The sequence below is a fragment of the Excalfactoria chinensis genome, chromosome 9, assembly GCF_039878825.1.
Source record: "Excalfactoria chinensis isolate bCotChi1 chromosome 9, bCotChi1.hap2, whole genome shotgun sequence".
NCBI classification, from domain to species: domain Eukaryota; kingdom Metazoa; phylum Chordata; class Aves; order Galliformes; family Phasianidae; genus Excalfactoria; species Excalfactoria chinensis.
The window spans coordinates 2,737,289-3,273,603 of NC_092833.1; the positions used below are offsets into that span (position 1 = coordinate 2,737,289).

Sequence of the window (536,315 nt, forward strand, 5' to 3'; positions counted from 1 at the left end):
ACTTTCTACAGAGGAGCTGCAGATTCGTAAAACATTTATTAGCTTAACATTCATATCAGGCAAGGATACTGTCTGTGTTTTACAGGTAAGAAGTGACTGCAGGTTCATGCAACTGTTTAGGCAGATAACCCCAAAGTTATCTGCTGAACTTTTAAAGTCTTGGGTTGGTGTGACTTCAACAAGTTAAAATAAAATATAACATTTGTGAGAAAGCAAAAACGTAGATTTGAATCTCAGGCCAGCACTGGGCAGTGGGTTTGGGGCACTTTGTACTGTGGAACTACTACAGCTGTGTAGTGAGAAATGACTGAGAGACACTAAAATGTGTGCCTTTTTCCCCACGCTTTCCTCTGAAGTATTTATTTAGTTAACAATGTAAATATTTTTTGATTAGCCAGAATTTATTAGAGAACTTGTGATTTTTAATTTCATTCACAAAATATGTGAGGATGGACTTCATAGCGAGAAGGAATCCAAGTATAATGTATCTATTTCAAACCATAGCTGTGTGACAAAGGAAGAGCTGACACAGTTGTTGACTAACGGATACAGAGGTGAAGTATGAAACACAATAAATATGAATCTGGTCATGTAATTCCTTTCAGAAGTAGGAGCAGTCAAAAATATCTTGATCTATATTGTTCAGTGCTCATCCCTAAGCTGTGAAGTGTACAGCACTTAGAGTTTATCTCCCTTTTCAATATGAATTCTGACATGTTAAAGCAATTGATGTCTAAATTAGTAGGAAATGCTATCAAACATTTGCAGGATAAAATTTGTAGCCACTTAGTACAAATGTATGTCTTAGCATTACGTACACCAGCTACCAGAATGAATTGTCTAAGCAAATGTAATTTGGTTTGTGAGACTGAATGAAAACCAACCGAAAAATCACAATGCTGTGAATACCTCTTTGTAGAGTCTGCAAAGGAATACGTATTTGACTTTGTTAAAACTATACAGAAAGTAAAATCCTCATTAGCACTGAAATTGTGCTAGCAGTGCAACTTGTACAGAAGGCAGTGTGAGTTATAATTTCCTCCACAGATACAGTTACAGAGTTAGCATGGAAAGTACTGTGTCATTTGATTTTTACGCATCTGGATTAGAATTCTCTCTAGCAATATTTTAAATGAAACATTTTCACCACTTATAGAAAATCCATACCATTATTAGAAAAGCCCATAACTTTAAAGAAAATATGAAGCGAGGAGAAGCTAGATTTTCACGCACTGGCAAACTGAACAATGCTAAGTTGCTTCAGAGAGGAAACTGAATTAATGAGAAATCCAGCTCTGAAAAGTGCATTTGCTTTGTCAGGAGGTGATTCCTGCAGATTGCATTTAGCCTCCAGTTCAACATAAATTGTGAAAGTACACAACTAATCTTCCTCTTGCAAGTTATGTTGTTTGCTCCTGTGGGCCTTTCCCATTGTGGATGTGGACTCCAGAATGAAGTCCCATGAGCTGTTCCCTGATGCATTTCTAGTGTGTGCTTATGGAAGTATGTAACACTGAAAGTTGGGTAAAACAATTGTTACCCAAATGAGCAGGATGAACGTAATGATCCCATTTTTGTTTGTTATGGATTTGCATTTCACACAGATTTGGCACATTTCAGTGTAAGTGGCATAACTGCTTGTACTGGATCTTCCAAACAAACAGTTTGGAAAAGTACGATAGAATGAGAGGACAACTTCAGTCTGCAAATAGCAAAAGCTCCAAAGACAACACCAATTTCGTACTGTATTTTTGTTATAGAGACTTTCACCATTTATCTACACAAAGTGTAGATAGTTGCAAAAGGGTTTTCTTTCACAACAGTTATGAATGTGCTGCACTGGGTATTGTGTGTTTCTACAGGCAAAAAGCTTATTGTGCTTCTAGCAAATAAAAGTCGATGGCTATTCTGTGAATAACTTTATAAACATTTGACAATGGAAAGTGCCTGTTCCCATACCAAAGAGTTGTCAGAAGTGGCACAGTCCTGACTTCACGGATGTGGGAGGCATTTGTCTCTTTCCTTTTGACCTCATTAATGTCATCTTCCTGCCTGAATCTGACAGGCTGTAATATGATTATTTTGTCATTGCTTGCTTTGTTCATTCAGGTCCTCTCTGACATTTGCAAATACAAATATCCAAAGCAGTTTAACGGGTGTCATTACTTGGGGTTAATTGTTCCCATAATGTGTCCAGACATTTCTGCCTAGAAATATTCCCCTTTGTGCTCTTCTATTGCATTTTGGTTTTAGGAAAACTGCATGAAAACAACAAGTGCAACAAGCTGGGATCAGCTTCTGAATTAAGGAAAACACACAGAGCAGAATTTGTGGTGATGTTCCAGATGTTTTTCTGACCGTAGATCCAACTGAAATTCTTGTGCTTTAGTCCTAAAGCTTTTGCAAGGTCTTACAAAGACCATCTGTCTGCAATCTGCTCTGACAGAAATGCTGACAAGGACCTTGTCTGTAGAACTGCTATGAAGGTGAGGCAAGTCTGACTATGCTTCAAGTATTGCAGCATTTTTAATTCCATTTCTTCACAACAATGCTTTTTATTCCAGAACCATGGAGATGTGATACTGAGACAAGGTTAGTTGGCACGGTGGGGTGGGTTGGACTAGGTGATCTTAGAGGTTTTTTCCAGCCTTAATGATTACATGAAAATGGTGGGAAAACAGTGAGAAAAGAATACATGAAGTGATGCAGTGGAATTGCAAATTATTGACTGATGCTCAGCTGCACTCCAGCAGTGACCACTCCTTGGCAACTCCTCTGCTTTTGTTTTTCAGCATGATGCCACACAGTGTAGGACATCCTCTTGTCTGTTCTGGGTCAGCTGCGTGAGTTGTATGCCCTCTGGGCTCCTGGTGCTCTCCCAGCTCCTTGCTAGTAGGGCAGCAGGAGAACCTGAAGTGTCCTTAACTTAGTGCAAATGCTGCTCAGTAACAACTAAAATGTGTGTTATCCATGTTTTCGTCTTAAATATGGAACAAAGCACCATACCAGCTACTAGGGAGAAAATTAACTCTATCTCATCCAAAAGCAGAATGTGCACATACAGGTTTAAGATTGATCATGGCTTCTGAGACCACTGTGTTTTTATTTTGGTAGTCTGTAATTTTTCTCAATTTGTCTCACACATCACTGTGTACCTGCCTGTATCTCCCTCAGAGGCGAACACTAAAACTAAGTTCAGATATGGAAAAGAGAAAGAAGCAGTGAACAAAACAATCTCACAAGTAATCAGCCAGCTTAAAGCAAGCAGCCCAAATTGGAAATACAAGAAACGTACCAGCTATAGTCCAAAAAATGAACAAAAAAAATGTACAGAGCTAAGTGTCACACTGCATATTGTCAGTTCCACAGTACAGCTGAGGAATTTCATTTCCTGTATTGCCACTGGCTCAGACCAATGGAATATGTCAGCAAGTTCAGTCTTTCTGCATCTCCCTGTGTCAGGATGAAGCTGGTCCACACTGAGTTATCTTCACACAAAAGCTTTTTTGTTTGCTTGGACGTTGATTAGATTTCAGTGGCACTGCCTGTATGGAGCTGTCTGTACAGCATCTGCTGTTATAGGAGAATGATGAATATTAAGAGTAACTATAACCTCTATAATTTGATACATCCATCCCACGTCTAATGCTGATAGACAAAAAAATAAAAATAAAAATGCAGCATTTAGATTGTGAAAGTTTAATTGAATTTTATTCAAGTATGCAAGTCTGCAGAAGTGAAATGCTCCTAAATTGGAGCCTAGATGCTGCTTACTGCCTGCATAGGCATTGCAGCACTCCTGATACACAGCACACCTGCTCTGAACCCTTCCCTTGCTATCCCATCTTATCCCTACTTTGTGCAGATCAGGTACACAGAACACTAAGCCAGCACAACTGCTGCCTACACCCTTGTTGTATGGAAACTCCAGTTTTAATTTGCACTTTTGTATGTGCCACCTGTGCCATGCTAGGAAGAGTTTTTTCCTCTAAACAGCTGGTGGGAGAGAAAAGAGTTTCACTTAATGCGAGATTGGGTATTTGTTTGCTGCTTTTGACTGTTATGTCAAAATGCTTTGAATGAAATGGGTCCCAAGAAATAGGTTATTTCCACAGGCTTTCTGGTTAGCTGGGATAGCTAAATGCTGATAGGAGAGTGCTACAGGCAGAATTGTGAGCTGGGTAAGGTCTAGCAAATGGAATAAAACTTCTTTTGCTGTGATGGAAGATTGGTGTTTCAGACTCGGAACTGCTTTTAGGTTATGTTAGGAAATTATCTTTGCATCCCATATTTCATGCACATTATGAAGTCCTACAGTGTTCTCTCTCTTTAAAATGATTTTTTTTCATGGTGGTCTTTCAATTGCTACTGTGGTTTTCTTTACTTACAGCATTAAAACTTCATTTTATGTGATATTCATTATTGATCGCTTTTACATAATGATGAGGTATGAAACATTTCCAGAGAGGTTGGGATGCTGAGCTCTAACAGTTATGTAATAAACCTAGGACTGGGTGGGATGGAGGATGGCTTTGAAGCTTAAATTGTACATCTCAAGGAGGCTGAAGTCATCTGTTGGGCTTCTCCTGCCCACTAGATCTTGATTTGACTATGAAATTCTCATTTCTTAAGGCAGGGAAATGGATCCTTGTTGCTAGTCTGACAGAAGCCAAAATACCTTCAGAATGCAATGGAAATTTCCTGCCTTTGAGAACTGGGGCAGAAAAATTCCGAAGTTTGACACAGGAAAGGTACTCAAGTTAGAAATGGAAATGAAGGTCCTTAGCCATGAAATAGACTCTGGAGCTATAACAAAACCAGAAATAGATGTCTTTATTTTTATATCACTAAGTAACTCATGCCTCATGTTCCTCTTGGTAATTGTTGATGATTTCTGTAACTCTTGGTTCCTTTGAGAGAAAAAATACTGGATGGGTCTGATGGATGCCATCCTCCAGATTGCACATAGTGTTTTAGCAATATCAGCTAAGCAATCATAGCCCATAAGTAGATGGTTTGTGTCAATTGGAGATTAGTGATTTTATGGCACCTATCTTTGCTGGACAGCACTTTTTTAAATTGACAAATAATTTTATTACAGTCTTGAGTTTTGGTTTTGTTTTTTAATATGAAAGTGAAGTCTGGTAATATGATAAGTTAGCAGGACAGAGCACTGGTATTCATACAGCTGCAATGAAGAACAGTGAGTAAGAGACTGAATCACCATTCTGATTCCTGTTCTCATCTCTGTTCCCTGAGTGTGGGATGCAGCAGGGTGAGTCCTGTCCCGTGTCTCCATGGCTCTGAGAATCTTAAGTGGACTCTTACAGCATGCTGTAGTGTGTAATTCAGTTTATTATGCTGGCCTGGCAGTTTCCCCTTCTTGCATACCTGTGTACAGCACTTCAGCTCTGTTTTGCCACACTGACCTTTAACTTTACATCAAGTTCTTTCCTATATAAATCTCTTTAAAAAAAAAAAGAGGAGCACAGTTAGACATTCATGACAATAAAGAAGTCTAGAAGGAAGCCTGCAAACACTGTCTTTTGATCAATGAATAATGCATCTATCAGAATAGCCAAGAATTTATTGCGTTACTGATTCCTTAAATTCATCTAATTTTTGTACAGTAGAATTCAAGAATCAGGGAATTGGATTTCACCTGAGGGAAAGAATGAAAGAATTTTGGAAATGCTGCTTGAAATTTAGGTCAAGAAAAAAGTGATGTTGAAACTACCTGAAAGTTCCCCGTATTCACCAGGAGAGGGAGCCTGGCAAGGAGAGCCGAAGTTAACCCGTCCCATTGTACGGGTAGCTGTAGCATTAGGAATTCTAATTTCCATCTGTCTCAGCAGCTTTATGGCATGATACAGACAGAAAAATGTTTATTTTTGGAGTTCCATGTGAATTCAGGTTTTTAAATTGATCAGCAGTGATCGTTTTTTCCCTGATGATGGCATCTTGTGTTGACCTGAGACAACAGTTAAAACAAAAAAAGGCAATTTTTCCTAAGACGTTGGGGGGTTAACTTCTTCCTGCCTTGATCTGTCCAATCAATTAATCAACTTTTAATTTAGGAGTGTTCTCAGATATCAAATTTTGCTGTGCGCGCTGGCCGGGCTGATTCTAGAGCAACTTATTTTAACTGATATGGAAAATGCAGGATATGTTGGTGTAAGGGAAACTGTTGATCACAGCCTGAAACTCTGATTAACCATCTGAGGCAAGTGATGAGTCAGCTGTGAGAGCACAGGTGAAGGTAATTCAGCTGTGCTCCTGGAAGGGGTGGAGCTTGACCCTACCTCTCCTAGATCCCATTTTTGGGCTGACCACCACTAAGGTACCATCTCTTTCTGGAGTTCTTGTGATGAGCCTTGACATTGGTGAGTACCCATCTGACTGAAGGCCTCAGAGTTGGTGAGTCCTTTTCCTTAGATCCCCTCTGGATATCTATTTCCAACTATATTTGTATTCCAACTGTACACTATACTTGTATTATTTCAACTGTACAGTTGGTAATGCCATAACAAACTTTTTGATGTTTCCATATATATAAATTAATGTTGGAATATTTTAGGGCATGGCAGCATGATGGGTCTTATGCTTACAATGTACTCTCTCAAATTGCTGATAACTTCTATATATATCAAACATATAAAGGTGTAAATATATATTTATAAAGTATATAAAGGTGTGAACGTGACCAGAACCTGCTCACAAATCATTAAGCCTGTGAAAGTCTTTCTTTAAAGTTGCTTTCCTTTGAGCCTGTAAGATATATAGTCTTTGTGTTCAGATGTAGCCACAGGGAAAGATTTTTCTTATAATACCAACAGCCTGAATAGATTATAGTTATAGATTAAGCTGCTTTATTTAGGCACAGAAAAACAGGGAGAAGTGGTGGAAATTTTATGGTAAAAATAAAAATGCTGTTAAATCTTTTGAATGATGCAGCATATTTAACTTTTTGCTGGAAATCATTTGTTCGCAATGTTTAGTTTGAAAATGAACTAGCATCCTTCTACTTGATATGTCTGTGTTGTGCTGGATAGCCATACTTTGTATCGACTCTGTTAACGAATACGGTGCAGAAGAGTGGCACATGAATATCTGTACAAGGCTGTTTAAGTTTTAAGGTATATTTTTTGTGAGAGAACAATGCAATAACTACAAACTAGGTGGATCTAATTTTATTTTTTAGATTTTTGGGCAACTACTATTATAAAGAATTTAATTTCTTTGGAGGCAGAACAAAAATGGGGAATCTGAGAATGAGAAGGTGTGAAGGTCACCATGTACAGTGCCATTATGCTGATAATGGCATCAAGAGGGTAATGCTCTGCTTCCCTTCACTTCTGCTGGTTGTGTGGATTACTTTGTCATTCCTAAGGAAGAATACCCTAGGAAAAAGTGATTTCCACCTGATTAATAAAATGGTCTTATTCACTGAGCCCCAACTGTCATGTGAGAATGGTGAAAGGAAAGAAATAGGGGCAACATGCCCAGGGGTGGAAATGGACAGACCTTTTGGCAGCTGGCTGGCAACATGGAACTTATGTCTTCAAGCTATAGGATTTGGGGTTCTTTGGTTCTCAGTTCAAATGAAGTAGAAACAAATGATTGGAGGAGAGAGATGGAAAAACTACAGGGACACTGTGTTTTTGGAAGAAATCATCTACAGAACAGTAAGTGAAAAGATTTCTAGAAGATGATGTGTGAATGGAAGTAGTGAGTGTAGTGTATATATTTACATTGGTGACTGATACATTTCCAATCACTTAATGCAGCTTGTAGTTGCCCAGTTTCTGCTTCTGGTGTTCAGAATATTTGGTCCTTAGGCCTAACCCAAAGGGTCCTTATATGAGCATTGATAAAACTGAGGTTGAGAAATGTGAATAGTTCTGATGTTCTTTCATGTATGTACATGTCCTTCTAAAAGTGGTGAAAGGGATAATCTCTTGAGCTTTTAAAAATAATAGTGGAAACCCAAAAAACCCAATCTATTTCTCAAAAATATCAATATAAAGAATGCCTACCATGTGTGCGCTGGTAAGTGTTAGCTTTAGGAGTGGGTGACTGTATTCTCCTTGAAGCTAGCCAAGGAGGCCTCTTTGCTATGAAGGTATGCTTTAAAAAAAAAAGCATATGCCAAGAAAATGTTAGAGGCTAGCAAAAGAAACGTATCTATAATCAATCCAGTCTAAAGAAGGCTAACAACTACTTCATAATCTTCAGAGCATGAGTATTTTGCAGGGTCAACAGAAGGGAGTAAGGAAAAACTGAAAAATAAATGGGCTGGCCTTATTAGGGTGTGTCTGTGACCCTTTCTGCCTGCCAGAATATAGGTGAATTAAGTGTGTCATCATTAGAATTAAATCATTGGGTTCACTTTGAGTTTTCTAATATTTTCTCAAAGGTTTTAGGGTTTGAACACTGCCATTACTAACACAGTCTTTGAACTGGTCATTGGTTCAATCTGAATGGGCTGATGTTAAGAAGTAACTCTAGTTTTCAAAAACCTCTCTCCCCCTCAGTTACCCAGCTGCATGCTTAATATTTCAAACTGACAATGATAAGGATTGAAATATCTTGAACTCTGCCATCATTATATAATTCAAAATGTGACTTAAATGGTGCTACTGTATTTCTTGCTGAGTTAGGTTCTTTTGAAAGAGTTAGGATAGTGTTCTTTTGAATGCCAAATCAATACCAATAACCTGTTGAGCTCTTGAGCTCATGCAGGCTTAATCCATTTTATTCTTAGTGACTTGTTCATAACAAACTGTAGTTCATAAAGAAACGGTGGCTTGAGCTTGTAGATTTTTTCCCAGATAGAGATCACTCATTATGTGTTTTACAGCGGTTAGATATCCCCGTGTAGTTTGGGATGTCACAGTGCCTACAGAAAGCCATTGCATTTTATGTTTTGCGGAGAAAAGGATGGCATTTGTTTCTTTCTAGTGACTTTAACGCAGCACTTACTACAGTAAAGTTATATATGAGTGATGTTATGAATATTTTTATGGTCTTTCTACAGTTTCTAGAATGTCAACAGGCAAGTATTTGTGTTGGTGAATAGAAGTTGTGGGATAATTTTTGTGAAAGTGTGGAAGGTTATTCACCATAGAATTACTCTATTTATACTGCTGTAGCACTATTTGCAGCATACAGTAAAGCTTAGAACCCTGCTTTGTACTGAGAGTGGTTTTTGTTCTTTTGGCACCTCAGTTAGAAATGTTATTCAAGTCTGGTTAGCCAGTTCATTTTGTAAAGAATAAAGATAGTGGGAAGGTGACTGCAGATTCTGATGCTAGACAGCCCAGTGTATGCAGCATTGAATTCATGTTGATCATAGCATGCTGCACAGGCCCTGCTTGTGGTGAGGTTCAGCAGCCTCATTTTTCTTCACATCACTGTGCAGTTCTTCCAAGGGAGTAAAGCTATCAGCCTTTTACCTGTGCTATATGGTACTTTCTGGTACGCCAAAGTTCACTGAAAGCATTTTGCTCTTACATCTCCCCACAGGAACAAGCCCTTACAAGCAGTATGTGCAGATGGTCCTGTTAAAGGAAGAACATACAAATGTCACAGTTGTTATAGCAGTCCCTTATGCGCAGGTCTCTGCAATAAAGGACTGTGGTTAAGCACTGCCTACATCATTCTGCTTGGAATTACCATCTCCTTACTGTAATGGGTCATGGTGGCCCACTGCTGATCTTGATATTAAAGTAGAGGATAACCAATCTAATACTTACATCCACGAAAGGCAAATTATCAGAGCAACATATAAGACCAGAATTTTGACCACAATGGCATGCAAAGACCGGGCTTCAAAAGAAAAAGTAATTGAGAATTCAGAGATAAATAGACATGGGATAACATGCAGTGTGCCTTTCTCAAGTACAGACTGCATCATAGTTATTTATAATCTTATCAGAAAAGATTATTAACTTAATCTGACTAAATTTAAATGGAGTATCTGAAATCGTTCCCCAAGAGAAAGTAAGAGGAGAAAATAAGGATTGATTCAAAAAACTGAGGTTGATAAAGAGTTATAGTAGCATCTGCAGTGAATTACAGTGAACGGAAAGTTATCAGACTGGAGGGAGGTTACTAGTGCTGTTTTTGAAGGTTTGGTCTGGAGTGCAATCCTATTATCTCTAAATTAGGCCCCCAGTACAGGAACAATGTGGAGCTGTTAGAGACCAGAGGAGAGGTAGAAAGATAAGAGGACTGGAGCACCTCTTCTATGAAGGAAAGTTGAGGGAGTTGATAGGGACAGAGTTTTTACATGGTCTGATAGCGATAGGAGAAGGAGGAAATGGCTTTAAACTGAGAGAGAGGAGATTTAGGTTAATTAGGAAGAAGTTTTTTACTTGAATGGTGAAGTGCTGGAACAAGTTGCACAGAGGTTGTGGATGTCCCATCTCTGGAGGTATTCAGGGCCAGGGTAGATGGGATCCTGGGCAGCCTAGTTTAGTGACTGGCAATTATACCCACTGCAGAAGGGTTGGAACTGGAAGATCTTTAAGATCACCTGCAATCTAAGCCATTATCATTCTGATATTTAATTAGTAAACTTCTTACAAAAGTGAGATGGGTACAATTATAAAATCTGTGGCTGACATGAAGTCTGAAAATATTACCAATTTTGGGCAAGGACTGGATCATAATTTAGAAAAGATGAGATGGATTTAGGAGAAAAATTCTTCCTGAATTATGACCCAGTCGACTGCCAGTTCTGGAAGAACTTTCTCATTTTGTCATCTACCAATTTTGTATGACCTCGTAGACTTGGCTGATGGAAGTAGAATAGAGTTTAATTGTACAAAGTCAAACACTTATAGCAAAAGTTATTGTAATTAGTCTCTGTAAATGATAAGGTGAAATGTTATCATTTGAAGATAGTTATTTAATTGGTTGTAGTATGTTGGAGACAGAGGGTGTAAGTATCTATTTTTGATGTGTATAATCCTAAAGGTCTGCAGCTGGTAAATTGAACTTCTTACCGCAGGTGATTGCTTCAATGTAGAAATAATCAAGGGAAACTGACAAAAATCTTGTTCTGTGATACAGGATGGTTCAAAAAATGAAATTTCTTACTACCTCATCGGGTTGTTAGTTCAAAGAGTACTTTGTTCTGTATATTCTTATCCTGACAGTTGGACTGAAAGCTTCACAAGGGAATCTCAGATTGTGTGTGTGGTTTTCTGTTTGTTTGGGTTTTTGGTGTTGTTATCCCAAGGAGGAGGCTCTTTTGAAAAGCTCAGATAAGCTGCAACTCATGCTATTACTCAAACTCATAATGATAGTCAGTATAATCAGACTGGATATTTATTAGGGTGGTCATACAGTGGAACAGGCTTTCTAGTGGGGTGGCTGATGCACAATCCCTGTCAGTGTTCAAGAGACATTGTATTATTTATATATATATATAAAATACAATGTTATAATACAACTATTGAAATACCCGTTATTTATATATATATTATATATAATTATATATTTATATATATATAGAACGGGTATTTCAATAGTTGTATTATAACATTTTATTATATAATCATATATATAATATATAAATAATATATAATATATAATATATATAATATATGTATTTTATATGTATATATATAAATAATATAATGGGTATTTCAATAGTTCCTTCAATAACATGCTATAAGTTTTAGTTAGCCTTGAAGTGGCTTCTAGCTAACTGTTTTAATTTCCTTTCCATGGTATACACTCTGTTATATCTTATTTGTGTGTAAAAAAAATTCAGGCTTTTTCAAAGAGGGAAATTCACATCAACAGCAGCTTTTCATAACTGTTGACTTCAATGACTGTATTTATGTTTTCACTAATTAGAGAAAGAAGTAGCAACTTAAGATTAGATGTTGTTTTGAGAGAATACTAAAAATAACTCCACTTTTTGGCAGTGAAATTTCATTTCTAAAATTTTGTGGTATCTGTGGGAGTTTGTTTTTCTTAAACAAGTACCAGCATGAAGATTTCCTTACTTTATCAGGAAAACTTCTGTATTGCAAGAATGAATGTTAGCATGTACATCATGCCTTCCCTTCTGGAGACATAATAAGACATTGTATTTGAGTGAAGGGAAATAAAACAATGTGTAATAAAATTGCAGTACATCTGTCAGTAAATGACCTACTAAAAAAAGCAACACGCATATACTACTGAGTTATTTTATCACTATAGTGTATGTACCTATGAAAGCTTTGTCTGTATAATCCCTATGAAGTTCTCATTGCATTCTAAGTTACAGAGAAACATTAAAAATAAATGAGCAAGAGCCCTGACAAAACTAAAAAGTCAGATACAGAGGAATTATATCACTCCAGAGTGGAACTTGAGAGTATATAAATGGAGGTGTTCCTAGAAGTCACTATTTGATCAAGAGTCTATGGTTTTCCATGGAACCAGGCTCAGTCTTGCCTCCAGAAGTACTGCCTTGCTGAATTTCAGTTCCCTCCTTCAAATAATGGCATTGCTTGAGATCTGACAAACGAATTCTTAAAAGCAAATAAATTCTGAAGAAATAGCAAGGCCATGTTTTATTTGACCTTGAAATTTATACCTCTGTAAGCTTTAAGAAAATTTTAGGTATGAAAAACTTTGTGCTTAACCTTTAGAGCACATTGGAAAATGAAGTATGATAATGAGAGGGACAAAGTAATCTCTGAGAAAGTTATCTCAAACATCTGTAATGATGCAGTTCAGGCCATTACCACTGTTAGCAGTGCCCAATACTCAGCTTCTATAAATGTTAACTGTTTATATAAAGCTCTTATAAAGTTCTGAATTAGATCTTTACCTGAATGTACATATTAAGGAGCAGGGATTGAACAGTGTATTGCATTTCTGCATCTTAAATCGTTGTCTACTGCATGTGCATAAATAATATGAACAAACTGAACATTTCTCAAAGCTTTTGGAGATGTTTAGTCAGAGTTAGTTTGGTAAATCAAACAAGCTACTGCACTGACCAGGACAGAACTATTTCAGTGAGTAGGCGAACAGAGAGAGAAATACTGTGAATTGATACCTTCCAGGAATTATAATGGAATACCGGTGATTTTGAACAATTGAGCTGTACAGCAGCCAAGGAGTTCCTGGGACTTTGAGGAGCTGAAATGCAGCTCTTGCACAACAGGACAATATAAATGTAATTAGTTTGTATAACTACTTAAGCATGTGTGTCTGAGAACTGGAGTTAGACTAGGCAATGGATTGTTACTGTTGTAGCCTCCTCTCAGCAGGGAATAAGACAGCACACTGGGGGTCTAATAGCCTACAAGCAGCTTTGTACTTTTGGAAATAGCCATTTATAATTGGATGCTTTCACACGTAGGATTGCTTTCCTATAACCTGAAATGTCTTGGTGATATTTGTGTTCGTTGAATGACGCAGTTGCCAGTTTTTGATGGAGTAACAGCAGTGAAGCAGTATCTGCCCTGCAGATTGCAGGGCACTTGTAGTGGAGCTTCTATGGCAAAGTGTTTTGTTCCAATTCAGTGATATTGGTGTCAGTTTTGAGAGCAAAGGTGCTGGTATTTAAAAAGAAAATTAACTCTTTGCTAGAAGCAGAAAAAAAAATCTGAGCTTTTTGCAAAGGTTTACCTCATCACTAAGATGCACAAGTGTTTTGCCTGTAACAATTTAACATTTTTATTAACAATTGATGGGAAAGTCCATTCCACAAAAATCTGCCATATTAGTTATCCATTAAATCTGTGGGTTTTGGAAATGTATGGACTTGTAAAGTACAAGCTTATACTGTTATTGTGTACTAAAAGGCATTGGCATTGCAACCGAGGTTTCATTTCCTTATTTAAGAAAACTATCAAATTAGGAGTCAATTCCTTAGCAAACTAGGGGCATGCATCTTTAACTCAGTTTAGTTTATTAGTTTGCATCCCATGGTAAATGGCAGATTAAGTCTAGAAACTGAAGGTTATTACAAATTTGTAAGGAATATCACAGGTCACAGGCAGCACCCACCTACTCTGCTTTAATTTCAGCACAGAAGAGCTGTAGTGAGTTATACAAAAAGGTTTTTTTTGTGGCTTGTGTCTGAATTTCTGGATGTCCCTGACTATCCAGGCATTCATTATGATGATTACTTCTATAATAGGAACACCTCTCTGTTTTGAACTGTGCTTATACAAACCTTGATTGCATTGACCAATGAATAGCAGAGGAGTGAACAATTATTGGTCAGTACCACTCAGGCCTTCAATGACTTGCTAACCAATATTATTTGAATAATTACAAGAAACTGCACTATCCACTCCCTCTGTGTGTTACATTGCTTTCCTGCTACTGACATAGAATATTTTCTGGCAATTTTTTTTTATTTTTTTTTTTTTAAATTATAGTTTCAGATATACTAAGGGCTCTTGTTCTTTTAAGGCGCTATGAGGGTCTTTGTAGTTTCTACAATCCTGGGCAGACATAAGAGTTTCAGCTCAAAATCTAAAAGGTAAAACACTAGGGATAGACTCCTATCCTGTCACTATGTTCCCTAATAAAGGAGTAATAATTTTAAACTAAAAAAGGTTCGTTTTTATTAGTTATAAGGATTAAATTCTTCATTATGAGGTAGTGAGGCATTAGAGCAGGTTGCTCAGAAGCTGTGGATGTCCCATGCCTGTTAAAGGCCAGGCTGGATGAAGCTTTAGTGAAGCTGGTTTGGTGTGAGGTGGAACTGAATGGGCTTTGAAGTTGCTTCCAATCCAAGGCATTCTATGACTGGATGAAACCCACCTGTTCTTTAAAAACCAAATATTTGCAAATGTCTCTCCCTTAAGAACGGAATGCCTTTAATAGATCTTTTAGCCAGCAAGAGCTTAAAAGCTTGCAGCATCTTATGGAAAACATCTTGCAGCACTAATAATATAATAAGGACAAATTGGGCAATGATCACACATAAAACAGAATAGAGAGTACCCTGGGAATTTGATCTCTAACAGATTGTTAAAGGTGAGGTTGTTTACTGATTTCCAAAGAAATCCTGTTTTGGAAGTGACAGCTGGAGCCTCTGCAGGGGATTCTGCTGGCTGCATATTCAAATGCTGGCTTTGTGGTATGTGGAGAGGATTAGGTAGAACAAGGATAATCCCTAAACAGGTAAGAATGTCTTTAAATGAAATGCAAAGGTGAGCAGAGTTAGAGTTTGAACAGCAGCGGATTCAGTTCTTCAACTGTATTAGCTTTTCCCTTTAAAATGCAATCCCACATATATTTATGTTTTTTGGAATATTGTTCTCTGTATTGTTACAGAGATGTTTGCCTGTGTTTTCTCTCTTATCACAATTTTACAAAGCTGCACCCACAGGTATGCTCTGTACATTGCAGTTAGGGTGGGCCTGCTGTAGTTTTTCCAACAACATTTCACGTCTACTTCAAAAGTGTAACTAAATTGGCTGAAGGGAAATAGAAAGGAAAAAAAAACAACACTTAACTGGAAGCATTTTTTCCTGACAGATTAAATTTCCTTGGCGTTATATTCTAGGTGAGGAGAGCCTACAGTGGAAAATTCATAAAGTCTTAAGGGACAACCTGCTTCATTTCTAAAGTTACTCTATTTGAAATGATTAAACAACTACTGAAGTGCTATTGGCTGCAACATTATACCTCCCAGATTACACTCGTAGACTATTTCTTCTCATCTCATTTAATCATTAGTATGAAGTTCACTTTTTTTTAAATACATATATTTGCTGTGATGGAAATGTGTTTCTGCTGCTATAGTATACCACAAATATTTGTCCATATTGATTATATGTGTTGATCCTTCTCCTTGGTGTCTGTAGATATCTCTGTGGAGAACAGCTGACTCCAAAGGGATGTCAAATTATTTGATGAAGGGTGAAAAATAATTTGTCCACCTCATGGCCTTTGCAAAAGCCTGCTTTAGAAATGCAGCCTTTTACATGGAAGTAGAAAGGGAACATATGTCCTCAGGCAGTGAAAGGGAGAGAAATCATGGAGGACAGGGAATGGATAGATGAGCAAATACTGAGTCCTGATGTCAGGAACATGGAACATTTGGCAAGACATGTCAACAGCATATAGGCAGTAAAGACTTTGCCTTACTTCCCATCTAGGCAAGGATTCTTACCACCTTGCCTTGACTAGGTGAATACTGAACAGGAGATTTAGGATATCATGTACTAATGAGCTTTTTTTTTTTTTTTTAAATTAATGAACTCATTCTTGTTTTACCAATTGCTGCTCTTCTAAAATAGACCTAAATCATAGCTGTTGGCAAATTCACCACAATCAATACTCTGTTGGTCTTCCTGCCAGCAAGATTTAAGTATGCTTTGCTGTAGGATCTAACTCATGTATTTTATGCTTAAGTCTTACTCTATGCATGAGCCTTTTGCCTGGCCTGCATCCAGGTTGCTTAAATGCATTTCACATAGTGTCCTGGACACAAATATGTCCTGGAACACTGTAAGGGAGGAGACTAATGCCTGTCCCTTCCTTTCTCAAGGATGCACCCAGTATACTTAATTACACTGTGATGCACTATACATACGCTATGATCATTCTGTGTGCCAGATAAAATTAATGGTGACATCACAGGCATTAATGGCAAACGTGGCTGTGGCAGTTTTTCCTTGTAGAGTCAAAGCTTTCTTGCATCAAGGTTTGATATGATGTGAAGGTTATTCAGATTTGATCTTAGACTACAGTTTGTACACTGCATTTAAGCAGCAGCAGCTTAAAAGCATAGGTGTCTGGGCATGAGCTGTGCAGCAATTTGTGCTTTGTCTTGCTTTGTGGCCCACAAATTAACAATCAGTACAAACATATTAAATGAGTCTGAGGAATTCAATGGAACACTTTTGTTAACTGAGCCTGTCCTTGAAAATGAGGAAAAGTTTATGTCAATAATAGACAGTCTCAATCATATCCTGCCTTTCCTGAGCAACTTGGAATGTGTGTACATCTTCAAAGATCCATGAGGATCTGGCCCATCAGGTATGTGATTTGGATGGCAAGGCACGCCAATCTTTTAGCCCTTCCAGCTGTACTTATTGCTTTTAAAAAGTTGAAGTTCAGACTTTCTGCTTCCAGGATGAGAAAATTAAGAGTGAATTGATTATTCCATAGCACTAGCTAGTGTACAGTTCACTTCAATTTTGGCTAGGTCATCTAATTTGCCTCAGGCAATGTTTTGTCAAAGGAAACTCCTCTATGCTTATTACAGAAAGCTTACTTGGCTTTGAAAAGAGAAAAATTATCAGGGAAGAAAAGATAGAATGTGTGAGAAGAAAAGAAAGCTAATTAAGAAAGCTTTTTCTTTAGTTGAATCAGAATTTTGGAGAAACTGACTGCAGTGCTACTCTAGATTGTATTTATAAATACCTGAAGGAAACTGTCTTTAGTTGACAGGAAATTTGAAGTGCTTTTGGAGGCTTTGTTGGTCTTAGGCATTTATATATAGGAAAGGAAGAGAACCAAAGAAACCAAAGGCTGACGTGGCCAGTTAAAAATGAATTGATGGAGAACTGATGGGTGAGAGTCCTAGTGTTTAATGCAAAATATTCTTACGGAATATAGGATAAAGAAAATTATGTTGGCTTTCATTAGGGATCTATAAGTAGTCAGAGATTTGTTAGGACTGTGTTTCAGACTATTGCATATTTCTAGTGACCAGTTTTGTCACTAAGAGTCATGAGTATCGTGCACTCCTCATAATGAATTATTTTATTTAGTGGCCCAAGACTTAAGTGCCTCTTCTATGTCACTTGAATTTGAGAATGCTGGCCTAAAAGTTTTTGAACTATCATAACTATCCAGTACAAAGGTAATGTTCATCTTCACACACTCCTTCCACTTTGGTTTTATTATTCTCTAAAAGAGAGTTCTGAAACATAAGCAAGCAGTGCCATCTCAAACTCCTGTAATGGCTGTGAAAATGGTTCTTTCAACTATTATAAGCTGTCTGGCGCTATTTGTCTGTAAAGATTTATATGAACTTTTGAGCAAAATTGATCTTTGGTTTAACTGTGGTGACATCAATCAGAAATGAATTTGGCCAGTGCCTAAAGAAAAAGGGAGAGAAATACTCAAACATGACAGTTATAGAGTCTTAAATTTGTTTGCAAGCTTTCTGTTGTTTTTGTGTACAAATCATTATATAACAGCTGAGATTGCTACAGATTTTATGTAATGGAATCACATCTGTTTTACTGGGTCACTCATCAAAGGTGAAGCATAGTTCTGCATAAAATACAGAGGGAATATCTTGTTAAGAGGAATAGCTTTAAAGGTGGGGCCTTTAAATGAGTCAAGAATCCCGTATTACAGTCTCACAGTGCATATGTTCAGAATTATGCCTTACAGGCATAAAGATAGTTCAGCTGTTAGAGTAATGCATTATATCCTGCATAGCCAATAGTCCATACAAATACATATAATAATAATACAGTAATTCTTCGTTAGTATACTTTCCCAGCTTCTTGTATCATGATGTTTAGTAATCTTTTGTTAGTTCTGTAATTGTTAAATCTTTCTCAAACCATACTGACATCTACAAGATGCCATGTAGTGGAGTTCTATAATTCAACCACATACTGGCTGAGAAATCACCTCCTTTTGTTTATTTTAATACTTCTCCATTTGATATTCCATAGTCCTTGTACTGTCTCAGAGGTTGAAAATTGCTCGCTTTTCTCCCTTCTCATGCTTTTCTGGATGTTATAGGTGATCTCATTCATGAGGATTAACTATAGGGTGTGGAGTTTCTGTCTGGAAATTGTGTTCAGTACAATAGGTTGTAAATTTAACTGTTAGCTGCCTTATATCCCACCTTCCAGTCTGGACACTCCCTTAATTTTACCATGACTTAGAGCACCTATTATCAGGTATTTTTGCTTTCTTTAAAAGAGAAGTGAATTACCTGTGCTGGCTTTGTACCGTCCCTGTGCATGTGAAGAATTACAGTACAGCACACAAATTTTATCACAGGACAGGATGTAGACTGGGGCCATGACAGATACCTCACTGGAAACCCTTATTCCACAATGAACAGGTCCCTGAATTCTGATCATTGTCATTATTAAATGAAAGCTGGTTGATACTGAAAGAATAAGATTAAATATACAAATCAAGCCCCAGTGAACTTGAGCTGAAGTCAGGGGTGAGGTTTTCAACCTAAAGAAAGACAATTTGCGAGCTTTTTGGAGGAAGAATTTATTTCCTACTGGAATATTTGGGGCTTCTGGCAGTTGAGACCAAAGATCTAGACCTGCCAGAAAATGGCCTAATCCAGGATGGTTACTTTCAGCTGCCAGGCTGGTGTCAGTACTTGAAGCAGCCTGGCTAAATGCCATGTTTGAGGGTATCCATTCTCCTGTGTCATCTGGCATTGTGTTGCTTTTTTGCCATTTGAAAGCAACAAAACAAAATTGCATTTTTAGCAACTGGCAATGTAGCAAAAACAATTCCCTGCTCACTAAGTGCAAGTGAAGATTTCCTTCAGACAAACAGGCTACCTGCAACGTGTGGACACTGGAGAAATGTCCTGTTTCCCTGTCATGGTTCTCCCATTATAGTGTCTCTTAGAGTGAAAGGTGGCTTTGTGTGCTGTCTTGCTATCGGAAATTGGAAACAGTTGATAATTACTTTGTAATGCCTGTTAGCAAACAGCGGGTAAATCATCATTTGTTTCCAATAAAGCAGCTTCAGTTTTAACTGCTTTTTTTTTTAGCAAGTGTACACTGATGTTTCTAGATTTTAATTGGTAAAATATTTAAGCCATTTTTCATTGCTGTGTCTGCAGTATTGCAGTATTGGAAAAGTAACACTATTTTCCAATACTGAAAAGTAACACTACAGAGTGTTGTTACCACTTTGTAAAAGGGTGGATGAGATTGATCACTGTACAGAAAGAAATGAGACACAACACAAAAGTGACTTCATTGTCTAAGAGTCTCATGCAGCATCCCCGTAATTCTGGTTTCAGGTTGTATATCTTGCTATATCACCCCGCACTGCAAGGTGAAAAACTTCAATAGAACAGGCCTACGGCAGAGCCAACCTTACACCCCAAGTCCCTGATGAAATTTATTTTTCACCTTGGTTTAATCTCAATGCAAAACAGAAGTGCAGCTGAGCAGAGACCCCTCCTGCTGCTCCAGCAGAGTTCTTGTTTATTTTCTGGTTCCTTGCACAAATTTCCCTGTGTTTTCTGCCAGCTCTCCATGCAGGCTTTGATCAGTCTGGGCTTCCTTGAATGTTTAGTTTTAATGATCCACTTTTAGTGAATTTGTTACATTGAAGAAGTGTGACATGTCATGGCACTCTGTAAAAGGTTAATGTCTGTCATTATGGGCACTAGCTAACATACATCAGCTGGACCCCAAGAAAAATTGTTTAAGAAAAGCAAATTGTATAGCTTTCTTCTTTTATATTTAAAAATTATATTTTATTTTTTCATGACACATTTAACAAGTGTCATGAGATGTCAGTGGGTGCCCTTTTTTCCCTCATGGACGAATTCAATTCCACCCCTTTTTTAATGTGCAATTCCATGTCAGATGCTGTTCTATCAGACTGCCCCTCTGCTGCCATCTGTCTCATGGTGATAAAATAATGGTAAGTTGTCAGGGAGGTTCAACCTATGCTGCTGTATCACTATCATCTGCATCTGATACTGTGTGTCAACATCCTAAAATAGGAGGTATTACTTTTGGAACAGCCCTCATACAAGGCAGTAACAATTCTATTTTTTTTTTTTTCCTTCCCATGTATGTGCTGCCTGTTTTGTCTTTGATCAGAAGCTCCTCTTGGTCTTTGCGTATCTGTACAGTATCTCACAGAACAAGAGCCGTCCTCTATTAGATGTGGAAACTACCAGAATATCAATAGCAATGTGAAGTTTTCTCACAGGAAACAGAAGCTCATATTAAGAGAAAGGCAATCAGATTGTATGGCTGATAAAACACTGGAAAAGGAATTCAGATATAGTAAGGCATCTACTAGCACACTTCATAGCAAGATTATGTAAAATTACAGTTCCAACATATGATGAACAGATGTCCTTACATGCACACCCACACAGGCTGCACTGATTCAGGCAGAGTTGGAGAGCAGCTGTTTCAGACCAAGTGTCCTGGTTTCCTGTTCCCCTTCAGTAGCTGAGCTGAGGAACTGGGTAATAATGTAGCCTATTCTGTTTTAGTTCTTATTGGTTATGTTCAGATTGTCAGCTGTATGAAAGTTTCTGTCCTCCAAACTTTACGGTCTTACTGTGTGATCATTTGGCTTGGACAAAGGCAGTGTTGGCTGAGGAAACTGAATGAAGAATAGATCCCCAGGCTTCTGCATGCCATCTCACTGTTCTGTTCACTGCACCAAATGGTTGGTAGATGGAGGATGTCACAGAAAAATAGTTGATGTTCCCCAGACGGGCATTTCTGACACAATTTTATCCTTCGTTATTTAGTGACAAAGGACAAGCTAGATACCTCTGTGAGAGGTGAGTGGAACTTTCTTCTTGTTACTGCTGCAAGCTGCCACTGGTATTTGGCTTCTTCATCCTTGTCATTGTTCAGCAGCTGGCAAAATGGACTGGCTGACTTCTGATCTGACCTGCTAAGCTTTATGTTTTATGAATGTCCTGTGTTATGTTTATGAATGTCCTGTGTTTTCCATGACTTCAGAGTTCTCCATTCACTTTAATTAGTTGAACTTGACTTCACAAACTCAGAGACTTTTAATGTCATTTGGCAAGCTGTGTGAAAGTGTCACAGCGAAAGTGTGTGTGAAGTGCACAATGTAATTCATGTTGAAAACACAGGTGGGTCTTACCAAAAGCTGTTCTGGTTTTGAATAGTGAGGGGGGAAAATGAGAAAGAATATGCCTACTTCTCTGCCATATGTTCCCAAACAAACTCAGGGTATGATTTCTCAGGTACTTAGCTTAGTCCTAGTGCAACTTTCATTGGGTTACATCAGAATGGAAGTAGCCTGGGTATCAAAAATCTCTTCCTGGCTAGTAAGCTTTTTGGTGTCTTGTCCAAAATATACACAGCAACGTCTCTGTTATTCCTATTTGTTCCAGCAAGGTCAATACACTACACAGTGTATGGATGAACAATTGAAAGAAAATTGTTCCCATAACACAACAAACTGCAATCTTCAGTCACCATGTGTGGGAATATTCTCAGTAAAGGTCACATGCTGATGGTTGGACTGGATGATCTTCTAGGTCTTTTCCAACCTTGATGATTCTGTGATGCTCACTACGTATGTGTTCTTAGTTGTCTCAGTGCTTTTAGTAAATCCATGCAGTTTCGTAATGGCAGGAGGCCATTCATTGATGAGCAGTCAGTCATATATAGAGACCAATGGATGATAACCTACTAAGTTGCAGTAACTTGTTGATTTTGAATCATTTGCTATACCCTCATTGACATCCTTAATGAGTAATGTGTAGGGACAGTCATGTTTGGTATTGCACTGCAGGGGCTCTGTGTTCCAGTATTCATTCACCCTTATAACCAGTGCAATGTTACATATATGGACAGTGTGTTATTCAGGTGGCAACTGGTGCCCTGAGTATAACTTCAGGTCTATCAGACATTGCATTGTATTTTTAATTGCCTGTGGGATTTTTTCAATCCATTCCCTTTCCAATGTTAATTTACTAACAGGTTTTCCCTTTCCAGTGTTAATTTACTAACAAGTAACAGCTATTAAGGAAAAGCACCATTCCTGAGCCTTGTGACTTCTGCCTCTGCTGCTTTGTTCTAATTCAGCACTGCAGTAACTGAGCAAAGAAAGTGTAGGTACAAAGTTCTTGAGGCTTTATGGAAGCACACTGAAAATATAAAAAGTCATCATCGATAGACCAGAATAATTACTGTCACATAGAATTTAAAATATTTAAGATTTACTTAATGAATATTTAAATATATTAAAGCCTTTCATATTGAAGTGGTTTTCTTTACAAGGAGCTGTTCCAGGGCTGGCATCTGAATTTCAGGTCAAGATGTGACTCCAGTCTATTAATTTGCATTCTGGATAAGTTCATCTGTTTACAATCCCTGGTGATTTTGACACCTCCCATGCATTTTGCTAACCTGTAAACTACTTGGTTTTGTTTGCTCAACTCAGTTGCCAGCTTGTTCATATCTTAATGGTGCAAAATAGGCATAATGAAATGCAGTGGCTGACTGCATGCTGAGTTCCCAGCGGTCAGAGTGCTCTATGCAAGGGGAAGTCCCCAGCTGAGGCAAATACTCTCCCAGCCTTGTGAGAAGGTTGTGGCTGTACAGCTTTCCACAGGAGGAGCCTGCAGCCACCCAGAAGGAAGGGTCACAGTGAGTAGATGGGATGGCTTACAGGACATGGGCAGGAGGTGTAGAAAATGCTGGTAGCACATCTGGTCAGCACAGCTGAAGGTTTCATCTGCATTTCTACTCTGTACAAAGCCATCTTGTTTTTTCCCATTATCTTGTGTGGTCTGTGTGTATGGGAGTGAGCCTAAATGCAGATAGAGCACTCTTTCTGCCTTCTCTGACCTAAACATCAACAAACACTCTAGTTTTCTGTGCATGCATTATCTCCCCATAGGTACCCATGATGTTTTCTCATGATTTATATCAGGCATCATTTCTGCATGTTTATCCAATCCTCTGCATTACACAACAGTTTTTCAATTACTCTTACCTGAAAATCTTTGTGCTGAAGATTGTTTGTGTTATTGTGTATGCTAAAATTTGTTAAAACAAGCTGGGGCTGAAAGTGCAGCAGGAAGTTTAGCTGCCTTTAATGACTGTGTGAGTAAATAAATATTGCTGATTCTTACTGAAGATGCAATAAACAGAGAGGATATTTTAAATTATAATTATTATTCTTGGTTTTATCCAATAGGAGTTGGTAATAAGTTGAAGAGTCTTGGAACCTTTGGGTTAAGTTGCTTGTTGTTTTATTTGCTTGTGTGGCAATTTTTGAAGAGAGGGAATTCACACACGGAGCCAACTAGTGAGGGCTATGAGCTGTTGGATCCTGCACTGTCACGATCTCTCTTGCCTGGAGCTGTTGTGAGCAAATGAGGGAATCTGACTTCCTCACTACTCTTCTCTGTAAATGTTTCCGTGGTAACAGACGTCAGTCTGCTGAAAATGGAGTAAATGACAGTCTGGAATCAATTATGCTTTTAAAACACTTAGTTTCTGCAGTCTGATAACTGTTCCTTGTTGCAATAGCAGCAGGTAACAGAGCAGTTACGTTCCCAGTTGTCAAGCTCATGTTCAGCTACTAAATAACAGCTAAAAAAATCTCATTTTGCAAAGAGCACCACCAGACTTGGGGCATGAGAAATGGGAAGTCGTTTGCAAACATTTGTTAAGGAAAAAAAGACCATATACCTCTGTGAAAGTCTACGGGGGGAGGATATTTAAAAAGAAAAAAGGTATTTTAAGAGGATTTCTGTGATGCAAATCTTGTTGGAGGCCATTAATGATGGGAGTTCCTTAGTGGTCAATACTGGGTCCTGTTTTAATACCCTTCATTAAGGATCTGGATATTGGGGCAGAGTGAACCCTCAGGATGGTGCCAGCTGACACCAAGCTGGGGGCAGTGACTGATTGACCAGAGGACCATACAGCCATCCAGAGTGTACTTGACAGGCTGTGAGGTGGCTGACACAGACTCATAGAACTGTAGAGGTAGGAAAGAACCTCTGGAGATCACATAGTCCAACCCACTTGCTAAAACAGATTTCCTAAAGTGATAACTGCATCATATAGAGTCTCATGAAGTTCATTAAGAAGTGCAGAGTTCTGCATCTGGGGAGAAACAACCTCAGGCACCAGTGTATGCTGGTGGCACTCAGCTGGAAAGCAGCTCTGCAGGAAAGAGCCTAGGGACCTGGTGGACACAAAGTGCAACATGAGCTAGCTCTGTGTCCTTGCCACTAAGAAGGCTGGTGGCCTTCTGGGCTGCATTAGGAAAAATGTTACCTGCATGTTATGGGAGGTGACTCTTTCCCTGTGCTCAGTGTTGGTGAGTCTGCACACTAAGTGCTGGGTCCAATTCTGACTCCCCAATGTAATAGACAATTGAACATACAATAAAGACTCCAAAACAGGGCCACCAAGATGATGATGATGGCAGTTTTGGAGCATCCTTTGTATGAGGCAAAGCTGAGAGCGCTGGGATGTCTGTAAAGGCCTGAAGAGAGTGTGCAGAGTCACTATATGGTCAATTGTACAATTTCAAATCCACTTATCCTCGAGGTTTCAAAGATAAGCTCCTAAATTCTTTTTTTCTGGATTGCTGATATATCCTGAGGAGTCTGCAGGGAGAGGGAGGAAGAAAAATACAACAAATAAACAACAAACAAAATCATCAATAGGAGACATGGATAAAGGAATCTGTCAAATTGTCTACCTCTAATTTTCATTAAAAAGGAGATAAATTCTGGGTATAATTTCAGTTTCTATTTTTAACTTACATTTTTGCAAAAAGGGAATGCAAGTGTGCATTTGCTTTGCATGTGGACTGGAACCTCTATTACTACTTTGTTGCTTCCAACATAACCTCTGTTCATGTTTCTGTTTACCTTTCAGAACCTGCTCTGCATAAAACAGCCAGCACGTTGGATTCAGTCTCTAAACAAAGAGACCTTAAGCTGATGAGAAGTAGCAGCGGAGGTGTTTCATGGTAAGTAGACACAAAACTGCAATTCCATGCTGATGTGTTAAGGTCACATAATAACTTAGTAGTTACATACCTTAATTGCAGATAAATAGCTGTTGAATTTTAGATATTGAAATTTTTAAACATAAACATCTTTTTTTTACTGCTTCTAAATTTTGCTGTTTGATTCAGGATCTTGTATGTTATGGCAAACTTCTGCATGTTAGATTCCATGATCATTAGGTACAGTGTCTATCTGCCAGGCACTTCACTCTCTTTCAAATCCTTCTCTAAAACCCACATCTGTCAGAAAGCTTTAGAAGTAAACTAATTAAAATGTTTCACTGAAATAATTCTGTGCTCAAAACTGCTCATGATTTAATAGAGGCAGGATATTCTTGTATCAGTATGATACTTCAGCATTTTAAGTACAACTGTCTGTTGTCACAGCTCCGCTGAGCTCCTGAATAGAGTTCAGAATTACAGTTCACGAATCTTATGTGCCTTTCAGGAAAGCTGGGGCACTTGTAGATAAGAAGTGATTTCTAGTATGAACTAGTAGAAAGTTTGTTGAGTATTTTGGATGTGAATGTCTCTTTATTAATATTAGTCAATTGACGTACTTTCTGTTACATTTAGCTTCATCATTTTTGTATTTATTTGATGTATAGAAGATCAATGCTTCTATTTTTTTTCTTCTCTCAGTCTCTCAGGCAGCTCTCAATCTTCTATTGTAAATTTTAATCATTTTTTGTTCTCCATTGCCTTTCCCGTTTCTTTGATCTTTGATCTGTTTTTCCATTTAGAAAGTTTTCATTCCCCTAGATACTGTGCAATGTTATCAGTTTTCTCAGGAGATATGCAGAATCATTTTTACAGGTCCCAGAACAATTCAGCAGTGTGCATCTGACAGCTCAGTGCAAATGCCAAACCTCAGATTTGTGTTTCATAGGATTCCTTCAATTTTGTATGCCTAATAGCTCCTGTTCACAGTGCAACATCTGCGCATATAGGAAAATTAAAATGCGGAAGAGAAATGAAAAATTGCCATTCTGAAAACACCTCTTGCCAAGAGTCAAACCTTAGCTCAGTGGAATAGCTCCTCAGTTTCCCTTAAATCCATTGATTTGAATGTGTAGAAGCGAACAAAGGCATTTGTGGAAATGTTTGGGCTTCTTTTGTTGTTTTGTATTGATTTTGTTTGTTTCTAAAAAGTTACATCTTAGTATATTAAGTCTTGGCAGGCAAATCTGCACTTGAAGAAGCCTGCAGCTATTTGGACATGTCTGAAATTCAGCAAACCGTGAATCCCAGATTATCCGCCCAACTTGATATTGGTAATGTGTGTTTATTGGAACAGTGTCTGGCAGAATGTTAGAGCAGAGACTTAGTGACTGTCTTCATAAGTAGGATGTCCTGCAGACCTGCTTCTTCCTAGGAAACTGCAAGGCATTGCTTTCTTTTTTTTTTAACCTGGTGCAGAAAGGAGGAATTAATTCAAAATGAAACACTTCAGTAGAACTGGAAGGTATTCCCTTCCTTGCTCAAACAGTTGTTTTTTAAGTGAAGGGAGTTATCATAGATGTTGTGGAAATCTGAGATAATAAATATATTGTTAATTAACTCCTTTAAGGAAAGGATCTAGCAAGTGCCTTGAAAACCTTCACCTGGTTGTACGTTGAGAGGAAGATACAAACAGTGAGTTCTCCTCTATTCTCCCTCCCTCCCCCTTCCTTTTCCACAGCTGCTTTGGTGGAATTAAGGAACATTCAAAACATAGGATTTTGGAAGATGCATATGAGTTTGCTCATGGGTTTTGATAAGGTGACATTTAGATCATATAACTGAGCTTGTTGGTATTCACACTGTAAACTTTGTCTTGGTATGAGGCAAAAATACTTGAGAGCTTCTTTTGCACGTGCCCCCTGTCTCTATCTCAAGAGCTGCTGGCTTGCTTCTCAGTACATTCTGAAATGAGACCTTTTGGTAATTTGTTATGTATTTTGAATGGTTAAAGTGTATAAAATCTGACTCCAATTTATTTAATCCTAAGGACAGCTTACTTCACATGTAAGTACACATCTGTATAAAGATAAGAGTAAGATTTAGAAAAGTCTATAGAGTTTAGTTGCTTTTCTTTTGCTTAAGGGTCCTCTGAGTTTGGTTTTGTTGTTGATGAAATTGCATCAGCATATTGATAGCACTGATTATCTTGTAGCACTCAAAAGGACAGTACAAAGGGCAGCCACTTTCCCATCATTCAGTTGAGGCATGTGGTGTGAGAAATACCATATTACAAGGTAGCTTTTCTTTTTCTCTTCAGTGTGATACACCTAAATGTATTTGTTCTCGTTTTTTTAATCAGATAATATTAGTGTACCAAGTTTTCCTTTGGCCAATAAAACCTGTGTAAGAGACAGAATAAAACAAGAAAAAGCATGTTGGGCAGTCTTTCCTAACTAGACAAGTTTGATGTTAGTTACGTCTTACACAAGAGTTTCAGCATAGCTACAAAGCTCTCGAGGTATTGAAATACTTTGTGGTTTTGTCTTTTTAAAAATGGATTTGTGACAGGGTACAATATTTCTGTAGTTGCAATGCCATAAGACAATGTTGTACTTAAGGAGCCGTAAGATTAGCCTGTTATTTTTATTCTGAATGGTAAGCTATGTACTGTTCTTTCTTCTTGCACTGCGTTACTTATTCTTTTCACTTTAATGATCTGAGACTTGTTGGAAGTCATAAGGAAGTTCTTTAGCTGAAATTAAAATCTTTTAAAGTAGTTTTCATTACAATAACAGTAATGGCTTCTAGAACAAACACTGTGTAAATGATGAAAGAAACTGATTTGTATCTCTGAATACTTGAAGTGAGGGCTGATAGCCAAGAGCTGACAAAGAGTGATTTAAAAATGAAAATGAAGCCATAATATATTCAAAGTAGTGAAGTGGATATAACTTGGGGGGAGACACGAAGATTGACTTCCAAAGTTTTTTGCTTTTCTAAGTGTTCATAGAATGGGAGCCAATTATCACCCAATTGCTCCAAGCTGGATTTTAAGCATAATATAAAAAATAGCAATTAAAAAATCCTGTGTACTCCTATAGGACTAGCATCAGAAGATGGCTTCTGCAATTGCCTCCAAGCTCTGACTGGCCTCATCCCCAGTCCTAATTCCATTAGGAAGGAGGAGGGGAGGAACAGGTTTATGTAACACAGCAAACCAAGTCAAAAAAGCTATGGAGACACAGAGATTCAGTTTCCAAAACTGTGAGCTGTGTTTAATGTCAAAGCTTACAAGAGGTGGTGCATTATCTGCATGCAAGGTATTACAAAGTCTGGAACTGTCTTAATGGTATCAAAGAAAAACCACCTGCAAGGTTAGGCCCTGCAGGGGAAAGGAAGGTGAAGGATGAAAAATCACACTTGCTCATCTTGTGGAGAAATATAAGGTTACTGCAAAATACAGATTTATTTTATTTTATTTTTATTTTTTTTATTTTTTTTATTTTTTTTTTATTTTTAAGAAATAAATCTATCCCCTTGAGGCATACCAGCTTTGATCGATCTTGTTCATATTGCTAAGGGATTTCCACTGGAAGCCATATCAGTTTTCTACCACATTGGCTGGGAGGTTATTCCGGAGCCACTGTTTCTAAGAGTTGCTGTTGCAGCTGTATATTGTTAAGTGAACAGTTTTGGAACCAGGAGGTTCTCACCAGCGGGCAGCAGGCGCTGCTCAGCCCTGACCCCCACATTATTGGAAGGTTTCCAAGGGTCCTTTTGGGACAGCCCAGCAATGCAGATAAAAAAAAAGTACGGAAAATGGATGTGGTCATAAGTTGTCTGCTGTTGGCATTTACCAAGTAATTAATGACAGAATGCTGATGCATGTGCTTATGTGCTTTTTCCTGTTTCTTTGATTTTGAAGTTTCCCTGCAGAGAGGGAAACTGAAGTCCCAGGTAAGACTGCATTTAGAGTGGACCTGAATGAGCTCCCTGCTCTTAGTGTAACAGTGAGGGTGTCTCAGGTGCTGTGTCAAAAAAAAAAGAAGTTTCATTCTCCATCTGGGCTTTGGAGCCAATTTGGGCCATGTTTGTACTTTTCACTGACAGTACAGAAATGTGGGAAGCTGCCTAGGGGCTAAATAGCTTTATGGTGGCAAATTGCTTAGAATAAAATGTAACGAAGTAGACAGCTGGGATTTTGTACTGGGGATGGAACTCAAGGGTAAAGAAACTACCATGTTTGTGCTTATAGAGGGCAGAATCTTTTTGTTTGACCCAGTACTACATCCAGACTTCTGTTTCCCCCACACTCTCAGCTGTTAATATACAACACAGGAGTTTATTTGCATTGCCTGCTATTAGAATGAGCCTTGCTGAAATGATCACAGTTGTTAGGTCCAAGTTGTTATACAGTTTTCCTGACAATTGATTACTCTACCACGATCTGCATTTGGTTAATATTTGAATGGTTTCGGAGTACATCTAACTTTGACTTGCAAATACAAAAGGGAACTTCAATAGAAACTTGAATATCAAACTTAACTTATTAATGTTAGTATTAATGTTCAGCTGATTATTTTATATTATTCTGGAAGAGTAATATATCCATGAAACCATATGTATACACTGATCAAAATAAAATCTCCAGTGCTCAAAAAGTACCAAAAATATATTGTATATTGTTCTCTGGAGACAAGACTTGTTTTTGATGGACAGAATTACATAACTCAAGCATGGGGAGCTTTAGTTCGTGATCTGAAAGAGTAGCTTGCAGAAATAGACCAAACATTACAAAAAAATTAGGTACATAGAATCAAGTGCTTATTAGTTGCTTTGGAGAAAACTGTGCCATCAGTCTTTATCATCTTAGTAAGAAAGATCTGTAGTAAATGGGCATTATTCTGACCCATATACAATGAGTAAAGGAAAGTGAGTTAGCATAATATAGCTAGCCAGCAAAATGCATACTGGAAAAATCTTATTGGAGTGAAACAGATATTGGTCTCGGATTGGGGTAACACAGACAGTGTGGCAATGTCTAGCACAAGATGAATTTCTAGAGTGCAAAATCAGTTGTGCTAGTCCTGAGCCATTCCACCACTACAGTATGTATGTTTATTAATTACCATATTATACACAGTAGGCACTGTGGTACTACATTCATAGGAATAGTGTTCATAATCTAATCCAAGCAATACCATATATTCTTTATAAATACTGAGAAACTTGTTGCATATATACTGAGCTTTAGTACAGAAGATGTGGTGTAAAAATCACACTCCAAAGTGATGTTTTTGTTTACTGGTGCACTTAATGCTTGTAGGACTGAAGTTCCACTCACTGGTTAATCTGGAAAGAGGAAATCCTACTCTTAATGCACTATTATCACAATTCATATCATTCAACTTCTTTCCCCAGACGCTCTCTTTTCCCAAGATATAGCAGACAATGTGTATGAAGAATTCTGCATGATGTGTGCTAAATGCTTTTCTGCTCCATGCCCTACTGTACACCAATAATTTGATAATCTGCATGCATGTTCATACATAGCTGTGGTAAAGTGCATACTTGTGGAAATAGCAGAGAAGTATTAGATCTGTTTTACTGGGGGTCAGTGGGTTGGGCTGTTTTTTACCCAGCCTTCTAAATCAGGTAAACTTTGGAAAATTGACTTTTTTTTTTTTTTTTTCTTGCTGGTCCAGAATACCCAATTAACATTTCAGTGACTGAAGTAAGGCTTATAATAATCCATCTCCTGGAGCTGCCTTAATTGCTCATAGAAAAATACGTTTGTGCCATAAAAAATGTATTTTGGGTCTGGAAGAAGATGAGCTTGGCTGTTCAGAATGCTGAACAGATGGTGGTGTAGAGTCCTGGACTGCAAATTCAGCTGTGCTTTCGGGTGCCTGCAAATTAGGCCACCCCTTTGGAATGCTGCAGGGCCAACGAGCATCCATCCAGGACCCTTTTAATAATAACTGGTGTTATGTACTATTTTGAACTGCAAAAACAGTTATTTTCATTTTAATGTAATAATAGTGCTGCAAACTGCTGCATCTACTTCCTAGCTGTGAATATATGTAATCAGATGCTACCTTGCAGCTGTGCTTCTGTGTGAAGTTACTGTAAGTATCTCAAAGTACTTTCAGTCCTTGGAAAAGTAGTGTTGAATAATGCTGAAATGTCTTAATGTTCCATGTAGCTAAACTGGAAGCAGACTCCTGTATTTCATTAACTATATACAAATGTATTCTGCTCATTATTCTGCTCATGTATGGTTTATACTAAATAAATGAGTTACTTTTTGGACTTCCTATATTCACTGTAGGTGTTCAGTACTTGGAGATACTAAAATCTATGAGTGTACAATAAAAAAGGGAAAACCATAACTAAACTGATGACACGTAGTAAAGCTCAGATATTATTTTCCCAGCAGTGATTGATTCAAATTGCATCTTACACAACAGCTGGGCAAGGGCAGAGAGGAACAAAAACAACATTCTAGATATTAATAGTTAGGTTATATCATGCAACCCATAGACAAAGATAGAACAGATCTGAGTCAGAAATCTTCCACTAGAACATTACTCCCTATGTTCCATTATGATAACTAAAAGCACTTCAGATCTATTGCTTTGACAGATAAGAGCCACAGTATTTGCAAGTGAAGAGGGCTGCTTCTTAGCTTTAAGTCAGTACCAACCTCTTTACCCACAAAATCTGAGATATAGGCCAAAATCACTAATATAGTTTTGACAGCAATGCCATATTGAATACAAGGATTTTAGTCTCACCTAGCCCGTAATAAGCACATAAGCAAAATTCCCTAATAGAAACTTCATATTTTGCTACCCTTAGCTAAGGAGTGGTTTTATGGTGTATATCCATATAGTATATATAACAGTAATTTTAAATCTAGCAGGTCTGATGGCAGTTCAGCTTGTGAAGGTATTCAGAGTATTAAGTCTGGAACTAGTGTGCTCTAATAGACATACAATAAGATTTAGTCCAGCATAGACTAAAAGAAAACTCTCAGCTCTGGTCATAGCTGTGTATTAGAACAACAAAACAGTTGGTCTGGTTCTACTCTGGGTTTAGTCTGAACCAAAATCTAATGAATTAGGAGGGAGTGTTTCAGTTCACTTCCCTTGACTTTGTGGACCATATTGCCAAAATCACAACTACAGTGAAATCAGTAGCTTTGTATTTGTGTCTGAGTTATTCTGTAAGACTATGATTCTTGTAGTCCCCAGTGGTCTTCATATGAATTCTAGCAGAAGCTTTGCAAATGCACATCAATATAGAAGATCAAGTTTATAAAGGCAGAGATACACAGAGGAAGGATGTGATTTGCAATGTTTTCTGCAGTAATTCAGATCTGAGAGCTCTGCTCAGATACCCTTATTCTCAGTTCATAGAGGTATTTGTTAATCATATTCATGACTTTTTTTATTGCATGGATGGCATATTCCTTACACTTTTGAGAACTTACATCTTTATGAGGAAAAGAGCTGTTTCAAAAATGGGTTAGTTTACTCATTAAAACAGAAAGAAAAGCTAAAAAGGATCTAGGATTAACTGGAAAATCAAATAGAAAAGATCATCCAAAGATACAAATGTGCTTCCTGTCAATCTGTATGCATACAGATTGCAGTTATGAGATAAAACATCATATACTGATACAAATTCTTCATCCTGTGTTTTTATTTGAAGTTCATGCACAGTTTTTTTGACTGACCACAACCTGATGGTCAGGGTTGCATATGCCTAGCATCTAGATTACACTGCAGTCTAGATGTGTAATTAGATTTAGAGGTATACTCAGTTAGTTGAGAATACAGCTAAAAAGAACTGTCATTAGATGTGCAGAATCTGCATATGTACTGAGGTTTTATCTTTGAGTTTTGACAGCTGATAAAACTCACAGCTGACCTCTTAAAGAAGCTTATGTCTCAGTGTGATATTAGCAAAAGATAAAAATGCTACCAAGTGTAACATCATGCTGTTCATCTGAAATTCACACAGGAGACCTCAGATTGCATATAAATTATAGATTGAGTCAGGTCTATGATTATGTTCAATATAAATCCATTTCTGAGTTATATTGTAATGAAGATGAAGAATGTTAAGCAATAAAAATCTTGAGAATGCAGTATAGGCGGAAAGATCTTTGGCAGTGTGCTATGTGATTTGTGCATTATTTGTACAGTGTGTAATAGATGGAACTGAGTGATTAGTGCTCTATGCTTCCATGCTTAAAGTTCCTTTATGATGAACTGATTCTTCAGAATCACTTTCATTTCTTTCATTCTCCTTGGTGCAGTACACCAAGAATCACTCTCATTTCAGATGAAGTCCTTTTAGCAGAACGTTTTAACCCTATTTAGCGTAAATACAGTGGGAAAGTCAGCCTTTCACAGCACCTTATGAGCAGATGTAGTGCATCTCACTCTAAGAGGTTGTAGTGCACTTGGTATTTTCTAAAACATGTCAAATGTAACATAAGAAGTTGTTATTAGAAAGGAACACAAACGGTTTCATGCCTTGATTCCCTTGAATGTTACCACCTAAACAGTTGGGTGTGTCACTTGACAAGATGCATGATTTAAATACATCAATCCATTAACAATATTAGGTCATTTTCTATATTAAACAACAAAACCATAAGCATCCCCATCTGCATTAAGAAAAAAATCTTCATAACATTCATAGCACTTCATAACACTCAACACCTTCTGGATAGCAGGGGTATAAATACTGTGCACCACTGCCTGGTGCTAAATAACTGATTGTGAGCACTCCCTTCTGGGACCATGTGACTATATTAAAAAAGACAAACATGTCAGTACTTAGAATTGTAAAAGCAGTTTTACTATAGGCTAAGGAAAAGTGCAAGATGATTCTAAGGGCTCAACAAGAGACTCCGAATTTAAATGGCTTTATGATTTTTATGAGTCTTGACACAGTATTTGAGTGCTTGATGCTGGCAGTCCTTCATATTCTGCCATAATTAGTCTACCATTTGCTCATGTTGTACTTTTCAGCTACTCATTACATTACTGGCCATAGCTTATTTGCATTCTGTGCTTCATGTTCTGTTTCAGTATCATTTCCTCCTGCAAGAATTCCTTCTTTTGTGTTCTTCACTGGCCTTCTGCACCGAGGAGGAACTAGGCCAGTAGGTGATATCTGTATTAAGCAGAAAGTGGATCACTCACTTTTCACAAAGATAGGGATGATGCTTTTCCTAGATTTTTATCTTCACCTACTGCTCCTGCATTTTTAAAAGCTTCAAGCACATCCCAGCTCCCTAGGAGGCACTTGCATGTTATTTCTTTCAAGCAGGCCTCAATTGCATTTTCATGCTCCAGCTGGGAGAGCACAATGAGACTTTATCCAGTAGTCTGTCAATGCAGATCATTTAATTAGGCCAGATGGGATCACTCTAGCAAACATGAGAAGTTCCTTTTCCCCTTGGAACTGCTAATGCTTTCTTCCTGGTGCTCGGTGTAGATGGTTGGGGAGAAAATGACATAATGCATCCTTCTCACTGTGGTGCATACACTGAAGTTGTTACTAAGGCTCTAAGTATTCAGTGTTAACTTTATGCCCACTTATGCTTCAGTGTTTTCTTATATTCAAATATGGAATAGGATCGGTGCCATTCAGCTCTACTTGTAGAACTCATTGATTTCTTAGGCAAGGGCATGAGTTAGAGTTGAGTGCATCCTGATAGTTTATAGTAGACATGACAAAGATTTGTGTATCCTTAACAAGTAGTACAGATCAAGCTTTAAGATGATATTTAGAAGACAGCCAAAAAACCTGAATATTAGCTAAAAGTGTTCACACAACTGTCTAACAAAATGATCTCTGACATGGAAGTGCGTATGAAGCAAAGGGGTGTCACTGATGTTCTCCACGTGGGAAAAAATGGCACCTGTTGGCATTCATTGACACTTGCTGATTGTTTCTGGAGGCCAAACAATGGATGTGAGCACAGTGTCATAGAGGGTAGTGCATTTCATCAGTGATGACAGCAACATGAAAGACAAGCCACGTTCTGATTAGCCATGCACAGCTATCGCCGTAAAGAGTGTCAGTCTTAGTCAGCTCATCCATGTGAATTGACAGATTACAACCAGGCAACAGTGTACAGAAGTGAATATCAACTTCAGTATGTTCAAAACAACGGTGACAACATTGGAACATCATAGAGTTTACACCAAGTGCGTCCCACTAATGCTCATATAGGAACAGAAAGAATTCTATATGCAAGTGTAGTGGAAATGCTAAGCCATGGCTTGAAGCAGTGATTGAGCACCTGGTGGAAGGCAGGGCCAGGCCAACCCAGGAGAGCTCAGGTGCGTGCAATGCTCCTGAGTGACTGGAAGGGGTAGAGCCAGGATCCAGCTCTTCCCAGACCTCATTTAAGGGTTAGCAGTGGAGGCAAGAGCATCTTGCTGGAGATCCCTGCTTACCTAAGGCCTTCCAAGGGTAAGCAGATTTTTTTCTTTGTTTCTATATCCATAGCAGCTGATTATGGGCTCATTCTCACTTGCTGCAGTCTAGGGCTTTGCCACCCTGCTATTATTGCTATGCTTTCTGTCCCACTATAGTGTTACAGCAGGTTTGTCAGTACCTATTGATCCAATAAAGGGCTGAAGGTGATAGTTTACTGGATCATATCGTGACTGATGACAAGATGTGGCATCACTACAAGCTGGAGTCAAAATAATAATGTATGTAATGGCAACCAGTGTAATGCACAAACCAGCCCATGTAATTCCTGAGCTGTGCCTTACAACTGTGTCATTCTTACTCTTACTTTTCCCTACTTCCTACTCTTTTTCTGATGTAGTGACAGTTAACAAGAGGTAAAACTTATTTTTCTATGAAGGAAGGTAAACAGCAGCATGGGTCAGTGATCAGTACACCCTGTTGCTCAAGGGAGAAGACTCAATTTCTCTACATTATCACTTGCAGTGTAACCAGGGGTGAATGTAATTTAAGGGCTACAAAAACAGAGTTTTCAGTAAGTTGCTTACCAAAGCCCTGAGGAGCATACTCATGTTCCACTGCAGTACCTGGCAAGCTGGGTGCCTAAAATGGTGGTGAGGGGGAAAGCAGCCAAGAAACCCTGTAAGCAGTGCTGGTAGGAAGGCTGTCTGCTCCGGTGAGATGACTGCTTCCTCTGCATCAGAATTTAGGTTCTGGAGGCCACAGAGCTCCAATAATGAATTCAAAGTTTTTTAGAAGGCTGAGGTCTACCCATAATAAGACAGTAAAGTAACCAAGCAGTTATTGCCTACATACTGTTACTAAAACCTGAAGCTGAATATAAGATGCAAGTAAGGTATCAGCCTTTGTGACTTGGGAGGTATGGACAATCCAACCACACCTTGTGGGGATGGTAATTAAGAGGACAGATGGGTAAGCCTAGAACATTTTAATGGTATTAGATGCCTGAGTTCAGGCCACCGAAGCCTACACGCAGTGACTAATTGCACTACAGGTGTTATAGGACTCCCTTACTCTGTATTAGTGCTTTGAGTACGTAAGTAAATTAGACTGAGAAACTCAGCGTTAATAGACAAAGTGGGGTTTTCAATTTCAAACGTAAGAGCAGCAATTAAGAAAAGTAATCTGTGCTTGATTGCAATGAACTCTTAATTCATTTCTAACCTTTTTCACAAAGCAAAAATAAGGTAGATCATCGTGATACTGTGTGTTTTAATTTTAGAACTCCTTTGGGAAAAATTTTAAGTACTCTAAAAGTCAACACGGTGTGCAACAAATTAAGTCAAGCAGCATTATTTTTAAGGAGTTATTTTTTGGAAAAAGTGCAATAAACAAAAGCACGTGTGACCTGCTGAGAGTCAGTAAATGTTTTGGTTGTGTAACGAGATCTTAAAGCACAGATGCAACAACTTTTTTTTTTTCTTGCATTTCTTGCTCTTTTTGTGAGTTTAAAAATGTCTGCTGTCTTAGTAAACTAGCTGTATAGTTTTTGCTTGTTCATTGGGTTTGTTGTTCTGGCCTAAGGCATCAAGCCAAACTTTCAGTTTGCTTAAAGATAGATTTAACTCAGTAAGTTCCTTGTGCCTTGCATGAACACTCAGCACAAGCTCCCAAGACCAGTACTTGAGATTGTGTGACCAGTAAGATAGAAAGGATGCCCTAAGAAAAGCTGATAGACTAATACTGAGATTATTGGTAAATTTTATGAAGAAACAGCAAACCTGCTATATTTTTCATTTTAATAAGCTGTTACTGTGTGTGTATTTGCTTTCTCTGCTTACAAAAAAAAGAAGGGGGGAAGGGGAATGTATGGTTCCTCATAATATAATTAACAACTACTTAATGTATCTTTGTTGCTATTAGTAATTTTTCAGTTGGATTTTGAGATAATTGGTATCTAATTAAGAAGTTGAAGATGTGATGGGTCAGAAGTCGTATAGTACGACTCCAGTGCTTTGGTGTGAGAGAGTTGACTGAAAAAGGTTGCGGTTATATTGATAAGGGGAGAAGGAATGGGTTCTGCAGATAGTATTTTTCTTTTTTTCTTTTTCCCTTTTGACTTACAAGGCACTTTCAGCACCTCTGCCACAAAGTAAGGCTTGTTTGCTTTTCAATTTGGACTGAGAGCATCTTCATTAATACTTAAATGCTCTGATTTGCTGAAACTTTTTCATGGACTTAATGTTTCTTGTAGATTTGTAGTAAAACTGAAAGCAGCTGGGGAGGTGTGCACAGGACTACTGGACATCACAGTGCATTATTACTGTAGTAACACTCACAAGAAATAAGCATAGCATCCGGTCTCAGTGGGAGGCTTCTGTCTGCTTGGCTTTCCAGTCACAACTTCCTATTCCATGTGCTATGGAGACTAGAATTCCCGTGAGGGTGCTGGGCTCAGTCTGGAAGGGAAATATTTATAGTGTCCAAACAGCTTTCTGCTCAGCTGTAAAGCAGGCGACTACAGCACAGGGATTCATCAGAGAAGATTTAACTGAAGAATAAACCACCGGTGTATCTAACTAATGTGGATATGAGTTAATGTTGAAATGTGCAGACAAATAAACAGGTGTAAGAAAAAAAAAATCATTTTTCATTTTAAATGATAGGAAAAGATAGCTTGAAGAGTGGGGAAAAAAACAGAAGGGAGAGACTCTGCCTTTCCAGAACACAAAATCACTTCGACCAAGCTTTTACAGATAAATGTTTCTGTAATATGTTCTTCAGAGTTCTTCAGTGCTGAAGTTTGCTACAGTTTTCTATCCTCACTGCATGGAATATTTCTTAGTGTAAAGCATGAATCTCTTGCTGAATGCTAAGCCCGTTATTCTTTCTTTCGCCCTCAGAGGGCAGAAGAACAGTTTATTTACAATAAACAGTATCTGGGTTCTTTCTTTCCCATTTGCATCTTCTACACAGATTTGAAGAGTGCCCTTCCAAAAGTATGTTGTCTTAATTCCTTCAGTCTTTCTCCTACGTGTTTCAATAGGCCGATTATGTGACATCTCACTGAGCCTTTGGTGCTTCTTACTCTTCTTCTGTGGATGTTTTATAGTGAATTTTAATCTTTCTCTAATTTTAGTGCTAAGATGATGTATTTCAACCAAATATCAAACTAGATGGAGGGATAAAATCTCCATAAGAGCTATCGGTGTTACTAAGTTATTTGTCTGCCTGAAACTTCTTTGCTTCATAAATCATTGTGAGGTATGAGAAGAGTGAGATGTATTTATTTCTCCAGAAACATATTGTGCCTCTTTTCATCTGTTAAGTTTCTAATAGTCTTGAGACATTAAAATCAGCAGTTGCCTGTTTCCAAAGTGCTATGTGCAGAGCTAACTCTCATCAGTGTGGTTAAAGTGGTGTGTGCTAGGAGGGAATTCCTGCTTTGCCTCGATGCTATGCCTGGAATTTGACTATTCTTGTTCCAAAATAGAAATGCCAAATGAAGTTGGATTCCAAAATGCCCCAACTCCCCAGAGCAAAGCAGTATATACAAGAACAAAAATAGGTTCAGCATCTTACGAACATCCCTACGATGCATGTTTTAAATACTAGGAACTCTTTTTGGGGGGTAGGAGTAGAGAGAGTTGTAGTTATGTACACACAAATGCCTGAACTTTAAATAGCAGAAGAGATCAAAGATGGAAAAGTATGGTTTTCCATAGCCTTTGACTAGACCTTAAAAATACATCAAGAGTATGATTTTAAAAAACAACAACAAAAAAACCCCGCAGTTGTCTTCATTCCTTTTTCCATTCAGGAATTTTAAGATGGTTAACTGAGGTTAGATTGCTGGTAATACAATTATGCTCTTTAATTATGTACTTTCACTTCTAGATGACCTTGAAATTTATTGATGTGTCATTACCAGTCTTTGCCTCTTCTATCTCTTATGTTTTTGCAGCACCATGAAATTGATCCAACTCTAGGCAGACCCACATGGCATCTCATCCGTGACCACAAATCAATTAAGTGGTCTTGCCAGGGTTGCAGAATTTTACAGATGGAAATCCAGCAGTTGTCATTTATAGCAGGCTATGGAGAAAGCTTTGTAAAATGTGATAGGGTAGGAAACGCTGCTCTTCTGGGAGTCAGGTCAGCCTGTGTGAGAAACAGAAAGACAAAACAATCATCACTGAGAAATAAGGATAACTGAGGAAAGAAATCTGGGTGTGTGGTGTGTATGTTTAGATGAGTGAGCATCTTCACCTGCAAACTACTAACTTCCTTTTTCTGCACCTTGTATGATGTAAATTTGAGTTCAGAATACAGTTTCTTATGTGGTGGGTTTGAAATTTTATCTTGAATCTCAGTAGTCTTTTCTGATAAAATTTTCTCAAAACTCAGAAGGAAAGCATCTGTTTCAAATAACTGATATTTCTAAAAGCTAAATTATCCATGTAACCCTTAACTATTTTATTTATCTAGTACTGAAATGGAACTGATAGCCTATGTGCTACTGAAAATGCATTCTCTGATATAAAACAAGTATGCAAAGATTTCCCAGAACCAAGCAAAGGATAGAACAAAATGCATCAAAATAGAGCTACCAAAGCATCTTGCCTCAAGAAAATGATGAAAAGATAATAAAGGGATTCAATGTAAAGTCACTTTAATGGTACCAGCTGTATTCATAAAAATTGTACAAAGGAGGGGAATGTTAACTGACCTGAATATGAAAGGAACTGACTAAGTGGATGATCAATTACACGTCTTAGTAGTGGGGGTAGTACAGGTCTGAGTCTTACTGACTCAGTTTGCTTGTTTTAATTAATATAAACATCAAACTTCCCATAATACACAATCTGGGCCACCTCCTTCTACCTTTCTATGTTGTGGCAGTTAGTACTGTTCTGCTTTCTTAGGTACTGCTGATGTGTATGTCAAGTTTTGAAACATGGTCTGCCTTTCTTGTCCAGCAAGATGTCATTTAAGAGGGAATTAACAAAGGGTGGGAATTAATATAGGTCTAGGACAGTTGCCAGTAGAGGGGAAATAGAAACTTCTCAAGTGACAAACACTAAAAATGGGTGAAAGACCCTTTCCAAGTAGGGTTGGATGGGAATGTTCTTATGTAGAAGAATCAAGTAACAGAAATGTGTGTACTTGAATAGCCTCATAATCGGAGAACAGTGCTGGGAATACTCTCCTGGAAGATTTTAGCTATTAAAAGGAAAAGAGTGACTGGGAGGGGTAACCACATCTGAGCTGCTGGTTTCCTGCAGGAGATTTTCATTTATTATAACTGGGCTGTCCTCAGCCTTTCTGCATGGTATTGAGTTGCATCTGTACTGCACGATTCAGGGCTGTCGTGTCACCTCTGGGGCTTTTTCCTTGAAGGGAGAGGGGCTATTGAGGTAGCAGGAGAAGAAATACATCATGGTAACCAAATGGGCTGCTCAGAGCCCTGGGCCCAGCTCACTCAGGGGCAGCTGGTGGGGAGCTCCCTGTGTGTGGCGTGTCAGGCCTGCCAGATGAACTTATGACTATTGTGCATAGAGAAAGTCGTGAGTTCTTCCCACTGCTTTTGTTTTGTTATTTTGTTTTTAAATCTAGTGTTTTTTTCCTATGCTCTGGTTACTGGGTTTAACCCAGTTCCTGATAAAATGAAGTTTCAGATTATGTTCTGACATGTGGAAATGAGCCTAAGCTCCTGTAATACTTCTGACAGTGCAAAATAATGAAAGAAAGAACGCACTGCCAAGCAGTGAGTTGAGCAGATCTGGCAACATGTAGGTCTGGGATTGGCCTTTTTGTGTGATGTTGATAGAAACATGGATGACTTTTGGCTACTTCAATATAGTCTTTCTGTTGCAGCTTCCATGAATTTTCATGATTGCCCCTTGCTGTTTGAAAGCAAATTTGGAAGCCTGCCTTATATCTGATAAAACAATACCAAATTTCTTATTAAAAATAAAGATTCGTTTTTCAATACATTTAATGTGAAGAGTTGGTCTTTCAAAGCCCCAGAAGCTTTATTTATAAAGAAATCTTTTGCTCTTTCAAAGAACCCAGCCTCAGGTCTCACTGCAGAACACGTCAGAAGATTCCTAGTGGGACTCTGAAAGGACCATTTGCTCCCAGCTGATGTGTGAAAGGTGACAATATGCAGCTGCAGTGTATAGTAGTCACAGTTTGTATGGGTGCAGTTACAAAGACAGTGATATTCTTCAGCTTAGTTGCAGAAATATATCTATGCCCAGAGCACCTCACTGGAGGACTTTTCCTTATAAAATACAGGAGAAAGCCTCGCCATTTTAAACCTGAAGATTTGGCACCTTCGGTCTCGGTGCTGCTCTGTGCTGGCTTTTAACTTCCTTGTTTTATTAAACTATTAAACTGGGAATTTTTATTACTCCCGATTTAGCACTTCTAATAAAAAGTTACAGTTAAAAGCCTCTGTGGGTACTGAAACTTGCAGCTGTGATTGCTCTTGATGGAAATAAAGACAAACTCAGCTTTTAAAGCCCGCCTCTGTCAGGCGGTGGCTTCAAATCAGAGGGAGCGGTGTGGGGTAGCAGCTGGGAAGAAATTGCAGCAGCAGCAGCAGGGGGAGAATGAGGAGAAGATGTCAGTGGAAGAGAAAAACTAATGATGTGTTTGTGGCACCACTATTGTTATAATGTGAAAATATCTCAAATAATGAAAAGGCGCTTCACTGCTTTAATGTATATTTAAGCATAACGCTGGTTTTCAGTCGTAGTGGCTTGAACCTCACAGGAGACTTTGAGTAACTTTGCTGTTAGTGTGGAGATATCCAGCGTACCAACAGTAAGGAGCACTGCATCTCAGACAACTCAGAGCAGCAGGGTGAGGTAGCATGCTGGTAGCAATCCAGGAATCTGGGTATTTGAGACTGTTCTGAGCTGTAAAGGGCACCTACGCCTCTTGTGTTGGGTATTCAGCACCACAGTAAAAGAAATTTCACTACATGCAATCTTTTATGTCCAGCACCCTAACCCAAGTAACTCTTTGGCACAGGAAAAAGAATCACAGTTCTTTATCACAGTTCTTTATATTCTTCACTGCTGGAAATATTCTTTTTCAATTAAAAGAACACTGAGATTCAAACTGTGATATGATGATCTAAAGCCTTCTGTCCTAAGCCTGACTCTTAAGAGTTCCTTTTCCTCTTTGCAAGTGTAACGTGCCAGGGGAGGATATTACTATATTTTCAGTTACTAAATTTGAAATCAATTGCCTGACTGAGCTGCAGGAGTCCTCTGGACAAAGGGAGCTGCTGGCATGTCTGATGGCTGAAGCACAGCCTTGGGAATGTGCAGGAGCATCACTCTGCTCCTTGCTGCAGGGCCTTCAGCTGGGGACCTCCTGCCTTCCTCTTCCATCAGGGTGCTGTGCAAGGGCAGTTTTCATGCTTTTCAATATTTGCTTCTCTCTATCTCCATCCACCTTGGATAAGATGTATTAGCTGGAGTTCAGAAGAAAGAGATGCATCAGCTAAAATGCAGTAACTGTGTTATGCTGCTGTTCTACTCCCTTGGGCTGACCCACACACAAACTGAGCTCTATGACTGCAGGGTGCTTCTCACAGGTGAGGAAAATACAGTTGAAAATATGAAAAACAGTTTAGAAGTGATCAAATATTTGATTAAAAATTTGCTGTGACTCAGTGAGAAGAAAATAATTCTGATGTAGGGTAAAAGGAAGATGACTTTATGATTGCGCTGATCAACCCTATTGACTGTTTATATTACTCCAGGGCTAGAATTGGGGTGAGAAAACCAATTCTTATGAATATTTAATATATATTTAAATGTTTAATCAACACAGTGAATTAAGGAGACTTGTAATGAACAGATGAAGTATTACATTCAAGGAGCGAAGGCAAGCATTTAAATTAAGAAAACAGCATGATAAGATTGCAGAAGCTGAGTCCAAGAATCCTTGATCTAGAGATTTAATGGATGGAAGGAAAGACAAGCAGGAATACATAAAAAGATGCTATTAGTGCCCTAGGGTTATATGAAGAAAATAGACTTTTCAGTGTGAGGAAATATTTACTTTTCAACGAAATTTTTCAGGAGGAACCCTATAGCCAAGTGCAGAAAGAATAGGAGATAAGGAAAACAGAAGTAGGAAGATACAGTACTTCAGAGGCTCTTTGCCAGGATTTTTTCACGTTCCTGTACTGCATTGCTTTCTGCCTTTTGTAAAGGGAGATCAAAGCAATAGAAGAAGCACAATCTAACAAAAAGGCATCTGGGCCTTGGGATAAAGGCATAAGTGTCTGAAAAAGGATGACAAGTGTATAGTTATTTGGCCTGTCAGATCTGACATAGAACTGGAGAACTGTGAATACAACCTGCAATGATCTACCTCTTACACTATGAATAGTGGAGATCTGAAGCAACAGGAGGCCACACAAAGGTATATTGTTAAACTCATAAGGTAATGGAAGTGTTTTTGTTGTGCTGCTGAAAGAAAGTGCCACAAATGTTCAGTATGTGTATTATTTTGAGAATGAATATTTTCAGGATTTTAATTGAAATATAACTGCAATACAAACAGAATGATTAATGGAATTTAATTTTTGTGTTACAAGGCAAATTTTGGTTATTTACAGGGCTTCTGTATCAAAACATTTCTAAGCTTGTGTAGTTGGTAGCAAGGTCTCTGAAAGGTCATTGAGGAAAAGCTAGGACTCTTATTTCAAGTAGTGCTACCATTCTGAAGATGTTTCTAGTGCCCCTATTATTCTTTCTTGTACATAAATAGACAGTGCAGGTACTCTCCTAAGGGCTGGTTGGAGCACACATCTGGTCTCTGCATAAGATAAATATTTCTTTTAGAACTTCACAGAAATTCCCAGCAGTGAGAATAATAAGCAGATGTGTATTCTGATACCCAGCAGGGAATTAATGCTTTCCAATAAAATCACTGCACCTTTTACACAGGATCATACAAAGTTTACTTGTGATTTCCCTTATGATCCATAAATGTGCTTGTAAAAGCCAGGGTCTCTTGGTCTCATAGCCACCTTTCAGCACTGAGCTCAGTGCCAGCTCTGCACTTCTCAGCCATCATTTTCATGGGATCATTTTTCTTTGTGAGAGAAGATAAACTGAAAAACATCATCCTCCATTCTGCTTAATGTGTGTCTGTATGTAGCATATTATCCACTCCCTTGTTCGCTTCTCTGAAGTACTTCATGTTCTTCCTTCCTTTCCTCCTCTCTTCTTTCCTTGACTGGTATTTTTTCATCTGTGCTTGAAATGCTCTTTTCAGCTCTTCTGTGGAAGAGACTAGGCTGAATGACTAGAAATAACTGAGGTAGAGAGAAGTCCTCATCCCCTGCAGTGGGGTGCATTTCATGTTGCTTCCTTGTCGACTGTGGAAGTTTCACATTTCTTTATGTATAGTCACTGCATCGCTGTTGAGCAGTATCCTGTTGGTTAGCTTCATAATAACACTATTTCTACTCACTTTTTTTTTTTTTAACTAACTTAGAAAACTGTTTGCTGTTTGCACGGCCTTGTATTTTTAATCTAAGTATCTAAATCTTATTTTCTGATCTTTTCCCCAATCACCTGCTGGTGTTACTCTCCTTTCTGTGTTTACTTTCTACAAATATTCTAGTATATTCAGGAATATTCTAGGTGGAATTTTTGCTGAAATCTTAGAATATTTTCAGAAAAACATCACAGTTCATAACCACCAAATCTTGGAAGCAAGTTGGGTTCTGTATTTGTCCAAGTGAATTTCAGGTACCTCATCCTAGTTCATTTTGAATTAAAAGCAAGTAAAAGTCTGTTCCAGAGCTAGAAGCAAATGGCATGTGATTGTGTCTGATAAAGAAGTTACACTGAAATATTTGCACACAAATGTCTCTGAGTGCAATTTATGTGTGGGCACGTGAACCAAGACGGCATCAACTAATGACTTGGCTTTCAGATAATACCTTGGGGATTCTTACTGAAGTATTTAACTTTTTCAGGCAGGAGATTGTGCCAAATAACTTTTTAAACAGACAGCACAGATATGTTCAAGGTAAGCAGTAAAAATACTTAGTCAAGGAAAAACATCTAGGTGAATTCTAATAATGGAAATAGTAAAGTTGCTTCAGGAGCAATAGGTCTTATCACAGTGTAGTTGAACGTGCTGTGCCGGAGTCTCCCCATACAATTACTTAGGCTCTTCACTTGCCATAACTAAGAAGACTGAAAATGACCATCTGTCTCCACATGCTGTTGTGCCCCACAGCAATGGCAGAGACTGTGATCATGTTTATATGTATAGATGTATAATGGAGGCTTGGCATACTCACCATTTGTGGTTTTTCAGACTCCAATTGCTATTAGTGTCTCCTGGATCATCTTGGTGGAAGATAAGGGGTGCTGAAGAACTCAGTAATACCCCCATTCAGCTCTTTTCTTTTGAATACTCTATTAAGTAGAAACCTTTGAAGGGCATGTTCTTTCTCGCCATCTTCTTTTCTCCATTTTTTTAATATTTTTTTTTTTTAAGGAAGGGGAAGGAATTTTTTATAACACAGTGCTAACAGTGGGTTATTGTAAAAGCATTAAACAGTACAGATGGATTAAGCATCTGAGTTCTTGTACTGGAGTAGAAAAATACCTGGCAAATTAATTAAAAATTCCATTTAAAACAAAAGGAAAATCTTTTCTTGTCTCAGGTAGTTCTCCTAATATTACGTGTGCAATGACCTCTCCATTACTGACAGTAATTCATTTTATGTAACTCCACTGATTTGATGACCAATTAGTAACTCAAAAAGAAATGACTTACCTATATTGTTTTTTTCTGTTGTTGCACACATACTATGCTTTACCATCTCTGCTCCAGCATTATCACTGAATAACACCTGGCAGGCTGGCAGCAGTTTTTTCTTTTTTAGCTTCTGTGTTTTTCCATTTGTCTTGTTTCTATGCAGTTTGCTTTGTTCTTAAGGGATCCAAAAAGAGATGAGCTATTGCTAAGAAGCTTTTCTCAAAACATTTGTGTTGTTCTGGTCTGAAAGACAGTGAGCTAAAACATTAAAGATCTGCCTCGTGGTCCCTGCATGGTACTCTTCTTTCTCACGCACGCTGATGGGATCTTGCACATGAAGAAAACTCCATGATGAGAACTTCTCTATCTGGAGATGTTCTGCAGAGAAAAGATACTACTGAGAGTGGCTGTAAATCCTTTGTGCTCTGACTGCCCCTCATTTCCCACCAGTGTTCCTGTCACTTGTGGATGCTTCCAGGGATCCTGCCTGGCATCTCCTGCTACTGCTCCAGGTGTGGGCCCAGGGAGGTGTACTCCAGCTGCACTCAGCCTGGCCTCAGGCCTGCCCCTAGGAGACAGTGCACAATTCCTGCAATTTTAAATCTCAAACAAAAGATATTATAAAGCCTCATGTGGAGTCATTTAAAGCCTGGCTGAAGCTCTTCTGTCTCACTGTCCAGGGAGCTACTTCTGTCTGTTGTTGTTTCTGCTGGAGAAGCTTTCTGTTACTCAGCTGACTTGCTCGTGTTTTGTGAAGGTGTCTTTGTAAAAAGATTTCATGAACAAGTTTCTAAAGAGGATTTTTGTGGGAAGTGTAATCAAAGAATTTGGTCACTAAGTGATGTTAAGATGTTACTATCTAATGCTTTTAAAACCTTTGCTTGTTTCCTGTTTCTCCAGTGTAAAATAGTTTTGTTTTTGCTTGGAATCTTTTTATCGGCTTCCTTTCCCTTCTCCTCATCTTTTCCCCATTTTTCTCTATGACAGTGTAGACTAAAACTTTTCTTTAGATTAAGTCGCAGAACTCTAAAAATTGAAGTCTGATGATTAGAAGATGTAATTAAAAGCAGAATAACACTAATCCTGACTTCTTTGAGTATCTTGACCTGGTTTCATGTCCTATTCTTGCCATTAGAACATGATTGCTGCAGAACCATTGCAGTTGGTAACTAAATCGATAATTAAAGGTTTTGGTCAGATAACCAAGTTACTTGGTCTTTACGTGACAGACAGGTGGCTGTAGCTTGGAGGACAGGGCAAGATGGTCAACATCGATTGTTGATTCTTAGCAATAAGCTTCTTAGCAATAGCTTATTGATGGATTAATTAGGTGTTTTCCTGTAGAACATGTACACTGAGGAAAGTGTTTCAATTATGGTGACAGCTGCAACATGAAATGTGTTTTTTCTCGTGTCATATTTTATGGAACAGGAAAAATAAGCCAAACAATATTTTTGTTAATATGATGGACTGTTCTCCTGGTTCTTTTCTAACTAATCTTGATGAAGGTTTGCTGCCAGGCTTACCAATGGAGATAATCAGGTACTTTCATAGGTTGTCATTGACAAAGTTCCTACATTGCAAATGGTAGTATTTCTCAGATAGTATTTTTACCTATGTTTTCTTAAAACCTGTTCTCTTGCAAAGCTATGTGATTTCCTACATTGGAGTATTGTTCAATACAGCTTTTATGTCTCATTAAATGAGTGTGGAATAGATATTGCATGAAATGGAGAGACAAAGATGTTCATGCTTCACCATCACTGATAAACTCTCAAAGGCATGTTTCAGTTCTCAGAATGCAAGATGATATGTGGTCTTTAAGATCAGAAATGGCATGAATATGGTAAGAAAACAGAGGTAGGCATATATAGGAAGACATCAGTTGTGGGGTTATTTGTTTGACTTTTCTACTCTTTTAAAGTCTTCATCATTTCTTACTGACTTATTGGGCAATACTCTTTGAGAAAGTACCCTTCACAAATTACTGATGGATCAATAGCTTTTTAACATAGTTGTCTGTATCTAACTTTATCTTAAAGCTGTTATTAAATGTTGGAACCCAAAAGAGTTCTCTGGGTTTATATGCATTCCTGAATCGTCTCTTACAGAAACAGACTACATGGCTGAGTGGGCCAGTCCTGATGTGATGGAGCCATTCTTCTGTTTTACTGCTGCTCTGTTAATGTACCAAGGAGTGCAATTTGAAATGGGGAGAACAGATCATTTATAGAGATGAATGCTGATCTCTTGCTGAAGTCCTGCATTGGTGTGCGGGGCATGCAGCTTTTGGAGAAAAACATTTGCTGAGGTTGTATGGTCAGAATGCTTGGCCAGACTGCAAGGGAGCTTCTGTTGGATTCAGCCTTAGTTTGGAGCCTTTTATTTATATTTTTTCTTTAATCAGTACAGTTAATAACTGAAAAATCCTCTAACAAGGTGTTCTTAAAGCAAAATTTAGACTTTGACTGCCATTATTTTAGCTTTCATTCAGTTCCACCAGAACTGCTACTTCAATCTTTGGCTTTGATGTAATAGACCCCCTTCATAACCTGCATAAAACTGATTTAAAATAACCATAGAAACACACAGTCTATTTTCTTAATCTTACAGATTGATTTTTGTATTTGTTTCTCTCTGATCTTTGTAAAAATTCAGTAGAGGAACCTGAAATGCTACATTTAAGGAAGACTGAATCTGAAATAGAAAAACAAATAAAAGCAGGTTGCTATTCACGGTAGATAGGATTTCATGCATTACAGCTCAGCCAAGGCCCATTTGAGGAGAAGCTTCTGTGGTTTGCCAACGGCTGCCTCCAGCAGCTCAGGCTGCTTCTGGCGCCTGCTGTAAATATTCTCCTGCTTTACAACTGGCAACTGTTAAACTTGGCACAAGCCCATGTAAAATGTTTAGATAAAAAAACAAATACTCATTTTTCTCTCCCTTCAGAGGTAATCATGTTAATAAGTACCAAGAAGAACAAACAATCAAATCAGTAGTGAGGATACATCAGTAAATACTGTTATCTCGCTCATTTTGTTCATAAAGCTACTTAATCCAGGTGTCTGCAAGCAGACAAGCTTAACTCTTTAACAGCAAATCTAATAAACTGCAGTGGTTCTGTTTTTTGTAGCATATCTGTTTCCTGAAGTAAATAGTTGTCCTTGGCACTTAAAGCAGATGATATGGGTTCACTACTGAGTGTGTAGAAATAGTGGTTCTACTGAGTGTGTAGAAATGTAGTTCTACATAGAACTACATTCGTACCTAATGCAATAGCTGTAATATTTTATGAGTAGGTTAATTTTCTTATGAAGAGCTTATGAAGTAGTGTCTCAAACCTAGTACTGACCTTTTTAATTCTATCTGCAGAGCTTCCTTCATTTGAAAATGGTGGCAAATGTTTTTATATCTATTCAAAATACATACTTCCATTGTATTTTATGGCTAAGCCTTCTGATTCTCCCATGTTCTCTTTCCAAATGTTACACAGCAATTGAACTTGTAATATACTTCACATGCTATAAAAGCAATTACGTTTATGATTTCTCTTTTTATATTACTGTGCTTAAACAAGTTAATGCGGGAAGGTATAGTGCCTTTGCTTTATGAACTAGGATGAAATCTTATCGTAACCACTATTTTGTCCTAATTGTCTTAATTCTGAAGCACTTTCAGCCTTCTGAATTGCATTGGTGCTGCAAGGATAGTTTGCCCGTTCTGTCCATTATCTTCCTCAAAGTATTTCTTTTTTGATATACTCTTGAAATGTTCAGTGGCTAAAAGATAGAGACTTCTCAGTTTTGTATAGCACAAGAATTCCATGAATAGCCATGAATTCTGGCTAGCTGAGTGTGAGATCTTGGTTCTGGCTGCCTCTGGAATTGACTGGAGGGTGATGTGGTTCCAGGAGATCCAAGCGGTGAGCTGGGCTCTCCCCCTGTGTACTGCTCTCAGCTTTGCCATAAAGCTGCTGTATGAGTATAAAGACAGAAATGTTCACCAGCCAAGTTCCTCTGTTCAGGCCTGTTCCTATCTGTGTCTTAAGACCTTGTGATACTGACACCTAAAGTTGTTACTCCTTGAAGCAATAGTTCCTTCTGATGCTGCAAATAACCATTATCTCTTTGGCTTGAGAAAAGCTCAGAGGTGCCTTTGTTTCACACATCCCTGTAGTTTGACAAGGATGGAAGGAGAAGTTTGAGTGGCTGTAGCACTGTTCCACAAGTAGATACCTTAGTTCTCAGGCAAGAGATTAGAGTTTTTTGGTGCTGTCCAAAGATGCACATAGTTGAGAAGAGGCAGACTCCCAGCAGATATCAGTGATCTCTGCCTTAACAGAGCTGCCAGTTTACTGCAGGACTTGCTGCAGGATGCTGGCAGAGAGGATATCAGCAAAGACATTAGTCACATGTTGCACAGCAGTTTGTTTGGCATGTGGCCATTTGCTACAAATTGCTCTCAAAAGCTTTACATCTTGTAACACTGAGCTATTTAATACATTAAACTTGATGTAATGTCTTAATAGGATTCCTTACATAGACAGTGCATAATAGTCTAGCCAGCAATGTGCGTGTCTGTGGATATGTACGTGTCTATGAAATCGGGAGCCATGGGTCAAATGAAGAGTAAATTGTGTTCCGGTGTTAAAATTTTAAGGTTTTTTTTGTGCAAGTCTTTTGTTAATTAAAAAAAATAAAATCCCATTCCACATCCTCTGTAACAGAACTAGTCTCCTTACCTATAATTTGTCTGTGCTCTTGACTTCAAAAAGAGAAATAATTCCAGACTGAACCTCTCATTAGCTGTGGATACTGTGAACTTGGAAAAAGATCAGGAGAAAAACAAGCACCATTTCCTGTCCTTTTCCTTCTGAGGAGGCTCAGGTTCTGCTGTCAATCTGCACAGCAGCTAATAAATCTTGCTTTGGGGACAACTTGTTCTTATCTTTGATCGTATTAGTGGGTTTCAGAGAACTGTGTATTCTTCCACTATAGTATATCCTCCGTTTTGCCTGTGTTTACAAGATGCAATCTTCCAATTTCTCTTTCTCATCAGGTGTCAGCAGGAGTTCCCATCCAGCTCTGTCAGAACAGATGCCTTGGGAAGATCTAATCCAGACCCTTACTCTTTTCTGAGTTTGTTGCAGATTACAATACAGTATGAGTCAGATTTCCTTGGGGAAAAGAGCAATATAATCTTTGTGTGTCTTTATTTATTTATTTAAATTGGTATATTAAGAGCTCCCTGCTGCATGGAGTGGGTGCACAGTCCTCCCACTCAGGTAATAGCTGTGTCCAGCCTTACAAGTGAAAGATGCAAAGCTCTTCTTACTGTGCTTTCCAGACTTGCTGTAGGGGTTCCTTGGCAGTCCCTGTTTCCAGTATTTTCTGTTAGAAACTTACTTTCTTTCCATTTATTTATTATTTTTACCATTCAATATGCATATATTTTTGTGATCCTGCCTGCACCTTTATGCAGCACTGTGATGCAGAAACTTTCAGTCAGAAAAGACTACTTAGAAGCTCTGCAGAGTCCAATGCTTCAGTCAATCATAAGATGTTCATGAGGTTTTTTGGGTGGAGAGCCAGGTCTCATGGATTTTTAAGAATATTTGAAAATATTGTAGGATTGATTTTATTTTTTTATAGTTAAGGAGATCCCAGACCTTGTGGAAAATTTGACGGGAAAAGAAAAAGTTTATATTTTTCTGCTCCGGTGAAGCAATGAAGAATTTTCTGTTTAGTTTTTGACAAAACATATTTTAGCTCTCAAAACAGTGAAACTAAATTTTTCTGAGGAGCTACAACTGCAATTTTTGGAGCATAAGGTTTCCAGAAAAGGAACCTGACATCAACAAAAAACAATGTGAATTGAGACAGTGCATGTTATAGAATCATAGAATCATCAAGGTTGGAAAAGACCTTGGTTAGTCCCAGTAAGTCTAGGCCTCCTAATTCTCTTGCAATGTTGGAAACTTTGCATAAGGAATTTCTGGAGGATACGTATCTATTTTGCTTCCATAAACAGGTAACAACTCTTCAGGTGTCCCTCTTTTTTATGCCCTCTGTCTCCCAGCTGGATTCTCGCACTCACTTATTTGGGATTTTTCAAGATGTTTGAGTGCTTTACCCTGTGTAGGCTGCGGCAATGCTCTCAGCTGCCAAACTGCTGATTTACTTTATTTCATAGTTTAATGTGCTGTAGTTTTGTGCCATGAAACACAAACGGTTGCAGGATATTTAATTAAAAACATGAACACACAAACTCAGAAGAAAGCGCAAAGTAGAATTTAGAGATAACCAAAAATAGCCAAGGCTGTACGGATTTCGTGGGTATGCACAGTATGCTGATACCATCTTTTTTTGGCAACAATTATCTGCTCTCTATTTTCTAGTCTTCTAATTCTTGTTTTGCATTTAGCATCTCAAAGCCATTCAGGAGAAACATGCTGTAAGCATCAGTGCTACACAAATTGGTAAACTGGGTGTAAACATTTTATAAGCAACATGTTCAGTATTTTTAATGGAAACATTATTCCACAGCTGCTGGCTTACTGGGTCACAAGTTTATAGTGTCTGCTTAGCAATGAAATTGGACTATTACTGACTGTGCCATCATCAGTTAGGCTACTGTGGATTTTTCATTTCTGGTAGTAGCTGTGCATGCTGTATCATCATTGCTCTTTTCTGGTATAGAATATATTAGATGCAATATTGATTTGATCAGGAATTTGTTTACTTGTGGAATGTCAGCTATGGACATCATGATGTTGTAATTTAAGCATTGTATTCAAGGCAGAGACTGTTACAGGCTGTACACCTCGAGGACTTCTTGTTTCCTGCATTCACAGGAAATGATGGAAAATGTTTTTAATAGTATTTTAGAAGGACATTCAGGGAGATTGATTTACCTACTGTTGCCTTGAACAAAAGCCATAATAAAAGAAACTTTCAGAAGGTCTGGGGGTATTCTGCGGTAACTTTCTCTGCTGTTTTGAGGGAGGAGATAGTACAACCCGTTTCAGCATGTCCAGTAGAAGTGAGAAGTACTTTTCCCGTGTGAAGCATCTGTTTACAGCAAGCATTCAAGGTGTAGAACAGATAATCACAGTGCACAATAAGAGAAATGTTGGAAGATTTATTAGTATTCACCCGTGTCTTCATAAAGTCAGGACAGCTGTTAAGTGATACATTGCTGCTTTTTGCTTCTCTAGAAGCCACTTCTCCAGGCTGTTAGTTCCATGTCAGCAGCACTCTTTGTTTTACAGTCTGTTGTTGTCTGCATCTCTCAGAGTTGTCCTCTTGTCTTGCTTTGGGGAATGTTCTATAAATCATACTTTGGCAACAGACATTGGAGGATTGTTTTCTTTAGAGGTAATAGTACTTGGCATTAATAGGGCACATCAGCAAATCACACTGAACTTAAAGAATAAACTGAGCTTCGTAACATCCCTATGGAATATGTATTATCACTTCTGATTTTTTTAAATGTGAAATGTGACATTTTAAAGTATCTTATGGGATATTATGTTTAGCCTTCATATTCTGTTCTTAAACTGAGTGGAATCCTTGCATTCTTCTCATAGTGAGATTCTCATATGCTGCTTGGTGTCCGTGGCACTCTCTCCTGGGAGTGACTAGAAATGTGAGATGGCCTTGCCTGGCTGCAGTTGCCTTTAGAGGATCTTTTCTGAACAAGGCAGATTGCCTTCTCCTCTCTGCTTCTCCCTGACCAGCTGCCAGAAATACATGCATTACTTCCAATCTTATTTTCCCTATACAAGTGGAGGTGAATTGTTGAAACCAAGCTGCCCACCAGAGGATCAAGCCAGTAGAAGCCTTCACATATGGGTAAACCTGAATGTATTAGAACCAAAGCTCATGTGAGACACACAACCTGTGTGACTCTAGGGAGCAATGGTAGATGTAAGATCTTGATCTTCAAAGGCTCAGCTTTGCATTTCTAGACACCAGGGAAACAAGAAACATCAGCTGTAGGGTTTGGATATTTTCATACTACTGTTTCACTGCAAGTGAATAAGTAATGCAATTCATTGAGCAGGTAAGCATAATTATGACTCATACTGTCTTGTGTCAGTCCAAGAAGCTGAAGAAATGAATGTGGGGAAAGATTCAGAGAACTAATTCTGAGATAAGTTAGAGGAGGTCTTTTCTAGGAGCATTGCCTGTTAGCATCGGGAATTATATTTCTTTCCATAAAAGATAGATTATTAATTTTGATAATGTGAATAGAGAAAACTGGCTGATCAGTGCAGTATTTGACCATAGCAGTAGCTGTTGGGTCATGTCTAGGAGAGACTGTCACAACTGCAGATTTAGAGATGTGTATCTGCCGGAGATGTGTTACTGGAAAATGTCAAAGAATCAATAACCAAAACTGCCAGAAACAGAAAAAACAGGATGAGAGACTGCCATATATTTTAGTTAAGGGACCTGTAAACATGTGTTAGCATTAAACTGCTGGCTTAAAAGGTAGTTGGTTAGAATCTTGATGAAATTACGTTGTGCCAGAGCCCTAGCTGGCATGAAATGGCACAGTTTGTTTGACTTCACTAGAGCTTAAATAATGTGCAGCACTTTAGGACTTGAATTCTTACTAAGCTATTACTTTCAGAAACTACTCTTGAGATCTACCTGGTTGAGAACAGTGGTGTTGTTTATCTGTACCATCTATAATAGGCTCAAGGTTGAAAAATATCATTTCAGTTTTAAACAGTGGCGCTAATACTATTAAAGTAAAATTTCTTATTTCTAGTTGCAATATTCCTTTTTTTTTTTTTTTTTTTTTTTAGCGTTTCTAAAGAACAATATAAAATATTGTAAGTACCACAGAGAAGCAATTACCTCTGAACCCTGTTCTTTTTGTTCAGCTTCCTTTGGACATTATGTCCGAACTATTTAAACACAAAGTGTTTGTAAAAAGTGTGCAGAGCTACTAAGGTGGAAACATGCTTTTAATACTGAAGGGAAAAGGTGTCCCCATGATTTGATAGTTATTCAAAAGAAATGGGAAGACTTCTAACACAGAGAACAGTTTAGTCTGTTGAAAAAGATTGAAGGGCTAATTTTTGTTTCACTACTACAAAGAGTTCATGATAATGAGGCTGACATTTGCCAGTTGTTCTTCTCTATTTTTACTCAAAAGGAATCCTAACTAGCCTTAATTAGAGATAAGGTCATTTCTTCTTCACTCTTCTTTTGGTCTACTGCTTCATGCTGGATTTTAGGGGAGTTATAACAGTTGCTACTCATTCCTTCCAAAAGTGGTTGTCTCACTTGTCCTGCCTACCCGACACAACTTATTAAAGGGTCAAGGGCTGGTGTGGATGGTTACATTTCATTCCAGGCAGTGTGTATGCTTTTGTGAGTATTGGAGCAGGAGGGTGAGAAAAATAAGTGAATTATGCTTATGTGGGGTGAAACTTATACAGCGTGGTGATAATGCTCTGTAGGTACATAATGGTGCCCCATCTTGTGGGTACTCATTCTATTGGTTTTAGTGAGAGGTCTTAGCAGATGAGCCTGCACGTTTTCCTGAATTTTGGCCCACAGGTTTTCTGATTCCATTCTCTGGAGTTTAGCTGATGTTCCTGGCAGTTCACCCCCACTCTCCTGTTAGAGAGTAAATTTAATCAGATGAATGCAGTTTTTATTTGCTGGACGATGCTTCAGAGCAGATATGAAGAACCAAGGACATTTTAGTGATACTTAGTCACAATTTTTCTCGTTTCACTGCTTTCCCAAGTGTAATTAATGTGTACTAACATCCAGCAACAGAAAATTGGTAATTGGTTTTGTGAATAAATCATGATCAGAGATGCTTAATTATGAATGTGCATGTGTGTGTGAAAGAACAGGACATCTAAAGGAAACAGGATATGCACAAGGGTTATGAAATAAAAAGACATTCTCTGGTGCTAGAAGCCATAAACTGTTGGCTGTTCCAGTGATTTGTCATCTCTGCATTAACCGCTTACTCAAAGTATTAGTGCTAAAAGCAGGTAATTATAGTGTCATCCCCTAACAAAGAAGCAGCTACGCTGGATAAATAACTGGCCCTATAAAACTGTCTTAAATTTGTGTTTGCATAGCAGAGAGTGTTCAGTAAGCTTCTGTTAGCTCTGGAAATGGTTGTGCAATACAACTTTCTCTTTTTTTTGTTGATGTTGTAATTTTAGAGGAAGAAACAAAGGTTACCCTTCTTTGTCACGTGTGTGTGATTTATTAAGGTGCAGAGGCCAAAGCCAAAATTCCCTTCTCAAAGATAAGCCTATGGGTGCTACAGTGCTTGCTGTAGCCAAAACTTTTTTCTTCAGAAGTGAAATATGGACATGGATTTTGATGACCAGTGTGATACTGTCTGCACTTTATTCCTTATTCTTCTCCTTAGCAGCAACGAAGGACTGACTACTGCATGACACAAAAGTAGGAAGTGTGCCAGTGAGAACAGCCTGTATATGTTCATATAGCATGGCCAGAATCGCATCTAGCCAAGGCTGTCAGTAAGGCCAAAGAACAAACTAGATGATAAACTGATTCATTTGTTTCTACAATCCAACTAGAATTACCTGGAGCTGTCAAGGCCCCTGCAGCCATTCTACCTCCTCACATTGTGGCCCTCCAAGCTCCGCAGTACCTGTCACAAGTATGGTACGATTGCAGCAAATAAAATGCTATGGAAAGAGATGCTGTAGGCATAACTCCTGGAAATGTTCTTTCATAGCTCAGTAATGATAGCATCTTCTTTGTGCTGCAGGAAGAATCTGAATTACTTAATACAACTGGGTTAGTGAGATGTGACTCTTCCCAAAACTTGTCCATCTCTCCATGTTAACAAGGAGTAAGGCAGCTGTGCTTCTTCCTCCTTTTTTTCTAGCTTTCCATGCCAAAGGCACACATAGAATCGCTCTCTCCTCCAGCTGGCTGCAGGACAGGGGAGCCCCGCACAGAAGCAGGGGAAGCGCAGTGCACATCAGGCCTTGCCTGAGGGAGATGAGATGGCTGCAGCCTGCTGTGCTGGGGGCACTGCCAGCTGCTTGTGAGGCACTGTGTGAAGCACTGGCTGTCTTCTTCTGGGTTCTGGTTGTCCTTTAGTATTGCCTGGTCACTGTCCCAGGTACGCTTATAGAGGAATCTACCAGTGCTGAGGTATAAGGGAAAGAGAGAAGTTTCATACAATGAGTATTGGCAGCAAAAAAATAACAACAACAACACCAAAAAGAATATAGCTGCTTTGTGATTCTAATTAGTGCTTTGGACTGAGTGTATTTTGAACATGATGCATACCTTGCAGAAGAAGAAATTATTAAGACAACAACAGTCATCAGTTGAAGTTATAAAAGTGCACTTATGTTTTAAAAAACTACATAGAAATAAAGTGTAATGAAACTCTTTTCTAGAGGAAAATTTAGCATTTCCTTTCTTGTTGTGCTGTTGTAGGTAAGACAAATATGAAACGTTATTGGTTCAACAGAATTAGTTATTGCTGAAAGCTTCTATCCTGAGCATACTTACCCTGAGCAAAACAAGAGTGATGCACTTACTTTCAGTGTGGCTAAGAGAAATGGTTGAAATGTAATTGCTCTTGGCCTTGATTAATGTTGCAAATATCAATCAAATGGCTTATCTGCCAAAAAGGAAAGGCTGGAGACTGTTCTTTGAAGATGGAGCATAAGTTTACTAGTAGGACTCTCAGAAGCTGATTGCAAGTAAGTTGGTAGGTAGGGACAGTAGGATAGTAGGACACTGGTGTTTGATTGAAAAGCTTTTACTGATGAGAGGGAGGAAAAAAAGTTTTTTCTTTAAATATTTTTTTTTCTTATATATATATATATATATATTTATATATACACACATATCCCTGTGGACTTGTCTGTGGGTACGTTAGTTGACAGAGCTAATTCAGGGTGTAGGTTACCCAAGAAAGGCTTGTGGCTGCACAACCGTGAAACTAATGGTGTCTTACTCCAGGCTCCAAGGCAATGAAACACTCAGGCTGCTTCAGCCCATCCCGAAGTGCTGTGCACCAGGCAGCTGCTGCCCCAGCTGTGGACAGCAGGACACCATGTCCCCACAGCACCACCTGCAGAGAGAGCAAGAGGAGCCTGTGGGCTGCTGCTGGCACCTCTGCAGTGTGTGGTGGCTGTGCTACAGCACCTGTCTGCTACAATGCTTGCCTGTCTCCACTTCTTTATGACAAAGCACTACATAAGACTAACCTAAAAAGTTGTCCCTTAAAGCATTCATTTTATTTCCCTTTGGCTTAATTTGAACAATTCCTTTCATATTCTGTGCCCATAGTTTAATTTCTGCTATCTTCCTTTGCTGTCTATCCTATTGCTCCCTGCCACTGTTCTCCTGCCTTCTCTGCTATCTCCTGCTAGTGTTACTGTGTACCTGGTTTTATGCTGTGCTGATTCCATTTCCTTTTCTTGCGCTTGTTGGCCTTTACTGCATTAAGCACAACACTGATGGTTTCTTTGTTGACATATGTGGGCTGAGATATGGCAATACATTATTTCACTGAACACTCTCCTCAGAGGATTATCCCTCCTGGGTGAAATGATTGTTTCCTCTGTTTTAGAATAACCACCCTAGGAAGGAAATATTTCACGCTTCATTATTACCATTAATCTTCCAAGGTGCCCCTCTGAATGAAAATCCATTGTTTTGTTTAACAGAGAAAGACACCAATACATGTTATCTGGTCTAATTATACTTTTAACAGATGTATCTGTCAGGTCGCCTAATGTTTGTTAACATAACATCACTGAATATTAGACTACGATGTAAAATACATTTTCAACATGTTATGCAGACCTGCACTTTTTCTATTTTACTGTAGTTATCTGCTGTGGCACACAGGGAAGTATATTTACCTTTCTGGGTAGCAGGAGACTCACCTTCGATGCTATTTCAAAAACAGCTGAGGTGATGGAATGTGAATGAATAGTGGGAAAGGCGCGTTCAGTTCTGTGCGCTTCTAAGTCAGTTGCAAAAAACCTTTTTTTTTTAAGGAGCCGTACTACTTGTAGTTCTGCTTTCTACTTGCAGTTGTGGGTAACAGTCATCTGCACTCAGAGATGCCTTCCCATCTGATAATAGCCAGAGACTGAATTCTTTGTGTCCTTCATGCATCGTGCCCCCTCCTGACTCATTGCCTTTGGAAAGCAGCCCTGGAAGTTATGTTCTGCAGCAAGAGAAATATTAATTTGCAGATGTTGCTTGCTCATTTCTTTAGGTACTTAAGTAGTTCTGTAAGAGCTTTGCATGAATTAATATGTAGGATGTGCCAAACTCATTATATTTTGACTGTGATTTATAACTTCATCCTTTGCCTTTTTCAACCAAGAAAGTTCAGATGCAGGGGAATGCTGTAAAGTGAAGGAACTAGGGAGGCAATGAGCCAATGTGTTTCATTAGCTGTGTGCACTGTCTGGTGAGGATTGCACAGTCTTGTCAGTCCTACTGTATCTTCTAGGGTTTTTTTGTTATTTATTGCCCATAAAGCAAACTGAAGTACTCCTTTGCCACTGGCTTAGCTGGAGCTAAGCGCTTTGCTTCTTACATCTTTGCGGTACGTTTTTAGATTTTAAGTGCTTATTCTGGAGCTGTCACTTACTGAGTTTCTACAGTGCTTAGCAACTTTCAAGCCAGTTTAATGATTAGTAAATAACAATCATAACATTCCTTTCTGTTCTGTTCTTTTACTGCTCCTTTTGCTCCCAGAAAAGCTCCCACATGTATTCATGATGCTCCTACAGTTTCCAAGTCAAACACTAATAAGCTTTACATGCTGGAATTAGTTTTGCCTATCCTTAAATTATTTTCATACGTATTACTGTATGGCATTTAATTACATGGTGTATCACTACATCTTGCTGTTCTGTACTTTGCTACTCTGCCAGCATCCCATTAGCAATCTCTGCTGTAAGGTTTCTCTTTCTGCACTGCAACCACCCTTCAGCCTCTGCTCCCATCTGGTTCCCCAGCACCACCCTTGGGATTTTCATCCTTTTTCTTCTCACCAATGGAAGGGGCAGACTGGGGAGCACAGCCATGATGGAGCCCCGCTCTCATGTTTCGTGTTTCTGTGCCAACCATAATACTTGTCATACAGGAAAGGCAGACAAAATCTTTGTCAGCCCCTGAAAAGCTGTGCTAGAGCTTGCTCAAAGTGCAAGCAGTTCAATCTTTGGAGGAGACTTGCATGCTTCAAAAACAGGGATAAAATGCTCACTTGGGAAGGAAAATTTTACAAAGGCCGTCTCAAACAGATTTGAGTAGATCTCATTGGAGATGGCTAAAAGTATGTATCTGACCCTTTTCAAGTGCTCCAAAACAGAGCTATTCTATGGCTTTAGTACAGCTATGAGAACATTTTAAAGTGCAGAGAGCCACATATTTAGTCTAAATAACATTAAGAAGAATAATTTTTAAAAAGCCAAACAGGTTTTGTTGGAAGCTTTCGTGAATTAGAGTGCCAATAAAGCTTTAACCCAGGGAAGTTCACTGATGATTTTGGAGTGAGAAGCAAATTAAAATGGAGTTGTATAATTGAAATTGTCCAACATGTTAAATTATAGGAATTTCTACTACTGTAGAATAATGCTGCAAATAATAGTTTCTAATCATTACAGGAGTGACCGCCTTCATGGAGATTTAATTAGGGTCAATGTAGTTAGGGTGGAGAACACAGATTAAAAAGGGATATTCAGAAAAGTGAATCTTGGAGTCTGTAGGATGTTGTTAAGTACTCTGAAATCTTGCATTGTGAGTTAACAATAGCCCAACAGTTGGCAGATGGAAGATTTTATCTGCTGTGTGTGTCAAGGTGTGCTCTGTTTTCCCTTTTGTATGCAACTCCCCACCCTAGTTATGGGATTGAATGGGTTTCTACCAGGATGTGGCATAGGGGATCATAATGAGTTTAAATAGGAAGTTGTTGGAGAAAAGGAAGTTTTACAATGTTATCTCAGGAAGATGTATTTTATAAATCTAATTACTAAATCTAGAAGTACTGTTGAAAAAGGTTGTGGCACCCCTACAGTGCTGCCTAATTGGCTCCAGTGATGGCTTCAGCTAATCCAGCGTCTGCTAGGTAGGGATAACATCTTGGGCTCACTCTGAGCGTTGAAACTGCATTTTTGAGAGATTCCCTTTTACTTCTGCTGTGAGTTTTTGTAAAGATCAGCTTATGCTGTGGCCTAGACTGTAAGTTCATGTAAGTAAGAATGACGGTTTCTCTTCCAGTGCTTAGTTATTCTTTTTCCTATCATGAATTTAGTTTATGCCTGTCTTTGTGAAATTTCTCAAGGTGGATATAATGTTTGGCTCTGCCTAAAAAATGGGGAATAGTACAGTCTGTCCTAATGAAACAAAGAAGCCATAAAGTTGTAGTACCAGAGAGTTATTAGCTCTTCATAGCATCCAATGTATAGCTGGTGCCCACAGTTTAAGTAGGCAGATAATGTGCTTTGTTTTGCAACCTTTGAATCTAATGGAAGCTCAGAGATGCTCCTGAATTGACCATATTAACTAAAGTGCTATTCTGTTGTTTGGAAAGGCTGAGAGAGTAGGAAACTAAATTCTCAACTTTGTCACCCATGGAAAAATACTGTGATCTTTCTGTGCCAATTGCAGAAAACATTGCCTAAGGATGTAATACAGAGAGCAAAGAAGAAAGTCCCAGCTCTATTGCAAAGACTGATATTATAGTCATTATTCTCACTGCAGAACATTACTGTTGTATTTTGTACCAGTGTTTTAAATGTTCTTTTTCCCACTTAAGTAAAAAATAAGGTTTGGGAATACAGGGACTTTGAATCTCCCATTAAAGCCTGGATTTATTCTGAAATTCATTTATTTTAATTTGTTCAGGAGTAGAATGATTGCCTTCCCACTGCCAAACATTTGTTCATCTTTGAGGAGTCCCAAGAGGGAATTCCCCATATTGTTTGGAGTGAAAAGTCACCAGACTGTCATACAACCCAAGACCTTTTTTTCCATACGAGATCTGGACTCTAGACAAGAGCAAATCTTTCCAGTGGAGAATGAAATTGAAGGAAAATACTCAGGAACCAGGTATCCACTGGTTCATTTCTGAGAGTGCCTTAGGGCTGAAGAGGTGAAGAGGTCTTTAAAGCTCTCCTTCCACCCTCAGCCGCCTGCTCTCCTTTATAACCCCAGTCTCAGTACCTTGGTGTATCACAGCTATGTAATGATGAGCTCCCCGGTCACTCATGATTCTGATCATGTGTCGTGCTTCACCAAAGGAGTTTCCTCTGTACACATCTGAGAGGAAACCCCTTACTGCTTCACCCAGTTATTTGATACCAACAATCAGGTGCTTTGGTGCTGATGTATGTATGGCAAAGGGAGGACGGTCGGACTAGATGATCTTGTAGGTCCTTTCCAACCTTGTGATTCTGTGATTCTGTGACACATTGTGAACAGTTTCTGACCTTTTCTTGAAGAAAGTAAAAACACAAAATTACCAATTAAAAAATTGGTTTTGGAGCCATAAAACAAAGTTCACGAGGGCTCAAGGGGAACAGATTCATTATTGTTGAATCTTCAAAGTCTTCCTCACCTAATTTTCTGGGCAGCGTCACCTGTACGCTGTGTATTTGACACAAATGCAAAGAAATTGGAACTGCAATTATTCATTTGTCTCCAGATAATTTCTAGCTAGATTAGTTCAAAAATGGGAAGTGGAAAAGAAAGCACTTGAATAATCACACACAGCTTGGTTTAGGATATTTCTTTGCAATCATCCTAGATTTGTAACACCTATATTTTATTTCAAAGAAAATTGACTTCCAGATTATCGTATTAACCAAAATTAAAGCATAGCGAATAGGAATGATTGAGTTATTGATATACATTTGTGACACCCCTGCAGCATAGAAGTGTGATGCTGCCACATGAATACAATAATGTGAAACTGATATCTGTATGTAGTTTTTTGTCATAGCTCTGAATAAAGAAACTCTTTAATTATTAGCACTGCACGTCACTTAGAATAGCAGATTTAGAGAGCTCAGAATAGCAGAAACTTTAAACTTTAATCCTTATCATATCATATCCTTATATTACTTTTTACACCTCTAAGCACTTAAATTGTGACAGAACAACATAGAGTGCTCCATGTTTGTCTATATCTTACCTCTTTTTTTTCCAGTTATATTTTGTCCCATTCTTTTAACTTCCTGCTTTCTGTGCTCATGGGGCCACTACTTACCTCTCTGGATGCTCAGGAGAGTTATTTATCAGAAAAGGGCTGTAGTTTTGAATTCTCAGTGGTCTGTGGAGATTACCAACTGCAGCTCTTTGCCTTGAAAATGTTTGCTGACAGGTTAAAGAACAATTTTATTTTATTATTTTTTATTTTCAGTGGCATTGTCTAAAGATTTGATTTATCTGTATTGCTATAGCAGTAGGAGCTCTTCTGGGTTTTAATTGAAACAGGTAGTGAGGTTGAGAGCAGGAAATCAGGCACAGCTCAAGCTCTGTGGGAAAGCAAAGCAGCAGGCTGGGAGCTGCTCTGTGCCTTTCTGCAAGGACTGTGGCCCAGCTGGGGGTGGGAAGCATTGCCCAGTGCAGAGCTCTGCACTCCCTGTGCACTGCTGTGTGGCACATCCAGGCTATGATGCCTGCTCTTCTCTGAGATCCAGAGTGTGTGTCAGCAGCAACTGCCCAGGGAAGGGGAAGCCATGGCTGCCTCCAGCATCAGTGCTTGTTTTTTTGTTGCTTCTGTGGCTGTGCGCAAAAGGAGTTATTTTGCCTGTGCTGCTGAAAAGTTTGTAACTGCTATTGTTCGAAAAACAGGTGAAACTTGCCTACCACAAAAAGGCAACAGTGATGAACCAAAAGATCATGAAAATCACCAAAGAAAGACTCTCCTGATACTCATAGTCTAGCCTTGGCCATCCACCTACCAGCTGTGTATGTTCTTGAGTGCGCTTTGTAGGGCAGTTTTAAACTGGCAGTCTTGGTCCATGGTGGCACTCCTTCACGCCATTTGGACTTGGCTGAAGACTCTAATTCCTCACCTTTATGAACAGTTACTTACCAAGCTGTCCTGTTCACTGATCATGCAGGTGATGATTTGCTATGAGGACCAAAGAGTTTGAATTCTTCTGGGTAATGCTGAAAGCAAAGAGTGGCTAATAAAGTGACCATGGGGAGGATATTTCTATTTAATTACTTAAAAAAAAAAAAAAGAATTTGCAGAAACAGGCTCATCTGGAGGTTGGGAATTTCCATCTTCTCCCTGCTGTGAAGTTTCTCCCAATGTCTTCATTTAGATGTTGGTTCTTTGAGGTATGCAACTCTCGAAAGTCATGAAGAATCATTACAATCTTTTAGCTGACCTAACTCCTAAATCTTCTACTTCTACACATAGAATCTAGTAGATTATTTTGTGTGTATTTCTTATGCAGCTGGCCTCACATTAAGGATGTTGGCTGTTCAAGATTTTCTCAGCTTTCTTTGTAATCAATTCCAATAACTAATTAATTATTAAAAAAACAAAACAAAACACACACACAACTTATTTCCAGTGTCAGCCCTTGGCAGTTTTCCTGTTTTCGTCTGCAAAATTAAATGGCCTTATAATTTCCTTAGGTTGATACTACCAAAGTGATTCCAGATTTAATTAATGTGTTTTGACAAAATTAATAGACTGAATTCTTACTTGCTCTGTGCAAAACACATTTCTTGGTTCTCTAGACATTCTTGCAGTCTCTTCATAATCCCTTTGCAGTATTTCCATGCCTTTTCATCCCATGGGCATGAGTACTTAAATGCCAGTGTGCTAGAGACAACGTTGCTAGATATTCCACAGGTGGGATCTCCCCCTAACTCCTCTTACTTGACATTCACCTCTTAAATTCCTGCTCATTTTGCTAAGCGCACCACTTCTGTGAGACTGTTTTCTTTCACCAGAGGGATGGTTACTGATGGCAGGTGGGGCAGCCCGAGGTGTGCTCAGCCAGCTGCCCTCTACTGGTGCAGGCTGTGCTGCTGGTGGCTCTCTGCCTTCTGAGAACAGTGTTGGTTACTTAGTGGTTTTGCTGTGTGGTGATGGTCAGGACACTCAAATCTTTTATCTTTGAAAAATCTGTGAAAAGGTACCAGTGCCGTTCTGAAGAGACAGTAATTGTGAAGCTTAATTAAAAGTTTGACAAGGTGTTTCTAAATCTTACAGTAGAAAATTCTATAGTATAATTAACAGACAATTTGTTTCGGATTCTTCTGCATCTGTGGAGAACTATGGAAGTAGGCTGGAAAGGTGAGAATGACACAAGGATTTTCTTGAAAAAATTCTCCATTCTTGAATGCATGGCTTATTTTACTTTGAGCAATTAGCTACAAACGTTCCTCATTAGTACTTATTAGTAGGCCTTGCTGATGCGTGTGTCTCTATTCTGTATTTGCCTTTTACCTTGACTGTGATCTCTGATTTCTGTTAGATTTTTGTGAAGACAACTTGTTTCTTCCCCTTCCCTTCCTTCAAAGTCATTTTTGTTCATTTGATCTCTCATCTCTTCTGACTGCTCTGTGACTCAGCATGTAGGCATGATTTTTGTTTTAGTATAAAGATTGTTGGAATGAGAAGAAGTAATCAATCTGAATATGACTTTCTCTTTTTAAAATGCAGCACAATAATCCCCCTTTTTAGCAGCCCACATACTGACATAGTACACTTTTCCCTCTTGGTACAATGGGTGACATACACATACATTTCATATATTATTTTTATAAATCTTCCTTCTGTCTGAATTATAAATTTCAGTTCTTGAAATAATTAAGTTGTTACATGTGCAGCTACCTTTGCAAAACATTCATGTTTGGTGAGTTGCATTACCTCTAAGGGAAGATGCCATTTACTGCGCACACAGTTGAACGAGGAACAAAATCATTACAAACAACAGGGAAACAGAGCAAAGCTATTTGTTAGCCGTAGTAAGGGTAGTAGTCATCTAGCAACTGAGTAAAGCCTTCTTTAAACTTGGGAATAGATGAAATATGGGGGGAAAAAAACAACCAAACACCTTTTAAAATGGTATATACTAGAAAATAACATTACATAATACCATCTTTTGTTATAGAAAGCAAATAGCCAAGATCTCTCTTGATGTGAACAAAGGAAGCAGAGACACTCTAATGCCGTAATTATATCTGAAATACCTATGCACTTTCCTCAGTGCCAATGGCTCTGCATCTCTGGACTCATCATGGCTATTGTCCCTGTGGCCTATTGGTAACAGTAAGCTATTCCTCAAATAGACTTTGGTTTTCTTTTTCACACACATAGCTTGATTCAAACTAGATTAAGATGGATTTCTTGGCTTAGCTGGATGTTCTGGATTTTGTTCTGAGCTTTTCTATGTCTGGCTTAAAGTGAAAGCTGAGGAAATCTGTGGTAATTGATACTGTGGATTCCATGGGTCTGAAAAGAGCCCCGTCCTTTTAATTACTCATACCACTGCAATAAATAATTTCTATGAATTAAAGGTTTTTGCTATAATAGGACTTTTTAATGAGAATAGTAATCAATAATCCAGGATAAAATCTAGTTTATATTTAGTAATTGGAGGGCAAACCCAGAATAATAAATTTAGGGGGAATTACTCCTTTTTTCTGTCCTGCTGTTCCTGTTACGAAGTACCGTGTGAATTTAAAATCTAAAATATTGATACAGTTCTCTTAAGAAAACAACCAGGTTTTTATTTCTTTTTTTTTTTTTTCTCAGAAGTCTCAAGTAATCAATACTTAATTATGCAAACCAGAACTATTAACATTAAAGCTGTAATATCATTTGCATTGTTTCTTTTGTGATAGCTCAGCGAGTTTGTCCCACTTTGTCTTCAGAGTACATCTGAGAGGAAGTATTGTGTACTCTGCTCTATGAAATCAGCATTGCTTCTCAGCAGTAACTCTCCATAACTCTGAGATCAGCAAAGACTTTTTTCAGTAGTTCTCTTACTGCTTGTTTAGAGCACTCAGTACCTGGTGATGGCTGTACAACATCTCTGCATCTTTGGGTAGTTTTCCACAAGGACCTACTAACAATAGCCGAGGTGTTTGTAGACAGTTTAGAAACAAAAGTAGCAATATTGAGAAACACAACAAAAAGAAATGGATTTGAGGACTCTGTCAGCATTCAACATTATGAGTTCTCAGCTATTTTCTAAACTTAATGAACTACTACTCTCTTTGTGGTCAAATTGTATAGCTCTTTCACATGTAAAGCTGTCTTTGATATGGAAAGATGAATAACAGTTGCAAAATTCCTTTACCTCAATCTCATTGGCTTCAGTCTCATTTTTATTTTTATTTTTTCCATTCTCTTCTGATTTGTCATTCTTGAAAGCTGACTCATTATCTTGTGCTACTTCATCAGATACCTTTGTAAGGTTTATGTTAATCTGCAAAAACTGTAAATTGCTATCACAGGATGCTGTATTTACAAGACAGTAATTACCTCACATTCAAGACTAATCACCAATCCAGATTTATTTTTTATATAGCTTCTTCATTGAATAATATGAAGATACCAGATGAGAGAAATGTGCACCCCCCAGGGTGTGTGGGGGGAGAAAGATGTGTTTAATCTTCTTCGGAAATAATTCAGTCATAAACATATTCCTTGAAAACTGAACATCCGAATGAGAAGAACTGCAGTGGGGAGGAAGGGTTCTGCCCTGCTTCTTGTTTCATGAGGAGCCTGAATGAGAAGGGAAGATATCAGGGAACTGATGGTTGCAGCTATCACTGGCGAGTGCTGCAGGATATGTTGGTTCTGAGAAGTTCCCAGGGAAGTGATAACATAGCCAGAATCAGTCTGTCCCCGAGACTTACAGTTTTTGATGCAGACTGCAACACTATATAGGCTCACAAAGGTCTCAGTTCTGCTAATTAAGAGTTTTATTGCACATCTGAGATACGGCGGACTGGCACATCATCCTTAACTCATTTCCGTTTATGTAGGAATGTTGCTCTTTCAGATTAATGATGCAGAAGTAGTAATTATGCTTTTATATATTTTTTGTGACATATCAGTTTACTGTCAAAGACTAATTGGTATGACGAGTTTCAAACAGAAACAATATAGTGACCTGCACATAATTTGTTAAAGAGGTTGAAACAAAGGCCATGACATGGCTTGGGTTACTGCAACCTCCGCTACTGATTTATGTATTTATGTATCTATACATTTATTTATTTATTTCACAAGGAATGTATTTTGTTCTTAATTTAGCTTTTTTTTTGTTTTGTTTTGTTTTTGTTTTTCCCTCTGAAGAGATTAATTTATTCTACAAAAGCACTCAAAGCATATAAAATCCCTTTACATTTATTTAGAATGTGCTAACCTGTTGGTGTTCACTAAGGCAAGCTGGATGAGCATTAGAAAAAGATCTGCCTTCATTCATTTGGATTGAAAAATTAATTCAGGTTGACTTTGTTTAACTCCTGTAAACATTTGGAAATTAAGTTTTTATCACTCAAAGGTTTGTAGAAAGCGAACTTCATATGTACACGTTTAAACCGTTAGGTACTAGGAAGATAATTTAAGTTATATAGAATGCAAAAATGCTTTTCACTATAAGATGATTAAATCCATATGCCAGAGCAAATATACAAAACCAATTAAATGAACCAGATCAATATTTGACAGCACCTTGTACAGCTAGGGTCAAAAACATGCACTACTTAATGTGCATGTAAGGAAAGAAATGTAATTGCAAACTTACGATCCATGAATTAGCTCTTCCTGTATGATACCCTTAGTAAAAATAGCTTGGGCAAGGAAAATGGAGGAGAGGGGCCATGGACAGTAGTAAGAATGAATTTTAGAATGGTAAAAATGCCCAGACTTCCTTATTTTCCACTTCTAGAATTTTAAAGTACTTAATTTAAAGCAGAACGTACAACATTTTTCAAGCTGGTTTTCATTTCAAGAGACATAGGTGACACTGATTACATACCAGTAAATTACACTTGTGCTTTGCATGAGCTAACAAGAAGTGCTGTAGAAGTCTAACAGATAAGCTGAGAAGTGATTGCCCCACTTGTTTACATAGTTCATGAATTTAATTCCAGTCTTTGGTTTTACCCCAATCTAATCCTGTAAACTGAATGACCATTAAGTACTGGAGTACACAAAGCATGATCATGGCCCACATCCTCTGTTTTGAAGTCATTTGATTGTCCAGTTCTTGTACTCTTCAATTGCTCTGCAGTGCCAAGAAGGCAGAGCAAGGTGGAACAATTAGTTTTGCTTGAAAAATGCACTGGAGCCAAACTGAATTGATGATGTATGTGCACAAATGGAAAGCGTATATCGAATGTTCTGGATGATGAACCAGTGTATTTGCTTGTACCAATGGGATGTGAGCTCATTTCCCTAAACCAAATGATAAGCTTGTGAGAGGTATTTTGTCTGAGAACTTGGGAGCCAGTGAGTCCAGATTAAAACGTGTGCTCAGTTTCTGTCTTCACACGTCACCCTCACCCTGTATTACCTCCCAGGTGCTGTAGTATCTCAGTACCAGGATGGAAAGCAGCCTGCTATGTTGGTCAGGCCACAGTTGGTTCAGCTCTGACAGGACTTCAATGTCTCCTGCATGCTGGAGTCCTTACCTATGCTGTTTTCTTAGAGCTCAGAAGAGGTGATTCTATAGAGTCCTACATATACTGTCCAATGGTATCCTACCGATGCTTGGGAGGCTGCAGTGGGAAGGGCCATGGTGATGGGAAGGAGGTGGTGGCCCCCTTGGAAGAGGAGCTCTGAGTCTTGCTTTCTCTTTCACAGTGGAACTGCATTCATCTTGAATTCAGAGCACAGCTACCTGGAGCATTGCTGGTATTGCAAACCTCTGGTCAAAGGAAGGAAAAATAATGATGGACTTATTTAAAAATATTTTAGGGAAATCAATAATTCCTATTGATTAACATGCAATGTAAAGTTATTCAAGGCACAGAGTATTCTTTATTGATCCAAGGACATCTGAAATAATTTCACACTGCTTAATTGTTTTCATAATTCAATCACATCTTTTGCTTTATCTATGAACTGGTAACTACCAAACTCTGTAAGCTGCTGGAGAACAATTATTTTTGTATAACGATAATTTTTCATATTACAAAAATTAAGCTGCAGCCCTTTTAAGCTGTGAAGTACTAAAACATAGAAGTTGCTTTGTTACTGCCAGTGATAGATGCAATACAAATGCTAATCATGCTGGGCTACTGCTAAGCGATACTTGCTTGCTGTTTATTGGTGATGAGAAATTTCACTGGGAAATTCGCAGTCTCTGCAGCAAGACTCTAATGAGATAGTTAGAAAATGCAGTTGTCTGAGAAAAAGCTCTGCTGCATTCCCTTTTTATTTTGTTGGTCCATTTATTGTACTATTTGAGTCACTTAATGGGCTAATAACCTCTTTTTGAATTCATTGCCTACCACAAGCTTTGCCTGAAATCTGCAACCCTCAAAATAAGAAATTCTCAATTACTTGGAATACCAACATTCTTCCTGAAAGAGTAGAAAAATGTTATTTTCCAAACCAGGGCATTCTCATTACTGATATTCTCTGGAAATAAATAAATAAATAAATAAAAATTAAAAAAATAATAATTATATATATATATATATATATATATATGCTTAATCCAAAACTCTATGTTGTGTTGTCACGAAGTGAGTGGATGAGAAAGGATGATCAGTCATGTAAGCTCATTCAAGCGGCAGCTTATGAGCCTTTATTTGCAGTGATGAGAGTAATAGAAAATTGGACTATTATGATACGTTGTGTTTCAGTGAACTGTTTCTCCAAGTTACTGGCATCTGTTGGCAATGACCACTTCATATCACATTAGCATCAGTCAATGAAGCAGGGTAGCACTGGGGTACTCTTTAAGTTTTGTTCACAAAAATACACCCAAGAGAATCCTTTCTGTCTCCTTTGAGATATTTTGCCCCAAACTACATCACGTATAGGAATAGGTTCCTTGCTCAAGTAATGTTTATAATAAACCTTCTCATTTTAGGAGATAGGGAACAATTAAGATATTTGTCATTTTCAGTTAAGGGATTAGGCCTTCTGAAAATTTGAAGCCACTGTGGAGATCCAAGGCATAAGTAAGTGAACTGTGGTTCCGGCTACAATTCCAGTTATCAAACAACAGTGTGAAATAGTGCATATTTGAGGGTCTCTTCTCTCTGACAAAATCAGTTGTGTATTTGTCCTTGGAAGTCTTATAGTTTCCTGTAAGTAAGAAAAATACTTTTTCATCCAAATCTCTGCTGAAGGGATAGCACTGCATCTGGAATTATTCTAGGATTTGAACTCTTGGGTGGTTTTACTCCATTTAGTTCAGAAAGCCAGATGGATGTGGTCACATATTTAAGAATTCATCTCGCCTCTTGGAATGATAGATCTGCTATCTCTCCCTGTAGATGTGATTCCCCTCTGAAGTCACTCTGGTTCTCTCAAACTCATTTTTTGTGAGGGTTTGACTGCAATTTATTTATTTATTTATTTATTTATTTCAGGTGATTTTTGTTGAAGTTGAATTTCACAGGTTCATGTAGATAGCCATGTGGATGTATTTCTGTGTTGAATCTCTCTGATGTAATTTCACCGTTGTTTATCATCTTAGGAAATCATTGCATTTCAACAATAGCTAGTTTCCAATGCATTTTTCTGTTCATCTTTGTGGTATTATCCCTGTTTAGAAGCACAAAAATCATTACAGTTTCCTTTCTGCATGCAAGAAGAACATGGTAACACAGTCAATGCACAGGAAACTAGTGCTTTTAGAACAGAAGCCATGAATGATGAAACCGCACAATGTGAGGAACTGCTAAAAGAGTATCCGAGTGCTTTAATATCTGGTGATGCAGATATGTTATCTGCTTTGGTTTTTAATGCAATCTAGATTATTATTTTTTTATATTAAATCCTACATGGAGGGGAAAAAGAAACACTTCACAGGCTCTCTGACTCACTACACCCAGGTTCTTCTGAATTTCCAGTATGCCTTGAGCTCTGCGTGTCTTTGGATGGCACTCTTCACCTATGTTCCTAATGAAATGATTACCTTCTGTAAACATCGAGTCTTGTTAAGTGATCAGCGTGAATACAAGAGCCCTCTGAAGCTCAAATCAAACAGAATAAAATCTAAAATGGTTACTACCAGGAGGTTTTCATTAGAGGAGTGCAAACAAATGACAAAGTATAAGATTATGTGATTATAATAATCAGGAAAATTTAGACATGGAGAAAAAGGGAAATTATAAAAAAAAAAAAAAAAAGAATCAGAAAATAAAGGACAACCATAGAAAGTAGCTGGTTCAAATTTATCTTGAGGAGGAAAGTTTATAGTAACTGGAAAATCCACATCATTTTTGACATTGTCTGCTATGATAAGCTGGTAGTTGAATAATAGGCAAGACATCAACTACAACAGTGTTAATTTCTGTATTAGAATATTCTTTTCCTGCAAAGGTTGTGATTTACTTCATTTCATTTTGAAGGCTGTGAATTTGTAAAGGGTATCTGTGACTGCTCTCTGATGAATGAGTAGAGGCTATTTAAGTGTTAGTTTGGAATGTCCCATGTTGGCTATAACCTCACAGTTTGTATACCAGTCAAAATGAACTTAAAATCTTACACTTTGCTCTAAGAACTTTGGGAAATATTAGGAAAATATACAAAAATTAGAAAAAGGTAGGAAAAAAAACATTGATTAATATGGAGACTATTGAGGGTGAACAAGAAAAATGAACTATTCATTTAAATGTTCTGGAACGTGGGGAAAGGTGTGGGAAATGAAAAGCTACTGAAGAAGGCAAAAGGAATGAAAAGCAGATCCTATGTGTGTTTTGTTATATGTAGGATCTTATGGGGGCAGCACTTCTAAAAGTTTTCCAAATTGCATTTTTAGTTGGGTTTGAAAGGTTACGTTGGATATTTATTGTTCTTCCCCCTATATGCATTAAAGTAGCTATATTCATATCCCTGCAGGGATTTGTGTCTTGCTTAAAGCCTGTACAGAGATGACAGAAGAACACCATGAATTAACATAGGCTATAAAGCTTACAAAGGGTACCAATTTCCATCTCTAACTTATCATGCTGTTTACAGAATGTATGTCCTATAAAATGGAATGTAGCAGAAAATCCATTGTTTTCAAGGAGAATACATGAGAAACAATAAATGCTTTGAAGTTTAAACCTGTGTATTCAGGTGATGACATTTGCTTCCAAAACTGAGACTGCTGCAGTTTTGGTGGCATGTTGAAGGCCTCACCTCCTCTGAGTATTTGCTGTTACTTAAAGTGCCGCCATTCCAGTTCAGCAAGCACAAAGTCCATCCCATGAGGAGCTGACACACAGTTCCAGCAGGCCACAGCTTTGCCTCTCTGCCAATAGCAAAAATGGTTGCAAAGAAAGGTCTTCAAACAGCTGCTTGTAAAGCAGCACCAATTTTGTGATCTAATAATCTGAAAAGAGTGTTACACATTTGTGCTAGGTGCCCTACATTAAATTTTCATTCTCAGTCTGATGAAAGTCACTGCATGGGTGTGATCTATCACCTCTCTCATGGGTAAGACTACGCTGTGTCACAGGCTGTTTTAGGTCCTGTGGCCCACTCTGATAGCTTTGGTCATCCAGTGTTGTACTAGCAGCCAAATAAAAACTGATCTATTGCTTCTGGAGCTCAATTGCAAATGCAGGAGAATAAGAAAAAATGGACAGAAGATTATAATATTTGCAAATAATACTGCAAGGTTGTTAGAATATGTTGTCAAGGTGTGCCATGTAATTCAATCAAAGAATGCAAAGCCAGGAGCATGACCGTAACAGGGCACTACCTCAGAATGGAATCACATCTACCAAATCACCCTCTTCTTTTTCTGCCAGACACAAGTCATTTATGCGGGTGCCCATCAAAAGGCTATTTTTGTGATTAGGTGAGATTAAATTAACATATAATGTGGCTTTATTTAGCAATCTCACATTATAAAAACCAAGAGAGGTTCATAAAATGTTTAAAACAAATATTGCTTTTGAAATAGCAACAAAAGTCATGTGTGCTCCATGGAGCCAAAGCAAGATCAAGGCCTATTGAAATTTAAGAGCACGATGAAAGCAAAGAGTTTAAAAACAGAGAGTTGATGTTAAAGCTTCAGCTATCAGAGATGAGGAACTGTTTGCTTACTATCTGTCACAATGGTTATAATATGTAGGCTTCCATATACTTTCAGAATTTCAATCTGCTTCTTTAAATAGGAATTACAACATCATACACAAGTAATAAGGGACGATGCAGTAGGGTGGTGGCAGAGTTTATTTCCAACATTGCAGCTACCTACTTTATGTAACTTCTTAATGTTATTTTAGCAAACATGGGTCTTTGTCCACCTTCCATGTTGTTTTTTCACTGCAGAAGTGCCTTTTGTTTAAAAAGCTTCCCAAGGATCACAGAAGAGGTTTATTTATTATTCAGATGGCTCATTTATTAAGAATAAATAATTTAAATATATTTTCTTCTGCTTAACACATTAGCAGTTGCAGCATAAATGGAAAGTAATGTTTGTATTTAAACTGATGTCTGGGGCTGTTTGTTCTATTCAGCTGGATGGGCACCCTGCTTATTTATTAAAAGCTAATGACCGAAGTCTCTAGAGAAATGCCTGCAAACTTCTAGAGAGGCAGTGAAAGCTGTGGTAGCAGTGGCAAAGCGCTGCAGCATATTGTGCCATTCTTCTAACACTCAAGGCAGGTTTAACGCCATGAAACAAAAGAACAACTAAGCAGGAAGGCCCTGGGCCTAATTCAAACTTGCCGTAAAGAAAAAATGCTATCAGTGTCACAGTTAATGAATTTGGTGCACATGAAAACCATTACTTTATATGACTAGCAGAAATAAATCCTACTTCCATTCTATTAGAAAAGAGGATGCTTATTATTTCCCTACCCTGTGATTACAAACCAGACTTTAACGTATCATAATGCTATATTTTAGATCTATTTTCTTCTTTAAACCAGCATGCACACTCCACTCCAGTCCTCTCCTCTCCCTGTGCTTTTCCAACAGGAAAACATATTGCCATTTTCCTTAGTAATAAATAAGCTTCTCCTAAGTGCAATCAAATCTAGATTCCTGTGGCTATATACTCATTTTAAACTATAGATTAGGTTTAATATTGTATAAATCATGGCTTTGAGCACCCTATAAGTGTTTCCCCATTCCAGTGTTATGCAAACGTAGAGCAATATTCTAAAATAGAGCAATAAAAAACCTAAGACTGTTTCAATAAGGAACACTGCAGTGGGGCTTGTTATAGGATCTGAACTGTGTAGATTAATGCACTGGAATCTCAGGTATGATTGTCAACTTTCCAACTTTTCTTATGTTGAAATATAGTGGTTTTTTTTTCCCCAAGATTTCCATTATTTTTGATGATTATATTTTTGTTAGTTTTTAGTTAAGTGTAATTCCTTTAACAAGATAGTACAGCCATTTTGTACTGGAACATTGAATATTCCTGCCAAACTGTCACTTCTTTATTCCTTAGAATAACTGATATTCACTGTGGTATTATTAAGTCGTTTGGAAAACATGATTATCACAATGGTTAAAAACCCCACCTCAACATCCCAGTGGGGAGTTAGGATTGACCCCGCCCTGGGAGTTACTCAGGTTTCTTCAGCAACCTGACTCTCGGGGTTAAATCCTCTTCTCCACTTTTCTTGAATTTACTCTGGGGAAATTATGATAAAAATAATCTTTATGGCTCCAGACTGAAATGGATCTTTCTGATTGACTGCCTCAGATGCCAAATGCGTGTCAATAATTCTCAGTGCATGCGTGACTGTGACCTTTTCCCCTTTGCTTTATAATTTCTATTTTACAAGAGCAATAAAACATGTTGGAATGAAGTGACTTTTTGCACTTCTCAGTGTGGGTTCTTGCTTTTCTCAGTGGTTCCAGACACAGGAATGAATGTGTCTCAGGTCAGAGGTAACCTTTTGGTAATGTCCTGTTTGAGATTAGATGGTGTGTTTTCCTCCTGTAATGATTCTGTCAGAAACTTATATAAGCAAGGATTGAAAGATCTGCTCCTTGCAGTGCACAGTTATTCAACAGAGTAGAACTGACTAAAGGATTTCCAACCTCTTTGCTTTCTTATGCCCTCAAGTAGGCTGTAGAAGTTAATGGGCACACGTGGTTGCAGAGTGGCAGCATAAAATGTAGGTATTAATGGCAACTGTTGACTTTAAATTTTTGTATAGCTCCATATAATCATAATTTGTAAGTATTTATATCCAAATGCCTCATCACTGGTATACAACACCACAAGAAGACCGTAGAGCACTCAGGCCATCATTGCAATTAAGAAGTACAGTGAAGTACAAAGAAGAGCAGTGTTGATTGAGGTACCAGGGCTGAAGTTGGTTTTTGACTCTGACACCAATATCATGTCATCTATAGGTGAAGTGTCCTCATCTTCTGTACCTTAGCTCCCTACCTGTGGAGTGGGGGAACACCTGTCCCATCTCACTCCTCTGATTGGGCTTGCCTATTTAGTTTATAAGGTGGCTGAGATCATATTGTACAGCATCTGCCTTGCAAAGCTACTGTCGAGATTTCTAGAATCATTTATAATAACTATTAATATATTAATACTTAAAAGTATTCATTAGGTGCTCAGCACTGTGTATCTTTATGGAATCAGCTGCAGTGAACGCAGCCAGTTTCACAGGGCAGGCAGTGGTGTGCTCCCAGCTGGATACAGGGACAATGCCTTGTGCCAAGTCCTGGGAGGGGTTTGGAGCTGTTAGCAGGAAACCCTTGTTAGCCAGGTGGAGCAAACATTGTTTTTACAGTTAGTGCTTTGGGGATGGAGGGACTGTCCCTTAATAGTCTTATAATGGCCAGATTCCTCATGAAAAGAACCATCCTCTGAAAAAAGATGAGAAACGGAGCGCTGACAAAAAGTGTTCCCTGAGCAGTTGTCTGGTATGCCAAATTATCTTATTGCTTCTTTTTCCTGCTTTTCCTTTGTCCTGTTCTGTTCCGCCTTGCAACAGTGACTACAAGACAGCAGCTTCCGTAGCTCTAATTAGATGAGCGAGCAGAAAGGGTGTTCAAAGTTTATCCCAACTAATGTAACTTGGAAAGTATTTGTCTGGGTGAAGTGGAGCAGAAAACGTGTGTTCCTTCTTCAGCTGATAAATACTGCCTGTTCAACTGGGGAAGGGGCTTCGGGCCTCACGGCCATACCTCCTCCCACTTCTGTTGAGTTGTTGGGTGTGAGAAGGGAATCATACTTCATACTATGCAGGAGGTTTTGAGCCATACACAGAGAAAAAGCTAATGGGAAGGACTATAGGAAAGACCCATAGCCATCCAATCTTGTGCAGTACCTGTGATGCCACCTAGACAGCTGTGGCACGGACAGACGTTGGATGCACCTGCACTCTGTGGCACCCGCTGTTCATTAAGGCTCCCACTGCTGGCAATGCAACCTGGGCCTGCTGCCATCGGTGAGACGCACGAGCAGGCAGCCCCGCGATGAGCAGCCGTGCCTCAGCTGTGCCTGCTGCCGCGCTCGCTTCCCATAGCGGTGATGCACAACGCACGGGCTGGGGCACCAACAAAGCAACAGCTGAGCAGGGAGCGGCCTTCGCGGGGACCCAGCGCCCCTGCAGCGCTTCCTCGTGCCTCGCGTACCGCCCTCACGGCCGGGGCAACCCGCGTATCTTTCCCGTTCCTCCCATCCTCACCCCTACCAGCCCCCGCCCCGCCGCCCCCGGGGGAGCGCGCGCAGGTGCGCGAGCCCCCTCAAGCACGCGCGCGACCCCGCCCCGCCGTCTTCAGGGCCGAGCGCGGCGGCGGCGCCGTCCCTCGTCGGCCGAGCTCGGCGCCCCCCGCCCCGCTCATGAATATTGATGCCTCCCCTCCCCGTGACGTCGCCGCGGTCCCGGGGCGGGAGCCGGAGCCGCCCCGGTGCTGGCCGCGAGGGCGAATGAGGGAGCGGCGGCAGGCTCCTGCCCGCCTCCCTGCCCGCCGCCTCGCGCCGCATCCAGCCGGAGCCGCGCAGGGCGCCGCGTCGCGCGTGGAGGGCCGGCGCCGCGGCGGGGATGCGGCGGCGCTGCGGGGGGTCGGCGGCGCTGCTGCTGCTGCTGATGCTGCTGGAGCCGCCGTTCGGGCCGCCGGGCTGTCTGCTCGCCGCCAAAGGTAGGTACCGGGCCGGGCGGGGCGGGCGGCGTTGGGGATGCGGCGGGGACGGCCTGGCTCCGGCTCCCCGCCCGCAACTTTTTCGGACGGAGGTGCGGGGCGATGCGGGGAGCGGGGCGGAGTGCGGCGACTCGCACCTGGGCTGCGCTCCGCCGTGGAGCTCCCGGGTCCGCCGCCGCCCCGCGCTGCTCCGCGGCACAACTTGGTCTCGAGCGCTCCGCCCGGCACGCTGCGCGCCTCGCGAACTCCTCGGCTTTGTTTCTGCTGTCCGTGGGCGGTCACCTTTTTCCTCCTCGCGTGTGAGCGGAAAACTTCAGTTACCGCTGTCTGTTGTTGGGTTGGTTGGTTGGTTTACCGCGAATGATCGCGCGTTGTTGAACTTCGGGAGGACAGCGAGTCTTTGTTGCCTTAACTTTTCTCCAAGTTACGAGTAGCAGACAGTAACCGAAAGAAGCGGGTCGGTACTTGCGGCGTTACAGCCGCGTGTGTCCCGGGGGAGCGGGGCGCTCCGGGGAAACCGCAGCGTCGCTGGCGACGAACAAATAACGTGGGGCGGCTCCGAGCGGGGACACCGCGCTCCCCTTTATTTCCCTCGGTATCTTAAAATGAAGCTCTCTCTTACGTGGATCTTTTCTTTAGCCAAGCGTTCCCGGCTCTCTGAGGTGCCCCCCGAAGCTGCAGGTAGCTCCGCGCGGCAGCCGCAGCCGGGCCGGCTGTGTCGGGCTGTGCTTTGTGTTTCACCGCTGGAGGGCTGCAAAGAGCAGTTTCCGATAGCGGTAACTTAAAAATATTGAGTGCTTAAAAATCGTCATTTTAAAGGTGTTTATATCGGCGTGTGACTATTTCTGGCTTTTCCTTATTATTTTATATCTATTTTATTTATATTTCATTTCTAAGGTCAGGTATTGCCCGAGGCTGCTTTACAGGATCAATGAATGAGTTAACAGGTCTTGGCACCATATGCTGTTGATGCCTGATGCACTTGTCTCTGTGGACTCTTTCCCTCCTCCCTCAATTAGCGGCGTATAGGAAAAGGGCGTTATTTAAATATAACGTGGCGCCGTTTTCTCCCTGCTTTGAGTTATCTTTTTCTATAGGAAGAAAATCATAATTCCAGGGGCGTTCTGGGTGGCATTACGAGCGGCTGAGAAACTTAATGCTGTAGGCACAAAGTTGACTCTTGGCGGGGAGGTGCGGAGGGACGCAGTGAGTGCTTTGGAGATTTCAGCACCGCGGTGCCGGACAGCGCCGCACATCCCTGGCCGCGGGCTCGCTCTGCTGCTCCTCCTCTTAAGAACAAACCCGAAGCCAACAACTGTCCCTGCTGTCCCCTGCCCCTCCTCTGCTATTTCTGGAGCTGGGAAGAAAGATCATTGGAACAGCACCAGTTCTCATCGTTCACCACTCTGGCTTAGTGAAAAATAACTATTTATTTCACAAAAATAAATCCCACCTACATTATTATTTTTTTTTCTTTTTCTCCCCTTATGAAACTGAGGAAAAACAAGACTCTCTAAAATACATTATATGAAAAAATAAATGTAAGAGGTAATGCCTGAATGGTTAATAAGTGGTCATTTAGAGATATCACCTGTATATTAAACACTCATACAGTTTGTTGTCAGCTTTCTAGCAGCTTGTTGACTATAGGATTTGCACCCTAAGTTCAGTAAAATTGCTGCTTTAAACAGGAAAAGAAATATTTTAAATATTTTCTGACCTTTTTCTTCAGTAACACAAAGAGTTATGCTTTCTGGACTACTGCAATTGCATTAATGCTGTTTGGAAATCATGTGGGCAGACTCTTATGTGATCTGCAGTTGTGTAAGTCAGAACATTTTGAAAGGCCAGTCCTACCTGTTTTTTGCAGCACGTTCAGAATTTGTATGTACTCCTTTCAGACGGGCAGGAATACCTGCTGCATTTCCCTTCCTCTTTCTGTCTCTCCACAAATCTGTGCATAAAACTGATCTGTAAAATTACCCATCTTTTTCTAGTATTTACCTATCAAACAACTCAGCAAAGTTCTGAAAAGGTTGCCATATCCAAATTTCTTGTGAGACCCAATTAGTCAGCCTTTCAAGTTTGACTTTATTTGAACACTATAATTAACATAAACATGACTTTAATCTTAACTTTTAAGTGTGGCTGTAAGTATCTCAGTGGTCTGAATAACTAAGAATATTTGATACCAATTAAATTAATTACATGAGCAAAACTTGAAGCCTTAGTCATTCAGGACATTTCCAAATCAATGGAACATTCAGTCCCACTTGGCAAGTCTATTATGTGAATACAGCTGATATGACTATTAGCAATAGAAGAGCAACTAACCTAGGGAGACAGACAGCATATTCTGCTTTAAAGAAAGCGTGAAGCCTGTAGAGGAAGAAATTAAAGAGGAAATCTTCGAAAGAGTGCTAGATGGATTCTAGTATCTGAATTTTTTCAGCTTAATGCTATGATTACTTATAAATCCTTTTCCCCCAGTAAATAATATTAAAATACTTTACCATATCCATTCAAAGGAAAGAGACAGAAAAATAAGACATTTTTGTCCTCACTGAAAATACTTAGATAGTAATGTTTGGCATGCTGTAGGTCAAAAGATGGGGGGTGGAGAAACAGAGCTTTCTGTAGCTTACCAAGAATCCATAGCAAAGACATACTGATGGCTTCATGTTTCCATTCTCATATCAATACATTGAGATGGGAATACTTTATTAATATTTTTTGAAGTGTTTTGACGGAAAAGGAAATTCTTGAAAGAAGACTTGTGTCTCCTAGGATAAAAGATTCATCTGATTTTGAAGCTTAGGTGTCAAGATAATGAAATGATTCAAAAGTCTCACAAGAAAAAAACACAGTATTTGATAACTGTTTAAATATTGAAGTATTTCATCATAGATGACTGACAGCTATATTTAAATTGTCGTTACCAAGCTGATGAATATTTGCCAGCCATAATCATATTATTACCAACCTTAATTGCATTATTTGGAATGCTTTCAAAGATAGGAAACAAGTAGCTTTGGAGTTTTTGAAGCATGTTTCAATTGTAAGCAAAGCATGTGTATATTAAAAAACATCTTATGAAGCATGTCCTTTATCACTAACCATTAAGTGGCTTCACAGTCCCAGATTTATAATTTTCTTTCTTGAAGTGACAGCCCTCAGACTTCAGAGGCAGCATTGTGTACCTGGACAAACCCTGTAATGGCCAAATTACACATCTGGAAGTGGCCTCAGTTTTCTTTTCCTCTTTTAAAGATTATGAAAGCTGATTAGAGGTTATCAGAGGCATTGTTGCCTTGTTTTGACTGTTTAAGGTTTAAGTGGGAAAATGTATTCATGTTCAGTACTCCTCTGCATCTATTATACATTAAAAAAGCAGAGTGCAAATTTATATAGCTATAGCTTTTTCAATTTTGTTATAGATATACTATATATATATATATATATACACAGACACACACACACATATATATAGTATATAATAGATATATGTAGATATTTGTTATATATATTTCTTGGGGGGAAAGAAAAAAGATTCATGAAGGTGTTAATATATGATAAAAATATAATTCTAGAATTTCTCCTTTTCGTGTATCAGATTTTCTGTGTCACGTTGATGGGATGTTTTGGGAAAGCATCTTCATAGGTCTCAGTCTAGCTTCAAACCTCATTACGTTTCCTGACTTCATGTGTATTTCTTTGTCTTTCTCTTGGTCCTCATGTTGACTTAGCTCCCTAAAAGTGATTTATTTGTTTCTTTAGTTTCCTAGGGGGTTGCATCAGAAGGCTCTGCATACCTTGCCTGGCTTCTGTACAGTGTCTGAGTGTTGTAGCTAACACTTCATTTAGTAGAGAGAAAGTAAGGGGTAGACTTCTGGAAGGGTTCAGGGTAGACTTATGGAAAAATGGGTAGGATATCATAGAGCCTTTAACTGGGGAGGAGTAAGAACTGTTAGGAACAATATTAGCAAATAAAGTTGATCAAACCTCTTGGTGGAGAGGAAGATGGAAGCTAAAGCCTCCTAGGATTTTCTATACCTTGTCATGCTTCAAACAAATTACCCAGAAAACCATGCAATAAGTTTTGATAGTGGAGATGGAGGCAATAAGGCCACTTAATAAAACATTTTACCATGTGAGGTATTGCTTCTCCAGGCACCTTGTACCATTCCTTGATCTCTCTGCAGATGCTATCTGCAGACTAACAGCCTTCCTTGAGTGGCAGCTGCTGCAGCCGTCCCTCGTGCAGATATTTACATTCTCATTTCATTTATATATTTTTCTAGATAAGCCACTTCTGATTTCAACAGGGTTAGTTTTTGACAGCTGTGTGAAGCTGTGTCTCTCTTGCTGCTCTCTAGAGTAGTCTACTGAATCACGGCTTAGCAGTAAGTGCTTGAATCAATCACATAGGCTGTCCATATTTTTGATGCCAGATAAGCAAGCAACTCGGCTAATCCCCAAACCCTTATTTATGGGAGAAGCTTCAGGATGTGGTGGATGTTAAAGTTTCAGATACATTCAGCAAATTATTGTACAGCTTCAGGAAAGAAAAAAAAAGTTGTGTGTAAAAGAAAGGCACAACTGCTTGCTGAAAGCAATCTCATGCAACCTACTGTTGGGAAGGTGTCCAGGAGCAGCACTGTATGTGTTTTTTCTCTTTCATATGTGCTTGCTGTTGCTGGGTCTGTTAGACTTCATAATCAGAGAACAGGGAAATCTTGTAGAGTTTGAAAAGTGTGAGTCAAAGTAGTATGGGTAAAAAGAGAAGACTTTTTGAAAAGAACTGGAGGTGGGAAAAGGAAGCCTAACGTCAAGCTTGAGAAAGCCATTTGTTATATCAAAAAAAGGTATTCTCTGACTAAAGTTTGTGGTTTGATCTCCTTGGACTTTTATCTATAGGTTTGAGCATGTTGTGAATATTTTAAAAATAGGAAAGCTGTCACGATTCAGAAAGGGTGCTTTTAAAACTAAAATAGAATGAATTTTGCAAGAGACGCTTGCGTTGTGATTTGAAGAGCTGTTGTTAAATTTGTCACTGCATGTAGAGGCAGGGTTACTTGTCTGTCACTTCACAGCGCAGTATATAAAGCTCCTTCTACAGCAACATACATCTCCCTGTACTCGGTATTACTGCAGAATAGCAAAACAGGATCTGTGGCGTATGATTTACATGGTATTCAGAAAATAGGTGCGTATAAAGCATGTGTCTGCTCTGTGTTTATTCTAAATAGAGCTTATGTTGTATACATATGTGTTCCCACACACTCAATTGTTGGTGTATAAGAAATTACACAAATCTGAAAGAAGAGTTCATAATTCATTTTGCACTCCACATCTCTTGTAAGTGTGCTACACAAGATTGGAACATGCCGATATCCTGAATAGGATGCTCAAATGCAGTTATTTCATTAGTAAACCCCACTGTTGAGGGCAAGAAGCACGGAGACCAAGGGTTGCTGTTGTTTACATCTTGGTGAACTGTTTACGTAGTCTTGCTTTTTCTGAATGACCATGAACCTGCAGAGAATGAGAACTTATGCTTTGTTGTTAAGCATGCAGCTATACCCAGTGCGAGGGGCGGTGCACATTCCCTGTGGGACTTTGAGCTGATGACTACAGGATGCCTATAGTGCTTAAATGGTTTGTTTTCTTCTAATTCGTTTACTGAATAGACTAAATTAGTGAGGGGAATTTAAGTATTTTGAAGATTTAATTATAGATTTCTAGAGTGTGGAGTTCACTCTAAACAGCTATTTTGTTGCTGTATGTATTTCAGTAAAAAGAAGAGCTGCTTGCAGCTGTTGAATAAGGCAGTAAGTTATCAAGAGTAAGTTGTTAGAATATTAGGCACTATAAAATGTCATCAAACATACAACATAAATGCTCTCCTCAGGCAGTATAACAGCTGTAATTCTTGTTCATTGACTCTTTTTTTGTTTTAAAAACATACAGTGTTTAAAAATATTTTGAACCTATATGGGATTTGTCCCCGTCCCAGCTCTTGAAATTCTTCTTAAGGTGGGAGATGTGTAATTCCTAAAAGCTTTTAAGAAGTCACTGTGGTGTGTATATCAATCCTTATGTTCTATTTGATGGAGAAATAGCCCTGCTTTTGGCATTTTGCTGTAAGTAAAGTCTGTATGTACGTGTGTGTGTGTATATGTATATATATACATACACGGATTTCAGCTTAACAACAGTGGAACAGGAATGGCTCAGGACTTCTTACACTGTGTACTACTGAGAGTCTTCAAGATCATTCAGCTGGAGCGCAGCTAGGCCAATGTATTATTTAAGCACTACAGGACTATGGAAAAGGATTTTGTCAATTATTTTAAAGCATTTTTGGAATAGAATAGAGAGAGAGATCTATCGAGTTACAATTCATTTTAGTGTGACTTCTCTCTGTATTGTTTATGAAGATGGCCATACATGAAATAGCATTTTCATAGCAGAGTATTCAGATGTTTTGTCTTTGTATGTGAAATTTTGACTGTGGTTGAATCAATGCAAGATTTGCAGTGCATCAGGTTCTTCTTTTGTGTGTTGTAGTGTAAATGTATACAATTCTTTTAAAGTTATTATTGTTCTTTCACTAATAGCTGCCTTTATCCTAAGGAGGGAATTCTGGATTTAATCTTTCACCTATTCCCATTCATTGATCAATAGAACAATTCTTGTGTGATTTATTTTTAGTTTGTAATTGAAGTGCTGTTCAACCAGTTTAAAACAATGAAGTGTTGACCAGCATGGCAAGTAAGATCTACTTATGGTAGTTCATCAGTATGTATACTGACATTTAAAATACTTGCAATAAAGGCATCTAATTTTTTTTTACATTTCCTCCTTCTTTCCATTCTGTCCCCAAGTTTCTTTTCTGTTCCTAGTTAAATACTATGACAAGCAGCGCTGCAGTATCACAAGATCTCAGTTGTTCTTCTTTGTCAAATGTATTGTTGTTGCTGTTTCTAATCAGACTAATCACTCAACGTTGTGTACTTCAAATGTAGGGGGTGCTTGTCTGCTTTTCTAATAACAGTTAGCAAGAATGAATTTTGTGTACTCTGTTGGTACTTTTCTATGTGTATCTTATGAAAACTAAGGTGAAGTGGGGCACCTTTATTTCATTTGAAGAAAACTGCCTTTAAATATAAATACTGGAACTATTGCGTTTTAACACTTGCTCCTCTGTTGCTTGTTTGCTGACAGACTGGAGTAAGTAAACTAAGTGAGAGAGATTACACTATGAAATTTGAGGTTGTTCTCCTGCTTCTTGCTTTCTGACTGTAGTATATTCCTGGCTTACTGAAATAGGCATGTGCTCTTATATACCATGTCTGTGTATATGTTTATATATGTAATAATGATCAAAACCATCTGTTTCAGCTGAAGAGAATTTAATAATTCATTACATTTTTTTGACTTTTAAGATGCTCTGTTGTTCATTTATTTATTTTTCACTTAACGCCTTGACTTCTGAAGCAAAGACTGCGAAATGTTAGCTTTTATTCCTTAAAAGATGACTAGTTCTATGTTAAAGCTGAAGGAGGAGTGAAAAGGTGATACATGTGTATCACAAAAGCTAACAAATTCCAGTGTAGTAATGAGCATTTCCTTTTTACCTTTTTTAATTGTTTGCGTTTGTTTTTAACCTGTTTGTATGAGATATGCTAAAAGCCTGACTGTAGCTGGAAAGCATCACTCTGCCTGGTCTTATACTGGGTTGTAAACATGCAGTACTTACTTGGGCTGAATTTTGTGGTTAAAAGTCGAACTTCCAAAATACAATTTGGTAGAACAAAACCAAAGGTCTCATGGTTTTCTTTGTGATGGATACTGGTCATTTCTGGTGTTACTCACAAAGGCTGGCAGCAGGGGTAAACACAGGAAAATGCATTAGTAATAATATACGAGGCAATTCTGATGTAACTGCTTGGCAGTCATATTGGATGAGCTTTTCTCCTGCTTTTCATTTTTGAGGGCTGCTTTAAATATTCCTCATTCGAGTTGAACAGATGGCATTTGCCATTGTTGTCAGTCTTTGGAAGAAAAAGTGCGGTTTTAAGATCTTGGTTAACAGAACTTTAAATTCATGTTGAGAAATAAAACCTAGAGACATTTAAACCAGTGTGATTTATGTGAAGCTGTTTCAAAAAGTCTGCATTATGACAGTGGTCCATAATTCATACACTGTTGGTTTGGTGGCATGTGTGGGAAAGTGCACCGGATACTGTGGTTGGCTGCCATCTTTTCTCCCTCTTCTAAAACAGTGTACAGAGATATACAGTAAAAAGAAACTACAATTCTTTTGAGGTCTTGGTGAAGCTAAATGCAAAATGAGAGAAATACCTTCTGAGACCAATTTGAAGGACAATAGTTAAAGGTCTTTTTCCTTCCTTGGCACCCATTTACATCTAGCCTTAGTAGTAGAGTCTGTGAACTACTTGCATTGGCTGCAAAAAATAATCAGGAAAAACAAGCCTATTTTTAGCGAGCTTATGTTGCCATTCAGCTGTCCATCTCTAAATTTGTAGTGACTGACAGTTCAGAAGTACTGGAGCTACTTCTGGAGATTATAAATAAAATACATTAAATAAAATGTTGGTAAACGAGTATTTTTGATGCAAACAGCACAATTTCATGACTGTCAATATGAATTTCTAGTAGTAAAACTTTTTTTTTTTTTTTTTTTTTTTTTTTTCCAAAATGAATCCTTTCTTTTAGAACTGGACCTTGGGTTAGAATGTAATTACATATGTATTTCAAGATGCTACATCTCAGTCTTAATAAGTAAATAATGGTCACTTAAAACTAATTTTTAAGCCGTAATCTTTCTTTATTCTCTGTATAGTCTCGAGCATTTAAAAAGTCTGTTAAGTTCCAACACTTGGAGCCTCTTAAATCCATGGGTAAGAGTTCCAATGTTTTCATTACCTGGAGAAGTATAACTTTAGAATGAAGGGATCAAATTTCTGGCAGCTAAGTCAGAAAGGCAGTGTTAAGCCAGCTGAGGCTGTGATGCTGCATTAAGGATATGAATGGATACAGGTGTAAATTTTCTTAAATTTATCAGAATCTTCTAAAAATATGCTGTGTCATTTCTGTCTTCTGGCAAATGCTCAGTGCAGAATTATGCCCATCAGAGAGATCTGGGATGTTTTAGATGTATGCGTATAGGAGGTAAGCACTGCAATTCTAATGTCTTCTTATGAAGCTTGCTTTGAAAGATATAAAACCTTGCTTTATTCTGAACAGTAGGATGTAAAATGGTGGCAGCATGTTTTATTAGGCAATAGAAACAGAACGTGGGGAGCTGCTGCTGTTGGTTGCACTTTGCAGGTTGTGGATTCTGTGTTTAACAGTCCATTGCATCTCCTGGCTGGTTTTGTTTTCTTGTCAGGTAGTACCATTCCAGCTGCAGTAAGACACAGGCAATGAAATGTGCTTTGTATGATCGATTTATTTCATGTTACAAATACCTTTTGGTTTTCTTCGCCCTGAAAGAGTGCTTTCCCTCAAATGTAGGTATGCTGCAGTAGCAGTCTCGTTGTACATTTCCTTTCTGGAAGGAAGCACCTCTTGGCTTGTGAAATGCCCCCTGGCTGTAGGACCAAGCAGAAAAATGTGGTGTTTGCATGCCTGCAGTCTGTGTTTGTGCCTGCAGAGCACTTCAGCAGCTTGTGGGGAAGATAGAGCATGTACAGTATGCACACAAATATTTAGTGATGGAAAGCTGGGGTGACAAAGATAAACATCACCAAAAATATCAGGGACAGAAGATGAAATTATGCAGTATGAAGTGAGCTGATCGTGCAGCTGAGAACTGCCTTTATTTCAGAAGTACTGTTTTTTTGGAATGGTCTTCAAAAAGCAGAATATTTGCTTCCTTCCAGCATCAGAATTAAATTCTAGACAACGAAAACTTGGCTCTCCTGTTTCCTGGTGTCAGAGGGCATATATTTCTCAAGATGTGGTAGAATTTGCCGGGCAGTATATCTTAAAATACAATAATATATTCTTAAACTTTCCATTCAAACATGCAATTAGAGCTGGACTCCTGCTTAGTTTGTCTTAGCCTACTTAAGAAATACTTGAACCTGGACAAAGAAAATGCTTTTAGTACAGAATAAGTCTGTGTATGGAAAAAACTCCTTCACAGTAGCTATTCCAGATGCATTTGGTTTTGTAGGAAGTTTGATTAGAATGATAAATATCGCATGGCTAGAAAAGGTTGGCCCTGAGGTTAGCAGCCACTGGTGGTTTGGGTTGTGAGGCTTCTGAGTCTTGTGTGGCTCTGATGGCTTTGGCTTTCCAGAACTGCAGACTGTAACAGAGAGGTGCTGGGACCAGGAGCTCAGTCTTCGGAGGTTTCAGAGTGCTGGGATGTGCTGCAGTTCTGGAAGCTTTCAGATGTTTTGCCTTGACTGTGTTTTAAGGAGTGGTGCCGAGGCCACAAATCTTAAATGTAAGACAAGACTAAGAAGGTGAGTTATGGAAAGTTACAGACTTGTGCTTCTTTTTTATGGTAAGCCAATAAGCGGTATATTTTTGCAAGATTTTGCAAATCATTGCTTTTATTGACAACTTGGGAGTAGCTCAGGGATAAACTGGAATATAGGAGGAAAATTAATGCTTTAATGTCTTTGCTTACATGTTCTATTCTAAAATGCCTTCTACAAACTGCTGACTGATACAGTATTGGAAAGGATTTTTGTCATTTTTGAGAGTATCTTTGCAAAATGTTTGTTGGATATCTTTTTACAGATCTTGTCTGACCTAGTTCTCTTAGGTTGACTCTATATTAGAGATTTAACTAGTATTCCATTACGTCGATTTGAAATGTAATTATCCTAGAACACACTTCTGACCTTTTAACTTTTCTGCTGCAATGAGTTTAATTCCTACATTGAAGAGGAAACTGAAGGCCAAATATTACACAGGGGAATTGAATCATCTGAGCCCCAGAGAAAACTGTCTATAACCTGTGTGAAGGGAGCTGTTTGCTATCTGTCTCTATGTGTAAAATGTATCGTTAACTTTCTCATCTGTTGTATGCGTAGGGAGAGAAATTAGATGATGGGAAGGGAAGGCAAGCAAGTAAATGCATACTAGGAATGTGTAGTGGAGCAGCACCAGTAGGTTGCCACCTGTGAATTATTTTGTATAGTTGCTGTGTGGCACTGATATCTGTACAAAAAGTCCCTTACATAGAACACAAGGCTCCCAGAGCATGCAGGACATCATTTGCTGTGCAGGAAATGGTAAGGGTGGTTTCAGCCCTTCAGGTGGAAGGTACTACATGTGCTTTTCAAGGTACGTATCTCAGAGCAGCAGCTGGACCTACCTTAAGAGGACAGTGAGTTATGAAGTTGATTGAGTAAACACAACGTGCTGTGCAGGAAAAGTAGACAAAGTAGTGCTATTCTTCTTGAGACAGAGATTGTTGGAGAGTTGGAAAGTGTACGAGAAGGGATTACATAATGCTTGTTCCAGTCAGTGATATTTCCTACCATTCTGGAAAAGACCATTGACACAGACAATATACCTAGACCTTACGCTGTTGTCTTGTACTCAAGATACCTGCTGCCAATTCAGGTTATCCATTTAATTGCCAGATGTTTTCAGTCTGTGAGAGAATCCTTCTCTCTCTCTTTCTCTTTCTCTCTCTCTCTCTCTCTCTCTCTCTTTCTCTCCTTTTTCTATTCTTATTTTTTTTTACAGAGCTGAGTGAAAATAAGCATGAGTTGCTACTTGTAACATCATGGTGATCTTCTGATTGCATCTCAAGAAAAGTAATTAATATTGTGCAGCCGCTGGCAGGGACATTACAATTAAGAATTAGATTTATGCAAAGAACTTTCTGTTACTGTGTTATTAAGCCTGAAAAGGCAGCTCGCAGCTTGTGCAACATGGCGAGCTTATGATGCTTGCTGTTTATCTGATGGACAAGGCTGTTTCTCAGCATGATGTTCCCTTCTGAAGAGATGACGGATTGAGAGTAAGATCATAACCAATATATCAGAATGCAGCTGGCACCAAGACAAAACTCACTCCATGCGTTTTATGCATTTTTGAGTTAACTCAAAAGACCTCTGATACAAAATATTGTGCCAGCAACTGAGGGAAGTTACCGAGTCCAAGGCTTAGGTTTATTTAAGGTGTAGATATTGCTGATCAGAATTAAAATGTGTTTGCTAAGTCTTCTAAAAAGGATTTTCATACTGTTAGCACTTTAAAATACATTGAAGGGGCGATTCATGAAAATTTTTGCCACTTTAAGTTGACTGGAGGCAAAATGCACAATGCTTTGGGCAAGCAAGTAAAAAATTACTTTGAAAACACTACATATCATAGGTACATCCCTTGTATTATTTGTATTTGTATAAATACTCATATTCTGAGGATAAGAAATTATTGTATATGGACTTAAACTATGACGATCCATTTTCATTTTGAGGTAGGTCTGCCAGATTCAGAGAGCAATGCACTGATCAGCTTTTGAAAACTATTTTTGTAAAAGAGAATGATGGATTTGGTGGCTTGTTAATATTTAATTTGAAATTCTTGCAGGCAAGATGTAAATATTTTGAAGTGTAGACATTCCAGATATGTCTTATGCATTTCTTAATGAGTTGATAAAAAGACCTTCCTTCTTAATTTGTTACACAGTATTTCTAGTTTGTTCTTTAATCAGATGGCTCTTGGGATTAATGTGCTGCAGACACTAATCCCTTTAATTATGGTGCTGGCTGAGTTTCTCTGTGATTTATTTTTTTTCTCATTGAAATCTGTGGGATATCTTGTGAATGAAGTTGAAAGCAATGGAATCAAAACTGCCTTCAGTTATAAAGAACTTCTGCAGATTGAGAATAGGCTCCACAGCAATACAAAACATTTTGCCCTGTTTTTTCAAGGGGTGGTGAATACCCATCTTAATAAGCTGACTTGGAATCAGAAGTTGCCTCACAATATGGTGCTGGAAAGGAAGAAGGCTCAAGCTGAAAGGCCAAGAGATCACGCAGATGAGACCATAGTGTGCCTGGTCTGTGCTATTTCCTTGCTGTTGCTGCTTCTGGGAAGATCCACGGACAGGATTTTGCTTTAAATTTACTTCATTTTGCTGCTTCTTCTTTGTGAGAGATGTGATGCAATTTGCATTTTAAATTCTACATATTTGTAAGAGATGAGCCATATTCTCTGAGTGTCTGCTTACCACCTGTACTGTGATGCCAGGCTATTTCTTTGGGTGTTCTTGTTTTTTGTGGCCTGTGGAGCATGCAGGAGAATCAAGGACCACCTGCTTTCTTATATGGTGCCAGAGTACGTCCTTATCTGACTCATTTAATTCTTGCAGACAGGCAAAATAGTGCCTAGATTCTGTATTAAACCAATACACAATAGGTTCATTCTCAGCTCTGCTGTTAAAGTGAATGTGAAAAAGTGCCTTTCTTTATAGAATAGTTTGAGGCAAAATAGTTTATTTTCTGCTAAAATTTATAAAGAGAACAGCTTCCACAGCCCAGGTGCTTATCCCTGAAGGTTTAGTTAGTTTGTAGGCAATCTGACTAGAAGGTTCTGTGCTCTTTTCCATTTTTTTCTTCTGCTGTCTTCCAGGCAGCCTTGATTAATACACTTTGGAGACTTTCCCTTTCAAGTGACATAAATCGAATAGAGCTTCTAAACATGGATGTGGACACAGTAACAACACTACTGGTACTGTGGGTTTTCCATTGCCAGACTCCAGTTATTTGCACCCTAACCCTTAGGAGATTGTACTATTACAGAGAGACCAGAGTTTTTCCAGTGTTTTGGATGTTGTCTGTTTTTATTTTGGTGACTCATCTTTGTATCTTTGTTTTAGGTAACTTTTAAGCAATACTTTTGCATTATGTATTTTTTTTGAAGCTGGTAGAGGTAAACTGACGTTGATCGTGGAAAGAAGAGAGCATGTGTAGCGACTTGCATCCTACTTCTGGACTCGTGAGCGTGCCAGCTGTGCTCACAGCACTCAGGTGGCTCATGGTACCACTTGCAGCCTTCCTGCGATGTGTTCAGAGCCAGCTCTTCGGAGTCTGACAGAGCTTCCTCTGTGCCTGGATTGAAAGGTGTGTTTGCTGCCTTTGTAAAAGGATTTGAGCAGCATCCTGGCTGGTTTGCCAGATGGATCCAGAGGATGAAAGGTGCTCCTGGAGTTTATGCTTTTGCAGCTTCTGTGTTGCAGGACTGGGAATGCTGTAGTTCTGTGTTTAACCAAGAAAAAGGCTTCTGTCAGCTTTCTTATATACTGCCATAGCAACTGATGAATAACCAAGCAAGTAGTGTGCATGTGGTTTATGAACGTAACAGTATGGAAGAGCAATAATTAGGGAAATAAGCAGAGCAGATCTATGTCTGAGTGACTTCACAGCCCCTGACAGTGGCATGTTTGGCGCAGTGGCTTTTTCTCCAGACTTGTATGTCTTTGTGCTTTGCAGTTTGTTTCAGAAGGAGATAATAATACTTCATTACTACAAGCATCATCCATGAAATGCATTCTTTTGTTAGTTTTGCTCCAGTGTAACCCTTAAAACTTCTTCCTTATCCAAACTGCAATATGAAGTGCACGTTTCAAAAATAACTTAAGAATACAGTACAAATTGCCGTCAGTCATTTGTGAGTTACTCTTGCAGTACACATCTAGCTAATGCTTTCATTTTTGAGTATTTAATCCTTGTAGTCATCAGAACATGCTAGCCTGCATGTTGCATAGCAGTCCCAGTTGGTGATGGGAGCATCCAGTTGCTCCTGTGGTACAAGTGTGCATTTTGCCATGTGGTAGTTATCCAGTGGTTGGAAACTGGTGTTCAGAGCTTTGAGAATGTTTTTATTCTTTTTTGCTAGTTTTCCTGTTGTTCCAGTTTCTCAGCAAAAGAAGTAAAGAAGCCTAAGGTAACAGGAATAGCAGAAAAGCTTGCAGATTGTCTTTTAGTTATCAGACAGAATGCTTGGTTCTTGCTCTCTACTTTCCATTTGTGTAGGTTTTCTGCATTTAGCATTTCCAGATAGGAGTAACATCCGTATTTTACTCTAATGGACATGAGTTTTTAGAGGATAATTGTTTTAAGGATGAATAAACCGAACCTTGAAAACAACCCAGTACTGTAATACAGATACTGTTTACATTGTTGACACAATGGAAGGAAAGGATGCCATTCAGAAGGACCTCAAAAGACTTGAAAGGTGGGCTTGTGTGAATCTAATGAGGTTCAACACAGCAAAGTGCAAGGTTTTGCACTTGAGCTGGAGGAATCACGGTATATATACAGTCTGGGAGGAACAATCCTTGAGAGTAGCTCTGCAGAGAAGGACTGGGGTTCCTGATGGATGAAAACCTTAACATGAGCCACCAGTGTGCCCTTGCAGCTCAGAAAGCAAATGGTATTCTGGAATCCATCAGAAGAGGGGTGACCAGCAGGGACAGGGAGGTGCTTGTCCCCTTCTGCCCTGCCCTCATGAGGCCCCATCTGCAGTACTGAGTCCAGGTCTGGGACCTCCAGTACAAGAAAAACAGGGAGCTGTTGTAGAGGGTCCAGAGGAGGGCCACAAAGATGATCAGAGGGCTGGAGCACCTCCCCATGTGAAGACAGGCTGGAGGGAGCTGGGCTTGTTCTAGGAGAAGAAGAGGCTGATGGGTGACCAGTACCTAAAGGGAGCCTACAAACAGGAGGGATGTCAACTCTGTACAGGGGTAGATAATGGCAGGAGAAGGGGAAATGAAGGAGGGAAGATTTAGGTTGGATGTCAGGGGGAAGTTCTTTACTGCGAGAGTGGTGAAATGCGGGAACAGCTGCCCAGAGGGGCTGTGGATGCCCCATCCCTGGAACTGTTCAAGGCCAGGTTGGATGGGGCCCTGGGCAGCCTGGTCTGGTATTAAATGTAGAGGTTGGTGGCCCTTCCTGCTTTGGGGGCACTGGAGCATGATGATGATCTTTGAGGTCCCTTCCAATCCAGGCCATTCTATATGTTTGCATTTGATATGTCTATACATCACAGCTGGACTTGTGGCCTTGATTCAGTATGGAAAACAGCTTTCTTTCACTTCTTGGACTGGGGAAAGCTAAGAATGTGTGTTTTCTAAGATTCAGAATGAATTAATGTTTTATAAAAATAGAAGCTTTACAAAAGATTGCATAAAGGTTGTAACTATTATTGATTTTTCTCTCTAATGGAATAAAGTTCATCTCTCCTCTTAGCTGGTCTCCTGAGATTGTATAGGTCACACAGTAACATAATAAAATCAAACGCAGGCACATTATTTGTTAAACTACACACCATGAATAGGAAATGAGAGAGACCAAAGTCATTTTAGGCTTCATTTTATTTTACTGCTGACTTTGTTCTTAAAAATAAATAAATAAATATTGCTGACTTTGTTATTAAAATATATATTATTTTTCAAATATCATGATTGGCAGAAACCGCTGCTCAGATTGAAGTAATGTACAGCTTTATTTTATTTTAAGAGTAGCTGACAGATAAAACATTACATATCATTTAATTGATTGCATCGGTATACAAAAATATGGGCCAAGATAATATTGCCATCCTTTGTGTCTTTCTTTGTGTCCTTTTGTCAAATCAAGTATGGTAGATAACATTGCAGGCGAATAAAAGAGGGATGGAAGATGACATGCAAGCTACTTTATAATTAGCTAAAAATATTTTTTTCTTCATATAATACAAGGGAGAGTAATATAGTTATGTGTTGGAAAGGAAGAGCTTCCTCTGTGTTTGAAAAGAGACTTCAGAACACAATTAAGACAAAGCTTTATTTTAATTTTCATAAGAATTAAAAAACAAACAAACATATTTTTAATAACTTAGAAGTGCTTCTTCTACCTTAGCTTGTTCTTCGTTTCAAAATATATTTATACATTTGATTTTGAAAATAAATCTTTTGTAAAAAGTGATATATTTTCCTGTGCTGCAGGGAGTTCTGTACTCCTGCATGTTTTCTTTGTCTTCTGGATTAAGACTATGATCAGACTAGTTTTTGCATCAATTAACATCATTGATGGCCCTCTTGATAGATTCTTCTTTGCTACTTAACATGTAGCGTTTTTGGTAGCATGAAATTCCATAACAAATGAGTCCATAAATCTGTTTCGTTTATATGGGAACTCTATTCTGCACAGTTTAATATCAAGGTAATACCTCTAGCTCCATGTAGAATCCATTCTTAAATCAGAAAGAATAGAGCTGAACAAAAAAACCCAGCAACTTGCTTCTGAAGTAGTTTGTGGCACTACAAATGCAGTTAAGATTTGTGGATGTTTAAGTGGGATGATACCACATTTACAGGGTCTGTCCTTTGTTTGACTTTATAAGCGTCTATAAGTGATCTGATGGGTTCTGGTATTTCCTGCATATCTCTATCAAGTCAGCACAGTCACAGTTCAAATCGCTTTTCAAATTAAGTTCTAAATTATAAAAGCTTTCAAAAGTAAACAAAAGCAAATAAAGCATATAAAGAGCTGTTGTTCCTGAAGCCTGTAGCTTCCCCACTCACTTTAGGACCTGAAAGGCATGCCAGTTTTGATTAAATTGGTTATGGTGTGTGTTGTATCACAGTGGGCAAGGAAGTGTGCAAATGACTAATTGACTCAACGGTAACAAGTATGGAATAGCAAATTCACTCGAGAAAAGACTTACAGGCTTCAGTAGCAGACCAGAATTGATTCATTCTCAAGCAGCACCACCAGATAAAAAGGCAGTAGTGATATTCATTGGCAATTGAATGTTTAATCAACAGAGCGTCCCTTCTGGGGGCTTCTGTATAAATTCAGTGAAAAGTCTGTTGTCCTTAAATATAAAGAGACTCCCAGAGATCTGAATCAAAGAGTTTATTTAATCTTTGGGAGAAAAAGACTTTTTTTTATTTAGAAAAATCAATATATTTTTCTTAATGATTCCAATACACCATTTTTATTTTTGCTGTTACGGGCATTTGTAGCTGCACAACAAGGAACAGGGATATTTTATAGTAGTCTAATTCAGAGTAGATGAATAAACAGTTCTTAGCTATTGAAGAATATGGGTTGATGCTTATTTTCTTCACAATTGTAGCTGTTTGTTGGTAAGATGCCTGATAAATTTATTTTAAATTACAAATTTTCTGTGCCAGTGCCAGTATTCCTATATTAAAGCAAAATGCTATAAAAACATACTTTCATCTAGAGTTGAGGTGCTTTCAAATAGATTTTATGGGATGGCTTTCCTAAAAGCAGGCTCTTTTGAGAGCCTTTTCTTACCGCTGTCCTTTTATGACAGCAGCAGGTGGTTACCAGCCCTGGGGACAGTTGAGTAGCTCCATGACCTATTTGGGATCAGTCTCCTTCCATGCCTTGGGCTCTGCCAGCCGTACCTTAGATTATTTCAGCAGCATTGTTGGTTCCATAACTCATTTTCTAGAATATCTTATTTTCTTCTTATTCATTAGCTGTATGAAGTATTCTTGCCATGATCCATACCTAGTAAAGGGTCTGAATTTTCTTCTTTCACATGTCTCTTAAAATACTGCACAAATGTTTTTTGAATTATCATGAGAAAGTCTAAATTGTCAGTCTGGATTGTTCTTGGGGTTCTGTAAGGATCGAACACAGTTGTGTCTTCATCTGTTGAAGATCTTTAAATGGTGGGGGGGAAAGGCAAAATTCCATTGATTTCTGCCTGGGCTGTTCTTTCTTTCCATCTCATTGCCTGAGAATTTGTAATATGTGACACCTGGAATTGGATGCAGATACTGATGTTAATGCAGCAGCTTTTGAGGCACAATTAGGATGATGAGTGGGATAATTCTGCAGTTAGATTTTTCTTCCACACACTGTGCTATGAAGTTACAGCTTAGCATGTAGCCCCCAAGCCTTGAAAAAAATTGCTATTGGTTGAATGCAGTGTGACGTGTTCAATCCATGTTGAAATCTGAACGATGTTTTTAATAAAAGTAAATATTTATGGTAATCAAAATCCCTGTGCAATTGTTAAGCCACTGTTCCTACGTGAATCCATGTATATTAGGTGTTCTTTTGCTTAGAAAACTAAAGACACTGAACTGCTTCATGCAACATAACAGTGTGGAATAAGGGTGTAAGGAGGGATGCTTGCAATTGGGTTTTGAGGAACAGAAATGTTGGCAGTGAGAACAATACACTACATGAGGTAGTAACATCATTGTGTCTAGATCATGTACGATCTCCTAGCACCATACTATGTACTCTTTCACTTAAAAAAATGAAAGCTAGTGTTCGTACTGTTGATCTTGGTAAATCTGATGATATAATTTAATCTCTCAGCTGTTGTTTGCCTCATATCAATGTGAAAAAGATTAATCTTCATTTGCATTCTGCCCTTCAGTTATCTGGAGGTTCTCTGCTATCTAAATATAACGGGATTACTTGTAGTCCTCATTGAGGCTGAATTGGCAGATACTGAAAGCAGAGTTTAATTTCAGTGAAGTTGTGTGTTGTGGATCGGAACAGAGAGCTTCTATTGGAAACAAACTCCCGAACTTCCTGCGTGATTCTACTTCTGCTATAAAACTGGGAGCACAATCCCGGTGTCCTCGGTGCATTAGATGCACTAGGGTGTAAATACAAGGTGTGCAGGGTGGAAAGGTGCTGCAGGTAATAGAGAAAGGAAATCAGTAGTTTCTTGGGGTTGCTTTGTGGCAATGGAAATGTGATTTCAAAAAAGAAAGAAAAAGACAAGTTTGCTGTCTATGCAGTGTGTACTTAGCATTTATTAAGTGCGGATAACTGGCAACTGAATGTGAATGGTTCAGTAGAACAGAGAGTGTGTGCTGGAATAGGTGATGTTTGAGCTATTCCAAAGCAGGTGTATGACGTGAGGCTCCTGTGTTTTTAATGCACATTTCTAGGAACAGAGACTGACCTCGAGGTCTGGCTTTCCATACTGTCATCACTGCAGTCTGCTGCTTTTTGTTGGTTCCTCTCTTCCTCCTTCCATAGACGTGAAGTCTGATTCTCCTGGGCAATGCTCTAAGGTGTGACAAACCTGAGGAAGGAAACAAAACAGAGAACTCACCTGAAGTGCCCTATGTTGTAATTTGTATTGTGGCACTGGTTGATGTGGTGTTTGTCTTGTAGCATTTCTGTCTGAAACACGTTCTCTACGAACCTTTGGCCTCCGTGGGAGTTTCTCTGCATCTCTATTCCTCTGAAGCGCTCTTAGAGCTCAGGCCTTCTGGGTATGCTGATCTTAGCTTAAGAAACTATAAACTGCCTTTTTTTCCCTCTCTTTTTAATTTTTCTAATTATTTTTTTGTGGGATTATTTACACACAAAGTGGCTGGGTGTGTTGGCTGGGCCACATGCAGCACCTGGCACAGCTGGGGCTACATTCTTGTACAAGACATTTTTCTGGCAGTTGCATAGTTACTCCCATTGCTCCTTTTCTGCAACTATGTATCAGCACTTTCATAGGTCAAAATTTATTTGGTATTAGGAGACTTTCTAGAAACTTGAGTGACTGCAGCCGTATATGACATTGTTTATTGATTTAAGAAGTTTATCAGGGTTTAGATTCCAGTTTGGGTATCACAGCATTTCTCCCGTCTCATCCTTCTCACTCATGAGCTGGCACGAATGATTCCCATTCCCAGTTAGTTATTTATGAGAGTGAATGTTTGTCTTCTTCTCAGAACTTTCTTTTAGAAAAGTCAAATGGCAACCATGAAAGACTTAAAATTTAATTACTACCAAATAAAATGTTCATAAAATTAAGTACTATTTCTAATTGTGTGAAATAATGGAGGCCATCAGTGGTCAGCTGCAATAATAAGAAAAAAAAGTACAGAAAAGCAATTAACTTTAATGACTAAGTGATTTCTTTCAATTTTGATCGAAGTATTCATTTCTGTGTTATCTATGCCTTGAGTAGAACAGTAGTTCTTCTGGGTGATTAGTAAGGAGTACATAATGTATCTGAATAACCCCTTGCTTTGAGTTCCTTTGAACTCTTGGGTAATGTTTTGTTCTGAATTTACTTTCCTGTGACATGATCAAAAGAAATAGAAGAACATTAGAGCAAAGGAATTAATTACTCTGCAGTAATTGTAATATTTCTAAACAAAGCAAAAAATGTTTTGGAAAATGCCAAGGTATGTTTTTGTAGTCAAAATTACTTTTCTTTTTCTAATTAGTTCAACATTTTAGAAGTTCTTGCACATGAAATTTATGTTTATGTTGTGTTATGTACTGGGCTGGAGGGGAAATGGAAATAGTTTGGTCTACTTTTATTACACTTGTGTCCACTTTGAAATAACACTTAAAACAAGGCTGGTATTAAATTACAGTTTATAGTGTATTTACAGATGTGTGCACTAGCAGTTGAACTCAGGTGATGGAAATCAGAATGCAGTCTTCTGGAGTGGCTGCTATCCACTTTGTGACCATCTTATGTTTCATAAAATGCAGTGTTCTTGCAGCTAATACAGTCTCTGAAACTGAAATGATGGAAGAAGAATGGGGAAGAAGTACTCCATCCTGTCCTGTTATGGCAGTGGTGGCTGAGGACTCTAAACCCTGCTGATTTTCAGTGAGAGATAGGCTTTAAAGCCATCAGGCATCACCTGGTTCATGACTGAAAACAATATAACATGGATTATCAGTAGAAAATGATGTTAAAGAACAAAAATACGAAAAACTCTGGAACTGAGGAGCATTACTTCTGTGTAGGGGTTATTCATGTAAATCTTCATGTTCCCCATCTAGATGGACTGCATACTATGCACCATGGTGTATCATTTCTTGTTTTCCTACTCAGTGTTGTACATGTGTTGCACATTTTTTGGCCTGATGTAGGGTCTACAGATCTGGGGTGTGATAGAGCTGTCACACTGGTCTGGGGAGAGGATGTGTTAGTTTGGGAGTTACACTGGGTGTCCCATATCTTACTGAGGCCTCTTCCCTATGAAGAGACCAAATGATGTGTTTGCTTTGAAGTGGTTTCTATTGCTTGCACAAGGGCACAAATAACTCTTTTTTTTCTTTTTCTTTTTTTTTTTTTTTCATTGTATAATGGATGCACTAAGAGCCTTTGTTTTATTAGCACACATGGTGCAACAGTTTATGCAGCATTGATAGACAAAGCAGTGAAGATGAATTTTCTGCTTCAAACAGAAATCATTAGCACTTTCTTGTGGGTCTTGTGTATATGTGGTCACACACAGCAGTGTATACGGAAAGTATCACATAGGCATTTCAAGAGAAGGAGTCTTTTCCTTATTGAAGCATTATTCTCAACTAATCTAATGTATTATGAGTATGTTGAAATAGACCAGAAAGCTTTTTAACCAATTCATCAGTGGAAGTGACTAATCTGATAAGAGCTTGAAATAAGCTCTCGCAGTGAAAATAGCTATAATGGAAAAGTGTAACGGTATTCTTCAGCTACCAAAGTTAATGTAAAATCTATTACTTTCCTCCACTAAATTTAATGTATTTTGCTATAAATTATTCCACAGGATCAAATGAGTAGTCTTGTCAGCGATTAACTTTTTTCTTCTCCATGATAAAACAGTGTCCTGGAAAGAGGTCGATAGTGTTAATTTAAATTCAGCTTCTCAGAGGGTAGAGCTGAATATTTAAAATCAGGTTGATGACTGTGGAGTGATCTCTGTACCTCTCTAGAGCTTGGTGGTGGAATTCTGAATGGGTTGGAGGTCTCATGGCTTTTCAATGCCTTCAGCATAAGTGTCCAACAAAGAAAAAAACACATTTTCTTTTGTATATATGTTTCACTGTTCATTCTTAGATCTTTTTAGCTAAGGTGTTTATCACAGCTGACCCAATTGTGGAGGGCAATACAATTAAGTTATCTAGATTTCAGTAACTCTAGGTTCATTTTAGTTATTGTTGTGTAATCTGATTCAGAAGATTAGTCAAGTTTGAGTCTGAAGTGCAGGTATGGCAGTGCAGTAGTGAATATACCAATATGTCTGATGCCTAACTGGTCTCTGGTCCTCTCTCTGGGTATGCTGGAATAATTACTACATGTCTGCATGCTTTGCTGATGCTGGATGGTTATCTGGTTAGCCCACAAAATGCACTATCTGTGGAGTGAGCAGGTCTGTCCATGTGGAAAATTCAGCACCGCATGTATTATTTCTGTTAGGTGACTGGCTTTCCCTGCAGATCGTGGCTCTGTAAGCTTATTGCCTTTTCTACTGAGGGATTTTTGTTGGGTTTTTTTCAGCCTAAAGTGCATGTTGTATGCAGTCCTAGGCAGCATAGTTTGAAGCAAGAGCCTATTTTACAACTACAGCTTTCTGGAAGTTGTCTCTGAGCTATTTCTCCTCTCTAATCAATATTTATACGGGGAGGAAGGCTCATCTAGAGAAGATGGAACAAATTTTCTTCTTGACAGCTAAAGTAAGAACTGGATCCTGCCTTAAGTTTAGATTTGAAACAGTGAGCTCAACAAATCTTGAACTTGCCCAGAATGTTAATGCTGCACTAACAGCTGGGTAGGTTTTTGGTGACTATTCAAATTGATTTTATTCTAGAGGGACTTGTTTATTTCTAGTAATGAACAAATGGAATTTCTGTAGGCAAAAGGCCACTTTCTTGTGTTTTCTCAGGTGAGAGTACATACTTAAAATGTTGAGAAGTATTTTCTTTGAAAAAGAATAGTTTGCTTTTATTTCAATGCATGTTGGCCATTGTTATGTAGCATAAGAAGGTAACGTAATATAGTACATTTCCTTTTACTGCTGGAGGGGATATGTGGGAAGGGAAGTGAATGACAGAGTTGCTAACTGCCACCTTTTGCAATTTGTGCTTCCTATGATATATGTCAGTTGAGAAATGAACTGTTTTCCATTTTTTTTTCATGAGAGGAAATGAAGTTTTTTAACCTTTATTTACTTGTACATTTATTTGTAGATGAGCAGCAAGGGTGACATAAGACGATGCCTTTTCTGCTCAACTTTTAGAATCACCTGAAGAAATCCATAACTGAAGCTTGGGTAGCTGAGTTGAATGAATCTGACTTCAGATATGAGAGACTAACATGTTTTCTGCAAAGAAGGCACAAAAAGAACCCATCCCAACACTGGAGTGCCTGTTTGAGGTGGCTCTGGCATCACAAAAGCTTGAGGGCTGATGTCCCTGTTCTGACCAACAGGGTACTGTGCAGTCTGTACGCACAAGCTACAGCTCCTATTGCTTTCTATGTTCTGTTGGTAGTTTTAAATGCTTAGTGTTAATAGTAGCATTATTTCAGAGTAGATGCAGTTTATCTCTGTGACAACTGTCTGGTGTCTTATATGTTTCCTTGTTGATTTTGTGGCCTTTAATAAAGGCCATGTATTTTATGTATTTTAGAGGAGAGGAAGTTAACTTTGTAGGTGATGGCTAGATTAGTCCTTGTAGTTGCTATGTCACCATTAAAAATCCATGCTAGGACAAAATTTTTAGTTCTACTAGTCATTACTGTATTATTGACAGTTATGCTATAACTTCAGTTTTATGCAATCAATCCCATTGTTTTTACTGTCCAATGAAGTAGAAAAACTCCAGCAGCTTCTTGACTCCCAGGGAGCAAGTGTAGATATTTAGTATCTACATGTTACCATAATAAGGCATATAACATTGATCTCAGCCTTTTATTTTAAAAAGTGTTTCTTATAATAATCATTAAGGTGGAAGTAGTATTAGCAGGACTAACCAACTCCAGCTAGTTCTCACTAAGGTGGTAATTTATTGAAGAGCTTGCAGGAAAATTTTGTACTGTGTGTTCCTGGCTTTCATGACTGGTTGCGTAGCCAAGCAAGGAAAGCCATTCTCAGTCTGTCATTTACTGAATATGCTCTGAAGAAGCTTTATTACCATTAGAATTGTTATTGCTAAGCTGTTGGAGTTAAATTTTAATGCTTAGTGTAGTCCCTAAGAACTAAGTTGAAATTTTTTTGGGTTGGATATTGTTCCTCTGGCGTAAATTAGTGGAAGAACTTAGGTCAGTACACACAGTGAACTGGTTGAAAACCAATAGAATCCAAAGCATTTATGGCGGGTGCTAATTGAGCTCTTGAATGTGGCTGATTTAGACATATAACAAATAAGTTGGCAGCAATGCACTGTCATTTTATATTATGCTGTGTTTGGAAGAGATTGCTTCTGCAAACTCTCGTCAGTCCTTAACCTCTGTTAACATCACTAACAAGGGAACAACCAAACAAATTATAATATGATGACCTGTTCCACTGAGCAGCACAGTAAATTTACGTCACACAGCTACTCGTGAGCCATCAGCAGATAATGACCTTCTGCCAGGTTTGAACACAGAACATCAATGTGTGAAGACGTCAAAGTGTGAAGTCTTCCATTCTGTTACGTGTCCTAAGGCTCTTAAAAGTATTTCTTTAGTACTTTGCTGGAAACCAAGAAGTTCAAAGCATTTACCCAGATTTTTAATTAATTGTTTTTAAAATCTTTTCCAACGTCCAAGGAAATAGGTTTGTGGTAAATGCTGCACTGCTGTTGGGGAAACATTAATTTCTGTATCTTGTAAGGACTGGATATTTGAATCACTGGATAAGGGATCAAGCATGGAATTTATTATTTTTTTCCCCCCCATTATTTGTATTGGTTGTTTTAAGTAATTTTAGATTATGTGTTCTCCTCAGGTTGTGTGTATGGATTTGGTGAGTTAATAGAGAGAGCAGAGTCGTGAAAGTGTATTTGAGTATAAGATGCTATGCCAGAGTGCATTAAGAGACTGATTCTAAATTTCTGTAGTCGATGTAATTGAGTACTCACTAAGTACAGTGTGTACCATTGAGGGGGTTTGGAACTTGCACAGTATATAGATATTCAAAGATATATGTGTATATATAATCTAAATATGAAATGATGACAGAAACCTTTTTTGAGTTCTCCAGTGTTTGATTTCAATAACTGACCTTTGAGATGCCCAGAGCACTCTTGAAGCAACAGTGACGTAGAACTTTGAAAAATGCATAGTCTTCTGCACCATCAGCAATTAGAACACGGCCTTCTTTACAGAAACATTCAGCATTCTGCATTTCATCTCCATAACTATTATGAAACTAAGTCATCATGTTACCCTGTGTTAGATAGTTGTGTGGTTAGATGGTAGGATATTGTTGTTCCAGCTTAAAAGCATACATGGTTATTGTACTGATCCATTAGACAGAATGTGATGCCATCTTTAAAACTTAGAGCAGGCAAGGCCCAAGTGGAAGTGTAATGGGAGCCTTAATGCAGTTTTGGTACATCAGAAAGTCAGACCTGTTGTGGTAGACAATGGAATGCATAGAGATCTTGCTCAGATGAGGAAGAAGCAACCTTCTCTTAACTTACTATCCTAATCTGGAAATGTCTGTGTCTTTATTTCAGTTTTGTTGACTCAAGCATGGTGTGGGGTGGAAGATTAAGTCAGGCATGAGGTAAATTGAATTATTTCCCTCTGTGGATTGAGTAAAGATTCTGAAGCCTTTGCTCTGCCTTCATACAGCAGATTTAAAACTAGTAATGAAACTTACTTTGGTCCAACCAGAGCCATCGGTGTATTTCTGTGTGTCAGGAGCATGTGGATAGGGCACAGGGGAGATGAAGAAAGAGGACAAGAAAGCAGTTGGTGAATAAAATTTCTGTATGTATACTTGAGTTGAATATTTGGGGTTTATATTCAGTGGAACTGTGACAGCAAATAATTTATCTGGGATTGGTCTATAAAAGCCAGCCTGCGGCTTATAGCTTTGGGAATTCCAGATGCAAGATCTGCATTTCAGAGTGGGTAAAAATGCTGTTTTAAATCGGGCAGTGTTCAAAGACTCTCATTTACTTTTAAAATGAAAAGAGATTTTCTTCAATTTAACAGTTTTTTGAACCAAATCAATCTAACCTGTTTTCATGAAATGATTTTTCCTTTGAGTTTTCTTTGTGTTCTGCAGCAATACACAGCCTTTAACTTCAAGGTCTTATTACTTTTTCCATAATGAAAGATTCAATGGAGGTGAAAAATAAATGTTCACGGTAAGATTTTTTTTAAATTATATATTATATGGTGGAAAAAAAATTGTCTTCTCATAATGTTATCTCTGACTAAGGAGTTTAGCTAAGATCAAGTGTCCACTAATTAGGAATTCTTTTGAAATCTGTCATAAAATTGTATTACGTATAATTATTAGCTATTCCTGTGAGTATGCTGTGGAAAGAGTATAACAGCTCCATTACAGTTCTCCATTACAGATGCATGTGTTCATAGACACTGAAACCCTGTTCATGAAAATGGCTCCCTGCATTCTTTATCAAAAATCATCTTACTGATCTTAAAATAATGAAGAAATCCTAAAGCTTGCATCTGCATAGGGATGTCACCCTTCTTTGGGAAAGTTATCAACAAGGAGGGGCAGTGTGCAGCTGGTGCATGAGAATATAATGGAGTACTGCTATGTTGGTGAAAACCAGGGGGCTTGTCATCTTCCATAGCCTGTGCTGCAAATGGAGTTTTGCCCTGCCTGCTTTGTGGTCTCAGGGATTAGAGGGCAAGTACTGGAAGGAATTCTCTGACTACTCAGTAGTGCTGCATACAAACAGGCCCAACTGAGACTTGCCAGGACCAACTCACAGTGTTTTATGTTGATCAGTTACAACTCCAGTGTATGGAGCATATCTCTCCAACCTGAGTAGTTAATAAATAATGCGTCCTTTAGGAAAAAGTGACAACTAACAAGCAAAGGAAATGAGATTTTTTGGAAGGTAGACTGGCTTTGAGAAGAACTTCTCCCATCCCATTAAGCTGTTAGTGGAAAGAGCCTGTGTAAGGGAAACTGCTGATCACAGCCTGAACCTCTGATTAACCATCTGAGGCAAGCAACGAGTCAGCTGTGGGAGCACAGGTGAAGGTAATTCAGTTTTGCTCCTAGAAGGATTGGAGCTTGACTCCACCTCTCCTAGATCCCATTTAAGGTCTGACCTCCACTAAGGTAACATCTCTTTCTGGAGATTGTTCCTGTGTGTGGTTTTTGTGGCAAACTTTGACATTAGTGAGCATCCATCTCAACTGGAAGCCTCAGCATTGGTGAGTCTTTTCTTAGATACCCTCTGGCTATTTACTCTGTAATTACAACTATATGCTTGTATTATTCCAACTATATGGCCTGGAAAATGGCAAATGGTTTGCATTTGAATTTACTGAGTTTTGCTTACGTTTGTATGCTTCTACATGCAATAACAGAATCTATGATATGAATTGAATCTAAGAGTGTATTTCTAAGTATGCTTCCAGTAGCAGAGTTCCAACTCTTACACTGTTCCAGTGTTCAAAGCAGGGTGTTGTAATTAAGTTATGTGAACTCCTGGGAGGGGCATCCCATTTAAATGACACTGCTGGTTAAGGGACTGGGTGCTTCCCCATCAATGAGTATGGGAACCTGGCAGCTTTAGCAGTGTGTGTACTGCCACCTCCAACTGAGACAGTGAATTAGTGCCCTTAAGTCTGATTGCCCTCTCAAAGCAGGAACAAAATGTAATCCCTTATCAAGAAAAGAAAATTCATTTGTGGTGCATCCCACAGCTACTGAATGGTCAAAGTCTGTGAAATCTAGAAAATTGTGAGGTTACATCTTTGAGTGAAACCTGTTCTATGCACAGATATGCCATCATTTGAAGCATTTTCACCTTTCTTAGTTCCTTCTGTGTGTATATGAGTGTGTTCTGGAAAGGTGGTCTTAACCTTTATTGCTCTGTCTTTCTTCTGCTTCTTAGGGAACACTAGACATTAATGAAATGTCAATGACTATTGCAGTTCAATTTTCTTATCTAATTAGAATTAAGTGGCTAGAGGGCTTTGGGAGACTAAGTAAAAGGAACAGAGATGGTTCACTTTGAAAAAGTGTTGCATTTGCCAGATCAGTTTTAATAACTATTGAAAAAATCCTGATTTTTTTTTTATTTTTTTTTTTTTAATTTTTTTTAAAGTTCATCTTTCAGTTTTTCACACCAGTAAGAGATCAGATCTGGCTGCATTTTATATAGTTTCTGTTCATTTATAGTCAGGTTATGCCATTGTTGAGCTAGGTGTGCAGATGAAGCATTTTTATTATGTTGTCTTGTTTAACATTTCAATATTTAAAATCTTCCTTTAGATTTCAATCTACTCAGTTACCATTGGATGACTAAAAATTATGAAAAAAGATTTACAACCAAACCGAGCGTTTACTTTTCCAGTCAAGATGGAGACGTCTGACTGGGGTGCAAAGCTGATGAAGCTTTAACGGGCAGGCGTTTCACTGTGAAAGTTTGATTGCACAATTAGCTGAGCTTTATTATTTTACCAACTTCTGTAATTCATTTATGTGGCTGCAGTCAGATTTGTTTTAATTTCTTGCAAGAAGAGTTGGCAAGGGAAGCACTGCATGGATTGCTTCATCCTGCCACAGAAGGCCACACAAGGACTCCTTTCAGGAGCCCTTCTCAGCATGGACTCTAGCTGTGCTGTGGAGATCAAAGGTAGTTGAAAAGAATTACTTTCTTAAAACAAATCTTAGAGGCCTAGGATACCAAGCAGAGCTCAGCATATTTAATTGTCCAGACAGACTGATTATATTTACTTGGTTATGCAATAGGCTGGAAGTACCTTTTCACTGGGAAGTCTTAGTGTGGCTGTTCTTTTTTGTGCGTCCATCTTTGCCAGTTCTGTTTCTACTCTTACACAGTTGGATGGTTTGTCCCACATTTTATCTTGGTGTCTGTGTATGCTTGACATGTAATAGTTTAATGGAGGTGTGATTACAGGTGCCTGTAATAATTTGGCTTCCTTTGTAGTTACTTGTTTTTTTAGGGAACCTGTTGAACATTTAGTCTTTAGTCTTTCATTCTTAAGAAAATAATTCTGTGTATGTACACTTCAAATGATACTGTCTTATCTGTAAGAATGTCCCCAGTTCAGTTTTTCAAGAGGTGTAACTGTAGTCGGTCACATTTTGTGTAGATCCTTAAAATTCTAAACAGCTTTCTGGGGTACCTTGTGGGATGGGGTGTTTGGCAAACAGGTGTCTTTGATTGCCTTTGTGCACCTGAGAGGTTCACTGGCTTTTGTGAAACAGCTTGAGGAGAAATAGGTGCCAAGTAGATGATTCAGTTCCCTGTAGCAGGAGTTTCCCCCTTATGTGATTGTTGTCACTCTCATTTGCTTTATGTCTGGTTTGGATCTAGCCGACTGCTTGTGCTCTTACAGCTTCTTTATGCAAATGAGGGAGCTACTCTGCCTGGTCTGTGGATTGTAATAAGGGATTTGTATCTTCAGGTATGGTAAGCAAGGGTAAGCAATATAGTGAGAGTTACGCTGTGCAAACTGGAGTGAGATGTCCCTGAAAATGCACTCCATTGCTCACACATGGTTCTGAATCAGAAAGTGGCTGAGAACCAAGTAATTGACCTAAATGCTGTCTGCTTCAGGTGCATCTGCCTGCTGTTATTCTGAATTCAAGTCCTCTGGGACACTTGCAGAACTGCCTTCTGGTCCTCAGGCCCAGCTGTTTCACTCATCAGTTGTCCTCTGTTGAGCAGCACTACTTACAGGTGTAATGGCTATCTGCATGTGTGTGTAGGCACACTGCAGTTACTTTAATACATGGTGCTTGGAAACTCCAACAGAGCGAAAATGACAATCTTTTATTTCTTTAACTAAACTCTGAAAAAGCTAAATTCATTACTATTGTAACTTATGCTCAACTGAGATAATAACACTTGTATTCTTTTATCCATTATCTCCAGAACTGGAAAGCTTTCAACATTTGGGATTTCCTTAGGTGACCAACAGTAGCAGAAATTGAATTGTGTTCATTGAATAAGCTTTATAGTCAACATCCTTAGAGAGCTTAGTCACTGAGCTAGCTTCAGCTATTAGACTGTTTTTGATTTGTCTCTGCAAATTTATCAGCCTCTTTTCCATGTCTGCACTACTTTGCCATGAATGTCCCTGAATATATACATGAAAAGGAACACTTCATATGGAATGCGAAATGTGAGCTTGGATTTCTAGAGAAAACATATGGGTCGGGATGTTTTTTTAGTGTTGTTTTTTTTTTTTTTTAAATATGTTCTCTTATCTGCCAAATTAAATTTATTAATAGTAAGACCAAAAACTAGGATTAATTGGAAAGATCTTAACTTTAGTACTTATCATGGAACCCAGAAGAAATGTGTTTTAATGAATAGTCTTCCAGTGTATAGTCAGGGATGCATTGTGCTTAACTCACTCTGTAATGCTCTTGAAAACAAGTTTATCCAAGTCATAAGCCAGACATGAGGGAAATATAATGCAGATGAGGGGGAAAAATAACTGCAAGTACCTTGCTGTTCTTGTTTCAGCTTCTTCTTCTGAGCAGACTACAGACTGGACAAGACAACTCCACTTCTCTCCCATCTCAAGTGAGAGGCATGGGAGCAGCTCGTAGGCAGGGCAAGATGCTCTTTTTTGCAGCAGTATCTGGCACAGTGTACCTACATCTGTGCTGCATCCAGGGGTCCATGTGCTGTTGTTACTGCCATGGGCGTTACTGCAGCTTGTGCAGATAGGTCTGTGATATCTATATATAAACTTGTAAGGGTATGGCTCTGACAGCTCTGAACTTAGCATGGATAACTGCCTCAGCATGTATTTGAGTTTTTTAATAGATTTTTTTTTTTTTAATTCAGCTAAGATGACCCCTGTTTTTGAGCTATATTATCATAGAATCATTAAGGTTTGAAAAGGCATCTAAGATCATCTAGTTCCTCCCCGGGCAGCCTGTGCCAGTGTCTTACTGCTCTTTCGGGGAGGAAATTGTAATCTCCAATATCTGAACTTCCCCTGATGCAACTTGAGGCCATTTCCTCTTGTCCTATTGCTGTTACCTGGGAGAAAAAGCCAACCCCCACCTTGCCACATCCTCCTTCCAGGAAGCTGTAGAGAGCGATAAGGTCTCCTGAGCTGCTTCTCCAGACTAAATAATCTCAGTTCTCTTTGCTGCTTCTCATAAGACCTGTTTATTTAGTATATTGAAGCTGACTTAGGTGTTCCCAGTGGTAGGACTGTCTGACACGTGCAGTGCTGTTGTGAATCTCCCCTGGCCTCCTGCTGCCATTGTCCCTTGGAGCCTTTGTCCTGTTTACCAGCGCTGTGCAGACATCATGGATGCTATAGGGCATCATGCAGCACTGCCAAATTGGTCTGTCAAGCCTCAGGTTTGAAAGTAAGGTTGAGAATTTTCACTGGGGCTGGAAGCAGTGTAGTGATACTAATTGTGCATGTGCTGGTTATACTGTGCAGTGCAGTTTAAATGCCCCCTCCTTCATTTTAATTATTGTTTGCTTGCAGTGTAAAGGCATGCCTATATTTATACCCTTTCTTTAATGTCTATTTAAATATTAATATACAGCCTATGAAGGATTCATATGAAAGAACACCTTCTGAGGTGCCACTTAGTAGTTAGGTTTTGAAAATTGCTGAAATGAAAAAATGATTAAAAAATTCAAGTAATTGGTTTCTGTAGAATGTAACTGTGCAGCACTTTACAAATACTTTTAAAGATTAGTGTTTTGTTTACAGCTTTTAATTGAAATTTTCTTACCTCGAAGAAAGGGAGTGCTGCTCATTTTGTTTTATTCAGCTTTGAGAAAAGACAGAGATGAAAAACAATACTGGATGATCTTCTAGGTCTTATCAATTTTGATAGTTCTGTGATGATTGGAAGCCCATCCTTTCTATGATTTAAATTAGACATCCCATAACCAGTGAGTTGCACAGATATTCCCTCATACTTTGGAGGTAAAATCTCTAAGGATAGAGCACTACTCATGTCTTCTCAGTCTGAAAAAGTGGAACACGTGTCCTTTATAGAGCTCATTTTCACGTTTACTGGTATGGTGAAATCTCTTCTGTCTCCTTCTCATTCAGCATGGCATTGACAGTGAGTTGTGATAGAGCATGAGGACAGAAATCTTGGATCTTTTCCCTGTAGCTCATATAGTCAAAAAGGTGAATGTGATGTATTTGGTTTTCTGTATTTCTTCCCAGAAATCCCAGGACCTCTGAATGACTTCTAAGGTTGTTGTGTTCTTTGGCAGGCCACACACTGTTAGCTGCTGATGTCTTCAAGTTATGTGACAATCTTCAGTGTCATCTTTCTTTCCTGGGCTGTGGTCTGCATTTCTTCTAACCATTTCATATCCAGTTCCCTTAAAGGCATCGTTCATGTTCTTAGTGATCAGATCTGCATTGGAAAAAATGACATTCTTCTGTTTCCTGTAATTTGCAACACATCTCATATGAGAGTAAAACACCCGCTTCTGTTGGAAGAAATAAAAGGTTTCGGGCTAGACTTCAAGAATATCTTTAGTGTATAACTGCCTTCCTGACTGTGTCAGACATGTGTAATCTAGCATGCTCCTTTTGTTCTGAAACAGTGCTTTCTTTTTCTGTATTATTTAAGACTTGTTTCTGTAATGAGATAAAGATCTTGCACATAACTGCTCTTACACTTTGTGTGCATCTGTCGTCAGTGCAGCTAATCTACCCATAAAATACATCTGTGTATGCTTATTGTTATTTGTTGGGGCTTTTTTCTTTTACTTACCAGAATTGTACTGGCTACTTCAGTCAGTTGCAGCTGGATTAAATATATTTCCTATTCTAATTCTAAATTGAGTTAGTTATTTGAATTATAAAGTTCAAACCTAACACCTCAAGCACCACACATTGTGACATTGCCGTGGGTGTTCAGAACAGTCATTTTTCAGCTGTGTAACTAAAGTAACATCTTTTCATTCATTTGCTGTCCAAAGTAAGAAAGTAAGCTTCGCTATGTGAAGCTGTGTGTGTATGTGTCCCTGCCTCCTAAAGAGATAATAGTAATGTCTTTTCTCTTGCATGGGGGTGATGTTATCCAAGACACCTGTGACTGCTTCTGTATTATTCAAAGTCTGCCATGAAAATACTCCAGATTAGCTAGTGATAATAACATAGGTGAGGCATCCTTTAGTTAGTTAAACTGGATGGATACCGTTGTGTACTTTGTTCTTCACAGAGTAAACCTATTCTGTGATATCAATTATTTTAATTGATATTTCAGCCATTTCAATTATGGATGAAGCCTTTGCCAATATTTTCTTTGTGGCTTAATAAGGACAGTGATTTCATAGCAGGAGGAGTCACCTCACAGCTGGTTTTATAACACCTATGAATAAAACTTCAAAAAATCCCTCCAGGGCAACATGCTTGAAGTGTTTTTTCAGGACCTGTCCTGGAGAGAAGCCTGGTACCTGTTGATCTGTTACAGATGCATCTCCTTCTGACAACTAAATTCATGTAGTGTGGCGGGCATGGGATGGAGTTTGACTTTCAGTGTGAGGAGAGAAATAAGCATTTTACTAATTACTCTTTGTCTTCTCCCTGATCAAGTCGATAATTTTCAGAATTAGAACATTGCTGTTTATAATTTTTCCTACTCAAAGCAGTAGCTGCTAACTCAGTAGGAAAGAAGGCAATACTAGAATCTACTGAGAGACTCCACTCTGCTTCTTTGAGCTTCAGAACTGTTGCATAGCTGAATGTGATTAAATCACAGCAGTATTAGGTCTCTACAGTGCTTGTTTCCTTTCTTACATGGCTGCTTTATACAAGTTATGGGCTGTGATTTCATCCGCCAGAAAACGCTAGTTTCCATTTGTCCATTTTATGTCCTATCTCATAATGTGCTTCAGGTATTTTAACTGATCCATTTGGAAAATTATGAGATATTTAACTACTGTCTTCTGTTTAAGTAGTGGAATTTTCTCCTCTGAGTAATTTTATTATTGTAACTTGCCTTTGTACAGTCATCTCAAGGTAGGTCCTGTTCATTTTTCATACATAGCTTTTCTTTTTATATTGGAAAATTATTCTGAGTAAACAATCCCTTAGTGCAGTCTACGTGCAACCACAGCTCTTGGTTTTTTTAGTGTTAGCTTTATTAACTTGAAAGTAATTAAGGCTCATATCATCTTTTATCCGTTATTTGTTTTTGTTTGTTGTTTGTTTTTTTCCAGAGGTGTTATTTTTCCAGCTGCAAAACAGGCTGTCAAGAAAGACTGCTGTGTTTTTAGTGTCATTTTGTTAGGCAGAGTGAGAACAGAGGAGTCTGTCAGTGGTCTATGCTATGCACTGCCTAAATAAATCAATGCATCCTGAGGGTTATTTCAGTGAAACCTGAGAAATTGTGATTCCAAATTGGAGTTCTGACCCATTTATCTGGTCTAGAAGAAGCTGTTAAAGAACTCTTTGTTTATGAGCTTGCTGGAGAAGTACTTCTGTTATTATTATTTTTTCTTTGTAAGAAAAATGTATGTGCTTCTCTTTCTTTTGAAATCTTATGTGGGGAAAGGAGATGATGCAGAAGGGGTAGGCATCCTGTATGTTTTTTCTTATGCACAAGGAAAAAATGAAAGAATGCTGGAAAGAACATGCATCACTTCCTGGACCAATGCTAAGTTGCAATGAAGACTATACTTTATTGTTTTACGCTAATTTCTGAAGTGTAAATGCATTAACTATTTCATTAGGCATATTATCCTCTCCATTTCCAAATTTATAAACTAAGGGCTCTGATTTACTGCACAAGGACCTTTACCTACATGGCTCTGTTAGAGAACCTAAACGTCATCATCAGTATTGATACCAAATAGAGGTTAGTGCTACTTCTATTAGAATGACTAGTCTTTTGCTTTATTATTTTTCTCTGTAATTTCATTTCTGGTATGTTACCGAATTTTTTTTTTTAAAAAAAAGTGCATTTTCTTTTTTTTTTTTTTTTATTCACCTTTATCTAAATGCACAGGTTGGAGAACCAACTAAACAAAAGCCAGCATGTTGCCTTTCAGTAAGCTCATCGTAAACGCTTCCTAAAGTGACTTGGCCCTAAGGATCACGACTACTTTTCAACAGTAATAGGAATATTGAACATACGCCTGTTAAAGGCTAATCTGTTATCTTTCTGTCATCTTGATTGGGTTTAACAAACCCTGCAGGCAACTTCAGTCTGTCCCAAATTCTTTCTTCCTGTCTTAGCGGTGATTTGTGATAGAATATAGTAAGAATAATATTCCTGGAATTATCTGTCTGTGCAGTCTACCTGTGAGTGAGAACTTGTGTGTATGTATGACAAGGTTTGTGCTGGAAGTATGGCTTTAGGGTTCCTGTTGTTTCATCAACTCTGCTGAATTCCTTTTTTCTTTTAATGGACTTTATTTAGCAGTTTGATTATTTTCTGTGCATTTCTCTAAGGCTTGATTAGAATCATAGAGTCATAGAATGGTTCTGTTATGTCTTCTATTTTCATATTTCCCTGTACCACGGACTACAGAAGAGCATCACGATTCTGTTTCTTCAGTTGCTTGCGTTTGAACCTGCCTGTATAGCACAAAAATGATGTACTCACATTTTTTCTCTTCAGTTTGCTTTTGCACCTGTGCTTCTGTGTTCTGTTGCTATACTCTGAAGCTTGCAGCAAATACCTGTTTTGGGAGCCTTTTAAATTTTTTTCACATTAATTTTAGAGGAAGAAAGAATGTAATTTGCTCTTGAAGTGTTTGAATGCATGTAGTATATGTGAAGAAGCTAAGATGAATTTTTGTGAATAGGCCCTGGAATGTCTGAATGCTTCAATTCCATTGGGAACATTTGGCATGAAAAGTGGTGGATTTTGTAGCTTCCCACTCGGATATTAAACTTCTTCATGCAGTCAAAGGAGCTCATTCTATTAACAAAGATGTGGTATAAATTTCTCTCTTTAAAATTCAGTTTCAGCTTGCAGCTGCTCCACTTTTGAAGAGATGTGCTTCAAGATGTTCCTTGCTCCTTTATTCAAGGATTTGGAGACTAGATATCCAAAATGCACAGAAAAATCAGGGCATTTCATTTAAAGAAAGGAGTTTATGTACCTTTTCACTAAAAAAACATTTTCATTGCTTTTTTTATTTTTTGCCCTCTGATGTAGCAGGTGAGGAAAGGTGAAACTTCTGAGCTTCTACAGTCAGAATAGATAATAGAGTTCATATAGAATGTCAAATTATACATTTCATGGGGGTGAGGATGAGGGGAAAAGGCCTGCCTTGAGAAAAGCCTCTTGGGAAGAATGAGGGCTTGTATAGACTCCGGATTTTTGAAATATCTCCTGTAGCTCAACCACTTTGCTTTTGAGGGAACTGTTATATTCCTGTGTCAGTCAAGAGACTCCTGACCCCTCTTCTCCTACAATTCCTCACAGCTGAGGATCGTCTTAACTCGAGAGGAAAGCTGAGTTTTGAAAGTACAGAAGTAGCACATCTGCTGGTTGCTCTCATAGAGCAGATTTCTTAAGTGATTCCATTCAATGAGCCATTTTCTTCAAAAAGCTGAGACAGACTAAGAAGTCTGCACATAGCTGCGCGTTTATGTTCCTATACCTTTATCAGTATGTTTCTATGCTCTATATCAGATGTATGTACATACTTAATTTTATATACAACTATATTCACTTAGCATAGGAATAATCTTCATATGATTATTAAGAAAATATATATCAAGAAACCAAAGATCATCCATCAATCTGTTCTTCATTGGGTAGGCTGAACCATCAAACCCAGTGCTTACTTATATATACTCTGTATGCCTTCCTTAAAAGTAATGGCAACTGGAACTAAGATATTCATAATGCAAGGAATGGCTGAAACATTACTAAGATGTATTTGCTGTTTGCCAGTGTGTGTCAGATGCTGTGTGTGTACTTATGGTGATGGGCAAAATCTTCAATCTGAGCGATTTTGATAGTGAGTTTGAGGATCTAGAGTGTTTCACCAGTATAACATGAACACAGCACAAGAAGTATGTTTCTGCTCTTCAGTTTGGTATTAGTATTGTACAGATAATGAATGACATAAAGGCACATGGGCTCCTATTTTCCCAGTAAAGAGTGGTACTAAATTTCTATTGATTTCTGGGAAATTTTAGTGACAGAATGTTTTCTGAGTGCTGTTTTTTGTAGACGTAGCATTTTTTGACTCTGCTATTTTTCTATGAATAGGCAGATGCTTTTTTAGCACTCTAACAACAGGCACCAAAGAGCCTTCCATATGCAGCCTTTGTGGTTAAGCATTTCCTTCTTAACTAATAGAAGTTAACAAGATCAAGTAAATAAGCAGATATTGAGCTGTTCTGCACAGCTATAAAAAACATTCACTAATATATTCAAATATAACTTCACAAAGTATTAGCAGAAATTATATTTTATTTGATAAAAGGATTTGTTAGCCCAATCTAGGATTAAGAAACAGTAATGCTCTTTAAAGATTAGGGGTTCTTTCTTCATAACTCAGTCTTAAGCGAGTCAGGAGTTTAATGCTTAGTTGAAAAGATATCTGGCATGTAAAATCTTGAGTATGTGTTCCATATGAAATATGTATTTATTTTAAATCCTTGAAGATATGAGAATTTGTTCTTTAAAAAAATCTGTTGGATGAGGAATTCATTTTTCTCTTAGTTTTGTTCACAACATGATGCTATTCTGGTAAATATTACTGTCTTAGTGAATGCTTTATTTTCTTTAGCCTAACTAGGGCTGTCAAGGGGAAGCTCAGAAGGCCGTACTGGAGGGGATTCTGTTTTGCATGCATCAAGTACAACATGTGTAACGTTTCTCAAACACCACCTTCAGTGGGGATTTCAGTTCAGAAATTGAGATCTCTCCTGGGGAATGTGTTTGAAGGCAGATTCCATCTGTGATATGGACAGAGCAGGGAAGAGTGGGATGGAGCTGGCTCATGTGACTGTCAGGGATTGCTTGTGAAATGTGCTGGAGTGCTATCAGCAGGGAGGGAAGTGCTTTTCCCTTTCAAACTTTTCAAGCCTTTGTGTTAATTCCTAGTCTGAATGTGTAAGCTGCTTGTTGCTGTAAGGATTCCTTTAGTTCTTCATTCAGATGCAGTGCAGTTGCTGCCCTTCTATGATGTGGAAGAAACCAAGTGTGGGTGCGGGTGGTTAATGGAGCGATAATCTCATTCCCTGATTGTTTTTGTGGGTTATCATTTGGAACTGCTGTGAATTGAACAAGGTTATCGTCTACTTCCAGGCTTTGTGTGAGCAAGGGGATAGCAGTGCTGATAGAACATGGAAGTAGATTTACTCCCCTTAGTTCTGACTCAGGCAGTCATCAGGTCCTTCAGAGTGCTTAAAAACCAAAGCACCACTATCTGTAGAAGAGGAGCACAGAACCTCATTCAAGGATGCCAGCTTTTTAGAGGAAGAAGAGTAAGGTGTTTGGGAGTAAGAAGAGTTTGTGCTCCTAGGACTGAGGAGGTAATTAGGTGCACAGCTGGAAAGGCTGGAGGAGAAGCAGTACTGGGAAGGTAACACAGAAGAGAGGAAATTGGAAGGAAGAAGTATTAACGAGACAGGCATGTAGCACGTAGAGAAGGAGGACTGAAGAATGAGCTATCTAATTCCTTTTTAAAAGGAGGCAGTAAAATTCCTTAAAGCCTTTCAGACACAATTAATGTTCTATGTAAAGAGTATTTATCAAATAGATGTGTTAGACATATAGGCATATGACCAATCATTTGGAAGATGCCAAGATCAATAGGAGCAGCAGACTAACTTCAATATAATATCCATGTTTGAAGACTCAATATATACTATTGATGCAAAGCAGAGTGTGTATAACTATAAGAATTTTTTTGCTATTTTTTTGCAGCTGATCAGTTATGGAAAAGCAGGGATATTATGTAATGATTTGAAATGCCTTCATATTGATACAGATTGGTTTTCATGAAGACAGTTTAAAATGTGCTATGAGCTGCAGAATAGATGATACTGTAATGTTCCTTAATTTCTTGTTTAATAGGTAGAAAATAATGATGTAAGCTAGTTTTACCATGAGTGGCTATAATAGCGCAGAAGATATTAAGAGAGTTAAAATACAAAGCAACTCTCTGGAAACAGCTTTAAATCGTTTCATGAGCAGAAGAATGAGACAAAGGTAGGAAAGTTTAGCAGATTTTAAAGCCTCGAATCACTTCATAAATTTCAGGATAGAAAATCCATGTTATTCAGTTGGACTGTTTGGTTTCTCTGAAAATATCTTTCTGTAACATTCCCATTTGGGTTGCAAACTTCTGATTTGGAAATAGGCTTTTTATATTTTGGACTTGGTAGAAGCAGTTTGCAGCTCAGTAAACCAGATGTAGAAACACGTTTCTATCAGGGCTTCAGTGGGACATAGGGAAAAAAATGGATTAGCAACCCAGTAACTTTGGATTATCACAAAATATCATCTTCAACTGTAGCCAAGGAAGACCTTGTAAAGCGTTAATGATGATGATCTCTATACTGGATGAAAAGCACACAACTGTGGCCTCAATATTGTTCTGTTCTACTCCGCAAACCAATAGTGACTGTAGGAATGTGGCATTTATAGCATCCCAGGATGAAGATGTTATTTGTGCCCTTTTATAGTGATTAAATCACATTCTCCTGTTAATACGGTACACTGAAGACCTCAAACTGAAAATAACCTTTCCTCATGGCTCAAATTCCTGAGTATTGTTCAACTTAGCTCTCCTGTCGCTACTTTATCAGTCCCTCTAAGCTAATACTTTGAAGTCACTAGTTAGTTTTCAAGCTGTGTATTGAAAAAAGAAAAATCTTTAGAAACACTGAGCAGGAATTGTGATGTCTGTTTGTTTCTGCTTGTAATATTGAGCCAAATTCATTTGAAGAGAAGTTCTGAATCTTGATCAGAGTCAATCTAGTCTGTCCACTGCTTAATATTATGGTTTGCAGGAGTGTACATAAATCTTCTGGAGTATTTTGCTGAGTGACAGATAAAACCACTCTCTGTCTTGTGCTGTGAAGCACTGCACATGTCACTGCACATGTCCTGAAAGAGTGAAACATCTCTGTTTCTTTGCTTCTGTTATGTAGTGCACCTGACGCCAGTTACATTAATTGAATATGTACCTTAATTAACTCATGATCCTCCTGTTTATTCACAGGAAAAAGTAATTAATCATCATGAATTTGGATCTCTCAATTTAGACAGATGTCTGGTAAGACCTTGGTGTCAGCATTAGGCAGGCAGTCTGAGAAGCAGAGCCTTGCTAACAGCATGGGCACTGATGGCAGTGAGCTCTGTCCTCTTGAGACACTCTTCCCTGTCGCGTCCTGACATGGGTGCAGTGTTTTGCCAGTGGGTGGGATCAGCACAAAGCTCACAGACACCAGGTTAAAGAAGTGTGCTTATCTTTAAGTTTAAAGCAATGAGGTAGTGACTGAAATAATACAAGAACAGTACAGGCAATGCACCAAACCATTTTACATGAGGATAGTTGATAGTGAGTAAAAGAGATGCATCACCAAATGCCCTCATACTCTACCATCATTCAGATCTGCATTTCTGGAGGGCCCTGGCAGCATTGAGCATTTGAAGAGCCTCTCTCAGCAGTTGGGAGGTCCTTTGCAGCATGCCCACTTGTAAGCAAGGTCTCTGACTTTGCTTTCAGAGTGTCCAGCTTTTATATTGTTGAATAAACAAGTTTATATGACAATTAGGAAGAAATATCTGGTTTCATTCTCCCTTTGAATTCCACCTTGAGCCTGGCCAGGACTCGAGGAGCCAAGGAAGTTTGTGTACTTGTAGGCGTGACACTATGCTTTCAAACAAGGAAAGGTTAATACATTCTCACAATGCATTATCTAAGCTACATCTCTTGCTATTAAGGTGTTTTGTCCAAGATATGTATTTTGTTAATGATCATATGTATTTTGCTGATGGTTGGATACTGGTGATATTGGCTGTGAGATTCATCTACAGGTCAACTTTGGTTCAAGGCCACCTGTTCAGGCCTTTGTACTTCAAGCAGCTGCAGGTGGAACTGGGGGCAGAGCTGGACAGGCCAAGTGAATGTTACAAAGAAGTTCTCGAGGTCCTTCACTGGCAAGAGCTTTCCTAAAGAACTTGATTTTCAGTGATAAAATTGGAGATCATCTTATGTCAAGATGGACTTAATAGTTTGTGTTCTTTTGTGTTTTTCATATTTTATTTAACATGCAAATTAGATAGATGAATGACCACGAACTTCATACGAGTGCTGCTCTGAAAGCAGTGCCTCCTGCTTTATCATTTTGGCCTGCTATGTCAGAAGTGGATGTTGTGGGGATGATGCTCTGTTCAAGTGTCTGTGCTTCAGTGACCGCACATGTGAAACATGTAGTAGAAACTAGTAGAACATGTAGTAGAAACTTGTAGTAGAAAGCCAGTAGAAACCAGTGGTGAAAGAACAGCTTGTGATCTCTTGGGGTTTTTTTGAGTGAATGGTTGCAAGGTCTTGTAATTTCAGCCATGCCGGGCCAAAAAGTCATAAAAACTGGTTTTCCTGCTAGGAATTTACCTTTCTCAAATAAATAGCAGTGTTAGTACTGAGTGATTTTTGTTTGCATTAAAAGATGCATTTGATTCCTTGATTCTGTGAAGAGAATTGTCTTTGTTAGGACCTCAAAATGAAGAAGTAGTGCATGTTTGTGCCTGCATGCTGATTGACACCTTTTAGACCTTATAATAGAAATCATTGTTTCTATTACAAAGACTTACACAGTTTCAGAAGAGGCCCGGAGGAGCACATTAACTGCAGATATTTCATAAGTTGGGCAATAAGTAAATGTTTATAAGGTTTAAACATTTTTTTTCCCCCGTTAATTAGTGTTCCTCATAAAATCCTGCAGAGTCTTCAGCTACATCCATGTTTGCACTAGCAGTGAGACTGCAGATTGTCATAATAAGCACCTGCAGTTGTTCAAAGGAAGGTTTTTTTTCCTTAAATTTAATGCAAGCTTGATTGTTAATTTCCTACTATATCTTAAATATTCCTTTGAAGCCACGTGTTCGACTCCAGTTGCAGTAAATGCTGATGTTCCCTGGAATTTTAATATGAAAATACTTCTTCATTAAAAGTGCAGAATAACTTCTTGAAGTTATGGCTTTCCTTTGCTTTAGGACAGGAGTGAGGGAGAATGTCAAGTGACTGGGTACTTACAAATAATACTTTGAAATATCCAGATTTAAATTCAGAAGTGCTTGTTCAAAAATACGTAGCCATTAATCTCAGAACAGAAATGTCACTTTTGTTTTTCATATTTTCAGCTGGGAAAGTGGCTAAAAGAAAAAAAATGGATTTGTTGGTTTCAAACCAGCCAAGAAGCATAAAAACAGATCTGTGATCTTCATACAAACTTTTCTGTGGTGATACAGCAGCAATCATTCTTTTGTGTTACATTAATGTCCTAGAAATTGTGGAACAGAATATTGCATCTTAAATAGTTACCTGCATTTTTCTTGCATGCTCTCTTTACCCCATAATGACTGGTATTTTTGCGTGTGTTATAGACATAGATCATTGAAGTATTTAAGCTGTGTTAATAAATATTTCTGAAGTAATTTAGAAAAGGGAGCAATGGTTTTCTGATCTAGTTCTTGTATTAACTTTTTGTGTGTTTTAAATCTCTTGGGAAATCTTCTACAGACTAGAATGTTTCTGCTGACTTTGGCTTTAAGGATCAGAATCCAATCAAATTGTATTTGCAAATAACTGGAAAAGCAAGTAATGAGCTAAGTGCCCAAGCAGGTCTATTTCTGATGTCTAGAAACATCAGTACTAGGTATATGTCTCCTTTTCAAATGCAGTTTTATATTGGTGGATATTATATTCTGTGGTTCACTTGTAGCCTTGCTGCTTAATATATGCTTTCCTAAACAACAATTATCAAAGTGAATAGCAGTTTTTGCTTCAAATGAGCATATACTAGAGCTGTCTACATCCTGTTATTGAGCTCACGACAAGAATACAGCCACAGCCTCATGCCCTTGTGGAAAAGTTTCATAGATCCTCTGTGACATTGAGAAAGTTATTGTTGACTGTTTAGAGATTATTGAGTATGAAATAAAAATGGTAAAGGATGATTTATATGCACCATATATTCATTCATTGCTATACCTCATCTCTTTATAAAGGATAATTACTTGGTCTGGTTGCCTGCTGCATCAGACGTGCTCAACATAAATGGAAAGAAGCATGAGGTAATGGTCTCCCCAGCTTGTCCCAAGCTGCCCCCCAGTGCACGAGCAGCATGTGATCTGGCTGTGATGTCACCTTGCTGTGAATGGAGGTGTACCTGCTGCCCACTTCTGTGAGTGCATGAGCAGCTCCTGTGGGTTTGAATTCTGTCTGCATTACAGCTAGGAAGGGAGGAACAGTTTCTCCTACACAGAATTTTTCAAATGGATTTCTTGGAACTGTTATGGAGAAACTGGCTGTTTTGGCAGTGCCCACATCTGGAGCTACCATCTTATTACAAAGTTGGGTCCTTAGAAATGCTCTATGGAAATGATGGCTTAGAATTCCCATGGTCTTCTCCTTTCTCATCAACTTGTCCAGACCTGAAGTGCTTACTGGATTTCTGCACAGAATTCAGTTTCAAAAATTGCTTAGTTATTTGGACTAAATAATCTACTGGATTTAATCGTAGTGTAGGAAAGTAAAGAGACTTGAGGAAAATGTAAAATAAGATGTGGTGTTTACAAGACCGTGGAATGACTAAGATCACAGCAGGCCACATCTCTTAGGAAATAAAATAATACAATTATTTTTCAGTTTGGGAATTGTTAGGCTTAAGGGTATTGTGTAAGAACTGATGAAGCCATTGCAACTTGCAAAATGTGTAGAAGGGCTATTGGTTTTAACCAAGTGCTTTTCTGCCTTCGCTATTGCCTTCTAGCAAATTTGTGTACTTCGTTTATATTTAGGGTAAGATAATATCCTAATAGCAACAGGAATCCTGTGGGAGAATTTTATTACCAGCATTTGCCTTGGGCAATATCTTACTCTACCTGATGATGAAATAGGTCGTCTTCTGTTCTCTGAGGTAATTTGGAAACATCTGCTTCACATTAGCTCCTCAAAGTACGGGCGTTTAAAAAGGAGCACATTAAGGAAGCCTTTCACAGCTCTTGGTAGAGCAACTGCCTCTTATTTAGTCCTGGGCTAAGTGCTCTTCAGTATGAATGATCACTCTGGCAGCAAGGACAATTAGAGCAGCATCCTGTAATAAAACAGCACCCCGTCCTATTTGCAGAGTATTAATGGTCTGCTTTCCCAGCATGTTATGATAAAGATAATGCAAAATGAGCAGCTACTAAGAGTCCCTTGACTTTCATAGTGTTTTATTATTGTTTTATATTATTGTTTTATTGTCTTGGTCTTTTTTTTTTTTTTTTCCCCCAGTTTCACCTTAAGTGAAAGCATTAGAGACCAGCGGTGGTGAGAAAAAGCAACAAGTCAAGGTGTATGCTGAGCTTTTTGGTTCTTGGCTCCTCAGAGTTTATAGTATTTTTGTTATGATACCCGTGAATTTTGTTTGTTTGTTTCTTCAAAAACACAGCTGGATTTCTGTTCAGTGATGTTCATGGTCAGATCCAAACTCATCTTCAGAAGATAACAGCTATTTTTAGCAGCACTCCTGTCTGGGCATATTCCATTACCATAGTTGCATTAGTATTCAGGCCCTCTTTCTCTCTTCTTTCTGTCCCATTGTTCTTGCCTCTGGGCAGAACCAAATTTGTAAGTGCCCTTTTACCCTGCTGTTTCAGGCCTGGATTTTTCACTGCAAGATGTTCTCAGGGTTATGATATGACTATGCTCCACACAGCTGCCCCAGCTGCTTGTTGCTCCTTGTGGGCACAGCCTGTGCAGCACTGCCCTGTTTCTGCTGTGCAGGTGGCTGCTGGTGCTGGGTAAGAAAATGTTACGCTTCTTTGTGGAGGAGTATCAGAGGATCAGGCTTATTCCTTTTTGTCTCTATGCTGATAACCTTTCTGGATAGAGGAAGTTAATTGTTCACGTACATGACAGTTTAGGAGGGCAGTTATAGCTCTAAACAGACACTAGTTTGTTTATAAAGCTCGAAATTTGTATTCTAATGCCTTAACAGACAACTTCTTTAGTTTTTCTCCCTCAAAAAAAAATAAATATATATATATATACACATATATTTAAAAAAAAAAAAAATCCTTTACCTTTCCTATTTGGCGTATTGTTAGGTTGGTCCTGCTTATTGCTACTTTGGGAATAGTGGCTGCACTGATGTGGAGGAGACAACTAAGTGGTACAGGAGATAAGTTAGCATAGACACTTAGTTTTTTTTATTCTGTTTTGTTTAAAACTACTCATAACAAGAGAAGGATTGCCAGATGTGTGCACGGTTCCCAGATCATTTGTGTATTTCTTGTTATGACCTGCATATTTTGTAGCTAGGTAGCAGGATCACAGTGCCACGACTACTAATCCTTATTAAACGTGTCTATATGTGTGGTTTGCTCAAATGGAGAAAGAGCAATTGGTCTTGAAGCAATACAAAACGCACTCCTTGTGAGAGGCAGAAAGGATTTCAGCTTCACCAGAAAATATGCTGATTTTTGGAACTCATCTTGAAATGCAGAATACTCAGCACTATTTTATTCCATTTCTTTGAACTTTCCGAAATGGGTTTGATTCCAGTTTTACATGTAAGCAACAGATAAACAGCTCAAACTATAAAATGAAGATTATTAGCTTTAGTGTTTTGCTCTAGAGCTCAAGCATCGATACTTAACTTATGACTGAGAAATGAATAAAGTATGGTTTACAGCTTTGAATTGGTAAATCTTTAATGCAACCATGGGCTGGCTCAGCAATGCTTCAACCCTTCAACTTGATCTCTTGTGGTATGTTAAAATGCTGTTAAGTCATGAACCGTTTATCATGTAACGTTTCAAGATTAACTGGAGAAGAAGCAGTAAATTTGAGAGACTGAGGCAAAAGAGGTTTTTGTCTCTCATTGATTTGTAGCCTACAGGCAAGCCCTTTGAATTTAGGAAAGTGAGTTCCATAGAAAATGGGGAATTTAGTTTAAACAAGAAAAAGAAATGGTTTAAAATAAAAGGAATAATATTTGGGATAACAGTCTTTAAAATAAAAGTACTTTTTTCTACATTTCATGGCACGTGAACTTTAAAGGAAGTTGTTCCCTGTGCATGGATAGTTGCCCCTTTGAAGAGGGAAAACACAAATTCATGACATTGGAAATTTCAGTAAAGCATTTATTGGAGACCATGGTTTCAGTGCTGTCAGCTGCTGCTGGAGCGTTTACAATCATGGCATCGTTTCGAGTAGGAAGGGACCCTTAATGATTGCCCTGCCCAGCTCCCCAGCAATGACCATGGGTGGCTGCAGCTTGATCAGGTTGCACAGACTGCTGTCCAGCCTGACCTGGAACATCTCCAGGGATGGAACTTCCACCACTTCTCTGGGCAGCCTGCTCCAATGCTTCACTACACTTATTGTAGAAGAAACAAAACAGGCAAACAAAAACAACAGGGAAAACACTTTTTTTCCTTATATTCATTATAAATCTCTAAAATTATCCATGCTGGTGCCCAACATTCCCAGTACTTGATTGAAGGGTATGAGAGATGAGAATCCTGAAGACCTTTATACAGATCTCATCACTTGGGTTATGTTGGGAGAGGTGATCTTTTCATCCTAGTGGAACTACTGTATGAAGAAAATTAACTGAGGAAGCTCTTCTATTGCAGCTGAGTTTGAGGAGATAGGGATCATCAGGTCAACAGCAATGCTATTTGAATCGAGGAAATGAAATTTATATGACTGCAGATGTAACCATGTATATTAACTGGTATATAGCTTCACTATATCTTCAGAGATTATCTGTCTTTTTGCTACCGGTTAATGAAGAACTGAAGAGTTATCAAGTTCATTGTTGATCTGCTTGAAATATCATGGAATCAAGGTGTAGAATTCATATGTTTGTAGGAAAGATTGTAGCTACAGTATACTTTTTGCATGGTTTCTTCAGCGATGAAGAGGAAAAAACCTTTATTAACTATGAGGGAATAAGCAACTTTTTCTTATTTGGAACGTGAAAGTCTAGTTTGGGAAAGGTGAATAATCTATATTAATTACCCCAGTTTTACTATGCCATCAAGAAAAGTAAGGCAGTTTTTGTGTGTGTTTGTATTTATCTATCCTTCATTAATAGGGATATCATAACGACTGGATGCACATTAGCTTGTAAAAGGAAAGAATGCATGAACAGCAGCTTGCACAGTAAGAGGAACCCAAGGGACTGCAGGTAGCAGTGTATGTGACTGTCTGTCATCTTTAACAGATGATGTGTTTCTGAATTGCTTTGGTGAACTTGCCTCATTAGGATGTCCACTTATTTAGATGCGTGTGTGGATGTCTTTCCTAACATTCCCATATAGTGAGGATCGTATTGATCCTAACATAACAGATTGAAAATGCAAAGTGAAATTTTATTCCTTTTTGTTGGTTCCAAGGCTGTGGTCTTGCATGCAAAGTGTGTTTATACATTAATGCAGTATAAAGTTGGTCAATAAAGTTGATTAAAATGATGTAATTTTCTCATACAATGATTTTACAGTTAAAAAGGAAGAGAGATTACAATGACTTCCTGTAATCAGGTGAAACACAGGACATACAAAGTGACACACAGCTAATGTGTGATACAGAACTTCCCCAAAGAGAACAGTTTTTCTGAGTCTTCAATATTAATTCAGAGATTTTAAGGCTTAATTAATATACAAATGTTAGTGGAAAAATAAATTAACAAATAATTAGTATCAAAATGTTCACTTAGGGAGTTACTGAAAAGCTCTGCAGCTTTTTGATATGGTAGAATCATATCTGTTAAGTGAAGCGACTTAGTCAAAATAACCATCTGGGAGCAAAATCCTTGGTATTTATTTACATCTTAATACAAATGTACATTTCACAGTCACACTAACCGCTGTCTCAAAATTTAGCTTCATTGGAATGTGCTGCTGAGCTTTTCCTGTTATTGAAAATGATTCTCTTGTGGATGTTGCCCGGAGATAGATGAGTAGAATAACCATTATTTTATGTATTTCAAGGTGCCACTTAACAAGGTGGAGTAGAAATACAAGAGCACTCTTTTGCTGCTGAAGGTCCAGCTCCCAATGAGCCTGATTAACGCATCCAACTGTGTTTACCTAAGCAGAGAGACTTGCTGCCGTACTATTTCCCAGGTGATAAGCCCTGCAGCATTGCTTACCTCATTGTAGGTTTTCCTGAAAGCAGCGGATGGCTTGCAGGTTTTATTTCTGTAATACTGTCATTGGAATGCTTTGGTCAGGGCTCAAGTGCTGGAGGAGTTGAGGAGCTGCTTTCAGCTTCAGTCATCCAGTAGAGGGGAACATGGATTCTGCAGTACTTAAACATCGTGGTTAAAACCATTTTAGCATAATTAAACAAACAGTGACTCCACGGAAGCTCAGTTTCCCATTTACACCAACAGGAACTAGAGATTTCTAAAAGCATTTGAATAAGTCCAGGATAAGATACTGAAGTGCTAGGTCAGGAGAGTGGTCTCTTCACCACCAAGGCCACAGCAGATGTGAATGCCCTGTGCTCCCATCTGCTATGGTCTCATTTACTGAAGCCTGTTTTCATAATATAGAGTGCTATATTGTGCTGAAAACAGCAGTTCTCACCAGAATAAGATCTATATAAACATGTAGAACTGTGGAACATACTTTGACAACTATTCACTATCTTGCTGCTTAGTTACTTAGTTATGATGGCATATATATATTCATAGACTCACAGAGGAAGCAGAACTAGTGGGAATCTTCAGTTCTCATCATTGGACAATTCAGTATCTATGTAAACAAATACATAGTTTTTGTTTAGAATATAAGTATCAATCTATTTGCTTATGTACAATAAAATGAATGGCTTATTCAGACAGGTAAACTGTTTTTCCATCAGTATTCAGCTGATGCGTGAAATAAATTGGATTTCTAACCAGGATGCTTTATTGATGGATTCTGCTTGATGAGTTCAAGTTGCACATCTTCAGTATTTCTGACATGAGAATATATTGCTGAAAAATATTGGTTTTATGAAGTATTGTAAATAAGTGTTTTCACTAGTCACAATCTGGAACACAGATTTATAGGGAAGAATTTTGTTGGAGTGCTGAATGCACTATACTCAGTATCTTTTCTAGGCATAAATGATGTGTTGCTGACTAAAAATACTGCCAGACCGAAAAGTGCAATACTGGATTGTTAGGCCATTTGAGTGTTGGCCGGCATAACATGCTGAGTTTTATCCATTCCTGATCAAAAAGGAAAAGTGGTCTTAACTGTAGCATTTTTTAAAAAAGAATAATAGGAATATAGTATTGTCAGAGGAATTAAGTGCTAATATCTTTTAAAAGGGTAGGTTTGTGTTTAAAGATTGGTTTGCAAGTCAGAATAATTATGCTGGTTTTAAACCAGCTCATAGTCATAATTCTAATGTGGTTAACAATGAGTCAATGTCTAATAATTCTTCTACCAGAACCCCTTACAGTCAGTGTTAACTTCCTCTGTTCAGCACTGCTTAGACTGTAATCCTTGGTCAGCATTCACACTTATGGGTGAGAGTACCGAGTATGTGCAGTGATTCAGATGTATTCTTTGTATGTTCTCTGTCCCCAGTTACTTTAGAGATCTCTACATTTCTTTATTTAAACCATGCTCCAGTGCTTTGACCTGGGTGGGTTCTTACTTCCTCAGTGCTGTTTTTCTTGTGATAGAAAAGGAAAAATACCTATGGGCTGGCAAGAAGTTCAGTGATGCATGGAATATCTCTAAAGTTTTTTTTCACAGAGGTGTTTCTTTATGCCTGAGTTTTACCCTAAGGTCTGTTCAATAGGTTGTGATTTTTAAAAGTTGAAGTGTTTGTAATTGGGGTTAAGTTCATAAAAAGTATGGTGTGTGTGAGGGGATAAGCCTGAACAAAAATAACTTTGTAGAACTCTGTGCATTTAGCTATTTACTTACAACTTTAATGCAGCTCATATATATGTGGCTTTTGTACCTCATTTAAAAGCAGGCACATCTCTTGGATTGATTTTGAATGATGGATAGATCATTAGAATGCTGTGGGGTCATGTATTGAATGATTGCTAGCATTTCTCTGTTAGCATGTTGTAATACTTTAAATTCAAACAGTCATGAGAAAATAATAGCTGTTGCCCTTTTAATGCGAAAGGTCACAGTGAGCTGCTTACTTGGTTGTAGGGCCTGCCTGAATAGAAGCAAATTATATTGGTCATTAAGAAACCCTTGCTGAGAGACATCAGCAGCTATTAGCACAAATAGGTTTGGGGATGTCATGCTGCTGCTGAGCCCAGTGGTTTGTCAGCCATGATCCTGGTGACATCTTCAAAACACTTGTTGAAGTGCTGCTCCCTGTGCTGCAAGGAGCTGGTGCGTGAGGGAGTTCCAAAATGGGGAAATTATCAAGAAGAGGGGAGGGTGTTCAGACTTGAGTATGAAGTTGAGCTTGTGATTTGAGTTACTCAGGAATGCAAAGATGAATGCTTTGAGAACACGGTGAAATACATAAAATTCAGTTTTTGGAAATGCTGCTATAAAACAGTTTTTAGGAAGTAAATGTGCAAACTCTGCAAAATAGATAATGACTCTTTCATGCTGCCTTTTTTAATGCCCTGCTGATTCATACGGTTGAAGTGCCAGGCCTACATTCCATATCCATCCAGTATGTTGAAACAGGACCATTATGCTGCTGTATAATTGAAATAATCAGCTTGAGAGCTGTGACAGGTGATGGTGAGCAAAACTGGTGCCAAGGCTTAAAAAATAATACAAGAAGTTACCAGACAATGAACAAGTGAGTTTTGAAGTCTGAAATGTGTTGCTAGGAATAAGTTGGAAGGTTTAAATTTGGAGATGTAGTTGCGTAAGTCAGTGCACAGTGGTCAAGGACTTGTGTGACTTGGTAGGCATACCAAGCTTGTCTTAGGATTTGGCAGATCAGAATAAGATGATAATTCTATAATTCTAAGCCTCTCTTTGCTACAAAGAATGTGATGAAAAGACAGCTCTGTCATGCACAATCCCTGGATCATGGGCATCAGGAAATAGATGTGGTAACTGCAGGAAAGACTCAAGGTGTGCTGAGCCCTGTATGACTGTACTTGTGCAGTGTATCTGTTTGTAAATCTGAGGCACAGCTGTTTGTGCAGCACTTTCACAGGGCCTAATACGTACCCAGTAACTACATGCCATACTTCTTTGACATAAGTGGAGCTCACTTTTCTAATTTCTATAGTGCATTTTACAGTGTTAGGAGAAGCAGCAAAGCTGTCGTGACTAATGTTACAAAAAAGAAAAGAAAGCAAAAAGCTTGAGGAAAAAAGTTGTATGAAAAAAATCCCATGAATTGTCCTACAAGTTGTTGGCCATGGATATTTATTTAGCACTGTGAGTACACTTAAATATTTGAGGTTTTAAAAAAATCTGTTTGAAACAGAATGTACTGTCAGAAAATAAAAGCATTGAAAATAAAATGGTTAATAGGGTGTGTTGTGTGCTTGATGTAGGGCTTTGTTCAGAGGTTGTTCCTGTGAAAAACCATTTTTTTCACATAGGGTCATACAAGCCTTCTTCTTAACATGAGCTCCCTGCGGTGAGACACACATTTTCAAGAAATACTTTTTCCCTTCTGGTGCTCATTATACACCGTGCCCCAGAGCATTGCTGGACTGTAACCCCGTCACGTTGGACACCACCACTGGAATTGTTAACTATAGCCTGGTGCTTGTCCAGGGATGGGATTACAGAGCTCCAGGGACAGCCATTGCTCAGGTCTGAGTAAAACCCATTATTGTTTCTGATAATTATATGCACCTTTATACTCTAAACTGGAATTTGTCTGTGTAACCTGTGACCGAATTGCTCTGGCAAGTAGTCACTGGGAGAAGTGTTGGTAATACAATGCGTAACTATGTGTTGTGGCTACAATATAGGGTGGTTCTCACTTGCTGTTTTCAGCTCATAAATTTCTAAACTATCTTGATTTAATATTTTCAAGCTAAAACTCCACTTTTTTTTTGAGTGTCTTAAATTGAGCAAAAGCATTAATAAGCTTTTAATATTATACTCGACCTTGCAGCCTAGATTTCAGAAGTCAGTAGTTACATATTACCTTGTTTTCAGTTATTCATTATGTCAGGTGTTTTGATTTCTATGAAAGTTCATATAAGAACCTTTTCTGGAAGTAAAATACTATTGTATATTTCCTTCTGTGTTATTAGAAGGTAGAAAAAATATTTTAATAGTGCTTGTGCCTTTTTAGAGGGTTCCGTTTATGGACAGTTCAGTGTAGACTATGTGAAATGTTACAAGACAATACCAATAGCAAGATTTCTTACTGCATCACTAAATGAGCAGCTTATAGAAGAAACAGGTATACAGGAAGAATGAAGAACATATCGTAGGATACTTCACTTATGTGTAGATTTAACCTTCTGGAGCAGATGGAATATTTGTGAGAGAAAGCTCCACAAGAGTCAACTATCCTAAATGCAAATCTGCTGATGAAACTTGAGTTTCAGTTGTGTAGATTTTGTACTTCATCTGCTCTGCTTTATTGTGGGTTTCTTGTAGTGTGTCAGGTCATGTCAAACGCTGTAATTTCACTTTCCTGACATCCTACTATCACGTTTCTTATTGTCCATCCATATAGAAAATTCATCTTGTAAAATGTGTAGAGCTCCAGGTACTTCAGAACTGTTTTTTTTCTAGCAAATCCACTATTTTTCAGAAATATTTTTGCCCAACTGAAGTCAGAACAGCACATGTGGAGATTAGGAATTAAAAATGTGTATGTTTTGTGTTGTTATTAGTGTTGTGATGATGCTTAGTGCTTAAAAGCATACACTGATGCCCCTGACTTAGGGGGTGAGAGGGGTTGTTGATGTATTTCACATAGGAATTGCTGGCATAGCTTGGTACCAAACTGTCTTAGAAGCAGGGAAGAATTTGGATATTTTATCTAGCACACTTGAAACGTATTCATTTTTTCCCAGTCAAAATAAAATCTGTTGCATCTGTAACAAAATTCTGTCACTGAAATATCACCGATGATCCAAAGATCTTCCTTTATTTGATGCCATGCATGATATTTTTCCTTTTATACTCTTTGCCAGATTGGAATTTTATATTCTGTCCACTACCCACAACATAAATCTTAATGATCAAACCCTTGAGGCCACTCTACCCTATAGTGTGTTGAGTCTTTTCTTGTTCTTACCATCTTTTCTCAATGCTGCTTAGAATGCAGTGTGCGAACAACATCAAAGGAAGTTCTTTGTTTAAAAGCACCATTCTATATTTTATTTGCCTGCTGTAATTTATGTTACATCATAAAAATAGGTGATGCTAGGTGTTCAGTCAGAAAGTTCACATAAGCCTGTTGGACTGTATAGGTGCAGAGGAAAGCACATCTTAGCAAACGTGAGCTAAGGAGAACTGGTTGCTTGTTACATTGGTGGGTTCTGAAGCTTTACAGTAGTGAGAAATGTAATTGGAATACCTTTCCACAAGTTACTTTGGATTTGATCAGATACGAAGATTCTTTTTCTTCTCTCCAGTATTTTCTCAGCCTCTTAAATTGGTTATAAAAAATGTGAAAGTACTTAGCTCCATGATTTCATTCTTATTTTTGGCAGTGTGTCCATCTATCTGCTGATTTGTTTGCCCTTTTGGCTGAATGCTCTGTTGGTTTGGCCTTCTCCACGGCTGCTGGTCTCACTGTTGAGTCTATGTTAGGTAAAACTGATGAACTAACTAGATGGTTGTATTTTGTATCTCCTTGACATCTCCAAGCCAGAACAAACTGTTTTCAACTGTTTCATCACTCAGAATGAGGACAGAAAAAGTGACTGTTGGGGAACTGTTAGATCATTGCCTGAACTGATGATTGAGCATTTGGTGAAGGGAGTGGCCCAGGAAGCACACAGGTGCAAATAATTTGTGCTTCCCACCTGAGCAGAGCAGGTGGACCCTCGGTCACTCCTTACCTCCCCCTCCTGGGCTTACTTAAGGACTAGCCTAGGAAGGGAGATTATTTCCTGGGTGAAGGCTGCTTCTTTAGAAGGAGTGTTCCACAGCCAGAGACCTGCATCACCAGCTGGGTGAGTCAGTTGTTTTTTTTCCTGTGTGTGATTATTAGTATTCCCAGCAATTCTTTGCCTGCCATGATAAAGAACTTGTCAGAAGCAATTTCATTGCCTCCTAAGACAAACAGTAAATAAAATGATCTGAAGGGGCACTCTTATCTATTCAACCACACAATCTGGTTTTCAGCTGGTTGATTCCATCTTGGTGTGTCATAAGAAGGAGAAGGGGAAGTTTATATGTTGTTACATATGTTGTTCTTAGCACTGTCTCAAATGATTATTGACAGTGTTAAAGAACATGAAAACCTAACTCAGTTTTCTAGGTCAAAGTGATAACGAGTTAAGCTGTCAAAAGAAGAAATAACAGATGAAAGAATTTCGAAGTACATGAACTTATGATCAAGAGTTGACATCTATTCCTTAATCTCAAAACTAGTTTAACCAAATCTCCAAGGTAGAATTAGGTGTTTCAGTAGGAGTTCTGAGAAACTCAGAGATGGTCAAATAATTTATTCTGAGAAAGGAAGAAAATCTCTTAACATCCATAACAGTTGGCTAAAGTAATATACAAGAAGATGGTGATGACTATTCAGTCGATTTTAATTTATATCTTTAATTCTTTATCTTTGCTAATATTCTACATTTGCAGAAGGATGACACTGAACAGATGTCTGGTTGGTTGTGCGTGCGGTGTTTTTATAATGGCTGACCAGAAGTGTAGCCTGGCTGTTCTTTTGCACAAAAAGAAACATCTACTACTTAAACGTTCTTTTTGGCTAAATTAATCTGTGATGCCATCCACTTTTACATAGACAAAACTATTTTCTGCTGTTCTCTTGCTGCTTGGTCAATCTCTGGAACATGCTGTCTATTATGTCTTCCTTGACTATCTTCAGTCTTTACTGTATAAAATATTTCTGCTGTCACTTCAGTCATGTGTAGCCTAAACGAAATGTGTAGCTAATAAATAAAATCCTCTCTAGAAGAGTTTTCCCTGTAGGCCTCTTTTACTTTTTTTTTTTTCCTTCAATCTATCAGCTTGTTTTTGTAGATCAGACACTGCTGTTTTCAGAGTTTTTTTTTTTCTCTGCCTTGGCACTTCTTCTTGTCCCCCGCATATAAAACAGTTTTGATCCAGCTCTGACTTTAAGATCTTTTTTTTCCTTTCTGCTTATTAGAAATCTAAAATTCCTCTTACTGCTAATCATTTTTATTTTGTCCTTTTGTGTGACTGGCATATTTTGATTTCACAAAGCTTATACCAAGAGGTAATCCATTCACTGTGATACCCATGCTAATCTGACCATAGTGGTTCTATTCACATAAGACATTGCTTTGGGTCACATATCCTTCTAGCAGTCATGTGTATCGCAGCACACTACTTAAACAAGCTTTGCCAACTGATTGCTTGTGTTTTTGAACACTGTGGTTTTAAATCATGCAAAAAACATTGAAAACTTGTTACGTAAATCCACATAATTTGTTACTTTGAGGAAGATTAGTAATAAAAAGTGTCTTCTAGTGAGGGTGACTTTTTAAATTACAGTTACGAGTGTTTCATATTTTCAGGAGGTTAAAATCTTTTATTTATCTTTACATAAAACACAGCCTGAATGATTTGGCATCTCCAGCTTGCTCTGAGAAATTCTTTGACTGATTTACCTCACTTGACATAAACTGCTTTTTCTGTTAGTTTCAATGAGTCCAGAAGCTCTTCTAAAAATGGGAGTTAAATTCCTGTAAGGGCTGTGCCAATATTGCACAAAGCTAGATGTAAAGAAGAGATGCTTTTACTTTGTCTGCATAGTTACTAAACTGTTCTATTAAAATCAATTAAGTGTTAAAATCATGGAGGAATGGTACTACTTACAGGAAAGAAATTTTCTATGTGGTGCTACTCACTTTCAGATCTACTGTGATCTGATGGTGTATCATTTATGTTTGAAGTTGAGATGGAGCTGGAGGAAGATGAAAATCTGTTGTGCCTCTGTACTTAGAACAAAAGTAATATAACATGGTAGTGCGGTGAAGCTAGATATCTGTAAAACACATCTGCCCTGCAGCAGCCAGACAAATATGAAAATTTCCTTGTATGTGTCTGTTTGTCAAGCAGCACTTCAGATTCTTCTGCTTGCTTTTTTATTTAAGTCAACAAAAAATCTAGTTGCCTGTAGGCTATACAAACGCTGAAAGCCCTGGAGGTCTGAGTGTTATTACTTTAAACTTCACATCCCTGGTACTACTAATGTAGGTGTTGTGCTTGTGGAAGTCTTCTGTTCTAACACAATGCAGCACTGACCTGAACCAAGTGCCGATGCTTTTTAAAATTTTATTTGCTTGTTATAAGACAAAGCGTGAGCATGGTGTCATAATATGTAGCTCCTTTCTGTGTGTGTGTGTGTGTGTGTGTAAATAAAATGCAGAACCCGAATGTGGTATATTTTAAATATTCTTCCCCTATGAAATGTGTACTCTTATTCTCAGAATTTCTTTTTGTTGGTGCCTACATCTGTAACTAGTTCAACAGGAGTAATTTCAGCTACATAATCTTCATGTAGAGCCAAGCAGTCAAATTTTGTAGAGGTGACAAATGACTGGTGCATTTCTGGACAAAGAGTAATTTTCACAAAGGCATGGAGTTATATTTCCTTCTAGAGAAACCTGCAGAGACATTGTTAAAACAATTCCAGCATATTTGATCATAGTATGTCATGTACTTAACCAAATGAAAATGAGAACAGACTATATGGTTCAAAGAATAGCATAACTTGCTTGATTCTAAACTGTTGTGCAGAGGGACTCAGATTTCCTTATGTTGTTATTCCATGTTATCCATGAAAGGATCTCTGAAAGAAAGAGGCATCTTCAGACTAGGAATCTTTGTAAAATTTTGTACGGGAAAACAGCAGGAAAGCAAGATAAATGGAAGGGAGGGGAGATGTTAAACACCATTCACCATCACATTAATCTGAGGCAAGTACATGCTCCAGTCAGTCAGGAAATAGATGAAGAAATGTTATGGTCTCTGTTATGCATGCCTTGTCTTATCAAACTATCTTTATGTGACTATTTCCAGGCATCTCTTCAGTTTTGTTTAACATTGTCCTACTCTTGCAGTTTGAACGCTAAAATAAATTTATTTTTTTTTAAATCCAAACCATTGTTAATCAGTCCCTACTGTTCTATAATAAACTGTTTGTGGTGTTACTGTTTTGTTCGATGTTGTACTTCAAGTAAGAATGTAACAGAACATTGTCAAACTCTTCTTGAATTCATACAATTAACTCTTAAATACAGTGATGTGAGAGATTAGATTTAGTATTTCTTCCATGTTTTTACCAAGTTTAATTAAAATTGTCTACCAAAAGTATATTTGGTTTTACTTGAACTTTCTCAAAGGTTGTCTTTATGATTGTGACTACCTGTAAAGCAAAGCTTAACGGCATAATTACCTTAAAACAAAGCTATCAGGCAAGATTTTGTCTTAAAGGTTGTTTCTCTTGTAGATAACAAGTATGACAAAAAGATCTGAGTCTGAATCCTCAGCAGCCCTCTCAACCTTTGTTTTTTTTACAGTAAAGGTTGCTGCTGATTCTTATTCTCCAAGGTAGGCTTTGGTGGATAGCAGCAGGAGAGAATATGAGCTGAATGAGGTCCCTTCCAACCCAGGTCATTCTGTGATTCTGTGAAGAGTATTTGAGTTAGCCCCTGCTGTGGCTGAAGTTTTGTGGTGGAGTGTATGTCCTGAATGAAGGACATATCTTTTCCTGTAATGCAAAGGAAAAGTCATTTTTATTCCTCAAATTCAGATGCATTGCTTTATATAAGCTGTTAGAAATAAAGGAATGTTGCGATACCAGTGACATGTAGTAATGTAAATGCATAGTGTAACTTTACCATAAGCATGAATAGTTAATTTTTTCAGTTCTGAAAACCAGCTTTAGAATGAATGCTTCTGTTATTTAGCCTTTCTCTCAAAAATAATTACAACTAATTTGGCTATGATAAAACACCAGTAATTTGTGGAAGTACTAGCAACAGGTTTGCTATAACAAAAACCATTTTGTAAAAGCTAATTTTCCAGCGTCAGTGTTACTGGATGTGAATTTCAGGCTTTTCTTTGCGAGTTTTAATCTCAAAACAATTACAGTTCCAAAGGGTTAGTATACTTTTAACTTCTAAATGAACGTGGAACATTGTGGGAATGTGGGCTTCTTGTCTGTGTCTGTTATTTTACTGCCATTGTTGTATTAGTTGGAACAAAATACAGTATTTATAAGAAACTTGTTGCAGCAATTAAACAAATATTGCTGATATTTAGTGGCTAAAAATAAGCAGTAAGTAAAATATTGAAGTGATGGATGTCTGTTAGATAAAGCATGGATCAGCAGCTCCTTTGCAGCTGAAATATGCATTTCAAAAAACTTCATTTTCCTTTCAGCATGAAAAGATTGGTATCAAAATAACTTGCCACTTCTCATTTTTTGCTTATTATTTGGAAGATGAAATGAAAGTGAGAAATCTTGACAGATATCTCTAGAATCTGCAGAGAATGATTGTCCAAAACCAAAATACGTCTGCTTGGTTTTAGCTTTCAGACATCTGCTTTTATAAATCAGTCTTTGATGTTAGCATGCTAGTCATGCAGTGCTCACATAATACAAGAATAGAGTGAGAGGAGTAAGTGGACGATCAATTTAAGATGTAAGTTGTAACTTTAAAAATAAACTCCATTCATCTTCTGTATTACAAATAAGGGAAGTCTTAATATGTACAGCGTCATCATGTAGTTGCTGTAATGTGAAATTAACATAGAGTACTTTTTAAGATTTCTTTTTTACTTCTTGTCTCAGTTGGTTAAGAACGATTTTACAAGCTAAGTTAACCCAGTGCATAGTATGTTGTGTTTGTGAAGCTGGGACTAAACTGTTCACAGTGCTTGGTGGATTGACTAATCCTTCAAAGATGGTGATTCTTATTGAAAACCATAGGTCAAATTTTATTGATCATCTATCAAAGCAGATAGGAAGGCATGTGGCTAATTATGCTGGGTTTTGGCTCAGACACCCTGGATACTGAGTTTAATGGAGAATTCTTCATGGTATTTATCCCCTTTATCATCAGAGTAACTCACGCGCTTCAGAGATATTAGCCTTCCAACTCTTACTAGGCAATTAGTTGTATTGTGTTCACTAAAGCATGTAAGATACTCAATACTCAATAACTTCTGTCAGTTAGATGGAATGTAGGTGATATATAGCTGTCATTAAATAACTTCAGTGCTTAAATATACTTAACAAAAAACAAATACATAAAATACTTAAAGTAATATATAGATAACAGGTAAGGAGAATATCTTCATGGTTTTATTGCCTAGTTACTTTCCTTAAAAAAGACAAAAGTAGTACAGCCTTAAACAGCCTATAACTGTGTATTTCAGTGTTAGCTTTATTTCTGTTTCTCTTATTTTAAACATATTATGGGATCACACAAACTATCATTTAACTTTGTTTAGTTTATTCTCAAGTAAGATTTTGTTACAAAATAGAAGACAAGTGCTAGTATTTGATTCATATGTGACTGTGTTCAGTGCAGTTGTAGAGATGCGCTTCATCTTGGAGATGGAAGGATCCCAAACAAGTGTTGTGTAGGATGCCAGCAGACTTTCTCATGTGCTGTGTCTGGGAAAATAAATTGTACTGGTGATCTGATTTGCGCTCAGATCAGGGAATTCTCACAGCATTCTCATAAGAGCTACTTTGTCCTTTGTGATTTTGGTATTTTTTTCGGTGACCACCAGCTATGTCATGTCATTCAGCTCAGGTGGTCCCTGGCAAAAGCACAGTGAGTAGCCTGAGAAGCTTTCCTTCCTATGTATCAGGAGAAACAGGAAGGCTCAGAATGCTCTTAGTTCTGTGGTAGGTGGTGGAGATGAATGGAGTGAGCAGATCTGCAGCTCACGTGTGAGCAGAAGAGAGTAGGATGGTATAACAACCCCAAGAACAGAAGTTTACTTTTTGATATGACTTGAAACTGAAGTATATTCATGTTCTTAATTATTTAGTTTGTTTTCATCATTTATTTCTATTAGAATCTCAATTTGCATGATTCCTGTGTTTTCTAAAGCATCGTTTCCAAACAGTTTCATAGGTGCCAGTTAAGATGAGGCTTTGTAGCCTGAAGTCCATCATGATCTGTTAGATGTGGTTTTATCACCTCTATTTGCTTAATGCAGTTAACTCCGTCCTTCCATACTAAGAGTGCCTGGGCATGGGTTGCAGAATTTTGATAGCAAAAGCTCTGGTGGTGACAGTTGAAGGTATCAAAACAGATGATAAAATGCCGAAGGATGTTTTGATAAGATGGTTTTGTTTGTGGAGTTTGTTTGTTTGCTTAAGTTAGTGTAAGAACAAGCTGGGGGAAAAAAATATTATGTGGCATTTGACCACCAGTGTTTCTTTGTGAGAGTATAGGGGAGCATGCAGGCAGGTGGGTTGTGGCATGGGCCTAAGAAGCAGAGCCCAAGCTGGCAGCCTCCCCAGGGCTCTGACAGAAGATGGTTTGGGCTGCTCCAACTTAGCTTTTCCAAGAGGACAGAAAATGTGTGTAGCCTCACATACAAAAAGGAGGTTTAGATTTTTGTTACCTTCATGTTTGGGGTTATCCAATATTTTAACACATATTATAGCTGATACTGAGCTCTAATTGGTCCTTGTTTTTCTGTAATGAATATATGTACATGCTGGCACTTCTTCAATGCTGAATCTTGGCAGACTTGCCTTCGGCAGCCTGCTCTTCAGTGTCTTTATCAAGAAAATGAACTTCTGCACTTGTGACTAATGTTCAAGGTGGAGAAAGTTCCAGTAATATTTAGAGAAGTAGTTAAATTACTGGCTAAGATGTAGTTTTTTTAAATTATTTTTTTTTCTGAATAATTGCCAAGCAGTCATCTTCATTGAACTTAATTTATTTTGTGGAGTGCAGCTTGCAGCCTTTTTCACTATGGGAAGATATATGTGCTTTATTGCTTTCGTGTATTTTGTTCCACAAAATGGTTCTTATGCTTGAAAATATGCCAGGTCTACTCAAATGCAAAAAGAAACGTAGAATGATGAGTATATATCTATACAGTATATATCTGTACTGTAAGTAAACCTAATATTCAAGAGAAGCAAAAAATATATATTTTTTAATTTTTTCTTTTTTTTAAGAATAAGTACACAATCACAGACTTGATTTCATACTTACATTAAGACCAGAATTGTTTGCAGAGTCTCCTCTTCCCTGCAGCTTCTCCTTACCTGTCACAAGGATATGCGCTGTTGTTTTATGGCTTTGTCGTTCAGCAGTGATGTTGAATATCTTTGTTTTCGCAGCTGGAATCAGAAGCGATGTGTTGTGTGTCTTATTAACATTTATTCAGGTAGCATGTTTCACATCTTCACCCTTCATCCAACTATTTCAGCCCAAAAGCAATTAATATAATTCATAATATCAATACACACCTGCAAAAAGAGGACGAAAAGTAATTAAATGTTTTGTCAGAAATGCTGTTCAAATAACATTCTCTTTTCCTATTTGTTTTGTGTCAGAACCTATTTCAGTGTAGATCTATTCAAATAACAAACAAATTAGTTGTGAAGTATTCTGGAATCCTGTTCTGGTTTCAGTGGAGCCTTAATCAAAAAATGTTTTAAGGATTTGTAACAAAATTCATATTTGGATTGTGAGTGAAAAGCAGGTATTGATATTCCCTCTTTAAGGAAGCTGTAATCTTGCACAGAAACAATTACCAAGTAATAATACAAAAATTAAGAATGATTATTTTTTAATACCCCAAAGTTGAGGATCAAAACTTAATAACTTAAAAATAACAAAGTGTGCAAGAGAATACTCGTTTATGGCTGTCAGTGTGGCTGTTGTGATTTTAAAGCCCCGGGAGTCATTGTTAGAGGTGAGTTCCTTTTTCAGGAGCGGAGAAGAAAAATGTACTTGCGATTTCTGTACCTGCACATTTCTTTGGTTGAAGTCTCAGTGTATCTTATCAATGCCTTTGAAAAATGTACAGGTCTGGCTTAGCACCTTGCCTTTGCCCTAAGCTTTTCATTATTTCTTTTCTCACTGTGTCAGTGCTTTGTTCTCTTTATGGATCTCAAAGATCCAAATCCGCTGTAGTTCCTTTACTTGGTCTTCTTTCCAAATTTCTTTCTGGATGTATTTATCTTGTCTTTTCTTTCGCACATCCAGTTACTGCTGGTTTTGTGCCCTCTATTGTTGCTCCTTTCTTTACTCTGTTGGACCTAAGAGACAGTCTTGGAACTTCTGTGTGACAAGTTGCAGCTTTACTGTGCTATGTACATTTTCTACAGTCACCCAGGAACCTGCTTGAAGGAGATTTTTGACTTGGCTTTACTACTGTTATACTTTAAACTGTTTTCAATATGATTACATTTTCCATGGTCAAATTTATTAGGAAATGTCATAACTTGTATAAATTCGATGTAAAAATCTTCACTTCAAACCATAGACTGCTGGAATTCTGCCCCAAACTATTCACAAAACTCATATAGTAGCGATGTGGGGGGAGCAAAAACAGAAGAACACAAATATGTTGGTAATTAGAGTAGTAATGGATTTGCCAGATACAAAGCACATGTTAGGTAGTCATCCCTGTGGTTCTTGTTTAATTCTGCTGTCATTGTAGTTTGTAATGATTTTCTTCAAAGACTGTGATGTTGTTACTGGTTAAGGAGTTACTATGTAGGCTCAGCAGTGGTGATGTAGGAAGTGCTGAAATGGCCGTATTCAGTGTTTTTGTGTATTCATATTCAGCTATTTAGAGCTGACAAGCTTTGCCTTCTTAGTTGCTTATAACTTTTCTGTGTCGCCCATAATTTTTGTGCCAAGTGCATTCTGTATTAATGCTCAAGTCTGGGATTTTATTATGGTAGTAAAAGAATCATCTTCTAAAATCACTGTAATCCCTCAAATCTTCTGTTCACATTGTTTAAGAACTAGTTTAGTAGACCTCTGTTTTCTGTAACAGTTTCCTTTTCTGTGTATTAAAGCTACTTGTTTGTGGAGGCCATAGTGTATTCCTTTTAGTGGGGAAGTTATTGCTGCTGTTATCTTCCTTTTCCTGTGTCAATTATCAGATCTAACAACACCTTGAAAACTTCAACACCACATATAAATGATGTAAGAGGATAAGAGAAGCAGAATGCATTTTCCCCCTCTCCTCTTCCCCCCCCCCCCCCCTTGATTTTAAGACTTAAATTCAGAAAAGAAGAATAAATTATAGATGGAGTTGATACATGTCTTGCCTACCCTTGTCAGATAACTATTTGTTACCTGCATTTTTGTCAATGGATTTGCCGTTTATGGAAAATACCACAATATGATCCTAACCAAGTAATGTAAACCTTCTTTTTGAGAGTAATGGGATGTATGCTTAGGGAGTAGATGAATGAAAATGCGGTGCTTTCACTTACTGGAAAGGGCCATATATCTCCGGTTTCAGTTGAAGATGTCAGTAAATGATACTGCTGCCTTGCACATCTGATTTCATAGGAAAGAGATCCCCACATTCAAGTTGCACATTTTACTTACGTATTATCTGCATTTTCACAAATGTTAATGACTTCCATTATTCATATTTACGTTTTCTTTTTTAATTGGATCTTTGGAGGAAAATCCATTTGGTACATCTCTGGTGTTACAGTTCTTGCTTTCAAAACTTGCTAACAAGCAGAGTCTTGATCAGAGAGCATGCTGAAAAAGGTACCCAGCCTTTTCCAACATCAGCTATACTGGGATAATTAAGGGCCTAATTATCATTGCAGTTACAGACTAATTATGAAATGCAAAGTATACCTCATGTATAATTGCTGAGATCAAACTGTATTTTTAAATCATTAGTCCCTTTATACTGGAATGCCTTCTAAACTAACCTTTGTTTCAGCACTGCAACTTTTATTTTGGGGCTGCATTGTGTATTTGGAGTCATCTTAGGCACAGCCTGTGAATATTAGTCTAACCTGAACATCAGCCTAGTGGGGTAATGAGTTTGTGTGGGCTTACACCTTAAACTTGTCCTATAGGGAAACACTGAGAGAAATGCATAGACCTTTTCACTGAAATAATGTATTGAGGATCCTCTAAAATGAGCTAGGCAGATAGTAACAGCTCCATGCTTTGATTTGTTGTTAGGCGATGGCAGAGCCAAGAGTTTTAAATTTATTATTTGCTTTTTGTGGGTGTAATTTCTGCTGCAGTGGTGGATTAGGACAGAGAGTAAATCAGGAGTCAAAATAATAGCTTCCATATCCCTGCAGATGTTTTAAGATTATCCTGCACCCATATTAATGTTCCATGTGTTCTCCTCATTAAGGTGTGTTTTGACTCTTCCCCTTGCTTGTCATTTCTTTTTTTTTTCTTTCTTTTTTTTACTCCCCTCACAGTGAATCTGTCCTCTGGCTTCAGCAGTGTGAGAGTGATAAAGCCTCAGAGGAACCATGCTGGCTTCCAGGGCTAGGTGTCTTTAGAAGTGCTCTGTAGGATGCCTTGCTCAGCTGTTTCTCTTATGTCTCTAGGCTGATTCTGAGGCAGAAGAAGAAACAGCTTTCAGGTTGTGAGGGCATCTTTGTCTGGTGGCAGCAGGGGCCATCAGCTCCTCGTGGGAGAGTGGGGGCTGACGGGCAGCAGGTGGGGTGTAGCAGTGGCCTCAGTGAGGGGCAGAACCAGGTGGAGGCTGAGTCCCAGCTGCTGAATGCATCCTGGTGACTAGGCAAGTCCAAAGTATGTGCATAGGTCAGGGTACAGGTCAGCAGAGCACAGCTGTGGTATGGCTCCAGTGGGGATAAGCAGGACTGTGTGGGCCATCAAATATCTCTCCCTAGTGAAGGAAGAGAGCCCCTGTCTGGTGCAGAGTTATCTGGGGAGCCCTCACTGAGGATTTTTCTTGCACTTGTGGTACTTATTACTCCTGCAAGGGGAGCTTGCTTGGGACCCTGGCTTTCAATCCATCACAGATTGTATTATAACCTTTTCTTGATAGATTTCTGTCTGTCAGTAATGCCTTATGAGTTCACATACCCTTTTGAAAGGAACCTGTATGTCAGATGGCTCATTTTTCTTTGAAGTGAAGACAGAAAATGCTTGTCTGAAATGCCTCCAGCTTAAGGAACATCCTCCTGCTCTAATCTCCAGTGGTGTTCTGCCAGTTTCTTTGGAGAGCCTTTAGAATCTGCCTTTCCCTGGCTGAGGTATATGAAAGTGGCGCTGCTGGATGTAGATGTTCATCAGGTGTTTGGGGTAACGGGTGAAGGAAAACAACACGTGTAGTTACAAAAATGCTAAATTGTACCTTTCAAAATATTTGTTAGCCAATCCATGTTCACTGTGTGTGTTCTGACTACAGTCTGTTGCTTCAGATTGCTGTCAGGTTTTTAAATGCTCTGATGTAGACCCTTACCAGGGAAGTTCATTTCATCCTCTTGACTACATGTAACGTCATCTGGAATTGGTTCATCTTGAATCACAAGGTATCACACATTTATGTTTCTTTGTGCATGGGAGGTTCAAACGTATCTATACAACCAGGCAGTCATTTATGTGCTTTGTCACTAAGTTGTGTGGGCCACTTTGGGAGCTCATCACACCACTGTATTTGAGACTACAGAGGAGAAGGAGGAGAATTCTTTTGGCTTGCATTGATGAGGTTCTTCCAGAACACTGGAGTGTGAGGCTTGAGACGATGAGGGATATATGTTTGGTAGTGCAGGTATACTGTAATGGCTGTAAAGCTGAAAAGGTGGGGGAAAAGGCATATAGACAAATCAACCTAGTACAGGTTGTAGGTAATAATAATAAGGCTCCTCTTTTAGAGAGTTCTATTTAGTAATCTCTGCTGTATCTTAGGATACAAAAAGTGAGAGTGTTAGGCACTAGGAATCTTGCTGGGAAGGCAAAATTAGTGAATTTAAATTAAACTTTGCTGCACTGCACTTTCTAAAGCAAATATTTCATTATTTCTTTAAGACGGGTAGTTTAAAAAATGTACTATGAATGTCCCAGTGGTAATAAAAGTGTTTGAAGTACTTAGTAGATTCAGAATTACATTCTTAATGTTTTTGTTCTTTAGTTCTTTACCTCAGACTGATGTTTTGTCCTTGGGATCGTACTTCAGTTCTATAAGTAGGGATATGCTAAGTAATAATTTTTGTAATCTTTGCTATATCTTTTGAAATTCGTGAGTAATGATCCTCTCAATAATGCATATTCATAGGATATTCTAAGATAGTAGAGTTCTCCATCGGTATGAAGAGGAGTTTCTTAGATATAAATGCAAATTTACTGTTACGACTTCAAATTAAAAGTTTTGTCTTAGTAGGAGAGTTAATGCAAATTAGTGGTGATTGGAGACGTCACCCCTCCAGTAGTATAATCCTACCATCTATTCACAGAATTTACTAATGGACTCTAAAGATAAAATAAATTTCATTAAACACAAAGTAAATATGAATTACTTTTGTTGATGTAAAGTTCAAAGCTGCCTGGATTGAAGAGTTCTGGCTTCTTGATTTACTAGAAAACAGCATCTGTTTCAGGAGCGGATTGCTGCTTCTTTTGGTGTAGGAAAAGAGTGAGGTAGCAAGTTCAGTTATTAATTTCAATTTCTATTTTTCCTGAAGGCTGCTGGGAAAAAGGTCTTCACTTGTACCAGGGGCTAAGGGAAAAGGCAATCAGTATGAAGCTGATGTATCTGTGGGATGCTGAGGAGGAAAATCCATCTTCCTGTTTGTCTTTAAGAAAATAAAGCACTTGGTGGAAGAACAGAAGAACAGACTGTCTTCTGAGTTTTCCTTCTGTTTTCTTTTCTTTCTTTCTTTCTTTTTTTTTTTTTTTTTTTTTTTTTAAATCTTTCTGGAAAGTGATGCTGTACCAGTGGCAGGAATAGCCCCATTAGATTTCCATTAGATTTGAAATGTCCATTTTCTCCTTTTATGCTTTTTGTTAGTACTGTGTTAATGGTATCATTTTTGTTTAGCAGGCAGCTGGTTTGAAGTTGTTCATCCTTCGAAACTCACAGTTTTTAAGAACCTAGTGAGATGTCTTTTGGTTTGTGAGCGTGTAACCCAGTCAGGCTTCATCCAAACATGCCTACCTGCAGGTGTAACAAAGCCTTGATGAGGTTGCTTTCATTGCAATCCAGAGACCATTTTTCTGTGGATCTTTTTGTCTTGTGCAGGGCAGAGAAGCTCATAATACAGCTAAATGAGACAGATACTGCAAAGACACCTTGTAATTGTTGACTATCAGTGATCGCTTTCTTTGGAAATATCTCTAATCTATAAGCAGCAAAGTCTCCTCACATCTGTGAACGTTGTTTAAAACAGTCGTGTCAGGGATGAAGCTTACTTTGTTGATTTTTATTAGAAAAACATGCAAGTGTCTCAGTAACACTGGACTGCTGGGTTAAGTAACCAAAGTCAAATAGGAGGAGGCTGTTACGTATAACTTTAAAGAGATCTGTATCATTATCCATTAAAAAATAGTTAAATTCAAATGAAAGTTTAGAATATCCGAATGTGTCCATTCAAGTGGCTATTTTTGCTGCTTTTAGTTTGGGTATTTTATAGTTTCCAACCACTGTATTTCACAGCTGAAATGAATTTTAATAAGTAGCAATCAATGTTCTTTGATTTTCCTACTAAGATGAGAAGTAGAGGTAAGGAAAAAGAAATGGACCCAGTAAATTTTATTCCCATGTTTCTCATCATGAGGAGCAACTGACAGAGTTGATAAGTATTATTTATTTTTTTTTTTCCTTGAGTCTTGGCTTTTACCAAGTGAATAAGACTGCTGTAGTGATGGAACAAAGACAAACCAATGATGGACTGTTCTCTGAATTATAGGAGTTTTGAGACAGGCCTGCGCCTAAGTTAACTATCTATTTCCAATGCTGAGTGATTTCAGCATACATTTAAACAAGCAAGAGGAAAATCTGTGTTATCAACCACTCTTTTGTACTTGAAGCACAGTGTTACTTTTCTTTTTTTGTTGTTTGTTTTTGGAGGTGTTTTTCCTGCATCTTCATGGGCTGCCCAAATCAAATGTTTGCCAGAAATACTTTGTGATATTTCCTTAGCAAAAGCAGCAACAGTCTTTGGGATTTGGAAGTCACGAATGAAGAGACTACCATTGTCTGCTGTTGTTGAAGGAAGTGGAATATTGTAAACTTGATGCATGAACTCACATAGTAGAAAACTTGGCTATGAGTAGTCTGATTTCTATTGAGTGTTGATGTATTTCATTTCAAACAGCTTTAGTCAAAAGAGACTCATATTTGGCCACTGTTGTGTCATATTTGAGGACATGTATACAACAAATTTAAAGCAGATATTGATTCACCTTTCTCCTGAACCATGCTGCAAACTTCTTGACATAGAATAGGCTGTTTTGACAACATATGGCTTGGAAAAATATTGCTAAACAGGTGTAGCAGGAATTCTTCTGAAAATAAGTGCAAATAATTCAGACAAATATGGCATCACTATTTCTGGCATGTCTGAGCATATAACATATAGAAATGAAGTCTGGTGGAAGACTGACTTTGAAGAGCCTAATATTTTTTAGCAGCTGAGCTCTAAATGTATAAAATTCTGGTACAGCTGCATAATGAAGGTGATTTCCTTATGTTTCAAGGTTTTATGAAACGAAGACATTAGCTGAGTTGTTTTTTTTATATATTTTAGTAATGTATTATAATACCGATTGACAGTTGCATATTTGAAGGAGGATTTAAGTGAAGGGTTTTTTTACCCCACTATTACCTAAACTTTTAAAAATAACTTTTATTAGAAAAAGACAATAACCTGTCTAATGTAAAACTCAATTAGCATCTGTCTGACAACATTCATCCTAGTTTTGGTGGTGATGAGGTGGAAGGAAATGGACTATTGGCTTTTAAAAACCAAAGTAAAGCACGTGAAGAATTCAAATAATTTCTTCTTTCATGCATTTGAATAGAAATATGATTTTATTATGTATTGCTTGTAGGTACTCTTTGCTCAGTTTTCCTGAGAAATCTTTATGAAACTTGCTTGAATTTACTGCAGAGTAATGAATGTGTAATGAACGAGCTTCCTTCCTTTCTATGTAATTAAACATTGCATCGCAGTGGAGTTGTGGTGTGGATCCTGGCATTTTATGCTTGAGGGAGGAAAAGAAAATAGATTTTGAGTGTTTATGGTTTAACATAGAACTGCAGCTGTGATCAACCCATATGGTAAACTGATGCATATAAATTGTTTTCTGTAAGCTGATCTAGTCTGAAGATCTTGAAAAGCAATAAGTGACAACGTTCAGCTCAGAATTAAAAATGTGAAGTATTCTGGTTGGTTTGCCATCTGTTCTTTAAAAATGCACATTCAAATTGGCATCAGATTTTAGTATTTGTTGACAAACTAATAAACGTAAAATTAGATCCAACCTTTCCTAGTCCAACCAGACCTGACACAATTATCAAATCTTTCACTTCAGAATCAGTGAGGGGATCTATAAATTGAAATGTGATTGCAGCATAAACTGAAATCATCCATGTGATTCAGATTGAGGCAATAAAGGGAAAGTATACAAACTAGATTTTTATTTGGAAGGGACCTACAGAGATCCTAGTGTTCAGTGGTCTGGCCACTTCACAGCTAACCTTACTGCTTTAGCACATAATTAATGGCATTGTGTCATGAACACTGAGAGGCACAGGGCACCAACCACCTCATCAGCTAAAGAAGGTCCAGGATGCTGTGGAAATAAAGGTTTGTTAGATGTTATAGGCCTGTCTTAAGCACAGGAAGAATTAAAGTGTAATTCAGTGGAGTTGCTCTGATTTTCTTACTGTTGTTTTGCAGTGAAGATTGCTCTTTGTGGGAATGGCCATGAATTGCTTTAATTAGGAAACACAGAGAGCTGAGGGGTTGCGGTGCAGGGGGAAAAGGAGAGAAGATGTGCAAACCTAATTTGTTAGGTGTCTGTTTTTGCTTTTTTTTTTAATTATATCTCAGCTTGGGACTCTTGAAGGGGTTGATGGGTGATTAGATATAGAAGTGAAAAAAGGAAGGGAAGTAATTATCAATTAATTCCTTACAGAATGAATTAAGAATTGATTAAACTCCCTAAAAATGTAGGAATAGTGCAAAATACTTGATCATCAACATATTGTAATTGCAGTACTGCAGTTTGCTGAAGCATTTGCTAGAAAGAGCAATTACAGTAAAACATAATCAGCACTTCATCTCATAATTGTTCAGACTGCTCAAAGCTGTTGTAAATTCTGCATTGCCATGTGTGCACATTTGGCATGCTGCACATAGTGTTAATTTAGCGATAAGATAATGCTTCAAATCATGATTGGAAGTAGCAGCAAAAGTAGCACTGCGTACTATGGACTCATTATTTTCTCATGGTTACATCTTGTGGTTGGAAGTGTAGACTGTGTTACTTCCTCCTGCACCAAGTGCATGTCCTGCATTAAAACAGCTGATGAGCTTTTTTTTTCCCCAAGCTTGCCTGGCATCCCTAGACATGTTTTGAGAATTGTGAAGACTAAGTGTGTGGTGAAAGTGTTGAGCACTTTAGAATTCTGCTCTGATACTTTGATCCCCTTTATGTAAATTACATTAGTTCTTCCTGCATTTATCTGATGACTGGTTAATTAAGATTAAAGGCAGTAGTTGGAATCCACAGTTCCAAGTCTTACTTGAGCCCTCATTGGAAGAACAGCTATGATTATGCTTGTACAATCTTTAGTGCCTGTGTGAGATCTCTACACAAGTAGTACAGCATCCCACAGTGTCTAAGGAAAGGTTTCAGTGAGAGTATGTATCTCACAGAGGCAGAGGAATTTCACTGTCTTAAATTTTGTTCTGACAAACTTACTTGCCTCTCTTGTTTCTTGCTTTGTTTTATGTACAAAGAGTGGTTTGCTGGATTTTAGAGGAATTAGCAGGCTTCAGGAACTGCACTGTCTGAGAATTCACTTGTAACCGAAATATGGTAGTCAGCACAAACTTCAGCTTTGTTGGTCTTCCACCCTTTTCCATATAGGCTAGATTTTTGATTTTTTTTTTTATATATATATTTTTTAAGCAACAGTAACAAATAATACTGTAGTCTGCAAAACTAAGTTTATTGCCATGAGCAGTTTGAGAGGATCTGTAGCTGTCTGTGTAGCAGTAAGAGGTCTGTGAAGCAATGAACATCTACCTATATGCCTTTCAGCTGCGCTCTTTCCACCCTTGTAGTTTATATATCTGTAGTCAGTGGTAAGCTCTGTGCGTGGAGTATGTCAAAATGCAGCAGCAGTCTTTAGCAGTACCCAGGCAGATATGTTGGCCTTCATGCTTAGTGATTGTTCTAAACACTCAAAATATCTACCCAGTGGTAGTTCCAAGGAAGGTGCTTGACTGATGTGTCTTGGCATGTGAAATGGAATGTCTCCTAAAGTGCATAATCCCGGACAATTACTCATACTGTTGACTTTAGTCTTATGGGCTCCATAGTTATCCAGCAATGTGGAGAAGGAATTCCTTATATAGCATAATACATATTTTGTTATTCTAAATAGTAGACTGCTGTAAAATGTAATATAACTTGGTTTTCATATGCTGTAGGAACTGTTGTGCTCTGTGAGCTTTTGGAAACAGATAATTAAAAGAAGCTAAGGAAATATGATCGTCTTGATGCTTCCAAGGATGATTCTAGAGGGGACAGTTCTTTGTACATTCTGTAATTTAATTATTCATGTATGACATGAGTCAGATGAAAATCTTATAGCGACTTAAAACAACAACAAAAACAAACAAAATAGCAAACCATTTGCAATTTGGAAGAGTAAATAAAGGTAGGTAGCTAAGCATATTAAGACAATTTTTGACACAGTGAGAAATGTGGGGAGGTCATAGCTAACTGAAAATTCTTGGAACAGAGATGTACCATAAGGGGGAAGAGGGATGAGGAACACTTGAGGAATGAGATAAAGTATTCAAAATCACTATTTCATTTTTTCAAGAGATCAGAACTCCTCCACAGCAAAAACAATGTCATTTCTTAGTGAGAGTGATCTTAATTTACCTTACACTTGTTGCAAGTTTAAAAGTCGTGTAGTCTGTTTACCAGCATTGTATTGCAAAGACTAAGCTAATCAAGTTTTTGTTGAGAAATGTAACTGTGGAATAAACATTTGCCCTTTCAAGAAGTATAAAAAACAATTTTATTTTTCTCCAACCAAAAATAATAGATCTACTTTTCAGTTTCAAATGTTGTGCCTGCATCTAGATGTAAAATCCTTTTGAATGTGCTCTGTTATCTGGAGTACGTGACAGTAATGCCCTCTTCAAAGCAGGACGCGCATGAGAGTAGATGAGCACTGAACAGCACAAGCAGTAGTTATCTGTTATTTTAGTCCTAGAGGTGAATAGTGAGGGACACTGGAAAATTAAAGGTGACCTTGCATCAGTGATAGACTTGCAGAAATGATATGCACTGCTAACTTAATGAGAGCGTAATGCTTGGTGTTCTGTGATGGCTTATCAATGGTAAAACTGCACTAGGACAGATGTTAAACCAAGGACTGAGAAAAATCGTAGGTGGGACAGTGAGGACCTCCTAACAGTTGTCTTTCATTTAGACATAATTCTGACTTGATACAATGAAGATCATCTTGCAGTCATCTGGGCTTGAACTGAGGCCATTAAGCAAGTGACTTTCAAAAAATAGAATGTGCTGTGGCAAGCGTCACTGTAAACATATGGCGGAAAGTATTTTTCTTGTTACTCTGGGTAGGCTCAGTAAATGGGGAAAAAACATGCGTCAGTCTCTCTTAAAACTTTCATCACAGCAAGTTTGTGTGCTTGAAATTAAACACCTAAGTAAGCCACATTTGAGAACTCCCAAAGCTCCTTTTAAAGCAATTAATGCAAATGTAGAAAAAGTACCAGGGTAGAATCTATTTGATTGCTACTGCCAATAACTTTGGTTTTGTTCCTAAAGCTAAGGCTGATAACTGTGTTGACCAGTAAGTGCTGTCTGTTGATTCTGTCACCTGAATTAAGATCATCTGAGGTGTGTCTTGTTTTCCCCTGGTACTTTATTAATATTGTGTTCAGGAGGTTTAGTTAATATAGTGTGATCTTTTTCTGTGTTGAGTAGATGAGGAATGGTGCATGGATTGATGTTTGTCTCATTACCTCTAATTGCACTGAGTTGTTCCTAGTGATTTGGGTATTTTAGTAGCCTTATTCACAGCCTTTAATTTCTTTTCCCTGAAGAAGAACAAGACACAAGTTGCTTTCTTAAAGTAGGAATGTGATGTCTTTTATCTCTGAAGAGCTAGTGTTGTTATAGTTGTACTTCCTACACAGACAACATTTCCCATTAAGAGTGAAAGATTTAGCAAGTGTGCATTAAAAAGAGTTTTCTTCTGATGATAGATGAGCAGTTCCAGGCACACTTACACTCAGAAGTCTTTAATGAAGTATATACTTGAAGATTGTTTTCTGATAAACGTATAAACTCCAGGAATGTCTCTTGTGACTTGTTTCACCAGAAACTTGCTTTTCCAATCATGAATCTAGTTGAACTCAAACCTCTTTTTATCCTATAAAATGGTCTTAGAGGGGTTTTGATCAGAGTCTGAAACTTCCCAAATGGCAGCTTATTTTGAGAAATAAATAGCAGAATCAAAAATACTGCTTTTTCCTTTTGTGTTGTTTTATGGAACATCCTTGAAAATGCAGGAGGAGATACTGGCTAACAAGGACGTAGTGTTGTTTTTTAGTATCAGTCCCACTTATTTGTTTTCACAAAAGTTTCTTTAGTGTGTTCAAGATTCCTACTTGTTAGGACTTTGATCTGATGGAGAACTGATGTCTAGGCTTTTTAAAACTATTTTTCCCCCCTTGTTTAAGCAATTAGATTATGTTTGAAATTTTACCTGTTGAAGCCAAAGTGATCCACCTTTCTCCTTGCATTACTTCCTTATCTGAGTTAGGGACCCAACTACTGACTGTGCTAAGAGGAATTATTTATTAAATAACTTCCTGTATTGAAAGTTAAAGAACCTGATTGCCAGCTGTTAGTCTAGATGCTCTAAACGACTGAACTCGTAGATTTAAGCTACAGTGTATGAGGGCTGTTCTGGAAGTAATTTCTCCCAATTTTATTATGTTGGCCCGCAATGTCAGAGGCAGATGTTGGTGGTATGGCAGTAGAGATCAAACCTTCCAGCAATATTCTGTTATATTTTGTTGCTGTGTGACAGATGGCAGCAAAATGACAAAATGATGTCTGACATAGACGTGTGTATGAAGCAGAGGTGTGGAATTTAGTTCTTCCGTGTTGGAGAAATGGCATCTATTGACATTCACTGATGCTTGTTGAATGTTTATGAGGACCAAGCAATGCATACAAACACAGTGAGGTGGAAGGTGGTGTGTTCCAGCAGCAGCAATACAAAAGACAAGTGACGTTCTGAATGGTCACGCAGGTTTTGAGGAGAGGTGGCATGCAGGCTGTTGTTCATTGTTAAAGAAAATGCATAGCTGATGGTGGTCAATATACCGAAAAACATGTTTTGTATCTGAGAGTTTGCTCTGTCAAACTGTGTTGGTGTGTTCTTTGTATCTGTTTAAGTTTCCATGGAAATAAATAGGAGGCATTATTTTCAGAGCAACCTCTGTATTTAGCTAATATCACACAGAAGTAACTGTTACAGAGATCTGAGCTGTTCCTTGCACAGGCATTTCTTGTAGCAGTGGTGTTGGCTGTAATGACGATGGTTTGGCCTTTTAAAAAAACAAACCAACCCAACAAAATAATCAGTCAGTTAAAACCTTTTCTTTTATAGAATTACCATCATATTTCATGTGTTATGTTGTGAGTGTGTTTTTATTGGTTTAACATTCTTCCATTTCCACTGCCCCAAACTTAGCCTATGTTCTGAGTGACACACAGGACATTAAGTGCCAAGTTAAAAGAATTACTATAATTTCAAGATAGGAACTGGGGGGAAAAAAAAAAGTTCTTTGCAAGTGTGTGCTATAAAACATTGTGTATATACATGTACATCTACAGATATTTATGTATATAAAGTAAGCATATATTTAAAATAATTTCCTTGCTTGATTCAGGAAAAAAACATTTCTATAAAATTAAGCTGAATTCTGGAATGTTTTCAGCAGAAGAAAATATTAAGTATTACATTGAGGCTGGGAGAAAAAAGACATTCAGCAGAGGGAAATAAGATGTGAACAAATTGTTTCAGACTTCAGAGCTGAACAGAAAAGGGTGACTGTATGGTTGCTCCACTGTCTGTTTAGACCTCCTACCCTCAATGTCCTGACAGTTTCTCAAAGTCCGAAGTTAACCTTTTAAAACCTGCTATTTCTTCCTTTCTATGTAGTAACAAACTGTGATTGCTACCAACTTCACACATTTTTTGACCCTTTTTTGTCAAGTCTTTTCCCCATCATTAAATTTTAACATTTCAAATTTTGAAATGTTTGGTTACTAACACAGCACTGCTTGTAATGAGAAAAATGAAAGCTGATTTCTCAACAGCTGTCACAGTTCAATATCTTGGCATCAAAAGCTAATAAGGAGAGCAAAGCTGTAAAGTGACATCAATGGCTAAAGAAATAGTTTGCTGGGAAATACATAGGTGTTGTGTGTTCACAGTTTCAAAGGCAATCACAGCTGGACTAATAATTTGTTTTACCCTTTTATTGTAAATATTTCAACATAATCCTCACAGTCACATTAAAAAGGTGGTATTTTCTCTGACTTTTTGGTACCTACTCCTGTTTCTCTTCTTGCTGCAACACTGACTTGGCATTATTGACTGCTTCATGTTTTGGGATGGTTAAGTATTCAGAAATGCTGAGTTTTGGTATTTGTGTTTTGAGCTGCTCATTGTGGATATGCTCTCAGCTCACAGAAATGTCATTTCCAGAGTGCTAGTTCAACAAAAAGTGCGACTGAGTGTAACATGAAACAACTTTGATGATGATAGATTGCTTTTCTTCTTTCTGTGGATATTGAGGGTGCTTGTCTGTCTAGGCCACCTCTTCTCTTCCCTCTGTTTTTAATACTGTGGCTTATTGGGCAGAAGGTTGGAATCATGATGGACTGATGTGAATAAAAGCACTCAGGGTGTTTGTTGATATATATATATATATATATATTTATTTATTTTTTAAGTAATACTTTAATTTCTGAATGAGTTTTCAAAGAAGTTGTATTTCTGATAAACTGTTTGTCTTGTGCACGTCATTGTCAAAGGTAATTTGTCCTAATAGGGTACATTTTCAGGCACTTAAAAATACGTACAGAAAGTAAAAAGCCTTTAGCTGGTGGCTGGTGTCATGAAGTATTTCTCCTTTTGAAGGCGATCTTCAAAACTGACTGACTCCAAGCTGCTTTGGAGAAATAAATGGAGATATATTAAAAACAACAACCTGTAATTGCTACTTCAAAATGCAGTTTCAGAGGGACAAAGACAGTGTTCTGAGGGCAAGATACAGGGTTAAACACCTGCTAATACTTTGTGGTTTCAGTTGTTCATCTATATGGGCAGATGGGTGGTGCTCATTCTTTGCTGTGGGCTCCCATTTTTCCCTGCATTTCTCCTCTCTAGTCATTTGCCAGATTTGTGGGCATTCAACTGTGTTAGTGGTAGGAACTGCATAGTGACTGGTGACTGCTGTTTTCTGTGGTCACATGCAAGTTGTCTTAGCTTAAATTGGCTTGCATTTCAGAAGTGCAAGGCACACGCAGTGTGGGTGGGTCAAGTTTGGAAGAGGGGATGGACCATGTTGAGGGTTAGAAGAAACAATCTTTCTTCAAACATAATTTTCTGTGAATGCTCATGTATCTTTCTGTCTTGAGTCCAGCCTTTTCCTTTGGTACAAAAGAGCCTTTTCATTCCTTTTGTTACAAAAGAAATACTGTTGATCGGATGCTTATGTATGCTTAAGCCACCAGGCCAGGTGTTGGTAAAGGGTAATTGGTTGAGATGTTCATGTCTTTTATCAGTGCTTCCTGCAAAATGCAAAGTACACTTGGACCTTCTCTTTTAGGCTGATGTTTCATGCTTCACAAGGCATAACTTTTCTGCGTATGGTAAATGGTGTAATCTCTTATATGATCAAAAAAGAATTATGCTTACTGCAAAGTAGGTTAATACCATGCAGCAATATTTTCTTATTTTAGATGAGATCGTGAGTACAACATATTTGTCATCACAGTAGAATGGAATCCAGATTTGTTTGTGTGGATCTATAGCTAGCACGTAGTCTCTGTGTACTGTAGTTCACAGCACAGTTTGCTCACTGCACTAACTCCTGTGTGAAGCTTTATTTATCAACAGCTTTAACAGAGTGCTCTGTTGTGCATAGCATTTCAATACAGTGTTCTTGTTTGTATGTAGGAGGTGAATATCCTTTTTTTTTCCTAATATTATTTATTCTCATGTAAAAACTGTGTTCCAAAACATAAATCAGAGCTTTATGGCTTCTTGTGGTGAGCTCCACAGCAGAGCTTTTAGACCACGCTGTTCTGCAGCACATTCCTCACTAGTCAGAGTGCTGCACTAAGCTGCAGCATTTCCCATGTCCATGAAGGTACATATTCACAAACTGTGACCAGACACAGGTCCCTGCAGTGTCCTTCCCACCCGAGCCCTGTGCCTCCCCATTCAGGCTGCAGAGTGCTCTTGACAATGAGCTGTCCTTCTGGCCTTGGTTCCAAGTGCAGCCAAGGCAGAGACCAGTGGTCAGCGTGCTGACTTTCCTCTTGTTGCTAACACAGGTTTTCAATTGAAATAGCAAAGGAACACCATCTTGTAAAGGACATGTTTGGGACAGCGAGAATATTGTGTCATTGTTAGCACTCTGACTTTGGATGGCACCTTTTGGGCAGAATAAAATATTAATTCATCACCGAGACAAATCATAAAACCTTATCCAGCCTCTGCTTAGCACTCTGTAGGAAGATTTTTCTTTCTCCTGTCAGGTTGCTTCAGCATGTAATGAGCCAGCTTACTGTGCAGTCTTTTCACTGACAATTAATCCCCACTTCAAATGAAGGTCTGTGCTCAAGTAAGTGACAAACAGCAGTCTGATCCACTCAGGAAAGAATTGAGGCTTGAACAACAATAACAAAAAAGATGCTGAATAGAAGCATTTTGAAAGTGAGACGGACAGGAGATTATATTCCTGTCAAAACTACAGCAAAAAGTAAATCCAGAAAAGCATCTGTCAACACTTTTTTCTTTCTTTTTTTTTTTTTTTTTTTCCCCTTAGGTAGAAGTAGTGTGGAGATGTAAAAAGACTGAATGGCACGTCATTACCGTGTGGTGAGACCTTTATAGTTAGTCCTGATAGTTAGGCAGCAACTCAGCAACAACTCAGCTTTCCACAAAAATACTTCATTTTTTAAACATTACAGCAATTCTGCTACTGGGTGCAGGCAGTGTGGGAGCAGGGATTCATCTCTCTTGCTTTCTTTGACACTAACAGCATATCTCACGTGCCATCTGAACAGAGCTCGAGGCTTACTTATCTCCTAATGTTGGAAAAGTAGGGATAGGCAACTAGATTCCCCTCAAAATTGGTGTTGTTTTTTTTTTTAACATTAAGGCCAAGCTGTGCTCCAATCCTTTTATGAAACATCTAACCTCTACAGATTTATTCCTACTGTATTTTAATAATGTAGTATATTTGCTCTATGTCTGTATATTTGTTTTCTATTCCTGAAATAGAACTCTTCACAGATGAGTTTTCAAAAGTTGAATGTTCATATTCTCAAGTAATTTTATTCATTTCATTCTGGATGGAATTGCCAACTACTGATAGTGAAAAAAGATGATTCTGAATGGAAAAAGTATTTGAAAGCTGAAGCTAGAGCATTGTTTTAATCGCCCTCCTGATCCCAATATAATGCATATGCTACCATACCACTTGTGTGCTGTAGAGATGGCAGCGCTCCTTTGAAATTTCCAATTATTCAAGACCTTTCAATTATGGCTCCTATTGATCAGCACATCTGGGAATAGTCCAGGCACAGCTGATGATGTGGGACTCTCTGGAAGGTCCCCCATGTGCTAATTCAAAGCTTGTGGGTAATTCAGGAATAGTAGTGTAAACTTTATAGGCCAAGGATGTTTGCAGTGGAATTAATGTGCTCCCTAGTTCAAGGCCAAGGCTTTGCAAGCCAAGTGCCAGATTTGTTCTCTGTTAGCAAGTTCGCTTTAACTTGTCACTAGAAACCTATAAAATTACCATGGTAATTGTTATCAAATTTAAAATACAAAACCAGCATTTGTTATCGTAGAAAAAGGCTGAACAGAGGAGCCTTTCAGTTCTCCAGCATTTCCTAAGTTTAAAAAATAAATATAGGTTAAGCAATGTAATGAGTACTTTTTTTGGTCTCAGTGCCATAATTGACTGAAATGCAATGAATTATTCCTTGTGAGGTTCCATTATAGATTTTGCCCAGCACTCAAGTTGCTGCCTTTAGTACCTATTGGGTTATTTTTCATAAACACTAAGTTGCATGAGAATGAGTTTTAAGTAGGAGATGGAATGTCAGCAACATTGTTATTTATCAGAATATTTTACCATGTGATGAGCTGGTTGAAACCAGTAAGGTGTTGGTGAGAATGTTGTTCAGTCTTTCTCATTGCATAAGAAAAAAATCTGTCAATTTTTGTCAATAATTCTGTCTGCGTACCTGAAATCCAGCCAGCTCCAATTCTCACACCCAGTTTTTCATTTTTCTCTTAAAATCCTGCTTTACTAGAAGTCAAACAGTGAAAGCCTGTTCTGAAAGTACGTCACTGGGGATCCCTTCTGACTTGGCCCTGGCCATGGCTGCCTGCACAGTTTGCAGAACTCTTTCTTGAGATAGCAGCTGAGGAAGGTGCCTCTTCTCTTGGTTTTCTGGTCCTTAGTTCTCAGGCAAATAATAATGCTTAAAGCTGGGTTATGTTGTCCTAGGAAATATTTTAGTTCTCTCGCCATATCAGTGGCTAGTCAGTTATAATGCAAGTCTGCTATCAAGTGCTTCACTTCACAAGCAATCACAGTTTAAATGCAATACTAAGATACTAGTTTACACATTCTGATATTTATAGGGGAGTCAAGTCTTGATGGGTAGGAATGTAGGCAATTGCCTGTTATTTGCATAGCACGTTGAGTCAGAAAGTTTCAGTTTAAATTCAAAGTGATAACAAGAATTAAGCTGAGGTAAATTAGGTTACATCTTCATCTGTGCCTACTGATGTTTGTCCAAGTCAGTTAATTTGTTGTATACATGGAAGGGTTGGTGATATGCTGCAGACAAATTTTTTTTTTTTAAACAAAATAAAACACACCCTAACCTTGCTTTAGCTTGTTTATGCTCTATCTTCCTTTTCTGTTCTTTGTGGCTAGTTTATGAATTGGTTATCTATTTATAGTCAAGTAAGAAAGGGTAAGAAAGAAGCTTTAAGGAAAGTAGGTGGTCTGAGATGGTTCGTTTTTGGTTAAGGGATATATAATTGTCCTCTGCTGGCTTGTCCTCAATTTATTTAAGTGTCCCCTGCCATTAGAGGAGACGGCTTCTTAAACTACAGAAAAAATTGTACAGTTTGCATCAGAGTTACTGAGGGCAATGTCCAAAAATTTTTTTGAACACCTGCAGGCCTGGGACATCACCTGCGTCACCTCAGGAAGCCTGTTCCAGTATTTGACTGCTATCACGTGAGAGAAGTTTTTCTGGGTATCTAGGAGTCTGGGTATGGAATACTGCATGGTAACCTGAGCATATCAAATAAACTGATTAAGAAAAGAGAACTTTTTGTGGAACACTTCTATATTTAAATAGCTTTTCAGTCTCTGCAATCACTAAAAATATAAGATTCAACCAGAAGGTGGTTCAAAATATGGTTTGCTGATGTAATACATAACTACAAAAATAGATATATGTTCCTTTACCAAGCGCTTCTTAGCTCTCTAATTCTTTGTCCTTCCTGATGAAGTATCCTGAAATGTATGCTAAATATTAGCTTGTACAAGACCTTTACAAGGTCACCCTGACAGGTGGAGTTTAATTTCATGCATGACCAGCCAATTAGTTCAGCAGAGTTGGGCATTCAGCATCCCGAGAAATCTATACCCTTCTCTCCTCCCTCAAAGAATTTACAGTATTTATTGGAGATAATATAATTTCCAAAATTAGAATCGCTTTATCAGAGCCTTCATGAAATGTGAGTTTCTGTTTGTAAGTTGAGCTTTTCTTACCATCAAACACTTGCTTGACTGCTCTAGAGAGAAAAATGCCGATGAGCAGAAAAGTATAAAGGACCTCTCTCTCAATAACACTTGTTGATCTTTGCAAAAGTGTGGTCAGTTCCCTGCCAGTCAGCCTGGCTTAGCCAGCAAAGATCTGTGCAAAGACTTAATTGTTAATACTTTCTATGTTTCTGATTTCTTTAGTTTTGAAGAAATGTGCTAAAAGTTGCACTCCTGTGGAAAGTAATTTCTAGGGCTGCTTTTTATTTTATTTTATTTTGCATCTAAGTGCATGTATTTCTCATTTAATGTGTAATAAATTGGCTTTTAGCAATGTGAGCATAATTCTGGCCCGCAACATCCGCACCTGACTTAGTAGTGCACTGAGCTGCCTTCAGGAGTTTTAATGAAGTAAAAAAGGATTTGGGGGGTTAAGGAAAAATAACTAATCTTGGTACAACTCTACAGGAAAATATTTTATTTGCAAAAGCTTCTTCTGGAAGCCTCACATGTTTCCCTTGCTTGCAGTGGTGCAGACCTGAGCCAAGGACCTCAGGTTCCTCCTTATTTTAAGTTTCTAAACCCTAAAATTGAAATGTTTAAAAATATTTAAGATTGTGCAGATTTGTTCAATTTGGAAAAGCTGAGCTTGGGTTCTATACAATCCATAACTTTTCGTGTTCCTTATTTACATGTTAAAAGCAAACAAAAAGAAACCCTCAATATTTCAGGTGTCTGCAATTGTTCCAGTGTGTTAATTGCAAAAACAATGGTTTTTCAGTGTGAGAAGAATAATGGTATTCGGCAGCAATGGTTAATTCCTTTTCTCTATTTTACTTCATTCTTCAAATTTCTCCCAAGTTCTAATATGACAGGGTATATTAGGGAAGACAAAAGAAGATGGTAATTCTACAGCTGACAAGAAACTGTTGCATAATGTTGCAGTCCAAATGCTCATTTCGTACAAAATATTGGAGAGTCTTTTGTTTCAGAAAGTTTGTTTCTTCCTCACTGTACAGGGGATTGGTTTCTAAGTAACTGGCTATTTAGCATAAAGCTATCAATGGTAAATACTAAGATACTGCATTTGGAGTCGTATCTTGCTGTTGACTAACAAGCAGCAGTGCTATTGTGTGCATTTGATGTGAGATTTTTCTTGAATTATGTTTTGAAGTGAAGCCTTCTGGTCTGTGTGGGGTAGTTAGTATACGAGTACTGAACCATTCCGTGTGCATGAACTTGAATGTGCTTTTAAACACAGACATTTTCCCAAACATACTTGCCTTGTGAGGCATAAATATGCTTTATGCAATCATGTAAATCTGTGCAACAAGCAACTAGTTTGAATGTCAAGATTGTAAATGCATAATGCTGATTTGTAATTAGCATAGGGTGTAATTAGTGTAAAGACTCTTGGCCTGTAAGATATTAAAGCAAAACATTTGTGTGTTTTTATGATTAGCCGTTTTGTAAATCATCTTCAGTGTTAGAAAACATTCCAGGTCCCTCTGAGAGGTCTTTGCTCCCTTGGAGTTTCCAACACATCTTAGCAGCAGTGGCGGGGGGAAGACAAGTAATTCACACTGCTGACGTCTTATTCGTGTCCTTTAGAACTTGTGAACATGTTAATGATCACGTATGCAGGACTGTTTGTCCTAGATCCTAGGCTGAAAGTTCTGTGCAGCTCTTGCCATTTACTGTTATGTGATTCAGAGGTGATGACTTCTCAGCACTTCTCCTTTCAGAGCTGCTAAACTGATTTTAATCAGCAAAGTTTTTTGCTAAAAGACATGGGGAGCTTGTCTGAGAGGGAAGGGGATAATCAGGGAGTCTACAGACCTTGAAACCTCCCTAGAGAGGGTAGAAAGGGATGATGGTAACAAGTTTGTGTCACCTGGGGTGGTGGGGCTCCTCTCTTCGGCTGATGTGCAGGTGATCTAGCAAGTCTCCTGGCTTCAACAGATCAGATTCGTATGGTCCTTTCGAAAGAAACATAAGCAGAGCCAGTTTACACTAGAGAATAAAAGTTGTATGGTTTAGCAGCAGTGAAAGTCTCAAATTAGTTCTGAATGTGGCTGTTTTTATATCTAATACTTGCTCAGAGGGGCTTGAATGAAGTCAAAAATAGTGAATGCTGAGCATGGCTTTAATGAAAGTGAAGCCTGCCCCTTGTGCAATTTTTATGTGTTTGAGCAGTGACTGTGCTTATAATGAAGCCTCACCTGCTCGTGACTTTGTTCTCAAACAGTTAATCTTAGGAAGAACACAATCCTCCTGTGCATTTGTTAGAGCTGATTTTCATTATCATAGCTTTAGGCTGAATGGTTTTCCTTTGTTCTCTCTTGAAGTCTGCTACCACTTTGAGCACGTGTCATGACTCTGTATGAAGGATGGCAGCTTATGCTTACCTAGACACAGAATACTGAAGCTTCATCTTATTCCTTAGAGGACATTCCTTGCTCTCCTCTAAGATGAGAATCTACTGAGTCACTCCACAGGCCTTTCCTGTCTGACACACAGTCCAGGTCAGGCGTGCTTTGGGAAAAACTTGCAGAGAAACAGTTCATGGCAGTAGACTGATCACTTCCTCTACTTCCTGCTGTATGTTTCCAGGCTTCCACCACCTTGAGAATTGTGTTCCTTTATGAAACATCAGTAAAAAATGAACACAACCTAAGGAGCACTAGAACAGACAATATTACTGAGTAGTAACTCATTAGTGATTTATTCATTGTAAATATCACCTTTGATAGAAGATGGCATAGAAAAAGCATTCTGGTACTAAATATATCTGTTGCTCAAGCATCTGTGTTCTTGGATAGGTACAACTTTAGAGATGAATTATACCAACTTCTTTTCACACACTGCATTTATTACAGGCGATCTGACTGTATACTGAAAAAACGATGTTTGAAAGTTTCATAGGCATTAATCAGTTATTTGATGGAAATTAACTTGCCTGTTTTTTAACCAATAGTATTTTTCGGTTTAACTCATCGTAAATGTGACTTATCTACTTAGTATGTGAAAATAGCTTATATTTTAGGGCTGTCTATCTTCAAGTATTCATTCTTAATGAAGACTTAATAATATATAATCAAAGTCTGTTTGCTTGGTGCTTTATAAAGATGAATTCAGCTGTTTACCTTGGCACTTAGAGACTAAACAGACTGCTAAACAGAGTGAAAATTGATATTGAACAAAATCGACTTTTTTATGGTTGATATTTCTTTTAACTTATCCTAGCTGTAAAATCTTTATCAAAGAAAACAAGTCTGTGGTATCTTCCTGACAACCTCTTAATCTCCTTGAGATTCTGGGAGAGCTACAATACACCAGTCTGTCAGTAAAACAGCTTTCATCTTGATGTCCTGGAGGTATGTTACATCTTATTCCTTAAAGGAAACAAAGCTTTCTCAAGTCTCTCTTACTTAGCTCAAGCATCCGCTGCAGCCTTCTTCTCTGCCTTTGTCTCTAATGTTATTTCAAATTGCTGACAACAGGAAAAGACAGATGCCTACAATATGTACTTTGTTGACCTCTAAACCTTGAAGATGTATCATCCCAAAAGGTGATGTTCAAAACCAGGACTGGGTTAGGTCACATATGCCAGTTTTGTTAGAAATATAGCCTGTATAAGCTGAGGCAGCTTATGAGTCTGGAAGGCTGTTTGGTTATTTGAGAAGTTGGAAATATCTTTCATAAGAAACACAGGATTTGGGGTAAATCTGAATGTTCATTTTCATATAAAAGCAGGCTTCCCTTTTCAGAAAGTGTATCTGGTAATGTTTTGTATTAAATTATTTCTACATCACAAACCTTGTCCTCCTTTGCAGGTAAAAGCAAAGAGAGTGCTGGCTTGGCTGTAATGAACACGCTTCATGCTGTCAGTACTGAAAGAGGCATGTTCATAATACATGCTATGTGAGATTGTATGTAAATAATTGATGGAATGTTACTTTGAGTTACTGCATGAGTAGATAATAACTGATTATCTTTTTTAATGGACAAAGTGACTATGAAAATGAGCAGTATTTCCCTGACAGCTGTAAAATTCAAAGTGGTATTTTTGTGTAGGGGATAAGAAACGATTCTTACACTTCCTTTCTTTGTTGTATCTACATTTAAGTTCTGGTGAAGGAGGGCTTGTGAAGAGGTGGTGTTCTGTGCCTACTACTGGGAGGGAGGTGCGTGGAGGGGAGAATGTTATAGTTTATGTAACAGTAGCAGGAAGCTTACCTGTTTAGCATTGCCATTTTCTCTAAATTTGTGGATTTTTGGTAAAACAAGTACACTGCCACTAAGAATGTGTGTTCCAGATGTTGCTTTCTCAATCTTGGTGGCTCTTAACTACTGAGAAAACAGATTTTTATTATTTTGGAATAGTTTTTATTAGAATTTTTGTAGTACAAACATTTTATTACCAGTGAATTTATAACACTTGCTTTTCTTCTATGATGAATGTTACAATCGCGGACAATTTTGTAGCTTACGCTTCAGTAATTCAGTTCAATAAATCCAATTATATAACTGCAGAAATACAAGATCATACTAGGGAAACTAAAATCACAGATTTGAAGGCATATTCCAATTTGACATTAATTTAAATGCTGTGTCTGGTTATATGCTCAGCATCCCGGTTGTATAGCAGCATACCAGAGTGTTTAAATTGAGAATCTAAATTTGGAATTGACTTTCTGATTCTGTAAAGGATTAATTGCATTATTAGCTTTATAAATCAAAGTTGATGGGCCTATTCACTTATACTAGAAATATATACGCTTTGACAAATTATGTACTGGAGACTTCGAAAGTAAGAATAAGTCAGTTTGGTAACAAAGCTTATTTTCAGTTTTTGAAGCAGAATTTGCTTCCTTAGTTTTACAAGTTTTAAGTGTGATGTACACAATAACAAAATTTCACAGTTGTTTGAACATCTATTATGCAATATAACATAATACATTTGCTACACATTCGCTGTTTGTAGGGTTCTTTGTCCGTCAGTGGAAACAAAAGCAGATTTCATAGCTCTTTTTAGCTCTGCTGCAGAATATCCCAGTCTGGAGCTCTCCATAATTGTGACATTGACAGGGGCTGCAAATATGCAGACACAACTCAGTAGTCACTAGTAGCTGCTGATGTGATGCCTTCAGCAATATGACATATGAAGTGACTGGAGTTTGGATCTTCAGTTCTGGTCATCTGGTGTTTGTTATGGGCTAGGTGCATTAGTGCATGGTGGCACTACTGGCTACCATGGATGCATTTATGCCCAGTGACTTGATGTTCACATACGTACGTGGCTTGGCTTAATAATCAGTTACTGTAGTACTGAGAATGCTCATAGCTTTAATTTGCTGACTTCCATCGGTTTAATTTACAACTGTATGCTTTTGTTGATCTTCTGAACGCTACTTCATCACACATTTTTATTAATTAATATTAAATCACTTATAACTTGTATCTATTTCCTGGCTTATGGAACGCTTGCTGAACACAGCAGCAAGTTGCAACCAAAGAATTGAGTTTAGGAAATTGAAAGCAGTCTCCTTGGTAAGATGACTGCTTTTCATGCTCTTGTTTTGTTTTTAAATAGGTGTGCAAGAACAGCCACATGTGAGTGCCCATGCTTGCTATTCAGTTTTTCTACAGCAAAGTTAAACATTATCAATGAGGAAACTCTGCCTGCCTATCAGTCGCAAACACAGTTCTTCATAGTGGATGTAATAGGTCATGACTTACCTTGACAGCTTTTCCTGTGATCACTTACTCTGAAGATGTGATAGTTATTTATAATTACTCTAATTGCTGGAATAGTTGAGGATGAGATTCCTCTTTTGGTAAAAGCCCTCAGCTCTAAGTGTGGATGCTTAGCATCTCCTATGGTAAATTATCAAGAAATTGCATGAGGGTAAAGAAAAGGCTTGGGGGGGGGGAGGAGGTCAATATAAATTGGCAACTGTTTCTTTCTATTTCTATATGCTAGAGAAAAGCATGAATTTCCAGTAATTCTGTAAACATTTAGGGTAAATCCTTTAAAGAAGAAGTATCAGTGTTAAGCTGTAAAGTACAGGAAGTTTAAATTTCCTTCATTTTCAGGATTAAAGAGTTACAAAATGTAATTATTGCTGTGAAAAAGCAAATACACACACAAGATGTGAATATATTCTTGATGCAACTTCATCTTGATAAACTTGTCACTGTTTGTTTCTATATCCTTAGTCTTAAAGTTTCTGCTAGTTTTGTTGTCTTTTAAGGTCTCTTGAACCTCCAGACATGCATGTATTTGCATTGAAGTTGTTCAATATGATTTCATGTAGTGTCTGGTGAGGTACTAAATGACATCATGTCTATTAGTAGCGTGGAGGAGGGGGTATGTATCACAGTATAAAATGTTTCAAAGAGTGAGAACCAGAAGCTATTCTGTGTTGCAGAAGTAGCAATCAAAATTGACTTGTTACCTGGAAAATTGATCGTATCAATTAAATGTATGGAAAGTTTTGAAGGGAAATATTTTGATTTATTGGATAAGAACAACTTGGAGAATAAAAATGGTACATTTTAGATAATACAGAAGAAAAGTTGGGTGTTTCTAAGAGTTGAAACTCATTCTATGAGTTCAGTTTGGAGCTGAGAGTTTAGGTAGTTCTGATTCCATGCAGTGAATGCTCTCCTAAATTCTGGATTCACAGCAAGAACATGTAAAAAATAAAAAGAAAAATCAGTTGTGCGTATATATATGTATATATATGTGTGTGAGTATATACATATATATATATACACACACACACACACACTATTTCTCTCTCTCCATCAATGAATGTGAGACTGAAGAGGTATCCTTAAGATGAATACCAAGGGGGGAAAAAGTCATTAGTAGATACTGCTAGACAGAATGCTGCTGTAGTGTTTATTAGTGATCTCAGTTTCTCAGCTGTCTCCTGAAGAATTCCAACTGGAACTGGGAAAGCACTGGGAAGTGCTGTGAGAAGTGGATCTCTAATGTTAAGTTCACAGGATGTAGTGGAGATCTAGAGCCCTAATGTCACATGTTATGCTAGGTGGTACTCAGTAGCTGTAAATTTCAGGTTAATTAAATTTTGCGCCTCACATTTCAAAAAGCACAATTTGCTGATATTGGGAAAGTTGGTGTAATGCCTGCTTTTAAATGTACAAGCAGTGTTGTTCATTTGACCTTGGTTTTAATTAAACTGAGTTTCTTCTGACATACAAACCTCCCAGGGCATCACACAATGTAAGGACGCTGCATATGCTTGCATTGTATTGCAAGTCAATGCAGATTTCGAAGTCGATCAGATATTTTTATCCTAAGGCAACATTGATCTGCTTTGTATGAATGTTAGCTGGAATTGCCTAGTGTGCTGAAGTCATAATATATACGTAAAAGCTAGTTAATGATGGAGCTTGCAAAGGCATGTGTTTTGTTTACTATATTTTCTGCAGACTACCAGCTGCTGTAAGACCATTTCAGAAACGTACAATTAAACATAAAATAGAAAGGAAAATGACAATTGCTTTTATACAAAGGAATCTGTTATTGAGGTGGATAAACTTTCCGGTGCTGATAAATATCCATATTCCCTTCTTACTTCCTTCAAACAGAATCACAGAATTGTAGGGGTTGGAAGGGATCTCTAGAGATTGAGTCCAACCCCCCTGCCAAAGCAGGTTCCCTACACCAGATCACACAGGTAGGTGTCCAGGCGGGTCTTGAATATCTCCAGAGAAGGAGACTCCACCACCTCCCTGGGCAGCCTGTTCCAGTGCTCCGTCACCCTCACCATAAAGAAGTTCTTGCGCACATTCGTGGAGTTATGTTCTTGAGATCTCTTAAGATGTCAGAATGCATCCTCTTGTCATTACTCATTAGCAGTGATCAACCTGTACTAGTAACTGTTTATAAGATACTTTTTTTTTCTTTCATCTTCTTAAGTTCAAACCCATAGGAAAGGCCCTCCCATAGTAACTTCCAGTTTTCCTCCTCGCAACTCTTAATAACATTCTCTATATTAAGGAAGTAATCATTACAAATGTTGCATTTCTGTACTTTTGATCTAAGCTGTCTATGCAAATCATGGAACTTAACATTGTTACTGCACATGCTAAATCATCTGACTCATGAGTAATCAGAAGTTTGGAAGCGTGAATTTGGACTCCTATTACATTCCATGCCAATGTCTGAAATACAAAACAATTTGAAGTTTAATAAAACCTGCCTGTAGGTCATCTTTCCTAGCTGAGCATGGAGCTGAAAGTCCTTGGCCTGTAGTGCTGTGTTCTCTGTGTGTTCAGAGTATGTTAGAGGATACAAGGAGGGAGGATACATGGAAGAGCGCAAAGGGCAGCTTCATTGCAGACACACCAGCTGTTGGCATTTTGTTTTGTGTGGGCTCCTCCAAGATAGCCATATATTGTAGGTTGTCTGAAGTGTGCATTCATTGGTGTAAACTTAACAAATATGAAGACAAGAAAAGGGATGCTTCATTCCATATAGCATTTTACGTCCTGCTCCTGTCAGGGTGTATACATCGCTTTAACTACATAAGAAATCCAACTTGAATCACATCCTTTTTAAAAGCAGGCAAAAAAGAAAACATCAGAACCTCACAGGTGCTTAAAACTCTGCATCATGTGTAATTTGTCTAAAAGAATTGTGTGTGATGACTGGAGAAGTCACGTTCTGTTTGTTTGAACAATAATAAATTCTACTGCAGTGCACTTTGTATGGCTGGGTAAATAGACTGAGGAGCAATCACTAGATAATGACTTTGTTTTTTTCTTTTTTTTCCTCTTAATTCTGTATTTTAAAAAGCACATCAGAAACTTAACTGTGTTATAACCAAAAGAGAATTACTGCAATCCATAGATCCATTTAATAAAATTATTCTCTATACTTTACTAAGAATTCTGCATGGGAGTAAACTTAGTCTACATAAAGGTTTCAGTTTCCATTTTCAGCCCTTTAGTACAGCATAAACTGAGTTTGATACACAATGATTTCATTAGAATAGTACCATATGGATGCATACACAAATTGTGACAGCTCTTTAGGAGGAGAATCTGTTTCTTTTTCTGCAGTGTTTACTACTGTTTATTTGCGCTGGCTGTTTAGGTTGGAGGCATTTGGGAACCGGATCTGTAGGTGCGAGATGTGCACAACTTTGTCTTCCCACTAGTGGGGGAACTCTGTGCCTGTGTAAAGATGTCTTTGTCAGGTAGCAAGATGTCTCATGCAAAGGATGTCTGAAAAACACAAAAATTTGTTATTATTTAATAGTTCTGCATGAACCAGAAATGACTTTAGCTTTATCTGATGAAGATGGCGCACAGTTAGCATTCTGTGAGTTGAAAGGTAGAATGTTGGTGCCTCTTGTTTTTGTTCTGGTTTATTCTTGAGATGTTATTAATATTGGTGGTAGGAAGTCGCACAAGTACGAAGATCAATATTTTGTGCCGTTTTTTAATTTTAAAATTTAAAAAAGCATAATTAGAGGAATGTCACATACTAACACAATATCTCTAATGGAAGGGCTAGTCACTGGAAACATCAGAACAGAGTGTGTGAATTAGTTACACCTTCTAGTTCTGCTTAAGTTGAAGGGAAAGTAAAGTTATACCATCTTTTAAGCAGTTTCTTTGACTGCAGTGCAGGTTTTTACTAACCTAAGGAGAGCTGGAATATAAGGAAGCTTATAAACAAGGGATCAGGTTTTCAGAGGGATAAATGAACTTCCTGTTCAAAGTGAAATTTCACTGGAACGTTTGATTGTGAGGGCTTTGTCTCTCAGTACTTTGTAACTTCATTCATTTCTGCTAAATGGAAGCAGAATTCTATTTTCTCTTGAAAATTCTACTTCTTCTGAAGATCCCATCTGAGACATACTCAGTGTTGTTATTACTTAATCATCAATAGGACAGTGGTCATTTTGAAAAGTGTTTTTCTTTTATCCACATTTTGCAGTAACTGTCACCTTTTATGCTGCCTTAAAGCAGTACAAGGTATGGTAATTGCAGTAGATGTCTCAGTACCTACCATGAAACAGTAGCTGAACCCAAAGTCTCCCGCAGGACCTCCTGCCATCACCGCAATGATCTTTAAATTGCCAGTCACAAACATACAGGTTAGAATGATTCTCCTACGCTACTTTGTAGAGATAAGTGCAGGAAACAGCAGGAAACAGATCTCAGTTGAAGGACTATTTCATGTAATTATGTCTTCCTGCACGATTTATTTTTTCCTTTTTTGGGGAGGAAAGTGGTGAATTTCCATTTTAGCTTCAGAATTTGGCTTAGCTTTGTTTTTATCCCACCTGAGTCTGAACTTTGCCATCTTAAGCTAGCCCACTGAAACTTCAGTGCTTTGAAATCAGAATTGCTTCTTTTTAGTGAAACATTGCTGCCCTGTGAAGCTATGGCTGCAGAAGGTGAGAGTGACATTGCCTCTCTGAAGTGGGTAGGGTTCAGTGAGGAAACACTTTGGAGAAACAAGAAAAAGCTCTTGAAATAGTGCAGTGCTCAAAGAGATGCAGCACCAGGAGGAGCTGATGAGAGGTCTGATGTGCTGGTGGGGGATTTCCTGGCAGTTGCGTATGGAGTCACAGAGGCTTTGCAGGGATGGTTTCTGAGCAGACTGTCACTACCAAGTAAAATCTTGGAGGAGGAAGAACCTAACAGCGACTAAACCTTCCTCAAGTGGTTGCACCAGCTCTGCAAAGGCCAGTGTCCTTTATGTGATGAAGGGTGGGATACATTTCAGCCACCTGGCTGTCTTGTTGAAAGACACACCTACAGTCTTATCTGGGTAGGAATTTCCCTCTTTCTTCTGTTTTCCTTGTCTTTTGCTTTTTATCTTCTTCCCTACATTGATCTTCTGCAAAGGTAGAGGGGATTAAGGAAGAGGTAGTAAGAGGTAGTTAGTGCTTTCTGTTTACATGTGCCCTGTCTTCTCTCATGTTGTGTGGTATTTTTTTCTCTTTCATTTCTTACCATTATTAACTGTTTTGGGATTAAACTTGGAGGGGAGAAAATTGGTATTGAGAGGTGGTGATGCTTTTTTAGAGAAGGAAGATATTAGCCTTCATCTTTTAGTACCAGTTTGGTGAGGACACACAATAGGATCAGACTGATCTTCCCCATGGCAGAAGAGCTGGGAGTAATACTGAAGAAATGGGAGGGCTGCCAAGTACAAATCCACTATTCTGCATGTCTTTCTGCTTGCAAAGAATTTCCCCTGATTTTAATATGTATATATATATGTATATAAATAAAATGCATACGTATACATATCACAAATTGTCTCATGGCATAGAATTCTATACTTGTATTCACTTAATTGTGTGTCTGAGTTTAATATCAGAGTGTACCCTTTAAACTGGTAATGCATGATGGAAATTCTGCAAAGTTACCATCTGGATACTTGTCTGATGCGTGCCTTCTTGCTGATCTTTTGATTAATATGATGTTCCTGCACTGATTAGTGGAGCGACAGCTCATGCATCTTGTGTTCTGTGTAAGTGCAGCTGCCCAGAGCCCCCCCTGCGAACGGCAGGACACGAGCTGTGCAATTTATTGCCAAAGGTAACCTGTGCTGAGTCTGGAGAAAACTGTAATGAGGTAACCCAGCAAGTGCCAAGTTATGTGTTGCAGCAGTGGTAAAGACTGTAGTCAGTTATTACCCATTCAGAACTCATTAAAAATGGAAGAATTTTTCTATTTTGGTACTTAATGTGTTTTCCTGGAAACTCAGGTTTTGAAAAGTTTGGACTTGGTAATTAGAACCATTTGATGTTGTTGGACACTGCTTTTATTAGGATATTTGTTTACTGGCTTTTTGATGCTGAATAACCTGTGTCTGCTAAGTGCAGAATAGGACACCTGCTTTGTTTTAGAACAGTGTTAAGCTGCAGCGTAATAACATTTGACATGGATAGTTTTAAGAGATAGAAATTTCTAACAACTCATACCTTTATGCTATAGAATCATAAAAGTACTGCAACTGTACTATGGATATTCTAGGAGCATGATGAAGTATAACAGTCTGTTAGTATTGTTCTGTGTTACTCTGGTTGAACTTTATGCATTCAGACAAAACTGGAAGAAATGAGTTATTGTGAACACTGTGTAATGGTTATATTAGTAAGGCAGTCTGTTAAGAAGAGATATGCAGTGAGATAAAGAACACTTGTTCAAAATAGGGAACTCAAATGGTATAATTTCTTCCAGCAGTACAGTTGTTAGATTTGTTCTGATACAGAAAGGCAGGATGTGCTCCTTCAGTCACAGATATGGCGCATCAATTTACTTTTCCAGACAAAATCAGGCTCATAATACTAAATCTGAAATAGAGACTTTTGTTTTTTTTTTGGCTGGCTTATCTTTTAAGATAATAATTTCTTACCTGATTAAGTATTTAATTTCTAGTTAAACAAAGGGTTATTTCTTCTTATTCAGGTTCCTGTTTTGCAGGAGAAACTGTTTACAAAAGCACTGGTGGTGGGGATGCGTTTGCTGCTCTGTGGGCTGTCATTTTGTGTTGCTGATGCAGAATACTGGACTGATTTGTGTATTCTTCAGTGATCTTGTGTGTCCCAACCTGAAACAGAATGCTCTTTAGAAAGATTATTTAATATGGCAAATAATGGATGCCTTTATTTCCTTTTTAGTTATTAATCATTTATGTATCTTTAAAAGTGACAGGATTGCCCTTGAGTTTTGGTCATAGGTCATTATGATTTGCAATCCAGTATAGATCGGTTTGTGGCTAGACACAGAACAGAAAAGAGAGCCTGGGGTATTAATAAATCATTCCATTCACTGTGGCTGTATGCAGTAGTTTGTAGCACCATAGCACTGAAAGGCTAGTCATATGAGTTTCTGTGAGCAGAAAGTTTTAAAGAAACTATAGCCCTTGTGTTTTGGTCTTATAGGTGATGAAGAGTAGATGTCTGATGGCTCTTTTTAGAGGTCTGAAGCAAGGCACTTTCACATTCAAATTATTTTTGAAAAAGCTTGCTTTGTAAACTATATTTCTCCTATCTTTTTTATTTTTCCTTGCATCATTCCAGAATTATTATTATTTTTTTAATATTTAACACAGTTGCTGCTGCAGTGTACCCTGCTGAGAAAAGCTGCTTCTCTCCTCAGTGGACTTCAGTCTCTAATAATGTTCCTCTGTAAAAGACTGCTCTCCCAGTCAGTCAACTTCTTCGATTACTGAACCCTTTGGAATACCAGGTAGTTCAGTACTTCAATTTAGGCCTGACTGGGTAAATGAGAAGGAATTAGAACTGGTTGGATGATAAATATCAAGGATAGAATGAAAACAGTTGCATTGCATAGTCCTCCCTCTTTGCCTAAATTTCAGAGTAAATTCAGGAGTTCAGGTGGGTATTGCTGTCACTGATGCAGCCAAGCTGGGAATGTGGTGCAGGACGGCAAGAGATGGATGAAGATCTGCTTCATCCATTCCTTTTGATTACGACTTTTGATATTTACCAAGTGTTTCCTGCTTTCCTGTAGCTGCCAGACATACTGACTCAGGCATGTGAACTTTTAGCTATGCAGTTTTTCAAAACTCAAGCTTGTTTCTTTGCAGTGCAGTTTGCTGAATTATATTGATACAGTTACTGAGGCATCTCTTCCTCAGGATTAGGCAGGTACACCTTTGATAGTTATTGAAAAGGCTTCACTTTTTGCCAGCTAAAGCTCTTTCTTGAAGTGTTCAGAGTAGGTATGAGTGGCACTGAAGCAGATACTCAGCGTTTCAGGCTGGTGGTTGGTGTTATTCCATGGATCTTTGAAGTAGCGTGAAAATGTCTTCTGTGATATTTTTGCATTCTCTCCGAAATGCTATTCCTGATCTTATTATTCTGTAAAGTGCATGGGAAATATGATTAGTTTTAGTTCAAATACAAAGAAATAGGTCATGAGCAGACTGTGAAATGCGGATGAAATCCTTTAAATGAAAATGTTTTATTGAAGGAAATCATCTAAATGCCTCTAAGACTGAGAGAATGAATATGAAAGAGATGTTTATTGGAAAAAAATGTATTGATAGCAGCTTAGTATTGTGCTAGAGAAAATGATTTGAAGAGGCTTTATATCGACCTTTAGCAATGCAGTATTACCTTATTTACACAGCAAGACTGACATCAAATGTAAACCCATATTGTGGAGTCTTTGAAATTACATCTGCTTTAAAATCAGATAAATATTATTATATTGTTTAGTATTCAGTCATTTCTGTTGCAATTAACATTATCATTGTCCATAGAAAAACTAAGGAGAAAATGAACAGTATAAACAAAATTATCTGTTTACTACAGTTCAGAGTATAACGTACAACCGTCATATCTGAATAATGTCAGAGGTAAACAGTTTATCCTCCTTGTGATTGACCCCTTTAGAGTATGTTCCCTTAGTTCAGTATGCTGTGAGGAGAGCTAATGTTCACTACGTGTTAAGTGGCTTAGTCTAGCAGGTGAGGACATTGCCTCTGTTTGATAAATGAGAATCAAAATACATTTACATGAGGGATTGAAATGGTGCTTTTCAACATATGATAAAGGAAATAGCTATATATCACTGTGTACAGCTAGTCCTGAATGATAGATTTGGTCTCCTGCTGGGTTAGGCTGCAGACTTTTTCACAGTGTGCATACATAGAGCCTTGGCTTATCTATAATTTTATGTACTCTTAAAAGGACATACGAAGTAGGAAAGGAAAATTCAAAGTAAGGTTGGATCACAAAGTCGTGGTATCTCTGAGGCAGCATCTCAAGCCTTGCCATACCAATATGCTGCTCACCCAGAATTATTTGTCTTTAAGTGTCACCTTGGACACAGCGTTCTGTTCTGAGAATCAGGAAGGTATGAACTTAATGCCCAGCCCAGTCCTTGTGCCCTCACTCAAACAGTTGTAGCAGAAGAAATTTGCCTTGAGAGAGTCCAGTCCTAATTCATTTGGAATTCTAGATTCTGTATCTAATTGTACTTCCATAATTGGGTAAATAGGTTTGGAAGATTAAGCAGGCTACTATTTGCTTTTTTATTTGCAGAATTGCAAACAAATAATTCTCAAAATCAACTGCACAAAAATTTTGCCATAAAGAATGAAAACTGTTATTTATTGTGACTTTGCATTTTTGAGGGTTTTTTTTGTTTGTTTGTTTTTGTTTTTTGTTTTTTGTTTTTTTGTTATTTTAGTTTGGAGACATTTAATAACAATAGGTTTCTTATTACATGGGCTTTAGAACACAGTAAAAGAGGTGCTTAAAAACAAAAAGCTGTGAGAGTGGAATGATTAAGGCTATCTTTATTTGAAAGTACAGCCAAACTTGTTGCTATGTGTGCTAACCTTAGAATTAAAACCTGTTCTTGATTGCAACATGTCTGAGTCTGAACTGGCACATCTGTGTGGGCATCCCAATGCTTTGTTCTGTAGCTGAGAGCTGCATCTCTCTCTGTGTGCAAATCGCTCCCTTGCGATCAACAATAAAAGCACAGCACGTATTACCTGTTGATTTCCCTGAAACAAAAATAAGAATTTGAAGAGTAGTCTGCAGAATTTGTTTGCAGTCTGTCCCTGTCTCAGCATTTGAATCCATCCAGTAAGTTTGGTAGCAGCCTGGAGTTTTCAGTTTTTCAATTTGTCTTTTCATATTGAGGTCTTGAAGGGGGTACTCTGATACAAAAATATTAGGACAGAAATGATGGCGAGTGCACCTGTGTCTATCATAACTTTTCTACAGGACCTTTTTCCAGATTGATTTATCTGTTCAGAGGGCATGAAGACAGACTCGGAGTGGTTAAATACCACAGCGTTTCTAACATATTGCTTACAAATGCTTGTGGTATTTCATGTCTTATCCAGAATCCCTAATACTGTAGTCAGCACACATTGTACCTAGATTTGTGGTCTCTAAACGGTTAAGGGATTTTCATTATGAATGTTATTACTACCGTTCATTTCTAAATTCAGCACTATTGAAGGAACAAGCAATTACCTACCCCCTGTATTCCCTGTTGAGCTCTCATAAGTCTATCTTGTAAAGTGATTCACCTTACTCCGTGTTCTGAATCTTTTATGCCTCTCACCATCATCTCGCCATCACTGGTGATTTCTTTCTATATGTATATGTATGCAACACACGCGTATATGGACAGAATATAGAGTGACATTTTAAATTGACTTGTATAATTTTTTCTCCCTTGTGTGAAGGAGTTTACTATGCATAAAACTGAGGTACTACAAGCTGGCATTAGGCCTAGTACTGGCAAATGCTATGCAAGCTTTTCTGCATAGTTCAAGCAGTGTCCTGTGATCTCATCTTCCTAACTTCTCGCTCTACTTGTTCTTGTGCCAGCTTCTCTCATTTATAAGTAAGCGATTTCCACGATGCATTAAAAGATGCTTTTAGTTCTTAGTCGAGGCATAGCAATGCAAAGCTGTGTAGAAGTACAGCACCAGGTTGTTCAGTTCTTGGAAATCAGCAGAGCAATTGCCCAAGCTTTTAATGCTAAAGCATTCCTGGCATTGACTTGACTGTTGTCTAATACCTGTCTGTGTACAAGTGTATGTGTTAGAAGTATATTTAAAGAGCCAACAAAAACAGAATTATTGGAAGCAGTTTTCCCCGTTAATACAGTTGCTTTTGAATTGGTTTGAGAGTATTTTTCCACTGAGATAGCTCATACATTTTCTTTAATTGCATGTGCTCCGGGGTACAACTTCCTTATGTCCTTAGAGTTTCTGTACTTTACAGATGCCAAACTTACTTCTGCACCATCCCACTGTTATGGAGAAGTGTGATATCCACACTTTGGATGTGTTTTTTCCAATGTGCAGATGCAATGGGGGCCATTAGAACACAAGTCTGAAATGCACAATGAAAAAAGTGTTGCAGAGAATGGCCTCAAAATGTGCATCTTCAGCTGGCCCTTTTCTGAAGAAGAATGGGCCTTTGAGCAGTGGGAGAGCACAAGAGACATTATGCAGAGTTTGTTGACTTCTGCAAAGAAAATAAATGGAAACAGGCCACATCCAGCTACTCACTAGTCAATAGGAAGAAGCTTTCTGCTGCTGTGTGTGCTCTAAGCTGGACTCCTTTTCTTATACCTTGCAGGCTCTTCTGCGTTGTGTGGGGAAGAGATCAGAGCTTCAGAGGCTTGTTCAAATTATAAACTTCCTGGAGGTGCTACTTGCTGATGTGCTTCCATATTTTGCAGATTACTGTGACATAGAGGACAATGTGTGTTTATTTTCAGTTTATAGATATATGCAGTTCGGTCAGGTAACACAGTAACTCACAAATCTTGTTGTTAGGTGAGCTCTGAACAACGTGGTTTTGAACAGTTTTTGTTACGTATTTCTGTCTTTTCAGAAAGTGCAGCTTTTTATTTCATTCAGATGAACTGTCATTACGTTAGTGCAATGCGTTTCTGATCTATAGGCCATCCTGACACAGACAACGTGACTATCACCTTATCAGAAAATTTGTATTGTCCTTCCCTACATCCGTATTTGATAAATGTCCCCACTGATATTGATGAAAGTCTCTGGAGAAAAGAGAAAAAATGGAGGGGAAAAAAAAAAGCTGTATGCTGGATGCTGGCAGATTGCATTGTGCCTCAAAGAGGAGAGTGCTGCAGGAGGTGTGAGTACAAAGTGCCCTGTTATGAAAAGGCGGAGGTTCTCTGCAGCTGAGTGCACCATCTGTATTATTCACCTTACTGGAAATTGAACTTCTCTGTCTGACTGGATGTGCTTTAAATGGCAGTATTTTAATAGCTTCGGGTATTATAAATATAGGATTGAGCTGCTGTGCTGCCAAGTGTGTGATAGTTTCTGTTCTGACAATTATACTAATTATGGACAGCAATAGTTTGAAACTGGCTTCTCTCACACAAGGCTCAGATCAGCTCTTTTTTTTCCCCTCTCACTTTTTGTTATTGCTAACCAGCAAAAGCTTTAATCATCCCTTCCTATCCTCATCTGCCCCGCAAGAGAACTGTTGTGAAGATGGCTCTATTCTTCCAAACTGGTTGCTCATTCAAAAGGGTGTAAAAGTGGACAGATGGCCAAACCTTGTAAGATAAAAAGAAAAAAATTGATGGGAAGGGAAATGCTCCCTCTGCCAAATACCTCTGCAGCTTGTTCAGTGGTAGTGGGCAGGGTTTTATTCCCATCTCTTGATAGAATCTGCCAGATTTTCATTTTTTTTGGGTCACATTCTCTGCCCAGTGCAAGATTTGGAGCATTATCTTCTTTATCTCTTTCATCTCTTGGATTGCTTAGCAAGGCATTTTGATGAAAACGGGCCCTAGGTGTTCTTGGAGTTCAGGCTACAGCCATACAAATGAAAAATGACATATGGGGCCGTTTGAGTGAAATCCATCTGCTCTGACAAGATTCCTAACGGCGCTCTTTGCAGACCTGTTGGGAGCACTCAAGCAGTGTGGAATTTCAGCAGGTTTATACTGGCATTCTTTTCCTTTTAATTCATTTAAGATTTGTTACATTTTCTGAAAGCTGATACCCTCAGCTGAAGCTCCTGCAGCTCGCTGAAGATGAGACAGCCCTGCAGTTTTGTTCCTTACACTGCCCAGAAACATTTACTGAGGTGACTTTTTTCCAGTTTTCCTGGGGAAGTGTTTCAAAATGTATGAAAATGAAATCCAAAATGTTTCATTTATAGAAATTTAACAGATTTGAAGAAATTTTCTTTCCTGAGTGGCTGAGATTGGTTTGTGCTTCAGTGTAGATGGGATTTTAGTAAAAGGATCACTAAGTTTTCTTTTTCTGCTTTGGAGAAGAAGAGAGGGAGGGGGGAAAAGGTATTTCTGTCAGGGTGCGTTTGGTTATGTTGTGAGAACCTGCCTATAGCTCCACACAGGATACAGGTGAGGATAAACTACTGTTGTGTTGTAGTAGGTTCTAGATGCCCAGCTGATGTATTTTCCTCACTCACAGTACAATGCTAACGATCTGAGGTCACAGAGGAAATTGTTCTGAGTCTGATTAGCACAGAATCTTGGGGATTTTTGCCCCTGCAGCATTTAAGTTATAGGATTTGTTTGATATCTCCTAGCAGCGATGTGATGGTGATTTTCAGAGCTGTTCTGCTTTCATCATGTGCTGTGTAGCTGTCAGCAGGGGGTGGAGGGGTCTTTTGCTACCGATGCTCCCAGCTGTTAGAGGCAGCTGGGCAGTATTTTCAGACATGAGCTGAGTGTGGGGATGTACAGTTTGGGTTTTTTTGGGGGGGTTTGTTTTGTTTTTTTAAACTTTGCGGCTTTTTGTCAAAGTGCTCTGCTGTAACAGAGCCTGACCTCTGGCAGTGAAGGTCTGGAGTTGATGACTCAGCTGGCTCCCCTCAGTGTTGTGATATGTCCTATTCTTCGGCAGAGGCCTGAAACCAGTAATAAACTGGAACGTTAGCTCATGAATCAGATGTGCCATGTAGATGCTGCTTTTTCTGTCTCGCATTCTTCTTTTTATCTATGAAGAGGGGAGAAATCTTTGAAACTTGGTCATTTACATATTGATATATCACTTCTTATCTAGATTCAGGTGTCATTATTTTGATCTCAGATGGTTGATACTTTCAAGCAGGGACAGTTCATATCTCTCATAACAATGAGTGCAGTCATTGAGTCAGATGAACTCCCTTGTTTCATGGTGCTCCTAGTCGTTAATAGCTTATATCCCTGGATGACGCTAGTGAAAAAGAATGACTGGGCTGAGAACTGGTGAAAGATAATAGCAAGTCTCTCTGGAAATGAAAATAATAATTTCTCTGGGATTCATGCGTGGCCTGCATCATGAATCTACCTGCTTCTACATTACTGAAGGAGAACAGTACAATTCTCATAAAGGAAATGCTCCTTAAAGTACTTAGCAATGAAATTAACATAAAGTAAGCTGGCTAAAGAGCTATAATTTTGCCTGCAGTTACTCATTACTTTGTGGTAAATCTTCATTTGACACCATAAGAAATATTTTTCATTTTAGTATATTCATTTAGGAAAATCAAAGAGTTATTTAATATGCAGTATTCATATATTGAAACATTGTCTGCATTCCTCTTTGCTCCTCCAACACTTAGTGAAGTGTGTTTCAGCATAATCAGTCTCCCAGTGGATTCTAGTATGAAAACAAATCTCACATTAATTTAAGAAACTTAAGTTTACAAGGCAGTGCAAGGAAATTAAATTACCTGTCTGCATACACAGACCCTTTTCTCAAGAAACATTTTTAATATCAGTTTCAATTTCGATGCAACTCTTTCATTGTCAGTTTTTAACTGCTGTGGTTGAACTATTAATCATGAGTGCAGGTAGGTTAACTTTGACTTTGTCAGCAGTAGGACTCTCTGCCTTCAGATCTTTAGCAAATAGCATGCTTTCAGTGGCTGCTCTGGGTTGCAGGCTTAAGGAAAGGTGAGTATGGTGTTAATCTGGAGCCTGGCCGTCATAACTTACTTCTACTTGAGTGCAGGGGTTGCAGTGGGGGAGTGATGGAGTTCACTTATATTTTGAGTTGTGAGCTGCAAAACCATGCTACCCACATATCAGGAGGCCAGCTAGTCTTCATGTTTGGCATAGTATGAAGCTCCTCAATCATGAGGAGAGTAAATCTTTATCCCCTCTGATTAAATGCTTGTCTGAATGACAGTTCCTTATGGATCTTCCGTTAGGATGACGTATGGCATCTGTTATTTTAAAGTACTGCTCTTAGATGCAGGTAATCCCCAGTGCACTGTATGTTTGAGGCTCTGGTTTGTGTAGATTAGGCATTTAGGTCACAGTGATATGACCACAATAACGTATTTGTATGTACTGTAAAAATGCTTGAGCAATCAAAAGGACCACTCTCAGCATGAGAAAGTGTCATGGTTCGTATTTTTCAGAATGCTATTCACTAGAATAAAGCAGTAGGGATTTGGTGGGTAGTTCTTCCATGACTGGTTATCTAGAGCTTTCATTAAATGTATTCCTTGTACATGCAGCTATCTGCAAGACTATCTCTGTGAGGAACTAAGGTGATTGTGTGAGTCAGGCATTCTGTGTCTAGTTGTATCTCTGGCTCTGCTGAATGAACAGACAACTGGCATTAAGACAATTATAAAATTGTAACTGATCATGTTTTGAAATATCTCAAACTAATTCATGGAATATATGTTGGAAATGTTATAGTAATAAGTAATTCTATCCTGAACCTTATGTTAAGGAGATATAGATCATACGTATATGTACATGTTTGTATTCTTTGTTCTTGATGAAGAAAGGGCTCATGAGCTTGCTGAAATAGAGATGAGTGAATCTGAAGCTTTCTCTGCTGGTGTTTGTATGTAGCCATGATTAAGGCTGATGTCTGGGGTTCACCTTGGAGTTAAAGACTTTGAGGCATAAAGTCTTGGCAGTGCAATGTGGTAATCATTCTTTTCAGACTGAATGTAAATGGGACTTGAGGACACAAGATGCACTCAAATATAATTCAATCATGAGTTTTATTATGGGTAAAGCTTAAGGAACACTCTTGTCTTAGGCAGGTGCCCCTGCATTTCATCATGTTGATGTCCTCATTGTACTGTGGGGTTGTTAAAACACTTGATGCTGAACTGTTTGTTTTTGTTTTTTTTTTTTAACTGGCCAACTCTAGAATTAGATAAACTTTTCTTGAATTATCTGGCCTGTGTTTTACAAATCCAGCAGAAAAGCGTGTGCTTTACGCATGGTTCTGGAGTGCTGTAGGTAATGCTTTCTCACCCCAGCACTTCCTTTTTTGTTTTTTCTTTCTTTTTTTCCCCCCTCAAGTAAGGCTATTACAGTGTGATCTTGCAAAGAGTACCACAGTCCAGGGAAAGTTCTCTGTTGAAGTGAGCAAGCAATAAATGTGATAAGTACTTAGTTCTGCACTGAGGACAATATAGGTGCATGCAGGTTATGTTTAGTCAAAGCTTAACAGCACCCTGCTTGGGGGAATACAGCAATTAAATGTGTTTGCAATTAACTGAATAATTGAATGGACAATTCAAACCATTACTAAAGCTGGTTGCAACAATAATATTTGCTCTTTCCTGGAGACAAAGCTGCTTCCTTAAGATGCAGACTCCTTTGTTAACTTCCCCAGGTACTCTCATTGCTGCCCTGGTACACAGAAGTAGGATTTACTGTGTTTGTGTGATATGTTACTAAGACGACAAATAGTATGATGAGATCGAAGCAGCTAGACTAATACACTAGAGAGAGTGCAGAAGTAACCCACGCACAGGCTGACATAAAGCACCAAAGTATTCAAGGCAAGTGTATATTTTTGTTTTATTTTTATTTGCTGTTTGCCAAGTTGCAGGTTTGTATTGTGATCCATTTCAACATAGTAAAGAGAAATTACAATATGGTTGTGAATGTAGAGGATGTTACCTGCATTTTGAAACACGTACTAGTACAGTCTTTGTTTTGTATGCTCATCTCTTCTCCATTTGAAAAGTTATTTCTTTACCATCCTTGCATCTTTTTTGGAATTCAATAAAAGAAAAAAAAAGACAAAGTCTGTCAAAAAGGACAACCGCTATGAAGGATTGCAAATGACACTTCTGTATCTACCCTTGAAGCTAGTAGAGCTGCATCTGACAGGTTTATCTTACGCGGTTGGCAGGCAGACACTTTACATGGCAGATAATCTACACAGATACTGATCTGGCAAATTCATCTGACTCAATATGTGGAAAACCTACAGGAAGAAGGAACAGATGTTTGCCCATAAGTCAATTAGTTCATATTAAAAACATTCAGAGCTGAGTTTATTCTGCGCCCTTTGGCCAACACTCTTTAAACATGCATCCATTTCACTTAACTATAATTAACATGTGTTGTATAGATCCTAGGTAAGTTTCAGTATTCTCCTTATTGCCCCCAAATAGTACTGTTTTGTCAGTTCCATTAGCAATGTGTTGGGAATTGTTCTGTTCTCTCACTGTTCTTCCACTTGGAAGAATGAGAATTTTCTAAGTTTTAGTTTAGAGCTAAATTTTAAGACTGTTGATACTTTTGTATTACACTGTATACTTAATATTGAAGATTCTTATCAGTAAGCTCAAAATGAGTGAGATTGTTGTATTAGTTTCAGAACAGGATAAATGCTGTGGTCATCTGCTCCTGAAGCAGAGTTGTCTTCTCTCTTAAAAAGGGACGTCACATTTCCTTGTCAGTTCAACATCTCATTCTATTTCAATTACATTTTCTAAAGAAAGGCCTAGCTTTAGAGGCTGATGGAAGCTAACCTGACACACCATTATTCTTATTGCTTAACTTTGATTAAAAATTCCCTGCAAAGGCAAGTTGCTTCTTTCTTTTTGTCATTCACACATTTCAAATATGTTATTACAATAAAGTTAACAGAGATAATCATATTTGTATACTTGTGTGTTGTGTAATCATCACATTAGATTTGAAAGCAAAAGCTCCTACTGTGAATATATTTAGGAGTGATGCCTTGCACATGAAAATAAAGGACTCGCTCCAAACCAGAATTGATTATATTTAAGATTTTGGTATATTATGACATCTAGAAACCTTTTCTTCCTTCCTTGGCAGAGTGTGGCTGGACTTCTTCTGGAGCAAACTGGGGACTGTAAGCAGCTGTCTAGTTCTTATGTGGTCCTTTGCTGCCCAGGGTATGAAAATAACACCATACTCAGTAGGAATTGGCCTGAGAAGCCTGAAGGGCTAACCTTTGTCTATGGTATGAATGGGCAGGTTCTTCATCTGCTGGTGAAACAATGGTTGCAGAATCATCTGTGATGCTTTCTAGTGTTTGTTACACATAGATATTATGTTTGTATGTGTAAATATATACATACAGGACATATATGAAGGATTTGGTTTCTCTCATTTCCAACTCCATGTGCTTTTTATACTATGTTAACTGTTGTTAATGTGTGACAAGTCTTTGTGCTATCATTTTTTTGAGTTTCCAGTTGCTACATGTGATTAACATAAGTGATACCATAACTTACATCTTCAGAGCTTTTCCCCCAGTACTGACATAGCTGTACCTTTTTCATGTTGATAAAAATGGGTTCAGTGGACACATCTATTCTCTGCCATTTTTAGTCTTACAAGTGTTTTGGTTTTTTTAAATCAGCATGCTAGTGTTACAGCAAATAAGAGAAGGATATATGCATACACAATATATTTTCATAATACAGAATATTGAAGATCCTAGTAACCCATTTGGCACCGTGCACCTAGTTTTCCATAACCCCATTTGTTAGTTCCTGAATGGAAATCAAGGACACCAGTGCTTAAAGGAACAGAACTGTGGCTGTTACATTTTCTGCTGCAAATTAAAGCTGTACAATATATTGTGTAAATAAAACAGTTGTAATGGAGTAAAGAGGGGTTACCGAGTGCACGCTTGGAAAAGTTGCTCAGAATTGTGGTTTCATTACTAAAGGTGCATAAAGTAATACTGACACCATTGGGATTTCAGATCTGCACAGTACCGGGGGAAACAGCAAGAACTGGAGTGCAAAGCTGTGTGCTCTGCTCTGAGGGGTGAGAACAGTGACACTGTGCTGGAGTTCAAATAGGTAGCCATGTAGAGAAAGTATATTGAAAACGATTTTCTATCTGCAGCTTGTTTATTTTAAACTTTTAGAATAACAGTTCTACATATATGCTAGCCTTATTTAATTTATTAATTATTTTCTCCTCCTTATCTTTATATGAACGTGCCACAGTGCGAGTGCCAGCAGTGCTATGAGCTGGGACGGTATAGACATTTTATAATGCTGACTCTATGGCTCTAGCATTACGAGAAATTTTGCACGGAAGAAACCTCTCCAACACCACTCAGTTATGACTCCGGGCTGTGGGGCACGACGTCTGAGTCTGTGAGCTGAGTGTATTTCAGGAGATAGCTGTCTGTGTCACACAGTGACAGTGTAAGGCTTCACAAACTCAAAGGCTGTTGGGGATACCAGGAGCACATCGGGGTTCCTCTCTGCAGCCCTATATCCGTTCCCCTGAGATGCCGAGGCCTCTGATTGGCTGAGCCTTCTGGAGCCGCTGCAGTGCCCCCTGCTGGCAGCTGCCCCTCGAGTCCTGTGCGGTTTCCTATTGTTTGTAGAATACTGGTAAGTTTTAGCAAAGAAATCATCTGCTGCTTCAGGGATGCACCTGAAACTCTTGTTTGAGAAGCAGAAGTCTGAATTGAGTGAGAGAAGGAGAGGCGACAGACACTTTGCAGGAGGAGGCCTGGAGCATTTCTGGTGAGCAGCTGCCTCATGGCGCCTCTGCTGTGTGCCCTCACAGGGAGCGCTGCGGGCACTCAGTTCACAGCAGCGTGCCTGCTGCTGTCCTCGGGACAGATTTTGCTACAGTTCAACGTAGGAAGGAAATAATGTAGCAATGGGGGTTGATTTTAGTTACTTTTTAATGCAGCGATGCGCAGCTTTGGAGCACGTTCCTTAGAGGTTGAAGGAGGATTCATGCTGATTCTTTGCTTTGGAAGTGCTGTTTCTGAGGTTCAGGCTCCAGTCACTTTCCATCCTAAATACTTACATTATGATGCTTAAGTAGAAACCATCGAGATTTTCATATTACTTTGCAGTTTGTGAAAATGTAGCTAAAGGCTTTGAGAACACCTGTAAGTAATTAATGATCTGTTTAGAAACAAACCCCTCAGTGGTACCTCTTCCAGCTGCTATGGGCACCTGGCTGTGCCCTATGCTGAGGGTGGCTGCACCTGGATTTTTCTTACAGATAAGTTTATTTGTTATACAGATGTTGCCTATTTGGAAACATAGAAGGGGCTGAAGTCTGAAACCGCATAAACTGCTGTCTCCTGTTTCAGGTTTAGGGTAGGTTTGCCACTTGTGCTGTTGTCTGATTGCTGTGAGATAAATGCATTTGATTTGGCCTGTTCAGTTGCACAGTGGTTTCTGCGGAGCTTAGAATTTCTTTCCTTGTTCTTCAGGTTTTGAGTCCATAGCTGCACTGTTATATGCCACAATTGGTAGTCTTAAAGCAAGGGTGTAGCTTAGAGACTTCTGTCATTCACTTACAGTTACTGCGTCCCTGCTGGGATGTTAAGTGACCCTCTGAGCACTCATGGTTTCATTGCACAGTTACACTGGTGGTAAAGCTATTACTTTGTGCTGCAGTGGACTGGGGCCGTTTGCAACCTAAGTTACAGCTGAGGTCATTTCTTCCTGAATGCCATGAATTGTGCAGTATAGTGTGAGAAGCGCAGTGTGCTCTTGTCGTCATATTTAGAAGCATCATTATTCATGGAAGTGGGATCTTATTGTTCACTTCAGAATGTTAGGGTGTTAGCTTAGTGCAAGCTTGATACAGTATGCTTAAATACCTACGCTTGGAGAAATGTTTAGAAAATGACCAGCAAGGAAATTATGAGGGAAAGACCTTAAAAATGACCCGGTCAGCCTTCATATGGTCACCAGTAGCAACTACTGTAGCAACTATTCTGTGTTTCAGAAACAAATTATCAGTAGAAGGCACCTTAAAAGCACAGTGTTGGCTTATAACCATTGCCTATTCATTTTCTTTTGTGGATGTAGCCTATGAGTGTGCCTCAGCCTGCACCTCCTGAATGTGTATGCCATCCCTTGTGAAGGACTAAGGCCATATTGCTATGTTGTGACCATTATATAAAATTATGCTAAAACTGACAGGAAAAGGAAGTAAAGGATAATATTGATCTAAAAAGTAATAAAGAAGAAAATAAAAGTATACTATGATCAATATCAGAACTAGAGCAGGCTAAAAAAAGAACATTGGTACGTTCTTGAGGAAAAAAAGTTTGCTGCCTTTACCACTAAAATGTTTAACTGACAGAGGTTTTAAAGAAAGAAAAATAGTGAGGGGTTGGAGAGGGGAATATCCTGGATATTGTCACTAGGTTTTTAACTTGTCTAATAGCTTTGTATAAATGCTGATTAGTGACAAAGCTCAGCATGGCTATGCACCATGCAACCTGTCCTGTGAGACTCATTGTAGTTGTAATTTTTTTCTGTGCTCTTCTTTGTGCTAGTAAAGTGTTCTACTGAATGGCCTTGTGTATCTTTTTGGTGTCTTCTGGTTCTGAGTGCTGCCTTTGCTGCGTGCCATCACTCATCATCTCATGTCTAAAAAGGAATCTTATTTTAACCTTGTTTAGCTCTGGAAAAGTCACTTCTCTGGTTAGTGCCAGTGCTGTTGCAGGGAGTAGTTTGAAACCACTGCGCTTCATAAACGTGCATGCTGATTAAAACTTATATTTTTCATAATGATCTAGTAACATAGTGATCATGCAAGTAATAGTCCATACCTAATGATTTTGGGTCCAACAAGTATAAGAATTACCATAATATATTTAGTGGCTAGTTTTAAGAATTACAAGGACATTTCCTTCTGGAAAAAAGAATGTAATGATCCCTCATTTCTGATTTTGCTGTCTTCTGAAGATGAAGTGGCTGAACCAGTGCTCCTGTTCAGTGTGGAGTGTGTGGAACAAAAAGACAATGTGCTTTGAAGGCGTACTAGAGAAATAGGGTACTTGGGGGTTCATGTGGGCTGCTTCTTCTTAATGTTTCTGTTAGAAGTAATGCAAGCTGATTATAGGATGAAAGTAGAGGTGGTATCATTGGAAGAAGCTGGAAGAACAGATTGGAATGTGCAAATGCATTTAGATTTAATCTTGAGGCTTGAGATGATGTGAATGAGGCTGGTATACTGGCCTGGAACTAGAGTGGTTGCTTTGAAATCTAGCTTAGTTCTAGTGTAAGATCATGTGGAATTTGATGCACTGCTTGTTGCAGAAAAGCTTTCTGGATCTGCAGAATTCTCCAGGTGTTTGATGTGATATGCTTCACATGAACTCCGACTCTTAACAGATGCCAGTGGGTGTGTGTGTTAAAGAGACTTCAGTTTCCTGTTTGTAGCTTCCCTGTGTTTGAGGTGTGGTGTTGGTGTAAGTATGTAGTGCACAAGGACTGCAGCCATGAGGAAGTGCAGTGCTCCCTCTCTGCCCCCACCTGCCTTCTCCTGCCAAGCCAGCCCCTCCCTGTGTTTACAAAGGAAACTGCATCCTGTTGAACATCGCCAGGTGTGTTGCTGCAGAGAAGCTTTACAAAGCCATGCCTGTATAGGAGAAAGGTTTGGAATGAGCTACACAGCGAGTATGAAGCGATTCCTTTTGGAAGTGGTACCAACTTCAAGTATGTGTGAAATTATGACTTGCACGGTATTGGTCTTCCTGCTCTTGGTTAATGAAAAAATAAAAGCCATCCAGAAACATTTTAGAAAAGGCTTAAAATAAATGACTAAAATTAATTGGGCAACTGGGGCTGAATCTGTATGCTATCATCTGAATAGCAAATGCTAAGGAGTACATTAACGAGTCCTGAAAAATGATCTAAAGTACAGCATAAAATTAGAACAGAAAACAAGCGGTTGGTACCGGACAGAGCAATAATCTTACCTAGTGGCTGAAGCACTTTTGAGAAGAAACTCTTGCCCTAAAGCTGAAAACACAGCAAAACTCTTCAGGGGTCATCCCTGAAAAATCCATGTCTGGTGAGCATCTCTTCTGTATTAAAGAAAGAAAAAATGTCATGAATGAGAGAAGAGCTGCATTGTGGTATTAGCCCATGGTGACAGCTCCTAAAATACATTAGAGTAAACATCAGCAAGTAACTAAAAAGGCAGTCGTATTTCAACAAAATAATGTCAAATATCTGCACGTATCTCAGTCAATAGAAGTCCTTCCCCAGTGACTCATGTTCTTTTGCTTAACGTTTTTTGTGAGAGGGGGTCAGTGTATAAGCATGTTGGGATAGAACCCCCCAACAAAGAAGACGCAGCACTTCTGTTTAGAATATAACTGATTTTTTCTTTTAGAAGGCGTCATGTATCAGTTTTACAGACTGATCTCGTCCCCCCCACCCACCCATCCTCCTTTTGTTAAGTTCAGGGGTTAGAAATTATTTGATGTGACATTTGTTTTTTCCCTTTGAGCCCCTTTTTTAGACAGTGTCCTTTGCTCGGGGCTGTTAAAAACTAAAAACCAGTAGTGCAGAAAAAAAGATGATCTGGTTTTTTTTCTCCATCCTCAGTTCTTAGATTTCCACGTTCCTGTTGACTCTCACCACCACAGAGGTACCACACCACTTACATAATGATATGCTTGAGCTTAATGTTATGAAGGAGGATAACTTTCCCCTGGCAGTGTCTCTTCCACAAGTGTGTCAGGCCTAATCTTAGCAGTTGGCCTTGTGCTTTACCTGTTCAGTGTACTCCTTAAGGATTTTGTGAAAGAGTGGAGATGGATGAATGGCCTTCTGCTTGTGAACTACCCCATTATGGCCTCTAGATGGGCTCTGTGACTGTGAGCAGTGATTAGTAGACAAAAACAAACAACAAAAAAGTATGAAAAGAAAAAAAAAAAGCAAACCTTTTTCTAAGGAGCTCTCTGAGTAAATGGTTAAATAATTAAATATTTTTACAAAAAGCAGATAGAAACATATTGATACTCTTAAAGAGGAGATGGGGAGAGCAGTTGAGATTCTCACTTCCTCAGCCGATTTTGTTTGCCTTGGTGCATTGAGCTCAGAGCTGAAGTAGTTCAGAAGCTTGTCCACAAATGGAAATGAAGTTATTGCCTTAGGGGGCAGGAAAGGTGTGCAGAGGACAAAGTGCATGAAACTTCAGTTGCAATCTTGCCCTGTAAGTTTGGTAAACCTTTGAGCTTGTGGTGCCAATGAATCTGTCACCTTTAAATTACTTCCTTAAGCTCTTGGAAATTACTTAATCTTACTCCACTAAAAATGTGACCTGCACAGTCTTCGTAGTATTTTCCTCTTTCTTTAGCACAGAAAAATGGCAGAGAGAACTGCTATTGCTGGTGTGAAGTAGGAGACTGCTGCTGAGTTTTGTTAATATATTTTTCTTAGAGTAGCATTTAACTAACAAGGGATGTACCCAGCAAATGAATTCCTTCATGATGATATAAGCATGAGACCCACGTGTCTTCACCACTTTGTTATGCAAATGTGCTTTCTAATGTAAGTGGTAAGACTGATGAAAATATGTGAAGCATTTGTTAGGACAGCTTCCTTGTCATCATTTCCCTCTGTCATCTGCATCTTGTTGAAATGCATGAACACACTTTATACATTTAAATAATCTTGCTTAATGTGTATCTATGAGAAGTAGTGCCTCCCAAGGCCCTGTTCTGCAGGGCACCTTTAAGATCTCACTTATAGGAGCCTTGCTGTTTGCCCTCTGTGATTCACAAGAGCTGTTTTCCAAGCACTATTGAACCCAGGTGGATCTAGGAGCAGAAAACTGCTGGCTTGGTAGATGCAGTCTGGCATCCTTGATGTAAAGGCACTCAGTTTTACTTTCAAAAAGAAGATACTTTTGAAAGGTTGCCAAGCCTTGCTCTAGATTGCATGTCACTTGCGACAGCAGGTTTCTTCTCCTCTGCATTTGGAGATGAACAATATATGAGCCTAGTCAGGTACAAGGGGCCATCTTTTACCGGCACTGATTTAAACATGGTTGGACTCTCTTCTTTGTTAGGCAACTGTTTTCAGTTGTTTTAAGCATCAAGTGAATTGAACTTGCAGATATTATTACTAATATTACTAATTACTAATTACTAATATTATTACTGTAAATATATTCCTACAACCAAGTTAGGTTCTGTTGTTTGCTGTAGTTTATTCCTTTCTTCTCACTTAGCCTAATGTACTAGGGGAAAAACAGACATGATATTTTTACTCAATCTGCTTTGCTAAACATGCCCTACCTTAAATTGTGTTGTTTTTTCATAGCAGTGAAGGTTGATAAGCAGTGCTGAACATGTGCTGATATAAACAGACAATTGCCAGATGACTGCATCAGCCTTCTTCAGTGCATGTTTATGTGATGATGTGGTGTCATATCCACTTTTATGTAACTGCAGGCAGTTTCATAGGTTTCCAAGCTTGATACAAACATTCAGTTAACTCTGCTGTTCTTGTTATGTTGTTTTTACACGTACTTTACATAGAAAAATATTATATTTAGAAGTTTTGCTTTTAAGCTACAGTGCATAGATGTTTAATGAGTAAAGTTTCAATCATGGCAAAACCTGGAACTGAGTAGTTTTTGGCCTTGACTCTGGATGATTTCAAATGTGCTTCTAGTTGAGAGAAAACCTGTAGATGCTGTACACTTGATGTGAAAGAATGATTTAGACCTTAATGGCTTTTGCATAGGGAAGAGAATGCATAAAGTCATTATGACTTGTACTTACTGAGTGATACACAACTATTAGTGTTGACTTCTAAAAAAATTTTTTTCAGAGTCTTACCATTTATGATGCAATATAATTTCTGTATTTATGCTGTCAGTTTTCAGCATATTCCTGCCAATTTATTCCATAGCAATCTTGATTCCTATTAGGAAGTCCTGACTGATCTGATAGGTGCATACCATTATAGTTATACCAGTCATGTTCTGCATAAACTAATGAAGGAGGTTCTTATAAGGCTGGTAAGTTAATAGATTGTCTTTATCATTTCTTTTCTATAGTTATCCAGCTTACAAGTTTGTATGTAGATGTGATCCATTTATGCTTATCAAAAAGTTTCATTTAATCTTCCATTGATTTGTACTGAGGTTTATTTTCTGGTGTAACTTTTTGTGTGCTTGCCATTGAACTTGCTAGTTCCAGGTCTTTTATATTTAACTTACTGTATTTCTTATTTTGGAGCGAGAATCTGTTCCAAGGCATATTAAAGTTGAAGACAATCAAGCAGATCAGACTTCTTTACTATTAGCAACTCAGATTTACTGCAGGCAATGTTATTTGAATTTGTTGCTCAGTGTGCAAGCAATGGACAAAAGATTCTGATTATCAGCAATTCTATCTGACAGAAGAATCATCAGACAGAGTGTCTATAGAACTCTTGAAACCAATTGGTAGAGACTGATTATCGTTGTTGCTTCAGGAAGATAATAAAAAAGTAATATTTTAAACCTACCTTTTTAAGTAGTTGTTGGCTGTCAATGTGACAAACTCTTGAAACAGCAAAATTATAATTTCTATTTTGTAAAATCTGGAATATTACTGAAAATTGGAGTAATAGTTTGTTTGAAAACATTTCCAGGTGCTTTTAAACTTCAGTTTTCATAGCAATGATTCATGTAGTTCTTTTATGCTCAAACGTAGTTTTCAAACAGGTTGAAGAAATGTCAGAATTGTGCTTTTTAGTCATCAGTTCTTTTGACAGCAGCTGGTACGGTTAATGCAACAATGTAAGCTGGCTCTTCTTTCTTTTTTTCAAGTGGAAACTTACTTTAAGTCTCTTTCCAAGATTCTGTTGCCTGCTCAAATGCAGATATTATGTGCATAATGAGCAGTAAAACTGACAGGACGTGTCTGTCACTGGAGTAATGAATATAAAATGATAGTTTGAAGTGAATGAACTGTAAAATACATAATTACCATTCATTGTTCCATATCTTTTGCAATGATAAGTACCAAATGAAATCTACAATAAAATGTGTTCCATCTGCAACATTGTAGGACAAAGTTTGATATGTCGTGGCTCAAAATCAATCTCCTCTATAAGTAATTTATACAAGTAGTTATAATTAAGAGCAAAGTGGTGAAGATTAAAAAAAAGAAAATAGTGTTTCATACTTAGATGTGAGACTTCATAAGTTTTCTTAAAAATAAATGCATATGTATGCTGAAGATGCAGTTTCATTTTTCTTATTTTGTGTTCCTTTGCACAGGCAAGTTTTTCTATCCCGGCTGAAGCCTGGCTCATTAACTCATTTTACAGCACATAGCAGTAATTGAGGTAATCCCTGTCTTTATCTAGGAGTACTAATGAATTGAAGATCATCTGTTTTTAAGATTAGGCAGACAGAAATGAATATTGAATGAATTTATAGACACAAAATGAATATCCTGTGAAAGTCCTCACATGAAGCTATTCTGAGCAATTTACTGTTCTAACATTAACTGTCTGGAGGGAAGAAAATAGTGATTGCATCCAGTCTTCCCAAATTCCTTAAAATCAGGGTTTTTTTTCTCTGAGGAACCTGTTTCGGTAGGGAAACATAGCAGGGTTGTCAGCTTATAAATATTAAATGGCTGAAGGGGATGGAGCGCCTAATATCTGTATGCCATTGTTTCACCATTGATTATTCCTGTTTGTCTGCTTGGTGGTCCTCTGTTAGGGACCACGGCCCAGTGTGATGTTTTGCATCAAAATTTAAAACAGCAGTTTTGCAAAGTTTTATTTCCTTTCCTTGCTTACGTCCTGTTAGCAGACTTTCCAGTGGCTGGTCCATAACTCATGAGCCATGTGGGACTTACACAGAAATCAAGACTTGGGTTACTAGAGCACATAAATCATTTGACAAGCAGAAGGCTGGCTAGGAAACAAAGAGATGGCCAGCTAACCTTTTATGTTGTTGGGAAGAAGGTACAGAGTAGGAATCACTGTGGCAAATGTCTCTTGATGGCCATGCAAATGGGTGAAGCCAATTCTACAGCAGAACAGAGGAAAGTGCTAGTGTTGTCACCTGCCCTGTCTGTGACCCAGACCTATGGGGTTAAGAACAAAGAGATGGTTTTAGAAGATTGTTTGTAATATTAGGAAGATTGGTCAGACTTGCCATGTTTGTTTGTTTTTTTCTTAGTCATGTGGTTCCTTGTGCAATGTGCCTCGAGTCTAAAAGCATTTTGGCTTTGTCTGTGTAGGACAAAAACAGGCAGGAATTAATGGTTTTTAAAAGAGAAAAAAAACCAAAAAGTTTTGGATAGCATTAATGCTTGCATCTGAAAGGCTCTGCAAAGCTGAGAGTACCAGCTTCAGCTTAACAACAAAGGAAAAAAGTAAATGCTTTCAAGAGATCTACAAATTTCTTCCATTATTTGGATATCCCCTTCCTCGCTCATTTGTATTACAAGGCTGAAGTGAGAGGGGCAGTTGTTCAGGGAGGAAAGCTGTCTTAAATCACTGTGGAAGTTGATAAAATGCATTCCGATGAGCTTGAAACCTAAAAAGCCTCTTGATTCTGTGGTTGGAGCCATCTAGGGAAAGTAATATGTTACTCGTTGGTACAATCTCTGACCAGAACCAGGGCCTGGAGACTGGAAATTCTAATTCCTAAGTCAGGCAATGTTTTCCACATTTTTCAGTCTGAGCACTAAATATACTCTATTTTTTAATTTTCTTTTAATACTTAAATCCAGAAATCAGGATAAAGTAGTTGCTAATGTGTACATTGTGTTTTAAAATTAGACTGTTGACAAGCTTATTTCTATAAACAGAGTGATATCAAATCACTTAGAAGTTAGGAGATGCTCTAAGAAAGTTGGAAGGAATAAGAGAAAAATGAGAGCCATTTCCAAGCTGTGAAATGTAAGAGAGAGAGTTTCGAGGAAGGAATAAAACATTAAGGTAGGATGAATGGTAATTTTAAGTTTACATCTGTAGGAAATGCACTGAGGAAAAAAGACTGTTGGGGAAAAAATAAAGGTTGTCCTGATAATGAGGAGTAGCATAAAAGACTGAATTGTACCAAACAGGGTGTTATATTGACAGAAATGCTTATAATGAGAAATGGTATCAAAGCTTTAAAAAAAATATTTATTTCAGCCAGCTCCTGGGTCTAAGCTGAGCTGTTAAAAGAAAATAACTAGAAAAAAAATTAAATACAGAATATGTCTGAAAAATTAGCATTGTTATGAAAAACAGGATGTGTTTATTTATGCTTGACATACTGATCATACAGCCCATGTAATTATATGCATCCTTCCATGCTGGAGAGCTAAAACATGTAGATCTTGACATATGGAATTTCTGGAATGCGCAAACATGTACCATCTTACATGTGTTTCCTACTGCAGTGTAACAGTGACTGACGTAAGCATATGCCATTCATGGCTTAACCTAATCTGAAAATGGTGCAAAGCAGCCAGAATAGATACATACTGTAAAAGTTTCTCTTCTCATGCTTCCAGCCTCTATTTATGGGCACTGTTATATCTTTCCTTGCTTCACAAGCCTTTGCTCATATAAACTTAAGTTGAATTTGCTGCAGGCTCCTATGCTCTTGCCCTCTTTCTGTTTTTGCCTGTTTTCTTGAGGTATTTCAGCTTATGCGTTTTCCCCTTTTTCATAAGGGAACAAAGGCTCCCCTTTCAAAAATGCACTTGTTACTTAAAAATGACATGGCTATTTTGGGAAAAAAAATGGTGGCCGTTTTTGGTAAAAAGCTCTCTAGTACCTTTTGGGATAGTCTGGGCTACCGTCTCTCAGGATTAAATAAAGTATGGGTACTTTGAAACAATACATATCATGAACATAATGAGGTCCCCTTTACTGTAATATCTCTAGGCTTCTGCTGTATGAAATTCTGTAGTTTTGAACAAAGGTTGGAAATAGGAACATTAATTTTTCTGTGTTTAAAAAAAGAAAAGTAATTAAATGATTATTTCCCTAAGATCTTCTGTATTAGGATCTACCTTATTTTGCAGGGTTTCAGATGTGTAGGATTACATGATTGTAGCATGTGATATCAGTGAGATTAAGTTATATAACACTCAAGAGAACGTGCTATAAAAATAGTGTGACACAAAATTGATGTATTTTGTGAAGGTTACAATCTATTAATCAACTTATTTTTTATTTTCTTTTAACCTCACAAATAATGGTTTTAATTTTGAATTTTTCAGAACACCATTTGCATCTTTGGTGCAGTTCTGAAGTTTGTTCAGACATAAATACATAAAACCAAAGTTAGTTTAATCCTCATTTTTAAGACTTTCACTTCTAGGTCATTGCTTACTAAGAAAAACCTGCATCTTTATTGGGTAAGGTACAGAAGAAACTAGTACCATTGAAAATCTGCTCACCAATTGCTAAAAGTCTATTGCTTTATTATAATGTCGAGCTGAAGTGTTTGTTTAGAGATGTCATCAAGACTAATCATAAGAAGTAACGCCAACAAAGTTCCTTGGTTTGAATGCTGCAGGCACTGAAAGAGAAATTTAACATAGAAATAAGGTTTATGGTTAACCAGGGCACCATGGAGGTTACTCTTGCTATTTTGCATAATCCTTTTGTTTGTTTCCTATAGTAACATGCTGCTTAGATGTAAAAAAGAATGTTTATGTGCGATCCTTTATATTCTTAGCACTCCTGTATTATGTACAAGATATCCAGTTAATGGCACAATGGCATTGGAATCCTTGTTCAGATAGTATCACCCAACAAAACTCTTCAGAGGACATTTACAAGCGCTGGAATCAGGTGTATTCAGAATGCTTGTTGTAACCTCATAATGGAAAAATAAATTCATATTTCATACAGCTTTCAGTCTAAACAAGAGAAAGGTAAAACTTGTAGGAGAAAGGCAGCTTCATACAGTAAAGATGGAGTTACTAAATACTGGAGAAAGTTAAGTGAAATAGTAAAGAAGAATTAAACAGAGATCTTTACCGTATTATGAGTCTCAAATTATATTTTTTAAATGAGAATGTGCAGTTGCGTACTCGAACGTTAAATGAAAGGTAAGTCCTGTTAAGTGAGATTGTGAGTTTTAAATGTTTCTATGACTGGAATGAAATACACAGAAAGGCATAGCCTAACTTATTTATGACCTTTTTCTGCCTTTGTAACATTAATTAAAATATTTTGCTGTGCTAATTAGATACTTTCTCCAAGATTTTTAACTGCATAGCCCTTTGTGGGTAAGGACTTAATCTGTGGTGTGCTTTGCAATAGCTAATTGTGGGACGGACTCATGTGATTCCAGTTTTGTTACTTAACATATAGTACACATCTGGACATCTAAATCAATGAGATGAAATTTCCTTTTCCTCAATAAAAATAACATACAAATTTAGGACACAGAGCATAGATTTGTGATCCATTATCTAAAAAACAACAGTAAGTCACACTGTAAAGCCTTTCCAGCATATTCATCTATATAGGAAATGTGCTTTACGAAATAGGGAGATCAAAAGCAAAAATGCTTCTAATAGCTTTAAATGTCAGAATTTTTGGTAGAGTTTTAGAAAATCTTTAGCTTATATTTTTTTATTTTTATTTTTATTTTTAATTATTTTTTTCCTCCCTGAAAGGTACAGGAATGGGTTGACAAAGCATTTTATTAAATTCCTATTAAATATTTGGATTGGTTTGGTCAGTGCTAAAATGAATATCCCTTCTTCTCTACTCCAAAAAAAGTGTTTATATAAGAAAAAATACAATTAAAAAAATGATAGCTACAAAACCTTCTAATCACATCAAGATAAAAGCAGAGTATGTTATTTCACTTCAGGACTAACCAGTAAACTGCTTGTCTGCTATCAGGCAGCTTTTGGTCCACAAAGGAATACATTACCTCAGCTTTTCCCATTATTTTTTTTTTTAATGTAAGAACAGATTTTGCTAATGGGAGTTGTTATTGGAAGGATTTGCTAACTGTAGAAGACTTCCTTGTTCAGTTTATTTCATGCAAAATTGGTTTTGTTGTGCACTATGATCAAATCATTGCCGATTTATACATTGGATCTCCAGCAGTAATTTGCTGAGATGCACTGTTCATAATGTATTCTTCAGTTAAAATGTTCTCCAAAGTGTCTTGGGAGAATCATCTCTCATAGATTATATAAATCCTACTTTATCTGAACTTAGTGTCAAAACTCGCACTGCCTTAATTGGGCTTGGAATTTCACATTATTGTTTTATGCAAAAGCACATAGAGTGTTCAAATTTAAAGCTATCTATCAAAAAAGGAAGTCCGGAATGTAACTGCTGATGTTTCAGTAATTTAGGCAGTGGCATCACATAGAGAACTGAGCATATCATGAGACAGAAGAATAAATTTTATCTTTACAGTTTGTCACTGGTGAAACATACAAAATGTGTACCAGTGTGAGCCTCTTTTGTATGCAGGGGAGCCATAGCTTTCTGATTTCCTGTTAAAATAGCTAGTTGGTGTTTTATTCCTAATGCTGAGGAAGATTTATCCCTAGGAAATGCAAGCATTTGCTTGCTTTCCAGCAATTTTTAGTATCCACTTCTAACTTGGTTTCTTCAAAATACATTCAAGTTCCATCTCCTCTTGCCTTCTCTGCCTTGAAGAGGAAGACTTAAATTCTCTGTCAAATCCCCATTTCTTCAGTGACCTAAGCCCCAAAATGTACATCCTTTATAATTTGTTTATCCTTCTCCACTACTCTTAGATATTAGGTCCCATTCTTTGATTTCTAGCTTCAGCTTGTTCTGAAGAAGGCAATGCAGGAAGTCCAGGTCTGTGTCTCAGGATTTATCCTGGAGGAATAAAGGTCTGCCAATCAGGTGTATGAACTGTTTGAAGGAGAACCATTGAGCTAGAGCTCTGGCCTTTGCTGACCCAAATCTCCATGAGGTGTTTGCCCAGTGAAGTATCACCCAAAAGGAGTGGACTGCCAAACCCATGGCCTTCAGATCAGAGAAGGAGGTTTTATTGGCCATAATGATTGCATGTTTGCAGATGTCCACGTGCTGTCTGCATTATCAGGATTTTTATTTTTAATTCATTATTCTCCGAACAGAAATCTTTTCTTTGTCATTGTTCTACAGAATAAGGATTTGTAGTGCAGACTGCTTAAGGTATGAAGTTCAGTTGTTTATCTTCTACAGAAGTGAGTGAGATTTTAAGGATACATTTAAAAGGCTTCAGAAGCATCTTCACCTTTAACTGAATTTAGAGGAGGACCTCTGTCATACAGACAGGATTCTAATAAGCTGAGCTGAAGCCTGTTGAAGTCAACAGATAAAAGAATTTTAAAAGCTGATTTGAGTGTTAAGAAAGCCTAAGCTTTCTGCTGATTTTACTTTTATCAACAGACTCTTTAAGCTAGAGATGAGAGAACACATCAGTGTGTTTAAATGGAAAATAGATCTGTTCTGCTATTTTGGAAAGAAGAAAGGAAAACATTTGTATTCATAAAGCAGTTCTTAACTCAAAGAATTTGCTTCTGCAAGCTTTAGCTTCAAAATCAGTTAAAGCAGCTAGGCAATATTGACTCTACCTTAGTGTCAGGAGATACAACTACTGAGGTTCACTTTTTTTCTCCTTTCATATTTCTTCTTTAAAGTGCTATTTTTGATCAGTATAATTTTCTATGTATTTTAAATCAGTAAACATCTAAAATTTAGAAAAGCCATTGTACTATGTTCCTCGTACTCTTATTTTTCACCCCCAACTCTCTCATAGTGCCTATCTTGGATTATAGTTCTTGCTGCTCCTTTAAGACAGACATATAGCCCATATTATGGTCCAGTTATGGTATTACTTCTGCACTGACAAAGTGAAGCTCTGTTTGTGGACACTGTGACTTGGAAAATCTAATTTACAGAGACTGTGATTATCTTCAGAAAGCCCTGTACACATCTTGCTGTGTGATAAGTAACCTTTTAGCTCTGTAGATGCTAGCAAGTAGACTGTGTACCTGCAGTCATACATATAGGAAAGAGCTTTGGGCAGATGACAAAGAGCTCAGGGAGTGAATTTGATATTTCCTTTTCCTGCTGCATTAATGTATTGATATCTGTGATTTTGTTCCCTTGTGTTCTGCTTCCCAAGAGCCACCTTGGGAAGGTATAAAGTGCTCAGATGGAATCTTAGTGAGTGATTGAGTTTGGTGTGAGATGGTAGCGGTTTCTTTAACCATGTATCAGGTAGTAAACAGCAGAGTGGGATACTGAGAGGGCTGTCTGGGAAGGGTGATGCACAGGGCATACTGCACAGAATGGTAGAAAGTAGGGGCTTGCCATATTATTATTTTTTCCAGCAGGTGTTCCTCCTGCTCTGTTTTGGCTTTTGTCTTTAACTTGACTTTCAAGTCCACATGGCTGGGGGCATGGGAGTTCCTGTGGACGCTACATGATGAGTTTGGTTCTCTTTAGCTTTTTTTTTTTCCTTTGTTCTTTTTCAAGTCAGATGCATTTGTAGTTGCAACACAGAGTAGTAGTTTTCTACCATGGAGGTTAATTAAATCCAAAATCTTGTAATCAGAGCCTTTAGTAAGATAGACTAAATGCAGTGTAAATGGTGCGTACGAATTTTAATGACTACATCTCTAACTGTAATCAATGAAAAGGAGAATTGTCTTATCTTAGATTCTAGAAATTATTTACATTAACTTTTTACATGAATGGCAAACAAATTACGGGAAGGCAAGGAAAGTCTAGAAAACAAAAAACCCATGTAGTTCTGGTATAGGTCAACTGTATGTCTTAAATATGTTTGAATTTGTGAATGCATGGTACTGATTTTGACTTTTACCTAGACAGAAAAATGCAGGTAAAAGGCATGTGATGAATCAACAGCAACACTTATTCTGTACTGTGTGTATCAATCTAATGCTTTCATTCCTTGGATGCAGATCATCTATTAAAAAAGAATAAGAAAAAGTATATTGTTTTAGTTTTGGAGTTTCTCTAGGCATGTTTCAGCTGGGATGGAATTACTTTATAGTGCCTGGTGTGATGCCGTGTTTTTTGTCCTTGGAGAAAGCCAGTGTTGATAGTACGCTGATGTTCATAGTTGCTGCTAAGCAGTGTTATACAGAGCTAAGGCCATTCTCAGTGTAGGATCCCAGGAGCTGGGGAGAGACAGAATTAGAACAGCTGACTTAAACTGGCCACAAGGATATTCCGTACCATCATCATGGGGAAGGGGTTCTGAAGGGGGGGAAGTTCATCTTGCTCTCTTCTACTGCTCGAGGGACTAGCTGGGCATTGGTCAGGGGAACAGTGAGCAATTGTTTCTGCATTGCTTGTTATCTATATTCATATATGTATATTTAAATAGTTGTAAATATTATCAATTTCCTTTTCTCTGTTTTAGTAAATAATTTTATCTCAACCCATGAATTTTACTTTCTTTTTTCCCCGATTCCCTCCCCCATTCTGCCAGGGAGGTAGGGAAGTAGCGAATGACAGCGGTGCTGAGCCACCTGCCAGGTTAAACCACAGCAGTGCACTGCAAATTAACATAGCCCAAGAGGAAGAAGAATTTGCTGTTTAGCTCTTATCAGCTGAATTTCATGCTTCTTTGCTCTACTGAGTTTCTCTTTCTGTATAGTGCACTACTCTCTTAGTTCCTGAAACTTTGACGTACAAGCCTCTATAGAAATTTGTTCCATCACCTTTAACAAATGCAAAATTGACTTTTACTATTGCTTTCTTATAGACAGTTGATCACTGTAGGCACTGTTGACAAACATTAAAATCTTCTGGAGGGAGAGGGGTGTTTGGTAGCAGTTTCTACTTCTTCCATTTTTAAGATAAATGCTGCATTCCCTCCTTATCTTAAAGTTTATAACAATTTCAGAAATGATAATGTTAGTCTTTGCCCTGCATGAACACTTTGTACAAGAGGACTGATGTTATTTATTACACAGTGTGAATTTCATTTTTCAATTTTTCTGTTTAAATGTTTTATTTCAGATAGTATTAAGGAGACAACAGGAGAAACCAGTTTTACTTTTTTTTGTTTTTTAAGTAAAAGCAGGGTGACATTGCTCTAACTTTGGAATCTTGACCTAAAATTTGATTTTCTGATGTAACTGAGGAAAAAAAAAAAGCTATGTGTGCATAATTACGTATCTATATACACATACACATAGTGAAAAAAGAATAATCTGCTGTTCAATCATGTTTTGGAAGTCTGTCAGAAGGGTAAAATTATTAAAATTTGTCTCAATGGATTTCGGTAGTTTTCTACATTGATTTCAGAGCAGCCCTTGTACTTGAATGTCAGAGCTGGATAACAAGAGGGTCAAAGGAATTACTGCTCAAGTTACTAGAAATCGTGTTTTTAACATATCCAGCTCTGAGGAAGTGGATGCATTGCATGTGTGTTGTTTTTACTTTGTTACACTAATATAAAAATAAAGAAAATAGATAAGGGAGGAGAAATGACATGTTCATAAAGCAGGCATCACTAGAAAAATATCTGATTTGTATTTAAATGAATGTAATTCTGAAGTATCTTCAAATGTGACTCAGCAACTGGAGTAGGAAAGAATGAAACACTTTTGAATTCTGTTTTAAAAACCAGTTATCACAGGTTGCATGAATAGTTATGAATCATCATAACTGTTCGTTTGGAGTAGCACATCATTAGAACTTATAAATAATTAGGATTTCCATTGTTCTTTGCTTTTGTTTTATTGTTCCTTTCTTCCTGCTATGCCTGTCTCCAAGGTCTAGGACTAAATTGTAGCAATTGTTCCTAATCTACTTTCTTTTCTTCCTACTCTAATGTAATATAAAGAATTACATTGCTGTCATTGACTTGGCTGTTGTAGCTCATGGGACGCTAATGGAAAAAAGATGCTTGTAGAGTTGCAATCACTGAATGCTGAGACGATTTCTTAAATAAAGTCATCAAAATTACTGTGCAGAATCTATTGTAGGAATAAAGACAATTTATTTGTTGGTTTTTTTTCAATTTATTTTGATTATTTTAGTATGCTTTTTTGTTATTTTGTTGTTGTTTGTTTGTATGAGCTTGGGGAATTAACAGAACCAGGAAGGAAGAAAATCTGCCTTTAGTATTTTTAGTTGCTTAAGGAATTAATTTTTCATTCAAACTCCCGTTTACTGATTCAGTTATTGTTAAATTGTATCTGCATTTAATCAAGAGATGGATTGTTATTCTGTCAGTCAAACTCTCAGAGTGCTAACAGAATACAAGTGGAGCATATATATGTGTATAGCTATTTCTGTTGAGGCAATTCACCTGTTCAAATAATACATATAACACACTTAAACTGCCCTGCAAACTAGAATCTCATTATATAAACTCACCAGTTTCTCCTTCTGGGTGTCCAGTCATTACATAATAAAGAGATTTGAATTTCCTACTTTCCTTTCACCTTTCTAATATCCCCAATTTAATCTTTCCATTGCTTAGTTATTAGCAAATGGGCAAAAACTGTGAAAATCAGTGTCTCTTCCTCTAAAAGAATGTATACTCCAACATATAAGTTCACCCAAAGTTCTCATTTTACTAATCATAATATGGAATAATTCAGTTTTAAAAGAACCTCAGATCATTCCTCCTGAGGCCATGATTTCCTAATGATTAAACAAAGGAGCAAGAAGGAAAAAGATGGAAGTTAGCCATGAATTAATTTCTTATTTCCAAACAACTAGGGAACAAAATAATTATTAATTGTTGAGCTTTTCAACTGTGAACAAACTTTCTCAGTTGCCTTTGATGTCTAGAACTACTTTTTCTACTTTGAATAAAGCTATGTGAGTGAAATATCAAGCCTGTTCTTGTCTGAGGGGTTTTGCAGGAGGCAAGGCAATAAAGAGTTGATGGTGGTGCGTATGGGTGAGGGAGTGCTGGTTGTTAGTTGTGTTGCAAAATAAAAGGCAGGGATGATTTATAATAAGGTCATGTAGCAACAGGACAAGAGGGGAAATGGTTTTAAACTGAAAGAGGGAATATTTAGACTAGATATTAGGAAGAAGTTCTTTACTCTGAGGGTGGTGAGACAATGGAACAGATTGCTGTGAGAGGCTGTGGATGCCCCCTCCCTGGAAGCTCTGAAGGCCAAGCTGGATGTGGGGCTTTGAGCAACCTGGTCTGTGTCACCGCCTATAGCAGGGAGGCTGGAACTAGATTATCTTAAAGGTCCCTACCAGCCCAAAACATTCTGTGATACTGTGCAGGGATAGGACAGGGAGAAGTGGTCTAAAACTTGAAGATAGAAATTTCCAGAAGAACTCCTTTACAGTAAGGGTGAAGGAATGCTGGAACATGTGGCCCAGAGAGGTTATGGAGTCTCCCATGACGATATTCATGAGCTGTCTGGACACTGACCAGTACAGCCCATTGTAGAGAATCTGCTTTAGCAGGAGGATTGGACATGATGATCTCTTGAGGTCTCTTCCAACCCCTGCAATTCTATGGTTGCTCTAAGTAATCCCATCTAGTTAAATTTGATTTTTAAGTGTCAGCCTTCTGTCTTGTCTTGAGATGATTCCTGTTGCTTCACCAGATGTTATTTGCAGTGTTGCATACATGCAACTAAATAATATGTACAAAAATTATCTTGCATCTGGACTTGGTGGTAAAGTGATACGCATCCTTAGTGCAGTATTTACTGATGCCTGTGGTAGAACATGCTTCAAACTGTTATTTGTATTACTTCTATAGGAGTTACAAAAATGTAAAAGTCGAGTGATGACTGTTGATAAGAGTAGCAAAGCTATGCTGTTTACAGAATAGAAATGAAGACCAAGTCATGTTACCATGTCAATAAATAGAGGATGGTTGTTAAGAGGGGGGCATATTGAAAACTCTCAGGAATAAGTCAATCTGGTGCATGGTTTATTCTCTACAAGGTACAGGACACAAAAGTACTTCTCAGTATTTTCCTAAAAATGTAAAATGAGAAGCTGACTGGAGTACTGGAATACTGGAGTATTCCTCCTGCCTTTCTACTTGTTTCTAAATCTTGATACGAGCTGTATTTCTTTGGACATTTTTTTTTTTTTATTGTGTCGGTTTTGCAACCAAAAGCAATTCCTTTAAAAGTATCTGACCATAATTATGTTGGACAGTTGGGAACACATTAAAAGCATTTTGAAAATTGGCTTTTTATTTTGGTGTCTTTATTGGAGGGATGCCTGTAAATGTTGGTTTTAAATCAGTTGTTTGTGGCACAGTCTTTGTGTCAATTTGATCTAATGTTTGAATGTTTTTAAAGAAACTTGGGTCCTTATGCGTGACTTGAGTAGCAATACTAAATATGTGTTAAATATTTTCTCTTAAAAGAAGATAACATACTAGTGGTATATGCACTGTGAATTAATTGATCATACAATTTTTTTCTTCTTTAGTGAACAAACATAAACCCTGGATTGAGACATCGTACCATGGAATCATAACTGAAAATAATGACACTGTAATTTTGGATCCTCCTCTTGTTGCTTTGGATAAGGATGCACCCGTTCCCTTTGCAGGTAGGAAACTGCTTTAGCAGCAGTATTTGAGTGTGTGGACTGTATTATAAAGTTATTTGCACTTGTAAGGAATTAATTTGTGGAACAAAGATAATCTAAACAGAATCTAAACATGTTAGAGGCTGCATTTGAGTACTCAGGACTTGACCATTGGCCCATGGATCTCGAAATATGATATATGTCTATTCATTTGTTGTGAAGCAGAAGTGTGTATAAAATAGTAGGCTTACACAATTAACTATTTTTTTAAATGATAACACATGAATTTTATGATGAAATTTCAATATACTTTTACAGAAACATTACAATTGCCTAAAGTAATCATATGTAGTTAATTCTGTTTATAAATGCTAACTTGTCTCTTCCTGTTCCACACCCTGGTCCAAAACTGGCCGTAGGCAAATTCCATGACAAATATTTAAAAGGAGCTCAAATTTTATATTACTATGTTAGTACTTTATAACTGTCAAGATTTGGACAGAAAATGTAATAGAGGTTTCAAAGATTTTTGCTAAGATTACTGTATGATAGATGTATGCCCTATAGAAGTTTTAACCTGTATTAACCTGACGCTTATTCTGTCATACTGTGTACTTTAGCAGACAAGTGTTCTTTTGCACATCAAGCTAAGTTTTCTCCTAATATCCCTGCCTTAATAAGGGTATTTCTTGTGAAGATATGGGAATATATTAAGGTTTTACAGCTATTACGAAGATCCTAAATACATCTATTTCTTAAAAATATTTGATTGTTTAAGAATATTTATTTTTTAAGAAAAGGAGCTGGTAAAATATCCTATGAATAGCCTCAAAATGTTCTTGTGAAATACAGACAGGTACAGGAAGCAGTAAGATACGGTACTCGGCCCTAAATTATTTTATAACATCATGTAAGAATTATTAGCTATTTTCCCCAAAAGCACACTCCGTTTTAAGATCAAGATTGATTTTTGACTCATGGTGCTCCCTGGTTCTTGGCCTCACAGAATATATTTCTTCCTCAAATACATATTCATTGGGGCAAATTTAGTGGAGAACACTCAGGTGAATTTATTCAGAGGTAAAAACCCCATAGAGTATCTAGTATGGCCACAGCAATCTGAGCACCAGATACTGCATATCTGTTTCTATGACACTGAGTTACCTGTTACTGGAGAAGTAATCAATATGCATTCAAAGATAAGGAAGCTACCTCTAAGTAGGACATGCTAATTATAGTTAGAGCAGGTGTACTTCATACATACATGCTCGGGGTATGGTATCATGTTTCACAAACTATTTTTTAAGCAAAGAAAAGAAAGAAAAAACTAGTTTCCAAGATATTTGTTTACGAATTCATTAAGATTCCACAATTTTTGTTTTAAAGTAGAATAAAATAAGACTTCATATGACAAGCAGTTATCCATAACACATTTGTGTAACTTACACTTTTTTTTTCTTAGTGCTGTCTTTCACATGGATACGTAATTCATTCTTTCAAATGTTTGTGACAAACAGTAGTAAATCTTATTTACTAGATCCTTTTCATTTAGGGGAGATTCATCTATTGGTATGAATGTTTATCTTATTGCATCTTTCACTTTTATTCCCTTGGGAACCTTATAGGAATGTTAATTATGTGCTATTTCCACTGATACTTGATCAAAATGTGAGCTAATTGTTTGATTTTCTTTGTTTCTTATGTTGGGATAACCAACATATTTTTCTTGAGTTAGTGATTTACCTTCTGTGTAGAACACCATCCTTTGAAATACTGAGCTTGCACACGCTGACTTCTGTGGTAAAAAAGTTACCTTAGTTAATAGTTTTAATTTAGCTTCTTCACTTACTGATTTTATTTATGTTTCAGGAAGCATATATTCCCTGGTATATATTCCCTGGCATTAGCCTTTCAGTTCATTTCCACTTATTCATTTGCTTTTGGTGTTATGGCCTACAGTCTATACATAACATTATAATTCTGACTGAACCCTTTATTCCCTCAAAGGGCCTGGATTCCCTATCTGTTTTGAAATACCTCTGTATTTTCTTTTTTTAAAAAGCTCATTCCTCTTTAATTTGTTAAAGTAACATTTATTCTTATTTCTTAAGTTTAGACTTTACTGTCATGTAATTAAATTTGGCTTCATAACAATCTTAATGTTATTATGAATCTTTGTGGAAAAATCAGTTCGTATGATTATACACAGTAGGAGCAAACTGAAAATGTACACAGCTAAGATTAACAGTACTCACTAGCATTACATTTAATGGTACTTTAATGTGGAGTTTTTTCTGTGGACATATTTTGTTTAGGTGTGAGAAACGCACGTTCCCTCTAGTCCTATCCCTGGTTACACAGGAGAAGAGGCAGACCCCTCACCTTGCTTCTCAGACAGTCGTAGAGTGCAGTAAAGTCAACTTTGAGCTTCCTCATCTCCAGACTGTGAACAATCCCACTTCCCTCTGCCTCCCCCCATAAGTCTTGTGCTCCAGACCCCTCGCCAGCTTCATTGCCTTTTCTGGATATGCTGCAGGTCCTCAATGTGTTACTGGCAGTGAGGGTCCCACAGTACTTGAGGTATAGCCTCAAATTGTACCAGAATTGTTCCAGAGAACCAGAGCTCTAACTGTTCCTTCACTTTTGCCCTATTAATGTTTTTATTATTTAGTTGCTTTACAAAACTCTAGCCTTTTGAAACAGTTTTCCCTTGATTGTTTTTTGTAAAAATGGGCTCAGATTCAATAATGTGTCAGGGCAGAGTTTCTGGCTTACACTTAAATATCTGCTTGGATCTCTCTAAACAAGATGTTTAAATTAGGCTTAAAAGTATGTAGTTTCTTCCTCTGGATCTATAGCTTCTGCAGTAGTTCAAATGTGGTTCCAGCCTTTGTTGTATTGCCCAGCTTGCTTTATAGTGTAGGGAGAAGTAGTAACTCTTGCCATTCTGTATTTCTCAGCTTTCTTCAATGCGTTTAAAACTTAACATGAAAATGCTGCCCTTCCAGAAGGGACAAAATTTGGGCACAACGAAGCTGTTATGTCAATCAGGTCTTTAGTAAGAAGGAAGTTTACTCAGAATCCTGGTTTAAGTAAGGCTTGGTACTAGACTGCAATCTTTGTTTGTAATCCTGTTAAATTGGGCCAAACCTCTCTTCTGAGTTAGAACCAATGTTGCATATCTCTCAATGGCATTAATTACCTTTTTGTTAACCCCACAAGTATTTACATATTAGACTACTTAACTTACAAATTCACACACTTGCATTGCAGCCTTTGCTACAATTTAGTTATTTTAAAGAAAACATGGCATGTCAAGTGAAGCCAGCTGAGGCTTAGTTCTTCAAGCTGCAATCAAGTTACGTGGGCATGAGATTGTACAATTCATGGAAGTATTTAGTATGAGGTAGAATGGCTGCCTGAAATTTTAGAGCTGGGAAAGCTTCTTCTAGAGATCTAGGTAAGGATAGATGTCGTACTGACTTGGTGTCGCAGGGAGACAGCAAGATTATTTCTTAATTGGTGCTGTAAATGCAAGAGTAAATCTTTAGTGTCTGTGCAATCAACCAAAATGCCACAAGAAGAAAAGTTTTGAAAAGTGCTTGACTGGGGTGATATCTTCTATTGATCCAGGGCTATTGGACTGCTAGTCTTTTTTCCAGTGCAGTGATCAGTAGTGAAGTGACGACAAGAAAGAGTTAAAATGTTTGAATAGGCTGCAGATTTCTAATGTTAACCTCAACATGGGGGGAAAGAATGAGTCCAACACTCATAAATGCAGGAAAAGCATGGTCTGAAGGCATGGTCATGTTGCTTGAGAGGCTGCTCTCAGCTGCTTCATCTCTGCTCCTTCTGACAAATTCTGGGACAGAAGTCTTAATAGAAAGTGTCACACTGTAATTCACTAAGCTACGAGGATTAAACTTCCACAGGAAGTGGAAGATATAAATTAAAAAAAAAAAAAATAAAATCAGAGAATTGCGGAATGGCTTGATTTGATGGGAGCTTGAAGCCCAGCCAGTTCCAGCCACCTACAGTGGATGGGACTTCCACAGCTTCTTTAAAATTTCCATCTTCAGTTCTGTCAATCTCAAATTGAGTGCACTGGAGCCACGTGTCAGAGATTTAATCTCCAAATTAAATCTGCATTATGCTTTATAAATCAAAGTTATTGTTGAGGACTGAGAAATCTGCAGGTAGTCTAGTGCCATGGTCTCCAGGATTGTAGTGATAACAAGATGTATATTGATAGTAGCAGATGCTAACAGAGAATGAGATTGTGCTTTTTTTTTTTGCTTTTTTTTTTTTTTGCTTTTTTTTTTTTTGCTTTTTTTTTTTTGCTTTTTTTTTTTTGCTTTTTTTTTTTTGCTTTTTTTTTTTTTTTTTCCTTTTTCCTCACACAAGAAATTCAGCATTGACTTAAATGAACCAAGAAAGGGCTGTTCGTACCACTCAGTGTAAGATCTCAGAGTTCAGCAAGAGAACCCTGGAACTGGTCATAGTTTTATATTATTAGTGATCCTTTGAGCAAAGTACCATCTTTCAGTTGTCGTGGTGTGCACACAGCATGTGTATTTCATGTTGTGCTTCTCTGCAAAGAATCTTTGACCTGCTAGCACAAAGTTAAGGCGTCTGATGTTTGTCCATGAATTTTATTTGCTCCCACTGGTTTTGTTTTCTATACCCATTCTTTTGTTCCGTTGGGTTTTTTGTTTGTTTTTTTTTTTTCCATTAGTTGTGCCTTATACCTACTCGTCGTTTTTCTGTTTTCTCTTCTGGAAACTTTAACATTGTTCTGAACATTTGTGCCTTTTTTCCTCTCCGTGGCTACTAAGATAAATCTTTTACTGTCTTGTCAAACCCTTCTAGTGTCATACAGATGTTATGGTACGTGTCAATCCCTTATTAATGGAGTGGTCATAAAAGAAAATGCATTCAGCACTGCTTTTCTCTGCTCTCTTGCATCTGAAGTAAAAAATGATGACAGGAGAAAGAAATCTGTGCAGTTGCCCCCTCAGCAGGTCTGTGTTTCTAGAGAGGATTGACAGGAAATGTAGAAAACTCTTCAATTGGTCTCTGAAAATGCTGGCTAACAAATACGATCAGCCTGTTTCATAACTGGAGTGTGAAGAATTTCACAATATTGCAGCGAACTGTCTTTTAGGCTCATAAATTCATTGTGAACTGTGTGATAGATATATGTAAAACCAAGGTTCTTAGAACTATCATGATATGAGCATACCCATGTGTTTATTTTATTATCCAAGTTCATTTTTTTCTATACACACAGTTTTGAAGGACAGTTTGAAAACATTATGATGAATTCTAAAGTGCTGTTAACATCCTAAGTGCTGCCTATTCAAGGTATTGCATAAAAAAAAAAACAAAACATGAAGAAACAGCAAGTTCTGTGGAAAAATAAATTAGACCTTCTTGTCCTTCTTTTAACAAACATAGTGTTGGTTATAGAATGGGCTGACTTATTATCTAATTTAGGAAAACCTACTGGGGGAATCATAAACATAAACACCAAACCAATGAAATCTCTTACAAAGATGGAACATAAAATAGACCTTCAAGGTCAGCTGGAAACTAATTCAAGGCTTTGACTTGAGTGGTTTTCCACTTAGGAGTGGTTTAGCTACAAACAAGGTGAGATTGGCTGAATCAATTTGACAGTGGTGTATTTTTTGTGATAGTGAGAAACTGTCACAAAATGCTGTACAACTTCAGAATGCTGGTTGGAAAGGACACCTGTATATATTTCATTAACAGCAACTGTTTCATTAGTAATGGGCAAAAATGGGTCAGAAAAAAACCTAAGGCAGGGCCTATTATACCTACGTTATCCCTGACAAATAGTTTTCTGTCCTAATTTTAAAGATCTGCACCAACACAGATGCAACAGATTCCCTGGGCAATCTCTTCCAAGTCTTTACCATGCTCAGTGTTTTTCACAGTGCTTAACCTAAGCTTTCCATGCTGCAATTTTAGCCCATTAGATTTTGTCCTATCCTCCAGGGATAGGCAGAGGACCTCATTTCCATTATTTTTGCAGCAACAGCTCTTTTATTTCACCCCTTAAGAGCACTATAAACATCTTAAATAGCACAGGGGCTTCAGCTGTTCGTTGTGTAACTGATAGAGAAGTGAAGCAGAGAAATAGGAGGTGACTTTCAGAGCAATGAGGTGATGATTAATGCCTTTCCACCTTGGAAGTGAAGCTCCTAACACTTCACTGAATCACCCTTATTAGGCGGATACAATTGCATGAGTCCAGTGTGTTGTACCAAGGATAAGCTGGATAATTTTATCTCAGTAAGTTGTCCCCATTAAGTCTTAAGCTTCTCTTACATTCCTGATAGACTTACAGATAGCCTTTTTTTAAAAAAAGGTCGAGCCTGACTCTTCATGGCTCTGTGCACACACTGTCTCAGAAGCAATTGCAAGTCAGGCTTTGTTTGCAGGTGGAGTTTCAGCCTCTTGACTGCTGTTTTGGCTGTGCTAAAACCATGGTAAAGAATGAGTAGGCAGTACTAACATGTAAGAATTTCTGAACATTCATTAACTTCTGATTGCATCCACAAACTCTTCCAAATAATCACTGTTATTTTAGCAGTTCATAGGAGTGTGTATGCTCAGTGCTACCACAGCAAAACCCAGTCATTGCCAGTCTGTTTATATCCAGGGTCATGAATATAAAATCCCATTTATCTGCTCAAAATTGTGAAGCTGTCTGTCTTTCTTGTTTACTTGTTTGCTTTTATCAATAAGCAATAGTTGGTAACAGAAACAACCTTTTTGTACAGTGTTACACATATGGAAAATTACTCTTCAAATTGTGAATACAATGTTTTATAACTCTCACAATCATTAATATATAAAGACATGCTGACACTTTCATGAATGTTGATGTTAATTATTTGTTTTTTCCTGTAGAAATAATACATGATAAAAAACAAAAAAACAAAACAAAACAAAAAAAACTGAACTATAAATTAATCCATGGAATATCGTTGTTGCTCGTAAAAAATGAAGTCTTTAAAATAAGAATATAAAAAAACATCTTCACTGTGATGAAAATATAAGGTAGATGAAGAGATGAGTAGCAGCTCAGTCAGTTGAGCTTTAACCGGAGGGTACTGTTTGCCATCCAGTTATGGTGTTGGATGCGGTGACCTCTGTTGGTCAGTCCCTGCATAGAATTCGTAGATAAAGATTTAATGTGGGTTTTTTCCATTGAATTTTTTTTCCAATTAGATTTGACAGCCATTCTTACTTTTTTTGACAGTATTGAAAGAAGTAGGCCACATTCCTGTCTCAAATGAAGACTGAAGTTTCTAGATCTCACTGTTCTGATAACTCTTTTAGAAGCTTCTGCGTGGTCTGTCATTATAAGAATAAGTAAGGGTAGGAAGAAATTCAGAGTTTAGTGTGTGAACACATGAGGGTAACTTCTGGCAATTGAAAACATTAATGAATGAGAACACTGAAATAAACTTTGTTACAACTAAAGATGATAAATTATGTGTAGCCAGAGAGAAGCAAGTAAAGTAACCAAATAATTATGGTTTGATTATGGACACTTGACACTTGGGCTTTTAGGCTTATGGAAAGGAATGGCAAATTTTAGGCTTCTTGCTTTGAAAATGAATTTGAAGTTGCTTCGAATAGTTTTATTTATAATGTTTGGGAGAATTGTGAATGTACAGACCTGCAAATGAAGACAGAGAAATAATTTGAAATTTTATGGAGCTGCATATTATACTAATTAATTAAACAGGTGTTTGATTAAAGCAGGTCACTACTGAAGTTGCCAAAAAAATATCTGTCATTAAACTGGGATTGCTAGACCTGTAGGTCCCACAATTGGTAACTGCTGTTATGCTATAACTATAGATGTAGTTTCTGCATCTCATGCCTTCTTTGAGCCTTATGAAGCCTATTAACCCATTCCACGTGAATACCGTTACATTTAATTAAAAAATCAAATAAAAACTTGTTAATGTTGTCAATGTATAGAGTTGTTTACTATATAAAATTTTGTTAAAAAGTTCTCTTCCAAATTCCAATGAATTGAATTGTGGGAATTGCTGAAGGTGAGAGATGCAGTTTTATTGGACCTTTCTGCTAAAAAGGATGCTAAAAAAAGAACAACAGCTTCAGCTCCACCTGTAAGATTCATATCATCTTGAAAGATGAAAATGGACAACTCTGAAAGACAGTTGTTTTATTTGAACTTCATCCAGACATTAAAGCAAAACAAAAATCAAAATGAAACCACAAAACGTACGAGTCACAAACTCCATTTTGTAATCCGATATAATTGTGTTGGGCTAATCTTGTAGAAAACTCCAGAAAACCACATTCCATACTTTCCCATTTTATTGTATGAAATTATATTGTTAGCCATAATATGCTTATATTTTTGACCTCATAGTATATTACATTTTGTAGAGATTTGACTTGAATTTTATGCAGATTTCTTTAGCAGCCATTGAAGGTCAACATCTTGGACTTGCAAATCTTGCTATCCCTCCACACTTATTTTATTTTCTGAATGTTTTTGCTGAAGTATTTGTTGCAAAATTTCCAAGTTTGTTTAAATTGTACATTTTACACAAAAGTTCTCATGTGGAAATTGGATAATGAAATCATCAATGACTATTTTTAATTTATCAACAGTTCTTAATTGATAAAAATATTTGCACTGCATCTCAATAAACTGGTGAAGATAGTACAGCCCATGTAAATTACTGACATTAAGCACCTTTTTATAAGCATTTCTAGGGCTGAAACATCTTGAATTGGTACAACTAAACTCACTGTTATGGTAGTAGTCTGTCTTTTGTTCTGGCAGTGTCCATTGGTGAGGACACAACAACATACAATGAATCTAAGCAATGCCATTTTACTGTTATATTTATGTATGTTTGAAAGCTATATCTCAATTTCCAGTTTAAATACGCAGTGATTTATTCAAATGATCTATATCCTTTATTTTGTTTTCAACAACATAAACCATGTGTAATTTAGGTAAATAAATATTTGCTTCTGAATCCTCTGTTTTGAGATGAAAAGGCTGAGGAATATTTCTGATATTACAGCATGAGTGATACTGAGGGCTGCCTTTGGCTTGAAGAGGATCTTCTCTTGTAGCCAGTGCTGTCCTGGTATGTGCAAGCAGGAGAAAAGTGACAGATTTCTGCTGTAGCTAGATGCTTTTTTTTATTGTGCTTGCAGTGAATACTGTAATATCTGAAGTAGTTCTGACAAGTTCAGGTGCAAGTGAGCTTTTTAAAGCATTTATTGTTATAAACAGAATTCTTTGAAAAATGCCAGTATCAAGTATAACTCAGAGTCCTGAAGCTGGATAGTGAAAAGGTTGAAACAAGCAAGAATTAAAAGCATTCCTTTTGTTTGTTTGTTTGTTTTCTCCTTACTTGGTATTTAAAACTTGGTCTTCTTAATCTGTCCACTGTTGCTTTCAAACTGAGCATTAAAAGTCTGTGCTCACCTTTACTTCCAATACTCCAGCAGCATAAAGGACTCATAGATGTGGGCTCGAAGTAGCATGAGAGCTATGTCATATAAAGTGTGTTCCCCACAGCGAAACTACCTGAGCTAATTTCAGGTATGGGAGAAACACATAGTTTATCAAAATGATTTTTAAATGTACATTAAAAAAACAAACAAACAAAAAAACCATGGAAACAGCCTAATTAGGCAGTTTTTTAATCTTTGGAGTTCATTTTTCTTATCAGTAATCAGTTATCTTTGGTGTTTCTCAGCTCCATAAATGTTATTTCCCTGGAATAAAATAAGTAGTCATAACGGTCTGTAAGGGTTGCTGCCAGTCTTGGCAGGGCAGTCTAAAACATACATGTGCTTCTACTTCTAAGAAGCAAGAAAGGAAGGGAAAGCATAAAGAATTCAGCTCTGGGCTGGTAGTTTAGAGCATTGATTTTTCTACTCAGTCCTACTGCTTCTGGCTGCGTGAGATGGATCAAAGCCATTTGTTCTCTTGACCTGGGGTTTCTGACACTGTCCTCACTTCTGTGAGTTCAATCTATATATAAAAAAGAATTGTTCTGAGTGCTTGTGTCTCAGCACTGAATGTAGTCTTCTGCAACAGCAAGGACAAGAGGATTTGCTATCCCCAGATGCCACTGTTTTCTCACCTATAACCTTTCATTATTTACATATGTAGTATGTATGGAGTAGATCCAACCTGTGCAAATGGATTAGTGTTGGTATTGAACCTGAAATAACAACTGTTAGAGATTTGTATTGCCATAGTTGCACAGCTCTCTGTGGTTGTCACTGGCCCCGCCAGCTCTGAGGCAACAAGGCAGGCGCATAAACAATACAGTGCAGAGCTAGGGTTGAGACCCAGATAGAAAGTATAAGCTATAGTGGACTGGGGAGGGAAGAGACGCGCTGTTACAGAAAGTTAAGAACTGTTGATGCAGCAAGCATTGTGTAGACATGTTTTGGCTGTTTCTTCTCAAATGTTAAAAATAAAAATAATAATGATTTGAGTACTTAGACTTGGGTTCTATTATGTGAAGGAAGAAGTAACTGTCCTTTTCTTTGGGGGCAGGAGGGAGGAAGTGAAGAGGAAGGCTAATTTTTCTGTTTTTTTTAACCAAAAGTTTGGGATAACTTAGCTAACCCTGTCATTGAGGGGCTCTCTATCTACACTTGGCCATTATCCTTATCAAGAGATAAAATATCCTGTTATTTACTGTGAATGCACAACTCATGATGATGTAAGGGATTGGTTTCCAGTATTTTTTTTTCCTGGTGTTAAATGCATAGGGAAATGTCACTGGGATGTTGTGAACGATACTTAACCTACTGAAATATGGGAAGACAGCTAGAAGTTGAGGAGTGTGCACAGATTTGGGGGAAAATAGCAGCAGCCCCCTGGTACCTATTTAGGGGGAAATCGAGAGGAGGAAGCTTGGGATCGTTGTGGTGGAAGGAGGAAAGAGAACAGTTTAAAACAGGAAAGGTTCAGACTAGACAGTCAGGTTTTGAAGCACTAACATCTTAAGAGGATTTCAAGACCTAACTGCATAGAACCTTGAGTAACCTTGCATGACCTCATGGTTGCCCCTGCTTTGAGCAGGGCATTGTCCCAGTGACATCCTGAGTCTTTTTCTGCCTGAGTAAGCCTGTAAGCCTGTGGTGTTCTGTGATGTTGGATTTTTTCATCTTTTTTTCTTTTTTTTCCTCAGAAAATGAATTGCTAGACAGGCTGTGGGAAGACATTTGAGCTTGTGCTAGTGCTATATCAAAAACAGTGCTCTTACTGGAAATGGGGAAGATACCTCCATTGTCAGTGACAAGGCCATTTGATAAGGGAAAGGGAACAAGTATCTCTTGTAGCAGTGACCTAGCTGAAGTCAGCTAGTAAAGTTGTGAGTCTTACAGTTTATTCTTAAATGAGTAGGACAACTTCACTGTGTTTTGTAAGTGTTCCTTTAAGTTTCAGATGAATATTTTTATATAAAATAACATATTTTTTTAAAAAAGCTTTACCTTCCTGCATGAGCTGTTCTTTTTTACTCTTAACTAGTATGTGACTGCATTGAGTGCGCCCAAAAATGAAAGCCTAAGAGCTGTGTTATAAATAAAAAATCCTTAATGCCCATTATTTAACTTTTGTGTGACTGCTGAGCCACAAATGCTCTTTATGTACCTTGGACTTCTGTACAATTCTGAAGAAAGTGCAATGAGGACAGTTGACAGTGAAGTGGCTCTTTCAGTTCATTCCTACGGCAAAATGTCTGGAATGTACTGAGTGAAAATATTGGCAGTGGTTCACATCCAGATTGTATGACCTTGCATAGCAGTTGTGTGTTGACTGTAATCACATAATAGTCATGAAAGGCCACATATCCAATGTGAACCTTGATAATGAATATCAGATAAGTTTGGGTTTTTTTGGGTTTTTTTTGGTCAATATCTCAGTGTGGGTTATTTTTAGTGTACCAAAAATAAGTAGACACTAATATTACTTCTCTCCTGCTATTTTAAATATGTCAGTTTGATAAATTCAATTAATACAGTTATATATGCTAAAGTTTTTTTAATTAGGTTCTTTCAGTAGTTGGATACAACTTTAAAAGATATTGCTTATCTTTGATTCATTTTGGGACTTAATTGCTCTGTGGGATTTGATTATCTTGTTAATTGTTCTTACAAACAAACTTTTAGAAGAGAGATTATGAAAGAGATTGGTAGGGATTCAAACTTGTCATGCTGTTGGACATCTGTTTGTTTCAAGTTAATTGAATATATTCATTGACTTTGAATTTTAAATAGGTTGAAGAAAGATTATTGTTACTTGATATAATGGATTTTTATTGCATGTTCTCTCTATTCCTTCTGGAATACTGAAATATCTGGTGTACAGAAATTATATGAAATATTGTAATTAATGAGCATGCTAGTGTTGAACATCAACTTCAAGGTAGTTTTGGATAGGAACTTTATTTGGGACAGCAAAGCCTCTACATTCCAATGGGCATCTAACTGGAGTTGTGGACTGTTCTTTGGATGGGCTCTTCATGTGGTGCTTCACTCCTATGGTATCTCAGTAAGGCATATGTAGACCAAAGGGGAAAATTCTGCAGCTTTGTTGGGTTTTGTGGATGTTTGCTCATTTGTGGGAGTGCAGTGATGGCCTTATTTGTAAAAACTGGTGCTTGGAACTCCCTACTGGGAACAGAACAGCATTGTGAAAGGCAACAGAAATCACACGTGGTGGAAAAGGAGTAGCCCCTTAAGCTTTGTATTTATTTATATAAAAGTACCTCTTTGAATTGAAGTGGACCCATCTGTTGCAGTCTGTTAGCTTTCCAATGCACTTCACAAAATGCATTGGTGGTATTGGTCCGTTCATACAAGGGAGGAGCTGCTATAAAATATGCACACAAAAACAATTTACCTTTGTGAGTGAAGAAGCCAAGGGCTGCTGGACATGGGGATGAACACTCAGTTGATGTGTTGAGAACGGTATAGAAAATTATTCCTTATTCCTTGCTTTACAAGATACATGTTGCAAGATGCTCCTGACTTTAACTGGAAAGAGTGTTATTAATATTGCATGTGAAAGCACAGCAGAAAAACTGTAACTGGAGATCCACATAAGTCTATATGTAATCTGTTTATTCACTGTGGTCTGATATACAGACCTAAGTTATCTTGGTTATTAACTATTTTTTAGATGATAAGCCTAAAGCACACAAGTCATAACTTTTTAATTAAATCATTTACGCTTATTATGAAAAAGTGAGAATTCGAAGATAGGAATTTTATTCCTATGATAAATATGTAAAGATCCAAAAAGACATGAAAGCAGCTTTATAAATGAAAGTCTAACTTTGAATAAAGGAGTAAAAATTGAATTATTCTTGTTCTGTAAAGGAGTGGGAAGTGATTTTAGGTACTGAAATAGGTTGTACTGATCTTCTAATTAATTCTTGAGGTTGATAACTCAGTAGGTAAATTTTATGAAGCAGAAGCTTGAATACACAAAAGGAAATATATGTTGCATGTTTCAAGTAGTTCTGTGAATGCTGTCTTCATAATATTCTGAGTTTATTTTCATCTTGTGTGCAATTTTCAGACTTTATTTTTTGTAGTGATAGAATAAACTACAATCACACAGTATAACATATTGGAAACTATTTTGTTTTGTGATACAGACCAGTGCTTTTCTGCTTTGTCAGGGCACCAAAGCTCCCTTGTTGTGCTGGCTTTTAAGTTTATACTTGAGTAAAAATAGGCTTTTTAGGAGGCTTGTGGTGATCAGAATTGATCAATTTTTTATCAAGCAACTAAAATAAGTAACTTATCACACTTCAGGAAGGTGCATAGAGCATGAAACTAGGGCATAGAAATTAATATTTTAGTATTCTGCACTTAAGGCACTACATGGTTGTGGTTTTTTTGTGGGTTTTTTTTGTGTGTGTGTGTGTGTGTGTTGTTTTTTGTTTTCTTGTTTTGTTTTGTTTTTTTTTTGCTGACAACAATGGAAACAACTTAGAAATGGAGTGGAAGAGAGGAGCTTTTCTCTCTTCTGTTAGTTGTCAACAAAAACTTGAATTGACTGAGGAAAGCCGTGATCTTCCAGCTTATTTATCCACCTCACATCTCACCTGCCAGCCAATTTTCTGACGCGTTCATTTTATCTTGCTCTCATCTATGATTTATTATTCTGATAATTTTCTCTTTGACCTAAGGTATGCATGCATCACCTTCCTTTACAGGAAATAGAACTTGGGAAATCAAATTGTAATTCTTCCTTCTGTCCCAGATTCTGGGCAGTCACTGAAGTCCCCAGTTTTTATTTCCTTTTGTTATTTAGTGACCATCAGCACATGCTGAAGAATCTGTTTGAACAAATGGCTATTATTAATATAATTACTGCTTTTCATGTTCCTGGAATAAATCTATTGACAGTAATATATGAAATAATTCCTGCTTCATATGCTAACATTCATTTGAATTTTCTGCCTTGCATTTTCTTCATCTTAGTCTGCATATGAGATACATGGATGGGTGTATATACGCATACATACACAAACACTTTATGGTGTTTTTTCCCATGATCCTCTCTTCTGCTGCTGCACAGTAATGCAGCAGGCATGGGATCAAATAACAACCTCATCACTAGCGTTAGAATGTCATGGCAATACAAGCAGGACCCTTTAATTTTCTGTAAAGAGACAGATCAGATCTTCAGCTGGCATGTACTACCAAAAAAACCAAAACAACCCAACACCAAAAAAACCAACAAAATAGTATGGTTTATGGGGCTGTCCCAATCTGTTTTTTGTAGTTCATTCTGTCTTCTAATCAGGAAGATAGCTTTGCTTCAAAATCTCCTTTGTTGAAATCATCAGAAAATTGAATTATTGAATGAAATCATGTTTGCTGCATAATTATCTGGAATAATAATGTAACTACTGTGGCTGCATGAAATGCTTATGTCAGAGAGAAGGCTGGGAAATTATCATGGATGTTCTTATTACTGTTTCTGAGTATTTGGATATGTGGACAGCTGCAGAAAACTCAGTTTTTATGGCTGATTTAAATAACGTCTCTGGTTACCAAGGAGAAGTAATTGCTACGCTGGTAGCCAGGGTTGTTTTAGTGTTTTGGAACTCTACTAAGTTAACAATACAAAAATAGACATCATTGCAATCTTTTGGTCTAAGAATTGTAGCACAGAATAGTGCTGCTGGGGAAATGTGACCGTCCAAACTACTACTGAGAATTACAAGCAGCGAAATCTTTATTTTGAGTAAAAATCCCAACAACATCCTCTTCCTCTCCTCTTTTGCTGGAAGAGAACTGCATCATCTGTTTTATAGTCATGGCTGTGTTACTGTAGCAAATAAATGTTAGATCTGCAAATATGGCAAGTGTGAAAGTATTAAGATTATTCATACAGAATTTAATATTAAAGAGCTGTTTGAACCCACTACTCTGGTAATGACAACTCAAGACTGGAACTGAGTTGTCGTTTCTTCTATTGAAGTGCAAGCAGTGGTACCTTGGTGGCTTTTTTTTCCATACTCTTCTGTAAAAATTGTCTTTTCTAATGCATAAACACCTTCCTGCAAATGCAGGTCTGACTTGTTCATGGACTTCATCTTCTTAATTGCTAGCACTCAAACAACTGAAAAATGGAATATAAAATAAAATGACCTTATAAAGCAAAATCTACTGCTGTAGCAAAACAGCTAATCTTTATCACTGATAAGAGCATAGTACCTCTGGTGCAGCTGAGAATGAGCTTAAGTTTTACTAAAAGAGAAATAAACATGTTTTTTGCAAATTTTGTTATTCTCATTTAATGCCATGACTGATTCTTTTTTTGTGCTTACACCAGAAGCATGTCTGGTTTTGGGTTTGCACAAAGTCAAATGGTGTCTGCGTAGCATGGAGATCTTGGATGCTTTTATTTCTACTTGATATCCTTGTTTTGTATTTTGTTGTTAAACCTCACAATAAACCTGCAGAGTTAAGCATCAATCTTAGTGCACTCATCTGTAGGCTAGACTGCAAAAGATAGTGACACAGATCACAAATCTCCTTTGTCCATGGCAGGTATGAGAGAACAGGGATTTTACTTGGGCTCACTGATTTCTGGGGGAAAAAAAAAAAAAAAACACAGTCTCAGAGATATGTACAACCATTTTCAGGAAGGAATCTGTATGTGGTTCTAAGGTGGTGGTAGAACATAGAAAAATGTAGCAACAGCAACATCTACTGATGGATAGATCCTTGTTCCAGCTCTTGAAGACTTAATGGGGTTCTCCGTTCCCTTTTATGATTAAAAGTTTCCAGAATTCATGACTTTATTTTTCCCTCCATTTCCTCCCCCTGTAATCTTAGATGCACGTCGATAGTTTTAAGGTAGTTTCTATTCCTGTCACCACTTTGAAGAACTGATTTCTGTTAGCCATTGTATCATTTTGACTGCACATAAGAGCTGTCGTTTTGTTTGGAATGTTCTTTTAACACCCTTGATTTTCAGAATCAGAAAATATTTCCCCAAGCATTATGAAAATATTAAAAATCAATTTAAGTCTGAGTTATGCAGTTTTCAACCTGACAGTATTTTGGAGTGTGTGTTTTGTTGGTTTTGTTTTGTTTTCCCAGCTTTTTTTTTGTTAGAAGAGAATAATCTTTACTATTATATGTATTTTTAATACCTATTTTCCTGTACAGTAATTCATTCTACTATGATGCCCAGTTTTTATTTTTTATTATTTTCAAATCATATGTTTGTATCCATGGCTAAATTTTGGGACTTCTTAAGCATTAGAATTAAATGAGTTCAATTTAATTGGTTTATAAATATGTATATTCAGTTTTTTTATAAATTTGACATGGCAGTTTTGTTGGTATTATTGGTTCATAATTTTAGCTTTACTATCCGAATATGTTAAGCGTATGCAGGTAGATTTACAAATAAATGCATTTATTCATGTCAAATGATGAATATTTGCAGAGCTAGCTTGACTTTTCAGGATAGTTCTGAACGCTTACATGTTTTAATTAAGTAATCAGTATCACAGAGTATTTGTATATAAGCAAATGAATGAGATATATGAAAATGTAGTAAGCTCTATATATCCAGTTTGTCAGTAGTAAGTGCCTGTCAGTATGAAATACAGTTAGCTGTGCCTCCTTTTAAGATATAATAGCTGTAGTGTTGACTTCAACACACTTGAGGTGTTTTACTAATACAGAAATATTCTGATTCCTTTCTGTTGGCTGTGTGAAAGATCTTTCTTTACATGGAAAAGATTTTTAGGATAAGTTCTAATGTGTGTTCGAATGGTCCCACACTCCAATGAACATACTTGCTATATTTTTTTATGAAATAGGCTGAAGTCCCAAAAAAATAGTTTAAGCATTTTATTGCTAAATAAGATTATCGAGGAAATGTAATGATAACATTTTAGAGAACCTCGTAGGTATGACCAACTCCAGCCATACATAGTGGATTGAGAAGATTTAAATACATTTTAAATATGTTCAAACAAACACTTTGGTTTTGGTGATACTACCTCTCTAGTCCTGAAGAAGCACTAAATGACTTACAGCTTCTGTTGACTTCCAGGAGGAATTTTGTTCCTGAAGGAGAGCATCTTTTAAAAAATGAGGTCCAGGTTCCTGTTTAACTTTGAGAATCTCAGCCTTTGTCTTTACAACAGCTTATTTCTACCAATGGAGTACTGGAAAGGCATCAAACTGAAAAGTTCCCATGTCAAACCATAAGAACAAATCCAAGTTTTACTAATGCTACAAAAAGTTAGCCAGACCATTTGATGTTATATGACCACTACTATATCTTATATTTTTTTTCTCCATATCTTTATCAGTTAAAAGATACATGAGTTTTGTTGCTTAAAACAAACAAATAATGGCAATGTCTACTTTGAGTTATGAGTGCAGGAAAGGGCAGGAATCTTGAGCTAGGTACACAGAATCCTGTTTCACATTATCCATGGTATCTTTGGGGTTTTTTTCCTGCTCAAAACTGAGGAAAAAAATCCAAAACAAGTGAAATGTTTGTGTGGTCTGATCCCTACTATACAGCTGCCACAATCCCGAGTGCATTAATTTAGATGGCTAGAGTCTGGAAAGGCCAAGTTTGGGGCATGTGTTCAGCACGGTGTTATTCCTCTCTAAATGATTTAGAGCAAAGGTTAAAATAAAATCAATATTTTTTCCTGTTAACTTTTCCATTTTAATTGGAAACGTATGTTAGCCTGTATTTGTTAGACCAGGGGAGGGATATAAATCTGATTCAGTGCTGGACTGAAAGAGAGCAATCACTAAAGTACTGGTAACAGCTCAAGATTGATTAATTTCTGTCAAATCTTCTCTGCACTTTCCTCGGCTGATGGTGTCTGTCAGATCATAACCTCTGCCACAGCCACTTTCTGCCTTACCCCTCTCTGAATTTAAATGTGTACCAGAGAATCAAATCTCATAGATATATTGAAGACTTGCTACATGAAGGAGGTGGGGGGGGGTCTCATGATACCATGTTACTGTAGTGCTGAAGTATTCCAACTAAGAATTGGAGCATTCTTATATCACCTAGAACACCTGGAAATGATGACCATTGACAAAGAGTTGCATAACTTCTAATGTTACATAGCAAAGTGTTCAGACACAAGGTTAAGCTCCAACAGTTCACTGTATTTTATTCAAGTTCTATCTGAGATCTCTTGTATTTGAAAGTGCATGTTGGTGAGTTAGTAACTGATATACCTGCATATTTTTTTGTGCCGCGTTTAAGAAAATGTTTTGCTGACTTTTAACACTGAGGTTTTTTTTTGCTTTGTTTTGTTTTTCAGGCACAATAAGACACTGAACCATTTTAGTAGGAAATGTTTTCATCTCTCACAGAACTCTGAGCACTGATTTCTCTGATGTAGTAAATAACGTTTTTGAAGGGTTGCTAACATTGTCTTATTAACTATTCTGTATATTAATAAAGGCAGTTACAAAGGAGAAAAAGGAAAAGATATTATCTGGTCTGGAAGGGAAACTGTTGATCACAGCCTGAAGCTCTGATTAACCATCTGAGGCAAGTGACGAGTCAGCTGTGAGAGCACAGGTGAAGGTAATTCAGCTGTGCTCCTGGAAGGGTTGGAGCTTGACTCCATCTCTCCTAGATCTCATTTAAGGGCTGACCTCTAAGGTAGCATCTCTTTCTGGAGACTGCTCCTTCGTGGAGTTTTTGTGGCTGTCCTCAACATTGGCAAGCATCCATCTCAACTGAAAGCCTCAGCACTGGTGAGTCTTTTCTTAGATACCCTCTGGCTGTTTACTCTGTAATTACTCTTTTTTTCTGCAGCTTTACTTGTTCCCTGAAGGACACTATATGTATTTTAGAGGTCTTTATTTCACTTGTATTCAAGGTAAATTCATTTAGGTCCTGTGTACGATGGAGGCAAAGGCAGGCATTGACCCAGCTTTCTTTAAAATGTAATTTAATATAGAGCTCTGTGGTGAGAGGTAAACATTATAGCTGTATAAAAACCTGCGAATGTTCTAAGGAATTTGTTGTGGAAGTGTGGCAGAATGCATCAGGTCCCAAACAATACCAACTAACCAAATGAATCTCAGGCTGCGTGTAAAAGAGTGAGCACATCCAAGTGACAATGATCACATAGCAAGAAATAACCCTGCTTGGCCAGGCAGCCCCCAGTCTTGCTTAGAAATACCCAATTATACACCAGTTTCAGCTGTGTTAAGTGTTTTGCTTTGATGACAAAATGCATCGCAGCTGTGGTCACCTCACCACCTCACCCAGCAAATTTAACTGAGTGATAAGTTTATGAATCTGCTTAAAAGTTGTTTTTTCTTTTCTTTTTTTTTTTTTTTTTTCTTTCCAAAAAGCCTGATGAAAGTTATCAGTGTTTCTATATATGTTGCAGTTCTGAAAAAAAGCCAACAAAAATACCCCCAAAAACAGTTTGTGTTCATGGTGGAAGCAGTTTAGAGATACGTGACGCTTTACAAAGTAAAGCAATGACATGTTAGGTGCAGGCGTTTGAGGAGTACAAAATGAATGTAGTCCTTTCTGGTAGCAGTTAGGTACTTATGGCAAACTTATGGCAAGACTCTTTCTTGGCTGCGAATATTCATGAATTATATTGCCCAATGTTTAGCGAAATAGGTTGAAATTCATGGCCCTGTTTCCAGAGGACTTAATGCTGAGGAGTCATGTTTCCTCAGTTCCAATTTATTCGCCTAGCTTATGGCACCGTTACTTCATTCTGATGGTAATGAACCATTCATAGAAGCTTTAATTTAAGATCCCATCCGTGCCCGGTGAGTTCTCTGCAGCTGGTGCACCCCAGCGTGCCGCACCATGGGGGATCTGGTGGGTTTGCTGTTAAGCATTTGCAAATGAAACAAACAGGTCATTTATGCTAAATGGACTTTTCTTAGTATTTCATCCTACCTGCTACCTCATCCTATCTGCTACCTGGGATATGACTGCTTCTAAGTTTGCTGGTGTTTGTATTTATTGGGGGGTGAAACAAACTAAACCGGTTTGTTCTGGAGAAACTTCTAGAACCAGTAGTATTGAATGCAAATGAGTGTCAGGTGGGTGTTTGCAGTTAGCCCTAACAAGTCCAGCTGTGCTTGCTGGGGGGTCTCATTGTCCTCGTGGTGCTTAACTGCTCTCATTTGCGAACCTGGTTTTCAGCGTGCCTCATTCAGATCTGGTGAGTCCTTTTCTCTTTTTTAGTTTTCTTCCTCATAAGATATGAATGTGTGTAGGAGGAGAGTTGGGAGAGCAGAGAGAGAGTGGGGAGCAGAGCCTCAGAGCTCTGGGTGCAAGGCACGTGCTGCCTCACAGCACTTGAGAGATGGGGCCTCACTAGTTCCATTTTCTTAGCTCTTGGCTTTGTGTGTGCTGCTCTGGCTCTTTTGCCCGACTGTGCTGGGATGAAAGGCAGAAGGGCTGCATGTGCGTGTCTGCAGGGAGCCATTAACTGAAGAGGTGGTCCTCAGCATTTCCACTAATGTGCTGTGTTTCTAGATTGTTTCTGCATTGAAATGCAGTAGGAAAATAGACCTACTACCTTATCTCGGTAACGTTAAGAAAGTGTGAGGAAAACTACCGTTGCTTTCAGGGAGCTTTAAATAAACGTAATTATTACATTGCCATTTTAAGGACAAAAGAACACCGTTCTCATTAAAAGATGAGAAGCTAATGAGTAGTTATGCACTCTATGCAGAGTCAAATGGTGGGAGTGTGGAAGTTTTTGAGGGTTTTTTTCCTTTCTGGTTGACTTTTCTCGGTAATTTAGTGTATGTTATGTTGGTGAGTTTTTATGTCTGTTTATTTAAATCTTGTTAAGGTTGGTGAAACAGAAGGGAAACAAACACAGCTGTAACAGTAACGTTTCATTGGCTATAAGAGAGCTTGATCTTTAATACCTCATCGTTGTTTTTTGTTGTGTTTTTGGTGTTTGTTTTTTTTTACTTTTGCTTCAGTTTCCTAAAGCTGTTATTGAAGTGGATGAAGGGCTCCATCTAAACCTTTGAATTGCTTCAAGTGAAAATATGTCATAACTTTTCACTTTCTGTAAGCTTTTGTTCATCTTGCTAGCATGTAGGTTATGGATGAACATGTTTTAAGGAGAACTGTGTGGTGGATTGTAAATGCTTTCATCTTTAATTGGAGTAGGGAGACCTATTTAAAATGGTCATAAAATTTCTAAGGTAATTTGCAGCCAATTTATTACATTGATTTAGGCAACGATGGAAGCATAGATTTATTCTTGTAAGGTGCAAAGTGACTTAAGTCTCCACACTGAGATGCCAAACAAGCCTGTTGTTAATGCAGGCATATTTGGCTGTTGCAGCTACCCACACAGTCTCTTTGCAGTTTCGTATGGCCTAAATTTTGGTTCCTTTTTAATGCAAATAATGTGAAACAATGTGAGTGTTGAAATAATTACCTTCCAGTAAAGAAGATACTCTGGAGTGATAATTCTTGTGCTTATAGTGGATGTACGCTTTAGTTTCATGTGGTTACTGCAGTTGTTTAGCTGTAAAGAATTTGATCTATAGGACTTTGGTTTATATTTTCCTTCCCCAGTCACCAAATGAATTGAAACCTGGCAGATGTGTGTATATAAGACAATAAAGTTTTTGTACTTTTTGATCAATGCAACCCAAGTTCAAATATGTTTCACAGTGTGAACACCTTAATGTTTTTTCTCAGTACTTCTAACCTGCTCTGATAAGTAAACACCAGCCTTTCTTGTATATTAAAAAAGGAAGTGAGTAGACAAAAGTGTCTTTAGTGCCAGAGACTGCAGTGTAAGACTTCTCCCCATCACAAACTGTGCCATTTGTTGCTGTATTTGGCCATATTATGCTCCCAAACTTACAGTTCTCTGTTCTTCAGTTATGTGACTACATCTGATGTTTTGTTTCTGCATTTCTTATCAGTGTACTTCAGTAATGGGAGTTCTCTCTGACAGGGAGAGCCAGTTATTACTGCTCTGCACTTGGACATTCCTTTTGACTGTTTCATTATTATTTTACCTGAAACTTGATGACCTGCTGTTTGTGTTCCGAGCTGTGCAAAGTAAGTGTCTCCAAAAGGCATGCTCTGGAAAACCTGACAGTGCTTGTAGTTTTGTTTGAATTTTGTAGTCTGTGCTGTTCAACAGAACAATTTGCATAGAAAATTTATTGTTACCTGTACAGTGTTTTCATTTAGAGTCAACAGTGCTGCAGTGGCTCATGGACTTCTCAAGTGGAGGTGTGGCTGAAGTCAGAGCCAGCCTTCTTGATGAGGAGTGAGACTATTTGTTCTGAGTAAAGGGAGAGAGCAGTGTGTCATTAACATTGGCAAATTAGATGTGTTGTTGCTCTACTTCAGAGAAAGGGATAGTCAGTGCTTCTGAGAGGTGCTTTGTCCCCAAATGTTTACACATCCCCTGTTTTAGAAAGAAGAACCTGACATGTAGGGGTTAAGCCAGCTCCCTTAATTAATGCTTCGATTTGCCAGTGACATAAGTTGTCACTGGTTAAAATCAATGAAGTGTGCTACAGAAACTTCTGTTGGTGTGAGTGAACCTGGCAGAAATCACCCTGGCATCAATTTGTTAATAGCTGGAAAAATCCCATCTGTGAAGGAGTTCATGAGACGTGCTGGAGGAAGACTCAGAGAGCACAGACATGAGAAGCAGCTTGCCTTTGTGCCCAGCCAATGTAACAATAAGTTTGGTGAAGGAAAACAGGGAAATATTTGCACTTCCTCAGTTAGCAATTAGAAAGATTTATCAAGCTTTACCAGTACATGGAATGCATATTAAAGATGAGAACCAGAGGCTTCCTCTAGAAAGCCTTAGTATATGGAAGCAGAATGGCATCAGGCTCATTAAATGAATAATAACCAAAAGAAGAGAGATGCTTTCCTTGGGCTAGCAGACAACAGCATTACTTTGTAGCTAGTTAGCCTGGGTGTCAGAGGGGACAGAATGTTTGAAATGGGAAAGAATGGGGGGAGCTATTCAGAAAAAGCAAAAAAAATAAAGTAGGTTGTCTGTATTGAAAAAATGATTGAATTAACTTTAAGGTAGAACTGGATAGATGGAGTTTGAAAAAAAAAAAAAAAAAAGACATTTTATCTTAATATACGATTTGGGGTGGAGGAGAGGAAAAAGTGGAAACTTAATGAAGAGGGAGAGGTAAGAATAAAAGCATCAAAATGCAGAGATGTCAGGTTTTTGTTTTGTTCTCTTACGTGCTTACTGGCAATTGGTACTTCTATTATATACAGTAAAGTGTAGTCATGATTCTATTCTGAAGTTGTAGAGGATTTGAGTACAACAGGTTTCACAATAAATGCTGGTTCATTGTGTTAATCCTGGCACTACTTTAAGAAAATATTCACCTTGAAAAATAGGAAGGTTAATACGGAGTGGAGAGCTAGATCTAGTTCTGTTCCTCATAAGAGAGTTTTATGGAGTCCTAATGGAATACATAACCGAATGATTTACGTGATTAACTTTAATTATTTTATTTGCAGCCTACTCCTTTCAGTATAATTTTCTGCTGCAGTGGTAATATCAAGAGACAATGTAAGAGCTATTATTTATCTAGATTTTTTTCTTATTGATTTTAATTCTTTATTATTCATCTCAGTCACTAAATAATGGATGCGAAAATGAAGGTACTTCAGCAGTACTTCAGAATATACTTCCTTAGAAATGAAATAAATGTAAATAGCCAAATTGTCTATCTTAGGCTAACATTCTTAAGTAATTTCCAATGAATGGATTAATTTTGTGGTTGTGAGAGTGGTTACAAATGTAAAATACGTTTAAAAAAAAAAAGGCATTTAACAAGAATCCCAGGAATATAATGATTTGTCTATTGTATTTTTTAATTAATTGCAAAAACAGTCCCTTAATAGTAAAAGCAGGTTCCCCAGAGGCTCTTTGTCTTTATGATTTTAGTTATTCAAACCTTATTACTATCTGAATAGAATTACAAACATTGTTTACTCTCCTTGAGATACAGTACAGAATTTGCAGTGTAATTCATTGTAGTGCTATACAGTGTTTTGAAATTAGGAGCAACATTTACAAAATGTCTTTAGAATAATGTGCATCTTTGATTTACTAATCAAACGTAGGTTTTACATATCTTGATAGTGCTGTAAACTGGGTGCTTGCTGGTTACCACTTTTACAGAGGGGAATGTTGTTATGCATGCCTGCATTGTGGTTTTTGCTCAATCTTAGGGTAAGAGGTAAATGCTACGGCGGGTCGAGAAGCACCTATTTCAATCCTAGTGCTTTTACATAAACCTCTGTGTTTGTGTGTCCTCTGTACATGTTTAAAGTATCTGAAATATGTCTTGGATAGATAAATTCTGCTTTGAAGTCCTGGGCCTGAATTTCACAAGGAAATCTATAAATTTACTGGTAATGTTTTCACTCCCTTTCTGGATATAACCAAATCTGAGCATACTAGCGGTGGTATATACTAAGTTGGGGATTTCTCTCCCAGTTTCAGAAGTTTTTGTATCTGCATGTTTTATGAAACTGCAGTACATTCTGATCACTTTGTTACTTTTTGCTGTCAAACGCATAGATCAGTCTCTCATGCATGCAATTAAAATTTAGACTCTCACCTGAATTTTCTAAGAAGGTAGATGGTAGAGCAGTTAAACTTGGTTTGCCCATGTTATTGGAATTTTGGAGACTAGTTTTAACTCGGAGTTAAAGAAATAATTGCTTCTGTCCTGAACGTGGGACTTGGAGTGATGCTGACACTGTCCTTAGTGGTTTCTTAGAAATTGTCTCTGTGTAGTCTAAGTGGTTGAAGATGATTTGGAAGATTGCAAAGGTTAAATCAGCCTATTCTCCCAAATTTGTATTGCTTTTGCTTGTATCTTGGTTATATGGCTTTAAATTCTAAAGTTTTCTTAGAGATCGGAGTTAGAACTGAAGGTTAAGATGTGTGTAAGCTGTTCCTTGAGATGTACTTTACTACATGAAGTTGGTGCTGTGGGTGAACATTAGTTGTGGCTGCACGTTGTCTGATATAAATCCAGAACAATTTTGCCAAAGTGACTAGTAAAGAATATGCCATTAATATATGGGATAAATAAGAGAGGAGCAGTGGCTTCTGTAGTACAAGACAACTAAATTTTGTACATCCTTCTGAATGGAGAGACACCTGCAAACTTATCAGGAAAAAAGCATTTATAGCATTTTTTTCTGTATATCTCATCAGTATAGTAGTCTTATTTGTGCATTGGGTATTGGTAAACAATGTTACAAATGAATACTAGGACTGGAAGCATTGACTTTATGAAAAACCCAATGAGGCTTTTCAGTGAGGGGAAAAAATCATTAATTGGACTGTTGTTAAAAGCTTGTACAGGTATGTCTGTGCAGAAGAGTACTTTTTAAACTGTCACTATCTTTAATGATTTTCTAGTGGCTGTGTATTTCAGGCCACAGAGCAAAATATATGGCCCCTTCCATCCAGTTTTCTTGCCATGTACTACATGGAAAATCAATTGGGTGTTGGCATTTTATGGTCCAGTATGTCTCATTACTTTTAGGATTATTTACCCACCATGTTTGTCAATGTCAGAACTTTGGAGTGTTCTTACTTCTGACAAGTGCTGTGGTTTGCCACTGGCAGGCAGCTAAGGACTGCACAGCAGCTCTCCATCTTCTCTCAGCAGATGGGCTGTTGGAGTGAGGGGTGGAAAAAGTGAGATGGAGGCAAAAATAATAAATAAAAAATAAAAGGAAATAAAATATAAAAAAAGGAAATAAAAAATAAAAGGAAAAGGCTGCATGGAAGCAAAAGGAGTAAAAAACACTTTCTCCTCATCAGCAAATAATATTCAGCCACCTCAATATGTATATCTCTTGCTCAGGAAGACAAATCTTTTCATAGTAAGAACTCCCCCCACACACACTTCGTTGCCCTTTGCTGAGCTTTTACTGCTGGGCATGACATGCACGAATGAGATATGCAGTACTTCTGTGCCCAGTTCAGCTCAACTTCCTGGGTCCTGTGTACCCTTTCCAACTCTTGCCTACCCCTAGCATACTGGCCTGTGTGATGAGCAGGAGAGACAGCCATTGTGCTTTGCCAGCACTACTCAGCCATAGCCAAAGCACCAGTCTGCTTTCAACACCATACCAGCTTCATGTGCAAACCACAGCGCTGCATGAGCTGCTGGGGGCAGCATTAAATCCATCCCAACCAGACCCAGATGCAAGGCTATAGTTATTTTTTCCTGAATGTTACTTAAACCTTAATTACAATATCACTGGGATGCAGTTCTGTCATGAAATGCAATAATGTACTTTTCTACTGAGAAAGTTCCAGCCACAAAGCAGGATCGAAGAAAAAGCCTTTAAGAGAGTTTGAGGTCTTTTTGCCCTGTAGTTGTTTCATCTGTGTTTAAGAGAGAAGACCGATGCTTATTCACATTTGCGTTATACCAGCAATTGAAAAGATTTCAATATGCTTTGAAGATCAAAACATTTGGAGGTGAAATGTTTTTCTTCATCTTACGTTGTCAGTATTTGATTTTTTTTTTATATTCCCAAATAAATGGAGCTTGTTATGGCTTCATTTTAGTAGTGTCTTGGTTCTGATCCTTATTTTTATTTACTGTTTTCAAGTTCTTCATGAATGAGTCAATTTCTGTCTTACATGATGAGAAAGAAAAACAGCAGTGAACGCTTCAATTAATTCCTGCTCTGCAATATATTGCTGTCCCATTATTGGGCAGTGAAAAACCTTCATTTTAATTATTTCTGGTATTATTTGATAATAAACCCAGTAGCAGAATTTTCACACCTTCTGAAATTAGAGATATGTATCTTACAATATCAGATGAAGTAAGGATTTTTTCCTTCCTTTTTATTGCTTTGAGCCTGAACCTGGAGAAACTCTCAATAAACGGAAAGTGAAGTTTACTCTGTTTTTCTCAGAATCTGAAAGTCACAATTAAAAAAGAAAGGCTAATGGCTTTTTATTTTCTTCAGATGAAATGGGTAATGCTGTTATACGCACTTTCAACATTCTTCTGCTTAGTTGCATTTTATATCAGAGGAAAGCATTCAGCTGAATGCTTGCTGCTACAAAAACTTGCTCGTATTGCTACAAATGGGAGCGCTATCATCAGTTCATAGAATGGCTTTCTGAGCTGAGATAATGTGCTAGCACTAAAATATCTTGTTTTCTTACGTTCGTGAACTTATGGTGAGAACAATTATCAGCCTTTGAAAACTAATTTACCAAACACATTAAAAAACAAAACAAGCAATGAAGCACGAACAGTTTTTTCCTCTTGTACTTAACCCTGGATAAGGACAGAAAGCTTTGAGATTTGTAAGTGTTCCTTTCTAAGGTAACGTATTCTCTAAAAGTCTGCCATCTGAGTGGCTTCTAGGATTCATCCCAGCATACTGGGTGCACAGCTTGGAAGACGAAGTTTTGCATTTTAGCATGTCTTGTTTTTTAAAGCAGTGCAGAAAAAGTAACAATTTCATTGTGATCTTGGAGACTTACCCTGTACTGTTTAGAAGTTAAAATGTTATTTTCAAGGAAGGATGTCTGTGAGCCGAGGATGTGATTTCTCTGGAAGGTAGATCGGGACATTGGTAATATGCTTTGGATGATTTAAGAGAGGATGTCAGAAAAGAATGTGCAATGAGACAGTGCCCTCCCATTGCTAGACGAATGCCTTAGCATGCTCTTGGCATTCATAGGAAATAAATGTTGAGGTAAAGTTTAAACGTTTATTTTCCATAATGGGGGCAATTCCCCTTGCAAAAGCATTGTATTCCAGTGACTCTGTTTCCACCATGCTAAACAGTTCAAGATAGAAGGTTCTGTCATTTGATTTCCTGGATATTGATGTTGTAGAATAACAGAAGTTGATCTTCCTGTGTGACTCCTGTGCTAAAGATGTGTATTTAAAATAAGAAAAACATTGTTTTCTAATTGTCTTAAATAACAGACTAGCCTTTTACTTTCTGCCATTCAAAATTACTTTATCCATCATAATACAGAAAATTTATTTTGTATATATCTATTACACCGGTGGAAGTTTACTTAGAAGCATCAGAGTTCTGCCATTTAATGTCTGACAGAAATGTTTAATATGGTGGTAGCATGTAATAGAGAAATCTTGTCACTTAATACAGTAGTGGTTTTCAGTATTTCACTCTGAACACCAACAAAGCTGGGATTGCGTGTCAGGCTGTGTGAGGTCTGAAACTGATTTCAGAGCTGGACATGCTGTGTTTTTCTGTATCTATGTAAATGATCTCCCAGTAAAGCAGTGGCCTGTGTGCTTGTGTCATTGATGTCTGTAGGTGACAGAAGGTAACTCGGTGTGATTTCCATCCCAAGGAAAATTGTATGACATTTTGGAATAACAGTTGTGAGCAACTGAAGTACAAGAGGTCACTGGGAACAGTCAGGAAGGATTTATAAGTGTCATCTTGCCAACCTGACTAACTTCTTCGTTAACTCAGCTTGTTGACAAGGGGAGAGCCATGGCTGTTGTTTACATTGTCTTTATCAAGAGTCAGTGCTATTTCTTAAAATACTCATGTCCAATTTAGTGGTTTGCAGTCTGGGTGGATGAACCAGCCTCATAGTGGATATAGCCAGACTTAGAGTGCAGTGGCCTGTGCTGTCTTGATAAATTACCTGCACTGTCTTGATAAATTACCATGGGCTCAGTTATGGTCTTATCAGTTATTTACTGACCTGTCAAACTTGAATTGATGTTGAACAGTTTAGGTCAATGCTCTTGACTGCAACATTGGTTCTAGGCTCTGGGTGATGTTGTGAGGGATGGATTTGTCTGGTTAAGTTTGATATCAGCTCAACAAAAGGCAAATAAAGATAAAAGTAAGGGGAATATGTAGAGGAAATAAAAGACAGAGGAGGGAAGCAAAGCAGGTATTCTTGAAGTCTTTCTGACTTCAAATTAAGTTTAATATGTCATTTGCTCACACAAACTGATCCAGGCAATAAAAACTTAGTGGGAGATGCTGTTATATGGTTTAATGTAGTACTATGGTGTATTTTAATTTTGTTAGGACAATTATGATGCATTCAGGAGGACTCTGAGAGTGGCAGCTGGGCTGATGAGGCTTTGTAAAGGATTCTAGGACAAAGTAATTGGTAAAACTCTATAAACCATTTCTGTGTATTGTGGTTCAGTACTAGACCTAAATCACAGTTGTAATTTTAAGATTCCATGCTTTTCTTGTTTAACATTGTTTCTATGGTGCTGTCTGTGAAGTGCCTTCCCGTCTTTCAGCTGATACAATAACTGAAATTGAATAGTTATGGATATCTTATCTGATAGCTGCTGTTACAAACATTCCCTAATAAAAGGTACCAGAGAGTAACTGATGACCAAATTGTTTGAAAGCCAAATATTTTTTTGTTTTGGCTTTCTAAGTGTGTAACTGTCAGAGTGACGATATGGGATGAGAGCTGATGCCAAGATGTCATTAATCTGAGCTATTTTCATTTTGTCTTAGATTCCTGTATCATTCAAGAACTGGCATTACTGAAGTAGTGGACATATTCACTAATATGTGATAAACCACGAGTGTCCAACTTTTTGTCTTGCCTTGGCCACGCTGAGTGAAGAGAAATTCTCTTGGGCCACCTCTAAAGCATGCAGTTTCCTCAAAAAGTGATTCCTCTATTTATGTGAAAACAATAGCTACAGGGAGCACAATAATGCTGTTTTATGAAGCACTTTCTCGGCTTCAAAATGCTGTCTGTCAGCATAGACAGTACTATATGCTTTGCATTTTTGCCAGTGATGAACAAGAGCCTGCATGCAACATTTATTAAGATCTGCACCAGTGGATGTGACCTGCTGTTGCCAACACTAAAACACACCACCCACTGCCTCACTGCACTCACATCCACTGTTTACTCCTCATAAACGTTCAGGAAGCATCAATGAATGTCAATGGGTGACTAATGTGGTGCAAAAGAACAAGAAAAAAGTCTGTTGCTAGATAGTTTAAGCTATATCCTTAAACAAAATGAACACTTTCTGTCATCTCTGTAATGTTTAATGGACTACATCTGTACAAAGAAAGAAAAATTAGTTCCATATTACCTTTTTGTTTCCATTTGTGTTTCTTAAGACCTAATTTATCTCTACTTTTGTTCTTTCTCTAAGGAACATTGTCAGGTTAAACTACCATCCTAAGTATTATACTCATCCCTAAAGGATAAATTGGTGTTTGACCTCCAGTGCTATACTATTTTCTGGGTTTGACTGCAACTTTCAGTTTATTATTTCAACAGATAATAGGTACACTAGTTCTAGGAGAAGGCTCAGACTCTCTGTTTTAAATTTGCCTGATTTTGGGTTGTTTTTATCAGTTTTATTTTCCTATAAGGTTCAAAATTCATTAGGAGGATCAAAGACAAGAAAGTAATTCACTGGAGAAAAAGCAAATGATGCAGAAAAATGCCAGTATGAATTTCCTAAACTGGTCATAACTTGAATGTCTTGAATCTTGTCTCTAATAATATGAGTAACCAAAGGTGCTGATCAGAAAGCACATATTACAAATTCGTTATTGAACTTGAAAAGATGACTGAGATCAATTAAACATTCCTGAACTGTTAGAGGTGATATATTGGGGGGTGGAGGCAGGAAAGACTTTACTGCAGAGGAATTAATGTTGGTTGTGGGATGATTTACACTTTGAAGGGTCCTCAAGGTAGACAGCTAAGGTATCAATTTGTTCAGAACTTTTGCAATTCAGGGATTTCTTTTGTATTTCATGTTGGATGGAACCTCAAAACAAATCATTTTAAAGCAGAGAAATGTGAAATAACTGTGTTTTTTTCTTCTACCTCAAACATTTCATAAACTTCTTATTAAAGATGCACAGTCCATTGAATCTAGGAGGTGGGTTGCTATAACAACTTGTGGCTCAGCAGTAGAAAAATGATTATAGAAGTGCTGAAGCTAATGTTGATATATGGAGATCATATATGAAGACTGGTTTAGCATTTTATGTTGGCCTGAACCTATTGCTTTATCTGCTTATATTCACCAAATCTCACTTCTCTATACCTTGAGATGTTCTCTGTACCTTCCTACATGGGCAATTAGCTGCCATAGCAACAGAAGTTTAATCTTGGGGAAAAGCATCTGTAAGGAAGATGGAAAATACAGCCTTTAGATTGTTCTGTTTCCAAATTTTACAACTAGATTTGAAGGCTGGTGTTTTGGAAACAGCTCAGTGCACCTGCAGTCCATGACCCAGCCTGGCTGCTCCTCAGTATGAAGAAGCACAATCTCCTGGGACTCATTGATGAGCCTAGAATGTGAGCATAGCTACCAGAGTATTTTGGTTTCCTTTCTGACAGGGTGAAATAACTTTGAGGAAGATTAAGGTGTAGATGGAAATATCCCCTTCCAGAGTTACATCAGCAGTATGAGTTCTTCAGTGACAAAAATATACAGGTGGAAAACTGATTTTCTTAGTCTATGTCAACGTGTGGTTACTCAATTAACCGAGCATATGAAGCATTCTTCCAGTAGCACAGTTTGCTCCCTTTGCCAACCTTCCCTCCCCTCTGAATTGCTGCATCACTGAGTCTTCTCTCTCTTTTCATATCCTTTAGTTGAAAGCCTGGAAATATGTGAAACTTGGAATGAAAAACATCACAAGCTTGTTTGCTCCTTTCAGCTTTCACTTTGTGCAGTTTTGTCTCATGACTAGACGGATTTCTAGGGAAAGAGCAAATGCCTCCAAAAGTCAAATGGCTACTGATCCAGTAATCTAAAATGGTGTTAGGAAGTGTTCTAAAGACAAAGAAGTATCTGCTGGGTAATACATAAATTCTAAGCATCTTTGGTTGTTAGATTGAATTTTTCACAAGGCACCATTTACGGTCTGCAGATTAAGTTTCAACTGCATTCAGCTGGAAAAAAATCTTCCTTTCTCTTTCCTAGTCTTTATTTTCTACAGAGATTAGAAGCATTCTAGAGCTGATTGTTCCAGATATTGTTAAAATGCAGACCTTATTTCCTATCAAACATGCACATCAAGAAATGCAGGTATTTCTTTCAGCAAACCTTGTTGAAGTCCTACAGTGAGATGTGCTAAAAAAAAACAAGAGTAGCTAATGATTTTTTTTTTTGTACTTCTGTTTCTAGGAGCACACAGCAGCCAAACTTCTGATATCTAGACTGTAATTCAATAAAAAGCTCTCAGCTCTTCAGAAGGCCCCATGTTAAATGAAAAGTCGATGCCTAAAGCTATGAGCTGTGCTAGAAATAAATGTCCAGTATGTTTGTGTTTTTTAAATTATTATTTTTTTAATATTTCCTTCAGTGTTGTGAAATGGATTATGAGGGAAGAAAGTGAAATCTGAGAAGGAAAAATGATTTTTTCTATTACCAACTTGTGAATGTTTTTCCTTGCTACGTAAACAAAAGTACTGAAAATGTTAAAGTGAAACTGCACAGTGTTTGCACTGTATTGGAGTGTGAATTGAAGTTAAATGATATTTCAGTTGTCAAATATGTAGTGTTTATTTTTGAGACTACATGTTGAATCTTTATTTCTAAAGGAGCAACTTCTATAGTGGGCTTTATTGTTTTACCATCTAACTAAAATGTCTTTATAAAACGGTATTCAAGATAGTAATCACTCAGCACTGTAAAGATACCACCCTAATTGAAACAGATCAAATGCAATTTATAAAAGAAAACGTTAATAGGATTTTGGAAAGTAATCTTAGTTCTGTATGAAGCAACAAATAAAGATCAGGACCGTAAGTATCCACTCATCAGGGATACATAAGGCAAAAGGCATCTAATTGGAAGAATTTGTAGGGTATGTTAGTGAAAAAGTACTCCCATCGTGTTATAGCTGACATCAAATTATTGTTGCCAGAAACATCATCAAGCTGCTGCTAATTTGCAGCTAGCAGAATAGCAAGTAGTTAAGGAATGGAATTCCAGAAGCAAAACTTAAATGACAGCTGTAGCTCAGTAAAAACAAGCAGGCTGTATTTAACCAACCATTTCTAGTACCATATTAGCTTATCGGTCTGATATGGGTATTACATGCATTTATTTAGTCTTTAGTCTTTTTCAGTTACGTATATAGGAACACACACATTTATACATCTATATATATTTAAACAGAGACTTTAAATGAGATAGTTGGGAAGAATGTCTTTTTCTTTTAGCTTTTTTTTTTTTTTTTTTCTTCCCTCCCTCTCCCAGTGTCTACACCTTCCATTGATAAACAGAAGCTTTTACTTAGGTGAAAGTAGACACTACTCCACAGCAATAGAGATTTTTCTCGGTCTATGCCAGGGAGATTTGATGGCATGTAGCATGTGCAGGGCATGGGAGGCTGCCCCAATGCATGATGGGGCCTGGGGTAGGTGGTCATCTTCAGGAATACTCTTGTCAAAGCTTAAGAGTTTTGTATTGTTTAGGAAGTCAAGAGATGTATAGATCTGAGTTTACTGATTAATTTAAGTCAGGTCTGATTTAGTGTATATTTAAAAACGTCTTTATTTGTGGAGATGTCTACTGGCAATGTAAACTTATCCTTTCTGGTCAAAAAATCCAGTGAGATCAGAATTAAAGGTCTGGCATGACTTCCCAACTGGGGTGTCCTGGGTGGATATTTGTATTAGCTGTGCAAATACACAACAATCAGTTGTCTTTTTGCTTCTCTTTTGTGAGGGGTGGAAGGGTTTACCTGTTACTATCAAGAAGGCCTTGTGCTATCAAATCACTACCTCACTCTTGTGAAACTCTTTTTTTTTTGTGTGTGTGCGAGTCATTTATTTTTTTAAAGGAGCAAGTTATTTTGTAAGCATTCAGTAAGCCTGGAGAACGATACAGACTACAATGTGTCAGAAGATACAAGTGATGTTAGCAATGAAACGCAAAACAGTGGAGAATTGCAGTAGTTGTACTCTTAACCAAGAAGTGCAGTTTGTTATTTAACACTTTCAGTATTCAGTGTGTAGTCACAGCAGAAGATAAATGGTTCCCAAATCTTATGGAAGGACTAGGGAAATGAATCAAGGTCAGACCTGTTATGAAATGCTATCAATATTGCTTATGGTGATATCACAGTTCTTACATTTGCCAGTGGTTTCTTGAAACGTTAGTGATGATATCAGCTGGGAGCAGAGTATTCAAGGAGTTAATGCTGCTTTTAATGTCTCTGCTGTAATATGAAAAATGAGGAATTTTTGGCCCAATCAGAAAAATGAAATAGGAGGCAAGAACAGCCTCCTGAAAAAAATGTAAAAGGTAAATGTTTCCTTTATTCCTACCTGTTGTTCCTTTTCCATCACACAGAACAGCAGAGTTAACCGGTAATATTTTTTTTATTGTTTGCTTTGAGTTACTCCAAACATTGGTCTGTGTGGGTGAAAGAAGGCAGTGGTCGTATCTGTCTAAAGGTAGCACTTACACTGCTGAACCTGCTGCCTTCTGGTTCTTGGACTGTGCACTCTGGAAGTGTTGGTGCAGCCACGAGGACAGACTGGTGTCTCTCCTCAGTGATGCAGTCCTGCTAGGGTGGCTGTGGAGCTTTACAAATAGAACTGTGAACTTTTTTTAGCTTTTGGTTTATATAGATTTATTTACTAGGCTCAGCTAAATTGGAGGCTTGCTGAATTGCAGTGAAATTAGTTAGTTCATTCACTAACTTTTCATGTTTGCATCTGGGCAATTCTCTCTCCAGCCAGATTTCAACACAACATAGCATTATAAGTTTACTTAGTATAGTTGTAAGAGATTATGCAGGTCAAATACTAGTGAAAAATGAAGTTTATTGTCAAATACACCTCTGTGTAGCAAAAAGGACTGATTACTTCATATCACTCTGATTCTTCATACATCTACTTGATGATTGGCACTTAATTGTATCAAGAGGAATGCTTTGTTTCTTTTCCTCCTGTACTCACAGTGTAACTTCACATTCCTCTTATTATGAGCAACAAAAAAGGAATATGTGAACAAAGTTTTGCGTAAGAATTCTGTCTCTTGATTCCTCAAACTTTCAAACCTTCAGGCCATAAGCAGCGTGTGATCATAGAAGCTCCCCAACGTGCTGTTCTTTTATTTGCCTTGTGCTGATTAGAACACAGGCTGGGTTTGCAGTGATGGACATTTGCTTGTTTACTCACATTTACTGCATTACTTACATTTGCTGTTTTCTTACTTTCAAAGCAGTGCTTGATGATGCTCTTTCTTAGTCCATGTTTAAACCTGTAGTGCAGCCATAACATTTATAGCACTTGTGGCACTACTTTCAAGGGCGTGCCAAAAAAAACCCAAAAAATTTGATGGGATTGGAAGCACTTGTGTGTCAAGCATGCAGGCAGTGTCATAATAGAGTGTCCTCATTAGAGCGGGTCAGGTAACTAAGTGGATAGGAACAAGAAATTGAAGTAGCAACACTTTTTCCAAGTGTATCATGTATGAATATTGAGTGTTATGTAACGTTAGAGGTTATTTTAGGTCTCTTATATGTTTCTTAGATTTAATAATTCCAATAAATCTTTAAAAAGAAGAAAATTGTACTGATGTGTATATACTAAAAGTTGTGCCCTTAATGAATAACTTTTTCCAAGTTACGGTGAAGACTACCAGTCTGCCCATTCAGTGAGAAACAATGTTTTATTCCAGTTTTGCTGTACTTCACAAAACATGTTGTTTTGTCACACTCACAGCTTCCTTGACTTTCAAAACAAACATTGTTAAAGATGACATTTCTCAGAAAACTGCTCCCAGAACTGTGCATTAATAAGCATCTCAATAACTTGTCTTACCATGTAGAACAAATTGGATTTCTTTTCATTAATATCAAGAAAGCAGAAAACAAGCTGAATCCCAATTGAATTAAATGAACATAATTATTTGCCATTTCTTTTACTACTGTAAACCAGTCTTTATTCAATTAACTTACAATCATGCACCCCGTATTTCAGTGAAGTTAAAGGAGCTGATGTCAGACGCAAGGAATTTGTGTACATTGTATATGGTAGTTTCAAGCTGCCTGTTACCCTAATCATGACAAGTGTTCTTGCACATTTTTTTTTCTATCTTAAACCAACAACCTGCCAGTAATTATGCAAAATTTTTTTCCCAAGCAAGTTGTTGAAATGATGTGGTGCGAACTTTAAAGCATGAATGTTTCTCCCTGTGCTGCATTGAAATTTATTCCAGTTATATGATAAGTTGCTGTGAAATAACGTAAATGTTAGTTAGTCCCTCTAGGGAATTAGAAGAAAAATGCAAAATCACACCACATTGTGATTTCTTATTCTGCTTGTTTGTATTTAAGGAACAGTCTCCTACATTCTTTATTATGAACTGTGCTACCTTTCTATTCAGTAGCAGATATTATGGTTTTTTTACTCTCTAATCAGTATTGAATTGTTAAGATACTACAAAGAGATGATATAATAATACAGAAGAGGAAAAGTAATATTTAACCCTTTGAAGTTTGGTGGTTGTGTTTTTGGTTTTTTTTTCCTCTTTCTAATTGTATATTTCTAAGTGGGGAAAGTTGTATTTTCTGGCTTTCTCATTTCTACTTCACATGGAGAAATTTATTATTTTGAGAACACATTCCCTAAACTGCTCATTTTTGCCTCCTACCTTCATGTGTCTGGCTGGTAGTTAATTGTTTGTTCCTTTCAACAGCACCTTGATGGATTAGGGCTTCAACGCCAAACATTTACATAATAAGTCTTGAAATGGTACAAAAGAAAGTGTCCCAGAGTGGTGAAAGTAGTTTCCCCATAATGTTATCTGCAGAGACAATTTGTGTTATAGCTTTTTAAAAATGTAGTCTGTTACCCATACTACAGAATCACAGTCTTTAAAAGCATCAACTATGTCATTAGATGGATCTGCTAGAGATGAGAAATCTCTCTCATAGCTTGAAGCCCTACTTGAAGCTAAGATTGCAATACCAGAGCAGTAGAGCTGTGCCTTGGAAAACTGAGATACATGAAATACTGTTGTTCTCCTCAATGACAAGAGGAAGAATTCTTGTTGTGATTGCTCAGAAGGGAAAGAGGAAAACTCACTTAAACCTAAATCAGACTGAATCCCTGGATATTAGAGAATTTAGCTGTAATGTAATTCCACTTTCTTCATCAGGATACACAATCTTTATAAAATATTATTGCTGCTGAGATGTTCTTTATTGCACTTCAGACTACTGTTACTGCCTCCCCAGCTGGATTGATTGAAATGGTTTGTTTGGAAACTCTTATTAAGCTCCTATGTGGACCAGTGCTCTTAGGCTGTTTTGGCTGTTTTTCTTAGAAGAGTAGCAGTCTGCAGGAGAGCATGGTCTCATGTATATTGCAGTGATGGTGGCCAGTAAAAAATGGAATATGGCATCTGTGCATACATCAGTACCTAAAAACACAACTACATCACATGCTAAGCCAGAAACTGATCGGGACTTTTTAATGTGAAAAGTTGATCTGCTTCATGTCTTCTGTCTCTTAAATTCTTAAAAGTACACTTTTGGAGTTTGTTTTGCTGCTTTTCCAGTTAAGTTGACAAATAAAACAGCATCACGGGGCATGTGGCATTCTCAATTTTTATCAACTATTAAGAGTTAATCTTCTTTGAGATGTAATATCTGGTAATGTGATGGAGGTTCCTTTTATGTTAGAAAGGATGGTTAACTCTTTATGCTTGTCCTGAGCTGCTTTTGAAGACAAAAAGTAGCAGACAAATGCTGTAACTGTAGTGCAGTTGTCTGGTTTTGAGTTCTGTATGTTCTGGAAGCAAACCACATCTTTCCTGTGGAAGAAATACTGTTAAGACGAAAGATAAAATAATCTGAAACTGAGTGTGAAGCATCATCGCATACAACACTTGTTGCAGTCAGGTGCTTCTGGGATACCCTTTTTAAATTTACATGTAAAGCGCTGAAGAGTTGGAATCCAATTTACATTTCCATAATGGTCCTGATTTTCCAGAGCTGTTAGAATAAATATGAAAAATGAATTTTTGCTTCTTGTGCAAGCAGAGCTTGAAAACCCTAGTGCTGAGACAGTCGTCCCTCATTGTCCTTCCAAAGCATGTGGTTGTGGAGGCTGCATCCCCCACTCCTCCCGCTGTCAGCACATCTCCTGGGGCTCCTGCATGGGCTTTGCATCACCTGCTGACCAGAGCTGCTGTCATTTTGATGCTACATCCATCTGGAGGAAGTTGAGCATGGAGTGTCTTGTATGGCTGTTTTTGCTTTTTGATATTAAAGAAACTGCTGGGAATGCATAGGTGGAAACTGCAGGAGTGTGGTAGTTGTTCAGTATGGTCTGAGTGTGCAGCACAGCTGGCTGAGGAGAGGGGGCCAGCGACTGCTGTCAGTCAGGATGTTGTGCTGTGGTGGCAGTGTTTGCACCATCTAGCACACAGCTTCTGGAGAGGGGAGGGGTCTCCTAAAAGTGCTTTGTTTGTGTCCATTTGTGGTCTGGTAGTGCTGCATGAGGAACTGCATTTAGTTCTGCGTTGGAAGTTACTTCAGTAATATCTTTGTTTTGAAGGGTTTATGGTGAGAATCATTGAATATCTCCTTAAGGCTTATGGCTTAAAATTGGTGTTAACAAACACTGGATGAGGCCCAGAATTTTTATGGAATTTATCTTGTTTTAGGAATAGGTTTTTGAGTGAAGTAACTAATAGATTTTATTTATAGCTTATCAAATATTTTTTCGTTAGCCACATTATATTTTTTGTTTTAATGCCTTTATAAAGTTTGAGTGAATATAACCTGTAGCGCCTAGGCATTAAACAGCATTTTGATGTCTTCTATTTGAAATTCCAATAGTTATATACTTTTTGATGGTTTTAGAAATCGAAATTGTATTTCTAGATGAGTTTGTTATATACTTGCATAACCTCAAAACCAATTTTCTTTTAAGTTCCAGTCTTTGCAGTGTGAATGAATGTGGTACTGTAACGTTTTTCAGTATCTGGTAATAATTTCCTTTATTTGATTTCCCTTCAGTGCTGCTCTGGAATTTTCTTTGCTGTGTGAAATTTAAATGCCACTCAGCTGTCCTCTCAGACTGCCTTTTCACTGCATTGCACTACAAATCAACATGCTTTATCATAATGTTTTGTAGCATTAGGTAACTGATCCATAGTCACCTGTAGAAAGTTACTTGTAAATAATATATAGATGCTGGACTGAAATGCTCAGATTAAAAACGAAGAAGCTGACAGGGAGGAAGCTGAGGAGGTTTTCTTTTCTCCCAAGACAAGTTTAGAATAATTGAAACATTGACTAATAATATTCAACGTCTTGCAGCTTTTGCCCACGTCCTGATCCTCAAAGTGCATAAAAGCAAAATGAGAGCCCTTTGAGCACTTGTGTGCGTGTATGAAATTTTGTATGATGCATGTCAAGCTCCTCATCAAACTCCAATTATGTCTATTAATGTTTGAGTTCTGTAAAGTTCCTTTGTTTTCAGTGCAGAAGAACATTGAGTGATACAATTTAGCTGGGAAGTATTGGTAATGGTTGGACTAGATGATCTTCTAGGTCTTTTCCGACCTTGATAATTCTGTGATATTTGATCAGTTGTCCTGTACTGTGCAGCTTATGTTCATGAGCCAAACAAGTTGTTGAATGCATTCTTCATCCAAACTGCAGCTGCATCTAAATGCTGCTCACCTGTGCAAATTCAAACTCCTAAACAATGGCATGTCAAAGGAGGTTAATTTTCAGATCTTAAGCTCATGACAGTGTACTCTTAAACTGTATGGCGTCAATTTAAGTGTCAAACGTATAATATGGTTTGCCCTAGAAGTTAAAATTGACATGTGAACTGACAAGATATATACCAACATCTAATTACGCTCATAATAGGGTCCTGTTTCGTTGTACTAACACCTCTGTTCAATTTTTATTTTTTATTTAAATGTCATTAATATAGACATACAAGCTTTATTGTCTTTTACACTGTAATTTGCTACAATTATAATTCTGCTTTATGCATTCTGGTACGGCTAAGTAACAATTTGTAGTGAAAAATATTTTCTAGGAGATTAGGTAAGAACATAATCCATATTCTATCTTCATTTAAGCATTGAAGCCTTGAATGGAAGTATCCTGTATTGTTTCTCTTCAGCTCCCACTCTGTTTCCTTTTAATGTGCTTTTGGTAATAAGAGCCTTAGGGTGTCATCTTTTGCTTCTGTTTTTTTTGTTACTGACTGATGGCATTTGTAGGATAATCAATTTTATTTAGCAAGAAGTCTTTAGTGTCTGTTGCATTTGCTGCATTAGTGTAATTGTAGGAGTTTCATTTTCACTCCCTTGGAGCATCTGAGCATCAGTGATAGTTTGACACTTATAGAAGAACCTGATCCCTGTTAAGCGCTGGGATCTACTATGGAATGTTTCTGATAAGAGGGTGCTGTGCTAGATGGTATTCTGAGGGGCCGTGCTGATACAGTTAGCTGCTTTTTACCATGTTTGTCCAAAAGCAACATATAGTTTAACCATAAGCAGACTACCAGACTTACCATAATTGTGTTGCTTGAGTGTTCATGGGCGCTTATGCTTCTGCTGATTTCTGAATCCAAAGGAGATTACCAGAGCTGGGGGGGGTAAATCAATGGTGATGGATATTTAAAAAATGGTCATTTATATTTCAAGAATGTTCTACTCTGTTCCAAGACTGAGTCAACACACTGTTACCAAATACAGTTCAGGAGTTGTAATGGCAGTGGTTACCAAGAGAAGTGCAGATCTAATGAACTGATTTCCATGTCAGTATTTAGATGAGTATCTAACTTTACTAATGACACCATTTACTTATAAATCTCACAGATACTATAACGTGGAATTAATGCATTTACTGTGATCCGCTATATTTAATTTTCACACTTTCTCATCTTCAATAAATGTGTGTGCTGCTGAGTTGTTATCATAGTAACTGTATTTTTTGTGGGAAAAAATATATCGTATGTTATATAGAGCCTAGAGCAAATAACTTAGAAAACAGTAGAAGTGTAGAAAAAACCTTCTTACCTTTCTACATACAATCCATGAAAAAGCTCATGTTCGTAAGGGCCAATATTCATAGAATCACTAGGTAGGAAGGGACCACCAAGATCATCCAGTCCAACTCTCCATCTACTACTAATATTTCTCCACTAAATCCATGTCCCTTAGAGCAACATCTACACGTTTCTTGAACACCTCCAGGGATGTGGGCTCAGTCACCTCTGGGCAGCCGGTTCCTGCACTTGACCACTGTTTCTAAGAAGAAATCCTTCCTTATTTTTAAATCAAGTGAAGGAGAGTTGCTGGAGTCTTTATTCAGATTTTTTTTTTTGTCGTTCGAATTTAATGAAGGAAATAAAAGGTCAAAAGAAAGAAATTTAGCAGTTAAAAGCAGAAAGTTTCTCAGTGAATTCTTTTCATCTCTGTATTTCATAGGATTCCACTCTGGGACAAACAGTATGCCATGTTCCTGCTTTTGTCTGGTCACTTTGGAAAATGAGGAAAAATTCGTTTCGAGTTCTCACATTCCAGGAAGTGCTGCGTTAGTGCTGATAGTGATAATAAAGATCTGAAATTGTTAAGCATATGAGCTGAGGACTTATTGCCCTCAGCTGTTGAACTAAATACTATGACTATTTAGGACTGAGGCTTATATCCAACTAGAATGTCCAGCTTCTAAAAATGACCATTTTTTCTGTCCTAGAGAATTTTTTTAGATCACCCTCAAGTCATTTACTGTATAACCGTATTCTCCATCTATTACTGGTGAATAAGGTTGCCTTGCTTTCTGTCATGATATTGAAAATACCATGCTGAATTAGAAGAGTCCTCTTAAAAAATATTGCTTAGGCTTTGAATTAGTTGAATAGAAGGTACCTTTTTTGTTTATTAATTGGAATCAAGTGCTTACCCTAGGTAGTTCTTCAAACTGATTTGAGCACTAGTATCCTAGGAAACTAGTAATTCAGATAGTAAAATGAGTCATCGTAATATTGTGGGAAGCCCTTGTGCTGAGTGATAGTTTATTTTATTAAGCCATCTGTTTGTTCTTTGATATGAGCATATTTTGGACGGAGTTTCTTTGCTAGTGAGTCTAGCATCCTTTGCTGTGGCAAGTCTATTACACTAATTGAAGATCAATTTTATAAAACAAAAATATCTAACAAACAAATCTGAAGCTCGGCTCTCTCTTCAGCATGAATGACCAAATGGCGTGATGTCTTCTGATGGATTTCAGTGCAGATTTTCCTCCTGATTGCTTTCATATGCAAGTGGTTTAAGGGAACAGTACTTACAAGTTGGCAATTTGTCTGATTATTTAATCCAGGTCAAGGCATGTACGTTTTCTGTGCAGAAATAAACTAGTACACAATCTGTGCTTCTCAGTGGGTGAGTTGTGGACAGGTGAGAGTGCTGCCTTCCCACCTGGGGAATGCTCTTCTGTGCATTACAGCAAAGTCCTCCTTCTGACAGAGCAAATCATGTAGACTCGCATAGTAGAAGTACCAGAGCAGGTTGTAACAATAATTTAAAGATTGGGTGAGTTTTAATCCCCTTCAGAGATATTTGAATTGGTTTTGCAGTAAATTTCTGTGTCTGTGGATTAGGGGAATTTTGTCTTCTAAGTGCGATCCACCTGCTTGGAGACGCACTTGTAGTGGAAATGGGGAATGATCCTTTCATACCACCTTTATGCATGCAGTGAGGCAGCTTTTCTGTAGTTTCCTGCTGCAGATCTTCTGGATGTTCCAGCTGCTCTACCCTTTGAGCTGTGTTGTGTTGCTGTTTTCTCTTCCCTCTTGGAATGTTATGTGCCAGGATGCTGACAGAGGTGAATTCCTTTTGAGTGCCTTTTCTCATCTGATAAGTGTTACTCCAAGCAGCTCCACACTGGATATCATGTGGATATATCTTACTATGATATCATGCCAAATCTGGTATGCTCTTCATATGTGATATAGTGGCCTTTAGCAGTACAGGAGGAGGAGGAATGGAGTAGTCTGAAATGACCATGAATAAATGCATAGAACTGAAAGCTTTGCTGAAAGAGAAACTTACTGGTATGACAGTAAATGCTACTTGACTGAAGGGTAAATGATTTTATATTACCTCTTCTCCATCCCCTGCAAGCCTTCTTGTAAATCTAAATATTCCCATCTACGTTTTTTTGTTTGTTTCCTTTCCCCCCCCTATTTTAAGGTCCTATCATCATATTTGATTTGCCCTTTAGGGCTAGGCAAAGCAAGATAAACTGGATTGTTGCTTATAAGCTTTATGTAATATTTTCCTTGTCACTTCCTACCTATTTGCGACTGTGGTTGCTGCAGATGGGCAGAAAAGGGTTCAGAGTGCTTGTGCTATTCATACCGTCCCTGAAATGTGCTGTGTAGGATGACATCTGCAGCTTACAACTGCTTAGAAAACACTAAGCCTTCCTCCTCAGTCGATGCATTTTAGGATTAGAAGATCAGTACTCTAATGCAAACAAACAAAAAACATTCTTTTGAAATAGTAAATAGCAGTGTTTTAACAATCTCATTGTTTTAATAGTAGACCAGTATTTACAGTGATCTTATCCTTTGCTGTTCCCCCTAGTCCTGTTTGTGAAAGATTAATTAATTACAAAATTGCAGAAAGTAGATTGTAACAAAAAGAGAAATGGCTTTTCAGTGAACATCATTCTTCCTGAAATGACAGCTCAGTCTTGTATCCTTTGGGACTATGCTGGTGAAAAATGGGTCACTTGAACTTTTACACAGCTTTCCACAAATAGAAGTTGTTCTGAATCCCCTGCTGTGAATATTTGTAGGGCAGTCCTGAGTTGTGATCACTGCGGTTCTTGTGCTAACTGTAAAGGAGATGAACTATGGAAGAATTATGCGAGACAGAAGAAACCACAACATGATTTTGAGGGAGTTTTAAGTGACAGTACAAACAGTGGAACAAAACTGCATCTTTTAGAATGTTATATTATTGGATAAATGAGTGGGGAAAAAAGTTTATATAATCTTCTGCTGTCCCTCTTCTTCCCTCCGTTATTCTTCCATGTTGCTATGAGAAAGTAAATTTACAGAACTTGAAATGTTATCACATTGCAGCAAAGGCAGTAATGAAACTAATTCCATTCCTATTAATAAAATGGGGTTGAAACCACTTTGTGTACTAATCAGTAGGACTTAAAGTTATATGTCTTTCAAGTGTAGCAAGTCTTGTCTGGGTAATATCTCTAAGGGTTAGCTGCAGTGAAAACCAGAAATGAAGCTTCTGAAACTCCATCTTGTAACTTTTGCAAATCCGAGAATATATGTCCTGTGCAGCAGTTAGAGTGAGATTGTACAGTTCCCATTGTATCATACTTGGATGAATTTTAAAATACAATAGAAAGATGTTAGGTGTGAAATTCAAGCATGGTGTGTGAATACCTCTTGATAAGTTTGTTGTAAGCTTGTAAGACTTGCAATTGGGAATGAAGAATTTGCTATAAGCTAAGCACTGTGAACATTCATTGAGCAATGATGGTCCATAAACACCTGGAAGCTGAGACAAGGAGCTGTCTGAACACATTGTGGTATCAGGCTGTCTGTTCTGTGACACAGGCTTTTATAGTATTTTGTCACATCTCAATCTAAGGTGCATTAGAAGCAGACTACTGACTCAAGAGGGGACTTGGTGAATACTGCTATGGTTGGCTGGGAATGCAGGCTGGTGGAGATGAAAGATACTATTCTTTTTTTCTGAATACGGTGGCAGGTACTTTATTGCTCACTTTTCTTCCTGGCCTGCAAGGAATGCTCTTCTTCATCTTTATGGAGAACCTAGCTTGCTATAATAAGCCTTAGAGCATCTGTCACTGCAAATACAATGCAATGTGATGAGGGGGATCTGAAATAGTGCCAGGTAGCTTAGCATTGTAGTGCTGGGCAGAAGTCTGAATTCTGATCTCCTAAACCAGTTCTAGTATGTAACTTCTAGAACACCTATGTCTCTTCCTGCAGGCTTGGTAGAATTGTTTTACTACTTAAAGAAATGGAAATTTATTTATTTCATGTTTCAAACATCTCAGAATATTCAGTCACTGTAATGGCAAAATACACCTTGTATATTCCAAGTGCAAAAGTTAAAATCCTCTCCAAGAGGCATGCATCACTGGGGATTTCTCAGCTGGCAACCCAAAATGTAATTGCTTAGGTCACTGCAACTGAACCTAAGTTAGAACTAGTTCTCTTACTATTGTTTTGCTCCAGCTGGACTGTAACCTAGTTTAGTAATTAAAGCTCTTGAGCACAACCTTGACTTGAGGACTGGTTCAAAATTAGCAATTGCTGAAGCAGTGTTAATATCAGCTGATTGCAAGGTGCAAGGACACAAGTCTGTACAATTCAGGCAGATAAAACAGAATCAGTAGAACAGAGGAATAAGTAGCACTTGGATAAACCCCAGGCATTTACTTGGTTTGTGGTTTGTACTCTGCTATGGAAAGATTATGTATCTTATCAGTGAACACAGCAGACAGTTATCTCTGTCTCCTATGACTGTGCCTTGGAATTGTAAACAGTCTTGGTCTATTGTAAGGCTGGTAAAAAAGAGCTCATTACAAACATTTACATTATTTTCAATGTAAAAATTATGGAAATGTCTTTCCAAACTGAACTCTATTGAGGATCAAATTAATGTGAATACCTTGGTTTATTGCACCATGATAGTTGAAGGCATTATGTGAGAGCAGAGGAAGCAGCAGTACAAATGGTGTTGTAGTGATGCAGAAGTATGCTGCAGAACTTGATCCTTCATGGAAACAAACCAGTGAAGAGAGCATGGAAGTTGAGTGTTCAAAAGGTCAGCAGTCACTGTGCTGATTCAAAACAAACAAAAAACAAACAAACCCTGCTTAACTAATGAAGATAGTACAGGAAACTGAAATGAAGAGGCAGAGCTAAATATGCTTAGCAGCTTCAAAACGGTTGTGGTCAGGTGGCATGATGATGGTATTAAAAACTACTGTTGTTCAAGGTCTGCCAAGGTTTTTTGTAAATGGCTATCGTTAGGGATTTAAAACTCAGTGCAACATCAGTTTTTGAAACCTGCAGCTTAAACATGGATGACATGCCATATTTGGGACAATCAGGCAAATGTATTAGAAGGTTCCATCACAGAGGTTTCATCTTCACCTCTAGCTTTGATTCAATACAGAGTGTAAGTCAAATGAGTACCTCTGCAATAATAATTTCTGAAAGAGGTGATTCTCAGGATCAGATGTTGCAAATGATTTATGCTATATAACTTTGTGGTAATTTAACTTTGCCTTAATGGAAATACTCAGTTTTGAATTTAGTTAAGTAACAAATCTAATATAATTTATTACCAACTTTAAAATTTTGAGTTGCAAAGCCTTATTGGTCATATGAGGGCTTGCATGCTAGGCATTTCTGGAGATGGATGACATGTTACATCTTGAATGAAAATGCAGACTTTATGGAGAGCAAAAATGAAAGTGTTTAGATTTTACTTGAATAAAATTATAATTCTCCCCATACATTTTTGTCCTTCTTTCTCTATGCCTGGATGCTCCCCATTCCATCATGGGCAGATTGCAGCAGTACTGCCATTAGTGTGAAGATCAAGTTCCCCAGCTTGGATCATCTTTTTAACCAGGGCTTAAATATACAGCACCATACACCTTTGCTCTAGAAGTCGAGCCCACAGTGTGCTGTGTTTTTCAGTCAAATTTATATGTGGTCCTGGGGTACAGATCACCTCTGAGATCAGAGTATTCAAACCCATTAGTGCTACTGCTGAGTAACATTATCATGCTGTGAACAGGCTGCGCTGTGTTTGAAGGTATTAACAGTGTAGTAGAAAAAAGTCTCCAAGTCCTCTCCTTGTAATACAATTCTATTTAAATTTTTGATAAAGCAATAGTACTGATGTTGTTTTGTAAGTATTCAATCTTATTTCTCTTATTGTTTCTTGATAAGTCCTCAGATAAGTGATTTCAAGATAGTGTGAACAAATGTATCTTAATAATAAGTAAAAAACAACAACAAAAAAACCCAAAGAAATAAAACACAACCAAAAAAACACAACCTATTTTCAGTAAAATTGAGATTTGATCTCCAAATTACAGAGATACCTGAATCACTTGATTGAAATTTTTGACTCTTTACATGTATCTGAAAGTAAACAACAGTTGGGATCTGCCTGTCTAATGAAATATATGGTGCAGTTTCCATAGTAATGAAACAATGTTAGGACCACAATGGTATTGTCAGTTTGTATTCATTATATGGAGTATAGGTCTAATGTTAACTTGTTCAGAGTTCCAATTTTTTTGCATTTGTGGTACTTGAGACCTCCTAAAAAAAATAATAATAATAATCAGTAAACAAGATTATAAAAGACAAGTTCAACAAGTGTATTTCTATATGCTGTTGCTCCAGTAAACCCTACTTTACCTGTTGATTACCTATTTATGGAAGTATTTATTCAGTAACCCTGTAAATAGAGAAATGCCTTTTCTTTAAATGTTAAATAAATTTCAGTTATAAATATGTATATGCATTATAAATATACTTCAGAAGTTTATTTATACTGTTAAATATATAACAGTACACATGTATATAACAGTATAAATATACTTTTGAAGTTTTATTATACATAATATATTATCATATGGAATGGCCTGGGTGGAAAAGGACCACAGTGACCATCTAGTTTCAACCCCACTGCTATGTACAGGGCCACCAACCAGCAGACCAGGCTGTCTAGAGCCACATCCAGCCTGGCCTTGAATGCCTGCAGGGATGGGGCATCCACAGCCTCCTTGGGCAACCTGTTCCAGTGAGTCACCATCCTCTGAGTGAAAAACGTCCTCCTCGTATCTAACCTAAATCTTCCCTGTCTCAGTTTGAATCCATCCCTCCTTGTCCTATCACTATCCACCCTCATAAACAGCTGTTCCCTTCCTTTGTGTAAGCTCCATTCAAGTACTGGAAGGCTGCAGTGAGGTTTCCCCAGAGCCCTCTCTGTTCCAAGCTAAACAAGCCCTTTCTTCATAGGAGAGAGGTGCTCCAGCCCTCTGATCATCTTAGTGGTCCTGGACCTGCTCCAAGAGCTCCATGCCCTTCCTGTACTGTGGGCCCCAAGCCTGGATGCAGTACATACTGTGTATAGTTGTGTGTGTGTATATATACATATGTATATATGTTTGTAATATATATATTACTGTTAAAAATAATGTTATTGAAATCAAAGGCCTTGTTCCTATTTATCTTTAATGTTAGGGAAATTTTTTAGTAACAACTGTCTGTGTTCATACATGGTGCAAAGAATGAGAGGGCAGAGATATATGCTGTGTAAGAAGAGCACCAAATTAAATATCAAGTGGTGAATGTGATATGGTTGACACAACCAGCTGGCTCAGTCTTTCTATTCATAGAGGAAGTCAAAAGCTCTAATTCATTATTTGTCCATAGCAGGGGAAGGGAACTGTGAGAGAATATCTCCAAATTTCTACTTGATTTGAGAACCCCACAAGTGTTCATGGAGAGCAGTGTCTTTATTTCTCCCTTAGGGACAGCTGGTTTGACAAGCTATGTCATAAAGGAATGATTTCATTCTGAGTAAAAGTCTTTGATCATTTTTTTTTTTGTTTTGTTTTGAGCAAGTTTATACTAATAATAAAAACAGATAAGTATTCATTTTCTATTAATTTGTTGAGTGATGGGCTGGGAAACAGCTGCCTGCTCTGCAGCATGTCTGTCTACCCACAGTTTCCTGTTGATCTGAAGTTGTGAAGCCGAAGCACATTCGTTCATGTTTGCGTAGCCTCCCATTAGGTAGCCATTAGAGGTGGCAAAAATCATATGAAGGTTTTTTTTTAAAGGTTACTGCATCAGTTTAGGGAGAGATTGCACTAATCTGCCCAAATGCTTCTGCTTATATAATTGCTTTATTTATTTATTTTGATGCTTCCCTTCTGAACTTGTTCCAGTAGATAACACATTCCTCAGTCCCCTCTGATTTTTCCTTTTCACAGAAACAAATGTCATCAGGGCACCATTTGAAATCTCCCTTGGTGGCAAAGACAAGTTCTGGGCATCAAGCTCACTTTCTTACACATGGATTAACATGACATTGTGTTTCAAATGTGCTTGCAATAGATTTTAATGTATGATATTTTTTTCTTGTACTGAGATGGTTGTCTCTTCAAACTTGTATGCCTAATTGTGACCTAATGACAGCTTTTGGGATTCTTGCTGTGATAAAAACTGGATCACAGAGCAGACACAGCTTCTAATTTCCTGCTTTCAGGAAGGATATTATCCGTGAAATTTCTTAGAACTTTCAAATAAACAGTGAGTTCATTATTGCACTAATCTGGTTCTCTGCTCTCAATTGTGATGTGTCCGTTTGAATATTTAGAACATAAACTTGAATGGCAGCCAGCAGTTCTGTTTTCTGTCTTCAGCTTATTAGTGACCTTGCTTGTTTGTGGTTATAATTTGATTCCCACATAACTTGTTTATGGTGCAACCTACTGTTAGTGCCCATACAACTATGCAAGTTTGTAATGCGTGTGAGGTATGACATCTAAGCTTTAACAGCATGTATGTATAATTATATGGAACAGATTTTATTAAAGCAAACGATTGAAAGTCTGCCCTTGATACACTGACAGTGGCTGGAAAAATGCTGACTGACTGTGATTAGAACAGAATTGGATGTGGCACGTAGTAAGTGGATACCATGAATACAACAGGGCCTTCAGTGTTTGAGGTCTGTTAGAACAAGTGAAGAGGATGTATTAAACATGCTTTGTACCTCTACAAATTTATGGCACCCAGTTAACCTGTTTAAGGTTTTCACCTTTTAATTTGGCTGAAGGGTTTGATTTAAGTTTAATTTCTAGCTCCAGATTTTAAAGCTGTATCTCGTTGTTGATGTAACACTTGAAAAATACATCAAAAGCATTTTTAATGAGCCAAATATTCTTCTTACTGCTGTGTGCCACAGAGATGAGCAAGCTGCAGTAAATAAGATCATATTATATGAGAAAAATCTTTAAGTATGTATTACTCTTCCAGGCTGAGGTATGCATCAGTGAAGTAACTGAATTTCCATTTGGTTAACTGTCCTAAACCCAGGCTGTATATTAAGGTACCTGAGAATAAAATAGCTCATATTTACTAATCTCAAGTATTTCGTTTTATACACTTCACAAATCAGTGTAAGCCTTTCTGGCAAGTTAGTTGTCAGTATTCAGCAGTTCTGTCTAGAGCTGGAAGATGGGAACATGGTGGAAAAATATCTCTTCATCAGCTTCTGTCAGGGGAGAATGAGGAATGCCCTCTTACACAAGTGTTCCCTATTTTGTATAAATAGTGATTTACTGAACTGACACTCCTTTTTTTTTTTTTTTTTTTTTTTTATTTTGTACCCATCAGCTGGACCTTTTTAAAGTTCAGCACTGAAGTGTAAATCAACTCCTCAGAGATACAGTGAGGAAACCTTAATTTTGCCCTGCCATAAATTATAGGCTCTAAAAGTAACTTTAAGAATAGCAATATGCAATACTTTCTCAAACAGAGCTTGGCTTATCTTCAGATGCAGGTAGTTGTTTGTCAGATGAGGAAATAATACACTAAGGCTTAGCAAATCCGCTGTTTAGCTAAATTCTGTCTCTGTTAACAGGCAAATAGAGGGGCTGAGGAAAAACAGGAAAGCATGATTTTTACCAAAACATTTCATATAATACTAGCCTAGTTCTATTTCTGTTTGTGAGGCTGTGTAATCACACTGCTTGGTGAGTGGATGTGTTTTCAGAATAAGATCACAGTAGTACTCTGTACCAACACTGTGATACTTTGTCTGTATCAATTCTCAGAATTGTGACAAAATAGATGGATTTTAACTTACGTAGGCTGCAGAATAGAAGGGCAGTGGGCTAATTGTTTCTTGTGAAAGACCCTCAAGTGTCTGAAGCTCACTGCTTGCTTTCTTAAGATTGGAATTCTGATGTATTTATTGCTTAGCATCTCAGTACTGCTGGATTCCAGTTAAGATCAGGAAAGTTGTTTTAGTTGTTCTTTGAACAGAGAAATCCAGATTCAGAGCCTCTTCTTTAAATAGTTCACAATTCAGTGGCATTTCCTTTGACTGTAATAAGAGAATGATGAGAGATAGGATGACAGGACTAATGTGTAGAGCATCCAGTTGTACAGCACACACTGGCAGAATGCATGCGGAGCAGACAAGAAGGCTGTGGGGAAAGTAAAACTCCCCAGAGGACCCTACTTATAACATCAGCCTCATTTAGCTGAGGCAATTAACCTCCTTTTTCACCAAGAAACTTACGTTTTGTTCAGGAGCTTAAATTGGTACTGTCGTATTTGAGGTTGTTTATAGTAAGCATTCTTGCTGCTGCTGATGCTTTTTCTTAATGCAAAATTACAATTCTGTTACTTGTCTACATGCATATAAACTTAGATTTTTTCATAGTTTGTGTCACTGTGCTTTTCTCAATGATGTTCATGAGGATTTTTGTTGCTGTTCTTCTGTCCTTGCAAAAATGGCCCCAGATTAATGTAGGCTCAGGTCACGCGAAGATGTAAAGGAAAGAGCTTTTTTGAAGAGTAACACTTACAAGCTGCTTGATGTGAGTGGGTTAAAGGAATATCTCCTCTAGAATAAAAGGCCATCTGTTTCATTTGCACTACTACCAGAATTTCCAAGTGGTCAAATGATCTCACTAGAAAGTTCTAGCTGACAGTGGCTCTGCAGTCCTCTCTATAGATGTTCTCAGAATCAAATAGCTTACAGTCCCTCTTAACTCTTCAAGTATGGTAAGTTTTTTATTTTGGGAGATGATGGTGGGTGATTTTTTTTTTACCACAGTTTAAAGTCAGACAGTAAATCCATCACTATTCATGCACATTACTGGAACAAAAAATATCTAAATCAACGCCTGCCCAAGCATGTCCTTAATTTCTGTAATTGAATTCCCTTCATCCAGCTTGACAGGATTAGACTAGAAGAATATTATAACATACAGAAGTTTCAAATGTTGCATGTATTTCTTCTTTCTGTAGTATATTCTGAATGAAGTCACTGCAGTGTGACAGCTTTGTTCCAAAGCCAGCACCTGTGATTTTAATTCAAAGAAAAATTGTCCCAGCAACTGCTGACATAAAATGTTGGAGGTTCTTCTCTTCGATAGCGATGAATGTTTAACCCCAAAGGTTTACCTTAAAGGGAGTATGGAGAGGTATTGTGAAGACCTTTTTGAAACTGGTAATATGCTTCATTATTTATTTATTGTTTTATCCGTTCCTGTTACAGATTGCACTCTGGATGTTTTTCCTTTGCTGGTTAGAGCTTTATTTTAACATCTTCGCATGCTGCATCTTAGAGCCTTGTCAGTCCAGACTCGTGCTGTTTGTGCTTTCTTTGTTAATTTCCTCTGTCTAGAGAAATAATTATCTCTGTCTCATAGCAAAAGAAGTATTAGTATACATATTTGTCCTTGGCATTTCCGATTAATTGTATTATTTTTTCCATATTAAAATAGGTGTTTTATTTACTTTCTTTCAAATTAAGTGTGGTGTGTGTTTGGTTTTTTTATTTGCCCATGTTCAGACAGATTGTTTCTATTTCTTAGTCTGGAAGGATTCATTTAGATTTTAGTAAGATTCGTATGGTATTTACCAGTGACAAAGTACCAAAGTGTAAAATCTTGGAAGGTGCTTTGTAAAAACAGTGAAAAATGTTGTGCAGATATTTTCTGAGTCTTTCAGGATAGTTTGGTGGCTAATAACATCTTCAAGAGTTAAGTGCTAGCTTGTGCATCTTCTGTGCTGCGCTGGCAGGAATGTAAGCTTGCAGAAACACACAGAGGAAAGCTATGGGGTTTGGCTCTTGAAACTGGTGTTTTTGTTCTTCAGAGAAAGTAAGAGCTACAGTAGAATGGCTTGTTGGGGGTACTGTACACAAAGGCATTCCTTGTCTTCTACTCTCCTTATTATTGATCTGTCAAAGCTATGACTTTTAGCTGCAGAATGTTTTAAAGATGCAGAATACCAAATTTCCTTGAGTGGGACCTCCAAATCTGCCTAACTCACTGTAAACCCATCAGTGAAGCTCCTTCAGAGCCTCAGCTGTGATTTATTGAAAAACCTTAAAAAAAAAAAACAAACCAACTGTAGGAGAACATTAAATTATTTCATAGTCCTAAATTAGCCAAATTCTACTCTTCTGATATCCAGTTGTCAGAGGGAGGTATAGCGACAGTTACAAGGCTCCTGAAAGTTTATAACTTAAAGTACATTTTCATTTACAGACCTTTTGAAATTGCCTCTTGTAAATAATTAAATAAAATGGTGGTAGCTAGTCATGAAACTTTTGAGGTATTAAGGCAAAGGAATAACTGCAACAGTGACTCGGAATGCCATAAAAGAAGAAGAATCTGATATGTTTTATGTAGTACAAATAAAAAATAAGATCTACAAAAGAGGCAGAGAGGTTATGGTTTGACATAATATGAAGCAATGGTGTAAAAGTGATTCATGGATTACACTGAGGATTTTAATCTGAAGTGTAATATTATTAAAATCAAATGCATTATTTTTTTTCCTTTCTTATGTTTCTTTAATGGATTTTCTTTTTTACCAGAGACTTTCATGGATACGCTTTTGACTTTTGCTTTCTAAAGCTCACTAAGAGCTTTAGAATTATTACCTAAGTGTCGCACTGTGGGAATACAGTTTAAGGTCATTTCTTTGATAGTGTAAATAATTTAGAAGTTCAGGACTGTCTGTGAATTGGTCTGTAAAAATTCATTGTCTTGTGAAAATAGTTACAGTAGAGGTGCATAAAAGTAATACGAAGGCAGAGGAGATTGAAAAGTGCATTGTGCTTTTCTTTTGCTCTGTTATGTATGAACATCTAATAAGAAGGAAACCAACCTGAGTAGTTTTATTGAATGACAGCAGCATGCATTAATGAATTACTGTATGCATGTAGGACTATAATTGAAGCTTCTAAGCTTGCATGCATCCTTAGTTTTGCTGATCATCTTAACTTAAGTTCAGTTGAGATGGAAAAGTCAGGATATAGCCTGATGTGGTGTTTCGCAGATTAAGCTGAGGTCTTAGCAGTTCACACTTTGCTGCAGGACTTCAGAAAGTGGTTAAAATGCTATCAGGCACTATTGAGTGTGTTTGCATTCACTTCTCTGCGTACTTTACCATAAATGTATATTGAAAAGTTAGAATACAGTAATTAGTTTCTTCTTCAACCATTAACTTTGTTCCTTAGAACAAAGGCATCACAGTCATTGTGGTTAAGCTCCCATAAAAGTCTCCCATAAGTCTTCCCTTAAATGTTGACACAGACATTTGGTTGTTCTCCTTTCAGTGGAGTGCATGAGGGAAGTCAAGTAAACTGATAAAAATTGGTTTATTTTGTCTTTTTATGTTGATGGGAAAATTAAGAACCTGAATTGCTAATAAATGGATGTGTAAAATGTATGTTACAGCACAGACTGGTTGAGGGAAGGGATTGCCCCGCTCCTCTCTGTGCAAGTGCTGCCACAGCTCAAGCGTGCGTGTCTGGTCTCCATAGTATAAGTGGACATGAAAATATTAGAGAGCCTCCCAAGGGAGGGCTACAATAGTGTAGTTTTGTAGGTGTGCGTGGAGCAGCTGAAGTCCCTTGGGTAGAGCAGAGGAACTGCAGGGAAGCCTATTGGTGGCTGCAGCTTGTGCAGGGAGTGAAGGGGCAGCACAGAGCTCTGCTGTCTAGGGACAGTGACAGGGCCTGAGGGAACAGCATGGAGCTGTGCTGGGGAGGGCCAGGTGGGGGTCAGGATAAGGATCTACCCTAGGGAGCAGTGGGCATGGCCCCAAGTTGCTCTAGTTCAAGGAATATTCAAACACAGCTCTCAGACAGTGTTTGGTTTTGAGTGGTCCATGGTGGAACCAGGGGTTGGACTGTATGACCCCTGTGGATCTCTTCCAGCTTGGGAGATTCTGTGAACATTCAGTTACATTTTTATCTTGGATATAATATACAGTTTTACAAGAATGTGTCACTCTTGTAGGATTATTTTGTTAGACATTTAGGAGGAAGCAAAATTCAGAAGTGATTGAAGGATAAGTCCTATAGATAAGGAATTGTGTATATGTATGAATAATTCAAGTTCATCTTAAAATTTTGCTCAAAGGTGCGCTGATAACTGAAGTGTTAGAAATGTACAGAATGCAAGAGATTATTTTAGCATTGACTAACATAGTGCCTTCATTGGTGTACTTGCTTCCTGCTCTTTTCAGACTTCTTATTGGGGCGGGGGTGGAGGAAATCATTGATATTACTTATCCAATGGGCATCTCTTTAAGTCTCTTAGATTCTTTTATTTAGCTTGGAAATGTACCTGGTTTTTAGAGTTGTAGGTTTAGCACTGAAATGTATAAGATTTCAGATTTCACGGCTTAGCTTTTTAATAGGATTATCTGTTGTAGTAGGTGGATTTAATGGTTTGACTAGAAAAACCACATTACAAATAACTGAAAATCATATTTATTATGTATTTATGTATATTAGGAAATTGTGTCAGGAGGTTGTACATAGAGTGATAGAATGAGATTTTGTTTCACTTAAGAATTAGAGCGTATTTACATAGAAAGACAAATTATTATTTGCATTCTCTTTGCATATAAGTAGCAACCACGAGATAGGTTACATGTATGAGCTTGAACTTGTGTGAAGTGCTTTGCTTGATCAGAGTCAAAGGCAGGTAGTTTCTAGGTAAAAATCTATACACTTGCAGGAAAACGTAATAGGTATTGAGCTATATGTCTGTCTCCTCAGCAGTCAGTGTTCACAACAAAACTTCTTTCCAGGTAATGTATTAATTTCAGTCTTCCTGGCCATAAATATAGCTGGTACTCCCTTTTCAACATGAAAAAAACAGTTTTATTATCTTTCCAACCTGAATTTATCTATAATAGTGTAGCACTGAACACAGCTTACATTCTCAGATACAGAAATAAATGCTGTGCTGTTGTCCTGTACAGGAGGCTGCATCTTTACTTTGCTTCACTTTCATTGTCTTTGAAACTCTTGGAATAGAGAACATTTATTATTTGAACAGCCTTTTGGTGTATTTTTGGTCTGTATAATTTGTCTTGTTCAGTCTGTGCTTTATGTATGATGACTGACTTCTGAGTTCCATCATTTGAAGTGCTAATCTAAAACCTTTCCACACTTTTTTTTTTTTTTAAACCAAGAGCCAGAAATGCATTCTTGCCCACTCAGCTGATCATGTCATTCGCTGTAAAGGTGTGTTTGTTGTTATGTCTGTTGATTCATCTTCAAGAGTTTGTGAAGTGTTGAATAACGCACCACTCTGGGGTAAAGCATGAGCTTGTATCTGCTCTTTGCTTTTTGTGCTGTCCTGGTGCCACTCCTGTTTGGTGGGCTAGCTGAAGCGAGCATAGGAAAACAGCATGGCTGGAGGGGTACAGCAGAGCTTAAATGTAGATCAGGTTATACCTGTGCCATCAGTAGCAATTAAAGAGCACAAGGATCCATGCCCCTTGAAGGCAATCTGCTGCTTTTACACAGTTCCCTATTGAGATTATGACATCTGAGCTCAGATATCCTCAATGCTTTTCATTCACTCATTGCGCTTGTATCCTGTATCATCCTTCTGTCCTACTGAGTGAGATAGTGTTACCATCCTACTTTGGTTTTGTGTACGATTTGTTCAGAAGTGTCAAGTCTGCTCTGCATAGTCTGTCCATTTAATGTTGCTTTCAAAAGGAGTATTTTGTACATTGCTTTTTTGGATGCACTTAGCCCTCACATAAAATGAAAATACCATATATCGGAAAACTGCTAAAAGTGTTTTTGGTGCATGAGCATCTGTGGTAAGATGGATCCAAGAATTTGATTGTGTTGTTTTGCCAGTAAAGAGAAAGTGGTTCCCAGACAGGGGGAAGGGGAGGTGCAGGTCTTGGGCAGTGATGGGAAAAAGTTACTGCTTTCATTTTAGTACAGCACAGGGCCTGTAAAGCTAATAGTGCTTTTTTCCCCACACTATTATGAGTTGGTTAAGGAAGTAGAATATCATCACATTTAAACCGTTATGGAGAAGGGACATAAGTTGAAACTTTGTACTGCTGATAGGAATCCCAGGAGCAGGGAATTATATCTTGCTTCAGCTCAGTGTTTCGTATATAGAATTTATAGTTCTCTGTGATTTTTAGTAAATTAAATCAGGGAGTTGTTTGCTTTATTTACTCAATGGTAAACTAGCTTACTCCCTCCAATGTTTTTATTGCTGTCATTTGTTGTGGATTGTTCTCCTGTACTAAATGGAGTGGAAGTATAAGTCTTCACAAAATCTAGTTTTTCTTCTGCATCTACAAAGCAAGCCTATCTACGCCTGATTTTGTTGCTGGTTTTGTTTTGTTGTTATTTTTCATTAAATAATTATTTATGTTCATGCAGCCTTTATTTTTCTCTTGGAATAGTGTTGTTCTCTCCTCCTGCACAGAGAGACTATTAAGAATAGAATTCAAATTAAATGGTGGATGCACCTGCAGAATTCAGCAGATTGAATGCAGGTATTTGTTAGCAGAGATGTATTGTAGAACATTTATGTGATAGATAAGGATTCAAAATGCTTTGTTGTTTTCTAGGAATGTATTGGAACAGAGAGGAGAGTGACAGATCCTGAGTTATAGCCTGTAACGAGTGGTTATTTCTACGTTCAATCCTGTTGACTAGAGAGCATTTTCCTTGGTATGATCATTCACTATGCAGTTGTCTTCCCTGGAGCATTTGCTCAAGTTAACTCTTGTTGAATAAGCTTTACTTGCTTGAAAACTGGTTGCATCTTATAAAATGGCACTTGAGTAACAGAATGGTGGAACACACAGTGCAGAATGTTTTGCTGGCAGCAGATATTAGAAGGCAACTCTTCCCAACATAGCCTGAAAAAGCACTTGACCCATGTTCCTGACAAGTCAGTGGGCTGGTGTTTGAAGTACCACTTCAAGCTAGAGACTTTAGTGCATTAGAGACACGGATAAGCTTTATGTTCACAGTGTACTGAAAAGGAGATTAGATTAGCCAAGACCTGTCACACTGCAGGGTTTCAAATCTGAAAAGCAGTGCGGCTCTCATCAAAACAATCAACTTTTGTTTCTGTAGTTGATGCTCCCTTGTCCAAAACAACAGCAAAACGTTCTGAAAGAGGCTGATGAACTTTTAACAAGCTATTCATGAGTGTAGAGGAAAGCTGCCTTTTTGTTGTTGCCTCACCATTTGCCAAAGTGTTATTTTTTGAAGGTGTATAGGACTTTGCATCTCTATGACTTTTAAGTATGTAGATTAAAAAAACAAAACAAAAAAAAAAAGAAAAACCACAACCTGGAGGGACGTTTTCTCACACAGATTTCAATTTGCAAAAAGGCTATCATAGCCACTACTGATGTGCAGCCACCAAACACTCAGTCCTTCGCTGGGAGAGACAAAATAGGCAGGCGTCAAGTGGAGTAATGAAGGGAAAAGCTTTTGAATCTTGCCCGGTATACATTGAAGCTTCATCATTGTTTATCCAGAGATCCCTACATACAAATACAAGGTAAAACAGTATGCACATAGAATTGTAGAACATCTGACAGAGTGTCTTGGGTTGGAAGGGACCTTTAAAGCCCATCCAGTTTCAACTCCCTAATGCAATGGACAGGGACCCCTCCAACCCAGGCTGCCCAAAGCTTTGTTCAGCCTGGTTTTGAGCACTCCCAGGGAAGGAACACTGTAATGCTGGACATACGTATGTAGTAATGTTCAATTGAGCCATGTTCTGCTTCCTGAAGAAGTTGGCGTCTCACAGAAATGTGACACATGCTGACAGAAATAATTTCCTACACTTGCAATCCAGGGGGAAAGGAGAACTTTTTAGCTTTATTCTTTGCTCCTCTTACTGATAAGCAGAAAAAAAATAGATGGGGCTTTAACATTGGAATATATTTTTTCATCTTTAGATAATACTCAATAACGCAGATGCACCTTTGATTCTTCAGGAGCATTTATCCTGGACCCAGTACTTGAAAGTCTATGGCCAGCAGTGGTCCTCAGATACAGGGAGCTGTTTGCTTGTGTTGTGCACTGCCCTCAGACTCTGATTGTAGTGTCATTATCAGCAAAGCAATATAAGCAGAAATGATATTAAGATCTTGAGAGTAAGTTTGTGAAACATAGCTATTATGAGCACTGTTGTACAGGAAAGATGGTTGGCAATATCTGTAAGGTAAGCACAGGGGCTGGATTTCTTGTTCATGCATATCCAAGAAGAGCTTCAGACAGTTTCTCCTGTGAGCCCTTGACCCCAGTGATTTATCTGCATATCTCTATCTATCTATCCTTCTCATCTTGATGTTGTTGATCTTCCTCCTGAAGTAGAGAAATGATATAACATTATTGTAATAAAAGCCTTCACTGTCACAGGAGACAGAATATCAAGCTGAAAAATTTACTGGGATTTCAGTACACTCAACAACTGCATCTCTTTATGAGATATCGATATTTTCAAATACAGTACATGGTTGGATTACAGTGCAGAAGTGTTTAATACCCTCTATAGACTAGTTGTCCACCAGCAAGCAGTAACAGAGCATTAAAACTTAAGGCCTAATAAACATGGTCACACCTAAGAATAGGCAGAAACAAGGAGCTTTAATTAGATATCTATGTGGAAACAAGTTTTTAGTACTGTAATTGAGACATGAAGATATTTGTGCTAAGAAAAGTTACTGTCTCAATTCTGACATTTTCTAAGGTCCATAACCTTACAATACTTCTGGTCTTTTTGTCATATAAGTATTAAAATAATCTTGTGGGTGGGATATTGGAGGAACGTTTAGAATTCTTAAAGAGAAGCTGACAACAGTAAATCACTTACACATGCTCATCTTGTTTGCAAGATGAACTTGGTTTCTGAAAACAGGAGTACCAGTTCTCCATGACTGATGATAATATGCAGGAGAAAAGCCCATGTTTATACACTCATGGTGTACAAAATAAAAGGTACCGTTCATTTCTGGCTCTCTACCATTCAGTGCAAAAGAGTAACATTTTTATAGCATCTATAAAATTTAACTGTCAATAGTATGCAATAAAAGAAAGTAAGGATTATTGGAAAACTTGCAGGGGCTGCTTGATTTTCCTGCAGCTGGCAGTGCATACATTCTGTAATCTAACATGGGAAGCAATATAATCGAAAGAGTGAAAAGTTATAAAATTGTGCGTATCATTAGAGTAGGATCCCAAATAATGTATTTTAAAGTAGTTTGAATGGTGTATGTTAAATAATTAACAGAACGAGTTCTGTGAAATGTCTCTAACAGCACTACTTGAATAAAGGGTGCCACAGGCAAGGAACCAGAGGAGGAAGGCAGACATTTCAAGATACAAATTGTATACTGAAGCATGTATTAAAAACAGTGTTACACATAGGAAAGCAAGGAAGAAAAAGAATATTAAAGTGTATAGTTAGTTCACATGACATGAAGGGAAGCAGTTCAATAGCTGAAATAGCAGCACCTACATTTTAGCTTGTTTATTTGAAATATAGTAGTAAACATTTGCTAACAATACTGTAACTTTGGAAAGTGTAAGCTACACTGTGTGTTAACCAGAAGTTCTTTCAAAATGTATGTATGATGTCTTCTAAGTATATTATAGATAGAAAAATGTAATGACAGACCAAAAATATATATATATTTATTATATATATATATATATATTTTTACAAAGCATGTTTTAAAAACATACAACCCATGTTTTAGTCATCCCAAAGAGATCCAGAAAAGACTATTGCAGAATTGATGTGGACAATATCCTGTTCCACATACACAATTGTTCATTAGTACTGAACCAAGCACTTTGAAATTCATCATTATGCTGGTTCTTTTATTGCTTCTCGGTCTGATATTGTACCTGTTATACACATGCTTTTTCAGTGTCATTCTGAATGACTTCTGACTCCCAAAAGCAGGATCTGCAATACCCTTCCTTCCAGTAAATGAATGTTCTACTTCCTCGGAGAGCAGTAACAAAAAGACAATATATGCTTTCATCTGGATTTTTGATAACTCGATTCTATAGCGCCTGACTTCATTTTCTGTCCTTATGATATTCATAGAGCTGTGTGAAACTGCTCGGTGTTTCCTTGAAGATTTTTGCAAACAAAACTGTTTGCTATTTCATGCAGTTCTGCCTTTCTTCAGATCTGCTTTACTGTAAGATGTGACAAAATTATGGTCTTAGGTCTACATCAGAATACAAAAATGACGAAATCAGTTTGTTTACCTTGGTTTGGAATGAACAGATGATCTTATTTCACTGGGAAGACTGATTTACATATTAAAAACAGTATTTCTTTCTCAGTTGTTACGGAAGAGCATAGAAAATGTTCCTGAAATCAAGATTTACAGTGTCTGCTGTTCTCCCCTTGTCTGTGCTTAGGAAATAGGCTGTGTAATAGTGGCTGCCTTGCAGATAAACCTTCTGAAGACTTCTGAGAGAAGCCTTCCATGACCTAGAAAATAGCTATCTCCTATCTTAAGTATCTGATTGGAATTACTCATTAAATAGTTTGTTTCTCCCTCAAACAACTTGATGAAATATTGGTGACATTTTGCTTATCTATTCATTGAAACTGGTTGATCTTTTTGTGAGAACTGATGCTTTGGGGGCCTCCCTTCATAATTTAAACTGTGTAATGACAGTACGTACAAGCAGTGTGCAAACTAGAGGCACTTTTATTAAAAATTGAAAACGGAGTTTAAATTACTGTATACAGATCTTAACAGTTCGGTAGTAATCATATGTACTAAATGAAGATGAAAGATGAGGTAAAATGAAAGTGGCTGCTTTCTATACTGTAGAAGTGCACCTATCTACCATAATTGTATCTGCCCCTTGTCTTCTTCTGCTTTTCCCCCCCACATCTATGTATTTTAGTTTATTTTGCCTGTTGGACATTATGACAATAGTACTTTTTTGTTTCATTTGACCTGTAGTGTTTGTATGCTACATGTTCAGAACAAGTTTTCTGCTCTAGAGTTACAGTATATCCTAGCCTTCAATGTCTTGTCTTGCTGGTGTTACCTTAACTGTGCTTTCAGTTGTAAAAACTGCACATTTGTCTGTTGGAAAAGGATGCCTAAAACAAAGATTGTGTTTTAAATACTGAACATGCAGACTACCAGCAGCTTTCCTGCTGATACTGCTGTGCCACTGGCAGTATTGGAGACAGCAGTCAGGAAAGCAGCAGGCACAGTGGCAGCAGCAGGTGTGTGCGATTAACACAGTGCTGCATCTTTACAGAAGAGTAAGTGGCGAATTTATAGACTTATAAAGCCTTATCTGTTCACAGGCTGAGTCCAGAGTAGCCTAAGTATTATATAGTCTTCATTTCCCAAAAATGCTATTTAAATTTGGAAGTAGAGAGGCAGTAACTACGTGGAAGAAACACAAATGTGTAAACTGGGAGAAATTGCAAAAGAGTTAGAATTCAGTTGTGTCACAGAGCTGCATCGATTCCTCTATCACATTCAGCAATAAATGTTAATGTTATATTTAAAAATATAAGATTAGAAAGACAGTATGAAATCAAGTAATTCTGATGTGACTGTCATTAGAAAATTATTTTTATGAAGGTATCTGTGCTTCAGAAAAATATAATCAAAGCCGTATTTTTATCTGATTACTTAGCAGCTAGCTGTTAACCTTTTAGGCTACTGTGCCTGCTTTTAGGGCTCTTGTTACTTATTTAATCCCCAGATTACCCACGACTGACCAAGTTAGCATCCCATGATTCTGTGGTTTGAAACAGGTCTATTTATACCAAGGAAGTGAATTGTCCATAATTTTGCAATTTCCTGCTTGGATGGTACAAGTTTTATCACAGATCATGACCATGTCAGGTCATAAGAACTGAGAGCAGCTGTTAAAAAATTATTAAAGTGACTTTATATACCGTCATCACAGCCCAGTCAAGTTTTTTAGGTTCTTCAATACTTCCAAGAAGTTATACTTGCTTTCTTTGTAAATCAGATGAATAGGTGGCCCTTACCTAAATGCTACTTTCATCACAGAATCGTTACGATTCAATGTTAATTTTACCTGTGGGAGACAGATCCACGTGCATGCAGAGCTGGAGGGAAGTACTGGAACACTGCACTACTGATGCAAGTAATGCTAAATTACACAGGACTTTACAAGCCATGCAGCTGAGGATGAGTGAATACCTACTGGAATTAAGTTGTCTTTACCAGTGTGCACAGGTTGCCCTGTAGGATTCTCCTCTTGCACTTTACACATTTGTAACCATTCTTACTGCTAGAACAGTTCTTGAATAAGAATTTATGGATGTTTTAAATCCCGGGATGGTTAGGAATGTGGAAATGACAACAAATGACTCAGAGTGCAGAACGTTTGTATGGACTGTCACTTTTGTTAATTTTTCTGAATTTTTGTATTTCTTTGTATGTTTTTAGCATCCTGCATGTGGCCAACAGGACTAATTCTGCCTTAGGAGGATTATCTTTTCAGTAAAGGTCCATTAAAGAGGGTTCATTCTTAAGTGCCTTTAAGTTCTGTAAGCATTTTATAGTATTTCATTTTGCTTTTGGGAACAAGACAAGACTCATAAGACCTGTGATTGTGATGTTGTGTTCCTAACACACATGTACCACCTTAGGTATTTCCCCTCGTTTTGCATAATACCTGAGTTCTCAGTGTTCAGTTTTCTTTATTTGTAAGCAATCTTGTTGAAAGCTATTGGACAGTGTAATTGACTGGATTTCTGTGTTGCTTCCATGATTATTTTATTATGTGCCTTTTGAATTGACCTCTGGGGATTTTCCATCATAGGTAGAGCTTTGATTATACCATGTCCCACTCAGAGCTTTCTGAGCAGCTTTTTTATTTTTCAAATACAGCAAGGAAAAACAAATGATATTTATGAGAATAACCTTATTTTCTGAGTTACGTTCCACCTGCATTTATTGTGGCCTCGAGTCAACTGGAACTATCCTTGCTACCTGCTGTAAGAAGTACTTTTCCTTCTTTCTTGATTGTGTTTCAGTGTAACCTTTTCCACTGTAACTGATTATACAGCCTCTTGCTCCCACCCCACCTGCCTCCATTCCCTAAAGACGAAAGGCTGCATGTCTCCATGATACTCTCCCTTTGACTTTTGACAATGATTGTATAAGTGGGGAAAAAAATCTCATCACCTCCTTAATGTGATGGAGAAAGGGACAAGTTACATTTTCTGGCTGATAAAATGAGGCAACCCATCAACTGAAGTAGACAGTTTTTCTCATGTGGGAAGCAGTACCTAAGCATAATTTCTGCTGTAGAAGGAGCTGTACTGCTTTGGTATTGACAGCAAGTTTCTTTGAGTCAACAACAGCATCAACGAAAAATAAAGCAAACTCAAAAATAAAAAGTCTAAAAAACAATGAAATCTTTTGTCAAAAGCCTGTTAACTGAATGCCAAACTAAGTTAGCTCTTGAAACTTGCCACTAATGATTTTCTGCCTTAACTTGGATATAATCTGCCTTCAGTGAGATTACAAACCTAAGCTATGTTTCTTTATGAAACTGAAGCTTAGCTGAGCATGAGAATTAAAGTTGAAACCCAACTAGTATTTACTTTTGCATGGGTGAGTTGGTTATGGATGTGAAAACAGCATGAGAAAGGCTCTTCTAAGTCCCTGCGGGTTACATGAAAATGTGAAGACTTAGGTGTTGTTTTTTTTTGAAGTTATTTTTAACTTAGCTCAGTTCACAATCTGTTTCACAACACATTCCCTTCACTGTTATTCTTTGAACAACTCAGGGAGAGACATTTTGTAGTATGGGGTGAGAGTAAATGATGAAAATACAAGCTGTGTGTTGGCATTGTTTGGAAAGGTGGGTGTCATCTAAGCAAGGCCTTTGTGCATCACCGAGTTATTTGGGAGATAAATTATTGTGTTAAATTTATTTGTGGCAAATAACATTGCAAAGTGAGTGTTAAAATGGAGTTGTGTTAGAGAAATACCAATGTTTACATACTGGTTTAAATGAGAGAGGAGGAAAAGAAATGTGTTTGGGGGTATGGGGGGGGAGGGGAGAAATCCACAGAAGTAACTCAATGGTTAGGCCTGAATATAGGAGATAACAGCGATAGATAAATAATTTTACTGATAAATTTTGCATTTATCTGCTTTTATTCACATAGTAAATTGCTGTTTTGCAGGATCATTTTGTAGGCATTTTTCTTATCAGTTCAAAAGATTTCTCTCCTCTTTCAAGTAGAATAAAGTCTGCTTTGGTTCTCTGATGTAATAAAACCATGGAGAAACCTTAAGGGGCAAGTGAAGATTGCAATTAATACAGCTTTTGGCTTACAGATTTAAGTGACAGTATAAAATGAAAGAAGGGAATGCTTATTTCTTTTTCCAAAAAGTTTCTATGGGTTCCTTTTTGTAGATGAGGAAATGTGAACTAAAATGTGAACCCCATCTCAGGATTTTGTAATTATCCTGTTTCCATATAAAAGCAAAATATAAATTAGTTATTAGTAAATATTAAGGCTATATGCTTCTGAATTGTAAATAGATATTCCAGGAGGTTATTGTGAAATCCATACATCACAAATTTCAAAGAATTATTTCAGGTTCTATTTCAGCTTCTAAAAATGTCATTTTAAGACTTATGCAGTTAAATGATCAACTTCTAGGCATTAAGTGTGTGTCCCACTTACTGTGCATGTTCGATTTCAGTTGGCAACACAAAAAGCAGTAGAAATATTTGTGGCTTATTTCTGTAAAGTTTCCTTTAGATACGTATGTGTAAATTTCAGATTAAGCATAATCCCATTATGTGGGATTGTATTTTAACATTTATTTTTCCAAGAATCACATGCTTTATAGTTCTGGATGTTGGATACTCTGTTTTTTGCTGGTGATTTTTTTAAGAGATCTTAGCATTATTAAAATTATCTTCATTTCCCACATGGTTTCATCCAAGGCACGTTGCCACTTAATGTGGTGTTTTGTCGTGGAGTGCGTATTTCAGATTTGTTGTGGCTTAAAACCAAATTACAGTCAAATACGGTTTGTGACGTATATATGTTAGAAGGAAAACTGCTTTTTCATTACTAGCAGATAGATGCTTTCTGTCTATTCTGTTACATAGGGATGTAGTCATTCTCCCAATAAAGTTAACATATGTGCTGACACTTCTATTGCATTAAAATACACAGCTGAATTCTAAGCTCAGCTCTCACTGTTGTCAGTGACTGATTGTTTTGGGTGACAGTTGGAGGAGAAAAAGAACAAAAGGAACATAGCTTGGGTCACGTGTTTTTCCCTACCTGCTGAGTCTTGGTGAAATGTTTGTGAACCTACCTGTGTTGTAATTGAGCAAACATTTAGCAGTGATCCTCTGTCTACTCATCTTCTACGTCAATATTCCTTTCATTGTTTCTTTTAAAATATTGAACTCCACAAATCTGGTTTTCAAAAGATCGAAGTTGCCATTCTGCCAGTTGCATTATTCTGTGGACAACTCCCAGGTGCAATGCACCAATTCAGAATTATGGTGGAATTATGTAGTAGAGTTCTTAACAAAACCAGTTGCTGGCAGATACTGTCTGGAACATAATTTGGTTTCAGATATCCATATACAACAAACGCCTGCTTAGCCTTTGCATAGCTAATGGAAAATCATGTATCAAAATCAGTCTCCATATACCAGTGAGCAATCTGTCATGTAAATGAACAAATTAATGGCAAGTAAAGCAGAACCTGTCAATTACTAGGAACATTAATTATTGCCTTAATAATTACTTGGTTTAAATCTTGTTTTAGAGGCATATTGGACAATGCGATTCATTAATTTCACTTCAGGTTTCAGCCATGTGTGCTAATTGAAGCATATATATTTCAGCATAGCAGAATTTCTATCGTATTTCTGTTCCTTCTTCATGAGACATAAACCTCTTGCACCTTAAATTCTTTTTAGACCAAGGGTGAAAAATGTTCTCCTCACCTGAAGGCTGGGCTGAATGTAGTAGCCTTGTGCTAGAGACTGGGCTTAATCTTCATTGCTGTATATTTCTCTAGGGTATTGAAGATGCAGTCTAGGCCCTCATCCTGGCAGGTCCATTTGCTTCTAACTCTGACATGCTCTGTGGAGGTTGTGATTTTTACAATTTGGCTACAGCTTCATTTCTTTTAACTTTAAGCAATCTTAGGTTGTTAGCATGGAGACAGCATGTCAGTATCTTGTATATTTCATTTCTCCTTGCTCAGCTGTTTCTGTGATAATAAGTTGGAAGACAGTGACCGTGATGTTGAATTCATCCATATGATCAAAAACTCAGCACAGTCAGACAGAAATTGTGTGTTGCACGACTGTAACCACATGAGATTTCTGTGAGTTACCAAAATGATCAACCTACTTTTCCATTTTTCAAGGATTGTGGTCTGTGAGTTTGTGTTATGTTTGTTCCAAGCTTAATTGTTCCTGGTCTGTGTACACAAATGGACCCAATGAGATAAGAGTTTCTGATATAGTTCAGTCCCAGGTTACTGTTGTCATGTTTCTATGTTGTACTTTTTCTCTAATTGCTTTTACTTGCTATTGGGTTTTGTTACTGGTTTTGAGCAGTGCTTGGCACTTTTCTTTCATCTTATTTAATTTTTTTTACAAGCTTTGCTTTTGGTGTCAGTTTCATATGGAACAGTCTATTGCACGGTTGCAGAACTACTTGAGCCAAATTAATGTCTGCGGGCTTACTGGGTCAAGCATCTCTTTGTCATAAACATGCTGTTTCTTTCTTTCCAATAACATTCAGTAAGAAGTCTAAAGAATGCTGATGGTTAGCAAGACTTCGTCTTCCTGGAATGCTCTCCAACTTCAGAGATTTCCATAGCACAGCAGGGGAGATGAAGGTCTTTGGAGAAGCATAAAAACATATAGCCATATGTTTTAGAAAGTGAATAACCAGTAGTTTTAAAATGCAGTTATGATGGTAGTGATTTGAATAAAATTCACTGTTTGACCGGTAGCTGCATCAAATTTTGTTATTTTTGCTGTATTTCAATTCCTCACCTGCAAAATGAATTCAAAACTGATAAATTTTTCACTAGCAAATTTTATAGAGAACCAGGAAATAATATTATACACAGAAATATATTCTGAAAAGGGAGTCCAGTTGGATGATACAATGTGTTAATGTTGATACTATGCTAAGAGCAATATAGTGAAACATGTTTGAGGAACTGTGGCTTTATTCTGTGTGGAAAAAAAACCTCTCAATATGTATTTCATTATTCCTAGAGAGCATGTTATGTCATGAAAAAACTCAGAGTAATAATGTTACCAACTAAAAAGAGTCTAGGAACCATCTTTTAGAAACAGAAGCTTTATAGGTAGCATGGTTGTTGTTTTTTTTCAGACGTACCATGAGCGACTTTCAGTCATCCTGCTGACACTACAAGGTTGAACATTATATAAAGTTACTGTTAAAGAAATACTGCTTCTGTAATGTATGGATTTTTATTATCAGCCTAAGTGCTTCTTTAAAAGTGTTTTGAAGGAAGTGCATTTCATAAATAAGGGCATTGTAAAACAGGAAATATAGCTCTAGTGTTTATTGTGGATCAGCAATTTCCATTTTAAATATGCTTAATTTAGCATGTAAAAATACAAGTTTCTTGTTCTGAAATTTAAAATTTGAAACTCAAATCTTTGAGAAGAGTTGCTGTCCTTAGATATTTTGTGAACTAGTTACTGATGGCTGAAATACTTGCACAGTAGTTATACCTACATTATGTTAACATAGTGTTCTGAGCATCTAATAGCATTCTGTCATGTCTAAGAGGTAAGAGAATGTAGTGCCTCTGAGTTTAAGGTAGCGTGGATTCCTAAGCCTGTACAGGTGCTACATTATACCTGCATTCCTTTTGGGGCTAGATCTTGCAGTGCTTACCTCGGGTAAACCTATTAATGGGGTGTGACAATATTCAAAATGAATACAACTTTTCTTCACACACCTGGGGTTGCTACTGTCAATAAAGTGCATATTTGTCTATATTAAGTCACGGAACTTTTAGTTCCAAAAATGTCTGTGAATTCAGAATATCATGACATGCACAGAATAATACGATTATTATCTTGCTGTATTGCTGATACATTGATAAGAAAGCCCTATGTTGGCTCTGGCTCTTGAAAATCTAGCTGTTTCTGTTTATGAAGTCCTGTGGGTAGAAAATCAGAATATCTCACCTCAGTGTGTTTTCACTTCAGAGTGGCACAGTGCTCAGGGGTAAGTTGCACATGTGATATGTTCCTGAATTCCTCCCTCAGAGATACTGCCTAAGTCCCTTTAGCAGCATTACATTATCCTACATAAGGTAGGACTGTAATTTCTCATTCCTTTGCAGACAGCATAGTCGGTCTAAAATCTTTCTCAAGCCATCAAAGTAGTGCTGGGGTACTGTTTCAATATTACGTTCTCAGTGAAGGTATTTTAAATTTATTTTCAAGCTGAGAGAGAAAGATTCCAAGGGAAAAACTGTGAATACAGTATAATAATAGCTGTATATTCTTATGTCATGGCCAACAGAATCACTTTCTAAGAATGAGTATATTAATGTGTCTCTGACTTATAGGCCAAAGTACTTTTGATTGATTAGTGGTAAAAAAAATAACTTGATTCACTTCAATCCAGTGAATTTACACAGCAAGAATGAACTCATGCACGACTTTTTAAGCTCACAGTCTGTATTTGCTATTAAAACAATTTCAAAAAAGGAAGTTATTAACACTCTGAGGTTTTGGCTCAAAATATATCACTTGCACCTGCTGTTGAGGATTACTGTGCATAATGTTTTATTTTGAAGGTATGAAAAATAGAGAACGGCTTTCTGAGGTCAGTGAAGCTGTACTGCAAATTATTAGATATGAGCGAGAGATCTATTTCATCATCAAAAGTAAAAAAGCAGTTATTAGTTCAGTTGCCAAATTGCCCTGTACCTGGATGTGAAGCTGAGAGACAAACAACAACATATTTTGATTTTAATAAAGAATCTGAAGTCAAGTTGTCAAGGAAAAAGCTCTTCTCACCCCCTCACCATCTGCCCCCTGAAAGGAGGGAAGCTTGGGAGGCAGTTACACATTTGATTCATTGTGAGAAGTAAGCCATAAAGTAATCATTTCAAAAGACGTGCTAAACTTGGCACATGTTTAATGACTGTTCTGTTTATTCCTAAGTGTCAGTGACATACCTGATGCTGATGAGTGGTTACGAAGGGTTGTCTGTTGTAGAGCTGGAATTTTATTGGTTTAGGAGGTTTTTCAGTTAGCAGTAGTTTTTGCCTTAGCCTCTGTGTACACATATGCACTCTTCGTAGAGTTTTTCAGAAATCAAATGAAGAGATAGAGATGCTAGTTATCTGAAATGTATCAAACACAGATTGCTTTCGGATATCATCACAAAACTTTGTACCCATGCCACAGCTGGAAAGCTTTTTACACCGTTAAGAAGAATGCTTGTTATTGATGGAAAAGTTGGCGTGCTTGATAATTCAAAAATCACAGCTTGTCAAAAGAGATGAGTGCTTCAGCAACTTTCCTTTAATTATCATCTCATTTGTTAGTCCTACAATGCTCCAAATTCTGCAAGGGTTACTTGGCTACATACCTTCTTATAATAATAACTGTTTAAGTAATTATAATCTGCTAAGTGAGCTATCATAGTATCTGGATAAGTAATTTGGACAGTCATGAAGTACTAATCATCTAACAGCACTGGGAGGATGATGAGGGCTGTAGCTGCTTCTTTAGCCAGTTGAGGCTGGTTATTTTTCGTTAACCATAAGATTGTTGTTTCTGCATTTGAAAGTATTTGAAAAACTTCACTGCACTGAAACTTACCTGCTCAATAAAATCACCTTTTCCTGGGCTCCTTGCCCCATGTCTATGACTGTGTCATGCCCTGAGCCCTGCCACACAGCTAGCACAACATGGGTGTGTGGTGGGCAGTTTTTGGTCCTGAATCCAAATTGATCTTGGGTATTTGCTAGGCTTTGTGGTGGTAGCCTGTCAGCTGATTCTGTGCAGGTCAGTCCTATAGACTTGGCATTAGCAGGGCTGCTTCCTTGTACTTTTAATTTTCAGGTGTCTCCTTCCTTTGCTGTAGTAAACGTGTTGGTAGAAAGACCTTGGCAAGGCTCTTCAGGAACAGTGGTCACTGGGTAAGTGAGATCAGTGACAGATATCCTGAAGGATAGAAGTTTTGCTGCAAGGAAACTGCCTCAAATCCCAGTTTTGCTAAATATGCTCAGGTTGCAAACAGCTTTGCCCTCAGGGAAGAACAACTACAAATCCTTTTAAAAGCACATGGTTTGTCTGTTTGTTTCAGTATTTTCAGATGTACTGATTGCAAACAAATCCTATTATTTTTCTGTTACATCTATAAACTCAGCACAGTCTTTCTGAGACAGAATGCCTAGGATTTTTTCTAGGATTTACTGAAAATAAAGGTTCCTCCCTGACAGCTGTTTGATCCCGCTGTCTTCATTCTCTGCCCTTAAAAATACCTGTACAACCTTGTTAGATTTCCTCAGTGTATCTGGAACTTGGTCTTGTAGTAAGTGATTCAGTTAATTATGTGCAAGCAGGTGTATGATCCAGGTCACACAATTTTAGTTCTGTGCTGCAGGACTAATAGGAGAAGGAACTGTAAACATCTACTTGTGTCATGAGAGCAAACAGCTAAGACTCTTGAGTGAACAAAGCCAACTAGTACAGATAGTACTGCCATTGTTAGTCATTTCTAGAAGACAACTTTTGCACAATATTCAATGAATGAAATGCCTGATTTTAAGTGAAATCAGAAATTTCAAACATGTAGTTATTTTCATGGCTTAGGGGAAGGTATCCAGTTGTCAGATCACACAGGTTAAATGTTAGAAAGAAAACTACTGGGTATTCTTATGCACTTGAATAAGGATTCACATAACCGGATATTGTTTGAATAAATTCAAACTTTCCTAAGACAATACAATTTAAGAGTATTTGAAGTTATTGCATAGGACTCTGCAAAGTCATTCAGGACTCTGCAGACTGCACAAATTGAAGATGCATACCTTTATTTAAAATATGGTTTTTAATTGGTATAGTTATTAGTGGCACTTAATTATCTTGCATGCAGTCTTTGGGAGTGACAGGGCAGGAAAGAATAACGTTGAAGCAGCAGTGAACTTCACTTATCTTTTTCCTTCCCCATTTTTATCTTTTCTTCTAGTTCTTAACATTTCTCTTAGTTAAGGTATCTGTTAATGAGTATTGAGCATACTAAGAAATCTCAAAAGCCCTGATTATGCTGTCTACGTTTTCCCACACAGAAAAGGAAAAAACTTATCTCCAACATCCTCTTATTTAGAAGCTGGTTGTGATTGCTGTCCCTATTTTGAACATTGAGAAGTTGAAGACATAGTGAGGCCCGATGGTCCTTAAGGACAAGGGACTGAGCTGATTCAGGGTCATTTGCTCGCTCTCAGCTGATGGAATACCAAAGCATCTGCTCCCCTCAAAATTACAGTTTACTTCCGAAACTGCAAATATAATTTGTTCCTTTGCGTTGTTGAGGAGCAGTTAAATAGAAACTACATAGATATTTATTTCTGCTTTCTAAATTGCTGAAATGATTTATTACTGTACAATTTCCATGGCATTACATTTTTATTGCTTTATATTGCACATGTTGGGTTTTAATAGTTGCATCTTTCATTCCATTAATTCGAAATTAAACATTAAATTGCAATGAAAGTTCAGTCATGGCTCCTAAAGCATAAAAAATAAGCTTTGGTATTTACTTTCTAAAATGAAAGTGGGGATGGAATACAGACTAAGTAGAAACATAATCTCTCAGCATGATTTGTGGTGCTGTACATAACAGCATCTGTAACTGTGGGATCTGTGTTCATTTCCAGTACAACAAAATTTATTCTGCCCTAGTTAACTAAGAATGTTTTAGCCTTCGACAATTATAGGTTTAGCCAGTGCTCAGTAAGGGATTGCCTCTTTCCATTGACATTAACGCACAGTTTGTGCTTAATTGCTTAGTTCCTTTTTTTTTACTTAAATTCTCCATTTTCAGGTTTACTTCTTTTTGTTGTTTTTAATTGTGATGTCTCATTTGCTTGAAAACCAAATACAGAAATGCTCTTTGGAGTTCACACTGTAAAGCATTTCAAGGGTTAGCTCTGCAAAGAGTTAGACCTATAATTCAATTCATACCTCTGAAAACTCCCACCAAAGTCACATCTCTTAGAGAAAAACATACATCAAAGAAACAGTGGTTGTTATTTAAGGGAGCAGATAATGAATCCAGGAACACTGTGATGTAGAGATGAAACTGGAATGAGTGTCTGCAGCATGGATTGTTCCATTAGAGTACTTCCGAATTCAGTCCATTTTTTAATAATCAGTGAGTGTATGCACAGTCCTGTGAGCTTCAGTTTTCTGGGAGCAGGAAGTGGCTTGTTACGCTGATTTGAATCAGAGGGTGAACGACTCCTGCTCTGCTTCCAGGTACTAAAATGTTTACCAGGTCATGTGAATTTTGAGGACAAGAAATCTAGTGATAGAAATTGCTAGCAAGTCTAAATTTCTACAAAGTAGAAAGTAAAGCCAAGGATAACATCCAGCGCCCTTTGCAACTTACGGCAAATGCTACACGTTTGTCAGTAGGGCTGGTATATCCATTACTATATGTTTAAAGAAAGAAGGAAACTTTTTCTAACAGGTAAATAGAATGGACATAAAATGTAGCTAATGTATTAACATCTCTTGGACCAACAGAGAGGAAGCAGAATCAAATAGAAACAGCAAAGACATGAAATGTTTATAATGGAGCTGGTAAAAGTGTGATTTATCAAAAGTACCGTTTTGAAGCAGGAGTATTGAGTGGATGTTTAGATTGGTGTGGCAGTGCTGATAGGGTTTTTGATAGGGTTGTATTGGAAGCCTGACCTTTCTCTGAAGGCAGCTGTTTTGATACAGCTCATTTTCATGAAAAGTTTTGAATACTTCTTCATTTCACATCAGGAAAAAAAGCAAAGATAATCTTCAGAGCTGCTGAACAACAGGTTTTATGTCTACCGTGCAACTGTTGCTCATGAGAAAAGATGGCAACAATAAAAAGAGTAACATCTAAGATATATCTTAAAAATTGCTTATTTGCTAGGGAGATGTTCTAGAAACATAAAGCTTAACTGTTTAAGAAACAAACCTTCTGGCATTACTGAATAATTAACACAGATAAGATAGCCCTTTTTTAAACCTCAGAAGGAACAGAGCAACCGTTTTGATGTGGTGTTCTGAATAGTTTTGTGTCTTCAGGTTCTGCATAGGTGCAGTTTGTGTAGTCTGTGTAGTTATTTTCATGTCAGTGAGAAAAGAAAAACTTAATCTAAGTTTTGTATTCAGAAAAGGTAATTTTATACTACTCCTATTCGTTCTGTTAAATAAAAGAGTGATGTTTGCAGTCAGCCTGTGGTTTCTTGGTGCATGATATCCCTGGTGTTACAAATTATATTCCAAAGGTCTGTGCTACATGAAATTGTTTTCATGCCTGCAGTCCCATCTGAATCACTGAATATATTGGGAACTTTTGTGGCTGATATTCCTGCATTGAAAGGCAAGAATCTTACTAAGTTCTGAATAGATGTGAATTACTGTCTTAAAAATCAGAAGTGTTGAGTTGCTTGTTTTTCTGTGGTGTTACTAGTAGAATCATAAGCTGTAAATAGGAACAAAATACTGTCACAAGTACTCAAGGGCAGCTTTGGAACCACTGGGATGGTCAGCTCATTCAGATGAGGTACTTACATCTCTAAGGTGTAAAACATTGAGCAAGAATAGGCCCTAAGGCAGCCCTACACTGAGCTGGGATGAGTACTCTCAGGTTTCTGTGTCTAAAAAAACTGGCTTTCTAATGAACTGCATGTGAGGGAGGACTTGCCAAAAACTATTTCTCTGTAAGAAAGCAGCCTTTTACTGGCTCAACCCTGAGCAGTGGCTAGAGCCATTAATGTCTTAGTGGTGGACTTGGGGGACCAACAACATGTCTAAGGACAGTACAGTATAAAGTGGCACTGATTCTTAGCACTGTATAGGCACTACAAGAAATAACTATACAGAGAAAGAAGATTGTAAGGCTCTGAGCAAGATTAGCAGAATATATATATATATATTTTAGAGAAAAGCAGCAATTCTAGATGTGCACACAAATTAGAATTCAGCTGATCTTCTAATAGGAGATTGGCATTTACATTTTCTTTGGATGAATTTACTGTCTTAATTGTGCTATTTCCATTCAGATAAAAGGCCAGATGCTATAATTTTAGCTGTTGTTTTCCATTTGTGGTGATGTTTTGTAATAAAAGCATGTGTCCAAAGTAATTCACGTCTAGGGATGCGAATCATGACTTTATGTTGGGAGCTGAGTATTTTGGGTTCTTTGAAGACAGACAAGTGCAAGTAAAGCGAATGAAAAAAAGCCATGATAAGGAGGAACCATATGGTACTCTTGTAACAATTAAACTCAGTGCTCTACTTCGCTGCATGTCTGCAGGATGCACAGATTAGACCCTCTTGTCTAGGCTCCATGCCAAGATTGAGTTTATGTTTTTAAGCTTTTCATTTAATCTTCTTTTATAGGAAAAAGAGTAAATAGTTGAATGAAAAGCTCAGGAGGGTGAGAGCACTTTACCCATTTCCTAACCTCTCTATGTTCTGTCTTGTGTGCATGTTATGTAACACCTGACGTATTTCATTATACATGCTGATAGGAGTGTAGGAGCCAGTGATAAGACCAAAGCTGCATAATTTCATTATTCATATATTTCAATTTATTGGCTGATGATGTCCTGAAAATTCCACAATTATCCAAAGATATTTTACATCTCACCTCTGTAACACTTATTTTTGCAAACCTGATATCTCTGCCTGTTCTCTGAAGAGATGACATCTGCCTCTCCACTGATTTCATGGTCAGGTCCATTGCTTTTTAGGTTTATGTCCCAGTCAATACAAAGCTCCTAGTATAAAATCCGAAGTTACAGCTTTGGCTCTGAGTAAAAATAAGCAGAAGAGCAAACTGATCACCCAGTATGTGCTTTGAATTAGCCAGCTATACCCCAAAATAAATTATTCACAGGAATAATTATAATAGATACATTTTCTGAGCTTCTTTATCTCAGAAGTTGTCTGCCTCGATGTGGGCCTCAGGGAAAGTGCTTTAATTAAAAAATAATTTTTCTGTCAGTCCTCTGAGTCCTCAGCAGACTAAATATCTGATTTTCTAATCCAAGTGTGACATGTTGTTGTTAGCTGCATTTTTTTTTGGTCTCTATATATTTCACAAGGGAGCTGCATCTACCAGTTCTCATTAATGCAAGTATCCTGCCACAAAAGATCTTTTTGGTTAGGTTTGCCTATCACTCTGTAGAAATTCAGTAAGCATTGCAAATTGAATAGGCAACATTCCTAATCCTTGGTCTTTACTTATTTTTAAATTCTAGTCACGTTATAAATCATTAGTTACTTTCACATATTCTATTAGCATTTGTCCTTTAACAGCTCAGCGATACTTAGCAGCTACAAGTTATTACAAGCATTGCAAATGATAACTTTTTAAATCTTGTATGCGAAGTCTTCTAAGTCTCTTATAAAAATGGATTCATGCCGTAAAATGTGGGATCTCACTGGGTCGGTTATGTCAATTTTTTCTCAGTTTAGGCCTCGTTAATCTAGAGGTTAGATAGTCTCATCATGTATATTTTAGACAGAGACATGGACTATTGAGCAGTGGTAGCATCAGGGCATCTGTGTGTACCAGAAGATGTTTTTGCTGTGGCAGACATTGAGTATGGGAACAGAAGGTTTGCAACCACAGTGGCAAATGTTAAGCTGAAAGTGAACACTAATCAAATAATGTCGATAGATTGTGTGAAGATGCAGGCAACCAGTATGTGTAGTGATGGTTATTGACATGTGGAAAAGTAGATCAGACATTGTAGAAAAGTGGCAATGATTGTGTAACTGTTAAAGATACCGTGCTGTGCTTTACAGCACTTGGTAAACTGCACAGCTGTTGTATGTGTTGAAGTATGTTTGGGTGATATCTGATGCCCTGCTGAATCCGTAGGATACTTGTGAGCATCAACCACTTAGTAAACAAAAGCCTTTCATTGACAGGTAGGCATGGAGCTCCATTTATTGATTGCAGTAGTGCCATTTTTTTGCAATTTTGTGAAAACCATGCCTTCTTACTTTCATCCTCTATTTATTCCTGCAGATTTCGAAAAGAAAAGATTAAGAAATGTTAATGAAATGAAATGATTTAGTGGGTATTGATGGATAGGAGGAATGAATGGCAATATGTTCTGTTACTGTGCTTCAGAGAATGTTGGGAGAACTACACAGCCTCTAGGAAATTAAGCACACTTCTGTTTGGGAAAACCTTTATCTCCTTGTGCTGTGTTTTTATTCTGACCCAGATTACTGTTTATTGCAAGCTTCAATAGGCACATATCAGTTCTTTGTCATTTAAGCTAGAGCATAAGTATCTTTTGTGCAGGTTTGAGTGCAAAGTGTGAAACGTTATGCCTCTAAGCAGTGGTGGTCTGATCTTCAACAGAGCGTTTCAATCGTATGCCTCACTATTAACCAGAACATATCCATAAAAATAGTATTTGTTAAACAAGCTTCTATGTTAAAAAAAATGTAGAGTAGCTTTTCCAGTTTCTGTTGCTGGGTGCCTTCATGGCCTAAGTGAATTCCCTAGGAAGCTTATCATAGAGCCAGGATGAAAGCCAGATATGGCTGCACTTGTAGGCTACCTGCAGAGCTCTCTCTATCCTGAGCAATTGCTCCCCTCATCAGCAGAATGTGACTGGTGAGTTGGGTGTGAGCTTATGGCAACAATGAATCACTGAAGTACAGTGCAGCTTCTTCCATTTCCCAATTTCAAATTGTAGGAATGGAATAGGAAGGGTAACAGTGGATTTATGCTCTTGCTTTGCAGAGCTTGCTGCTTGTAAAATTAGTTATGAGGGAGTAATATTTTTTTGTATTTTATTGTGATATCAGCACCTTCCTTTGCTTGTCGTTTCAGTATAGCTTCCTGGCTTTTAGTATTTCAGGATGAGTTTAATAGCATTGGCTTCAGTGATCTGGAAAAGCCTTCACTGGAGGTACAACCTTCCTTAATAATTTTTATCCTTAAAGATATTTTACTTCTCTATCGCTTTGCTTTCTTTTTTCCAAGCAACTACTCTATTTTCTTTCAAGTCCCAACCTTTGGTGTTCCATAATTATTTAAACAGTAGTTACAGCTTATCATAGAAAATCCTGTCAAAGCAGTAAGCCTTGCCAGTGGCACTGAGACACTTTAGAGGTCGGCAGCTGTGCACTACAGGAGGTGTTTGCTGGATTCAAAAGGGGAAACTCGTGTACAATTGTTATCGTGGGCAGTTGCATTTAAAAAAACCCAACCCCCTAACCAAACTGACTGAAAAAACCAACATCAGCTGCACGTACGGGTCCATGCTGCGTGTTGGAGAAAACAGACATCGGGTTGATGTCACAGGCCATACCTTCCTGCCCTGTTACAAGCTTTGTGGTTCTCCTCTGGATGCTTTCCAAGTACCTTACTATTCTTCCTATATTGTGGAGCCCATAACCACATGCAGTATTCAAGGTCAGGCTGCACCAGCACTTAATATAGCATGAGAAGCACCTCTTTTGGCGGGCTACATTGTGCTTAGTGCACCCCACAAAGCATTTTGCCCCTCTGCTGTCAGAGCTGCTTGCTGGCTCTTCCTGAGCCTGCTGTCACCAGCAACCTGTGCTCCTCCCTGCTGAGCTGCTCTGCAGTTATTCATCTCCAAGGCTGTGCCATATCTGGCAATGCTTTGTCCCAGGCGCAGCATCCGGCATTTTTCTTTGTTGAATTTCGTGCCATTCAGGATGTATAAAACCAATAAAGCCACATCCTTAATTCTAAATATATGATCAGCTACGTTGATTTGTTCATCTCAGGGAAATGTGCATAGAGATATAGTAAAAGTCTAGAAAGTAATAATATCAGAAGAGGATATGAATGTTAATGAGTCGTTTTGTCGGCAGTGAGCTAATGAAGCCTGGTTTCCTTGAGGTTTGTGCCTCATTTTTGATTTACTGCTATCAGAAAGGTGAGAAATAGAACTTCAGCTTTTCTTTTTGTTGGGCTTTTATAAGGTCTTGATGTGAATGTTTGCCATCTAGTGAGATGTGACCTCTTCGACAGCCTTTCACTATTCCTGTAGTTTCTTGGTATTGTGCAGCTGCATAATTACTTAGTGTCTGTGGGAAGCAACCAATCTTAATATTCAGTTGAAATTAGCGAGTGGTTTGGGAGTTTATGGGAGAAAAAAATACGTGTGTGTATGTTCACACACATACTCAGAATGCAGCTGTATGTGCTGTACTCCTTAAGCAATCAGAAGGGTGCTAGAAAGAATGTGCCGCAAACTCTGGTTGGAGTTAAGCAAAACTTTTCTAACTACTGATTCATATGCAACTGTTGCATTTTATTTGTTTCTGATCAAAATTATCAAATATCAGGGATCCCTGCATTCTTCAGCATTCTTGATACAACGTGAATTAAAAGCAAACATAGCTGGGAAAGGCAAAGTAAGGGTGCAAACATATAATTTTTAGACACTTTTGAAATTGAGTTGGAGGCAATAATCCTGTGTTGCCATTAGAGCTGCAACATTATTGCTTTTTATTTCTTTGAAAGGCAGGGGAGTTTTGTTGATTTATATAATTTGTAATACAATTTTGTTGATTAAGGCCTGTGTAAATGTAGCTGGATAGGAAACACAGCCATTAGGAATTTCTAAATGGTGGAAAGGTTTGCTGGTTACATTTCTGTAACAAGAAACTGTCAATAGTGTTTTCTGGCTAGTATAATTCTTAAAAAGGAAATGAGTATTTCTTTGCTAGTAACCTATTGGTTGCTATCAGATTTCTCAAAATAATGCAAAAAATTTATGGTTCTAATGACTAATAATAGTCTGGATGATATGAAGAGAAAACATGATGACAGAGCTTAATTAAAAAGGCTATTTAAATGAAGCAACCCTTAGCAAAGTGAAAAACTATCACAAGGAGATTCTTTAGTAATCCAGCAGAAACCCAGGAGCACTTACCTCCTGCCACTGGCAGAAGACGTACTTTTCTTTTACTCTGGATTCAACTGCTGTAAAATATAACAAGTGTTGGTCTGCTTTTATGTGGTTTCATCATCTTGTACCCATTTTATCAACTTGCTGCCACCGCCATTTGGATCCCTAAACCCAATGTGCTTCTATTCCCAAGCCCGTTCAAATGAAATGAAGGATAGAACTTAGTATTATTTTTCTCTATTGTCTATTTAAAGCATCTTTACAAAGGAAACAAAATGTGAGTGGTGCCAGTGTCCCAAAGGTGGTTGTTCTGCAACTTAAATAGAGAGCTTGAGTAAGATGGAGACCCCATCTCCTCCTTGCGTGACATACTTAACAATATGTTTCTATGAGCCCAGTAAATAACATATGCTTAGCACAGTTCTTACAGGTATCAACTAGGTCTGGAGTTAGCCTGTCTGGGATTAAAAGATAAAGCCCAATGGCTCCATTTTGCAGTTAAAAATAATATTTGTTATATTTTAAAGAAATTATTTGTAACGTCTGACAGTAGTTCCTTATATCTGCATGTGTGTCTTATGGTGTGAAGACAGATGTCGTTTAATTTTGTTACAGCTGATCAATTCTGTTAAAAATATAATCATGAGGGCACCTTTTTAGACTCATTACAGCTACCATGCATTTTTAGGATTAACTTATTCCTTTAGGAACAGCAGTAGAACTCGTTCTCTGTAAATTCTTAACTAGCTCTTAAAAACATATGCTATTATTTTCATATAAATAGGTTGCTGTAACCAAAATCCAGAAGTATGTGCATGGGTTTTTTTGCACTATGTTTACAAATATCTCCCTGTATTTGTGCAGCTGTCATTATTTTATCCTTGGCAAATGTGGACATAGAAGACAAAATTAGATTTGTCTTCTAAATAAGGCTGGAATATCCAGCATACAAGCAGGATTTAGAACCTTCCAAAATACTCATTGAGAACTAATTAAACTTGTCCTGCTTCTATAATTGCTTTGCATCAGTCCTCTACGTTTGGAAAGGAAAAAATGATAAACATTCGAAGGCAGAGGTTGCTTTTTTCCTGCCTGGAGCTATTTCTGTTTTTCAAGAATGTAGGCTTGATGTCTGCAAATGCTGTGGATCAGTAAAGTAATACATGAAAAACACTGAAGTTAGGATTTCTGTTGATTGATTGGGCATCTGAAGATAGCTTTTTTTTATTGAGAGGCCACTGTTACAGAATATAAGAAGTAATATTCTTCTATTAAATGTCCCACACTTATAAAACTGAAATCCACAGTATCATTTTAGATTCATTCTAAGTATCACTCAGCGATCGGTGCCAGTGATCAAAGCTAAACAAACTGATTCATTTCAGCCTTCTCTTATGCTTTCTTCATATAGAACAGATCATAAGCACTGTGAAGCTTGCTTATATGGTGATGCAAAGGCTTAATCTTTCCCGAAGTTTGATTTTTAAGACAAAATCCCTTCCTTCTTCTACAGCTCCAGGCTCATTGAGCACGAACTGAAGAGAGCCTGGAATAGAACACATCCTTCATCCATCCTGACATAACACACAGCCCTTTCGTGCCATTTGAGTGAGGGGCTGGAGTGAACAAATGCCCAAGTAAATAGTTTGTTCTCTCTGTGCCTCATAATTAGTAAAACGACTGTGTGTGGATGCTGTAAAAACAGTCATAGGACTGACAACAAAGAGTTAGGTGTGGGATTCATCGGCTTAAATGTCAGGGTATGTATCTGAGCTCAGCCCCAGCTTCCATTGTAATCAAGGGAAGAGTGGTCATTGAGGGAATATCCTGAAGACCTTTATTCATACCCTAAGCACACCGAATTCCTACCTTCACACCTATCCCCTTAAAAATACAAACACAAAAATCCTCCTCGTGTTTTTGTTTCCTTCATAATTGGAATTATGAACTGTGTCATTTCTGTAAAGTCACTGGCTAGCATCTTCTCTGTAAACAAACAATGTATTCTAGAACAAAAAGAGAGAGGTCAGTTAACACTTGAATTAGAGGTCATGGATTCAGAGTTAATTTAGAATTTGGCAGTTGATTCAGACATGATTGGCAAGGAGATTGCCAAAAGGCTGCAAGTGTAAATTGGAAATAAATGGGAATAGATTATGTGACTGGGATACAGCTCTGACTCCATAATGCATGTCTTGAGACTGACTTGCTCATAAAAGAGCATGTGTTTAATGTGTCATAAAAATATTTAAGCCACATTGGTCTTTGTGTAGAAGTTCCATTTTTAAAGTTGGATTCTGGAGTGGCTAAAAATGAGTTCAGCATGCATATTATTGCCATCAGCATAAAGGGTAAATATATGTGTGTATGTGTGTATATATATACACATATATGAAAGGGAAAAATAATGAGAAACTGTGTTTTTCCCTTTTGAGATCCGTATTTTTGTTATTGTTGTCTTCTGTGTCCAAATCTATTTTTTAGACATTGCTCTACCATCTATTTTGTTACATAGTATTCCTCTGAGAGATGCTGTAGACCATTTCTGTTAGGAGACAGTTGGGAGTCAGTGAGTTGCTGACAAGAAGGCATTCGTGTACGGGTTTGTGAGTGTGGGTGGTTGACTGCAGTGTCCAAAAGGGACACTTGCCTGGTTCCCTTTGACTACTTCTGTTCCAAAGATGATATATGTGTGTAAATAAAGCAAGATGTATTTTGAATGTGCTTATGTTCTGCATCATTAGTTTTTTCACTGTTGGTAGCTAAACTGCAAGAATCTGAACATCTGCTACCACCTGCTAGCTCAAGTGTCTGCAGGAAGCAGTGACAGCAGTTAGAAAAAATCACCTCTAAAATATTTTCCTTTTCTTTGTGCTGTTCTCTTTTAACTAAGCACAGTCTTCTTTAAGAAGACTCAAAATTTAGCCTGCTGCCATATCTAGAGAATGGTTTCTAGAGCGTTAAGAAACCATTCTGTAGTGACAGATGAGGAAAGGACATGACCAGATCTGCTCTCATCCCATCAGTCTTCACAAACGCATGGCCACCATCCCTTGCAGATACATGTTAATCTTCTACTTGAGTCAATATTACTCCATTCATAACAGCGTGTGAAATACAGATCAGTGCTAACATCTCCGGTGGTACTATGATGCATTAGATTATTACTCTTTTGTATTATGTTTATATTACAGTATTTTAATATTTGTATTATATTTATCTTGTTCCTCACAGGTGAGATATGTGCTTTTAAAATTCATGGACAAGAAATGCCCTTTGAAGCTGTTGTGCTAAACAAGACGTCTGGAGAAGGTCGTCTTCGAGCAAGAAGTCCTATTGATTGTGAGCTGCAGAAAGAATACACATTCATCATCCAAGCCTATGACTGTGGATCAGGACCAAGTGGAGTAAACTGGAAGAAATCTCACAAGTAGGTGAAAATGAGATTTATTTGCTTTGTTGTGCATTAACTCTATGGTACAAATCAGATTGAAGGGACCCTTTTTATAGAACCATAGAATGGTTTGGGATGGAACAGACTTTTAAATGAACTTTCATCGAATTCCAAACCCCTGCTGTAGGCAGGGATACCTCCCTCTAGGCCAGGTTGCTCAAAGGCCCATCCAGCCTGGCCTTGAATGCTTCCAGGTAGGGGGTATTCACAACTTCACTGGGCAGCCGCCTGTTCCAGAGAGTCACCACCCTCACAGTAAAGAGTTTCTTCCTAATACCTAGTCTAAGTCTACCCTCTTCCAGTTTAAAACCATTTCTCCTTGTCCTTTCACTACCTGCCCTTATGAAAAGTTCCTCCTCAGCTTCCTGTAGGCCTCTTAAGCTACTGGGAGGCTGCTATAAGGTCCCCCTGGAGCCTTCTCTTCTCCAGACTAAAGGGCCCCAGCTCACTTAGCCTGTCCTCATAAGAGAGGAGCTCCAGCCTTCTGATAATCTTTGTGGGCCTTTGGAGGTGCAAGTGCTCAGTGCTGGCTCACGTTGAATCTTTCATCAACCAGCACTCCCAAATCCTTCTCCTCAGGGCTGCTCTCAAGCCATTCTCCACCCAGCCTGTATCTGTGCTTGGGATTGCCCCAACCCAAGGCAGAACTTTGCAGTTGAACTTGATGAGGTTGGCATGGGCCCACCTCTTAAGCCTGTATAGGTCCTTCTGGATAGCATCCCTTCCCTCTAGCATGTTAACTGCACCACTCAGTTTGGTGTCATCTGCGAAGTTGCTGAGGGTTTACTTGATCCCACTGTCCATGTCACGTACAAAGGTGTTAAATAAAACCAGTCCCAACACTGGTCTCTGAGGAATACCACTTGTCATCAGTATCCATTTAGATATTGAGCAGTTGACCACAACTTTCTGAGTGTGACCATCCAGCCAATTCTTTATCCAGCAAGTGGTCCATCCATCAAATGCCTTATTCTCCCATTTGGCGAACAGGATGTTTGTACTGTAGTCATGTAGAAAGCAGTTAAGCCAGGGTGATTAGTTGTCATGATAGTTTGCCCACTTTTAACTTAGAGGTTTTTTTCTGTTCTGCCTCTGACAGTTTGACTTACTCTGCACTTGTTCCAACTGAACCTTTTAACAGTCTATGTGGAGATGTGTATCTCAGTTTGTTTTTTTCTGTTCTTAGAATCATAGAATTATCCAGGTTGGAAAAGACCTTGAAGATCATCAAGTCCAACCGCAGCCTAACCAGTACCCCATCTCTAAGAAAAAAACAAAAAAAACAAAAAAAAAAACAAAAACAAAAACAAAAAAAAAAAACAAAAACAAACAAAAAAAAAAAAAAAACAAAACCAACCTCTGCTAAATCATATCCCTGAGTACCACATCCAAACGGCTCTTAAACACATCCAGGGATGGCGATTCAACCACCTCCCTGGGGAGCCCATTCCAGTACCTAACCACCCTTTCTGTAAAGAAGTTCTTCCTAATATCCAACCTAAACTTGCCCTGGCGCAACTTGAGGCCATTTCCCCTCGTCCTGTCACTTGTCACTAGTGAGAAGAGACCTGCCCCACTCTCACTGTAAGAACCTTTCAGGTACTGGAAGACAGCAATAAGGTCTCCCCTCAGTCTCCTCTTCCTCAGGCTAAACAGCCCCAGCTTCCTTAGCCTCTCCTCATAGGGCTGATTCTCCAAGCCCTTCACGAGCCTCGTTGCCCTTCTCTGGACCTGCTCCAGTACCTCCATATCTTTCTTGTGCTGAGGTGCCCAAAACTGGACACAGTACTCGAGGTGAGGCCTCACCAATGCCGAGTACAGGGGCAGGATGACTTCCTTAGTCCTGCTCACCACACCATTCTTGATACAAGCCAGGATGCCGTTGGCCTTCTTGGCCACCCGGGCACACTGTCGGCTCATGTTCAGCCGTGCATCAATCAGTACCCCCAGGTCCATTTCCTCAACACAGTCCTCCAGCCACTCCGCCCCAAGCCTATAGCGCTGCCTGGGGTTGTTGTGGCCGAAGTGCAGGACTCGGCATTTGGCCTTGTTAAACCTCATTCCATTGGCTTCAGCCCAGCTCTCCAGCCTGTCCAGATCCCTCTGTAGGGCCTTGCTACCCCCAGGCAGATCCACACTCCCAGCCAATTTAGTGTCATCTGCAAACTTACTGAGAGCGCACTCAATGCCCCCATCGAGGTCATCAATAAAGATGTTGAAGAGGACAGGCCCCAGCACCGACCCCTGGGGAACACCACTTGTGACCGGTCGCCAGCTGGATTTAACTCCATTTACCACCACTCTCTGAGCCCGGCCCTCCAGCCAGCTCCTTACCCATCCGAGAGTGTACCCATCCAAGCCACGGGCTGCCAGCTTCTGCAGGAGAATAGCATGTTCTTGCTTTTATATTAAATACACTGACTAAACAGATCGTCCAGGAAATAGAACCTGGCTTTTTCTTGATACTTAAAAATTCTAAGTATTATCTCAGTGCGTCTCATTTGAAATGGTAAGAAAAGAGAAATTGACAATTTTTTAGTATGTGCATATGTATAAGCTAGTGCAGTGTTGCCTTTGCACAGTGGATTTCTGTCCTCAGCTTTTGGACAGCAGGTCCCAGAGGGGTTCACATCCTGTGGTTGTGAAGGGGTATTCAAGGTGAATAGATGGTACTTTTTACTGTGGAGCCAATTTCCTGCGTAACTTTTAAGTAAAGGCAATACCCTTTTCCCCCTCCAGTTCATGAAACCAAGCTCCAGACCATTTGTCATTGACTCAGATATTGATGTATAACTCCTGTACAACTGTTCATTTTCCTAAGAGCCACTTAAATGATTAATAGCTCTTCCTTTTATTCATCCAGACAATTAAAATTTTCATTAGCTCTGTAATGCATTCCAAACTCTTTTAGGACGTTTAAAAAGAGTATACATCTAGAAAGAAGTCTGCAATATCAGTGATCATCAAGTTATGTAGACAATTTTTCCTTGCTACTGTTAATTTTTGTAGCATTTTTCACTCACATTAGTAATGAGCTACTAAGTGTTGGACTTGGAAAATTTGGTCTAATTTTGTCTTATCCAACCAGATACAAAGTTGTTTCAGTTGAGTACTCTTAGATTTAGCATATTAAATACAGAAAATCTCTTTATTTTTTGACCCTCGTAGGCTTACCATAATGCACGTATTGATAATATGATGCAGTCATTATCTTGATAAGAAGTGCCAACAGCAAGGATCCAGTTCTTAGATTTGCAAGTAAATTAGTGTCTTGGGATTTAATGGGGAATCTCAGTCCTATATCAGTATACAGCTTGTGTTGCATCATTTTTCTCTTTAAATGCTACCAAGTATTTCGGTTTCAAATATTGACACAATTCTTTCTTTTGAAGGCAAATTAGAAATATTGTATCTAATTTAGTCATTAGGTAGTTATAATCGGCAGAGGGCAAACTACTTCATATTGAAGAGTGCCATGAATTGTCAATTTTTAGATAATAAGTATTTAAGATGCTTTTTCAACAGCTCCCCTCCCCCCCACCCACAGTTAAGGACCCATTTTGCACTGATTTAATATTATCAACTTTCTGCTGGGCTCCGTGTTAAGAGGCAGCACAATTTTAGCAGGGAGCACTTTGAATTCCTCTCCCTGATGCCTTTGGCACAGTGTTTTTACCTACAGAAATTTAAGGTATTAAGTTGGGCAAATTAAATACAAAAATTCAGTAATATCTCATTTTAGCAGATGCCGACATGTTCTTCGATACATTTTTTTTGTCAGTCCTTTTACATGAAGAAAGTAAACTGCTAATAATATGATCTTACTTGAAGTCATTCTAAACTGTTTTCTTTTTGATTTCTTTTCTTACCTATTTTAGGGCAGTTGTCCATATCCAAGTAAAGGATGTTAATGAGTTTTCACCAGCTTTCAAGGAGAGTATGTATAAGGCCACCGTGACAGAGGGAAAAATCTATGACAGCATACTGCAGGTAGAAGCCATAGATGAGGACTGTTCCCCACAGTATAGCCAGATCTGCAACTATGAAATTGTCACAACAGATGTTCCTTTTGCTATCGACAGAAATGGTGAGTATGGAGAAGGATCTGCCTGTAATTTCTGGGACAGATAGTGGTATTTTTTGCAGATAGTGTATAATTAACAATTGATACCAGCTGAAATTCCAGCCCTTTGAAATTTAACTCAAGAAATTAATCCTATTTTCATCTTTGAGAATGAAGAAACTGTAATGTTGGGAAATTGCATCCTATATACATTTGATGTGGTCAGAAAGAGCCACAATAACATGCATCATGGATATGAAAAAAAATGGTTGTATAGATGTGCAATACCTTTCTGTGATGGTCAGTCTGTTCTCTTAGTTGTCTAAAATCTGGTTTCCTGTGCAAGAGATTGTATTTTGTAATGCAGCATGTAGGCCTACCTAATTTATTTAGTTAATTTATTTATTCCAAACTCTCTGGAACGGGGTCTAAATGCAGAATGGGCACTATACTGAGTATGTTTAGTAGTTCACAGTTCTAATCTGATAATGACCTGTTGGCATCAGTGCAGTGTAAATGGTGTTGGTGGAGAAAGATCACTTGTTGTAATACTACTGTTTGGAAACAAGCATTCTATATATTGTATAAAAGATATAATCACGAGTATGTCTGCGTTTAAGGAAATATTGAGCTGTTTAGGTGACTTCGTGTACAGGCTTGTGACTTATAGTGGTTAAATAATAGACCGTAATGAACATTGTATGAAGCAGACATTCCAATTCCTTATGCTGTTTCAGGTCTTATCTCACAGTGCAGCTGGCTCTTGAGTGATCATGGCTTCTTTTATGTCAGAGGCATGATCAGAAGCCCATTAAATGTCGAATGTCTTTGGTTACGTATTTGTCCCCATGTGCTTGTGACCTGCTTTCCAGCAAAGACAACAGGAAATTGACTTAAAAATGCCTTTAAAGACCAAGAATAATTGGTGTTAGGTTATAATACATGCAGTTTCTCGGTCATGAATTCAGTTAATAACTTTTTGATCTATTTGTTCACTAAAAGAACACTGCTGCCACAATCAACAGTAATTGCAGTCTAATTTGCAATTTTTTAAGATAATGGTAATTGCTTAAGCCCACTGGGATTAGAGACAGAGAATAAATGGTTGCACTTTTATTTTGTGACAGAAATATGTTGCTTAGTTCCAACACATTTCACTGCTCAGAATGTGTCTCTTTGCCAGCAGATACAAGCTTTCTGTGATGCAAATTGTTTGGCATTGTCCCCATTTTTGTTACCTGTGGGATATATTAAAATAGATGTATGAGATGCTTGGGACTGTGTCTGTTAATGCTGTGCTAATTAGGATTTTGTTTATAGCTTTTTGCCCATTGTGAAGAACAAATCTTAGGTCTCCATTCTAGTGAAAGTCATGTCATTGTGTCTTGTGGAAGGTAGGATTTTTTTTCCAGGTTTCAGAAATATGGGTGTGGTATTTCAGTGCTCAGAGTGGGTATTCAATCAAGTGCGTCAAATCAAACCTAAAAACTGTAGACTCCAAAAGTCAAGGGTTTGCAATGAAAAAAATGCAACTATCGGTTCGTATGTTGATGTGTATTTTTGGACGTTAAACCTTTGAAAACAGCCATTAACAGACTTTGAGATAGATGAAGATGCTCTGTCATAGCTTTTACCTTTTGGTAGATCATATCCTTATTAGGCAAAATTTATTTCTTGTATCTGTATCAGTCCAGGAAACGTTTTGTTGTCTTAAAAAATTATATTACACATTGCAGAAATCATTTACAGAAAGGAAGAGAGAACCCTCCAGACCACAGCCATGCAGTGCACTTCACATCACCGAACTGTGTGAGCTACAAACTGATAGACACCCAGCATTGACACAGGAAGCAGCATTGAGTATAGACCTTAGTGGGTCATGCACCTAAAGAAAAGTAAAATAAGCCTTCCCATTTACATTTGGCAACTTTGACTCTGCTTTTATTTTTTTTCTGATGAAAATTATTTCATGTGAAGGAAGTCTAGTATTCCTAAGATTGATCTTTTTGCATGTGGAGCCTGATTTAGAAGATAATGAACTCTTAGCTGAAAAATACAATTAAATACAACCATACAATGGTAAAGGAAAAATCTGTGCTTTGCTCTACGAAGAACTAAGAAAAAAGGTTATAAAATCTATTTTAGGAGACTTGCATATGCAGCTCAGTTTAGTTGTCTTAGCAGAGAATCACAACCATCAATTATCATCATGTCAGTACTGCCAGATTCAATCATAATCCTTAGTTCTATTTGTAATGTCAGCACAACAGTATTTTTGCATGTCTTTTTTTTTGTCTGGACAAGAAACACAGTCAGATGCTTCAAGAATTCAGATGTAGACACTAATTCTTTTATGACTGAACTGCACTCTGGCTTTGGAGAAGATGTTTGGTGTCTGTTACTTATACCCATCTTACAGAGGAGGAAGCTACTAGCCTAATTCCTGGGAAGTGCTTAGAAATACATGTTCAGATTGCTCAGTGTAAAGATGAAATCAGTACAGGTTTTGTCAAGTCACTTATCTCTGAAAACAGACTGAGCAGAGCCTTGCAAGGTCACCTTTACAGCACTGAGATCTGTTAGAACCTATAAAATCCTGATATTGTTACAAAAGTGAAACTTTATGGTTAACTAATTGCATGTAGGTTTTATTTATTTATTTATTGCGCCATGATTTCATTCCATTATCTTAGAAAAGTGCATGTTTCTGAGAAGAATTCTTACTCATCCTATTGACATATGGTCAAATACAGCTGCCAAAAATGTTGAGCTGTTGCTGCTGTGAGCAGACTGAAGTCAGAAGCCATTTGTGCAGCATTGCTAGCTCTGGTGTTGTGCAATTGTTGGGACTTGAACAGTTCAAACTCCCTGTATGTACAGGAAGTAAGCATGAAATTCAAATGGGAATTGCAGTAGTAGAGAAGTTGAATCTTTCTCCTGTTCTTGTGAATAAGATCTTTAAAATAGGATGAAAGATACTCATGAGACAGGGAAGTCTGTATCAGACTACTCCCAAAACTACTGACCCTGAAAAAAACAGTTATATCTCTGGGTATTTCCAGGAAAAAAAGGCCAATGTTTAGAAAGCTTGAAGAAAATTAATGGTGAATTGTGTAGAGAAGTACTTACTTTTCCCATTGAAATTTCCTTTTTTATTGATTCCCTTTCTGTTCATGGATGAGATGCAAATAGAAACTCTCAGTCTATTGCTGAAACATTAGTCATTGTTTATGGTGCTATAGTCCTTAGTGTTTGTAGTGCTTACCATCTGTGTCTACTTTTAATCAGAAATTGTGAATAGCAAAGTAGTATAAAGCATCAGAGATAACAAAAATTGAAAATTTTGGGTATTGCTGAATTGCAGTAATATCTGCAGGGCATCCAAATGACCTCCCATGAAAGCTAATAGTCAGAATCTTTGTAGTCCAAATCTTAAAAGACAATAATGATGTACAAATCTTGGGAGAGGGATTTAATGAAATGTAAATATGATGTGCGGCTTACAAATCTTAGCAGACAGTTAATGTGCCAAGCAACATCCAGCTTTTGATTTAGTTTTGATTTCTTGAATCATCTCTGATGATTAAGGACTAAAATAATACTAAGGAGAACCAAATTGGGTAGAATAAAAATGTGTGTATTTACACATAAGGAACAACTTAGCAGATACTAAATGAATAATTGTGTGTGCAGTGGCAGTTCTACACCAAATCCTCTTAGACAGGTGTTGACCAAGAAACTCAAGGGAGTAAAATGGCTAGATTAAGAGTTCGGTTCTTTTGCTAATTACTGACTCAAAAAAACCCACAAAGTTGATATCATTCCTGCAGTTGTGTTTGTGATAAGAAGAGGAATCGCAGATGTAAGAATGCTTGGCAAGATGCCTGTGAAGGAATGGAGGAAGCTGTAGTACATAGAACTACTTCCATTCTGTCCTTCAGCTTGTCTTCCTTCTTCTCTGAGATACAGAAATGGTGAGAGGACCCATTCCCCCCTATGTACCTTGCTCAGAAAGGGAGAAGTAAAGGCTAAGAATCAATACAGAGTAGGGGTTGAGCCTAATTTATGACTGCAGAAGTAATGACAATTTTAAACTACAAATTTTGAATTATAAGTCAGTGATAATTGCAACAAAAATCTTCTTCCAGGCCTGACCTGTAAAGCTTTCAAAAGGCTTTATAATAGCAGTCTGATTAGTTTTAGGTTCTGAGATGGCAAATGTGCATCAGAGAGATATGTGTTAGAAGTCTTTACTATTGATGTTTAGATTAAGACTTCCTTATGAAGGCTCATTTGTCTGCTCTCTCCAGCCTCTAAATTCATTTAAAAGAAAACAAAAGCAGTGTCAGTGACGTACTTTGATGGAAATCAGACCACAGTATTTTTGACTAAAATTGAGGATTTGGGTGCTCCTCCTTTCAAATCTGGCCCAAACAATTTTGCACATCTGTACTTACACATTCAGGTGGAGTGTTGATCCAGTAAGCATCCTCATTCAAAGAGATGGTGTAACAACCGAGTGCAGACGTGTCAAATACACTACATGTTCTTAAATTATGTTTTAAGCAATGAGGACATTTCAGTGGAAATGGGCAGAATTAAAATGCTGAACTAGTTATATGATCATGCAGTTCCATAGCAATCTCCCAGTCTTGCAGGAGGTACTCTGAGAAAGGCATTTCTTTGTGAAAGTTATTTCTTTGATCCTGAAGCAGGTGATTTGTCACCTTCATACGTGTGTCAGGTTCACCAGGTAATTTCTGTTATTGCTGAGTTTTATTTTCCATGTGGTAGCTCAATTCTGTCATGTCACATACTGCTGAGCTTTCTTCTGTAGAAGGTGATTCTGCGCCTTACTGTTATAGCCCAGGGAAAGGGGTTAAATATCTCTCACTTTCAAAGGGTGGTATCTTTAAGGGGAAACAATACTTGGACTGGAGTTACATTCAGCGTTAAATCTGGAGAGTACAAGTACAGCTGCCACATTAAGGCAGTGTGTTCTGGGAAGACATGGAAAATAAGGTTGCATCTACTCATACTTTGCATTTGAAGATTAATCATTAAGTAGTCTTAACTAAAGAAAATGTTGATAAGCTGTTTTGTAATACAGACATGCCCCTATGTATCCTTATGTTAGTAAAGACTAGTAAAGTTGTAAGTTGTCTGATAACTTCCCTTCGTCCAGTGAAGGAATAAAGTACTGCCTGCTCCTTGTAACTGTCCTGCCTGTGGATGTCCTTTGTGTTCCAAATAGCTTATGATTTGATTAACTCCACCTTGAATGTGATAATCCACATATGCTTAGTCAAAAATTGCTGAATGTTATCTTCTGTTGAATCTGTAGGTAACATCAGAAACACTGAGAAGCTAAACTATGATAAACAACATCAGTATGAGATAATGGTAACAGCTTTTGACTGTGGACAAAAACATGCAAGAGAAGATGTCTTAGTACAAGTTAATGTCAAACCAGTGTGCAAACCAGGCTGGCAAGGTAAGGTTTAATAGCTTGTATATCTCATCCAACTCCCCCTTGTATCCCTGGGCAAATCTGAACAGATAGTTCAGATATTTTCTGCCTTAGCTTATCCCTTGCCTGTGGAATTGTATCTTTCTGTCTGTCGGCAAGGTGACTGCTTCATTTTGCTGGCAAGTCTCCAGGTTGAATGACACGTGGTGCAAGTGGATGGTATTTGTCTTCTCAGGATATTAAGACCTTTAAGTGAACAGCTGGGTGTGAGGCATTAGTTCTTCACTACCAAGTCAGTAATTATAATTTGAATGCAAGATGCAGCGTAATTCTTTCAAAAACTTTCTTCATTTCTTTCACAGATACATTTTTTTAAAACCTACTTATTTTTAAAGGTGCATGTAAGTCACACAGTCGATGGTGTTTATCATTTTGAACCAATACCTGTAAAGAGTACCTGCTGATAGAAAGAAATCAACTAAGAAAAGCTTACTTGATGATTTTTCCATTACTTAGTCAAGAAATCTGGAGGGAGACTAGGAATGGAAGATATTTACAGTGTATTTACATCCCTGCTGCCCTATCCCAGGCACACAATACGGCACTTGCCCTTGTTAAACTTCAGCCAGTTGCTGATTGCCCAGTTGATCGCTTACTACCAGGATGCTGGAGGCTGCAGTTTAGGAAAGGTTATGTGATGATGATAGATAATTTCAGCTCCACATCTATTGGTTTGTGGGACTTTTTTTAAGCAGCAGATTTCTATACTACCATCTGCACATTCTAGGTGTTTTTAGCTGTTCCTCTAAGGCTCTTCTTTTGTTTCCCCGTTCTGCTGACACAGAGCAGACACCGTGTACTTTTTGCTTCACTGTGCATTGTTTAGTTCACCTCCAGAATGATTGTTTTTGCTGCAGTACTTTTACTGTCACATTAATATTGACTACTATAAAGCTGTAGCATTCTTAGATAAGGAGAGACAAACCTGTAGCAATGCAGAACTAAACAACTGTATTGTATTTTCATACGAAATATCAGGTCATAGGTGAAATAAGAATCAGAAACTTGTAACTCAGACCGTGTTCATTTAACCTGTTTATAATACCATAATAGTGTATTATTTCTCATTACTCCCATAAAACTGAAAAAATCTTTCTCCCGTGATTGGGTTAGCAGAAATAAATGAAATAAGACAGTGTGCTAAATAACGTAGTTGGCCAAAGGGACATCCCGTATCATAGGAGTTGTTTGGAGGCTGCTCAGGATTCAGCTGGACATCGATCAGCTAATGGAGAGCAGTTGCACTGTGTCACTGGTTTTGTGCATTCTTTTCATTTCTCCTCCCATTTCTTTCCTGTAACAGCTGTCATAGTTTGAACTCTCAAGTCCTACTTTTTTTTTCTCTTTTTTTTTCCTTTTTCTCCTTTTTTCCAATTATTTCCCCCCATCCCTCTGGGGAGGGAGAGTGAGTGAATGGCTGCCTGGTGCTGAGCTGCCTGCCAGGTGGAACCACAGCTGCCTTTTTTGTCACAGCATGGGGCACAAAGGGTTGAGGTAACAGCAGATCTGACCAGAGCATGTTAGCAAATCAGTTTATAATTAGTTATAATGGTTATATGTTTAATTGTTGTTGATCCCAATGTTGATTTATTTACTCAGAATTTATTCGTGCACAATTCTGTTTTATGTAACTTCTCTCTTGCTGATTATCACCACTGAATGATGGCTTTAGATTTGTTTTTTGTTTTCTCAGTTTTTGTTATTCCATGATATGTTATGTTACACCAACCAGTGCCCAGGCCAATCTGTCCCCAGTGACTATCTTGGGGGGGGTGTCAGTATATAGCAAAGACAACAGAACAAAAGCTGTACCCAATTACCTGAGTTCTGTGCACAATATATTTTAGCACAGCATCATGTTCCTTAAAAATCCTCAATTTCAGTTCATGATTGGTGTTTACTTTAAAGTACTTCAGAAGTAGATACTTCCATTAATCTACTTAATAGATTGATACTATTCTTGTTAAAGATTTTTTTATAAAGAAATTACACGTTCTGTTTGTAATGCATGATGTACGTCTATTAAGGTGGTGGCCTGTGGCTTTTCTGCCACCAGAAGGCACAGTGCTATCGCATCTTTCAGGTCAGCTAGTCATTCAGAGACCACATAAAGGTTGCATCAGCTTGCTTCTCCTGCTGAAATATAATCTTCGTTTTGTTCAGAGAAGGGCAGGACCTTCTCTTCCAGTAGCAGAGGGATCTTAGAACACTTGTGAGTACACGTAGTTCATAGATATTATTTATAGTAGACTTTGCATGAAAGAGGTTGGTCAGCTACAGAAACCTCACATAACAGAATCAGAAAACTATTTCTAGTCCTGAGGAACAAGTTTGAAAACTTAATAGATAAATAAATAAATCTTCTTGACTCAATAAAAATTGATTTCCATTCTCATTCCATGCATGTACCTGGCAGTTTAAAATGTAATGCTTGTGTCGTTTTAGCTGTAGAAGATATTTGCCCATTTTTTAAAATGAAAGTTATTGCTTTATGACTTTATGCTTGGAGGTGTTGTGTATGTGTCATTAAACCAGGGTAATTATAATGAAATGCTCACATTGAGCTGTTAAATTGAATCACACTCTTTAGTAGAATATCTAGTCTTATTTTTTTCAGGCATTTGAAAATTAATTGAATTGCTGAGTACCTCAGGTTGTGGGGCTCACAGGTTACGTGAATTTATACTCATTTTCAGTACTTGTATGGTTATTGCTCTTCCATTTACCTACCAGACATAGTTAGACAAAGCAGACAAATCAGATTCAGTCTCATTTTTAAGATAGAACTGCACTTCCTCAGCTAATTGTGCTTATGTCTTTTGGCTAAATTCACGTGAATATTCCAGGTAAGTGTTTTTGTATGTCTCTTTTACTGTGGCCTTTCCTAGAAAGGCACTGTGATGTATTGTTCAAGATTGTTGTGTTGTGTTGTTTGTTGTTGTTTTTTGCCTGGCCATGTCAGACTGGTAGTTTATGGGCATACTGTTAAGCTAATGGAATCAGCTCTTTTTCCGTGTTTCATTCTTTCCGTACTGATGCACAAGTTTACTGAAGAAGTTCCTGAGCATGACACTGGGGAGTCAGTGTTTGCCTTCCTAAATTTGTGCTGTAATGTAGTAATGCTGTACATCAGCTTGTGCCAAAGGACGAACAATACTGTTTGAGTTTAGTTAATCAAACACCTGCCATTTCAGATGGGACTGTGTCTTCTGACTGTTTGAAAAACCTGGACACTAGTCACATTTTAAGATCCAGTTCTGAAATTCAGAGTCTTTGTAGACTTAGGCTACATAAGATTGTTCTTCTAAATCAGTTCTAGAGGAACTGGAAAATTGCCACAACATTCCTAAAGGGAAGGTGCTGGTCTTTTGAACGTGTCCAATAGAGGATACATTTCTGGGAGAAAGTAAAATGACCAACTTTGCCACATTCAGTGTAAAATGAAAGATTTCGGTCTTCTCACAAATCATTTTACTCAAAACAAACAAACAAAAAAACAAAGCACAACAAACAACAACAAGAAGAAACAAACAAACAAACAAAAACCTCTTCACACTGCCACCAGTTCTTTTTGCTAGTTCTGTCTCTGTGCCCTTTTCAACATTACTAACTTTGCTAGTAGTGAAATACAGAAGATGTTGGCCACACCCTCAGTGCCTCTGGGACACCGAAATGCCATGGGAACAGTTACTACAAAAATCAGATACTTAGTTGTAGCAAAGCTGTTATAAACTTTAAGGTTTCTCAGGTATCATGCCCTTGCATGGGAAGGCCTTGTATGTGGTTTGGAGTAGTCCTTGACTGACTTTTTAAACATACACTGAAACCTCTTTGCATCAGTGAAAGAAGTTCAAATTAGGATTTTGGATTGATCTGTGATGCTGCAGGAGACCAAGATACAAAGGCACAAGTTAAAGTGTAGTTGATGTTTTACAATTTAGAGCTGAGAAAAATGCAGGTAATTTAGAATGTTCGGGGCTTATGATCCCTGGTCACAAGTCATCATTTTTAACAAGTAGAAAGGTAATACTGGGAAATAAAACAACTCTTCCAATTCAAGGGACACCCATATAGCAGTAATAGAGTACCATTGTTCTTCCATATGAGTTGAGGCGTTTTATTTATCATATTTTATATAAAGCATTCTTCATATTGCATTTGCAAGTAGATAAGTTACGGTGAGTAATTCAGTTACATTTCCCAATAATGAATGTTTTGCCCGAGAGCCAGTTAATTAGTAATAACAGAGAAGCAAGAAAATGTCTGAAATCTGAAAGCTGCTGAGATACAAATTTGACTGTTATTTTTCTTGTTGGTGAGGAATATAATGCTTTACTAGTGAATAAGAGATTAGAAAAAGTAATAATTCTTATGTTAATTCTTACGTTATTAGCATATGTTCAAAACAAGTTGTTTTATTTTTATCTTAAGTATTTGAAATAATTTTCTTCTCCCATTTGATTGAAAAAATGTTAATTTCAAGTTTCAAAAATGGATTAGAAAGAGAAATCTGTTATTGTAATGATGTACCTTATGATTCTTGCAATTCAATGGGAACTGTTTCAGTTGTCAGTAAAGAGAAATGTATGCAATACTGCAGATCAAATCTGAGTTTGTATGGAATATTACTACTTGAAAATTACTACTACAGTAGTAACTCAGCTGATATATGCACAGACATTAAAGGAGTCATAGCTGTCTTTTAGTCAGCGATGTCCTAAAAATTCTAATAAAAATATTTTAATATCTGCAGAATGTTCTGTGAAGTCGCAGCTTCCTCATGGAAGCAAAATGCTTTGTCAGCACCATTTGTATTAAAAGTCACAAAGAAAATCTGAGAATGCAGGTGCAGGTTGTCAGCATCCCATCTTTGTCTGTACTCTGGACTGGCGATTGCTCTGCGTTTCAAAGTGTTTGCCTGAACTGTCAGATTTTGATGCGGTATTTATAGAACACCTTGCCTGAAACTTTCTGAAGTCTCTTGAAAAACACCAAACTTTTTCACTTAGTGAATTCATAGATTTGTCTCTGTACATTTGCTTTAAGAGATTTAGTTGACTGCCAGGACCTAGTTTTTTTCCCATTTATAGACTCCTCTTTTACCTAGGTCTAAAAATAGAGAAACCTTAACTATGTATGCAGAAGTACTTCTAGTGGGAAATTTTACAGGTACACAGATGTACACTCTGGTAGCAGAGCTGAATAGTTTTATAGCTTCAAAATAATTAACTATTTATATTTCTGTATTAGCGTGGCATTGTTTTTTAAGCTCTTTAGAAGGTTGGCTACAGTTGGCTGAAAAACGAACAGGAAAGAGCCAAAAAATAATGTTTTTAACTAATGATGCTTTTTAAGGATTTCTCTGAAGCAAGCTATAGTTTAATTGGATTTAAAAAATTAAATGCATCAGTTGAGAAACAGTGGTATGTATACCATGTCCAGGTTTCCTAAGGCAGGTGATTGTTCAGCATGTTGTAGATTGCAAGACCATCTGCACAAGCACAGCTTAGCCAGACCTAGCTGAATGCATGAGTAATCTTTTGAGCTGCAACTTTCAGTCATGGGTGCTTCACCAAATTAAAAGACAAGAGGTAGCACTACAGATGTGTTATATTAGTTTTGGACACAGTCCATTAAGACTGATGCATATTGCAGGTCCTTGGAGGTATTCGTCTTATCATAAAACTATGAAATCTAACCAAATTCAGTGGAACCAACAGCCTCAGTAGAGCAAGCTTGTAGGATGTCACAGGGACGTGGACATTGGAGAGCTAGACTGACTGATTAGCAGTTATGTCAGGATTTGTTACCTGTGCTTGTGTGATTTAGTGGTATTACTTAATAGAGTCCGATGCTGAGGCAAAACCAAATTTATAGGATATTAGTAAAAGAAATGACTATTGTCTTATCCAGGGGCATTTGAGAGCAGTATGTCATCTAAAATTACATAATTCTTTTCCCATTTTTAATCTCCCTTGAATTTTTTTGTTGTTGTTTCACTTTTTCAGATTGGAACAAACGTATTGAATACAAGCCTGGTTCCGGCAGCATACCTTTGTTTCCCAGTATTCATCTAGAAACGTGTGATGGCCCAGTTTCATCAATACATACAACAGTTGAATTGCAGACCAATTATATTGGAAAGGGCTGTGATCGTGAAACCTACTCAGAAAAATCTCTGCAGAAACTATGTGGTATGAACATGGCTGTCAGTCAATATAGCAATCTTTTTTACAGATAAAGTGCTAAATCCTTGTGATATGTAAGCATGTAATATATCTATTTAGCTTGGCTGGTTCATTTTCGATTGTGGCAATGAAAATCAAGGGATTGGTGATTAACTAGTGCCCTGTTCTTCTCTTCCATTTATTTTTACTTTTTTATGCCTTTTCCCTGCTTTCCTTTTCTTTTTTTCCCCTCTCCTCCTACTCTTCCTTTCTCTATTTTTTCCTATTTCCTTATCGTACATCTTTCACATTTTTTCTTCATTTGGTACTAAGTCTGTTTTTGTGACAGTATATTGAGATTTCACATATAAGTCAGCCGTCAAATGAAGACCATAAGATCACAGGATAATTTAATCTCTAACTTCTGTTTTAAGTCTTCCTCACTCATCTTTCTGCTCTGCTGCTAAGTGCTGTGCCAGAGCAAACACAAAAATAAAGGAATATTATGGGAAATCAATTAAGAAACAGTTGTGGAGGCTGAGAATGAGAGGTAAACATGATGGAGAGTAATAGAATTCACATAATATCATGTTTTTAATCTGATAATTGCTTAGTTTAATCCTTTATCTCTGTGCAACTAATGTCCTTTAAAAAAAAAGGAAAAAGCCCATTTTCCATCTGTGTGCATCATCATCATATTCATGATGTTAAAATTAAGAGGTTGAACAAAGTCATGAAAACAGACCCTGAACTTGATTTCATAAAATGTGTTTTAAATAAAAATAAATACAATGTGGCTTAAGTACTTCTGCTGACTCTTAAGAACTTAATGTTGGCAGCGAAAACATTGTGTTATGCCTGTTACAGACCTATACTGCAGCTGGCACAAACACTGGCAGTCCCCTGTTAACATTACCCGCTAACACTTATGGGCTAGCAATTTCAATTTCAAGTTTTTTTCTGCTGCATAAACTGGATGTTTCCTTAAAGTTAAATTCAGTGGCTGGCTGTACCACGTGTAGGCCTAAACAGGTTAAAATTAGAATGGTAAAAACATTTCCAGGGGTTTGACAATGCCACTATAGTAGCTGCAGGCGGTGTGTGAGCTAGTGGTCAGAATCTAACTGTACTGCTGAACTTCCAGTTTTAGCTTAGCATACCTGTGAAGGACTAGGATGTGAAGCAATTGAAAAAATAGAATGCAAAAAGCACATGTAAAGGAAGTAGGGACAGTCTTACTGATGAAAGAGCGTATTTTTTTTGCCTGCAGTTTCCATTTCTTCATAGAGAAGAACAGGCAGGGTAGAAACTGATAATAGGGCTTTGATAAAAAAGGTTAAAATGGAGTGAACTTTCAGAATTCCATTAGGAAAGATTTACATTTTGATATTTGGCTTTTCTTGCCAAATAGAGAACAGGTATCCTACAAAAGCAGGTTAAATTATTTATGGAAAACAGCTTTCTTCCAGAGATGATCTTATTTTATCTTATGGTTGGATAAATAATTTCTTAAGTGAAGGAAGAAAACTCTGCATTTTTCTTCTGTCAGTGAAGTACTGTGTGATTGTAGAGTGCAGAATTGAACGATCAGAGACAAGTATTCAGATGTGCCATATAAAAAGCAAGATTGTCACTCTATAACTGCAGATCCAGTTTATAAATCCTGTGTTCAGTTCTTAATTTATCAGTTAGAAATGCAGAGAATTCAGGTGCTGAGGGACCATGCATTAAAATTCTTTTATTCATGTGACTGATTGTTCAGCTCTGCCTTTCTGTAACATAGTAATGTGTACTTAATTTTGACAGTAAAGGCGGGCAGTTTTATGGATTAAATTGCAGACAAATCAACAGCCTATTAGTATTGTGCCTCAAAGCATTTTTGGAAGTGTTTTTTTTACCCTGTCATCCAACAGTAATAACAGACAATGTGTGAAAGACTCGAGGATTCCCCCTGAGTTAATTCTAACAAACAAATGCATTTAGCTAGGGACCACTTACTAATGATTTACTTTCCAGATGTGGGCTAATCTGAGTTCTGAGTAACACTCAAGTCCTGTATTTATCATTTGGCAAGAACACGTGGAGCTCCAACCTGCCACAAGCCAGCACTGAAGTGATATTACCTCTTTTACAGTGAATATTCTGTATGCAATGATATTCACATCAACAATCTGAGTATCCATTGCTGTCTATTGGACATTAGGGCATTTGTTCAACACTCACATCCGCTGTACTGAATATGGCTAAACAACACTCCCATACACTACTTATCTCTCTGTGCAAACAATGAAGGAGGATGTGAAGCCTTCATGTTGGAGCTATAAAACTCTGTTTTAGTCTTAGCACTTCTTGAAATAACTGGAGACATGTCATTAACAAATCTTAGAAAACAACAAACATTTCTAAGAGAAGTAATGTAATGTTTTTTGTAGTCACTGTGCAGTTTGTTTCATCTGCTGGTTTTATTGGTTGAGCATGTTGGCTACTAGATAACGCATATGTAATTTGAGAGTGAAGCTTGCAGGACCATTTGGGATGTGAAAATAATATATATGTGTGAATCAGGCCCCACACCACATAGTAAATTCATCAGTACAGCTTTTTCATTAGTCTCTCATTCTGCTATTAATTATATGCCATTTGCAGGAGCATCCTCAGGTGCCATTGACCTCTTACCATCTCCCAGTGCAACAACTAACTGGACGGCCGGGCTTCTTGTGGATAACAATGACATGATTTTTAAATTTGATGGAAAACAGGGAGCCAAAATTCCAGATGGAATAGTCCCAAAGAATTTAACTGATCAATTCACAATCTCTCTGTGGATGAAACATGGACCTAGCCCAGGACTGAGAGCTGAGAAAGAGACTATTCTCTGCAACTCTGACAAGACAGGTGAGTCTGTCTATTGAGGAAACATTTGGAGAAAGGCATAACGTATTTGGTGGAGCTCTAAAAGTAGTTAGGTTAAATATTGATGTGGGACAAAAGAGTTCTGGAAGATACTATGTGGCTTTCACTAGAACCATAATGATGCACAGTACTGAAAAAAAAACACAATTTTGATTTGTTGGCTTTTTTTGTCTTTTAGATGCATATTGCTTTGAAACACTTTAACCTAAACAGAAGTGTTGACAATAGTTCAGCTCACTAATCTTCCTGCACCCTCTTTCAGAGATGAACCGACACCACTATGCCTTGTACGTGCACAACTGCCGATTGGTGTTTCTGTTGCGTAAGGACTTTGATCAGGCTGATACGTTCCGCCCTGCAGAGTTTCACTGGAAACTGGATCAGGTACTTGTGGCTTTTTCTTATCTGTAATCAATCCATACCTCCATCTGCTTTAGAAATTATAGAGGACAACCCAAATACCCATGTAATGGTTTGGGGAAATCGGAAGACTACTTCAGTTACGTTGCAAATTCCAACTGTTGTGAGACTTTTCTGGGCTCCTCGGAGAAAGAGATAAATTAGGTTGGCTGAATCATTCATTTCAGTAAGTTCTTTAATGGAGTCATATTTAACACTAAGTAGAGGTTTATATCCACTGTCAGCGGAGAATCTTGGAGACGTGACATTACATGTAGGTCCATAAAAGTTTTCCATTTATCATTGAAAAAAACCAACAATCTCCTGTATGAGCACAATAGAAGGGATAGATGTCTTTTCAGTACAGAGTATACTGACATGTGAGGAGCAGTTTTTAATATATTTTTAAGTCTAATCTATGGATTTTCACTTCCATCTGCTACGCTGTATGTAATTTCTCATTTTTATGAAGAGCATATTGTAAGGAAATTATTATTAAAGAGATAAGAGTTGTCTTTGAAATATTTACCAATTTTAACCAAGATAAGGATCGTTTGGATAAAAGAAGACACATCTCATCAGCTTGGTATTTTATGTAACCAAGTTTCTTCATGTCTTTGTGTCCACACTGTAATATCAAAGATGTAGATATAGGAATGCTAATTTACCATCAAAATGCCTATTAAAAGACCATCTGTGTCCTGATTATCAGAAGAATGTGGTGATAAACCATGGGATGATCATCTCACTTGCTTTTCATATCCATTAACCAGCTTGGAAACAGTTTCTGCTGTATGTGATATGAAATCTTGGTGCCTAGAAAGGGATGCATTTGCATTATATCCTATTTAAGATTACCAGTCTCAGTTAATCAGTGTCAGCTCAGAATGCTAGACTTCAAATGGCTGTATAGATCTAAAATCATCAATGATACTATGAAGTTTTATGTAAAATATGAGGTTGACTCCAAAAGTAACGCCTCCTGTTTTATGATGTTGGCCCATCATGTCAGGGGCAGCTGTTGGCAGTATGGCAATAGAGGTTAGACCTCCCAACAGTTTTCCATTACATTTTGCTGCCATGTAACAGATGGCAGCAGAGAGGCGTTCTGACAAAATGGTGTCTGGTGTGGAAGTATGAATGAAGCAGACGCGTTCTCACATCTTGAGTGGAATACCAAATATCTGTTGAAAGAACTCTCATTTCTGATGTAAACCCTAGAATTACTTACATCATCTTCTATCTATATGGTCACTATTGTGGTGTAGTCCAGAAACTACTGGATACTTTATAGTGTTTATCAAAAAGCAGCTTAGCATTCCAATACAGTCTCTTTGATCTCAAAAGGGAAAGAAGTAAGGGCTAGATTTTCAAAAGAACATTAACTGTTCTGGACTCTTCTGAAAATCCCACCAGTTGGCTTCTTGGTTTTTATTTATTTTTTTCATATTTAGATTCTGAAAGACCTTTGGAAATCTCACCCTCAGAACTGTGCACTGCGTAGTGACAAATCTTTCAGATTCCTCAGGGATTTCTTTTTGAAGAAGTGTGGGAATTTGGCCGTAGCTAACTGCTGGACATTTTCTCCCAGTCTGCAGTGCACTGTGATATGCAGTGCTACAGATCAGATTGCATACATAACTGTGGAAGACAGCTGACTCAATGGTTGGTACCAAGCACAGCTAGAGCAGAGTAAAATGAGGTAGCATACTTCATTGCTGAGTTTGCTTTATGATTGCAACAGCAATTCATAGCTTGTTTTTGCTGAGAGGAATCTTGTGACCTTGGAATAGGGTGAAGCATAAACCAGCAAAATCATTTATCATCGTTACAGCAGAGTAGTAAAATTTATTATACCAGCTGCTTTGGGCTTTACCAAGCCCACAAAACTACTCATTCTTTCCTGGCACTGACCAAGAATGTGATTTTATTACCATTCCAAATTTCACTTCATTCTTTAGATCACATTTTTGTGGTGCAGAAGCATGGCACAAACTTTAGTTGCCAAACAGTCATGGCCAAATACAAGAGGTCATGTACCATTTTATATACCCATACATGAGCAGTGCCACTGAAACTCTGAGATGCAACGCAGCCATAACTGTAATGCACAGCAAGTGTCTGAATCTTTAGGGTTCTTTATGTATGTATCCTCATCTTACGGACAGATTATGGGTTTTCAGAAAATATTGTACAGCCTCCTCAGGCACACAGGAGATAACGGCACATGGTGGGTTCTGGTTCAGCTCTGAGCTTTCTGATCTCTCTGCGGCAGTACAGCAGGCTTGGAAAATGGGGAGCTGGTGAGCTTAATTTACGCTCTCAATCAGGTTTCATTTCAGCTATGAGTGCTGTGTCTAGCTTTTGTCAATTTCCTTGATGAGAATAATATTAATAATGTGGAATTTTGGCAAATGACGTGAAATAGAAGAGCACATAATGGTCTGATACAAATTAAAATTAACTCAGTCTATCAGTTAGCAAACAGAACAGAAATCTCTATTGTATTTCTTTTTTCCATAAATCTAACTTGGTTTTGCACTAGGATACCGAAACTTACCAAAACTAAAGTCTTTGCTACTGAAATGTGCATTAAAATGGAAGAACAACTTGATCTAGTCATCTCTTTTGATGTTTCACTCATTAAATTCTTTTTTCTTCTTCTAATTATTACTTATATTGTATGAGATATACATGGTACAACCTTTGCATAGAGAGATGAACTTTAAATGTTGTCCTAAAATTCTTCCAACCATCTCGTGCAACTCCTCAATTGATGTCTGATATTTTAAAATATATGCTATTATGGCTGATAATTAATGAATTTTATGTTGGTAATTTGTTATGGAAAATGACCGTACTAACACCTTCACACCCTAAGACTGCAGGAGGTCTTTACTGTGGGTTTGTCAGTCCTCACTGTACCTCTTCTCCGTATAATCAAAAACTGTTTTCTTACTTCCAAATCTCTGGGAATGTATTTAGGAATGACTGCTGCTAGGTAAGACAAATGTTTATGATTTACATGATCTTGAAAAAAGATCAATTTCACTTTTCACAAAGAGCTCGGCTTTTTTTTAGGATATTGACTGTTCTATGAAATAGATTTAAGAAACAATTCTTCAAGATTTCGGGGGAATTGATGTCTGTCGGCCATATTGAGCTATTACTAAAATGGTGGGCTTATTTGCTGAAGAAAGTAAAATGTTCCTGAGAGCTGCATTAAACATCTGCAAGGCATGCAAGCCAATGCTTCTGCTGGTGTAAATCTGCCCTGTTCTTTTCAGTTTCAGCTACTGCAGGGAATATAAATCTTGGCCATCCTTCAGAACCCACATACGTTCTTTAAGAATAAAGTGGATGCCAGCAGCTTTTAAATAGGATCAGGGTAACAGGGCAGTTTGTGAATTCAATACCACCAATTAGAAATGAAGTCTTAAAAATGTGCTTAGATCTGTGAGTGCTGCCAGAGCACAACAGAGCTAGGAAACAAAGCTGCAAAATTTAACGTCAATCACAACCTTATGTTAAAATTGAGTGTAAATCTATTTATGTTTCAGAAGTATGGAAGTAGAAAATGGGAATCCTTTTGTATGAATAATTTTATGCCTTAAAAGCTTATTTTACTTTGGAGCCACATATTCTTTGTGAATAGGAAATGAAGTTTATGGAATCTTTCTTGGCAGGCAGAAGCAGGAACTTCATTGGATTTTGGGATCATGGAGTCATAGAATGGTTTTGGTTGGAGGGGGCATTAAAGCCTGTCTTGTTCCAACCCTCTGCCATGGGCAAGGACATCTCCCACTAGTTCAGGCTGCCCTGGTCTCCATTCATCCTGGCCTTCAATGTTTCCAGAGATAAGACACCTGCAGCTTCTCTGGGCAGCCTGTTAGAGTGCTTTAATGCTCTCCAAGCAAAGAATTTATTTCTTATGCCTGATATAAGCCTACTGTCTTTTAGTTTAAAGCCTCTTGTTCTGTCACTGTGCTTCCTGGCAAAGAGTCCCTCCCCAGATTTCCTGGCCTCTGTAAGGCCTGAACAGACCCCTCACTTCTCCAGGCTGACCAACCGCAGCTCTCAGTCCCTCTCCATAGGAGAGGTGCTCCAGCCCTCTGAGCATCCTCATAGCTTCCCCTGGACCCACTCCCACAGCTCCATGTCCTTCTTGTTCTGGGTGCCTTAGAGCTGAACACAGCACTGTAGGTTGGGGACTTAGAGTAGAGTGGAAGTTTCATTATTTCTGCAGCAACTTTAATATTGAAGATTTCAACTTTATTGGCTCATAATTTCTGGAAATATACTGACTTGCTTTAGTATTATTGATATCTGTAATATTTTGTTGGTTTGTTGGCTGTGATTTTTTTTTTTCTACTTATTCAAGTCATAAAAATCAAGTTCCAAAAATCTCATCACTATGGCATATCTGTTGCAATATGTCTCATTATTGTATTATAGCATGCCTTCTGACTTTATAAGTATCTGTATAGCAGCCGATTAAGATCCTATCAACTCCGGTTTATTCATTCATTATTAAGAAATATACAAATACGTTGGATGATGATAGTGCAGTTCTTTCAAGCCAGTACCAGTCACAATGGAGAATTAATAGTGAATTCTTCAAGACAGTGAAGAATTTTACTGCATTTTTTCAAGCATTTAGTCAGAGTCCAGGGTCTTGCTTAGTTATTTTCCAATAGTAGTGATTGTATTATTGCAAATAGAGCCTTTTTGATTTCAATTTATTTTACATCAATTAACCTGTGGACTCAGATTTTTTTCCAGAGCTGGCTGTTGTTCTTGTTATAATTGGATACATAGCCTGTATGGCATTTTTCTTTTCTTAGCCTAAGTAACCTCAAACTGTTTGTCACTGAAGTATTTCTGCTTAGAGCATTGGATTTGGATGCACTCCTGAGTTGAGGGTATGCTGTCATGCCCCACAGCCATTATAGAGATCCCAGTTTTCTTTTTCTGATTGTTCTGAATATTCAACTAAATGTGGTTGAATTAATGAATGTTCTTATATTATCTCCCAGTACTCAGCTAAAGTAAATAGAGTAGTTGGGATCACAGTTAAAAGTACATTCTAATTCAAACAGAAAATGATTTCATAAGTCTAACTCTAGTGTTTATACACTAGAATATGATACAGCTTGGTATGTACAGATAACAGAAAACGTCTAGTTTCTTTCAGATAACTTCTATAAGAGGTCTTTCTGAATTTCACACATGGGTTCTTTGCATTAATGTTCTTCCTCTCCTCGACTATCACTTTCTATTTCAAGAAGACCAGTTGTGTTTTGATTTCAGAAATGCACGGCCCTAAGATGTTATACCATTTAATGAGCTGAAAATACTTAAGCAGTTACAGTGGTTTTCATTATCTGCCCATATACTTTGATATTTCAGGTATTCTGTAATTCAAAGTTTCAGTATTCAGTTTAGTAATATTCAGTTACTGTAACTGGATTTATGGGATCATATTTAGGTAGTTTTACTGTAGAGACTTTTCTTGGAACTTTTCAGGAAAAGAATGAAGAATCAGGACACAGATTTTTATAAAGACTCATAAAATCAGGTAATTTTGTGCTTTCTTACATATCCTGAACCTGATCTCTGAACATGTTGAGAACCATTTAGGCCCCACAACTTGGAGTAGGTACATCTTTACTCACAACTTTGTAGTTTGGGAGATTTCAGCATTTGAAGGCCGCCTTCAGTCCTTGAAGACAGCAGATGAGTTCTTGGTGTATACATGTGCAAGGCTGTATTAGAATTACCAGTCCAAACAACCTTTATCCTTTAAGATGATGTGGAGTTCAGTACTTCAATCCTGCTTTAGTTCTTAAATTTTGCTGGCTTCAGATGAAGTACCATATTTTGCTTGAAAATTTGAAGGAAAGGATAAACATTTGAAAGGATAAATAATGGAAGGATAAAAAATGTCCTTAAATTTTCACAATAAATATATCATGTTCTGTCTGAGTTCCAAGTTGAGGAAGCGCTGCTTTTAAGCTTCAGTACAAAAAAGAGAATATATCTGTAACTGCTACAGCGAACGTTTGTACTGAAAAACTCTTCCTTGAATTTCATGCCTTTAGAAGTCCTGTTCATTAATTTCCTATTTCAGAATACCTCTGCTAAGAGCGAAAATATTTAGGTGTTTTGTTTATGGCCATCTTACAATATTTATATATTTTATACTGAAGTAGGAGTTTAATAGAACTGATGCAGTCAGTCTGCATCTGTGTGAAAGGCACGTAGGGTATTTTTCACTGTTTTCTTTTGAAATAGAATCAATCATCAAGATGTAAATAATTTTTATGTTGTTATAATTTCCAAATTTCAGCTTAGCTGGTTGTTTCAGTTACCTTAGAAAATGAAATGAAGGAGTTACATTGGATTATCCAGACAGCCAACTGATGTACATATTGATAGACATTAGGAATAATAATTAATCTTTAAATTAGCAGAGTATGAAACCTGTTGACTTAATGTAATACTGGCACCTCAAGCCCATACCTAAAATGTGACAATCAGAAAGCAAACAATTCTTTGTTAGTTAGCCAGGAAACAAAAGCCAACTTTAAATCTTTTATGTATTTTTTCCAGTAATAATTAATTTTAAATAAAGGAATTCTTCATTGTGCTCTGGGAATGCACAGTGAATAGGCTAGTTTAAGGAAGCTAGTTATTAATTTGTACTGCCAATAATGTTGTCCTCTTAACCTAAGCAGCAATGGGTTGCTATCTAAATAACAAGAGACAGGTGTATGCTGCTGTGCACCTGAGGGGAGCACACAGCCTCATGCTGTTTGATAGTCTGCTTGCCCCAGAGAATGGCCTTTTCTATTATAATAAATCCAGCTGTGATTTTGCTACAAGAGTTTGAGTGCAAGTGTGATTTCTCACATTTGCATGTGAAGATGTGCATCGTCTTTACATCCTTCAGGCATGTTTTATCATCACTGGGAAACACTGTATACAAATGTTTACAGGGGCTTCAGAATCTAAAGCTAAAGTGTGAGAGAATGAAAAGTAGTAAATGAGTAACTAATACTTAAAGGCTATGATTCAGAAGAGGCTTTGTCACACTTAAATAGTAAGAGCAAATATAGGAGAAAAATGAAATCTCAGAAATCTCAGCAGCAGATAGAAATCTCCAGATACCATCTCTAGGTACAGAAGAGTTATGTATCCAATTTTGGCATATATTCTTGCTTTTTTTTTTTTTTTTTTTTTTGCCTTTTTTTGTTTTCTTTAAGTAAAAAGCAAACCCAATAACATTTCCAAAAATAAGAGCAACTTTTATGTTGTAGTAATAGTTCCATCCTCCACCCATTAACATCCATGTGTATTACGTATTATCCAAGGTAGAAGGAAAGTGTTGACATGAACTTCATTTACGTAAAGTTTTCTGAGCAGAGTAATCAAAAAAAGCTATTTCATGTTATTTTTGTTTACTGCATAAAAGAGAGAATTGAGCAAAGAACACAAGTCAATTTCTTTCCTGTGCAATAATATAAAGTATCTTCTGGTTGGGGATTCTACAGTGGACATTAATAACAAACCATACAAAATAATCACAAGCCTCTGGGAAGTAAAGCAAATTAAGAGAAATTACTGTAATAATATACAGATATCATTCATTAATTTTTCAAACGTTCTTCAGTTGCTGTACAAACAAACATACTTCTGATCTCAGTTTCATTATTCAGAAGGAGGAGGATAAGATAAATAGTCATACAGCCAAAATTGTCTCTCATTATGCGCACAGTTCCTGCAGTGTATCTGGTATGGAATTTGTATGTTTTCGCTTACCTTTTAGAGATAGCTACATTTGTAGTGTTGGATGGGGTTTATGGCCTTGATAGCAATGGATAGGCTAATCCATCCCTATCTATCTATTGCTATCAAGGCCCTAAACAGAATGTATATTCACTTTCTGCTGCATAGAAAAATTGCTGGCTAGAATTAATTTTATTCAACAGTGTATGGACATAATTACTTTTTGGTATCTCATCTGAAGAATACTTAACTGCTGTATGATCATTTCATAGTCTTATTTATTTATTTATTTGTTTATATATTGCCTTATCCATGTGTATACTTAATCTGCTTTATAAACTTGTTTTTACGCTCAGCGTACTGTATTTGTATAGGATGTGAGCGTATTCCAGTCCCTGAGTGGAATGTAGCCACAGATACTAAAATAGTGCTGTTGATCCTGAATTGATGAGTACTTCACAAAAGAGAGCACTGCAAATTCAATGTAATCCACTCCTTGAGGAGCAGTATCTTTCCAAAAGCCTGAAGCTGGCTCCTGGGTCTGACTGAGAGTGTTAGAGGGGAGCAAAGTAGCAGAAAAACAACAGGATACATTAAGTATTAGGATCTCATATAAGAGATAAATACAGATAGAGTTTTAGTTCTTGCTGTGAAAACCTAAAAATAATGAAATAAATACTAGGAGATAGTTCTGGAAGGAACCAGTCCACCCATATCTAACAACAGTATTTTTATCGTAGGAAGATGTCTTTAATCCAAGAGCCACTTTTCCATCAGCAAAGCAGTGCTTCAAAGGGAAAATTTCAACCAGCTCAACTGTGAATAAATGTTTGATCTTTTAGATAATTACTTTAATGATATCTATAAAACTTTTAGGGTTTGTGCAACACTGAAAATTCATTCCCACACTCTATTTGTTTCATGTCCCTGATGTGAACCAAAAGTATTCTGGGATTCTGGCCCTCAGTGCTATCTCGCTTCCTCACATAAAAGCACTAAGACCATGCTTGTAATTAGTACTAAAAGAAAGCTATCTGCTGGATGAATAACATTCCCTGGCAAAGTCACAAATATAGCTGATACCTAATTACCTATGCGTGGTATATAACATATAATCAATCTTTCTAAAAGACGCCAGCTATGTAATTAAAGGCCCAGCAGCTACCATTTAAGTAAAGAGACTGCACATAATATTTGGGTTGTATAATTTCCTCACTCATCTTTGAGTATAAATACAGAAACAACCATTCTTCACTTTATAGAAATAATGAAGGTAGCAAATTATATCTCATTGCTACCTTTCATCCGCAATAAAAACAAAATAACATCTGCTTTTCTCTGTATTATGTCCTAATTATCTACTGGAACAGAAGAAAATACAACACTAATCTGTAGGGGGAAGGAGTCTGTATTATGTGTCTTTCTGCAGTTTTAGCTACCTCAATCACAGACTACAGCAATATTCAGAATTATTATAATAGTCAGCTCCCATATGCCTAGCACTAAGTGATTCTCTGGAGATATTCTATCAGTGTGAGAGTTGATAGAGCGGGAGTTCCTTTATCTCTGTTTTGCACTGCACACCTTCAACAGGGTAAGAATCTTCCAAGTAAATCCTCCTTTCCTAAAACATGGAACCCGTAAAATGATGCTCAATGACTGTGTCAACTCCATCTTCCTTTGGTGAGGGCCTTTAGAGCAAAGTAGTGTCAGTGCTTTCTTCAGAGACTGCAAGTCTTTGAAGTGAGATTTGCCAGGTGGTGAAAAATGTTCAGAGCCAACGACACCATTTCTAGCAACAGAGAAGTAGTCACAAGATCCAGGGAGTTTCAGCGGGCTTACTTCTGTGTGCACACAACCCATTCCAGGAGTTTTAGGACTTTATGCTTGGTGGCTGAGAACTGAGCTATTAAGACATTCATCCTATGAATGCAAAGTTAGACATAGTGCTTTCTGTGCATATGGAATAGATACAAGCAGTCTACTGCTTTGGTCTGAGAGAGCAAGTGATGCATGTTGTTAGGAATGTGTGAGGAGGAGAAGAAGAGAAAAGAGGTCTTGTCATAATTGTTTTTGCAACTGAACCTTGGTGTTTCATCTCAAAAGCAAACAAGCCATGACCAGCCTGTTTGCTTTGACGCCAGACTGCAGTTTGCATTAATCATGTTCTGCACCTTTAAAACGTCACTGCATAACTGAGCATTACAAGCTTGTGGTGTTTCTTCACACACCAACAGTAAGGGAAGAGTATGTCATCCTGTTTTGAGCTGTAACAGCCTACCTCCTTTTTCTCAATGCAGCGTCCTTCTGTACAGTGAGAAAAAAAAAAAAAACTGAGTTATTGAATATCCCTCAGGAATAGGGCCAGAATGCTCAGATACCTGAAATCTCAGGCCTTGGAGCGATCAGCAGGCAGTTGAGATACCTAACTTAAACTTAACCTTTAACATGAATTTTGGTATTTTAGTTACATTTTAAAAATAACAGCATATTAGTATTTGAATGGTAATTGCAAATAATAAAGATCTGATTTGTCTTAGGATAATTTACTCTTTCTTTTAAAATTGTTATTGGCTGAAAAGTATTGCTTTGGTTATATTGAAAAGTATTTCCTTGGTTTTCTAGCAAATAATAGACATTTCAAGAGGTTAGTCGGACTTGTAAACCTACAAGTTTACTATTTCATTCTGTAGTTCGTGAGCAGAATCTCTTTTATGGGTCATACTTATTACTAAATGCTCCATGGATTTAAAAATAAGTTCTCTTTACAGAAATACGGAACAGACAGAATCTCTGTATGTATCAGCTCAGCAGAACACTGATTCCAGGGATCATGGAAGGTGGTTTAAATTCCAAGTTGACAGAAAAATGGGGTCTTGCAAGTGAAACAGCACCGTATTGATATATTCTGTCTCAAGGTGGGAATAAGCTCACAGATCAAAGGCTTGTTTTAACAGTTTCCAAAGTCAGTTTGCTGAAAAGAGACCACAATTTTGCTTACATCATATTTATGAAGGACACAGTAATAATGTAGGAGTGAAAGACTAGTACAATTAGGGCTTATGGTACATGAGTTATTCCAAATATATTTGGTCACTTCTAATTGATGTGTACATTATCAATATGTGTGTCCAAAGGGAGACTATAAGAAAGAAGACAACAGACTTCAGCAGGGTCTGTTGTGATTGTTAAGTGGAAATGGTTTCAAAGTAAAGAGAGCACATTTAGACGGGATATAAGGAAGAAGTTTTTTACCATAATGGTGTTGAGGCACTGGCAGAGGTGCCCAGAGAGGCGGTGGATGCCCCATCCTTGGAGACATTCAAGGTTAGGCTGGACCAGGCTCTGAGCACCTGATGCAGCTGTAGGCACCCCTGTTCATTACAGGGTAGTTGAAACAGATGGCCTTTAAAAGTGATTCTATGATCTTTTGGAAACAAAACAGCTTTGTAAAGGAATTAGTCCAAATTCAAAACTGGACTTAAAAGCTTTGATCAAGTAATGTCATCAGATTGTAGATTTCAGTCTATGAAACACATGGGGTGATTGGGTTCTTTCTGTTAAGTAGGCGGTCAAAGGATCTGCTGGGTTTTGTGATTTTTTTTTTCCTTAATGTTTCTCTTATTTGTGAAGTGGTAAAAATGAGTTCTGTTTGGCAATAATTCTCAAAGGCATTCTCTCCCTAAGTATTTGCATTTGTTTAATCTCTGATCATATATATTAAATGCATAAAAATACATATATAGGCTATGTAACACTTATATTGTTTTCAGTTATTTGAATTTAAGAGGTGTTCAACAAGAAAGTCATACTGACATCATAATGTAATATCTGCAATATAAATAAAGAGAAATTTTATATAAACGCTTAAAGTTGGCAGAAGAAAATTAAGCTTGCAGTATATATTCTGGCTAGGCTGTTGGATTTTGTTGTTATTGTTTTAGTGTTGTTGTTGTCCTCTGACTCAATCTTGATTCAACTTCATTTTTTGCAGAAGTTTGTTACCATGTTTCATTATCAGGAAGTGCATTCACCTCAGGCCATTGATCGCTCTTTCCATTTAGAAAGAAACGGTTTCCAACCCTGATAGGACCACGAAGTATTTTATTGAGCCTGACAACCTGTAACAATTCATGGCAGGAGGTATAATGCCTCATTCTTTCCCAGTGTCTGCAGCTCTAGATTGCGAAGGACAAACCCATGCTGACAGTGAACATGCTGTATTTCAGAGGCAAAGTTCTGTGCTTCGTCCCTGAAAGTTTCATTTATTGTTTTATACGTACAAGTAACTTGTGTGGAATGTTCATACAGTCTGTAAGTAAACATCAGTAAACATCATATTTAATGCTATATCTCAGAGCACCTTACAGAGATCACTGGTGTATCTGTCTGCCTTTAAAATGGGAAATGTTTTGGAAGCAGTGTGTGTCCTATGCTGCTTTCAGTCTGTGTTGAGAAAGCATGTATGTGTAGTATGATCTTTTGAATGCATTTATTAATAGGTGTAATTCAAATTCCAGTCAGTAAAATTCACAGCACTTGTTCACTTGAGGGCAGGAGGGACACAGCGATAAACCATAATGACCAGGAAAAATGTAGTTATTGGTGAGAAATAAGCAAGGAGTTGCTTCATGATCTCACGAGTTTTTCTTAGGGGTCTTTTTAACAGCTTACACAAACTGCTTCACATTATTTTAACTCCCAAGACTTTTCTAATATGTAACCGAAGGAGTATCAACAATTCTATTTAATATTATAGTTAACATTATAGAGTTTTTTCAGTAATGTTTCACTTCAACGATTTATTTTTCAATGTTAGTCTAAGTTTCGTGTTTGTTTTTAGAACTTCTGTGTGTATTTTTGCATGCTCTTTGACTTTGGATCACTTCTTTTTATTTATCTTTGGATTGTTTCCTTTTTTTTTTAAGCAGTTTTTAAATCGATCAGTTTTTATACAAGCTGTGAAGGCACTGACAAGTCTTTAATACTAGAATAAGAGTCTCACTGCTGGTAGAATACTGCAGATTGGTATAAGGAAATATTCTCATTGATTTTACAAGCTGGTTGAGGTTTATTCATTTTCCTGATTATCCCATGTTGACATCGTAACAATAATATTCTCTTATTTGTAAATACTTGGAAATCCATAACTCTTCTGCAAACTTGTTTTCAAATTTATTTGACTGTAGGTTGTAACAAGTAGAAACAAAGCCTTGTGAGCAAGCATGTTTAGACGTATTTATATGAACTGTACATACATACATGTTAATAACCGAGTTAGAAAGTATGGAACTACTGAATTGTTTTTAACTTGTTCTTTCCCCTCCATCATCTCTCAGTCTTAAGATGTGAAGATGTCTTTTAATTTGTGTGCTTTGTTTTGTTGGCTTTGTTGCGTTGTTTTTTTTTTTTAGCCCTTCTTTTTCTTCAGTAATTGAAATTTTCCATTCCTTTCAGCTTTTATGCTTGATGGTTTGGTTGCAGATGACTCCAGTGTCATATGTAGTTGAAATAAAGATGACTTCATTAAGTAGAGCAGTAATAGAGTGGATATTTTGATTACCAAAGAATACTGTGGTGAAAGACAGTGATCTGCTTAGCCTGGCAGAACGCCAATAGCACAAAGGTGACTCGGAAATCTCTCTGGCAAAGAGTTCAATGCTACAATTAGCATCACCCCTCCAGCATACAGGGCAGGTAGTTTAGACAAATCCAGATAATAAATATGGGAAAATTCAGAGTCAGATGTTTGCTTGGCTCTTTTAAATTGAGGATGATACATAATTCAGATTCAAACTTAGTCATGGTAATAAAATACTTGTCCCAGTTGCTACTGTGATGGCAGTGGTTTTCTTCATGCCCTTCTTTAGGTGAAAGACATTTGTTCTGTTAAACCTCAAAATGAAATACACCACAAACCAAAGATGAAAATAGGTCCTGCCTCTGTAAGTCTGGTACTAAATACAGGCTCACCTCTCTTAAGTGCTTGCTTTTCCATTCTTGTATGTGCACAGAGGAGGGAAAAAAGGCTGTGGAGAGATGGAAAGGGCTTCCTCGTACTTGTCACTGCAGGATAGATTGGCATTTCTGTTAAAATGCAGCAGTACGTTTGTTATGTGAACATCAGTAGCTCTAAAGAAGAATACTTAATAATCACGTTATGTAACTAATTGGTTTTCAAGCAATTATTAGTCCCAAGGTATTTCTCGGTAGATATAATTTGTTAAAGGATGGTGCTTCCCTCACAAAATGTTCTAAATGATGTAATGGACATCCACGTTTCACTATTTGACTTGTCGGTAAACAATACTGCATAATAAATATTGAGAGTTCAAGGTATTTTAACACACTGTACTGATATTTTCTTAAGGGTAGCAAAATGTTCTGGTTGTTTCCTACACTCTGGTTTATTTATTATTTTTTTTTAAGAGAAAGTAAATATCTAAACTGTATGAATTTTATGCAGAAGAAAACGCATGGGCCAGACTGAGTAAACTATTGAAAAACTGACTTTGGAAGGTAACAGGTAGGTGCTTGTTTGCATACAGCATTCACTTAAACAGGCTGTTTCTGAAACCCCTTACTTCTATACTCAGTGCTTTGTACTGAATAGTTTATATTGAAACAACTTGTTTCATAAGTCATGCAAAAATATTGTTTTGTAAAATCAGTATTAAATTATCTTTATTATATCCTTAAAATTGTCTTTAAAGTTAGTGAGATGATATCTTCGTCTTTGTTTAGCTTCCTCAATAACGTTCCAATATAGTGACATTTGGAGAGAACTTTTAGAGGTGTTGTTCTCAGGGTTTCATGTTGTCTGTCTATGGCATTGTCATGGTTTTGCATAGATTTGGTGCTTCATTTAGAGGTTCTAACTTGCTCCACTGTCCATGGAGTCTTGAGAATTCCTCTGCCTCTTGTCCAACTTAACTCACAGGAGAGTACATGCAACCGAAGATAGGGAATACAAGCTGCATTCTAATTTCCTGACTGAAATTCCTATGAAAAAGCAATAGCTTGCTTAGCAGTGGCAGAAGGAGCAAAGCAGTCTCTCTTTTACCTCCTCTCTGGTAAATGTACCTCTGACACTGGATTGAGATTACGGAAAGAAGGGATTCACCTGTACCATGTTAAGTCTCCTTTATTCTACAACCAGTCACAGCCTTTACATTTCAGAATTACATGACAATAAAATGCAAGTATTGGAAGAAATGCTATGTTGAGGTCTCTAAGAGCTGATTATAAGCAGTAAATTTTAAACAAATATAGAAAAATGTTTATTTCGTGTTCAAAATTTATGAATTATATGAAGCTTGACATAACATCATCAAATTTATTACAGAAATCCAAGCTCTAATACAGATAGTAGTTATGAAAAGCTTCTTCACATAGGAGTACAAATTACATTACCACTAACAACTGTAAGAGTGATGCTCAAGTCTGGTAGCATAAAAGCACTAGTCCAGAGCAAAGCAATCTGTTGGTTTTTTCTCTCTTCACTGCCTGCCACCAGCTGTCAGAATGTCAGAACTTGTTCAGAGATGCTATGTGATCAAGTCTGAGCAGAACTATTCAAGATCCAAACTTCAGTTTTTATATGGAGGCTGAGTCTGCAACAGTATTCTTATGAACAAAAGCAGTGAACTTGGAAATTGCGATTCCACTTCACAATTCACTGTCTGTTAATTTAAATTGTGAGAATATAATCATTCCTTTTTCTTTTTTTCTTTCCTACATACGATATATTTTTCTTCCATCCTGCCTTAACTTGTGCATGCATTCTTTTATCTAGTGCCAGTTCAGAAGCAGGGCGTACTGGTTTTACAGAGTGAAAAAAGTGTAACGTTAAACAGCTGCTGAAGAGTAAATGTAGAAGGGGAAACACAAAGAGGTGATTTTTTAAAAACCCAGTACATAATGTGAGTATTGTAGAGCTTTATTTAAAATGTCCAGAAGAGGCTGTGGAGTTATTCGGGAGCTGTTGTGGAGTTATTAGTTATTTGCAGTCTGAACAGCTCCACTCAGTGGTCAAGATCACACCGGCTCTTTTCCTCAAATGTTCAAATCCTTCTGAGTTCTGCAGTGCAAAATTAAAGAAAGCCAATGTATCTGGATGTTAAAATTTAATGGCAGAGGGAGAACAGGCAGATTAGGCCTAATGCACAGAGCCTATTACTGGGGCAGAATAAATAACGCTACAAGAGATAGCAATTTATATTGCTGCATGAATCTGATCAGTCTGTTTGCACTTTGCTTTTGTTTATTTCCAACAGCTTTTCCCCAAAATGAGTAGTAAGCTTGCTCATTATACTGGAGGATAAAGGCAACTTGAAAGCAAATTTTGACTGTAAAACCAGCATATTCACAACAGAAATATATTTGTGTTCATTGTATTACAAAACATGTATCCCAGGTATCCGGTGAAGTAAGCACATCCTGAATACTGAATTATATGCTTACATCCTACACCCGGATATTTATAGCAGTGTATGTTGTGGTGATGGGGAGGAAAAAAAAGAAAAGAAAAAAGACAAATCATAAGGTTCTTATAAGCAATGAGATAAGAAAGAAAAAGTCAATTGTGCAACTTATTTTCCTATATCCCTTAATCAGTTTTTGCAGATAGCTGTGCTATTGAATTTAAAGCAAATATATACTAAAAAAACTCAAGAGAGCAATGGAATTATAGCAAAAGCAATGCCGTAAGATAATTTCTTTCTTTTTTTTCTCAGACTAAAGTGCAATAATAGTATTAGTTTGTGGATGAGAATTAACAGCAGGAAAACAGTTTATATTCTAGATGAGTTTCTAATGTAACAGTAGAAGGCTCACTGAACAACATTTTTCAAGTTCCCATTCATCAGAGACAGAAGCTACAAACACCAGAGTGGGAAAGGAGAAAGCCTCATCTGTGCTCACCTCTGGACTGCCTTCATGTAAAACTCAGTGACCTCCAGCATAATAAACAGACTACATAAAGCACTTAGGAAGTTTTATTTTCATTTGACGTGCATAAACGTACAACATTTTCCTGAAGAAAAAGGAAAAAATCAATTTATGCAGATGTGCATAACGTTTGAGCTTTGACTGGTAATCCACTGCCACGTTTCCAAATTAGTAGCTTGGTTTTCTTTTTCACACTTTTGTTCGTATGTTAATGCGAGATCTTAAGCTGCAGTGAAACTGTCCTGAGGAATCTTTATCTGTTACCTTTGAGCTCTCTGTTTATATTCAGTGTTTTCTATGCACTGCTGTAAAAATACCATTGTGTGTCTATCCAGAAACACTGAAACCATTTAATGTTTCTTTGATGTCACAAAAAAAAAGGCAAGTGACAAAAATTGTAAACGTTTACATAGCTTCTTCAGAAAGGATTATTTATTGATAAGAATTCAATTGTGAATTAATTAATCCCAAAGTTTAATGGAATTAATGCATAGAATTTCTCCATGATAAGAAAAAGGGAGGAGTAAAATTAAATACTTCCACAATTTCTGTCTTTTATTCACTTTCAATATGTTAAGCTCTGTGTTAGCAGATGTGAAACACCTTCAGGCTGACAGAAATGAAAGCAGATCTCAGATTGGTTTCACCAGCCCAGTTGCTGGCAATGACTGCAACGCTCCCATTAATTAACAACCTTCTTTTCATTTTATTGCACAGAAGTCACTGTCAGCAGTCCATCTCTTCTTCAGCCCAAGTGTACAACTCGGGGCCCCTGGAGGAGGTTCTCACCTAACTTTTGCTTTGGCAAATAGGTTCTTTTGTGTTTGTTTGCTTGTTTAATTTTCTCCTCTATGTCTAAAGTATGTTTGCAACAAATTGCCATGATTGAATTAAACCAGTAATTTGGGATTCTGATAAAGAACGTAAAGCAGATCCAAAATGAATGCACAGATTGTTGTATTCCTGAGACTATCCAGACTTCTTATCAAAAGTGACATAAAGGCAGAACATCTAATCTTTTCATGAAAGGAGTACAAACTTAAAATAAAGCTTCATGCATTTGATAGATGGAGTTGAAATAATAACTGTTTTCTCAGCTGTGAAGGAATAAACCCAAAACAGGCACTAAGTAGCAGTGGCAGGGTGTATGCAGCTAATTGTGTGGCTGAACTTATTGTCTGCTGAACATAACTGGCAAAAACAAAAGGGGCTTTTAGGAAGCTACTCAGAGGTTTGTGCATGTTTGCTGTTGATCTGAGGCACTGGAGCACTTCTTGAAGAACAGGTTCTCTGAGTATCTAGACAAACAGATGCCCCAGGTGAGCTAAGCAAGGCTAAAGAACATCTCTGAGCTGTAAGGGGCATGTTCTCATGTGTGCATATCTGGTCCTTATGCATAAAGTCATTAAAGAGATGCTTTGCAGACCAAGGGACTGTTTCCGATTGCCATGTGCTTCTCAGACCAAAGTAGTCTGATTTCACTCCATTCCTGAGCATTCCAATATAAAGGAGAAAAAAAAAAAGAGCTTTCATGTCTTAAGAAAATTTCTTCACACGCTGTTGTATCTGTTCATAAAACCATATTCCAGTGTAATGGTTTGTAGTCATCACTAGGACTTCAAGATGGTTAATTGACCATGATATGATTAATATGAGTAGAGGCAGACTGAAACAATGAAGTGATTAGACCAGCTTAGCAATCCAGCAGTCTTCAAAAGCCAAGTTTACTCATCTGTAATTTCATCTCATTAGGACAGCTTTGCAAATAAGATTTTTTTTAATGAAGATCTTTCTTGAGATGCCTACAATGTCTTTATTTGCCAAGTTAGTATATTTTATTTTATTTTCATGGCTTTACTGGCATCATATTACATTATGTTGCTTTGTGCAGAAATACTGGCATTCTATGTTAAGGTGAACAAGGTGTCTAAAATGACAGCATAACAGATTACACACCATGATTATTTGTTTCTAATTTTGTTGCTTGAAATGAAAAAATGTCATTACCTTATTGGTCAGTCATTAGAATAATCAGACCAGCTATGCATTACTATGCTTTTTATGTATATGATGGCCACAAATGTTTGTTGTTGCCATTAAAGTGCTCTATCCGTAAATATGAGGTTTGCTTGCTCTCACAGCATGTTCCAGCTGATGCAGTTTAAGGTTACAAGTAAGAAATGCTCTGAGATGGTTCTCTGAAAAATGTGAGATATTAACCCCTGTTGTTTTTATCACACGAGGTCTCTCAAACCCAGGCACATCATTTGTTTTGTTTTATATAAAATGGCTGGCACGTGGGGCTATGATGAATCACATTCTAATGATCAGGTCAGGAAACTTGGTGATCTGTTTTAACTTGAAAGACAGAAGTGCATATCATATTTACAATTGCTGTTTCTTCGATAAAGTTTTCAGTCTTCCAATTTATTTACTTTCAATTTTGGTTTCAGCTCATTTAACCTTCAGAAAATATCTGTGCTGTCTACTACTTACACCAGGAAGACTCTAGCAGCCAGTTTGCAGCATTTATCTCTTGCTGTGGATCTGTGATGTCTGCAGTAATAAATGTATCCATTTGAAATAGAAGTTCTTGTTTAAGTGTCTTCTGGAACAAAACATTCACTTTTGCTTCCAAAGGGCAGATATTGCAGGAAATAGCACGTAACCTGGCCAAGGACAGCTTTATGCTTAAACGTCACTTTTCTGCTTGCCTCCATGAAAACAGCAAGGATATCTGCATTCAAGCACTTCAGTTTCTTAATACATCAGAACAAATATCTCTGCAGAACTGAAAGCAGCATGACTGCAACTATCACTTTATTTCTAAAAACATACCCCGTCCTACCAGTTTGCTGTGATTTATTTATTTGAATTTTTAAATCTGAGAGGTACAACAAAGGAGAAAAAAAGAATTGGATGAGTGTTGGTATTTGCACGCTGGGCTTCTGTCTTCAGAGGCACCGATTCAGCTAGCAAAGAAAATGTGACAGTCTTCCTGTAATCCCTGATATTCTCACTGTGGAAGTACAGTGAAGCTGTGGCTGCTGCTTTTCAAAACTGATGTCTATCAGTGTAATCATATGGATCCTCATTTTGCAGAATATCGGGGGAAAAAAAAAAATGATATAAGAAGCATGGAGAAGATTTGGGTTGCCTGCCTGAGGCTTCTTGAACTCAGTTCATATGTGTGTGTACAGAGCACAAGAGAAATCCTAGCATTGAAAAGCACTTCCTAAATATCAGTGCAGTAGTTAATGACAGTCAGTGAATAATAACGTTGATAATAACTAATCATTATATAAGTGCTAAGTATTTTCTTAAATTGAAGCTGCAAAGGATCTCCAAGTCCAAGTACACACCTCTTACATGCAATTTTGCATTCTGAAAAGTTGATATATTAGGAGAATAATTTTATGTATTAACAAAAGCAAACTGTTCAGTTACAAAAGTGAATGGGGTATCGAAGTTAGTCACCAGTCAGTAAAAGCTAATTAATCTTTCTTTCTTTCTGTCTTTCAGATTTGCGATAAAGAATGGCATTACTATGTTGTCAATGTTGAGTTTCCTGTTGTTACCTTATACATGGATGGAACAACATATGAACCTTACCTTGTGACCAACGATTGGCCTATTCACCCTTCGCACATAGCCATGCAGCTGACAGTTGGTGCTTGCTGGCAAGGTAATATGGCAGTAGATAGTAGTATTTTGAATTCAGGATGGAATCTCATTTGTCTTACTGCTTGAATAGTGAAATAGATACTAAAAGGATTACGGTATGTGAAGAGAAGTAAATCTAGATGAATAATTGATTAAGTCCAAGGATAAAAACAGGTAGGATATAGGCAAGTTTTGCGATTCCACCATCTAAAGAAGTGTTGAATCCAGTTTATATACTTAATATGAAATATTTTCATCTTTATCTTTTGACTTCACTATTTTTAATCACTTCCTTTAATGTCCAACTTTAAGCAACTGTCTAAATAGTAGTCTAAAGTGCAACTCCACTTATCTTCCTCTTTCAATCTCTCCATATTTTTGTAGTTGTTTTCACTACTTATGGACCAATCCTGCACTCTTCACATAGAATCACAGAATCACCAAGGTTGGAAAAGATCTCTAAGATCATCCAGTCCAACTGTCCACCAATTGCCAACATGTCCCACTAAACCATGTCCCTTAGTACGATGTCTAAATGTTTCTTGAACATCTCTAGGGACGGCAATTCCACCACATTTTGGTGTATTACCAGTAATTCCACCGCTTTAATTGGTTCACTCTGCTACAGACCAGATATAAAAGCGGCAGTGAAGCAAACACAAAACTCTCACTCCAGAGCCATACTTGTATGGGCCTTCACATAAATATTAGTTTTTCCTGTTTTCTACCATTTATAATATTTCTTTTTTTCATGCTTTTTATAGAACCAACATCTGTTTCCTTTTCTGTTCTCTGCTTCCACTTGAAACTGTCCTTTTCTGTTCATCTGCTAGTTTGAAGTTCTCTTTGTTACTGTTCTGTGTTGAACTTTTGTTTAAGCTGTGTCTTGTTTTCACTTAATACAATCATGAAGTGTGGTGTGAAGCAAACTACAATTAGGAAAACATGCTTTTGCATAGATTTTAGTTCCTCACTGCTCTCCAGTGATGGTTTCACTTTCTCCCTTCTTGTTAACTTGTTTACCAGTTTGATCTCTGCACGGTATTTTATTTGGAAAGTCTGGGCATTTTATGTATGCCAGAGCTATTCAGCATATGTAACATTAGAAGCAAACCCAACTGTTAGATTATCATAACCTTCAGGATAAAGATCCAGTCTTTATTTTGGTGGTAAAAGGGAGAATAAAGCCATGCTATTAGTAAAAACACGATCTGATACATTTTGAACTCAGCTGAGTATTATGATAGCTAGTTAATCACTGTGATGTTACACCTATATATATGTACAAATATACACTGATCCATCCTTACCTAACTGATATTTGCACCCTTTCATCTCCACAGTATGAACTTAAGTTAATTGCAGTATATATATGCTTGTTACTGTTGGGATATATGCCAGTATTCTGAAGTATTGCTTTCATTGGCAGCTTCTTCACCTCATTGAGGGCTACTGCATTGGTGCAGCACACAGCCTTCTGTGGAGTGTGCATACTCCTCTGTGTGCATCCCACTGTAGTGTGCTGTGGTCGTGGGCTTGGTGAGAGTACGGTACCAGTATGAGTAACGCAGGAGAGAAATAAGGTTCACAAGTAGTCTCAAAGGGAAAGGAACCCAGTGTATGAGGTGCCCCTGCCTAATCCTGCCTTGAAACTAAGACCAACAGCACGGTGCAGTAGTAGCCCCAGGCAGTTCTAGTTGTCTAGATAATTCCAGTAGCAGCTCTTGCTTTCTTTTGGCAGTCTGTTCTAAGCCCTGTGCCTATAATATGTCTTAGCTGTTTCTTTCTTGGCACAATTGCCTGTTACAATGGTTTTAGCCAGTGGGATGATAAGCAGATCATGGCAGGACCCTTCTTCTGAATGTTTTGGTGTCAAGAGTGTGTGATAAAAGCAGCAGCTGAGATTTTAATGCAGGGTCTGTAATGAGGATTAGTAGGTGGCATTGTTCTAGAAGGTGTTTTCAGCCTTTTGTGTGTTGCAGACATCAAGCTAACCCCCTGACTGACAATGAGGACAGTTAGCATTTGCCTTATTGTTCACTACTGAAGTATCCCCAAGAATTAATGTTTACAGGATATTAATCAATAATAATCAGTAAACAGCTGAGTGAAACACATGATGCTAGGCAACTGAGGAATTAGGGTTTTTTAATTTATTACCAAGGTCTTAATGCTACTGTACTGCCTTCATGGAGTTGAGTTCTGTTTGTTTGAACTGTATAGGACTGATAATTTGCTGACTATTGAAACACATCAAGCTAACGTACGCTGTTGAGCTGAGAAGATTCTGAAATGCTGATGTAGAAGAATATGAAAGTGTCAACACGGTGCAATTACAATTGCTATCATAAGAGTTGGATGTAATGATATCTATTCACCTTAGCAGATAAAATTAGCAGGTATATCATTCTGTCTTTGGCTCTGGCAAAAAGTGCTTATGAAAAGCTTATTTGGCAGCCTATTCTTTCTAATTATGTGTAAGATGATATTTGTTGTATAAGTGTGCATATACAATTGCTCATGTTTATTCATGTGCAAAAAGCTAGTTTTTCATGCTATCCTGAATTAACAGGGATGTCCTATGTAAGACACACATAACATTCAGAAGACCTCTAAGCTGAGATTAGTACTTCAAATGATAGCAGTACTTGCAGGGAAAGCAAGAGGGATGATCAGAGTCTACAGTTATAAGTGGGAAGAGTTGAAGTAAAGACCTTGGTTAGCTTGTCAGAGGAAAAATATGGTAATATTTTGACAGCTAACATTCTCTTTATGAATAAGCTTTCAACCCTATACAGATCAGTAACGAATGGTGTAGTCTGCTTCAGGAACCTTTGTCTTCAGAAAAGCTTAGAACATGTCTGGCTGTTCTCTGGAATAGTGCAGTACAGCTGATCTTGTCTTGGGGCTAATGGACAGACTAGGTCATCCCATAGTGTCCCTTCAGATCCTGCTACCAGCTGTTACAATGCAACTGTCATAGTATGAATCGTCCTGCTGTGACTGTGGGCTTACTTTTGTATGTATGTCTCTACTGATACAGCAGGAGAGTAGCTATTCCCAGCTATTTTTCACTCGCAGGCTAAAGATAAACGCTTACGGAGCTGCTGTGTTTGCACATCCACATTAGTGTGTCACTTTGGATCAGGAATTAGTCCGAAATGAAATAACTGGGAGAAAAAATAATAAATTCAAACCTGAAATTTCTATGAGTGGATGCAAGCAGCAGTCATGCAGCTCTGTAGGTTCACTTCAGATGGTTTATATTGCTTGTACTGCCAGAGACAGCCATAGTGCCTAGTTCTTTGTTTTAGCTTCTTGTCTATTCTTTCATACGTTTTAAGGAACTAGTTTCAAATTTAAGTACATTAGCTTGTCCGAGACTGCTTCTCATTTTGCATCTCATCAGAACTATTAAGATCTGCTGGCACACTTACTGTATGTTTCTACATTTCAAAACCTAAGGTCTGAAACTTAGAACTTGCTGTCTTCAGAACTACGGTAAGGATATGAGAATGTGAAGCTTCAAAACACAATGATTCTTTTCTTCTGTCAGGTTTCACCTGTTTTTGTCATGACCAGGTACACTGTTGTCATATTATTAGTGGAAATACATGCTTTCAAAGACAATTCAAAGACATAAATGTAACAACGCTTTCGGGAAGAGTCAACATCCATGTAGGGTTCTATTTACCAATTAATTACCTTGATAAGGACTAAATTACAGTACAGACTGATTCTTTGCTTCAGAAGTTGCAGATGTGAAAGGTTCTATGAAACCTAAAATTTGGCCCAGAAGAAGAATTCCGTATAACCGACAGGCAAATGAAAGAGGAGAAAAAACATAATCTCTCTTTGAGGATCTTTCTTTGAAGAACAAAGAGCGGCAGTTTGTACTGTAGTCTTAACATGAAAGAACAGAAATGTCTGCTTCAGTGAAGAAGCAGCGTGCCTAGACACCTTCTTTACTCTCAGCACAACAGCATATATTTTCCTTACTACATAAGGAAAATGTTGTGCTTATACTGCACAGATTAAAAGAGATGGCTTTCAGGCAGTAACATCAGCCTAAACTAAAGTTGCCACTTTGCCCTGCTCCTAATACTATTCCACACACAAATCTTCAAGTTAAAGTTCAAGCCTGAGGTATTTTGCCTGTCAGAAATAGGTTATTGGGAACTAAAGCTACAAACACTGTGAAGATGAGTTATCTAACAATTACAGCAGCTTATCTACTGCTAATGCAATTAGTCTGTGAGGCTTCACTATTGTCTGGCTTTCTTGGTCCTTTCAGTCTCAAGGTAGGCAGTAATTCACAGCACCAATTCAGCTAACGCTTGCAGGAAGTTCAAGCTCTAAAAATTCTCTTCGAGGAGAATGAGTAAATCACTAAATATCCCAAGAGTAATTTAGACGCGATGATCACTGTTGCAGGCAGTATATAATCACATTTTATTGACGACTCCTGAAGATCAGTCTTCCTTTGAAGCTGCTTACTGTGAAGCTGAATAGAGCATAGCTAGAGGGTCTAATGTAATATACTGTGATGGGACCTCATCTAGCACCAAACGAGATGGTTTGGATAAGGTACTGTAAGCCTTTTAGGACAGTGTTGTGCATTAGTGTGCAATGAATGCTCTGAATTTATACCGTATTCTTAGAGACAGTAGTTTGTAGAGAATATGGCACATTGTTTACACAAAGCACATCTAGGTCTGTCAGAGCTGGTTTTGGAGGAAAAAAGGTAAAGGCTGTGTAAGAGAACTTACAGTAGAGAACTTGCAGATACAATTTCTGCATAAATAAAGGTAAGGCCTCAAACATGTTTTGAAATTCATGTTTGATCACTATAATAATCTCATTAATTCATTTTTGAAAATGCTCTGCTCCCTTGGGCACAGATTTGGGAAGTCATCCTTCGCCTCAAAGTATTTTATCTCAGCTTTTTAAGCACCTCAATACAGTACTGGGAGAACACTGACAATAATCTTAAAGTCAGGTTGCTGCTACCATCCAACAACCCACAAAGCAGTTTTACTTAGCAAAATAAATAGGATTCCAAAAGTAATTGGCTACACCTGATTTCAACTCCTGAAGTGCACGTTAAAAAAAAAAAGTGAATTATTTATGTTTTCTGTATCGGTAACAATAATCATTTTATATTTTCTTTCTTGCAGGAGGTGAAGTCACCAAGCCCAGGTTTGCTCAGTATTTCCATGGCAGCCTTGCCAGTCTCACTATCCGTCCTGGAAAAATTGAGAGTCAGAAAGTGATTTCCTGTTTGCAGGCCTGCAAGGAAGGTCTGGATATTAATTCACTTCAGAGTCTTGGCCAAGGAGTGAAGGTAAGGAATGAACTGACATCGACTTTGATAAAAATTTAGAGATGATTTATGAAGTGTAGAGACCAAGGTAGAGTACACACAGTACAAGTGTGCTCCTGAAGCCAATGTAATTTCACATAAAGTCATGAAAAGAAAAAGTGGACCAGTAGAAGATCTATGACGCTGCAAAGCAAAATGCTTCCACGATTGCAAAGGCAGATGCTCAGAAAGTAAGGTGCTGGAATTTCACAGCCTGCAAGAATTGCCAGGTCATGTTCTCTCTCATTCATGCTTACTTTCATAGTCTTACTGGAGTAGACAAAGTTCCAAAGAATTACTAAATTTTGATGTCAAAGAGCTTTAAAGCAATGCAAAATGTAATTGGAAGACCTTTTTTCTAGAGGTAGAAAGAAGCTCCAAAGTAGGAGGTCTGAGAAAGCCTGAATGTACTCCAAGGGGAAAACCAGATAACAAAAAATCAAGAAATTCAAATCAAACATTTTCATACGCATTGTTATCATCCATATTATGCACGACAGTCTTCCCTGATTCTGTAGAACTTTTTCTAAGATTGGAGAGTAGAGAGTAAGAAATTCTAAGTCAGTTGACGTAGTGTCCAGACAGCTTTGCATTCATTAAGACAAGTTTTGTTCTTTTGGGTACACTTGTAAAATCTTGATTATTATTGCCACATAAAAAATCCATTTTAAGATGTCCCATACCGATCCTGTTATTAGATGGTAGGTATTCTGGTGCCTAAAGTGTATAACACAGGTAAGGTATTTCCTTGTACACAAATCACAGTACCATCTTCTGAAGGAGCGAAACTTCAGATTCAAGTAACTGAGAAGGTATTTTGGCTGCAGTGGAACAGCACAGGTTACTTGGCAATGTGTTTTTCAGGATAGAGAAGAGTGGAGCTGTAACACTTGATCTGCATTATGCACTGGAAGTGCCTTTTACTACATTTCATTAGATAACCATTTGTTTTACCAGATAGCAGACTGACGTAAAATAAAATTCATTATCTGTCCAGGTAATAAGATGCCGTGGTTTAGTATAACCAACACATTTCTAAAAACAGGGGCGAAAATATAAACTGAAGGTGCAAAGTCAAGGAGGAACTTTGGTAACTCCAGCTATTTTAAAAAGAAAATGCATGCAGTGAGCAGCTAGTGATTTGTAGAACTTGAGTTGTATATGCATGCCAGTAAGTGCTTTTGCTGGGGTTTTACATGAATTAAAGACATTTATACTTGGTGCATGATGCTTAATAGCATAGTAATTCCTCCTCTTTTTTCACATTTTGAAATTGAAGAGTGTTTGAATTGTCTGTCTTTCCATGGACTTGGAAAACTCCAGGATGCCTCCCAGTGCGGCTCAGTGCAGGTGGTTGGTTTTCTTACATAGCAATGGACAGGAAAAATGGAGGATTGTTGTCCTCCTTTTCTTTTTGGCAATAATCTTCAAACCATTTTCATTTTCCAAAGGACAGATGAAGCACGGTATTTCTTTAAAGTCACTGCTTTCATTTTTACTTTCTCAGCCAGATCAACAGTCAGTGTAACAGCAGGAGGCAAAAACAAAAGGACAGTCAGAGATAGATCATGGTAGGGTTTCTTATCCATGCAGACAAAAAGAAGCTCGGATGAAAGTGGAAAAGTTGGCACCCAGACTTCAACAGAAAATTAATACTTTCTTGTTCAAAAATAAACATACGTGATCTCACATACATGTGTTTCACAGTTGTACAGGTAATAGCTGTTTATGTGGTACTTAGCAGATTCAGTGTTGGCAAGCTGATTTTGTAGGGAATTTCTGCTGGTCACTTTGGACACACTTTACCCTTAACCCACCTAGGAAAGAGCAATGTAGCTGTAATTCTGTTCCTGATGCAGCAGCATTGGACTTTTTCTGTCTGCAGCCTCATTTTCACAGATCTGTAACAGCTCTCAGAGACACTGTCTAAACTGTTGCTATTTTTAGCCTTTTTTAATGAGAAAGACAAAAATGGCTCAGACTGGGGCTTTCTCCAGTCCCTCTGGCAGCATTCCAGCTGTTCTGGCAGCTGAGCTATTAAGTTAACTAGCTAGCTAGAGTCTCGCTCTGCTCATTTTATTCTTTTACAGATAGAAAAGAGAAGTGTATGTGGGCTGTGACTCATGTCATGACTACTCTTTGTTAAAATATACCCTTCGGAGCGTTATGACTTTCCTGTGCAAGCTTTGAACCCAGTCCTCTGTGTTCTGTTCAACAGAGAACTCACACTTTGTTCTGTTCTTCATAGTCTATTTACTCACTTTTTAACCTCTGTCTTTTTAAGGAAGCATAGACAGTCACTGTCTGTATACAATAGAATACACTCATATATACATAATATCCAGCTTTGCAATGTGAGAGGAGGAGGAGGGTGCATTTCCTTGTTTTTTGTGCATATCTCTGTGTTCTGTGCTGTCAGTTGGAGGGTACAAAATTAAGGGGGCTGATCTGCTTTTTCTGCAATGCAGATGGTTTGCTGAACCAATTAAAAGACGGAAAAAAAAATGGAATCAGGATGAATCATGCTGAAGATAAAAATCAATTGCTTGCTATGCAGATACAATAGCAAAATATCTTGGTCAGCAGAACTGCTTTGAGTTCAGTGCAATGGAATAGCGAATAATCAGGGCTACAAGAACAGCCACTGACTCTGCAAGGCTTTTTGGCTCAGATTAGCAGCTGGCTTTGCACAAGCAGCAGTTTCATCTTAAATTATGACACCCTTATTGATCATGAGACAGAGACAGGAGAATCCCCTTTATTTTGTCTGACATTAATGAAGATGCAGGAGAGAAACACTCTATTTTTTTGTTGTTCAATCATGTCAAAATATATGTCAGAAAGGCTGTCTAGAGTAAAATTAAACAGAAAGCAAGAAAAATATATTTCTGCATACTGCTCTTGTGTAAGTCAATATTTTTATATGGGGAATGCCTGTGACCTAAAAACATATATATAGTTGTAATAATAACAATGGTAAGGTTATGTTTTCAGCTCTCCAGCTGCAGAATTAGTATCAGCAAAGTAGATAATACTGGGAAAATACTACAAATCTGGATAAATTTACTATGAAATTAATTAGTACAGTAGTTATTAATATACTATATAGATGACAGACTTGAAACATTTTGGGGGTAACAATACACGTACTCAGCCAATAGTGGCAACTAAAGGTTGTGGGTTTTTTTTTTTCCTTAAATCATTAGATTTTAAACTTACATCTGGGCAACACTCATTAAAATCATCCTATTTTGTACTCTGTACCTGGTACCTTAAATACTAATTATATGCATTTCCCTCAGTATCACTTCAACCCTTCCCAGTCAGTCCTTGTCATGGAAGGAGATGACATTGAGAATATAAATCGAGCTCTCCGAAAGGTCTCTTACATCAACTCTAGACAGTTTCCTACTGCAGGCATACGACGTCTCAAAGTCTCATCTAAAGTCCAGTAAGTTTTAAACCAGCTAACCTGATTAGAGTGTTTTTAAAGACTTATTTCTTTCTTCAAACAAATGAAAAAGGGGAATTGTAAAATCATATTTCAATATTATTGAGCAGAAAAGATGAATTTCATTTACTTCTGTGCTGATTTACTTTATGGTTTTGTTTTGATATTTTCCTTGTAAGAAACTTTTAATTTGAATGTAATTTACTTGCGTTCAGTTTGGAGTCTGGAGCATGCAGTCTGGACTGGAGATTGTATGCATTTATTGCATAACTATTTTAATGATCATTAAAAAAATAGTTATAGTTTCTTTCAGTATACATAGAGCTATGACTTTTCAAAGGAGGCCTATTACTCCTTACAGTCCGTATATCTGCAGGAGCTTTTCTGGCTGCGCTTGAAGTAGTCTTTGTCTGTCTATATCCTTCTGTGGCTGCCAAGAGATCTTTGTCCTTCCATTTTCATGCAAAAATTGTGACAGAACTTACACCATAGCGTTCACAGTTCTGTGTAATAAAACAGCCATGTGCCTCTCCTGAGCTTCCAGGGGTCTCTGTTACAAGACACTGGGCAGAGCACAGAGAGAGAACTCACTGTGAGAGCTCTCAGTTGAGAGAGAACCAGCTAGTGACAGATACACCCTGTGTGCAGTTCTTTACTTGGTTTACTCTGGTGCTGTTGGCTGACAGCACTACAGAGAGCATCTTTCTGATTTAGTGTCACTAAGATGGAATTCAGCTTGCACACCCCAAGGCTGTCCATGATCTGTACAAACATGCTGTAAGGTACAGGGTGTTTGCAGATTAACTTCAAAGCACACTGATGATTCAAACAAAAACGTTCATATAGGTTCTACTAAAAACTGGGGCATGCCAGAATGAGTCCATGATGGGTCCAGTATAAATGGGTGGTTAGGCCCTTCTACTCACACATGACAAGATCCTCCATTATGTTCACTAGATTCCGCCTTGAGAATTTAAAGTCAGGTTTACTACACATAATTGTCATCACGCAGTTAATCTTATTTTTTTTTTAACTGTGCACTTCTTTGTTAAATGTCAGTAAAATATCTAAATATTATTCTTATAGAGACCTTTCTAAAGATAAAGCTTGCCACAAAGCTCTTTGTTTAGCTCTCTCTTTCTAATTTCTGTAGTTGTGAATCTGGGCAGGGATAGAAAGGAATAGAGCTGTTATTGTTATTGCTTGCCTACCTACAGATGCACGTGGTACTGATACACATCCATATGTAGCAATGTTAAAGGAATTAACTGAAATAAAGTAAATAATAAGAGGCATCAGGTGGGTTTTGGACAATGCAAGTGCCACATGCCTTTGATGTGTAATGCGTTATATCCAGTTAACAACATATTTTTCAGATGTTTTGGTGAAGATGTCTGCATTAATATCCCAGATATCGATGCATACGTAATGGTGCTTCAGGCCAGTGAGCCCAGGATTACAATAAGTGGGATGGACCACTTTGCTAGACCAGCTGCACAATTTGAAAGTGAAAGAGGTGTCGTTCTGCTGCCTGACATCAGGATTGTCAGCACTGCCACAAAAATGGAGCATTCAAAAAAAAATGGAGGTTTGTTGATTTCTTTTAAATATTATTGCTTACTCAGGTATGTGACCCCTCACATTTTTCAAAGGTTAATGCAAAAAGGTAGCACAAAGTCACTTAGCCCAAATTCTTTAAGCCACGTTAGTCAACAGCAACACTGTAGTGAAGACATTGCACTTAAACAGATCAAAAAGTGAACAAATCCCTATTCATTTGATTGATCAGAATGTGCTTTTGAAAAGGCAGCTTCCTATTTCATGTCTTGCTTACTTCAGAGTTAATTCCTTTCTTTTCTACTCTTCTCCACATACTCTGTTGACTAATGTATTTCCATTAAATTTTGTAAGCAAATTTTATTAATTGTACTAAGACAGTGGAAAATACTCATTGACTATAGTTGGAGTTTGTCTGTTCTTACACTTCCAGCTCTACTACTGAGTTTTGGATGATACCTGAGTGAGTAACATAATTCTCTTGTGACTCAGTTTCCCATACAAAACAGAAATATAATCATTTACAAAGATGGCTTTCAGTGATGACAGTTTATTCTAATGATGAAAAATGTGTGCGACTGTTTGACACTAGGTGAATATTTCAAAATAAAAATATGGTTTAGAAAGATTGTCTAAAGAAATCATCCTTTTGGATGATTTTGTGCAAGGTAAGTAAGAATCCTAGCAACCTGAATGCATCTTTGTAAATATTTTGTGGGCTAGAATAAGCAACCACTAGATGTACGTTTCTTGGAAAGATAAAATCATTAATGATGTGCAGGTGTGGGAGCAAGGATTCCTTGAAGCTTTTCCCTATAATAATGCTACTCATAACTTGCCTTAAATTGCATCTATTCTCTGAAGGCTGGAAAGTGCATTGTATCACGGTATGAACTGCATACAATTAAGGTATGTCAAATTAATTCCTGTGTGGAAAAGAGGTAATTATCCTTCATTTTAGAGGCACTGCATGTATGATACTCCATGTGGCTAAATGTAATGACATCTTCAAAACTGCTCAGTGAATTAGAAACTACTGCCCTCTATAAATTTTGTATTTCTCAATTCTTCCAAATACAAGTGTTGCCATAGTTAGGGCTGTAGCACCTCTGCTTTACTTAAAAAGACTGAAGTCTCACCTTCAGATGGAATGTAGCAGCATTACTATATAGTGATACTGTCACTTAATTGCTGGGAAGCCAGGTACTTCCTAATGTGCCACCTGTTATTTATATCCACTAATAATTAAAATGAATAGATAATAATTGGTCTGGAGGATAGCTGTGCTTTGCAAGTGATTACTGAATTCTGCCTCTCAGTTCCTCTGTTGTACAACTTGCGCTATTATTTTTCTCAGACTGCATACTATCTGACAGACCTGTGTACACAACAAAGATAGCCATAAATTTTCACCTATATCTAGCTGTTCCCATTTTTGCTCTTACTAGGAAGTTACATAGTTTGATCATCGTAAGTATAGCAGAGATGCACACGGCAAGGCTGAGGAGGCTAATGTAGTCACCATGTATTCCTCAGTCACAGGACCAGTCAGGTCTTTCTCTCTTCAAAAGCAGAGCAGACAGTTGCCGTAGGCAGCATTATGACTATGGCTCTGAGGCCTTTTTCACCTGCAGGGGACCCCTGGAATGCTGAAGTGTTGCTGCTTGTCCTCCTTCATTGGAGAAATCAGTGTGACCCAGCGTGACTGAAAGTGCTGTCTCTCCCTTTCATTTTTATCCAGCAGTGGTGGCAAAAGCAGCAAAGCTGAGCAGTTCAGGCTTTTCTCTTTCTTTGCAACCCAGCTTTTGCCTGTCTTATAACTTCCCAAGGAGTGGTCCAACCCATCAGGCTAAGTAATATTCAGATTTGCCTAACTTGCAGATTTGAGATGCCTCTGAACTTTGCAGTACAAATTACAACTATTTCCAGCTGTAGAGTTTAGATTCCCCAAATTCACTGTACAAGGAGTTGGGAATCTAGTGTGTAAGATTTTTATACCTATGCTTTGCTTACTTATATACCCTCCAAAATGAACGTATACAAATGGGTGTCGAGTTCCAAGACAGATGTCTTTGTCTTTGGTATCTTCAGGGTGATGGTTAAGCAGGCTTGCAAGACCCTTTGTGCTATGTTTACCACAGAATAAATATAATACACTGATAATAATAATACTTACTGATAAAATAATAATACTTTTATTCCATTGATAGATTTTGTTTTAATCATACTTATTGATGGCTAGTCACTTTAGGACATAATTTCTCTATGTCATATTATACAGACTCTTGCCATTTATGGTAATCCCGTGATGTTTTCAGATAGGTGGCATAGCATTCCCCATAATGCAAACTCTTTGTGAGTCACAGAATAACTGAAAAAATATCTAAGCATTGGTATGTTTGATATTTGTAATCTGTGGTACCAATCTGGTATCAATACTGAAAAGCAGAATTGTTAACATGAACTTGTTTCCAGGATCCAATTTTAGTTTTCTGCCTGCACTGCTGCTCATGAGTTTACTATAGAAAAAATATAGAGAAATTTATATTCCATCACCCTATGTGTGTGTAGGCCTTCATTTTTGCAGCATCTGAACAGGCAAAATGCTTCTTTTTTGATTTGCTTTAAGTGTGTTGTGCTTAATATGAGCAAAGAACAAGTCAGACATCTTTGCAAAATTCTTTGTTTCTTTTTTTCTCTTTGTGGTATCTGCCATGTTTTCACAGCCAATAAGCCGGTGGTCTTGAAGGAAATGCTCCACAACTTGGATTTCTGTGATGTTTTGGTCACTGGTGCAGAACTAGATCAAGAACACGAGTGTTTAGAACTAGATCGTACCGAGCTTCAAGGAAAACATCTAGACGCCACAAATTCCACAGCAGGATATTCAATCTATGGTATGTTCATAGACTTTGCATTCCCTTATTTCTTCCCACAAACAGTTACATTCTTGGAATGAAAGGACAGCGTAACTTGAGAGAAAGCTGTGGTGTGCTACCAGTAAAGTATTTCAGGAGAGACTGTCTCTAAAAGCAATCATTACTACTTGTTGTCTGGGCATGTTGTGTTTATCCATTATCCTCCATGAATACAGCACAGCTTTGTCTCATCTCTGTACTCCCCAAACAAGGAAAAAAGCAACACTGCTTGCTTTAACTGTGAAGGATCTTGTGGACCATCATGCTGGAATGTGTGAATGAGGGGGTTCCTCAGTTCTCCTGCATAGTGCTGGTAACTCACTACCCTTTTAGTTTGTTTTGTTTTTCTTCCCTCTGAGTAATTAATACTTTATTTATCTTCATGGTTATATTTATTCTTCTCCATTATGGACTTAGATTCGATTCAAAAAGCTGTTTTCCCTGTTAGGAAATATTTGATGCACTGCCAAGTTTCATATTTTCTGTGGCTGTTTGATTTCTTCTGTGCAAGGAGTGTTGGTTGCATAGCACTCCAACTGATTATGTGCTGCCACCATTTCAGGTGTGGACACCATCCACAACTACGAACAGGTTCTTCAGCAGATTCGATATCGTAACTGGTACACTTCTGCCACCTTTGAAAGAAAGTTCAGAATCAAGTGCTCTGAGCTGAACGGCCATTACAGCAGCAATGAATTCAACTTGGAGGTAAGCAATCTCTTAGTTAAGCCTTTCTTTTCTAACACAGAAGCAGAGTAGTTGCCCCGTCTTTCACAACAATTAGATTTATTTAAAATCTGTAGAATGATTGGCACGTTGAATTCAGGAAGCGTTCTGAAGTTTTATACAAAGAGGAAATTAACATTTATGGTCATTCCTTATGGTGGATTTGTCTAGTCAGGTGCATTGTGATGATGCTTCTCTTGAACTCCTCTAACAGAGAGACTTCTGCTCAAACAGAATGGAGGATAAAGTTGTCATTGTTTTTTCATAACTCCAACTATCATGTAAGATGTCCTACAGTTGTTGGTTCTATTTTGTTGTTGTTGCTGTGAGATCTGTATGCTTCATAGTAAATCACCACCGCTTCATTAGTTTCCTTAGCTACTTTTTAAGCTGTCACACTTTTCTTTCCTGCTATGTTCAACTTTTCAGTTTTGCCAAGCAATACCTAGTTATAATCATGTTTATAAAATCTTCTCCATTAGGTGGAAATTATTCCTGGTAACTTGAATGATTTCAGATTTCTTTGAGAAGTCAGTATACAGCTACTGAACATATAGGATGGCCTTCATCTTTCATACAACCCATATATGGTCAGTTGCTACAGGAAAATGTGGATACCTCTTGTGAGGTTATTTTTGTTGGTACTAAGTCAGTCCTATGTCTCATGCTGGTTCAGAGACAGAAAATGGCTGCTGATGCATTTCAGCAGGGGTCACATACTGATGGTGAAGAAATTGCTTATCCAGCCTAGAATCCAGGTAACAAGTAACTACAGAAATGAAAGACCTTAGCAACGAGCTCAAAACTTCGTAATTTGTTTTGAACAATAGCAGGTGTTTAAGTTCCATTAAAAGTGATTCTTACCTTTAGCATTCTGCAGCCATGACACTGATTTCAGAGTTTTTGCTAATAACTTTCTGGGAGCACTGAAAAGCTGAGCAGCAGAAAGGAGAAAAAAGAAAAGGAATCTGTCTGTGTGGAGTTGGATGACATGGATTTATCCATACAGATAAACGAATAAAAAGAGTTTATTTTTCTATGGCACTGCAACATCTATAGCTGATAGACCATTAATGCTAGGAATTATGTCTAAACGGTTTATGTACTGATATTCCTATCTTCTGATGAACTTCTGAATATAATATAGTATATGGAGGCAGCAAACAGAAAACAGAAGAATATCTGATGATACAATGTCTGATCTCTTATACTTCTCATATGCCAGGTTAATATCCTACACAGCACCAACTCCAACTATATGGACCATGTAAACCACGTGCTTGCACAGCCACACTTTCTCCAGTCGGTCCACCATCCAGAGGAAAGCATAAGTACTGTTCACAACTCAGGTATGTGATACCTTTAAAGTGACTTCTCTTAATGATTCTGTTCTGTTGGTACATCCCTTATGATTTAGTCTGATCAACAAATAAAGCACTGAAATTCTCCATAGCTATATCTTGTGAAACCTCAGATTGATTGTAGCACCTTTATGACAGAAAGCTGTTATACTGAGTTTTCTCTTTCTGATGATGTACTTAGTACTAAAAGCTGGTATTCTTTTTAACGTCTACATTAAAGGTTAAGTACTCTGGTTCAATTTAGTCAACGGGGTGTCTTGTTTATAGTATTGAATGGTATGAAGGGTATTGTCTTTCCTGTATTACTATGGCATCCCTGTTTCTGCCTATTCTGGTAAGTAAGTATGTAAAGAATAAAGCTGAATAAGCATAGTTAGTTCTAGACTGCAATGTTACTGTATTTATTTTATTTTATTTTATTTTATTTTATTTTATTTTATTTTATTTTATTTTATTTTATTTTATTTGTGTTGCAGAACCATCTATTGCAAAGTACTTCTTCTTTCTTTTCTTCTTCCATCTTGTTCTGATTTCAGAGTTCCAGTCTTACAGGCAACGCAGTAAAATGGAGTATAGAACTACTGTAGTTCCTGGAACAGCAGTACCCAGGGAGCAAAAGTGCATGTCCAGTAATGTGTGCAACTATGGATCTGATAACATAAGAGTAGTTTGGAGAGATGTCTTTCTGTGACTAGCTGGAGATAGAGGATTCTCAGAGTTCAATTAGAACAGTGAGGAAAAATCCTCCAGAGTCTCCAAGAAAGACTGTAACACAGGCAATAGAGTATCAATGCTCTGTTCTTTTTCTTGGCAATGGAAATCACAGTATGAGTGTTTGAAACCTTGTAAAATAAAACTGTAGAAACAGATTGATTTATTTTTCTCACAGCTAATGTTAAAGCTTCATTTACCTGTAGTCAGAAGGGGACAACACACAGGTAAGATGAAACTGTAGAAACTGTTTTGAAATTGATTCTCGACTGATTGACTTCTGTAATGAAATGAATTAAAGAATGAACATTAGGCACAGTAACTTCTTAGTTAAGATTTGCAATACTTATTGTCTTGCATATACTCTGCCCTGGAAAGCAGATACTTCACCATCTCTGCAGTCCCAGACAGGTGGCAGAGGAATAGATACCAAGGAGTGAAAAATAGACAAGGTGTTTAGTGTTTTGTAGGCAGCTTTGTCCATAGACATAAACCTGTTGCCTTTTCCACTTTTTGTTTCAGTTGTTCCAAGTGTGGCTACTGTCGTCATTGTGATCTGTGTGAGTGTACTCATTTTCATCATAGCTGTGGGAGTCTATAGAATTCGGACAGCCCAGCAGCACAGCTCCACAGACAATGAGAGCAGTAAGGAAAATGAAATGGATTGGGACGATTCTGCTCTGACTATTACTGTCAACCCCATGGAGGTAAGTTACTGAAACATAGTAGTATATCATGTTAATACCAGGAGTCACTGTCCAGGCTGGTAGGTTCTTAGCTGCAAGTTTAAAACCTTTTTCTGTGCACATTTAACAAGGCTTGGCAGAACAGTTATATGTACGCAGGACCCCAAATTTTTTGAGCTCTGCACACCACAGTAATATATAAATTGAGCTCTTAATATTTTTTTTATTGTCAGAAATAGTTGCTGAATACATGGTGCAGAATTCTTTGGTGCAACTTCTCCATCTGTCTTTGCCCTCCTGGCACCCAAGATGGAGTAGTTACTTTGTAGATATTAATAGGCTTAAAGGAGGGGAAATGATCAGCAATTCAGACATTGAGGGGCTACATTTTGTCAGCTTGAATAAGGAAAAAAAAACCAACAAAGGTATCACTTACTAATATTCCATTCTTGTTATAGTAGGCTTTGAATATTTGCTACTGAACTGCAGTATATCTAATAGTTTATAATAACAGAAAAGCAGATTCTTTCCAGCACGCTAGTGTTTTCAAATGATGAGCAATAAGGATCCATGTTCTCATAGCCACTGGCAGGAAGGGACTTTTCTTGTATTGTCTGTTTCTCATTTCTTTAAATGTACTGTAGAAATATGAAAAGCCTCACCGGGTAGAAGAGGAGAGTGAAGAGGAAGATGATGAAGAGGAAGATACAACCAGTGCTGAATCAGATGAAAGTGAAGAGGAGGAAGATGAGGAAGAAGAGGAGGAAGCGACTGTCCAAAAGAGAGGCAAGCAGAATCTCACCAGGAAAGAGCAGTTGGAGTGGGATGATTCAACACTCCCGTACTAACAAACAGCCCTCGAGCCACATTGCTCCTTTTGTAATCACCAATACAATGTTTTTTCAGTATATGAATTAATTGACAGAATTTGAACTTCTGCTTGCCTGTAACTCTTTTGCCTAAAATGATCTTGTTGTAGTAACTGATAATGGTAGAACTGACCCTTTTCCTACAAAGGCTGGAGAACACATGGTACAATTGTATTGGCATTGCCAGTTCTAAAGTAATCTAGAACTTAATCTGTTAGCAAGCATGGGGTTCAGTTTCCTCTTTCTGTACCACAGGTCTGTGACAAAAGTGTTGTCACTCAGTCCATAGAATTTTTTTGCCTTTGCTATTTTTTCATACAGGAGAGATTTCAGCTTCTTATGAAGAACTATCTGTGTGGGTCCAAATAACACACCTGCCCTTTGGCTTCACATATTTACAGGTGTAATGTAATATAATCCCAGTTCAAATTAGGAGAGTTTTAGTGCTACAGGTGACAGAGACTGAAGTCCATTTGTTGTCTCTTCCTGCCTGCCTTCTTGTATAACTATCTTCTACAAGGGAATATATTTAGGACTTGATAAGGGATGCATGTATGCCTGTGTAGGAATGGACAGTGTATTTTTCAAGAATGCTATCAGAACCATGAAGAGAGGGATTTTATCCAACCCATGCATAGAAGCTGAAGAAAATGGATGCTGCAGCTTACTGGGGGAAAAAAAAAAAAGTTGTTCTATGTCCAGAAATGAAATGATCTTACACAAACAGTAAAATCTCACTGAATTGATATACTGTAAACCTATAAAGCTACTCATTAGTTATGGACTGAACAATTTGCAGCAAATCGATGCTTTAACCATCTTGTAAAATCATTAGCTTGCTGCAGTATCTAACTGAAATAGTGGAAAATAAGTGACCTCATTATACCATGGATATGTATGGTTGGGACTTAAACAATAACGTTTTATGAGGAAAATGTTCCCTTCTGCTTTGCTGAGTGCCAGCTGGAATTCCTCTATTCTGTAGAGAAGTATGCCACCACCCCACCCTGAGTGACACAACAGAAAGTGACAACACAACTGTCAGCCCGCTGCTGGGCACATAATTCTCCCTTTTATTTCTTCTTCCTGAAGCCATTATTGTTAAGAAAAGGTTTTGTAAAATAGAACTAGGATAACTAAAACCTACCTGGAACCAAAAGAAGTTGAAAAAAGCTTGTAAGAGGTTGAGAGAGTATTTTAGTTATGGTAACACAGCATATTTTTCTTACACACTGTTAAAAGAGGGGGAAAAAAGGCTACATACAACGTGTTAGTAAGTCTGTGTGGTGTGTTTTCTGTCCCCATTCCTTAGGAATCTATCTGTCTTCAGCTGTTCTGCATACCAAGTAATGCAGCAGTTGCTAGGATAACTGTTCTTAATGCATAAAAACCAAAATGGCATGGAAGTGAATGCTGCCTAGTGGCTTTTCTGCTTTTCTCCTAAATAGTTCCTTTTGTTCACTATTTCATCACTGACGTGTGTAATATGCTATTTAAGCTGTCCGCTCTCCCAAAGAAACAAGCAGATGGTCTTGAGTTACTAGGAGCACCTATGAATGAGAACTCATCCTGCAAAGAGTAACCTGAGAGGTCTTGAGGGTACTCACCTACATCAACATTATTAGCAGCAGCTCCTGCAGGTCTTGGAATTCAGAGAATTTATTGTGGGGTTTCTAGTTGGTGATAGATTTTTTTTAAGTCAATTTCTGCATCCATCTGACAGCTGTAGGAAAAGACTGACCACAACTAGATAGTACAGTTTCATCACGAGAAAGTAAATGAAAAGAACCTTAATATATTTTAAAATGAGAGATTTTCATGTTCATTTTTAAGACCAGCATTGTAGAAGTTTTCTTACTTGTGCAGTCCCATTTCATTTTTACTCTGGTCTCTCCCAGGAATTAAAAGAATATTTGAAGAATTGGGCCTAGATACAGAAAATTTATCTGCAGGAATAATAATGATATAAAATGGGCTATGATATCTATTTATAGACAGCCTAACCTGCAAAAGAAATTTGTTATTAGATCCTAGTACCCAGATCATTCCCTAGTGTTACTGCTACTTTTATTAGTGACATGAAGCAGGCCCTTCATGATACTTATCAGCACATTTCTCAGCAAAGCTTTCTGCTCAGAGAAAAAAAAAGAAATTTAAAATTAAAGGAAGATATTTAAATGTCAATTTCATATTTAAAACTGGACTTTATTTAGATTGTTTTTAATGTCTCTGTTCTTCTTATTATTGTTATCTATTATTATTGTTACTGCAAATGTGAAAGGTAGTTGAAACAGCAATTTACAATATTATCAATAGCCTTTTGTTGTTTCATATGCCTGTCTGTTCAGCCAATGGATTTCTATCTTTTTGTTACTGGAAGCAAATCTTTTCAGGTCACGCTGGTACATTCATTATACAAGAAGCCAATACAAAGTATTTTCTCTACTTTAAATAAACTTACCTTTTTAGACTTAAGCAAAGTAATGCAGGAATGGGTGTTATCACTTAAATTTGGTTTGCAACAAAATATTCAGAAAACTAAAGCGTATCACTGCACATGTTTTAGATTAAGTGGTGGCTAAAGTGGGTTATGCAGCATTGTTCATTCAGAGGAACAGAAAACATTAGTAAGAAGCTTGACTGTACAGGTAAAATATTTGTATAGGTTTTACAACAGTGACTTTATAAGCAATATAGTAGTAGAACAAGATAAACATCAAACTGTTTGAATTACTTTAAATAAATTGCTTCCCCAACGTTATTTTTTTGATGTAAACTAGTTTCTTAAAACAAAACCAGAACATATACATGCATACACAAGCACCCCTTCTGCACTCTCCCCCACCCCATCAAAAGCCAAATACATCTCACCTTTCCTCCCCAGAAAATGTCTTTATGCTGCAAACTCTGAAATGACAGCTTCTGACTTAATGTTTATCCTAAGTCCAGTTGCAAGCTTGGTGCTATCCAGGCACAAAAAAAGGTGGCTTTTTTTATAGTAGCAATAAACAAGTGCATCCAAACACCATCTCTGAAGCTGTACCCCTGTTATATATTACAACACCTGGAATCTGTGACGACAGAGATTTAAAATGGTATCATACCAATGACAGCTTTAAAATTGCTGAAATTCTAATCTAAGGCTGGGAAAAGATGCAAATGCAAATTCAAGACAGCGATATACTGTTATATGCATTAACACAACTGCCTAAGTTGAGTTTTGTGATCAGTAGCTCACATTTCTTTTTCACTTCCATCCCCTCCATGGGTATTTTATTTATCTGTCTCTGCAAAGAGAACTAATGAGGCTTAACTTTGGAGATTAGTCTCAAAATCTGTGACATTGAATGACGCCATTTCAAATTAGAAATAGACATACAGGGTTCATGACATCTTTAGTGCTAATTAAAATAAAATGTGCTGGACTATTTATTCACTAGAAAAGGCAGTAATGGCTCTACTGCTTTTTAACTGTCAAGGACCTCCTCCACCAAGGGCTGCTGTGAATGTGCAGTGTGCTTCCCTTTCTGGTGTTGGACTCGCTGTGAACATGCACCATCCATCAGTCCCCATTTGCAGAAGCTGCTCTTGCTTGATGCTAAAAACTGAAAAATAATGCCACTGGACGGTAGCAACTCCAGGTTAAGGCCTGGTCGAAAGATAATTCCAGAAGCAGCCCCATGATACTTTGGCAGCTATTCTGAACCCTGCATAAAATTGTGCCTCACTCAGCTGTCTCATTCTGTGACCCAAGAGACAAGTAATGCATTTACCTGGTGAGGACAAAAGCAGGCTGAAGGATGATACTGCCTCTGATGGAAGCTTTGGTGTTGGCACGCTGAAGACTTCTACCATCATCCATGATTGACAGACAGACAGAAAAATGTCTGATGGAATGTCCCTAAGAAGCTGCTTCCGGTATTCTGGAATATAAATTATGCCAAATTAAGAACGTATGGAAAAGGATGAGGACACTTAATTACTTAAGGAAGGAAAAGAAATTAAATTAAACTGAGAGAATGTCTCCTGGACCTGAGAAAAGTCTCTTCCTTTAACATAATCAGCATTATGAATTAAGTATATCCATAACAGTATAGCACTACAAGTTTATGTATGCTTACTGAAAATGGCAATAAAATTCTCTTAGCATGATACAGTTTTCATATAAACAAACACTATCCAGGAATCTCTTTGGAGACAAAGGAGCCAAATAATGCTATGACAATTAATTAACATCCTAACCATGAATATTAATTTAATTACTTAATTCTTATTTCTATATTTATTTTAGCCAATATTTTACTTCACTACAGTGTAGTTGTTTCCTGGATGTACATATTGTGTACTATTTCTACACTACTGTTAAAAAGGCCCCAAGAGTTTTACAGCAACAGTAAGAAAGGGCTCATTTGGCAGAAAATGATAGTGATGAAGCTTGCACAAAGCTAAATATACTTACTTAGATGTCTGTCTGTCTTCTGCTTCTTAATGAAATCCCAGCGTTAGGAAAAATAAATCTCTTTCTGACAGGTATTGACAGTTGTCAGACTGAGAAGCACACACAAACTGGTATTTCTCATATGTATGTTAATTAAACATATTTAATATATGGATATAAAAATACAATATCTAGACTGGAAATACAACTCTTGTTGTATCTAGAGTTTTCTGTAATGCTGTATAAATTCAAACAGCACATTTGCAGCTGCTCAGAGAATATTTGGAACTGCTGGAATATAGAGCCTATAGAGTCAGAGCCCTTAGGCCAATTCTGAGCTTTTTAGGATCTCAGTCAGGTGGTGCAATTAATTGCTGGCAAGTTGGAAATCACAGACAACCAACCAAAGAGGTCTGATAAAATTACTAAACAAGAAAGATAAATTGTTGAGGGAAGGGCAGAAAGGGCTGTGTATCAGCCACAGCTTCATGTGTTACTCACCTCTGAGAGCAAGCCTTGCAATTAGTGCAGCCCTGGACGTTCACTGTAACTGCTGATCTTTCCTTGGTATCTGCCTCGGGCTGTTCAGAGACAACAGTCATGCAAATCTGAGAAGAGAGAATTTAAATACATATAAATATGTATAAATATATATACATATATTTAAAAAAACCCACAAAAACTAATGCAACAAAAATAAATGCACCTTTGAAAATATTAACTGTATACAACAATCTGCTATATAAATCTGATATTCCACATGTTTAAACTAGTATCAACAATTATATAACAGCACTACGTTTCTGCCTCCTTAGGCTAAACTAAACTAAGAAATCCCTTAATGCTGAATATGGTCAGCTTTACAGCAAAGGAGATGAGACAAATCTCAGCTAACCCAGCAGATGAAGTAAAGTATATTCTGTGATCAGTCTGTTTGCTTTCGCATCAGGGGTTTTGTTCTTGTTTTTTCTTTTCTTTTTTGTTTTATTTTTAATGAGTTTGGGATTATTATTATTATTTTTTCCTTAAAGAAGAGATATTCACAAAACATAAGTGTGCAAAAGAGCACAAGAAAAAGGGGGGAAAGTAGAACATGGGCTTTCATTTCATATACTTGTTTCTAATACCAGATGAATTGCAACACCAAGATGATGGAAAGTTAACACAAGAAAATGAAAACTAGGAGGTTCTAGTTACGTGTTCATAACTTCACTCCCAGCAATGAAACCAATGTCACCACTTCAGGTGTCCTGCTTCCCAAGAGAAATTTTGCTGCCTTTTCAGTGGGTATTGACAGTGGATCAATTGTTAGTTTCCATTTCACTCTTTTTCCCTAGGAATAATGATACTGACATTCTCTGCTAAGTGCTGTGAGCCCTACAAAAAGTACTGTCAAGGGGCTTGCTCATCTTACAGTTCAATAATTCTGTTCCAGATCACCATTGCAGAGCACCCTAGATAGGCAAGATGAACGTCTGTGGTTATAGTCAAGAACTGGAGACTAATTTCCTTAGTTACTGCTTTATGAGGAAACGGTCACAATACTTTGAAACATTACCAACATATAAAAAAGCATTCAGAGAAAAACCTTCATTCCTATTTTCAGTTCTGCAACTCCAGTGAAATTCTGCATTTATCAGCTGTAGAAGAAACAGGGCCACATATTGTCACGATTTGTGCCTGTATTGAAAGCAAGGAATCAAAAGAATTTTTTTCACAGCTAGGTACAATGTTTGATTAAAGAAAGCAGCTTTTATCACACAGGGTGCATAAGGCAAAGAAAAATGGTCTCAAAATGGTGAACAAAAGTTTTACGATAGAACTACATCCTTATACTATAGAAACTCAGGAATTTCATGAGAGTAAAAGCTATTCTGCTGCCCCACCAATTTGTTTGCTGTAATTCTGCATACAGCTTTGCATTTTCAGAGTTTAACTTCTTTGCTGGGTCTAAAGTTCCTTCAGGTTCCTGCATGCTTATTAAAATATAAAATTCAAAGGAAAAAAAAAAAAAAATACAAATTGTTACAACTACCTCTTCATTTTTTCTTTCTGTTTATTTTCCCCCTAAATGTATAAATGGATAAAAGCGTCTTGACCAGGTAACCCCAACCAAGTCTGTTACTATTACGATTTTTAACCAGTACTGAAATTTGCAACAAATCCTTGCCTACAGTCTGCTAATGAGAGCCTATAGATACATGAGAAGGCAAGCAGTTGTTTGAACTGGCATGTTCTTTGGAATGTGAATTGGATTAATTACAGTCAGTTTTTATAGAAAAACTGCATTATTGATTATGGAAGAGTGAACAAAGGTAAGAGAATAACCCATGAAAAATGGACAGAGTCGAGGTCTCCAGTTGGTGTGAAGAAAACCTGGAATGTAGTATTCTAGAAACTGGAGAGGAAGTAAAAGCTTGAGTGAGGGAGAGTGTGTGTGGGTGTTTGTCAGTTGCCTAACACTTCATTCTCAGCATGGATGTAGTTGTTGCAGTAATGAACTAAAGCTTAAGTCACACAGAATGGTGGCAACTACCTGTAGCTGGATCATTAGTTCCAGTACCTCCTGCACAGCTAGGAAGGGAGCAAGACCATGACAAGTAAAGTCAAATTTACCACCATGTGCCACATTAAATATAAAATGCTCTACGCTTAAGGCAGGGCCATGGTAATTAGAGCCGAAGCATTTTGTCCACTGTGATTCAAGTACACAATTAAGTTGGAAGGAATAAGAAGAATTTTTTGAACATAAACTGTGTTAGCAAGTGTTAGAGGGTTTGTGAAACCAACATACTTCATAGATTGAAGAAGAAACTAGGAACAACCAACAAAGACAGACTGTACTCCATGTTGCAAAGGCCTTTAAACTTACTGTCACAATCCAATTATCTAAATATCCACATAGTTAGGAACCTTGTTTTTGAAAACACACACAAAAAAATTCACAGATAACAGTAATCCCAGCCAACTCTGAGAGCTGCGGCTATTATCTCCATTCTCAGAATCAAACACTGACATATTTATTGTTAGATCCTCCATAAACTGATATAAAAATGAGGGAGTCATCTCAAAATATGTTATTTATATTCTGTGTTAAATACTGCACCACTAGAATCTCACATAAATACTTGACCGTGGTCAACAGCAGTTCTGTACACACAGTCATCACAAGGATAACAGGCACTGGGTCATTGCTTGCAGAATAAGACACTAAGGTTCATGTTCCTGCTGATTATTATCTCATTTAATTTCAGAATGCGTAGGAATTGTTGCAAGGCTAATTAAATCTTAGAAATAAAAATGTAGAAATTAGATGTAAAGAAAAAGTAGTAGAGGCAGTTTTATCTGGCTAACAGTACAGAATTGTTCCCTAGCATGTATCTTCTAGTGCTAGGGGAAGGGAGCAGGGTATTTCAGCCTACTTAAATTTGTCTAAGCTGAGCGTTTCTACTCCTTCCCATGGGAGTCCACTAGAATTATGGGAGTCATTAGAGTTCACCACTAGAAAAAAGCTTTTCCTGATAATAAATTTAAACAACATTTTTTGCCTTTTTTATCTCATTAGTCTTAGTTATACCCTTGGTAACCATTACCAGTCTATTTTCTTAAACAGAATAATATAAGTTATTTTTCATCAGACCATATTGGTAGAATGCACCACCTACTTTCTACAAGATTTCTAGACACGTGCCAACTGTTGCAGTGGAATAGAATTGTGCCAGCCTTACTGAGTGCTGCTGTGCCTAATGCTATGTTTTAGATTTTTGATGCATAAATGGGCTCTAGCACAATGACTAAATGGTTAGATCTCATGCATGCCCCACGCAAAATTCTCCGTCTCAGAAGCATGCTTACCCAGCAAGCCAGTAAAGGATGTAAGTAGCTTGGCTCTTCTGTTTCCTTCTTCTACCCCTTCTGCTGTATCTGAAAGGTAGAACAACTGAAGTCCTTGTACTTAAAGGCTGTGGAGATTTCTGCATCACCATTTCACTAAGACCTGAGTACCTCCCTTGTTTGCTCTGTCAAAAGAACAAGAAAAGAGTTAGCAAAAAAGGAGCAGGCACATGAAGCCTTCTAATATTGACTTCCACCAGTGTATCTTTGTACCTATAAAAGTGCCATTAAGCATTGCACAGCTGTTATCGGGAATGACAAATTGCCATCACAATCAAAGAAAGATGACTTCCTTCATGTTTACTAATACAGTGGATGAGAGAAGTTAGCAGTAATACCTTTCCATTTTCTGAAACAAAATGTATTACTGTAGCTGCCCATCTCTCCTCTGATCACCCTTCCAAAACCAGTCATGGAATGAAGAATAATTCATTTCATAAATGATTAAGTCAAGTCTAATAGATGAGGTGTGGAGATGGGTCTTGCAAGGTGAGGTTACAACACAGAGATAAAAAAGAACAGGATTTCCTGATCAAGGAACGATAAAACATGACTTAACAAGTGGGAGCAGCAGAGCAGGGATCACCTCAAATATTTTTGGACTGTGTCTAGTTAGAGTTAGCCGTATAGTTGTAGGATAGCTTACATGTTATTCAGAGCATAGGATTCTGAAGAGAAATAATCTCATCATATTCAGTGTGACAGCTCTGGGCTCTAATTGGCCAGGACAATTCAATCTCATATTTGACAGAAAAAATTGCACTTCTTCTCATTGCAAAAATGTAGAACTTTTCCCTTGCAGTTCACCATTTCCCAGATTTGCTTCCATACCAATGCATTACTTCTTGTTGAGGAGCAGTAACCACAGTTGGCAGCATGTCTTTTGTACCTTGAGATTGTTTCCTAGCAAACGGACCGAACTCTGTGTTATTGTGACCACTTCTATTAAATAATTAAAAAAATATATGCCTGATGGGATTCAAATAAACACATACTCTGTGGTTGTGACCTCTTAAGTGTGTCTCAGAACTACAGTCTCTTTAGTCCAGGAGAGAGATTCATTATATAAAATATCCTACATGAAACAATCATAAACCATGTCTTGAAATGTCTTGTTGCAGATGCTAAATGCATTTACGAAGGTGTGAATATATTAAATTTATGCAGGATGATGATTTTAATGATTATATGCAATGAAAAATATTAATATGAACTGAAAATGATTTTTGGACAAAAAAAATCTGCTTTTTTTAAGAAAACCCTTCTCTTTATGAAAATGTACAGTAAATTTTGACACATAATAAAGTACGTGAAAGTTAACTTTAAATATAGTGAGAATAAGTTGTGTACAACCCTCCTTTCTCTACTCCACCCATGGCATAGTGGTATATTTAATTAAAAAACACATTGTTTTGCAGGTTTTTTTTATGCATTTGAGATTTTTTGATATCCTGATGTTTTCCATGTGATTTACTAAAAGCATAATGGAAATAGATCTGTTATTTTAAAACTTGGCCTGTACATCTGTACATGTATAAAACTGGATTCATTTTTGTGGTCACTAAGGCACTTTCTGTGAATTGGCCAATAAATATAATTTTAGAATTTCACATAAAAAATAATGTTCTGTAATCTTTATTTCACCAGTCATTGTATTTCTTCATTTCCTGAACAATAACCCTTGAACACTCCTACCTCTGGTAGCAGAGGTTAAGTATCTGGTCTCCATCTGTCAGCAATTTTGCATGTTCCTGAAGAGTAACATGACATGCATCTGAAGACTCGATAGTTTTAAAACATTCAAATGACTTTTCACTTTGAGTCATCTGTCTGTGAATTGCATTCACATAAGTAATACATGAGGAATACATAGGAATTAACTTGATTTCTTTTTGTCTGTGCTCTGCCTACAGCTCCTCTCTGTTAGCCCCTCAGACCGAATCTAGTTATTAACATGAGATATGTATGTCAACACACATATTTAATTATCAGCTCACAAGTACTCAATGTCAGAAATCTAAGATGCCATTCAGCTCTTATGAGTTTTCAGAAGAGTCCAAGACTCACCTCTGAGCTCTCAGCAAAAGGCAAACACATAACCTGAGCCACTAAATCAGTGCTCCCCCTCTTAGCTGGGTTGCATTGACCAGAACAAGTGCTGACAGCAACATCAGACACTGAACTCCTGATTTGAGTGCAACAGCATCCATCAGCTGGCTGCAGCTTTGGAAAAAATCTCTCAGGGAAAACATTGCCTATATCCTACACACAAGGGACACTGAGCCCAATCCTATTTTGTCACAGTCAAGAGGCAACAGGTGAAAGCTGTAGCCAGGGAAATTGAATTAGATAGAAATTCACAATGAGGCTGGTCAAACGTTGGAATGGGCACAAAGAGTCTGGGGAATCTCTGTTTATGAAGATATTCAGAATGCAACACAAAAGGTCTGGAGCAGCCCAACCTAACTAAATTGGGCTTAACTCTGGAGCTGACCCTGTTTGGAGGTGGGGATGCAGCAGGTGCTGGGCCACACAACCTACAGAGGCCATTCCAAGCCCAATTTGCTCTAATTCTGGACTGGTAATGGTTTACACAGGATATACTTATTGACTGTATCACTTCTTAATTTAAGCAGTATTTCCATCTACTTCTCAAGGTCTACAGGTCCTGAATTTAATCTTTGCAGCTACCAGCATGCGAGTTTTACAGTAGCCAGGGCTTCATAAATCCCTCAGACAGTAATTCCTAACTTAGCTTTGGTATAACGTTCCATTTCCTCTTAACCTAAGGAGAGTCAAGAAGATATATTTCCATAATCTTTCCCACTCTCCTCAAAGATTATTCCCTTTAGCACAACATGCGATTAACTATATGTCATTTCCACTTTTTTAATAATAAAGCATCCTGAGGGTCTGAGATATTACTTAACCTAAGAAAGGCTGGGCCCATCGTCAGCTTGCTAAGCTTCAAGGCTTATTTTTCTAATAGAAAAAAAATAATAGCTTTTAAAAACTAATTATCTTTCTGTCCTTAGAGAGCAATTACCACCTGTCTGTCCCTTGCTCGGATCTTAAAAATAATATTTTTATACATTTTTTTAATATCATCAGATTTTTTAAAAAAGGGGGGGGAGGAGGAAAGAAAAAATGTATTGCACATTAGTTTCCATCAGAGCAATAATCAACTCAATGCAAATATATGGGTCTACTATGCAATCACCTGAAAAAAAGCTCACTTACCCAGCAAGCCAGTAAAGGATGTAAGTAGCTCTTCTGTTTCCTTCTAGTAGTAAGATGGCTCTTCTGTTTCCTTCTTCTACCCCTTCTGCTGTATCTGAAAGGTGAAACGGAGATTAGAAAGAAACAGATTTTCAGAGCTACTGAAACATCAATAGTAGTACCTGCTGATGTGTCTTGATGGTTTCTATAATTCCCTATGCAAATAAACTATTGTATCTTACAGTAGTATAGACAATAATTTCTGTTATATTATATTCGTAATTCAAAATCTTTGTTGCCTTTGCAGAATCTCTAAGGAAATCTGTGATCTTCCTTTTTGGCTCTGGAAAATCCTCAGTAGAGCTTTGTGGTTTAATCAGTTCAAAAAGGTATCTCAGACAGTCAAGTACCACACTAAATCTCCCCTGTCCAGGAAGCCGAAAACCTAAGATACACACTAGAAACTTCAGCCTTTTGTTTCTTGGTTCCAAACACAAGATGCACTAGCATGAAAATCTGGAAATTAAATGTTATCGGATACAAATGCCTTTTTAATTTATTTGCTAGTTTTTGCTTGTGCCAAGACTTAAACATTAGTCCTCTGTCATGCCCTTAAAATGTGAAACTGGCTTTACTCCCACAATCAAGTGCAAGGTAAAGATAGCAGCAAGTGCTACATGTATTCTATAAAGAGGCACAACAAACTACCCCAATAACATACAACAAACTAAAAATATTTTCTACCATGTTATGTATCATAATTCACCTCAAGGTCCTAAATTCTGCAACAGATACAAGAGGTTCTGGTTTTACAAAAGAAAGACTTGCAAAAGAATACAATCTGCATGGAGAAGAGATCTCCTAGTATGACAAAATCAAGCAGGGTAAACAGCTGTGAGATGCAGGCAGAAAACAAGGGATCTGAAATGCAGTTCTCATAGCCTCTTCTTGTAGCACATTATGAAAGTAAAGTCTAAATCCTAACACACAAGCATTTACTCTGACAAGGTGATTCTCCTTGCAGACAAAGCCTCGTTATTCCACTGAATAGTTGAATGTGACAATTGTTTTTTTTAAGACGTACAATACTCCCAGAGACAGTTAAAACATAAGAACAAGAGCTTCTATTGAAGAATAGAACTATCAGCTACTATCATTGCATGCCCATTGTACATGTGTTTATGAGATGGCAATAACCATAGAGTTGGTGAGAGACTGGAGGATGAGAAAGCAGCATAGAAATTCCTGAAATTGAGTTCAAAGGCTCTATCCCACCTGCTTCTCCAGTTTAATGGCAGCATTGCCATTTTTAGATTTCACAATAAACAAATGCCATTTGTCGTGAATAGCTGGTTTGTCTCTTTTAGAATAATAATTAGAGATCTAATTCATAGAACAGAGCATTGATGCAGAATATTAGTTATCTGCTGCTTAGGTAAATGCCAAGGCAAAGACGGGGCATTTAACTAAAATAAATGTCAAGATACAGTCTACTAAAAGAAGCATTAATATTATTTATGTTACTGAAAATCTAGACTACGCAGATTGTTGACTTTTGTCAAGTCAAGACATTTTTTGTACTGCTCTGTAAATATCTCCCTCTGAGTGATAGAATTACCATAGGAAAAATTCATCTTAAATACCATTCTCGTTTAAGGGTGACAAGAAGAAGCTGTCTAGGATTTTGAAACATATCTACTCAGCCGTACGGACGAGGATTGCATTTTGTTGCACATCTACGTGTGTTCGGTTTCACAAGACTGAATAATCACCCTCTGTAAAACAGGTTCACACATTTGTCTCATCCAAAAATGTGAGCCTTCCTTCAAAAATGTGAGCTGCTTCAGAAAACCAGTACAAATGAGACAGACAACACCAGACACACACTTACAGACTACTTGCTCTTTCTCGGAACAAATACTAATATTAGAGGAAAACATACAGAATAAACACTGAGGCAGCCTCAGCACTGCCATCTCACCACTTGTAGCAGCGGTGCCATAGGTGAAGGAGCTCCCATTACAGCTTGTTGCAGAGGCAGCTGGGCTTGAAAACACAGAAGTACTGCTAAATAAATGCAACTATACTAACTCTGCTCTGCTGAGAAGAAGAGCAGATATGCTTGCAGAGCATAGAATTTAGACTGGTCCGGGCTGCTGTGCCTGAGCTGATTTTGGTATAAAGCCAGCTTGGGTATCTCCATGCAATGCTCCCCACACTAGCCTATATTTTGCACAGCTTGCTTATGGTGCTGTCTGCCACCAGGGCAGATCTGCTCCTATCTGCTCCCCTCAGATCCTTTTTCATCACCCATTCTCTGTAGGCTTCTGCATTGCTTTCTCCATCAATGCAAGACCCTGAAGTACTGACATTCTTGGACTAGTAAAAATATACTCCTAGCTGTTCTAAGCTACTAAGCTGGCCTCTAACACTTGGAGAAAATTTTTCTTCCATGTTCTACAGTACACAACTCTGAAAGCACTATGCTTCACTGATACTGCTGTTGAAAACTCCTTTGTGTCTTGTTTCTTATCCAGAAACTAACTTTTACTTATGTGGGCAGTGATTTATAGGCAGTGTCATTAGGAACTGAATTGAAATCCCGAGAGTGCATCTCAAACTTGGCTTTGCCAGTTGTTGCTACCTGAGCCACTGTTGGACACTGTATTGAGGTGAAAATTCTATTACACTATCTAGATTTAATAGCTGCTATTAATACAACTTATGCTTCATTAAGCATGAATTCGAAGTGAACCAGGCTCTGGAGTCTTTGCTCAATAAAGTGGTGAAGGACAAACAGAACAACTATTTTTATTCCTAGAAATGTCAGCAGGATAGAAAGGAGTATTTGTTTCCACTGTACATCCACCTCAGAACCGCACAGATCTTTCACAGTGATAATATCCTCCCAGATTGATTTTTTTCTTTAAATAAACTTATCATGTTGCAGGCTCAGAAAGAAGGACAATAAATACTGCCCTGAAATATACACTTACTCTCAAACTCACTGTCTTGTTTGTTGTTTGTTTGGTTTTTTTTTGTTTGTTTGTTTTTTTGCAAGTCCATAGCATGTAAGCTGCAAGTTAAAAGTCCTTCTGACTGCACCTTCCAGGTGCAGCTTTCATATGAACGAGTCTGCTTGAACCAACTGTCCACTGCAAAATATGCCATGTCTCCTAGCAGATACACATTAAGGTGCCTTGATATCAGACAGACTTCCCAAAAGAGGTTTGTGCCTCAAATGCACTGCCAGCACACTAAGTACTTGTGCTGTGGCATTCTCTGCTTATGTGGTTGCACACGTCACAGGTCAGAGAGCAGGCTGTATGCTGGCTTGTTCTGTGCTCTCATGGCCAGTAGAGACATCTGAGCTATTTTCTAACATCTGTGCTTGCAGATGATAGCAGCAGATTGTGCTCAGCTCAGGCATAAGGGTCCAAGAAGACCCTCTGAAAGTATGAGCCTTGGCTTTGGCTTCTCTTATTCTGAAATGGATTCAGACTAGGGTCAGGTTTATGTGCTCTGTATGAGTACAAGCACTATACTTACAAGCTGTCACTCTGCAGAAGCTATCACAGAACACATGGTTATCGTGAGGGAAATTCTTTTTGAGTTTGTATGCCCAAAGGAACAAGTAGCACAGTCGCCCTCAATATCAACCTTGTTTAGGGCCCAGAAGAGCATGCTAAGAATTGTTAGGATGAAAATATGGCAGTTTACAGAAAGTCAGAGGTCCCACTTTAACAAAGTTAGGAGCATCTCTCCAGCTTCTTTTGTTTAAAAGCTTTCTTTTGTTTAAAGAAGCTGGAGAGATGGGTAAGAGCTGGTTAAAAGGAAGATATGAAGGCAGAGTCTGAGAGGCTACATGAGCAGATAATCAGCACTGTGCGGTGTTAGACTACGTGATGCTGATTACCCTGATTTGGGTTGGCAGACAGCAGACACTTAGCTAAGTGCATTCACTTTGTGCAGTCCTGGTGTACAGGAGTTGTGACTGACTTTAAAGAGCTCCATGAAGAGACTATCCAAATGCCAGCTCTGCTTCTGGTTACTTAGTTTTTGCAAATGAGAGAAAAACTACAAGATTCCTTTGGTGGTTTGGGGATTTTTTGGTTGTTTGTTGTTTGTTTTTGGTGGGTGGGTGGCAGTGGCTGTGTGTGTAAAGATTTCTATTCTACCTTAATGAAATACTTAATTCAAAGCATTCCTACATCAGCGTTTTGTTGATCTTTAATGACTAAAAGACAAGTATCTCCTCTGTAGGAACATAAATTCCAAACAGCATTATTACTGTGCACCTAACCTAAAACTTCATATTATTTCTTTCAAAAGAAAAAAAAAATGTCATACACTTATTACAATTATGCCTGCTTAAATTATCCCTCTCTCATGTTAGAGAAATGCCACCATATCTCCAGTCACACTCCTCAGCTACATAACTTTAAGACAAAGTTGTTTTTATCACCTGCTATACAGCAAAAAAGCAGATAGTCCAGGAATATTTTAAGTCCCTATTTCTCAAGTCTTGTGATGATAGTATGCTACTCATTTCAGAAGTCCCACATTTTATCAAGCCTTCCATTCAGCTTATCTTTTGTAATTGACCTCCAATGTTAACTCATCAGTTACCTAAGCTTTCTAAATCAGTAATCTGAATCAGAACACAACTCCGTAAGTCCTCTGATAGTGTATTTTATCCACATTAAGTTGTATCAGAAACAGGTTTTACAAGATACATAGAGATTAGACTTAATTCTCAGTAGAGAGAAGTAATAAGCTACAAATAGTAAACGCTTGGAGAACGTTAAGAAACAGAACAGAACCATTCGGGTGAAATCATGTAGGAAATGCTGATAGGAGAAAAAGCAACCCTTCAGGATAGACTGCCTCAAGAATACTCCCTTCTCCTGCCCAAGTTTTAGAGCTACTGCTTCTAAAACTTCTTCCAACTACTGAATTTCCAGGTAAGAACTATTAACTATAAAATTTCTGTGCGATGAAGCACAGAGTTTGAAAAGGTTAGACAGAGCACAGTGACAGCTTTCTGTATTCTTTAAAAACACAGGTATGCATCCTGCAAATCCTGGGCTCCACTCTACAGACTGCAATTATTTTTGAACAAGCTGCTGCTATCGATGACCATTCAAGTTCTGTGGTGCAAGTCAAAACCTTTTTGCTACCCACATGACAGCCCACACAATCAGTCAGGGATTCGTCACTCTGGCTTAGTTTACACTACACAACACAATGCTGTGGTGAGCTACTTGAACCAACCTAAATGAGCTGGATTGCCTACACAAAACCTCCAGCACAGGCAAACAACAGACCTCTCTTGTGCACACATTTGAGATGTACTGCACCAAATTCCGATAAGAAAACAGGCAAAACACACAAAAGTTATACCAGACATCTCAGTGGGACAAATGAAACAATTCTTATGATATGCTATAAATTCTTAGTGGAGGGGGAGAAAAAAATCTCAAGTAAAGAAAAAAAAATTAGCCCATCATCATCTTAGCTATTATTGAGGCATTTTTTTTACAAATTATATGGAAGGGGGATATTTCAGTTACGGTCATGAAGGAACCAAAAGTTTGAAAGCATGTAGCTCTGTTATATGAAGGCTTTGCTAGTCCACGTGAAGATATTCTGTTCTTAAAGAGAGGAATAACATCTACTGAACAAATACAGAGAAATTAATTCCTTCTGGGAAAATTTTACACAGATTTTTTTTAAACAGCCTCTGAGATTTGCTGGCAGAGCTAATTATGCACCTTATGATGGATGATTTAAAAAAAAAAAATACTGCAAAAAAAGAGCAAGTGCTCTATATTACATTTAGTCGCTGTTTGAAACAAATCGAACTCAATCCTCTTGGCTTTATTTTTAATTGCTTTCACAGGATATTCCCATATGGGAAAAAATTGAGCAAAATTCCTCTGAGATCTTTTCAGTGTGTTTGCATGAGTCTGATCATCCATCATTACTGAAAGCCTGTTGTACTTCTAGCACTAAGCCTAACATAAAGTATTTTCTTTTTCTTTTGACAGGTCTTACGTAAACTCCAAATGCAGAGAAGACCAAAAGCCCCTATGATTTGCCAGTGAAAATATGAAAATGCAAAAGAAACATTTACAGGGCAAGAGTCTCCTTTTTATTTCTACAGTGCTCACTTTCACAGCTCTCACTCATTTTTATTAGGCTTGCTTGGAAATACCTATTTTGGGAGAGAAATTGCATCTTGCAGATACCTCCACTTTATTACTCGGTACCAAGATCACCTTTTTTCCTTTTTACGTACCACAGTCTGGTCTGGAAATTACATACCTATCCTTTATCTCATTTTCTCAGGATAACCAACCATTAGGTTTGGCCAGTGGCTACCCAAAGAAACAGTAATTACTTCACATGGTTTAATCCACATGGCAGACCACCTCACAGTTAGCAGATCCCTGAGGCTTGATCTGAACCATACCTTCCATTTGTAGCATTTGAGTCTAAATGGACTTGCCTAAAAGAACCCTGGAATTTTAGATCCAAAGAAAACATTTAGGCAATCCATATGTCAGCTTTATTATTTCCTTCTAAGTCTTAGCAGAGAGGCATACCAGAAAGGATATGCTTACATTTGATAGGATAAGAAAGCAGCTTGTTGGGGAAGATCTGCAGAAACTAATTTTCAAGATGCCTGATTCTTAATTCTTTCCGTGGGGTTCTAAAGCCTTCATAAATTTAGTTCTTAATAATAAGCTGTAAAAGTAGTTTCTTGGCTTTAAGCTACATGACCCAGAATGACAGAACAACCAGCAAATTGCCAGCAATCAGCTGCACAGTAAAGTAACTAGAGTGCTAAGTATTAAAATCCTGCACAAAGAAACGTTAATGTGCCTTAGCTAACAGATGATAACTTTTTAAACCACGGTAAGTGAATTGCCTTTCCAGACCCCAGGGCAGAGATAATTATTTGTTCTAAATTGTGGGAAGAAGGAAAAATGAATAACAACAAAAACAGAACACCCCTAAACAGACATTATTATGGAGAGCTGCCAATCATTCTGTCCGCAGACTGATCAATAATGGAAATGCAATATGAAACACCTGAAAGTAATTGACAAACTGGCTTGAGTAGGAATACTTTCAGTTCAAATGTCACAAACTGATATGACGATGTCAGCAGCAGAGCGAAGAAACTTAAGTAATAGAAAAGTTCCTCCTCAATAAGAAAGGTTGAAGAATGTTGAACTGAAAGGCCACCAACAGTATGGCAGTACCACTCTGCAGTTGCCAGTGCAAAATGGGTGCAAAAAGGCAGAGCAAGGATCAGTATATTCAAACCATATCTGAAAGCAATCGCCTTCAGTGGGAAAGACGGCTTGACCAAAATAAAGACAGCAGGCATTGATGCACAGAAACAATGACAGATACTCCTTTTGTATATGTTCACTGTCCACAATAGTAACACTAGCAGGAAACTAGATTTACATGAAAGATGAGAAGAATATTTTTGTGCAGACAGAACACTAAAACTGTATACCTTATATTTACTTTGGCCCTTCCAATAAAAGGTCACAGAGCAGCATATGCAGTTGTTCTCCCATCCGCAAGAAAAAGGCAGAGCTGAAGTAGTGAATTACCCTGCAGTACAGTTTCAATAAAACAGTGCATAGGAACAGATGACCATCTTTATTCTCTATTTGAACTTGATTTTTCTAATCTCTAAGGCTCTACTAAAAGATTTTCTAATAGGAAAAGTTTTGTCCTCTTGGGTAAGAATTTTCTATTGCTATGATTTTTCTCTCACTGCTACAAGGATAATTATCTTCTCTAACCACTGATACAGTCCCTGCTTTGAATCTTCCACTTCTTTGACCAGGGATTTTAATTTAATAGAAAAAGTTTAATCTTGCCTTCCAGGGAGTTTCAATAAAGTTTTAATTTCATTTGTCTAGGAGGTGATCAAGCCCAACATTTCTTCCACAGAATCTTTTCTTTTCTGTCCTGTAGCTGTCATGGAGATCAGGCTGCTGGAGATTATATCCTGACTCATAACCAACTTTACTGTGGGGATGGAGGGGATGTGCAGGGTGAGCCCACGTAAAAAAATAATAATAATAATAAATAAAAAAAACAACACAACAACATCAACAACAACCTGTAGGCAAGAGAAACCTGTGGCAAGCATAGAGCTGCTAAGTAATAGAACATGAATGGCCTGTGTGAAGCAGTCATGGCAAAACCTCCCTGTTCTCTGTCACACCTGTGATAGCTGTAGCATTATATTGCCTTTTCATAGTATTGTGCGAGTTGGAAGGGACCTTAGAGATCATCAAGTCCAACTCCCGGGATTCGAGCCCTCTGTGTAGCAGAGCGGCACTTCTACCCCCTGCTCCACAGGGGGGGATTCGAACCCGGGCCCCCTGGTGTTGCAGACGGGAATTCTACCGCTGCGCCACCGGAGGCACACGGAAGGAACAAGGTTCCTTCCTTTCTAGAAAAAAATGCTACTGCCAGTGGTGATTCCATGGCACCAAAGACACAGGACTCCAAACTCCAAAAACCAGAACAATAGATGTAAAAACGTCCATCAAAAGCCATTAAGTAGAAAGATACTGTCTCCAGCTTAGAAATTCTTTGGTTAGCAGATTTTAGAATGCTGGAAGATTTCTCAGAAGAAACCATTCATTGTCATGGTTCGTATATTCTTCCCTACAGCCAAGGTGTCAGCTACTTTCTGAGACAACACAAACATCAGGACAATATGTTGATCCCATATGATAATTCTTTACCCTTTTGTGGGAACACCTGTATGAATACTTAGTTCTTACTGTCTTCAGTAATGGCTTAAATAATTCAGCTCCAGAAGAAAAGAAGCTGGCTGAATCATCTCCTTCAAACATGGAGCACAAAGAGCACTCAGCCTTCTTTGCTCCCATCCATTGCTCTGCCCACAGACTGCTGCAGTCTAAATCCTATTTGGCACCCAGTGCAGGTACTGGATTTCTAAGGATAAGGTTAATTTTAAACGAGTTCTCCTTTAGTACAGGTAAACAAACCTTTATGTTAGAAATGGAATTACTTTGATGTTCCAAAGAATCCCTGTACACATCCAACTCAGCACCACAGCTGATGTCATGACATCATGACATTCATGAATGAGGACACTTTGGGGTTTTGGGATCTCAAGGGTTTTTGTACCATTTCATGGTCTTTCTCCATTTCACTCTCACTCTTATTGCACGGGTTCTGTTCTTTGTCCAAACCACCACAAATTTTCTTTCTCTCAGTCTGGATGATCAAAATCTGATTCCAAACTTAAAGAAAATGATTATGTAGTGACTTTTCAAACTGCTTATGTATGTAGATTAGCATCTAGTGACATTATCAATAGCACAAAGGAGCTTAATATCCATGGGGATCTATTAGTAAAAACACCTTCACAAATTTGACCCATAAAACTAAGTCACTAATATTAATGAACATATTGGTATCTTTAAAGGGGAGGAAGAAGAAAATGTATGATGTAAAAAAGGTTCATGAGACTCAGATCTATCTATGATCATCTGTAGCCCCATCTCAGAACCTGAACTACTTGAAAATCTACATCCTTTTTGAGCTCATTGATTTCTCCTCAGTTTCATTCTTTTTATTTTGCTTCACTCTCCCTGGCCATTTTTTGAAACTTCCAGCCTAAAGCATCAGGCACTCTGCAGGCAAGCAGACTTGATCGTGTCTTGATGGCATGTAGTCTAATTAGCAAATCAGGTAAGAGTGGGTAAGACAGCAGGGGTAAAACCAATTAAAAGAAACCAGAACTTGATTAATTTTCTTTGCAAAAGAAAAAATCATTTTCTTTTCTTTTTTTTTTTCTTTTTCACAGACTCCACTTAATCAGAAGTCTTGTGCCCTTAACTATTAATTAATTAAAGTTATGTTTTCAAACAGCTCTCAAAGTAACCTGCTTAATTTCATCTGGGTGGAGGAAAACTCCCAAGCAATATTGGATCTCCATGACTTTCAGCTATTTAGCTGTTGTAAAATCAGGAACTTTGCCTGTGATATAATCAGGCTCCAAACTGTAAGATTTTTTGTCGCTAGCACTATTTACATATTATGCACTAAGACAAGCTGCCTTATTCTATTTTAGAAAGATATATATGAGAAAGGAATTTAGAATTTAAATTGCTTTCAATGAAAATTTTTTCCATTGTCCCTCCTTTACGTCTTATCTTTAGGTAGTAGTTCTATACAGTCATTCTATACAATCTTCTATTTATTTATATAATATTCTATTTACAATCACCATAACCAACTATTCCAAACAGTCTTATCAGTGAAATCACTTAATACCAGCTTTGTCATGTGCCATTTCTGTTCTGCAGAACAGCCTTTCAGGTGGCTGGACTGAGGTGGCACATGGGAGTTTCTCTTGGCTCAAAGGATCCAGAGAACCCAAACTACAGGAATGTCTCAGCTGAGACAGTAGCAGCTGTTAAGGTTTCCAACCATTCTGCAAGGTGCTGGTTCTGGACTAGAAAAGGGGAAGATGGAGGGCACACAGCTATTTTTTTTTTTAATCTTCCCTTCAGCTACTGCAGAAATTGAAAAAGCCTGTGTTCTGGCCTGCATTCTGTTTCCTGAGTTATTTCTATTCAATTTTTCTGTATCAGAAAAAAGAGTAGCTACAGGTGGTCTCCTATGACTGTAATTTGATGACTAGCAAGTGAAAATCTAGTATTTAAAACATGTTTATTTTAAACAGAATTGCCAGTTATCCATTCATTAATGCAAAAGTGTAAATCTCCACTATGTAAGCATAGGGCTGTATAACTGCTAGTAGATAAAGGACTTCAATAGAAACGTTCTCTTCTGGTATTTTCTCACCTTGCTTTTGTATTCAAAATAGGATTTCCCCAGGGCTGAACAGTATGAAACATAACTAGTATGAATACTCTCAGAATCCTGTTAAAATCTGTGCATGGATTGATTTGCCCTAGAAATCTATATGCATTCATCCAAACAAGCCAAAATGAAGGTAATCTTTGACTGCACTGCATCCAGAAAGGTAAAACACAGCCACCTTCCACTGGCTTACCTGCCTGTGTGCCCTTGCAACAAGAAAACTAATGCTTCTGACTTTAAGGGACTTGGCATCTGGAACTGGATGCATGATGCCTGCCCCCTGAACCATTCACCATCCTTTACTTTCACCCTGAGGGAATATATACAGAAAGGGCCCCTCTGTGCTGCAGTGCTATGTTCCATGCCAGAAAGCTAAAGGTACATTAGGCCAACAGAGGTCTACAGAAAATCAAGAAATTATAGAAAAAATAGATTTGCTGGCCAAGCCAGCAGAATCAACTATTTCCCTTTTTCTCCCAGACCCAAGCTTCTAAAAAGTGAAAGCACTGTTTACTGCATTTCTTATTTCCCCAGAGAGCTAAAATGTTCAGAGAAAATAGTAAATAAAAATTATGTCTGTATATGACAACTACGAGAAAAAGCAATAATAATAATAAAAGGGTTTCTTGTGTACATTCATCCAATTTCATTAGAACACAGGATGTTTGGTTGTTACAGTCACATTCTGCCCCACATAACAAAAGTATAAAGCTAGAATAACCCTGTTTGCACCAGACCAAAACCAACAATAATGCCCTTTAAAATTAATTTCAAGCTTCTTATGAAAACAAATCATATTTAAGGAGCATGTAAAGCATTACTTACTATCATCTTAACAAAAATGTGTGTTGAAAATCAGGTGTACATTTGAAGAAAGTTAATAGGCTCATTTTTGGAATGCCATATGCAAGCACAACTTCATGCAGTTCATTATGGAACGTAATTTTCAGTTACTGTGAATAATTTGTTATCTTTTGCTGCTGCAACAACATAGTATTACTTGTAACTACAGCAGAAACTGTTATTTTCCAGTCAATTTTCTCTGATTTAATACATGTAAATTTGATTTTGTTTCACTATGAAGAAAAAAAATATGTAAGAAGTTTGGAATGTACTAAGCAATAATCTGAACAAGAAAAAACCTGGTGGTGAAGCTATCATAACCCTAATTTACATAAATAAAAGTATTATGTGCCCATATAGCCTTTTGTCTGCCCAGTAAGCTACAATAAGATATATAAAAAACAACTACCAACAACAAATAAACAGGCAAAACCCCACGGGAGAGAGAATGCCTGCTCTGCTAAACTGCAAAGAAAGTTACAAGAGAAATTTTTAAGACGTTTGCACTGTGTGTATTATTATAACTTATTATAGCCATGCCAGTGGCATGCAAACATTGCACCTGACACGACAACCCGATTAAAGATAGCTCTTGCCATAGAGACTAAATAATAATAATAATAATAAAATCTACATTAAAAAAATGCTATGATTAACCCTGTTTTGTAGAACCAAGGCTCAGAGGTCTGTATTGCCAAAATTCTAAGAATCCTCCATTCAAAAAGTAGTTCAGCTTCTCAGGAGCCCTAAATTTCCAGTCAGAAACATGTCTACCCAGCTATACCTATCCATACTCAGAATGCACAATGCTGTCAATGGAGATATGGAACAGAACTTCAGCAAGTACTGAGAAACACAGTCTGCATACTACAGAGCTTTCAACATAATTGCTGACACACATTAGGATTCTTGTCCTCACATCTATACAGTTAAAAATATGTTTATAAAGACACTGCTAACTTGCAGAGAAACAAATAGCTCACTTATGTTGCTGCAGTAAAGACATACACGACATATGCAGTAGTTCTAATCTGGTTAAGTTTAAGAAGACTCAGAAAGAGTCACCTTGCTTTGTTTTCCCAAGTTCGTAAGTTGTTTGATAACAACATACACAACTTCACTAACATTTTTATGGAAAAGCCAATGAGAAAAGCTAGTGAGAAAAACCTACTTCTAAGATCCATCTTAACAAGCTACTTCTAGCTGGAAAGCATGCAGGCAAAGACCGTATGCACATACCTAAAGAAAGGCAAAAGGCAATAGGCACCATTTTCATCACAGCCAAGGAGAAAAAAGAGGGAAATATCGTCTCTACAATTATATTTGTGTTCTGGATTCTAGATGAGAAACTGTTGAGTATACTTATGTGATAGCAAATCTGCTGCTAACCCCAAAGACTGGCATCAGACATACCTAAAAAGCTCTCCCTCCATTAGCTTTCCCATTGATTCTTGCAGATGCCAAAAGACCTTGGGAATTTGAATTATTATTTAACTTTGTATAATATGTGTAACATCTTGCAATATGCACCAACAGCAGGACAAACAACGTTGTGTATGCACCACATTATCTAAACAAAAACTGAAATATTCATTATTCATGAGTAAACCAGCACCAAAGGATGAAGACCGCAATAAACCAGTACTGAAACAAACTTTGTTTTTTTGAGCTTGAGCATCTGTTGTGTGATAGTATTTTAATTGGGTCTGCATCAAATCTGGCAGTTCTGATTCCCAAGGGTGTGTGTAAGTATTTTGTTTGTTTCTGATTCAGGTAAATTCTCACACAATTTAGGATCTGTTGCAAGTTTCTTTAACAGTAAAAAATTGATGGAGGATTGTATTTTCAGGATATCTGCAGATGTCTTCTGTATTTTATATCATATTATACTTATTACAGTTAATTAGATTTATATATATAATATATATATATATATAATATATATATATATATATATATATATATATATAAGTTTTGTTTCAATAGTAAGAGCACACCATTCTAGTACCTTCATAACTGTAACAAACTTAAATCTCTGAGTGACATATCTGACTACAGGATAAATTTCAGACCAGGGATAGTAGATGGCAATCGAGCTGAACTTTCTGGGCTTTTCTAGGAAATGCCTACATGATAACATCAAGGCTCCATGAAACAAAATTCCTTTTACTGAGAATCTGAGGAGCAGAATTTGACAACAGGAAGAGACTGTATTAGAGGTGGGATAACTTCAACAAGAAAAGCAATGCAGGATAGTAGCAAGGACACGTTACCCAGATCCACATATGTATATTTTCATGAAAGCAAGCAGGAAGCCATGTACACGAGATTCACAGGGATGTGAATGTAAAAACATTGACTAAACAGAACATCTGTTTTTCCATTTGTTCAGTTACAGCATTACTGTTTTACCATATTTCAACTGAGAATCACTGAAATGAAGATTGTTCTAAATGTAACCCAGTTGGTTTCTCTCAAAGTCACTCACAGAGACAAATTTGAAACTAGCATATGAATAGTTCCATTCAAGCAAACAGACTATTATTCATTTATGAAAACAAAACATGCAGTACTTCTGAAAGTTAACACAGAGCTCAGCCATCTCTGGCTTCAGATCTTCCTGCTATTTTAGGGATACAAAAAAAAAAGTTAACCACTGAGGGCTACATGATAGACTGGTGATTCCTCAGGAGTCACTATGTAGGTATATCAGCAAATGAATTACTTTAATTCAATTGCAGAGCTTGTATTCCTTTTTGTCTAATCAAAACTCTGACAGAAATCGTCTAAATAAAGGAATAGCTTTAATTCATTTATTTGTTGGATTCAAGAATAATATCAGCAAGATACTATGAAGAAAAGTATACATGCTTGCTCTCCAAAATAATTTGCAAAAGAGCATGTTCAAATAGTAACTGCTTGTACAACATGCAGTAAAACTGAGCAACAATTCATGCTCTTTGACACTTCTCTTATGAAGATGCCATTTTTTAATTAAAGCCAAAGAGCAATCTTGATAGATTTTCTTCTTCCTATACAAGTCGCCCCCTACCAATTACCTCTAAGACAAAAGCAAACCATCTTCACAGAAAAAGAAGAACAGGATATGCCTGATAAAAAGGTCTTTTAAGACAAATTATATCTAATCACACTATGAAGAACTAGTTATCTCCTCCCCTTTTCTACTCTTTGAATTTAAGCCCTAGAAATCTAATACGTCAAGCAAATATTATATAGGTGGTTCTCTGCTGCCTGCATTGTGCATTAACTGAATGCTCTGTGAGAAGGTTTATCTTCAAAATGTCCCTCACAGCTTATCATATGTTATTCTTATGACTGTGTTTTATGAAAAGCACTTGAAAATCTCTTCCAGATAGTCACAATAAGTAATTATACAGAAAATAAAGACCCAATTCAATCCACATTTCAAGAGCATACAGTGCAGTTTGAACTACAAATTGTTCACAGCAGCATGGATAAGAACTTCCTACTGTAGCCTCATAAGCACACAAATTTAGCATTATCTAGCATAGGTTTCCTTGAGCACATGTGATTTTGCTGAACTGAAAACTCAGTATAGTTTAACAGTCAGCTTTTTTCCGTCATTTCCACTTTCCTGCCTGTGTTGTAAACTGGAATGCATATGGACACAATGCAAAAGTAGATCAACGGTTTCGTAACATTTTTATTCTATAAGAAGCTTTTCCAGTGCTTTGTGTGTGTGTGTGTGTGTGTGTGTGTGTGTGCTCCTTAACGAAAGAGGACAACAATGGCATCTATATAAAACTTCAGAAAGCAAATATAATTGAGTAAAATTACTATAAGGAAGATGTTCATCAGGACCTGTGCAGATAGTGATCTTAGACTCTTCTTTTTTTTCCCAAACTTTCTAATTCAGAATTAACTGCCCATATTCTGTTCAAAAACAGTGCACAAAAACGAGCGATAGGGCACAGTGAGAACACTGCTTCTTTAGTGATTAGTTCCAAGCTAATACTTTATCCTTGAAGGCAAAGTGAAGGTGGGCTGTTTTACCCTGCAACTACTGAAACCTTTCTGTCCTCAACTACAACCTAGAATACAACTTTGATAATTGAAACATCATGGGATGTAAAAGGAGCTAAGTTGGAAAGTATCTTGTTTGATCACACAGCCAAAAGATACCCAGGAGACATAATGATGAGCCAACACTACGGTCTGTTGGAATTCGATAATGAAAATGGTTCTGTTAGACAGTGATAAACAGCAATTTAAATGAAAGGCATTCATTATACAGAAAGTTGTTTATTCTCATGAAGAGGGATCATCAATAGCTTTGAGTCTTTTAAGTTTTACTTTAATAATTATTGTCCTTAGGAACCGTATTTCTGCCTGTATTTTTACTTTCAGTACTAACAGACAGAAAGTAATTCCTTCAAGGTGCACTTCTGTGCAAGAACAAAAAGTCCAACATCTCTCAGAACTTAGAAAAATTATTTCCCCTTTTGACTTTCCATAATTCATAATTACTACCATATATCAGTGGTAGGTTTACACAAATAGAACTGAGGTCAGGTTTCAGCACTGTATCTTTCAAATGCTCTAGTTGGAAATTTATATATTATTGCTCATCTCTTATGAGAAGGATTTAAGCTAAAAGCAACTACCTTATCTAGATAAGTAACAGTCATCAGAAAATTAGCAAGCATTAAAAAAACAGACAGGTACCAAGGCAGAACCAATTGGTGATGCTGACAGTATTGATCTAAGAAGCTGTGAACAGAAGCAGCAGCCAAAATCTCTATGCTACACTATCACTAACACTGTAGGATGCAAAAAGTCCCAGTTCATCCTGCTAGACTGCAGTCTCATTTGTTTATATTGTGTAGTCCAAGAGGTAATGAACCATTTCTATTGCAAGCATGCACAGCAGCCTGTGCAGTCAGAGCCCAAATCATTCAGGAGGTTTCGACATATCCTGCCAAAATTCTAAATGGCGTAAGACATCACCCCTACTATAAATGAAATCAGAGCATCTCTCACTTTGTGACCTTTTGCACACACATTTCTCATAACTGCTTAACAATAATAATCTTTAAGATCTTTTCCAACCTGAGCAATTCTATGATTCCATAGCTACTTTCTTTGCAACTAGGAAACCTCAAGGAATGTAGTCATTTATTACACTCTTGATTCAATTCAGTTATGCTTTCCTGCCACAGAGTCACGGCAGAGTCAGACAGAAAGAAGGAACTCTGTACGATTTAAAACCCTCTCGGTATACAGCCAAACTTAGCTTCACCTGTGTCACGCTGTGAACTAGGAAAGGTTCTTTACCAGAGCATGGTGGGCATGGCACTGGCTCCAAGCTGCTGAAGTTCAAGGAGTGTTTGGGCACTGCTCTCATGGGGTGGTCAAGGGTGGAGCCAGGTGTTGGACTCGGGGACCTTTGTGGCTCCCATGCAACTCAAGTATGCCAGGATTCTATGAACAATTCTTGCAAGTACGGCTAAAGCTTTTTTAAAGTCTAACTTCCTCTGAATCTGCTGTCCTGGGGGTTTCAGATCCGTACATGGCCAACTCATACCAAAGTAAGAGAAAAATAAAATGCTAATTGCAAACTGAAATAAATAAATAAAGTATTTGGAACAATTTTCATCCAGGTGCTTGAATTATAAAAAGAAAACAAGAAAAGCAGAGAGAAGGGGAAAAAAAAATAAACAAGAAAAACAAATCAAATGAATAAATCACTGGAACTTCAGTCTGGTAGTTTTCAGAATCAAAGGAGTTGTATTTTACTTATATACTAGAAAAAAAAAGATTAGAAAGTATTACATCACCGTGATGGTTTAGAATACAGATACTAGTCACTGCAAACACATGTCTGGCTGTTATGCAGGAAACAAAAGCTGCATTTGCCTAACTAAGAAATAAGAACTACACAGACTTTTAGTGATCTGGGGTATGGATGGGGATTTAAATGTGCATGGGGATCAGAGCACGATTTACGTGCTATGCACAGTTACGTTAACTGCAGCTACAAATTGCCCACAACTGCAGAGGCATGTTCATATTTTTAAATGTGCACAGTATTGAAAATCTGGACCCATAACTGCCCATCATATTTAAGAGAAATGGAAAATCTCTTTACCATGTTGGCATTTCAAAACACAGGCTGCAGCTTCAATAGGAAAAACATCATGAATGAATGAATAAGTAATTACATGCCACTTTTGAAAAGGTTCGTCCAGAGAGAATTCTTACTATTTGCTTCATTTTGTTTACTTCAGAAGCTGAGTATGGTGACAGTTTGATTTTGTTGATCTTTACAGTGCAACTGCCCATTACTCCCAGGAAATCAAATTTTTATTGGATGCTCAAGTAGGAGATGGAAATCAACAATCAAATATGACAATTTGGGCTTGTGTGTTTAGTCCCATCTTCCTCAGATCTCAAGGAACATATGATATCTGAGTCAGAAAATCTCCAAATCTTCTCTGTTACTGAGTACACAATAGCTGATCAGAATTTATTACAAAGACAAATAAACTCTAAAGAGAGTGTGGATTTTTATAAATAAATGGATATATATTGCAGGTATTTAACAATTAATTAGATCTTAAACTTGAACATTACTTTTTCTACACTGTGAACACACATTTCTCATAGTCTGATGACATGAGGAAATGGATTAAACTAAAAACAAGGGAAGAACTAATACTACCATAGTAGGAAAAACTTCTACAATGCTATTTGATGACATGGACAGTAATAGAGAATTACTGGCAAAAGTGAGTAAAAAAATATTCACAAGACAAGATTATCAATCTCCAGTCCTTAGTTTTCAGAAATGTTATAGTTCCTCAACCAAAAGTTATCATTCACATCCACATACCTGAGAACATTTACAGGAGAGTGATGAGTCTGAGTTTTGTTACTACTCAATAATATAATAGATCCAGGAAATAGAATCATCTATAATTTTTAAGGCTCGTATCAAAAAGAGAGTAAAACATCTAATACTTCCCTTTGACACTGAATAAACTAGATGAGTGAGTGAAAATGTACTTGTATTAAAAAATAAAAGAAGAAAAATCAGAAAAGACAAGGCTTCTGATCAACACATAACTAGATAAGCTTAAATAACAGTTGGGCTCCTTTGCCCTGCTCTAGGAGTTCTTCTTATGCTCGGGCCAGAAAGTAGATACAAATTCTGAATCTAGGGCTGGTATCATTCAGCCTGACAAAACACTAAAGAAAAATGCACAGAACCTCCTTTTGGCAGAACAGCTGGCAAAGCAAGAGTGTGAGCATACAGAGCCAAGCAGTCTGAGAGGTCATCTACCCTACAACTGATGGTATTGAGAAAGACAGCTGTCAGCCACATTAAACAGCAATGAAGACACTTTTGAAACAAATGAGGTGTCAGCTTATAAAAAACTACAAAAAAAAAAAAAAATCTTTAGCAGTTGGAAGAGAGAAAGGGGAAGACAACACCATCAAATCTTGGTGTAACACCATCTCTGGTGTTACCATTGCTCTGCTGGCACTCCACCTCTGCAGATGGCTTAGATTAGTCATAGAAGGCTGTTGAGGAATCTGCGTTTACAGACATTATGTAAGGTTCTAGCATTGCACTGCTTTACTGCTGATCCTGATCCTGAATATGTACATCACTGATGGCTGATTATTTTCATTTATAAATCAGATATCTGCTTTGATCCTAATTTACTTAAAATCACGGGAATAATTTTCCCCTACAGTAAGTATCTGATCTTGTAAAATATAGTGCAGCTTCAAATTGAATAACCTGTATTCCAAAACACTGATCCCCTAAATAATTTTGCAGATAAGCACTCATGAAAATACCAGCTTTCCATCTCTGCCCCATATCAAGTTTGTAAAGAAATCATTATGTCAGATTTACATGAGGAGTAATTTCTGCAGGGACATACAACTCTGATCTCTGCTGGGACACACAACTGACGTCATGTCATCATAACCAGCTAACTAGGACTTGAGAAGCAAATCCTTGGTGGAAATCATTGTGCATTTTTCTAATAATACTATAACAAAGCAGCTTAATTTTCCAGAATTGAAAGAAATTACTCTTCACGTGTGCTTTGTTGTATTGACCCAGAGCAATTTGTTGTTTGAGTATCAGGAAGATCTGAATGTCATTTAGAAGGTGCTGTCTGTAAATGATGTTATCAGATTCTTCTCAACTCTTATTCCCAGAGTAAGTGGACTGAGGGCTATAATGTCAAAACAAACAAACAAACAAACAAACCTTTTCCCCTCTAATTTTCTGTTCTAAACCAAGTTTTTTGCAGTAGTTTAAGACAACATTATGCCACTGATATGCTGAAGTACACAAGAAACAATCCTTCCTTTTGAATTTTCCATATTACTAGCGTCACCATATATTCACTTGCTTTTTCCTTCCATCTTGGTAAAGGTAAAGTACTTGCCTTTAACAAATCACACTTATTGACAAGGTTGATAACTGGATGCTGATTACTACCTCTGATCCATTCTTTATCATTACAAAACTACTTTTAATATCTGTCTTGAAATTTACCAATATCATTCCACCATGGGTCACAAGCTAAATAAAAGTCCAACAGGCTGCTAATTTGAAATATCTAGCAAATAAATTAACCTTATTCATTTCCAAGCTAAGATAGTTCTAAGATACAGAAGACCGATGCCACAACTAGATCGACTACCCTTAGTTTGTTATAAACCACATCCCCTAAATATTTACTGTAGGTGTTTGTTGTCTGTCATAGTAAGCTGTTGCTTAAAAGTAACAGAGGTCTTTTAGAAACAGTTGGTCTGCTTTCAAATAATAAAAACTTGCTTCCTATAGGAGCATAACATTTTGTTCGTTCAAGGCACAAGTAGTAGAGTAGAGAGAGAAATAGATCATTTCCTACCACAGCAGCATTGACATCTGGAGAACTTCCTCTGTCACATTCTTGCTCTCATAAATAATGTCTCCCACGTGCATTTGAATGAATTGAATTATTTGTAAGAAAAGAACAAAGATCAAGTTTTACTGTTGAAAGGGACAAGGAGATACATACTTGAGAACACATATATACGTAAGAGAAGTAAGAATCAAAGATACAGTGATTGGAGAACTAATGGTGGTAAGGAATTACCATTTTGTGCAGAACTGCTGCGTAGAGGCTGAAGCTATATTTGCTGCTTCATTGAGACAGTTTACATTTAGAGTAAATGCATTTAAGAACTCCCATAGTATAGAAAAAAAAGGTTTACATTTATGTAAAAGAAAAATAGCAGACTGATTTCGCAGTTGGAGTAAGTCACTATGGCCTCACTGACAAACATAAGCAAAAGAGTGAGAGATTTGGCACATGTCATGGGAACAACAAGATTTCTGCTGTTAGACAAAAGCATGAAAAGAGCAGCACAAGTAAGTGTAATCGGGTTATCTAGATTTATCCGTGATAGAGGCTGCTGCCCCTAGAAGGGGAGAAATGAACAAAAACAACGGCAGCAATCTAAGGAAAGAAATTATTTTACTAAATACGAGACACAATATGATACAATATAACTACAACTACTATATCAAACAAGGCAGAGAAAAAAGAAAGAGAGAAAAAGAGTCCCGGAGAACCGGGGGCCTACTGCAATCTCTAGGCGACAGGCTGGAACGTTGCTGATAGAGCGAGACGGCAGGGATGGAGCGCTCCAAAGCGAAAGACAGGGCGAAAAGAGGGACGTTCCAGCCTGGGAGCGAGATTATATGTGTGTCCTCCTCCTCTGGTGATTCATCTCTGGCCGCGTTGTCCCCTGGGATATGTAGTTTCCTCCAAGGGCTGAGTACTCGGGATGCTGCCATTCCACAGATCTGGAGCATGAACCTTCCACACTTCCGCATACCCTCTGTTACACTTCCACATACCCTCTATTACACTTCCACATACCCTCTGTTACACTTCCACATACCCTTTGTTACACTTCCACATACCCTCTGTTACACTTCCACATACCCTCTGTTACACTTCCACATACCCTCTGTTACACTTCCACATACCCTCTGTTACACTTCCACATACCCTCTGTTACACTTCCACATACCCTCTGTTACACTTTCTTATACCACCAAAACAGTTCATACCGCACATGATGTCATGATGTAGAATATTGACAGCACAAAACCATGACAGTAAGAAATAATGGCTTCAGTTTCCTTCCCTTACTGTAGTTCCTATCTAGGAACCCTCATCCTTCATCAGACTTATCATACATATCACTTCTTTCAGGTGCTTATGAGTTGAATTAGAGGTTGCGTTTTTTTGTTTGTTGCTTTTCTTTAGTAGGTTTCTTTTTTTTTTTTTAACAACTAAGTAGAATTTCTATGATAAGCCTTAACATTTTATATCTAAGTTAAGCATTTAAACACATAGATGAGAAAGATCCATAATGTGATACCATAAAGAAGCTGAATATCACTCAGATGATATAGAATATCAATGATCAAAATAAAAGCACAGACATAATAGCATGATTCTCAAAATCAGAAGGCAAAGTGAAAGTTTTTTCCCCTCTCCTCATCCAGCGTATCCAAGCAAGGCAAGCATCAAGTCATACAAACAGAAACAAGAAGGGAGACTACAATTCACAGATTCATAGGAGTTGGAAGGGACTTCCAGAAATCAGCTGGTCCAGCTCCTCTCCTAAATAAGGTTCCCTACAGTAGGTCACAGAGGAAAACATCCAGGTGGGTTTTAAATACCTCCAGAGAAGCACACCAAGCCTGTCTGGACAACCTGTTGCAGTGCTCTCACTCTCACACTAAAGAAGCTCTTTCTCGTGTTTGTATAAAACTTCCCCCCCACCCATGTCAGTTCTTGCCTATTGCCCCTTGTTCTATTGCTGCACACCACTGAGAAGAGTCCAGCTCCATCCATCTGACTCCTGCCACAGCATCAGTTACTTATTCTCTCAGATGCAGAGTTACTACACAAGTATCTCCTGGCTGTGCATGGATCTTCATTTCACGTACTAGCAGAGATAGGGATATATGAGAGCTTTGTATCTTCTACTTAAAATTGAATTACGCACCAGACAGAATATCTTGATGATGAAAGAATGGTGGCAGGATAAGAGTGCAAGGAGATGTGAAGAAGATTCAAATCCTTTGGCATCACTTTGTTATAAAGTGTATGCCCTTCTGCCTTTATTTTTTTTATGGCAGGAACATGAAGGATCCTCTCAGGAACTCTGTCTGAGGCACCGTGAAAGAGAATGACACTTTATAGTATAGAAGGTTAATACCAACCTGTCTAAAAATGAAACGTGGCAGGTGTAATCAGTCAGCATTCAGACACAGCTATGCAGCAGCTCAGATAGAATTTTCTCCAGCAGCCCACGCACACCCAGCACACTGCACACAATGAATACAAAAATCAGTACAGCTGAAGCTCAAATATTTGTCCCATCTTATGCCACCATGTGGCAGAGCACAGCTGCATACAACACTATCCAGTTGAATGTGCATCAAATCACCAGTGCTCCTAATTAAATTATCAAATTCAGTGAGACACAATCTAATCCTATTCCTTCACCTATAGCAGTCTCTCCTTCATACAGACTAAGAGAGCTTTGACTTCCTGACAGCACAATAAATTTACATGCTTTAGGAATGCAAAATATATAAAATAGGAGTCCTACTGCCTGTGTTTAGGAATTACAATGTGATAAATACACTTTATTTTCAAAATAGGACTGCCTATATCTGCAATTTCTCCACTGAGTACACCATTACAACTGCAATTTCAGCCCGTGAGTGAACTTGAAAGACCCTGAACCTGTCACACAAAGAACCACCTTTAACTGTCAACTCACAAGTCTGTCTGACTTTTTATCAAGTTGGATATAACTGGTAGAATATGGTTCTGCCTTAGTAGTACTCTCTTAGAAGAGAGTAAACAATGTTTTATATCCTCAACTATATCTGAAATCTCTTAACTGGAAGTGGCCCATGAATTTTCTTTGTGGTGTTTTATATTCTCAGTCCAAAAAAGGGGCTAGAGATCAGAGTTCCCTCATAGCCCTTCCCTGGAGAAAACTGGGGTATGATCAGGATATGATGCAAGTGACAGTACCAGCCCCGAAATAGAGCTGAGAGTAAGCTAGATCTTCCAGCATAAACATAGCTGAAACTACAGTATGTTTGTCCCAAGGTGATGTCTAGGCACAATATATATTATCAAGTAATATCCACATTTTCAGTGCAGAGCCATGACTTGATTTTGAGTAGCATTATTTGTAAAACTTTCTTGAAAACTGGGTTAGCCTGTTCTGCCCCTCCTTTCCTACCTTTTAGCTATCTTTCTTCTCAATATCTTTCTAATCTGTTTTTTCTTCACCTTCACCTAAAAGGTGACTGCTTTAGAGGGATGAATGATGAGATCTCTGTAATGTTTCTAAACAACTCTGGATGAAAGATACTGCAGGAATGCAAGTCATTACTGGTACTGTATTTCTCTGTATTGTAGCGCTTTCACCGGAATATATCCTCTGTTCTATTTATTTATTATGATTATTATTTTTTGTGAGGGGGTGGGTGGGTTTTTTTGTGGGTTTGTTGGTTTGAACATGTAATCTCTTCTTCTAGACATGTCCAGGTGATCAGAGAACATCATTTGAGGGATGGCCAAAAATTAGACTAAACAGAGGTGGTCTGCCTCAGTGCTGTTGGAGCTCCACTTCAACTGTATTCAATACAAAATGCTTGCTGAAAGTATAATGGATTATAAAACAGAAATCGTTCTCAATCCAACTTCCAAGAATATTAACTTGGAAAAAAGGTGGAGGCTTGGTTGAGTATTAACTCAGCCTAACTAAAGAACAATTTCCGTCTTTTAATACAATGATGGATAACTGTCAGTATGTGAACCAAGATATTCACTATAAGGTACTACTGTTCAATTTGAAGCAATATCCACTATAGTCACCAGTACCACAAAATCCCTATTCCTTTCCAGAGGAATTTAATAGCCACTTTTTTTGTCTGCCTTCCACATCTGCACATCAGTCTTACGAGACTTTCCAAGATATCTGTTCCATTTTTCTCATTTAGGTCTTATTAGGAGATTTAAATCATCTCCAATTAATGGTTTGCTTGGTACCATAAAAACTTGGAAATCTGATATTATTATACAGGCTCAGAACGAAGGGAGAAAAATCTGTAAGAAAACTGTTTTATTTTTTATTGGCTAAACTTTTTCTCACTCCCACCTTCCAACAGACGGTAGCTCAGCACTGCTGATAGAAAATCTCTGACCCACTCAGCTAGCTGTGCACTGCGTGTTTAGTTCCTATGCCTACAGATAGTCCCAGGGACTTGTTGTAGACAGTGGCAAATTATTAAGTGTCACTGGAGATATTCCCCTTTGAAGGCAGAGAAGTAGAATCTCAGTGTATCTTTAAAGTGAAGCAGGCACATTTACCAGCTGTGGAAGAAGCCAGTTGGCAACTGTGTATACCAGATGGAAAGAGGAAGAGGCAGCAGTACCTATATTCTCATATGATAAACAGGAACAGTTTCTTCTACATAGCATAAGACACTAATTTTCATGCATCTGGGCACATCTTTTTTCCTTTTTGCTTACTTAAGCACTTTATTTAGGTTTTGTTGACATGTTATAAATTTTCAAATGAGAACTTAAAATCTCATCACAAACAAGTGCTTTGGGGCTTTATTTCAACCTTTTCTATTGTGTCAAAAACAAAACAAAAATCAGGAAGAAAAATGTTTTTCTCAAAATCACCGTTTCTCACTCTGGCCTCCTTACAGGTTTTCCCTCACCTTCTAAATCATTTGGTCACTGCTGGCAAGAGGGTGCTGCAGTAGACAAATGACTGGTTTGATGCAATATGGCAGTTCCTATGCTCCCAATTGATACAGTTAAGAAAGGACCAGGAGTTCTTACACTCACTAAGAGAATTTCACTCATATATAAAAATGAATTTTTATCCTACTGCCAAATACTCAATGCTAGAAAATACATCCTCTCCTCAACCTGCATTGAAACTTGGCGTATTTCTGAACATAGTAATAATTTATTTAATATCTCAAAGCTCCAATACATGATTTAAAATAGAGCAGTGTGCCACTCCTTAAATTAACAACATTTCAGTTTGAGAAGGGGGATGAACAGACAAGTAAAATGGAATTAAAATGTACATCTCTGCTATATCATTAACTGCATTATAGACTGTTGCCAATGTGTTGCAGATGAAACAAGAAAAACAGAGTAATTCTGTCTGGCTCTCAAAGAAAATGCATTATCTCCTCCACTCCGCAGTCTCACTTCAGATTCAGTGCAGGAAGCTCCTGTTTCACTACATCTGCATGCAAGTGATTCTACCCAATAATGCTGCTACATTATATTATGAGCAATAATGCTGCTACGACATTTTAGATGCTGCTACTGCAATGCTATCCTGTCTCCTGCTGTAGTAACAGTACACAAACACTGTCTTATGTCTCTGCACGTTCACTCTGTTTTAGATTGCCAAAGGCTCAGCTTCTGTCACGCACAGCAGTGCTTCATCCACCTCCAAAAGTACGCCCTTGCTTTAAACTTCAAGAAAAGAGCATGGAGGGCAATGGGTAAAGCAGGAGAACACACAGGCTGGGAAGCAATTGAGCTCTAGATGCAAGGTAGCTTAGCTTGAAAAAGCAAAGGAGTGGCATATGATATTCTACTATGCTGCTGTTGTCTGTAATCATCATTTATTGCTATGTAATATTTTAGAAGATTAAAATGTTGATTTTACACCAGTGTTCAATGCAATTAGGCCAAAATGTCCTTGATGTAGGACATTTAGTCTGGTAGAGAACAGTGTAGTCCTCCATGTTCACTATGCATGGTCTAAAACAGTACAGAATTTGGAAAAACCAAAAAATCCTGCAAGTATCTTGCTTCAAAGGTTTCATTTTAATAGCTAGAGTTCCAGCAAATGCTTAACTATGAATGGTTTTAACAGGGTTTTGTTTTTTCTGCATTCTAGGAAGGAAATCAAATTAAGGTTTTAATTTCCTTCTTGAAGAATGAAAATGCAAAGGATAAGTTGTCTATGTTTTAGCCAACACAACTATTTCAAAAGACATCTAACTTCAATTAAATCAAACAATCAGAATCAAGAATTCCCTTTGACATTAGCAGCAGAAAGAGGAATTACTCAATTCTGAGAATGAACAGAAGAAACTTTAATATATCACTATATATTAAAATAAAATAGATTGAAATAAAAGAAGTGGGGTCTACTCTTTCAGAGAAGTTCCAGTTTCCTAAGAACATGCAGGATACCTGTCATGTCTCACCTTTTTATTCGTCCTTTATAATATCTAAATAACTACTTCATATCAGTCCAAATTATGTATCTTTTGTACCAATCTGTTGTTTCACTTGGATAACTGAAATAAAGACAACTAAAAATATATACAGAATTGCAAAGAAGTTTCTTTTGTATTACCTTTGTTTTACCATACAGAAAGTGACAGAAATGTATTAAGCTTTGCAAGACTCCTAAAAAATATGTATTCATATACATGAAACACACTTACTGGAGAGTACATTGATTTTGATACACGACTATAGCTACACAGCGTATTCTGTAAGCAATAACTTTCCCCTGCTTCAATTGCAGCATCATGTTTTACTTTCAACTCTCAATCATTGATCAAACAAGTGAAGATATATATTGATCCTTTTGAAGAATAGGAATAGCAACTATAGTAATATTCTTCAGGTTTTGGACAAAAGTAGTCAAGAAATACGGCTTTGAAAAATATTCACTTTGTGCGCCTCAAAGTCTCAAGTTACCCTGAAGCATAAGTTATACACATTTTTAGTATGTGATTTAGTATCCATCAGCAAATGAAATATTAAAAAAAAAAAAAAAAAGGTTCTTACTTTAATTCATATTTTTCCTACATTAAATATATATATATATATAAAAAAATTGAACAAATTTCTCGAAGCATCTTTTATCACTTCATCAAAAGACTCTACTTCCCAAACCAGTTTCACCTTTTCAGCCTCCTTATCTATTCTCTTCAGCTCACAAAAAACAAACTATCAGTCCTATTTTCAGCTAGGCTCTGCTCTGTTCTCACCTAAAAATTCTCCTTATCTTATCCCCTTAACACTCTGAAATGCCTGTATGTATGCCTCCCCAGCCTTCCTGGCACTTGGGCCTCTAGACCATAGGGTCTCAATGCATGGCCCAAATGAGCACTTAGGACTACTTAGGGAGCATAAGGAAAATCGATTTCAGAACCAAATTGCCAAAGAAAACAGATGTCACACTGATTTGGTACTTTGGGAAATTCTGGACTTAAAATTGTTCAAACTCAGGGTTAAAGTGCACCGTTAGTGTAGCAGAAATAGAAATCAAAATCTCCAGAAATCAAGGAAATCCAGCTCTATGATGGGAACTGCACAGAGCTTCACTACCTCCCCACCAAGAGGTCACAGGGTGGTATCTAACCAGCACTGATTCACGGTCTAGACAGCAAGAAAGTGAAGGACTGAAAAGAGGCAAATAAAAACCAGAAAGATTAAGTGAGCATGCATTCTGGGTTTCATTTATGTTGGAGCTTAGCTGGGTTTTCAATGAGACCTTAGTCATACAAAATAACTAGGTATATGCCTTTTTAAACAGCTATCACCCTATGTTTGTCTCCCTTCAACAAAATGGACCAAGCCATAAACTTGTTTAATTGCAACTGAACATCGATACCACAGGGATAGATAGAGAATAAAGACTTTTCACACATGTTCATTTTTGTTCTAGTGAGTTATTACAACTACTCTTTCTAAACCATCTTTCTTCTTCCCCCCAGAATGATTCACTATACAGATATGCACATACTCATATAATCACAGTAACTACCTTTAAAGAAATGATCATAAATCCTTGAAATGGAAAGCTTTAATCTTCATTTCACCGAATTAGAACTTTACAAAGGCAACTTGGTATATCTTATAATTTTCCTTAGGCAAATGCTTTTCATTTACAGAGTTTTTCTTCAGACTACAAAGCCACGAGGAAGAAAGAAAAAACTGTGACATTTTCGCAGGTTTGCATCAGTTTGAAAACCCTTGGGAGGCTTTTCAGAAGGGCTGCAAAGGATGAAAATCAGCCAACAACACTAATAAAAAATATAATGTGATTAAGGACATCTGAAATGACACTGTCAATGTTAAGGAGATCTCGAGAATGCATTTTCAAAATCTCATCATTTAAGAATGCCACTGAGATTCCTGTAACTAAATAGTACTACAGATAAGAGCACTTTCCAGCCAGTTTGTGCACAAACTTTGCAACAACTGAAATTTGTGTTTGTCTATAACGTATTTAATTGAGCGGACAAACTATTGTATAGCCCTGAGTAAGTCTTCATAATACTGACTTTACACTGATCTTTTTTACACAGGCAAGATATCAAGCTGTGCTTCACTGGTATAAGTCAGTGAATAATACAGTGAAAGTCTCAGAGAATTCATCAATAGGTACGATTGATTCTTTTTTAGAAGTACATCTCTGAGGTGAAGATTGCATCTTACTTCAGACTACTCATGAAAGAATATGCCACAAATCATTCTGATTTCTGTTTTTTTGTTGTTGTTTTTTCTTCTCTCTTCCTCCAAGTAATTATAGAATTTATGGAACTCCTGTGTGAAGAATACTAGAATGTTACTGCTAAATTCAAAACATTTATTATTTTCTTCTCCAATGTTCCAAGGTATCTGGATGGTACCTGATGTACACATTTTTTGGTATCTCGTGTTTTACATTAACTTCATTTCTAGTTTCTTTTACAAATCTTGTATTTAGATCTTGTAAGCTTTCAACATGAAAGAAAAGAAAAAAAAGATTACAAGATCAGTCTTGCTTTCCAGTTCACACAACTCCATAAATCCAAGACAAGAGCTAAAGGGACACAATTTTCTTCAAGAATAAAAAGCATATCTCTGTGTGACCTATCATTTCCCCCTGCTGTCACCACAAGCTGACCTCCATGCTTTCTTTTCATTGTGAATATGTCCCAGTTAGGTCAATGTTATATCTTCTTCCCTATGTAAGTCTCCTGCTGAAAGATCAGCAACCAAAGGCAAGTCAAAACCAAGACAAAATTCAGATTAAAAAGCAGACAACCTAATTTTCACCTCCAGGCATTGCTGCAGCTAGATGTAGATTACAGAACATGAGAAGATGTTTCCAACTTTCCTTCATTCATTTCACTGTTAAAATTCGTTACTACTATTTATTAGTTCTAAGGTAAGGAAAAGAAAAAAAAAAAAAACTAAAAAAAAAACTAAAAAAAAAGTATGTCCCCCTACTAATTTCTCCTTACTGAGCTATACAAATGCTGTGTTGAATTTCCTGCTAAGAGAAATGAGGAGCAGGCAAAGCAGAAGGTAGGCTGCCTACCAAACTTTTCTGAGCTGCTGCCTGATTAGAGCAACTTCATGAAAACCTTTTTGAGTGTGATCAGTTAATGTCAAACGGATTCACTTTCATCAAATCACAGCTCACTGATGTTTCTGACACACAGCTCTTATGCACATCAGCATTCTCATATGAAATAAAAAGGAAGTGATATGTTTTGATTCAACTTTGGTTCTCCTCACCACCTGATATTCTGTTCTGGTGACAAAATGATTTTAATGAATAGGGAATGTAAAAATATTTTTGTAAAAATGATCAAACTAAAATACTAAACCTGTCTTAAGACTGCAGTGACTCACTACTTATTTCCACAAGCAGCACCTACTAAAAGCAAACCACTTGTAGATATGAAGTTCAAGCCTTTTGGTAAATTCTTAAAGATTAATTGGAGGGAAAAAAAAAAAAAAAAAAAAAAAAAAGACAACTATTTCTATGACTTTTCTTAAATGAAGAGTATTACATTTATTTTAGCCAAATAGGAAAAATCATTTCAAAAAACTTGCTCATCTCTTTGATGCAAAATGATTTTCCATGTGATAGAAGTTCAGCTTTTAGATCCCAGCTTATGAACTTGGTGAGTAATACTATGCCCTAGCACACCATTCTGCTTTGATAAAATAGTCCCTATAATGTGCCAGCATGTTTGATGCAAATGGGAGCTTTTATTTCTTGATTCTGTACTATCCTGCTACAGCATGAATTGCATCATCTTCCTCTTTGTAGTATTCACATGTAAGATAAAACAGAAACAGACATTAAACCGAGAAGTCCAGTTAAGTTAATCCACCTATGGATTAACTATTGAGGCAGATATGGAGCACACTAGCTACTGATTACACAGTATTTTCTGTATTCAACAATGAAACAGCAAATTAAATTAATTCCATTACAATCACCTCAAACTGTAATCCCAGTGACTAAATGATGCATCGTTTTTCACTTAGCAACAGCCTGATACAATGATTAAAAAATCCTTAGGAAAACAATAATTTAAATAGTTGGCATAGCAATCTAAGCATTTTGGCAGAAGAATTCTCCCTCTCTCATTTCCAGTTACATAGTGAGAACCTTAAACAGAGAACTCCTTTGTGTTATCCAAGGTAGGACATTTTTTTTAGAGAGAGTTCTATTCATTTTCAAAACACTGGAAGAATATTCAAAATATAAACTGGGAAAAGAAACAGTTTAAGGAACACTGTTACACTATAAGAAACAGGTTTTCCATTGGACTTGTACATCCTGAATCTTCCTACTGATAAGAAAATACATAGAGATAAGACTTATAGCGTGGCACAAATGTTTTTTTGATATTCTCATAGGAGAGGCAAACTTGTTTTAGCCAATGGAGTCCTCAAGAAACATAAAAGGTAAGCAACAGCAAACCTGAACATTCAAGTGAAGTTAACAGTCGGAGACACAATGGTTCTGGTTTTGATTGAAGGCATTAATTCAAGTGCAAGGCTAGACACACAGCAAGCAGCTTTGCTCAAAAAGCTTTTTCACCTCTGCAGAGCATGTGGGCAGGCCTATTCCCCATTCTCTCTGCAGGGGTATACAAGCAGCAAACACTTCCTTCAGGTTTCAATCAAATATAAAGTGTTTACACTTACAGTTAAGGCAAACTTGCTCTTTTGCTTAATTAGCTGCTAATCTTAATTGCAAACCATTGTGCCAGGAGCCTTATTTTCCTCATCACAAGTTCTTTAAAAAGCACTTTTTTTTTTTCTTTTTTTTTTTTTTTTTCCCCTTTTACATTTATTATAAAATGTCTCAGCTAGTTTCTTAGGGATGAAGGAAAAACTTGAATCCTTTCACAACAGTAGGGAACTTCTGCTTAGAACAGCTTTAACACCCTATGCAATGCACTGCCTAAATCCATAAAGCCTTTTTTTCCCTACTCCACTAGTCTCAGTGATATTTTCCCTCTTCTCCTAGACAGTGTGATAGAGTGAATTTTTGTTTATTTTTTTTCCTTTTAACTAGCCATGGTTTAACAAATTTATATTTAGTTATCTCAGCATTTTGTATATTTTAAAAAAGAAAAAGCACAAATAAGTTTGGTTTGCAACCAAACAGTCATTTTTATGAGGTCCAGAAGTACTTATGCTTTAACCTTTCTATACATTTGTTTGCAGCTATTAGCATTTGTGCTAAGACTCGGGTGAAGTACTCAAGCAAAAATATTTGGTTATCTTCTTTCTCATCACAACAGCAATGTTAACCCTAACACTAGGGAGATGAACACCTGTATCTTGGGAAAAAGCCAGCCCACAAAGTCAGAGCCTAAGGAAGAGCACCTAAGCAGGGAGTGGGAGGGAATCTGGAAGTGACTTAGAACAGTGACGAATACATGAGGCTGAGGGGGACACAAGCAGTCACTACAACAAGTACATGAAGGCTGGAGCAAAATCAGCTGGGAAAGGGTAGATATACTGTACAGATCTTGTGTTTTCATGAGCTAACATTCCCAAGCTTTTCTTTGTGCCACATGAAAGCAACAAGACTGAACAAAACAGGAATGAGAAATAAGTTGTGAAGACTGCGCACTCAGACTGCAGGAAAAGTATGGCACTGTAATTTTTTAATATCTATGACAAATACATCATTTAAAGCATTTTTTAGCCTTCACTTAGTTCCTTTGAGATTTGAGCAAAAGGGTTTGAAATGCTATTATTTCTTATGCGTGCAATCACTAAAAAGCCTCCAGTTTAAGGGAAAGGTTTCTCATCTAAGTCAGATTTCTTAAATTTTCTCCTAGTTTGCATAGTATTACTCTTCTCCTGGTCCAGCATCTTTTCCAATATCTTTCACAAGTTCTCAAAGGAGACCTTGTAAAACTCCGGCTATTACTTCAGGTGTTTCTTCTGTGAACTTTATTAAGCCTTGATACTTTGAAAACACCCAGTTTATTTAAGTCTAATATATTAAACTTCCTTTTTTCTTTATTATTCTGTATAGTTCTTAGATACATGTTGCTGGCACTGATTGTGTGACTATGTGATCACAGCTAACTTTTTCAATGAAAAAATACATGAAATGCCATTAGTGAGTCTTTTCTCCGGGCACTGTCTGCTACAAGTTTTTGAGCCCTTTGGCTCAAAGTAATACATCCTGTAAATACAGTACATCAATTCTCAGTCAAACCTAACAGTTTTAATTTTTGTAGCACATAGTATTCTTTTGAGGTCAAAGAGGATCTGAATGACTATTAAGCATACATTCATATTACCAAGTCTATGGAGTGATGATGTATAGCTACAATTATCCTCTCTTGTATGTGTAAGTGAAATGTAGTAAAAGAAAATAAGTCAACTGCTTACCTCTATTTCTTCATCTGTGAGTAAAGGTATATGGAGAGCTCAGTGTGATATATTTCCTCTACAGCTTCAGAGCAATGAAGAAGCTTTAAGCTTACTGTGTGTTTGTTGCTCTTTTGCTTTATCAGCTGCTAATCTTAATTGCAAACGATCATGCCACTCTGCTGTATGCTGGTTCCAGTGTGCCTGCATAGCAGCTAAACCACCTCAAACTTTCAACATAGAAGAGGTGAAGAGATTCCTATTCCTCAACTCTTTTTTCAATAGAATCATCAACATATTTCTCCTAGTTGAACTACAAGTGAAGAGTAACCAGCTGGATACAAATGAAGGGTTGTATGGAAGGGGAACAACTAAGCTCTGGAAAAACAAGGAAAGAACATCCATTATCTAAACTGCACAATTTCTTAGGTAGTCCCACCATGCAGAAATTGATCTGCAATATATTCTACAGTAATGATGAAAAGAATGAAGTAGAAACGGATTCTTTTCTGAAAAAAATGGTTGCCGTTGGCAAACCACAGCTAGCCAGAAATAATACTTTCAGAAGCAACCCTCAGCTGTAATGGATCAGTTTCAGATTGCATCACATCATGTTTCTTATATTTCATTTAAACCTAACACTTCACCACCACATCCCCCAGCCAGTCATTTTCATGTGCTGCAGTCAATTAATCTCTTAAATCACTGCAATTTATGGAAAGAACTGCTATATAATCTTTAGGGAGCAAATCCTGTTGGTCTATATGGTTTTACAGGAAAGGTCACCCCTTATACATCCTAAGGGAGTTAACAGTTTCTCTTCCTTCTTCCTCTGACTTACAAGCTCATTTTATGCCTAAAGGAGCACTTGAAGGCAGAAGTTAGATTTTCAGATTTGTCAGGACAGTACTTCAGTTCCTCTACATTCATATGTGAAGCAAGGACGTTAGGAAAGAAAGGTCTTTTGCATTCTCCCTTATTCATTCTGTTTATGAAAGTACAAAGAACTGCAAGGCAATAAACTTACTAAGAGCACAGACACAAGATGCCTCATCATACTCAACACTAAGAGGAACAATTATTTGCTAAAGAACTTTTATATTCAGGACATAAAGATAGGGATAATACAGGATAACCTAGTTTTCCACTTTAGAAGCAAAATACAATTAAGAACCTGATGAAAACACTTGATTTCTAATTTGAGACTGGTGAAGAACACATCCATGCTATGTCACACAGAACACAACAATGTTAGGCCTATCTTGGAAAACACAACTAAACAAGATAAATTGCCAAATGGAAAAGTACCCTCCTTTTAAATAAATCTTCTTGGTTTAATTCAAACACATCACTGACTGGCTATCATAAGAACTAACCACTTGAGAAACATGAATAGGGAGAAACATGTCTGCAAACACTATTAAAAGCCTGGCAGTATGGTTGGGGCTGCTGCATCTAATTTAATCAGCCAGTCTGACTTCCTCCTTCAGTATTTGTTAGAGAAGAATAAACTTACTAATAAAATGAGACCACCTTAGAACTGGATGTAGGCCTACAGAGTTACAGAGAACATCATCTGTACTATGACTAATATAGGAATCAGGTTGCTGAGATAAGTAGTTCTAGTAAGCAAAAATCTGGAGCACTGAAGATGGTTTAGGGGAACTACGTAGGGCAGTGAAGCTAAAGAAGTCCAAGAGTAAGTAGAAAAATACAACTCACAGAGAACCTATGAAAAAGTTATATATTCCTACAAATGATACAAGCTGCTATTAGAGTCTGTATTATGCCAAAATGGAAAACAATGACTAGGTATTAGAATATGGCACACAGAACTACTATTTTTTTTTTTTCTTTTCTCATCCTACCAGCTTTCTTTTCTCACAAATAAAATAAAATAAAATCTCATACTTCATAAAGAACATTTGCAAAAGAAAAGCAGACAAGCATCAGAAGATACATTTTTTCCTACCAAATGAATGCAAAAGCCATTCAATCTGATAAAATTAAATATGCACAGAAAAAAAAAAAAAAAGTCTTACTTCTAATAAAACTAGAAAGACAAGTGGTATAAACAACATCCACTGAATGTCCAGGCTATGCCATTCAGCACACAGATCTAATACTTTTGTGTGAAAATCTGATTGACATAATAGACTATAACCATTGCAAAGAACCCATTATGGCCCATCATGTAGATGGCTGCACATAATGATACAGCCATTGTAGTCTGTAAGGCTCAGTGAATTAAATTTTCTTTATGTAGAACAGACTTTCAGCAAATAGGATCAAGACCCATTTTAGTAATTCCCAGTTATGCATTCACCCATCATCACAAGCTGAATTGCTAAATTTCAGGAAAACTCAGATACATAAAGTACAGCAGCCACTTATAAAAGGCAGCATTATTGAGTACGTATCATAAAGATATCACTGTCCTATAAAAGTTTCCAGTAAGAGAACATGCTTTTTCAGATGTCAGCTGCAGGCAACTTAGTGGGTGGCTCTTGTTTTAGTTAGATGTAATAATTACAGTAAACTACTAGTATGCGCTTCTGAAAAGTTCACGTATTTTTTACAACAATTTCATTTTTATTTAAAATAATAACCTCTGCAAATAGACAAAAGTACTATTTAAATCTTGAAATAAATTAGCTAAACAAAAGAAGAAAAAGGTGCTTAATATGAAGTAACTAAAGAATTAGGCCTGATACTGCATTTATAGAAGAGTGGTCAGGATAAGGGAGGTGAATGAACACACTTGGACTTAGAGGGTGAAAATGCAGGTCCACTGTGAATGAGCACTGAACTTGAGCTCCAAGGATTTCCTTCCCCAGGTCTCGGAGGACCAAATGCCATACATTGTTCAAGCACATCAACACTGACAGACGAAGACTTAGAACAGTTACAGATAAAAGACATACTCAAAGACACATATCAAGTGTAAGTTTCCTTTATGTGTGGTAGCTATATCTGAAGCCAACAAAATGACTGTAAAGCGTGTAGTTCTAACAAGACAGTTGCCTTGGGACAGCTAATCCCACTGCACAAACTATTCATGCTATTAATGGAGAGTGAGGTAAATGCTGTCTAGGATTTCAAAAACAATTAGAAATATCATGACATATAGATGTTGTAAATCAGCATACAGAGTGTGTATAAAATGTGTATAAACATGTATATAGTACTCTGCCTGCATCCTTATTTGAATACATCACTGTGACATCACATTCCATTTAGAACAACATGCACTGCCCACAGCACAGATCTTGACCCTAGAGTCAGACAGATCTCTTGCCTTGTAGGAACCCAACTGCAATAATTTGAAGAGAAGCTAAAAGGATAAATGAACTTTCTTTCAGCTGTATAATGGAGGGATAGATGAAAATGGATATATGCTCATGCTTTTCAAACTGCTGTTATCTGACTTGCCACAGAAGAAAGAAAGAATGCTGCTTGTGTTGGCGCTTCCTATTTACCAGTGAGCAGTACTGCAGCTGTTGCCCATGCCCATACGAAGAAGACAAACCTTTCCAGTGCTGCCACTGCTCATGTTCAGAGCATGCAAATTGCTGGTGGTGCTGTTGCTCTTGCTCAAATGACCCAGACTGCAAATGCTGCTGCTGTGGCGGTGAGAATACAGCATGTCAATACTACGCAAGCAAATGCTGCAGAAACTGTATCTTTGAACCACAATGGTCAAGAGCACCAGGGACTGTTCAGTAAGTGGAATCAAGGGCTTTTAATTTTATAGGTTTCAATTTTTCTGATTTTCATTACATCTTAATGGATGTCTTGCATATAGAAGTATAAGATCCAGTGGCTCAGTGGAGCTATTTCAAACCAGAGGATATCATTCTTTCTTAAAAGCAAAAAAAAAAAAAAAGAAAAAAAAAGCTTTTTTTTTTTTTTTTTTTTTTTTTTTTTTTTCCTCCCCCCTTTCCTCCCTACCATTCTCTAGTGTAACAAGAAGAGAAATAGCATGGCTGAACATCTGGGCAGGGAAGGTGCTAAACTGAAGCATGGCAGAAGGCCAGATTGTAGTCTCCTAGAATCAGGAGTACATCCTGAATAATGATGCTCTTTGCCAAGGATATAGAAAATGGCCAGGATCATTATAAAAGTAATACTCTTTGTTTATACAATAATGTCCACAGGCTAAGAGGAAAGCTAGGATAATCAAGATTTGAAGAGAACACAGAAAATCAGTTGTTTTCTAAAATAAAAGAATTATTCTCATTTTAATAAAAAATATCCAAATTTTGCTCCTTTCATATTAATTGCCAAAATTTTAATGATGTAAGACTGCTGCTAAGGCTAATCTTCATTCATTTTAAAAATCAGAAATAATGAAAGGGTGATTTTTTTAAATGACTAAAATTTAGGATGCTTCTATGTAAATGTGGGTTGCTATTTTAAGTAGAAACGTCCTTAATAATATTTTAAGTGGTGAAACTTTTAGTTACTCAAGAAATTAACTCAAGAAATTCAGAGAGACTAGACAAGATTTCTGCCTACTCACATTGTTGGCAACAGCATTCAAATACACTGAAATAGTTATGAAAATGAAAAGAACGAATTCTTAGTATTGTTAATCCAATTGTTTAAATAAAATATCCTGTCCAAATAAAAGAACGGTTGGCATGCAAGGTGGATCTGCTTATTTTATCATTCTGTTTCTTAGATTGTGCATTGATATTCTGCCTTACATTTTCATTTGTTTGCTTTTTTTTTTTTTTTTTTTTTTCCCATTTGATTTGCTTAAGGTCAAAAGATGTCACGTCAACATTAAGAACTAGAAATAACGCCTATGTCAGTATACCAGAAAGGAAAGGCTCCAACCAGGCTTTTCGTGACCAGCTTGCCTGTCCACTGTGTAAGCAGTTATTTCTCCAGCCACTTATGCTGCCATGCAATCACTGCATTTGTGAGAAATGTATAATAAAAAGCAAGACCAAAGCTGAAGCAACAGAAAACTATTACATCATCATATGCCCAGTGTGTAGCAAAGCTCATTGTCTCCCTTGCACAAACAAAATTCAGCTGAGGAAGAATTACCTTAGAGCAAAACTAGCCAAGAAATACATGCGCAGACACGGCATTCTGAAATGGAGATTTGACCACAGTGTAGGACCAGTCCGTTGTGAAACTTGCAGGGAGAGAAAAAGAATCGCAACTAAAAGATGTAGAACATGTGGAATGAATATGTGCAGTGAATGTCTGCATTTATATCATGCTGAGAGTGGAGCTGAAGACCACATTTTCACCAGTGCATCTCAAGAAGATAACGAACAGTGGGCATGCTTACTGCACTGCAACTCACACCTCTCTGAATACTGTCTGGATGACCACAAACTGATCTGTGGTTTCTGCAAGAATTTGCAGCACAATGGCCATGAGACCATCTCCTTGGCAGCAGCATGTTCAAGAGAAGCTGCTTCTCTCTCCAATACAATTGTAAAATTCAAACAAGGTTTGTATTTCTGCTGCTTCTTACACTTCCCTATGCCATTGCAGGAAAGATACTTGCACCTGCACTTGAAGAGCCACGTTAATTCTCTGAATATCACAAAAGACAGAAAGGTGAACCATTCCCACTGTGGAAATACAGAGGAAAAAAGTCTTTAATTGTGTGTAACCACAAGACAGATTCAAATACTAGAGAACAAAGGATTTGTATGTGAGATAGTGCATCTTGGTGTAGGAAACTCCATTTTATACTGTGAGACCCAGTGTGAAACAACCACCAATTACACCTACATTTTAAAATCAGAAGTGCATGCCTTTTTCCCTGCAGGCAAATTATGAATTGTCTCTCTTCAGTCAGTGTTATGATTGTGTCCATGCTGAGTAAGACGCAAGATAGCCTCATTGTTCGGAGGAGCCACAGCAATGTCACTTCCTTTATCTAAGAGTTCATCCATAGTGATTGAGTGACAGTGCAGAGACTGGGATTTTATGAATTTCTTTTAAATACTTTGATTTTTGCATATAACACCACAAATGCTGGGGACAAATGAAGTTGCAAAGAAAACAAAATTCAAAAAGGTGATAGTGGACCACATGCAGTGAGAAATAACTGGAAGCATTCAATTTGCATTTTCATAACAGTCTTAAAGTTCAAAAAGTAAAATGCAAAATATCTATATAAGATTCTGTAATGTGACATTGTTCCAAAATGTCAGCTGCACTTCAGCAAAATTTACTGTCAGCCTCTGGTGTTTTTGATTCTGTTCTCTCACAGTTCTCAATTTTTAGTGTCAGAAGAATAAATTGTATGTTCATATGATGGCTATCAGAGGAATGTACTGTCAGACACAGACATAATGAGATCTATGCAGTCACATTGGCTACAATTATTTTAGCTTGCTACTGACATGGTAACATTCAAAAAATAATACAGAACTACTATAAATCAGGTTTCAGGATTTCCCATGTAATTAATTAAAAATCATCAAGCCCATCTTGGGGGACAAAAAATAAGTGAAAGAACAATAATCAAGGAGAAATTAGCTACCTGACTTCCATACAATATGAAAATTTTATCCCAAACAACTTCCCTTGGAGCTTCCTAGCAGTAGAGATGAGCGAAAAGTAGTAAATTCTCACTTGTTCCACGTTCTACCAAACCTGAAATTTCTTTAAACTACAACCTATCATTCTGTCTCTTCTAACCACTATATTTTAATATGAAGTTGAAACTACTGACCACAGGTTTGTTATTTATTTTGTTTTGTTTTTCAGCTCGCCAGGGAGTTGATAATGATCTAATGGAAGTTATCCTGTTAAAAAATAATTTCCAATCCTCCAAGGATCTCCAAAGGAAGGAGATCAGAAATGGATTCTTAAAACTACATACAGTGCTACATGAACAAGAAAAAGAGATGATGGAATTGCTTGAAAACATTGAACTTAAAAAACAGAAAGACATTTCAGAATACGTAAACTATACATTCAGCCAGCTCTCATATATGGATGGCCTTATCCAGTATGCTGAAGAGGCTCTCAAGGAGGAAAGTCAAGTTGTATTTCTGCAATCTGCACACAGTTTGGTGAAAGAAATAGAAGATGCAATTCCTTCCATTTTCCATCCTAGTCCACTTATCCGAGAAGACCCCCTAAGGAAACTGCAATTCAAATTTGATGAAGTGTTTGCCATTTTACAAGGATTTTCACCATCCCTTAGAGAAACTAAACAGTTAGGAAGCAAAGCGGAAAAGTATCCCTGTTCTTTTAACCCAGAAATAATGGTTCCAAGGCATGAGGCCAAGCAATCAACACTTAAAAGAGCATCCTTAAATTCCTTGTTTGATTTGGACATGCCAATTGAAAGCACTCTTGGGAGACAAAACTCCCCCCCTCCCCATCATTCTACACAGAGTAATAAATTATGTGAATTTTGGGATGCAGCTTGTGAAACTTCAAGAAAAGAAAGGAAATATCAGGTTTTTAACTTTCCAAGTTCAGCACCTATGGAAAAAGTATCATCTGCAGTGCCAGGACCTGTTACTATATATCAAACTGTTGTTTACCCAAGGTCTGCCAAAGTAAGACACTAATGAATTCTAAATATATGCAAATACTAACTATTACCATTATGTTTTCAGGCTCTAAGGTTCAGATTTTGAAAAAATAAGACTACAATACCAAATAATTAATTTGCATAGGAGAGAGTGCATTTCAGACTTGCCCTTGAAGATAAAATGAAGTATAAATTGAGTTGCATCACTTTCCTACCATATTAAGTACAGTTGTTATAGTATTTTATGTCATAAATATCTTACATGGAATGGTCCATTGCAAAAAGAAACAGATGTATTGTTTGTATCTCAATACCTCTGTATCAGACTAAATCATTTGATCCCTGTTCTTGGCCATCAAATGTGACTTCGTATGTCTATGTAATTTTCCTCCTGATATATCAGAGATACTAACAAGAACAGGATAGATGCCAGTTGCCTAAGATCAAAAGAACGTGTTGCAAAGAACCAACTGCTGCCAGCCCTCAGTACTTTCAGCATGTCAGAAGACAGTAGTACTATGAAATTCACAGGAGGGTGCTTATGTCTCAACATGTATTTTACAATTAGGTTGGAATTTCAGCTGCTTCAGCATCTAAAAATTAACACCTGCTAACCGTGAGCCTTTCAAAAACAGCAAAAATGAAAACTAACAAAATCAAAGAGTACATAATGGTGCACTACAGATTTTTTTTCTCTTCACAGATTTACTGGACTTGTCCTGCAGAAGATGTGGATTTCTTTGAGGTAGAATTTTATGAAGTTCTTGGCATTGGTCCTGATAACACTGTCCAGACACAACTGGATGGCAAGCTAAGCAAAATACAGCAGCAGAACCTTGAGATATATAACCTGGATTCACATACAGAATATCTTTTCAAAGTACGTGCTGTCAATAAAAATGGTCAAGGAGAATGGAGTGAGAGCTGTAAGGTATTGCATATTCTTTCAATATATTATAGAGTTATGTTAACATTCTTGCCCCCAGACTTGGGTGGGTTTTTTTCATCTATTTACAAAAAATACTACTTGAATAGAAGATGACATTACACTTACCTAGGTAAGTGATGCTGATATTTACACTAGATTTTTCCATATGTTGTTCATCCTATCTGTAACTGCTGCCCTATGAAGAAGAATGTTTCTTGTTGTGTTGGTTTATTTTCTAGTAGAGACTCTGCTTTATGATTACATCAGACATATAGTCATAAATAATATTACTTCATGTCTGAAACAGCCTTTATGCTGATCTCTCTGAACACACAGAATAAAAGTATGAAGAATCTGATTTAAAAACTTCCATTCTAGGAAGAGAAGGCAATAATTAAGGGAAAGAGGAACCAAACAAAAATTAAGAATATTCTTTGACACCTTTGGCCACGTGGCTCCTTTACCATAGTTCTAGAATTAAAAGAAAAGGGTTGAAAATCTAGAAGTTAAAAAGTGTAGGAAGGTTTTCAAAAAGGCATCAAGAGTTGAGACCCTGAACTCATTTTAACATACTTTTGGTATCCCAAATTTCTTGCGGATACCATCTTCCGCTTCTCTTGCTGGGGAAACAAACAAACAAACAAACAACAACAATGGCAACAAAATCCTACTTGTTTCATGGCTTTTCCCTGATAGAATTTTAGTAAGGGGTGTATCAATGAGCGGCAGTGCATAGAAAAAACAGATGCATTGCATAAGAAGGGTAGGTGCCAGTCTAGGATTCCAGGCACATTTTAAAGTGTCTTTCCTACATCTATTGCATCAAGTGCTGTTCCCTTCCAAGGCTCTTGCCCCTTTTCACATTTACAGAGTAGGAGTTTGGGACTTTGAAACAGCATTCAGATATCCTACCTACTTGGCAAGACATAATGATAAACGATACCTTCTTAGGCTGCTACAATTAAAACACAGAGTTTTGTTTGCTTTGGTTTGTTTGTTTTTTAATCCAGCAATTTTGAATGTTATACTGGTTCCTTCTTTTGAAAACTGTTCTTTCTTTAGGCCTCACAGTCACATTAATATCCCAGAAAAACAAACTCACACAACATTCATTGTGATTTACAGAAGAGTTCCACAGCAAACAGAAACAAAACAGGGTATATAACAGACGTATATACATCTTTCTTTTTTAAAAAAATCAAACCAACAATGTTGATGTCACACCACTGGCACCCTGAAACACTGAATGCCACAAAACAGGTTACTCAAATATGTTTTGATATTTAACTCTAGGATCAGATTTCCTAAGTCTGCATGCACAAGCAAAACAGAAAAATGTAATCTCTATAATATTAGGAGTGAGGGAACTCCTAAAAGGTTCAAAGTACTACTTTCTTCATAGCCCCGCATTGTGAGAATGGCCTATAGATGAATCACAGCTTCCCCAAAATTAGCTATTTGACAGTCTATAATACACTATATCTGCACTACATGATCATAGAACCTGCTATGGTTGGCATTATCTCTTTACCTGAATTCAACAAGTAACAAAACGAGTGCTACTCATCAACAAAGCTGTGCGACGATATAAACTCCTACTGCTACAGGAAGGGCTGTAGCTACAGGAAGGGCTGTAGGAAGTGCTTGAAGGTATCTAGAGTCTGTACAGGGCTCAGAGATGACACAATATTTGGAAAATGCACTTCAACAGCAGCAACTAGGAGGAAGGAAGGTTACCCCTGACCATTTAAGCCTGCATAAGCTATTTATGACACTGGCAACTAGATTTCAGTTTAAAATTTGATGGATGGAATTCCACTTCCTTGGAATGCCAATGCAGCAGACATTTTTGAGTAAGAGTTAAGACTGTTGAAGTCCCTGAATGAATGATGAAAACTGAAGGCTGCTTCATCAACCAAACTGCTTATTACAACTGCCCTGTCAAACCATGCAAATCTGCACCACAAGGCAAGCAGAGTCCCCTCAGGATGAATTTCATGGCTCCCTTTAAACTTCCCAGAGTAGACAAAAAAAAATGTGTTGCCTCAGAGATGAAAGCCTCAGCTGCTTCTGCCCCAGAAGGAATGAAAAACACTAAGAAGGCAGTTAGAGAGCCAGGAAATAAAAATGCTGGAACTCTGAAACTGATGCTCCTAGTACTGTCACTCTGGAAAGGACTGCCTCCTATCCCACGCCTTCTACCGAATGACAGCGGGTGTCCTCAATAGCCTGCCATGAATGCCAAGAGAATTCACATTCTTTAATACGACTCTTGAGACTACCAACCACAGATACAGTGAAAATATGAATGGTTCTTTAGGTTTTGTTTGTTTGCTTTAACTTATCATACTTTAGTGAATGAAGCATTTGGAAGGAAACATTTCAAAGTTACCTTGGAAGCGAAATGCAGAATTACTCTTAATGGGATGTGGGCTTCTAAATCCTGTGATTGCATCTGAAACTCCTTCCCCAGATGACCAGCTGCCAGAACTTAATAATTTGCATTTATCAGTGTACAAAACACAATCAAATGTATGCTGTTAAATAACTGCTCATCTTCAATGTAAGATTTTTAGAAGAGTTCAATTTCCATCTCTTCTCAAATATAAGTACTTAGACTTTCCAAAGATCAACATAGATTAAATAGGCTCTTGGCAGCTTTGAAAATGCATCTGTAAATGGCAAGTTCTCTTGAAAACAGACACTAATTAAATCTGATTCCCAAAATAACAAATTCTGAAATTTAATATATTCTCATGTTTTACTTGCAGATAATTACTTCAGGTGAACACCAGATTATTCAAGACGGATGGAGGACTCAGAATAATATGCAGGGTACTCGGCAAACGCTGAAGAGATAGACAACAAACAAAGGCAGGGTTTCTAGTTCAACAGCAGCAAAAAGAACACATGGATGCCTTCTTATGCAGTAACCCCTTTTCCACCAAAGTCACCAACCAGAGGCCTAGGATTCTTAACACTTACTGCTTCCTGGTAAAAAATAACAATAAAAATATATCCTTTTCATTATGTTTTCTTTTTATAAATGTAAGGTAACACTGCACTTTTTATTACCTCTTAGGTCACTTAGTTCACAGAGAGCTGCAGGAGGCTATACCAAGTTTCTCATATGTTTAAACTGCAGAATGTTACTCTGTAGGTACATGTTTTTTGTCTCAGCCTCACTCAGCATGCACGCATACAACAAAGCTGGCAATAGGTAGGACAGCAAACACAAAAACACAGGTAGACAGAAGTTTAAAACTTTAGGCACTTAATTAAGGTCAGCTCTACTTGACTACTGTGAGGGTCACCTGTGTGAGATGCAGAGTATTCATTTATTCAAAGTAGCTACAAATAAAATTAGGAGAACTCAGAGCAGGAATTACTGGATCCACAGGAAGTTCCTTTGTTCCAATGATCAACAGTAATAAGCACTGTTCTTTTCTGTGCAGCAGTGCTTTTCAGGCTATCCTTTCTTTAACTTCAGCCATGCCAACCACATATATATATATCCAGGAACTACAGGCCCGTGAGCTTCATCTCTGTGCCTGGGAAGACCACAGAACAGAACCTCCTGGAAGAGATGCTAAGGTACATGTAATATGAGATGATCTGGGACAGCCAGGGTGTCTTCACCAAGGGCAGATCAGGCCTGACCAATCTGGTGGCTTTTTATGATGCAGTGATGGCATCAGTGGACAAAGGGCAACCAGTGTCATCTACCCAGACTTCTACAAAACCTTTAACATGGTCCCAGACCACATTCCTATCTCTAATTTGAAGGCTGGACTATTAGATGGCTAAAGAATTGGTTGAAGTGTTGTTGTCAATCACCCTCTGCCTGGGTGGATGTCAGTCACTAATGGTGCTGCCCAGGGGTCCATCTTGGGACCAGTACACTTTAACATCTTTAGCAACAACACAGACAGTGGGATTAAGTGTTCCTTCACCAAGTGTGGTGCAGAAGGGAGGGATGCCATCCAGAGGGACATGGATGTGCTTGAAAAGTGGGTACACGAGAATCTAATAAGGTTCAACAAGGCAAAATGCAAGGTGTTGCACTTGGGTCAAGGTATTCCCAGCTATGAGTATACTGAGAGCAGCCCTGCTGAGAAGGATCTAGAGATCCTGAAGAATGAAAAGCTGGATGTGAGCCACCAGTGTGCTCTTGCAGAAAACCAACAGTAACCTGGGCTGTACGAAAAGAGGAAAGGGCAGCAGGGAGAGGGAGGCGATTGTCCCCCTCTACTCTGCCTCAATGGTCACTAGGTAGGATGAAAAGCCATCAATGGAAAATGAGGTTTGCATTTTCAAAAAATATCAAACAATTATAGGAGTATCAGATTTTAAGCAGCTAATTTTGAATGCTTTAAAAGGAACCTGATCTTCACAATTGAATAGCACCCACAGTCTACTGCTAGATTTTTGCAGAAATCTAAATGAGCTTTCCCGGTAGTCTGATTATTCCTTCAATACTCTTGGCTTTTTAGAACCCTTCCCCAGACAGTGAGATTTTACACCTATTTTAAAGACGTGTGAGTTTTTGCTGATGGTCTACAGTTGCCCTGAAGCTCACCCATCTGGTATTTCTCTAAGTATATTTCTCTGTAGATGGATGAGACTGCTGCTTGTTCCAACTATATAAAATTCCTTCACAGCCTCTGGCTACCTATTGGTAATAGTAGCCTTCTGTAGCCAGCAGTTCTTAAGAGATGCAATTTGCAGTACGTGTTTTTCTGCAAAAGGCAACCAAAGCTCCAATTCAAAACAGTGACTCAGATCACTTGAATAGGGCAACACCTTATCAACATAACCAAGAGATGAGTGTCACTCCCACACTGCAGGCTTTAAGATTTGTATTAATTATTGTGGAGATGCTGGAAATCTATGTTTCTTTTCAAACAAATTACCTCTCAAACATCTCTATATCAGCTCTCTTTTTTTTTTTTTTTTTTTTTTTAATCCTCCCTTTTTATGTTTATAAAAAAAAATAAGTTCTTTATATGCAGTCCAGTGCCTGCCTGTGCACAGCCAAATCCCATGGTGACCGGATGTCTACAGCCCAATTTACTGCATTCCTCTCAATAAGCAAGCAAGTCCAAGAACAGGACAATTCTGCTTATCTACCGCTTGCTGCTCAATTGCAGCAATTGGTAGTGAGGCAGCACCGTTTCTCATCCTGTGCAGACATTTTACAGTTGCACATCCTGAAATTGAAATTTTGAGATGTTTATAAATAAATAAACGCCTGTCTGACTGTAATACAATGTGAGATTTGCATAATTACTTTTCAAAGTAATGAGAGTAACAGTAGCCAAAACACGGAAGGTTGACTATCTTTAAAGCAGCCTGTGCCAGCAAATAAACACAGAATTCTTGTAAGTATCAAATTGCAAAGCAGTTTAGAGCCAGTGTAATTCATTTAAGGAACAATAAGCATTTATTTGTACTAGGCATGGTGCCAAGGTGAGCAAATGAAAGACATATATGTAATTGAATATTAGATGAGCCATCATTTCATTTCACAATCATTTCTCTCTTGGAGTATTTCTAAGTAACCCTGCTGAGCAAAACATCAAAAAATAAAGGTGGTGGTTGAATCATTTTCTCTAACGCCACATATTTACCAAAACAAACAGAGGAGCTGATGCAAATAATGACACTTAGAAAGAAAATATTCTGGGATGGGGGCTACTACTTTATGAAGTGACAAAATCAAGAACAGCTTCAGCCTAAAATAAAAAAATCTGGCAAGTGACATCTCTGTCTTCCCAAATGACAGAGCTGGCAAGCTTCTGTTGCCACAAACCAACTGACCAATACATCCTGCATAGGACCCTTAGATATGAGAATATCAACTAGTCAATTGAGATATTTCAGTCTATTCTCATCCACTTGCTGCGTAAACCATTAGAAAGTTATTAAATAATTCCATTTTTTACCAATGATATCTTCAGGAATATTTCCACAATGATTATAGGCCCCTGGAGAACATTGGTCCCATTGTCAGACACTCCAGCTGCACAGGAAAAGGTAGAGGTCTTTGGAGGTCTTAAAAATTAACATGAACACTTAAACTTCTGACTGAAAGTATTCCCAAGGTTTTCTGCAATAGCTGCTCTTCGCAACACAGGCAGACTCACCTTGCACCTCTTTACAATGCCTAACAGAGCTTCATGCTTAAAAGCTTAAGTTCAAAGTGCACAATTACAGGTATTATTTTAGGTTACAGAATTTTCATTAAGTAGAAGATAACAGAGCAAGTAAATAAATATAAGCAAATATAAAAATAGCCTATCATGGTAGTTCTGTTGTGAGTTCTAAAGCTAAGCTGGTTTAGTGCTGTTGTGTAATATATTCTGACAGGCAGAAGACTGCACAATCAAAATTAAGTGAGGGAACAAAAGTGAAATAAGTAAAAACCAGAATGGTTTCCACCAAGTCCATTTTATATCTCATAACCCCAAATGCACAACTTTGACTCATCCCAAATTCATAATTTGATATCATCAGGGTAAGTAAGAGTTTGAAAACATCAATAAAACTCAAAGATATTTTTGTAAAAGAGAGTAGATACTAACAAATACAAATTAAAAACAAAGGAAAAAAAAGGAAACATACGTCAATGAATGTAAAGGTTCTTAAAGCTCTTCAAATATGGATGTTTTGCTTGATACCTAAAACTTATGTTCCAATTATTTTGTTATTTTCCTAGGTTCAAAGTACTTAAAAATTTGTACATATTTGCTTCCTTCCACAGCACTTCTTTGCTATACACATGTTAAACAACCTTTTCAAGAGAAACTGCAATTGTCAAGAGCTCTCCCAGCCATGCATTAATCTTTTTAATAGAGCTCACTGTTGTTTTTTTCCCCTCTTCACAATAGTAACTAAGATAGACACTATAAATTCCTGCATTTCAGTCTCAAAATAAAAAAGGACGTGTCCTTGTGTTTATAACCATGTTTGTTACCATGGAATTTTTACATTACTTAATTTTTACCAGCACATGGCAGGAAACAAATCTTAGTCTAACATTATTTTTTAAAAGACTCTGATTCATAGAATCATGGGATGGTTTGGGTTGGAAGAGACTTCAAAGACCATTTAGTTCCAATCCCCCTGCTATGGGCAGGGACACCTTCTACCAGATCAGGTTGCCCAGGGCCTCATCCAACCTGGCTTTGAACACTTCCAGGAATGGGGCATCAATGAGCAGCTTGTGTCAATACCTCAACACCCTCTATGTAAAGAACTTCTTCCAAATATCTAATTGAAGCCTATCCTCTTTTAGTTTATATCCGTTACCTCTTGTCCCATCACCCTCTAAGGAAGAATCCCTTTCCAGCTTTCCTGCAGGCCTTCATTAGCAACTGGAAGTCTCCCCGAAGCCTTCCCTTCTCTAGGCTGACATCTAGACACACAGTGACTCCCCTGGTATTTTTTCTTATTCTCCAGTAAGATCTTAAAGCAGAAATTATGTATTTGCTAGCAATTTCACTCTTAGAAATGCTCAGCTTTTCATTTGAATGTCTGCACAGAAAGTACCATTTCTTCACTTTAATGTCACTGAATATATTCCCAGTTTGCCCTGGGCAACTCTAAATGGACTAGCTCTTGCTCTCCCACGACTATTTATTTGAAGGTTAAAAGTGAAAATGAGGGTCATAAGAAAATCTAACCACTTAGAAACCAATTTTTCAATGTAATTTTTGAATTCATGATACGATACATATAAAAGCAGTACTTGATAGTTCAAGAAATTCTCTTAAGTTAAAGAAGCAGTGAGAAAGAAACCCCTTTCATAATAATTGTGCTGAATGAATTGTTCCTATTACAGGTCACAAAGCAATCCACATAAGAATAGTCAGGTTAGGTAAAAGCTGTGCCTTGTGTGTTATCCACTGATATCCAACAATGTGTTAACCAGCAGTGATCAGTGGCAAACAGAAAAGTACAAGAACAAATAATGTTCCTCAGGACATTGCAAGGTACGACTTAAGAATTTACACAACCAAAAACAGTCTCCAGTAGCTCACAAATATTTCCTCTCTTGAATTTGTCCATTCCTATCTTAAGACTCTTTCAGCATTCTAACTATATTACATTCCCATATAGCAAAGAGTTTCACCCTTTTCAGCAGCAAAATCTAGCTTGACTTTAAAAGATTCAACTTGGCTCTATGATCAAAATTTCCTTCTACCACAGAAATCATGAAATATTGCCTAATTTACCTGTACAAGTTCACAACTGAGGTAGTGGGGAGGGGGAAGTAAGCAGAAAAATCCACCATATTTTCAATAAAATATGTCACACAATACTGAAGACAATTACAAAGGGAATTTCTAATGGAAGTGCCAAGTAAATCTACATGAACCTCCTGTTAAAACCTACAGGGGGCAATATTTAGAAATTTGAAGGAAAAGCAGAAATATACTTCAAGGAAGAAAATCATTCTGAGAGCTTGTGGCACATTTCAACCTCAGTGTTATCCTTAAATTAAAAAGATTAATTTTGCATCATCAGAACAGTCAGAGGAAGGAGCTGAAGCATAAAGAGACTAAATTTATAAGCACTTAATGCTTCCCTAACAAATCCTACCAGGGACCAGAACCTCACTGTTTCCACTCCTGTTCTCCCAACTTCCTCCCACAGCTAAGAATGAAGATGCCCATTAAAGTACATAGGTTGGTCCAAAAGTAATGTCTCTTATTTATTTCCTCTTAAGAATGAGTCATTTGCCACAGAGACAGGAAACAGACCCTATTAAGAACAGATAAAATATTAACAAGTGTTAATCTGACTTTTTTTTTCTGAAAAACAGTATTCAAATCAAGTGAAGGTGTTTTCAGATACTGAAACTACATTGCTACACAAAGTTTGGCAGTCACACTTTGTATTACACCACATACGAATATTTCCTATCTTGCATAATGTTAAACCTCCATCTCATTAGATGCAGTAATAACCAGATACTTTGCAGAAGTAAAGCAGGTTGTTTTCTAGTTCAAGAATTCCATTCTACTGAATGTTAAATTTCTCATTATGATCAGTAAGAAAAAAAAAAAAAAGTTTGGAAACTGATGCAACTAATGTAACTGCTTTACTTATTTTATTGTTTAATAGGAAAAAAGGATGATTTGTCAGAGACACATCTGATGAGACTTCCTTTGCAAAAGCTGAGATGAGGTGCCAAGTTACTCTTTGTTACAAATTATTTAAACCAGGCAGGAACTGAACTTACAATCTTTTAATCAGCACCACAGTGCAGCTGGTAGGATCATCCACCTTCTTCACATTTGCTGCTGATTAACTTAGGTATATCTCCTGCTCTCATAATGTTCTAAGAAACCAGTCCTGTGCATTTAGGTTTTTTCTCTACTGCTCTAAATAGTCAAGCTGGAATCACATTCAGAGCTTTTAATTCTGCTGTTTAGGAGGACAGAGAAGGGCTCACCAATTACAATGACAGAATCTCTGCCTTTCAAACTTAAGGAACAAAATAGGAACAAAAATCTCAAGCTAAACTTTGAACTTATCCTCTTGACTAATAATGCTACAGCCAGGAAAAGGCAATAGCTCTACTGCCAAATAAATCTTACAATTCTTAGAAATCTCATACGTGCTCTGGTCCTCTTTGCAGCAGAGTTCAGCTTAGCACTGTTCAAAATGTTCTACAGAAACCAATCAGCTTGAGCTCCACTTACTGCCACTCTCATGCACCTCAATGAGCCATTCTCAGCAGCAATTAAGGCAGCAGCAGCTACTGAAACAGATATTTGAGCTGCTATGCAGTCAATTACCAGATGGTATTGATGTGATGGACGAAACACAAAGATCAACATGGACAGAGATGAGTAGGAAAATTGCATAGCAGTCAGCAGTGTAGAAGGCACCAGGACTTGAATTTATGAGATAAACTGCATTAAAGCAATAGGACTCCAAATATCAATGAACAGATTAACCAATCACCTTGATCCTCCTTCTCTTGATTAGCTGGAGACTGAATTCTTGTTCTTGTTTAGACTGAAGTTTAATTCTCTCCATCCATAGCAAAAATGTCAATGCATAGCCATTGAATCCCATATGTGGCATGACCTGAGCAAGGGCATGTCTTTTTGCATGACACGTTGGCAGCAAATACATTGGAGAAATGGCTTGTTGTTATACAGGCAGCACTAGATACAGCCTCTGAATGTGTTTATAATTTGATATTTTGTTATATTATTAACATGAGCAGGCTGTACCACTCTTAAATGACATCTTGGTCAACAAAATGGATCCCTGAAACTTTCCAGGGCTTGTGCATGGCTCAGCAACACTTCACTTATTCCTAAAGATCTAACAATATCTGGTTTAGTTCCATCACTGGGCAGCTGCCAAGCAAGGGCTAGAACACTTAACTTCAAAGAAACAAAAGCAAACAAAAAAACACCTAACTGTCCTCATTTTTTTAAGGTTGTTCAAGAAAAAAGAAAAATTCATCTGTGAATTTATGCATTTCTCCAGCAAATTTCATAGAACTGATTTTGAAGGCTACAGACATGGTTCTACTACAAATTAACTTAATATCTGAGTCTGTACAACGTTACTTAAGCAAAATAGACAACTGCTTGACTTCCCCCTAAGGTGGATTTTGATAAAATGCCACGTAACCTCATATTTATTTATTTCTCCTTCCTTAATTCTGTCTTAAGCTAAAATTATACAGCTTCAACTAGTAACTTAACCTTGCGTTCAGAAGTACCACCTACAAGGCACCTGAGTTTATTTCACATGCTGCATTATTTTTATATTGGTTGTCCACTTTAACAGCCAGTATGTTGTAAGCAGTATTTTGAAAAAGAGTAGATATCTAAAGGAATAACACTGCTAACACTTTTCTCTAACAGGAGTCCTGTTAAGACAGATTTCCTTCCTTGAAATCAAGTTTAGAGAATTTATTACAGACAAAATACTGCAAGACAAATACGCAATTTACATGCTATAAAGTGACCACTTTATGTTCTATCTTACTTGTCTCACATTTTAAGTAGATTATAAAATAATCCAAATTCCTGCCAATAAAAATGTAACAAAAAAAATCCCAAATGTTCTCTCCTAGCCCAACTACGTTATCTCCAGTATGTACATGAGTTACATTGCTTACATTCTTTGGCAGTTTCTAAACTGGTATGCCTGCTTTCTTAACCATCCCCGTTAGATCTCACAGAAGCAACTGAAAACCACGATGAAATACCACAAAGAGTATCAGATGAGATGTTCACTGAAAATCAACATCCACAATCTTCTCTTGAAATGAGATGTTCAGAATCAGCCACAGCTAAAACTGTCTAACACAATCTAGGCAACAAACAGCTGTTGGAAACGTGTACTTTAAAACTTCCACAATAACATAAAGAGAAATAAAAAAAGATGGTAGCTACGTTAACTATAGAACAAGTGTGGACACTGAACAAAAGTAAAATCCCAGAAAAAGGTCTGCCAGTGAGTACACCCCTGGATTACAATATGGAGTCACTTCAAATTCTAGCTTAAGCAAACTTCTCAATTTACTAAAAACTTACATGATAAAGAAACTGTAATTTTAGAAAAAATAGAGCAGTATATTACATCCTAACATAAATTACTAATTAATATTTCAACACAATTCAAGTGACATTTACTGATGTGTACTGAGGTAGTTTGGAATAATCTGCTAAACCTAGAGAAAGTTATAGGTCACTCTTCAACAAAAGACTTGTTCCTAACAAAGAGCATGAAGAATCCAAATGATCTCTGAACAATTATTTCAAAGTTGAATTTATAGAAAGACATCAAAATATCACACAGAATGGTTCTATCCCAGCTTCATAAATGCCACAGACTTTGCCTTGCACTGTTATTGCCTTTTTGAAATCTATCTATTTTCTGAACTGGTGCTTTTTTTCCCCTGTTTAACACTACCCAGAGACTGTCTACAATACCACTGAATCAAATGGAGGGCACAGGACTGTGAAAGTTTAAGGAAAACAGATTATCATTGCATTCAATTATAGGTATTAGCTTTAAGTATTTTCCAATTATTTTACAAGTTATGGAATTACATCGCGAATACAACTGTAGATGGTCAAAATATTAAAATGCCTATGCACCTGATATGATTTTTATTGAATTTTGTAAAAAAAATAAGAAATAAAAAACTCAAGGAAAAATAAATCTTCAAACTAACAACTTTCTCATAACTACATATGAGGGATATATCTAGCTGCAGTACCACACAGAATTCTTTACACAGGAAGCAAATCAGACACCTGCATTAGTAATACATTGTACCAATAATGTATTTACAAACACTGCAACAGTAAAGACTCCTTATAACTAATGATTACTACAACAGTCTCATCTGACCTTCACCATACACAGTCTGTAAACATACCTCACTCATCTTAGGCAGCAGTTCTTAGTTTTAAGATGTCAGTGGACTCCTTCAGTAGCTGGGCTTTCAGAGTTTAATTGCATTTAGTACTGACAGTGAGCTTGATAAGGCTCCAACACTTGGCTACAAAATCTTGAGAATTTTATCTACAAGGATGAAAGTCATCGTCTTTTCCAAGAGTGATATATTAACTAACCTGTCAACAAATACTTGTCACAAAAGGCATTCATGCCTTTGATGCTTAGATCATGTCATCCTTTACCTATCATGTATTAGATTAAACTCAAAACTTCATCGCAGTTTTGATCATTAACTTCAATCTAGCTAAAATATTGCCAACATCTCCTGTTAAATCCCCCAAGGCATTTGCTTTCTCTGGGTAGAATGAAACTCTGAAAGGATGAAGTAAGGCACATCAGACACAGCAGTCATCCAATCACTTATCACAGACAACTACATCAAATAACTCCCTCAGAGTATAATGAACTCCATCTCAAAACCAAGTGGGCTCATGTCCCTTTTGCTCCTGGGAATCTGGGTGCTCCAGAATCTCATTCCACACGTAGTTCTACTTAATTTCCACCATAAATTTATTCATGGACACTGTATACCCTTTTTTCAGTATGCTAGCATCTTTCATCATCTTAAATAGCTCTTCCACCTTCACAGCATTTATCTCCAAAATTCTTACAGAATATATAATAACTCTCTACCTCTTTTTTTTTTTTTTTTTTTTTTGGCAAAGCACAGGCCAATTTTAAACATGACACTAATAATTCCATTACAGCTCACCTCCCTTTTTTCCACCACTGTGCTAGAAAGGAGGAGGAAGTAAAGTATTTTCAAAAGCTGCCTATGACTACAGGACACTCTTCCAAAAAACATCCTCAGGGACAAGGTCAGCTCATCTAAGGACAGGAAAAAAAGCCCTACATTTCCTAAGCATATGTTGTAAGTACACACACACACACACACACACACACACACACAAACAAAAAAAAACCTCTCTTGCATCATTTAAGGAACAGACCATTCAAAGCTCTGCATTGAAAAATGTTGATTATCACACTTTGCGATGAGCCAGGCTATTCTTTCAAAAGATACTATACAGTCAAAAGGAAAGTAGTTAGGATAGGTACTGCCACCAGTTGTTCAGATCACTTAATCACAATTCCCTATTTTAAGCTAAAAATTATTTATTATATGTAGAATGTTCTGAAAGTAAGGTCTCCCATTTATTTCCATGGAAAGTACAACAAAGAGCACAATAACACTATGTGATAGAACAAATTCTCACGTACAAAACACTATTTTTCAACATAGTCTCCATCACTAATACGTTTTCTCCAGCAATGAACAAGATCCTGAATGCCACGCTTGCAAACATCTGCACCTATGGACATGAAGTGTGTGCTTCATACACACTTCCGTGTCAGACACCATCCTGTCAGACTGCTGCCATCTGTCACACAGCAACAAAATGTAATGGAATATTGGTGGGAAGGTCCTACCTCTACTGCCATCCCACCAACATCCATCGCTGATGTCAAAAAACAGAAGCCATTACTTTTAGAGCAGCTGCCATAATTTTCTTGTTAAACTAAATGTTACACATAGTGTTTCTGATTTTGAGATGGAGGCTTTTTCTTCCAAGTATTTATCTTTGCTTGAAGTGTTCCCGGCAATATTGAGCCTGTATGTGAGCCTGAGATTAATAAGCAGGCAGGAAGAATATATAAGTCAAAACTGAAGCTACTGTCATTTTGAATCTTCAGAAAAATATTTTATCCTGAAGTAGTATCAGGATTCTACTCCTACACTAATTTTCCAGATTAATTGACAGGTCATATTTTCATTTCACTTCAATCTAAAAAGAAAAGGGTTTCTCATTTTTGTGCATGTATTTTTACATTATTTCTATATAAATCAGTATATAAAATTAATTAAACCTTGAATCCAATTGGCTTTGTTCTGCAGCCTAGAAATAATACCAATTTTTACAAAGCATGGCATTGCTGGATAAACATATTTTTATAAAATACACATGAGAATAAATTAATCATGTTTGAATGCAAAATTAGTGGTTCGTATCTATGCACACTCCTTTAGGTTTCCTTGTCAGTCCTGTCATGTCATTTTGCCTTACGACATGCCTAACTCTCCAACATTCCACTCACATAACAGCACATACAACTGACTGCATTACAGCCTATGGTCACATGGTACATTAAGTGCCATATTCGTTACAGTGGGTTGCCTTTTTCATAAAATAGAGATGAGATTTACGTAGCAACCTTCAAAGTTAGGCTTTGAGGTATAAAATTGGAAAAGCAAATTGATTGCTCTATAAAATACAAGAGATGTCATTCTCAACCCAGCAACAGGGCTCATTCCTATCTTCTTTAATTGTACCTCAGGCACATATCCCTTGGCATTGCCTTATGCCAGGAAGGAGTGATAGAACTCCCCTGGTCATTCAAATGATCCCCTAACTTCTGGTCATTTTCACTTCTTTATAACTTGCTAAATATATATTTTTAATACAAATATGTTTAAATGCTACAACTATAAAGACAATCTTTTACATCCACTTCAGATCTACTTGTGCAGGACATCGAGGAACAATAAGATATCCCTGCACTCTCCCATGAGCGCATATACCTTAACATTCATGTTCCCTTTGTCCTGCTTATCCTGAGATCAGCGCATACTCGCATAGGTTTTCATAATGGCCACCTCTTTTCTGTTGCTGACATAGCATACCAGACTAACTTTCCTTAGCCCTCCTGGGATACATCTGGTTTTTACTGTAGACAGACTGGGATACACTATTATTACATAAGGAACAGGCAAACACAATATTCAAATTTGTGAATTTTCTCTAAATTAACTCTCTGTCCTCCTGCTTCAGAATTTAACAGCTATGTTTTTACTCAGCAGTTAGGAGAAAAGAAAGAATACTAAAGATTCATCCACGACAGCTCTTTTTGGAAAAGAAAATAGTTTTCAGAAGAACAAATATCAAGATCTAATTTCAAAACTATTCAGAAGGTAGAAATTCGGAGTAAGTCATCAGACTTGAGCAGGTAAATGATTATTATTTCCAAAAAATTTGCTTGGAATTGCAGCCAAACAAATGAGTTTTGAGATGATTTTGAGATTCAGCATCCCTGTTCACCATAGTGACTGAAAGATAATATTACTGCAAATTAAAACAAGAGATAAATTGTGCAAACTTATGTGTAGCCTGTCTGATGATGTCACATGGGTATCTATGGAATGGTTCCTGTGACTTTACAAATAAGATTTCAAACAAATCCATGGAATAGCAACTTACATACTAACACTGCTTTGTGACCACTGATTGAGTGCCACAGGCAAGAAAATTGTTGATAGCTTAACTAACTTTTGCCTATTTTTACTGATTTATGTCAAAGTTGTAGTGGTCTTCCAGTACCTGAAGGGAGCCTACAGGAAAGCAGGGGACAGGCTTTTTATAAGGGCATGCTGCAACAGGACAAGGGGAAATAGTTTTAAACTCGAAGAGGGTAGATTTAGACTAGATATCAGGTTATCCAGCAAGGTTGTGTATGTACCCTCCCTGGAAGCATTCAAGGCCACACTGGATGGAGCTGCGAGCCACCTGGACTAGTGGGCTGGTGATCTCAAAGGATCACTAGGTGATCTCAAAGGTCCCTTCCAACCCAAAACATTCTATGATTTTATGAAAATTGCAATGTTTGACCTCAGGCTTATTCATGCATGTGATCATCTATATATGCATTTCACTGCATTTATACAAATGTTTTATCATTAAAAAAGTTTTATTGCATCACTTCAAAGTGAGAGCCATCAGAAAAGTTAGAAGAGGCTTTTAAAATAAGATTAATTATGACAGTTAATACAGCACATAAAAACATGCTGTGTATTGCCAATATTAATTCCAGAAGCCACGCAAAGACTTACTTGCAGCAATTTCAAAGGGCAATAAAAACGTTAATTTAAAATCTCTTCCTTCCCACAGTGATTTACTTTTGTCCCAACCAGCATTATGTTCACTGGAAAACTTTCATAACAGGTTCTGTAATTGTACATAACTTTATCTCATCACCAACAATCCAAATTTTATTTTCATAGTAGGGGACAGCTTTAGCCCTCTTTGATAAACTGCATTTATTCAAATTAAAGGGTGAAATTCTAGCTTTAAAAAAATATATATATTTAATAAAAATAAAGGATAGTTTGAGGCATCAGACAATTGTCTGGAATGTATTTCTGAATTAGAACAAACATTTGATGTAAATGCTCTATAAAGAATGGCATTATGCACTAGAACTTGTTTATATTATGTTTTTGAATGACTTGGTAATAACTAGATCTCAATTTTAGGACTGCTGTTCTGATAATGAAATGGATTAGTATATAACTTAAGCCTGACTTCAGCTTTGCCTCAGACATAAAAAATTGACCATTTCAAAGAGATTCATTTTAAAATAATCTTGTACTCTTATATTGATAAAGTGATCTAACTTCTTAATTGATCCAGTAGCCTTTTATACACTTTACATCGCTCACGATTGATTAAGTGATAATCATACTCAATGTAGGTCTTATACCAAGAAATAAATGGATCATCACACCAAAAAATGATGAGGCTGCAGACTGGCAAATCGATTGATCCATCTAACTTTTATCTCATACTCTAAAATATCACTAATATCACATTCCATTAAGAAATTGTACTGCTTGGGCTGTTATTTTTAAAGCCCCTAGCAATTATATTTGTAGATGAGAATATTTACATGATTAGTCATAGTGAAAGAATGACTTTCCTAACTCTTTCTAACTTTGTTTGAAACATGGTGGTTGGTTGTGCCAATAAATGCACAGGCAGCTGCATTTGGGTCTCACTTAAATACATGCTGAAACGTCAGACATCTTTACACTCATTTTTTAGACTACAGATTACGTTTTATAACATGAACTGTCAGTGTAAGTGGATGTTAAAAAAAAAAGCCACAACAGTTACTGCTGTTCTGGTGCTCTTTCTAAGACAGCATATGGGTAGCAACAGGAAAAATGCTAGGGATGTTAACTCTGAACAAGGAATTTTTCTTCATCTCCTGACTACTGAAATGGTATCAAAAAAAAGACACCTATAAAATTGTCTCCTCTGGCATGCTTTAATATTCCTCCACAGACTAAAGACCAGGAGGGAAATTTCAGCACATTCCATCCCCTTCCTCAGAGTTTGCTCTAAACTAACGCAGTGCAGAACACACCAAGTGATTGTGAAAAGATCCATAAGAGAGAGTGAAATCATTAACCACTGTATGTAAGATTTAATAGAGCTCCTTTAAAGACCTGCTACATCTGAAGTATTCTTGACACACAATGATCTGTATTGTTGATAACTCAAAGCTTCCCTTCCTTTTGAAACTTTAAGAGCAATGGAATAGGGCTTAAGCATAGCAGCTAAAAATTGGGCCCAACGGTTTTTCAAATAGCTCTTTTTCTCCAAAATATAATGTATTAAGAAAGTAATTACTGTAGGATCTCATTGACTCACAAGGTGTTTGTACTCTGCATAGTTGCAGAGGAAGTACTACGTGTCATTTAAAGCGTGGACTACAGGTTTACAGCCACTAACATCAGTAACAACAGCTGCTATCAAAGCATGCTGAAAGCATGCTTCACCTGCAGGAACTAGATTTTGGAAGGTAAAAGTACACTGGTGTTGAGTGCAGCTTGCACTCCTCCAAGAATACTAAGAACCTCAAGAGTCTCATAAAACAGACTATTGGAGGAATTCCTTTTCTGTTCACTGTTTATGATTACAACTAAGCAGAACAGGTTTGCTTTAGCTCATTTCAGCTTTTCTCCAGGTCCATATTTACCAACTGAACTGCAAAATACTTCCAAAAATATCCACAGATTGTATTAACCAGATCCAACAGGCCAGTCCTAGCTTTAGAAAAATCCAATCACTGCGAACGAACTATTTCACAAAGTCTTCTTCCAACATGGAACAACAACAACAAAAAAAGGCATGTTGCTATGAATGTCTGTCTACTGCTGAGACAGGAATAGAGGTGAGTTCCTTGCACAGCTGCAGCTCAGTGATCACGGTCGCCTCTCACATCCTGCGAGGGCAGCACACTGGGCATATCCAGATGTAAAGGAGATGAAAAACAAAACATGAAACAAGCTTCTCAGAATGACTCCTGGATAAAAGCATTGGCCTCTTCCCTTCTGAGAAAAAGCTGTTTCTCTGGTGTCTCCAAAGGGCAGCCCAATATATTCTAACATCTCACTGAGTGCCACAGACATCCTCTTGAGTACTGGGTTACTATTTCTGGACTTCAGATTTAGGACAACATGGGATCTTTTTATGCTGAAGCAATTCAGTTCAATGCATTTCTTAAATTTTCTAAATCAGTGGATAGGGCTGACTCTTCCCTAGGTTTATGCATCCAAACAATTCTATGGATTTCTTTCTTGCAATTTCTTAGCTCAAAATGGCTTAATATAGTTGCACTGAAAGCAGTTCATTTTAGATATTATTTCATATGAAATCTAGTTTAACTACACTGTCCAAAAGCTGGCTTCTTTTCCATTGGATGTCTATTCATTTCAAATACAAATACGGACAACATTAAGATTTCCTATTTAATCCAAAATCTGGAATGTTTCAAGTTAAACTATTATCACTGAAATCTGAATATATTTATTCACATATATACATGCATATAATGTTATATAACATTCCACTTTTCTTTCACCTTTTCTAGCTTTGTATTTCTCCCCGTAACACTGCTTTTTCCTGTAACCTTTGTCACATGCAGCCTTAAACATTTTAGTTTCTCCTTCCTTCCTTTACTGTTTTCCTCTGTTGCAAGAGGTGAAAAATGCTACAAGCTAAGTATCATTTTCTGATGGTACGCAAAAGCTCCAGCTCTACGTGTAGAATTGAAGAGATGGGAGAACTTGCAGAATAAGGTGTTTTTCATTAATAGCCTTTTCTTAAACATACATAACAAATGCATTTGACAACCCAAGTATGAAATTGCTACAGGCAAAGGGTATTAACAAATTGGCAAATCTGGCGCCTCAGATGAAGCTGCCTATCCAAAACTGCTGTTCTGTCATTGTCTAAATATACTCTTTCTTCAAGTGCTGCAGGGTGTAAACTGAAACTTGCTGAGGAGATGCTGACTGAATGCTTTGAAGGAAGCTTCATTTGCAATGGCAGAGCAGTGCATCAGTGAACACCAACTATATATTCAGCTAAACTTTTCTGGGTTTTTGGAAAGATATTTATGCACACTATATAATACATCTGCATGGAGTATCTTGTAAAATTCATAACTAATACAACTGAAACTATTTATAAGGCTCAGTCCATTGATCTGTAAATTGTTTTTGCATGGTCTTCAAGAGGTTATTCATGGCCTTTCTCCACTTCATTTTTGGCAGTATAAACTAGCCTGCTCATGAGTTTATTACCTTTCCTTATTAAGTATATTTTAAGATTGATATCAGATCAATAGGCAAAAATGTATTTTCTGGCTGTTATGCAAAACTTGTCTGCCATGTATGAAATGACAGAAGATGGAGGAGTTTTAAGATGGAGGTGTTTGGACTGTCCTAATGAATTCTGGCTAGCAGTTAAATGTGCCTGTAGCTATGCATCGTATAACACTGCCATTACTGTGGCCCAAAAGTATCTAACTATGGCTGGCAGCATTAGCAAGAAGCTTCTTTCTGTACTGTAACATCAAAGCTGATGAGAGTAACACAGTCATTTTATCTGTAGGATTTTCCTAGGAGATGCTAGAGTGGCCTGGTATACCGTCATACAGGAAATTCAGTAAATACTGCAGCTTCAGACACTGCAGTGCTGGTGCTACTGACTGGCAGAAAAATTCACACAACTGAGGTGAGAACACAGATAGGTTCCAGGACTTTGTGTGAATTAACAGTTAAAACCTAGGAGGTGTATTTCCTGCAGAAGGTGAGAACTACTGCATAAAAAGATCTCATCTAGATAAGATTAGGCACAGCTGAGACAACAGTGAGGAGTAAACCCTATTCAGACAGAGAAGGAAAGTATGATGTAAAAGAACAACTTTAGTAAGTAATACACTGTTCAGTGGGAACAGCAATCTTTCAACACTTGAGAATATGCTTATTTGAACTGTATTTTGCTGCATTTTGATTCTTCTGAAACTTGAACAAAATACCCCTTCATTAGGCCTCAGCAACACAACATTCCATTTCCTACTTTGATTGTTTCTCAGGCAGATAGCAGCTCTTTCAGCAGAAACAGCAGGTTTTCAACACAGATCTTCTTCAGAAATAAAGTCTCTGTAAGACCTATCCAAATGGCCATTGTGCCTCCAATTCTAAAAATTATACTACAGACAATGAAGCCACCTTCAAAGCAAAAGCCACTGACAACTTTCTAGCAAGCTACTTCAACCTCTAATTGGTAGTCAAGGGTTTAAAATCCTTCTCTCATCCACACTGCACGATCACACTGGTGTTCCTTCTCCATCTACCAGTGGTAGATGGCATAGCTACATGCATGTATTCCCATTTGGGTATCCAACTGTCACTGTATTTCAGTTGTATGCAGTAACTATCTGAACACTGATAAATCTTTCAAACAAAATCCTTTCAAGAATAAGCTGCAGCGCACTTTTTTTTTTACTTCCTTCTTTATTTAACCAGCCACGTGTCCTATTGCAAAGGCATTCAAGGAGTCAAAATGCCACAGTAGAAAGGAACATTAACATAACATGGTTGTTTCCAGGAGTACCATTTCCAGCATCTCTGGAATACTTCACAGAGTGGGTGCGTTGCTGGTACCAACACCAAAGCTTTAATAATTTCAGACCCTTCAAAATTTCACTTAATAGCGCACTGTTTTCATTTACTCTGAAGCAGAGTAAGATTTTTTTGTTTACTCTCACCTCATCATGATGCCGGAGCTCAGTATCTAACCTCAGTGACAGCCCACAACAAACCTTTGCAGAGCTAAATCCTTTCTTACATAGGAATGAGTACTGTTATAAAATCCTCCCAGGGGAAAGTATTCATCACTGAAATATCAAATACACAGCCTAGTCATGTTCTAATGGACCTTGGGAAAAGCAAAACTAATGAAATTATTCTGCACTATAGTGTAACAGCTGTTGCTACTGATACAAAACTGCAAATACAGGTAAACTGCACATATGCAGAGAGCAAGAGGGTAAACTATGGTAAATGACTGCCCATAGCAATGAACATGAAATCCATGTTGCTTTTATGTTTTCTAAATGACATCTGTATCTGGATAAGCAGTCCCATATCAAAATGTAAGCCAGCAGTTTCAATAATCAAGTCAATTAAAGCTCTAGCTTTTGGTAATTACTAGGTAGCCCATCCACTGAAAAATAATCTGACTCAAAGACACCTCAAGCTGCCCATAGATTACGCAACACAAATTCTGACATTTTTGTGGTAGAAAATTTTTCCCACCATGTATCTGTGGAGAGCTTGATAAAATCAGAAGCAGCACCTGTTACTGCCTCAGAGTTCTGAGATTACCATATAAAGTTAGCTAGCAACTCAGCTCTTAATGAATAAATATTTACATATCTAGCTTTGTGAATGGTGTCCATATTAAAGAGGTTACGCTGATTAATGTCAAGTTTTATTCCTTTTGGAAAAAAAAAAAGCTGAATCTTATTCACACATAGGAAAGTACTGACTGAAGTACTGATGTGTGCCTAAACCCATTTCAAACAGACCTGAGTAAGCTCATTTTCTCTTCTCTGGGTTGCAATTGCAGAAATAAATCCAAGAATAGGGATCACATTTTTCTCTAACTCTGACCTTTCTCCTCTGTCTTGTTCCTCTGCATGTCTTGGAGCATCACCTAATGGAAATTTTGTTTTCCAATACATACTTAAGCTGTTAGGGATGTATGCTCAGTCAGTGAAGATGTTTGCTTTTTTGATAAGTTACCTGGAAATGAGAAAGCCACTCATAAGACTAGAGACGCATAAGGCAGCAGCATCTGATATACTGTGTATCACTGAGTTGATCTCTACATCTCCTTATATGGCAAAAAATAAAAAAATAAAAAAAAAAATCTGAAGCGTCCACTGCAAACATATTTAGAATTTGTAGCAGGAATAGCAAGAGATTAGTTCCCTCAGCAGGTCCATTTTAAATTCATTTCCAAGGGTGTTAAAGAGTTCCCTATTTCTTAATTGAACTGAATCATGAGCCTTATTTTTCAGACTCCAGAAATACTCATTACCTTCAGAGATACCAAAGCCTCAGTGTAACACTCTCTGGACAAACACACATACCAAATGTACACAGATTCCTCATCACTTCAGTGGTCATCTATTTCACAATTTTTATCAAAGGATTAACAAGCCCCTGTGACCCCTAACCGTTACTATTTAACTTATACTCACATTTTCTAGCCACATTTTAAGTAGACTTCATCAGAGAATCAAACAAAACAACCAAACGAGAACAACCAAGTCTTTAGGCTTTTCATAGAAAATTATCCTGATTCTGTTTTAAAGAAAATAAGCTTATTTATTCATGACATTTCTGCATAATTAATTCATTTCTACTACTGGCAATAATTGAGTTGACCAATTGTAGTGACTTTCAGCACAGTGGCAAAAAAATCAATAATAAACCAAAGAGAAAATGCTAAATGACTGGAGTGCTCAATAAACCATAAATAATAAACAATTTAATCAATGTGAATTAAACAGTGACAAAACAGATTGCATTCAGCACAGTAATTCTGGCCCATGACCTTTTAAACAATGCAGATTATTCACAACATTTACGTAGCCCTCAGGAATAAAGTTATTTGAACACACAAGATCTGGGAAGTAGCAACCCACATTCTTACAGTAAGGATCGAAGACAGGCAAGAGGATGTAGAATTTGTGCCCTGCATAAACAGAGTGTAACACTCAGAAACCCTCACTAGAAGGAACCGATACACAGCTGGAAAACAGATTTTTTCCTGAAGAGAGTCAAGCGATTTTTAATAGCTTGTATCACTTTTCAGTTCCTGCAAGTATTGACCAGCAACTGAAATACTGACTGGCAGATCTAAAAATGACACTTAAAAGACTCCTGTCATGAATTCCTTTAGAAAACACCCAGATACATTCTTTACTAGTAGAAATTCTTCAATAGATGCAGCACAGTGAGGTAGATGAAGGCCCATGCAGTCTATTCAAAATGATTTCAGGAATCAATCAGAAGCAATTCTGAGAGGTTTTACAAAGCAGCATCCTTGGCTGGTGAAATCAGAAATAAAATAGATGGAAATTAAGTTCAACTCTCTCCAACCTTCAGTATACAACATCCAAAACTGAAAAGAGTGCAGATCATGAATGTAAGCATATGTGTACTGTGGACAGTCTTGGCTTAGTTTTGCTGCAGTTCTGGCTTAGTTTTACTGCATTGCATTGATGCAATGAATGGCATTTTTGAAGAACAGTTGTTGTCAAGATCAAGATCAAAATATGCTACTTTATTTAACTTCACATATTTCCGGGGAGTTTTATCAGTTTTGACAGACTTTTCACTGGAACAAAAAGACATTCAAAACAGAAGGTTTAATACTTTCAGCAGTCTAGCAGGCCAGAGAAGACCACGGTCCAAATTTCTGTTCTGTTATTTCATATTTCAGGAGAAAAGTTGTAATTTCGTTGTCAAAAATATAAAAACATCTATTTTACCCATGGCTGTACTGAAAACACTTTTTTCCTTAGCAGAATGAGGCTTTTTCTAGTCAAAACTCTTTATCGAAATGATGAATGCCACATAGCTATACCAACTTTAAATTCTAGCTGGACATCAGAATCAGCACTCATTGGTATAAACAGCATAGTAGCACTGGTTTAATATATTTGTCTGTTTTGATTCATTCAACATCACTGCTTATATTTCACATTTTCAATCTTTTTTGTTTTTATAACTAGAAATTCAATTTATTTTCCATATTAATAACACAATAAGATACATTTTGAATAACCCAGAATAAAGCTGTCAGTATAATTTAATACACTCTTCCTGATGATTTTCATCCTGAGCTAAAGAAAAAAATGTGGAAAACAGAGTAATAAAAGGGTACCAAAAGCAGATGAAATACTGCTGTGATGGAAGAAAACAACCATTTTGGCAAAAACATTTGAGATTGCCTTAAACAAAAGCTTCAGAAGAAGGCAGCACTAGCCCCAGCTGCTCTTACATCTGTCCAGAATACTTCAGTTATCTTTTCCCCATATCCTGCATGTTTTAATCTAAGAAACAGCTACAACAAAGAAGAGAATATAGCTATTCACAGATATAGCAGGACTGTATGAACTGAAGATGGAAGCAAGAGCCTTTCAGTGACTTTGAAAGTTTGTCTCCCCATAGCTTAATGTTTGTTTGGTTTTTCGCTTTGTCTGCTGTATAATAACCACACTTTTCTCTCCTATCAGAGAGAGAAAAGTTCTATCAGAGTATGGAAAGGCACATAAGAGATAGTGAAGTGTAAGCACTGCAGACCATGCAGCTTTTGAGTCAATTCATGAAAAGCTTTCAGAATAAAGCACATTTCCTCCCTCATTTTCACCTGCTGCCTGCACTGACTCCCAAGACTGTCTTTTCCCTTGTGATAAACATGTGCTAAACCTCAGCCATGTTTGTCATGAGTGCTCATACAGACCTTTCACAAAGAAGCATTAAATGCCAAGACATGAATAGGTATTTTTGACTATGCAGCTGGGAAACTTTACAACAATGACACGTGAGGTGAACCTCTGCTACCATTTAGCTACGATCATGTTCCTTTTCCATCATCTTGCCATAAACAGAGTACCTGCCTATCGATTTGCTCAAGGTCCCACTTAGAAGAGATCTGAAAAGTTGTTGAATATTTAAAACCTGAAGTAAATTTCTTGGAGCTAGGCTGTTACAACAGTATAAAGTTGTGATAAGAATAAATGACATGAAATTTTACTATGGGAAAAAAATTCCTGTTTCTGTATGCCAATAGTTCCCAAAGTATAGTCTATGACAATCCCTGCCCAGCCAGCTGCCTGAAAAGACAGACTCTATTCTTTACTTCCATGTATTAAATCATACATGAGAAGTCAAGTCAGTATACTCTAAAAATCAAACAGCATCAGAAACAGAGCAAAAAGGAGGTAGTAACTGTTACCCAGACTTAGAAGGGCAACACTGACAATAGGAGGTAAGTCTGTTCTTTAAATCATTGACCTTTTTAAGGTGTGAACCATTCAAAGAAGTAATTTGAGTAACATTTTGCTTCATCAAGAGGAGCATACAAGCCCTTCATTGCACTAGAAGACATTTGCAGCACAGTTCTAGCCCTACTTAATATTCACAGATAAAGTACATGCTTGATCCTGAGTATAACCTGCCAAATCACAGCACCACTTCCTCTTATGTCACTGGCCTTACCATCTGCATAGCCTTCACCAGCTTTGTCTGAGGCTCATGAGAGCTGCCAGAGAAATGATTAGAAAGGGCACACACTGTGATCACTGGGTTCTCAGTACCAGCAGATTCTTTCTCCACAGATCTGCTCTGTGCCACATTCATGCTAATGTAAATACAGTGTCTGTCATCATTCTGAGCCCTAGCTGAAGGAAGTAAATCCAAAGCCAACAACTTCCTAGCATACAGTATTGGTATGTAAAGAGTAATGGTACTTAAAGAATAGAAATAAACAGGTTGTCATAGACGAGATTAGAATAGCCTGCTCCAGGCTGGAAATGGCACCATAAAGAAGGCAGGTTTATAGATTAAGGAGCCATTGCACCTTCTTTTCTAATAGAGAGAGAATGCTGGATTCAGTTACCAGAAGTGCTGCTTTGGGCAGCTACAGTTTGAAGGCATAAATCACCCTCAGGAAGTGTGTATTTCCCACCAGGATCTAGAGAAAGCATAGGCAACCAGGCTGAGGTGAAATAAATCCACCTCTTGCAGAATCTAAATCCTAAAGTACTATATGCTTAGTTTGCCCATTTCAACCCTTACGTATGCATGCATATATAAATATACACACACATTTTATTATTTCAGCTTTTCTGTTTCTATATAATACACCAAAACACCAATTTAACTGGGGGAGGTAAGAGCACAAAGCAGTATCCTGAGACATCATTCTCATATGGAAATGAAATGCAGAGTTCATCAGCAAATTGCCTCCATGAAATCCTTTGCTGAATTTTAGAAATAATATATGTAACAATACTTCCTCACTCTCTCTTACACCACACATTCCCTTTGCATTCCCTTGTTTTGCACTTGTCATTGTGCTCACTGTTAAAAAAAAACATCTCTTTCACTACTTTCAGAGATTTATGTGGTTTCATAGGGAAAGTTTTCTGTTATGAAAAAAAAAGAAAAAGAAAAAGAAAAAAAAAAAGGGAAAAATTGGATGCAGCTTTCCAAACAGTAGTTTTAAAATCTAAATATTTATCTTTAAAATGTTACCAGTTACACAACATTCCATTATATTATGTACCACACTCCAGAATCCAAATTCACTTCACGCTGACTGGCAGTGATTTTCTGGCACGTAATTCACACCATTTACGATACCACTAAATTTGTCTCAAACAAAGTTCCTGCAAGTGGCAGCATGCTGTGCTACAGAAAGATCTGCTGCACTGGACCAGATGGTAAGATTCTGGTTTGCAATTAAACTTGAAGGGGAAGGAGGGTGGAGGTGGAATCATAAGACAAAAAAAAAAAAAAAAACAACACCAAAACAAAATCAAGCAAGGCCTCACAAGAGGTAGACTAAAAGCCACTAGGAACAAGGAGGCAGAGTTAGAAGACAAACCATTTTTGTTTACTGAGCCCTTTATAATAAGGAGTCTGTTTCCCACAGTAATTCAGAAACTAAGCTTTACATATTATAATTTAAGTAGTGGGTATACAAACAGGCAGTATTAGTTCATTGAGATGTAAGTAAAGGACATTAGGCAAATCCTATCTTTCACTGAATAATTGTGGAAGGGAGGGTAGAATGAACCACATTCTGGCTTGAGTTCATCAATACCTACAACAGTGGGTTTTAATCCTAAAGGATGGCTTTCCTTATACAGTGAAATGTTTAGAATGCTGATGCTGTGACACAAAATATGCATGCCAAAGCCCAGTGACATAACAGCAATCTAAAACTGTTCACTTCTTAAAATAAATAAATAGATAAATTCACCATTAATACAATAAAAAAAATTGAGAACTCTTTTCCTTTATCTAACTTAAGTATTATGTCTACTCTTATCCACCTAAGCAAAAGGATAACACATATTTCCTTTCCATAATTTAAAATTACAGTTCTCTTATTTCAGATTTCCCAAGGTCTTTAAAAATAAAAACCAGGAATTTTCTATCTTTGATCCAAGGTTGAGGTGACCCAAGGACATACATCTTGGTATACAAAAGATTTCAAAATCATCAGTCTTAAAAATAAGAACAGTTTTGTGTTCTTGTAAAAGGCGTAGTCCTAAACACACAGTTCTCAGTTGTACTGTGTTCTATGAGTTGAGAACACAGGACAGTTTCTCTCTGTTATGGGTATTATACTCATTCTGGAAAGGCCTTCTATCCATGCATCCAAGAAGCTCTGCAGCTAACAAGGAGAGAACCTTGAAACGGCATGTCCGAAAGAACTTTAAGAAGATAATTTCTCTTTCCTTCTCTCTTTAGTGACAGAGAGATTGGACTGCCCTCCAAGAATAATTTGAGGTAAATTAAAGAGGCTACTTATCACTTCCAGCATTCATGGAAGAAGCATTATCAGATGATGACAAACTTTCTAGACAAAGGAATCCTCTTTTTTTCACTCAGATGGTTTTCCAAGGCTAAAGCTGAAGTAGATCACAAGATCTGTATCTTATAGAGTGACTACTGAAAAATGTCACTTGGTTGGCAGAAACATTTATTTTATTAACTTGTTAACTAGAATTGATATTAAATAACACACGGCACTGTCTATAGAAGTTGGGCAGCTAAAGAGATACAAAACAACTGTAAGGTATGAAATACTCAGAAAAAAAGAAAAAGAATCATACTTAACAAAGCTAGGGGGATTCTGCTTTAAACTATATGAAATAATAATAAAAAATTAACAGTGTGCATCATAGGTTACCTGGTATGTCTGCTTCAATGCAATGCTACTATGAAGTGTTTATTACAGACACTGCAAGAACTGAACACATGGGAAGCGCTTCTAGCAAGTGTTCCTCTGATTAATTTATAGCCCGAACTTGTTTACCGTGGTTATTACTAGTAAGGTAAACGTTCAGCAAGAACAATATATGCTGTATTCTACATAAAGCAAAAGAAACTGACACCACTCTGCTGTTTCCCATTAAAAATTCTGACATCCTAGTACTTCCAGGGACTGTTCTCCATCTTTTGTCACCCTTTCTATCTGGCCAATCATTCATGCAATACTCTTCATCTTAACTTCATTTCCACACTATCTCCAGAAGACACCTAATTGTAAGCAACTGACCTCAGCTTTCCATTCCCTACGCTTCCACAGCTTTTATGGCCATAGGGAAAATCCTTCTCAGTAAGCACTGTAATTCAGAGTGGTTTCTTACTCCAAGTAAACAAATTCCACGAATAAAAGATCTAGTGCTCAGTAGTAAATAGCAATCATACTGCATACTGTGTAAGCTCTCCTTTTTTGATTGCTCAAACTCATCAACAGATTAGCACAGACAAATTCTTCCAGGTACCTTTTTTTTAGTACAGATGGTCCCCTTTATATGACACAGGCTGAGAGGCAAACACCACACCCAGTCATTTGTTACTGTGAATTATAGTGAAAAAGCTTTCCTTCAATAGTAAATTACCTAAATCAAGAATAAACACAATCAGACCATGACATGGATTAATTGAAAGGATATTTCCTAAGGCAATAATGTCTGCTGTGGTGGAGTATTTTTCTTGTCAGCAGTGTTGAATGGATAGCATTGGGAAAGAGGGATACATAGTAAATACTCAGGGTGAGAAAACAGGCAAAGTGATTTCAGGCAGGAGCTGGGAGCAGGGCACTGTCTGAATAGCTGATCAGGTAGGGAGCACTTGGGTGAAATATCCTACTCAGTTCTTTCCCTTGTGTGCTGCAGTAATGATAACATCCTTTAGCTTTTAAGGTTTCCTTGATGAAAACATTATACCAGTGCAGATTTCCAGGCAATGAATGATTGAAGGTTCTTCCTTAAATGATATACAAGCAGCATATATTTTTATGTCCCTGGCAGACTGTACCCTTGCAGCATTTTTCAGGCAATAGATAATCTGATTTAGATTACAGTGGAAGCAATTCTAAAGTTGATTATCCAGCTTCCACTGAGAGACACTGAATGCTGTCTCCTTTACAAAGATGTGGCTGATTACTCATCCTTTCTATACCATTCTAAGTCACAACTGTTTGGCCCTTTTATGCAAATTATTGAGATATTTGCTCAACTACAGCAAGCTGACGTGACCTAAAAAGCATAGTAAATTGATTCAGTATTTGTTCTTTTTTAAACATTTAGATGACTATTTTCTGTTAGTCTTCAACATATTTGTCCACACTAGTGCTTCAGAGTCTTCATTCATGTTTGGTTTTGGATTAGCCTAGGTAGTAGCAACTAATAGTAATACTTGACAACAAAAATGAATGAAAATTAGCCAGTCACAGTGCTCAACATATGGAGATAGTAATGATAAACATTTATCTAATATTACACTAGGCTTCAAATTCACATTAAGAAATACCAAAAGCACAGCTGCATTCTGACTTGCAGCCCTTGAAAGGATTTATTCCCTTGTCTCAGCCTTGTGTGGACAATTTTTCTCATGGTGACAGATGTAATAAATAGTGAAAGGAAGGATTTCAGTATTTGCAACAGAAAGCAAAAGGGCAAAAGGTATTAGAAAAAAGGGGACAAGAAGAGGGTGGTTATATTGCCTTCCTTGTTTTCTTACTTGGAGTTTAAGGTTCTGGCCTCTGGAGATTTTTATGGCATGAAACTTTGTAGTAACTTCCTTTTCACTGGATCATACTGTTATGATTTGAAAAGTGCCTGGAAACTAGCAGCCTTTAATGCATTAATGACCATTTAAGCCAGGTATGTCCAACCTGCAGCCCATGGGCTGTATGTGGCCCTGGGCACTTAGTCATGCAGCCCCACAAGACTGTCAACATTCAGCATTACTGTGTGGTTTTTCGCAATGGCTTTCATGAGTCAATTGTGTGTAGCTCAACTACATACTGTGAGAGGAAAGCATAGTGCAGTGCTAACTGTGCTCTTGTGTCACACTGAAACCCACTTGTATTGCACTTGACACACACTTCTGCCACTTAGTGGGTAAAACACAGTGATTGCCAGAAAATAACATTTCAGCCTCTGTGTGTGTGCCGGTGAAGACATGCATTATTGTTATTAAGCAGATTTACATGTTTTCTTATTTAATTATTGCACTTGGGTTTGTGATTTCATAAAATAATTTAGGAAGTTAACACATTCACTGCAAAGAAAAATACAGAATAATCATGTAGTATTGAAGAATTTTGTAATTTTCATTATCCCAAAAGGATCACACGCAGTATAAAATAATGGACAATATGTTTTTAGTTAGTATTTGATAAATTTCTGCTAATCTCACCAGGTGGGGGCAATATAGAAGTACTAACCATCTAACCCTGCATCAAGCTGCCAGCCCCAGCATGATAAAGACAGGTTTTCAAAGGGTAATCATTATGCCTGCTTTTATTCCCTTAATCTCAGAACTTGTAAATTTGATGAATTGTGTATTTAGTGGTCACTTCTTTTTCTGCATGAATGTAACGATGTTAAATGTTTTATTATAAAACCTAAAACACAGACAAAGTTTTGTTAGTTACTTACAATATTTTATATGTTATAACATGACCCAGGCAAGTCTAAAGATTGGACATCCATGGTTGGTGCTATTTAAAATTACAGGTGTATGTATTTTATCTTTCAGATTCCTTCCAACCCAAGCCATTCTATGATTTACTCTATTTTAGGAGGTACAACCTGACACGTGTATCTGGGGTTAGACAAACGTAGACAGAAAACATTACAGCTCCTTCTGAAAAGTGAAATAGAATTGCTGACATTTAACAGAAAACAAACACAGAAAAGAGAACATCTGGTACCACTCTACCAGACCAGTAAGGGGCCTGAATTGTACTTTCTGTTCCTTGGGACTGTTTGCTGTAATCTTTATGAGAAATAAACTTGAAAGAAGAACTTACAGAAGTTTTCAAGTACCTCAAGAATATCTCTGTTACCAAGTGCAGGTTTTCTCTTTACCATTTATGAGTGTTTTCAGATATCCTGCCTTATTTTCAGTGGTGACTGGAATAAATATGTTGGATTTGTCTAATTTATAATAGAAACATCTGGAAGGTAAATTTGGTTTTCCTACACATCTACATTTTCCTTGCTAGACCAGATTCCATGTTGAAATGAACAGGAAACAAAAAGCAGAGGATGACTGATTTTGTTATGACCTTCATAAAAATTCTTAGTTCACAAACAATTACCTCAGTGATTCGTTTATATCTGATTTGCAGTATTAGTATTGATGTCTCTATGCAATCAGTGATAAAATTAGTCTGCTGTTATGGTAATGTAAAATAATTATTAAGGGATAGGGAGATTTTCTTACTGATAAACAAGAACATTTCTTGATGCCTAATATTTCACTGGAATAATGATCATGTGATTATTTTATAAGTAGTGGTAAAAGGCTGTTAAATCTGGTTATTGGGATATGGCTGTTCTCTATCGTCAGATTCTACTTCTGTTAAATACTCCATTAATAGGATATGTGAAAAGCAACAGTCACTATCATTGTGTGAGTGCTAAGTCTCAGAACATTTTAGACCTATCTTTACAGCTACCTACTTAAGTTTGTCCGTGTGCTTCATGGGCACATGGAAATCACTATTAAGACAAATCTCTAGATAGTTCACCCTTCAGGCGCTGACTTCTAATTTCTTAAATGGCAGCAATCACAGAGAGAGAACCCAATGTGTTGTGCAGCGATCTCCATTTTAGGACATGCCAGCAATGGGCTCTGCAAGAAGAACCTCTAACATTCCTTCACTACAGGGTAAGTAAAAAGCAGCACCTAAGCCTGACAAGAGAAAACATGACGCTTCTATCTGCAGCACGTTACTTTTTCAATAGTGTTACAGATAAATCAGCATAACTCAAGGCCGAATTTCCAATAAGGCACAATAAGACAAATATTCTGTGACTCATTTCTTACTCCATTTGGATTTCTGCTGGTGTCCATAGTTCACTTAGCAATCACTCAGCAGTTCTGAGAACTTACTATTGGCATTTGCTTAAGAGGCTTAATCTGGAAGACATTTGTAAGGAAGCAGCAAAGCGGGTGTTGCTACTTTTTTGTTCTTAAAAAAAAAAAAAAACACTTTTAGTTTATGAACTTACACAGTTATTCTACTCAATATTTCTGAGAGATTTCAAAATGTTTGACTAGCATATTTTTCTTCTAATTTGGAAAATGTTAAACAAATTCCCCCAAAAAGCTTTTGTAATAGCTACACGTACCATAAAATATTGTCAACATAGGTACACTGTATAAATGCTGCCTCCTTTTGGAAAATGAACATTCAGAATAACAAAAATTTATTACAACCAGAAACATAATTCATATCTTCAGAACTTTGGAACTACCATGATAATAATGGTCCTAGTATACCAAGACATATAAAGCCAGTTAATTAGTACAAGTTTGATTACTTACATGCTATCACAGGGACTCACTTTTTGACAGTTCTGGGATTCATTCATGAGAGTTTTCATTTGGATCTAGGAGCAACCTGCACTTTTCCTTTCTCTTATAACTGTACTTCTTTTAATTAGCTAAGCTAGAGAAAGAGACTGGGCTAGACAGTTTCGGGGATTAATAAATTGGACTAATGATCTCTAGACCAAGAAATTAATTCAAGCATATCATACCAGAATGTTAATGCTGGTTTCCAGTCTTTCAGAAGACTTAAGTATTTTCATTTTCTATACTAAAATAAGGAAAAACTCAACAAAGAAACATTAAAACCAGAACAGTTACGTCTGATGTCTACCATATATAATATTAACCTAGAAAACAGAATTTCCATTGTATCACCAAGTCTCTTCACAAAACATCCAAAGGCAAAAGACTAGATATAAATCACACAAACTTCAGGTGGAAACACAACATTCCCTTCAGTTTGGATAATATCTTCCATCCTACAAGAATTCAAAATTTGGGCCTTTTCTTTGGGATACAAGAAAAAAAACAAACAAACAAACAGACAAAAAAAAGCTTTTCTGTTTGCTCATGATACACCCTTCATTTACTGGAAATATTTCTCTGACCATTATGATAGTAATCCTGTCTTGTCAAATCTCTTGAGAAAGCCTCTTAACAAATCTGTAACATGGAAGGTTTTCTTCCCCCCCCACTCTTATTGCTATCACATGGTAAGTTTGAGTGGGTATTTCAAGATTTTATGCACTTTAGAAAGTGTGAACTCTCTGCCACTTGTCTTAAAGTCAAGTCCAACCTTGTTAAAACATGACCCCAAGGCTCTCATTTGTAATTAAGGTGAACAACAACTGACATTAGAAATTCCAGGATTTTTGTTTGGTAAAGGTGACATACTTGGGCAGCTCCTGTGGGGCAAGAAGTAGAAGAAATACTCAAACATTTGGACTATCCTCATTCCTTGCAGGAAGAAACAGATAAATCCCCCAGAAATACAACAGCTTCCATACTCCGATTATGGATTATTATACAGGAGCCATGCTGCATAATTCAGCCAAATATTAACTGATCAAAAGAACAAAAATAAAGTTGTTTCTATTTTCAAATACTTCTATAAAAGCAGTATTTTATTTGTCTAAGAAGACTGAAAACCTCTGCAAGGAAACACACTATTTAGATTTTAAAATCTTCATTTGCCACATGTTACACTCCTGCAGACTAACACATTCACAAACTTATTCACTGCTAGTTCTCCAACATCAGTTTGTCTGCAGAAGGGTTGCAGGGGTAAAGCAGTTGTTCTTCATAATGCAGTACCCAAACTACATGGGCTTCAGGTAAATTTCCTAGGAATATTTCTAACCAGAGTCCACGTACTGAACGCTCATTCATGGTTGAGGCATATTAGGTGTGCTCTTCGATAACATCTTACAGACTACTTTATTTGAGTGCAAACCAGATGGCTCACTGGAAAATAAATAAATAAATAAATAAATCAAGGGAGGTAATTGGGGGCATTCTCTTCAGAAGTATAAATCCTGATTTTAATTAAGACTAGATTTTGTGTACTGCTCAGACCTAACATATGCTTCAAAAGGAAGCACCTCCAAAAGTGAGCATGCTGAATTTTAAACTGGATTTCCAGCCTAAGAATGACTGGACAATTGATCAATAAGCACTTTCAAATGTACAGTTCTTATTTCAAACAGCTGCAGCCCTTCACCTTCTTCTTCTTGCCCTTTTATCAAATCATTCCTGATGGAATGATCCTCCACTAAATAATTATAGATTATACATAATTTCCTGTATTTAATCTGTAGTATCACTAGAGCATGAGTTTGAAAATGCTGACTCCAGTTTGCTGCTGCTCTTACTATCAATAATAAAAGCATTAATTTTAGAGAATATTTCTAAAAAACGTGCATGCAATTTGTTTTGCTTATTGCAACATTTGTTTTGTTAATCATAAAACTGTGATGTCACAGTGACACTGACTTATTTTTCCCCTTACCAGCAGCATAGCAGATGTGTTTTCTAACCCAGACAAAAATCCATGGCTCCCTTCCAAAGAGTTCTCTAATGCATCCAAACTTGAACTTTTTTACATCAACCTTTCAGTTCTGACATCACCAGCCATGCACAAACCATTCTTGCACACATCCAGAGCTCCAAGTTTTAATAACTTACAGTATTAGACTTGTTAACGTGCTCAGTTTTAAAAAGTCTAAATAGTGACTGAGCATCAATACCGTTATTCTGCTTGTTCTCATCCACACAGTGACCTAGTCATACACTGTCATTGTTCTACACTGGCACCTCATTTTTCCCAAAGAGAAATAAAAACTTTACTGCATGGGCAGACCAGCATGCCTGGGGGAAAGCCACAGAGCATCTAAGGGGGATACATTCTTCTTCCTAGCACTGCAAAAACTAAAGCAAACAAGCACAGCTTGGACTTGTGTTAACCTTCCTGGAAAGTTCTTTCCTTAACAGGTTAGCTTCCCTTTACAGAAGATCAAACAAGATTTACTGATGAGCAATTTGGATATAGCAACTCCATTATCCATAATAAACACTCCAGTAATCTTCATGGTAAAAGTAGAACCAACCCCCATCTCAACTCACCAAGTGGCCAGACTAGCATCCCAGACTCCTTAAGGAGACACTACTAGTTTAACTCCCATGGAAAGCAAGTACAAATGACAGACAGACAAACAAACAAGCAAAGAACAAAATGGAAAACTTTTCCATGTTGTTTTTAGTGTAAATCAACATGCTTCGTACTGTAAGCAGTTCGTGCCAACTGTCCCCTCTACCTGCTTAATGATTGCTTTTGACATCAAATAAAAGTAATTTGTGAAAAGAAGCATTGCATATACTTGACACCAAAATTTTCCATAATTTTCTACACAGTTTGGGGATTCTTCTTACTGTCTGGGGATGTGTTGTTCCCAAAGAACATTAGCATTTCACTACTGCCTAATGTTGATTTCAGATATCCTTACATCCAAAAGCTTTCATGATAATTTTTTTTCTCCGAAATCTAAGGATTCTATGTCTAAGTATGCCAGAGAACTGGGGGGGGGGTGGGGGGTGGGGGGGAGGGGGGCATTAAGATATAATGAAATGTATTCATGCAACAAGGAACTGTGTTACTTAATCGGAGCCTACTCAAAAGAATCTAAGTTCAAGAGGGAAATAAAAATGCTACCCACACATGCTTGACTTTCTTCTTCAAAAACTTCCCACAGCTTCATTAACCAAACCTTACTTCTACCAGAAGGAATTGTAGAGGACACATATGGACCCTCTAACACCAAAATAACGCATGCATCTCTTTGTGCCTTTTTAAGTGTTTTGCAAAGACTAGGCTAAATTCTTCTCCTATTTGTAAGGGTTAATTACAATCATTACCATTATCTCCTCAACAAAGCCTAATTTCACAAGTTGGTTATGGAATGGGCTACTGTGTACCTTGCAAAAATAGAGTTAATGCAAACGCCCTGACTCACAAATTATGCCAATAATAGCACTGGGGGTAAAACTCGAAAGTTTTATTCAGAACTTCTTCTGATACACAGAAACATAGGAGATAAAATCCGAATAAAAACTAGGAAAGATGAAAGGCTTTTTAGCTGTGGTGAAGATTTTTTCCCTTTTGCAAGGTACCTCAAGTTAAGATGCTGAGATATTTTGCAGCAGGAAAAATTACAGAGTTGCTCTATACATATCACAAATTATGCAAGACGTGACTCACAGACATCTGAAATACACTTTATTTATTTATTTTGCTAGCTAACTACTGCATGAGGAGAGAAGTAGATGACCTACCTGAAGCACTTTCAGGCAAGGTAGCATTATCTATGTGTATAATAAAAAAAATCACCACCTTTCTTCCATTACAAATATCAGGTAAGTGTGAATGATTGTACCCATCCCCTTTTACATGCCATGACCTTTCAGAGGTACAAACATGAAATTTGATGATAATCTGGGTTAGAGGGAAAGGAGTAAATGCAATGCATCCTACTGCAATTTTTTGATCACACCACAGAAGATCAAATAGGTACATATCAACAGGGAGAAGGTCCACAAGAGGTGAGCCATAATAATGGTATCTGGTCCAGGAGTTAAATGAAGGCTCCCAGATGTCAATGCAAGACAATTCATGAAAAAGAGATATGTTCAACTTTGATGGGACTGAATTTCTGTGAACTATTTTTAGGACATAAGTATTAGAACCAACGCACCTATCTCAAAATACCAGAATATTGCTGAAGGCCTGAAAGTAGAACTAATTATATTCCTTTTGGATTTCTTCTAACTAGCTTGAGTTATCATCAGCATAAAAGGCTTACAATTAAGGAAAAAATAATGAAGAAAAGCATTTCTTAAATTTCACACTGAAATGAGTATTTATATTAGATTCAGAATGGATATTTTCTTCTTTCAGTCCTTGCCAACAAACAGAGAACTGAAAAGCAAATTAACAACAAAGCCCTAAACAATATACCTGCTAAACAAATTTATGATTTTAAAAACAGATTTTCAGTCATGTAGAAGTTTCTAAATCTATCCAATTTTCATAGCATGATTTTCCTTGAAAAAGTTCCGACTAGAAGTTCTTGGCTTCTCTAAATGGTTAGTTTTTGTTGTTCTTGTCAGATTTCAAACATGCCATTCTGAGTACCCCGCAGTACCCTGAAACCAGCTAGTTCACTCAAAATTGTAAGTTCTCACAGACTTGTGTTCGTACGCCATTTCTTTGCTTTCTGTGAGCAACACTCAAATATTTAAACTAAACAAAAGATATTGGATAAGATATAGGAAAGATACAGAATACAAGCAAGGTTTCAAAGAGAAATTTGAAAACTGTTCTGCACCAATTTAAAGTAAAAATTCAATATTTTTGCTGGTTCTCTATAGAAGAATGACAGTTTTCCTCAGAATCAGAGGATTCAGCTCCAGAATCTGCTAGACTGAGGCAGGCTGTGCAAAAGAGGAGCTGGGCAGCACGTCAGCTACAAAGACGTTTTCACTAGAACTTTTCTGCTCTGGTTTTCTAGTGAAAGCAGACTTGCACAATCACATCATCTGTTCACCTGCCACACTCTCATGCATTCTTAGTTTACTGGGCAAATTACAAAGGCAGAAAGAATTCTGTACCTTTATGTGGCAGGGTGAGGTAGATGGATTTTTATGAAAAGCTCAAGATGGATAAAAGGAATGAGCATGAAATGTAAGATCTGCTGTTCAATTTCTCGTGCTTGCTGCCCTGTCAGCACATTCATAACCCTAACTGAGTATGGCTGCCTCCTGCCTTGAGAATAACATGGGAGTCAAGAAGAAGAGGCTGTTGCACAGGATTAAGGGCATGTGCTAGAGAATATCGTGCAGGAGAATGAAGGGCATGGGGAGGACAACTGAGGAATTTAGTGTATGCATGGGAAGGTATTTTTAGTGGGTTTTAGTATCGATTGAAAAGCACATGGAATTTTGCAACTATCAGCCAAAATTACTTTCTCCAAGGAAATATTCTATTAACAGATAAAATAAGAAGTACTAGACATGCAAACTGCAGTAGGAATGGGGTGATAAAACAGATAGAACAGCACCAGTGAAGTCCTTTGAGATAAATGGAGCTCATTACTGGAAGAGTGCTTGATTGAAGGAGTATAATCTGTATCACTCAAGAGAATAACAATAATGCCACAGTCAACTTCATTTTTTCCAGTTTCCAAACTTGACATAATTTTCTCAGATCAGTTTCACTACAAGCAGGTCTGCTAATAATGCTGAAAAGAGATTTCCTTGCAGTGCTCAACACACACAACGTACAACAGAAGTCAAATGAATGTTAGGGTCCCTAATGTGACCAAAAAAAATAACTGTGTTAAGACACTTTATCATTTCACATTGTAAGTTATTTTCATGAAGTATTCATAGATGATATGGTTCTTCACACACACACAAACATTTTTGTTTTTCTTAAATAGCAGCCTTCACTATTGTAGACCCAGTGCAACAACCAGTAGCAGTCAGCAGGCCAAATCTGCCCTCTGTAACTAGAAATAAAGCCAATGAAGTCTCGGAGTAGCAATTAATGTTTTCTGTTTATTCTTTACTAACTTGAAGGAAAATATTTTTGTTTTTTCTTTTAATCAAAGTATAATTAATACTAACATCTGAGATGGCAAGAAAGAGACTCAGCTTCTCACTGTTTTTTCCTGTTGTTATAGAATGGCTGTGGAAAACTAAAATATCCTTGTTCCCATGGCACCTTGAACATTCCGCTTGTAACACTGATAGTCATCTACATCAGCTTAAGCAAACAGGAAGGGCATAGCATAGGCGCTGTGCTGGAGAACTCTGTTCAGAAACCAAGAATGGAGTAAATAAATACTCAGTTTGTAAATATATAAATGTTCAGTACATAAACATGTATAACACACAGAAAAAAGAATCTGATCAAACCATTTTTAGTAGAACATATAATTAGATTGAATAACTTAACACTGTGGGGATTCCAAGGCATTTACAGCCAGAATTGGTAGCACACTGATACAGAATGTCAGAAGGGTTATTTCATATTAAAAGAAGAAAAGAAAAAAAAAAATTGGAACAGATATTTGAATACATGGTATGAGGTTTCAGACTGTCTCCTACTGGGACAAGGAGCTGCAAGGCATACTACCCAGTAACAGACAACACCACACATCTATCTGCCTCAGTGGATAATCACTTATTTGACAGAAAAGGATTTTCCCTTTCATTTCCTCCACTGTTGGTGATTTATGATTAACGAAAGAGGACGAATTTTGAGAAATTTGGATTTAGGACCATAAATTAAAACAGTAAAGAAATTTAGCAGCAGATTGACTGGCATTCTTGAGAAACTCACTTTTCCTGTGGTTTAGCTTCCATAGAGCAAGGTTCCTCATTTAGCTTTCCTTAAATAGTTTTGCACAAGCATATTACTAAGAGTACACTAGACAATATAGGAAGAGCATTCCCATTTTCAGTTATGACACTAACAAACTTTACAGGTTAACTTTCCAAAAAAATTCAGCAAGTCCAAATGGCAGCAGACAGGGACACAACAGCAATTATCTGGTCACATTCAAGTAGTTTCTCCTTTCAAAGTACTTCCTTAGATTCTCATTGCAGACCTGTTTTCCAAGATCTTGTTACTATTCAATACCCTCAGTGCACTATTTCATAGCTTCACAAATTCTAGGTATGTCATGAAAAGCCTAGCTAGCCCTCTGAAAGCTGAGCCACTGTATGCAGGTAAAATAGTGCCTCTACCATAAATACTCACAAGTCTTTCACATTACCAACTTGCCAACAATTGCTTTTGCCATCTACAATTCCAATCTGCAAGCAGAACACTGAGAGATAAGAAAATAAGAAAAAATAAAACTTGCTGTCTAAAGAAACAAAGGATGCAGGACTTCAAACTATCTGCTGATATGACTGACACTTTTCTTCCTACTAGTGCTGATAAGTTAAAAGACCTTACAGAAAGGTCTACTGAGAGTTAACTGCAGGTATACACTGAATTAAGGAACACTCGTCCTCTCAGCTCTCTTAACATCTTCTTAAGGCACTATGTAGTGCACAAATCTCAGAACTTTTTCCTAAATCTTGATGGTTGTGTTTGGTTGGTTGGCTTTTTTTGTTTGTTTTTAAGACAAATACACCCTTGTTCAGAATGCCAGGCATTTAGTCGGAAAACTTGCAATAGAAAGATTAAGCAAAAACTTGGCTACAACTACAGGCTAAGGTGAAATCACCGTTTTGATTCTTCCAACACTAATAGAGGCTTGTCTGTCTTTTGATTACCAGAAGCACTGTGTTTAACTCTGAATTCATTTATGTATTTATCTATAATATTATATTTGCTTGCTTCACATGCAAGTAGCAGAGTACCAGGGCAACAGTTCAGGAACAAGAGTCAAAGCAGAAACCAACGATTCAGAGAAGTGACTGGTCCCACGTAAAAGATGGGAAATAAAAACCAAGATGAAAGCAATAACACTAGTATCTAATTATTAATTAACTTAGAAACAGTAATCATTAACTGTGATAGATGACTGCCCAGGGACATAGTGGAATCACTGGCTCTGGAGGTGTTTAAGTAAAGGGTAGATGTGGTACTGAGGGACATGGTTTAGTGGGCAATGTTGATAGTAGGAGAACAGTTGGACTAGATGATCTTAGAGATCTTTTCCAAACTCAATGACTGCATGATTCTATTATCCTAATCCTCATTGCAACTCCAAGGGCCCATGCTTACCAGCCCCTGGCTAAACAGATTTGTTTATATGACATTGTACAGAGTACCAGATATATCCTGGAGGTGCATAGCAATAGAACAAAAAGCAAGGGACTAAGTCAGAAGTGCCAACTAGAAAATTCCAATTCAATTTTTGTCATTTTTCCTATGAGAGTGGTCAGATACTGAAGAAAGCTGCTCAGACAGGCTATGAGATCTTTTCATCCCTGGAGATTTCAAGACCTGCCTGGACAATATTTGAACAAAGTGACCTCCTTAGACCTCTTTGAGCAGGTGAGCGGACTAGAAGACTTTTGGAGGTACCTTCTAACCCAAATATTTTACAGCTTTAAAAAAGGAGCATACCTTACAGAAAACAAGCAAAACCACTGACAAGCAATAATAAAAACACATCATGAGAAACATTTACTCCAAGATCTAAAATAGGCATTCAAGAAATGAGATACTGTAAATGAAGAACAGTATCACCTGATGAATCTCAGTAGGACTGCAGCTCACTTTTCATAAGGGAGAAAATAATCAAGTTTACTAATAGAACACTCGTGTGTGAGTTGTGTTTTACTGCCTTGTACTCCCTTTCCTATTTCTGTTTGTAAAATTGTGGATATCTCAGCTCAGTTCTCATAATTAGATATCATTTCGGCATCAGTAAGACTTGCCTTCCTCTTTTTGGCTTTGGTTAAACTTCAGCTCAGAAGCTGTAAGCGAGGAGCTGAGATAGCCACAGCATCCACAATAATATTAACTCTTCATAAATCTTAGTAAAAGGAGCTCTATCCTTTGTAGCCAACAGTAGAAAGTAAAGAATACTAGTTCCTCAAACTCTAAAAACCATTGGATTACTCCAATACTCAGTGTAAATCCCTCCCTTGAAGTCTGGAATTTTGGATTGCTTCAACATATTCTTTAGTTATCAAACATTCCTGTGTTGGAATAAATTGTTATTTTAGTTAAGTAGACCCTCAGAGAATATGGATTTACCTTTTAGCAATGTCACTTTAGGTTCTTTCTGTATCCAGATACTTCCCTCTTTCCCAATTAAATTTTGCTCAATCATTTCTACACTTGTTCTAGTTGTAGCAGAAAGGACCATATCCCCTGTTCACTTCATCTCCCCTTATTTTAAGTGGAAAATATTCAAAATGCTCACAAAAATCTGAAGTCAGAATTAAAATTGTTCACATACTGCTTCCTCTTAACTTCTATATTTGACTGTGTTACCCATCTCCCCAGAAGAGGGAAGGAAAAAAAATGGAGTTCATTAAAGATGCTGTTACTAGTCTATAATTTAGTACAGCTTATTAATAAAAATAGAGCTGAGGTAAACATAAAGCCATTGAGAGCCTGAAGTTGTTCAGATAAATCAATATTACTGATACCCGCAGGGATTTCCAAGGGAAATCAATAAGTTAAACTGCAGAGTTTGCTTAAAACTCAACCTTGGATTTGAGGACAGAGTGTCACTGAGAAATGCTTCAACAAAAAATGCTCCAGGTTTTATAAAAATGTTTGTTGATTTTTTGTTTGAGAATCGTTATCACCAATTCCAACCAAAAATGCTTTCCCTGAACAGATTACCTTCTAACCACACAACTAAAACATACAAGAGCCTGTTGAGTCCATCCTCTTCATATCTGTGAGTTTACATTGCAGTTTCTCTCTCCAAGTCCACATAAAACAAGCCTTAAAGTACTCAGTATTTTTCCCACCTCTACACCTCTTCCCAATCCAAAATGAAAAAAGAAAACCCAACAACTGTTTAACATCAACTGGGAAGCAAAATAATTACACTGAATATTAAAGCTCATACTTTCAAAACTATTTCTAAAGAAAAAAGAAAGAAAAAGAAAAAAAACAATGTCTAACTGATAAAGGATAAGTAAAATGCCAGTCATTCATAGGTAAAATGACTGACTCTCTCTTGGATTAAAACAAGTAATGTATTCTGTTACTTTCACTGCCCCAAGCAGCAGCTCTACTGGCTTATGACAGGGAAGTACTCTGCTATAAAAGGGGTCACTAAGCTGGGAGAAAACATAGCAAAAAAGCCACGAGTGTGAATAGACTTACTAAATGATGGAATGCTGCCAGCGATACCATTTTCTAGTGTTCTGCTCCAGGACTCAGGAGGATGTATATACATCATGTATATACAGCTCTGCATTACCATTTTTATTTTCTGCTGCAGCAAGATGCCATTTTTGTGAAAAGAGAAATTACTGTCAGCATCCATTCAGCAAAGGCAGCTTCTTTGTCTACTGTCTTGTAAAAGTGTCACCATTAGGTTCCCCCAGATCTGTCTGTTTGTTTCATTAGATTTGACACACGTTATTCTCTGAAGTCAGAGGTTAAAAGGCTTTCAAAATCCAGCAATTCTCTTCCCCTCCTCACTCCACTCCTGACTGCTGCCTCTCTCCTACAGACAGCTCAAGGCTCTGTCAAGGTGCTGCAATTCTGCTGTTTGTTCATTAGTAAAAATGAACTCAAACTGAGCTGCTACATCATGCTGCTGTCATGGGCTTACACTTCCAGATGCCTAAATAAACTGCATCTGACTCATCAGTTGCGTTCTCTAGCATTAGTGCCTTGGCAACAAACATAGGATGCTCTACAGCTTCACATACAAACTGTCTGAGACAGCATCACTCATGCAGAGATTGTTGAACTTCACAAAGAAAGCAACCAACAAGACAGCTGTTCCAAGTTGTCAGCTTCAAACACAACCCAGCTCTTACAGTAAACTTTGGAATAACACTTTTACTTTCCTGGAAAAGCATGCATGTATTTTATCAATCCATTATAAGTTCCATACAATCAAATACTGGCCAATTTAAAAAGTATAAAAGTCCAAAATCAATGTGAAAGCTTGAGAGCCAGTCTAAAAGAGCTTATACCTGAAGCAGAAAGTTATTCTAAGGACTGCTCACAGTATGCTTACTCTAAAGCAGCTTATGCATGTATTCCAGCCCCTAGCTGTATAAAAATCAAAATCTCAATTTTCCTAATCAGCAGTATATTTTTGAAGAAAATGATACACTTGTTTATAACCACAAGATGTTTCTGTGTCAAAATGTTCAGCACTGGTGCCCAACTATTATTGAAAGGAAGAGTCACTAGATTTGTTGCAAGGAGATCCAGTTGGCCTTTCCAGTTACAGTAATGTACTAGGAGCAAAGGGAGCAACTGAAACAACAAAAGTGACCTACAGTCCATTCACACAGACTGCAAGTGAAAAACAAAGTATGCACAGAGCAATCCAGAACAGCACTGATGGATGTGAAAGGAAATAGGTTTCCTATTATCAGACTTTTTTTCTGCATAGGATCCCAGTTCAGGAAGGAAGAGTGACAACATTTACTCCAGATTTTTTTTCCACGTCAGGACAGGTAATACTGCATGGGTCTAATCATAACTCGAACTTGGAATAACTCTGTCCCCAGCATTGCTTCACTGACTTCCAAGGAGACAATTTCAAATTCAAAGAATTCAATGTAAAAATTCCCAGATTCAGAAATATTTGAATAATGAAACTCAACATAGAACAGTTTGTCAGCACTTATTCCCAACAGCATTTATCACTAATAAACATCATCTAGGACAATGCTATAATAATTTTTATTGTCTCATTATCTTTAGTGGGGCTGCAACCCCCTCATGGAGGGGGAAAAACAACAAACAACAAAACTACCTTCCCTTCTGGTAGTTTGCTCCTCTGGCATAGTTTATAACTAATTCATAAGGGAATTCAGCACTAACAATCTGTGTGTGTGTGTTTCTATCAGCATAAGGTGAAAAAGCAATTTAGATGTGAGAGATAGTGTAAACTTACTTGGCATTGTACACAAAAATATTTTCAGCTTGCCTGCCTGCAGATAGATCCTAAATAATAACGCATCCTGAATGAGTGATTGTGGGAATCCTGCTCGTAAATTCTAAACTTGACATTTTAAAATCAGATTTTCATTTCAATTTTAAGCAATGAAATGGCTTCTTCACTTTGATATGATTTATCATTTTTAGGATGAGCTGACTACGAAGACAAAAACCTCTAGCTGCAAGGACTCATAACACATTATCATCTGCTATTTACACAATGCACTCTATACTTTCATAGTTGTCTAAAAGGAAGAAAATCGATTCATTCAGTTAAGAAATCCTCATTCATGTCAAAGAGCTACATATGTAAGGTGCTATATAATATGTAACTGAATGCTCACGAGAGCATGGGGCATTTTATCTTCCTGCAGTCCATATCAGCTTTAGGAAGACAATGACTAATTCTTATTTTCACATGATGGTTTGAGTGAAAAGAGTCGTTTCAGCCCGGCCTATTCCCTTAGGATGCATCCCATAATAGTGTGCACTTTCACTGCAAGTCACAGGAAATGAGTTCACATTTTACATCATTTCAGATGTTTTTTCCAAAATAAAATCCAAAACTTTGCTCTCTTTTTATAGCCATTAAAAAGAAAAAAAGAAAAAAAAGACAAAAATGATGACTGAGGTTTATATAGGCGGGTACATTCATTGATTATATATGCCTAAATTTCATTAATTTCTAGAACTACTTGGTTTTATTCAACTCTATTCCTGAACATCAGCTACTGTTACAAAAGTCTTTAAATAAAGTTTACCAAATCTAGCTCAAATACATAAAATATAAATCCTGTCATACCCAAAGCAGAAAAGGCCTCAAGAAACTCTTTAAGAAATTTTGCACATTATGCTACTAAAGGGAAAAGCGAAGTACTGTGGCACTGAAGGCTGACTTCACATTTTCAATATGAAATTTATTTTCCTGAAGTTTATAATTTGGCCATGAAATACTCCTTCAGGCTGAATTTTTACTATGGGGATTTAGCTTAAACTCAAGTTCTCTCTGCAAGTCTGATATCCAGTTCAGATATTAAGAAGATTAGTTGAAATCTAAGAAAAAAAATACATTATTTTTCAACTGCAATTCAATAACAGAATAAGTTGCAGCAGGCAGGGGACTGATGAAACTGCTAACGTGTCATTTTGCAGAATCATTCTCATATTAGCTTAAATTTTACACATATAATTATGCAAACATAACTCCAGAAAGCAAAACACAGTGCCTATGGGCCTGACACACTGTCTGATTTTCACAAACACACAGTTGGAAAAAAAGAAAGTTTTCAAGAAAACTACAAATTTTACAGTCAATAAAACACGTGCACCAATGCTGCAATAACTAAATTTTAAAATCTATCAAAAGAATAAACCCTTTCTTGATCCCAGACCTGCCTCCAAATGGCAGACATCAGCAGGGTGGACCAAAACAGACTGCTGTAGGCACTTAGCATTTCTTCTGAAATAACCTGAAATTTTATAGTAAGACTGAAAGGACACCAGACTAAACAGAAAATTGGGATGACATTTCCTGCACTTCAGTTGTGGGGTTTGCTTGTTTTGTTTCTTTTTTCTCATGGTACTTGCGACAGAAAGGATGGATACAAAATGGAGGATTCTAAAGCCAGATTCAGGTTCAACACATAATGCTCAAACCAAGACCTCTCATCCACACAGAAACCTCTTCTCCACTTGTGGGACCAAACTGAATATTTTCTCCTTCAGACACACAGACTACCTTTACTTCTTCACCCTGTGCTCAGATATATTAACCTAAAAAACAACTACATGTATTTCTGCTTATTTAATTAATGCCAAATATCTTTACCAGTAAATACTTTGTAAGTGAATCTAGACCAGGAAATAGGAGATTTGAAGGACCCAAAAGCAACGCAACTAAAAAACCATACAATGGTTTGGGCTGGAAGGGATCCTTAGTTACAAGCCCCCTGACATAGGCAGGGACACCTCCCACTAGCTCCAGCCAGCCAGTCCATGATCATCTCCAGGCAGGAGTCTTCCACAACCTGGGAACCTGTTGCAGTGTTTCACCGCCAACACAGTAACAAACATTGAACTCTATGCTCACGTGAGAATGAGACTTCCCTAGAACCATTCCAATTTCCAGCTTTGGCTCCCTATTCTATTTTATCATGCAGTCCAACGAATTTGAAGTGAAAAGTGTTTAATCAATCTCTGAGTCCAGAAAAACTTCCTCCACTCCATTACTCTTTCAACTGTATGGCTATGTACACTGTTTTCATGCCTCTTCCAAACCTTAATTGAGACCTATTATTTCAGAATACCACTACCTAATGTGAAGATCTGCTTTTGTTAAAGCAACATTTCTCCTCCTTTTTGCAGCTTACCATATTGATAAGTTGCAACACAACATCCAGACAAGTTCCTCTCACTTCAGCAACTATTACTGCCAAGGGGAATGTTATCAAATGCAGAGACAGGCCTATTTCTTCACTGCAGGCACTTAACAGAATATACGTATTTAATTGTCTGTTTGTTTGTAAGAAGAACATCACAGTTCTTACAGCTGACATAGGCACAGCTCAATGGCAACATATCAGCAGAGTGTGAGAGAAACTAGGAAGTATGGAGACAAGCTTCTGAGAACTGTTAAACTCTCTGAGGACTGCTTCCCATAATTTAAATAATTACACATCTTTTAGAGCTTCTCAAAGGTAGCAAATTATTAGTTTCTGATTATTGTGTTTATATCATATAAATGCATAAACATCAGTTTGAAAGGTAGACTAAAGTAGTTTAGATTTACATTAATCTTCAGGTGACCCATTTTCTGTAGCAATTTTGATCTGCTGGAGCAACGGTGGCACCCTGTGGTAAGAAAGATAAGCCTACAAGCTGTTGTACTGCTGCACAACCCTTCTGGTGCACATTCCTCACCTATTCTCTGCTACTTCAAATGATGCTCAGAATTACCAGATAAAACAGACAAAAGAAGCCTTGAGTTTCATTACATACCGATATGTCAGATTCTCCATGTAGACTTTGGCTAAATGATTGATCTTGTCCAATGATTTGCAGTTTCTGGCTTTGCAGCAGGGCTGCAAAATCTCTGTAAGGAGAAGGTGGGGCAGCCTATGAGCTCACATCCAGCTCTAGAAGGTTCCACCTGGTTCTGGAAGGTTCCACCTGAGTCTGAAAGGTCCTGATGCAGGGCTCAGCCAATCAGAACAGCTGGCTGAGAAAAAAAAAGCACAAGCCTGCCTGGGGCAAGGGTGTGATGTGGAGGAGATTTGCAAATCAAGAGCTAGAAAATGTTTTACAAAATCAAAAATTGCCATTTGGCAAGTTCTGCTATGGCCTACTTAACAGATCACAAGGAAATCAACTGTTTTTTCCACTGTTCCAAATTACAGAACCTCTGCAAATTTCATATATGTGAACTGAGATATTCATTTTGATTTAGATTCAAAATTTTGTTTGGCTAAGATACCTTACACAGGATTCTGAATAAAGTCCCACAATGTATTTGCTATTCCAGCGACTGATCTTGTGTTCTATCCCAATATGTGTGTTGTTTATACTCTGGGTAACAGAAATAAATATGGCTTTGGTATAAAGGAATTTGGGAGATGCGAAAAGGATTTTTGTGTTAGCTTTATTTAGAATCATAAACCAGCACTAAGAAAAATGTCAAGTTTTATATGAAAACTTCCTAAACTGGAGATACAGTCACCAAAAGTTCCCACACCAATGTGTAGGAGACCATTGATAATTTGGTGCCATGACCACTGACCTGTAACAGTTGTCAGTCTTCAGTTAACAACAATTAAGAAGTAATTTAATTTTACAATTATAAAGTAAAATTTTTGTAAAGACCCAATGAGAGCTGAAACGGTACCAAAGAGCTATTAGATGATCTGACAAAAACAAAGCCTCTTCTCACAGGTAACTAGCAATAGGACAAGGGATAATGGCTTTGAGTTGCACCAGGGTGGTTCAGGTTGGAAATTTGAACATTGTTCTATTGGCACAGCCTGCCCAGGGTTTTTCAAAAGAAGGTCCAAGGTGTACATGGATTCATTCCAGTGTACACCCAGCAAGTCTAAACAGCAAGTTCTGCTGCAGCACTGCCCATTAGCTCATGACAAAGACACTAATAGTTCTTCTTCACAATCCTATTCCCAATCAAACTTCAATCTGTAATCATGAAAAAAAGGCAGTGATAAATTTTGTTAGCCAAAGACTGAAACCAGAGATCTGCTCGCACAAACTGAGACTTCAATTGTCTCTGTTAAAGAAATCAGTCAAAAATCTCAATCTTCAGAAAAGTAATTTCCTCAATAAAAACATCTGTGCAGTCACTGGAATCTTAGTTTAATGGCTACTGATGGAAAAAGAAAGAAAAGAAATTAAAGCTGAATCTTTAGCTGATGGAATGGAACAGGGACATAACCACAATTCTATAGCTGGAACAAGAACCCCACTGCTTGAAAAATACTTTTTGCCCAAGAAACTTGCTTTTTCTTATTCTGATTTAATTGCTTTCCATTCAAATTTTGAAATGTATGCAACCAAATTCTACACAGTCTGCTGCTAGTGATGGGACAAGGGAGAATGGTTTTAAATTGAAAGAGAGGAAATTTAGTATAGATATAAAGGGTAAACTCATTACTCTGAGGGTGGTGAAGCACTGGAAGATGTTGCAGAGAGAAGTTACAGATGATCATCCTTGGAAGCATTTAACATCAGGTTGGATGGGGCCCTAGGCACTCTGATAGAGTGGGTTACAACCAGCCCACAGCAGGTGTCTGGAACTAGATGATTTCACAGGTCCCTTCCAACATAAGTCATTCTGTAATTGTGTGATTCACTGATCACTATCCAACTTGCTTATTGCTTATCACTTCACAAGAAATTCTTAGAAATGTAACTCTAATAGTGTGGAACTGAACTACGCCTGCAAATCCCCTGCCATTTCATCTTAACACGGTTGCCTTAAAATCCAGCTTCTCTTAAACCATTTTGGTGTTTTTTTGGTAATGACTATCTGTCCTGTTAGAGACAAATAAAAGCAAAATTTCACTCAACTCCCACCCTACCCCCCAAGAAACTCAGAGTGCTTCTTCATTCATAAAAACTGCACAAGTAAGAAAAATTGCACGCACACACACACAAAATCTTATATTGACTCTACATGTATTTCTCAAAATGCAATTACTGTTTTAGGTCAGGCAGCAAAAACAGGTATTTCAAGCAAAAAGTAAAGGATACAAAAAGCAATGTGAAACGTTTGTCCCTTTTCAGGCTGACAGTAATTGAGTGTAATAATTATTTTTTCAAACACATTGATGTGTTAATCATATATACAAAGTAGGCTTTGCCTTGTATCTCATTAAAACAGACACATGTAAACTGACAATTTTTTCCCCAGCAGTTAACATAAAGAAAGATTTTAAAGGTCAGCTTCACTGCAGCTTATTTAGAAAGAAGCATTTGGAAGTGTCAGCCCTGCAAATATCATATTTTTCACTTAGCCCTCACAGCTCAAAGTGTTAGTCTTGATGGCTGCTGGAACTTTTCCATAACACGCTTTTCATTGAGGATGAGACACCAAAAAAAAATTTAAAAAGCAAGAAAAGAACACCAAAAGAAAAGCCCAGCAAGAATATAGGTTCTCCTCACATGTCAAATGTGCACTTGCGACTCCAGGAAGATAACATATTATTGCATAGCTCTGCATAAAATTATTAGTCTCTGATCCAGAATGCCACTATCATTTACTAGTGGAGAAGTTCCCTCTTTTTGTATTTATTCATAACAATTTCTGTGAACTTGCAGCAGGTCCTCCAGTACACCTGATAATAAGACTACGCACTACGATTTAGAATTGTGAATTACACCACTGAATTTTGCTTTTAAAACCAAACTATGTTTGTTTAGGTACAGACTTGCTACAGCACAAAACCTCATCTGTTAAAAGATAAACACAATCTATTATGGTGAAGACTCAATACTAATATAATGCATAAAAGTCCCCAGTTGTGTTTCTCCAGGAATGCTAAAAGAACCCTACTAAGAATATTATCAGATGTTTGTTGACAGATAACAACAAATGAATCATTCAGAAATGCTGTCTGTCCCAAAAAGATGCCATTTTTGTTTGTTTGTTTGTTTTTTTATGCTAGCTTTTTATGCTTAGTTCATAGTAAAAATCATGTATGGTTGTTTTGAACATCAACTGTATTTGCATTTTTCCTTCAAATAATTTAGACTGTTCCGAGCCACAAACTAATAAGAAACACAGAAAAACAATGAGAATTAATTTAACTATAATACAAAAAGTATCAATTTCACCTGTTTTCAATGAACTGCGTACTAGTGCAGCAATTTCTCATTAGACAAATACAATTAAAACTGCAATACATTTGAGAATGCAGGAAGTTTGAATGTGATAGATTACTAGGTCTTTTTAAGGTCCAAGGGCCACAACAGATACCATTTATAATGATTTTCCAAATTAGTTTGATGGCCTATTATGCAATAAGATTGTCTGATAAATACCAACTTAATTTATACTGACATACTTTGACTAACATCCTAATTAAATACCTTCAATACCATCAAGAGAAAAAGACAGTAATGTTTTTTCCTTATGATAGATAACATTCACAACTATTCACATGGTCTTGTTACCTGAAATGTGTGCAGAATCTAATTGCCATGAAAACCAGGCACTGTTCACAACTGGCATAGGAAATTTAAAATCTTCAACAGTTCAGTTTAAAATATACACGTATTTCAAATTGTATCTGCAATACCACACCTAGCCTCTGCACTGAGAATCCATGCTAGCCAGGGAATAAAAAACAAAAACAACAAAAAACCCACACACAAGCTTCTATCATCATTTCCCTAATGTTAGAATTTAATTACTCTCTAAAATTCTATTTCTGACACCAATATCTCATTCTTCCATCAGGACACATATCTGCTGCACCTGTTATTTTGTTTCTGCCTATAAAAGCTAATACAGCCCTCTAAGGATGATTCCAGTTTCAGTAATGAATGGATTTTTTCCCTGTGATAAACTGCAGACTTGTTGATGCTATCAGGACAACTAAACACCTCAAAGCCAAAAAGAAACAACACTGGTTATTAATGATATCATCATTTTATTTTCTAGAGATACATTAGAGTGAGACCTGGGATACAAATTTACCCGCCTTCTTCATCTCACTCCTTATCTATATTTTTCTATAAAAAGCAGACCAACTGATACATTCAGTTTGTTGATAACTTTTTGTTTTGAACTCAGTTCCTTTGATGTGCTTACATAGAAGTGTTTCAACATGTTTTGGTTATTCTTTATTTTTAATTTGCTTCACGGAGAATGAAAAATAAAACTGACCTGATGTTTGCCTTCTCCCTTTACTTATGCTGCAAAATATACATATGTGTCACATATACATATACAGATGTAGCATACTGTATATGTGTACTTTTGAATATTATAAGGGGAAAATCCTTGATCAGATCTTAAATTCTGATTTGCAAAGATGCTATTACATATTGCAAGTACCTGGATATACAGCCTCATCGAGCACAGGTAAGGTACAAGGAGGTAGCAGAACATTTTACAATTACTAGCTCGGTGTTCACTAAACATTTTGGACAGAATAGCTATTTTAGACTAAATAAGTGTCAGGCATGAATAAACCATACATTCTTACATGGTTTAACAGAAGCTGCTTTATTGATTTTCCTTTTTTTTTTTTTTTTTTTTTTTTTTTTTTTTTTCAGTTCACTCTACAAGGTCTGAGTCTTTGAAAAGCTAGAATTTGAAAACCAGGAGGTAACACCTGACTTAAACTTCCCATAGGAATTCGTATCAAGTCAGAGCTAAATGCCCATTTCTTCGACAAAACTACTGTTTTTCTGCTCTTCAGTTTTAGAATATTTCTCTTTAACTTAACAGTGATCCCATGAAGCAAAGCATACGTTACCCCTATTTTAAAATAGATGAGGTGTAGAAAAGACTACTCAGCTCAAAGTTCAATAGGAAGAAGTGAGAATCAATACATAGACATTATTATTTAAGCGCGCAAAATAAAAGATCACTGTTAAGATTAAAAGCCTCTGATCCAGTTCACTAGGGGAAGATTCTCCGCCATGTATTTTCTGCCTAATTCTGTTTTGGATAAACACACAGATTTTTGAGCATTTACTAAAACCAACTGATAATGAATTGATCATTCATTATTACCGTATGTCTAATTTTATTCTTGGATTTGTCTTTGGCAAACAAACATTGTTTCCACTCACTGTTTGTGGAAAAGACTAAACTCTTATAGATCACAGTAAGTGATTTCAGTAGGAAAATATACTGCATATATGCAATAGAACAGACATACAATTTTGTGTAACATATATGTTGGTATGATATTGGTAGACAGAATACAGTTGCATGATACTGTGCATCTTTAACCTTAGCTTTGTACAGAAGATTTTATTGTTGATCTATAAGCGAAGAGCAAGCAGAAGTGTAAAGAGAAATGGAATAATAATTGCAATGACTCTTACGTACAGGTAGAAGTGATGAGATCTGGCAGATAAATCTAATCATGTACTTCCTTATTGTCTAAAAATTTCTGTTCCCATGTTCTTCCAGTAGTTGGCTTGTTCAGATTTCTAACTCTCTGCCTGTTAAGTATCACTATAAATGTAGATTACTCATTTTTTTCAGCATCAAACTGGAAAGGCATAGTTCAGCAGCAGCATGGTCTTGCATCACCAAAGAAATCTGTCTGGCTTTGGATCCAGGGGCTCTTTCTCCTCAGAGTCTCCTTTCTCCTAAATATATCAAAGCAGGATCCAAGCAGAGCTTCTATAATTTTTTCCCATTTTTCTCAAGCTATCTCTAAGTGCTGTATACTAGTATCAGAGGGAGTTACAAGTTAGTACCTTTATGAAACATATTTACACATAATTATCCAACACAGTCATTTATCTCTCTATGTAACTATAAGCCACTCCCTCCAAAAAGCTCTGATAATGGGCCAATTCCCCTCTGTGCTATCACTTCTACATGGTGCAGGAGGTTTTGTTTCACTTAAGTCTTTGTGAAAGCTGAGTTTTGGCTGGAAAGGTCTTGCTTCTACATAAATTGAACCTGCTCTTTTGAAAATCTACCAGGAACTTTGCTGTGTCAGTGAATTCCTTAACATCATTGGACAAAACGGTGATCTCTTCCTGAAGCTAGACCTGTTCCATCCCTGGAACAATGGAAGATCCCTACACAGCTGTGCAACCACAAGTAATGAAATGACATAATTAGCAAAAATATATCAGAAAGTTTTAGCATTCGCAGCAGCATCATAACAAAGTACTGCCAGCATCCAGTAAATCACTCTATATAGCACTGTACTGTGCCTTGAAAATGCACTGCAGTGCACTGTACTATGCTTTGAAACTGCATCTCAGAAATCAGTCCTATTAACCTGGTAATATCTTAGTTAATTATTTCACAATTACTGTTTGGCAAAATTTCCCATCCTGTTTAATGAACCTTAGAATTTTCTGTGAACAGTTTCAAAGAAAGCATACTGTTTTTCATGGTAAAGAATGCCTGTTAAAAATGCAGAAATATCAACTGCCTGAACCTTAACCTATGATTAAAGTCTTCAGTTTTTCTTTCATTCTACATTTACTACTGTACTTTGTTTATAATGTGATGCCAGAACTGTATTATACTTGTATAGTAGTTGCTGTTAAATCAAATGCAAAACATGCAGTCATGTTCAAAAAAAGCTTCAGCGAATGCTTTCATATCTTTTATTCATGAAGCATCTTTCACATCCCATTTTATGACTGTAGCTGAATATTAGAGGCTTCCTTGTCAGTGAAATAAAGATAAAGCTCAACCCTATTGTATTTCTTAATTTCCCATTTTCTCTCCCTAAAACAGCTTGAAATGCCTTGCATTGGAGCTACTGCAGTGAAAATTTTGGCATTTCAGTAATGAACATTCTTTTTAGGATGAAATAAAGCACCAGATTGGTGTGAAGGCTACAAGCGTAACTATGATTTTAAGTGAGACAAAGCACAAAAACGTTTCTGTATTCTTTGATGTATGGGAATTTGTAGCAAATAAAGTAATTATTTAAGTGGATACTATCAATTATGCAGGTGATGGAGGTGAGGAAAATGGGACGTTTAAGCTATGTCCTCAATGAGCACTGTCCCAGACAGCACAGTTATGACTTGCAGAAGTTATTCTCCAACACACTGACTAGTTTGCTTTTGGGGACAGCGTAAAAAATTTAGCAATTAATACGAAAATGCAAAATTCAAGGAAACTATGGTGCTGGACCAACTTCAACAACTGCCAAAATGATTCTGGCAATAGCATAGTCTTTCCTGTCAAAGTCTAGATCAGTTGTGTTTAAGAGCATATCAGGCCTTGCCAGACCAGGTCACAGCAGTAGGGAATTATGTATAATCAGAATATAAATCACAGAAGCTACACTGGGCAGGGACTCATCACAATTATCAGAAACAAGAAGTGCTTTAAGTAATACCTCTCCCTCTCACTCTGGAAAGAAGATGGAAAGAACACTGTTATGATCAGCCAGAATTTCAAAATGCAAGTTCTACAGTGTACAAGTTCTACATAGAACTCGAGTGTTCTGTTCTATTACTGCTTCAGTGATGCCTCAATGAATCAGAAAAAAATAAAAATAAAAAAAAAAAAAATTGTACATTTCACGTTGCTAACAGTAATTTTTTTCCTGTGCTAGATCTTCATACTGTTGTGTTCATTTCCTTTTATGATCTCCCATATTCAATAAACTATTACTCGTGTTGAGAGTGAAGTAAAAAAATCTTTTCAACTTCACTTTTCATGCTGGTTCTTCAGCCGACTGAAACATAAACAAGCAATAGCATTCATTGAGAAACATTGTTTTCCTCCTCACAAGTGTGTAAATTCAGCCTTGTGAGAACACAACACCAGATGATATTATCTACTCTGGGAAATTCACCATAGGGAACTATAAGTAAGTTCTAAACAAAATATTTTATTACAGTCACATAGATTTGGTCACGCTCTGGTTTATGTATGCTTGTTTCTTTCTTTGAAGCTTCTTAGGCTGTAATTTAGCCACAACAGTGCTATTCAAGTAATTTTAGGAGGAGGATGCAGCCTTTTGATAAGAAGAAAGATAGAACTAACTTCCTGCTGAAGTAATTGACTTTTTGCTGAATATTAAAGAGGACATTTCTGCAAAGCAAGCTGCAAAAACAGGAAGAAAGAACTTTTCTAAGGCAAAATGAAATATTGTATTCAAACCACATTGGAATAATTTTCCACTTCAAAGGCCAGTATCCTTTTCTTAATGTAAACACATGTTTTTGTATTCCAATGTTAGGAAAAAAGCGTGTCCTATTTATCATCTAAGGAAAGTAACTCAGAAGTGCCTCAGTTTCAGCCACTCCTGCCTCCAACTTCTAAGTTGCTACAAAGCAACTGATAAAGAGAACAGAGGCAAAAGTTCCACAAGATGCAAATCCATTTATGAGGTCCAAAGAGCAGGACAGACATGGAAATTGGTCAGCCAAGAGAAAGCCCAGCTTCTTTGAATACTGACCACAAGTCACTGGCCCTCAGCCATCTCCAGGGGCTCAGTCTTCCAACCACATGGCACCTGCAGGCTGCTAGCAACACTTCTGCACCCAAATTAATTTAGCAGGTCTCAAGTCAGAGCCTAGAATCATAAACTAGCACCACTTCCCAGAGCATTCTGCAGCTACATCTCCTTCCTGCTTAATTCTCAACATACATGTATATGAGAAAAGTATTTATATACATAACCTCTAACATGCTCTTGCAAGAGCTCCCATATCACCTATTTATCACATTAGTGGAAGCATTATGATCTCTCAAGCAAATAGTTAATTACTCAATAGACGATTAAATACCCACTGAATTGAATAAATGTGTAATTAAGTAGCTATTAAAATGCGCATTATAGATATAATGTCTGCAATGGCCCTCATGGAGTTTGGAGTATTCTGCCATCAAAGTATCCCCAGAGAGACCTACTGATGTTCTGCATGCTTCCTAAACTGCCAAATATATCACTGTTAGCTCTTCATCCTTGAACTACTTGCACTTATTTGTCTACATCAATGAATTAAGCAAAGGATCACCACTGACATCACTCCATGATTAAAAAAAAAGCAGCTCAATATTCCTTTGGGGGAAAAATACGTCCTGGAACAGTGTGTACATGGGTTATTAAAGATTTTGTAATCTTCCCAAGGTAATGCAATATCTTTAGCTCAGACTGTCCACTGCACATAGCTGCACTGACTGGATAAGATTCAGCTGAAGTAACAGCAGCCTTGTCAGATTAACCTGAAACAGCACTGATAAAATATTTTCATAGAACTCTTAGAATTATTATAACCTGAGCTTCTGAAACTCAGATAAGAGCAGCAAAGCAAATGAGAGATACAGTTCCACCATTTGTTATGTGTCAGTTCTGGATTGCCAAGACTTCATAGAAAAGGACCCAAATCTGCATAGCATAGACACAAAATATCAAAGTTGATCCAGTACTAGTGATACAAGGAGGAATGCAGAAAACCACAGACTTTCCCTTGATTGCTAAAAAATACTGGGAATTTCACCCTTCTTTTCTTTATTAGATGAAGCTGAACTCTCTTGACTCCTTCTTTTCCTTGGATACTGCAATGTAATATCCCTCAGCTTATTAACTGCTCAGGCTATATTTTTCCCTAAGCAGAAGAGATATTGGCTAGCAGAATTACAAAGAAAATTGTCCTCTCCTTTATGGAGAGCTCGCAGTACAAACTGAAAGGAACAGAATTACTCACACTGAGTCTCTCTCTAATGAAATCATTCAGATGAGTCTGTTTTCCCTTTTATTAAACAGGAGAAAATCAATAAAGGTTGATTGCTGTTCTTATCCATTGTACTATTTCTAGAATTATCCCACACATATGAACTTAAAGTAAGGCAGAGTTAAAAATACTAAATGTGTTAATAACAAAACAAAGATTTAGACTTAAGTAAATACCATTAAATGTGCATTCCATCTCAACATTATCTTTAATTGACACCAATCCTACTTAACTAGTCCTAAAATACAAAGTACTTGCTAAAGATAGACATGGCAATGGGTGGGGATCAATAACATATCAGTAAAAAAATCTGCAAGAATATTATTGGTTACAGAGTAATTGTTTTATTCACATTTCATACTAATCTATGTAGAAAAATGTGAGAACTGACAGGCTAAAATAGTCACCAACAAACATGTCAATGAAAGCTGCTTCCAATTAAAATGTATGCCTAAAAACTGTGTTTGAAGGCCTTACTCAAAGTCATATGCAACTTGACTACATTGAACTGAAACATGTTGCTCTCCATATTTTCCAATGGTATTTTCAGAACAAGGACTGTGCTGTGTTTGTACAGGCCAAGCTGAAGAGACCAAAACAATCCCATTTTGATATTGAACTAAGGAAACCGAATCAAGCCTGATCCTGACACTCCCAGGAAAAAGGATTTTTCAAGTTTACACCACCTACGAAGTTCCTTTTGGGGATCCATTCTCAGGGTTCGTGGATATCTTCTCTAATGCTTCTCTATGCACTTCCTTTTGATTTTACTGCATAATGATGTTCCTACCTTTTGTAATGTAGAAACGATCGCTGCCCATCATGACATTCATTGTGATATGAAGTATTTAAAAACTTCATCATGTGCTACCTCATAGTGACAGCCTGGGCTGAATTTCAAAATATAGGTCCCCTACGTAAGTCTAGCATAAATTCTATTGTGCATACAAATGAATGCATAGAAGCAGCAGCAAATACATGCTAACTCTTATCAGAAACCAAGCAACCTCACATTTATTCCATAGACAGCTTCAAACTGCAATGCTTGCATCTGCCCCCTTCAATTCATGGTGTTCAATATCTGGTCACAGAGAGGAGTTTGAGGGAGACTTGGATCTGAGAATTTCATCAGTACAGTTTTGAGTTTTAACATCTCTTCCACTCAAGTTACCTGTGGAAAGCTCTCCAGCCTTTTGAGGAGGCTTACTTTAAACAATCGCTTACTATTCTGATACTGATATAAATCCAGGAAGATTCACTTTTATTTCAAGGCTCAAACAAGTCCCAACAAAATATTTTATTTAATATTTAAATATTTTAAAAAATATTTAAAGCACAATGTGCAGGACAGTAGCTATCTTTTTAAATTTTGCTTTTCCTAATACAAGAGAACAAGAAAAATTACTTCAATAAAGGTAATAAGGTCTTGGCAGTAATTGTCTCTAGTATACCAATTATGTTCAGACATTTAAGAGAATGTAATATATACACTGTATTTCTGGTTGAGAACCTGAGCATAGGATAAATTAATGTTTCACTCCTGGCTTTGTAAACTTTGATAATCTTCAAGGATTATCAAGCTCCAACCCCCCTGCCACAGGCAGAGCTGCCAACAGCCATACCTAATCCCAGACCAGGCAGCACAGAGCCTCATCCAACTTGGACTTGAAAACCTCCAGGAATGAGGCAACCACAACCTCACTGAGCAACCTGTTTCAGGACCTGACCACTCTCTTGGTAAAGAACTTCCACCTGATACGCAACGTAAATCTTCCCTCCATCAAATAAAAAACAGAATAAAATAAAAAGGTAACAAAAATCAAAACTAAACAGATGGACTAAACAGAGCTAGAAACAAATCCTCTCTTGGACATAAGAATAACTCAAACATCCATTTCAGCTACTCCATATGCACATGGCAATCCTTGAACAATTAGTGTAGTCTCTCAGCCTGTTAACATGTATGGGCATAAACAAAGTGAATAGAGAAGAAACTTGTTTCCACTTTCTATTTTCTTCAAAACTCAGTGTATTTTTCCTGTCTTCTCTACCTTCTGCATTTCTAAGACTACCATAAGATCTCTAGTCCAAGTTTTCTGAGCTGTATATACTCCCATAATGGAAGAAAAGAACATACTGATATTCACCTTAATTCTGAGCAGCTATTGAAAAATTTGGCCTCAAAATAGAACAGCAAATCCATTTTTTTGGAGTAAATTTCCCAACATAAAGGCTTTAAGAATTTGGATCCTACTTAACATTACTGAGCCATCTGATGTTCTTTTCACCCACTCAAAGCCAGTTTCTAACTTATGTTCACATACAGTGAAAATTCAGTCTCAGCAGGGCATTAAGTCCTATTATATATAAAGTAGAAGTACTTTCAATACAATCTCCTCTGATGCAAATGAAAGCTTTGACCAGTTGAAAAAATTATAGATCAAGATTATTTTTTTAAATTTTCATTAGATTTTAAATGTCACACACAAAACAAATCATCAACAACAACAAAAAAAGCAAATGAGAGAAACCATTTTCTTCCCCAGCCACATGAGAGTCAAGGAAATTTTTAACAAGGTATTTACACTAAAAGAGAAGATGTGAAAGGGACTGCTTAACTATAAGGTCTCTCTATTGTCACTTCAGTCTATCATGGACACTCTTTCATACATTTATCAAAGTCCTCTTAAACATTAGTTACATTTTTGCTCCTAAGTAAAAGGCTGTTGCAGAAATTCATTTGTCTGATGATTATAAAAGTTCTGTTTTCCAGCCTCAGTGTACTTTCAGAAAGTTTATATATATTTGTACATTAGCTTTAACAGATCTTCTTGACTAGTGTTGATTTCCAGACAAATTTATGGAGTGCAGTAATATTCTCTTTTAATTCAACTTGCTAGCTTAAAAAAGCTAAGTCCTTCAGCATCAACTCATTAGACAGGATGAAAGATGGATGGAAAACTGATTATTAGGCAGAGTTAAACTGGAGCTCTATCTTTAGTGTCCCTGCTGACACACTGGATACGCATGTTGTACATTATATTGTTTCCCATCTGAACAAATGAGCCTCCACCGGAAATATATCTATCTCATGAGAGTTTCTGAATTCTCTTCTTAAAATTATTCCACACATTGCCCATTATGCAATGCTGCATCAAATAGGAAAACCTCACCTTTGTAAAATTAAACTACCTTCTCGGAATTAAATAGATATTCTTATTTTAGGAAAAACAAACAAACAAACAAACACATAGTAAAGCCCAAAAATGTATTGTGAAAAGTGGGTGTGAACAGATATTAATAACGTACATGCTGACCACGGAGGTAATAGTTTCATATTTGTGAAAGCTGTTGCAAGAGCATAGGAAATAATTTGTTGCCTTCTAACCTTAGGGGAAGGGACTACATGAAATGAGTTTATTGATATAGATACCAGAAAAGCCCTTTAGTTCAAGCACTGAACTTGACTGCTACATCTCCATTGCTACCAATTTTTGTAAATTTGTTAGATAAACATCATTTGGGAGGGTGTTCTGGGTATAGGTTTTCCTGACAGTAAGGCAGAAAGATAGGCTAAAGCAAGCTGTTAAAGTCACACACTGCTCTTTCTGATACATTAAATTCAACTGTTTCAGTGGTGGTATTTATATACATGGCAGTGCAATTCTGTGATGGTAAGATGAAGCAGAGAGTGGACGTGCAGATCCATTCATTTTTCATGACAATGAAGAAAGGTAATGTCTCAAAGGTAAGTGCATCTTTTTCCAGAATCACTGTGGAATATCTCTGTTCCAGAATTCTATTGTTTAAAGGCAGTAATGGAAAACTCCACTGACATTTCTACAGATGAGAATATCCAGCCATGAGACTTCCGTCTGTTTTCAAGCACCATAAAACCACAGCTCCTTATCATTTACTCTTCAGAAATGCCTGCAACAGCATTCTGCACTGTCTTAACCTTTGTTAGAAAAAGTTACTTTAAATGCTAATAAGCACCATTAACCTACAGCTATTGATTCTTTTATTCCTTTTATTCTTTAAAGTGATAAGCTGAAGTTATTTTTATGTAAAATAACCATCCGAATAACCTTTTCAAATTGTGATGCCTCAACTGTAAGGGCAGTAATATATATTTTTCAAAGTAAACAGTCAGTAACAGTAAACACTATTATCTACATACCATCATTACTTTTAATAACAATAGATGTATGAAATAATTTTTACCATTCTGGACTGTAATTCTGCTGTGTTCAGTTTAATAGAAAAATACAGCACCAATTCATGCTCTGTGACTGAGTAATTGGAGAATGGGCCAGGAACCTTTCCAACAGAAAGAAAAGTAAACTTCATCTAAAATCACATCTCTACAGACCACTTTCAACAGTTAAAAAAAATAAAAGGCAGAACAAAAGCCAATGAGGATTACTATACAGTCTGTACACAATGCAGTTTTGAAAGTTATGCCATTTATCTGAGACTCCTAAACATTTTTTGGAAGCAGAACTCAAATCACAAACCACAAAAGAAATTAAGGCATAAGTCACCAGAATATAAAAGCCATACCAGAAGTTAATAAATGCACACATCTGGTTTAGAGACAATCATTAATCCAAAAACCCTTAGCAGAAAGTGCCTGGTTTCCTACCAGTCTTGAAGTTTTATTACAGAACAGATAAACAGGAAGTTTTTGTTAGGAAATGAAATGACCTGGAAATGTGCTTTGCTTTGAAGGTACCATTTCACAAGGGGTTGCCAATTATTACTGCTTGAAACGCTCTGTTCTTCTGCATTAGACAATGCTGAAATGAGAGAGCTGCTTGCACATAGCTCTCACTACACATTTTAAAAGTTAGCAGTCCCAACTGGCCAATAGCTTTTAGTTCACTGCCTCAGGAGGTGCAAAGTACCATAAAAGCATAATGGCTTAGGACAGAATAACTCAGCACTGCATCCTGTCTCTTTCACTCACTATAAGGATTTGGCTCATGGTATTTCCCTGACCTTATCCCTTCCTGTTTGCAGCAGTTAAGTATTCCCAAAAGAAAACAACACTTTCCACCTCATGCATTTTCACCAGTCATGCAAAGATGAGCTGCAAAGTGAAACAGTATGAATACTAAAGATTACTTGGGATAGGCGACCCACTGAAAGGACAGGATCAGTCAGCATTATAGCATGGTCTAGGAGATCTGCCTTTATCTATGAGCCCTGGCTCTAGAGCTCAGCTTCTTCTTTGTATAACAATAAGTAATTTAACACTTTTTCCCTTGACTTATCAAGTTTCAGTGTGAATGCTATTTATGTTTCTGTAGCAACTTCCACCAATTCTGAAATACCATGCTGCACACACATTCTGTGGTTATCTAAATATATCACTACACCATGGGAGAAAATCTATTAGTACTGAAGAAAGGATAAATGCATGGATCTAATCTGGAGAACTAATCCTCTCTATAATCCAAGTGCAGCTGTTGAAGACAATACACAAACGTGCATTTATTTTAATCTTGGACTTCCTAAGTCTCAACTTATCTTCAGTTTCATTCCAAAAGTTACAGATTCATTACTTGCCAGTTTCTGTGCTCTCTGCAATTTCAGTCAGAAAAGTGATGCATTTGAAACTGAACGCCTCATGTATTTTGTAAGTTATCACTGTGAGCAGCACTACTTTGACCTTTTCAGTATGCTGTAATTTCATTTGCTGCCATGGCTATTTAGGTTCTTTTGCCTCAGTACTTCTTAAGAGCAAGTATAAGAGAAAACAATAGTCAACAAGTTAAATCAAACAAAAATTTAAAATCAGATTGCTAACTATATATATATATTTAGTTATACATATATATATATATATATATATAAACATAATCACTGTTCTTTCACAATAAGAACTATGCTGAAATGCTGATCCTTTATCCCAGCAGGGACTTGGATCAGGTGAATCCATTCATGTAGCAAAACTCTTACTAACAACGGTACGTGATGCACATCGATGCGCATTTTTGCTACAATAGTACAATGGTGCCATCATCTACTTTGAAATACTAAAATGACATCAACAAGCGTCATAACTGCCTGTTTTCAGGCTTAGGTGCTTTCTTTATTTCAAATGAATAAAAATTGAATCTGTTTATAGCGTTAACTGATTTTATTTTTCAGAGCACTGCTATTTACATTAATAGGGCAGGAGAGATGCTTTGTCATAATTCAAGAGGAAAAAAAAAAGAGGCATGACTACTGTCTAATTACATCTATTTGAGAAAATAAAAGGAATTGAAGAGTATAGATTTGTTTTGCAACGGGCAAAAAAGACATTTAAATCCTTATTATGTTAAAAAAAATAGTAGTAAGAACTACATTTTTCTATATTCTTAGTATCAGCTTTGCCTTTTTTTCTGATTGAATAAATTCTTCTACCTTTTGAAGTGTATTATTAGCCATACCATTGACCATTAAAAGATTCTCTTTTTTCTCTTTGCTTCATTAACACCAAGCTGAGTGCAAGTCCAAGTGCAAGGTCCTACACCTGAGTCAGGGCAATTCCAAGCATAGATACAGATTGGGCAAAGAATGGACTAAGAGCAGCCCCAAGGAGAAGGATTTGGGGGTGTCAGTCAATGAAAGACTCAACATAAGTCAGCACTGATCACTTGCAGCCCAGAAAGCCAACCATGGGCTGCATCAACAGAAGTGTGACCAGCAGGTCAAGGGAGGTGATTCTGGCCCTCTGTCCTACTCTCGTGAGGCCCCACCTGGAATGTCACATACACTCCTGGGGTCCCCAGGACCAAAAGGACATTGAGCTGTTGGAGCAAGTCTGAAGAAAGACCACAAAGATGATCAGAGGACTGGAGTATCGCTGCCATGTGGACAGGCTGAGAGATATGGGGCTCTTCAGCCTTGAGAAGGCTCCAGGGGGACCTTATAGCAGCCTTCCAGTACCTGAAAGGGCCTACAGGAAAGCTGGGGAGGAACTTTTTATAAAGGCATGTAGCAATAGGAGGGGGGGAATGGCTTTAAAGTGGAAGAGGGTAGACTTAGACTAGATATTAGGAAGAAATTCTTTATTGTGGCTGTGCTGAAACAATGGGGCAGGCTGCCCCACAAAGTTGTGGATGTCCCTTCCATACATGCATCCAAGGCCAGGCTGGATGGGGCTTTGAGCAACCTGGTTTAGTGTCTATAGCTAAGAGGCTGGAACTAGATGATCTTCAAGAACTCTTCCAAAGCAAATCATTCTATGATTCTATGAATAATTCAAGGCAATATTCAGTGTTAATTGAAACTTTTTTTATTCCTGTCAAGAAATTATACTTCACCTAGGACAGGTCTGAGAATTATCCTGAACATAAAGAAAAGTGATGATGGTTGAACTCTCTTCATGATTACTTCTACACAGCAATATAAGAGTCCTTGAAATCCAGCTCCTTAGATGAGTTTTGTGGAAAGAAAAAAAAGATGCTAAACTTGCTAGCAAAGAAATTTACTTTACTTGAGTAAAATCTGTTTCACTGTTAAGGACACAATAAATACAACTGATGTTTTCATGGGTCGTGCTTTCAGTACAAACAAAGCAAATGAGACAAATGGAAATAAACATAACTTTAAATACACTTTCGTCTGTATTTTAAATAAATGTACACCCATGCACAGCAGAGCAGAGGAGAGAGAGGGGTCAGGAGTACAAAACATAAGAAACAAAGAGATGACAACAAAGACCAAAAGAATAACTGAAAATGAAGATTTCCTTCATATTATACAGAAGGACAAGGAGAGAGAGAGAGACAGAGAGAGAAGGTAGAGCAGAAGAGAGACAGGAAAGGTAAATGAGAGACTTCACAGAACACGTTAGATGCAAACAGGGAGTGAATAAAAAAAACACATGAGGTTAAAACTGTGGAAGGCAAAAAAAAAAAAAATAATACAAAATCAAAATCCCTTAAAATATGTATCTGCTCAGCAAATAAAGCTTAATGACAGCAGGAACAATTAAGGGATAGGAAGCATGAACCATGAAAATAGAAATAAGCTTAGAGAAGGAACAGTTAAAAGCGGGCTTGTGAGCAGGGAACTGCCACAAGAGAGATCCAATTATATTTCCCCTCTTTATACCACCTTGTAACAACATTACTCAAACCACAGAATGACTGCAAACAGTAGACATTCAATTCCACAGTATTAACTGGCCAAAAGATTCTCTTGTTTTATGCTGTTAACTAGTCAGAGGCTCCATTTTCAAACTTGTCCTTAACAGTTAATGCAGAGCTGGGATCCAGACTGTAAAGGAGCCAACAAATCTTTTGCCACAAACTTTAGTAGGATTTTGTTTTCTAGAATTAGATTTCACCATCAAGCAATCAGCACAGTATGACTTGTAAGTGGTCTTGGTAAGGCTTTACACTTTCCCCATGGACACATTTCCACTGTTAATTTCTTGTTGAGATACCAAGGCCTTTTAAATCAATGAGACCACTGACCACTGCTCTGTTGTTATAGCCACTAAACCAAATAATGCTCATACAGTTGAATGTTTTTCCTTCCAGATATAGACTAGTGGAAAATAGGATCATCTTCTGCCTAGAATTTCAGAATGGTTATTCTCTGGTAAATATTCTGTTGTTGCTCTGACACCAATATATCTTTTCAAGAATGGTTGGAATGTTACACTAAGACTCAAGTAAAATATGTTTAAATTACAATTTTACCTCATTTTATACCTGCTGTGCTCTATGCTACTTAAGCACCTTCACTGTCCAGTTACATTACCCAGACCAAATAATTTTAGATAATATCATTTCTTTTCTAATAACCAGATACTGCATTCAAAGGGCCAGCCCCATAAATCAGAAGTGATTCCACCAGCTGTTCTGATACCTGCACCAAGACCACTGATCTGACTGTTCAGTTCCTATCTAACTACTCTAACTTTCAAACATCTCCTCAAAGCGATGTTAAAAAGCTGACTACTAATTCCTCAGCATGCACAAAGTGTCTCAGATGCACCAAGTGCCTCAGATGTAAATTACCTGAACTGCATTTGCAAGAGCTCAGCTGTTCAGGTTCAGCTTCTTATTAGTAGAAGAGTAACACACTAATGTATTAAGCCGTCAGAGCCACGTTTTGCTGTTCTCAGTAAAATCAGAAAGAAATAATGAACAAAATTACCTTCTAGGATACAAACCTAATTGCATTGTACTGGCTATCAAGAACCCAAACCCCAGCTGCCCTCACTGGTATAACTGCAAGTGACACAACAACAGCTTGGCACAGACATTAAAACTTAATGTGTAAAACTGGTGAGAGGTTAGCATGTTCAGTGTGCACTGACTTGCTGAACTGGAAAAATAGATTTAAAAAAATAAAAAAAAGAACTGCTTTCTACATTACTAACAAAATGACTGAAAAATCTCAAAGGATGTACAGGAAAATGTGGGCTAAGCTTTTTCTTTTTTTAAACAAAGAACTACAATTACCTTGACAAAGCCCTGCTGAGTTCCTCTCTGAAGATACATGGACACAGGAAATAAGTTATTTCGGGGGGGAGCAGAGAACGTATATGAAAGAACAGAATAAATTTTGATTTTGCACATCAATTCTAGATCCCACATTATCAATTCAATTTTCAAAGGGCACCATCTCCGAAATATTTGACACATTTTCCTCTAAAGCAATCTTCAGTGGAAAATGAAGCATTGGTTGGTAAGCAGTGAATTTACTAGACTATGCAAAAAAAAAAAAAAAAAAAGAACAGAAAAGCAACATTATGTATTTTTGAACTGTATGGACTCAGCAAAACAGCAGCCCATTTTCCATTGCCGCTGGTAAACAGGTGATGCAGGTAAGCATGACAAGTTGCTTCAGAAAGCTAGTGGTCATCAGAATAAAACAGCCAAATGGTGGGAGAGTGAATTTATCTTCAAAAGATCCAAAGAAACACTCTCTCTGCTGTATCAGAAGGTATACACTTCATTGGGTGCCGAGACACCTTGAAGAATCATGTTTCACTGATTCTTCAGTTCATATTGCTAATTGCACACTTATTTAACCATGTTATCTGCAGGGATGTAATTGCAAAAAACAAACAAAAAAACAAAAAACAAAAAACACCACCTGTGCAATACTTATGTTAGAAACACACACACAAAAATTAAAAATGAGAAGTAAGCTCTTTACTACTACCCTTATCATCAGCAATGTGCATTAGAGCCCAAGTGCCCTTAATCATTATATCTGGGAAAGGAAATTACAGAAGTCCAGTCTCAGTTTGACATTTGACAAACACACAGACTGTTGATAATAGGCCATCATTGCAGAGGAATAGACAATGCCTTTGTTTAAGTGTAATTATTAGTTTTCACGGTGACAGAGAAAGATAACTATTCCTTCCTCCTCTTACAATCTCTGCACTTGTTAACATGACATTTGTTCATTAGAAGATAATGACACATGAGTGGGTATAATAATGCTCTAAGATCATGAAAATAGAGTTCAGGGCCAAGTATTTTAACTAAAAGACAGTAATAGGCACACAGCTGTTGCACAACATTGTTCATTGTTCAGGCTTACTGAGGCTCTGCCAGTGGAACTGTTGGATTTGCCTGTGTGTCTGGATTTACTTCTGACAACACACCACTAATGGCTGCAGATGAAGAAGGAATCACAAGCTTACAGAGAAAATGCTGGTGCTGGAGAGTAGAATATGCTTGGAGAGAATGACAAGTGCTTACAACTGCTGAAAAGTGTAAAGTTACTGATGGGTTGTGATAGCAAAAGTTAACTTATTTAGTAAGCCAAGTAGAATGTAAGAGTTCAAACAATCAAGAAAACAATAGCTGTCAATTCAGGTACTAGGTATGGATATTTAAACCTGAGGTTTTCCCTCAGCACAGTACTGAAACAGACAGCAACATAAAAGAAAAATAAATCAAGTATTTTTTAAAAGTCCTTCTCCAAGGGAACCTATAATACAGGTCTTTAAAAAGAAAGGAAAAAAAAAAAAAGTCTACTACTATTTCCTGCACTAATATCTAGGGTACGTCCTTTTAATAAACATTTTTGTATCAACAAAAAAATAATTGCTTTCCACATGTTGAAATACATAGTTTATAGGTGCAGCTAATAAACTTCCAAATCTATACTTTTTTTCTTATTCTTCAGAAGACTAGCTAAGAATAGGAATTAAAAGCTTGATTTATGTCCCCCTTTTCCAACAGGATTGCTATCCATCAGGATTAACAAGTTTTTTGCAAACCAATAAATAAATCATATTCTTTTACAGCTTGGATTCAGTTGCTGGTATAATACTATTACAAATAGAATTGTTCTCATTTTGCCTGTAAAACAGAGCTGGAAAATAAAGAATTTTGTATTTTGTAGGATGGCAGGTCACAAATGAAAGCTGTTCAAGTTTCAGCACACAGGTTTTCCTATCCATATCATGACCTAAAACACCCTCAGCACTCCCTTCCTTGTCCCCTCCTGAACAAAGAGACTACCGACAGATACAAAGTTTACAAAACATCATCCAAAAATAACAGTAGGGGATAATGCAATGCCCACTTCTATTACAAAGCCAGAAGTGAGTGCCTAAGGCTCAAAACTATTCTCTACATAAAAACAAGAAAATTGAGTCACATCATTTCATCTCTACTGTTAATACAGTTTCATTTATCCTTCTTATGACTACTGGTTTTACAGAGCTGACCAGCTGAGATTGAATGCGATGAAGGGTAGCACACAAAAAATAAGGATACAAGCACTGCTAATGAAGTCATCTCCCACAGACTCATGAAGCAATATTTCCCAAAATACAGGAATTATTAATTCAAGTCTATACACAGCGTTAGGCTGGGACTGATGTAGCATACAAAAAACAAATTTGTGAATGGATTAAGTACATCTTTCTGAAAGCACAGATTTTGTATTCAGAATCTGTATCTCTAGGAAGGCTCTCCTAAGGGCGCCCTGTTTCTATACAGTTCACTGAGAATCAACTATTTTAAAGGAGAGATTGTTCCCTCCTTTCAAACCTTCTTCTTTTCTTCCAGGTTAATGTGACTTACTGTGAAAAATTCATTAACTACATCATCCAACAAAAACACTCCCATACAACATGAGTGTTCTGAATCCATAGAGATACTAACAGGAATACCTAGTTCACTGCCCTCATTTCTGACATCTCTTTAGCTCTCAAGACAGCTCTCCCCATCTCAGGCTCTGAAAAGCCTGTCTCTCAAAGCAGATCAGGTGGCACAGACTCAGTCTAGGCTCTGCAGTGTACAGACACCGCATCTGCATTGCCATGGATTCATAATTCATATTCATAGGCCTGGGTAGTGTCTGAACTCTTCCCTTCTGCTCCCCTTGGGGAAAGAGCAGTGATCCTCAATGACACTCACTGCAGTAACTGAGAACAGAAAACTACTTCTAATAGCTTTTCCATACTACTTGGTTCTCTCAGAGAAACCAATGAACACTTTAAATAACTGTAACCCAGGTTAGAAAGAAGCTGCTTAAAATCTGCTACTCTTCAGCAGCTGATTTGTATGTTCTTGAAGTTATTTTGTGACTTCCGTGCACAAAAGCCAATAAATGTGAGATTTATTGACATCAATGAGTATTTCCTTAATCCTCAAATCACTGAATCAATGAATTCAAACAATCTCCAGGAAGATTAAATAAATTCATTTGGATACTTCTTTAAAATTCTGTGAAAATATTCACAAATTTGTCACATACCAGTTTTAAGAGTCACTTTTCTTTTTGTTCTTTAATCATTTTATCAACCCTTCTCCCAGTTTATTTTTCTTTTATATTCTAATATTCTTTATTCTATTCCCTTTTATTCCATTTCCATCTCATTATCAGAGAACAAGAACAGATAGCAGATTTGGGGTGTTGAAAAAGAGAGAAGAACGAATAAATTCATTCTACAATACATAACAAGACTTGATTCATTTTCTGGAATATCAGGGACCTCGTATTAATTTTGATATGACAAAGAAATAACATAACACAGTTTACCACCTTAAATCATTTGATACAACTGAAGCAAAGAAACTACACTTTTTTCTTTGTCAGTCCTGCAAAAATAGATGAAAACATTAGCATTCACACAGCCGTGATGTGTAAATATCATTTGTTTTCAAAAGTTCGTTGAAATAAATGTTAAATGGCAAGAAAAACATATCAAAGAGAACATGAGAAAGCTTTCATACAGACTTAATCTATTGTTCATATCATGTTGTGGTCATAAGGTCATCATATCAAGTTCTCATACTTCATAACAAGGCAGTGCTGTTTATAGATGTAATAATATTAATTATTTAATGTTTTTCAGTGTCCTTGAGAATCTGGAGAGGTCACAGTTGGGTGGAAGCTGGCAAACATTCCAGTTTTCAAGAAGGGTAAGAAAGAAGACCCTGTTCATTTTGTAATCATCAGCCTCACTTCAGTTCCCAGTAAAATTATGGAGAAAACTATTCTGAGGCTTACTGAAAAACACCTGAAGGACAACATGATCATCGGTCACAGACAACATGAGTTCATAAGGGAAAGGTCCTGCTTAACTAATTTAATTTCCTTTTAAGACAAAGTCACTCATCTAGTTGACCAAGGGAAGCCTTTGCTTTTATTACCAAGGCCATCTTGTTTGCAGATACAACTAGCTCTACCAAAACGGTCCTGTGCTAACTGCTCAAAATATAAAACAGGTCCAGAACTTTTTAATATGAAAATTATTAGCATGACTCGTTTTTACTGTTTCATCCTTAGTGTTATAAATACATCATATGTATTTGCCATATGAATTCATTTCACATTGGTTTTAAACTAACATGCTCCAAAAATGCATACACTGAGGATGTAATGCATTTGTTACATCCCTAGGCTGCATCAGAAGTACAAATAAAATTCCTCATATCCCAGTAGCAATTTCATTTTCCCTAATAACTGCTAGATCACTGTTTATCAGGCTCTAAGTACACATTCAGTTTCATCTTCTTTCCAGTTTCACTGAAGTAAGCTCATTACCTAGTTTTGCTCCCCTTCACTGCAACCTGTGACATACTTAATTATCTTACGAAAGATTCTGAAAGCGTGTATCAGTCATCTGTCTAATTAGTATTAGGTGTTATTTAGAATGTAATTCTCAAAGCTAGGTGCAGTGGCAGAGAAAAAGCAGTGCACTGACTTTGATAGAATATATTAAACCCCTGAATGTTATGAAATATACTACAGAATAAAAACACAGGTAGAGAGTGAAATGCCATTATTATCAAGTATCCCATTCTTGCAGTTCTGGGGTGACAATCCAGTGAATTTTGAAGTAAACAGGGAAACAAGTAAATATGTTTTCCTAGGATTCTGTTCTAATCTTTATGTTTCTTGAGAGGCAGAGTTGCTGAAAATTAAAATGAAGAACTACAGAAACACTGAAGATATCTTCTTGAATTCAAAATGACTTCATTAATATTATCTGCTATTCTAAAAAGAGAAGGGCTAAAGCAACTACTAGGCTGTAAATGCACTCATGCTATTCTATGATGATGGAACATTTTAGCTCTCATTCACTTATAGAAGTCAGTAAGATTTCTAATTTGAGGTTATTGGAAAAGCCATGAATGGATATGTGGTAATGAGTTATTTTTTCCTCAGAATGTTTTTTCACCAATTCAAAAGAAAAATCCCTCATCTTAGGATATTTGAATTCAACCTATATTCTTGCTCAACTGATACTCCTTTGTTGCAGAAGCATTATTTTGATACAACATAGAGCCAAGAATATCATATTTGAGAGTAAGATACTTCAGTCAAGTATCTCTGTTCATTTTCAATATCACAGCTTCAATTCAGAAGGTCAAATAGGTTTCTAATTAAATGCTGACTCTCATCACAGCAGTGTGTTTAAATCTTGGCTTTTTATGTGACTGAAGCACCTTCAGCCTAGAACTAACTTGCATGTATTTTCAGAGACCTAACTCCAAGTTTTCCCTCATAACACCCAATGGCTTTCCTATTTTCCAACAAAAATTCTGAGTTTTCAAGTTCTCCCTTTCTTCAGAAAACTTAATCACTCAAAAGAACTACAAGGAAAAGTGAATTTTAATGCTAAGTTAGCATACTTTGCCAGGTAACTAACTGCAAAGAAATTAATGACAGGGTTGACTGGAACTGGTGAAAGCACAAAGACCCCTGATTTTTGACACCCTGTACACCCAAATGACTTCATTACAGATATAAAGAACAAATGGCAGCTTCATAGAAGGAGGAACATCTCAAACACCATTTCCAGCTGAACCTGACCTTAGCTTATTACCTATTTACATTTCATGGGCTTTTCCTATAGGAAAAGAATCCATTTCATTTGCTCCAGTTTGGCTGTCTACAACAGACCACTTATGCTTGACACACCTATAAACCAAATATTGTGGACATTAACTTTCCAAAATACATCAACATTCCCCCCCCCCCCCCCCCCCCCTTTTTTTTTTTTTAATTAGAATTTGGGCTCCAGCTTCCCATAACATTAACTGTTCCAACTACTGGCTGGAATTTCTAAATACCAAAGGTAAAACAAAATAGAAGTTTAAATACTTGTAATACTAATTATCGTATTTTCATTGCAGACCTATTCGGACTATTGTTTGTATAAAGAATAATTGAAGGTCATAACATCACAGCAGGAAAACAGAAGCGGTCACAGTAGCAGACAATCCAGCCCAAGACAGTTACAGTTAAGGTGAAATATATTTAAGAGCAATCTGAATTCTTCTTCAAACATAATAGACACATAAATCCCACTCAGAAGAGAAGCACCCAGGGAGTTTGTGCACATGGTGACACTACAGCGGTGCCTATGCCTTCCATGCACAATGCAGGGAGAGCCAGAAAGCTATCACACAACAGGAGAGCTGCAACAGTAGGACTAGCTTAGGATGGGGCACCATCAGCCCCAAGCAAGAGCCTCATTAGCCAAGCTTTACCATGTACTACAGTTCAGTTCAAACTTTTGAGATTTTTCCTAGGCACACAGTACATTTCACCCCTCTGGAAAGGGCAAAGTTCGTGCAATCTCCTTGTGAAAGACTTTTGAATAGTGAGTGGTCTCCACACTTGGTTCTTGACGTTCTGTCTACTTAGCTCATGATCTTAATTTATTTTAGGACATTTTCTAGTATAACACCTTGAAAAAACATGGGATATTTAACTGTATGCGGTATAACTGGAATGGGTTACTGCCAATGATATTATAAAAACTGCGTGCAGCATTTTATGAAATATTCTAATTTACACAGTAATGGCTCTACTGCAGTTCTGCAAACATAACAGTGTTAATGAAACAAAAGAGGTCATCACAACTGAGAACACCAGTCTTTCAACAGCTTCACTCACACTCTGAGGTATTACAATTATCTCCACAGATCTCCTGGTGTTTCTTCAGTTCACATTATTCATAATAAACACCCATGACTTAAAATAAATAAACAAGTGCTATACACTGGCAGTAGTCAAGTCAGACACAGATAAAAGCAGATTCCTCTGCAAAATGTTCAAATTAAAACACAGTACTGTATTTATGAAAAATAAGATGAGATGGTTTTGTATTGCTATATTGAGATATTTCCCTTAACCTAGCATAGGCCACATGATAATGCAGTGAGGCAATTTTCAAAGGCATTAAAATAATTTACAATGAAAATTAATTTTGCAGCTAGTTGTGAGTATTAATCTTGCTTTGTAAACCCTTCATGCCAGCATGTTTTGCTTACTTCTATAAAACTATTTCTGGAGTAAAGTTTTCAGTCTAAACAAAAAGATCTCCACAATCCAATTGCTTATTTATTCATTCACATTATTATATTAAAAAAGGATTCAAGTTCATCTATACACAGACTTGTTTCTGAATGGTTCTGGGTTTGTCTCTGAAATACTGTATTTGTATTGTCAGTACACCCTTAATGTATGGACAGGAGAGAGCAGAAAAAAATTAATTAGATGAAATAGCAAATTTAATTGAGATGCAAAAAGATTTATAAGATTTAGGAAAGCCTGATGAAAATTTGAAAGCTCTAAGTAATTTACCAGGATTGATGGAAAAAGCTTTCTGGGATAATTCTTTTCCCACCCACGATGCATATACAAGTTAACACAATTATATCACATAATAGTGTTGAAGAAGAAAACTCATCCCTGGATATTCAGAATTACCTTCCTTTCCAGTACAGAGTACCAGATGCCTACTATTACAGAAATCAGAGAGAGCAGAGGATGTTGAATTATGAACATATCAGACAGACTGACAGATCGACCAATCAAATATTAAAGAGCTATTATAATATTTAAGAAATGACATAAACATAACTTCTTAAAATACCCAACTGATACACACAGGAAAAAAGAACAATAAGAAGAGCTTCTGTCTACTGTTGATATAAATACTTTGCTTCATTTTTCAATTTACTTTCCCTTCAATTAAGAATTTTGTCTGCCAGGCAGATTCTTTGCTGTATTTTCCCTTTGAATTTGATTGGCATGTACACAATCCCAGTTAAAGTCATGTTAATGAAGTGATGGGACGCTGTGATTGAACAGTATTTGTTAAATGGGAGAATAAAATTCAATCAGGACTAAACATGTTTATACAAGGCAACTTCATTTCAAAAGCATGGGATTATTCTAATCAGAAATTGATTTGGATGTACAAGTGTTCAATTACTAAAATAATTCTAAAAGTAACTCATCTCCAAGTAAAAAGCCATTTTCTACACCAGCAGAGCATGTAATGGTTTATCATTACAAGCAAAGTTTAACTTACACAAAAGTTCACTGCAACTCCCTGCAAGCCTTATTCTGGAAGGAATGCATCACATTTCCTTATTATGCAACATATGGACATGATGTTGCAGAGGAACCTTACTGAACGTTACTGCAGAGGAAGAGGAATCAATTTTTCATTCTATGAGACTTTTCCCACTTTTATTTATTGCAAATACGGAACTGTAGACACTTGCCCACTTAGAACCCACCCAAAAAGCCTAAAACGTTCCTCAGTATGCTGCTGACAACACACAGCTACTTCAAATTATATCTACAGAATTCGCTTACCTTGTTAAGAGTTCTCACAGTCACTTCATTAACACAGTGGGGAGTAATACATTGAATGGCAATATTATTAGGAGCCCTGACACAGAGGCTATTATACAGTATTTAAAAAGCTATTGGTAATCAGAAGCATGTTTGAAGTGAAATCCATACTGATACTCATGAAAGAGTAGTATTTGCATCTAACAAAATCACCATGAAGACCATCTGGAATAGAATAATATATACATTTCCTAACACTAACTCATGTTAAATTTTCCCTTGGATTCCATGTGCAATTATAATCTTAAGAGACCAACTGTACTTCTCATTAACACTAAAACTGACCGGCTTTTCTAACAGGATATATTGATGCCAGCTTCTTCATTGAAACTCTGTTTTGAAATCAACTATGCAGTTCATGATATCCCTGAAAGTGTGCTGGGGATAGGATAACATTACAGAATACAGCGTACAGCATCAGATATGCAACTTCAGCATAAAAATAATGTCAGTTCAAACCAAATTCTGTAAGTATTATTCTTGGATCATCATTTTCTGAGGTGGTTTTTTTTTTAACATTTAGCCAGTCACAGCTCCTATAAATAGTTGATTTTCATGGCTTTACATACCTCTTCTTCAAGAGCAGGTTTTTTTCCTCCAGAGTTCATACAGAAATTGTGGGCTTCCTCCAGGAGATTGATCTTTTCAGTTGGGGCTCCTCCACAGAAATAAGCTAAAAAGAAAAAAAAAAAAAGGTATTTAAGAAGAAAAGTGTTACTTACAGCTGGCATATTCAGACATAACTTTAATGCTTGTCTCACCAGAGCTGGACTCTTCTCACTGACTTCAGCTGCCTATAATTCAGGATCTATTCAAAGATATTCACCTCGGCTAACTCTGTACGTAATAGTACTTATAGAGAAAGACCAGTCTGTAACTAAAGCTGGGTTATGTCAGCATCTGTGAATAAGGTACCCAACATCCTTCACCACTGAGTACAGACAGCTAGCTTAAAACCCTCAAAAATTTTTAATTTTAATGACAATTAAGTAGATCACATCTGCAACAGCAATCAGTAAATGCTTTAGATCAATTTCTATCACGTCCAATAAATTGCCTAATGAACATAAGAATCAAACGAAATACTTTAAGTCAAAATGAAATTAGCACAGGATGAATGCAAAATTTGTCAAAGCTCCTTAAACTCACATGCATTCCTTCCACTTTAGTACAAGCTACAAACACAGGCAGTTACTCTAATTCAGAGGTGTGGCAACTTTCCAGATGAAGGTAATTCTAATTACCCTCAGCTACATCACCTGTGCCTGAAACTGCACAGCTAAGACAAAATGGAGTCCAGGTGCCTTCTACAGACATGTGATAGGCTATTCATGTCCTGACTGGTGAGATGTTTCATATTCTGACCCTTTTTATAAGGATTCCTTTTCTTATTATCAGTACTTTGCTACTGCTATGTCACCATGGCAATTACCAATTTGTTTTCAAGTTTCCCAGTGACAGTTACAGTTTAAATGTTGTCATTTGAATCTGTTGAGTGTAACAGAGCTGAGCATGCACTATACACTGGGGACTCAGGAAGCCACGTGCTACTGCCAGAGGCCTCAGCACAAGAACACTAAATATTTTAATACAAAAATCTATGATTTGGGAGAGAATCATGAAGTGTCCTTCAGTGAAAAGCATCACAGAACAAATTAAGAAAAGAAAGAGGTATGATAGGTCATTGCGAGGTACATCAGAAAAAGAACAGAGACAAATCCCACAACTTAATGCAGATATAGGACGGCTATAGGAAAAGCTGAGGGAAATCAGAGCCAAGGGAAGACTGGCAAATAAGTTACAATAGACTACGGCTGCCCCGCCCAGCACAACGAACATTAAAAAGTGTACCATTAACCTGCTTACAAAAGCCACCTTTCTTGTTCTATCTTCAGCATAACATCTTCACTAAATTAGTAACTGCCTTTCATTTCTGCACAAATACACGATGACAGAGAGTGACTTAGATGCAACGGTTTCATCTTTTTGCATGCCTCAATTTATCATACTCTGATTTATAAGCCATAGATTTTTAGCACCTACAACACATAATTTTTTTATTTTTAAAATATACAACTGAATATAAATCAAGACAGTAATTTATTAGCTAGATAATTAACTCCTAGTCATGCACAAAATATATATTAACCAGCAATTTTCTAACTGATGCCAGTGATTCATAAATCAGTTACATGATTTATAAAGTCAAGTCTGTAACAGAACGTTTTGAAAAGCAAGTTAGAATTAGGCAGTTCCTACTCAGGGACCTTACTTTTATTTCCAACTCTTGCAGCTAACAGAGCAAAAACTGTTCTTATTTCTCACATACTACTGCAAAAGTGAAACACAGAAGTGAACGCAACCACTTTACCAACACTGCACACAATTGAAGCATTTATAAAACAGACAAACAAAAAACATAAAACCTACCTTACCATGTAGAAAACACAAGTTACACAAGTCTTCTTCTCCCAGGCACTTCTAGATCACTAAAGCTAGCATCAGCTTTCTTGCACACATCACGTTTTTTAAAGAAAACTGAATTGCTATTTCAAGCAGTTATACTTTCAAAACAGCCATATTATAATATTCTCCCAAAAAGACAAATTGTTACACTTTGTTAAATCTCTCCCCTCCTACACTTTATCAGCAGCTGCCTGTTTTGAAGTGACTCTCCTCTGACCTTCTCCGGGGGGTGCAGCTCTCTGCCACCTGGCGTGCCTTGAGCCACAGGTGCCCCTCGTTGGGCAGCACTAATTGCTGTGCCCTGCCCTGCCTGGGGGAGGGGCAAGCTTTGCACAGGGATCTCAGCTCTGAGAGAGCATAAAGAAATGTTGCAATGCATTCTTGTTCCAGCTCAAACATCTCGATGCATCATCAAAATAGATTATTTCATTTATCTCAAAAGAAAATAAAAATAAAAAGGCAAAGCTTCAGTAACTAAGCAAATTAAAAACTACAATTAAAAAAACTCAGAGTAAGAAGTTTTTAGCACTGCCTGTTGGAACAGATATGGGGCTTTTAACAGCCAGAGCTAAGCAAAAGCTGCACAACAACGACCAACAAACACTTAACAATACTTGCAACGATTTCTTAAACTTTTGCAACAATCAAAGCGTTTGTCCCGCTGCTTCTAAAGAACACAGCTGAAGGGTGAGCCTGCTCATTATCACTGTATTTAACAAGAAAAGAATAAAGAAAACAAGCATATCACAGCACTTGCTGGAGCAATGGTATGGCTTTAATTGCTAACAGCTGGTCATTGGTTGGTTCTGCGTGCTCATCTTAAATCCTGGAGCTAAAGTTTGTGTTGCACTATCTAGGATAGACATACTGCATCAGTCTTACTGCAGATACTTTGTAATGGCCAAAAGCAGCCATGTAAACAGGCCCAGAGCCATTACATGCGATAAAGCTTTTGCCACAGAGAATTTGCTTTACTACAGTTTTTTTATGAACAGATTCTGGTAGTTAGTGAGGTTCAGGAGCACACACTACTCAATTTTGAATTGAAACTGATTATTGAAAGATTGTTTATGTTACTTTGTTTTTCTTTGTGTTCCAATCATACTCAATTTATTTCTGATCTTACATTTGGAAAAGTAATTTTGGTAGAAACATGACTTAAAATATTTCCCAATAATCTTATAAATTCACTGCCGTGGTTCTTTTCACCCTTGTTTTTATGTTCCTAAAGCTCCTACTTTTAAGGTCTAAATCTTTTTGTCATCTTGAAGAACTCATTGTATGTCCAGAAAGATTTAAACTGCAGGACTAAGTACTGTCACTCTGACAGAATCCATGTCACAAACAAAGTGGAACAGGTCAGCAGTGTGAAGGTTGCACAGCTGCACACACAATATTATTAAAAGAAAGGAAAAGTGAGACATTTATATGCTTGGACACCTTTTGCAGACTTCTATGTTCACCTCAGCAAAAGTCTCCAAGGGCATTTAAATATTCGTGAGAATACTAAAGAAGTAATACTTAATTGAGAGAAAAAAAGATGTCGAAACAAGAAATAAAAAGTAATCCTGAAAGAGTCACAACATGCAGAATCATCTTTTAAATATAGACTTTAAAACACAAGTCATGAAAATAAATGTGTGTTGCAAGACAAAAGGAAATTAATGAAGGAAGTAGCATTTTTGTTCACAGAACATAGTGGTTTGGGCTGGAATAGCGATGATTTTATTCACAGTAGCTTTTATGGTGCTACATTTTGGCTGTGTGTCCAAAATACTGCTGATAACACACCAGTGTTTAATCTACTGCTGAGCAGCAGTTACAGAACCGGGCTCTGAACTAAAAATTCAACCCTAGGTTCTGAAATGTACTTAATAAACCTCAGTGATGGTGAACAACATTACAGAAATTAGTAATGGAATAAATTTCTTTTAAAAATATGTTTAGGATACCTAACATGGCCACCATAATTCAATAGAAGGAAGAGTGCATCAAGTAACTTTTAACACTCTTGAAAACCTCTCTGTACAGTGGGACTGCAGCCTGCAGTTTGGGAACAGTGCCAGCGCTGAGCAACACAGACAAGTTTAAAAAAGGACCACCAATTTCTCTGTAAAGGTTGGAGGCTGCAGTAATTCAAAGCTAGAAGTGCTAGTTCCAGCAGCTGTATTTCAAAGAGTGCGTGACTCTAAAGTAATTCAAAGTAATCCATAACTTCTGAAGAGAAAGGAGTCATAAACAACAGATTACTTTTCAAAGTGACTTTAATAACATTCTTCTGATCAAAGAAGACATCTAGTAAAAGCAGTCTTACAGTCCCTAGCCTCATGTGGCCATATTGATGCCCCAAAGCTTTAGGAATGTTGCTTTATGAAAGTGCTTTTACTTCAGTACTTTTACATACTACGGCAGAATAAGCAACCCATCCTGTCCTCACTGTACAAGGTATAACTGAGGTAGGGGAAACGTGAGGAATCATTTTCTCAGTTAATTTATATAAGAAATTCATGGACTTCTTTTTCTCAACAAAAGTGCTCAGAACAAGCCAGGATTATTTAGAGCAGGTGGGTGTTAGGTGCTGCAAGCAGTTACACACCATCACCTCTACTTCTTAATTACAAAACAGAGCAGGAAGCTTTCTACAGAGGAAATTGAAACCACCAAAGAAAATGGAAATTGATTGATTATTTTTCCTTGGCTCAGGTAACTAAGCTCCACACTGAGACATCAAGGAATTGAGAGGAATCATCACAAAGGCTGCACCTTAAGTAAGAATACTGATCAACAGGCCACTTCTATGTCTGTCCAATTTCAGAGCCTTTGTGCCACCAAACACTTGCATGTATGTCCAGCAACTTGGGCTGAATCAATGTTTCCATCCTCACCTGTGCTTCACAACAGATAATCCAAGAAGGACAATTTAAAATTCTATGACAATCTGAAAAAGATTATTTCTAATGTGTAGAATCAACTGAAATAAATCCATGAAGATAAGCAAACATAGGCATAGGTCAGGTGTTTGAGGTCTAGACACCCAATTGAATATACTTAAACCTGTTTTTGAGAATCTAAAGATATGGCTCTTGTTAAAGAAACGGAAGAGTATGAATAGTTCCTATTGACTTGGGAGCGAACTAAATCCAACAGCACACACATGCTTGATGTTAAATATTTTAATTGCCTTGATGAAATAAGTGGAAAACATCATAATTATTTCACGCTATTCATTTAGCTACCTAAGTATGGGCCAAAAAAAATGCTGAAAATACACTTTCTTACTGAAAGCATTGATGTAATAATTGTGGTGCTGCACTATGAGTTTTCTTTACAGTCAGTAACTCCTTCAAGAATGTATCAGCTGCATGTCAACCACAAGAGTTTTCACTATTTAGTGTTTCTGGTACCACTGGTCATGCAGTTCTAAACACTCAAGACTGAGAGGCATAGAATAAAGTAACAGTATACTGCTACAAGTAATAGTGAATTGTCACCTGGCCTTCACTTAAAGAAAATTAAACTACTGGACTATTTAATCAGACTCTTCTTCTTTTGCTCTGAAAGAAAACGAACAAACAAACAACAACAACAACAAACTCCCTTTTCCTACATTTCTTATTTTTTTCTAATCAAACCAAAAACAGGATCTTCAGTCAGACAGGAGAAAATGCACAGAGATATCTTCAGATGTGGCAACACAATAAATAATGAAATTCTGCTAAAGACAAGGGGAAAAAAGACAAAACTATTTTGACTGTAGTATTACAGACCAGAAGTAAAACTACAGTGTTGACTATGTGTAATTTGAAGAACTAAGAGGAAGAACCAAGAAAGAATAGAGGGAACAATTTCAGTGAGATCCATCAACAAAATCAAGGGAATGTTAAGTTATGCTTCCATAAATGAATAAAATCTTGATTCTTTCCGAGTCACTTATTGGGTGAATTAACCCAAGCACTTTTAAATTATTCACTTTAGGACCAAAAAGGAAAGAAAGAAGAGCTACTCTATTTAGTGCCTGAGCAGCTGAAAACTACTTAGTGCAGCTGCTGATGCTGTTAGAGCTACCAGTTCAACAGAAGGTTACAGAACTCATTAAGTTGCAGGAAATAATTAACTGGTTCTCAAGTATTTCGAAGTCCTTGTTAATATCAACTTATTAACAGATAGGCTAGCATCTGTAAAGTTATTTATAAAAGATGTTGTTTTATTCAGCATTTCAGTACTTGCCCTTCACATCTCCACAAGGTTCTTAGGTGTTTAAGCAGTATTTCCAGTGTGTGCATTTGCCTGTGTGTGTGGCTGAGTGACCTCTTTGCAATACGTGTCTGCACTTAGAGACAGCACCAAACAGCAGACACCAGCAGAAGGCACTGTGGACAGTCTAACAGCTGCCAACTCCAGACTTTATAATCGGCTACCATCTGGGATATATCTATTTTTCAAAAGCTACAGGTTAGTAATTTTACACTGTGAATTTATAAGAGACATGGAAGGAGGTAACTGAAAACAAAACAAAGATATACAGAGAAACAAATCAAAACAGAATACCATGAAATATAAAATTAAAAAAAAAATTAATGAATAAGTGATCAAAATATTAGTTAAGTCACTTGAGAGTGGTGCTATGGGAATTAATATGAATGATCTCTGTGAAGACAAAAAGAGTGATTATCATAAAATATTGGTGTGTCTGTCAAAGATAATTAAACCTACAAAGTGTAACTCTAAATAAGAATAAATTGAAAATGAGAAGCAAAACCCTAAACCAAAGTGATAAAGAACAAATGGAACTGAAAAAAAAACTGCAAAAGAAGCTGTGCAAATGAAGAAAGTAATAATGTTAAGTGGCATAGCAAAAAGGCAGAACACTCCCTGAGAAAATGGCTCAAGGGAACAAAATGTTCAGCTATGAAGAAAGGCAAAAGTAATCTTGCAGAAGTTGTTGGGGTTTTTTGTTGTTGTTTACTTGTTGTTGGTTTTGGTGGTTTTTTTTGTTTTTTGTTTTTTGTTGTTTTTTTTGTTTGTTTGTTTTTGGTTTTTTTGCTTGTTTTGTTTTTTAAAAGAGAAGATGCTGTTCTGTAGAGCATTTTCCATACCTCTTCTTTGTTAACTTAGTAAGAGCGAGGAAAGAAAGTGCATTACATCATGTTTGGAATGTAATATGATTAGGCAGTATGAAACTACCAGATTAAACCATTAAATCAAGGAACAGTATATACTGACAATCCGAAATTGTTGAAACAAACAGGATGTGACCATAGTGCAATCCACTGTGATCTTTATCTGATACCTGAATCCAAGGTTTTGCCAGCACGTTTATCATACATATCCTTCTCATTTAGAAACTACAAACAGCATTTAAAACAAAAAGCATCTAGGTTAAAACACAGACTGTTATACTCCAGTAGTGACCTTTCTTAGGTGTATAAGGAGTTAGTGGATACCAAACTAGGGTTACTGCAAGAGAATAAACTGAATTAGCAGACCTATGTACACTCAGGTACAATGCCAGCTGAGGTTAAGGGCTTCAGATACAGCCAAGCTAGCAAAGGCTGGGCTGATTCTTTTAAACCCAATTGTTTGGATATTTTTACTTTCAAAGATATTTCTTTTCCTTCAGTCCTTTTTGGGAATCCATTCATGTCCTGAAGTGACACTGCCTGTGTAATCGCTGCCATTTGGCATCAGGGCCCTTCCTTCTCTAATATAATCATCCACAATAGTTTTGTCCTTCAAATTTTTAACTTGCATTTTGATTACTCTAACAGAACTAACAGCCTATAAACTCACCCTTTATCCTTTTTTATCAGTTGCCTGCTAGGTACGTTTTAATTAGGAATAGTGAATACTCTTCTCTATTACTTTACAGAACTCTTATCATGTAATGACCAAACAAGAAATATTATCTATATGATTATAACAATCCTCATTCATACAGATAAGTAAACACCGTGAACATACACAATAAAGATTTTACAAAGAGAAGCACCTTGTCTAATCTATGTAAACCCTGTTAACATGTGCTCATTAGAATTGCTCTTCTATCCCTCTTAACACCAACTAGACTTTAAAGCTGACCCTGCTCAAATGGGTTGGACCAAAGGGCTTTAAGACATCCCTTACACCTAAAATTATTCTAATAATATTTTTCCCAGTGTGTTAAGACAAATTAAGGACAAAAATATCCAAGATCTCTTTTTGCAAATCCAAACACCAAGCCAACACCCAGTTGCAATTCTTTTTCTCTAACAAAATGTAAGCTCTCACTGAAATATTTTCAACAGCTGATGCATGAATACATGTTGAAATATGAATATATTGTATTGTTTCCATAGAATTTTATTGAAAGGACATACCCACGCCATTGCTTTCCTTGCAGTTACAGAACTGTTTGTTATATCTAGCATTTCAACAGTACCTGTGGCATCTGCAAAACTTAATTAGTTCTGAGGCTTTGACTCCTCACCAACTGAAACTGGCCATCAGGTTGAAAACAATTTGAAGGGGATGAACCATATGATTATTGAGAAAAGTAATATGTTAACAGTACAAAGCAGGGAAGGTATTATGACTATGAATGAAGATAAACAGTCAAAGCATCTGGTGTGTGAGGTACATGAAATTGTACAGTACTGTGGCTGACAGAAAGCGCAGATAAATGTGGTAAGTATCCTTTGTTGTTTCAAACAAACTGGGAAAGTAAATTTGAGTTGTCTATAGAAAAGCAGTCAATATCCTATTCGGTTTTTATTCACCTTTGTCCAAAACATGAAGAAAGTAATGTACTAGTAGAAAACAATTAATGGTTCCCATAAGTACAGGTTAGTTCAGGAGTCCCTTAGAGGATCCTTATATCTGACTAGACTGTCAACTCCCACAGTCCATGTCTGAGAAAAATGAACAATCAATCAAACAAAACCACTTAAACACATAAGAGGAGACAGGATTTTTGTTTTATAGAAAAAGATCATTTAACTTTTTTTTTCCTTTTTTTTTTTTTCTTCTTCTTTTTTTTTTTTTTTTTTTTTTTTTTTTTTTTTTTTACCTGAGATGTGAAATCAATTTTCTGTTTCAGGCTTTGCAGTTAATGCTAATGAGCATCACCATCAGTCTAAGCAACATTATTTCAAGCTCTTTACTACCGTGAGAGAACCACCCCTTACAGAGCTTTTGTGGTCTCAAGAATTACCTCTTCTTTCCCACCTGTGAACTAAAATCAAGCAAATATTTCCACGGCAAAATAACATGATGAAAATATTCCCCATGCCCTTAGTCTTTTCATGGTCCTTCAGCAGGTTACTGCTGAAAAGAGGCAGCCCCACAGAAGCAAGCCAGCTGTCCACCTACTGAACAGGAAGAGGCTGTGTACTACTAATACTTCATAGCCTCTGCAAAGCTCAGTCATACAGAAGGAAATCAAATTATGCTTTTATCAAAAAGATGACATACTCTCAAGATTAGCTACATTTGGTCGAAGCAGTTAACAAATGTTTATGATTTCTCGCAGTATGGGTGATATTGCACATTTCATTGCAAACATATCACTTTGTGCAAACAAATCAATATACAAATGCAATACCAATAAATACAATAAAGCCTTCCAGATAGTCCATTTTATATACAACTAATGAAAAGCATTCCTAGGCAACATAAAAACTACTCAAACTACACTGGATTGACCCTACTATAATTCAGATAACAATCCTGCCTCATTTGTATGAAAGATATTAAATTCTTAAATTTGAAAGGTATTAAATTCTTGAATTCCTCTTGGGAAAATTATGTTTGAAAATCGCTGAGTCTTTTCCTCATTAGACAACAATAAGCATAAACGATAACCAACTATCACTATTAGGAGAAAAGAAGTTACAGAAGAGGAAGTAACACATAAGATAACTATTCCCATGGATGTAGATCTGCCCGCTCACTGTTCGTGAGATAGACGCAGAACTTTGGGTCTACCTCTTGCACAGTCCCCTGTTGTGATCTAATGCAGGTTGTACGTGATCATTAAAAAACGGTAAGGACCTGCAACAGCACTTTGCATTCTGAAAACCATTCTCTGGCAGTCATTATTAACAGGATTAGTGAAATATGCCATCAAATGTTCTCCTATCTCCACCTGTGCAGGAATACTGTGATCACTTTGACACTTTGCCCTTGTATCCTCTCTTTCCACACACACACACACAAAAAACGTCAACTTAAAGAAACCTTAGGAGCTATCTCCTTCCAACTATAAGCTTGCATCTCAAAGTGATTCAAAAGGCTTCTTTTGCTAATCACTCGATATTACTTGTTGCTTTTAAATTATTCACTCAGAGCATTATATAACTAACCAAGTCACAGAGCTTAACAAGACATGACATTTAGAATGATGTCACCTTGCTGTTATATAACCACTTTTCTATCCCTGATACATACACATCTAAATTAATTTTCTTAATGCATTCCTATGAAAACATTTTTTGCTAAATAAATACTGGTTGTTTGTCAGGGTTTTTTTTGTTTGTTTGTTTTTGAAAGAAGCATTTGAATACTAAAACTGATAGACAAACCTGGTTCTTCCCGAATGTCTGTGGGAGAACTTGAGAGTCCACAAAATGATGTCTCGGACAGCAAAATGAATGCCTAAATGAGGGCTACCATTGACATCTGAAAACAAACTAACCAACTAAATTTATGTTGGAAGTCAATAATGGAACTGCAGGTCACCTCTACTTCATCCAGTGCAGAACTGGGAAGAAAAGGGACGTACAAAATAGGTTTTAGTTTTGGTATGAAGTAATAAATGGTAAAATCTTCATCTGGATGTACCATTCTGCAGAAGATACAGGCTTACAGAGCCTTGCTGCTGAGGACCATGTTCCAGATGGAGTGAAATAAAACATCCTCGCTTCTCCATATCTCAAAAAAGCACCATCTACTGACAGCTCAGGATAAACTATACTATACTGTCAATCAGTGTTAATGCCAGATCTCCACTGAACAGAATTGTGCAACCTGTACTGAAAAGACTAAAAATCTGTCAGAAGTCCTACCACAAGTATCACTCAGAAAAGGTTTAACAGAGAAGAAAAGGTGGCTACACTTTCCAGTTTTTCCTTCCTAAAATACAGAACTATTGGACCCAAATCACAGTGCAGCTGCACAGTTAATTTGCAGGTGATCGATGACATCTAGTTATTAAGGCAGATATAAGGCTAGGTATAGAGTTTATTGAATATCAGTCATGAAAATAAATAATTCAGTGAAGAACAGCAATATTCATCTATCATTTATATGATTAATATTTTTGTAGGTCTCTAGCCAGCTTTACTGGACATGGTATTGTTCAGCTGTAGGTTGGTACTATGAACCAGGCTGCCAGTGTAAAAAATTAATGATTGATAGCTAGATGAAAGTCTTTCTGTAGTTCTGGTAAGAATGGAATTAGAAAGGTTGAAGCAGTATGCTTGAATATAAAAGCATAGTAGAGAATTTAAGAACCAGGAAATTCTAACCAGCTCTAATGACTGCCACACACAGACATTTAACTGTTCTATGCAGCAGGTCAGAAACGCCATATACTTTAAAAGTGAGATTAGAATTTTAGCAACACACCCTTTGTATACAATGAAGAGTTTGGAATCCAGAATGTTTCAGTGCTTACTCCAACTTGCAGCAGTAAGAAAGCCCTGGCCATTTTCAGTCTGGTAACAAGTTTGCCACTGATTCCCATGATGCAAGGACTTCAGCCTAATCTCTTAGAACCAATTTTCTGTTTTCACTTCTGAAAGGGCTCTCAGCCTTTGGAGTAAGCCAAATCCCCTGTAATGTACTTCTATGAGAGTTCACTTTTACTTCCTGGTCAGCATCTTTCTCCCTAAAAATATCTCAAGGTCCTGACTGTAATGACTCAAAAATGCTTAGATTTTTCCTCCCTCCTGTCATCTGAGTTCAGTAAATTCTGTCTTTCATTAATCACATTTAGTATAGCTAACACTGAAAAAAAATGTTTCTCTTTCTTGCAATCCTCTAAATGCAGAAGAGCTCTTTAACTGTATTGCTTGTGACTGAGATTACTTCCCATATCAATATTGCTTATCCTCCCTTTCAAACAGGTCTTTTCATTTAGATATTCCCAAGTGACTGCTTATGAAATAAATACCTTCAGGTATTTTTCCTTCTTAAGCACCCATTGAGTGCAGTTTGCACAGTCTTAAATAAACAAGGTAAATTAACATCAGCATTGCATTTCTCATTTGGATGGTGATTTTAATTGTGATAAACGGTTAATAACACATCAGGTGGTCTGAAAGATGTTGTAAACAATTGAATTACTTCATGGATTTGTTTACCTTAACACTTATTCTAAATGAATCTGTACCAGATCTTAAAAGATCTGTACCAATGCTTAAAATAGGAAATAAATAAATAAATAAATAAATAAATCTTTCTGTTTCATCTTTCCCTTGTTTGCCTTATTTCAAACATTTCACAAGTGGTTTTGAGGGCACTCAGCACAAACTGTACTGGGATTGGTCACCACCACAGAAACACAGCAAGACTGCAGGAGTGGCAGAATCTGCTTTACCTGGAATTGCACTGAAGATACTGAAGATGCTTTCCCCCACCTAACCACTCACACTGATCCCACCAGCTGCCGTGCCCTGTGCTGATGCAGGACTGTCAACAAAACAATACTTTTCTGGGAAGAGCTTTTCTTATAGCACCTTTCTCAGAAAAGCTGAAAACTTCCACAGCAAAGAGGATAGAAGAGGATTTCAGGACAAACAGACTGGCTTCAGAAAAAAAAAAGGAAGAGTAGGCAGTGTCTATTGCTGTTTAGACTGAGCACCAAATATCACATGGAACCATATGGAATGCCAGGGAAGTGGCTGAATAGCAAAGTCAGACATGCTTTAAGAGGACCACGATTTCTTCCTTACAGTGAACATGCCAGAGAAGACCAAAATCTTTTAAATTCATAAATGCACTACATCTATAAATATGTATACATATGTTTTGATACATATTCCATTAAAACACCTAATTTTTGAGTAGCTAAACCTCAAAGCAAATAGAACACTGTGAGCTAGATTGATTCATTCATTATTAGTGAGGCCACTCCTGGAAAGCGCTCCTTACCAAACCAGTGCTACACATTTACAAAGCAGACTCATTTTCGAGCATAAATGAATACCATATTTTCATTCTGAAACAGGTCTTTGAAGCTAGAATACACACAGAAAATCTCTCCACGTGTACTAAATGCTGCCTTCCTGCAAAGCAATTCTTATCAGGTCAAAATGGGGAATTATTTAATACAAATTATCTAAATAAATAATGCAGGAGTAAACCTATTGACAAATTAAGCTTTCTGTACATCAGTTAAAGTCTAAACTAAATCAATTAAAACCTTACAGACAAGCAGCAGCATTACACAATTGTTTATGATCAGCCTGGTTTAAATTATCACACAAAATACGGAAAACTGTTAAACCAGTCCTAATTTTTCACACTATTCATGAGCTTACTAATCAACTGCAATTGATAATATGAAATACTTAATTGTGTAATGTTTTATTAAACTGTGTTCATGAAGCACTAATCGGGAAGTTTTGCTAATACGATAAAGGACTCCCACAGAATACAGGAGCTTTGGTTCATGATGGATTTTAATGCTGCTTATATTGTGATGGTCACAGAATATCAAAAGCAAAAAGGTAATGTCATGAGAATGTGTAACTAGCAGCAGTAATTACACATTACATCAACAACAATGCAGTTGACAGTTGCAAGAGCAGAGAAAGGAGTCTAAGTTGCCTCATGACTCCCCAGAGATCTGGAGAAGGCCAAGATGATTAACTTTCTGCAACAAACTGCCCAGAATTTACTCCAGTTGAAGACATAGGAAGTTAAGACACAACACATAATTTTCAAGGTGTACGCATGGCTGATCTGCTGGCTGGTTACTACTGCAATTAACACAGCAACACTAAGCCTGTGTGGAGGGTGCCTGTGAATTACAATTCAAAGACAACAAAATTAGCAAGGTATAGCAGAAGAAAACCTCTGAGCTTCTCTTTAAAGGGGCCTTACAAGACAACTGTACTCCTCAATGCTGTGTTTTCTCCTTCCCCTTCACACTCTCACTTCTTTTTTTAGTTTAGTTTTTTTTTTTTTTTTTCTAAAAATAACCAGGTTTTGCCTTTCTTCCAGGTCCTTCAGCTACCAGCCTGGCCTAAAGAACTCCAGTATTCACTGAAAAATGAAACCATGAGAAGTCATCATTCTGAATCATACTGCAGCAGTTCCCTACCACTGCTGTCTTGCACCACACCTGCATTAAGGGCAATGGCTCTAATCCACAGCAGAGATCTCACAGAGTATTAATCCTCCTACAGATACTGCCCATCTCCAATTGCCATCTATCTTTTGAGAATATCCAACAATTGCAGTTATCCAGAGGGGACAGCCTGAAGGGTCGGGCTGAGTCCAGAAGAAATATTTTAATCAAAATAGATGACATAGGATTGGTTTCTAAAAAAAAATGGTAGACTTGTCCAAAACAACACTTACCTATAGAAGCTCACTGAATTTTCTCAAGTACCAAAAGAGGTATTTTGCATAATACTAGTTTTCTGTCAGAAATATGCTTTGTACTGCTCATCAGCAGAGTTCAGACACTTGGAGGAGTGTTGCTTTTTATATATGTAAAAAACTCAACAATTTTAGCAAGCACCAGATTGATCACAAGGCTGAGACCAACTTGGCAATATGTGCTCTGTAAATTTTACCACAGCTTCACAGGTTGCATATATCTAAAAGTCCAAGTCAGAAAAAGTCTTCAGAATTCACCCCAAACTGCTGAAATGGTATCAGAAACACAAAGGACTTGGTTCTGTTTTCAGCTGATCAGATTGAAATTTCTTTGAGATCATGAAAATAAATATAAAATGAATCTGATATCACAATTGATGATAGGTTGAAGTAAAGGTAAATACAGATTCCAAGTGAAAACTGGAAAGATAACAAAGATAACACCAGCAGTCTGCAATGTGAAGTTAAGGTCAAGCACTTCAGCATCTTGAACTACCCTTAGAAATGAACTGCCTTTGTTACTATCTTCTCTCAGTTTTTAGGAAAGTCCCAAAACTCCAGGTAATTAGCTAGCACTGCCTGGATAAGCATGAGCCCAGGGGCTGTAGCCAGTTAATACTCCTTAGCCTGTAAACAGACTTAATTCATTTAACATAAATAAATAAATAGAGTTTATGAACTTCTGACAACTCGTTTTAAGTTAGGGAGTTTTTTCAGCTTTGTTGAGATCCTCTCCCAGAAGATTTACTAGTAAGTTGTATACTCGATACACTTGATATACCGGTAAACTTACACTTGACATTATGTCTATGCAGCGCCAGCTTCCTTGCAAAGCGCACAGGCAAGTGCTACAGACATCAGTGTTCAGGAGTGGAGTGAGCTTAAAGCCAGTGAAGCTGGAGAAACCATATTCAAGTGAGGTACAAACACAAAAGATGAGAGCAATACGTGGAAACAAGCCTTTGTGGCATTTATTAGAAAGAAAGGCCACAAAATAAGGGAATTGTCACACAACTTCCTTAGACAGTGCTCAGACTACAAGGCTGGTTTCTTAGAAGACTTCAGCTGAAACATGCCAGAGTATTACTTATCTCCTTTATGATAAAGCATTCCCCCTAGCACCATTACACCTAAAATGTAAGGAAAAAAGTACCAAGTAGCGAGAACATTAAGCTCACCTTCAGAAATCATTCACAGTACTGCAGTCATTAAAGAGAAATACTTCTGAAAATAAATCCCAATAAAAAAGTTCCAGCTCATTCTACACCTCTTCCACACTATGAACGTTCCTCTCACACAATAACATTGTTCAGATCACATGGAAGAGTGTACAGCTGAAACAGTTACTGTATTGCCACCATACTCCCCGCATTATAAGGAGTGAATGCCATATAAAAACATTGCTAGATGCATAGAAACTGAGGGGAAAAAAATAAAGCTCCACAGGAGTTGCACTAATAGCATCCTCACTCCCATACAGCTCCAGACTGCACAGATGAGCAGATGCACATCCCCACTGACTCCAATGGGACAAAGTTTGACACTGGTCTAACTTACCTGTGCATGTAAGAATTCTCCTGGGTGGAACAGGATGCAAACAAGCAGCTGAAAGTGATTGCTTAGTTCACTGCAAACTTTTGGCTTCAGAGCAAATTGTAAATTCATTGTAACAACTGCCATACTCTATACCACACTGTAATATTGCTTTGATGAGTTTCTTTAAGCATTCATTAAGAATGTATGCATGTCAGTGCTTCTATGTACTGTGGGATATTCGTTTTTACAAATAACTCAGCCTTTAAGCACAAGGCTGACAAGGATGATCTGAAGACATCACATCTATTCTTGGCATTTATATATATCTTATTAAATGAGGTATCTGGCTTCAAACAAACACGTTCACTATCCTCTCACAGCAATATTCCTCTCCTTTAAAAGTGGGTTATGTCAGCATGAACAGGCCGTACAGCACTGACAATCCAACAAAGCTGAGAACTAGTCTCCAGCTTCCTGTTTAAAATTCCCTAACATCATTCCTCATTGTCCTTATTAGAAACACAAGCACACGTATCAATTATTAGCAGAACCATTTTCATCACTGTAGGAAAGCTGATGACATGCAATTGTTTTTCCACAAGTTCAGACAGTTCTCGAGTATTTTGTGTGCAACAGGAAGTACTGGAGGCACAGTAGGAGAAACTATGAGGGAACACTTGTGGTCTCACACTGATGGCTGCATATCACAGAAACAAAGAAGCACAGGAATTGCAATTTATTGCTGAATGATCAACTGGTGCACCAAACCCGTAAATGGTGCTGATAGGTTTTAGGTATGCTGTCCCAATTCATCTATTACTCCAGTTACTTCTGTTTACCACTTTATAAATCATGCAAACTTAATGCCTGGCAAATGGCAATTATTCTGTATCTGTCTCAACATCATAAACATTTGTGTCAAGAGATCTTGTGCTGTGCTAGTACCCCGACAAAATGCACTGCTTACCACAGTCCTCACCTACCTGCTGCAAATATCCCCTCCATTCCATCCACCACCAGCAAAAATGACAAAGAAGAAGGAATACTACATGCATAAAACTGTATGCTGTAGTTCTTTGTTCCTCATCCTTTTCACTTCTTATTCCACAGGATCCCTCAGTTATCCATCTGACCACAATGTCACAAAAAACAATTACATTTCTAAGCACAGCAATACTCTGTTCATCTTTCCATGGTAAGCTGAAACAACTATATTTCCACTCTTTCTTCCTAAGTATTTCCTGCAAATTGGGTCAATGCATAATTTCCCCACTTGAATTTTTGGATGTTATTTAAATGTCTGCTCTGTATTTTCCCTAGAAAATAATGGAATTCTGCATTCTACCACATGGCCCATCACATTTCTTGTAGCAAACCACCACTGCAACTAATTGCACTAAAGACAAAGATAATTAAAATCCAAAGAGGGTCATCGCATGCTTAAACCAGTATAAAAGTCTATATAATAAATCTCATTTTACATGATCGCTGCTAAAGTACAGAGCTAAAATGGAATTTGAAGGAAACACTGATCTCCCTATTCAATACCTACGCAAACACCAATGATCCAAATGTCACTGTTCAACACAGGCTGATATAATGGATAAATGCTTGACTGCCCTTAGGCTTTATGAGAGGCTTATTAAAGGAATTTTGCTTACCCTGTACTGTCCTGTGAACGTGCAGTTCAGGAAACAGAAAGTTCAGGATCAATAAGTATTTTATATGCTGAGCCAGATGGTTTGGGTTGCACTGCACCCTCACTTCATATTGATGGGCTACACACCCGTGATTTGTAATGCAATATTCTTCCTACAAAGCGGGACCCAACCGACCTCCAAACCTCACAGCAGCCTGTGCCGGTCCTTCCCTGCCCTCCAGGCACGAGGCCGACACTTCTAAGGCTCCTCCTGCAACCGAGGAGAAGTTCCACAGAGCCACGGCCCGGCTGTGCTGGGGTAGCAGTGCTGTATGAGCTGGGCGGCCCTCCAGCGGCCTTTTGAAGGGACAAGGTCAATTTCCAGCCTGGCTGGATCATTTTGCAGAGCAGCCACAGGCGCAATCCCATAGGAGGTAAAAGATTTTGGTTTCAAAAAATCCTGACAGGATAACATGCAACATACTGTACCTCTGCACTGCAGTCACACCCCGGCAGTCGATGGAACAATCTCAGTGGGGACTGAGATCCTACACTGCATAAGCTGCCTCTGAAAAGTCATCTATGTGCTTTTGCTCTGCAACTCCGTGCACAGGTGCTGGCTGTGGGGGAAGAGTGGGACCGGAACAGGTGGTTCCAGAGAGTTCCAAAGGTTCTGGATGGTTCCGCAGGAGGGCACAGCTCAACCAATCAGAGGCTGGCATTAGTGCAGCTGGACAAAGGCTTTAGCACAAGGAAAATGCCGCCTGTCTTATGAGTGTTCTCTTGGCTTTCTAGCATATTTTCTGGATAATTCTCTTTCAATCTCTAGTTGTGAAAAACAATCTTATAAAAAGCAGGCTGCAGATGGAAGCCTAGTTTTTGCTAGAGAGAACTGAGCACTGAGCTTCCTAGAGCAGCTTTCAGAATCCCAGATACTAACTATATTTTAAAGAGCTTTTAGAAACATTGAGGACTAAAAAAAACTTGGAATCTGTAGTTAATACTCATTGTACAAGGGAATTTGATAGCTTTGGTCATGGGTCCATCACATACAGTCCACTGCAAACCATTTTAAAAGACTCAGAATTCCCACAGGTTTTCAAAGTTGTGTCAGTCTCTTGACTGTCTTGTAGCTCTAGAGACAGAACTTGGGGGGCTGGCACTCATCTGTATGTAGATGTCTACACTGACTTCTGTGGCATAGTTTAAGGAAGATTTCTGCTCCTGAACAATCCCTTTGCTTACAAGGTCTTGCAAAGGAATCTGTAGCTGCTGCTTTCAGAATTCAGAGAAGCAATTCATACTTTAACTCACACAATGTGCTACAGCTGTGCATCAGCTGCTATGTGCCCTGCACCTGCACTTGAGGCAACTACAGCTGTAGACTCCATACTGAAATAAATGTATGGGCATTTTGTTTGCAGTAGTCTGCCTCTCAGAGACATCTGTGTTTAAAATTTTCACATGCTGAAACTGCTTTGGCTACAGCTGCAAAGGTAGCTAAGCTTCCAGGGTAAGGTAATATGCTATTGCTTCTTTATCAGAATTTGAACACACAACTGTCAGCAATGCAGTTCTAGCATAATTTCCCTTCCCAAATACCATTTTTCTTTGTAAATGGCTTCAGATCCTGCAGCATTAATCAAAGACTAACACAGAAAATGTAAATAGGATAATGATGCCCAGAGTAAATGAGAGCCCACAACCTTCGGCAGCCAAGTTTTATGCTGCCTGGGAAAATTAGAGTCCTACTGGCATTCACACCGAATGGGATCAGCCAGGGTGTCACAAACAGGAGTGGTTTACTTTATAAATTATACATCTTACAAATAATTACACTGCCCAACAAACCGTTTGATTGAATCATGATACATTTACCTGCAAGCAACATTGATTAATTATATTAAAGCTAGGAGTGGGCAGAAAATATACTTGATTCAGCAGGGAGTTATCTGATAAGAGGATGTGTCAGATCAAATGGACTGAGTGGTAATCCAGGATAGGTGCAGAGTGCATTAAGTGACTCTCTTATCAGTCACAACACCAACAGTGTGAAATACATTCTACAACAAACTCCTTTCAGAGTGCCATGTTCTTTTTTAAAAGTGCCAAACTGGCAATATTGGAATCCAAGTTCCTCTTTTATTAGAAGAACAGCAAAGAGGAACAGCAGCTCCCATGTACTGCTGTGCTTCAGTTCAGCCCCAGAGTGGCTGCTTCCAGAGCCAGGAATAGCTTTTCACTCACAATACTAATTCATAACTAATTAAATATGATGGTCTCATTACTACCATGTTACATACTACCTTACTAGAATAACCTTACTTCTGCTACGGCACCTACAGCTAACATCAAACGTGGACCAAGATTTTTAGATACTTAGCACTAGAAACCATTTTATTCAATACTGCAGAGACCAAGCAGCAATGTGAAACAGCTTCAGCTATGTCTATGGGATTAATTCAACTGTGTAATCTGTGTAAAGGATTTAGTATCCCATTATCTGTCTCTCATGATGTCCAGCTTCAGAACATAGTAACAATTCCCTGAAAATAATTATGTGAATTATTATAATCGCACAATCAAAACAGATACTTCTTACCTGAATGCCTTGATTTAGCTGTCCCAGAGACAAAGTATTTTTCCTCTCAAAGAGCTGATAGCTCATCAGTCACATAGTTAAATCTTTGCAATGCTTATTCTTTGAGAATTCATTGGAGCTGTGAAAGACAGAAGGCTCACAAATGTCTTTGACCTCAGGTGAGGAGAGTGACTCTTAACAAATCAAAATACACAGAAGAAAAATAGAAGATGGGAAAACTAGTGAGTATTAGGTGCAAAAGATGCAAGGAGAAACATTTTATTTAAAAGATGCCAATCATAGAATTTCTTCATTCCTATTCTTATAAGTGGCAAGAATTTTAATAAGGGCTTCTTGAAAGAAAATTACACAGGACATTGTTCAGCTAGAATTCATGAAGCCATATTAATGGAGAAATCTGTCATAGCCTCAGCTTCATATTTTTAAATTCAGTAACAAGAGCTTCCAAGGCTCTTGACTCGTAGCAAAAATATGATCTCAGTGGGCTCCACAGTACATACGCCAGTGCACAGACCAGGTTGCCCAAAGCCCTGACCAGACCAGCCCCGAGCATTTCTGGGGATAGGTCTTCTCTGGGCAGCCTGTACCAGCACCTCACTACCCTTACTGTAAAGAATTTCTTCACTGTATCTTATCTAAACCAACTCTACTTAGTTTAAAAAGAAGAAGAAAACTAAACTACAAAACAGCAATACAAAACATAAGTATTTGCTTCTCATAATTTTCCTCTAAAAACAGTTACTGTGTGACCAGCATTTCAGTCACAGCAGTGAATTTTAAGCACTCTTTTTCACTTGCACTCCACTGTGCTACAACAGAGCCGTGGACTCAGTGGAGCAGCACAGGTGTACCCATGGGAAACATTCTCTCATTAGCAGTTAAGGTCACAGTCACAAGCGATTTTAAGTCCTCCAGCATGCCACAAACCATAATCGTATCAAGCTGCTCATCACATCTTCTCCATTTTAATTTCCAAGAATAAATGAAGCAGTACAAATTCACAGTTTCCAGAGCATCTCCTTGAACATATGCATCTTTTCTAGCACACTTTTAAGGGTATAGCTGCCAGCTTCATCAGCTTATCATGCATGCATGTCCTCCCCTCAGCCAAGCTCCCACTTATACAGAGAATGACCTATGAACTACCTGATTTTTCACAGGCAATCTACAGATTTCTTCCCGTTACTGTGCCTTAGGGGAAGAAAAAGAAAAAAAAAAAAAGCCAAAAAAAAAAAATCTCTGAGGAGTTCAGGGAAAAAATTGTCATCTAGATATAAAAGTGACAGTAAAGATCATCAGTATATAGACAAACAAAATATTGTCCTTATTAGGTTGTATTTTCTTGCTCTGCATAATGTGACTTCCCTAGTTGTGAGCATTTGAGAGGATTCTATAAGTCAGATTCTCATCTGTAATCAGGTCATTATTTTCACTCCATCAGTGTAAAGAAACTTGAAGAATATTTACTGCAACTTTAAAACATGAGAGTAAGGAAGTTTCTCTGTAGATGTGAATAAAGCTCTCTGCTTTTTATATAACTGTGATTGATTGAGCAATTTTCTTTGCAAGTGTCACAGCACATTAATGACTGTGTTATCCAACAAATGCAATTATAAAGGAAAACAAGAACTTAATCTGGAAAAATATTGCATGCAAAAATCACATCACTTTGATCTGCAGTGCAGATCTCCCCAGATATCAAACACTCCACAGAACACACATAAGGAATCTAAAGGTTTATGTTTTACCAGTTGTGCCTCATGTAAACAGTAAACATTCACCCTTTTCTTGTCCTTTCTGCTCACCTTTCATATAATAGAACTAAACAACGAACACTTATTTTTGTGACTCTACTGTCTTTTCTCATTTTCCTGGTCCTCTACTTGGAAAAGCAAAGCGATTATGCTGAACTTAGCACAATCTCCTGACAAAGAGATGGAATTACATGCTCTTCTTTGACTTCATCTGTGGGTGAGGCACTCTAGGACAACTCACCAGATGCTTCAGATAAGAATAACAGGCTGAGAAGTGAGAGACAGAAGCAAAATGAAGAACAAAACCTCAAATTTTGTACCTCTGCTGGCGTTAACATACTTCCAGTTTAACCATGGATTTCACAGGAAAAACCTCTGATCCATGGTGGTTTAGGATTTTGAAGTACACTTACTTTCCTTTAGATGGTGTACTTTCACCTGTGTAATTGCTTAGACTCATTTCTCAGACATGCAAATGATGTTGCTTGTGTTAAAACAGTACTTTCCTGCATTAGCTTGTCAGATAAATCTTGGCTTCCTTTCACAATTAGTACTTTGGGAATACTTCAGTATACTTCACCTCTGCCAGCTTCAAAGACAAAAATGGAGGAAATGTATGGCTTATGTTAAGAAGTTATTAAATTATTTCAATTTTATATTGTAATAATCTGAGAGTGTGGAAGAGGGATTCGAACTCACTACAGGGGTAACATCTTTGTATAACGTAAATGTTTTTTCATTTTTCCTTCAGAAAATGACTTCCATTGGCCAAGCATAAATTTTAATTAAAAAAGAAGTCTGAATTCAAGCATACCCAGAAGAACCAGTAAATAAACTCTTGGCCATCTCAGCAAGAATGGGCTGTACTCATAAACAAACCTGTTTGTACAGTGAAAGAGACCAAATTACCAATTATTTTTTGTTCTCTTATGAAGTGATAGAAAAGACTTGCAGTCTATCCCCAGAAACCACATGTCCCCAAGACACATGGCGACATGGCAGGGGTTGGACAAAGAGGCATGGAAGGACCGCATCTACAATTAGATTGTAACTGGAAGGATACAGTTCTGAACGTGTAACATCAGATGCAGAAGAACTGGGTGCTCAGCACTGCAATGGAAAACAAGGGGAACTGTTCCATACAGTGTTAAGGAACAGGTACTTTCAGTTCTGTGTTCTTTTTATTGACATTGAAAATGCATACTTTTGATCTTAATGTTTTCAGACATCAACTTGCCATTTGCATAACTGGGCTATTAATGCAGTCTTCTTCTTGGGAAAGAAAACTTCAGAATTTATGTCACAAAAGAATTGATTTGGACTTTAACGTCCTACATTGAAGGAATATGAAAATGCTATGTTGAAGATACATCCATAGAAAAGAAAAAAATAGATTCCATATACTCTCAGCAGTAATCTTGTGCCTATAGCTCTATTGGACTTTGGGAACTACTTTTAGTCAAAACAGAGCTTGAAGGGAAACCTAAACATTCTGGGTTAGAAGACAGAAAAGGACATCAGCCGTTGGCAGCTGTATTATTTAAAATATTTTATTTATAGCTTAGGTAATGCCTTTTTGATTCTTGAAAAATCAAACACTGATTTTTCATAGAAATTATGGTTGGTTATCATAGATCTGATTCCAAACAAGCTTTAATATCCATTTCGTTCTTAACTTGAAGAGATGTAAAGTATAATAACTTCACAGTTGCAAAATCTATGTAAGCTTAAAGAGATTTAGGTCTAGATTTATGACAGAATTTAGGATAAAAGCAAAAAAGAAACAAAATGCTTTTTAAAAAATCCCAGTCAGTTGGTCTTGTTTAATGTAGAATATGCATAGGAACTAACTGAAACCCTAGTGGACCTCTTCCTAGGAAACTCATGCTTGCCTTTTTTTGCTAACTTCTTTCTGAAATCAATATGCCATCCCAGAAATTGGCAATCATTCCTGCGCTAAGTAATAAGCAGCTGATAAAGAACACCATGTCACCAGGCATTCTTAAGAGGAAAGCTTGAAGCTCTCTTGGTTTGTAAAGAATGGAGAATATTGGGGGATTTATATCTTAAATGAAGGGCAGGTATTTCTGTTACCCTGAAAAAAATAGATAGAAATCAGAAAAGATGTGTTGTTAACATACCATGGCATTCCCTATTGTCTGGTTTACCTGACCTCTTGTCTACATGTTTGTGACCTGAAGATGAAATACTTGAGGAGGAACTTCAACAGAATCAGAATCTGTACCTAGTGATGATAGAGATGTTAATCCTAATCTAAATCAAAGTAAGATGTGGATGCTTCTTTTAAAAATCATCTGTCCTTTATCCAGCCATAGCTCTAAAAGTTATCCCAAAGCAAAAGCTATGCAGCTGCACCAGACATGTTTCTGCTCTGATCCCTCTCATAATTGAGACATTCCTCTTCATGTACGTACACCTTTTCATTCTTTGGAAACTGAGTCTCTCTCCAAATGTGTGCATGAAAACTTGTCTGCCTGTGGCTTATAAATTCATTGGCCAGCTTCCCTGAAATTCAACAACTTCATAGAAGACTTATAAATATTCCATGCTAGACACCACCCACACAAAATAAAACTCTTATAATCTGGTGTAGACATCAGTCAGGGTTTCTTTAATATGACAGGCAATCAGCTAGAATGCAGGAATCCAGAAGAAGCTAGGCTCCTTCATTCATACCTCAGAAAAATCAAAGTCCTCTGCAGCACTGACAACAGCTTTTACACTTGAAGCATAACCTGCATTAGGAATTGTCTTCTAATTTTGTAGCACCCTTGGTTGCCACAGCTACTGAAACCTGAGCTGAGACCATCACAAAAATGGACTATTACTTTCACATGTAGTCTAGTCCACCCTCAGAGCCGATGGCACTGCACATGTCCATAGTACCTAGGACTGCAGTAGCAGCCCATTATTTTAAGTATATGAGCAGCTACCCGTACCTTTAAGGGTTTTAAGATCAAGTATTATCTAATTATGAAATAATTTTGTTTAAAAGATGTGTCCATTCTAGGAAGAAATTTAAAAGTATATATACATACTGCTGGGGATATATATATATATCTATATATTCCCAGCAGAGGAAGTCCACATAATTTCAATACATTCCACAGAATGACATCATTTTAGCTTAAATAAAAAGCTAGATTCAAAATGCAGCCTGGCAAACACTTTACTCATACTAAATGTATACAAGGCACAAACTCCTTGCTGTTCTGTAATATTAGCAGAAGCTTTAGCCTCTTAATTATTTAAGGTAATACAATGAGGTGGTCGATGACCTGGTTAAATAATGAGAAAGATGGTCACACAGCTTTAAAATATACTCCAAGCAAGCTAAATTGTCAATTTTTCTGCAAAGACACCATTAAGTAATCTATTCAACACTGCCATCTGCACCTCTCATACAGGAAATACATTTCTTCCATAAGAAAACATGAAAAGTTAGAGATCTGTGTTAAGCCTAAGGTTTGCCTTAAATTTCCATCAGGGAGTACTAACGCACAGTATTTTACCAACAGCATTAACTTTCAGGTTGGACGTTCTTATTTTCTCCTTCACAGTACTGCAGCTTCTGCACACTCAGTGTCTTTGGAAAGATCTTTATTAGAAGCAATGACATTGTTAAACAATTAAACTACTTAACTCTAAATCATACCCAGAAGATAAAAACACTCTTGGAGAAGCCTCTAGGAGTAATTGCATAGACACAAAGTCTTTTTTCTCTTTACTATCTTATATCAGAGATGATTTTTCTTCAAAGTCTGTTTACAGAAACATAGAAAAAAGGAGTTTCAAAAAGATTTACACTTTCTAATGCATCTAGAACTCAATCATAACTGGTTAACAGCAATACAGATTTTTGCTAAGCGAGATGAGGCTGTGCATGACACAGAAAAATGTAGTGAGTTTATAGTTGCAAAAAAGACAGCATAAAAAAGGCAGCGAATGAACAGATGGATAGCAAGTTTTCTAAGAACTACCAATAAAAAAAAAAAAAAACAAACCAAAAAATACAAACCATTATCTATTCTAATATTTGACTCCCAGCCCTAATACCAGATACAGGTTTTAGGGATCAATTTCTAAATTATAGATATGCGAATCAAATGCCATAATCTGAAAGCACAAATATGCTCCCTCATAACCCACGGGTACATATATTGCTAATATCACTTCTTCAGAGCTAATTAAAGTGTTTTAATATATCAAATTCAAAATTTCTCCATCAAGTTACAATTCTAGGATCATTTTTAAAGTTTTACTATGCTTTCCACAATATTATACAACGTCCTGTAAACAATTTATAAAGTGTCTAGTATCTAAACATTAGTTATTAAACAATTTTCATAAGGCTATAGAAGTCTGTTAAAATATTATGGAAGATATTATTAAAAATGGGCTTGCTCAGTTTAACTTAATTGGAAATATCAGTCTTGCCGTGTAATTACAACGTTCTTCTGTTTTTCATGATGCTTTGCTTTTAGGGGGTAATCTGTCCTTATCAGTCACATGAGCCCTTAAATCCAAGTCCCAACAAAACCGGCTCAGTAGAAGTTGGACAACAAATCATTATTTGCATTTCTACACTTCTTTGTCAAAAACAAAGAGGCAACTGGTTTATCCCACTCTGATTATACAGCTTTTATCTGTCTTTCCTAAGCATGTCTTGGGTTAAAGGCAAAATGAGAGCAACCCTACAGTAATTACTTCAGCTGAAAACTTGCTGTAAGGAATGTTTAAATCAATATATAAACCAGAACAAGGGGAAGGACAGAGAAATGGGATTATTTCTAGAACACTGTCTGCATCAGACCTTAGAAACTGTCATGAAAAATGGAAGATCTGCGTGTAAATCACCACTTCAAAAGCAGAGGCAGGACTGTTCTCATCTGTCTTCCAGATGAGAGATGACTTACTGTATATGAGGTGGAAATCGTACCACCAATATGAAAAGCCTCTGGATATGGATGTAACTATTCCAAATCCTGCCAGGTCTCAGGAGGTATGGACTGTGGTAGTGTTATCAATTCATAACACAGATATTCAGTGGAATAATATTTATAGGTCCTTCCAAAGCAAAAGCCTCACTGCTGAGAGCTGCCTCCATGGTCAGTCAAGAGCTGAGTAGAGATTTTTGTGAATGCTACTGATATCTAAATACTGGTAGCTAAAAGAGGATTTACTGCCTATATGTTCCTGCAAATCAACCCTAAACAGATTGTTCCCATCCCATGCTTTCAAAAAGAAAAGATTAATTGATCATCAATAACATACTCAATCTTCCAGGCAAACTCTTGCTGGATATAAAATGCAGCTAATCATGTCAATCCATTTTCTTCCCCTGTTGACATGAAATATCATATACCTCCAGGCTTTCTTTGAAATTTGGGTAGTTTCAGGGAACTGAAGTAACCTCCAGACAGTTGAGTGAAATTGCTGAGGGAAGGGTGCAAGAGTACAAGTGTCATTTTACAGGCAATTCATCATCACTCTTTGCTCTCTGGAAATTTAGCCTTTCTACAGTCTACCCTTGAATTTTATCTTTTATTCCTTCAGAGAGAAATGAGTCAGAAAGTTTAATAGCTTGGCAGCTAATCTTTGAAAGACACTGACCTTAAAAACAAAACCCAAGGCACTATCAGAGAAAAAAAAAAAGGAACAGACAGTGTTCTGGACATTGCAAAACCACTCCTGAAAATCTGCCAGATGATTTAGAATTATTCCATTTCAAATATAGCCACTCTGTAATTATAACCTTCAGTTTAAATACCCTGAGATCCTGAAGATGCACTGGTATGACTGCCTCATAACCAGCAGGCTTTACATGAACACACACACACAGATTTAGCTATAATTGTACTCCTCCCATAGAACCACTTACTGTACGCAAAAGAGCAGAAGGACCTTGTCAAAAATGAATCAAGACAATCGCTACCTGGAGGTAAGTAAATTATACATTCCATCAAACTTTGTCAAAAATATCTTATGGAAAGAACAGTGCTCAAATGCTCTCACTGAGATTTAATCATGGGTACAGATGTTAGTAAATTATTTCCCTGATTTTACATTGCATTGCTATCCCAAGCATGCCTGAGTAATTCTTCTGGGAAGAAAGTGAAGCGCAGTACACATCACATGGATTGTGTTGTCCGTGTTCTTTAGGTCAAGAGAAGTGTCCAGTCAGTCTGTGTGTTTCTACATAGCAAGATTTTGACCAGTTTGTCAGATACAGTGTGATCGTTGGCTATATTTCTAAATTTAAAAAATTAATAGACTGGAAGCAGAGATAATATCAACTTACATCCAGCATTCAAACTTGGACTGTCTTAAACACACATCTATTCCCTTGAATTCAATTATTTCTATCTTTCTGAAGAGAATTGCTATAAAAAAAATGTACAGAGAGCATTGCCTCCCGCTCCAGTTTTATTTATAGTTTTGCGCAGAATGCTTTGAATTCGAAAGTTTTACGAAATGAGCCTTTGCAACACACTGATAAAGAAGTTTAAGAACATCCCAGTACAAAAATCTGATCATGCCCTGTGTTTCACCCTCCTTCTCAGATAAAGTTATTTTCCTGGTGTGGATATTCAGGCTTGACTACAGCTAGTAGAACTGCCTCAGTAGTAAGCAGAAATTATTTTGCTAAGGAATGTTATCTAGGTAGTCTTAATGGGTGAAAAACTCTCCTTCTGTTGCTACAAGTATAATCTATTACACCAGTGCAGCAGAGCACATAAGGGAGACAGAGTAACAGCTTTGAGACTCTCTCACAACAGAGCTGGTGGAACCTCAGCATTCACTCTTTGTCTACCAATAAAGTGTCAAAGCACAGCAAGGTAGGAGGCAGGACTGCCATCTTTGGCCAGCAGTTGCTGAAGCATGTTGGTACATAAGCTAAGGATCTGAAAGCACGTGCTCGGGGCAGGAAAAGAGCTTCACAGAAGATGTCCAAGGAGATATGTTCCATATAGAGGAGTTGGACTGACTGAGATTATATGGTAGAATGAAGTATATTTCTTGTATATTTAAATTTTTTTTGTTTAAATTTTATCAACTAATTGTAACTTACATTAACAATAGAAGTCAAATGAAGCATAATTTCTAATGAACATTGAAATCAGCTAACAGAGTCCCAGTAAAGCCATCCTTAACATGTGTGTAACACACTTGGACTGAAATCTTTAGTTAGAGAAGAGAGAGTTTGAGTATCTTCCCAGTTCATGGTGCATGAGGCACATGATCAGAACAAGGGTAATAAATCCTCCAGAGCTGCTTCTGTACTTCAGAACCAGAAATACTACACAACACAGCTTCTGCTGTTTGATCATTAAAATATTTCTGATTTGGAAACAGGTCTTGCTCTCTAGAAAATTATGTCACCAGTATTTACATGAAGAGTGGAGTTAAAAGAGAACATTCATGGGATGAGAATAAGGAGCATTGGTAACAGCAGCCAACTGAACCTGGAATTTCTAGCCAGTAACTAAAAATGAAAACAAAACAAAACATAAAAAGGTGTGATTATTCACCATTAAGCCTTAAAGTACATCTTTTACAAGCAGCCACAAAGAAGAACCTGACCATACTTTTCTGTTCAGCTGTAGCATAATAGTCAAAGTGATACTAGGCAACTTAATTGCTTTCAGTAAAGAAACCAGCAGAAACATGGAATAAACCTGGTCTGGTGCCTCTAAAGAGGACTGATGCTGAAGTTTGTAAGATGATTAGAATTTTTAAATAAAAAATTCTTAATGATTGATAAAGCACCTTTAGGGATGCCCCATTTCAGATTCATATCTTCTTATGCAGCTAAGAAACTGCAAAACATAGCTGTTGATCCATCCGGTTTTAATGATGTACAGTAAACACCGCTAGTAGATGTATTATTATACACTTACTGAAAGTTATTGCATGTTAATTAACAAACAACTGTCTTTTCAGATATATAAAGTTTATCAGTGGCCTCATTTTTATGTTTGCATATTCAAGTATGATATTTATGTTGACTGAAATTTCCCTATTGGGAAATACTAACATATGTGGCAAAACATTTGTATCTCCCTTAAAATGCCAAAATCAGGTACAGCTATTGAAATCAGACATTACTGTAGCATAGAATTCAGAACTCTAGAAACATGTCTCTTGGCAAATTTGATCTCAAAGACAATATAGAAAATGCATCAGAATAACCAGATATCATGTATTTATAAGGGGGGTATTTACCTGCAGTGTTGCAAAGTATGTTCCTCCAAGGTAAAGAGGAAATCTTTGTCATTCTTTGTCTTTAAACCACTGCCTCTTCTTCCCAGCCTGGGAACAGTCCATTTTTTACAGTTTGCCCTTGAAGACAAGTTCAAGTAATAAAGCTCAATGGGATCCCATTTTATAAAAAGGCAAATAGCTGGCATAGAATTAATCTTGCAAAAGGGAAGCAGGTGATAACTCCGATAAGGACCAAGCCTCCTTGCTCTTATTTAGGACTCTCTCAAACCTCAGCCAGATAAGCAGACATCTATGAACAAGGACCTTACTGAACTGTGATGGACAATATCCAAGGAAAGATTAAGCAGCAAGACAGACATACCTTAATGGATTTATTCCATTAGGTTGAAGAAAAGGAAGACATTAATGTGAAGAAAGTCTAGTTTAAATCAGTGAGCCAATTTTATTTTGGCTGTAACTAAGTTAGATCTCAATAGAGCTACAAGCAGAATAAATTTGTCCCCTGGGATTGATGTTTTGATTGTGTGGCTTAAATATTTGATTATTCACCTGCTGTGTTAATTTTATATTACACTACCTTTTTGGTCTAAAGTAAGGCAACTAATTTCCATTCTTCTGGTCACATCTATTATCTCCAGAGCATTTATTCAGATGTTACATTTCACTTGGAATTTGATTCTAGCTTCAACTGTATTGCTTTCTAATTACATTTCTAGTGGACATTTCACCCTGGTATCTATATGAGCTGAGTTATTCACAGTTAGAATTTTATTGCATCTAAATTACAAGTTTAGAATGTTCCTTCACATGTGATTAGTTTGAGTAATTGTCAAGAGTCTGCCAAACAGCTCCTGCTCACTGAAACGAGGGCTGTATAAATTAGGCAGGCAGTGGGTCTACTGAGAGTGTTTGTGCAGTAGATAAAGACTCTGCAATAGCTAGTGGTGTTTTCATGTGTAATTAGAAAATGCATTGTTCTCCAATTAAGAAAATTAATTAAAATCAAGCAGACGCCAATTCAGGCATATTGCAATATGATTTTCTCTGACAAATGCATTAGTCTTAGGTGCTATCAATGTACAGTATTAGTTTTACATTGGAAATTTAGCTCCAGGATACATTAACCTGACTATTAATATACATTTTTCATTCTTTCTTTCAATTTCTTTTCATCTAACTGCACAATTAATCTGGGGTAGAGTTGTTACAAAACAAGGATTTATTACCAATTTACCGGATTACCAAATAGAGACAAAATGGCAGAGAAAAATAAATATATGTTGCAAACTGATTTTTTTTCTGTACTTTAATACCTTCTTAATTATAACTCCAAGCTACTGATATCATTGAAATTACTTAGAGTAAGCAATGTACTGTGTCTTAAATCATGTTTTTGGACTACCATCTACAAAATGGAAGCAATATCTATTAATGATGATGACCATGACTGGTGCAGGAAATGCTTACAAAAGTTTTTCAGATCTTCATATTGCCAAAATAATGCCAATGCAGTTTTTTAAATGAGGATCTTGTAAATTTAAATGTTAAAGGCAAGAATATTGTTGTTGAGTCTGCTGTGGTCTGGAGCATTTTGGTTAGCTTGCTTTTATAGATGTGTTAGCTTGTACATGTCTCTGTCAGACTAGTGATCCAACAGGGGTCACAGAAACTCAGAAGCAGTCCAAATAGAACATTGATCTGAAGGAACACTGTATGCAAAACTGTTTCATGAAATTACTATTTGTCCATCTCTGTTTCTTTGCATTAGGTTTTATACTGAATTGTCTCATTTGCTTTGACTCCAATGCCCTTTCTTATCATCTAGCAGATCTATGACATTGCCCAGAGCTGTGGACACATTAATGCAGAACTCAGGATAAGAAACAGAAAGAGAAAGAAAATAACTCTTGCTATTCAGACTACCTACATACTATGACAGTAAGGAGAGATACCAAATGGCAGTGGTGAGAGTGTTGAATTTGGGAAGCTGTTGAGTAGGACTTAGAGAGATTAGCCTATTTATTTATTTACTTATTTTTGTACAGAAGAGAAGAATTACCTCCTTATGTTTAAAATTAAATGAAGTATCCTAAACAGCTGCACAGCTTTTCCAATTGTTCAAACAGTAGCACCAGCCATAGAATGATCCCATAATTTCCTTTTCTCAGTTGTTATGGGATCATTCCATGGCTAGCGCTACTGCTCCTCAAAATGAAGACAGTTACTGCATTTAATAAAGATTACCAACAATTTAGAGCATGCGTTTCTCCACCACATGGATAATAGATACATTGAATAACAGTGGGTTCAGAAAATATTAAACCTTTGACAGTAATCAATTAGTGGACCCAGCTTTGCTTATGCTAGAAAGAGTAAAACCAGTGTGATAAATCAAAATGGAAATAGAATGTTGAGCAACAAATCTGGTTTTCCTTCTCCCCGTTCAGTCCCTAAGCACATCAGTGTCAATTCCATTACACCCAAGTGGTAAAAATAAAGAATGGTGAATGTAATAAGTTTCAGTGCAGAACTGTCAAGAAGCACATGATTTAAAAATAAATAAATAAATTTAGCTTTTTTCCATCTCCTCTCATTCCCTATGCACTAAAAGTGACTGTTTAACGTGAAAAATAAATTATCCAAAAGGAATGGCTCACCGGAGATCACAAATCGGCTGTTTCCATCCTCTAGTCAAATACGACATTTAATACAATGGAAATAAAGTGAAAGAATTTCACTGTCTCACTACACAGTTATGAAGCAGTACACCAACTATAGAAGAGATGCAAGTCCCTACAGCTTGAGGTGAGTCTAGAGAAAGAGTTTTCTGGAAAAGAGAGCGTTGTACAGGAGCCATACACCAGTGGCCAAATTCAGAATCGCCCTAGTTATTTGCTGTTGAAAATTGTTTTTATTATTCCTTAGCAAATATATCACCTAGTCTCATTGCCATCAAATGAGCTTTCAGCTCTCTATCAAGGTCTTCCAAATGTAACAAAATGGGTTACTAGGCACTGCAATTCAGGCTTACTCACACAGCTTTCCATCGGCTATCTGTTAAGCAAAATAGAGATCTTAAATGCTGCTTTAGTGTCAAGGTAACTTTCTACTGTACTCTCCAAATCAAGGTGTATACTAGTATATTTATTACCATGCATTCAAACACACACATCAGTGTATGACTACATCTGACAAAAAACAATTGTATTAATTCATGGTCAAAATTCAGCATAATTGAAACCTTCATAATTGAAACCTCTAAATTCTTTAGGGCTATCTGATTACCTTTTCAATATCTAATACAATTTTAGGCCCATGTTTACTCTGACTGATTAAAATCTGCAGCTACAACACACTCCAATGCACAGAAAAACACCACATTTTTTCACTTTCAGCTTGAAATTGGGAACTGGGGGAATGGAATTGTTTCAGCAGTAGCAAAAATTAAATGAGGTTGTCAACCTCTTCTGCCTTTCTTTAACACCAGCAGGAAGTATCTCTTGCAACATGAAATGAAAAGAACAGCACTGGATGTGAAAATGTTTTTCAACTGGATGTTGAGAATATCTTAGCAAGTATCATTTTGCCTTTTTCAGACTTTCACTGACAGAAAGCATCTTGTTGACTGAAGATGAATCTAATTCTTTCAGATAGCTGCAAGAGTTACCAGGTTCCCCTAGCACAAGCACACAGCAAATTTCACGCATGCTATACAGCAGAACCCTGTGAGATGAAGCCAATCTGCAAAAATGCTTTAGTGACATTAGTCCTTCCAGGCTAACATCTGCTGCTTCCTCAGCTGATCAGATGCCACTGCATCAGGGCTGCTCAAAAAAATAATGCTTCCTATTTTATTATCTTGTCTCACAACATCTCAAGTGGATGCTGGCAGCATGGCAGCAGAGACTGAATCTTCCCACCAGCATTCCATTACATTTTATCACTGTGCAACAGATGGCAGCAGAGAGGCAGTCTGACAAAATGAGTGGAAGTGTGGATGAGGCAAAGGGGTAGAATTTATTTCCTTCATGTGGAAAAAAACTCCATTAATTGACATTCACGGGTGCTTGCTGAACATTTCTGGATGTGAGCACAGTGAGGTGGTGGGCTGTGTGTTTCAGCAGTAGCAACAGCAATGCAAAAGACAAGTCACGTTCTGGGTGACCGTGCACAGATGTTGTACCACAAATTGAACAGTGTCTCTTGATCAGCTCATCTGTGCAAACTGGCTAATGGTGGTGAGTGCTGAAAAATACTGTTTTGTAGCTGAGAATTTTCTCTATCGAATAGTGTTACTGTGCTCTTTATATCTGTTGTAGTTTCAATGGAAATAAATAGGAGACGTTGCTTTCAGAGCAACCCACGTACAGCCTGTGTCACTTTGTGCAGCCCAGGAAGGGCAGATTAGGCATCTCTGCACAGTACTCCCATGCACGGGGCAGACATGCTACCATTGTTTCATTTGTCTCATTTTTCCCTGACACTGTGGCTAACAAGGTCTGCAGTCTCTCACTAATATTAATACAGCTACTAATGTGTTACACATTTTATTTTCCCATCTTCAAGTTTAAACAGACAGCTGAGACAAATTCTAATTCAGCTCCTCTCAAAACCTACTATCCGTGAAATCCTGGGCCTTCCTCAATAGAAGATCACGCTTCACTGGCTGTAATATCTACTCTGCTAATCAACATTTTTGGACAACTGAGACAAAGCAGTTTTACTGCCCTTTGCTTTCCCAGCATACGGAATCAAAAGCAGAACAGCTTACAAAGGGAAATTTTTCCAACGTCCTTCTGCTGCCATCTGCTGTTCATATCATGTAACCACAAGCATTTACATTCAAACCCGTAGTTGTCAAACCGGGCTATCAAGCATCTATAGGGCTACGGACTCTTTCTATGGGATCAGAAAAATTTAACTATAAATCATATACACTGTCATTCTTAAATATTACATTCAGTGTTGAATTTTTCTTGGAAAAATTTATAGATAAACATATCAAAGAACACTAATAAATTTAGGTAGGGATATATACATATACTCTGTGTATATATGTAGTAAATCAGTAACATACGTGTATGTAAATATATAAAATTCAACAGCAAGAATGGAGCTTCCAGGCAAGCAGAAAACATGCAGTATTTTTCCTTCCACCTGCACACATTAAACAATCCCAGTATTCCAAGAGCATACAAACAGCTAAAAAAATCATGAAATTGTCTTAAATATTATGACAGTTTTGTGACAGGTATTCCATATATCTCCTGAGTTCACGTGTCTGAAGCTCATATGTTTTAAGGTCTTTTTTGCTATATTGGAAACAAACTAAAAGTTAAAGACATCTATGATTGTGATGCAACCTCTTGATTTTTGCAGCAGGAGAACTAAGGAAGCTGCTCCATAATTGGCTTAACTCACCCAATTTGAAAACACAGTCATGATGTACTACTGTTCACAGGAACTGCTTCAAAAACAGTTAGTGAATCTTTCAGCTTAATAAAGTATGGATTAGCAGCAGATGCCCACATCTGGGATTAAGAACACAACTTTACCGGAAAAGAACATAACTCCATTTTCCCCTCTTTCCTAAAAGATAACATTTCACTATAAAACAAATAAGACAAACAAAATGGAAACATCACATTTTAATGGTATGGTTCCAATTTGTTTAGGTCTAAAACAACAAAGCTTGCTTTCATGTGCTTTTTCAACTACTTTGTTGCATGCTCAGCGCATCTAAAGTTTTACAGCTCTCAACTGTATGATTGAAAAGCAACAGTTATCACAGTAAACTTAAAAATGATGACCAACCCACCACTAGTGGGTTTAAATCACAAACTTTAATCACTTTTCAGACTTTCCTCCATGATTCAGATGCTTTTTACATCTCTCCTGTCTCTGGTTCTCAAACCAATGTATTTCATTTCTTTTTAGTTCGCTGTTGTTTTGCTCTTCTATTTTGTTGGCATTCTAAAGAACATTTGTCAGTTTATTCCATCTTTTTTCTCTAGAACCAAAATCTTGCCATGTATGAAAAATTACTCTCTGGTTCTCCAAAACTTTAGACTCTATTTCAACTTGACAAGATATAAATTTTCTGAGGAATTCTGCTAAGGCTTCCCTAGCTGCTAGCCAGTGCTTTATTTATGCATCTCTGATTTCTTCAGAACATGGTTTACTTTTACTTAATGAAACTGATTAATTTTGGACAGATCAAAATTCTTCAGCAGTTGCTGAAAATGTTTCCTAAATTCCCAACGAGTTTTAGATTAGATTCTTTATCATTATTGCTATACATGTGTTTGGTCCCCACGGCCTGAAAATTAAAATTCTGCTATAAATTAAACATTACAGATTCAAAACACACCAGGCAAGTTAAATACTGTCCCATCCTTCTACCAGCTAAAACTCAAACACAGTCCTGTCATTTTCTCAATGGAAATAAGTGTGACGTGTTGGCTATTGGGTGTTTAAGACCTTTCCTTACACTAGCCACCAGTACATGCTTTATATATTAACAATTCATCACGAGATGTTACATCCAGAACTTCTAGTGAGAAAAGATAGAGGACTGGAATCTTTGCAACTCTGAGAATCATTCTCTCAGTCTGAGGGTTCTGTCAGCAGCAAGATGCCTGTTTTCCCTACTAGCTAAATCCTGACAAAGAGCCTTCACCCACATCAGAGAGGCTGTTCCAACCCCCAGGCTAGAGGGTTACAGGGAAGACAATGACAACTCTTTCTCAGTAGTCTCTACTGAAACTCTTACACTCTGCATGAGATGCTTCACAGGGACATGTATAAAATGCTCACTGAGGCAGGGGAAGAGATCCCAGATATCCCGTCCTGAACAGCCACACGAGCTATAAGAAATATCCCCTTTCCATAGCACACCCCCAATGTTCATTTTCATCTCACCTAAACCTAGATCACAAAGAAAGATTTCTGCCCATATTGAAGTCTTAGACATCAAAAATACATAACAGTGAGATCTGATTCCCAACGTTTTAGGACGACCCTAGAGTTGAACCATTACTTTATATCTACAGCTTTATACAACACAAGTCCCATGAACCAGCTGCAACTTGCTTAGTTGCTGTCATTATTTTTATAAGTCAAATTCTGATTTTTTTTTATATTTTATTTTTTATTTCATTTTCCTTCATATTTTCAGCCACTTTGAATAACAAACACTAGATGGTGCTTGTTGATGAGAAAAGTCTAGGCCAATTTTCCTTTAAAACATGCTCCTGCTGCAGCACAAAATAAAGTGAGTATTGCAGTTATGGCAGGCCTTGAGGAATCATGCCATCTGATTTCTAGTGGTTTCTTTCTGAGCAGAGCAACTCACCACACAAATCAAAGTGCAAGCTGCAAAATATAATTAAGTAACTTAATACTTCTTTTTTCATTGTATAAAGCTCCAGTGTTCATACTATGCACATCAAAATAGTGATTGTGGTCATAAATGGCATGCATATTTTATTTCTACAGATACAGATATCTAAGATTTATATTTAACTAAGAATAAATATCCTGTTTCTATATAAAGTACTCAGTATTAATAAATAAAATAACCTTTCTTCATGGAAGTGTCGGTAAAATCCAGCACTCCATGAGGGAAAATGCTGTTCTTATACATTAAACAAAGGAATACGCAGCCTAAGGGCAACACTGACATAAAACATTAAAACAGTTTTTCTTATCCCTGTTAAAAGCAGTTAGCTGTAGTTTGTCTGGACTAGCAACTCTGAACTGTGGGTATGTTTGTTTTTGATACTTTCATAAATAGGAGGTTACACTGGAGGAACATATCAAGGTTAATAGTATGCTTTAAAAGACCTTACTCCTTAACCCCTTACATATTCCTACTAAGCCTGTAAGCCTCAAATGTGTGCCACTTTAATTAGATTAACACATTTTCTGCCAATACCAGCTAATTCAGTTACTATGGAAAATAACGTAATAGTTAAATAAATATGATGACCAATTATGACTTTAATGAATCAATGCTGTAAGTTAACACACTGATGAGCAGGACACAGAATGAACATGAACTAATTAGATCAAACTGATGAACAAGCTGAGCTCTATATAATAGCTAGTCCTGCAAGGAGGACAATTGCTAACAATTAGTGAAGTGCTATCTTCCAAACCAGCTGATGTATGCACTTAGGGAAGTATAGTTGGTGACCTTCCCATTGAAGGCATTAAATCCTGATCTATGCAGGAACTGAGGCACAATTGAAAGAGTTTTTTTTCTCCCACAGAATTCCTCATTGTCTCCATAGTTAGAGATTTATTTAACAGGGACTAACTGGTTGTGACTGGAGTGAACTCAGAGCAGCCTGATTCCCTCGCCCTTGCTGAGGCAAGCCCAGCTCCTTCATAGGAATGCCTGGGTGATACAGCATCATGCATAAAAAGGAGGCATAAACTGAACAGTGAGGTAGAGAAAAGGAAATCTCATTCCCAAGACTCAAAAAAGATTAATTATACTTATTAATTAATCACACATTTACTTTTACACCTTGAATGCGATCACACAGAATAAAGCTTAAGTGGCAAAATATCTCCAGGGAGCCTTTAGAGGAGAGAAATGGAGGCTGCTATACTGCATCCCTGTCGGACATGGACTCTGCTTCCCATTTCCCAAGTAGGTAAAGCTCCTTCACCTTTCCAAGGAAAGGCAGAAAAAGGGGATCATTTTTTAATCATCAAACTCAAGGACAGGACAGTATTAATTAGGAGATTTTCCTGTAGGAAAAAGCTGCAGAAAAGGAACCATTCCAGAATGCACCACCACCAAGTTTCACTGCTATTTTTGCAAAACTGACCTTGTTCACAGTGAAGTTTTATTTTCTGGGATGGCTATATTTAATGAGTGATTTAACATAGCAATTGTCTTCACGTCACAGGAACCTGTTCTGAAAAATCTTTATTATTGCATTCCACCTCTAGTTTGAAGTTTGCTTTGAATACTTTCAACAATAGCCAGTATTTGCCAAAGGTGCCACAAAATACCTGCTTTGCACCCTTCCCAGAGTCAGAGCTTCCACGTTCACATACATGTGGAACTTCAAAATAACACTACAGCAGGCCCTATTAACATGGTATGATGCCATACTCAGCTGTTGCAAAACGTTTCTGTGTTACTGAATTCCCTCTAGGTCTCATTATTCCTACTTTTTTTTTTTTAATGTTAATTTTAGAAAAAAAATCTGATATTTTAATAATTTTAATAAGCATTAAAATACCCACTGAAATCAAGATTTTTCAGTTAGATGTACAAGACTCAGATTATGCTTATAGATGGACATGTAAGCCCTACCAATCTTTCTGCAGGCACATGGAATGTCTGTTTTCAGACTACCCTATTGGACAAAATGGTTATGTTGTAGATTAAATTCCCCAGTAAAATTATTACCTCTAGTCTTTCTAACAAGATACATGCAACTCTTTTTACTAAAGCTGTTCCTTTAGTTTTTTAAACCAAATATGAGAATATAAGGAGACAGTAGGAAAGAAGCATTCTGTAAGGGCACCAACAACTTGCTGCATAAATGCATTATAGGAAGAAAGGAATCAGGAACTCATAGTGAATAGAAAGGCACCTAAAATTTACTGCTACTATTAGTAGTCTTAGTCATGTTTTTAGCTATTAACCCAGGACTATCATGAAATATAGTTTCCTATAAAGAAATTTCCTAACCACAGCCTGCAAATAAGTGAGTAAATAAATAAATAAATAAAAATGATATAAAGCAAGACTAAATGCAGTACTTCAAAAAAGCACATACCACTAGCTTGTTTAATAGCATCAGAATACTTATTCTCCCTTCCTTTTGCAATGCTGAAGAAATACAATACCTTTTCCCCTGTGCAACTTTGGATACATATAGAGGTGTGAGGTTTGTAATGAGCTCTTCATAAGCATTCTCAAGATGTCTCCACTGTATATTTGGGCTGTACACAAAATCTGCGTTTTCCTTTGAAGCTAAATGAATAGTTATATTCATCATCATGCTGTACTGAATAGCAGCTGCTACTGTGCTCATTTTCACCAAGCTTCTTGCCCACTAGACCACTGAAGTGTTGTGCTTGCCATTTGGAAAATCACAGGTAAGTCACACAGCTGTGAACTCAACAGTGTCACAAAAGGGTAAAAACAAATCAGACAGCAAGCAATTCAGCCTCCTCAAACAGCAGCTATGAGTGTAAGTGGCAATTGAGAGATGAACTCAGCAGAGAAAGTTTAGCTGCATAGAGCCCATTACAAACAAGAACTCTTCACTTGGTTTCACAAGGGCTTGAGCCTACAGAACATCATAATGATCCAGAAAGATTTAAATGTGCAGGTTACTATTTGGATAGCAGCAAAGACTGACACGGGGAAAGAGACAACACTGCTGTTAGAGTTGACTTCCTAACACTGTCAAACAGCATTGCTCATAGTCTTTGCTTGCCTGTTTTTATGAATGTGAAAAAATACAATGCAGCAGAAGGACAGAAATAACATTTTAAATAACCTCTTATTTTTGTTAAAAAAATAAAACAAAACCATAACCCAACTAAAATTTTTGGCAATTCCAGTAAATACATCAGAGATCTCAGGCAAAGTGCTTGACTTTTTATTCTCATGAAAGCTTACTACACTGATGTGATTTAGCTACATGTACTGCCTGTCATTCTGGAACCAGGAGCCTAGTCCACAACTGCTTTACTCTCAGGACAAGTGTATAAAATGTAGCTGTTGCATAACTGATTCATTTCCAACCTTCACACTTCTCAAATTCCTCCAGAGACCGTCAGAGCTAACTCTGTCACAGAGGAAGAAAAATGAAGTGCATTACTATGGAAATTAACTATTTATCAAAACGTCATAAGCATGACCCTCAGATACCCTTGGATAATTGTTACCACATTAGATGGAAACAGTAACAATAAGCAATTGGAAGAGATAAAGAAACAGAAATAAAAGAGTTTATCAGTATTTTCTATCTTCTCCAATGCTCATTTCCCCCTTTTTTTACTGTAACACTCTGATCCTTGTCATAAAAATTAAAAGGTCTGTAGGAAACAGTTCTTTACCTTGTGTTTCCTAAGTGTTTCCATGCACATTTTTACAAAGATTAGCACTGATAAACATTTACACTTTAACTGAAACTTTCAACACAGAAAATTTTGCCTAATTTACCTCAGTATTCACTTCATTACTGGTACCGGAAGATATTTATTATATTGAAAAGTGCCTGCTGTACCGCTACTCTACCCTGCTGTGAGTGTATTACTTGTACAGTGTTCTCAAGGGCTCTTGAATTTTTATACTTGGTTTGATTTACAACATTTGTTGACACAGAAGACAGTGCTTGCTTGAGGTAATATTTGAGCCATCATTCAAATTCATTCATAGAATTTAGTCAGGAATGGGGTATGAAAACAAGCATGTCACCTCTCACTCAGCAGCAAATACCCAGCCTCCTCCTGACAGCTTTGGCAAAGGGCATCATTTTGTTGGATTACCTCTCCTGCAGTGGTTTTATCATTACATAGAAAAGTGGTGAGTGGGAGACTTACTCACTAAATCCATTGGAACTGGGCAGATTAATGGGCAAGGTTGGGTTCTGGGGCATCTTTTCTGGATGCAAAGAATGTGGCGTTTTGTTAATGTTGATAATGTTGCCACAGTTGAAGATTGCCCCTAAACTTTTTAATAATGAAGTGAACTGCTCTGCATTACAAGGGACTCATTAGCTGCACACAATGGCCCTGTGAGGGGAACTGTTGGCTGTGTCAAGGGCTGTCCAGGAAGGAATCATAATTTTGCTTTCTCTTGTAGTTGCCCTTACAGGAAGTTCTGAGCACCACAAAATTTTAATTCATTTATTTTGTACAACTTTAGAATTTTCTTTGCAACAAATGAGAAAGATGAGGAAGTGAAGTAGAAATATGACTGATCCTAGTTTGGTCACATGCTCAGAAGTACCTTTGGGCATCTGAGATGATGTATTTCACCCAAGGTCATGCTGAAGGCCTTTCGTGAAATGAGAAATACAAGCTGGGTGTTGTGAAACCAGCTTTGTCTTCCAGCAGTCACTTGTCTCTCTGAAAATAAAACCTGCCATAAAGCAAAGATTCCAATAATACCCCAAGGTACAACAAAAAACAAAGCAAAAACCACAGGATCACATAAGATTTCTCTCTCAAATCCTTGCACCAAATTTTGTTCACAAAAAATCTACATGCAACAACTTATATAAAGAATAAACCATACAGCTGGTGCTATCTGTATTAGAAATGTGCTTTGTCATACCTAACACTTTAAAGCAAAAAGGAAAATATTTATTTCTGAACACTTTGTTCTAAAATACCTATGTCCAGGTGTCACACAAGATGGCAAGAAGTTCCTATTAACTTGACAGAGCAAAAATCCTTAGCATTGTAAAGGCTCGATCTTAGACCACATTCAAATATTTAGATACACGACTGAAGGATAAGTGAAGAGCATACAGATAAACATAGGATTCAAACCCAGAAACTGCTCACCAGAACTACATGTTTTTTTATCTTGTTACTCACTTCACTACAAAGGTATTTTTGAGAACTGAAAAATTTAAACGTGTGACAAAAGCACTGGCATCTCATTTTCCTCCAATCCAGGACAGACATTTATAGAATCACAGAATGGCTTGTGTTGGATCCCCAAGGATCACCAAGTTCCAACCCCCTGCCAAAGGCCATTTAACTCACTTATTCAAAAACTCCCTATTCTATCACTTGGTGAAATGGAATAGATGATGTTCTTTTATATACATAAACACACAAACCTACTTCATTATCTAACAACATTTTAAATAAATTTGCATTAACCAGAAAAGCAGGTAATCTTAGACTCACATGTTGAGTTAGGTATCCAGGGCAAGTGAGATAAATCATCATTTGGTCTGTCCTTCTATTTCCTTTGATTAAAGATGAGTCTAAAGGACTCAAAGGAACAGATGACTGTATTTTGGAGAACAAAAGCATGGCATGGCTGTTGATCAATTATATTGGTGCAGATGTTCAGATTTTCAGTTTTGCTATTTACAAATAGGCAGCGCTCCAAAATCAACAAGACAAAAGGCTTCCACAACCAAACAAAACAAGACCAGGGTTGGTTTGTAAAGAAACTGAATAAGATATAAAGGAAGGAATAAAGGCTTCACTAGATACATAGATACATTCCATCTATGAAACAGTGTTTTAGTAGAACATCAGCGTACTCTGTTCTTCATGAAGTGCCTATCATACACACAGATGTGCACACAGCTTGGCTACAAGTGCAGCATGTAAACATCTACCTATCAAGAGGTTTTTCACTGCTGCACTGGCCCTGTGGACATGGCCCTGTGATCAGCCTCAGTATCCCCAGCCACTTAACATGTACATCGCTACCATTGAAAATTACTTACAGTTCTAGCAAAGAAAAATTACTACATCAGAATGAACATTAGCATTTGTCATTCCTTCACATAAATTGAGCTGGCTGAAATATCCTTCATGTTTGCTGGCACCATTCTGATGGTGAGCTGCAAAGGTACAGTGATAGAACAACACTACTCAGAACTCTGGCTACCAAGGGTTTGATATTGAACAGAAAAACATCATTTTCATTGAGTGAATGACTTTAAAAAAAAGTAGTAACAATTAGATTGGTAGGCTTTGTTGTCACTGATTTAATACACTTCCTTCAGAAGCAAAATTCATGTAGCACATTAAACATTATCCCTTTTCCAGACGCACAAACCACAAGCACCAAGCAAGCTTATAAACAGCAGTAGCAGGGTTAAATGATTCTTGTTTAGTTCTTTGCAGGCAAGTTTTAATTCACCCTACTGAGCATCTGAGTAATTGCAGCAACAGATTTTAATAATTTATGTGTTTGTGTGTGGTTTCATGCAACCCTGGTTTAGCTCACTTCTATGCTCCTAAAACTATGCATTTGTCTCCTTAGTATTTGGTTTATCCCCTGCCATGATTATGTTATTTTTTGTCCTAAAAGATTAGTGCTGGCTGTTTTGTGTTGTTGGCTTATTTTTAATGAATCCCTTTTAAACTTTGCTCTTTCAGAAATCTGACAAGATTCCATACATCCATATAATGCTTGTCTTTTTGTTCTGCAGTCCCATTATTTGACAGCTGGATCACTCTTATCCAGAGAAATACTCTGAAAATGCAGACACTGGCGCCAGGTGCACTGCAGTTACTGAATCCCACAATAACTGGGATGGCACGCAAGACATTGCATTTGAATAATTGAATCTCTTGCTGTTCTGGGATTCTGGTTAGAAAAGTCTAGCAGGCTCACTTGAGCAATGCTCACACTCTGTTTTCTTACTTGTGCATTTTTCTTTTGCCTGATCTTTGAAGTAAGCCAGAAAAGTACATCACATTCAATAATTAACAGTTAAGGACATGGACCATTTTTGATTTCTATTTTGAATATCCTTGAAGTTAGTTACAATACAGAACAACAGACCATGTCGCCAGCAGCTGATCAGCATGTCTTGTCCTTGTTGGGTCACTTACTGTTCACTGTTAGTGCTGCAAAATTCAGTAGAGCAGCCTGCCAGCTGGTGACCTCTGTGCTTCTTCAGAAATCTTCTGAAAAAGTTCCCACAAAAAAGCCCAGACCTATTGTCCAGGACACTCCGAGTTCTCAACCTGATCTGTTTATTCACGGAGTTGTTCCCACAAACACAGCAGCACATGCAAGATCAGAATGAGGAGGTCCATTCTTATAAGAAGAAAAGGTAATTAATTTTCTAGATTTAAAATGGGAATTCTAACTGATGTTAACATCTAACTGATGTTAATACATCAGGAGGAATCACTAACTTGCAGAAAAATTCTTCCACAAAGCAAAGGTTGCTGTTTCATCAAAGCTTCCCTATAGACTTCAGCATTCCTATCAACTAAGACTGATACAACTATCGCTATGGAAAAAGATAACAAAACTTTCACCCTGGGCTGGATGTGGTAAACCAGCAGGTGATTTGGACCATGAAATTTCTCCAAATAGATAATTTCTTTGTACCATAAGTTATTTATTCACTTCCCTTTGCTTAAAGAAAAATCCAGATGAGATAGAAATAAATTACAGCTTGGATACACTCAATACTCATACTGCATATGAGCTTGGATACACAAAGTAACCCAGGAGACTGCAGACATCTCTTAAATAAATGCCATCAATACGAGGTCAGTAGTGACGACCTCATCCACCCCAGGTGAGGTGACCACCACGCACCATGAAACACCATGAAAGCAGCCAGCTGTGGAACCTTTGAGACACCAACTTCCAAACGAAGAGCAGGGACTGACCCCAGCCTAACTGCACATGGGGACTGCGCATCCATCAGCAGGTGCTGCAATTTAGCAAAAGCCCATTCCCAAAAAGGCTCAGTTGCAACTCAAAGGTTTCTGTTAGGTGATTGCTTAGTCAAGACAACAGATTTGTTAATAATAACTGCAGATTCATTTCAGCTTTTAAATAGGAACAGGATATTTTCCTGAGAGACTGTGAAGTGCATGCAAACGCCTGAAAAATTCAGCTTTTGCCCTTGATTAATCCTATGCAGCTGTTCTCCTGGAATACTTTCAAATGTGTTCAATAAACCTTAAAGATTTGTTACAGAGTGGTGACAGAATTATTTTGCATGACTAACTTCACATTTTCGTGAACTGTGGAAGCTTAAAATTTGCAAGAGGATACCTTGTACTGATTTGGGTGATTAATAAGTAAGAAAGTTTTAAATGGAGAGCACTACCACTCCATTACTCTGTTAGTTATTCCCGCCCCAAGAAGCTTATTTTCCATGGAAAAATGCATAATGCTCTCTGTCCCCAGGACCTGTATATTTCCTATATACATATATTTGCCTTTGTTTTAAACAGTCATTCATGATGCATGAGAAAAGGCAAAGAAAAAACCTGAACTAGCACACTTTTTCTAGATTTTTAAATGAGTCCTTTTCAGTTTAATCTTGTCTTCCCAATTTCCACTCACGTTGCTCCCAGAACCATTTCTAGATGTTCTCAATGAATTTAGCTTATCTGCTGTAGCTGTTTCCTCCTGCTAAGCTGGGCTCTAATTCAAGAGAATGTTTAATTGTTTTTAAATCCCGTCCCTATGCTTTGCGAGAATCAATTTGTCACAGAAGTAACACTGACAGATTTGATTCAGAAATGGACATAAACCCTTAAGGGCTGTCCTCACTTGAGATGTCTTTCTGGACTTCCTTATTACAGTGTAAGATTTCCAGGAGCACTCTCATAACTCAGCAGACTGCTAAGTGTTGTTCACTTGCAGGTTGGCATTTCTGAAAAACTGTGCTGTTGCTGAAAAAGGCAGGATTTGGAGATGCTTTTGAAAAGCTCTTGCTGAATTGCAGCTTCATTCAGCTCCTTTATTTCAGCGTAGAAATATGTAGTTCAAGCTTCTTATTTATTCCTGGTTCTCATATTTCTTCTCTCAGATTTCTATTGCTACCCACCACAAACCATCTGCTTCCACCTGCTTCATCCCCTCATCCCAAAACATAAATCTCCAGTTTATTGTCTAACAGGAGATTAGAAAGAAAAAAAAAAAAAAAAAAAAAAAAAAAAAAGATCCCTTTAGCTTGATGTCTTGGGACTGGGTTTCATTCTAACTGCTGACCAGCACTGACAGGCACACACCGCCTCCAAGTGCTGCCTTCCCCATCCTCTATTCTGCAACTCTGCCTATATAATTCAGTATATCATCTTCTCTTCTTCCTTTTATCATCCTTTCTACTGATGGTTCTGTAAGCAATTCTAACAAGGCCACCTGCTTCAAAGAGCTTAAAGCCTGAAGAACGTTCATAGAAAAGTACTAGCGCACCCAGTTATCTGCAGCTCAAGAACAGACCCCAGGAAGGTCCTGCTGATTTCTTCACTCACCCAAAAAAAAAGTGATGCAAAGTGTCTCACTTGCAATTGTTCCATTAAAATTGAATTGCTACTCCTGATGTGCAACATCTTGTAATCCACTACATATCAAAATGCACGTGGAACATAACATGGTTCTGGAAAACAAAGAGGACCAAAATATTCCATATGATTACTTGACCAAACCTTTTACCATTTTGCAGCATCTTTAATTTAAAAAATTAAAACAATCATGTAAACACTAAAATCGAGCTAATTCAATTATCTGTAAAATAACATTTTGCATTCAAATGCATTTGATTATTTAAGTGTAATTAGAATATTTTTGATTTTAAAAGACCTCAGCTCTATACTGCACTACATTTCTGGATACAAAGAATTTTCCTTTCATTGGAATAATTTCAGGCCAGGCTGTGCTGCCCTCTGGATTTTCCCATTCCTTCACTGGCCTTTAGAGCAGATGAATCATCTAATTATCTAATTAATCTAATTAATCTAATTTAAACAACCTCTCAACATTCATATGTAACATTAATAAGAGGAGAATTAAAAAAAGAAGCACAACTTTTTTGCTCTTTCATGATTCTCATTTCTCTAAATGGCAATGCAAACTTGTTTCCCTATTGCAGAACAGTAAGTCCTTGGCATAGGATTCAATCACATTGCCTGAAATCTTTGTGGTTAAAAAAGATTTAATCTGGCAATGTAACAAAGTCTTACTCTGAACATCGAAACTTAGTTCTAGCATGATCCTCTCATGAATTAAAAACTCCTAAAACAAAGTGCTGAACAACTTGGATAGCAATTTTTCAGGCTCCTGAAGCTGGAATCTCCAGACACTCCATTACTGGCCGCTAAGTGGCAGTGTAAGGAAAACAATGCCAAAGCCAAAGTGAAAAATCCATATGGTCTTCCACTAAATCCATACTGCCATAGAAACTGCCTGATCATTTACACAGACTATCCCCATTAGGAAGTGTGTGTTTTCTCAGAGAATACATTGATGTACCATACTGTGCCCTGGTCATGTAAGCTGATTACTGTATCATACTGTATACATGAAGTAAGGATTCTGCACCTGCATCTCAAATGGCAAAGAAAAAGAAAACTGCATTAAGAAAAGTCAGAGAAAGTTTGTGGCAGTCTGCAAGATGATAGAGGACTTTGTTCTGAAAACTGAAGGCCTATAAATCAATGCATCAGTAAGATGGATATTGTGAAAACAAAAAGTAGAACAGCATTCAACATCAAGCAAATATTAAGAATAAAAAATAAAAGTTAAAAAAAAAAAAAGAAAAAGAAAGAAAGAAAGAAAATAAGCCTTCTTGAGCAAAGTTCTGGAACTGAAGAACATCAACAACATGTGATACAAACAATACAGCTACAATAAAAATCACTGCCTAAAAAAAATAATAGCTATATTAAATACTTGAAACATACGGAGACTTCAGGTATGTATTAAAATTAAGTGAGAAGAAAGCTTCAGTCAAGCTAATAGATAAGTACTTAATTTAATCAAGGCTTATTCATAGAGACTCAAGAAGACACAAGAGACTACCATTCATAATCCAGCAACAGCTGTTCACCTACCTTCTATGATCAACAGAAGCTACAAAGAAAAGGGAAACACAATGGGATGAAATATTAGCATTATCAAAGGGATTTCAAGTGCAATCTCAGTTCTTCAGCCAGCAACTTCCCTCTGCTCACTAAGTACTCCGTCATACAGAGGAATATTAGATAGAACAGCATGATAGGAAGCTTTAAAAAAAAAAAAAAAAAAAAAAAGAAGAAGAAAAAAAAAAAGAAAGAAAAAAAAGAAATGGACATGCAAACTGCAAAACTATTTCTAATTTGCAAACAACTGATTTGGGGGGGAAAAAAAAAAGTGAAATGTAAAAGCAAGGAGTAGAGGTTGCACTGCATTGTGTGCAGGAAGATGGCAACAGATGGCTGAGTGCAGAAGTCCATAGACTAGAAAGATTAAAGCAAAACAGAAGCCTCTTTTAAGATTCAGTATTTCTGCACAAAAGATGATTTTTTCTTCCTTTTATGCTGCATCTTAAGATGTGGTTTCAAGTGAAACTTAAGCCCATCTGAACCCACACCCAAATCTGCCCGCCCCTGCCCTTTTTCATGTCACCACCAGCAATTGGTGGTACATGGCAAGTCAGATCAAGTTGCTGATACAGCTGAAAGTTAATTTGTTTTCTTCCTTCTGCCACCTGCACGGCCACAACTACTGCTAGCAACAACACAGAGCGAGCAGTGCACAGTCATTCCTGGGGATGAGAGGAAAAGATGAGATTGCCCTTTCTCAGCAGCAGCTGCAGGCTCTTAGGATGATTTATAATAGTAAACTTGAGAAAGTAAGATCATCGAATAACCACATTTTTCTAACCTTTCCTATTACTCTGAATTATGAGAAACCTGAAACACCATTAGAGAAGCTGCAATCAAGTACACCACAAGCTGCTGAGTACCAGAAGGCAGTCTTCCAAGACTAGCAGTTCAGTACGTTCACAAACTTTCACTGCAAAAAGTGATGAATATATGCTGTGTGTCCTCACTTTGGAGTTAATGAAGCAACAGCCGTAATAGGAATGAATCACAGTGTAACAGTTTATCCATAGTCTATTGTAAAACATGAAGTTAAAGTAGAATACCGATGCACCTAGGCAATAATTAATATAATGCAATATTCATAACAAAGTCTCTTCTGGGAAAGTTGAAAAGGATGCCATAAGAAAAAGAAGAAAAACCCAAATGTTTGTCAGTCAGCCTGAGGGAGCCGCTCCTCATTCCTAAAATGGCACCGTGTGCCCACAGCACCCCTCCTTGGTGCAGCACCTGATGAGCTTGTGGCCTCCTGCCGTAATACCTCAGACCACCATCTCCTCAAGCATTAAACACTCACATGGATCAATCTGAATAAGGTTATGGTTGTTGAACGCATGATCTCACTCGGGAAAAAAAGGTGGAAGATGATGCCACCAGCTACAGTCTGAGTTGGATCCCAGAGATATGACAGAAAAATGCAGCAATTATATGAAGTACCAAAGTAATTGCCCAGCTTCTCACTTACTAATAATACAATTAAGGCCATGAGGAGCTAATTAGCGTAGTCAAAAATACAGCCGTGGGAAAGAACAGATTAAAAACTCTGCCTGGTCTGTGCTGTGGGGTGCAGGGCAGCTTTTGAATTTCCCCTCAGGTTTTGACTTTCACTTGGAAGGGGAGTGACCACAGCAAGGGGACAAATTCTATCCAGGACCTGACACTGCTCAACCAGCTGTTCCCTCAGTCCTGGAGGCTCAGAGAGAACCTACACAAAGCAGGCATCACCAACAGCATAACAAGGGTATATCCACACATCCCACAACTGCCTTCTGGGCTGAGAGACATTGCTTCCCCCCCCCCCCCGCCACAGGCACTCAGGATGAATCCAGCCAGCTTCCACCTTAGCAGTATCTGTGCTGCAAGATTCAGGCCCATATTTTTTTCCAGTCCTCCAGGCTGCCTCCCTCCATCCCCAGATGCAGACATACCTGAGATAACACCACCCTCTCTTCTTTCTTGCAGTGCAGCACAAGAATGGCTTTCACTCCTCTGGCGAGGCCCCAAGCACTGACAGGGATACCTCAGAGTTCTGCCTGTGCAGGGCCCTATCAGCCAGTGCCCTCCTAAGTTAGTGAGCACAGATTCATTTCTGTATGATGCTCGATGCTCAGTCTCCTATGCTGCCCTTCATCCTACCTGAGTCCCAGCAGGCCAAAGGAATTTAGCTACTTGGAAAAAACTCGGTAGCATTTGTGTGTGGGTGATCTCATTTGTTATCTCTTCCGCAGGTAGCTGGTGAAAACAGTACAAAGTCCCACAGTTATTCAAATTCCCTTCCTCAAATTTGATTATCTACAAACTGAACCTAAACAACCTACTTCGACCTTACCACAGTGTTAAACTTAACAGTGATATGGTCACTACCACAGAGCTTCCCTCCTGCTACCAGTTCTGAAGATGTTTGCTATTTGTTAGGAAGTTTCCAGGCACACCTTTCCTGAGACAAGGCCTGGCAGGGACTAGGAGACGGTAGGCACCAGATCATTCCAGCAGGACATTTTCAACTCCTGGGAATTACTGACTGCCTGTAAACATCTCTAAATGCAGAAGTGAGGTACAATGAGGTACCTGTAGAAATGCAGGTACAAGGAGTCTGTGGCAGAATAAAGGAAGGATCTCAACTCATGTTTTTAAGAAGCAAATATGTTTTCTGTATGACATGTACGTAGCAACTGCCTTTCAGTTTAGCACAGCCTTTTGAAGAAACAACTGGTCATGTATCACCTCTTTAAGAAACATCCTTCCAACTAGCAAGACCCTCTGTAGATTTGAGAAACAGCATGAAAATATAGCAAAAATCAAAGTGTTACCATTAGCTTTCTGGCATAGCACTGGTAAAGATACTCATGAAATATTACCAAATGGAAGTGAATTGATAATATCTCACTGCTTTAGTAAAAACAAAAACAAAACTACAACAAAAACAGAAAATACCAACATAATTAAATGCAATAGACAACACTGGAGAGTACACAGTGACAGAAAGATTGTCACTGAAACAAAATTTGTGAAAAACTGCTTGGAAACTGAAAATTTAAACCAATTTAAACCTTGTTTTCAGCTGCTAAACAAAGGCAATAGATTTTCCTTGATGAATAATTTGATCTAGTATGTGATGCCTCATTTTAGCAAATGACAGCACCCTCTGCAATGTGCACACTCAGTGGCTAAGTACTGGCTGGCTGACAGTCCCCAAAGAGGACATCCACAGTCAGGCGTTACTGAAAAATATTTTCAGTCAACTTCAGTGCTGTTTGAAGTGTCCTTGGTGATTTGATTACAGCTATCAAACCATGGTTTATCAAATTCACAGATTAGAAAAGGTCTGATGGGGTGACAGATAATGAGGGAGAAGCAGACAGTTGCACAGAAAAAATTGACATCACTTGAAGAATTAGACATATTCAAACACAATGCTGATGTAAAAGTCAAAGTTACACATCAAAGAAGAAGACATCAAGTTTTAATTACGAGGAGTGAGTCTATTACAGGAAATAGCAGCCAAAAAACATAAGGGTCAAAATAGACATGCTGCTAAAAGATGCATTTTCAAAGCAATGGCATAGCAAATGAAACAAAGAAGGAAGAAACACAAGGATAACGTGTTCCTCACACAAATAACGAAGTGTGGAACAGGGCCAGAAAAGGAACATTTTTTTACATGCCTGCAGACCACTGACTAGCAAAACCAGTTTTAAGAGAAGGCAGAATCTAGCACATATGCAGGAGATATAATTTCATTAAAAGTTAGAGTCGTTTCCTTCTAATAAAATATTTAACTATGTGTCTAGCTCAGCAAAATACAATCAAGTTGTGTCTTGCTTACAGTGTACATGCAGCAACCAGGAAAGACAAAATTAAATGGTACATTATTCTTCAGTTTCGTGGAAAAAAATGATAAGAATCAGCAGTGGATAGCAGCTCAAAGCAGGAAGCCTTAGGTGTGAAAAAAGCCTCAACTTCTCAGCCGTAATTGTTGTTATGCACAATTGGAATGAGATTTAATTAAAAGTGGTGAATGGATGCCATCTATTGTCATCCAACTAGGTATCATAGTCAAACTAAAGGGTTTTGACTTGCTCAAGTGAGATCTTGTGACTTTTCTTATAAAAACTGTAAGACTAGATGAACTAATAATTTCTTCTAGACTTAAAATCTGATTTTATTTTATTTTTTGAATCCCATATGACTGCTATGGAAATAAAACCTGTTCTCAAGAAAATCTTCCATCAACATCTCCCTTCCCTTCATCAGCAGCTGCAGGCAGCACAGATTTAACAGCTTGCAAAAAAAAAAAAAAGAACCCGCATTTTTTCTTTGCATTACTTAATGTGTATCGCAGATAACAATGCTCTGGGACCTCCTTGCTCTGCTTGTGTTGCAGAGACAGCAAGCATCTGGCACAGAGAACTTGGGAGAGCCACAGGTGGCCAAGAGCTGATTCATTTGCCTAGAATCTCTGGAGTTAGTCTGGCTGCTGAAACTCTGCTTTGACAGAAGAACTCCAAGACGTGTGCTGGAACTGTGTTTCTCAGCATTGCTTAGCAATTCCTATTAAGGGTGAAATTGGACACTTGATCCAATTTAGCCTTCCAAGTCATGTGGGTTTTGTGATTTTAAGAGCCCATCTATGTAAATTATATATTCTGGTTTATTTGCGTTCTCCTGGCTTTCTTCCTGCCATTCCTCAACTGTTCTGCTAATGGAGGAAGAAGCACCTACAGATGAACCTGGAGGCATCAGTTTTGTCCTCCTTTAGTTCATAGGACTATTAGAGGAAAAGGGAGTTTTCTCAAGAATAAAAGAAAACAAATAATTGAAAAAAATAACTTTGAAATTCCAGAAACTGGCAGCATGAAGCGAGGGGAACCCATGGGAATACTTTTGTCCCAGAAGATGCAGTTTCTGACTAAAACTAAGATGCTGATTAAAAGCGAATAAAATTCTACAGTGAGATGTCAAGACACCCCAAACACTTCAGTTTAACCTGAAAAAAAAAAAAAAAAAGACACCAAAAAACCCAACTGTTCCTAGCAGGAGTGAATTTATAGGCAGAGATAATATCTTCAATGAGAGTAATGCAATTGCCTAAAAGACATACAAACTTTCAAGGTATGTACACTGAAGCTTTGATCCTCAAATCAAAACACAACTTGAAACTAGTGATACAAGTTTAATTTATGTAACTTAATCAATTACACCATCAAAGAAGTTTGTAGCCTCAACTGTACAGGATGAATAATCCGAAAAGCAGAAACTTGCTAAGTCATTAGATCCTACTAGAAGGAGGAAAGGTGTGTTTTGTTAGAAAACAGAGCAGCTGCTGGAGGCTCAGGAAGATCAAAAGCTGTAACACATACATTATTGGGTCTATCAGTAGACTGTAATGTAGTAGAATCATTTCTTTCCTCTCCTTGTCTCCTGCACTGTAGCTATTGATTATGCTAATTGTGTTTGAAAAGTTCTTAATCTGAGTTTAACTTTGAAAATTCTTGCTTGTATTTCAGCACCAAAAAACATTTCTGAGTCTGAAAATTCACTTATTCCTTTGCAATACAAGTTGGTCTCATAAAATATGTTACTCCATCCTATAAACTCAACATATAGGCTGAATATGGGAACTCTCAACATATATGTGTTTTAAAATTTCTGTAAGTAAATTCCAAAAGGAGAGAGCAAATAAACAATGTAGAAGTAAAGAAAAGGGGCAGTGAGGCCATTCATTTCGGCCACTGCATGTTGTATATTTCACACGGCTCCACATCTACAAGAACACTTCCTAAGGAATACTTCTTTTATTTCTACTTCATGATCACCAGACGTTCTCTCATGGGATAAACAGAAATGAATAAAGACCCTCAATTCTTTTAAGCATGCAGCATTAAAGCCACTGTGAGGTTTCTAAACTAATGTGTTTTTGAAAATTACCACTGCGGAGCCAAACAGTCCAGCTTTCCCTTTGAATTTCACTCCCAGTCTCAACTAGACACCGGTTTTTCATTTAGCTTTCTCAAAACGTTCACCTAACTGCACTTTGCCAGCGTGTTTTTCCAAATTAGAAAAACTTCTGCAGAAACCATCTGCTTGATGTTGCTTACATATCATAAAATATCGCTCAATACAGCGTATTGGAAATGTTTGGGGGTCTTCACATGGGAACCAAAGTCAGCAGTGCTGACTCAGGAAGATCTCCCACTGATGTCAGTGGGAACTGTACCTGAACAAGCACTGCTGGATCTGATACAAATTGTGCTGCATAGCAATTGCTGCTGAGTGACATGAGAACATATGGTTATAGTTTAATAATACCAACTGTAAAGGAGATGAGGAGGAATTCTTTTGGCATCTCAGGCCTGCTGCTTTTTTATAACTATCAGAAACACTCAAATGATTCAAGCAAATCTGCTTCCCTAAGAGCTTTTCCCAGCTTCAAGTGAACACTGAGCAGCGATTCTAAAGTTTGAATCTATCTCAATAGAAACAGTTTGAGTGAATTTGTTGAGATAAAAACATAGAATGTCAGAAGGATACACATAAAGTCTAAAATTAAGTGTTGTGGTTTATCTACAGATTGTATTATACTACCTCTGGATGAGAATGCAGAGATTTCAGTATATTTTCCTTGCTCCACTCTGAAGAAGAAATAAAGCCTATATAGTACTGGCTTTGTCAGACCAGCAGGACATAAAAGCTGAAAGACACTGCACCTTCTGGCCAAGTTTCTTTGTGTGATGAAAGCTAACGTGGTTTAAAAGTATAAAATACAGAAACAAGAGAGATCTTAAAGCAAATGTGGTAGTAGTACAGCATTATAACAAGCAGTCATCCTCTCTGTTAGATTTATCAGAGGGTGGACTTCTTGGTAGGTATGGTATCTTACCACACCCAGGCTTCAAGGACAGGGAGACTGAAAAGTTTCAACTGCATTATGATTTAGCGTTTGACCTCTGCTCTGGGAGAAAGCCAGTGCATCGGCACCTTATAAATTATTGCTCAAGTCACTCCAGAAGCAGACAATTGACAGTGTTTGCATTCCAGTAACATGAGCCTTGAGAATTGATGTGTGGAGCTGGAATTCAGCACATCACAGTGCAGGCTCTGTTCTGGTACTGTTTCTGAGGAGGTATTCTGATTTAGCCTCACTGCTTGTCTCAGTCTTAGTTATACTGACAGACACTCTGGCTTCTCTTCAGCCTTTTTAGAAGATAATCTATTTGGAAAAGTAAATTTAGCACGAACGCTGGCACTTCTCCCTGGCATATCCTCCTCTACAACATCTCTGTAGACTAAGAAAACTAAACCCAGAGGATTTTGAACTGCCCAGAACAGGGCCCTAACCCAATGTGAGGGGGTGCATCTACCATCCACAGCATCACAAAGAAAAGCAATAAAATAATCAAGTTAGTACTCTTGGATGACAGGCATTAAAAAAAAAGTTTGGAAGTTCAGGTAAGGATATTTGGCACAGAGAAAGAAGTACCATCTGGAATCTCAATCCTACTGTAAAATAACTGGGTTAATTAACATATAAAGGCACCATTCATTTTCTCACAATATCAGTTCCCACGTTAACATCACATTAAAAGGCTGTTATACTGGGCCAAGCTAAAGAACAGAGGATGTAAGGTGGAATGATATGAAGATGTTAACAAAGATGATGACAAATATTCTAAGGGTTATTTACAAAGAAAAACTCACCGAAATGGATGCCTTCACTGGGAAATGCTGGGGCAATCTCCACCGGGGCGCGATCTCCAAGAGATGCTGCCTTAGTGGTGGTCAGCCCTTCAATGAGGTCTAGAGGAGGTGGAGTCAAGCTCCACCCCTTCCGGGAACACAGCTAAATTACTCACCTGTGCTCCCACAGCTGACCTGACACTTGCCTCAGCTGATTAATCAGAGGTTCAGGCTGTGATTACCAAATTTCCCATACAGAGGATAAGAACAATTCCACTGTTGCACCGCTGTCGTTATTCACAGGAACCCAATGGATTTTAGTGGTGGAAAAATAAGGTGTACCATGAATACTCCACCATTCCTGAACAGCTGCTTACCTGGCTTATGAAAGATCACCTGACACTGCTCTTTCATTTTGGATGAGTTGTTATACATTTACATCACTTTCTTCCTTTGTACCTAGTAAGACAAAAGGTTCAAATTATAAGCAAAGCAAATGGGAAAAATATGCAATCTAGACCACAGCTATAATTTCTTCCCCTTTGCAAAGCTAAAGAAAGAAATACAGCACATACTTCTCATACTAAGTGAAAGTAAACCCAAATGTAAATCAATGCTGAAATAGTCATCAACTTGCATAGTTAAGCCTAGGAGGAGCAATTCTTTATTTCATTGTTAACATCGTTACATTATCTTGCTCTTGCTACTTCTATGCTTACTCAAATTGCTGTATTTTTACCTCTGATTTCTCTTTTCAGATTGAATTTGTAATTGGGGTGACTGAGAGCTGGACAACCATCTCCGTGTCAGTGCATTTGCCTGTATCATACACACAGTCGAATGGCAAGTTACGATAATCACTGCATCTCAAAGTGCAGTTTAGCACATAGCTGAGGCATT

At 37.5% G+C, this 536,315-nt stretch overlaps 2 protein-coding genes across 4 annotated transcripts; both read left to right on the forward strand.

Annotated features, from left to right (window-relative positions):
- The first annotated feature begins 79,089 nt into the window (after positions 1-79,089).
- On the forward strand, positions 79,090-358,245 carry CLSTN2 (calsyntenin 2). Of its 3 annotated transcripts, none has more exons than XM_072343954.1 (17): positions 79,090-79,248; positions 206,687-206,809; positions 290,974-291,169; positions 295,072-295,280; positions 300,601-300,750; positions 306,795-306,980; positions 309,600-309,848; positions 310,129-310,250; positions 330,525-330,687; positions 335,843-336,009; positions 339,330-339,478; positions 340,855-341,066; positions 343,762-343,932; positions 344,516-344,661; positions 345,905-346,028; positions 347,274-347,458; positions 348,082-358,245. In XM_072343954.1, exons 1-17 carry the CDS (start codon positions 79,152-79,154, stop codon positions 348,283-348,285), a joined length of 2,853 nt encoding a protein of 950 aa, XP_072200055.1. In that variant the 5' UTR covers positions 79,090-79,151; the 3' UTR covers positions 348,286-358,245. The 3 variants fall into 3 exon arrangements, with proteins under 3 accessions (XP_072200055.1, XP_072200056.1, XP_072200057.1); XM_072343955.1 differs by lacking the exon at positions 79,090-79,248 and adding an exon at positions 107,253-107,370; XM_072343956.1 differs by lacking the exons at positions 79,090-79,248; positions 206,687-206,809 and adding an exon at positions 225,999-226,126.
- A 38,514-nt stretch (positions 358,246-396,759) lies between these two features.
- TRIM42 (tripartite motif containing 42) lies at positions 396,760-404,689 on the forward strand. The gene is made up of 5 exons (XM_072344658.1): positions 396,760-397,100; positions 398,145-398,851; positions 400,123-400,925; positions 401,604-401,831; positions 404,600-404,689. The coding sequence occupies exons 1-5, from the start codon at positions 396,760-396,762 to the stop codon at positions 404,687-404,689; spliced, it is 2,169 nt and encodes a 722-aa protein (XP_072200759.1).
- The last annotated feature ends 131,626 nt before the right edge of the window (positions 404,690-536,315 follow it).

What these genes read in the sequence shown, in the direction of transcription:
- CLSTN2 (XM_072343954.1), top strand. Translation starts at nt 79,152, where the DNA reads ATGCGGCGGCGCTGCGGGGGGTCGGCGGCGCTGCTGCTGCTGCTGATG. An exon ending in TGCACCCGTTCCCTTTGCAG is followed by an intron (nt 206,810 to 290,973) that starts GTAGGAAACTGC and finishes TGTTCCTCACAG; the next exon opens with GTGAGATATGTGCTTTTAAA. An exon ending in GCAATGAATTCAACTTGGAG is followed by an intron (nt 344,662 to 345,904) that starts GTAAGCAATCTC and finishes CTCATATGCCAG; the next exon opens with GTTAATATCCTACACAGCAC.
- TRIM42 (XM_072344658.1), top strand. Translation starts at nt 396,760, where the DNA reads ATGAAAATGGATATATGCTCATGCTTTTCAAACTGCTGTTATCTGACT. An exon ending in AATTGTAAAATTCAAACAAG is followed by an intron (nt 398,852 to 400,122) that starts GTTTGTATTTCT and finishes TTTGTTTTTCAG; the next exon opens with CTCGCCAGGGAGTTGATAAT. An exon ending in TTTACCCAAGGTCTGCCAAA is followed by an intron (nt 400,926 to 401,603) that starts GTAAGACACTAA and finishes TTCTCTTCACAG; the next exon opens with ATTTACTGGACTTGTCCTGC.